This window comes from Capricornis sumatraensis, chromosome 11, assembly GCF_032405125.1.
Source record: "Capricornis sumatraensis isolate serow.1 chromosome 11, serow.2, whole genome shotgun sequence".
Taxonomy (NCBI): Eukaryota; Metazoa; Chordata; class Mammalia; order Artiodactyla; family Bovidae; genus Capricornis; species Capricornis sumatraensis.
In genome coordinates, this window is record NC_091079.1 from 34,102,926 (window position 1) to 34,663,026 (window position 560,101).

The 560,101-nt window shown below is 42.5% G+C and overlaps 4 protein-coding genes and 1 pseudogene across 4 annotated transcripts; 1 reads left to right on the top strand and 4 right to left on the bottom strand.

Moving 5' to 3' along the window:
* Window positions 1–23,989: 23,989 nt before the first annotated feature.
* NSMCE2 (NSE2 (MMS21) homolog, SMC5-SMC6 complex SUMO ligase) lies at window positions 23,990–254,983 on the bottom strand. The gene is made up of 7 exons (XM_068983939.1): window positions 254,901–254,983; window positions 247,838–248,014; window positions 208,065–208,171; window positions 177,445–177,598; window positions 32,452–32,552; window positions 31,943–32,049; window positions 23,990–24,263 (listed from the first exon to the last, which is right to left on the bottom strand). The coding sequence occupies exons 2-7, from the start codon at window positions 247,998–248,000 to the stop codon at window positions 24,146–24,148; spliced, it is 750 nt and encodes a 249-aa protein (XP_068840040.1). The 5' UTR covers window positions 248,001–248,014; window positions 254,901–254,983; the 3' UTR covers window positions 23,990–24,145.
* A 145-nt stretch (window positions 254,984–255,128) lies between these two features.
* WASHC5 (WASH complex subunit 5) lies at window positions 255,129–311,025 on the top strand. The gene is made up of 29 exons (XM_068983546.1): window positions 255,129–255,255; window positions 259,506–259,815; window positions 260,291–260,436; window positions 261,121–261,205; window positions 261,811–261,911; window positions 263,857–264,049; window positions 266,508–266,660; window positions 268,145–268,258; window positions 270,375–270,546; window positions 273,759–273,886; window positions 275,222–275,351; window positions 279,116–279,228; window positions 280,548–280,714; window positions 280,791–280,866; window positions 282,118–282,228; window positions 287,281–287,421; window positions 288,413–288,493; window positions 292,644–292,745; window positions 293,626–293,805; window positions 294,930–295,054; window positions 297,681–297,843; window positions 298,238–298,340; window positions 298,429–298,508; window positions 300,681–300,784; window positions 301,977–302,106; window positions 303,547–303,643; window positions 307,697–307,850; window positions 308,684–308,771; window positions 310,632–311,025. Exons 2-29 carry the CDS (start codon window positions 259,630–259,632, stop codon window positions 310,686–310,688), a joined length of 3,480 nt encoding a protein of 1,159 aa, XP_068839647.1. The 5' UTR covers window positions 255,129–255,255; window positions 259,506–259,629; the 3' UTR covers window positions 310,689–311,025.
* Window positions 311,026–315,284: 4,259 nt separating this feature from the next.
* Window positions 315,285–337,769, bottom strand: SQLE (squalene epoxidase). The gene is made up of 11 exons (XM_068983718.1): window positions 336,635–337,769; window positions 332,998–333,250; window positions 326,909–327,089; window positions 325,108–325,204; window positions 324,099–324,212; window positions 323,842–324,013; window positions 321,882–321,977; window positions 319,078–319,220; window positions 318,594–318,690; window positions 316,798–316,885; window positions 315,285–315,780 (listed from the first exon to the last, which is right to left on the bottom strand). Exons 1-11 carry the CDS (start codon window positions 336,917–336,919, stop codon window positions 315,588–315,590), a joined length of 1,719 nt encoding a protein of 572 aa, XP_068839819.1. The 5' UTR covers window positions 336,920–337,769; the 3' UTR covers window positions 315,285–315,587.
* Window positions 337,770–354,217: 16,448 nt separating this feature from the next.
* ZNF572 (zinc finger protein 572) lies at window positions 354,218–358,510 on the bottom strand. The gene is made up of 3 exons (XM_068984109.1): window positions 358,432–358,510; window positions 356,405–356,513; window positions 354,218–355,728 (listed from the first exon to the last, which is right to left on the bottom strand). Exons 2-3 carry the CDS (start codon window positions 356,478–356,480, stop codon window positions 354,218–354,220), a joined length of 1,587 nt encoding a protein of 528 aa, XP_068840210.1. The 5' UTR covers window positions 356,481–356,513; window positions 358,432–358,510.
* Window positions 358,511–397,067: 38,557 nt separating this feature from the next.
* On the bottom strand, window positions 397,068–398,503 carry LOC138088292 (liprin-alpha-1 pseudogene; annotated as a pseudogene).
* Window positions 398,504–560,101: the final 161,598 nt, after the last annotated feature.

Below are 560,101 nucleotides of genomic sequence, written 5' to 3' on the forward strand. Positions count from 1 at the left end.
AGCCTCCACCAGCTGCCACCTCTCTTCTAGGGCCTGGCAGTCCCTGAGGTCCAGGTGTGTAAGATTGGACCAACTCAGCGTCAGAGAGTCAACCTGCCTGGAACATCACTGGCCAGAGGCCCTGAGGCCTCCACCATGAGCATTGGGCCTCTGACCCACTGCCCAGGGGGATGTGGATGAATAATTGGGTTGTTTCCGTTTTGTGGTGATTACTAGTATATTTTCGATGAGTGTGTGTGGACAGGTCTTTGTGTGGGCACCTATTTTTACTTCTCCTGGGCAAGTTCCTGGAGAGAATGGCTGGATTGTGATGGGTACGACTGAGCTTTGCAGAGAGAGACAGAGAGAGCACCTCAGTCACTTTCCTCTATAAGGGCACCAACCCCATTGTGGGGGCTCCACCCTCAAGACTTTAATTACCTCCCAAAAGGCCCCACCTCCGAATAGCTTCACTTTGGGAGTTAGGTCTTCAATATATGAATTTGCAGGGGACTTAAACAAATATTCAGTCCATGACAGCCATTCTAATATATGAGTCATGGTATCTTACTGTGGTTTTAACTTGCATTTCTCTGATGATTAATGACATTGTGCATCTTTCAACGTGCTCATTTGGCACCTGTTTATCTTCCTTGGTGATAAAAGATCTGTTCAAGTCTGCCCTTTTTTTTTCTCTAATTACTGAGTTTGAGAGTTCTTTATGTATTCTGGATACAAGTCCTTTATCAGATCCATAATTTGCAAATATTTTCTCCTGGTCTGTGGTTTAGCTTACCACCATTTTCTTAATAGTGTCTTGAACTTAATGAAGTTCAATTTATCCATTTATCATGGGTTACACCTTTTCTTTCTTTCTTTTTTTTTTGGCCAAGTAGCATATGGGATCTTAGTTCCCCAACCAGGGATCAAAACCCCCGCCCCCTGCACTGGAAAAGCAGAGTCTTAACCACTGGACCACCAGGGAAATTCCTGATGGATTATACTTTTGAAATACCAACTAAGAAATCTTTGTCATACACAAGGACACAAAGGTTTTCTCCCACGTATTTTACTCTAAAAATTTTATCATTTAGGTTTCACATTGAGACCTATGATACATTCTGAGTTAACTCTTCTATATGGCACAGGTATGGTTAAGTTCGTTTTCCAGCATATGGATACCCGATTGTCCCCCAAAGACTATCCATTCTCCACAGAATTGCCTTTGCACCCTTATTTCTTAAAATCATTTATTCATTTATGTGTAGGTATGTTTCTCTTTCAGTTCCATTGAACTATTTGTCTATTGTTAGGCCAATCCTACTCTGCCCTGACTATTGTAGCTTTTTAAAAAATTTATTTTATTGAAGGATAATTGCTTTACAGAATTTTGTTGCTTTCTGTCAAGCCTCAACATGAATCAGCCATAGATATACATATATCCCCTCCCTTTTGAACCCCCCTCCCAGCTCCCACCGTATCCCACCCCTCTAGGTTGATACAGAGCTCTTGTTTGAGTTTCCTGAGCCATAGAACAAATTCCCGTTGGCTATCTATTTTACATGTGGTAATGTAAGCTTCCATGTTCCTCTTTCCATACATCTCACCCTCTCCAGTATTTATTGCTTGTAGACTTTGTGATGATGGCCATTCTGACCGGTGTGAGGTGACCTCACTGTAGTTTCGTTTTGCATTTCTTTAATAATGAGCGATGTTGTGCATCCTTTCATGTGTTTGTTAGCCATCTGTATGTCTTCTTTGGAGAAATGTCTGTTTAGGTCTTTATCCCACTTTTTGATTGGTTTGTTTGGTTTTCTGGCATTGAGTTGCACGAGCTGCTTGTATAGTTTGGAAATTAATCCTTTGTCAGTTTTTTCATTTGCTATTATTTTCTCCCATTCTGAGGGTTGTCTTTTCACCTTGCTTATGGTTTCCTTTGCTGTGCAAAAGCCTTTAAGTTTAATCAGGTCCCACTTGTTTACTTTTGTTTTTATTCCTGTTACTCTAGAAGGTGGGTCATAGAGGATCTTGTTTTAATTCATGTCATCGAGTATTCTGCCTATGTTTTCCTCTAAGAGTTTTATAGTTTCTGGTCATTTAGGTCCCTAATCCACTTTGAGTTTATCTTTGTGTATGGTGTTAGGAAGTGTTCTACTTTCATTCCTTTACATGTAGCTCTCCAGTTTTCCCAGCACCATTTATTGAAGAGGCTGTCTTTGCCCCATTGTATATCTTGCCTCCTTTTCAAAAATAAGACACCCGTAGGTGCGTGAGTTTATTTCTGGGCTACCTTGTTCCATTGGTCTACATTTCTGTTTTTGTGCTAGTACCATACTGCCTTGATGAATGTAGCTTTGTAGTATAATCTGAAGTCAGGAAGGTTGATTCCTCCATCTCCATCCTTCTTTCTCAAGACTGACTTTGGCTAGTCAGGGTCTTTTGTGTTTCCATATGAACTGTGAAATTTTTTGTTCTAGTTCTGTAAAATATGCCATTGGTAATTTTATAGGGGTTGCATTGAATCTGTAGATTGCATTTGGAAGTATAGCCATTTTCACAATAATGAGTCTTCCTACCCAGGAACATGGAATATCTCTCCATCTGTTTATGTCATCTTTGATTTCTTTCATTAGTGCCTTATAATTTTCTGTGTACAGACCTTTTGTCTCCTTAGATAAGTTTATTTCTAGATATTTAATTATTTTTGTTGCAATGGTGAATGGGATTGAATCCTTAATTTCTCTTTCTTATTTTTCATTGTTAGTATATAGAAATGCAAGTGATTTCTGTGTATTGATTTTGTATCCTGCAACTTTGCTAAATTCACTCATTACTTCTAGTAATTTTCTGATACTACATTTAGGGTTTTCTATGTACAGTGTTGTGTCATCTGCAAACAGTGAGTGCTTTGCTTCTTCTTTTCTGATATTGATTCCTTTTATTTCTTTTTCTTCTCTGATTGCTATAGCTAAGACTTCCAAAACTATCTTGAGTAATAGTGGTGAAAGTGATCACCCTTGTCTTGTTCCTGATCTTTGGGGGAATGCTTTCAATTTTTCACCATTGAGAATAATGTTTGCTGTAGGCTTATCACATATGGCCTTTACATGTCGAGGTAAGTTCCTTCTATGCCTATTTTTTGAAGAGTTTTAATCATAAATGGGTGCTGAACTTTGTCAATGGCTTTTTCTGCATCTATTGAGATTATCATATGATTTTTATCTTTCAATTTGTTAATATGGTGTATCACATTGATTGATTTGCATATATTAAAGAATCGCATTCCTGGAATAAACCCAACTTGATCATGGTGTATGAGATTTTTAATGTGTTGCTGAATTCTGTTTGCTAAAATTTTGTTGAGGATTTTTGCTTCTTCTCAAGTGCACATGGAACATTCTCCAGGATAGACCGCATCTTGGGTCACAAATCAAACCTCAGTAAATTTAGAAAACTGAAATCGTATCAAGCATCTTCTCCAACCACAACACTATGAGACTAGATATCAATTACAAGAAAAAAAAAACTGTAAGAAACACAAACACATGGAGATAAACAACATGCTTCTAAATAACAAACAGGTTATTGAAGAAATCAAAAGAGAAATTAAAAAAATTTCTAGAAACAAATGACAGTGAAACAACTCAAAACCTGTGGAATGCAGCAAAAGCAGTTCTAAGAGGAAAGTTTATAGCAACACAATCCTACCTCGAGAAACAAGAAAACATCGAATAGACAACCTAACATTACACCTAAAACAGCTGCAAAAAGAAGAACCAAAGACTCCCCAAAATTAGTAGTAGGAAAGAAGTCATAAAGACTATTGTAGCTTTATAATAGGACTTGAAATCAGAACGTCTTAGTCCAACTTCGCTCTTTTTCAAAGTTGTTTGACTGTTCTAGGTCCTTTGCATTTCCGCATGAATTTTAGAATCAGTTTGTCAGTTTCTCAAAAAGAAAACAAGATGTGGACAGACTTTGTATCAAGTTGTTGCTCTAGAAATTGTTCTAGATTTCAGTCTTTGACTCTTCACACTATGATAGTGCTTCTTGGTTTACTGGGCTCTTTCACGCCTTCAGCTGAACTCTCTCAGCAAGCCTGTTACCCAGGTGTAACTGGTGTACAGTAAGGAAAACTGAGCCTCGAAGGCAAAGAACCTTTCCCACGGTCACACTGCTATCAGGTGGCAAATAGGCAAATATGGCAAATAGGTTTTCAATGCATGATATCATGATATCTGAGTCCAAACCCACAACTCTCTGTACCACACCACCACTGAGTAAGGTCTCAGTAAGGATTCTTAATATTGTGTTGTTAGTGGCTCAGTCCAGCTCTTTGCGACCCCATGGACTGTAGCCCCCCAGGCTCCATTGTCCATGCAATTGTCTAGACTAGAATACTGGAGTGGGTAGCCATTCCCTTCTCTAGGGGATCTTCTCAACCGAGGGATGGAACCCTGGTCTCCTGCACTGCAACCAGATTCTTCACAGTCTGAGTCACCAGGGAGGTATTCTCAATACTCCAGAATTTAACAAACCGGACAAAAAGGGGCATTCACTGTTTTGATACCTTTAAAAAAAAAAGTCAGTTTCAGATGCTGGTGCCATCCATGCAAATGCATTTCCGTTGCCCTATGCTGAACTCTTTTCTCTGACTCTCTAAACCGTGGGTGTCAGTCTTAATAGGAAAACCATATGTCTCTGTTCCCTTTAAAGTTTCTTTCTTGGCAAGAACACAGCTCCGTGGAGGAAAAGGGAGAGGAAATGGGGATACATCACAGAACGAGGGATTCCGGTTTAAACGAAGGAAGAACTTCCAGATGGTGAAGGCTGTCGATCGCTGCATAGAAATACCAGAAAGAAAAAAAGAAAAGAAAAAGAGAGGAAGAGAGAACTTTTCCAGCTTGGAAATTCTGGGTCCACATGTCCCCAGGGAATAGTGACGATCTGGACCCTCTCTGTCCTTAAAGGCCATTAGAGGTCAGTTGTGTGGCCCTTCTCCAAGGTATACAAAGACATTCCCATGGTTTCTCAGGCCAACCCATCGTGCCCATGGGACCCCCCTCAGGGAACTGACAGTCAGTGTACCCGACGGTTCTGAGACGCACATTTCGCTTTGTGTCAGGTTCCCTGCAAACAGTTTCTGAGATGGAGATTTGCATGTGGGCAGGTTGTGGGGAGCGCTCTTGGGAACCACATCTGTTGGCAGTGGGTTGGGGCTGGGGGAACAAAGGGAGCAGATTGGGCTGAGGGAGATGAGCAAGCCCCTGGAGCAGAGGCCCTGGAGGTGGGGTGGCCCTGCAGAGTTGGTCCCTTTGTGATCCCCTGTCAACCAGGCCTTAGATGACAGCTGCCTGGGGAAGACTCAGCTCTGTGGCTCCAGCTCCTGGCAGCTGGGGAAATGACTGCTTTGGTCCTGGAGGGGCCTGTGGTTGGCGCCCCACCCAGTCACCAAGGTCTAAGATGGTTCTGAACATTCCTTGGTTCCTCGGCATTTCCTGGAGTAAGACCTCTGAGGTTCGAACTTAGAACCCCAGCAACACCCTCTCAGAAGTCATTTCTGAAGCCACAAGTCCATCACCGGTTCCTCCTCCTGCCAGGAAGGATGGAGTATATTATGACCCTTTGCACTGTAGCCCGCCAGGCTCCTCTGTCCAGGGAATTTTCCAGGCAGGGATACTGGAGTGGGTTGCCATTCCCTTCTCCAGGGGATCTTCCCAACCCAGGGATTGAACCTGGGTTTCCTGCAGATTCTTTACCATTTGAGCCACCAGGGAAACCCCATAAAAATCACATCAATGCCTAAGTATCACCACCTAGAAGCACTCCTTCGGGCCCTTCACAGGACTCATTTGCACCCACTTGGATCCCTGCCTCACCCTCCTGCTCGGGTAGGGTCCTCTCAAGCCCTCCCTGTTCAGGACCTCACAGCAGCTGGCCCGAGGCAGGTCCCCAGCCTGTGTCTGAAGGTGAAGTAAACCTCAGCTCTCTGCTCACAGAGCTGTGTCCCATGGCTTCATTTCTTTTCCTTTCTCACCGTCTCTCAATAGATTTTTTCCATTTTCACTCACCTCAGGGCTCCTCTTGATATTAATGAAAGACAAGATAATTCTAAAACTCTGCAATTTCCTTCATGTCACTCGTGGTGATTAAAGAAAATCCCTTGACTCTTTCATGGACCAGATAACAGTACTCATGGTTTCTGCAGTAGTGGACTCAACCAACCAAGGATTGAAAATGTTTTGGGAAAAAAATCATTCCAGAAAGTTATAAAAAGCAAAACTTGAATTTGCCACTGCTGCCAAATATTTATATGGGATTTACATTGTATTCACAACTACTTACATAGTATTACATTGTATTAGGTATTATAAGCAATCTAGAGTTGATTTAAAGTGTATGGGAGGATATGCGTAGGTTATATGCAAATTCTACCCCATGTGTGTATATATATATACATACATACATATGCATATATATAGGATTCCCTGGGGGTCCTGGAACCAGTTCCCCTGATACTGCTGCTGCTGCTAAGTCACTTCAGTCGTGTCTGACTCTGTGCAACCCCATAGACTGCAGCCCACCAGGCTCCCCCGTCCCTGGGATTCTCCAGGCAAGAACACTGAAGTGGGTTGCCATTCCCTTCTCCAACGCATGAAAGTGAAAAGTGAAAGTGAAGTCGCTCAGTCGTGTCTGACCCTCAGCGACCCCATGGACTGCAGCCTTCCAGGCTTCTCCATCCATGGGATTTTCCAGGCAAGAGTACTGGAGTGGGGTGCCATTGCCTTCTCCGTCCCCTGATACTGATGGAATGTAATTGATTAACCACCCCAGGAATGTCCCTCTCCATACCCTCAGTGGGGAAGGTGGCACTTCTACCCCAACCCACACTATCAGGAAGCTCCTGGAGGAAAAAGGAAACACTCCCTACAGAATGCTACCCAAAAGGGAGAAGTTTTACCTAAGTCCTAGAGGGGGTTGGTCCTGATAGTGCGCCCAAGAGAGGCTGGAGGGGACATTGCCCCGGGGGGAGGACATACTTTTCTGCGCTCCTTTCACAAACACCCTTCCATGTGGCAGCGCCAGACCCTGCTCAGAAGGAACCCGCCTTCTAGCGCATCCTTGCGTCTGCTCTGGGGTGGAGAAACAGCCCAGGGTGCAGTGGAACCTGAAGGCAAAATACACCACGCAGACTGAGGGTGGGGCTTGCAGGGCCCGAGAGGGTCCATAGAAGACAGGACAGCCAGGCCGAGACCTGGAGGAGGAGGAGGAGCTAGCAGGTGAGAAGGAGAGGAGGTGAGGGTGTGAGGGAGGGTCCAGGCTGATGGCGGCACCTGCACAGGTCACAGACAGGCGAGGGCTGCGGAGCTTTGGGGAAGGAGGAACATTCTGTCCGGCAGAGTGATGGGGAAAGTCAGAGCCAGGTGCTACAGAACAGATGGGCTGGGCAGGGCCTGAGAGGAACAGCTGGTGCTGAGACAGAGCCCTTTGGGAAGCATCCCGGGCAGCACCCAGTCTCCCTGCCCCCGCCCCCAGTGGGAATGGAGGCTACAGCATCACCATTGATGCGGCGCATGGGGGTCTCCCTCCCTGGACCACGCTTCCCCCACATCCGCATCCTTAAGGTTAGGGCTTCCTCACATTTTCCCAGTCTTTGTCAAAACATCACATTCTCCCATGGCCTGTCCTAATTAGTCTATTTGCAACATCTACACTTTCCCCAGCCCTGCTCTGTTTTCCTCCGCCCTTGCCATCACTCACACACTATACATTTTGCTCCTCTACCTGCTTACTGTCCAGCTCCCTCATTTCTTGTCTGTTTTGTTCACAGCCTAGATGCTAGGCACGTAGAAGGCACTCAGGAAACATCTGTGGGATGAAAACTGCTCATGACAGCTCCTATACACTGAGGATTTACCAGGTGCCAGACTTTGCCTTCACACTTTACATCAGTTCAGTTCAGTTCAGTCGCTCAGTCGTGTCCGACTCTTTGCGACCCCATGAATCGCAGCACGCCAGGCCTCCCTGTCCATCACCAGCTCCCGGAGTTCACTCAGACTCACGTCCATTGAGTCAGTGATGCCATCCAGCCATCTCATCCTCTGTCGTCCCCTTCTCCTCCTGCCCCCAATCCCTCCCAGCATCAGAGTCTTTTCCAATGAGTCAACTCTTCACATGAGATGGCCAAAGTACTGGAGTTTCAGCTTTAGCATCATTCCTTCCAAAGAAATCCCAGGGCTGATCTCCTTTAAGATGGACTGGTTGGATCTCCTTGCAGTCCAAGGGACTCTCAAGAGTCTTCTCCAACACCACAGTTCAAAAGCATCAATTCTTCGGCGCTCAGCCTTCTTCACAGTCCAACTCTCACATCCATACATGACCACTGGAATAACCATAGCCTTGACTAGATGGACCTTAGTCGGCAAAGTAATGTTTCTGCTTTTGAATATACTATCTAGGTAGGTCATAACTTTTCTTCCAAGGAGTAAGTGTCTTTTAATTTCATGGCTGCAATCACCACCTGCAGTGATTTTGGAGCCCAAAAAAATAAAGTCTGACACTGTTTCCCCATCTATTTCCCATGAAGTGATGGGACCGGATGCCATGATCTTTGTTTTCTGAATGTTGAGCTTTAAGCCAACTTTTTCACTCTCCTCTTTCACTTTCATCAAGAGGGTATTTAGTTCCTCTTCACTTTCTGCCATAAGGGTGGTGTCATCTGCATATCTGAGGTTATTGATATTTCTCCCAGCAATCTTGATTCCAGCTTGTGCTTCTTCCAGCCCAGCATTTCTCATGATGTACTCTGCAGAGAAGTTAAATAAGCAGGGTGACAATATACAGCCTTGACATACTCCTTTTCCTATTTGGAAACAGTCTGTTGTTCCGTGTCCAGTTCTAACTGTTGCTTCCTGACCTGCATACAGATTTCTCAAGAGGCAGGTCAGGTGGTCTGGTATTCCCATCTCTTTCAGAATTTTCCACAGTTTATTGTGATCCACACAGTCAAAGGCTTTTCCCTTATTTATCCTCACAACCAACCTACCTCCATTTTACAGATGTGCAAACTGAGGCCGAGGGACGGAAAGTAACTTGCTCCAAGTACACATCTAGTCAATGGTGGAGCTGGGATTCAGATTGTTAGATCTGGGATCTGCAATTTCTACTGTTGGGTTCCCTCAGGAGACAGCTTTAGCGTTTCCAAGAATAGACGATATCCAAGAAGTGTGTGTGCTTTCACATCCCTCCTCATCGTGAGCACACGCACATAGCTCAGTAAACAAATTCCGACGACTGCATGTTCAAATTCAGAGGGCCGATTAGCAAACCCAAAGCGGTGGTGTTGGCTACGTCGTTGGCATGAAGCTTTAACTCGCGGATGTGTGTCAAGAGTTTTGCAGTAAATCTCTAGGGTGGAACTCCTGGAAATGGGGATGCGCTTTCCCGTAGCCTGTGGTTCCCAGGCTACCCTGGGAGTCTGCTAACTCTTGTATCCTTCCCAGGGCTTCATACTTTGCCTTGGCACCTGGAGTCCAGACAGGAGGCTGCCTGCGGGCGATCTTATAGAAAAAGCATTCTTTTTCCCTATGAAACACAGCATAGCCATGCCCAAGTGTCTTATCTGAACCGTGAATAAACAACAAGGACAGAGAGCAGTACCCTGACTCATTTCACCCTTTCAACCTCTGCTCGAGGGTGTGAGGGGCTCTTGTCCTTTTATCTCAGAGATGGAGGCTGAGAGATCAGGGATTCACGTCAAATTGCAAAAGCCAGGGTTGGGGCCCTGAAGGAGGACTCCAGCCCAGGACGCTAGCCCTCAGTCCCCTGCATGTCCCTTGGAAGGTGCTGGTCAACTTGGTTTCCACTGTGAGGCCTAGGTGCATCTGCTGCACAGCCCCTGGGTCTGAGAGGGCAGTTGTCAGGTTTTATCTCTGCTCCCCCGCGGCTGCCTCCCTCAGCCAAAGCCCACATTTTGAGTAGTTCTAGGTTGGTTTCCTTGGGGGAGAAAAGGATGACACAAATGACTCTGTCTTTCACTTCCCGGACCCCACCCAGTGAACTTTTAAGTTGTGGAAATTTTATTAAATTCCTCAGCATAGCTTCTTTTTACATGTTCTGTGGTTTAACTCTCCCTGGGTCTTTTTGCTTATGATTTTAGCTTTTTCCTCACCCTCTTTAAACCTGAGCTGCCTCTCAACTGCACCCAAGTGCTAACACTTCTAGTCTTTGTATTCATATTGATAGTATTTGCTAATGGCCTTGCACAGAGTCAATAGGTATGGACCTACATCCAGTGAGTGGCTCACTTTGTGGGCTCGAGTCCTCTCGGGATGAACCTGAACTCTCCTCTGTCCAAACTCCCCTCCCTGGAACCAGTCACAGGGCATTTTCTCCTGCTGGTGCCCATGACCTTTGCTCCCTCCCGTCCATCCAGATTGGTCCCTTCCTCATTGGAGACAGCCCTAGGAGAGTCTCCTTGGCCCACAAAGTCTTTTCTGACCACTGTGATGCCCACAAGGTTTCCCCAGTCCTCTTATATCCTGAAGGATTATGTTGGCCTCACTGAGCTGGTGGCACATTCGATTCTAGAATTATCCTTAGAAAAGACAAAATGAATTATAAAGACACAAATCTGTATTTTATTATTATTTTTTACATTTAATTTTTATTTATTTTTGTATTTTTGGCTGTGCTGGGTCTTTGTGGCTGTGCTCAAGCTTTCTGTAGCTGCAGATGGCAGGGCTACTCTCTAGTTGAGGTGTGTGGGTTTCTCATTGTTGTGGAGCATGGGCTCTAGGAAAGGCGGGCTCCAGTAGTTTCAGCACATGGGTTGTATAGTTGTGGCTCACAGGCTTAATTTCTCCAAGGCAGATGGGATCCTGCCAGACCAGGGATCGAACCGGTGTCCTCTGCATGGCAAGATGGATTCTTAACCACTGGACTGCCAGGGAAGCCCAGGAAAGTGTATTTTAGAAAAATGAACTACCCCACCCTCAAACAGTCCAAGCCCCCAGACAACCCACTATAAATTTGGTTGGTATTTTGCATTATTTAATTTTCATACATTCACATGCATTCAAACTATCTTGAAAGCAGGAACAGGGGTTGAGGCAGGCATCCAGGCTCCCCAAGCAGCATCTAGCCAGGCTTTTGCCATTATCGTTTAATTGGTCCTACATGGGCTGTGCCAGCCCCAAGAGCAGGGGGTAAAAACCTCCTCCTCACAGCTGAAGCCACCAGGACGCAGTGGACTTCACAGAGTCACCTGAGGTCACACAGCTAGTGAGAAAGAGAGTGAAATTGGAACTGGCGTCTTCTGACAAGCCCAGTTGTTCTGGGAAAAACACTGAAGGACGCTTGACTTCCCTAAACCTCACTCCCCGAGTGCCTGGCCCTGCAGAGCTGAGGTTAGCGAAAAAACGTGTCGCAATCCTTCATTGCTCTGGGGGCAGCCAGACGGGGCTTCTCATCTGTGACTCGATACGGGCCCTGGGTGTTAGTTCCTTTCAGGCCACTGGTTCAGCGTCCACCTGGGTGAATCATCAACCATCAGCCAGCTGTCGCCTCACCTTTAGCTCCATGCGGCGTGAAGCTTGTTTTCTTTTGCTGGCATCAAACGGTCACCTCTGACACGTGGTGAGATGCAGGACATTGCCTTCAAGTCAAACACAGACCTGCAGGAAAAACAGATTTGTGGAATACAAGTGCTCTAGGGTACCAGGAGCTGGCTTCTCCCTACCAAGCTCCCACGGCTGGTGGGAATGTCACCTGCCTCCAGGAAACAGATGGAACAAGCGGGTTAGCTGGGAGCATGAACCAGGCCAGGCAGCCCTGGGGGCCCTGAAATCCCTGTTCCCTGGGCTCACATTTCTCATGTGAAACTCGGGGGTCAGCGTGGCCTTGTCCCTGCCCTCCATTCTGCAGTCCCTGCTGAAATCCCAACCGCGGTGGGTGGGCAGGCGGGTTCGGTTCCATGATTAATTGCCAGAGCTTCATGCTGGTGTCAATGTCCTGTCAAGGGATTTGATTTCAGCACTGGCAGCCAGTAAAAGAAGGTTCTTAGGAGGTCTTTGGTGACTGTGGGAAGGCTCTGGGCCCTGGCATGGACCTCTTGCCCTGCTCTGTGCAAGAATTTCCCAGGGAGCCCCTCAGGATAATTATAGATGCTTCAAGACACCTATTTCTTTTACTTCAAGAATTACATATTTATTTTAATACATTTTAAAATATACTCAGCATATCAAACTGCAATTTCATATATTGCTTAATATTTTTTTAAAGTGACTTGGTTAAAACAAGCAAATGATAATCCAGGTTATGAGGATATAGCAAAACTCTAACGGAGGAGCTAGAACAACCAGAGTTTGGAAAACACCACTACTTTCCTGGAGAATCCACTATTCATGCCAAAAATATGGACCAAGCTGAGATCCAACTGAGGATGGTTGGAGATTTCTTTCTCTGGAACTACCTTAGTCCATTTCCAAGCTTTCAGTTTGTATGAAACTTAGACTGGTAACAAAGAGTGAGTAGGAGGATTTTTTTGTTTGTTTTGATTTGTTTTAATTGAGACTTTACCATATATGGGGCCCTAGGGGATAGAGATGAACAGATGCCACCAAGTAGCGCAATTAAAAATAGTCTGTGCAGGGCTTCCCTGGTGTCTCAGTGGTAAGGAATCCGCCTGCAAGCGCAGGAGACACTGGTTAAATGCCTGATCTGGGAAGATCCCACCTGCCACGGAGCAACTAAGCCCCCGCACCGAAACTATCGAGCCCATGCTCGAGAGCCCGGGAGCTACAGCTACCGAGCCCAAGTGCCACAACTGCGGAAGCCCATGCACCCGAAAGCCTGTGCTCCCCAATAAGAGAAGCCACTGCAATGAAAAGCCCAAGCACAGCAGCTAGAGAGCAGCCCCACTCGCTGTAACTAGAGAAAAGCCCCGTGCAGCAACGAAGACCCAGCACAGCCTCCCCCACCCCCCCAAAAAAAGGAGTCTTCGCAGTGAAATCTGAAGTGGCTGGGAGGGTGTGACACATGGAATCGGGATGAAGCAGGTCACCAGGCCTTCACCTCAGCAGATGATATTTTAAAAAAAAAGAGAGAAAAATATGTACAATTCTTTGTATTTACCTATGACCTTCTTCTGCCCACATGGCTCAGAGGGTGAAGAATCTGCCTGCAGTGCAGGAGATCCAGGTTCTATCCCGGGATTGGGAAGATCCTCTGGAGGAGGCATAGCAACCCACTCCAGTATTCTTGCCTGGAGAGTCTCATGGACAGAGGAGCTTGGGGGCTACAGTCCATGGGGTTGCAAAGAGTCGGACATGACTGAGCTACTAACCCTCTCTCTCTTTTGAGCATTTGACATAAAAATGTGATGTTTAGATAGCTATAACTCCAACGTATATATACACGTCGCTCTGTCTGGCTTTACGAATCCAACATGGTTTCATTTGGGTCTTTCCTTGTATGTCAGGTGCCTCTTGTCCTCACAAGGAGTGTGAATCACAATCTGCTGGAGAACTTGTAAAAACGAAGATTCCTGGACCTGCCTCCCAGGATTCTGACTCAGTCGCCATCTGCATTCTTAACAAGCTCTTCAGATCCTCGGATAAAGATGTTCCTGGACCTCACTTGGAGAAAACTTGAAGCTTGGGGACCCCACATGGTTCAGATGTGGAGTCCACCCTCAGAACCCAATCAAGAGAGAAAGATAAGACACTACAATAAGTCACAAGGTAGAAGGTGGCCAGTGCGGCAGGACAGCATGAACCAGAGTGCCAGGGAACTCTCACCACCATCCCCGACACCCAGGGGTGCCGAATCTTGACCCTCTGTTCCAAGAAGTCTCCACACTTTCGCTGTATTGCATTCCAAGTCCAAGTGAAGCCACTCAGTCGTGTCTGACTCTTTGCGACCCCATGGACCGTAGCCTACCACGCTCCTCCATCCATGGGATTTTCCAGGCAAGAGTACTGGAGTGGGGTGCCATTTCCTTCTCCAGAGGATCTTCCCGACCCAGGGATCGAACCTGGGTCTCCCGCACTGTAGGCAGACGCTTTACCATCTGAGCCACAAGGGAAGTCCAGCTGTATTGTATTCCAGCCAACCTTGAATTACATATTCATAGTATTACTTCTACATCTGGTGGAAGACTCATTTCACTGATGTAGGAACGTATTTTTCATATTGGATGAAGGATAGCAGATAGGAAAACCCTTACCTGTCTTAGACAGAAGTAGTTTTTGGGTGGTAAGAACTGGGTGCTCTTCTGAAGCTGTGTGGTAGTGAGGTGTTGCCTAAAATACAGCTTCCCAAGACCCCATCCTCTACTGCTCACCAACAGAATCAAGAAAGAGGCCCCGAGGGATCCTTGGAAGGAAGCTGAAGATCTTGTGAGAAGCTGAGGCAGGCCCAAGAGCTGGGACCTCCTCTCACGGTATCTGATTCCTTACCACCCACCATCCCTCCTGGAGGGCTCACAGTGGCTTCACCTTAACGAAAAGGCGTTAGACCCATGTGTTAGAAGAATGTGGGGACTCCACCTGAGAGGATGTGGTTTTCTCAGGGACTTCACACACAGGCTTCCTGGTTTGTCCCAGGATTGGGTCTTCCTTCACCCACAGCCACGATACAGGAGAATGTGCTTTGGAGGCTCTGGTTCCAACACTGGCCCCATCACTCACAAACTCAGAGACCTGGGAAACGATTTTATCTTTGGTCATCAGTCTGCTTATCTGAATCCAGGGCAGTTGGGAGGATTAACGGGGATTATGTAGGTGAAATGTGTCAGATGAACTCTGACAGATGCTAACTCTCATGAGTCTGGGAGAAACTTTTATCTGCATTAACTTATGCATATTTCTTACTTAAATCTTCCAAGGACATAGAGAGCATTCATTTTTTCCCCCATGCCCTCTTTACTAATCAGTGAGCATCTGTGAGGTGACAAGGCTCTGTGTTAGGGGCTGGGGATGTGGAATACAGCAGACCCGGCCAGAGGATGCCCCAGAACCACGGGAGGGGCCCACAACAGAGGTGAGAACAATTGCCCACAGGGCTGCACACCTTCACTGGGCCCTGGGCTCCTGGGTGGTTGAGTGAAATATTCCACCCCTGTTCAGAACAATGCTATTAAAAGCATAAGATTACAAAGGAAACCGGTTGTATTGAAATAAAGTGTTACTCAGTCGTGTCTGACTCTTTGTGATCCCATGAACTACAGCCCGCCAGGCTCCTCTGTCCATGGGATTCTCCAGGCAAGAATACTGGAGTGGGTTGTCATTTCCTTCTCCAGGAAATATAGTTATGGAGCCATTTAAAAACTGAATTTGTGGACTTTTCTGACGGTACTGAGGATGGGAATTCACCTGTCAATGCAGGGGACAGGGTTTGATCCCTGGCCCAGGAGGATTCCACATGTCGTGAAGCAACTGAGTCTGTGCGCTGTAACTCCTGAAGCTTGTGCACGCAGAGCCTGTGCTCCACAGCAAGGAAAGCCACTGCAAAGAGATGCCTGTGCACCGCAGCTGGAGAGCAGCCCCTGCTCGCCACAAACAGAGAAAGCCCATGCAAAGCAATGAAGACCCAGTGCAACCAAAGAGAAAACAAAATGTGTGATCTAGTCGATACGGTTTTCTTTTATCACAGAAAATGAGATCTAACAGCAGATTTAGTAGATACTGTATTTTTTTTTTTCAGAGACTTTTCATTTCCTTCTTATCCGCTCTCCTTCCTTTAGGGCTCCAAATACATGCGTGTTAGGCTGCTTGATACTGCCCCTCAGCTCACTGATGCCTTGTTTTTTTCTGTTTTCTCCCTGTGTTTCCACTGAATTGCTGTGGAATTGTCTGTATTGCTGTATCTTCAGCCCCACTAGTCTTTTCTACTACAGTATCTAATCTGCTATTAATGCCACCCAGTGTGATTTTCATTGCAGATACATTCTTTACTTCTAGGAATTTGATTTAGTACTTTTTCTAACTCCCATGTCTCCCCACAACATTCTGTCCTTTCCTTTACCTTTTTAAACACAGGGAATACATTTTCAACTGCTGTTTTAATGTCCTTGTCTACTAATTCTACCATCTGTATCATTTCTGGGTCTCTTTCAATTAAATAATTTCTCTCCTTGTTATTGATCGTATTTTTCTGCCTCCTTGTATGCCTGGAACTTTTTCACTGGATAACAGACATTGTGAATTTGACATTGCTGGGTGCTGCTTCTTAATTTCTTTCGTATTCTTTTAAATATCTTTGAGCCTTGTTCTGGGACACAGTTAACCAGAGACAGTTCAATCTTTTCGATCAGACATCAGCAAACTACAGCCGAGAGACTAAATCTGGTCTCTTGTCTGCTGTTGTACGGCTCATGAGCTAAGAATGGTTTTTCCATTTTGAAATGGTTGAAAAAAATCAAAAGAATATCTTGTGGCCTGTGAAAATTGTATTAAATTTTCAGTATTTGTAAATAAAGTTTTATTGTCACTCAGCTACTAGCATTCATGTCCACACTGAACGCGGATATAAAGTTTTATTGGCACACAGCTACTAGCACTCATTTCCATACCAAACGTGGCTGCTTTCATGTTACCATGGTAGAGTTGAGTGATCGTAACAGAAACCAAGTGATCCGCAAAGCTGAGACTATTTACTGTCTGGCCCTTCACACAAAAAGTTGCCTACCCTTGCTTTTGAGGCATGCTTATAAACACTAAGCAGGATGAAGGCATCCTTTGGTCCAGGGCCAACTTTGCCCTACTCTGGCTGGTGGGAGAAGGAACATTCTGGGGCCTATGTGAGCTCTGGTTTTCATCCCCGCTGATCCTCTGGGAGGTTCTTTCCCAGCCTCAGGTAGTTTCCTCACAGGCCCGAGCTGATGATGACTCAGCTGGAGGCTCCAGGGGGACCCTCTAGGTCTCCAGAGCTCAACCTCTGAGCAGCTCTCCGCTCTGCAGACTCTAGCTGCTCCACCCCCCTGATTTTCAGCTTTGTCTCCTCAACCCAGACCGACTGCCAGGCTCCAGCTGGATCCCTCTCCCCTGACAGTGGCCTGGGAACTCTTCAGGCAGGAAGCAAGAGCAGCATCCACTGTCTGAAAACCACGATTTTGTCCATATATCGTCTAGATTTTTAACTGTTAAAGTGAAAAGTGAAAGTGTTAGTCACCCAGTCGTGTCCGACTCTTTGTGACCCCATGGACTGTAACCTGCCAGGCTCCTCTGTCCATGGGATTCTCCAGGCAATAGTACTAGGGTGGGTTGTCATTTCCTCCTCCAGGGGATCTTTCCGACTCAGGGACCGATCCCAGGTCTCCTGCATTGCAAGTGGATTATTTACCACTGAGCCACCTGAAAAGCCTTAATTGTTAAAAGTCAAGTTGGTTAGTCATGTCCACCTCTTTGTGACCCCATGGACTGTAGCCTACCAGGTTCCACCATCCATGGGATTTTCCAGGCAAGAATAGTGGAGTGGGTTGCTATTTCTTTCTCCAGGAGATCTTCCTGACCCAGGGACTGAACCCAGGTCTCCCACATTGTAGGCAGACTCTTTTATGGTAAAAGTGGGAGTTAAATCCAATTTCTGTTATCCATTATTGATAGAAGCAAATTAATTACTGTATTTTAAGAGAAGAGATAAATGTAAATTCATCTTGATGGCAACAGGAACGCTGTGTGAAAACGTTATTTTTATTGGTGATGAAGTCACAGATACCGGTAATTCTACTGGAGTTCATTGCCTACATTAAGATTGTAGAAACCCTTAAATTCGTAGTAGAAGTCAGTAAAAGTAAAGATGCCATTTTTCTTCCCATACTAATTCATATACCTTCTGAATTTTATTCAGTCTTCTGGGGCATCCATGGTTTCCTGGATAAGAGCTCTTTTGCTGGTATGCTAACAGTTAAGTTTTTCTTCTGAGTACCAAAGAACTTTTAATAGGCCCTCTTATGGAGTTTATTGTCGATTGCCTTGCAATTCTTTTAAAAAAAACCCATGTTTTGTATAAAACAGAGGCCTCAGTTTTGTTTTTTTTTCCTCTCTGTGGGCAAAAACATCCCAACACCTTCCAGCACAGCATCTATGTTTCGTCATCCTGGGCCTTGTTTTTGCTGTTCTGTGAATTCACCAGGGACTCCGAATTCCTTGTGAACTGTGGTGACTGTAACCAGCTCAGGCCCCATGCAAAACCTGATGGCCAGTCTTCCCTGAAACTCTGAATGACAGACAGCTTTTCCTGTGCATCCCAGCGGCCTTCTGACTTCTTTTTAACAGCACTGCACTTCTGGTTTGTATTCTGGTTTTGACGGAGGATGGTCCTTGGGCTTCTTCCTTTCATAAGTATGTCTTGCTTTCCCTTTTTGTTTTAAAATAAATTTTGTATTTCTTCATGGAAAAAAAAAAAAAAACCCATCCACGAAATGTTCCTTTTTGTGGTCATAAATTTTTATCTTGTTATACATTTGGATCATTCTGTCACCCCCTGAATGCATAGGGAGTCATCTTTACAGACTGAATTTCATCCTCCCCAATGGCAGGATGAACAGAGGAAAGAACTAGCCTGGGTTTTCACTCCATTATACTTAAAAAATATTTAAAAAGTAGCTCATTAGAACTATTGATTACTACTAGTGATCACTGCGGATAAAATGAATCTACAATTGGGAGATTCAGGCATAGAGACAGATAAAATCAAGTTCCTTTTTGTTATCAATCATTGTTTAATCTTATCTTCTCATTAACCCTTAACAGATTTTTTTTTTAAGCACTGCTTCTTTTAATCTTGGGTTCCATGAGGCTTTGAATAGAACACTTTTTATTTCACTCTAACTTTTGAGATTCAAAAATGTTTCCTAGAATATTGATAGACATGTGGTTTCGAGCTGAACTGGGGTTCCCAGTAGCTGTTCTAGCTGTCCAGTCATTTCAAATAACCGGAAAGAAAGCCCTCCTCTCCCTCTCCTGTAAAGCAATCCCCTCTTTGTTTATTTAATCATTTATACATCATAAAATATACCATTTTAAGTGCTGGATTCAGTGACTTAGTAAGCCTAGAGCTGTGCAACACTCATCCCATGACAGTTTTTTAAAAATTTACTTATTGATTTATTTGACCTTGCTGGGTCTTGGTTGGGGCTTTCCAGGTGGCGCTGGTGGTAAAGAACCTGCCTGCCAATGCAGAAGACCTAAGAGACGCGGGTTTGATTCCTGGGTCGGGAAGATCCCCTGGAAGAGGGCATAGGGGCATGCGGAATCTAGTTCCCCGGCCAGAGATGGAACCCAGGCCCCCTGTATCGGAAGCTCGAGTCTCAGCCACTGGACCACCCGGGAAGTCCCCACAACCCAATTTCAGAACTTTTACTCCAAAGCAATTCCATTCTCACCTCTAGCCTCAGGCTACCAATAATCTCCTTTCTGTCCTTACAGAGCTGTCTTTTCTGGACATTTCATGTAAGTGGATTCACACACTATTCGATCTTTGTGACTGGCTCCTGTTCAACTATGTTCCAAGCGTTGATACTTTATTCCCTTTTATCACAAGCAGTATTTCCTTGTATGGCTCCATGGCTTCTGTTTAGCCATTCACCAGCTGGACATACAGATCTCTCCCAGTTTTTTGCTATTATAAAGCATGTTGCTTGTGAATATTCATACACAAGGCTTTGTGTGAACATAGTTTTGACTTCTTTTGTGTGGATCCCTAGGACTGGAGTTAATGTGTTGTGTGGTAAATTCATGTGCAACCTTTTTTTTTTTTTTAAAAAAACAAACTTTTCAGTGCCTGCACCAATTTGCATTTCCACAAGCAATGTATGAGAATTCCTGCCCCCAGTCAGATTTAACTGCCTTCTTTTCAGAACAGCTAACCCCCTTCATGAAGTTTCACAGGAGCTTGAAGGCAGATTTCCACAACATAGCAGACTTCCCGGACTGCTGGGTAATCCACACTCAGGATTTACCCTGACCCCATCTCCCAGCCGAAAGTTTTCACAGGCTTTTGATAAACTTGTTTTGAATTTTGTTACCTGATTTACTAAAACTCAATTTTTACTTAATAATTTTCCTGTAGTTCCTCTCTTTGTCCTGCTGTCTCCTAGACATGGCATTTATATAACCTTTTATGGAGTTTATTTTTGTGCATATCTGTCTAGTCCAACTGAACAAGAAACCCTCTCAGAAGGACTTTTTATATCCAAAGAGACTAACACAAAACACGTCACAAAGTGCCTTAAAAAGCGTTTCTTGAATAAATACTTAAAGATGCAATATACACATTGGGTTCAAATATATTCGAATTTCAAAGTCAGCTTGTTTTCCTTCTAAAGGGCCATAGTCTTTGCATAGGACCAATTCATCAAATAGGAATCTTAGGAATCTTAAAGAAACCCTGGGGAGAAGTCCAAATCTTTTAGTTTATGTGACATATCTCAGGCCTGGAGCAGTAAAGCGACTTGCCCAAGGTCAACTGTATGTGCTGGTCAGGAATATGCCATTACTTCTGGAAGAAACCCTGCCATAAAGAGAGCAGGTGAACTGAAGCTGGGGAGATGAGAGTGGGGCTGCACTATGGTAGAATCCTGAATGCCAGGCCTAAAGTTCACTTGGTAGGAAAGGATGCAGGATTATCCAATCAGATTCTTGTAGATCAACATGGGAGGTGGCAGATGCGAGGTGGGAGACCAATCTAAGTGGAAGGCAGGAGGGAGGGCCTGGACTTGGTGGGGTGTGTTTGCAGAGGGAAGGAAGGGACAAGCACTGGGCTATGCAAAATGCACCAATGCCTGGAAAATGGGACTCACCTGGGATGCAGTGGTCTCAGGAGCAGATCTAAATTAGGTGGGATAGAAATGCAGGTCCGCTGACCATTCGGACATCCTCCACGGCCCCAGGGCAGGGAGCTTAGTGGGTCGGAGTGCTCCCTCTGCACTCTTGGTTATGTCCCAGTATAAGCTTTACCAGCACCACTCAGAAGCCAGTGACCTCAGGCTAATGACTTACTGACTCCGAGCCTTAGTTTCCTCATCTGTAAAATGGGGTGATAACACTTCCCTCCAGGGTTACAGGGAGGATTCGGTTAGGTGATATGTTTAAGGCACTTAGCCCTGAGCCTGGTGTGTGGCCAGCCATCAGTTCCCGGAGGCCTCAGTTCCCCTGAGCCCTGCAATTTCTCCCTCCTCACAGAAAATTTCAGCTGGGAGCAGTGCAGGAGTTGCTTCGGGCTGGACACTCCATGTTTGAAGTTCTATATATGGTGAGTGAGAAATCATCTTATTGTTTGGACTTGTGGTCATGTTTTAAACTTACTCAATTGGAAATTTCTTAAAGGAACTAGCACTTTTTTTTTAAATGCCATGTTCACACTATTGTCCAAGTCCTAAACCAGTCATATATGAAATGATTTCGCTACAATGTCTGATGCAGTTTTCAAATGCTTCTTATGGGCTCTTGGGTGATCTCAGATTAGGCTGGGGCTCCTGGGACTTCCCTAAGACTCCGCACTTCCAATACAGGGGGCACCGGTTCAATCCATGGTCTGGAAACTCAGATCCCATTTGCTTGGCAGTGTGGCCAAAAGATACAAAAACGAAAGAAAAAAAAGGCAGCTACAAAGACTCAGAGCAGCCAAAAATAAAATAAATACAGCAGTGGAAAAAAAAAAAGACTGGGGTCCTCTAGGAAAAAGGGATGGAACCCCCACCATCTGTTTGCTCCCCTTTCATTTTTTGCATATTATTGGGTTTCTCAATAAGACAAATAAAATTTCATTTGAAGAAAAGGCTTCACTTTTTGGGAAAATTCTTATAAAGGAAATTTAACAAATATACGAGACTGATCATGACAACCAAGTGGTGAAAGATAAAAATAAGTTTTATATACAAAACTTCAAATTCGCTAATTGGTTGGACAAGTATATATATTTCTGAAGAATAAAGAAGGAAAAAATGTTACAGGCTACAAATACTTTTCCATAGCAGAATGGCGTTTGCATTTTTCTAACTGGTATAAATGTCTACACCAATTTTCTGGAATTCTCTTTAGAAAGAGTTGGGGAAAATGCAAATTAAACCTTAGGCAAACACTTCATGCTTGTCTCTATCTGTTTAGGAAACAAATTATTTCACAAAAGAACCGCATTCCACGAGAAGTATGTTTGTTCTGGCTGAAACATCATCATTTCCTCAGGAAGTCTGATTCAGATAAAGCATCTAAGAAACTCAAAATTACTTAGTTTGTAGACAACTGAATGTCATACTCCTTTCTGAATTCCATGAGTGTTTCCAAAATTAATTCTGCCATTGTAGACTATGCTTTGAAATTCAAACATATGCTATTATTTCATGGCCATTACTGCCTATTCGATGTCAAGTCCAGTTATTACCTGCATTTTAGTGAATTTTTTTCACTAACGCATGTATCTTGTTTATTTACAAAGGTTTCATTTTTATTTTTTCTTTTTAGTTTTAAAAGGTTTTGTTTTTAAATGTGGACTTGGAGTATATTTTTAGAACCTAGATAAATCAATAGGGAGGAGGAGAGGGTGTGATTAAGAATTCTGAGCTTCTGGAAGCTCAGTGGTGAAGGATCCACCAGCCAGTGCAGGAGATGAGGGTTCGATCCCTGATCCAGGAAAATCCCACATACTGTGGAGCAACTAAGGCGATGTGCCACAGCTGCGCGCAAGCCTGCGCTCTACAAGAGAACCGGCAATGAGAGAGTAGCCCCTGCTCGCTGCAACTAGAGAGAAGCCAGCAACGAAGCAAGACCCAGCACAGCCAACAAATTAAAAGGAAACCGCCTCCCCCAAGAACCCAGACTCTGGACCCAGATGACTGAACCATCCCAGCTCAGTCACTTACTACGATTTTCCATAGGTCACTTCATTTCTGTGCCTCATTTTACTTATTTATAAAGTGGGAATAATAACTGTATCGCTCTCATCAGGCTGAGAAAATTACAAGTTAATATTTTCATATATGTGAAGTGCTTGAAATAGTACCTGGCACACAGTATATGCTCAATAAATGCTAGCCATTGTGAGCTCTTCTGGGTTTTCTAGTGTAGGCGGGGCATGCTTCGTAGGGTTTCATTGATTATTCTAGTTGATAAAAGGCTGCTGTTGTTGTTCAGCTGCCAAGTCGCGTCTGACTCTTTGGGACCCCATGGGCTGCAGCATGCCAGGTTTCCCTGTCCCGCCACTGTGAATAGATTAGTCCTTTTCATATAAATAGGATATAATCAGTGATAGTCAATTTAAAGACCCTGCTGGTCATAAGTCTACAGACTTTCAGGGCTGAAGGGATGACAGGGAACATCTTATTTAATATCTTTATTTTGTGGTTGATGACCCCCAGGCACTTATGAAAGCCAAGGCAGAGAGCAAGGCAGAGAGTAGCCAGGATGTGGTTGCTTCCGACAATGAACGCTTTAGGCTCTCAGAAGGCTGCAGCAAAGTTTCCATTATGGCATCACTTATCATCCCACTGATAAGCCAGCTACTGGAGCAGTCCGTGCTCATCAGAATGACAAACAAGAGCATTTACATATTTGGAACTGTCAATACACAAAGTAAAGACAGGTAAGGAAACTGGCTTTGCTTTATACCTTCATGCTATTCTTTACTATCCTGATAGAAAATCCTTGCAATTGGGTTGTTTATATGTGTTTCCATTTCAAACATCCCTTGCAAAAAGCATTCTTTTTTTTTTTTTGCTTGTTTGTTAAAACTATAATAAAAACTATAGCTATATACTATATATAGTATATATATAGTTATATACAGTTATATATTATATAGTTTATATATATATAAACTATAGTTATAGTTAACAAACTATAGTTTGTTAAAACTATAATAAAAAACAGTCTGAAGGATTATAGGCCACCACCCAGCCTATACCACTGGAACCATTTACACCTCAGGAGGCACACATACACAGATAATCAAAGTTTTATTTAAAATTAGAGAACACTTAAAAATAAACAATATAATAGACTTGAATGCTTATTGGAACATAGAAAAATGCTTTCAAATACACTAAAACCTTCAAATTTACCCCAAAGTATGCTATGCAGCCAGTCGAAGTGCTTTGACAAGCATCACTCTCTACGGATGGCTGGGGTAGGAGGTAGGCTGCGGAGTTCCCTGCAGGCAGGGGGGTTTCTTAGTTGGACTGGCGACGTCTCTTCTTGTTGTGGCTCTCAATCGCTCTTCTCAGCGCCTCATCCTGGATGAGGTCCGACATTCTCATGTCTGTGTGGCTACAGCCAATTTTCGGGCAACTGTGAGAGAGCAGAAAAATCAAGTCAGGCCGCTTCACCTTAATGCCTTCAGAATCAACTTCTCTCCGTGCAAAAATGTAAGTGCACACTTAACAAAAAAACTGAATGAAAAATTCTTTCAATTCTATACGGTTTTACAATTGTCAAAAGTTTCACACAGATGATTTCTCATAATCCCATAATAACCCCTCCCCGCCACCTTTTTTCCTCTAACCCCTATCATGCCAGCCCCCACAACTGGTAACCACTGGTCTGTCCTCTCTGTGAGTTTGCTTCTTTTTTGTTTTATTCACTAGTTTGTTCTATTTTTAGATTCCACAGATAATGATATCATACAGTGTTTGTCTTTCTCTGTCTGACTAATTTCACTTAGCAGAATTACCCTCCAAGTTCATCCACGTTGATGCAAATGGCAAAATTTCATTCTTTTTTTTATGGCTGAGTAGTATTTAAGTGTGGAAATTTTACCAAAAAGGGGTACATTTAAAAACTCAGGACTGATGTGCACTCATTCACTAGTTCAGAGTGCCTACCTGAGCCAGGGTCTGTCCAGCACTGGGGCTGGGGCAATGCCCACTTCACGGCACTCACTTTCCAGTGGAGGAGAGAAACCATTGCTAACCCGCTGCATAGCGTCTTTAAGTGCCACAATGGCTAAAAAAGCAGGGTCAAGGGAGAGAGTGTGAGCTGAGGGGCTTATCTAGCAGGGGTCAAGCATGGCTAGCTGGGGAGGGCTTCTCTATTAATAGAACAAAGGCTGCATGTGGCCGGGCTGGGGCAGCGGCATGTGTAGAAGTTGAGCAGGCAGCTGCTTGGTATAAGAGCAAGGTCAGTGTGGCTGGAATGCCCAGGGCAAGAGGGAGGGCATTTGGAGATTTGACTGGAAGTGTGTGGGACTTTGGATTTTATTTTAAATATGAAAATCCTGGAGAGGAGGGATGAAATTTAGCTTAGATTTAGAAAACATGACTCTGGCTGTTTAATGCGGACACAGGCGGAGAGGAAGCAGGGAAGTGAGGGGGTCATGCAGCAGCTGGGAGAGAAAGGGCAGCTTGGATGAGGGCGCAGCTTCCGGATATAGCCGGAAGTAGAACCCAGGGGGCTTGCTGACGGACCGATGTGGAGGGTAGAGCAAAGAGCTGAGCTTTGTTCAGAGTTTGGCCAGAGCTGAAGGGCCTTGGTGGTACCCTTTATCTCCATGGAAACAACTGGAAAACTAGGTTGGGATGGAATCAGGCAGGAGTCCTGGCTGCTACATATTCTCTCTGAAATGCCCACCAGTCCTCTCAGTGGAGAGGCTGCGTGGGCCGATGGAGACTCAGGGGAAGAGCTGCGGCTAAAGAAATCAGTGGGTGAGTCATGGTTCTGTTCAGATGTGGTCTCCTCTGAAGGCAGTGGGCTGGATGAAGTCACCTGATTTCTTCTCAACATGAACCAGACTTGGGTAGAGTAGAGCACCCAGTTTTGAAGTCAAAGCCGACCTAGGTCTCTACCGCCTACTTGCTTGTTATGAGACCACCGGCAGCTCACTTTGACTTTTGGAGCCTCTGCATCCTCAGATTTACAGAAGGCGCAGAATCCCAGCTTCACAGGGCTCCAGGCAACACAGTGCTCAGTAGCGGTCATTCCCTTCACTGCCTATAGCTTGCATACCTCCAACACAGACATGTGCGCATTCGTGCACTCATCTGACCCTCTTATGCAAGTGGCCCTATGAAGGGTTCGAAGCATCCAGCTGTAAAATACAAATACAGGTTCTTGCCCCACACAGAGCTCTGGCCCAGTGATCTGAGACAACCCTCCAAAAAGCACAGATCAAACATAACGAAAACAAGACAAAAGCTATAAACCAGAAGGGGAAGAAAGCTGATCATGCGAGGTCTAATCTGTCCAGTAGTAGAGGGTTCAAGTGTGTAACACAGAAGAGAAACTTTTTCTTGGTCTTGATTTCTGGACCAAGGCATCTTTCTGTGAGAAGAGCATGAATCAGTGTAATGAATAATACGCTTGCTAACAATATTTATATTTACTGAAATGGGTCCTGTATGGTCAGGTACTTGTGTTAAAATGTGAAGCTAGAAAGGTAACCATGTGAAAGAGGATGGGGGCGACTGGACCAGATATGATGACTTGGCTTTGTGTCAGGGGGAGGCTTGGAGGTGCTTGAGAAGAGCTTTACACTGGTTTAAAACACCCTGAGGTCTCAGAGTGAGTTTTTTCTTTCAGTATGAAAGTCAATAAGCTGAGATTATGAAAAGATGCTTTCCTGACTTTGGAAAAGGCGTTTCTCACCACTTGATCTTCTGAGACATGGAGATCCAGCTTGAACTCAGTGGCTGAGATGACCCTCAAGCTGATGCCTATCAACCCATCTGATCATCTGCTCTGACTGCCCTGCCTGGCTGGAGTCTCCCCCAACCCCCACCCCCGCCTCCCCTCCCCAGGACAAAGTCTTTAACACCAATGGCCAGACAGTGAATAAGCTGTTTTAGGGAAGTGGAGAGTGAGGTGGGGAGGACTTCCTGATGACATCAGTGGTTTTAGTCAGTAAATGAGAGCATTCTGAGAATGTGTGATTGGATTAACCACACCGCTCAGCTGCAGAGCTGGCTGCACATCACCCCAGGGCTACCCGTGTCAGACAAAGAGGTCTGGGCTCATTTAGGGGATTAACTCGGGGGACAGAGGCATTAACCCAAAAATCCTCTCAAGGGGAGCCAGACGGCCTAGAGACACAAATATAGGCTCAGGAGTAAATGAGAGCTGGGCTCCAGCCTCCTGGCTGTGACACTCTGGGCAAGTGACATCAGTAACAGGCCTCAGGTTCTTCCTCTAAGAAGGTAGAGCATATAGGGCTGTCATGAGAAATGAGTGGGATGCTGCATGACAAGGGTCCAGGCATCCACTCAGGTGCTAAGTAAGCTGGTTGCTGCTCTAGGACATTATTTCTGTTCTCAAGAACCTTGTGGAGCAGAGCCAGCCCCACCTACAGTGCTGGTGGGAGGCCGACATGCCACAGTGCAGAGGCGCCGTGGGAGCATGGGGAGAGGGCACTTTGTGCAGCAAGAACGAGGGTTCTGGGAAGGCTTCTTGGAGGAGACGTTGATACAGGAGAACCTTGTTTCTCACCCTGTCTCAAATAAACACACACTAGTTTCTAAACTGAAGAGGAAAAGACAAGGTTCATAATGACAAGATACTGAATCAAGGTACTCCTCCTCTGGAGAGAGAACACTCTGTAAGCATAGTGCATCCATCCCCACGACACCCTGGTGAGCTAGATAGGTGTGGCCACACCAGTCTTAAGCCCTCGCGTCATCACTGTGCAGGAGTCAAGCCTACAGGCCTGGGAGGAGACGCTGGGTCCTGAACTCAGGTCACTGACAGGGCAGAACATTCCAGCGCAGCAGCGGACAAGCGTGTGTCGACTGAACAAAGGGACCTGGGTCTCAGGGGTCCCAGAGACCGTGGGGAACCTTGGCCTCAGCATTAGCACAAACGTACAGGATTCTGGGTCTTACGAGCTCCTGGATTTGGGCCCAAGCATTCCAGGGTCCACCCAGCTCTAGAAAGCAGGTCTGGAAATCTGAGCAGGATGGATTCTCATCATACCTAAACCCAGAGGGTAACTCAAGCCTACATCCTCTGCATCTGAAATGATGTGTCACTAAGCAGTGAGGTAAGTAATACAAACATGAACAGTCTCGACCTCAGTAACCCGGCTGCTATTTGTTCAGCACTCTGCAGGCCAAAAAAGAGTGTTCTTCTAAGTGGTTTGCTTCTCCACTGCCAAGAAATATGCTGGTGCAGACCTAGACTGGAATTCCCCACTGTTCCTTTGATCCTGAAATACTGTGAAATGTTGTTCTTTTCATTTTACAGATGAAGAAACTGAGACTCTGAGAGGTCAATGGTTGGTTCATGGTTGAAATAGGGCCTCTAAGCACACTGCTGGAGTTCCGCTACTCAACAACACATTTCTGTTCAACCTAACTGTCCTCTCCACACTCTTAAATGTGACTGTTTGCTAATACAGTCTCTGTTCTTAAACCAGAAAGCAAAGAAATGACTATGGATAACTGGAAGTATCTTATACAAGTGAAAATCATAAGGCAGTTTTATTAGTAAGATAATAAACAGACTGATTATTCAGAGATCTGCTTTAGGAAATTATTTTAACTAACAGTATTTAGTTAGGGCTAAAGTCTCAGCCATTTTATTCTGACTTAAGCCCATGCAGAGAGATGTGTCAGGAGGCCTCACGGACAGGAAAAGGAGTCAGTGCTAGTAACACAGTGTGCCTGGGACTCCTGTCTAACAAATCAGAGTCAGAACCAGCAAGGAGGAAGAACGGAGAAACTGGGATTTCTCAAACCGGATGTGTCACGGACATTTTCAAACAAAGGGAACCCAGACGTGCTCATCGCCCAAACATGCGTCCTGGGAGATGACACTAATTCATACTTCATCAGGAACCTCTGGGGTAGGTTTTGAACAGGCCCTGGATTCCAGCCTGCTGCCAAATGCAGTGTAGCTCATCCTCAAGGCCCCGTCAACCCCGCCCCCCACTGGCTCCTGTGAAGCTCAACTCTAGTCTCGCTTCCCCTCTCTCCCAGCTGCGTCTCAGACTGCTTTGTTAGAATCTTCTTCCTCTGACTGCCCTTTCAGAATGGCAGAATGCTGTTTTGGCGGGCCTCCGTCAGGTGCTCTGGGGACACAGTAAGCAGAGCAGAGCTGCATCCTGGCTTCACATTGCTCAGACCCAGGCCAAGGCCCCATCCTTGGGGCTCTCGGTTGCCTGTCACATCTGGTCCAGAGCTGCACCTGGCAGATGTGTGGGTCTGACTCTTCTGTATCAATAACCTGTTAATCAACATCCCACTCAGAGCTTCTCCTGAGGTCAAACACCCACATTTTCTACATCTCCTGGATACTTCCAAACAGCTGTATTGCTAGGGACCTCAAACTTAGCATGACCCTCTGATCGTCCTTCCTAAACGCATTCCTCTTACAGCCTCTCCATTGGCTAATGACATCACCGTCCTTCTAGACACCCCGTGTAGGCAGGTCAGTGATTCTTCCACTTGCTCCCTCCAGCTTTTGTTTTCTGCCCATCGTACCTCCACAGTCATCTTCTCCTAAATGCCCTTCCACCTATGACTCTGGTCTCAATCCTGGCTCTCATGATCTATCACTTAACTACTACCACAGCATCCTAACTGACATCTTCACTGCAGGCCTTTGTTCATTCATCCCTTAAATTGCTACTGGAGTAACTTCCTAAAACCCAGGTTGACTTGCATATTCCCTCAAAACCCTACAGAACAATGATGGCAAGAAAGACAAGGAGGACGGGATAATGTTTACTTACCACGTGACAGGTGCTCTCAGTGCTTTCTGTATATCTTATCCAAATTTCAAACATACCACTGAGGCACTTTACAGCTATGACCATCAATTTACAGATGAGGAAACTAATGAAATCATAACATTTAACATCCTCTGCGATGAGTACAGAACAGACAGAATTTACATACACCACTTCCCTCTTACTAGAGCCCAGAGCATCCTTCCCATCACCCTCTAACAAACAATAATTGCACCTGTATCTACTATTCCCTAAGTGGAACAGACTCTGAATGTGGTGAGCTTCTTGGCTGGAAAGACTCTTCTTCACCCTTCTCTGAAATGCTTTTCATTTTTCAAGGCCCAGCAGAAATACTACCTTTGCTGTAAACCTTCCAGACGTCCTCCACTTGGACTTCATTGTATTACCAAGCTATGAGGATCTGCAGTGTTCACGGAATCTGCGTCCAACTTATAGAAAAGCATGGCAGGAAAATACCCACACTTTCCAAACACCGGGTGTTGCTCAAGTGCTTCCAAACGTCATTTACAATTCAGAAAAGGCAAAGGACATTAGAAAGTCAAAGTATGTAATCAAGAAGATGTGTTTCAGTGCAAGCCTATTCTGGAGTTGCTCCCATCCCTCCTGGGACTTGGGAAAAATGTGCTTTGTTATCAGTGCCTGTCCTTTCTGAATCTGACTTGAGGAGAATATCACAAACTTTAAGGAAGAAGAGCTGTGAAACAGAACTATCTGGGAATGCCTATTCTTAGCAGTTACGTTAACAAATTAAAATTTTGCTTTTCAGACAATAAACATAGGAAAAAAAAAAAGGAGACACGGAAGGCTTAGACATCCAAAAACAAAGAAAATTACACTCACAGGGAAAATAGAAGGTTCCCTAGGGAAATGGGACGTCTCAATTGTAAGGTGGAAAGTCAAAACAGACAAAAATGTACTCAGACAATCTCGATTTTGTAACTATTAGGCAGGCTTTCTAGAATAGGGCAAATAACTTGATTGAATAACCATTAAGATATCTACAGTCACAAATGCCCTATCTGTACGTCCACACCCAGATGAGGAGTGGTGGGGAATTCCAATTTAGGTCTGGAACAGCAAATTTCTGGATGATAGAGAAGCAAAGCCACACATCAAAGGGACTGTTATCAAAGGTCCATTGAGAATTGGTCACACCTGCAATTCCATTCCTTCAACAAATCTGTGATAAGAGCAGAAGAAATGCCAACCAAGTCACAGCCAGGCTAGCCAACTCAGGCTTCTGTGTCATTGCAGGAACAGAGCTGTGTGTGTGTGTGTGTGTGAAAGGGGTTAAAAAAAATACATACATACATATATATATGTAAAAGATTCTCTAAACTTTCCAATTAAAAAGAAAATTTCTCATTGAAGTCACCCATGAATTTACTTAAACTGTTCGTGACGTTATTTATGTAATTAAAGATATGAAAGCTTTTCCTGGACAGTCACATCTTGACCATCAAGACCAACAGAAGCCAAGACTTCTCTGGTGGCCCAGTGGCCAAGACATCCCACGTCCACAGCAGGTGGCATGGGGTCTGGGAACTAAGATCCCGCCTGCCACGAGGCACAGCCGAAAAAAAAAAAAGACCAGCGGGTATGAATTCTTAGAATGACAACTTAATACTTTTTTAAGCAAACTATCTGTATTGCAGAATGCAAAAAAAAATTTTTTTAAACCATTCCTTCTTATTTGAGTTTGGACATATAGAAAGGGGAAAAGAAATTTCTCAGAATCACAGTTCTCCTTTATTTCTTTCAGGCTACAGCACACACAGGGCTTTCCAAGTGGTGCTAGTGGTAAAGAACCCGCCTGCAAATGCAGGAGATATAAGAGACACGGGTTCAATCCTGGGGTTGGGAAGATCCCCTGGAGGAGGGCATGGCAACCCACTCCAGTATTCTTGCCTGGAGAACCCCAAGGACAGAGGAGCCTGGCACATTGAGGCCCATAGGGTCACAGAGAGTCGGACATGACTGAAGCGACTTAGCATGCATAGCACACACAAATTTATAAAAATTCCTGTTATCTAATGATGAGAATTACATCCAACTCCCTTTTCTTGTATTTTGAAGGTATGTTTGAAGCTCCTTCAGCTTCTTCCCGAACAGATTACTAATTTTTCCCCTCACGTGTTGTGTTTCCTGAAAACCGGCTTTCACGTTTATACTATCCCTCTGGGTGAATGGACTTCAGGGGAGGTTTAAGCAGCTTTCCCTCCAGCATGAATGCACTGCCTGGGACTGACCACCCCTGGGAAGGGCCACTTCCCTTCCTGCAGCAACTCACCAGGCCTTTTTCTTCCGCTTGTGCTTGGACTCAATCATGCGAACAATGGCTTCCTCTTCATAGGTGTGGCCACACACTTTATTTTTCACTGGTTTCTTCATTTCCAACTGTAATCAAGAAGACATTAGACTTTTAGGAATGATGATGACCAGCTTCCAGTAACTTCTTCAAGTCACCAATTATTTGGCACTGCTTTCACCTAGACCTGGGGCTTCTGAGGTTTAACCTCCCCATCTCGTGGCTCTACGTAACTCAGGGCAGAGGGCCATAAATGCAAGGAGAAAATGCAGAGAAAATGCAGGGAGACCAGAGGCCTCAATGGCACCTCGCCAGTGGGGCAGGAATATACTTGTAGATCCCTAAGGACATCATGGACTGCAAACTCTTTCCCAGGTCTCCTCCTGGACCCTCATCACTTTCCTTTCCTCCCTCGTCAACTCCAGACAGGAAATAAAGTCAGAAAGCAAATGGGAACTTTTTGCCTCCATGAAGCAAAGTGCTTACAGTACCTGTGTAATGGGGCAGATGAAGTTGGTCTGACTTTGAGTCACAATCATATCTTCATCAACTCCTTCTGTGCTGTCAGCCTCTCTGTCTGATTGAAGACCATCTAGAGGGGAAAAGGGAAGCTGGTGAGTCTTGTTGCTCTAACGTGCCAAGGACAGGAAGGGATGGGAGGAAGGAGGCTGACAGATTTTCAGGGTCTCTTTGGTGTGCACCCCTGTGCTAGGCGCTGGGATGCGTATTAACTCTTTTGCAGGGGGAGGTGGGGCTCTGCCCATGTTTGGTAAGGAAATAAACCTGGAGCAGTGAAGTAACTTTTTCAGAGTCACCGAGAGTGATTCTGTGGGGGAGGACTGTTCAGTCATCAGGAATATGGCTTTGGAGTCAGAAGGACTTGATTATCTTTGTCACTTCCAGCTGTGAGACCTCGGGCTAGCCAGGTCTTTGTTTTTTAATTTCTCTACTTTATAACTATATTGCAAAGATTAAGAGGTGAAGAAGTCCGTGTGCTCTGCACAGCTCCTGGCACAAAGACACATTCAATAAATGGTAATTACTGTTGGATAGTACAAGGATTCTCAAATTTTGAGCTTAGAACCCTTCTGTACTTTTAGAAATTATTGAGGATGCCAATACACTTTAGGTTATGTTTATCAAGATTTGCCACGTTAGACATTATTAAGACTGAGGAATTTTAAAATACATATTTATTAATTCATTTAAAAATAATAACCACATGACAAGCTAACATAAATGATATCTAAAAAAATTAAAAATAATTATATTTCCCAGGGCAACAAAAAAGTTAGAGATAACATATTTTTGAACATATCTTTAATATGTGACTTAATAGAAGACAGTTGGGCTTTGATATCTGTGTATGCATCTAGTCTGTTGTGATATTGCATCACGTAGCCTTGGGAAAAATCCACTTATGAAAAGAAAGAGGGTGAAAAGGGCACATGACATCTTAGTATTATTATGAAGATAGTGTTGACCTCATGGGTACCCTGAAAGGCTCCCCGAGTACCCAGCGGGCTCCTGGTCCACACTTTGGGAACTGCTGAGCAAATGCGTGGTAGGGTTGGCTCTGAATGTAACGTATTTGATTCTGAAATGTATGTACTTTTCATGGTCCTTGCCCTTCAGCAAGGGAAACTAGGTAATACGTGACATTTGAATGGGGGTACTGACAGAATCTCACATGAAAGCCTTTCTTTTTGGAGAAGGGAACTTGTCATTTTGCACAGAAATCAAAGATCAGTAGTGTTTTAAACACAAGTGTGACACTGTAGTCCTTCTTCCTCCTTTTCTCCTTTTTCCCTTCCTTTCCTCCTTTCATTCTGGGAAAATAACCGACGTTAAAAAATGCCTTGCTTTTAATGTTTGAGGGAAATCCTTTTCTTAAGCTGAGATGGTTCTGCACAACTTTTAGTTCCTAGAACTGCGGGCCCTGGCCTTCCCCTTCTGCCAGATAAAGTGTCTGCTGGAAAAGCACCCCTGGGGACAGGAGAGGGCTGCAGAGCACCTGCTTGAAGTCACCCAGTGAACCCATGGCTGAAACCCAGGCATTCTGCCCTCAATTACTCTGGTTTTTCTGGTGGGGGGGTTCTCTTTGCTTTAGTGACTAGTGCTATTTATATGCCAGCTTATTTTATCTTCTTAGAGAGATGTCCCCCAAACAGCTCTTACTCCTTGAAGAAGGCAAGAGGGACGCTCTCGAAGCTTAGGACTTCCTGGATGGAACATTTTCTTTTAACCACTGGTGGTTAAGGTACAGTGCCTGGCGCCTCTCAGCTTTTCAAGAGGCTATAAAAATGTCTGAGACCTTGAAAACCACATATTGCATTCAAAACAGGATTACTACAAAAAACTGAAATTAATCAGTTTTAAACGTCTACAAAATGTAATGTTGGGTTAACTTCATTAACAGTTGATTTGGTCATCAAAAATATTTCATTTGAGAGCAATATGTAGGCTGGATTTCAGTATTAATTTAATAACTCCCAAGTATGCAGAGATAATTGCTGAGAAATTAATAGCCAATTATAGGCTAAATCACTTATTTGGAGCCAAACTTTTTCCAAACCAAAGCTGTATGGATAAAAATATGTTCAAAAATGTTGCCAGCAATAAAATTATATTGAATGTGAGGTTGCCAAAGTTTAGTATGCTTGCTGTGATATGAACTGGGGCTTCTGAAATAATTTTCCTTAGATCTATGAAGGGTTTCTGTGCTTACCAGGACCTGTCATTAGTATTAAGAGTACAAGAGTCAGACTTTTAAAAGAGGCCTATTATAGACCCAGCGATTCTTCAGGTTGTCTCAAGAAAGCTGGGCAGGTAAGGAGAAAAGTCAAGGGGCAGGATTGGGAGCTGTTCTGATTCCTTGATTTACTTTCCAAAGCCTCCTCTGGGGGCTGCTGGAGTCCCTTTCGGATTATGCATTTGACAGTCAAAATAAAAGCACCGCTTTGTCCATTTCTTACAGGGCTTACTCTGAACAGATAGCACATTTCTGACTAATAGATGTTATACTGTGGAACTCACCAGAAAATCTGTTGGGTGAATCACAGAGTTCACACAATGTGAAAGACTGCAGGTTCTCTTTTTCTTTCTATTTTTAAATTTCAAAAGGTAGAGGAAGCAAGAAAGCACAACTCAGATGCAATAGCAACCACCAGGGAAGGCTGAGCAGGGAACTCAGAAGCTGTAGGTGGCTATCAACAGCACTGATCATGAAAGAAGAAGGTGCGGAAGAATGCCAACAGTGAGTAATAGCCCATGGACTGAGAGTCTAAAAAGAGAAAGAGCCTCAAGAGCTAAACTTCTCTTGAGCTAGAACATTTCCTCACCCGAAATCTGTATTTATAGAAAGTGATATCAACGTTGGGATTCTACAATGTGCTGAACAAAAGGTCACATCTGGCAATAAATATCATTTACACTAATCTCAGATGGTAAAGAATCTGCTGGCAATGTAGGAGACCTGGGTTCGATCCCTGGGTCGGGAAGATGTCCTGGAGAAGGGAATGGCAACCCACTCCAGTATTCTTGCCTGGAGAATTCCATGGACAGAGGAGCCTGGCAGGCTACAGTCCATGGGGTCACAAAGAGTTGGACGTGACTGAGCAACTAACACACATACACACACACTGATCTACACAAAAAGACACAACTTTTGATAAGCCCACTGATCTACACAAAAAGACACAACTTTTGATAAGCCCACTGAAAGGAAGATTGGAGAGAAAAAATAGAGATTGTCTACTAGAGTCACAAAAGTTTTTAAATTGGTTTAATTTTGAACCTCAAATAAGGTTTCTAAATGAGAGAATAAGGATTCCCTCATTTACTTGAGAAAACGGAGATCCAAAGACATTACAGGTTTTGTCCAAAGTCATGCAGGGAGTTAGTAAATCAACACATGGCTCTATTTTCTTGGTGTGGCTAATTGGAATACTAAAACCAGTGGGTAGGTTCTGGAAGCCACCCTTCCCTCCCCCAGATAATTATTTTATTAATAATAATACCTCGTTTGACTGTTACATACAGCTACTGTGCTCAGCACTTTATATATATTATTTCACTTAATCCTCACCAAACACCCATGAACAACAACTCTACTGCTATTCCTACTGTAGAGACAAGAAAACTGAAGCCCCACAATATTTTTAAGACAAAAGTAGAAAATGTCAGCATTATAATAAAGAAATAAGTGGATTAAATCAGTCTGTTACCCAAGAGAGCTCAAAAAAATTTTCAGATTAAAACGAGAAAGACAAGATGATGAGTCACAGTCCATGTACATAAACAAGGCATGTTGTCAGAAGCATATGTGCCAGCTGTTAGCTTCCGATCAGATGGGCAGATCTCAGACCCACACCCAACATCCATGCCCAGGCCCAGGGCACCCAAATGAAGTGCTGAGGAGGGAAACCTGGGTATGAACTAACATTTATAGAGTACCCATGAGGGATGCATCAGGGTTGATTTAGTAACTTGAATGGGTTTTTTTTTATGTCATAAAATAAAAACCAAAAGGAGAAGACACAAAAAATGCTGTAGTAGTAATGAAGTAAACAAGCAAGGGTTTCCAAAGGTCTGCGAATATTCCCCAGTGACGCAAGGTGAGGGGCTTGGTGAGGGCGCTGATTGGGTCCCCAAGATGGGGGTTCACGGTTGGCCAGCTGTGACCGTCAGTGAACAGCTGGATTGTCCTGTCGTCCCCCGTGGTGGTTCCCCAAGCCCAGACCTTTGGAATCATTCTTGATAACTGTATTCCTCTCCCTTCATTCCTGACATCCAAACCACAGGCAAGTTCTGGTGACTGGTTCTAAAATATATTCCCTAAATCAAAGCCGAGCCTTTTCTTGTGATTTCTACTACATCTTAGTCCAAACCACTATGGCTTCCTGCCCAGACCTCTTCAGAAGCCTCCTAACTAGAAGCCCTCCTTCAACAAGGACCACCATCTACACGCGCACACCACCCCCTGCCCCACCACTCCGACCTGCTTCTCACAGGGGCCGGCATGGCCAGCTCCTCGGACCAGTCCCCTTCTCGCCCACCGTGCTCAGGTCACACTGGTCTTTTTTCTGGAACATGCTAGGCTCCTTCCCATCTTTGACTTCTATACCAACCTGCCTGGAATGTTCTTCCTCTTGATCTTTGTTTGTCCTACTTCTTCCTGTCATTTTAAAATGTCAGCTTAAATACTGTCCCTTTGGAGAGGCCGTCTCTGACGTCGTGAGCTAATAAAGAAGACACCCAGGCCTTCTCTACCCCGTGACACTGTTGTGACTGCTCAGCACGTCTCTGTAAGTGCTTCTTTCTTCTCTGTCTCCCTCTGTTCTTCTTCCCCCCTCCCCTGTTCTCTTCCAGGAAAGCAGGGACTTGACTGACTTATTCACTGACCTGCTTTCTGGGAAGAGAACAGGGGAGGGGAAAAGAGAAGAGAGGGAGACAGACAAGAAAGAAGCACTTACAGAGATGTGCTGTGCAGTCACAACAGAGAGATGGGGTAGAGTAGGCCTGGGTGTCTTCTTTAGCTTACGATGTCAGAGGAGGCCTTCCCAGATTCTAAAATGTCCCTGGGCTTCCCAGGTGACTCAGTGGTAAAGAATCCACCAGCCAGTGCAGGAGACTCAGGAGACACGGGTTTGATCCCTGGGTTGGGGAGACCTCCCGGAGAAGGAAATGGCAACCCACTCCAGTACTCCTGCCTGGGGAATCCCATGGACAGAGGAGCCTGGTGGGCTGCAGTCTATGGGTCACAAAGAGCTTGACACGACTGGGAGACTGAGCATGCAGACACAAAATGTCCTTGGTATACAGTGGTAGGTGTTCAATAAACATCTCATTAGTGAAGTGCTTCATCCAACAAGGCAGGAGTGGGAGTATTTTTCACAAGGATATACTTTACATATTTAACAGATGTGGCCACACACACACACACACGTTTCACACGATGATTTCATAGGTTTTAGGCAAATAACAGAGGACCTCACTCTAGCTCAGGGTACAGCCTTGGACCCTGAATTCCATGTCAAAGGCAGGAAGTATATGTAAGTGTTACAATTATAGTAGGCTGTGTGGTAATTACAAAGGAGAATCCAGACATGGTTTTGTGGTCAGAAAATACACTTGGGCCTGGCCACACACAGCCCTAGTATTAGTCACTTGTCTGTCTTCAGGCAACCCAAATTTGGCTGACAGTTAGACAGTTTTATGCCAGCTGGGAATAAAAGTTGATTGCTATGTGCTTTTTCAATTAAGTCTGAACATTTTTCTAAAAGCACTTTTCTCCTGAAAGTTAGTAGCAAATATTCTACAAACATTTGCTGCCCGCTTGAAATGCTTATTGGACTGCCCGGATTATTTTACTTGCACTATTCTGGGACGGCATATTTAGAGAGGTTGAGCTGGTACACGGAAGATCCCCTCCCTACCCTGCAAAAGAAGACTGAGTCCAGGTTGGAAACTCTATAGTTACAGTGTCTGCATATGTGTCTGCGCCAACTCCTGACTTGTTTCTCCCACCCAGCAGCCCACAGCTTGGGCTACGAGTGGCTGCCTCTGTGAACTTGGACATACCTTAGACTCTGAATGGAAAGGAGTATGTCAGCAGGCTCAGTCCCTCTGGCTTGGAATTGAGGAGTGTGTGTGTGTGTGTGTGTGTGTGTGTGTGTGTGTGTTGGACACTCTATACTAATGGGTGTCTAGTTTTGTTCTTGTGGCTTCCCTGGTGGCTCAGGTGCTGAAGAACCTGCCCGCAATGTAAGAGACCGGAGTTCAATCACTTGGTTCGGAAGATCCTCCAGAGAAGGAAATGGCTACCCACTCCAGTATTCTTGACTTGAGAATTCCATGGACGGAGGAGCCTGGTGGGCTACAGTGCATTGGGTCTCAAAGAGTCAGACACGACTGAGCAACTGATACTTTCACTTTTCATCTCTGTTCTTAGTTTCTTCCTGGGACAAATGGACTGTCCTGAATGCTAGCGCTTCGGCTGGGCCAAGCTGCCATTGAGGGAATCCTAGCTTTGGTAACTCTGACACAGGTTAAGAGCTAAGACTCTTCTGTCTGTGAACAGCTTTTGCAGAATTAAAATGCAGATGATGTCCAGATAGGGCCTACATAATTAAAAATTTCCTAGGAGTTATAACCTTCATAGGATAGCAAAATACAACAGACAGAATTTCAACAGAAAAATATTCAACAAAGGTAGATTGAGTTAATAATCAAAACAATGAATAGAACATAATAAGGATCCAATAAATGTTACTTATCATATATGTGTGTATATATATATACATACTTATATTTTATTATAAACCAATGTTATATGATTGTAAATTGTTGTTGCTATTGTTATTTTTTGTCTTCTCTGGTGGCTCAGATGATAAAAGATCCATCTGCAATGCAGGAGACCCGGGCTCGATCCCTGGGTTGGGAAGATCCCCTGGAGAAGGGAAAGGCTACCCACTCCAGTATTCTGGACTGGAGAATCCTCATGGACAGAGGAGCCTGGTGGGCTACAGTCCATGGGGTCACAAACAGCTGGACACAACTGAGTAACTAAGCACACATGTGGTGTAATTTTTATCATTACTTTGTGCCAGGCACTATGCTTGATATTGGCAAAAAATAATCCTTGCCCTCAGGGAGCTCAGTCACACAGGACAAATGTAAACAGTGCAAAGCAGTCTTGTGTGGGCTACGCACATACGAGATACTGTGGAAAGAAGCTCCCAGGAGGGAACAGGGTCAGCCCCTCTGAGGAGGTCATAGTTGATCTGTGTCAAAGAGGAGGCTCTTTCAGTCACATTGTCTGATACAACTTTGCTGCCCCCTTAAATGTGAGCATTTCACTCACACCTGCCGCAGGTCAGGATTCTGATCAATATTCTTCCTTCTTTGGCTACCTATACAGATTCTACATATTTTGAAGAAGCTATATATATCCAATGCTACTCAATCCAATCCAATCCAGTCCAACCAAACCCAATACAACCCAACCAAATTCAACCCAACCCAATCCCTACAATCAATCTCTTTTCTTTGAAATCTGTTAACACTTACTGTATATACCATACTCTTTTAGCTTAAACTTCCTCATTATTCAGTTGTTTTATGTGGATGAAACTTCTTTTTTGGGTAGACTGAAAGCTCCTCCGAAGATAAGCTGTGTGTGTTCAAGTCAAGCCAGCTCAAGTCAAGATGCATGAATTCAAACACCTGCTCTGTGCCAAACACTACACAAATGCTAGTGGAAACAAAGGTTAAAATCAGGTGTGGTGAGAGAGCCAAGTACTAACATTTTGTGCAATGAGTCAAATAACAAATCTGTTTTGTACAAAGTACAAAAGTAACCGAGAGGCTCTTGCAAGGTGGGGTGAGGAATCGAGGTGAACCTCCCTGAGAGAGTGATGAAGCCAGGCTCTCCAGGGAGGTGTGATAAGAAGAGGTTAAGGACACTCAGGCAGTGAGGATTAGTGTTTAGGAATGTGGGCTTGGGGACAGCCCGCCTGGGTTTGAAATCTGGTCCTATTACTTTATTAGCTGGGTGCTCTTGGGCGAGTGACTTTACCTGTTTGTATCTTCTCAGCTGTGAGATGGAGCTTATAACCATACCTACTTCATAGAGCTGTATGAGGATTAAATGAATTAATGTGTGAAAAGTTCTTAGAAGAGTGTCAGGCAAAGAGCAGGTGATCAATAAATGTTATGATGATTAATATTATCACTCAGAATTCACATGGAGCTAGCATAGAGTGGGTACCAGTAACATATATGCTCTGTTCATTAAAAATGATATGCTGAGGAATCACCCGAAGAGAAACCACAACATTGTTCAAACCAGAGTTCTGAATGGGACGAGCCTGCATGCCCAGGGCAGAGGGAGACCTAAATTAGCCCTGTTGTATTAGCTGACCCAGCACTAGCAACATCTTAGGTTTCCCAGCTGTGTTCACTTCCACGGCTCTTTCAACAACCCACTCTGAAGATCTTGAAAGTACACTGATGAAGAGTTTCAGCTTACATCCTCCAAAAGAGCTGACACTTTCATTAGATGTACCCTTTCATGTTATCATGTACTTGTTAAGTTATCTACTTTTGTTTTAGACACATTCTTTGTCCTCAGCTGATGTACTAATTTGCTCCCATTTCTTTATTATTTTTTGTCATGCTGTACAGCATGTGAGACCTTAGTTCCCCAGCTAGGGACTGAACCTGTGCCCCTTACCGTGGAAGTGCCAAGTCCTAACCACTGGACAGCCAGGGAATTCCCACCTCCATTTCTTTAAATACTGTCAAAATACATCATATGTCAAAACATGAGGGTTTTAAGGTAATCAGAACCCAATGCATTTTACTGGTGGGACAAAAAAACCAATCCTTTGAGATGTGGTCATACAATATCCATGTTAAGTCAATAAATACTGAAAATATCCTCAAATTCAGTACATGCATTCAGTACATCTTATGCAAGTACAGAGAAGGTTTGATGCTCATCTCTAAGTTTCTAACCAAAAGCAGACAGTCAAATGCACACATTCTATTTCTTTGCTTTGGGTAAGTAACTAGAAAATCACATGATAGGCAAACTGATTAGCTAGCATGGAGATGGTCTACAACTCCCAACTGTTTAGATCCATAGAAGAGTATGAAGCAAGTAAACATCAGAAGATGAGAAATCCCATTCAGGTTCATCTTATGTTTTCTTATTTCTGAGGGTTGTAAATACCACCCATCCAGGGACCCAACACAGTACACGGGAATTAATCCTATATGCTTTCCAACCTCTATCTATAAACTATCTTGACTCTGTCTCCTTTTCATGCTCACTGGTGCTGTCCTAATTCAAGTCCCCAGCACTTCCTATTTAGAACTTTGCAAAAGTTCTTTGTCTCTCTGCCTCAGTCTCTCCCCGATCTTTATCAGCACTCTAGCTAGTCATCTTTTTAAAACCATGGCCTCCCATGTGGGTTTGATCCCTGGTCAGGGAACTAAGATGGCACACACCATGGGACAGCTAAGCTTGTGTGCTGCAACTGGAGAGCCCCTGCACTGCAATGAAGACACAGGACAGCCAAACAAGCAAACAAAAATCCCAACAACAACAACAACAACAAAAACCAACCACGGCCTCCTCAGCAAGACAGCAAGACTGTTCACTACTTGGCCCAGAGGATACTCACCTCCCTCCTCAATCCCTTCCCCCATATTCATTTCAGACTAATTATAGTTAGCTCACAGTTGCCAGGCTGCTCTGCACCTCTGCCAGCCCTTCACCCAGCAGTCTGTGACCACCCTTCAAGATTCAGTTAATTTCAGTATTTCCTGTGTGAAGCCCCAGAGCAGAGGTGATTCTTCCTTTAGCCTCCAGGGCACCTCTGTAGATGCTGAAATCGTTTGTTTACTTCTCCATCTTCCCTACTAGACTGTGAATTCCACGAGGGGAGGAACTCTGCCTTATTTATCTTCACATCCTCAGGGTGCCAGGCAAGGTGCAAGAACTTAATAAATGTCCATTAAATGACTGGTTGCCAAAACAAGAGAATGTTTTGAACACTGTTATATATATAAACTGACTGTGAAAGTAAGATGAAAACAGTGAAGAAGACTGTTTTGAAGGCAAATAGTTTAGATCTTTAGAGCTGGTCTTTGATCTAATCACCTTTTTTTCCCCCTGAAAGGGAGCCATTTTACATTGTCTGGGTCATTCCACTCTCCATTCTCTGTTCCACGTCTGTGCAGAAGCAAACTACCAAAAAGCAAGATAACAGGGGTTGCATTCTAAGAAGCAAACTCTTCTACATTATGTCTTTATGTCATCTCTATTATTCCCTTGCCCCAAATCCTCTATGTCCAGAGGAGAGTACAGTAATCATCAGTTGTGAAAAATGTGTAAATCGTCTTAAGTTTGCTGAGGTATATAGAGAGTGTACACATAGTGACATTCAAGTACAACAGTTTTTATAACAGAGAAACACTGGGGAAATCTAGATATTTGAGAGACTGAGAATTTACATGAACTGTGACATCACCACTCAAAATCTGACAGAAATTAAAAATAATCTTTGTCATCAGAAAATGAGGTTGGAAAAAAATGAAATGAAAACTATATAGGTTGTATGGTTAATTTATCTTAAAAAATGGTATCTAGAAAAAAGACTGAAAGGAAATAGGACAAAATACTGCAGTCCGCTGTGTCCTGGTGACATCACTGTGTATGTGAACTGGTAGTAAACGAGGAGTCAAGGACATTGTTTAACTTTTGAAGAATAATTACTTTGCTTGCACTTCTTATATCTAGTACTCTTTATGAGACCAAGTAACATTTAAGAAGTAAGTAGGGCTCATGGCAATGCAGATGGATGGGTTTGTTTATTCAATTTGTCAAACTGAAACACATTATGAAACCAAGTCTACAGATCATAATATTTCAAAAGGGAACTTTAAAATTTATAATTGCTCAACTTGAAAACTATAACACTTCAGGTTTGGGTAAGACAGGGGCTATGACACCATTTTCATCCCTGATACATTTGAGATTTATTATCCTAATGGCAGTTACAATATTTCAAACTTATCTGTTCCATCACAGATAATCCATCACAATGTAATTCAAATAACATCATGTCTTCCATCTCTAACTTTAAAACTCTAGAGAAAACAAGAATGAAATTCTTCTAGTCAATGCAAGACTTTAACAGAGTAAAGCCAGCACCAATATCATACTTTGTTTTGTAAAGCTTCTCAAAATAAATGATATATTTAAGCCTCAGAGGATAAAAGGTAAGAGGTACAGAAGACATCCGCTGTGGGATAAAGCACAGAGAAGGGGAAGTATTTGTCTTACTAACCGAGAGCAGGCCTCGAGTCTAATCAGATACGTTCCTCCATACAATTTATCCAGCACAGTAGTTACAAAATGCCCCGGATCTGGCGTTAATTAAATATGCTTATTTTTCCTTTTCCCATGTATCTGATGAAGCATATCAAGGTTTATTTTTGATCGATTTAAAAATTCTCCTTTATGGTGGCACAATGTAGTCATGTTTATAAAAGAAAAAAAAAAAAAACAGAAAAAAGAAAGGGGAATAATCCCCAAAGTATATTACCATATGGAAGAAATTAAAAGAGGTCAGAGCCTGAGGGACCAATCGAGCAAGGCTTAACAAGCCTGTCAGCAGCAAAGTCAGCGAAGCCACCCAAAACGCAGACCAGCTCCCCAGCCTGCAGCGCGCACGGAGCCAATCAGAGCTTCCGAGAGCCATGGACCCGCAGACAGACGCTCTGGGCCACCTCGACATCTGTTTTCAGTTTGCAGGGTCTTGTCTGAAGTTAGCCTAACAGAAAACATACCAGAGTTGGGGGAGAAAATCCCTGCCAACTGGAAGGAAGAAGAGAAATGAGAGAGAGAGTGAGAGGCAATGGGAGAGAGAGATGGAGAAAGAGAAGGGGGAGGATGGGGAGGAGGAAGCAGGGAGGAAGAGGGGGAGGATGGGAGCAAGCGCTGAGGGCCCCAGACCATCGTCCACACTGGGGCTCACACACAGGGAACCAAGTCCCCGTCGCCAAGCCTGCTTTCCGCGCCCCCATCCCCTCCCTCCTCCTCCACTTTCCACCTTCTAGAAAACCCTCCCGACATGCAAAGGAAGACACATGACTTCAAAATTGGGATCAGCTTAGGACACAGCTCTTGTGAATGTGTACAATAGATCTGAGTCACTGGTTCATTTTGTAAACATGAAGAAATCACACTTTTAAAACTTCCTCCTCCATGACACTCACAGCGCTTGACAATACACTTAGCATGGAACATTGACTCTTCCTTATTCACACCCAGGGATGTCAGGAGGGACGGATTTTCTTTCCCACTGAAAGCTCACAGATTACAGGGCAGGTGGTAAATTCAGAGGGAGCTCGCGAGAGAGGCAGAAGTGGGGCTGAGGTGGCTGTGAACCTGGGCTGGGCCATGTAGAAACATACAGAACTCAGCAGCAGCCTTTCACCAGCAGCATTGCCTTCCATGGGGAAACCTTCCCACTCAGGGGCTCCCCATCCACACTGCCCCCTCCCCATTTAAATCACTGGTATCTGTTTCTGTCTTCCTGGTTCATCCGTAAGCAACTCATGGACAGGGACCACCTTTGCTCATCATCTCTGTAACACAGTGCGTGACCCACGCTAGGGGTTTAGTGTTGATACCTGGGATCCAATCTTAAGGGGGGCTTACAAGTCACTCTGTTCACTTCTGAGTTCTTCTGCAGAAAAGTGGTTCAGCTTGGGACCCAGAGAAGAGCTCTGTAAGGTGGAGTATGTTAAGTCTAGGTCGAGGTACCACATAGTTCCACCATAAATTGGGGAAAGAGGTGTTAAATTTCCTGTAGATGATCACTCTCTCTTCTCAGCTGTTTCATTAGGATACAGTGAAGATGAGATAAAATATTTTGCCCTCATTAGAGAAAAGGACCTGATAAACATCCAGGCAGGAAGAGAAACATCATGAAGGGGAACCCTGGAGACAGTTTCGGAAAGGGCAGAGCAGAATGCCTGGCTGATCATGTTCATTTTCAAAGCGTTTGGGGGTCCAAGTTCTAGTGCTGCCGTTTAGAGTCTGTGAACATTCTCATGCTTCAGAAGGAAGCACTAATGGGGTGAAAGAGCAGATGGGAAGAAGGGACAAAACCAAGGAAGAAAGGAAGGAGAAAAAGGATCTCAGAACTTGCTTTATAAACTCGATAGGAAAAGGAAATGATGGTCTCAAATAACTACCTTCCTGAGCTTCTAATGACGATGATGAGGTCTGTTGGAGGCACCATCTCCAGTCTACAGTGTGGCCCTCATCTGGGTGGCAGGGAGTGGTGAGAGGTACCAAACCACTAGCACACACACCCCAACACTGCAGGTGGACAAGGCTATACCGTAGCTCTCTGATTTCTCTGAGGACAATTCTCTCTGTTAGCGAAGAATTCTCTTGAGACAAAAGCCAAACCTGGGGTGGGATGAACTGGGAGATTAGGATTGACATATATACACTATCAATATTATGTATAATGACAAACCTAGACAGGGTGTTAAAAAGTAGAGACAGTTTACCGACAAAGTTTCGTGTAGTCAAAGCTATGGCTTTTCCAGTAGTCATGCACAGATGTGAGAGTTGGACCATAAAGAAGGCTCAGCACCAAAGAATTGATGGTTTTGAACTGTGATGTTGGAGAAGACTCTTGAGAGTCCCCTGGACTGCATGGAGATCAAACCAGTCAATCCTAAAGGAAATCAATCCTGAATATTCATTGGAAGCACTGATGCTGAAGCTGAAACTCTAATACTTCGACCACCTGATGTGAAGGGCTGACTCATTGGAAAAGACCCCAATGCTGGGAAAGATTGAAGGCGGGAGGAGAAGGGGAAGACAGAGGATGAAATTGTTGGATGGAATCACCAACTCGATGGATACGAGTTTGATCAAGCTCTGGGAGACGGTGAAGGACAGGGGCGTGTCCATGCGCTCAGAAAGTCGGACACAACTGAGTGAGTGACTGAACAACAACAACTATTATAAAATAGATAACTAATGGGGACCCACTGTGTAGCTACGTCACTTCAGTCATGACTGGCTCTTTGTGAGCCTACAGACCCATAGCCAGCCAGGCTCCTCTGTCCATGGGGATTCTCCAGGCAAGAATACTGGAGTGGGTTGCCATGCCCTCCTTCAGGGGGTCTTCCTGACCCAGGGATGGAACCTGCATCTCTTATGTCTCTGGCACTGGCAGGCAGGTTCTTTACCACTAGCACTACCTGGGAAGCCATATCTCAAGGAACTCCCACTCAATTCCCTGTGATGACCTAAATGGGACGGAGGGGGCTATATATATGTGTATATGTGTGTGTATATATATATATATGTGCACATATAGTTGAATCACTTTGCTTTACAGCAGAAACTAGCACAACATTGTAAAATAATTTTTTAAAAAGTCAAACATGGTGCGGCAGCTGGCTAAGACTCGCTTTGAGGCCCTCCACCAGCAGTCCCGGGAGGGAAAAGGCAGCAGGGTGTTCAGGACCTGGCAGAGGAGGCAGGCTAAAAATACACAAAGGGTGAACACCAAGGAGGAAGGGAATTGTGCAGGGGAGGCAACCAGCACACTAATTATAGGGCCATAATGAGGAGCAATGGAGTGAAATGAAGAAAAGGGAAATGTTAATTGTCAGGAAAAACTTGGTTGGGCCCTCAGTGAGGGAGAGATGGGTTTCTCATAGTCTTCACAGAGTCTGAAGGCCATTCATCTCTCCAGAGCTGGTTCAAAATGAGCTAGAAATTATTTAAAGGCAATTTTATTTTTGTTACCAAAAGTAGATGAGGTTACTTGATGACACACACAAGGCCTCTCATATTTAATTTTATCATTCTGTTCTCTCTTCTAAATTAAACTGTAAAATAGTTAATGATGAAAAAAGTCTATGACTATTTCATTCCAAAAATATGATTCAACATCTAAGGAGATTGAAACCGGCAAAGTGAGAACAAGTGAAGAGAATGGAAAACAGTCAAACAGGCTTAAATTGACAACAGATTTACAGATGACAGCAAAACTAGAAAAAGAAAAGTACTAAACTATAAAAAAAAAAAAAGAAAAGAAAAGAAAAAGAAAAGTACTGAAAATACGACGGGTTTCTCTTATTTTTCAGAAAGAGTTCAGTTACTTTATTTTTCAGAATTAATACAGAGATGGCAATTAAACTTAACTGATCATTGTCAAGACACCGTAAAGAGCCTTAGCTTTCAAATTTTAACCCAGTTTCAGTCTGGTAGCAGTCTCACAGCTGTTAGATCACTGAAACTTGCAGCCCTAAAGAGGTTAAACTTTAGGTCATAAGAAGAGACTACAGTATTGAAAGCTCATAGATTGGGAGCAAGAAAATCTATTTTCTCTTCCTCATTTAGAAGCCCAAGGAATGATTCATGTAACTTTCATTGAGTAAACGTATGCTGACAAAGCCTGTTTCTTAGGGGCGGAGGATGCAAAGGCCAGGGGTTGAAACGAACTAGAAAACATAAAACTTTATGCTGGGGGGCTGAGTACCAGGATGGACATGAGTTTAGTGGGGTGGGGGAGCTTACAGAGAGGCTTCTAAACATGACTACAGCAGGGACAGTGGCACTGGAAAGAACCCTGAAGGAAGAGGAGGTGAGATGAGCAAAGGCAAAAAGGCGAGAGAAAGCAGTGTTGGCTGTTCCCCCATCCTCGGCGGATGAGTTTAAGAGCAGCAACTCTAGTGATGGGCACAGGTTCCCTATTATGTACATTACAATAAAGGAAGCAGTACAAGCATCTTAAAGTCAGGCTTTCTGATATTACTGATACTTCTCCAGTACTATTACTCTGGAAAAAGGAGTAAGTCCTGAAAACATGATGGGTTTCTCTTATTTTTCAGAACAAATTCAGTTACTTTATTTTTCAGAATTAATACACAGACGGCAATTAATTTAATTGAGCACTGTCAGGACACCATAAAGAGAAGTATAAGAATATAAATATTCTTATATTTGGCTGCACCAGGTTTCAAGTCTTAGTTGCGGCATGTGGGATCTATTTCCCTGACCAGGGATTGAACCTTGGCCCCCTGTACTGGGAGCCTAGAGTCTTAACCACTGGACTGCCAGGAAAGTCCCCCCAGTATTATTATTATTACTTTAAAATATCCTAATATGTAAGCTGGGGCTTCCCTGGTGGCTCAGTGTAAAACCGTCTGCCAATACAGGAGACACAGGAGTGGCGGGTTTGATCCCTGGGTCAGGAAGATCTCCTGCAGAAGGAAACGGTAACCCACTGCAGTATTCTTGCCTGGGAAATCCCATGGACAGAGAAGCCTGGTGAGCTACAGTCCATAGGGTCTCAGAGTTGGACATGACTTGGTGACTAAACAACAACAACAGCAAAATGTAAGCTACCCAGCAGGCTGTCTGCTTGCTTCTTCCCCTTCCACCGGCCCACCCACCCACCACCATGGACTGAGGGCCTGCCATCTTGGTAGGTCCTCCATGCACCAAGATCAGCCGGGCTGCGCAGACCTCTTGACCTAAATGACTCACTGTCTGGCATCAGGGGAGAGAGTGCCTTTAAAACACAGTGGGGTAAGTTCTATGAGCTTCAGCAATGGTTTCCAGAGAAGAAAGGGGATTCCAAGCAGGGTGGGGAGTTCCTGCTCCCCCCAGAGGCAAGAGAGATTTAGATGCATTTTGGGAGAGGAAGCTGGGAGTAGATGGGACGTAAGGAGACATGATGACACCAGATACTGCCAAGCAGTGACCCTTGCAGAGCAGCAAGGCGTCAGGGAGCTTGTTAAAAATTTTTCTCTCCCTATGTGAATTATCTAGATGTTACATTTTGGACAAGATTTCAGGATAAGTTATATCTGATGAGGTACTCTGTGTTCTCCCCAGTGTGCCTACTCATTCTTGCCCTTCAGGTCAATTGCAAATTCAGGGCTAAAGCTATAAATAAGTTTTCAGAGATTCTCTTAAAAAACTTTGGTCTGATTTCAGATCCAAAGATGTCTTAAGCATTGCGATGGCCTGATTCTGTCCTTATCAAAAAATCTGTTCCATACACATTCAATTTCACCATCCATACTATATTTATGACTCCTGTAACAAATTTTATTTCAAATCCTACTTCTGACAAGAGGCACTGAATTTTGAAAGGACAGACAGCCTGCAGGCAGATTCAAAAGTTGAGTTTACAACACTCAGAATTTTCTAATTCAGGCTTTCATCTTGTATAATGTTAACTACGTAATTGCTAACTTGATTTTTCTTTTCTTCTCTGTATTGCTTCTGAGGTTCTGATGAAATGTTGGCAGCCATTGCTAATGAAATTCAGAAAAGGAGTATTCATTTTTCCCTCTGTTTGGGAACTTTGATGCAATAGATGTTTGCACACTGCTGTCAGAACAAATAAGATTCGCTATTCCTAAGCGCAAAGGGAACATGGCTTTTCAAAAGAAAAGTGAGAAGAAAATTCAAGCAGAGGGGACTTGGGGAAATTTGGCAGGCAGAAACTTTTGTGCTCTGCTGATTTGATTGTTTGAGAAACATTTTGAAGAGCTTTAATGTAAAAGGGAGTTGTTTCTTTTTTTCTTCCAACCAACATCTAGGGTAGAAAAACAGTGTCTTCAAAAGAACTATTTGCCAATTAGAAGAAAGCAGTACTTTGGCAGATAGTGAAAGGGAAGTGACTGAAAGTTCTGGGTTCTGCCACTGGGAGGTCATGCCACTTAAACGAATGTTCTTAACCTTGTTCTTTTTCCAATCTGAAAAATAAAGGACTGAGACTAGGTAGGAAGGTAGATTCTACAGTTTCTAAAATCCATTCTAGTTTAAAATTCCTCATCCTTATAACCATTATCAAACCTTAACAGTATCTGAAAACCAAAAAAACAAAAGATTTGCATGAATATTTAGGTAGTCAACTCAAAGGATTCCTTGCACTAATTTTAAGGCAAACGTTGCCTTCAAGAGTCAATCTACTTGTAAACCAAACTTGCACAACATCCTAATTTATGTTACAGAAATAAGTGGCCATTAGTAACCTAGCAAATAGAATTTGGATTTCAAGTGATGAAAACATGTTTCACTATGACCAATGTTAAGTATAAATTGAGCAACAGAGATGGTTACCCAAGTACAGCAGGTAGGTGCAATGTGGTTATTACTAACATTTTGAAAACTGTGTTCAGGAAGCCTTATAATCACAGCATTATTTTACAAGAGTCAGTGGACTACAAAGAAGAATTATGTTCAGACCTGACACATACTAAGAGGGGGAGTAGGGCTATAAGTTAGCAACAGTAACAGAAATTAAATCAGGGGCTGAAATATATTTTCCCAGACTCTTACCATGCCATGGACACTTAGATCTTTTTATTTTTTAATATTTAAAAAAATTTTTATTGAAGTATAGTTGCTTTACAGTATTGTGTTAGTTTCTGCTGTACAGCAAAGTGAATCAGCCCTACATAGAATATATTGGGCTTCCCTGATAGCTCAGTTGGTAAAGAATCTGCCTGCAAGGAGGGTGACCTGGGTTCAATCCCTGCGTTAGGAAGAGCCCCTGAAGAAGGGAAAGACTACCCACTCCAGTATTCTGGCCTGGAGAATTCCATGGTGGACTGTATAGTCTATGGGGTTGCAAACAGCTGGACATGACTGAACAACTCTGAATCATACATATATGCCCTCTTTTTTGGACTTCCTCCTCCTTTAAGTCACCACAGAGCACTGAGTAGTTTCCTATGCTCTACAGCAGGTTCTTGATAGTCATCTATTTTATACATAGTGGTGTAAATATGTCAATCCCAATCTCTCAATTCATCCCACCACCACCCTTTTCTCTCCTTGGTGTCTATGTTTTTTCCTCTATGTCTGAGTCTCTATTTCTGCTTTGCAACCTAAAAAATTAGGTACTTTTAAAATAAGACATTTGCCCAGTCTTTTTTTTCATACTTTAAGATTACAAAATCCGCCTACAGATTAACCCCATTTCCCCAAATTATAATCATTTTTTCACCAATCATTTGCAATTCACATAAACCTGTAATCTCACAAACATGAAGTGGCCCTTCAGTCACTGAAAAGGGTAAGGAGGTCAGACTTGGGGATATTATTGAACACATATGGCCAAATCTCTGGATGAGCTGGGGGAGAGGATTCCCATAACTTCCAGATGTCCTGCTTGTGTGAATGTATAGGTAGCCAACAGGACTATTAGTTTAAAAACATGAAAACCACACACTGCAGCCAGTATTTTTCTTGGAAGTATTATTTGAAGAGGCATTGATCTGGAAGCCCAACCTTATTCCCATGTAGACTAAAATGTGGCTTGCAAAGAATTTGCACACAAGCAACTCACATTCACTCTTCCACGTTTCAGACAGTAAAATGCCACACATGGCAAATGAATCATGAACTCGATCATGTGAATTTCCTTGTGGTCAATGTCTCCCATTTCTGCTCCTCGGCAGTCTCACTCAGTGAGACCCCCAGCATCCTTGTCACTTCTCTGAACCCATTCTGATCCTTGTCATCCTTTCACAGCTTATGACTCTGCACATAACCAGTTCCCCCCTCCTCACCCGACAAGCGCTATCTCCCACCCAACCTGTGACTGGGGCAGTAGGGAGGAGCAGGGTCTTCAGAGTCAGATCTAGGTGGAACTTGCCTCCAACAGCTCTCTGATTGCAGGAGAGGCACCACCTGGCAGAGCCTTGCCTGTAAAATGGAACAACACTCAATTGGTGGGACAGTTGTGTGGACCAAGAATTTAACTGAAGGCCCGATTTAATTTGAGCAGATGGATTATCAAGCATACATCAGCTCTTCTCTCCCTCTCTCCCCTTGGATTCCAGGGGACTGGATGTGTTTGCTTTGGTTTCCGCCTCAACTCTTCCATGTATTCTTCAATGGTCCCTTCTTCCTGGGACTGGGATCCTGTCAGGGCTTAGCATGCCCTACTCTTCTGCCTCTATTACAGGGTGCCATGTGACGATACATGGCCTCTCCTAGTCTGTTATTTTCCTAGTCCTGACTATTCACTTCCTTGTTATAATGTCTTAACAGTGCCGTATGCACACAGGGCCATAGATAGTGTTTTCTGAGGACCTAGCTCACTCAGTGCCACTACCTTATGTGTTTAGATGATACATCAACCAGTATCCACTCTGAACTTTTCCCTTCAGTTGAGCAATGCCTAGGCCTCAGTCTTAAACACCCCAAGTCATTAGTAACTCTGTTTTATATGACATACGCTTATCTTTTTTCTGACTCTTCCTCCGCTTTGTCTCAGTTGATCAGGCCCCGGGTCAGTGATCTGTTAAATCTGTAACCTCTAGCTCCACGGGTCCTCTCCAGGGCATGCTTCAGGCTACTGCGAGGGCCTGTGTCAGCCTCCCACCTCGCAGTCTGTGCAATATCCCCTCTATTGGTCCTGTCTTTGTTCACAGGCAAAAGGGGATAATTTTAGTTACTTTCTGGCTGGATATCCATAACTTTCCTCCCAATATTCTCAGACAGACTTCACAGAAGGAGACAACATGAGCTTAACTTCTGCCTCCCTCAGTACCTCTGTGTTTTTGAGCTGGTTATCCAATCTTTTCTGAGTGTTTTTCCCCATCTATAGATGGGAAAACCTCACCTGTGTGGTATGGCTGCTCTGAGGATAAAAACATTTGGGGTAAAATGTTAAATATGGGCCTTGGCATGTGACAGCTGTCAAAAAAAGAGGGAAAAGATTCTTCTTAAACATCCAGAGCTGCTTCCTACCACCCAACCGCTCCATTGCGCTCCATCCCTGTCCTTTCATTGGCAGTGATTTTGAGTGTCTGGCTTCCCCTTCAGGGTCCCACTGTGACTTTCCTCTGAGGTACAAATCACACCCAAGAATGTCATCCACTGCTTCAAGGCTTCTTTCTAGATTGTTTTAAGATATTCCATGATCCTTTTTGGCTCCAAATCCTCTCACACACTCTGCCTACCATCCCCTAAGCTACATCCTGAGCTCTCTCATCTCAAGATGTCCTTCAGATGCCAACCCCAAGTTGGTGGTCCAGTGGTTAAGACTTCACCTTCCAGTGCAGGGGGTCAAGGAGTTGAGCTCCCACATGCCTCATGGTCAAAAACCCAAAACATAAAACAGAAGAAGTGATATTGTAACAAACTCAATTTAAAAGTGGTCCACAGCCAAAAAAAAAAAAAAAAGAGAGAGAGAGAGAAATGCCAACTCCCAACCTTCCTGATTAAAATATAATGGACATTGCTACCTTCCAACCCTTGAGAAAAACAACTCTGCTCCAGCAGGGGGAGGTGGGAAGAAGGCTGATCAGATCAGGCAGTCTGCTCCCAACTTGCTATATGACCTGGGCTAAGGCACTTTGCTTCCCTAAGCCAGGGAGGAAGACTGGAATGTCTCCCAGCTTCTTCCATGCCAGAAGATTAGACTCTCTGAATTTGGTATACTTGGATGCCCAGTCTCGTCCTCTTGTCTGTGTTGTTCCGCTGCTGTGTGAATAACCTTTAGGCCCCTCAGCCTCAGCGTTGTTCTCAAGGGCAGAGACTATTATCTGGGTAACTCACTTAGCACAGCCTGGAGGGCGGTGCCACAGATAGTGTAATACTTAATGCACGCATTTAGATGACAATGATCAAAGCAACTCCAGTGAGGCACAGACAGCTGCCACGAGATGACTCAGACCTCTCTGCAAAATGGCTTAATTTAGCACCCTTTCACTCATCTGCAGAACAGACTCTGAGTGAAGAACGAAGTGAACTGAATACCCTTTAACTAATATAACTTTGCAATGGCCCTGTAAGGTCAGGAGTTTCTATCTCTAGAACACAGATGAGAATGCACAGACACAGACAGCTCTGTCTGTGTCTCGTGAGTCAACGGTGCACCCAGGGGCCTGAGGGAGTCGTGGAAAAACCCTGGACTGAGGGGGAGGTAGACCTGAGCTCCAGGCAGGCTTCTGCCATTAGCCATGTGTGTGACCTGGGAGGTGGTACTCTGGGGGTCTGACTTTCTTCATCTTGAGCAGTGGTTCTCAAGCCTGGCAGGGGATTGGGACCACAAAGGAGATGATATTAGAAACAAATCTAGACTCTCAGGCCCACCCCATGGGTCTGGAGGAGGCCCAGTCCACTTTACCTTCTGTATGTGCTTCCGTATGTGAACAGAAGTCATAGGCAGCGAGAAATGACACTGGAGTTTCAGCTTAGTGTTCCGTTCAGACAGCTTGGAAACCAAGTTCCCAAACCCATTAGATCATCTATTCCTTCTTTCTTTCTTAAGAACCCAAACTGGACCACTTCCAGGCATATTGCATGGGAGCTTACCACATGCATGAGAACCCAAAGAATTTTGAAATCAAATGTTCGTTCATGGGACTCACGGGGTCAAGTCAAGAAGTAATCTTGTTTTGACAGAAATCCAAGCTAAAGTGCAGTAACTCCTCTCTGAGCAAGTTTCTTGTAATCAGTGTGGAAGGCTGGAGCAGAAAGGGAAAAGGCAGCAGGCTTGTGGGAGCAGCCTAAGAAGCTTCTTTTCAAAACAAACACCTGTAATACATCTGGATTTGCTTGACTAAATCTTAAAGATTCAGTGAAAGTCTGATTAACAAGGGAAGAAGGAACCTAAGTATTGGTTTGCTTCAGAGTCTGAGCACTCTTATCTATTGAAGGCTTACTGTGTGTGTCAGGCCCCATGCTAAACATTTTACACACATTATTGCATTTCACTGGACCAACTCTGATTCAAGTAACTTGCTAGGTGCTCAGGTGTGTCTGACTCTTTGTGACCCCATGGACTGTAGCCCATCAGGCTCCTCTTGTCCAGGGAATTCTCAAGGCCAAGAGTATTGGCCATACTGGAGTGGGTTGCCATTCCCTTCTTCAGGGGAAACTTCCTAAGCCAGGGATAGAACCTGGGTCTCCTGCATTGCAGGCAGATTCTTTACCATCGGAGCAACAGGGAAGTCCTCAAATACCTTATTCACATTTTACTGAAAACTGAAGTTCACAGAGCTAGCCAAACCCAGGAATAATTTGACTCCATAAACCATGCAATACTTCAATAGGTCAAAATTTCTTGAATATCTAACACTGAATAGCAAAGCTCGACAAACTGGTCAGGTTTCTAGGAATCTATGAATTGGAGACAAAAGTATATCTTTTCTGGAATTCACAAATGTGCTTCACTTAGAGGAAGCTGGACAAACAGAAAGAAAATAATAAAACATAATTTACAAAATTTGAATCCAACTCCCATTCTTGATGTTGGTTTGATTGTGAATGTACCCTTGAAAAGACAGTTTTCTTATCTTGCTGTGGGTTCCATATCAGCAGAGTGAGGGTGATAGGAGCTACTTACATGGTGGGGATGTTGTGAGAATTAAATAAATTAAGTCCACAAAGCAGCTTTGATCTCTTTAGAGAAAGGTGCCAAATAAACAAAATATGGAATTATTATTTGTCCTTCTAAATGCTGTAGCTGATTGACGCTTATAAGAAGCACCCCAGAGACCAGACTCCTGAGAGTCCCTTGGACTGCAAGGTCAAACCAGTTAATCCTAAAGGAAATCAGTCCTGATTATTCATTGGAAGGACTGAAGCTGAAGCTGAAGCTCCAATACTTTGGCCACCTGATATGAAGAACTGACTTATTGGAAAAGACCCTGATGCTGGGAAAGATTGAAGGCGGGAGGAGGGGACGACTGAGGATGAGATGGTTAGATGGTATCACTGACTTGATGGACATGAGTTTGAGCAAGCTCAGGGAGTTGGTGATGGACAGGGAAGCCAAGCCTGGCATGCTGTAGTCCATGGGGTCGCAAAGAGCTGGACATGACTGTGAGACTGAACTGAACTGAGAGACCAGACTTCCTCCATCATTTTCTAAACTTTCGAAATCTTACCCCACAAATAAATCTGTGACAGCAAGAGGTGGAGCAAGCTATATAGGCTGCCAGTTCACTGTTGATTGGAATTTGAAATACAGTAACAAACCAGAGGTTACCAGTGGGGAGAGGGAGGGAGGAGAGGCAGGGAGGGACAGGGGATAAAGAGGGACAAACTATTATGTATAAAATAAGCTATGAGGATATATTGCTCAACACGAAGAATATAGTCAATATGTTTTAATAACTGTAAGTGGAGTGTAACCTTTAAAAACTGAATCACTACACTGTACACCTATATATAATATTGTACATCACCTATACTTCAATTTTAAAAAGCACAATAAGCCTGTCTTAAAATTCTTTCCAAATTCTTTTCCCTTTCCAAGGGGATTTGAGTTCTGAAACTCCATTTGGGTTCTGCTGAAGTAATCTCTTACAACAGGTCTGATTTTGAAGGCAGTCCCTCAAACTGTGCTATTAAAAAGTATTAGTAGAAAAGTATACAAAAAGCATTCAGTTGTTTTCTGTTAAAAAGCAAAGAGGAAAGCATGTATTTTTTTAAACCTCAGGAAGAAGAAAAGTTACGGTGTTCATCTTTCGCATACTGTTTTCCTACCCTGTTTGAGGTTACTCTTTCCCATGACACAGTTCCTGACATTTACACAGTGTTTTACAATCTTTTTATTATCTCATGTTCACAGGCACCCTATGAGGGAGGGCCTGGGGACTGATAACCCTTTCACAGGTGAGGAAACAGTCATAGAACCTTCATAACGTGTTCAAAACTGGGAGGAAACCTTTCTTCCTTAATATATGGCATTGTACCACCTGTTTGAGAGGGTCTGCGCGAAGTCAAAAACTGAATACAATGAAATTCCAAAGTCAGATATATTCCTATTACATGAAGGCATCATGAAAGCGTGGAGCTTACCCTCTTCCTTTGCTTGAGGATTCAATTAAATTAATGTCATCAACTACTCACTGGACATTATGAAAGACTTTTCATAAAACTGATCACAACAATATTTTCCATTCCTCATGCTCTTCTGTAAGGTAAACTTGAGATTTCCCCACAAAGGGACGAGTCTAATTTCCTCCTCTTTGAGTGGTTTTTAGTGATTCAGCTGTAACCCAGAGAATCCAGGGGCAGTGACAGTGCATGCTTTCTGAAGGCAAGTCAGACAAATGACCAAGCTTCTACCTTGGTCATTTCAACAGTCACCCTCGGGACTCTTCCTCTCACAGGGGCCATGCTTTGAAAGCCAAAGACATAAGGAGGAGTCAGGTAGGATCTCAGGTATGGAGTCAGAGCTAAGCCCATACTTTCAGTCATCCCATCTCAGCTGCGAGAGACATGAGTGCAGTAGCCTCTGATGATTTCAGCCTCCAGCCACTTCAGTCGGCCACTGGTATGTGTGTTACCAGTCAAGGCCCTGGACAACATGCAGGAAGGAGAAGCCATCCCCCACTGTGATCTACCCAAATTCTTAGCCACAGTACATGTGAGCATAATAAAATGTTTGAAGCTTTTTGCTACTGAAAAAAATAATACCTAAACACATAAAGGGAACAAGGTTTGGGTTTCTCTTTTAGTGGAATCAGTATTACATTAAAACTGAAAGAAGCCTGTGGTCATCTAGGTCAAACCTCGAATTTTACAGATGGGACCAGGAGAGGCGAGTGCTCAGGCCTCATACTCTTTAGGACCTGTGTCAGGACGCCCACTGCTCCTCAAACCTGAGACTTGCAGGCTTCCCACGTGGACCATCCTTCCTTGTTGGGATGTGAAATTCTAAAAGGTTAGATCTAAATTGTTTTATTTAGCACCTAGTATACATTCAAGGCTGAAGAAATGAATGTCATTAGGCGTGGAATTTAAATCTAGAGTCCTCCAGGTGTCAGTTTACCACTTGTCCATGAATTCCTCAAACATGTGGAATAGATCTGTGTTCCTCTGAGACTAGCCTCCTCCTTGAGGTTGGATATTATCAAAAGGGCAGTGGAGTTGACTGCCATGCTTCTCATGGTGGGTCATGGAGTGAGTTCTGTTTTCCCCAAGCAAGTGAAGTGAAAGTTTCTCAATCATGTCCAACTCTTTTTGACCTGATGGACTATAGAGTCCATGGAATTCTCTAGGTCAGAATACTGGAGTGGGTAGCCTTTCCCTTCTCCAGGGGATCTTCCCAACCCAGGGATTGAACCCAGATCTCCCACAATGCAGGCGGATTCTTTACCAGCTGAGCCACAAGGGAAGACCAAGAATACTGGAGTGGGTAGCCTATCCCTTCTCCAGCAGATATTCCCGACCCAGGAATTGAACTGGGGTCTCCTTCATTGCAGGCGGATTCTTTACGAACTGAAGAAAGCTGCTTTATTTCCATCCCTCTGAAAGCTACATGCTCTTAAAGCTACCCCTTCCCTCCTGTTTCCACATCATCATCCCTCCCCCTTTAGCTAACCTACGTTTGACTCTAACTCCCAACCTCACTGGCCCCAAAGTCAACAGTTTAGGCAACTGTGGTTCTTTTGGAGGGGTCTGGAGAGTAGTAGCAATAATGACCATTCTTACTACTAATATTACCACTATCACTACCTCTGCCACCCATTACTTTTGGAAGGCTCACCATGTTCCAGGCCCTGTGCTAAGACAACACTGTGTATTAACCTAATTCTTTATGTGTTTCACTACAACATTCTGATGCAGGTTACAGATAAGGAAACTGAGGCACAGAGAGGTAAAGTGGCTCAATGCCCCACTGTTAAGTCTGGCCTCAGAGGCTATACTCACTACCACTCTCCATACTGCAGTGGGGTCACAAGATAAAGAAAGACCTCCAGACTGCATTTATCCAGGGATACTGGAACAAGCTGGACAGGTGTGCTGCTGGTGAATAAGATAATCTAGAAATGAAACTGTCTATAATCGAATGCTGATGTGGATTCCAAGCGGAAATCCACATAAATCCCTAACGCTGAATATAAACAAAGCACAGTATTTGTTCCAAAGGAAATGTTTTTGTTAACTAAAAAGAAAGGAAACAGGATATCAAAAAACAATGGCAATTCAAAGGTTCTGAGGCAGCTTTGAAGGAAGAGCCAAGCTGAGCGGCCCTGCTCATAGCTGAGGGCTCGTGCAACGCTGAGCTGCTGCTGGTTCCTGGGCTGAACGAACCCAAGCTGCAACAGCAAGGCTGTCCTGGGCTGTCAAACATTTCGAGGGAGAGAACCTATTAAGAAAGGATGTCCTGCTGTGGACTGAGGTCAGCCTGATCTCGCTACACTTGAGACTTGGTTTCCTAGGTAGGGATGTCACTGGGAATATCCTTGATGCTGCAACGTGATTCAAGAGTAAAGTTTTCTCTGCATCTAAACTCACAGTTTAATCTTGGATGAGTGTGAACAATGCTCCTCACTTTTCTTTAGTCTTCAGTCTGTTGGAGGTGCGACGTAAAAGGTACTGAGATGGGGTCAGGAGATCCGACTTCGGGTCCCACTTGATGTACTAGACAAGACATTTCCTCATCTATGAGAGGATTAGAACTAGATGACCTGGGATATTATTGCTGTTGTTAACTATAACATTTGAAGACTCTAACTCCCTGGCCACTAAAAAGGAAAATCACCAGAAAATGGAAACCCAGCTGACCAGAATTAATGGAAAGGTTGATGCTGCATCTGATGAAACAGTGATGATGGATAGCCTATCACTGATTCACACCAGAAAACAAATAAGGTTGCAACTGTGTGCACCAAGCTCTGAATCATATGGAGGATCCTCAAGACCACATTTTGAAAATCCCTGAGCTGGGCTTTCACGAGAGAACTACTCATCCACTTCTGGCTTGGCAGCTAATCAAGTTTCCAAACCAACAGGGCTCAGCATCTCGATTTTCTCCGATGAAAATGTGTATCAAGATACCACTTTGCCCGGCACAGACCAGTCCTGGCTCTTAATATGCTCAGTCAACCACAGGTTCATAGCTCTCCATGTGCTTTTTTAAAAAAATATTATTTATTTTTATTGGAGGGTAATTGCTTTACCATGTTGTGCTGGTTTCCTGCACACATTAACATGACTCAGCCACAGGTGTAAACTCTATGTGCTTTTATACACATGTATGTTACTCTCTTTTCACTAGACGCTGATATGACAGGCATGGAAACTGATCTTTAAATGGAGAATATCATTATTACACTTGGCTCCACTTTACCTTGTGTTAATGCATGATCTGATGCATTATGAACACTTGTAAAGAGAGATACATCATGAAGGTCTCTAACATCAGGTTTAGAACCTGCTACTTGCAGACAGGATTCTCATAGTCAATTTCAATGTATTTTTTTAAAAGATCAAAGAATCTGTAAAAAGAGCCAGTGAAGGGTCTTTGGGGGATGTCTGCCTCTTAGAAGTGATTAACAAACTTGAAAAAAACGTCCACTGCTGTTTCCTTAAAAGTCAGTTTTACTAAAGCAAACAGCTAACAAGTGCTTTTCCTTGTGCTGGAAAACCTCACCCATAATTATGACAGTTCTCAAATATGGCAATCTTTCACTGAGGAGGAACTCTTTAATTTATACTAATCTCAAAAGATTCAAAGGGAGTTCCCAGATTACCTATTTATAATCCATTTGGACCCGTTTAGAGATGTTAAGAAACTTTGTTAACCCTATTCATGATAATCTCCATGATAATTAATTACCTAATACAATTTTGCCTTTAAATCCTTCAACAATTATATACATGAATTTTGTGGTTACTTACCCATATTGGAGAAATGACTCCTTCAGGTCAAACATTCAAATCTATACTCCTAAAGAAAGGTTACTTTCAACAGCTTTTATTTCTGGACACTCTGTGCCCAACACCTGTATTAAAAGTACTTGTTGTTGTTTAGTTGCTAAATTGTGTCCGCCTCTTTTGCAATTCCATGGACTATAGCCTGCCAGGCTCCTCTGTCTATGGGATTCTCCAGGCCAGAATACTGGAGTGGGTTGCCATTTCCTTTCCAGGGGATCTTTCCAACCCAAGGCATCTCCTACTTGGAGGGTGGATTCTTGACTGCTGAGCCACCTGAGAATTCCAATCTCCTTAATTCTGCATCTGATTTCTTATAATATAGCTGTCCCTTGCACACAACACCAAGAAGTTTATTTTTTAGTTCAATATAAAGGGCCTTTTGAAATATAATATTCGCTTGCTTCAACTTGACCAGGAAATAAGGCAAAAAACTTAAGCTATTTTGGACAAACCTATAAAATCAGTTTCTTAACTCAGAATAATCTTTAAAAATCTCCTTTAAAGAAAACATCCTATAATGATTCAAAAAATCAAAAACAAGCATTTTTCAATTGGTAACTATATTCATTTGATGATTATATTTCAATCAGTAATTCTCATTTTTTTGTTTTTCTCTTTCCTTCCCTTTTTTAAAACCACAGTTTTCTTTTTAAACTTATTTTAAAAAAATTATGCACACATATGGTTAAAAACTCAACACAAGTGAACAAAATGAGAAGTAAAAGCCTCCCTCACTGTCCACAACCCACAATCCCAATCCTCAGAAATAACTATGTTAGGTTTTTGTGTATGCTTCAAGAAATGCCTTACACACACACACACACACACACACACACACACACACACAATGTCTATTTTTCATTCAAAAGAGATCCTATGTTAATATATATTGTTTTGTATCTTGCTTTTTATATCTAATAGTATATTTGGGTGATCATTTCCTCCAGAATACTGGAGTGGGTTGCCATGCCCTTCTCCAGGGGATCTTCCTGACCCAGGAACCAAACCCAGATCTCCCGCATTGCAGGTGGATTCTTTACTGTCTGAGCCACCAGGGAAGCCAAGAATTCACTTAATGAGTCTCCTAATAAATAACATTTAAGTAGTTTCCTTTCCCCTCTTTAACTGAGGTATAAATTGACATACAATGAATTAGTATATAATTTGATATACTTGACATAGGTATGTATCCATGAAACCAACACCACAATCTACATAGGGCACCCCCAATTTCCTTGTGCCCTGGGTGATCCCTCCCTTCCACTCCTTCCCATCCCTACTTCCAAGGAAGAGCTGATCCATTTTCTTCCATTTTAGGTCAATTTGTAAAGAATTTCATATAAAGAATCACATAGCATGTGTGGTCTTTTTTTTTCTGGTTCCTCGCTGCATGTATCAAAAGTTTGTTCCTGTTTTTTTTTCCTTGCTGAGCAGTCAGTCCATGGCTATATCATAGAATGTTTATTCATTCATCAGTTGATGGACATTTGTTTCATTTTGAATGACTATAAATAAAGCTGTTGTGAACATCTGTATAGAAGTCTTTGCATGGACGTATGTTTCCAATGCTTCTCTATATACCTAAAAATGGGATGGCTGAATCATATGGCTGCTGTGTCATGTCTGACTCTTTTGCAACCCCATGAACTGTAGTCTGCCAGGCTCCTCTGTCCATGGGATTTCCCAGGCAAGAATACTGGAGTGGGTTGCCATTTCCTTTTCCAGGGGATCTTCTGGACCCAGGGATCGAACCCGAGTCTCTTGTGTTTGTTACATGGGAAGGTGGATTCTGTACCACCGAGCCACCAGGAAAGCCACCATATTACACCTGATCTTAGCCAAAAGGCTGAGAAGTGATTCACAGGTTTTTCACAAACACCCTTTTTAGGTATGAGTAGGTTCCTTCTATTCTTGGGGCTTCCCAGGTAGCCTGACAATGCAGGAGAACTAAGAGACGTGGGTTAGATTCCTCAGTTGGGAAGATCCCCTGGAGGAGGGCATGGCAACCCACTCCAGTATTCTTGCCTGGAAAATCCCATGGACACCCAGGGAGGGCTCCCACACTCCCAGGGCACGTCAAGGCAACCTCCACACGTTTGCTCCGTCACATTTGCTCTGCAGGAGAGAGCTCCTGAGCCTAGGAGGGCTACAGTCCATGGGGTCGCAATGAGTCAGATAAGACAAAAGTGACTTAGCATAGCACTTCTATTCTTAGTTTACTGAGAGCTTTAATCAAGAATCAATACCGGATTTTGTCAAATGCTTTTTCTGCATCTACTGAGATGATCATATGATCTTCTTTGAGCCACTAATATGGTGAATTACACTGATCAATTTTCAAACGTTAAATTTACTTTGCATTTGTGAAATAAATCCTACTTGGTCATGATGTATATCTTATATATATATATATATATTCTATTTGCTAAAAATCTGCTTAGAATTTTTACATATATATATGTTTATGAGGGATATTGGATTAGTACCTTTCCTATAATAATTGGTTTTGGTATCAGAGTAATGCTGACCTCAAGGAATATGTTGGCTAGTAGTTTCTCTTTTTGATTTTCTATAAAAGTTTGTGTAAAATTGGTATTATCTCTTCCTTAAATATTTGGTGGAATTCATCATAAAGCCACCTTGGACTGGAGTTTTCTTTGTGGAAACCATGTTTTTCTTTTTAAGTACAATTATATTTCATTAATAGATACAGCACTATTTTTTATAGCACTATTTATCTATTTCTTCATAAGGGAGCTTTGGTAGTCTGAGGCATTAAAGGCATTTGTTCATTTTATCTATGGTATTAGATTAATTTGCATGAAGTTGTTCACAATATTAACTTATCCTCTGTTATGTGTAGAACCTATGTTGATGTAACATCTCTCATTCCAGATGCTGGTAATTAATATAATCTTTTTGTTTTGCTTTGTTTTTTTCCCCCTTGGTCTGGCTGGAGGTTTATCCATCTTCTCAAACAAGCTACTTTTAGTTTCACTGAGTTTTTCTGCTGATTATCTAATTTCTATCTAGCTCTGCTCTAATAATTTCCACTCTGCTCTTTTTCTTTCATCTGCTTACTTTGATTTCACCTATTCTTCTTTTCCAGTTTTTAACATGGAAATTGAGGTGACTCATTTGAGAACTTCCTTCTTTTCTAATACGGGCAGGTGTTTAAAGCTACACATTTCTATTGCTTTAGCTGTACTCAATTAATTTTGATATGTCAGATTTTCATTTTATTTAGCTCAAAATACTTTTTAAATTCCCTTTGATATCTTTTTTGACTACAGGTTATTTAGAAGTATTTAGTTTCCAAATATTTAGAAATACTCCAGATATCTTTCTGTTATTGATTTCTAACTTAATTCCACTGTGGTCAGAGAACATTAGATAACTTGAATCCTTCAAATTCACTGAGACATGGTCTATTTTAGTAAATATTGCATATGCACTTGAAAAGAATGTGTTTTCTGCTCTTGTTAGGTGAAGTTTGGAGATATTTTCCTATATCCTCACTGATTTTTGGAGCACTTGGCCATCAATTGTTGAAATCTCTAACTATAATTGCAAATTTGTCTATTCTCCCTGGCAGTTCTATCAATCTTTTGTTTCAGTAATTTTGAAGCTTTGTTATTAGAAGCATTAATGTATTTTATGTTCTCTTGATTAAGTGACTTCACATTATAAAATGACTCTCTGTATTCCTGGTAACAGTCTCTGCTGTGAAATCTACTTTCTCTAATATGGTCATATCAGCTTTCTCTTGTTTAGTATCAGCATGTGCTTCCGTTCTTTTAGTCTGTCTGTGCCTTTATATTTAATGTGGCTTTCTCATAGGTCCATATAGTTGGAGTTTGCTTCTATATAAAGTCTGATAATCCCTGTCTATTAACCGTGATGCTTAGACCACTTACATTTAATGAGTACTGACATGGTTGAGTTCAAACTTACCATCTTACTATTTGTTTTTTATTTGTCCCATCCACTGTTTATTCCTTTTTTCCTCTTTTTTCTTTTTTTTTAGGGGAGGAGAGGTGGTGCTAGTAACTTTTAGATTAATTGAGTATTCCTTATGATTCCACTTTATCTTCTTTGTTGGCTTATTAGCTATAATCCTTTGTTGTGGCATTTTAGTGACTACTTTAGATTATAGTACGTATCTTTAACTTATCACAGTCCACCTTCAAGTGATATTATTATACTATTATATTATCCTGTGTATATTGTAAGAGAATTAGAACAATATACTTCCATTTTCCCCTGCCTGGACTTTGTGCTATTATCATATATTTTACTTCTACAGCTGCTATAAACATTGCTAGTATTTCCGCTTTTAAAAGTTAACAATTAAAGAGGCCAAAATAATATGGAAAAATATTGACATATACCTATATAGTTATCATTTATGGTGTTCTTCATTTTTTTGTGTAGAACCAGTTTTATATCTGGTATCATTTACTTTTCTCTTGAAGGACTTCCTTTAATATTTCTTGTAATGCAGGTTTGCTGATGAATTCTTTCACATTTTAAGTATCTGAAAAAGTCTTCATCTCATCACTTTCTAAAGATATTTTAAGAATTTTTGATTGATAGTTTTGTTCCTTGCAGTACTTTAAATATTTTGCTCTACTGTTTTCTAGCCTGTATTTTTCTTTTCTAAAATGAGAAATGTGCTGTTATCTTCTTATTTGTCATTTTGTATGCAATGCATCTTTTCCCCCTCTGGTTGCTTTTAAGATTTTTCTCTTTATTACTTGTTTTAAGCAATTTGATTATAGTATGCTTTGGTGTAGTTTCTTTCATGTGTTCTTGTGCTTGGGGTTTGCTGAATTTGGATCTATAAGTTTAAAGTTTTTGACAAATTTGGAAAATTTCAGCTATTATCTCTTGAAATATTTTTTTCAGTCTTCCTCTCTCTCTCTTCTCCTTTGGGAACCTCAATGATACATATATATGACTCCTTGAAGTTCCATAGTTCATTGGTGCCCTTTTCATTTTTTTAAAGTCCTTTATTTTGTGTGTGCATGTTTGATTTTGAATAGTTTTTATGGCTATGTCATCCGGTTCAGTAGTCTTTTTTCCTGCAATGTCTGTGTTGTTGTTAATCCTATGCAGTGATTTTTTTTTCTTTCTTTTTTAAAAGTTCAGCCATTGTAGGTTTCATCTCTAGAAGTTTAACCTGTGTCTTTAAAAAGATATGAAAAGATCTATCTCCTTACTTAATACGGGCAATCTTTCCACTAGCTCTCTGAACGTAAGAAATGCAGTCATAACAAGTATAACATCCTTGCCTACCTATTTTTATATCCATGTCACTTCTGAGTCAGTTTCAATGAGTTTTCTTCCCCTCATTATGGGTTGTATTGTTTTGCTTCTATGCTAAACCTCGTAATTTCTGACTGGATGCCAGGCATGGTGGAGTGGTGTTTATTTCTGTCTTCTCATAAACATTCTTGAGTTTTGTTCTGGGATGCAGTTAAATTAATTGGAAATAGTTTGGTCCTTTTTGGCCTTGTTTTTAAGATTTGTTCACGGTCAGAGCTGTGTATAATCTATGGTTAATTTTACTCTATTACTGAGGCAAGACTTTAACTAATATTCCTGAATTATGAAATTTTGTTGTTTTTGCTGTTGAGAACAGACATTACCCCCTTCCTTCCACAGAGTTCCAGGCACTGTTCTCTCTAGTCCTTTAGATAGTTCTTTCTCTGACCTTGGGTCATTCAGCCATATGCATGCACTCCTCTGTACTCAAGTCAACACACAAGGGAGAGAGCTGTTCAGTGCTCCAGATTTCTGTCTTTATGCAGCTTTCTACTCTAGACTAACTTTCTTGGCTTCCCTGGACTTTTAGTTACACCTCCTTCAACTAGGGAGACAACAGAAATCTGCCTGTGTTCTGTTCCCTGTATTCTGGCCTAGAGACTCTCTCCAAGCAGTAAACTGGAGCAATTGGGGCCTCTTTTTCTTGTCTTCAAAGATCACTGCTTTCTGATGCATGATGTTCAACATCCTAGGAAATATTGTTTCACATAATTTTTTTTTTTCTTTTTTAAAGTTTCAGGTGGAGGTAAATGTGGTCTGTGTTACCTAATCTTAATCAGAAGCTAAAGTCTCCTACTTTTTGACTGATATAATAAATGTGGCAATATACCTCAATGCATACACACCTTTGATTTTGTGTATGGATCTATCTGTCAAATAAATTATCTAAGGTGTCTTTGTCAGATTAAACAGTAAGTGCATTTTAAGTGCAAATGATTTTGCCAACTGCCCTCCAAAAAGTTTTCGCAACCAATCTCCTACTAACAGTTTTTGAGTATGCCTACTTTCCCATACACTCTGAACACTGAGTATTATCAAATGTGCTCATCTTTACAACTTTGATAGGTAAAAAAGTTATTTTATTTCATTTCTTTTGTAAGGTTAAACATCTTCTTACATGCTTACTGATGACCAGTACTGCTTTCTTTCTGGAACTATTTATGTCCTTTGAATTTTTAGAAAATTGATTTTTCATTTTCCTATCGATTTGTAAGAAACTGTGTAGGAAATTAACCCTCTATCATATGAATTACAATTTTCCCCTTTGGTCAGTTGATGGTTTCTCATTGATTTTCCTCAGGTCTTTTTTTTTTTTTTGCCATGAGTAATTTTTAATTAAAAAAAAATGTAGTCCAAGTTATCAATTTTTTCTGTATGTATCAATCTTTTTCTAGAGTTCTCATAGCTCCTGGATATATACATGTACACAACAGTAACAGGAGTTTATATCTTAAACTCATAATTAAGTGAGACAGTTTACTTGTTCCCCCCCTCCCCGCCCCGATAAACTGAAATTAGGTAACAGGCTGCTATACTGAATTCATGTTTTTTATGCTGATCAAGATCTCTGTTGGGCAACTGTCATTGATTAATAAAACACAGAAGATACAGATTATTACTTGTAAATACAGTTTGGCAGACAAAAATGTCAAAGCAGAGAGGAGAGCAGTGGTATAATAAAGGGATCTTTTGGGGAATCACTGACTTTAAATCACAGTCTTATTTTCCCCAAGATGGACTCATCTTTAGAGTTTTCTGGGAAGATCGAGCAATGATATGAAACCAAAAGTGATGATTATTTCAAGACATGTTGGTTGGTTATAAGACAGTTCCTAAATTTTGGAGCCTCCCCTAAAAACTCCAGGAACGTCTCCCCTGCTCCCTCTGCCACTGACCAATATAATTACTGCTGGTGTCATAAACATACTGAGAAAAGAGTTTATATCTTGTCACACTTTCTTCACAAAATTGCCTAACTGTAAGTTTTCTGTAAGTTCTATTTTCCCAACCAGGCAGTCAGCCACTTGAAAGCAGGGCCTTGGCAATACACTTCCCCAATACTGAGCTTAGACATCTATAGTTGAGTTGTACTGAGCTTAAAGCATGTGCTGTTGAAGGTAGTAAAACTGTAGAGAAACTATCAAACTAGGAGGACAGAATCCGAGAAGAAAGTATGCTATTATTTGCCTGGGGATGACACTTGGCATCATCAGGCATTTGACAGAAACGACACTACTGTCCAACAAAGGAAAGTAAATGCGTAAGGCCTGAAAGAAGACCCCTCTGAGGAGAGAATACAGTTGCTAGAAAGGTCAAGTTCTCTCTTAGCATAGTTGGAGTGAATAAAGTACCAAGGAACTGAAAAACTGCATACCATCATATTTTCTTAGGGGAAAGGAACTAACTTTTGGTGAGGGTCTATGCTATGATGGAGAAGGAAGAGGACAGCTAACATTTAATGCTTATCATGTACCCAGCACTGTCCTAATAAACACTTTTCATGAATTAGCTAATTGAATCCTCTTAAGTCCATGAAGAGGATACTTCTATTCCCATTGCACAGGTGAGAAAACCAAGGTTCAAGGACATGCACAATTACTTGGGTAATATAAGAAAGCAGGGCTATCTGACTTCAAGTCCAGCCCTTGACTATGCTATAGACTATCCACCTCATGTCATCCTCAAGAGCAACCTCAGTCGAAGCTTTCCCACACTGCTGATGTGGAAACTGGAGTGCTGAGGCAACCACCAACTGGCCCTCTGGGTCTTTCTGACTCTAAAGCTTAAATATTCCTTGCTTGCTATGTGGAGTCTTCTGATCCCCGCTTCTCCACCTGATTGTCCCAGTTCCTCTATCCCTGTAACTCTCCTTCCATCTGCTCCCAACACACACACCAAAAGGAAAAAGCAAAAAGGTTTTAGTCACACTAGAATAGTCAATGATGAAGGAACGTGCTCTCCATGGTCATTTGTCTGTGTCTGCCTTGGCTCATGTTATTTTCTGTGCCTACCTATATTCCTTCCTTTAAACCCATCCATGTGAGTTATTTACGCCTTGGAGGCCCTCCTTGATTTTCACCTCCCTTCCTAAATCAGTTGTTCTGACTCTGCCCTTACATAATACTTTCCTTACAACTCTGCCCCTACAGTCCTTCTCACGCTCTGACCATTTCCCCATCTAGACCTCACTAGCATCTTATTTAACTGTGGTATCATCAATGGCTGGCACAGTGCTCAGGCATGGTGCACAATGAAGGAACCCAATAGCTTGAAAGAGAGCCTGCAGGTCCCTACAGAGCACTTGCTATGGAAAAGAAAGCAACCGCCAGGTTTATAACCCCACTTCCAAAGTTGGACAATCACCACCTGGACAGACAACCCACCTAGGCTTGGTTACTTTCAGGGAGGATTGAGTAAGGCTACTTGAAAGGAAACTGCAAGCCTAGAAAAGCACGTTACTGACGTATGGGATCTGTATGAGCTTTTAATGGCACAGAAGAGTTGGCCTGCTGCTCTGACATCCACTCAGGCATTAAGCTTTGCTCCTAGTTGCGAAGTTATTTTGAACAAATCATCTTCTACATCCATCCAACTCAAATCTCTGTATGTTTGCTACCCTATTCAACTGCCAGTCTTTGAAGACCTCATGCCTTTGAATACCACAAGGCAATCTTAGTCACTTTCCACTATACTAAATAACTGGAAATGCTCTATAGTAAATGAACCTTAGGAAACATCACTATGAACAAAGCTAGTGGAGGTGATGGAATTCCAGTTGAGCTATTTCAAATCCTGAAAGATGATGCTGTGAAACTGCTGCACTCAATATGCCAGCAAATTTGGAAAACTCAGCGGTGGCCACAGGACTGGAAAAGGTCAATTTTCCTTCCAATCCCAAAGAAAGGCAATGCCAAAGAATGCTCAGACTATGAACCATTGCACTCATCTCACATGCTAGTGCGAGATGCTCAAAATTCTCCAAGCCAGGCTTCAGCAGTACCTGAACTGTGAACTTCCAGATGTTCAAGCTGGATTTAGAAAAGGCAGAGGAACCAGAGATCAAATTGCCAAATCTGCTGGATCATCGGAAAAGCAAGAGAGTTCCAGAAAAACATCAACTTCTGTTTATTGACTATGCCAAAGCCTTTGACTGTGTGAATCACAACAAACTGGAAAATTCTTAAAGAGATGGAAATACCAGACCACCTGACCTGCCTCCTGAGAAACCTGTATTCAGGTCAAGAAGCAACAGTTAGAACTGGACATGGAACAACAGACTGGTTCCAAATCAGAAAAGGAGTACATCAAGGCTGTTTATTGTCACCCTGCTTAACTTATATGCAGAGTACATCATGAGAAATGCTGGACTGGATGAAGCACAAGCTGGAATCAAGATTGCTGAGAGAAATATCAACAACCTCAGACATGCAGATGACACTACCTTTATGGCAAAAATTGAAGAACTAATGAGCCTCTTGATGAAAGTAAAAGAGGGGAATAGAAAAAGTTGGCTTAAAACTCAACATTCAGAAACCTAAGATCATGGCATCTGGTCCCATCACTTCATGGTAAATAGATGAGGTAATAGTGAAAACAGTGACAGACTTTATTGTGGGGGGCTCCAAAATCACTGCAGATGGTGACTGCAGCCATGAAATTAAAAGACACTTGCTCCTTGGAAGAAAAGTTATGACCAACCTAGACAGCTTACTAAAAACCAGAGATATTACTTTGCCAACAAACGTCTGTCTAACCAAAGCGATGGTTTCTCCAGTACTCATATATGGATGTGAGAGTTGGACTATAAAGAAAGCTGAGGGCTGAAGAATTGATGCTTTTGAACTGTGGTGTTGGAGAAGACTCTTGAGAGTCCCTTGGACAGCAAGGAGATCCAACCAGTCCATCCTAAAGGAAATCAGTCCTGAATATTCACTGGAAGGACTGATGCTGAAACTGAAACTCCAATAAATTTGGCCACCTGATATGAAGAACTGACTCATTTGAAAAGACCCTGACGCTGGGAAAGATTGAAGGTGGGAGGAGAAGGGAACGACCGACGATGAGATGGTTGGATGGCATTACTGACTCAATGGACATGAGTTTGAGTAGAGAGTTGGTGATGGACAGGGAGGCCTGGCGTGCTTCAGTCCATGGGGTCGCAAAGAGTTGGACATGACTGAGCAACTGAACTGAACTGAAGTTGCTCACACAGGGCTACATGGGAGATTTCAGTGAGAAGATAAGAGTAAGAAAGCATCAGTCACTTTCTGCCACTATTTGGTTGTGCTAATTGCTGGTAAACTGTTGTTCCATCATTTTGGGTCCCTTGGATTTTGCATTTTGTCCTGCAAAACTGGTATCTCTTACCTGTTGAGGGAAGGAGAGTTAAGTTGTGGGGGTTTTCCCTTTCTTTGTCATCAGACTTAGCTGTGTCATCACTTAGCTCTGTCCATGAAGGAATGGGGGGCACTAGGAAACTTATCAGAACACGCGTAGCATGAATGCTGGGGTTAAGGGCCAATGCAGAAGGGCGGTCAAAAGGCAAAACTGATTCTGAAGATTTGTTTCAGTGTCCTTAGTTTATGTGAAAGTTGACAGAAAGAGAGGTGTAGCTGGCAAGTCATGAGGTCCTGCACTTTACAGCTAAGAGTACAGCCTATCTGTTATCAAATACAAATTAGGAAGTTGTAGTTGGTTCAGTCTTGGCATACAGGCCCTTACTATTTCTTCAAAGTGTTTTCCACATGCCATATTTAGACTTGGAATAATTCTGAAACACACGAGTGAGAAGCTTTCATAAAATGAACCCAACTGCTGATTCTTTTCACCGAGTAATGGACTGTTGTTGTTTTTTTTTAATCAGGGCCGCCCCTTCCTACCTTTCAGGTCTTACTCCACCCTTCCTGCCTTATGTTCCAACTCCATCTGCCTCCTCATTGTTTCTGGAAGAAGTCATCCCAGCCCCAGGGCCCTTGAATATGCTTTTCCTTTCCTATGTACCTGCTGAGTTCTTCCCTGTGCTCTATCCCTGATGATTCCTTCTGCTTCAGCTCGAGTCACTTCCTCTGAGAGGCTGTTTCAAACCGCTCTTCTCAAAGAGGCCCCCAACTCTTTATCACATCCACCAGCTGTCTCCTACTTACTCCACCCCATCCTGTCACTGGGCAGAAAGCTCATTACATAATCCCTGCACCTGAAATAGATCTCTTTCCTTTCATCCTGTCTAGTATACTTAAAGCTACCCCAGTCACCATCTTTGTTCTGATGGCACTATGGATGCAACATGGATCATCAGAAGGTTTTCTAACAGTGCCTTAAAAAAGGTTTCTGTTAACTCTATCAAGAAATTAAATTTAAAAATCACTTTCCAAGCATCTGAGATGTTATTTTAATGTTTCTCTTTCAGTTGAGCTCCTAAAGTGTACTACGTGCATCGTCTGAAAGGCACAGAACAGAGACACTGAGGTTTATTAAACGTTTGAAAGACTTTATTATCGCTGAGGTTTCTCTAATTCCGTCTGCAACTCTATAATGCTCTCATTTTCAAGAAAAACAGTCATCTTGATTCTATTTCACCACTGAGATTCACACAAACTATTTCACATTTCTTAATTTCCAAGCAACACTTAAATTCTTCAGACTTCTTTCAAAATAGCTACAGGGAAATCCCTGATGATTTCAGCTGACAATTCCTTGATCAGGAAAAGACTTTAAATGCCAATCACCAGAAAAGTTACAATTTACAGGAAAGAAAGGGGAAATGCTGACATATTGCGCAACACAGCACGGATAAAGCATGGTTTATGAATTGCATGGCATACTCATGCTGACCGTTTTATAAGGAATTTCTGGTGACATCATAAACTATGTTAGAGCAAATGAACTGTTTCTATTGTCCATGCTTCTGAGAGTCTAAGGTGAAAATAGGATTCCCTTCTTTGGAGATTTTATGGGTAAAATGAGGTAACAATTTGTGTACTTTTTCCCTGCCCCTAGACTTCTACAAAGGTTCTGGGTTTTCAATGAAGCAAAGGACTGAGCTAAAGGGAATTTCTATCAAATGTCTAGTTTCATCCAGAATGATGAGAGTGCTTTTCTTCTACATTTCCATTACTTGGTAGAGGAAAGGCATGATCTGCTTCTGCCTCTAGCTCTGGGTATTCAGATCCAAGTTCTCTGCAAGGGCAAATGCTACAGTAGGGTCCCCAGGACAAAATCCTCCCCAAGTTACAAAAAGAAGATAGTCTGAAGGTAGTAACTACCAGGATGTAACTGTGACCCCTGATTAATCTGGTAATAAAATCAATTAGGTTTCAGTTGCAGTGATTATGTAACATCTTAGAGATGAGATCATCATGAGCAGTGGGTTTTCCCCCTTGGAGTCTATATAAATTCATCAATAAACTATACTCTTTATTAACACTTTATTTTAAGTGATTACAAACACAAGGCATTTCATAAACATATTTTGTCATTTGTTACATTGTAATTTAGCAGTATGATGCAAAATTTATAATCTTCAGTAAATGAACAGGAAGTAAACAAACATAAAAAAAGAAAACCTCCAGAAGGTTAAAATAATAGATCAGTGACTCAGTCCCAGACTCAGCCTAAACCTCCATTCAGATTGGGTCTTAAGCGTTTACTCATCAGAATGGTGTCGGCAGGGAGTGAGAAACGACAGGAGAATGAGCAAGACACTGGTAAGTATACGTAAGACTAAGAAAAGGGGCAGAGAGCAACTGAGGATTTAAACGTAACCATGGAAATCTTAGAGGGAAACTCTGACATCGGCCTTTATTTCGAAAACCATTACCGAATATCCAAAATAACAAGTGATTACAAATTTCTGTTTAACCGAATAGCAATGACCATCACTTATTGGCCACTCATAGGCTAGGTACTGCTCCAAGAATTCTCCACACATTATCTCTTTTTAATCCCCATGATATTTCCATAATGTTCCAATTCCCATTTTAGGGATAAAAAAATTGAGGAGCAAAAAGGTTAAATAACTTGCTTCAAATCTCACAGTGGAAGCCTGGGAATGGAACTCACTTCTGACTCCAATCTGAGTTATTAACCAATGATGTATCTTCTCTATTTGGGCGTTTTGGAGCTAGTCTCTCTGAGTACCCTTTGGGGCTAGAAGCATTCAAGTATTTTCAGATGCTTCATCTTACCGATTACACAAGCAATTAGAGTTTCCCAATAGAAAGATACTATCCATTGTTTCTGTGGACTCACACTTCATTCCACTGCAGTTTTGCTGCTTAAATAGGCGGATGTCCCACCTATCAGAATAGACATGGAAAAGAAACTGGCTTCCAACCTGTTTTATTATCTTTCTGAGGTTCTCACTGCAGAGTTTTAACATTTTCTTCCTAAAAATCTGGTAATCACAGACTAGTGCTTCTTGTTTTGACAGTCCAATCTTATTAGATCATGTTCTAGCTCAGGCCTTGCTCAATATTCTGAAATTTCAGACCTACCAAAGCTACTAAAAAGCTTTTCAATTGAGGACTCTACGACCTCATGTGAAACTGGAGTCATGGGAACTTGAACGAACTAATAAAACATCTCTATGGAAGACCGAAACAGTGATGACAATGGAATGGATGACTAATACGCACATATGACTTTTTTATCCAAAGCCCCCAGTGTTCAATGCGTTTTTGTAAACTGATTGAACTTCTGCACAGTAATAACCACGCTTTGTACTTTCATGACACGATTCTTTCATGAACTGCTGTGTGCTGGCCTCATGTTAGCACACTCCAATTGCCCTCAGGTGGCTGGCAGGTGGTATGAGAAATGTACTCTTCCATCTTCAGAATAAAGAAATGGTACAAAGGAAGAAGAATTTGAACTGGGCAGATTTCAGGAACTGAGGTATGCCTGCCTGAGTCGGGGGCCTGTAGAACCTTGTGGGCGAGGGTTGGCCACGCAGCTCAGCAAGAAAGGCAGATGAAATTCCCAATGAAAGCAATTAACAAATACTTGGGCACACATTACTTTTGTGTCCTGTGGCCCCATGACTCAGTGGAAGTGAAACATGTATCTTATTTCCCTTCTAGACCTCCACCCTCCCTTCCCCAGAGCCAGCCCATAACCTCAAATCTCTCAGCAGCCAAAAGCAGATGACTAAAGACAAGGCCAGAGGGTTCACCTCTGAGCAGTCGTTTAGCCTGTATTACTGGTACTAACCAGAGCAGCATAAAATTCTACCATGAAAAAGGTTAAAGGACAAAAACTGCTCTCTGACTCAGGGAAAACATCAGGCAAGGATAATGTTCAAATGTGTGATTTTAAAATAAATGACACAAAGAACGTTTTACTTGAGATTCTGTCTTAAATCAGAGAGCAAAGGCCTGAGACTCAGTATTTAGCATCTTGTTAAATCTGGGTCACCAAGTGTAATGAGGATTTTCACTTTTCATTTGGGGTTATATTGTAAAGAGAATGGCATCAGGCTCTAAAAGATTTATATATTTCAGCTCCTCTGGGGTTAGGCAATGAGCTGGTGTAAAGGATGTGGGCCAGGTGGGGACTATGCAAAGTGGAGGGGGTGCTCCCCGACTAAGGCAGACTGTTTCCCATGGGAGGGAAGGGAGACCCAGTGTTGTCAGATCTGGCATATTTAAAATAACAAGTTGGAAATGTGCATCGTTATGTGAAATCTCCCAACTGTTGTATATTTCAACTAACTGATATATGTATACACAACCCCATGGGCCAAAACAAACACATATGTGGGCCGGATCCAGTGCACAGACTCTGGGGTCTGACCTCTGTGACCACAGTCATGGTTTTCAACCTGTAAGCAGTTAAAAGGAAACAAGATCTGACATATCCTCCAGGGAATAAATTACACCATTGCTTAGTCAAATGGCCCTTTATAACTTTACCGTTTGGGGTTTAGAAGTTAAGTCCAGAAGTTGATGATGTACTAACTATATTAAAGTCTCCAACTTTGCCAGTTCTTGTAAGGAGGGAGGTATCAGAGGATTTTAGGGCAAGTGAGGGAAGAAGTTTAGAAGGGAGATATTTGGTGGCATCACAATGAGGTCTGACCAGCTGACTCCAGGCTGGAGCTCATTCCACCTGTTTAAACATCTAGAATTTATTCTCTGCTGCTCCTAGAGGCAAATGAGCCCAAGAAACGTGCTAACCGGGGGCTTGCAGTTGGCAGCTGAATAGGACTGACAGAAAGGTTTGGCTACAGAGAAAAGAGTCACATTCCCCTTCTGATCTGAGAACACGCTACAGAACAGACAAGGCACGATGGCGAGCTGGCGGGCTGCCCATCTTCCTTATCATCCGTGAGGCATCACGTCATACACCGTGCTTTCAGCTATCTTCCCATACTGCTCCTGGAGGATTTCTAAACATAACCGTTGCACATGTGTTTGGAAGGAAGGAGGTTTCTATTTTAAAGAAGACAAAGTTCCTTGTCTCTGGCTATGGTGCTTGAAATCGACTACCCACTGCGTTCTGCCATGGCCCAACGGTCCTCAGTGTTAAAAGTGAAGAGGGAAATAAATGCTGGACTCTTTCCTCCACGCTAAGTGACAGGGGAGCTGACCTGTGACTGATTTGCAGTGGGTTGGGGAGACTGATCCTCACTGGCCTGGCTACCATCTTCATATGCTGTTTCATCCACTAGCATAATACAGCAGTAACACTCACACCTAACCTTTACGGTTTGTTCACTATGTACGCCAGGTACACATGCTTAATACGTACATGCCAGGTACAGTTCTAAGTGCTTTAGGTAGATTAACATATTCCTCACATAACCCTAAGGATGGAGGTACTATTATTACACTCATTTTACACACGTGGAAACTGAAGCACAGAGAGGTTAAGTATTTTGCCCAGGGTCACACAGTCAGTGACTGGTGGACTAGGAATTCAAACCCAGACAGTCTGGCTCCAGGGCTGGGCTAGATAACCTCTCAAAAGGAGGAACGGATCTCAAGGTAAAAGCTTTGAGACTGAGCTACTTACAGTACAATATGAAAGTTTGGCAATTTTCTGTTCTGATGGCAAAGAAATTTTCTGTTTCCTCATTTTATGCAGGTATCAGAGCAATTCAGGAAAAGAAATCTAAGAAATTTCAGGGTGCACATTTGACTCTTCATATTTGCTACAGTGGAGTGCATCATATCATTTTATATGCAGAGATTCAAGCATGGTGGGGGGAGAAGGAGACACAGACAGGATTCAGACAGAGCACTGGGGTCCCAGAAGGGGCATGGGGTGGGACACCACAGCCAGCTCTCTCTTGGTGGTCCTAGTTCCCTGTGCAGCTCTGGTTGTGCAGAGTGCAAGGCTGCGATGAAAAGGTAAGTGTTTTGTTTTGTTTTGTTTTTAGTATAACGTGGCTCCTCACACAAGCCAACTACTTCATCTGGTACGCAACTGAAAAAATTGCAACACTTGAGAAAAAACTGTCTGTGGGAGACTGACTTAGGAGACCATGCCTCTGCCTGCCTCAAGGACTTGCAGAATCATCTTCCGTAGATTTAATTTTCGCCTTACACACCTAAAAAACCCAGCTTCCTGCATAACCTGTAGGTAAATTAATTTCAGAATTAATTTAAAAATTAAATTTTCTTGTAATCATTCTCAAGCATTTCTTCAGAAACAATCTATAGTTATTTTTAGGTTCAGCAATTGTTTTCCAAGTCTAGCTTCAGAGTCAACCTTTTAAAGGACCCTCAGAGAACATCCTATGATAACCCAGAAGCCTATACTGTAATTGAGACAATGACTCGCTACTGTTTAATTGCTTTCTTATTTATGGCTCTCTACTAGACTACAAGCTCTATGAAGGCAGGGGTCAACTTTTCATGATGACTGGCATGCAAGAACACTCAATATCTAACTATTGAAAAATAAAAGCATTCAAATTTATATACCAAAGCACAGGGCTACACTTTGCTCAGAAAAAAATTCCACTGCATATAGGTATATGAGTGTTTCTAAATTCCTAAACTAGGTGGGCATTCATCTTCTAACCTTCATTTTCTTAGGATCTGTTTCTCTTTAACGAATACACCCCTTGCTGGGTGATCTCATTCATTCCTCCATGCCAACCATATGCCAACAATGCCCACATTTTTATATCTCCCCCAACCCCTCCCCAGAGCTACAGGCCTGGTTTTCCAACTGCCCTCAAGATATCTCCGCCTGACATAAGTGACTCAAGGTTAACGTTTCCAGAACTACATTTTATCTGCACCCTCCCAACCCTACTCCATTTCCCCTTCTCTGGAGTAAAGGCTTGTTTCTTGCTGCAGTTTCAAGTGAGGCTTTGGCGTCAGAAAAATCTACATTCATATCCTTGCGAGACACTGACTGGCTGCACGGCATCAGACTTCTCTGAGTTAAAATTTTTACAAGAGTAAAATGGCCCAACATAACTGACTCCATAGAGTTGGCATGATGACTAAATCAAATGATCCATTAATGCCTTAGCTCAGTGCCAAGTATAAAGCTTCAGCCTGCAATAAAATAGTTCCTTCTATTACTCTCTGTTCCGGTTAATTCAGTATCTCCATAAGCTGGAAACCTTAACAGTCATCCTTTACTTCTGATAATCCTTTTACTCTCTCTTAATTCAACTAGACCTCAAATTCTCTCAATTCTACTTGTAAAGCCTCCCAAACCTGGATTCGTCCTGCATCTCCACTGTTACAGCCTTCACTCGGGCCCTTGTCTTTGTCACCATTTATTTAATTATTCTTTCCTTGTTTCAGGTCTCTCTACATTTAGCCCACACATTACAGTGACCCCAAAATCATTGTTCTTCAAACCTATATGAATCATGTCATTCCCCTGCCTAAAAACCTTCACTGGCTCCCAGAGGTGCAGTCCACATCCACAATTCTTAGGAATGGGGTGGAAGTACCACTTACATAAAATGACTTGAAAGGATCTTTATATACACATTTTCACTTACTCATCACAACAAAGCCAATGAAAAAAATAAATGTGTAAAATGAGGCTGTTCACCGACTACTAATGGAAGTCCAAAAATTTGCCAATGTCTAAATCAGTCAGAGAAACTGAAATTTACAATCAGGCTTGATGCTAGCTTGTACATCTATCAGTACAATGAATCTACATCTTATCTCAAGAATGAACTCTAAAGTCAAATATAAAATAAAAATTTCATATGACTCGAAGCCAACTTGACCATTTCTTAGAAAAGTTGAGCAATATCTCTTTCCACGTTAGAAAGAATGCTGTTTCTTTGGCTGACACAAAATGAAGCAGTTGACAGGCATCACCTGTACTATTTCACTGTAGTCATTGTCTCTCTCCATTTTTGCTGAGTACTAACAGCTGGATTTATCTACAGCAACTGGAATACACAGCTAACAGAGCACCTAGAGTGTACCACGAGTGAATATTACCTATCCCTCACAAACAGCTAGAGGAGGCAGAGACCACATAATCTGCACTATTAGGCAGCTAATTTACATACTTGTTGGAAAATTAGTCCCCTCTATTCTTTATCATGGGGCATCCCTGGTGGCTCAGACGGTAGAAAATCTGCCTGCGATGCAGGAGATCTGGGTTCGATTCCTAGGTTGGGAAGATACCCCAGAGAAGGGAATGGCAACCCACTCCAGTATTCTTGCCTGGAGATTTCCATGGACCTGAGGAGCCTGGCAGGCTACAGTCCATGCGGTCACAAAGAGTCGGACATGATTGAGTGATTGATGCTTGTCTGCTTCTTAATCTTACAGTTCAGCTCCTTCAACAATCATCACAGATTTCAAAATAGCTGAGTATGGATTAAGAGGCTTCTGGGTAGGTCCTTACTTAGTCCCACAATTTGCAAAACAAATGATCTTATTCCCAGCCAAACTTCTGTCTGTCCTTCACGTTCTTCACTGCAGTTTGGTCTGGAACACAACCTGACTTTGGGGTGTCCATTCAGTTGAGAACAACTTTTTTCAGGGTAAGGAGCCTGAGTTCCCATGGGTTCCTATGAGTCAAAGCTGAACTGCAGGTTCATGGGTGGGGACAGCTGCTCTGAAAACGACCTCATTTTCTGGTCTAGTGTGGTCAGGAACAGGAAGCTGAACCTTTGGTATTTTGGGCTTTGATTCTACCCTGCCCTGAGAAAGCATTCACCCCTACTGGGGTCTTTACATAGAGAGTGAGCACATTTACAGTGTCTGTTGGAAAAACAGAAGATGCTCAGAGGTGTGAGGCTAAAGTTTCAAGCCTGTGTCCTACTGCTTGGTGTCCCTGGAAATCACGACTGTGTGGTGAGTGCTGTGCACTCTGAGTCTGTCTCTGATGTTCAGAGTCCTTTGGAAGCAAGGGCACCCAGTTTCTAACCAGTTCCTGGGCAGTGGTCAAGGAGATTCTGAAGTCAGTTCTGCTGCAATCAGTGTGGTGGCAAACAAGTCCGTCTGTGTGTGCATATGTGCTCACTAGTGTCCCATTCTGCAGCCCCATGGACTGTGGAGCCCGCCAGGCTCCTCTGGCCATGGGATTTTCCAGGTAGGAATACTGGAGTGGGTTGCTATTTCCTCCTCCAAGGGATCTTCCCGACCCAGGGATCAAACTCATGTCTCTTGGGTCGCCTGCATTGGCAGGCAGAGTCTTTACCGCTGTGCAATCTGGGAAGCCCCAAACATGTCTGTATGCTCATTCAATTACAGTCCACAGATCTGGGTTCGAACACTGCCCCAGGCAGCCTCCCTAACCCCTCTTATCTCAGCTTCCTCCCTGGGGACAGTGTCATTTGCCTTACATCATCATTCTCATCTGTTCTCTCTCTCTGATCCGAACCAGATAACTCAGGTGAAGCAATTCTGCAAGCTCCATAATCAGCAGTAGTTGCTAGAATTCCTCGTAGTTCTCACTCCATACTGACCTCAAAGTCAAAGTCTTTATAAAGGTCTATGAGGCCCTGTGAGATCAGCCTCTTGTTGCCATTCTGATCTCATTTCCTGTATTTCCTCCCCCTGCTCACTCTACACAGACCTCTTGGTCATTCCTGGAACATTGTAGGGCTCTTCCTCTCCATGCACTGATTTCTCTCATTTTTTTCCAGGTGCTCAGAACGGTGCCCAACACCTAGGAAACACCCAACAGACATGCACTGAATAAGTAAGGAATGAATAAATTGCCTTGTGTGGTCAACTAACAGCTCACAGAGCATTCCAAAGTGTGAAAATTGAAAGTTGCTCAGTCTTGTCCGACTCTTTGCTATCCCTTGTTCTATACAGTCCATGGAATTCTCCAGGGCAGAATACTGGAGTGGGTAGCCGTTCCCTTCTCCAGGAGATCTTCCCAACCCAGGGATAGAGCCCATCTCCCGCACTGCAGGCAGATTCTTTACCAGCTGAGCTACCAGGGAAGCCCCCAGAGCATTCAAGCTTGGTACTAAACACCTCACTCAACTGCCCAGGTCTTGGTATGTTTAGATCCCTTTCTGAGAGAACTGGACTCTGTCCACTAACACTTAACAAGAAACTCTTCCAAGTGCTTTCTATGAATTAGTTCATTGAATCCCCACCTTCATTTCTAGATCTTACTTTAGAGAAAACAAAGCACTGAAAAGCGAAGCAATTTGCTGAAGGTCACCAAGCTAATAAATGATGTAAGCTGGCCGGTGGGAGCCATTGGCTATTCTTACTTTTGGCCAAGGGACCAACCTTTTGGGCTGACGACTGCTTTGAATGATGCTTACTGTCCGGCTCTCACTGATTTTATAATCCCCTTTGGCTGCCAGCCAAGCAGGCAGGTGATCTTTCTCAGGGCCCCCTCTCTCCCTGGCCCACGCACACTCCCTAGCCAATTCTGCTCAGGTTACAATGGAGAAGGTCAGGCCAGATGGGTAAAGCAGACAGCTTGTTTCAGGGACACAAAGGCCCACAGGGTTTTGTTGTTTTTTTTCTTATAGCTTCTACTTCACAAAATCAGCTAATCAAGGAGACCCAGAAATGAACTTTAACAGTCAAATAAGGATGGGGTTTGAAGTCAGCAAGTCAGGACATTATTTGCAGCTGATGATGCTGGTTAGGTAAGAAAGAACTGCTCAAGGGGCTACAGAGGCCAGTGGGAAGGTCCCATTTCCCTTCACCTCACTGGTGTCGATCCATCCTTCAGACTCATCTCAGCACTCCAGGCCTCAAGAAGCCTTCTCGGATAAGCCCCATGCTCATCCCATGCCCGCTTTCCCAGGTGAGCCTCTTCTCTACTCTCTAAGCTCCAGTATCTCCCTCCACCGTAACGCTTGCTGAACTGTACTGAAACCACCTGCCTCCCCACAGGCTGGACACATGAGTGTGGGGACAGCGTCCACTGCATGTCTGTCTCCTCTGTGCCTTGTGAAAAATGTTCCACAGATGGCAGCTGAACCGAATGGCATCACTCTGCTGAGGTAAACTTCTGACATCTTCCGAATCATCCCAGTTATCTTTGATCTGGCTCAGACCTGAATGACAAAGCCCTTGAAGTGACCCAGTTACGGCCCATGAGGGGCAAAACTATGGGGTCAAAGGAACAATCCTCAAACTCCATGGCACTGTCCTGCCATGCACTCAAAAGTCCTCCCCTCTGTTCTCATGGGTCTCCTTAAAATAATGTGTGAAAGGAGTTGTGACACTTTCTCTAGGGGTCCTCCTTTCTCTTTCAAAAGGCAGCACAAGGATAAAAGATCTCTGGATTTTGCACTTTTGATGAGAAGCCACATCAATCAAAATACCTATAACCTCTTGAGTCTCACCGTATATAGATTAAAAAGTGCAAAATGTTTGCAGGTGATGCTATTCGTATTTTTAAGGGTTTACTTTTAGAATAGTTCATTGGGTCAGAGTAAAGAAGCCATCAAAAAGAGGGAAGAAATAATGTCACACTCCTTGTGACTAGCACCAGCTATTCATGAAATATACTGCCTTGAATATCCATGCAGATAAATATTTCAGCAATAAATGGAGAAAGGAAGTGAATTTTAAAGTATCTGAGGAACAACCCCCTTGGGATTATTAAGTCAGACTCTTTAATATCATCCCAAACTGAATCCTACAGCTGACTAATGCTGTAATGAATTTTGCAGTTATCAAGAAGATTAATTAAGAAAAAACCCACCCTGCTTATTCCTAAGCAATGTTGACATGAATCTCAAATCGGTGACAGCAAACCACATACCACAAAGTATTTAAATGAATCAGAAGTTTCGGGTGGGGCCTAAGCTTAAAAAAAAAAAGCAAAACGAAACCCTCAGATGTTAAGAGCCACTGGTCATGTTCAATGGCATTCCCTTTAATTCTTACAATAAACTGGCCCATTTTTACAGGTGAGGAAACTAAAGTGAAGGCAGTTTAAGGAAACTCTCTACACCAGCTGGCTTAGAAGGTGCAGCGGCAGGACTGGATGCTCTAAGTCAACAGAGCATAGGGGTGGGAGTGGGGTCTCTGCAGCCAGAACGTGTGATCTCAAATGCCGGCTCCGACACCTACTAGCCTGGTGACTTTGAGCAAGTTTCTTAACTTTGTGTCTCAATCTTCTCATCTGTAGAAACGGAGATATCAGTAGTACGTATTTCAGAGGGCTGTGGTCAGGATTAATGAGCTAACTTATAGAAAGTGCTTACAACAGTGCCTGGCATACAGTCAGCATTATTTTTGCTCTTATCTGACTTCAAAGCCCATGCCTCTTCTCCCTCATCAACGGTTAAGCACACATACTACTGTTTTGAAACATTTCGCAACTGCCCACCCTAAGTAACAAATAAATGTTTGTTAATTAAAATATTCCACCGTGTTTCATTCCAGAAAGGGTTAGTGTTGAGAAAAGCAGGCATCAGAGAACACAACATATGGCTCAACAAAGGAAATCCATTTTCACTGTTGAGAACTTCCTGAAAATGGAAGGAGCTGCCTGTCCCAGGAAGTGCCTCAATCAAAGATGACCACTTAGTGAAGATTTTATACAGCAGATTAAAAAAGGGCTACCTTGATAGCACAGGGGAAGGACTGAGGGAGATAAACTCCAGGGAGTCTGTTTTACACTGGAGAAGATTAGTGGCTTAAAGAGCTGCTTTTTGGCAAGGCTCTTTTACAGGAATGTTACTTCAGCTATGGTATACTCAGACACTTACCTTGACTAAAAAGCATGAATGGTATGAAATTGAGGCTGTTAAAAATGGGTGTGTGGGAAGCATGTGTGTGTGTGTGTGTGTGTGTGTGTGTGTGAGAGAGAGAGAGAGAGAGAATGTACGACTTAAATTAATTCATTGATTTTAGTATATCTCACAGTAAAATGGCCCAGTGAAGTGATCACAGTAATTCAACTGAATAAGTAACTATAAAAACTTTATGCTTACAATCAGAAAGAAAACACTTCCCGAGTTTCTACATCTGCTCTATATTTCTATGCAAAATAGGTAATCAGAGGTGCTTGGCTTTCTGAAGGAAAACCAGTATAATATTCTTTTTTTATTCTGATTTCTTAACAGAAAAGAACAAGAAAAAATCTTTGATCTATTTTTGTTTCATGAAACATACACCTTGGGCTTTTCCTATAGGAATAGCCAGCCTTGAGTGTGCCTCTCCTAAGCAGTTATTGCTTTATGTTTATATGCAAGAATATAAGAGGGAAAAGAAGTCATAAGAGCTTTGGTAAAAACTACCATGACAAAAACAAAAAACCAAACTCTACTACAGCAAAACTCATCAATTTGCTTCCCTATTTGAGGTCTGTTATCTCGTTCATTCATTTATATTCTCTCTCACATTTCCCCACTGTCCATCCCTCCACTCCCTCCACTATTTCTAAAGGGGAGGCCATAGTACTCAATATGACATGTACAGAAGGGAAGTTGTTGGAGAGCTCAGGACACACAAGCTCTGGATAAGGCAAGTACTACATTTCATTAAACTTTGGTTTGTAAAATGGGGATATGATAACAGTACCTATTTCAGTGAACTATGGAAGGAATTAAATGAGATGATCTAGGTAAAGTTATTAGTATAACCCCTAGCACACAGTCAATGCTCAATACGTGCTAGGCAGTGTTATTTTTTATACTCAACAGCTAATCATTACAAAAATAAGAACCTGAACTATAATTCCTACTTCTTTAAACACACTTCAGGTCTTCTTTGATAGTTCTAAAGGCACATGGGCAGGGTTATGGGGTAGTTGGAGATCTTCATTAGAGGCAACAATTATCATTGTGTCATGACATGCTTGAGTTTTAGCCAAAATAATAGTTTAGGTAACAGAATGCTCAAAACAGAATTTACTAAAGTGTCAAAAAACAAACCCAGCTCTATAAATGTATGAAGTTATTGCTTCCCTTTCCCTTGTGGGAGACAAAAGTCAAGCTCTGCCCATAAGCCTGACTCATATACTTCCAATCTCCCAGGCCTCCCTCAACCTTATCCCAAACCAAACTACAAAAAATGCATATTAAAAGTTGAGGAACAAAGAAGGCAGAACATATGATGATACATTATGAAAGGATTAATTATCCACTCTGAGTTATTTTTCCTTCCCTCTTTGATTCCTTCCTGACCTACTCTGAACCGTGCTAACTGGACACAGACATGCAGAGACTGGGGGAGAATCTGAATCTCTGCGGTCATCCCCTCTATGGTCAGGAAACACGATCAGGCTACCATCAGGATCTCTTTTAGGGGGGTTCTTTCTGAGAAATCTCAGGACCTTCTCTGAAGAAAGCATCCTTTCAATTTTGACCAATTTTTAATTTTTTTCTTCTCTCATCAAATGGCCTTTGTGGACACTCTTTCTACATATCTGCCAACTGGCGAAATCAAGATGGTGAAACTCTGATACCTTCTAAGCTCCGCAATTTTTTCCTTCCTTTGACAGAGATACAAAGATAACCACAGTAGAAGCTCAGTCTGTAAAGAGATGAAAGGTACAACAGGTACAGAATAAAGTCTAGGCATATAAGCAAAGGCTAAAAAATCATAGCGCTTTTACTGGAAACGAGGGATATGGAGGCAACCACACGTTATAAAACAGTGCTTTCCCTTCGTGTGCAGCCAAACCCCCATGTCATCACAGTAACACGATATTCAAGAAAGTCCAACCTACTTTAAGTAGTTTCAGGTGACAGATTATTGGCCCACAATGAGACACAGACTGATGGATCACAGAGGAGAAAAGTTCACTGTGCTGTGAAGTACTGCTAATCTAGACTGATAAAACCAGAAGAGACAGGCATCTCTCCTTTCCAGTGTTTACTGGATGACATCACACTGTGGATTTAACCAAAGTGCTGTCTAGATTATCCAGCAAATGTCACATAAGAGTATTGAGTAGCTTAGATAAAGGTCTCAGAACACTGTGAATGAATTCATCCTGCAAAACAAATTTCCCAGATGAGCTCATAATCTTAACTCCATGCCATTTCACTTTGTATTCTTTCAGGCATAACTCTAACCCCATAAATGACATTCATCTTGGATAGAACAACTGTGTTGTTTGAGAACGTCAACCTGGTAATGTAAGGCAGTTTCCATTACGTGCATAAGAAAGCATAAAGGTTAAAGCTCTTGCCTTAGGTTGGTAAAATAAATATTACAATATTAATTCATCAGGGAAACACACATCAAAACAATGAGATACCAATTCACAACAACTAGGATGGCTACAATCAAAGAGACAGATAGTAACAAGTGTCGGCGAGGACGTGGAGCAATTGGAACCCTCACACACTGCTGGTGGGAATGTAAAATGGTGCAGTCGCTTTGGAAAACAGTCTGGAAGTTCCTAAAAAGGATAAACATAGAGTTACCATATGACCCAGCAATTACACTCCCAAATACCACAAGAAATGAAAATGAAAACATAAGTCCACTTGTACATGAATGTTCATAGCAGGATTATTCAAAACAGTCAAAAAATAGATACAACTCAAATGACCATCAGTTGATGAAAGGATAAATAAAATGTGGTCTACCCATACAATGAAATGTTATTCAGCACTGAAAAGAATGGAGGTCTGATTCATGCTACAGCATGGATGAAACTTGAAAACATTATGTTAAGTAAAAGAAGCCAGTCGCAAAAGACCACATATGCATATTTATATGAAATGTCCAGAAGAAGTAAATCTTTTAAAGACAGAATGTAGATCAGTGGTTGCCTAGAGCTGGGGGGATGGAGGGCAGGGGTTTGGGGGTGGGTTGGAGGAAAATGGGAAGTGAATGCTAATGGATACAGGGTTTCTTTCTGAAAATGTTCTAAAATTGATTGTGGTGCTTGGTTTCACAACTCTGTGAATATACTAAAAGCCACTGCATGTGTACTTTAAATGGCTGAACTGATATGTGAATTATGTCCAATAAAGCTGTTATAAAAAGTAATATTAACATATCAGATAGAAGGAGATATGGTCATCTAACTACAGCAAGGATCACTTCTGTCACAACATTAAGTATGAAACCTATCGGCTAAAGGCTCAAGACCTAAATAATGGCTTTCAAATGTTCGTGACCTCACTAATGTTTAAAGTAATCCTGCCATGTCTACTAATCAGTATCCTTGGTAATTAAGCATTCCTCCTGTTTGGATTCCCTGCAATAATTAGTTAATTCCCTGCATAAAGCTTTCCACATAAGAGACGCTCAATGTTTTATTGATTTCAAGTACATTTAAAAAATAATCAACTGAAATCAGTAAATACAAATCAAACCAAATCTGGGGAAAGCTGACTGGCACTACTATAGCTACTTGCCAAATTAAACCTGGGGCATCTAAAATGCAGTCTCCTCTCCCAAATTTTAGTAAGTCGTTACTGGCTACAAAAAGATTGATGCCCTTCATTTGCCTGGGTTGCATCTCCCTGGATAAAATCTGGAACTTTCTAGGCAGGGGTTACTTCTGATGTATATTAATACACAAGATCCCTTAAGAGAACAGACTCGATGATTTCAATACCTTTAGACCGTGAAATTTTTGCACCTTATTTTATGTCCCTGGATATGCTCCAGTGTCTCCTAACAGAAGAATAGAATCTGTATCCTACTGCTGTATGAGAACTGGATAAATCTTAATTATGCTGAATTGATTCACAGTGCTTTTTAAGTCTACTTTATCCTTCTACTTCTCTGTATATTCATTCTATTAACTTTTGAGATTTTGATATTGAAACTCCAACTAAAAATCTTAATTTATCTATTTAAATAAAATAGTGGAATTATATGTAACCTTATTCTGTATTTTCTAAGTCTCTTATAAATGTGTTATTATACTTTCATAATTAAAAAAATAAATATTAAAAAAAAATATACAAGATCCCTGAGCACACAAGGTGAGATAGTACTCTTATTTCCTACTTATGGTCAGGAAATCCCCAGGTAGTCATTTGTGGTTGTTGTTATTTTGTGCTTTGTTTTTTTCTTCTAATCTAACCTGATGTTTAAAAGGATGATCTCTGGAGCTAGTCTGCCTGGGTTTAAATTTGAGCTCTGGTCCTTATCAAAATCTCTGGACCTCGGTTTACAGGGCACAGGGCTTTCTGTGAAGATGTAAAGTACTTTGAAGGATGCCTAGAATATAGTAAATCTCAACAGTGTAAAGCTATTATTATATTTAGATTTGCAGAATCCCTGAAACAGAATTTGGGGATAGCTATTGTTATCACAGAGAGGAGCATATTGTATCAGATATAAACCAGCCCCTCCCTGAGTCAAAGGTAAAACTATATAATCTCATTCTTTCCCAAATTTCTGGTTGGGAAATGCCACTCCAAACCAAAGGAGGTTTTCAGCAAGTATGACCTGCCAACAATTAAATTTTGTTTTTCATGATGGAGAACCCTCCTGGAGGCGGAGATGATATTCTTGGTTAGGTATGTCATTACAGTTGTGTGCTGGACAGGAAGATGAGAACTACTGCCATTGTGATTAGACATGGTGCTTTTCAGAATCTGTCTGCATTTAATTTTCTTTTGGATTTTCATCACTGAGAGGGAAGCACACAAATGGCCTATAGAAGCCAATGACAATACCAGTGGTAAAAGCCTTCTGATAGTTCCTAAATCCCTAATTTTTTAAAAGACAATTTGTTTGAAAAATTTTTTAAGCTTTTCAACAAAATTCTTTTGGAGATACAAAGGGCTTTTTCATGATATTTTCGTTTGCCCATGTTTTCCATAGCTTCTTGAATCTTCACATTGTTAGTGTGGTAGACACTGGGAATATTCACCTATATCCATTTTCCTCTTCCTCCTGGGTTCCTAACTACATGTTTTTCCAGCCTTCCCATAAGTAGGTGCGGTACATGTGACTCAGTCCTAGCCAATGAAGTGTGAGTGTTATGAGATGTGCACTTCATTGTCGAGACCTGGCCCAATCTCACACTTTCTCCACGGACTAGCTTGAATAGAGGGGACTCAGGAGGAGGGAGCCACAAGATGGAAAGAGCCTGGGTCCTTGAAGAACTTTATGGACCAGACCTGCTCCACCCCGACCCAATGTGCAATGAACTTTACATAGAGAAAATACACAATAACAAGCCACTGGGGATCTATAGCTGTTTATACAGAAGCACCTGTAGGTTATTCCTAATTAATACAGGCAGGTAAAGGCTTTATTGACTATTGTTCAGGGGAGTTGGTTTTCTTCAGAATAGTTCTTTCTCTGTTAGATATTGGCAACAAGTATACTAATAAAACACATTTATTTGATCCCTTCTCCTTTAGTCTCTCTTACTAAGATCACCAGATACAATCTTTCAATCATGTCCATAAAACACATCTAGGTGTATCATCTGATCTCGCCAGGTTCTTCTTTAGAGAACCTGTCTCTTTCATTGGATTATTTGTAATCTTAATCTAGTTCTCTTTGTAGAGCTTGCCAAAGTATATCTCTAATTGTGCACTTGATTAATTGTGTACCATTCCAGAGAATCAATTTAAAATTATATCAAGCTCTGAGTTAGGAGCTGAACAATTACAAATTGTCAGATAAAAATTAAAAGCTATCAATGAACACTAATCACATTTATTTATAATTCTTCATATAGCAATCTATTTATTTATAATTTTTTATAGCAACCTTTTTGTAGACCATGTGATTTAATGTAAATCACATTTTCCTTTTGGTATTAAAGTTATAAATGGAGTGAAATGTAAATGGCATCTTTTATGATTATTGTCTCTGGCCTCTTTGGATGAATAAAAAAAGACAGTATAGCTACCTTGGGTTTAAGGTAGCTTAAACCTGGTAACGACCTTCTGGAAGTTTCTATTCTTGCTCACTAACTCCTCCTCTCTCTTCCCTTTAAAAAATGTTTTTAATACTTACTACTATATAGCTTTTTATTTTCTTGTTTACTGCCTGCTTTCATTACCAGACTGTAATTCCCATAGAAGGCAGAACTTATATTTGTTTCCAATACCAATTATCAGGCATTGCTCCAAGTATTAGGATTAAACATAATTGAAGATTAAGATTAAGCAAAATTAAGATATGGTGCCTGGCCTTGAGGCACATATACTTAGGTGGAGGAAGTATATGCTTATTGCCTGTAAGCTCTGAAATGTTATATACTGAGATAAGAGCTACTAGGTTGTACTTTTCACTTCAAGCTTTCTTGATGTTGGGTGGTAGTCAGGGTTGTCTGTCTAGCCCATCCCATCTGTCCCCTTGACCACAATGGACTTCTGGCCTATACTATTAATATATAGAATGACTTCTCTCTTCGGAGAGGTTGGAATTGGAAGTGAGAGACTCTAATTCAATCCGAGTTCTTCAGCTGAAAGGAAAGAGGATATACAGCTTAGAGGGATATGCCATGGGCATCTTCCACTAGATGGAAAGGGAAATAAGAAAGCTAGTCCAGAGACAGAAAAGAAAGAAGCACAAGGCATGGGAAGAAACAGAGATGGAAGATTCATGGTCTAAGAAAGACCTAAAACTCCACTTCATATTTTGTTTCTAGTCCCTTTTCCCATAAGAACCCTTACTTCCTTATAGCTTTTTTTTTTTTTGCTAAGGTTATCTCATGTTATATTCCTTTGCTTTCAATCATATTGAGACATTTCTATTTAATATGAAATATTAAGAGAGCCTACTGAATCTCATTCATTTTCATAGCATCAAGTATAGGTGCTATTCTCCAGAAAAGTAGCTTTCCCCTCTGTGTTATAAACAGTGCATCTGTTGGATTTTAATACTTAGGAATGCTAACAATGCTTCTAAGGTGCTTGCCTCGAAGTTTGCCATTTTTCTCACCAGTGATTTTAAAAAGCAGGCTCATTTCCATTCAAGGGCAGAACATCAAAGGCCAACATCCTTTAAACCCTGTGAAAAACACTATCACATGTGTCCACCAGCTTTTGTGGCTAGTTAACATGCAAGGAAAAAATAATTCTTCTTATAAACATCAATGGTATACTTGTACTCATAAACAAAAAGGCTTTGATAATGAATGCTTTGATTACAGCTCAGTAGTTGATCAGCTAGTCTGATTAACAACTTCTAACTGGAGACACCAGAATCTGAACACACCTAAAATGCATGGCTTTATAAGGTCCTACTCAGGAAAAAGAAACTTAAGCTTTTTGTTTGTCGGGGGGGAGGGGGGGGAGGTGGGGGCAGGGAGGGGGGTGGACATACTTGAGAGATTTCAACAGCAGCACACCCACAAACATCTGCTACTTTTAAAGTGTCTTCTCTCATTATTCCTCAAGATCTGTCAGGCACTATGAACGTAAGAGGAGTAAGACTTGGTCTCTATCCTAAAACGAGCTCACCGTTTATGGGCAAAGACAGACAAGGAGACAGGAAACCATGATACTCTCTGCTAAGTGCCACTGCTAGACACACCAGCATGGAGGAGACACATCTCATCCAATCCTGGGCTCTATGAGCTCAGTCTGAGAGAATAAGCAGGAGTCAGGCAGATTGTGAGCAGAGGTAGGGCTGTGCTAAGAGAAAGGAGTGTGGAAAGAGTATGTTCAAGGCAAAGATGTGAGGAAGAGGGTCGAGGTGTTAATAGCCAGTTGTCCTATACGAGGGGCCTTCCAGATGGCTCAGTGGGTTAAGAATCTGCCTGGAATGCAGGATCCAGGGTTTGATTCCTGGATCGAGAAGATTCCCTGGAAGAGGGAGGGCATGGCAACCCACTCTAGTATTCTTGCCTGGAGAATCCCATGGACCCAGGAGCCTGTTGGGCTACAGTCCAGAGGGTCGCAAAGAGTCGGACATGACTGAAGCAACTGACAACGCATGCATGTACACACAGTCCTATGCGTGAACAAGGTGCTTGAACAAGGTGCTTAGGATAATTGCCTATATTGTCCTCCAAAGCTCCTGTTCCCAATGTTTTTCATGCGCTCCGACTACTTTATTGATTTAGTTCCACAAATATTTACTGAAGTCTTAGTAAGTTTTAGTTTGTAGGCTCTGGGAGCACAAAGATGAGTAAGACCAGGGAACAGTAGGGAATAGTTTTGTACTGAAGAAGCTCAGCCTGGTGGGGAAGAGAGATCCGGGGTATCTGGAGAGCATTAAGAAAGACATGTGCATAAAGTAAAGGGGCAATAAAGCTTATGATGAGTCTTTAAAAACGAATAAGAAACTGGCCGTGTCAGAAACAACAACGTCAAAAGTGAGGGAAGCACTTCAGACAAGGAAGAGTGTAAGACAAATGCCGTGATAAAGGAAGGGCCAGGGCATAGGGGGAGGGCAGATCTGAGAAATTATCTAGGAGGCAAAAGAGCAGATGTGATTACCGGGAGTGAAGGGGGCAAGTCAGTCTATTAAGACTACAGGTTTTTTGTTTTACTTGAGTGGTGCTCAGTCACGTCCAACTCTTTGCGGCCCCACGGACTGTAGCCTGCCAGGCTTCTCTGCCCATGGAATTCTCCAGGCAGGAATATTGGACCGGGGTGCCATTCCCTTCTCCAGGGGATCTTTCCAACCCAGGGATTGAACCTGTGTCTCTTATGTCTCCTGCACTGGCATGCGGGTTCTTTACCACTAGCGTCACCTGGATTAAACTACCCAATAACTGAGATTGCCGGAGGAAAAGCTGATTTTCTAAGAAAAAAGGGCACGTGGAAGCTGCAGTGCTCCACACCCAATGGGTAAGAAGGATAACAGGGCAGGACTTTGGCTGGAGATGTCACCCAGCAGCAAAAAGGTGGGGCTGGGACAATAATTGACACGACACAAGGAAAGTCAGTACAGTAGAAAAGACGGCAAGCAACCAGATGCACAATCCTACAAAGCATCATTTAGGTGCAGGCAGAGGAGTCGGGAAACTCAACAAAGGAGATGGAATAGAAAGCAGTGATTTTCTAGCAACATCAAGTCATCAAAGATTTGAAATGAAGCAAAGAAACTCAATAAGATACAGACTAAAAATCTGTGCCACCTGCAGGTAGCTGGAGATTTATCCCAGGGAGGTTTTCTCTGGTGCAAGGGAAGAGACCAGGCTGCCGTGATGGAGGAGTGAATGGGAGAGAGGAAGTGCTCCCTGGGTATTCAGACCACTCTTTGAAGCAGCCCGCTGGAAAAGGGGAAGCGAGCGAAGAGGCATCAGCAAATGTGGGATGATCTCAACCTCTCTCTCTTTATGATCCATCAATCATTCTAAAAGGAAAGATGGAAAGACCTGAGTGGGCCTCCAGGCTGAGAGGAAAGCCGCAGAGATGGAGAGACTGAGGATACTGGCAAAGAGACATAACGGAAGGAAAGGGTCCCAGAGGAGAAAGCTGTTCTAATTATGTAATCAATGTGAACAAATTTTAGCTTCTAATTGCCTTCAGCCAGGAGAGCTGTCAAGCAACACATGTCACAGGATCAGGCGTCTGTGGGAAGCAGTAGCGGCGTGAAATGGTGACACTGGGCTTGAAGCAACATCAGAGCACAGGGGACAAACTCCAAATCTTATCAATCTGAAGATTCCTTACATGCTCAATAAAGCCCTACAGAGAACACTGCTAGTGGGATTAGAAAAAGTTTATCATCTCATCGGTGTCTCCTAAAGTTCTGGAATAAACAATGAAAACCATTCTTCAATTCAGGGGATTACAATCTCTACACAAATGTGATTTGGGGGGGCAGCAAAGGAGTCAGACTGAGCTGGAGTCTTGGCTTTGCTAGAAACTACTGACTTTAGGACAATTTCTGTGCTCTAGGCCTGGGTGATGCTATAGCCCAGAATGTGAGGTTTAGGCAAGTTCTTAGACATGAAAGTGTTTAGTAAAATATAATGCTCCCTGCAAATATATGGTGCAATATGGTGCATGATGCACTTTTAATCATGTTATTTGGAATCTCTGAAAATTGGGCAAATCTGAAAGAGATGGCTGATTGAATAGGTTTTGTCATTACCACTGCCAAGTCACATCAATACAAAGGAAAGAAATTGTTAAAGCAAAGACCTTCAACTTTTGGTGATGATTAATTCCTTTTGATTTTCAGGTAGCTTTGTGATTCTGAGAAGAAACCAGGAGGTTAGATATTGATAAGGAAGTACACATTAGTTACTCCAGGCACTGGGAGGTGAGGAACTAGTGTTGCCAGTGGCAGAGTGGAGACTGGACAAGTAAGACTTCAAAGTCTATCCTAAAGGTTAAGAGCTTACGTTTTAGTCAAGACAGACCTGGGTTTGAATCCTGGCTCAGTTGCATATTAACCATATATAATCTTGGACAATCCAATCTCATTCACTGAGCTTCAGTTTTCTCATCTGTAAATTGGGATAATAACATCCACCTTCAGAATGTTAAGGCTTCCAGGTGGCACTAGTGGCAAAGAACTCACCTGCCAATGCAGGAGACTAAGAGACACGGGTTCAATTCCTGGGTTGGAAAGATCCCCTGGAGAAGGGCAAGGCCACCCCCTCCAGTATTCTTGCCTGGAGAATCCCATGGACAGAGGAGCCTAGTGGACTACAGTTCATGGGGTTGCAAAGAGTCAGGCACAACTGAAGCAACTTAGCATGTACAACACTGGGTAATTATGTAAGTGTGTGCATGTGTGGCTGTGTGTATGGAATTCCTGTTATAAGTGCTCAATAAATGGTACCTATTATATTGGACCTGTGGTTACAGACTTCCCAGAATCTTGTATTCTTTTCATGTATAGGTGTTATTTACTGCTATTTATTAAGAGCTTTGTTACAGTGTTATCTAAGTCTCCATGTTTAAAGCATAAAATCTACTATGTCACTTAAATACTCTGTTGTTGAGAGTAAAAAAACTGTATCTACTTCTTCTCTGGATCCCCAGGGTGTAATAAAGTACTAAGCACAGAGTGTGTATTTAAGAAATATCTGTTGGAGGAAGGAAGGAAAGAAAGGAAGAAGAAAGGAAGGGAGGGGAAAAGAGAGGGAAGGAATTTGGGATGTCAAGAGCTGCTAACTCAGGTGCTATGAAATTCAAGGGCTGAGAAAAATAGGAAAAGGCCTTCCTGAGGTATCAAATGTGACGAAGACTTCTTATAAAAAGCTATTTTCTTGGACCTGTGTGATTATTTTTGGTTCTCTGAGCTCTGGTATTTCTCTCCATCTGCCAAGTGGGAATGGACCAATTACAGTTCAAGTTTGCTAACAGAGATTACTTAAGGTAAATATTTGGTGCTTTCCAGAGCAAATCACACCATTTATTTTAATGATAAGCTCTTTCAGATTTAGCTCCATTGATACCCTGTAGCACAAATTGGACTCCAATTCCAACTATATTTAGAATCCTTTTCACATGGCATCATTCAAGCACATGTGGGGCCAGCTGTTGCTATTCTTTCCTAGAATCTTACCGAGATAGAGATTTCAGTAAGATTTTTAAAAATAAATCACACAGGTGTTATCTCTGGGCCAATTAGCACATTAGCTATAAAAAGAGTACGCACAAATGAGCTCTCTCTCCACAAGCTCAAGAGGGGAACAGGGTTTTCACTGTTTGGATCAACCTATTTTCATCTGGTTGTATTAAGCTATTTTTTTTTTTTTTCCCCACCAAACAAAAAGAAAGTGCTTCCTGGACTGTGGTACTACACCTTTTGCTGCTCTTGTTGTTAGTAGTTATGCGACTATTACCACAGAATGAAGTGATGCAGTAAAGTTCTTCAGATTCAGATTCAAGTAACATTCATTGAGCACGGCCCAGAAGCTCTGTAGATGCTCCTATACCCATGACATCATTTTCCTCCTCAAGACATTTAAAGATACCAAAACTCACTGGAACACTGTCTTCAAAAACATGGGAAGTCAGAGAGGCAGCTGAAATCCTAACAATGACAGAATCTAAGTATCTCGAGGTGGTGCAAAGATCACTGGTTCAACAGTGCTGGATCTGGGTGGAATCTCTCTCATCCTGTTTGCTCATTTCTAACTAATGGATTGGTTGGTGTCAAGATCCTGGGCTGCTCTGCTGGGTGTCTCACACTCTGAAGTAGATTACAGCCTTAGCTCTGCACCTGTGTGTCATCTTGAGTCTTAGCCACAGCTTGGAACTCTTCTAAAGCAAGCTGAATAAAGGAGTTGTGAGAGTTGAGGAAATACTCTTTCCTTAAGGGAGTTTTTTTTTTTTTTTTTAACAAAGTGGAAGTACCCCAAAATAAAAATTTTTTTTCGGAAATAGGCAAAAATCGGCCTTGGGTTTCCCCTGTGATCTACATATTGATCATGTGATGTCATTAGGGCCCTGTCCCCTCCCCATGCTGTTATGCTGACAGCCCTTTCCTATTATTAAATAATACTTTTCATCTATGTCTCCCTTTATGTTATATTACATAATCACATTTAATCTTCACATTATCCTAATCTTAGTGATATTCACTTAGAGGCTAAGTGATTTCTAGTTGGTCATAGCTACTGAAAGAGGCAGAATGGGTGCCCAAAATCAGTTCTCTTGATTCTGAGAATAATAGGAGCAGTAGTTAATAACTGACCATGTGCTAGGCATTGTGCTCAGAGCTTCAAATATAACATTACCTTATTTCATCACCACCGTAATTCTACAACTAGATAGTATTACTGTCCTCACTTACAGAACATGTACCATGGGACCACAGAGAGATTACATAGTATGCCCACTAGGGAAGCCCACAGTATGCCCAGTGAACCAGTGAAGTTTCTCAGTCATGTCCAACTCTGCAATCCCATGGAGTGTAGCCTACCAGGCTCCTCCATCCATGCAATTTTCCAGGCAAGAGTACTAGAGTGGGTTGCCATTTCCTTCTCCAGGGGATCTTCCTGACCTAGGGATCAAACCCAGGTCTCCTGCGTTGCAGGCAGTCACTTTAACGTCTGAGCTACTAGGGAAGCCCTGGTATAGTATGCCCAAGGTCCCACGATTATCAAGACGTACAATTCAGATTCTAATTCAGGCAGTTTGCTTTATGACATGCTCTTTCAACATCTATGCTAAACAGCCTTCTTCCTAAGATAGTATAGCTGCTTCCACCAAGAGTTTTCATAATTCCCATCTATAATGTAGGCAAAATTTGTGCAAGAAGGAGAGTCCAAGGTTGCCTAATACAGCTCTGCACTGGAGCTCCAAGTCCTGTGTAACATAGGGCATCCTGCTCTGGGACAGCAGACTGATACTTTGAAGGCATGGCCTGTAGGGAATCACTGTCATCACTGTGCCCAAGCTCAGCGTATGATCCACAGATGATGCATAGTAACCGTGTGCTGAGCAGAACTCAACAGAAACTACCAAGTCTTCAGAGACAAACTGAAAGGCTGACTTAGGGTTACAGTTGCTTAAATTTTTGGCTGTACTCGCTCTTTGCTGTTGTGTGGGCTTTTCTCTAGTTCCAGCGAGCAGGGGCTACTCTCCATTGCAGTGCATGGGCTTCTCACTGTGGTGGTCTCTGCTGCAGAGCGTGGGCTCTAGACAACAGGCACAACAGCCGTGGTACACAGGCTTAATTGCTTCATGGTGTGTGGGATCTTCCCAAACCAGGGGTCGAAGCATGTTTCCTGCATTGGCAGGCAGATTCTTTACCACTGAGACACCAGGGAAGCCCCTATAGCTGTGCTTTAAAATTAACAGACAAAAGCCAGAAATCAAAAGGATAAATTCTGACTCTCAAATATCAGTGAAGCAGGTATAATATGCACCAATCACATGCAGCCTGCAGACAAATTTTGTTTGGCTACTTATTGCTTTTAAATTTCCACCCAACAGCTAGTATTTGAAAACTAAGAGATTTCATTCAAAAGTCCCAATTTTCAAATTCTCTAGAAAAACTACAAGATATGTCACTAGACAGGGCATCTGCTCTCTAGTTCACCAATTTCCATGGGACCAGATTTATCCATTTATTTTCTTCCGTGGCCCCTACCCGATTCTGAGTCTGTAAACTATGAGCTAGATAAGAGTGTAAAGAAGATTTGGAAGCACATTAGAGCCTTCTAAGATTCTTAAATCACCATTTCGATATACCAAATAGACTACTCAGCCAGCCTTTCTGTAAAGTACATTAACATTTTTAGTCATTTAGTGACTGAGATTTCCTCTTTACTGCAGATAAACCAACAGCTTGCTCTCAACACGGCTTAGTTGTCTCCAAACTTAGAATGTCTCCAGCATTACAGCACTATCATAAAAATTACAAACTGGGCCAGCGTCCTTTCTTTGGCTCCAGGTCAAATGGCCTGTGCTGTTGTTGTGGAGTCCTCTGCACAGTTTGGGCAAAGAGTGAACTATATCTCACCCACGTGTTTTAAGGAAGAAAGGCTGTTTCTGGCGGAAACTGAATCTCTTTTAATGCCATCCTAACCTACTTATAGGGCTTCCCTGGTGGCTCAGAGGGTAAAGCATCTGCCTGCAATGTAGGAGACCCGGTTTCGATCCCTGGGTCGGGAAGGTCCCCTGGAGAAGGAAATGGCAACCCACTCCTGTATTCTTGCCTGGAGAATCCCATGGACAGAGGAGCCTGGCGAGCTACAGTCCACGGGGTAGCAAAGAGTTGGACACGACTGAGCGACTTCACTTTTTTTCAGTCTGCTTATAATTGTCACATGTGTCGTAGGCAAAATGTTGACACTGGCATTCATTGACCCCTTTTGGGTGGGTAGGATTTTCTTTCCCCCCAATTCTGTGGTCTCTGCAGTTGTGCTACTATTTAGGTAGCCTGGAGCCCAGGAGAGCAGCAGCTAGGGAGGCAACTATGCTTTTGAGAAAGTCTTAAACATGTCTATTTGATCCAAATATAGTTACAGACAAACTACACCAGTATGAAAAGAGATTTCCCTTACCGAGTTTTGAATTTTATAATAAGAATATTTCCTCAATTAGTCAGTGAACTGCTACTGAATTCTGTGCCTTAAATAAAGAATCTATAGACACTGAAGGACTTTCTTATGTTTAGGGCCCAAACAAAAACCCAAAAAACATTTAAGGAGCAAAAATGATAGCTAAAATTACACATTCAGTATCATTTTATATTAAAATCCACAGGACTTCAAATAGTGACTTTCTTCTTCTTAAGGTTAACAGAATCCTTTCTGAATTTTTTTGTTTTACTATTATATATAATGATAGGAAATATGCAGTTTCTTTCACTATTAAAAAAAAATCCTGCTTGTTAGAAAGTCTGCAGTCAACTCAGCTTTATTGCTTTGAATAGGCAGTTTGCACACAGAACAGTAAAACTGTTTAATTAGAGAACATAATAGGCTTAGTAGATGTTGCAATCAGAACACTTTAGGTAAATGGTTTTAAAAGGACATTTTGTCAATTTAGAAATACTCTTTGGAAAATCAAATTCAGTTACTGAATTTATGCAGGCTCTCACTGTGGGAATGCTTGGACCTATTTTTCTCTGGCAGAAACACAAGACTAAGTTTAGAATAAACCAACTTCTATTCAGTCCCCTCTGGATGAGGACATAAAGATGCTTCCTGCATCAAGGAATTTATACTCCAGCAGGAAAACAAAAAGTGACAAATGAAATACATGCTCAGTGGTATAGAGTTCAAGGAACTGCTTGCTAATTCACGAAGCGTGTAGGAGACTGTGCTCGGTGTCCTATGTCATTTCTCTGCAAATAAACAATGCCACCTTCACAAGGGCAAATGTTTTTTAAGGCTGATGAAAGATAAGACTGTAGCTCGAAGGAAAAAAAAGTGTTACAATTTAAAAATGTTCTTTAATGCAACCGATCTGCCAGAAGACAGGCAAACAGTCACTGTTTTAAATGTGCATGTTTATTTGCTAACAACTAAGTTGGATGATGCACTTGATTATTTTAATACATTATAAGTTATGATTTAACTCTGCTTAGTGTTCCAACTCTAAGCTTCAAAAAAGAAAAAAAAAACGAGAGAGAAAAATCAAAGTAGGAATCTACCCCTTAATGCATCTTTCTGGCCATATGGCTGGTAAATGTTCCAGCCCTAAACACTTAGGTTTATCTGGTCTAAATTTAGCAGTCCTTATTCATTCCAGTCCAGCACCTTGATTCTAATGATTGTAGGTCTCTTACCTAAAATGTTTGTATTTGTCATCTACGCTGTTGTAAATTTATTTGAGACAAGTCTTAGTGTGGTCATTATCATTCTTAAATAACAAGACCATTTTCCATAAGGAAGCTACTTTGCTGACAGTGGCAAAGAAAATGTTAACAGTCATGCCACCACAATCCACCATTTGCAATATACATGGGCAGAAAAAAACAACCCTTGGTCTGTCTCAGCGCGGCATCTGCGTGAACTGCCTCGGCTCGCCCATGGCTCTCTCAGCCCCCAGGTGCACTGAGCCACATCTATCAAAATATTTACCCCCAAATTAGCTTTGTAATAAGAGTGGAATGTCCTTTTTGATGATTTCCTTTGAAAAAAACATGTGTATCTAACTGGCAACTATAAACTTTTGGAAACTGTAGATCACAGGAATCCACTTACTTAAAACCGAAAACAACTCCATGGTGGTTACAGTTGATGCATTCGACTTAGCGACTGAACAATACCGAATAACTATATAAATGCATAATGCAAGCAACAGACTTTACACTTACACCCTGGACTATGGCTCTGACCTCCAGCTGACTGTTCCTCAACTCCAACCCCAGCCTGCTTCTCTCGGGGAGCTGAATACTTGTGGACAGTTAGTAAGGAGGTAGCATCAGGTATGAACCTCCAGCATCAATAACATACGAACATTAGGCTGGTGAAATCTATAGCAGTTTTCGAACAGGTTAAAACAAACATCAGCTTCTGGGATGGCAATTTATATTTTGAAATGAAAAAAGTACATTCACAAGAAGGGGGGGGGGACCCTCCTGACTGAAGCAAAAGTGTGCCAAAATCCATGTTCCTTTTAAATATTCAACACTCATTGCTGAGGAAATATACTACCATATACTACCATACTGTCCACAGGGTCGCTGAATAATCAGCAACCAAAACAACGGTTCAGGAACTTTGCTGGTGGTCCAGTAGTTAAGATTCCACTTCCCAATACAGAGGACCTGGGGTTGATCCCTGGTAGGGGAAGATTCCACATGCCTGGGAGCAACTCAGTCTGTGTGCCACAACTACTGAGCCCACATGCTGCAATTACTGAAGCTCATGTGGCTAGAGCCTGAGCTCTGCAAAGGAGAAGCCACCGCACTTTGAGTCCCCCCTACAGTGAAGGGCGAGGGAAGAGGTCAGTTCCCACATTCATGAGCGCATGAGCCTTCGCTCTCACGCTGCTCCCCGGTCCTGGCCTCAGCATCCCTTGCCTGCACTGGCTCCAGCCTTCTGCCCTCAAGTCCTGTGTGCCTCCCTCAGTGTCCTATACTCACAGAAGGAACTAGAAGGATGGCAAGTAAACTTGAGACCAGGACTACGACACAACATTCATGAAGTCTCAAGGGCCCCAAAGATTGCTCAGTATGCATGTAGGAATGTGGCACTCATTCCTCACAAGAGGGGAGAATTCCCTTCGTTCTTTTTTTTTTTTTATCACTAAGATAAAGTAAAACACAACAGAATAAAAGATAAAATATTCATGCTTCCTTCCTTCCGTAACAAAAAAATCACCATCATTTAATGGCAACCAATTAAAATCCAGCAAATACTTCCAGGTCTATGTGCACAGCATTGCAAACCTAGACAATTTATTTTTAAAATCTTAAGTATGTTAGTTTTTTGGAACCCCCTCCCACCAAAACATCATATCAAACACACTTAAGAGCTGTATTCAGAACCCAAATTGAAAATGATTTTACGGCCAAAACAGTTATGCAAGAAGTTTTGTAGTTTTGTTTTTTAAGTTATTTGGCCATCAGCTACTCAATTAATTTACAGTTTGCTGACTTCTCAGTAAATCACCACTAAATTTAACATTTTATGAACACGATAAAATATTTGGTTTTGTTTGCTTATTTTTGACACTGTACTTTTTTGTGTTTTGGAGCTAATAGTTTTTCTTTTGAGATTGCTAACATTTTTGAGGTTCTTGAAAAATACAATAGCATTTAGTCATTGTGCCTCTCTTAGCTAATGAATAGAGTGACGGCCTTGACCGGAACAGCTAGGGAGAGGCCATCTGAGGAGCAGATGCCTTCTTCTGGAACTGGCAGAAAAGATACAGGCTGGGCGTAGAGGAGGGGGCCCAGAGGGAGGAAGAGTGGCTAAGATAGCTCATGTCACAAAGGTGCAAACTCAGCAAACAGGAGACAGGATGGCTGACACTCAGTGTCATTCAACAGTCACTCAGTGTACTTCCCACAGGAGACACAGACGCAGGGCTTCCCTGGTGGCTCAGCGGTAAGGAATTCGCCTGCAATGCAGGACACAAGGGTTCAAACCCTGGTTCAGGAAGATCCCATGTGCCACGGAACAGCTAAGACTGTGCGCCACGACTACTGAGCTTGCACCCTACAGCCTGGGAGCCACAAATGCTGAAGCCTGCGCTGCCCTAGAGGCCGAGCTCTGCAACAGGGGAAGCCACCACAGTGGGAAGCCTGCACACTGCAAACCAGAGAAAAGCCTGCTCAGCAGCGAAGACCTGCACAGAGGAAAAAAATCAAAAATAAATAGTTATTAAAAGACAGAGAGAGACATGGATGCAGAAAGCACTTTCCTGTCCCTCAAGATCTTTATAACCTTGAGGTTAGGGGATATAGGTAGGGGATACAGCACTTTAATACAGGATGTAAGGCAAAGCATGAAAACTGCTGTAAGCAAGACCTCAAGTACCGTATACTTTTTTCCCAGTAGTCATGTAACGGCGGATGTGAGAGTTGGACCATAAAGAAGGCTGAGCGCCGAAGAATTGATGCTTTTGAACTATGGTGCTGGAGAAGAATCTTGAGAGTCCCTGGGACAGCAAGGAGATCAAACCAGTCAATCCTAATGGAAATCAATCCTCAACATTCATTGGAAGGACTGATGCTGAAGCTGAAGTTCCAATACTTTGGCCACTTGATGTGAACAGCTGACTTACTGGAAAACACCCTGAAGCTGGGAAAGATTGAAGGCAGGAGGAGAAGAGGACGACAGAGGATGAGATGGCTGGATGGCATCATCAACTCAATGGACATGAGTATGAACAAACTCTGGGAGATAATGAAGGACAGGGAGCCTGGTGTATTGCAGTCCATGGGGTCGTGAAGAGTTGGACGTGACAGCAACCAAATAACAACAAGTGCCGTGAAACCACAGAGGAGGGGGCTATCACGAGAGCCACCAAATGGCATGACTCCAGGGGGTGCCATTTACAGTGCCATCTATGTGAATGGGGCCCCCACAGGTGTGTGGTGCTGCAGTCCTGGCTGCGGGAATAACAAAAGGCTTTCCAGAAGAGATGACATTTGGGCAGGTCTGTGAGAGATGTTTCACAGGCTCTTCCATTTACTGGCAGAGTCACTTCTATGGGCTTCCATTTGCTCATCTGGAATAGAGATAATAACACTGACTTTTTGGGGTCATTCGGAGGAAATGAAAAGATATATGTGCAGTATACATGTGCCAAATACATCCTTCCTTCCATTTTTCTTTCCTTCTTTCTTTATTCAGATGCTTGCTGAGTTTCTACCATGTGTCAGATACTCTATCAGGCGCTGTATATACAGTGAGGAACAATACATGCATGTTTGCCTTCAATGAAACTTACAATAAAATGGGACTACAATTACGAATTAGTTTACAGATAGGAAGACATGAGGAAGGTAGGCCACATGGTGGGCCATGTAGAAGAATCAGTGAAAGCAAAAGCAAAGCAAGTTGTGTCCAGAAAACAATCAGGCACCCAGTTTTTCAGGAGTAAGGAAGAGGGTTCTAGGGTGTTAAGTTCCTTTGTTAGTGGTTAAGACTAACAGAGCTGGAAAATGACTCAGCAGCAGCAAGTCAGGGAGTAGACCAAAGTGGCAAATAGGTTTTATTTCCTACCTTAGTTCTCACTGGTTAGTAATGGCTTCCTGGAAGGCTGTGCTGAGAAGGTACTCATGACTGTTGGTTGAGGTCCACCATGGGCACTGCAGGGGCTGGGGATGGGTTAGGCGTTCTTGCCTAAATGAAACTGCGCAGCCTGTCTCTGTAAAAAGTCATGTCTGGAAGAATCTGTGTGACTTCTTTAGCAAAGATCTAGAGCATTAAAGCAGGACAGGAGACCCAAAGCGGGTGGAGACCTCTGGCTGGCTGATAGCACAGCAGAAGGCGAAGAGATCAAAGGAATACAGGGTGGCGAAGACTACTTTAATGAACTGGCTTAGTGCGGAATTCACGTTGGGATGAGTCATCAAAATGGAGCCAATGGATTAGAAAAAGTGAAAGAGGCTGGGTTTTGGAGACAGTGAGTCCTCTGGTTAAATACTAGGTCTTCCAATAAAATTAGCTTCTTATGCCACTTAATCTTTCTGAACCTTAGTTTCTCATTAAAAAAATGTAGATATTAAAACTTACCTCACATGGTTGTGGGAATGACTAAAACACATTGTATAGGACCTAGAACACACGGGACGCTCTATAAATTGTACGTCCTTTCCTCTTTTCCTGAAGTGACTGGAGATTGATACATAGAAAATTTTGTAGGTCTAGAGAAGAAGGCAGTGGCACCCCACTCCAGTACTCTTGCCTGGAAAATCCCACAGACGGAGGAGCCTGGTGGACTGCAGTCCAGGGGGTCGCGAAGAGTCAGACACGACTGAGCGACTTCATTTTCACTTTTCACTTTAATGCATTGGAGGAGATGGCAACCCACTCCCGTGTTCTTGCCTGGGGAATCCCAGGGACGGGGGAGCCTGGTGGGCTGCTGTCTACGGGGTCGCACAGAGTCGGACATGACTGAAGCAACTTAGCAGCAGCAGCAACAGAGAAAAAAAGTTAAAGATTAGAGAATTTGGAGGGTAAATATCCAGGGTGGTGTGAGTGTATGTGTGTGTGCTCAGTCGTGTCTGACTCTCTGCGACCCCATGGACTGCAACCCGCCAGGCTCCTCTGTCCATGGGATTTTCCAGGCAAGAATACTGGAGTGGGTTGTCATTTTCTCCTCCAGGGAATCTTCCTGACCCAGGGATCAAACATGAGTCCTTTGTCTCATGCATTGAAAGGTGGGTTCTTCACCACTAGTACCACGTGGAAAGTGAAAGTGAAAGTCACTCAGCTGAGTCTGACTTTTTGTGACCCCATGGGCAATACATGGAATTCTCTAGGCCAGAATACTGGAATGGGTAGCCTTTCCCTTCTCCAGGAGATCTTCCCAACCCAGGGATCAAACCAGAGTCTCCTGCACTGCAGATAGACTATTTACCAACTGAGCTATCAGGAATACCACCTGGGTCTGGCAACAAAAGAAAAGAGACCAGGGTTTAGGAAGTCAGGGAGTGGTGAGACGGAGCTAATACACTGGCTGGCTGGTCATGGGCATGGTCTTACATGCTAGATCCCATGGGAAGATATGGGGAGGAATACAGAGTGGTTTATCTCTGGGGGAGTCCACTGTTAACACAAAGGATGATTGTTTTCACCCAAAGTTATAATGTACAATGTTAAGTATGCCCAAGAATTTGGGTACCAATGACATGAGAGTCAGGGAACAGGGAGCAGGGTGGGAGAGAAATTGGGGACAGTTTCACAGAAGCTTCAATGAGAGCTGCATCAAAGGACATCACATTTTTTCTAAATGGGGTGAGAGATATTATTATTTGAAGAAGGAAGCATATGTAAAAGGGAACAGAGGTGTGACAAGTCCTATCCAGCTTAGATGCTCAAATCATATAGGATAAAGAAATGGGGAAGAAGGGGAAAAAATAAATGAGTTAGGTGCTCAAGCCACCAGGGATAACTTATCATTCTATTATTATTTTAACTAATTAATAAATTTATTTTGCCTGCCCCAGGTCTTAGCAGCAGCCCTCCAACTCTCTGTTGCCCGAGGATGCAGTAGTTGCAGCGAGTGGGCTTCGTTGCTGGGAGGCAGATGAGATCTTGGTTCTTTGACCAAGGATTGAACCTGAGTCCCCTACATTGCAGGGCAGATTCTTAATCACTGGACCACCAGGGAAGTCCCTTATTTGTACTGTCTTCAGATTGGCCAAAGAAATTTCAAGAGCAACCAAGCACAAGCAGATTTTTATCATTAGAATTCTAACCTTAGTTGGCAAAACTAAAGCTGCATTTATCCTACCTAGAAATCAATCTAATGAGGCAAATAAATACGCATAGAACTGGAAAAGTCATGGCCCCTGAAACATGTGCCCAGTGGAAACGTGGTAGGTGACATCCAGTTAACTGAGAGAAGAAGAGCTTGCCTCACAACTCAGAAAGCACTGATTTTTAAAAGCTAGTCTTGTCTTTAAAACAAAGTGAAGTGAACTAAAAAATAAAATCACTAAGTTGACAGGAACTAAAATGAAATTAATACAAATTTACTTTGGAACTCTCTCAGTTTTAGTAAGTTATAACATTTTTTTTGGTTTCATTTTCATTATATTTGTTTTGAAATCTCGAGCGCTCAAAGCTTTCCTTTGTACTGAGGGTCTCTCACCTGCCAAACGGTTTGGGTTATGTCCTGCCTGGAGACCAGGGGTGAGCAGGGAGGAACGTAGAGTAGATACGCCTTTTTGGAACACAGTTTGAGAGGGCCTGGTCTTACGAGCCCAGGAAGTCCTCTGAGAATGACATCATCATTTCGGTGACTCATCTGTGGTACAATCTATCTCGCAAAAGGAGAGGAACCTGAACGCAGCACGAGTTATGCTGAACAGGGCACAAGAGGCCGTGGGGAGGGCTTGCCTGAGAAAACCTGGGCATCTGCCCTCTCCAGGTCCCACTGGAGGACCCGCAGGCCATCAAGAAATGACCACCTTCATGAGATCTCAGGTTCTAACACTTGAAACACAGCACTTCAATTTCACAGGTACAGAAACTCAGTCATACGGGCACCAGCTGACCCCAAACCACAGTCTGAGTCAGAAACAGGGCCAGAATTCAGAAGCTGGTCTCCAACATCACACCATGTCCTAGCCCACTCTACTAAACTGAAAGACACACTTGAGAGGATAAACTGATGAATCACAATCACACTGTGGATTAAATAAAGAATTAAATAAAAACCAGTTGCAACCTCAAATATGTCCATAAACTCTAAGTTGGAAAGGTAGTTTTAAAATACATTTTCCAACTCTTTTGAACTAAAATCAAATTTAGGACGCTGTAGCAAGGCAGTTCAAACAAAAGCTAATTTTGTTTAATGAACTAACCAGGAAGGCATTGTGAAAGTATTGTGCAACTAAATGCTTAGCTAATTACTGTGAGATCAAATAACTGTTACCATAGTTACTGCACACTGTTTTCCATAATAACTTTTATCACTTCAATAAATCTTTGTGACGCAACAAATATAAAAAGTTTACTGTAACATGACTATAATGTTTTGGAAGGCACCACTGATGACTGACCTACCAAAATTACCTTCCCATATTTGTCAGTGAACAAGGGCTGATACTGTGTCTAGTTGACTCAAGATCAAAATGTTTCACTGGCTTCTTTAACAGGCTGTCATTCCTCAAAAGCTGACTTTACCTGGTCCAGTCATTCAACAGAAGGAAAAAAAAAAAAAAATCAAAGGGCCCTTAGAGCATTACCTCTTGTTTCTGAATGAGGATAAAAATAACAGCAAGCATTAATGAAGCCCTAATTGTCAGGTTCCATGCCAGGCAGTTGACATACATCATCATCCAATTCTTCCTACCTGCTGTGGGACAAGGATCTGGCCCAGAGTCATTCAGCTCCGCCTTGGGAGAGGTTTCAACCCAGGTCTCTCTTGCTCTAGGTGAAAAGTCTGTTTTCTTTTGGCCATACCATACAGTTCTATATTTATATTAAAAAGGTGATTTCCGTAACTGTTTTCTTGCTGTGTGTATTGCTAAAGTTACACCGAAAGTGCCACAGGAGACTCCCTGACACAGCGCCTGGCTGGTCTGTTTGCTGAAAATGTCACTTCGTTGGATGTCACTGGAAAATGTAAATTCTTTCCCTGGCTATACCAGAGTTGAGACTTGGTTATAATTACTATTCCCAGCAAACCCTCCACCCCCGCCTGCTCCCCACATGCAGGGCTTAGTCATTTTGTCACTTTCACTCTTTCCTGTATCCTACCCTTTTCGAGAGCTAAATGCTGAGATTCTTGAATAAGTGAAGCAACAAACATGATCTAATAAGTTAAGACTGACAGTAAATTTATTAGTACAATGAGTACGATAAGATAAAGGCAGCTACAGGCTCAAAGTTCAGTCCTGTCCCTGTGAGCCTGCGTTGCCTTGGGCAAGTCCCTGAGTAACTCTCGGGTTTTCCCATCTGGAAAATGGGGTAGTAATCCCCACTGAGTAACTCATAGGGATATCATACAGATCATTTAATGTGCTTGAATTCCCTGAAGATGCAAAATGCTAAGTACCATAATCATTATCAAAGTGAAATGTAAAACATAGGATTACAGAGTATTAAAAAGCAGGACTGAACTGATGAACCTATTTTAGGGCACCAATGGAGACGCAGAAGGAGAGAACAGACTTGTGGACAGTGTGGAAGGGAGAGGGTGGGACGAATCAAGAGTGGAAACATACATACTACCTTATGTCAAACAGCCAGCGTGAACTTGCCATGTGACATAGGGAGCTCAAGCCAGCGCCCTGTGACAACCTACACAGGTGGGAGATGGGAGGGAGGCTCCATAGGGAGGGGACATTTGTATACCTGTGGCTGATTCATGTTGGTGTATGGCAGAAACCCGCACAATATTGTAAAGCAAATATCTTGCAATTAAAAAAAAAAAAAAAAAAAGCAGGACCAAAAGCCACAATCAGAAGGGTATCCTACTGCAATAAAATAAAGCATTTTTATATGTTCTGCAGAACCCCGATGCAGGAACTCCAGGGTTCCCACCTATGAAACCTGATTCATACCTATTCAGCACTATTCCAAAGGTCTCAGTGTTAAGAGGCCAAAGCCATTTCATCGTTGGTTTCAAAGATGAACAGGTAGGATTCATGTCATGGGCTGAATCAGCCTAGCCTGACTCAGCGGCTGTAATCTCCCTCCTATTAGAGATAGCCAAAGGCTGACACCTCTGTCTTTTGCCCACCCTCTCCCCCTACCATCCCAGGGAATTTAAGTTGGAAACTTGTCCTTGACTTTACGCTCTCTATCTCCTCCATCCAGCCGGTTACTGCTACCTCCAAATCTTTCCCAGATTCTTTCTCTTTGCCCATCCTGATAGAGCCTTAGATGAGACCCTTCTCACTTACCCCAATGACTGCAACAGTCTTAGATCAGCTTCCTGCTTCAGTTCCCGTCCTCCCCCTTAAATAGACTGGTCATCATTCGACCCCTGCACATAACATAATGCTGGCCAGGACTTGCTTTTGTTTAAAACAGTTCAGTGCAGGCCATTGCTTTCAGGATAAAATTCAGATTCTTTTGCAAGTGATAAAGGAATTTTTCTACACTGTCTCCAACTTCATTTTTTTTTTTAAACCTCTCTCCTTATCATCCTCCAGTCTCTCTCTCGTCTCTCTCTCTCTCTTTGCTCACCACTACTATAATATCTACTACACTATATTGATATTCTTGTTACTTGTAAAGATGCCAGTCGTGAAGAACCCCAAGGGCAGTGACTGGCCTTTATTTCAACCTGCCATAAACCACATACGTACCCAATAAATGTTAAGTGAATGAATGAATGAATGAATGAATACATGCACAGAGGCTTCCAGAAGACACGGTAACCAGTTATGTCTTTTTTTTGTTGTTACACTCTCAGCTTGGTAAAGGGCTCTTGAGCAATTAATTTGATGGATGTTTTTAAATACAGTTGATGATAATGATAACTGGTGCAGAGTGTCTTGTTATTAAGACTCAAGTGAACCAAGTCATACTTTGTAATGCAGACCTCAACCATGCAAGTTTGCCCTTTAAGCGTTTAAATTTGGTCAGATTCCATGAACTACTGCCAAGAAACAAACACTTGAAACCTAATACAAGAGCCTTAATGATTCTGTAGAAAGCTGTGATCACAGAATGTTCACACCTATCAGAACCCCTGCTGTAAAGAAAAATTCTGCATCAAAGTTATGACAGGGACAGGAAATAAATCAAACAGTGAGTGGCATACAGAGGAGTGCCATTTTAAAGGGGTATGGTTTTGTCTGCTCCCCAGATACAGGAAAAAAGGTGAAGGAAAAACAGTATTTTACTTCCCTGCTCGGGCATGCTTTGGGACACAGAAAACCCAAATCAGTCCTATAGAAACCAGCTTCTTTTACTCAAAGTAGGAGCACCAAATCTGCCGTAAATCATCTTGGAGAATGAGCAAAGACAACTGTGCACAAGAAGCTTGTATTTTGTGGAAATAAAAAACAGAATTATGAAGCTTAAAAATACATAAAAATAAGACATGATCTCTACCCCGATATCTGCCAATTTTAAAAAAGTCTTTGAAACTGGTAAAATGTGAGCAATTTAAATGTCCACCAGTCATCCAGGAATAACATCATCTATTGAGTTAACTTCAGTTATAGTTCACGCAGTGGTCATCCAAGAGAACCATCTCTTATTTTAGCTTCCTACTTTTCGACACTCTTCCTCCTCCTGGATCTCAATTTTCATCTTCTAAGCTTAAGACAACTCCTGTGATTACTCATTAGTTTTGATCTGCAGGCTCTGGCACTGCTGGCCACATCATTCTTCCTGAAACTACTTCCTCCCTTGGCTCCTGCGCTGCTATGGAACCCTGCATCTCCTCCATCTCAGACCATTCCTCCTGATGACCTTTCTTCCTCTTTTTAGCCAATGGATGTGTGTCCATCTCAGTCCTCAGTGTTGTTCCTGCTAAAACACCAACATTATATCTGGATATGCAACTTCCAAATAATTCACTTTTAGCCTTAATCTGTTTTCCCAGTTCCAGGTCTGTACCCTCAACAACCTAAGGGATATTTCAATTGCTCATCTCACCACTACATCAAAGAAAACATGTTTGAAACTGTTCCTTCGTAGCCCAAACAGTTCTTTTTGCATTTTTTGGAAATGGACTGACATTCTCTATTGTACTCATGCTAAAGCCTTGAGGTGATTTTTTTAACCTCATACTCCTTCTAACAACCAGTGCAAGCTGCAGTGCCTAATTTCCAGTGTCCTCTGCCATGTCTTCTAGCAACCCTTAACTTACATTTCTAATCTTACCAACCAAAATATACTATTCAAAGATATTTAACTGTTTTAACACAAAACTGTCTCCAGTTTCTTTTCTCCAAAATGCCACCAGGTTGAACATTTAAAAATATTAATTCAATTAGGCCCTCCTCCACTCAAAAGTTCTTCTGTAGTTCAATATCACCTTTGTAACATGAAAGTATTGATTTCTTAGCCTAGCTTTCACCTACCCTGGGAGTTTGGTCCTGAACTTCTGGTCTAATTTCTCATAATCTTCCATTATAAAACCATAAGGATGAAAGCCTCTACATAGATCTATTCTCATTAAAGAAAAGCAATGAAAAGAACATATGCTTAGGAAAGGAACCTTGTCCTGCTTCTATGTCTGTTCTTCAAAGAAAATATTCAGTGTCTTTTATTTATGAATCTGAGTTTTTAATCTTATGATATCCCCAGAGACATTTCTCCTCATCCTTCTGAATAAATATCAGAATATAATTCCAAGGTCTGTTTCCTTGCCCTCAACTCCCTTTACCCCTGCTAAGACTCAGTAGGAAAGAAAAAAAAAAAAAACTACTTTAGTTCTTTTTCTTTTTTCTCCTTCTAATTTTAAACTTCTAGCACTTTCTTTTTGTGTGTATCCCCAACTATGGACCTGAAATTCTCAAGGATGCCCATAAATTGTTCAGAAACCAAGTGTAAGGAAAATGATCAGTTAGAGAGAGTTTTCTTTTTATGTTCTTCCCAACTATATAAAAAGACCCAGCGATATATCAGAAAAACAAAATCTTAATAAAGGGATCATTTGTATCTCCATATAGTTCTATTAAGTATATATCAATACTTTGGCCACCTGATGCGAAGAACTGACTCACTGGAAAAGACCTTGATGCTGGGAAAGATTGAAGGCAGGAGGAGAAGGGGATGACAGAGGATGAGATGGTTGTATGGCATCACCAACTCGATGGACATTAAGTCTGAGCAAGCTCCAGGAGTTGGTGATGGACAGGGAAGCCTGGCGTGCTACAGTCCATGGGGTTGCAAAGAGTTGGACACGACTGAGCGACTGAACTGAACTGATAGTTCTATGAACTCTCTTCCCATGGATAACAAACACAGATGATACTGTTTGTCCTTATCATCATGTATTGCTTTCATTATTTAAGACACTTCACTGAAGAGCAAAGACTGTACAGAAGATAGATGGATAAAATTCTACAATGAACAGAAAAATGAAGAGAAACTTCAATGACAACAATTGCAGCAGGCCACTGGGCTCTGACTCAGACTTTCTGGGACTAAGTTCCATTCTTCCTTTCAGGGCAAACTCAAGGGAGAAACTGGAAGTCCTGATTTTGCGGCAGCCATCATGGTCCTTGTCCAGGACTGTGAACCTGTTCTTTGACCAGCATCCAGGATACCAATTATGGGCCAGATACTTCAAAACCAGAGATAAAGTATAGCTCCTGTCTTCAAAAAGCCATCTAACTGGGGGTATCAGACTATCAGAATGCTACATGGTAGGCAGATGGAGGCTGTCATGTATCAAGGATATCTTTAGTGAATAGGCCACCCTGGTGGTAAAGAATCTGCCTGCAATGAGACAGCCAGGTTCAATCCCTGGGTTGGGAAGATCCCCTGGAGAAGGAAATGGCAACCCACTCCAGGATTCATGCCTAGAGAATTCCATGGGCAGAGGAGCTTGGCCAGCTATAGTCCATGGGGTTGCAAAGAGTCAAACATGACTGAGCGACTAACACTCCAGTGAGTAAAAGTTGTTAAGCACTGGTTTAGGCACTGAACCAGGGGACACAGCAATGAGTAAAGCATTATACTCTAGAGCCAATATCTGAGAGGGATCCTTGAGTGAATCTAGGATTGGGTTTGGTCTAGGAAAGATGAGACCTCTTACAGCATTCTAGAACATAAACATGGTAGACCTAAAACCTAACAGTAAATCAAACAAGAAGCTAAGAAGTAATTTTTTAGTTTCCTTATATGATCATCTATTCCATGATCCAACAGGGATTACTGGGCACTCCAATGTCTAAGAGAAAAGACCCCCCAAAACATTATAGGACCAAGTGGACATTCCTGTACAGACCCTTTTTGCAACCCAATGGACTGTAGCCTACCAGGCTCCTCTGTACATGGGGGTTCTCCAGGCAAGAATACTGGAGTGGGTTGCCATGCCCTCCTCCAGGGGATCTTCCCAACCCAGGGATCAAACCCAGGTCTTTCACATTGCTGGTAGATTCTCTACCATCTGAGCCACCTGGGAAGCTTGGCAAACTGCAACTAAGGTAATTTATATTTGGCCATGTTGAATTTTGAAACCCAAGTCTAGACTTTTTGAAAATGGATGCCACTTCATAGCTTATTGCCCTTTCTCTGCTCACTTAGTCTTAACACTTGCTGATTTAATATAGTACGATGGACTGAATAATATTTTCAAATAAGCTTTACTAGCTGTAGATATCATTCCTCCAGTTACCTCATTATAAAGTCTCCACCCCATGGAGAGAAAGGAGGTTGGTTGTGTGTGTAAAGGAAATTGCTAAGGCTGACTATCATAAACATACAGCTCTAGTTCCAGAGAATAACAAACATGTACTCATCCTCAGCCCTTTTCGGAGAGGCAAGGAAATGACCATAACCACTACCGTGGTCTCAAAATTACTACTTGTCTTTATATAATGCCTGAAACTTTTCAAAGTTCTTTCAAAATCACTATTTTATTTGACTTTTACATCAAAGCTACAAAGTAAATAGGGTGTGCGCTATCATTTCAGAGATGAAGAAATGGACACAGAACGGGTCCCACCTAAAGTTAGACAGCTTACCAGAGAGTTTAGGAAAACAACCGATCCTCGGTCTAAGACTCATCTCATTACACCAGACTGTGGAGCTATGAGCATGGAGTCCTCAAGTTTCTAAGTGCCTGGCACAGACTGGCACTTGGTAAGCCCTGGCTGTCTTATTTATCTCTGTTATCATTATCCCTGGGTCTAAAGCTGCATTTGGTGAAGGAAGGAATAAACAATGGATGGATGGGAACTTTCCTGACAGTCCAGTGGTTAAGACTCCACACTTCCACTGTAGGGGACATGAATCCAACCCCTGGTCAGGGAACTAAAATTCTGTATGCTATGTTGCACGGCCAAAAATTCAAACAAACAAAACATGGATGGATAAATAATAATAAATAGATGGAGGAGGAGTGGCCAAACTAAATGAAGGTTTAACTTATACTCAGCTACATAGGCAGCAGCTTTCATAAAGTTACATAAAATTGATTTCACAAATGCTTTTCCAAAGCTTCTAAATTGCTTTTTTAAAACTTCCTGACCTGATTAGCTTTAAACCAAAGTAGACAGTTTTCTCTGACCTATTTCAAAGCTAATCTTTAAATCCCTTGGTTACAAAATTGTAAGGATTAAATAAATATTTGCTCTGTGAAAACGCATAATGGGTAAGGCAAGAAAAAATCCACAAGTCAGAGTAAACTGACTAAATTTCCAGAATTCAAGATAAAAACAAAGGAGTTCAGTGTAATGAATCTTCAACAAGAGTTTAGGTGCCATTATTTCAAAAGTTACTAAAGTCATAAACCCAATTGCGTGAAGAGTTCAGCAGCCAAACTGAAAAAGTGAAAAGTAGATGCTTTCAGAAACAAAGAAGGCTTTATGATGTTGGATATAGACTACACTTGAGCACCTAATGCCATTTTCAGATAGATACCCGGAAGAGAAGCATTTCCAATCTTATGAACTGGGTCACCCTTGCACGCCCTCCCCAGATAACAAAGCAGAGCCTACACTTGCTCCACACAGTATCCAGTGCAATGATGACTGTCAATAAATGTCAAACAAATTGGGATAGCTACACAAAAAATCACAGGTAAGAACCTAATTCTGCGATGACCATGGAGTGCTTGTTGTTGTTTAGTTGCTAAGTTGTGTCCGACTCTTTTGCAACCCCGTGGACCTACAGCCTGCCAGGCCCCTCTGTCCATGGGATTTCCCAGGCAAGAATACTCGAGTGGTTGCCATTTCCTTCTTCAGGGATATTCCCAACCCAGGGATCAAACCCAGGTTTCTTTATGTCTCCTGCATTGGCAGGCTGGTTCTTTACCACTAGCACCACCTGGGGAGCCCTAGCATGTAACATATTTTATATACATTTATACATATTATGTGGGCTTCCCTAGTGGCTCAGATGGTAAAGAACCTGCTTGCAATGTGGGAAGACCCAGGTTCAATCCCTGGATCGGGAAGATCTCCTGGAGAAGGGAATAGCAACCCACTACAGTAAACTTGCCTGGAGAATTCCACGGACAGAGGAGCCTGGCGAGCAGCAATCCATGTGGTTGCAAATAGTCAGATATGACTGAGCGACTAACGTAACAACATAGCACACATGTTATATACAACTGCACTTACCCCAGTGAATCAAAGTAAACTATAATCTTTTTGCCAGTGCTATTTCAGGGCAGCACTGCTAAGCAGTTGACTCCATCTTCCACCTTACCTTCCTGGTTCCATTCTGAAGCACACATTTGCACACTGGGCTCCCACCAGTGACTAGCCTAAGGAATGACTCTCCCAGGTGAAGTCACATTCAAGGGCCCACTCCCTTACACTGCACTCCGACTCACCACACAGAGACCTCCTCCTGCTTCTGGACTTGAAGCCTGAACTCGAGAGTATGATGCATTCCATCTCTGGCTCTGGTACAGACTTTGGCCTCTAGGAAGTCACTGTGTCTTTCTGGAACATTTTTAAATAAAATATTTATGGAGTAACTTTCATGGCAAGTATTATGTATCTGCCACCCAACTACGGTGTGATAATAACAACCAATTTTCTGAAAATGACTGGTACTCTGGTAACTTTATGACCTCGCTGGATCCTCTTAACAAGCTCCCCTCAAAGGATGGTCCAATTATTCTTCCTGTTTCACAAACAAGGAAATCAAGGCTTGGTGAGTTCTCACATTATTTTTTCTATTTTCCAGGAGAGGATCCAGAGGCTTAAAGATACTACCCAGAATCCACCTCACAGTAACTAGCTAACTGAGCAGCTCAGAAGCAGCAGAGACAGGATTCAAAGCCTTGTGGGGCTGATTTCAAAGACACTCCTTAGGAATGAGGCAGCTGAGAGCACCGCTGACAGACCAGCCCTCTGCTCTCAGCCTCCTTTGGGGACCACTTTAGCAGAAGAGAGTCGCCTTGCCCAAGCTCATGCCCTCGTCCTGGGGTGACTGGCACCCAATGGGTGGTCCACAAGATATAAACGCCTGGCCCCACGTCCCCAACTCAGGACAGCTCTGAAGGGTCCTCCATCTTCAGAGCTCCCTGCAGCTTCTGCTGAGGCCATGTCCTCCCAGCCTGACTTTTTCCTCTGCCCAGTCCTGCTTCCTTCCTCTCCCTTCCAGGGGTGCCGGCCCCCAGAGCACTCCCTGACAGACTTCTTCATCCTCATCTCCACCTCAGAGCTGGCCTCCCAGAAAACCTGACTGCAATATCCACATTCTCTTTACTGTGTTGCCTCAATTGCTTCATCTCTAAAAGGGGAGGTTGGGTTCAGTGAACCCAACCTAGGTTTAGTTTTAAGATTGCAGTTGGCACAGGTGAAAAAGGTTAGGAGTCAGAAGAATCTGATTTCTATGACCATCTCAGCCACTCACTAGCTGCATGAGCTTGGCCCCTGAGATCCCCACTTTCTAGACTATTAACTATAGACTATGATCTACCTATCCTTCTATCAGAGTTGTTGAGAGCACCAGATTAAAACTACAAAGCCCATAATAACATAAGTTACTATTTTCATGATGCGGCTTCTCAGGTGGTGTGGTGGTAAGGAATCTGCTGGCCGATACATGAGATGCTAGAGAAAAGGGTTCGGCCCCAGGGTTGGGAAGATCCCTGGAGTAGGAGATGGCAACCCACTCTAGGATTCTTGCTTGAAAAATTCCATGGACAGAGGAGCCTGGCGTTCTACAGTCCATGGGGTCACAAAGAGTCAGACAATGACTGCATTTTTAAAATAGCTATTACTGTTACATTTGTGGAAGCTGCCATAACAGGAGCAGACCAGCAAGGAATAAAATGCTGCTGTCCTACAATTCTCTGGGGAGACCCAGCCAAGGTTCTCAGCACTCCAACCGCAAAGCCTGTGGCAACCCTGTCCAATTTGTATATCACGACGTACATCTCCGTTTATGGTATTCCTCCAGTCTCAACGGACTGTCCTTGACCCTCTGGCCCTTTATCTCTAACTGGAGATTACCGCATGGATCACAAATTCTTCTTTTTAATTTTTATTGGAGTATAGTTGATTTACAATGTTGTGTTAGTTTCAGGTGTATGGGAAAGTGAATCAGTTATACATACATCCACTTTTTTTTAGATTCTTTTCCCATATAGGCCATTACAGAGTATTGAGTTTCCTGGGCTATACAGTAGGGCCTTATTATTTATTTTATATACAGTAGTATGAATATGTTAGTCCCAAACTCCCAATCTTCTCCGAAGAAGGCCTCATGCCTTCTTCTTCATCACTCTTCTATTTTTTCCCCTTTACTGGCATGAGTTCCTTGGGAATTTATCTATTTTCTGTCCCCCTAAAACAGAGAATGAGACGGCTGGATGGCATCACCAACTCAATGGACGTGAGTCTGAGTAAACTCCGGGAGCTGGTGATGGACAGGGAGGCCTGGCGTGCTGCAGTCCATGGGGCTGCAAAGAGCTGGACACGACCGAGCTACTGAACTGAACTGAACTGAAAACCACCACAAGCACCAGTACCAAATCTTCTCATGCCCCTGTGTTCTTCTCCAGTTACTTCTCATCCCTTCCCTGTACCATCTGTGTCTATCTTCTTATTTCCCATTCCTCTATCCACTGATAACTGGCTTTGCCTCGGCTGGTTAAACTCATCACGGACTTCTCATTTATGCTCATCTTACTGGACTGGTTGATTACATTTGACACATAAGATCACCTTATTCTTGAAGCTCTACTCATTTGGTTTCTGAGTCAACTCTTTCTTCAGTTCAGTTCAGTTCAGTTGCTCAGTTGTGTCCGACACTTTGCGACCCCATGAATCACAGCACACCAGGCCTCCCTGTCCATCACCAACTCCTGGAGTTCACTCAGACTCACATCCATCGAGCCCGTGATGCCATCCAGCCATCTCATCCTCGGTTGTCCCCTTCTCCTCCTGCCCCCAATCCCTCCCAGCATCAGAGTCTTTTCCAATGAGTCAACCTTTCGCATGAGGTGGTCAAAGTTAAAATCTGTTGTGAGCGCCTTTTCCTTTCATCATCTTTTTTTTTCCTTCTGGCTATGGCTATGCCATGTGGCATGTGGCATCTTGGTTCCCTGACCAGGGATTGAAATCATGCCTCCTGCAATGAAAGCATGGAGTCTTAACCACTGAACCATCAGGGAAGTCCCTGACCATCTTTTAAACCTCAAGGTACTCCTAGGGCTTTACTCCTGGAGCTCATCAGTTAATAATTTCTAGTACCACCTTTGTGACAGTGACTGCCAAATCTTTATAGCTTGAATCTCCTTTAATTTTTGACTTGTATACTCTCCCTTACACTCTCCTTCCCTCTCTGCTGTTGGCACTGGCATCTAGCCAGTCACCTTAGCATTCTAAGTCTTCCTCTGCTCTTTTTCTCCATAGTTACTAAGTATTATCCTTTCTGCCTCCTAAATACGCCCTTATCTTTTAACCCCCTAAATATTTCTTGAATCCATTTTTCCTTTCCCACTCTAACCACTGTAGTATCAATTCAGGCTCTCATTGTCCTTTCTATACTTCTTCCATGACCATCTAGCTGGTCTTCCTGCTCCCAGTTTTAAAACCCTTAAATTTACTTTCTTCACAGTGGTAGAAGGATCTGTCTAAAACACAAATCTGATTAGACTGCTCCACTAGTACTTAGGACAATAACAGAAACACCAAATTGTCTAGTCACAGTATGCCTTCCCTGTTGGCCCGCCACGTTCCAATCCTGGCCCAGCTCTCTGGCTACATCATCAGTAACCTCCTATCCCCAGCTTCATGCTGCAGTAACTACTGCATGCTCATAACCCGCAGTACTCACCACGCTGCTCCGTGCCTCCACCCTTGGCCACACTGCTGTCCCTTCCATCCAGAACACCACTCTTTCCCCCCGACCTGGCTAACCCTTCCTCACTCAGGACTCAGCTGACGTGTCATCTCCCTGAGGAAGTCTTCCTTGATGGTGCAGGAAGGATTAGGTGTCTCTCCTCAGGATGCCTGTGACAGTGCACGTTGCCATCACTGCAAATCTAAATTGCTTCAAAATCACTAACCTTGTTCTGACAAAAAAATCTTGGTGGCTTCACACATTAGTCACATATTTTGCTCACACATCTTCAACCTGGGCAGAGCTTGGTGAGAAGGGCTTGTCTCTGCTCCACGCAGTGTCAGCCAGGGCAGCTCTCCTGACGCCGGGGAAGCTACTCCCTCGATGGTTCATTCACAGAGCTGACAAGCGGGTGTTGGCTGTTAGTTCCTCTCCACCTGGGTGTTTGACTGGGGCCATTCAGACTTCTTCATGACATGGTAGCTGGGTTCCAGGAGTAAGTGTCCTAAGAGACAGGAAGTGGGAGCTGCTAGGTTCTTAAGGCCTGAGTCCAGAAACTGATACAGTTTCTGAGTAGAAATGGAATGTATGCATGCATGTAGGCTAAGTCTCTTCAGTCGTGTCTGACTCTTTGTGACCCCATAAACTGAAGCCTGCTAGGCTCTTCTGTCCATGGGATTTCCCAGGCCAGGATACTGGAATGGGTTGCTATGTATCCAGGGGATCCTCCTGACCCAGGGATGGAACCCATGTCTTCTGTGGCTCCTCCACTGCACTGGGAAAGCCCAGAAATGGAACAAACTTCTGCTATAATGTATGGTCACCCAGGCACAGGGCCCAGATTCAAGGGGAGGAGGGTTAGAGTCCTACCTTCTGACGAGAGGCGTGTCAGAGACTTTGGGGGGCCATGTTTTAAAACCACCGTACTCTTCTATTGGACCATGAGCTCCTTGAGGAACTCATGGTCAGGCTATGTGTTTGCTGAACAAATTTATTCATTCCTGGACCAAACTACCATCATAGAACTTCACATTAACTTGCACCAAGGAGGCTGATTCCAGACAACCCATTTATCAATTACCAAGAGGATTAAGGCTCAAAGGAAATTAGGCTGAAAGTCTTATAGCATTTTAGAAGTTGGAGGGATTTATTATAAGCTAATCAAATTATAGTCTTTCATTTTACCAAATCAAACCAAACAAAAAACCTGAGGTGCACAGATAAAAGAATACAGCAAAGACTCTATGTGGGTCAGTTACATAAGAAAGCGATTCATAGTTTACTATATATAGGAAGTACATGCTACTTATTTGCTCACTTTCTTCCTTTAGCAAGTCAGTTAATTAAACCTCAGAGTCTGAATGATGAGCACTGTTCATTTTCTTTCTTTTAAAGGGGAACACTATTTACTCTTGTGAGCTGGGTCCCACTTACAACTATCATTGTAATTCAGTCATCTGATGATGCACTGTGTGTCTGAGAAAAATGTTCTGTGGCACATCAGTGACTCAAATACTATGCACTGACATGCATCCAGCCATTAACTAGAGCACAGGAGGGTGCATAAGATCTCAGTTATGAGGCATCTTTAGACACGACTGACTCAAACACAAGTGTTAACAACAGAGGAATTTGAGTTTGAATCATTAAATTAACAAAGTCAAAGGAAATGAAATAATCTGACATTATAAGGTTCAAATTACAAACCTAATTCTAAAAGTTGAATTCTGAACAAATTGTTAAAAAATCACCTTACTGAATATAGAGAGAAAACTAATTATAGCTTTAGAAACACACATTTAGACGAAAATATTTCATTTATTCTAAGCTTTCTGAGGAGTTTTCAAAACATTAGATAATCTTATAGAAGTTATAATGACTTTAAATACCCCCACCCTCCCATATTGGTGGGGACTATCAATTCACTGAACACACAGAAGCATTTTACAAGAAAGTAAAATCAGTTTTTCCCTAGGGAATAACCCCCGACCACACCCCAGAATTCTTTCCTGTGTGGCAGAACGCTGAGGAAAGGTAACTTCCTAAATAGTTACTTTGTAGATCAGACTGCCTATACAACTTCATTTTAAGCTATCAGAAGGAAGGGCACAACACTAATTTAGCAACTCTCTAGGAAAGGTAAGTCACATGGGATGCTGGTTTCACTAGACAAACTAAGAGGTATATTTATAACATTATCTGCATTCCCTACCCAATGTTTATGCAGTGACTACGTCTTGCCCAATATAACAACTGAGAAAAAACAAGATCCTTAGTAACAGATCAGAGATAAACTGGAAAGAAAAAGAAAAAATCCAAAACTCTTGCAATCCATCTGAAACATACTGTAGGAATTTCCAAACCCCCATCCACAAAGCCTGCATCTTTATTGTTTACAACACAAAGAAAGATTGTCCCGAGGGGTTAATCATTATCACAATACTTTATGTACCAACTAGAAGCAAGACATTGGGCACAAAACAGTTTAGAATGTGTGTGAGCTCATGTGTGTATGCTCAGTTGCGTCTGACTCTTTGTGACCCGATGGACCGTAGCCCACAAGGCTCCTCCGTCCATGGGATTTTCCCAGCAAGAATACTGGAGTGGGCTGCCGTGCCCTCCTCCAGGGGATCTTTCTGACCCAGGGATCGAAACTCCGCCTCCTGCGCTTCCTGCATTGCAGGTGGATTCTTTACACCTGAACCACTGGAGAAGACCATTCAGAATCTGTGTACACCTGCTAATTCAGATTCTCTAATAGATAAGCTCAAAATCCTTCAAGACAAGGCAACATGGAGTTCACATAAGCTTAAATAATGTTCCAACATACTTGCCTCTTTCAGATGGAACCTAGCTTAAAGAGACGTGGCAGTACCCTGGGGTGGAAAGGGAAGGACAGTTATCTCTTTACCATCAGAAACAGCAATACAAAAAACCCCAGTAATAACAGCTACAGCTGATGGACAGTCTACCATTTGCCAGGCACAATATTAGGTGCTATATGTGTACTTTTATTCCCCACCACAGTCTTTAGATATAAGTTCCACTTGTGAATCCTTGGACTCCCCTGGTGGCTCAGACGGTAAAGCGTCTGTCTACAACGCGGGAGACCTAGGTTCAATCCCTGGGTCGGAAGATCCGCTGGAGAAGGAAATGGCAATCTACTCCAGTGCTATTGCCTGGAAAATCCCATGGACAGAGGAGCCTGATAGGCTATAGTCCATGGGGTCGCAAAGAGTCAGACACGACTGAGAGACTTCACTGTGAATCCTTGTATTACAGTAAAGAAAAGCAAGGCTCAAGGCAGTAAAGAGATCTGCTCAAGGGACAGGTGAGGGTGATCTGAACAGCCCAGCTCTGCTCCAGAGCTTGAGTCCTGAATTTATGAACTGCTCACTCCATACGTAATTGTTCATTTACTTTAATTTAGGTACTGCTTACATAAACCATACAGATGAAACATGTGCTCTTATTATAAAATAATTTAGAAACAGATTCATACAATTGATTTTCAAACCATTAACGACATTAAAATACAGCTGACCCTTGAATGACACGGGGGTTAGGGGCACTGACACCTCTACCCAGGTGAAAATCTGAGTATAGGTGAATCCATGTAGTTAAAAAATGTGTTGTTTGAGAGTCAACTGTGTTTCTTCAGTTATAAAATGCACCATTATTTTCCACACTAAGCAGAAAAAAAAAAAAGTGCTGCCAGTTACAAGATGATAGTAAGATATGTACCAATTTTAGAGATATTAAAACATGAAGATACTTGTCTTAAACACTGATGAGGGACTTCCCTGATGGTCCAGGGGTTAAGTATCCACCTTCCAATGAAGGGGACGCAGGTTCAGTTTCTTGTTGGGGACCTAATATCCCGCATGCCATGGGGCAACTAAGCCTGAGCACATCAACTAAAGAGAAGCCCAGACACAGCAACTAAAGGTCCCACGTGGACAACTAAAGACCCAACACAGCCAAATCAATGGATATATATATACTGATGAAATACAGTTTGTTTATTTTGCCCACTTGTTCCTATTTATCGTCCCTTTCCAGTTTCATACTTTAGCTTCTCTTTACTTACTTAATTGCTGGTGTTCCCAGAATTAGTTCCGGCCTCTTTTTTTTTTTTTTTGCTGATTACTCTCTCCCCCTGGGCAATCTCATCTATTTGCAAGGTTTCAACCACCACCTGGTAAGGATATTGTAGCTGTCTTTCCCCAGACCATATATGCAATGGTTTACTTCCAAACTGATATTGTGTTAATCTTTCAAACTCAATATGTTAAAAAGTCAAACTCACTGTCCTTATCCAAAGCCTGCTTCTCCTTCCAGGGTCTATCTGGTGGTGATGGCATACTGGAGTATATACTGAAGAAAAGACTTTAGACTACACATCCAAGTTCAAATCTCAAGCTTTGACACAGCCCCCTGTCAGACTTTAGTCAAATGATCTACTGTTATTCAAAAAGTCTGCTTCCTTATCTAAAAAGTGGGGCTAATAACTTTCAGATGGCAGTAAAGATTAATTCAGCTAATTTACGGAAATAACTATCACATGGTCTAATACATAAGACAGAGGATGAGATGGTTGGAGGGCATCACCGACTCAATGGACATGGGTTTGGGTAGACTCCAGCAGTTGGTGATGGACAGGGAGGCCTGGCATGCTGCAGTTCATGGGGTCGCAAAAAGTCGGACACGACTGAGTGACTGAACTGAACTGAATACATAATAGGCCCTCAATAAATAGTTGCTATTCAGCTATTATTAGTTAATGAGGCCCTCTTCTGCCTAGGAACCTAAGTTGAGAAAGATCCCAGGGAGAAGGGAAAGGCTACCCACTTCAATATTCTGGCCTGGAGAATTTCATTGACTGTATAGTCCCTGGGATCTTTCTAACCCAGGTCTCCTGCACTGCAGGAGGATTCTTTACCAGCTGAGCTACAAGAGAAGCCCAAGAATACTGGAATGGGTATCCTATCCCTTCTTCAGTGGATCTTCCCAACCCAGGAATCAAACAGCTATGAGGGAAGCCCATTCATAAACATTTATAAACGACATTATTATCAACAGAAGCCTCACTATTTAAACATCAAGATTCAGATTGATTTAAAATATAAAAACTAATAAATGTTTGGAAGTAACATGACAAATAAGTGATAATCAGAAGAAATTATAGCTATAATAATTTCAGGTAAACCTGAATTCTTGAGAATAAAAATGAAACAAGTGGGTTATTTTAAATTAATGACTTCACCTATAAGGAAATAACAGACTCATGCTATAAACATTTCAACAGCTATCAACTGAGATATACCACGTTTACTTTCAAAAAGAGAAGGATAAAAAGAAATTCGAGAGTACTGTAAGATTTCAGCATCTCAGTTTTCTGATTAGTTAGAGGGATACAAAAACCTGAGAGGATATAGAAGGCATGCTGTTTTGGGAAAATCCATTGTGAGCATCTTTACATTTCCATACCAACAGGCATACAAAGAAAGTAGTTTTCCTCAGTGTTTTTAGAAGTCCATGCCACCTTTAAAGAAACTTAAAAAAACAAAAAACAAAAAACAACGCTCAATCCTGCCTTTAATGCTTAAAGTATTTTTTTTATCCCAAACTTAAAATATTAAAACAATGGCAGATTTTGGAGGAGAAAAATTTTTAATTGAAGTAGAACTGACCTACAACACTGTTAGTCCCAGGTGTACAATGTAGTGATTCACTACTTCTATACATTACAAAAGCACCACCGCAGTTTAAGTCAAGTTACCATCTGTCACCACACAAAGTTATTACAGTAATATTGACTGTATTCCTTATGCTGTACATTTCATTCCCATGACTCATTTATTTTGTAACTGGAAGTTTCTACCTCTTAATCTCCCTTACCTATTTCACTCATCCCCTCACACCCCAACCCTCTAGCAACCACCTGTTTGTTCTCTGTATCTATGAGTCTGTTTAGTTCTGTTTGTTCATTTGCTTTCTTTTTTAGATTCTACATATAAGTGAAATCACATGGTATTTACCTTTTTCAGTCTGACTTATTTCACTTGGTTCATCTATGCTGTTGCAAATGGCAAGATTTCATTCTTTGTATGGCTAATAGTTCATTATACGTGTGTTTATATACATACATACATATATATATAATTTCTTTATTATTCATTCATTTACCAACGGACATTTCGTTTGCTTCCATATCTTGGCTATTGTAAAAAATGCTGCAATAAACATACGGGTTTATATATCTTTTCAAACTAGTGTTTTTATTTTCTTCAGAAAAATACCCTGAAGTGGAATTGCCAGATTGTATGGTAGTTTTATTTTCAACTTTATTAAAAGCTTCCATACTGTTTTCCATAGTAGTTGCACCAATTTACTTTCCCATCAACAGTGCACAGGCTTCCCTTTTCTCCACATCCTCGCCAACACTTATTATTTGTTGTCTTTTTGATATCAGTCATTCTGGCAGGTGTGAGGTGTTGTCTTGCTGTGATTTGACTTGCATTTCTCTGATGATTAGTGATGATCATCTTTTCATGTGCCTCTTGGCCATCTGTATGCCTTTGGAAAAATGTATCCTCAGTCTCTGCCCATTTTATAATTGGTTTGGGTGTTTTTGATGTTGAGGGAAACAATTTTTTTGCTTAAAAGCTTTGATCAACATAAGCACTGAGTATTCTTGCTTGATGAAAACGTTTGCCTTCCAGCCTAAGTGGTGTACAAAACAAGAATTCAACGTGGGCCACGCTGATCAAACTGCTTTGCTTTTTTAGTCACAGATGGAGAAAAACCAGCCTTGTGGATGAAATGAGGGACATTCAAAGTCCACTAATTTGTTTTGGAGTAAACAGGGAAACATTTTATTTAAAATTCTTCAAAGTGATTTTTCTAGAAGTTATTTTGGCAACAGAATAAAACTTCAGCTATAAACACTTGCCACAGGACCTTCCAGCAAAGACTGAATGCAGGTGAGAAAAGTATTACTCACAAACTCTCAATGGATTTTCAGCTGTGAGTTGAAAAGCTATCATCCAAATTTGTTCTTCACACAGATTAAGCTAAATTTTCCCCCTCCCTGAGCCTTTTTTGCTTTCTTTCTTTCTTTTTTTTTTTTTGAGAAATTCAGTAAGTCAGAAAATTAAGAGGCTTGGTACAACTTAATGCTTTGCAAAGTGGACTCTGGCACTAGACTGAGTTGCAAAGCTGGTTCTGCCAATTATTAGCTGGGAGCCCTGGGGCAACCTACTAAGACTTCCTGTACCTCGGTAGCCATATCTGTAAAATATGTAAAATACTATCTGTACCTATTTCAGATGACTGTTTTGGGCAGTATAGGAGATAGTACACGTAAGGCATCAGAAAAACATCTAGCTTGCAAGAAGCACTTGAAAAATGTTTGTGAGCCTTATTAGTACAGCTAAATTTTGGCTGTAAACACTTAACGTAAGAAGCACTGTAATGAAGTTGGGTTTCACCCCTTGAAGTTTCAGTTCTTTGTATATAAAACTTTGAAAAACATCTTCCAAATGTTATGCTTTGCTGAATGCTTGCAAGTTTGAAGCAGTTGCTTTTGTCTTTATTGTTTCAGAAACAGAGTAATATTATCCTTCAGTTCATAAATCTTTCCAAGCACTTTTCCTTTAGACACGACTGAACAGGTCTAACAGAATATGTTGTTGTTGTTTAGTTGCTAAGTCGTGTCCAACTCTTTTTTGAGTCCATGGACTGTAGCCCGCCAGGCTCCTCTGTCTATGGGATTTCCCAGGAAAGAATACGGGACTGGGTTGCCATTTCCTTCTTCAAGGGATCTTCCCAACCCAGAGATCAAACCTGCATCTCCTGCATTGGCAAGCGGACTCTTTACCACTCAGCCACCAGGGAAACAGAATATGAGGCAATATAAATATTCACTGATTATTTCTTCTCATAGTTTGATTTCAATTTTTAACATTAAAACCTTCAATTCATTTGGAATGTATTTTAATGTGGAATATAAGGGCTTCCCTGGTGGCTCAGATGATAAAGAATCAGCCTGCAATGTGGGAGACCTGGGTTTGATCCCTGGGTTGGGAAGATCCCCTGGAGAAACTTCAGATTTAAGTCATGTCATTAAAGCATTAGCCAATGGTTCCAATTTTTTTTTTTTCTTGAATAAACCAACTTTCCCCCATGATCTGAAAATCTACCACACACCAAATTTCACATTTTCACGATTTTTCTGTTTATTTCTTATTGTTTTCTCAGTAGAAAAAGGGGCTTGATTACATTGGTTAGTCACTGAATCACCAGAGTAATGCCTTGGTGATAGAAATAAATGGCTGAAAGAGGTTTCCTCTCCAGACTTCAACAGGTTTAACGGATTTTCTAATGATGCAAGGTACATTATTGAAACAAACCCAAATTTATCATATGTACAATTCTTTCAATATGCTGGCAGATTTTATTCTAATATTTCACTTAAGATTTCATAAGTGTAGATTTATGTGAAAGTGTTCTTAACTTTTAAGAAAAAGACAAAACATGGAATTTGGTCATAAGTCACCCAAGTTTCATAAACTAGGAAATGGTCCCTATTTTCACAAGGTGTAAAACAGATTATCTAACACAGAAAATATCCATTCCTTTAAGATCTGACAAAATTTAACAATTAATATGTCTAGGGTTTTTATGTTTGGGAAGGAAAGGACCTTTCTTTTAATCTTATTTTTGTAAATGTCATTCACAGTTTTGACCATTCTGAGTCCATTTTGGTTATTTTTGCTTTAAATCTACTTTTGGCCATTCATTTTGCAGATTTAATTCATTGTTGTAATGTTAAACATATTACTCTTTACAAATCCATTTAAAAAATTCCCTTTGCATCTATGGTTACAAACTTCTCTTTTTTTTTCTTTTAAAGGTGTGCCTCAGGATAATATTATGGTTAGATTGAAAAAAAAAATCATATCCTTGCCTTTTAACAGAACAGTGTAGTCACTGTGTGGAAAGTTCAGGTTTAATTTTAAACTGTATCCTGTTTTTTAATGCTTCCAAAACTTCTGCTTTCCCCTCATTCTTAGCCAATTGATTAGGAAGTTATTCATTCTAATTCTACTTAAGCACTGCTTGACTTTACTTTCTTGATCCTGTTATTTCTTAATTAATGTCAATAAGAAAATGACATTTTAAAAAAAATTTCCTTGCATTCTTCCATCTTCCCTCTGCCTACCAAACTACTGAAACATTTTGTAATCACAGATCCCCATTACTATAAGTCTGTTTCAGTATTCTTTTTTGAGAACTCTATCATTAGTCTTGTGAGTGAGTGAAGTTGCTCAGTGGTGTCCGACTCTTTGCGACCCCGTGTACTGTAGCCCGCGAGGCTCTTCTGTCCATGGAATTTTCCAGGCAAGAATACTGGAGTGGGTTGCCATTTCCTTCTGGTGGATCAAACCCAGGTCTCCCGCATTGCGGGCAGACTCCTTATTGTCTGAGCACCAGGGAAGTGCTATGACTTATGACTTAGTACTATATTAACAATTCTTATTCACAATTAATTGCATACCACTTAAAAAAAAAATCACCCTATCATTTCTTCCCCTTATCGGGTTCTTTACTCTTACTACTTATTTGGCTCTTGCAAGTCTTCGCGTAATTTCCCCCCTCCAGGGCAAGCACATGACTGGGATATTTTGCAAGTCATTCACTGTCAATGATGATCTCTGTGCTGCCCTTTCAAGATGGCTCAGCTGGCTGTAAAATTTGAGTAACAACCTTTTCCTGTTGATATCTAAAGTGATGCTCTGTTGCTTTTAGAATATAGTGCTACCACTTAACTGGATACAAATTTATTCTCCTTCTTTCATATGGATAACAACTTTTCCCTCACTCCACTCTATGCCACCCCCACATGATGTTTAGAGTTTATTCATTGTTAAAATACAACAATTTTGTTAGAATACATTTAAAGAGTGAATTCTTTCATCATTATTATTCTCTTAGTCACAGCTTTCTTGAGATATAATTGACATAGCATAGAATTTCCTCATTATTTACTGCTGGCCACCTTTGATGTCAAGATTCACGATTCCCTTCAGCTAAAGTGGTGGTGAACCTGTGACATTTAATATGTAAGCTCGGGTTATCAGAGGCCTATCTGATAGGCCCTGAAGCTGACTGTTGCTGCCACACTGCACCTCCTCCCTTCTGTTCCACTGGCTCCATCTTGGAACACACTTTACATTCTTCACATACTCCTGGCTTTCTCACCAGGTTCCTCTTCTTTCTCCACTGTTTTGCCAGGTCCAATCCTCACCCTTCCTCTCTCATTCTATACACTCTTCCTGGGTAATCTCATCCACTTTGGGGCTCCACCTGTCATCTCTATCAGTGGTTCTCAAGCCCCTCCCTGAATACTGTTTCTGCAGAAGCATTCTTCCATCAGTAGCATCTCTCATCAGACACAGCAATTCACAACTGCAGGGATATTCTGAAATCTCAGGAGGTACATTTATAGCTTCAAGAAGCACTTGTCTGGGAACCTTTAGCTGGAGACACATGTTTGCTCCATCTGTGGAGGACAGCACCCACCATCCACTGAGCTGTCCAGTGCACGGGCCTGGGGGGTCATGACCACTAGACCTGAAGATACAGATGGTACAGTTCACCACCACATCTCACAGAGTGTCTAACTCAAAGCAGCACAATGAGTATCTGCTGAAGGAATGAATTCAATCACTAATCACTGTGGTTTCTAATTCATACCCTTTCAACTCATCCTCTTCTTTTCATTCGCACTGTCAGAATTTTAGTTAATGTCACGATTATTGTCTACTGGCTACTAGTGAAGTCTCCCAGCCTCGAGTCCTGCTTCTCCCAACCCATTCTTCACGCTAGAGTCAGTTATCTTTTTCAGTTATAGATCAGTTCTTACCATCCCTCAACTTAAGGTCCTTTAAAATCAAACCTAAATTTCTCAACAGATACATAAGTCTCTAATTCTCTTGACTTTGTACACAGCATTTCTTCTACTTAGAAAAACTCAGGTATCAATGTAAAGAGAATTTCTTGATGCCCCAAAGCTGAATTAAACACTCATCTTTTGTGCTCTCTGAAGTGCCCTGTTCTTTTCCTACTACTGTACATATACTGTATTACAACTGTGTGTTTACTTGTCTGTCTCAACTACACTATACATTTTGATAGGTGAGCCAATGTCCTTTTCACTGTATCTCAATGCCCTGCACAGTGCCTGGAACAGAGAAGGCTTTCGATGAGTGTCTGGTGAATGAATATCACTAGTGACCATGGAAGTAGGTAACTCTGGAATTTTATCACAGGGACTCTGAACCCAGTGGGATCCATAAATAAAAACGAAGAGGTCATAAACACCATGAAATTGTACCCAACATTTTTTGAGAGTAGTTTTCAGACTGCGAAGAGTCAATAATCCTAAAAACTTTAAAAACATCCCTGTTGGAGTTTATTTGGTTAGAAAGAAACTTGCTAAAGTATATTACAAATGAACAAAAACAAAATGTAAATACATAAACACAACACACAGATACACTAATATACATACACAGAGACTGACTGAATTATATCAAGCCTTATGGTAAATCTTTTATTGGAAAGGGACAAGAATCAGAAAGTTAAGAGGGCAGTAGCAGGACTGAAGAAAACCAGACGATGCCAGAAAAAGAATTTAGAAAGACAGAATAGAGAATGAAAAGGAAATTAGGTCTACTCTGTCATTTCATATAGGCTCCTTATGTAGCCAGCCTGTGAAAGGTTAGGGCTTTACAAAGGATGTCCCAAGTCTGAAGATATCTGTATAGTTTTGAAAACTGCATCTTCAGCTTGCCGTAATGCTGCCCAACTTCAGCATAATTCTGTCTCACCAGTCTAGTTGTCTTTTCAGTTCTGTCCAGTGAATCTCTGTCTTGACACTGACCTTCGACAGAAGGAAAGAAAGAAAAAAGGCAGGCAGTCGCCTGGGCTCATGAGAAAAGAGACACAGGGAGAAGAGTAAAAGTCAAATGCTCATTACTTTTCAGGTAACCATCTTCCTCCAGCTCACTCTATTCCTTTGTCTTTACTTAGGGTAAACTTTATATACTTCTTTACTTGCAAGAATCTTGACAAGATATCATGTACTTTGGTAAAGTAAGGAAATATACTTAAGTTCTGAAAAACTACAGGCAGTTTTGAGAGTTGTGTGTGGTTTTTTTTTTAAATAAATGTCGACGATGGTTACGTTAGCCTCTACTCACTAATTAAACATTTAATGAAACTAGAAATACGATTTTTCTTTCTTTTTTGGCAGAGGGGAGGTTATTTCCATATAGCATGTAATATACTATACAGCCTGGTTTGCTTTAGAAGATGCCAACTTTTGTATCATAAGATTCTGTTACTGATTCACTAAAGTAGGACAAGTACTTCAGAGGTGGTGACAGGCCTGGTTTTGAGTGTTTTGATGCTACCCAGGCTAACTTCCACTATGGACCTCCTGTCGGGTCCTCAGTATAGCTACTGGTCTTACTTACATTCAGGCTGTCTCTGGCTGTGAAACACATCTTGTTCACATGGGAATGAAAAATGGACTCTTTCCTCATTATTATCATCTTTCATCCAAAGGAAATAAAAGCCAGAGGATGGTAAATCTGGTCAAAAAGCCCGAAAAATTTACTGACTGGTTAAACAGCATCTTAATAATCAGGAATGGCCCACAAACCTATAAAGCAATTCATCCCCATAGTATTCATTTAACATCAGTCTACAAGAATAACCGATATACAGAGATAGCAGTCTCATGAATTTTACATGTGCCTCATTTTGCAGCAGAACTCCACTGTATAAAATAGACAAAATTGTGATTGTCAAAACAATAGTTTTAAAGAACCAAGAAAGTCTTAAAGATTCTGTATTTTTCTGTCCTATTTGAGATCTTTCTGTCTTAATCTACCAATAAAATATAGATTACTTTAAATCAAATTGATAACTGAGGATTGCTCTAGGTACCTTCTTGCTAAATTTATAGTGAAATGTAGTGATCAATTATTCTGGCTGGAAGTTGGGGTGACAGGGGAGGAACAGGAGAGAAAGAGGAAAAATTTCCATTTACCAAAGTCCCACCTGATAGTGTACTTATGTAATACAAGAATCAATTTTTTTAAAATTCCAGGATACACTTGAGAGTTATAATGAGTTTTGCCCTGTATCTACTCTGATATTCTTTTTGACAAGGTATTGCTGTTAATGATTTACTGAAATCTGGTTTACATTCCGTTAGGTAAGCAGAACATGGCGTTGAGAACTTGCGCTTTATTTTTTCGATAGCAGTGTGTGGAATTTTGAAACCCTTTCAAATGCTACTGGGACTGTTTGGAGGAAAGAGAAAGATGAGAATGGAAGAAAAAAAAATTCTATAACCTCGTTCATTGCCTGCTCTACTTGCATCCTTATCCTTAATCTTGTCGAACTCATTCTGTCCTCCATCTTCTTTGGGTTTCACTGCTGCAAGAGAGACCCAGGTTAGGAAGTGACTTGAGTATGATGCCAGGATCGACGTTGACAATGAGATGAGAGCCAGAAGTGAAGCCGCAAGGGGCTGTGAAGCCAGAACTGGAAATGAGTTGTTGGGGGTTCTGAACATGTGGCATCTATATAACATCATATATTCCATTTACCCAAATGGGTATGAAATTCACCAAACCAATAATACTCACCCAGAGGATAAGGGTCTACTATCATTGACACAGTATTATTTGGTACTCTTCAGCTGAAATGCACACATTATTAAGATGTTCTAACATACTACTTCTGGGAAGACCTTTTCTGGTGAAGTGTGGAATGGAAAGGGAACATGGAGCAAGATGACAGGGATGGCATCACCTGGGAAATCCAGCAGTCCGCTCCAACAGATGGCCACAAGGTAGTATTTACCTTGATGAGCCTTGCAGACTCTGATACCCGATCTCACTGACTGGACACAGGAATGCAGACTCATGCTAACAAAACTCACAAGACACTGATGTATACAAAAAAAAAAAGAAGGCGACTTTATTATTTACAGTGAACAACAGAAGACTCAGGCATACTGACGCTGCATCAGTCTGACAGTGATGACTCTGCATCAGCCCGATAGTGCATTATCTCCTTGGGAAGGCAAATCACCAGAGGGAAGCTTGGTGCACACGGAAGCAGAGCAAGTGGAGTTAATTACGCAGGATTCCAGTGCAGAATGGCATGAGGCTCTGCAGCTCTGTACCACAGGGCTATCCACCTGCACACAGGCTGGATGCTTGCCTCCACCTGGCAGGTGCTATTGGTCAGACAGTGCTTTGTTAGGTATAGTGACAATTTCATTAAGAGTTTTTCTTTTCTTCTGTTTTGGAGAGAGAGAAAATGCTCTCCTGAGCATTTTTGTATGTTTGTGTGTTTTAAAGATGTCAGTACCATCAATCAGGTTAGTCAAATCTCTGCGCCCAGAGTCCTTATGTCTCGTAAGATCACGTTGCCTTTCTTGACTTTAATCAGTTAGACGTTCATTTCTTAGTTTAATTTTCAGAGAGTATTTGCATTTTTCTGCTTTCTGGGATCAAGAGGGGCACCACATGGTGAACTCCACATTTGCCTACAGGTTCCACAAAGTGTCAGTTAAATTTAAATCAACCTGTATTCACTGTGCCAACTTTACACCCACTGCTGTGCCAGACACAAAATAATATTTAAAAGCATAAAGAGAGACTCTAAGGAGACACTGTATCTACTGGATACCTACAGTCCTAAATTCTTTTAAGGTATATTTATTCATTTTTTACTAGCATTTATAGATCCTATCCTATATATGAGGATTAATGACATACAAGAAATATAATGATAAAAATTATCTTGTTCCCTTTAAGAGCTTACAGTCTAGCAAAGGAACAAGACATTTTAACAAACAAAAAAAGAAAAACAGGTATTGTGCCAAATGGTATGGAACCTGGTGGAAGGAACACTTTTTTTAAATCTAAGGGCAGAAACAGAAGCCATCCTTCTTAATCTGTTTTTTAAAGTACTAAATAATAATGAATATTAAAAAAAATTAACAGTGGTGTGAAGCACAAAGTATAATAAATTTCTTTCTCGCTTCTTCCCCACCCCTATTCTATCTCTCAAGGTTGTCCTCAAAAGTTGGAGAATACTTTCACATCTTTTTTGTGTATATGAAACACACACATAAACTTCTGTATTCCCAAACACATATATTTTAAAATTTCTGTATTTTATCAATGTGTGGAATTTATATATTACACATTCTATTCATAGAACATAGACACACATGCACATATACATGTATATAATGCACACATGTGTGAGATCATATTATTATCTCTCACATCTAACTTTTTGTTTTAAATTATAACACATACACAGAAAAGTACACAAAACAAAAATGCCTAGTTTAGAAAATAAATTACCCTACTGAGCTTCCACCAGGTCCATAAACAGAGGATTCTGAGTACCCCAGAAACTCTGCACCACCCCCAAATCATTATGCTAATCTTAATATTAATCATTTACTAGCTTTCTATGTAGCGTTACTACCCAATGCAGGCAAAGTCCAAATTTGCCTGCAGTAGCAAATGCCCTCAAGGAAAAAGCAGTGTTAGTTCTGAATTTTCATTCTTTTTGATGCAACGGTAAATGGAACTGCTTCTTGAATTTTTCTTTTTGATCTTTTGTTGTTAATGTATAGAAATGCAACAGATTGCTGTGTATTAATTTTGGAACCTGCAAGTATACCAAGTTCACTGATGAGTACTAGCAGTTTCCTGGTAGCAACTTTAGGATCTTCTATGTATAGTCATGTCATCTGCAAACAGTGACAACCTAACTTCTTCTTTTCCAATTTGGATTCCCTTTACTTCTTTTTCTTCTCTGACTGCTGTAGCTAGGACTTCCAAAACTATGTTGAACAAAAGTGGTGAGAGTGGACATCCTTGTCTTGTTCCTGATCTTAGAGGGAATGCTTTCAGCTTTTCACCATGGAGTATGATGCTAGCTGTAGGTTTGTCATATATGGCCTTTATTATATTGGAAATATGCACCTCTATGGCCACTTTCTGGAGGGTTTTTATCATAAATAGGTGCTGGATTTTGTCAAAAGCTTTTTCTGTCTAAGCTTCTTTGAACTCTTGTTTTTCCTTACAGTTCCTTAGAGTTTCAGGACTTTGCTCCTCTGAGGATGTTTTCTTGTACATATTCAACAACTTCAATAATTTTCAGCAAGAAAATTGTTCAGATAACTTAATCAGCCATATTTCCAGTAACAAAAATTGGTGACACGTCTCAATTTCTTCCTGTGTTACAGTTCTAAGAATAAATGTAGATTCTTATCTACTAGATTCTGACCCCATAGGGATTATGAGAAGTAAACATCTTCGATTTTCCACAGCATGAATAGTGAAACATGCAATAAATGCACAAAGACTAAAGAATAAGCAAATGGAAAAAGAGAAGGAATATGTAATTATCCTGCCCTTGAAGAGTTTCCATTTTCCTTCTGTGAAGGAAGATGAGATATATATGTATAAAACAATTTGACACAATAAAGAGGCATGTTTAAATGAAATCACTTATATTCACTGACATGGACAGATTTCCAAGATACATCATCAGATGGAAAAAGAAAGTTATAAGATGGTGTATGTGTGTAAAATATACCTAAATCTATAGCTATCTCCATGTGTATAAACATGTATGTGTGTAATATGTGCCATGTATATTCTTGCTTATATGAAGAAATATGACAGTAAAGACACATAATGGTGGTTATCTCTGCAGATTGGAATTGGGAAGCCAGGAGCAATCTTTTCACTTTCAAATATCCTATGTAATAATTTTACATGAAGCATATATTACTTTTATAGTTAGGGGGAAATTTTCAAATTATATTCAAGGGCAAACATACCTGACACAGGAAATCAAGAACTAAAAACATCCAGAAATCAGACCCCAATAAATGGTTATTTTGAGACATTGGTCTGCCATCTTCTCAGTCGGTCAGCTTTCCAAATAAAGTCATACTTCTTCCCTCAAAATATAAAAATAGCCTGGAAGACAGCTATTACTGGGGAAGGCTTATTTGAAAAGGTAGGACTTGAAATGGGTCCTGCAGGACTGGCAGAACATAAGTTAGAGAAGAGGAATGGGGGGGAAGCAGCCTTGATGAACAAGAGTTGTGCTGTGATCAGACAGCAGGGAAAGAGTTAGAATGGCACCCAGAGAGGCCATGAGGAAGTGCATTCACCTGGCTAAAACTAACTCCAGTTTACACTGAGAGGCAGGATTAAACGGACATAGAGTCAGGGTCTAAAATGGTGAAATCTCATCAATATTAAGTTTATAATTGGGTTGATGGGAAATAGAAGTCAATACGAGACAATACTCATCAAATGGAGTAGTTTTTGCAGAATGAGATCAAAGGAGAAAGACCCCTGGTAATTTGCAGTGTTAGACTAATAACAATTGGTTTTTACTAAGTTGAGAAATGCAGTTTTGGACTATTCAATTGTTGCAGTGGGTAAAACTTAGCAATACTTTGTTCAAAATCAAAAAAGTCTCTACAGTTGACTTTAAGGAAGAAAAATTCTAAATAAGTAAAATTTGACAGAATTAAGTATCTTTAGGGGTTCAAATTATTTGGATCTATATATTTATCACATGAAGGCCCAAATCACAAAATTATGAAAACCAAAAAAAGATCACTATGAATTCATAATACAAGTGATGATTAAAAATTTTTTCTTCCAAGTAGATTTTAACTTCTGAGTGACATATTACAGCCCGGGGCTATAGTCTTAAAGTGGAGTTTATTACAGTTTTACAGTATTTCAAAAGTTTCAGTCAGATACTTTTTCTTGCCTAGCTAGAGGTCAAAAGCTTGAGGATTCTTACATGATAGAAAACAAACTTCAAAAAGCTTAAAAAGTGACCTGTCATGCTTCAGACTCTTTACTTTTCTGTAAGGTCACATTTCTGAGGAAGATGACAGAGTTGGTGATTGTGTAACTAAGCCTCCAGAACTACTTACGACTCTGGAATGTGATCATTGTTTTGCAATGGAGTTGGTCACCATCATATGAAAATCTTGGGAAATAAAATATCTTGTTTACCTGCTAGTTCCTGTCATAGAATAGCTCATTCACACACAGCACTGCACTACTTTAGTCTAAATTCCCAAGCTACATTGCTTGGCACTAATGATTCTATCTTAAAAGAATGTTAAGACTATTTCTACATACTTGAAGAGGTAAGCAAAAGAGGGAAGAGGGTCAGGGGAGAAAGAAGAGTGGGAAAGAAGAAAAGAAATGCTTCACAGTAACGCAGGAAGTGGGAGATAGGAGAGGACACAGATGAAACAAAATTGGCTCTGAGTTGCTACCTGTTGGTAGAAGGTGGAGCTGAGTACACAGCAGTCCATCTTATAGTGTGTCTTTGTATCTTATATAATTAACTGTTCCATAATTTAAAATGTAAAAATGAAAAAGAGCACATACTTAATTTTTCAAGACTGTCTCCTAACTTGCAACCTAAAAAGGGATAATACAGCACTGTTAATAGTACTGCAGTAAACAAGTCATCTTTAGAACACTGATTTAAGAGTTTAAGAGTTTCTGAAGCTTATCTGTCCAGCAACAATGACAAAATTTATGCTGGATGATAATCCTTATTCTGCACATCATTCTTACAATAAAGCACTTTCACATCCATATCTCAACCACTCTACACATGAACACTGTGAGATCTGGTGGGTGACATTCTAATTTAGGAAAAATATGAGGTTCAGAGAAGTTAAGTAGATTTCAGTTCTTTCACCCATTCCACAAACACTAAACACCTGTGTTAGGCAAATCTATTCTAGCTATTAGAAATTAAGAGACAAATAAAATGTGATTCCTTTTTTTAAGAGGTGCATAGTCTAGCAGAGGGGAGGGATTTATAAAACAATTACATGATGATATGGTTTATACTACAACAGTATTTTTCAAGAAACATTTTTTTAACTATGACTTAAAGTAAGAAATACATTTTATATTGCAACCCAGGATAAACAAACAAGTTTAAGTGAAACAGAAGTTTTTTGAAACATGACTCTTTCTATACACGATTCACTCTGTGGTATTTTCTAATCTACCCTATTCTGTATCTTTTCTTTTTTTAATAAAATGCTGGTCACAACCTTTTACAATTGGGTTGCTGCTTACAACATCTCATTATTCACTAGTGGGTGTGACCTACAGTGTACAGAAGTGTGAGGATGAGTATGATTGGAGTTCTGTGGCAACACAAAAAGAAACAGACTGTTTCAGGGAATGAGAAAGGTCTGAAAGAGGTCAGTCCCTGAGTACTTACAATACTAAAATGGCAGAACCAGAACAAAGGTCTTAGACTTTTTGCTCTTGGAATTATTGTACTGTTGCACGCCGGCCAAAGACACGGCAGTGACAGACTGTGGACTCACTGCAAAGCTACCAAAGCAAGTTGTTTTCCTGAAGGGATGTCGGCAATCATTCATTCATATTTACTAACTCTTTACTATGTGGCACAGTACTTCCTGTCTACTGGCTCATCCTGCTACTACCTGTGAGACAACTATAAACATCCTAGACTATGAGGTTTACTCTATGACTAACAGTCCCAAATATTTGTTTCCTCAAAATTTCTCTGGAAGACCTAAAAACAAGAGATCAGGCTAATACGTGTTAGATGTAAAATCAGATACTGTAATTTTTATCAACTACTGATCTAATCTGGGATTTTGTCAAGGCCTTAATCTTCTATTTCAGCCTCAAAAGCCTGCTGTCCATGCAGCCAGTTGTGGCTGCTGTGTACAGGGCGCAGGGAACAGAAGGGGTAGCAACCATTCTTATCTTATGCCGCTGCCCCCTGCCGTCGAAGAGAGAGAGGGGCAGGATTACAGAGACCTGTAGATTTGATTTTGCTTTGTCATTCTGTCCAATAGGAACGTTTCCATTTTCAGGTACTTGTTCTGAGAATCTATTTTGCATGAAAGACTCATTTTGTGAACCTGACATAGTCCTTTGGGCCTTTTATCCAGTAAGCAATAAAAGAGAAAAGGTGCTTTTCCACATCAACATGTGCTCAGCTTACAATAGTGCTACTATTCCTTGGGCATTCAATAAATATTCATCAAGGATATGGATACAGACACCGAACAGAAAATAGACAAAAGGAAAAAAGTTAATTGAACTTCATGAAAGATAGAGGAGCTACAGCTGTTTCTCATCCCTACTTCCCCAAAGGGAAACATGGTTTGAATATCAAGATAAAAGATTTTGTGGGCTGAAGTACCCTTAATTAAAATAAAATCAAACCGAACTGAACCAAACCAAAAACATCAACCAGCATTTGTGCCTTTAATCATATAATTGTAGGGTCTTAGTAAACTGAAAGTATTCTGGGTTAGGCTTTATAGGTATTAACTCAGTAATGGAGGGTTGGCCAGAAGGAAATGAAAATTATACTTTTGAGAAAGTCACTGAAAAACATAAGCCATTTGTAAGACACTCTGAGCTTTGGAGAATCTCTTGCTTTGGAAGACCTGTTTAGGGCTGATACCTCTGAATATTCTAAGAAGTCTAAACAGGTGAATGAACTACAATCTAAGACCTTCATGTTTTAGGCTATACAAAAGATTTATTTTAAGAATACTCAGTCTTTAATTTAAACCGCCAAGTATCATTTTCAAAATGCTGTAAATATTTAGTTGAGAATCAAATGATAAAACATTAAAACAACCAACATAAGCTTGGTATCATTTTCCTTATACAGTCTTTAGGATTCACTTCCAACTCTGAAGCATCTTCAAATGACTGCACTGCTTCAGGTATCTTGGACCCATCATGTCCAAAACCAACTCTAATTCAATTCTACTCTTTTTTCCTGCCCACCTCCCAGAACACCCATTCTTCTTCATTAATTCCAGTAATCCCTAAAATGAGTATTCACAGGAAAAATCCACAGGAGAAAGGATTAAATATGAAAAGCTTCATACTGGATTCATGCTCAAAAGTATTTATTAAAGGTATGTGATTTTTACTTTTTCTATTTCATATTCAGTGCTCCCATTTCATTTAGTTTATGTTTTCCAATTTCTCTGTCTCTTTTTGTTATTGTTGCTCTTTCTCAAGCCTTTACCAAGCCAAGTTAAAAAGCTTTTCTATACATATATGTATATAGTACGGAGAAGGCAATGGCAACCCACTCCAGTACTCTTGCCTGGAAAATCCCATGGGTGGAGGAGCCTGGTAGGCTGCAGTCCATTGGGTCGCTAAGAGTCAGACACGACCGAGTGACTTCACTTTCACTTTTCACTTTCATGCACTGGAGAAGGAAATGGCAACCCACTCCAGCGTTCTTGCCTGGAGAATCCCAGGGATGGGGGAGCCTGGTGGGCTGCCGTCTACGGGGTTGCACAGAGTAGGACATGACTGAAGCGCCTTAGCAGCAGCAGCAGCAGCAGCATGTATATAGTATGTATAATATGCATATTTTAGAAAATGTATGAATTTTTGCCTAGCTAAAAAAATTATGACATTTTCAGTCCACTTGTTTGACTTATCATGAACAGAATGCTAGACTTCTTTCTAATTTATATTCACTCAAAACTTTTATATAGCTTCATGTATTTCGGCATCTAGCATTACTGCTAAATGTCTAGAAAATTTATAATCTTAGTGATTATAAAGTTCTTTCTGAATGAGGAGTGAAACTAATTCTGAAAATATAAATACTATGTTGTAAAAAAGGCAGGAAATTAACAAGTCATAAGTATCATTAACTAAAGTACAGATTTTGCTCAAATTTCACAAAATTTTATGCATCTATTATTAGTTTTCAAACTATATTCAAGACTCTACATTGTATTTAATTGTATTAAGCAGCTTCAGCTGTATGCAACAAATTCTGATAAATTTTCTTTTCATTTTTATTCTATTACAAATACTTTCTAAGTTTCCTTGTTATGGCTTCTTAGACACAACCATAAAACCATCATTTAAAAGTGGACATTTAATTTCCAAATACATGGGATTTTGTTTAAAGTAAAAAAAAAAAAAAAAGAGTACATGACTTTTAAAAAATCGAGATGACTAATCTAGACCTCCTCACTGCCTTCAGATCGTCAGTCTACTAAGGGCTTCCATTCTACGCCTCTTCCACCTTTTTCTCTTCCATTCCTACCACTTCTGCAGTAGCTCAGTTTCTCCATGTCCTGCTTGGATTTCTGCAAGTCTTCCATCTTGTCTCATTTCTTGCAATATCCTTTTTCAATTCTTTGCTCTGCCACTAGAAGTACCTTCATTAGTCAGATAATATCACTCATACAAAAAAAAAGGATATCAAAGGGGCAAGGGGGGGTGGTGGTGGGATGAACTGGAAGACTGGGACTGACACATACACACTACTGACACTACGTATAAAACAGATAACCAGTGAGAACCTACTGAATAGCACAGGGAACTCTACCTGGTGCTCTGTGGTGACTTGAATGGGAAGGAAATCCAAAAAAGATGGGATACATGTACATGTATGGCTGAGTCACTTTGCTGTGCAGTAGAAACTAACACAACATTGTAAAGCAACAGTACTCCATTTAAAGAAAAAAAACACAAAGGCACTACCTACACAATAATCCAAACACTGGAGTGTGGTTTTTACGACTCCACACTTGTAGAGGGGAAAAAAGCATGACCTTCAGGCCTACATTTGAGTTTTGGTCCTGCCTCTGATAAAGCTTTGTGATTTGGGGGGAAATCACTTAGGCTTCTTGAGCTTTTTATTTCCATCTTCCAAAGTGGTGATATTAATAGCTCACAAAATTGTTACATAAGTCAAATGAGATCATATATGAATGAGAAGGAACATAGCACAGAGTCAGACACACACTACCAGTGAAGTTGCTCGGTCGTGTCCGACTCTTTGTGATCCCATGGACTCTAGCCTACCAGGCTCCTCCATCCATGGAATTTTCCAGGCAAGAGTACTGAAGTGGGTTGCCATTTCCTTCTCCAGGGGATCTTCCTGACCCAGGGATTGAACCCAGGTCTCCTGCACTGCAAGCAGATGCGTTACCATCTGAGCCCCCAGACACACTAATCGATCATGAATTGTTTGATCCCTACTTGCTGTAGGTTTGATGCTACTATTGCCCTCTGTCTCACTCCCATTACACCTGATCCCACGACCCTGGCACATAAAACACCAGCCCACCTGGGAGACATGACTTCCTCAAATGTGACACGTGCTCTCAGGCCTCTGTGGTTCTATGTTTTATGCCCTTGCTTCACAGGTCCTTCAACTGCCATCTCAAGTGAAATTCTACCCATGCCTCAAGGCCCAGCTCAAATGTCAACTCTTCCAGGAAGTCTTCTACCAACCAGAATTAACCACTTTTCCTTCGTGTTCTCCATGCACACTGCTTACAGCTTTATTTTTGTATTTATTTCTGTTATAATATTACTATTATATTTGTATTAAATATAAAATTATGCTTATATATGTTACCTGTGTGAATTACAAGCTTCTTGAAGGCAGAAAGCATGCTTCTTCTCAGCAACTAGCACCCTGTACTGGGAGGGATTTAATAAAAGTCTGCCGGTTGAATAAATGTATCAAAACATTTTCAAAATGAGTAAATTTTTACCAAAACAAAACACCAATCACTTGTTTCAACTTCTGAAATAATTTTTAGAAAACAACTTCTACTTGAAAAATATACTATTAATCTAATATGTAAATTAAAAACAACAAAGAAATGACCTGAAAATGGTAAATTTTTGATTTTTCAGACTCAGTGCAAAGAAAAAGATATTATTTTTAAACTATTAAACTAATATCAATTATCATTCACTGACAGACCACTCGTGAGTGAATATTAATAGAGAGTAATGAGTCAAAGAGGAAAATCATGCTATTTAAATGGAATATTAGATATCAATTTAAAATCATATTTTCAGATACTTTATGAACTTGCACTATAGTGAGGGAAATAATCAGAACACAACACTGATCCCAATCTTGCAAGGATATGTTTTATAAGAAAAAGGACTATGGAAATATAGAAGCCATTACTATGTGGTGGGACTAGAGGTGATTTTTATCTTTTGTCTTTTGTATTATTTCAATTTTCTATGACATAAACATTTGCATAGTTAGAAAAGTAATTTTAAAAAGGATTGAATATCAAGAAATTCTAATTAAAGCTTAACCTGATTTGTAAATACTAAAGAAGTTTTATGAGCCCAGTAAAAGACTTTCTGATTCTTAATATTAATTGCAATCTATTTGCATAGACATCGTTCAACACCAAAAGTTAATGCTACAGTTTAGAAGATGTTAATAAAAACTTTCCTGAATTCTAAATAGAGTAAGTAAACCTTTGACCAGTTATTCAGCAGGCAGCAAAGCACCAGTTCTGGAGGGGCAGAGACTGAATTGGCATCCAGGTCAGCTGCTTGTCAGCTGTGTGACTTGCTCTGTCTGAGCAGCACAGATGCGGGAAAACCCCCAAGCTCCCTCACTGTTCTCCGCAGGACCAATGAGGATGCCGTTAACGAGAACCCCACACTAATGTCTAGGACATGGCAGGTCCTCTCCTATCTTGTGTCTCAGATCTGGAGACTGTCCAAGCTTATTGGAAGATAGACAAAGATGAGCACAGGGTTTCATTCTGACTTGAAGCGAAGCTGAAAGGCTGGTTATGCTTGCTGGGTTGTCAAGGCTGATTCTAAGAAAACAGATCCTAAGTGATGCCAGCTGCACCAGCCTGGCTGTGACCATGGCAATCCCAGGTGGACTCCTCTGCAAAGTGGGGCAGGGCTGATAACAGGAGGCTGATGGAGGTGGATGAGCGGGTTGGAGACAGGGGATTGAGAGGACACAAACACATGAGGGAGAAGGAGGAGAGAACAAGTCTTGGAGGGCAGTGCCATCGAAGGGGCAGGGAAAAGAGGAAGCAAAGGGAGAAAGTGGAAATAACCAGATTGTCAAACAGGGAGGAGCAAGTAGGGAGAAAGTTGTCTCTTCCTCTCCACTGTCTTCCTCCCCAAGGTTTCTCCCCCATTTGTGTCTATTCCTCTGCTTCTCCCTCTTTTCTACGTACCCACCTCAACTCCACTTCCAAAACCATATTCTTATTCTCAAGATTCATTCCTCCTCCCTCTCTGACAAGTGGCATTCCTTTCTCCAGAAGTTAGAAAGTGAAAACCTAGAAAAACGCGAGAATTGCCTGCAATCCCTAAGCTGGCTTCCCCAACCCTCAAGGTCCCCCAAGCATCGAGGGTAAGATCTAGAACTGATTCCAGCTGCAGGCATTGGTCGGGGTCGAGGGGACACAGCACAGAGCAGCTGCTCACCTCTCTACCCTCTGTTTCCGGCCACCCCATGTCCTCATTTGCACTATCTTCAATTACAATGGATGCACTGTCTTCAATTACAAAAGACCCATGCAAATGTCCCATGATTAGAATTTACCATCTGATAATTGTATGGTCACCTTCCCTTCCTGGCAAATTTACAAAATGTTATTTTAAAATGTCAGGATTGGACATGTTTAAAAGAAAGAGCACACAGAAACTGGGCCACAAGAATATTTACTCAAAAATTATAATGTGCCTGGGGTAGGACTGCCTTTATTTCCCAAGTACAGGATCTTGACTCTCAATATATCAGTTTAATGTGCCAAGGAAAAGTTCAGGCAGAAATGCTTGAGTCTGGCTGTCTTGAAGGAAGTTTATGTATTCTTTTTTACAAATAAATATAAAGGTTGCATTGAATCAAAGTGCCAATAATGTGCTACACAGGTGGGTGCTGAGTGGGGGCAACTTGGACAGAAGGATATATTTGGATTAAAAACTAACAACTCTATTAAAAAATCATCTTTTGGAAATCATCACCTGAAGAATAAGAAAACGCTAATACTGTACTGGGAAATGCATTCAACCTCGAGTTAAAGTGTGTTACTTTGTATCTTACCAAAAAATATGATAATTTGTTTACAACTGCCAAAAGCAGTGCTGCCTGAAGTGAAAACGCGAGCATCTGTGCAAACAACTCTGTTCAGCAAATAAGTGTAATCTGCTCCCAATGTTAAGAGAATACTTTCCTGTAAAAATGAACCAAGAAATAAAAAAGGGAGCATCTTATTAAATAAAAACAAATGTACCCAAATGCACAATACAATCAAATAAACTATCGGGACCTCCCTAGAGAGGCTTCTTCACTCACTGTACCTTTAGACCCTGCACTGCAGGGAGACGCTGGCGGAAGACTGGATGCGGGAACAGGGTGAACTCTTCCTCCCCTTCTGAAGCTCTCAGGAACTTGGACAAAGCCAAGAAAGAAGCAAGAGCTGTGGGGCTCTGAATAACTGTTTAATAGTGTTGACTATAAAAAAAACAATCGGAGGGTTTGAAATGAATGGAGTTGAAAGGGCAAGAAAGAGGATGTCAGAGAGCTTAAAAGAGCCACAAGATGAGAAGCGGCTCTGCCTGCCGTTGACGGAAGAGGCTTCACTGTTAGTCAAGTTGTTTCCAGAACCCAGCACTGGTTTAAGAGCTGGTTTTTGTCTCTGAGGCAATGTAAAGAACATGAAGTTTTCACACTCTGCTCCTTTTAGGGATCGGCACACATGGCCTAAGATATGCTGGATATGTGATCAGTCTCTCTCAAAGATGTAGTCCACTTAAGAGGCTACTTCATTTCAGCAATAGAACTCCAAAATTATCATTAATTAAAAAAAAAAAACAACTCACATCTCACAAAAGAGGTCATATTATCACTGGTGTGTTGACTTCCCCCTCTTCTCCTACTTTTAAAGAGTTCTTTCTTTTTCCTCAACAAAGGCAGTCACCAAGGGGCAGTTTACGTAATGGCTAAGGGCATGGACTCTGCAGCCAGATTTCCTGGGTTTGAATCATGAATATGAAGTTGAACGAGTTGCTCAACTTCTGTGAGGCTCCATATCCCCTTCTGTAAAATGGAGATGATACCACTACCCAGCTCACAGTACCTTAAACAGAGCTGGCTACACAGGAAGTGCTTAAAGAAGGGCAATGACTGTCACTGTGTTTGTTTGGTTTTTTTAAAGTTAACTGCAAGGTAGCAAAATCCTTGTAACCAAAAAAAAAGAAAGCAAGCATATGACTAATGTACTTAATAACTTCCCTTTCCAAGTTAAGAATATACTTCTTGAAGACTTACTAATTTTTTGTCTCAAATATCTCATAGTTTCTGGCATATAATAAGAGTTCATAAACGTTTTAAGAACAGGAATGAATGAAAGGAAAAGAACAAAGCTTTGTGGATCAAATAAGGCTGTAATATTTGCTGCATAAATAAATTCAGATTTAATGAGCTTTTATTAAGCGCCTACTTTGTGCCAGACCCTGTGTGAAGTCTTTATGTTGTTTTAATTAATACATTTCTACGGACAAAGCACATCTACATAACTGTGTAACAGAGTGGCTACTAGGCTATGCTGAGACCCATTTAGAATAGGCCTTCTCAGTTTGCAACCCAGAAAAGGCTGGTTAACTAAAACTTGTTAATTTTCAAGCCATACAAATTACTAACTCATTTACATGCTGCCAAAATGTAGCAGCAGAGAGACCACATGACTGAGACACAAGCGAAGGCTATGCCTGGACTGGCATCTGCTCTTCTAGATCTACAGCAGGGTGGTGGTCCCCCATTGGGGGTACAGAAAGCACCTTGGGATATTTTTAACGCCCAGCAAGCCCAAATCAGAAAGCCCAGCTTTACAGGATCTCTTTAACCACAGAATAAGGAACCACATATTACATTCAAGATTTGGCAGCAACTCAATTTCCAAATGTTAGTTCTTCATGAAACCATCCTATATCTCAGGGAAACTTCACATCGAGCTCAGCTCTTCTACTTTTTATTTTACTGGGAAGAAAATTCTAAGCCAGCATAAATGAATAAGTGGATTTCAGTCTTATGAAAGGGCTTTTTGGGTGTGGTCAAGATAGCTAACTTTGAAAACTTAGCAACACAGGATACATTATGAGTAAGTCCTTTCCTTTTTTTTTTTTAAATAATGATGCTAACTCACCAGATCCTTCTGAAAGAGTCCTTTTATTAATTTCAATGAAGTCAAGCAGAGAACAAGTTGTAATATGAAACACCATTTATGCAACTATGTTGAAATTCTCTGCTAGAGTTATCTTCATGTAAGAATTTTATGGTAAAACAATTTCAAAATAATATCAAGCATTAGCTTAGGCTCATCTTGGTTTAGGCTGGCTTTCTATACAAATCACTGAATTCTACTGCAAAATGACAGTGCCCTTAAATAGAAAAAAAAAAGAAATCCTCTTCCTCCACAGTTCATATTTTAATAACAGAGCTGAAACTAAGCTTCAACTGAAATTATATTGTTGGGCAACTCCAGAAACTAAACACAAAAACATGTTAAAGATTGCAACATCAAGGGAAAACCATCCTCATATATGTACTTTTAGATTCTTAGCTGTTTTTGTCCCCAGCCCAGATGAGATCAGCTGGAACCTTCAGAGGCTTTCCTGCAGTCAGCCAACAAGCCACTCACTCCTTCCTCAACCACAGGGGTTACCCAGGGAAGGACACGCAATGCATTTAAAGGGCCAATAGAAATCCTGTGGGTGGGTTTGGTCTGCCTTTCAAAACCAATGAGCGTCCCATTATATAACCTTTAATAATAAGAGAGAAGTTTACAGTCATATACCCAACTAAACCCAAGGCAAGCTATGCTGCATGCCTCATTGTACCATTTTTTTTTTTCTTAAAGAAGTGGTAAGAAATAGTAAAAGAAAAAGCTGTCTGAATGGCACAATCCATCTTGTCAGGTAATGCTGGAAAATTGATGAATTGAACTTGGTAGTAAAGCTTAGGCTTGTTTTTTGCAGTGGGTTTCATGGCAGTCTGATGTTTTTGATCAGAAAAGCCCAAGCATCTAAAACAAAATCTCCATGACAGCTGATTAATTCTTTATAAAATAAAGTAAGTCCTTAACCACAAGAGAATTCTGAGAATCTGGCTTTTCCAGAAAGCCCAAGAAAAATACTTCAGTTTCACCATTCTCAAATTCATTTGACTTTGAAACAAAATAAACATATTACTCTATTTAATATCTTGCACAAGCGAATTCACAAGAATGAAATGTGTTCAGAGTTCCTAGAAAAAATGTAGCAATACAGGCTGCCAACTCGTTCAATGTCAAGCTCTAGGCAGTATAGCCACACTAGCAGTAAATGACTCAGAGTGAGTCACGCTTAAGCTATTTTTGCTTTTAAAGTACTGCCAGGCACTGTGCTAATATTCAACCCAGAGTAAATTTAGCCCAACAAGAAAACAAGTGTTTCCATGGTTGCTTCTTCACAGTGTTTATGGTATATATGCAGCCATTAGGCACAGGAATCTAGCCAGATAAATTAAATGATCATCTTTCATTTATATCCAAGCTTTGGAACACTGGAAACACTAAATGCAACTTATTCTTTCATCTCCTGACTGTCCACCCCTCCAGACCCCAAATAGCAACTACATAGAGAGGATCCTGTTAATGATTCATATAAAAGTTTGTTACCATTAAAGTACCTTTAGTGGATTGTTGTTCATGGATTTTATTTGGCTTTGTATTAAGAGTCACAACCTGCTGATGGTGCAGCCACAGGGAACTAAACTGCTTAAAAAGTATCCAGCAAAACCAGCAGGAAATGTGGACTACAGATACTAAGTGAATCATTAGGCAGTATCTTACCCAGCGAATGGTCAGAGTCTGGGAATACAAACGCTCACAGGGTGTCTAAAGAACGTTAGTTGTTCTAATTCAAAAAGATATATACATGCCAATATTCATAGCAGCACTATTAACAGTCAAGATATGGAAGCAACCTAAATGTCCATCAACAGATGAATGGATGAAGAAGATACAGTATATACACACAATGGACTATTACTCAGCCATAAAAAAAAGAATGATACAAAGTCATCTGAAGCAACATGAATGGATCTGGAGATTATCATATTAAGTAAATAAGTCAGACAGAGAAAGACACACATCATATATCACTTATATGTGGAATCTAAAAAAATGATACAAATGAACTTAATTTACAAAACAGACTCCCAGATATAGAAAACAAACCCATGGTTAGCAAAGGGAAAAGTGCAACAGCCACTCACTTGAGTAACACACTGACTACGGAACAGATGCTAGGACTTTCCTCTAATTAAAGCTACCTGTCTATTTAAAGCTGTTAGAAATCTAAGTCTAGATAAAGCTGTTAGAATCCTTAGCTTTATCTACAGAATCAATGCTACAGTTGTATACAGTGGTTAGCTGTTATGCTCAGCAAAGAAATATTACAGCTAACTGTCCCAGTCCAGGTTTTCAGAGTAAGAAGCATGCGCTCCAGGATGCAAACTCTTGTAATTTTTATTTAAAATGAACTTTTGTCTAAACAATGAGGGGGAGTAAGACTAGGTTTCACTAGTAATGTACATATGGACATTATGCAGACCATGTATAAAAATGAATAAATAAAATATCACAAGGGTGTGCTCCTCCCCATAGGAGAAAACAAAAAAAACGTGGAGACCACTGCTATCACAAGCACAGCCACCTGAAGCACGGAACCCTCTCCTCTTCAACCTGTATCTCAGTAAATGCTTGCTCTTTTTTCCCACCTACATTTTAATGGGGCACCAGCACAAAGGAAGTATAGTGGAAAAGCCTAGGTCAGCAAGCAACTGGAGAAGACAGAGAAATGGTAATCTGAGCAAGGCAAGTCTGGAAAACAGCCACATGGAGCACCTCAGCACAGCTGTAATGACAGCACTGGGCCAAGGACAGTCACTCTGAGTCAGAAAGCTGACCAGTTAGTTCTCCTATCAAGATGCCAGGAACACGCGGACTCCCTGAAAATTATAATGGGGGCTCAAAAGCTATTGAGAGTGAATTGAAAAAAGCCTAGTGCAAGTGTAGCTACATAACAGACATCTTTCGCAACACAGTTCTTGGGGAACAACTGTGAAGGGGTTGCTCAGTCAATGCTAAAGGTAGAAATTCCTAACATCGCCTCTGACTTGCATGAATGGCATCTTAACTTCCACAGAAAGCATCTAGCTCAAGGCTTGACATATAGCAGATGATTATAGCTCTCTGAAATAAACAGGTAAATTATAAAACTATCTCCCCATAAAACATCTTATTTGAAACCCATGCATTCTAAAGCTCTGTATCTGTTACCCCTGTGTTTATTGTATACGTAAGTTTCATAAGCAAAAGCCTAAGGGATGAAAAATAATCTATCAGAATTTCTTGCTTTCTGACTCCCTTGCTCCCCGATTTCACTAATTCTATTAATCCCAGGGATTCTACTCATCTTTACCTGAAAGTTCCATATTGAGAAGTATAAATAGTAATTAAATCTTCACAGAAGGAACATTTTAAAATTTAAGCAGAGACAAAGATGGGGTGGACAAAGAGCTGAAGTAAATTTTCAGGTCAATGAAACTATTCTTTATATTACACTGGTGGATACATGACATTATGCATCAAACACCCACAGACCATTTGATTCAGCAGTCCCACTTCTAGTTGTGAATTGAAAGCAGGAGTTGAAAACATATTTGTACACCAAAGTCCGTTAGCAGCATTAGTGTTCTTAGGTGGTATTTGTTGATGGCTGAATGGATAAACAAAATGTGGTATATACAGGCAATGGAATATTATTCAGCCTTCAAAAGGACTGAAATTCGGATACATGCTACAGCATGGGCCTTGAAGACACTGTGCTAAATGAAATAAGGCACACACAAAATGACAAGTGCTGTATAATTCTACTTATATGAGGTATCTAACCAAGTGAACAGTGGTTACCAGGAGTTAGGAGTGGGAAGGGGCACATTTGATGGGTATAGTTTCAGAGGTGTGAGAGAGGGATAGTCATGATGGCTGTACAACAAGATGAATGAACTCGATGCCACTGAACTGTAGGCTGAAAAAAGGCTGGAATGATAGGTTTCATGTTACACATATTTTACCACCAAAACGCCCCATAGAACAGTATAATACACAGACTGAGTTCTAATGGAAATGATGGACTTTAAGACCCTGATGCTGGGAAAGACTGAGGGCAGTAGAAGGGGACGACAGAGGATAAGATGGTTGGATGGCATCACCGACTCAATGGACATGAGTTTGGGTGGACTCTGGGAGTTGGTGATGGACAGGGAGGCCAGCGTGCTGCGGTTCATGGGGTCGCAAAGAGTCGGACACGACTGAGCGACTGAACTGAACTGAATGTGTTAACATTGGTTCATCAGCTGTAACTGATATAACACACAAATATGCAATATGTTAAAAATGGCAGCTTCAGGGGTGCGGCATATCAAAAAATCTCTGCACTATAGGCTCAAGTTTTCTGTAAACCTAAATCTGGTCTTTTAAAAAATGTCTATTAATTAAAAAGAAAAATTTAAACAAACGAGGCTGCTCTGTGGCAGACTCCTTTCTTTGATACCATGCCCTGTACTGACACCCCCAGTGATCTGTTTCCTTACCAAGGACCCTTAGTCCCTTTGTCTGGACCGCAGGCCCCCAACACTTAGCTGCCTTGGTCAGTTCCAGCCTCCTTTTCTGCCAACTCTGATATCATCCCTTTCATGTTTGTGTATTTCCTGGTGTCCTTAGAGGCCCAGAATCTGGGTTCTCCTTTTCCCATGAGCCCTGGAGGCTATTACAATTTTCTAGTCTGTCTACCTTGCTCTGACCTATGACTTGTCTTGACCTCACTGTTTGTGTATATTCTGGCTGGAAGTGACTGGGCTACTACTGACCCTTGGTACTCTAAACCTTGATACAGTATTCTAATTCTGTCTACCAACCTGATGTTTATCTTGCTATAAGGTCCAATCCAGGTTAATGGTAATTCAATATGAGGAATGCTTGGGGTATGATATGTGTGAAATGATAATATTCAAAAACATTTCAAAACTAGAAGTAAAAATATTTATTCAATGTAAAATGCTTCTCTAAATAACTCTCAGGGGCAGAATTTTATTAATATCTTCTGGTTTCCTGCTTTAACTCTATGTATCAAGCTTTAATTCTATGATCACAGGGAATCCTAAATGTAAAGCAAGGATGGAAGACTTACATCCTACTAAGGATTTTAAATTGCATACTTAAAAACCTACCAAGGTAACACAGTTAAAGTATACCAGATCAAGACAAAAGGGAATGGTCAGAATAGTGACTAAGAAGCACAACTCTTATCTAAATGCATTTAAAAACAACACTGTGTGTCAAATCACAACAGTGAGTGAGCCAAACCAAACTCACATTTCAGGCTAATGTGGCCTACAGACCTCCAGAACTATGTGATTTGGAACACTTTATACAGAGAGAGACAGAGAGAGTGAAAGAGAGAAAGGGAAAAGAAAGGGAGAGTATGAAGGCCTTATGTAGACTCTCTTGTTTATGCCACTAAATGTAAGACAAATCAGTCCATAAAAATGTTTATTTATCAAAATACCAGAGAGATGCTTAGGCCTGGGAAGGATATGGACATTCAAATCACTTTTCAGAATGGCTAACCCTTTGGCTAAATGAGAGTGCAATTAATAACAGGAAGAGTTTCGTCACACTGTTGGGATGGAGATAATTCAATAAAGGCTGAAAAGACATTCTTCTAAGGCCCAATGCACTCTGCTGTCACTGTTCTCAAAACAGAAAACAATATGGATGAGAACAGAGGCTTAAAAAGAAAAAAGAGCACAAATGTCCAAGACTTGTTTTTCATAAAGGAGTCTACTCTTTCAAAGCCAAATACTTATGTTCTCCTTTCCTATCCTCATTTCATAAAAGTGAACTGAACTAAGACCAGTTGTTATCATTCCCTGCTGAATGCAATTTTTGGACCAGAAAATATTATTACATTTTAATCCCAGGATTTTAAAAACAGATCAGAGAATGTTCTTCACATTAAGTCCATGACATGAGATAAATGGAACAAAGCCTCTGCTTGCCTACCCTGAGCATCTGAATGAGCAGGTGAATTACCAAAAGGCACCCTTTCCTCCAGGCACTCTGGGTGCATGCCTTGGAGATTAGAACACAGGCTGCTATTTAGTCACCCCTTGCCACCTCAGCCAGGTGCTTTTGTATAGTGTATAATAAACTGTACAACTGTATACAGCAGACCTCTCCTATCGCATGGTTAGAAATGCTATTTTAATAAAGGAATTATTTTGATTCTGAGTCAGTACTTTCTAACTCACTATGTCTCTTACCTGATTAACCATCCCAAATTTCCAAACTATCTAAAGTGTCAAAATAATTCATACCCTGGCAATGACTTTCAGTGATTTGATTCTAAGCCACTTACCTGAATCCCCCCACACCTGCCCCCCTCAATCTTCAGCCTGGCTAACAATGTCACCGCCCACTCTACTTTTCTCATCCTGTTCCCTGGAGGAGTGCACATGACCGTCTGGTTAAGAACTAGGCCTCCCTGCACAGCTGTCTGGATCTCATGGCCTCGGCTCTGCAGGGGACTCCATTGGCTCAGTTAAGTCCCTGAGCTTCTTCATTACCCGAGACAGCCATCTTTTAAGAGATTCTTCCCACTTAACTCATGTAGCTCTGCAGAGCAGACCCAGAAAGGCTCTCTCTGGGGTTACTAGGAAATAAGTCATAACATCTTATTGATATCTTTAAGTGGATTTGTGTTAGCATCTCCAACAAGGTAAAAGCCAGAACGAGTAAACAGGCTGGGTTGGAGTACTCAGAATGAGTCATATATATACAGTAACAGACACTGGCCATACTCATTAAAATATTTAACACAAAGGCAGGAACCAGTATAAGTGAAAGTCACTCAGTCGTGTCTGACTCTTTGTGACCCCCAGGGACTATACAGTCCATGAAATTCTCCAGGCCAGAATATTGGAGTGAGTACCCTTTTCCCTTCCCCAGGGGATCTTCCCGACTCAGGGATCGAACCTAAGTCTCCCGCATTGCAAGCGGATTCTTTACCAGCTGAGCTACCAGGGAATCCCAACTAGTATAAAATAAATTACAAAAACAGATTCTGCCCACTGAGGACAACAATGACAGAGCACTACGACATGGAAGTAACTGAGAGGGAAAACACACAGCGATGCACAAAAGGGCGCGTGTACTTTCCATGTCAGAACTTGGGCTGTATGGTCGTCAAGCAAATGTCAATGGAAAAGAACATCAGAAAATAGAACGCTCCTAAAAGTTAAGGAACATAGTCAATGAAAATATGAGATTATTCAAGATGGCAAAGAGCTGATAACGTATGTAAGATAGAAATATTCTAAGGATAACAATAAGAAGTGGAATAAAATCAGTTTCCCTGGGTTATGCACATGGCAAAGACCAAAAAGGTTTAGTAACACCTGAGTTGCCCAGTATGTAGGAACTGGGCTCTCCCATATATTTTTGATGGGAATCAAAATTAATATATCTTTATGAAGGACAATTTGTCCTCCAAACTAAAACATTTTTAATTCACATATCCTTTAACTCAGCAACTTCCCAGGATTTATCTCACAGATATAGGCCTACTGGTGTGGAGTTTTACATACATTAAGAATATTTGTTGCAGTAATGTTGGTGACAAAAAAGTCATTCCCACCATCAGGAAACTGGTTAACAGGATGAGCTGCTATGTAGCCATTAACACAAATGAGAACACCCTAACGTACTGATGTGGAAGAAGACCAAAATCTATTAAGTGAATTAAAAATAAAAAAGTCAAGTAAAACAGTGAGTCTAACATGCTACCATCAGCGTGCACACACACACACTTCAAAAAAGGACACATGAGAAAGCAGCAACAGTAACTGCCTCTTAGGGAGGCAAAGACCCTTCTTTTTACCACATAGTCTTTTGTACTTTGTGAATTTTACACTATGTGCATATATCCCCTAATCAAAAGATAAAAACATTAAAGAGGGTCGGGGGAGAGGGAGAGAGAGAGAGAGAGAGAGAGAGAGAGAGAGAGAGTGTGTATTTGTACAGCGCACAGAAAAAGAGAGTTGATCTTAGGTGGCAGTGGTCAACAAAGCTTTCCTACAGAAGGCACCAGAGTAGTTACTTAGAGGCTGGGGAGGTTTCCAAGAGGACAGGTTGGATAGGCAGAAAGGAACAAGAGGAAACCATTTTTTTCTCTGCAAAGGAAAGGTAGATCAGAAAGAGACACTCACAGTGTGCAGATACTGAATGCTACCAACTTTCTCACGCTTCTCCTGGAGTAACTCTCTCTGAAAAAGTCATGTGTGTGATTATATAATATAATCCATTCAGTTCCTGAATGTCTGTTATAAGCCAGGAACTATGCTCAATGCTGAGGACATGAAAATGGATGAAATTTAGTCCTTGACCTCAATAAACTTTCTGATGAAAATGCAACTCACAGAGCAGAAGGAAAACTCCACAGAGAAAACCCTGATTAGCCTGTATCTAAGAGCAGTTACTAATATCTACCCATTCTACATGATGGGGTGATAATGATGTTGGTGATGAAAATAAGAGCTAACATGTAACATTTACTATGTGCAAGATACTCTTCTAAGGGACTTTCATATATTAATTCATTTAATCTTAACAACAACCCTATGAAGTGGGTATACTCTTTTTATACCACTTTTAATAGAGAAACTGAGGCACAGAGTTTTTTTGTTTGTTTTTAACTTACCTATAGTTACACAGTGAGGGGTTAGACTTGAACTCAAAAAAGTGTGACTGTAGAACTCAGCTATGAACTACTAGTGTGACCCTGAAAGAATTAGTGCTGATCTCAAAATAATAATACCATCTCACATTTATCTGCATAGGACTTTGCAGCTTACAAAATACTTTCATGTGTTATCTCATTTTCAATATAGAATAGCCCTCTGATACATTCTCTTTGAAATGAACACACATTTCAATTATTAAAATAAATGAAATAATAAAAGCTATTATAAATTCTCAAAATTCTCATCACTGAAAAATAACTGAAGAGGTAGAAAAGTTTTAAAGACATCTATTTGAATTCATCACATGGTAATGTTAATGTTAGACAGTATTAGTCAAACATCACTGGTCTCAGAGGACAAGGCAATGACAGAATAAACAATGGGATTTATATATTTTAAGTACCATTTAAACAGTGAAACACTGGCTCTAATTTACTAAAATAAAAATTATGATTTTTAAATTATATTATTAATTATACAAATTATGTTGACCACTTTGGTGACTGGTTTAGATATGATACTATTCAATTAGCATTGAATAAAAGGCATTTTTTAAACATGGTAGGATTCTGACTTAGAGGCATTCAGTCATAATTCCAATAAAATGCATTTTAATCTATCCTCCTCTAAATAGTTTAGAACAAACTAGAACAGAAAGTTTGTCAAATTTAGGAAAGGAAATTCCCCAATTAATTTCTACCAACGTAGATCTTAAATAGATCCAGGCATGCTTGTAGAAAGTACCAGTCTGACATCAGTCAATGGGGGTTTCCTTACTTTTGTTAATTTTGGATTTCCTTGTCAGTGGGGACACACGATATTTCTTTCTATCTTTCAAATCAATATATAAGTAAAGTGTGCATTACTAAGTGAAAATGAAGTGCACACAGCACTTATAAAGTAAGACAAATATTCGTTACTCAGTTTTCCAACCAAAGTACACAAAATCTGATGAAAGAAAACTGAACCTAGGCACAACTGGAGGGAAAAAAAAATTGCCGGCCATCTTCCCAGTACAATGTTTTCTACAGAGTCTTTCTACAGTATTATCTCATGCTCTTTAATATTTGCCACTTTGAAAGGCTCTCTTTAATTAAATACTTTCTTGAGAAAACACAACTCAATCCTAAACTGAAAATAGAATTCTCACCTCTCCACTTAATTCAAATTCTACCTCTTCTTCAAAGTCTTATTCAAAACTCATTTTCTCCATGAAGCCATCACCCTCTGATTTCAAAGATCTCTCCCTTCTCAGGTGTTAATTATATGAATCACATATCCTGGCAGCGGATCATCTGCCTCCTCTTATTCTTTTTCTAATTCAGCAGCACTCAGTTTATATCTCTCTCCTGGCACTTATTATTTTGTTTTGAGTGACAGGGATTTTAAATACCTAGTTCTCTGTTCCACCAAAAGAACTAAGTCATAGTCGTCTGTGCACAGTCTCTGATGAAAGCCCAGTCCCCGACACATCAGCAACAAATGCTTGCGGGTTTGAATGCATATAAATTTTGCCTGTTCTGTAAGAATACAAACTTCTTGAAAGAAAAGGATATGTCACATTTCTTCCTTCTCTATTCCCAGATACTAAGCCTCATGTGAAAGTATGTGTTACTTGCTGCGTCATGTCCGACTCTGCGACCCCGTGGACTATAGCCACCAAGCTCCTCTGTCCATGGGATTCCCAGATAAGAATACTGGAGTGGGTAGCCATTCCCTTCTCCAGGGGATCTTTGAGACCCAGGTTTCGAACCCAGGTCTCCTGCACTGCAGGCAGATTCTTTACCCAGGCACTAAACAGCCATTTTCTAACACACATTTGTTGAATGTATATTCAACATGCTATTGTTGTTTAGTTGCTAAGTTGTGTCCAACTCTTTTGCAACCCCCAAGGACTGTAGCCTGCCAGGCTTCTCAGTCCATGAGATTTCTTAGGTAAGAACACTGGAGCAGACCATTTCCTCCATCAAGGAGTCCTCCTGAACCAGGGATTGAACCTGCACCTCCCACACTGGCAGGCAGATTATTCACCAGAGCCACCTGGGAAGCCCATATTCAACCAGCTGTAGTTTAATGTTACTTATGCTAAATTATCTCTTCAGTTGCTTTGATATTCAAATAAACATGTCCTTGATCAAAGGGATGACTCAAAAAGATGAGCCTACTTCAATTACCCCTTATTTTGAGGGTGGCATATTGAGGAGAGGTTAGTAACACACACACACACACACACATACAAGGAGAGGTTAGTAATACACACACACACTCTGTTGTTTCAGTAGTTAAAAACTGTTATTTCATTGAAAATATGGCCATAGTATCAATACTTTCTATCTCCTCCCACCAAAAAAGCAGGGTCCACTCTACCATCCCTTGAGTCTGGGCTACTTGGCAACCGCTTTGACCAACAGCCCAGCAAAAGTTACACAGTGTGATTTCCAAGCAGAAACCTCAAGAGCTCTTCTGTTTCTGTGCTTTCTCCCTTTTGCCACCACGTGGAAAACCCTAAACTAGTCTGCTGGAGGCTCAGACCACATGGAGTAGGGACAAGCTGTCCTAACTCAGGGCGCCCTAGATCAAGAAGCTCCAAGTCAGCCAGGCAGCTGGCTGCGACTGTGTGAGCAAGCCCAGCCACACCAGCAGCAGTATCACCAAGCTAAGGGATCCAGCCCATGTCTCCCACATTGCAGGCAGATACTTTACCGTCTAAGCCACCAGGGAAGTCCCCAGTCCAGAGAAGCACAAGCCAAATTTATGGCTAGTTAAGTCACTAAGTTCTGGGGTGGCTCATTCCACAAGGTGACTGAGTTGGAAACCCAATACTAATTTAAAACTGAACACCTGGATGATGTCACAACACCAGCTGCTATCCCACAGCAGTTCTCAACTTCAGAACCAACACAAATAATTTCTGTATATCTAATTATAACTGAATAAAGTATTCCAATTATCAATAAAGCACAATTTCTAAATAAAAAGTAACTGCTGGCTTTTTCATGAGAAATAGAATCAGACTTTATTTTTGGGGGCTCCAAAATCACTGCAGATGGTGATTGCAGCCATGAAATTAATTCCACGCTTGCTCCTTGGAAGGAAAGTTATGACCAACCCAGATAGCATATTGAAAAGCAGAGACATTACTTTGCTGACAAAGGTCCGTCTAGCCAAGGCTATGGTTTTTCCAGTGGTCACGTATGGATGTGAGAGTTGGACTGTGAAGAAAGCTGAGCACCGAAGAATTGATCCTTTTGAACTGTGGTGTTGGAGAAGACTCTTGAGAGTCCCTTGGACTGCAAGGAGATCCAACCAGTCCATTCTAAAGGAGATCATTCCTGGGTGTTCTTTGGAAGTAATGAGGCTAAAGGTGAAACTCCAGTACTTTGGCCACCTCATGTGAAGAGTTGACTCATTGGAAAAGACTCTGATGCTGGGAGGGATTGGGGGCCGGAGGAAAAGGGGACGACAGAGGATGAGATGGTTGGATGGCATCACTGACTCGATGGACGTGAGTCTGAGTGAACTCCAGGAGTTGGTGATGGACAGGGAGGCCTGGTGTGCTGCGATTCATGGGGTCGCAAAGAGTCGGACACGACTGAGCAACTGAAATGAACTGAACTGACTTAAAAAATCTATTCTCTACCAAACGAGTACCTGTCATCTCTATTCCCTTATGCACCATGAGAACTTTTTTTAAATCTACACAATGGATTTCTTGCCTCAAAATTGGATAGGGGAAATCTGGTGTGACTTCTGCACTATATTGCAAAAGAAGTGAAGCAAACTCACAATCAATACTACCAACAAGGAGAAACACAGAAAATCAAAAGTTATAGCTAACTCCATACCCCTATCTTATTATTTTATGGAATTTAGTTTATGAATTTTGAAATATGGCTAATTTTTGGATTAAGACTGAGAAGTTTGTGCATACGTGAAAAAAGAAAGTGGAAGTTGCTCAGTCATGTTCGACTCTTTGCAACCCCATGGACTTAACAGTCCATGGGATTCTCCAGCCCAGAATACTGGAGTGGGTAGCCTTTCCCTTCTCCAGGGGATCTTCCTAACCCAGGGATCGAACCCAGGTCTCCTGCATGTAATAGGAAATTCAACTAAAATAAGCAAACAACTCTTTCGCCCTTTAATATTTTGACCTATATGTCTCTTGGACATTTTTCTACTTCTATTCATGGCTTCTTACCCACTAATGGTGATCAGAATCCATATTTAATACTTATACTGCTTTAAAATTCAATATTATATGATAAAACATTTTCTAAATATCTGTCTCCAAATTTTCCTACTAAATATCACTGAGAAATATCTTTGTTACAGTAGCTTCCCCCAAAGCACAATTACCAGGAAAACATTTTAAAGAATCTCATTATATACTTTGTACCTTTAATACTCAGTTATTATAATTATCTTAAATTATCATTGTATTATCAAAGCTGAAGCTTGAGCCTCACATACAGTTTGCATATTTTATTAACAACAACGTTGGTATTTATAACCTGTAATTTTAACATGCTTCTCCCAAACTTCTGCCCCTCTGGGGCCTCCACCTCTCTTCCAACTTCAAACTCCAGTCTCTAGGTCATGTGACTATCAGAATTCAGCTGTAGGTCAATGGCTATCAGAACAAAACAGTAGCTTACTGCTTCTCAAAGCCTGGAATTCTGAAAACATAATAATATACTTTCTATTTTTAGAGGTGGGGTCATAGGGGAACTTGCTATTCGAGTCAAATGAGTCATTCAAGATGAGAAAGTTAATATATTTCAGTCAGTATGTCTGTGCTGGCATGTGCCATCGCCTAAAGCAGTGGACAGAGAACATTTTATTTTAAAGGATGGTATGCATAGATGCTGAAATATCAGATTATAAATAAGGTATCTCAGTATTGGTTTCCACTGTGCACACTATTTAAACAAAAGAGCCTATTTCAAAGCCACTATAAACTTTACTTCAAATTCCTCTTCTTGTCAAATAATCTCACATGCTAACTTTTGCCATTAGATATTCCTCACCAGATTAAAGCTTCTTTAAAGGTCCCAATACTTTGGCCACCTGATACAAAGAACGGACTCACTGGAAAAGACCCCCATGCTGGGAAAGATTGAAGGTGGGAGGGGAAGGGGACAACAGAGGATGAGATGGGTGGATGGCATCACCAACTTGATGGACACGAGTTTGAGTAGTCTCTGGGAGTTGGTGATGGACAGGGAAGCCTGGCATGCTGCAGTCCATGGAGTTGCAAAGAATCAGACATGATTGAGCGACTGAACTGAACAGACTGAAAGGTCCCACGTAATAGCTGTGCACTTATTCTACCTTGGGGAGGACTCCATGAAGTCCATGATATCTGTATCAAGGCAGATGGGTAAACTTTTTCATAACCAAGTGAAGAGAGGGGTGGGTACAAAGAATATTTCATGAAGAGATTACTAAGTGTGAAAGCCTACAGGTGAAGGAGAACACAATACTTTCTGGGAACTCCAAGTGTCTGGATTAAAGGGCTAGAGAGAAAAGTGGTGAGAAAGTGAAAAAAGAAAAGGAAAAAAAAAGTCTGGTTGCCAGAACAATCTTTATGCCATGAGGGTTGGGAGGGCCTTTGAAAGATACACAGTGGACAACCATGACCATACCTACACTTTTAGAACCATCACTCACTCTAGCAAAAACTGACAAGAGGCAATTCCTGGGACAGGGAACACATAAGAGACAGAGTAGTGGAGCAGCAGGAGCAGAAAGAAATGGAGAGAGGCTTGGCGGGGGGTTTTAGGAATGGGACTAGACAGTGCGTCTTGGTAACTGGCTGAACAGTTCTACACATCTCTTGGTAGGAATAATTTTTTTGCTTTTGGTAAATGTAAAAATAAAATTGTTATGCTCTGAAGCAGAAGGAAAATATATCTACATAAGCAACTACTATATTTTCTTAACTCTGTAATACTCTCAAATGGAAGATGCATAGTCAACTTAACGCCTTGTGTGTGGGTGGAAAAATCAGTGCTACTGTGTAACAGGAGAGATGGAGGTTACTTAAGCCTGATGGCTGGGGAAGGAATTAAAAACTCTTAAGGGTAACTTGTAAGTTTCCTGCTAAAGCAGTTGAAGTGAAGTCACAGAACAGTGTCCCCCTAGGGAAAGAGGAAGGAAGTACTTTCCACCAGTAAGCAGCCAATGGTCAAACGGGGCAAGGAAGGTTGCCAGAAAGTCTGGGAACACCTCCAGCCAATTGGCAGCCACACTTTGTACTTAGTGCACGGTTCTGCCTGAGTCTGCCAAAGGGACTTGGATGAAAAGGGACATGACGCCTGACCCTATGCTCTCATTCCAAGGACGAGTGTGCGTCAAAGGATCTGGCATGGAATATTTGTCCTGTGGGAGAAAAAAAGGCGCCCTCCCCTTAACCCTTTCCCTTATAGGTCTTCACTTACTTCCCAAATATACAGGAAGCACTGGTGCCATGCCAAGGTGTTGTCCTAGGTGCCACAGACAATGTGCGGTGCCTGCCCTCGCTCAGTAGGTGCTCCAACCAAGCACCCCACAACTAAAGCAAACTGATTCTTCTGCCCGGGAAAACTTCAGTATTTTATTTAAAAAAATTAGCTACATTTATCCTGGAAAGTTCTACTCAACATCTTTCATCAACGTCCCCACCCCACTCTCGTCTCTCCAAGTTTTCTGAGTCAAGTTCTAGGGCCCCGTCATCTCGAGTGGCCAGTTTGCTTTTCTGCCTCACCCTCCAAAACATGAATTACTTGTCTGCGGTCCTGGTGTCTAGCCTTGTGTTCTGCATTATTAGAGGTGCTAATTCACTAAAAAATGTAATTTGAAATAAGTCACTGGGGGATTTAAAAAAAAGAAAGAAAAGCTTAATAGCCAGATTCAGACACAAAGGGGGTCCTCTGCAGTTAAATGCTGATCTGTAACAGAATCCCTAACACAGTGAAGGCCCATGCACAGCAGTGATGAACAGCGGCAGCTCCAATGCATCTGCTCATAATGAACACGCGTCATCAGGGGCAGCACGGCTCGCTATGTGTCTAGGGCTGTTCCCGACACTTCACTCTCTGCCTCCTATCAAGAAAAGGTTGCCAAAACCAATATTGTACTGAAAAATGATCTGTCACCTTACCAACATTTTTTGTTCACACCCTTGTCAATGACAGAACATTCCTTAACTACTTGACAGTCTATTTTATCCTTCTTTACAATCTCTTAACACTTTTACAAAAGAACTAAACATTCTGTCTCCTTGTACTTAAGGACGTGTGCCAACTGCTAATCAAGTATAAAATATTTAACTTTTGAAATAAAAATTATTAAAGTTAATGCCTTTAAGCAAGTTAAAAAAAGATTAGGAAACTAATATTTGCGGGAGTATATTACAGTTTATAAAAGCACTTTCACTTTTCATTTTAAAATATCTGGTTTAATCCCTATAAAACTCTGGGGACTAAGAAGCATTATTATTTTATTACCTATAATTTACAGAAATGTAAAATTCTATTTACTGGATCAAAAACACAAACTATTATTCAGAATCTCAATTCATATTTTCTGATCCCAAATTCTAGGCTCTTTCCATGGGTTGGACAGTCTCTGCTCTTAACAGTGTTATTAATGGAGATGATTAAATACATGACTTAAAAAAGTTATCAAGAAAATAGATTTCATGACTAAAATATTAACAAATACAAGGCAAATAATTCTGCAGGACAATACTTGAATATAACAAAAATATGATTATTAAAGCTATCAATTTTGCATATGAACAGACTACTTTGTTTTAGAGCTAATAAGATGTGTACTATATTCCACTTAAAGACTGTAAAGTGAGTAGAGGCCACCTAGGTGGCAAAGACCAGAATGTAAGCTTGAATGTAAACTAGGGATTTGTCTAGTTTATTCATGACCACATTCTCAGCATACTCAATAAACACTGCTTGAATGAATGAATGTGAACTACAACATGGAATACAAAAATGAGGCTTTCAGATATAGAATTACATATAAAGGTAGTTTACAATCAAACCCAGGACACCAAGTACAATTTAACTTATTAGGTAATTGCTGAGGGATTTATATATGCCCATACCTATGCTGCGTATTTTTGGACCTTCCCTTTTAGATAATAAGCTACATGAGACTTGGAATTAGAAGTCAGATTCGTGTCCTCTACAATGCCTAGCTAAACAACCTTGGGGAGATAAGCTACTTTCAACCTTGACTGTACATTAGTACCACCCAGAGAACTTAAAAAAATGCCTAGAGCCCCATATGACACCAACTAATTAATTCTGAATTTCTGGGGGTTGGAACTGGACTCTAATTTTACTTTTAAGGTTCACAGCTGATACTGATATCCAGTGATAGGTAAGCGCCACTACTGCAAACCAATGGTCCTCAAACTCTGGCTTAGAGGAGATCACCTGGAGGGCTTGTTAAAATTCAGTCCCATCCCCAGAGTTTCCGATTCAGTTGCTCTTGAGCGCATCTGAAAAATCTGTATTTTCAGTAAGTTTCCCGGTGATGCTGATGGCTGCTGGTGTGGGAACAGACTGAGTGAGAACCACTGCCCCAAACTGTCTAAAATGACTCTTGGATAAACTAAATAATAAATGTAGGAGATACATGAATACCAAAACATGAACATTATATGAAAAATTTAAGTACAAAAAAGGAACTTCATGTTCAGCATCACTGTCATTAGAAAAACACAAACTAAGTCTACAATGAGCTAACCTTACAGACTTACTAGAATGGCTAAAATTAAAAACAAAACCAAAATAACCCAAGGGCTGGTGAGGGTACACAGCAACTATTAATACAATACTCACAGGCATGTAAGATGGGACCATGCTGGGAAATAGTCTATCAGCGTCTTGTAAGTTAAACGCGTACTCACCATATAAGCCAGCAGTTGCACACCTAGACATTTATCCTAGAGAAATTAAAACTCACATTCACATAAAAGACTACACATGACACTTGGAACAGCTTTAAACATAATGGCTCCAAGCTGGAAGCCACTGAAACGACCTTGAATTGGTGACTGAACAGAAGAGCATATAACTATGGTACATCTATATGACGGACTATTATAGCAACACGACGCAACAAACTGCGGATGAAACTCACATGCGTTCTTGCTTTAGTGGAAAAAAGCCACTTACAAGGCTACACCCTGGATGACTCCATGTATGCAGCAAGCTGGAAAAGCCAAAACTATATGGAGAAAAAACAAACAGTGGTTCCCCAGGGGCTGGTAGGAGCCAGATGTCAACTACAAATGGATACTCATTATATTCATCTAATAATTACAAACTAGCTCCTTCCAATCTCAGGAACTAATACCTCAACAAGACAATTCTTAAGCGTGATGTGCATCTCTCCAGGACACTTACTCCTATTCTGGGGTCAGGCTGCTTTCTGGGCACGGATGACATCACACTCTCTCAAAATAAGCCACCAGGAGAGAAACACCCGCAGTCCACAGTTTGTTTAAACTTGCTGCTGACTCATTCCTCCCTTGATACCTGAACCTTTCTTTCCTAATAACTTTAATTATAGTCATCTCTCATTCTAAAGCTTCCCCTCTCCTCAGAGATGTATTTGTTATCCTTCTGACCTCCTGATAGTGAGACACTGGGTAAATATGTCACCTCCAGGAACCAGTCTGCTAAAAACAGAACCTGCATTTTCCACGCATTCCTCTCCGGCACGTGGATGCTGCAAAGATTAAAAGGGATGATGGATGTGCATGGGATTACTGCTGCTATGCTTGAAGTATATTTCATGGAATTTGTTCTAAACTTGTGGTGTAATAAACATCCTATTCCTTTCTCCCTAGCACGGCAACTATTCACACCGGAAAAGGCATTCTCCTGCACTATTTACTGAATGTATTGCCAAAACCATGGGATCTGCAAAAGGAGGACTCAGTTTCACTCTGTAACTTACTCTGTGACCTTGACCAAACTACTCCCCTTTTGAATCTCACTTCTTTATAAAATGGGCTCAGCTACAACGTGATTCTCTAGGGGCTGCTTTGAAAGCAATATCAGCACACATAAAATACTATATAAGGCCTGATATGAACCCTACTCCCTGATCTCTAAACACAAGTGACTAAGCATGAAGTTCTCAGCCAGATGGAGCAGATTCCATCAGTGTCACCAGAGGGCATCAACAGAGATTCATAATCTGGGTTCACTGTTCACTACTCAAGAGACCCAGAACACATCAATTTTTAAAGAGATGCACGAAATGCTTTAATTGAGAGAAGGAAAAAAAAAAAAGTGGAAAGGTTTTCAAGAGTTGATGTGGTATACAAGGGAAAGAACGTGAACTCTGGTGTCACCTAAACCTGGGTTTGAATTTAAGCACTTATGACCTGGGGGAAGCCATCTCACCTCTCTGCATATTTCCTAATCTATAATACGGGTATAGTTGCTGTAGAACTGTGAGAAATACACAATAATGTATATAAAGTATACAAATACCTTTTATAGGCAAGCCCTCAAACAATGCCTGTGCATTAATACTCCAACTAGCACGGATTAAGCACCACCTGTAGTAGGCATCGTACAAAGCCTGGTCACCACTTCTATCAGTACAGTGACGCTCAACATGCTCCAAGCCAGGCTGCAGCAATACGTGAACTGTGAACTTCCAGATGTTCAAGCTGGTTTTAGAAAAGGCAGAGGAACCAGAGATCAAATTGCCAGCATCCTCTGGATCATCAAAAAAGCAAGAGAGTTCCAGAAAAACATGTATTTCCGCTTTATTGACTATGCCAAAGCCTTTGCCTGTGTGGATCACAATAAACTGTGGACAATTCTGAAAGAGATGGGAATGACAGACCACCTGACCTGCCTCTTGAGAAACGTATATGCAGGTCAGAAAGCAACAGTTAGAACTGGACATGGAACAACAGACTGGTTCCAAATAGGAAAAAGAGTACATCAAGGCTGTATACTGTCACCCTGCTTATTTAACTTCTATGCAGAGTACATCATGAGAATGCTGGGCTGGAAGAAGCACAAGCTGGAATCAAGATTGCCAGGAGAAATATCAATCACCTCAGATATGCAGATGATACCACCCTTATGGCAGAAAGTGAAGAGGAACTAAAAAGCCTCTTGATGAAAGTGAAAGAGGAGAAAGAGGAGAGTGAAAAAGTTGGCTTCAAGCTCAACATTCAGAAAACGAAGATCATGGCATCTGGTCCCATCACTTCATGGGAACTAGATGAGGAAATAGTGGGAACAGTGTCAGACTTCATTTTTTGGGGCTCCAAAATCACTGCAGATGGTGATTGCAGCCATGAAATTAAAAGACACTTACTCTTGGGAAGGAAAGTTATGACCAACTTAGATAGCATATTTAAAAGCAGAGACATTACTTTGCCAACAAAGGTCTGTCTAGTCAAGGCTATGGTTTTTCCAGTAGTCGTGTATGGATGTGAGAGTTGGACTGTGAAGAAAGCTGAGTGCTGAAGAATTGATGCTTTTGAACTGTGGTGTTGGAGAAGACTCTTGAGAGTCCCTTGGACTGCAAGGAGATCCAACCAGTCCATTCTAAAGGAGATCAGCCCTGGGTGTTCATTGGAAGGACCGATGTTGAAGTGGAGACTCCAATATTTTGGCTTCCTCATGCGAAGAGTTAACTCACTGGAAAAGACCCTGATGCTGGGAGGGATTGGGGGCAGGAGGAGAAGGGGACGACCAAGGATGAGATGGCTGGATGGCATCACCGACTTGATGGACATGAGTTTGGGTGAACTTTAGGAGTTGGTGATGGACGGGGAGGCCTGGTGTGCTGCAACTCATGGGGTCGCAAAGAGTTGGACACGACTGAGCGACTGAACTGAACTGAACTGAATACTATTTTCCTAAAAGACTAGGGGAAACTCTAGAGTGAAGGTGGAGTATACGGGCATCTTTTATTGCTTATTACAACATGCATGTAGAAAAGCCAATTTTTCACTCCCAAAGAGCTCCCTGATAGATTAATGCCCTGATTAAAACTCCACCACAACAGAATCAATCTAATCTGAATTAGTTTCACTAGCTCTTGAGAGTCCCCTGGACTGCAAGGAGATCAACTCTAAAGGAAATCAGTCCTGAACATTCATTGGAAGGACTGATGCTGAAGCTGAAGCTCCAATAGTTTGGCCACCTGATGTGAAGAACTGACTCCTTAGAAGAGATCCTGATGCTGGGAAAGATTGAAAGCAGGAAGAGAAGGGGACGAGGATGAGATGGTTGGATGGTTTCACCGACTCGATGGACATGAATCTGAGCAAGCTCCGGGAGCTGGTGATGGACAGGGAAGCCTGGTGTCCTGCAGTCCATGAGGTTGCAAAGAGTCGGACACAACTGAGCAATGAACTGAACCCCAAATCTGCTTTAAAGTGTAAAACTTCCTAGGAAATAACTTTATGAAACAGAAGAGAGAGGATAGCTACATCTCTTTCTAATTCTCTCTCCTTGGCATCTCGTGTCATCTGGTTCTACTGTTTATGAGCTTTGTAACCCTGGGCATATCACTTAATCTCTTGGAAGCTGCTTCATCATTAAGACGGGAATGGTAGCACTTAGCTACCCCTGATGTAAATAAAGACCTACGGGAAAGAGAAACCATCTGGGTAGGAAACACAAAGAAAGCAGAAGGGAGGAAAGAGCCACAAAAGAATCAGACAGAATGACTCAAAGAGGAAGAAGGAGAGAGGCAAATACACAAAGAATAAAACATTTGCACAGGGCGTAAATTTCACTCAATAAGCATGAGTCCTCAGGCCAGGGATATAATCCACTGTGGAAAAGTCAATCTCTTGTGAAACTTATGACTTTTAGCATTTCCCAACAATTAGTGGTCATCCAGCAAATGAATAGTGATGTCATCAATATTAAAGAAAAAATGAAGATCAACTAAGGGCAACAGAGATGATAAAATTGTCTATAGAAGAGCCAGCAAGCTTAAACTTTTATAAGTTTGCTTAAATGTTCTAAGCAAGTGAGCATCAATTCCTGAGTATGATACTGCTGTGGTGTTAAAAACTATGTGTTGCTACATATACATTTACACTAACATATCATATAACAGGTTATAACACAGAATCATGTATGTTGTCTTTTCTGAGTAATTAAAAAAATAAAGGACTGTCAAAGGTAATATAGTTGTTAACCCTCTGCTGCTGATTTTAGGTCCCAAAGCCATGCATGCCAATTTTCTTCCTCTTCTTCTCTTCTCTACTGATGGCACAATATTGAAGGGAAAAGACGTTTTACCATGAGACTACCTTAACTAGATTCTGACCCTCTTTTTCTAGTTGAATAATTCTGTTCTATAAATATTACCTGAGCTCCAACTAGATAAGGAACAAAAGGAACACAGAGATGAGTGAGAAACTATTCCTACTTTAAAGGGGCTTGGGCTATGGTTAACTGCAGGCCAGCAATATATGTTGTCTGGATAGACAGTTATATTGCACGACAAAGAGATTTAAAGGTTGAAGGGGATCAGCATTAAGTCAGGTTGGTCAACACCTGGTGTAGTTTAAACACATGGAACATATTTCTAAGCACCTCCTTTTCTTCTTCCTCACCTCTCTCCTTCCAGTAGGCTTCAAAACTCACATACACCTTTCCAATCCTCAAAACAGCTAATCTTCCCTAAAACTCCCCTGTTCATCTGCAACTGGTGTAGGGATTCCCCTACTTGGCCCCTCAACATAAAATCTCCACCTGCTTTTCAACAGAATCCACTGGGTTTCTACTCCACATTCCCAAACGGCAGGAAATGCACACTCTGGCCTTATTTTGAAGTATCTTTAAACAAAAGCATCCCTTTTGCTGAAGAAATCATAATCTACTGTTAACTGACCAAATTAATACAGATGTCCCCTGTTAAGTGCTTAACAAGGCACTGAAAAATGGTATTATGAGAAGGCAAAATCAAAGCTCACAAACTGACAGTTCTGTTTGCACAGTGGTTCAAAAAATTTAGTAACTAAAAAATAATCAGCTAAACTTCTGGGTTTTCCCAAAACCTGAAGATCGGGTAACACTGTGTCCACCCTCCCTCATAGCAGCAGGGATTGGCCAGGTTACAGGCATCTCCTTTAGGTAGGGCATAAGCTGTTGGGTGGGCTTCCCAGAATCTGCTTGCCAATGCAGGAGACACCGGTTCAATCCCTGGGTCTGGAAGACTCCTTGGAGTAGGCAACGGCAACCTGCTCCAGCATCCTTGTCTGAGAAATTCCGTGGACAGAGGAGCCTGGTGGGCTACAGTCCATGGGGTTGCAAAGAGACATGACTGAGCAACTAAACACAAGCTCTCAGGTATATGGCAGTTCTCCTGAAGACTCTTGTGACCATCAAGGATCTGTGCCATACATACCAGGTACCTAGACCTCAAGGAATACAGAGGTAGGCAAAATACAGAAGCCCTGCTCACGCGGAATGACACTGTGGCTTTGAACAGATGATGAAGGATGGGCTAAGCAACCCACAAGGAACAGTAAAGGTATTCTAGTATTCTTAAGGAACTCCCTATCTAACAGAATCTGTGAGCAAATCTTTTTGTGAAGTGAATGGCCACTCCCTATTTTATCAGTTTTGAGCCCTACAATGAAAATGTTTCAAGTGACGGCACATAGTTATTTTCTAAACCCATATAATTTACAAGATTATAGTGTGAATTCCTATACACACACTGAAAAATTATTATGAGAAGTGATAATGATTTTTTTGTCCAGATTTATGTATCACTTAAATTGACTTCTGAGTTTCACACATGGATTCAATTATCTCTGTATCTCGTATTCTGTATATCTCATATATGATCTAAGTATACTGTTAAATTTGTGGTGAACATCTTCAGATTAGCAAATCTGCATTAAAAAAGACACACCCTTTTAACATTTAAAGGTACCATCAAAATTACATTTCCTATTATTTAATACTAAAGCTCTCAGATTCACAGTAAATTCTATTTTGACAACAAAGTGAAGCCCTTAAATTGTAAAGGTTTCTAAGTATGAACTATTTGTAAATGCCCTCAATTTCTGCCTTGCTGACCTATACTAAAACTTTTGATGCCTACTAATTATATAATTGGTAAGTGAATAAGGGACACCAGAAAGATTACTTGATAACTTGAGAAAGTGTTTATACAGAAAGTGAAAGTTGTGTCCGACTCTTTGCGACCCCATGGAATTCTCCAGGGCAGAATACTGGAGGGGGTTGGCATTCCCTTCTCCAGGGGAACTTTCCAACCCAGGGATCAAACTCAGGTCTCCCTCATTACAGGCGGATTCTTTACCATCTGAGCACCAGGGAAACCCAAGAATACTGAAGTGGGTAGCTGATCCCTTCTCTAGTGACCTTCCCAACCCAGGAGTTGAACCAGGGTCTCTGGCTTTGCAGGCAGATTCTTTACCAGATGAGCTACCAGGGAAGCCGTCTGCATACTCTAATTAAGTTTTCCTGGCATTAAAATCACAGGAAACCATGAGTTGCAATACTGTAAACTGTTTAAGTAAAAGAGACAAGGAAGAGAGAATATTACAATATGAATATACTGTTCAGGTAAATTAAAATAATTTTATCCAACTAGGTCTGGTTCTGTCTGCCCTAAACCAAGTCATATTGTTTACTTTACAACTTGGGTTAGTAAGACCATGATTACCATTTAGGGGAACAGAATTCTCTTCTGTGAAAATTGTTTCCTGGCTCATTTATCATCACTGCCACCAAATATAAAAATTTTCTTCAATCACAATCTTGATTTGTATGACTCTAAGAATTAGCCCTAAGAAAAACAGGTGGTACTGGTACGGAGATCAGGCTACTTATTTATTGACTCAAACTCAGGTCTTCTGGCTACTAAAGTCACATTCTTTCCACTATGCTTTCCTGGCTCTTTCTCAATAATAACTTAAATGTAAAGTAAACTTTCAGAGTTTGCAAAGATCTACTATCTCATTTAACCTTGGTAATAATCCTAGGAAGTTGAGGCAGACATAATATCTCTAACACTCAGGACACTGGGTACCCACACATAAAACGATTTGCCCAAAGAAGATGGACTGAATGCCTGGCAATATCTGCAAGACACAAATAACTACTAAAAAACCTTACTGTGTGACCTTCAGAGTAAGCATGTCCTCAAATGAGTATAATTCATCTGCTGCTGTTATATTCTAGAGATGGTAAATACCAGATATCTGCACTGCTTCTCTTCTTTTCCCACAATCCTTCAGCACACTCTTTCTTGCAAGGCCTGAACCTAGCCTCCGAAGCATTTTGAACACATAGTTCCAGGCAACCCCTATCAACCAACACAGATAAAATCTGCATTCCTGTTCTTCCTCCATTAAGGCCCACTTGTATAATATTTGTTTTTGACATTTTGTCTTTGCTTTTGCTTGGATATTTGCTTTCATGGCTCTACCAGAATTGTATATATTATCTTCTCCAGGTCCTGGAACTCTGCCTTGTTTTGATCTCAGAGCACCAGCTGCAAAGATTCATATATAGCAGGCACATAAGGTGTTCTGAGTATACCAGAGAAAAATGCATGGTATTTAGGAAAACATCTTGGAGAAGGAAATGGCAACCCACTCCAGTACTCTTGCCCAGAGAATCCCGTGGACAGAGGAGCCTGGTGGGCTGCTGTCCATGGGGTCGCACAGAGTCGGACACGACTGAAGCGACTTAGCATGCATGCATGCGTTGGAGAAGGAAATAGCAACTCCCTCCAGTATTCTTGCCTGGAGAATTCCAGGGACAGAGGAGCTGGTGGGTTGCCATTGATGGGGTCGCACAAAGTCGGACATGACTGAAGTGACTTAGCAGCAGCAGCAGGAAAAAATCTAAAGTTAACAACGACAAAAATACCTTCCCTTATTTCTAACCACTCAGGAAAGAGTCAGATAGTAAAAACAAGTTTTGTGGGTCAGATGGTTTCTGATGCAACCACTCAACTCTGCCATTATGATGTAAAGCACCTATAAACAACATGTAAATAAATGAATGTGTCTAGATTCTAATAAAAATTTACTTATGAACACTAAAATCTAAATTATTTAATTTTCACATCACATTCTCTTGACTTTTTCCCCCTAACAATTGAAAAATATTAAAATAAAAGCAAAAACAAAAAAATCTTAGCTTGTAAGTCATAGAGAAAAAGGGTGTAGGCTGGATTTGGCCAATGGGGCCAAATGTACTCACCCTTGGCCTAAATCTGTGGTTTTCAAAATGAGAATTTCAGGGGGTCTGCAAGATCCTTTCAGCAAGTCCAACTACCTATGTGTGAAGCTGGACTTTCTTTGGTTCAACCAAAACACTTAAAAAAAAGTCAATCGTCAATCAAAACAATGCACAACAGATTAAATGCATAAGCAAATATGAAGACCCAGCTGCATTCTATTAAGCCAGAAATTGAAAGATTTGCAAAAATGTAAAATAATGCCACTCTTCCCACTAATTTTTCTTTGTTTAGAAAATACCTAGTTATATGTCATAACGTTCTTTATATTAACATGTAATAGACTTATGATTGATTTTTTAAGTGCATTAATATTTTTTAAGTTCCTCAGTTTTGATTTCTATTTAGATGCCAACAGCTACAACCCATGAAAAGTTGGCCCTAAATAAAAAATAATTTAAAAAAATATGCTGTTTGTTGTACACACACACACACACACACGTAAACTGGCCACACACCATAGCACGTGGGATCTTAGTTCCCTAATCAACCAGGGATCAAACCTGCATCCTCAGCAATGGAAGCACAAAGTCTTAACCACTGGACCACCAAGAAAGTCCCTGGCCCTCAGTAAATTTAAGAATGTAAGGGATCCTTGAGACCGGTCACTTTGAGAAGCAGCCGCTGAGCTGCAGCAGGATTAACTGCTGTCGGCTGAGCTGCCTTGAGAAATGAGGGCACCTCCTCAGGTCAGGGCACCAGACAGACCTGATTTCGATCTCCTTGATTTCCCCCCACCTAAGAGCTTCCTGGTATTTCTTTCATTAAATCCTTATTTGGTAAAATGTAATCCCATGCAATTTATTTTCTTAAATAATAAAGTTGGTGAAAATGTTGGGTGATTTTCATTGGAAGAACTCTTCTACTATGTGCAGACCATAAAAATGCTTTAGCCTTTGTCAAAATAGGCAACTAGATTCAAGTATCTCTCCCTGGCTTGTCTTTTCCAACCTTAAAAAAAAAAAATCCACAAAATTACTATTGTAACTCCTTGCCTTCAGAACATCTCTCAAAATAAACAGATTCACCAGCTTCTTTATAAATTATAATCTCTTTGATTTGGCTCCACAAAACTGTACAAGCCTGGTGCTAACCAGCATCCTCACTAGCATACATCTAAAGAAATGAAATCCAGGAGGCATGGCACCAGTTTAACTGATAGCACTAACAATGATGCACTAAAAATCACATTTTTGCAAGTAAAGTATATACATCTTACAGAGTATCTTAAAAGAATATTAATTAATATTTTGCTTGTTTTACCATTTGATATTTTAAAATTTTTTAAAAGATTACTTTAGGAGACATAAAAGGAAAGTTCTCTTAATTCTAGTGTTACCATATGTAAGGAAACTGTATATAAGGAAGTTTTCTTAAATATAAATTTACTCTGTAGTAAGGTTTAACTATCCAGACAAACGATGTATACTGCTGGCCTGGGGAAACCTCTTCCTCATTCCTCATTTTAGAGAGAATTAAAGAAATGATACTATAATTCCAATAATTATAATTCTGTTGAATATACACTGTTAATTAGAAGGCACTTCCACCTGAGTATATGATTCTAAAGATCTTTATAGTTTTCTCTTATGGAATAATAACTTTGTAAACAATAACAAAGTGGGAAGAAATTTCTGTTTTTTGAATATTTGTCCTTTAATCTGCATTATAAAATATCTAAAAAAAAAAATCAAGAATTATGATCAGATGCTAAATCTGCCATAATTTGTGATTATTGTCTCCAAGAAGAAAAATAAAATAATTTGGTTATTTTGACCAAAGCAAGAACTTCAATTTAATAGCTAGCATCTAGAGCAGAAAGGCACTAGCAAATTATTACCTATTTGGAGAATTGTTATCCATCTGGGGAAACAGTACAGATTAATTTAGAGAGATTTGGTAGCTATGCTGTTCAATGAAGAACAACAACAACCAAAAAAACACACAGATTTGAAATGTGGGGAAAAATGCTTACTATTTAAATTTACAGTAAAAGCAAAAGTCTCATCATGATTGCAAAACATTCCAAATTGTGAAACTTAAGTTATTTGTAAAACAGACAAAAGTAAATCTGCTTCCTCAGTTATTTTTTGAGATCTCATCATCAATTTAAAGAAAATGCTTATATTTAAAAGAAGGCCTATTTAAAAATAGGAATCCTGCTAAATACAAATATGAACATGAAGTAAATTTATCTTATATCATGTATTCCTGTCCCATGTATATGCAAATGAAGGTGATATGAAACCAAAGTTAAAAAAAAAATTACTTGCTTCAATTCTCTAAGGAATAAAAGAGCCTCAAACCTAAAGAACAGCAACTGATGCTAGTGTAAAAACAATAAAATTACGTAAAATTGGTATGTGGATTATATGGGGAAAAAGGGAGGAAAAAAAAAAAGGACATGTACTTCACTGTATAAAAAACATATTTCTGCCAACACTGTCTTCAAGATTTTGGGGGTACAATTAATAATTTTTCTACTCTCATTTTTAAATTAAAATTATGTGCATTAAAAACCTGAGTATAATAAAGTTTCCTAGGAAGGCAAAAAAAAAAAAAAAAATCACGTGGAATTTATACTACCACCAAGACAGAAGAGATCAAGAGGATTTTGGTCTCATATTTGAGAAAACATTGCTCCTACTACTGTAAAACAGCAAAACTAGAATCAAGATACAGTTATTTTAAAGCTTGGCACAGCAGTTTAAAATTTGAAAACTACCTTTGCTATTTAGTTTTATTTTTCCAATTTCTTTCCCAGCAGTGGGACAATAACAGTGTAACTTTCTCTACCTGCTGAGGAATTTTCTTAGCACTTTGTGGAAACCGTTGGCTTTCAGAAATGGATAGGCTGATTTGAACCAAAAGTTAGACAAAATACAGATTTGCAACAACAATAAAAAAGCGATTTAGAAAGAAGATCAAGCCAAGCAGATAAGCAAACTCTATAAAAATCAGTTTTCTGGGACTGTTCATCCAGTCACTTCCGTAATTTAAAAAAGCCAAACCAAAGCAAAGCATGCTGACTTACATTGCTTCTTTAGTTCTTTCAGCTGTTGTTTAAATTGGACAAATTTTTCATTATTTTGAAAGTCTGCATCGGAATTCTTATTCTGTAAAGCCAAAAACTTCTTCTCCACTAATAATTTTAGATCAGGTATTTTCTCTGAACGTTCTTCTTTTACCTGAGGAGGACAATAAAATTACTGTAGTTAAATGTTAACAATGACACAGTCTTGTAACAGTATTTTTCTTGCATTTTATTCAAATATAAATATAGAGGTAGAAAACAGAATTTCCTTCAACAGAGAACCAGGGAGGCAGGGCCCTGTTTCAGAAACAGACTGCTAGTGGACAGCAGAGAAACTCATTTACCCCATCTACCCTTTGGTTTCTTACACTATCCCTTCGTTGCCCTGCTAACTTGCCGTGTCCAGACAACTACCACGCAACTGTGTCCCCCACCTTCACCCGAAACTGAGCATGACGACGCTTCTTCTCATTTAGGTCTATGCGGTCCCCCCCTCCTTCCTCTCAAGTCTGTCCTGCATTCTCTCCAGCACTCCTCTTCTCTGGTCCTAGGCCCCAGCAGGTGAGGCTGGCTCCTCCTTCACAAAATGAGTGGAGACTTTAGCCCCGAACTTCCACCATCTGCGGTCACCAGGAGTAAGTGCCCCTAGTCTGTTCAAAGCTAACCTCTCAATCTTTATTCTCCCCTCCCCCAATATTTTATTATAAAATTTTCAAACATGCAAAAATGTTGAAAGCATCATATTTTACCATTCAAAGTCAAAAGATTATCTGTAAGTCCTCTGCTTTGATTATCTTCTGTCATGGAGGAAAGAATTAGATAATCTTCTTTTGTTTAATTGCTACGCATGCTATGCATTAGCCAAATCAAAAAAGAAAATTAAGCATGAAATCAAAATACCTAAATCTATATGTAAAGTACAGAGTATAGGAACTGACTGTCTTCTCATTGCACTGATGAAGCTCAACCAGTGCTGGATCCATCATCAGAGAGGTGTGAAAAACATGGCGAGGCTTTAGTGACAAGTCATATGTAATTGAAAATTTAAAATAAGTCCTATCAGGCTAAAGAAACAATAAAGCCCAGTTTGGAAACAAGAAGGTACAAAGACAATCAATCGAATAATGCCTAATATCACAAAAATAACAGTACTTCTATCCAGTGCATGGTTATTCTCTATCTCTACACTGGAGAGAACAAGATGAGACAAGTTCAAGGCTGTAGCAAGAAGAGGGCACAGAGCAGACACAGAAAATAAATGATGAGTTCTCAAAAAGGAATAAGGGGCTCCCTTTCTGGATTTGTAAAATAAAAGCACACATGTGAAGCTTCTCAAGGTCTTTGATTAGTAAGAAATTATTAATCTTCCATGATCAGAAAAGAGCTAATCTGAGCAGATATCAGTAAATGCAGATGTCCGTTTCCAACAAAGTCTCTAACCCACTCAACACGCTTAATCTCCCCAGACCCAATACAACCACTGCTGAGGAGCTGGGCAGAAAAGTGCGGGGCAGGGGATGGAGGCATTTTGGAGTTGACAATGCAGCAATTTGAAGTATGACTAGGAAAACCTGAATACATCAAACTTAGTGATTCAGAGTACTTTCTTCCCCCACAGCTAGAACCTCCAGAGAACTGCTGTAAAGCACAAAATTTCACTGCAGCAAATACCTTCTCTGGAAACTTGATGCTGCACTTGGCATAGCTATCCACTGCAAAGAGAACTTACTGTACTCCAGCTCTCAAAATGAGAGCCTGGAAAATATTAAACTCATTATCTGTTAAATCAATGCAATAAATAGGAATTAATTCTATTTTTTAATGGTTTCTTGCATTGTTTGTATTCTCAAGATAAAGAGATACAGAATCTCAAATGAGGAAAGAAAAAAGCCATTCTTTGAGTTGTAAGTTGACCATAAGTGTTACCTGGTCTGAAATAAGTAAGGATGGCCCTCTTTTCCTAAGACAAACATAAAAATACCTCCAAGAAGTCTGAGGGGGAGGGAGGAGAGGATCTATTAGAGCCTTAGTCCATCCTTTTCCTAAGGATAAACTGCCTGGGTACAAGACGTAAAACCTGAGTTTTAAGTCACTGGGTGTACTAGTCTGGTAAGACTGTCATAGCAAAGTAACACAAACTAGATGGCTTAAACCACAGAAATGTATTTTCTCATAGCTCTGGAGTCTAGGAATCTGAGACCAAGGTGACAGCAGGGTTGGTTTGTAGAAGGCCATCTTCTCCCTATGACACAGTCTTCTCTCTGTACGTGTCTGTGTCCAAATATTCTTCTCTTGAAAGGACACCAGTCACCACATTAAAAGGAAGCACCCTAATGACCTCATTTTACCTTTGATTATCTCTTTAAAGACTCTATGTCCAAACACATTCTGAGATACTAGAGGTTAGGCCTTCAACATATGAATGTTGGGAGAATACAATTCAGTTCATACACGGGGTTAAAGGAATTTTAAGAGAGAAACTAACTGAGAAGTAAACTGAGCAGACACTGTAGTTAACAGAATGGGAATTTAATATTGTCCTGGAAAGAAAAGGTCATGTTTTTAAGTAGCATCCACTTATCAAGTGAGTGGCTTCTCTGTGTAGCTAAACAGGAGAGAAGACCAGAAAAGCTGATCAGGAGTACACGGTAAACAGCTTTGGGAGCCAGGCTATGAAAGTGAGGCTTGATTTGATAGGCAGCAGTGAAAGACATTAAAATACTCTAATGAATAAAGTGATAATACCATGAAAATTTTCTTTCTTTAAAAAAAAAAAAGATTGCTGTAGTTAAAGCATCGAGGATGCACTAAGACAGGAAACGAAAAGGAAGTTACTGAACTATGCTAACTAATGGCAAGAGGGGCTGGCAACTTGATCAAATTCTATTGCTATTTTTGAAGCAGAATTACTGAGTCATTTTGTGAGAGGAAGACATGAAACTGATGATGTCTTCAAGATTTTTAATATGAGCAACTAATTAAATAAAATTTTCTTGAGGAAAGAGAGGGCAATCCTGAATGTCTGGACAACATCTAAGTGGAAAGATCTAGTGAGCAGCTGGAGAGACATTTAAAATGAGAGCATGTGAAGGAAAAGAAGAGAAATGCAAAAAGGAATTCTTTAAAAAAAAAAAAAAGTGAAGAAGAGAACCAGGAGTTAAGGCAAGTCCAAGAAGAAAAGAAAAGAAGAGAATTTCCTTAAGAGATGCTTGTCCTTTGGAAAAAATGATGCAGGAGAGCTTGAGTAAGATAAGGGCTAAAAAGAAGCCACTGGATTTAATTACCAGGCACTGGTACACTGCACTGGGACTACTTATCTGTTTCAACCTACTAGTCTGCAAAGCTTCTCTCAGACAAGGATCATTTCATGGTGCCCAATATACCATCTATGTTATAGCAGCTGCTCAAGTGACGCTGATGAACTAGTGAATTCCAGAGACGGCAAATTCTACTCTAGTGATGTAAGAAGAGGGACTAAGGGGGTACTGTATGAGCAAGTGAATCAAGTTTGGCAGCAAGGGAAGGAGAAAGAGATGGGAAGCAGATCATGGGAAAGAGAGAGCAAAGGACACTTGTTTATTCGTAGAGTGGTCAACAGTAGCTTGAAGTGAAGTTGACATGATGGCTGAGAAAGAACATGGACCCCAAGATTAGACAGGTCTGGGTCCCTAAGTTGTGGATTTGCAGACAATCCTTCTAGGCCTTGGGTCTATCTCACTTCTTAATTGGAAATCAGGAACGCCGTCAATGCCATGAAGACTTAAATATGCCACGTTTGTGTTTAACTTTGGAGCACAGAACATATTAATTTTTTTTTATTCTTTCCTTCCAACTTTAGCATAGAGTCTTCAACATGTTTGAGGACTGAGAAGGAACCAGCGAGGGAACATAAATCAGAAACACTGAGAGAAAGCAAGTAACGGATTTCATTTGAGGAAATCCTTCAAGTACTAGGGGCTTCCCTGGTGACTCAACTGGTAAAGAACCCACCCACTATGCAGAAGACCTCGGTTCAACCCCTGGATTGGGGAAATCCCCTAGAGAAGGGGACCGCTACCTACTCCAGTATTCTGGCCTGGAGAATTCCATGGACTGTATTCCATGGGGTCACAGAGAGTAGGACACGACTGAGCAACTTTCACTTCACTTCAAGTACTAGGGCAAAAACTAGAGAGAGAAGAAGACCATCTGCAGAAGCACAGGAGTCTTTACCAGGGGTCCTAACTGCCCACAGGGCTGTACACGCACGGACCTGAGGAAACCCCCAAGAAGCTCAGGACAACATGGAGTGGTGAGCACCGTGCAGAAGCAGCCAGCAGCAGCCCCAGGGGAGACGAAGCCGCCCCACAGCTCTGGGGGACCACTGCCAAGTGACAGCAAGTACAGGTTTCTAAGGAAAAGGTACAAATCTAGACTTCTGTGAGATCTTTTTTTCTTCTGGTCTTTAAAACAACATATAGACCAAACAATACATTATCAGCCTGAAGCCAGGAATTTGAAACCTAACCTAACCTTATTAACGCAAACAAGATGTCAATATTTTGGACACAAAAAAGCAAAGTACTACTGTGATCCACCATCTTTGGGGGTCAAGTGCAATCCCCAGACATCTACTTTAGGGATGAAATATGGTCCTTTCAAACAGGACAGAGAATAACAGGGAAAGGAGAGTGTGGGGAAGAGAGGGGAAAGTAAAGGATTCCATTCTGACATGCTAATCCCAAGTATTAATGAAAACCTTGGGCTCTAGACTGGAGATTAAAAATGAGGCTCTTCTGCTAACTGAATGACATTAGAAAAGTTACTAAATGCATCTAACCTTTAGTTTCCTCACTTGTAGACAGAAAATAATAACAGGATTTCCCTCCTGATGTTGAGGACAGGAATAGCTGAGATGAAGCAACACAGCTCTGGTGAGCTATTTGTCATAGAGAACAGTCAGTGAGGAGGAGGTGTTATTGTTGTGATTATCATTATATGTATCTCCAGGGTAGCTGGATACCCAGGCCTGCAACTCCACAGACTGACATGAACACCCACATAGAGAAATCGGGGCATGGATTTTAATGGAAACCTGGAAATGAATGGGATTACCAAGAAGAGGAAATAAACAGAAACCAAAAAAAAAAAAAAAAGAGTAAGGCAAGAACTCTGAAGAATACTGAATTTATGGGGAAGTTTGAAGGATCAAGAAATAAAAAGTGCAAGAATTAACAGGACAACCAAAAGACAATGTCCCAAAAGTCTAGGATGTTTCAAGATCTGTCAAATGCTACACAGAAGTCAAGTTAAAGAAGGACTGAGAAGTGTCCACTGGATTCAGTGACTGGGTCACTGGGGACTTTAGCAAGAGCCAGATATGCACAAAGTGCTGACTTCAAAATACACAGATTTTTGTTGAATGAATTGTTTCAAAATGATGGAGCAGTGAAGACAATGAAGACAAAACACATGTTGCCAAATCTTCCAGAGACTCTCCAACTAACTGCTCAGTTTGAGATCAAAAGCACTTGAGAACGTCTAGCTACATTTAATTGGAACTCAACAATCCTGTGACTTTAGTATTTGTCTTATGTCAGCCAGGGAAGGCAATTAAGGAGCTGACTGTAACAATGAAGTCAGATCTCTGGTGGCTTGTCCCTATGAACAGAGGCTCGTTGTTTCAGAAAAAGAAATAAAAGTAGGAACAAAAGGAAAGCTCGTGGTCTTTACCCATACTGAAACTACATGTTATTTTCAGCATGCTTTAAACTAAAATTTATAATATTTATATGATGATCACACACTTCATTTCTTTCAAACAATATTGTACACATATGCAATTACTCAGTGTGTCACTTTATTGCCACAGGACAAAGTCAAGGTCTCCTCCTCCAATCATTATTGCCTTATAGCTATTACTTCATTGGGAGAGAAGATCACAGGAGTGAAGGATATTAATGGGCTGAGTCATTCACACACTTTTGAATCATGGGAGAATCTAGTATAAAATTAGTCATTCTTGTAACTGAACCAAGACTCAAGATGGATTTACTCTCTCCAAAACAGCCACTGTTAGATGTTTGGCTCCCAAAAGAACATATACCTAATGATTTATATTTTGGATATCACACAGCCTTGAGAAGTTTATTATGGGTACACAGTGGTGATAAGCAATATGCTTTGTGTTCTGCTCAGTATGCTAAGTATCCCAAGTTCCAATCCATGATCTAAGGCTGTGGGACCTACTTTCATGCTGGGAATCCAGGGAGAACTGTCTCAACTGGTCCTAGAACATTCATTCAACAATATTTACAGAGTCCCAACTGGATCCCAAGCAGCATAATGCACTTAGCATAATTGCTGAGACATTTATGGAGGCTGGCCCAAACTTACGACACACCACCAACCCAACTGGTCATGCACTGGGTAAATTTATATAGGCCAACACTGTCTCCACCTATATATAGCAAAAAAGCTTGCAGAAGTTTTCACTGAAAGGCATGTCCAGGCTACAAATCACTATGCTTTCACTGACTACAACCTAATTGCAAAGGAGACACATTATATTTTCTAGAGACTTTACTATACTGTCCATGACCTTTAAAAAAAAAAAGGACAAAAACACATATGTCACACACACTAATGATGACCAGCATGGATTATACCCTTCATCTCAGGCCAGTTTCTGTTGTCAATTGCACAATCTGCACTGAACTCTGTTGGACTCAATTTGCAGTTGAGTGAGTTTCCTAGTGCCATTATTTAGTTTGACTCTTGACAGAAACACTTAAGAGGGAAGGAACACTTCCTTGTTGAACATTATGACACACTGAATGGACGTCTCAGTTTGCCCAGGTGTTGTAATACACCATCATTGGACATGGAAACATCTTTCCCTCTTCAAGCCTTTCAGAAAAATTTTGAAAACAAATAAATTCAAACCTGTGGGAAAGTGCCATTGGTCTGGTTCTAATGGACACGTCCTATTGGAATAGACAGTTGTCCCACAGATGGCAGCTGAATGAGGCAACCTCATCTATGTACATCTGTTACTAAACATTTCTGCTGTTGAAAATTACTCTGATCATTCCTCATGGCACCAATCCCACTATAAGACTATGACCAACAGGAATGACATATTTGTTACAGGACTCCAATATGGTTGGGGGGTGGGGGGAGACGGGTAAAGGAACCAAACTGCTGATTTGCCTTCTGGGCTTTGTTGTTGTTTGCTTTGTTTTCTTCTCTATTTTCCTTTTCTTTGTTTCTTCAGCAGAACTTATAGAAATAACCATTATTTACCTATTCTATTTATTCACCCATTCAATAAATACTTACCAAATGCCTACTGCATGCAGGCACTGTGCTAGGCACTGAAGATTCCTTAGTAAATAGACTAACCTGGTCTCTGTTGGTCTCTTGGGATTTGGAGTATAGTGGAGGAAAACAGTACTATTCAAAGAGTCAAATATACTATCATCAGCTGTGAGAAGTGTTGTGAAGGAAATGTATTAGATGCTAGGAGAGCATGCAACAACATAAATACCGAGAACATCGTTTCACAGGCAATCTTTTTATGTACTGCTCAATTTAAACACAGGTCAGGCTGAGGGGAGAGTGAGATGAGGATTTTTACTGTTGTTATTAACAAACACATTGCAACTGCACAAAACCTTTCATCTGAGTGGTTCAAAGCCTTCTATGCACAAGTATCATTATCCCAATTTGACAGATGTGAGAAATGGGCAGTTTACAGTGATTAAGCGTCTTGCCCAAGGTCATACTGAGTCAGTGACAAATGACTGCAACTCATTCAAACCTCCTTTCAACTTAATTTTGCTTTGCATGTGCCTCCAAGTGCCAACTCAAAATGAACTTTCATAACTCATCCGAACTTTATGAAAACATACTTGATTTCAGGCAGATATCCTTTACCTTCAGTGGCCATTTGTTAGTTCTCATATGAAGACATTTATTCTGAATTTAATAAAATTGCATTCCTATCCACTAAGCCTCTGTCAAAATCTACAGAATTATTCAATGCCTTATTTATCGCTACCGTATCTCACTCAAGATTTTAGAATAAAAAAAGGACAGCAATGGGTTGACGCTAATGGGATATACTGGGTTTCCCAAGTACCCCATTATCCAGAAAGATGAGATGATCTCCTAAAAATGCTAGATCGTCTGCTGAAGATCCAGTGCCAGTGCTGCTGGGGAAGCAACACCACAAGAGGCTGATGTCCCCCAGCAAGCGGGTAGCCAGTGAATAATATATGAGAGGATTTCTCCAATAGCCAGAACACCAACCAAGGGACAAAAGTTGAATTAGCTGTGAATCTTCCCCTCCCTCACTTACACCTAACAACCAACTTGCATTTTTTTTTCTGCCATGATTGCAACTCAAGTTCTGCAGGTCTAACAGTCTTAGTATCCAAGAGAAGACTGATTTTACCCAGGGACTCAACAATGCCTTCAGTGATTTTGGGAGCTTAAACAGCAACCTAGCAATTTTGAGCTTCTCATGACACTGACCAGACAGACAAAAATTGAGGTTACAGAATTGGTTGGGGCAATGAACCTTAACTACCAAGGGTAAACAGGATGACTGCTACCAAGTGAGGAAAAGGAGGTGTGTGTCTGGAACCTGGACTACCTCCTAGGTTTACCACATCATTATCTAAAGATAATGAGAGTCAAAAGCAACTCCATACAGACAGGATCACCAAGAACACATATACCCCAGTAACTGCTGTTGTAGTCAGGTAAAAACCTACATCATTTGAGAGTCTATTGAGGGCAAAGAGAATATACAACAGGTACTAGAGAAGGGAGTTAAAATACCAACTATGGGTTCAGGATCAATAGCAAAAGCTAAGTATCCATATTTCTTCCTTGGTCTGACATGTACAAATTTATGTTTCTAACTAATTTCTTCCTTTCTTTTCCTGCTCCTATTTTACAAAAAGTAAGCTGGTGGCTCCAGAGAAAGCGATGGCACCCCACTCCAGTACTCTTGCCTGGAAAATCCCATGGACAGAGGAGCCTGATAGGCTGCAGTCTATGGGGTCGCGAAGAGTCGGACACGACTGAAGCGACTTAGTAGTTTATCCAGCTCGTGGCTCACTAGTTACAAAGGACCATAATGGAACAGAAGGCACGTAAAGTGTGTCCCAAATATCCTAGATTTGGAAACAGACACTTAAGATGTTGTATGGAGGAAAGACAGAGCATATTTTTCACTTTTATCAGAGAGCTGCAACATGTTAGAACGGAGCAATTTCCTATTGTTGCACTGTTAGCAAGTTTAAGTCTGGAAGGGAAGTGGATACAGAGGCTGAGTGGTCAAGCTCACTGGTTGAGAATATAGGAACCTTTCCTTTGTTTGGGGAATTTTCCACGTTATGAGTGATACCTCACTAGGGCAGGAAACAGAAATTCACTTTCTCAGCTTCCATGCAAGAAGAACACAGACATGTCAGCTTGACCCCTGGCCTGCGGGACTTCTGTTATTGACACTGACACAAAGGAGGTACCAGCAGAGCCCCTGCAACCAGATTACCCAAGGATTTAACATTTAAATCCCAGCTCTGCTTCAGACAAGCTGTGAAGTCTTAGGCAACCTCTGAGAAACCTGATCTCCTCATCTCTAACTCTACAAAAGTCTCTGCATTGTCATGAATACTAAATGAATTAATGCATTTAAAGACTGTAGGGCTTTGGAATTCAAATACAGTAGCTACTAGCTACATGTGGTTATTAAAATCTAAATTATTTAAAATTAAATACAATTAAAAATTAATGAGGTTGATGCAAAAGTAATTACAGTTTTGGACTGTGAATTTTAAATCATGTAACTAGGCTCAAATACATCTTTATTAATCAAAATAGGAACCATTATAGTCAACACACTTTTGCCAATAAGAAATAAGTTAGTCTATTCCTGTAGCATAAAAATCTCTGCTTCGGGATTTGACAAACTCTTCGAAAGCATTTTCTGCATCCTGCTGGTTGCAGAAGTGTTTGCCCTGCAAAAAGTTGTTGAGATGCTTGAAGTAGTAGCCAGTTGGTAAGAGGTCAGTGAATATGGCGGATGAGGCAAAACTTCATAGCATGATTCATTCAATTTTTGAAGAACTGGTTGTGTGACATGCAGTTGGGCATTGTTGTGGAGAACAGGGCTCTTTCTGTTGACCAATGCCAGCTGCAGGCATTGCAGTTTTCAGTACATGTCATCGATTTGCTAAGCATACTTCTCAGATGTACTGGTTTCACTAGGGTTCAGACCAGCCACATACCACCAAACAGTGACCATGATCTTTTTTGGTGCAAGTTTAGCTTTGGGAAGTGCTTTGGAGCTCCTTGTTGGTTCAACCACTGAGCTGGTCATCACTGGCCCACTTTCATCACACATCACAATCTGATCGAGAAATGGTTCACTGTTGTTGCATAGAATAAAAGAAGACACTACCAAACGAGACTTTTAAAAAAAATTTCCAGTCAGTTCATGAGGTACCACTTATTGAGCTTTTTCACCTTTCCAATTTGCTTCAAAGGCCAAAAGACTGTAGAATGGTCAACACTGAGTTCTTCGGCAAATTCCACGTAGTTGTAAGAGGATCAGCTTCGATGACAGCTCACAATAGTTGTTTTTACCTTCTGATGGCTGGCCACTATGTTCCTCATCTTCAAGGCTCCATCTCCTTTGCCAAACTTCTTGAACCACCACTGCACTGTATGTTCGTTAGCTATTTCTGGGCCAAACGTGTTGTTGATGTTGCGAGTTGTCTCTGCTGCTTTCCCACCCATTTTGAACTAAATAGAAAACTGTTCCAATATGCTTTTTGTCTAACATCATTTCGTAGTCCAAAATAAATATAAAATAAGCAGCAAGTAATAAGTCATTTGCAAAAAAAAACCAAAACATAAAAATGAGAAATGCATGTTAAAATGATATATAACATAACTACATTTATTCAGAATATATTCCAACATCAAATGGCAAATTTCAACAGTGCAAAAACTGCAATTACTTCTATACCAACCTAATAGTTCTTCAGTCACGCTGTCATATTTCAAGAGCTCAAAAGCCACAGGTAGCGGCTACCTTTCTACAGTGCTTATAGAGAACATTTTCTTTACTGCAGAAAGTTCTACTGAAAAGCGCTGACTCACAGAATTATTCCTGGCACTCAGTAAGCACTATTATTATTAACTAGTATTGTCACCTTTGTTATTATTTTACATTACATCCCCAGAACTTCTTCGTCTCACATCTAGAAGTTTGTACTTTTTGAGTACTTTCACCTGATCCCCCTCCTTCATCCCTTCCCCTCAAGTCTGGCAACCACATTATCATTACTGTCACAACAGCAAGTTTAAGATACAGTTGAATTTAAAACCTGGTGGACATGCAATTAAATGAGGTCTTCTGACAAGAATCAGCAGAGTATCAGTTGCAACAATTTCTCTCAATTTATAGCTTATTATGGGCAAGGTATTGAGCTAAGCACTTCACAGAGCTATTTTATTTAATCTTCCTAAACAAATAAACAACCTGAGAAGTAAGAACATCCATATATTACAGATTGGGAAGTTGAGGCCAAGGAGTGGTATAACTACGAGCACTCAAAATGCTCATCAGTATGGGATGTGTGATTGCCAGGTCTGCAAAACTCCTAAATCCATGACAGCTTCAGTTTCATTTCCCTACAGATTTACTGAGTATCCACTAGGGGCCAAGCACTACATAAATGCTGGGAATACAGTGGAAACAAAAGAGACCAAGACTCTCCCCTCATGGACTCCGAGTTCTAATTAAGAAGAACAGTCAGAAAAGATATAATTAGCCGGATGGTAATAAGTGCTATGGAGAACAGTTAAACAGGGTGGGTGAGCTCCTCTATGATGGATGGTTACGGAAGGCCTCACTGACAAGATGACCTCTGAGCAGAGACCTGATAAAAATTTAAAAGGGCAGGGGGGAGTAGAAGGAGATAGAATCAGAAGTGAAGATGGAGTTGTGGGGTGGGGGCAGACCAGGGAGGCCAATGCATGGCCTTTAGCCCCTGCTTGGAGAGAGATGGGAAGGACTGAGCAGAGGACTGAGAAGATCCGGTTTCCCTTTTTAAAGGATCACTCTGGGGCTTTCTTGGTGGCTGAGACAGTAAAGCGTCTGCCTGCAATGAGGGAGACCAGGGTTCAATCCCTGTGTTGGGAAGATCCTCTGGAGAAGGAAATGGCAACCCACTCCAGTATTCTTGCCTGGAAAATCTCATGGATGGAGCCTGGTAGGCTACAGTCCATGGGGTCGCACAGAGTCGGACACGACTGAGCGACTTCACTGTACTTCACTTCCAGCTACTGTGATGAGATCAGGTTTGAGGGGAGGAATGGCTGCAGCAGGAAACCACTTAGAAGCAGACCAGTCAGTAGGCGTCCGCTGGCCCAGGAGACAGTGGCCCAGACCAGGGTGGCAGCAGAAGCAGCAACAGGCGGTCAGATTCTAACCGCATTCTGAAGGCAGAGAAACAGGGTTTATTGATGAAGCCTGCGGATGCGGGCTGTGAAACATTAACGAACTGAGGACAACTCTGGGTTTGGCCTGACTAGATGAAATGGTACAGATGCCATTTCCTGAGAAGGGGAAGTTGGGAAGAACAGCTGGTTTTGGAGAAAAAAACAACCAACCAACCAAGAGTTTAGTTTTAGAAAGTTAAATGTGAAATGCCTATGGGAATGAAATGAAGTGGGGATGAAAAGGAGACAGTTGTGCGTCTGAGACATGGTTTTGGAGAAAAGATAGGGTTATAGCTATAAACACTATGAAAGATGACTAAGTGTGTGGTGTTATGAGAACACAAGATACATCTGGCGGACAGAGGCTGGGTGATGTCAGGGAGGGCCATGAAGAAGGAGCCAGACCAAGTTTATGAAGGGCAGGAAGGCGACAGTGATCTGAAAGGGAGAGAGCACCTCTACCAGAAAGAATAATGTGTACTCAGCCCAGAAGCAAGAGAACATTCCTAGAACTAGCATAAAAGAATGGTAAAAAATTGAGCCTACCAAGTTAAGCAGGGGTATACGAATTTAATCCTGAGGGTAATCAGGAATAACTGAAAAAGGCAGATAAAATAATCAAATCTGCAATTTAGACAGAGTTCTTGAGCTACTAGATAGGAAGCAATATCTGTTGTGCTGTTCAGTCGCCAAGCTGCATCTGCCTCTTTGTGACCCCATGGACTGTAGCCTGCCAGGCCCCTCTATTCGTGGGATTTCCCAGGCAAGAATACTGGAGTGGGTTGCCATTTTCTTCTCCAGGGGATCTTCCAAACAAAGGGACCAAACCCGTGTCTCCTTCACTGGCAGGTGGTTCTTTACCACTGAGCCACCTGGCAAGCCCAGAAAGCACGTTAGAAGAGAACAAAACTCTCTGCAGAAAACTCTCCATGGGAGACTAGAGATTATGAAAACGGCAATGAAAATCATTTGCGAGTCAGTAAATGCTGGTGATGGAATGAGCGCTATGAGGAAGTAGGAGTGAGGATGATAATCAGGTTTCTGATGTGAGCCACTGGGGTAGACTGAAAGCAGAAAGACCAAACAGACGTGTGTGATTCTCAGCCATGTGATCTGGAATGGAAACAAGGATTTGGGACTCGGCAGCACAAAGATGGGCTTCCCAGGTGGCGCAGTGGTAGAGGACCTGCTTGCCAAAGCAGGAGACCAGAGAGCCATGGGTTTCATCCCCAGGTTGGGAAGATCCCCTGGAGGAGGAAATGCCAACCCACTCCAGTATTCTTGCCTGGAAAAAACCAGGAACAGAGGAGTTTGATGGGCTGCAGTCCATGGGGTCATGAAGAATCGGACCCAAATGAATGCATACACACAGCACAAAGACAGTAATTCAAGTTGAAAGCTCAGGAAGACAGTGCAAAGGAGAGAGTCTAAGAACAGGTAGGAACACCAAGATTTCATGGCTGGAGAGGTAAAGCTGAGTCTACCAGGAGACTATGGAGGCGTGGCTGAAAGCAAGAAGAAACGTCAGACGTGTTGTCATGAAATTTAAGGGGACGTAACAATTCAGGGAGGAGGGAGTCCTCCACAGTAGCAAAGTCAAAGTCAAAGAAGAGAACGACTGAACAATGTCCTCTGAATTTTTCACCAGGTGTGGAATCTTGGGCCATTTCTGCAATTCTTTTGGCCTCAGCATCCTCCTCTATGCAAGAATGTTAAAGTTCCCACTGTACCCAGTTTTTTTGAGGATACACGGTGATGCAGCCCAAGTACTTAGTACACTGTCAGACATACGAGGCACTTAAAAAGATGCTCTATTCTCAGTGCCCCACATCTCATGGGATGTCAGACAGGTCAAGGTAACAAGGAGAAAAGGGGCTGAAAGCACGAAACCACTCGGAACCAACGGCCTGGGAGCACACTATGCATTTTGAAAATTAGCAATGGAGAGGTGAAACAAACTACAGACTTTGTCCTTTTCTTCCTCCCCTCTCCCAAGGTTCCCTCTCTCCCCACTTAAATGCAGTTTATAATGCAGAAATTCCCCAGGGCCTGTCTAAGGAACCTTCTAAGCATATATTGGGCTTCCCAGATGGCTCAGTGGGTAAAGAACCTGTCTGCAGTGCAGGAGATGCAGGAGTCACAAGTTTGAGTCCCAGGTCAGGAGATCCCCTGGAGGAGGGCATGGCAACCCACTCCAATCTTCTTGCCTGGAGAATCCCATGGACAAAGGAGCCTGGTGGGCTACAGTCCACAGGGTCAGAGGGAGTCAGATACGAATGAAATGACTGAGTATGCACAAACAAGCATATCTTAGTAATTACACAAAAAACTGTGTCAGTAAGATATTTACCACAGTCGTCATAAGTTGGTGATACAGATGTTACGTTAAGAAGGGCAGCTTAAACTCAGGAGCAGTCCCCAAATAAATAAATATTCTGTAGAAACCAAATCTATCGACCAGTTACTTCAAAATTTTTTCCAACAGTTTTTAACACGATAACCCAGGTAATGTTTATCAAATGAAACATTCTAACTACATGATTAAGGAGACCTTTGGACAACCAAACTTACTTTCAGGTTAGTTTCGACACTGACGAAATGATAGCCATCAAGAAGTTTCCCAGATGGCATAGACTTTCCTGTCAAGGATTAATGCCCTCACCTCCTCAAGGACAAGGGGGCAGGTGAACTGGGAAAACTACATACAACTAGCTTGCTTTTCTAATGGAAAAAATACAGTGCTTTACAAAAACAAATACCACTGATTTTTTTTTTCATATCTAAACCATTTCCATCCTTCTAGCATAATTTCTTTCAAAGCCTCTTTGCTTTAGGAATTTTCTCAATGAAGTTCTCAATGCACAAAACCTATATTATAGTCCCTTCCCTATCTGCTTATTTTTGTGTTGTTGTTGTTAAGTCTTAGATTTATCTCAGATTTTTTGCAACTCCATAAACTGTAACCTGCTAGGCTCCTCTGTCCATGGGATTTCCCAAGCAAGGATACTGGAGCAGGTTGCCATTTCCTCCTCCAGGGGATCTACCCAACCCAAGGATCAAACCTTTGTCTTCTGCATTGGCAGGTGAATTCTTTACTGCTGAGCCACCTGGGAAGCCTCATTATTTGGTGTTATATCCAACAAAATCAAGGCTCCAAAGAAAGTTCTAACGGGGAACCTGATTTTTTTACACTCACTTAGATAAACTTTTCCATTCAACTCAGCAGTGGTTGGTGATACAGAAGCTTATCCTGCTTTAGAACCTGAACAATGAAAGAAGTCATTTCTTGCTCCAGTCTGTATGTGTGAGTGCATGTGAAGGGGAGATGCTAGGGGGAGGGACATACACATGTGGTGCTCTCTCTCCTGATGAAAGGAAAAGATCCGGGAGGACACAGGAACAATGCTCAGTATCATGGAACATTCGAGACCAGAAAGACCAGCCTTCACCACCGAGGCCATTGGAGAGTGCCCCCAGCCACTACATGGCTGCTGATCTAAGGATGGTGAGGACTTCCTGCTCATGTTCCATGTCTTTCCTGGGTCCTCCAGTCACCCTCCATGAACTAGAAGATCTGAATAACCAAAGGAACAAATTCACCATTTCTGTTTTAACCATACAGAAAGAGACACACTCATTATTCTTTCCTCTGTTCTTGCCGAGCATCCATCAGAAAGAAAACCTAGTTTATGTAACTATAGGGTCTGAAAAAGCAGCAAAACATCTATTTTGTGAACACTACTTAAAAAGAAATCCATAAGTTATCTCCTAACATTCTGATAGACAGTAAGTCTGATTTCAGGTCCCTTGTCTTTATATCATACCATGTGTCTATAGCACAGAATAAGGGTAATTCAAGGATATCCGGCTGGCTGTTTCTCTCATTTATAGCTTATCCAACACAACAAAGACTGTGAAATTATGAATAATCCAGTGGTTCATTAAGTGCCTTCTCCTTAGGTTGGTCCATTCAATCTCGTCTAGAAGCCTATCAAATTCTCTGTTCTTGCTTTCTCTATAATTCATACAGCTTCCTGTTATTTGAAATGACTTCCTGTCACTAAAGCTATCAAACTGAATTTCACCTTACATTTTGTCACTTATGAGAAAAATTTTCTGAGCACATGACAATGACTTCTAATTTAATCTAATGGAAAGCCACTGTACCACAAGCAAAATAATAAACAAAACAAAAATCAGTTAGGTGATTCATAGCATACAGAGCACTTTTTAGAATAATTTATATAATTTGATTCTCACTGCCCAGAGAGATTAAATAACTTCCTTGAACCAAACACCGAACAGGGGATAAAGCTAAAACTACTAGGTGGCTACCAAGTCTGAAAGCATACAATTTCATACAACTTACAATCTCATACTGTAAAGCATACAATACAATTTCATAACAGAGGATACCATTAAGCCATTTATTGTGTATTCACCTATTCACCATGGCCACCCTGTAAAATCCAGATTCTCCAGCCATAGTCTGTTTTCCTTGACTCCTTGCACGTTTACTCTGAAGCACCCAAGAAGGCAGAAGTCAATGGAAAATACCATGTTTAAATTGTATGATATTTTAAACAAAATTATAAACTAGGTTTCATAGTCCATTCTCCAATTTAATTTCTCAACCACCTTGTGCATGGAGATTAAAAGAAGCAATTGGGACTTCCTTGGCGTGCCAGCGGTTGAGACTCTACGCTTCCACTTCGGGGACAGAGGTTCTTATTTCCCCAAATCAGAGGCGGGGAGGTGGGGGAAGAACTAAGATACTGGATGCTGTGTGATGTGGCCAAATTTTTTTTTTTTTTAAAGCAGCAATTAACATTCTCTCATGAAGTCTCACTTCCTGTGAGGGCATGAAATTAAGTGCTTTATTGCATTTAATCTGTGCAAAAGCCCCATGAAGTATCATTATCCTCTTTCTTACAAATAAGAAAACTGAAGATTTTAGAGGATAAGTCACAGGACCAATGTCACAGTTAGGTAGTGGAAGAGCAAGGATGAACCTGTATCTCCTGATTCCAACTGTGGTATTCTTTGCACTACCCCAGAGAGATATCCTTTACATGTTCCCTGAAATGCCACCTACTGACCATTTCTCTACCTTCTCCCATGCAGAGACTTCCCCCTCACTGCTTCTAAATACTGATCATGAGTAAATCTGCAGTCTAAGCTGGCAAGAAGGAAAATGTTTCTCAACCTGAATTAACCAATACCACTTAAGAGTACTGCCTGGCACATAGCAAGCACTACAGAAATGTTAACTAGGCTTACTGTTACTATGGAAAGACTGAGTATCCCATCTTTTTAGTGTAACAGTTCCATATAACAATATTCCTCAAGCAGTTCTTGAATACTAACAGAATTCTTCCCTGTGCATGTCAAGGCAGTGTGAAGAGTCACTACTCATTTAGACTAAAATTTTACGTTTGGGAAATTTACAATAAGATGTGTGTAAGATCATAAACATATTTTATAACCAAGACTAGATAAAAACACTCCTACTCCCAAATGAAACTGAACTCAATGAAATACATCTGTCCTGAGGCACGGAGACGTCATGAAAAGAGCCCTGAATGACACATCAAAACACCAAGGTTCAAGTCTCAACTCTTGAGACTGAGCATGCAACCTGAGCATGTCCCTTAACCCTGCGGAGGCTCAGAGTCCATCACATCCACCTTACCTAGCTTGGAAGGTTTCTGTGGTCATTAAAGAGGGCAGGGATTCCAGAGGGCTCCTCACCCATTACCTGGGGCAAAATAAGTTGGCTTCAGACTCTTTTAGTCAAAGTGCCAGGGGACTGAAGAAAAGAAACTGATTATTTCTAAACCTGGTGTAAGTAAACCATCAACAGCCTGTAGACAAATATCAAATAACTGGGGAAGTCAGAAGAGAAGTTAATTTGCTTTCATCAACTAGGCTAAGTCCTCTAGAACATCTGAAACACCAAACTGACACCAAGAGCACAAATGGGTTTTGTTACAGTTTTACGGAAATTGGATTACAAAGAACTGTTTATGATTAAATCATTTAAAAAAAAATTGGCTAGCCTGGAAACCTAGCCACTGAATGTTCTATGGGAAAGAACTCTTAAACACTGGGAATGTGTCTTATCTCTTTCAAGCTCCAACAGCTAACAGAGACTCCCTTCTGATCCTCTGAGGCAGATTCAGGAAGTCTCTTTCACTCTTAGGGCCTGTGGCCATTCAGATATGAGATGTCAGATGGGGACAGTCAGGATATAATAACTATATACCACCTTTCACTTTTTTGGGGGAGGGAGGGCCAAAACACATACCTATTTATAATAACATATCCCTATTTATAATCTCATTTTATCCACAATTGCCCAGTGAAGTATGTAGGGCAAATACTGTGATAACTCCCATTTTAGAAGCGAGGAAGCTGAAGCACAGAAGTTTCCGTGACTTGTCCAAGGTCACAGCCTGGCAGAACAAGGATGAGAAGTCAGATCTTTACTTCCCAGCCCAACACTCTTATCAACGAAATGCCAACTGCTGAGAAAGTAGTAAAGGTGACTGTGATTTACTGAGACTTGACTTTTAGACTAATTTCATCTGGCTTTGTGAATTTTCATTAATTTCCTTCTTTTATGTTGCCTGATGAGTTAGTCACTAAAACCATCAGATCAGAAAGTATAAATTGTCTCATATTATTTCCTCATTGTTACCAATCGATGTTCAACTTTAAGTGTTTCATAATAAAGTGACTCAGAGACTAAGCAAGCCCAATCTGCATTAGTCACTTGTTGAACTGTTACAAGAGATTTCTGCAGAAATAAGCATTTACCAAAAAGATGACTAAATTAAGGACAAAAAGTGAATGTAAAACTTACGTATTTTTTCCTTCTAGTTTAAGCTGTGGCATGAGAAAATAAACGTGAGGAAACAAAGCACAAGCCACTTATAAATGGCAACACGTTTATTCTGAGTTTAGGGGGTTTAGAAGAGTGAACCAATTTAAACAGCATGTGGCAGACATTTTCATGATGAGAAAAGAAGTTAAAAGTTAACAGGCCAGAGCGCTGACCCTCGCCTTTATACAGCACTTTTACCTCTCAAGCGCTTTCACACAGGTTATCTCATTTCTTAATCAAGAAATCGCTCTGTGAGAGGTAGCGGCAGATACTACTGAGTTCATTTTGCAAACCTGCTTAAGGTCAACACAACTTTCCAGTAGATAGGTATAGACAAAAACACAATAATTAACCTGAACAGTAACATCAAATAATTTACTACTGTAATGGGGATGCATTTCACAAAAGTAAAACATGTTACTCCATATTTTGGCTGAGCAATACCATTTCTATTATAGACAATATCACATGACATTCTAACTTCACCTATATTATTTATAGGTGCTTTAAGTAATATGGTAAGAATTTATTCCAAGAAAAAAATTGAGGCTTTTTCTGTGTTTGCTGAGGCTTTTTAAGACACAGTGTAACCACACCTCATGAGCCATATTTATTTTCTGATTTTGTAAGAGGGATGCTCTGAATACACCCAGGATTTAGTTCATTTAGGGCTTCGATTTAGTACTTCATGTGGCTTTACTGGCTTCTGTGTCATGGTGGAGGCTAAAATAATCCTCAGAGTGACAGAGAGTAACCTGATGGGTGGAGTGGGTTTGCTCCTTGGTACCAATGACATGCCAAGAATCACAAATAGATGAGGCAACTGAAAAGCACTTGAAGCATGTGGGACCCCTGGGTGTCGGTCAAGGGGAAAGTTAAAAGCAAGCAAGTCAGGACGTCTGGAAATCAATTGTGTGATGCAATCATATTAAATTTATTCCTGGTCTTGCTTCCAATTTTAAGTAACAATGACTTGGTCTTTTTGGGGGGTCAGGGGAGGTGGTGGAGCTGCTTTGCACAGCATGAGGGATCCTAGTTCCCGGACAAGGGATAGAATCCTCACCCCCTGCAGTGGATCTGCAGTGGGAATGCGGTGACAACAACTGGACCAACAGGAAAGTCTTTTTTTTTTCCCCCAATTTATTTTGGCACCTGGACAGGGACTTGAACTCTGGGCCTTCATATTAAAAGTCTGATGCTCTGCCAGTTGAGCTATCTGGACATGGTCTTTATAAAGACTGTTTTCAATTAGAAGATAATTAAATGATTTTTTTAAGATCACATAAAGAAAAGAAGAAATAATTAAACTGGTGTATTACTCTAGCCTATGAGAAATGTGCATAAGGATTTTCACTATTTTAAAAGAATCTTATAATATGAGACATTAATTTTCCTTTAAAAAAAAGCCTCAAAAGAAATAAAAATCAAAAAGCTCAAGTGATTAAAATATCAGGCTGGTCATGATACAAAAGAATGAAAGTCACTATTGCTAGAACCTTGATGCTTTAAGAGAGAAATAGTAAAAAGAAATTCTCGCCATTTTCTCAATGACAATTCACCGGGCACTGGCTTGCTGCAGTATCAAAGAGCTCTCCTTACCAGCACAACTGCTAACTCACATGCATTTACTTTCTCTCCACTTATGTACTTTCTTTCTTTCTTTCACCTGTCAACAATTTATATAGATTGCACATTTGAAATAGTGCTGATAACCCATACATAATGATACTTTGGAGGAATAAATCCAACACATTTTTCTCTCCCAATTATTTGTTCAAAGGGCGCTAATTAACAAACACTACTTAACGGTGAAATGTAACTGAAGAAATATTTCTCTCTGTGCACATGGGTATATAATTATGCTGTTTATTGAATTATCTCGCTTACATTGTTAAGTAATTTTTGTTTACTTTAGGAAACATCAAACGTTAATCCTGAATTACCAAAGTTTTTACTTAGCTGTCTATTCCTTGCTATAGCTCTTCATACTATGTTACATAGGGCTTCCCAGTGGGGCACAGTGGTAAAGAATCCGCCTGCCAAGCAGGAGACACAGGTTTGATCTCTGGGTTGGGAAGATCCCCTGGAGAAAGAAATGGCAACCCACTCCGGTATTCTTGTTTGGGAATTCCATGGACAGAGGAGTCTGGCAGCCTGTAGTTCATGGGGTCACAAATAGGCACGACTGAGCACAGAACACAGAGCTGGTCCTTATATCTAGTAGGCCCCCTCTGCCATTAACTAGCATGTTAAGGGACACAATCTCTTCTTCATTGCTGCAGACAAAAGTAGACTTACTGACCAAGGGACTTTGTATCCAACTGGCCAAACGTCATGCTTCTCACTGGCTTGGTCCCCCAGATTCCACCCCATCCTTTCCGCTTACAACACTATGAGCACCAAGTTCCCCCCAACATTCTCGCCACCCCCGTTACCAGAAGACTCCTCCTAAGGAAAGAGGGCCTTCCTTCAACGCCTCAAGGATATAATCAACTCTGGCCTTTCCCAATGGCTTCCTGCTGCCTACTCTGCTCTCTAAATGTTAACTCAAATTTCCTCTTCAGATACTGTTTAAACTTGATAAAAAGAAATGACTTCTCCTTTACAGAACTCTCTGAGAAACTTTATAAATGAGCCTTGACATAACTGTTCTCGCTGCTTTCACGCTATCACTTTTCATTGTTTCCAGAACTCTCTGACCTGCATTTGATCACCCTCACTTAAAAGGAGATTGAGGCTTAAACGGTAGAAAAGCCAGAATTTAAGCAAAGGCTCTTTTCCCTTACTCTGAATTTCTTAAGCATGTTTGTTTTATCTGTGTCAAACTATTTCAGTTAATATTATTTTGTAGCCTACTTTATATACACATGTCAAGAGGCTTTTATATCTTCATTAAACTAAGCATACTATTGGCACTAACTGAACAACTTAATTATGAGATTAATAAACAAGCAGCTGTTTCAACTCCACACTTGGCAAACGCATTCATTTTATAGTGAGTCTTAGCACTTGGTGATCAATTCTGTGGCTCAGTCTATTCTCCCATCTCTCTTCTGCAGTGAGCCCATGCTCATGAGCACCAAATAGTGGGGAAAGGCCAGCATCTCAAGATCTGTAATACTTACCAAGTATGGTGAAAAGTCTGGTGTGGAAGAAGGCTCAAGTGATTATCTAAAATAAGAGTTTGATGCTAAATGTGGACTATGCGCAATGTCATAAATGAGCAAGAGCTTGCTGTATTAAAGAATATTCACATCATTTAAAGAATTCAAGTGATTAGCTGTCAGCATTGCCTAGTTCCAAGACCAAGGTGTTCAATAAGCACTGAGAGTTGTGCTGAACCAGGTTTTCAGAGTCTATGTGCTTTTCCTGTCCACACCAATGCTGTGTCCTTTCTGCCTATATTATCCCTTCCTCTCTTCCTTTCCTTCCCCCCACTTTTCTGAAGCAATACCCCACACATGGAGTCTTGTTTGCTTCAGAGAGGCTCTGATGGCCAAGCAACTACTGCATGTTTTTAAAAAAAGCTGTTTCTTCCTCCTTCCACTGCCAGAATAATGCAGTCTTTTCAGAGGTCTGGCCCGTTCCTGGTTTTCTGCCCAGAAACATCCTGTAGGTCCACTTCAGGTAGGGAATTTGAGGGACTTCCTAGATCCCTGGATGCCATGAAATCTGGACCACACACTGCTGGATCCATCATCTCTCAGCCTCCTCCATAAGGAACGGGGATTGAGACAACAGAAGCATTTTCCAAAGTGGGTTCTCTAAAGTATCAGTTCTTTCCCAAAGAGATTTTCAAACAAGTTTAGGAAATAACTAAATACCCTCCTTTGGAGAATCACAATGCACAAAAGCATCTTAAAGGCTTTGGAGTCTTGAAGGAAATTCTTTTAATCAAGCATTCCCCAAACTTATTTGACCACAAAATCCTTTTTTTCCTATTATACTTATTCACATCCTGATTAATTAGCATTATGGAACGAACTTGAAAATGTCCACGAGAGGCACGTTAAGGCCCAGTAGAGTGTAAATGTTTTAGAACTCTGAATAAAATCCAACACTTGATACCTACAAAACACAAAGATTTCTATAAACCACCCATGATAATCAGTCTTAATACAACACAGACCAGAAATTTCACCAATTAGCAGCTATATTACTTGGGAATCTAAGAGTTTTATATCTCAATTCCTTTCTATAGAGGCAACTCAATTAGTGAAATACTATACCCAGATCTACTCTTTTTGTGTATTAGACACAATGCTACCAAAGACAACCTTAATTTAGGAAGAACTGCAGAGGGAGTTCTAGAGCAATGGAATAGAAATTAATTACCAGTAATCACAGAAAGAGACACATTCTGGCGCCAAAAGGCTGAACAGAGAATATCTACATTAACTTTTTTTTTTTGGTGGCTGTGCTGGGTCTTCGTTGTTGCACAGGGGCTTTCTCTAGTTGCAGTGAGCAGGGACAACTCTCTAGTTGCGGTGTGCAGTGAGTGACCTCTCTTGTTGCAGAGTATGGGCTCTACAGCACATGGTTATCAGTAGCTGAGGCTCCCAGGCTCTACAGCAGAGGCTCAACAGTTGTGGTGCTTGGGCGTAGCTGCTCTGTGGCACGTGGGATCTTCCCAGACAAGGGATTGAACCCGTGTCTCCTGCTTTGGCAGGCGGATTCTTCAACACTGAGCCAAGAGGGAAGCCCTCTACATCAACTTTTCTCCCCTGGTTAATTACCACATCTGGGCAATATCCCTAGAGATGAAAGGAGCATTTGTTAACGTGGACGGAAAGGCACCACACGCTGTTCTGGAGAGCTAGTGGAGGGTTTCACAGTACTTTCCCACCTGGTTCTAGGAGCTCTTCACTAATTCCATTGTTAGCCCTTACCTGACAAGAGTCATTTCTCCCATGCTCAGGAATCTTCTGCCCCAGTGTTACAATCCCTCCTTCTACCTTGGTCAATGAGTCACAGTGTGAGGTGCATTCTTACATCCAGTCACCAAGTGGTCACAGCCAATAAATCACATCCTCTGCCCTGGAAGTTTCTTCAGAGACTATAAATCATTAGCTTTCTCTATGAGAAAGGCTCCCCAAATCTGGTATAACCAAAAAAGTAACTTCCAGCTTACAAGATACCCCATAAGATTTCATGTCAAAGGAGAAGATTTTAAAGGAACTTTAAAATGAGACCTATAAAAGGCAAAGTTTACCAGGTGATGAAGGGTGAAGGGTGGAGAGGCAGTGGGAAGTGCTATGTCAAGAACATTCTAAACGAGTTGCACAATGTCAAGGCTGAGGCAAGCTACACCTTTGACCCATCTTGCTCTTTTATTATATCTAAGATTGTGTTGGTTTCAACAACTTGCACGAGGTATATTTCCACTCTTCTAACTCTCAACATACTAGCTTTCAAAGGCAGATAAAACGTTCGTGTTAGCTTATCAAGTAAAAAAGCCACAGTGCACAGGGCATATATCCATGAACAGATTTATAAGGAACAACCCAAGTAAGCTGATCCAGCAACTAATTGCCCCTCTTGTTAGAAGAAAAATAGCCTCCTCCTCTATACTTGGTAGGAACTGTTATAAAAAACTGATTTTAAAAACTGCAAGAAATACGTGGTAGCAATCTGACATAAATGCTTTCAAATCTTAGATAATCTTTAAGATGTATGTAGTACAAAAGACAGCAGCTGAGGAAGGTAAAGAAAATACAAATGCTCTGAGTTTTCCATAAGGTAAGATATTCAAGCAGCACATACTGAAAGAACCATACACGGGTAAAATCTGACATTTCCTTTAAGATTTGAAGTTTGTTACAGTAAAACCACACAATTAAGTATCATGACAAAAAAAAAGTATAATGTGAATCTTAAGCTTTAGTTATTTTTACTAAACTCTAGGGTTAGACTGCTCATCAAAAAAGCACAGAAAATGAATATTTCACCACTGACTGTTAATTATATCAGTAAATAATAGGAACCTCTTAGGCCATTTGTTATTTAGTTTGGCAGGGGTGGGGGGGGGCATCTTTTTTCACTATGAGAATTAAGGTTATACAAAAGTTACAAAGGCCACCCCCACGACAGCAGTTGGACTCTTCATCAACTCTTATTTGAAAAGAACTTATCTGAGAATCAATTTGAGGACTCTTTGGATCAAGCTGTTACCCACCTTCTGGACTGTGAAGCCCACAGGATGGACTCCACGTTTAGTTTAAAACCATGACACAAATCCAGAACCAGAAGTACACAGTATACAGTATTATCACTGCTTATTTGACAGATGGAATAAGGCCTCCTGATCATGGAATCAGCTTCCCTGATAGCTCAGTTGGTAAAGAAACCACCTGCAATGCAGGCGACCCTGGTTCGATTCCTGGGTCAGGAAGATTCCCCTGGAGAAGGGATAGGCTACGCACTCCAGTACTTTTGGGCTTCCCTTGTCGCTCAGCTGGTAAAATATCCGCCTACAATGCGGGAGACCTGGGATCCATTCCTGGATTGGGAAGAGCCTCTGGAGAAGGAAAAGGCTACACACTCCAGTATTCTGGCCTGAAGAATTCCATGGACTGTATAGTCCGTGAGATTGCAAAGAGTCAGACATGGCTGAGCGACTTTCACTTTCACTTTTCAATACATAAGAGAGTCTCACTTCAAGAGGGATAATCCATGTGACCAGTAAAATGGCTTCAGATGCAGAGTATCAGTAATGAAATTATTCTTATTAATAAATCAACTACTGTCATAACTTGCTTTACTAATAAGCACAGTTCCTGGCTCATGGCAGGCACTCACATCTGCAGATGAATGAACCCTTGACCAACCTTAGGTAGGTTACTTGGCTACTGTACAGACTTTAACCTTTCTATGTATAAAAGCAGGCTTTCTCTGACAATTTTCTCAAATTAAAGTCTTCAGATTGATCAAGGCACTTTGAAACTCTGACATCAAGGAGAAGGAAAAAAAAAAAGATGCCTCCATTTCATGTAAAAAGTCACACAGACAAGGGAAAGTTATATGCTGTGATCCCCATGTTGAAGCTCATCAGACTTTCCTCTTAGATTAAATATCACTTTATCAGGAAGGAGTCCCCTAACCACCAACTACTGCCCAGAGGATATTATGCCCCCTGAGTTAATAACTCTCCTTAAAAACTGTATTTTCCCTTTGCAGTACATAGCACAACAATCATTAAATAATGACTGTACTGCTCTTTGTTAAATGTCTGTCTCCCTCTCTAGACTTCAGATATTCTGAAGGTGAGGTTGTGTGGGCTTTGCTGATTGACCTCCAGATTCTAGCACTGAGAAGTACCTGGCATATAAGTATTTAGAAAATATGTGTTCAGTGAATGTTTGAGAACAAAAAGCCAGCCAATGGTGCCCTTCAAGATACTCAAATAATAAAAGCTTAGAAATCAAGAAAGGGAACATTAGGTCATCAAAAGCTAATGTTCAGAATATCACTCTGTTCTCAATATGAAACTGAGAAAAGTTTTTCCTTAGCAGTCACAGCGATAAAAGAAGTAAATGGATCATAGCATATCTATGTGCCATTTTATAGCTTTCAAAACACTTTCATCACATGTGTGGTCTCATGACTGAAAATCTCCATAGAGTTCCTACTGAATTGTTTGTGGTTTAACATGTTTTAAAGAGTCGTGACAGGTATATAACCCATTTACCCTGAAGGCTTTTATAAATGACTTACAGACTGTCTGGGAATTTTGGTTTTTTTTTAGTGTTCACTGCATAATATTCCCTTTACAAAACAGCTGGGACGAAGTCTTTACTTCTTTTCTTTTTTTAAGTTTCGGAGCACTGAAATAAATACTGATTCCAAATAAAAACTTCAAGCATTGTAGAAAATAGCAGCTCTATTTTCTCAAAGGACAAAGAAAGGCGATCTGAGTGCTTTGTTAAAAGCCAAAGGGACTTCCCAGCGATGGCTGGTAAATTGAGCCACACCTTTAAGGTTCCAAAGTAAACTTCGAAAACATTTGCAGAGGTTTATAACCTTCAGAATTCTGTGAAGGTGAGACAGATGAGAGATCTTCTTTCAAGTAAGAAACTCCAATGCTCTTTGATGATTAAAACTTTTTAAGCAGAAAAGACCAGAGAGTAGACCAGAACCTTGGCAAAGGATATAGGAACGGCAGTACTGCAGCTCCTAACAGTCTATGGCAGCGCAGAAGTGGAACAGGACTCACACGGGTTCCTACTGCCCGTATTCTTTCTTAACTGTTGCTGCTGCTTAGTCGCTAAGCTGTATCCAACTCTTTTGTGACCCCGTATTCCACCAGGCTTCTCTGTCCATGGGATTCTCCAGACAAGAATACTGCAGTGGGTTGCCATTTCCTTCTCCAGGGGATCTTTCCAACCCAGGGATCAAACTTGTATCTCCTAAATTGGCAGGTGGATTCTTTACCACTGAGCTACCAGGGAAGTCCATTCTTTCTTAATAATTTGATTTAAAACAATTTCCTTGTTTTAGAGATCATAAACACCTCATATTGTAACTCATTCAAGCCAAAATCTAATCCCACATGATTCTTGGATTCCAAAGGAGGACAGGTTAAAGCCAATAAAAGTTTTAATTCAAAGCTCTGAAATAAAGTGAGCAAAGGACTTGTTTTTAAGAAAGATCCTGTTTCACCTTTCTCAGGAGTGTGTTTGGAAATCCAAGTTTGTAATAACACAGTATCTTTACCTCTATCAAATTTTATGAATGTCAAAGTGTTTGATACACAGTATCTAATCTGATTAACACATTAATCTTATGAAACAGGCAGGCTAAGACTTTTATAGATGAAGACCATGAGGTTCCAAGAGGTGAAGTTTTTTGACCCATGATCATAACTTGGAAAATGGGAGCCCCGGAGTTGTAACAGTTTCTGATCCCTATACCCTTTCTATTCCTAAAGAACTATACCATTTTGGCCCCTTTCAAGCTGCTGTTCATTCTTTATCCCTCATCAAAACAAGAAATAAAATGGCAGGAAGACAGTACTTCCTACTGTGTGAAGAGTGAATAGTATATAAAGAGGGTAAAATATTTTCCTCAAAATAATGGTCATATCTCCACTATGTCTCTATATGGTTTTAGGTCTTAGAAATCGTACAAAACTATGATTTGCTATTCTTGGGCTCATATCAAGCTTATATCGAGAGCACAACTTTGCATAAGAAAAAACTGCAACTAAACATGCTTTCTCCTCTTACAAAAGATCAGCGACCCTCCTGACAAGCATTAGAATCACTGAATCCAAGTTGCTCCACAGTGCAGGGTGAGGTTAGGGCTGAAAAGCTGGATAAAACTCCAAGCACCATCTTTCCTGTTTAGTAGCGTGGGGGTAATGGAATGAAGCCTCAAGATGAAAGAAATGCTGTTAACTACTGAATATGTGTGAGAGGAGGGTTGCTTTTCCTTTTTTTCCTTTTATGAGTGACTCAGTTTTTTGAAAGTAGGAAAGTCCAGTTTTTTCTATAAAAATATCACGTGTATCTGTGAATCCTAAGGTTTAACAGGAAAAAAAATCCACATTAAGTTCTTCAACTCTCAAAACCTGTTTTCTTCTCTATAATGTACACTGTGCTGTTTCCTCTGCAAAACATCAAGGTTAAAGCAGAAAAGCCTATCAAATAACCTCCACAGAATGGAAGGGTCAGTGCTGGACCAGCCCATGTCACAGGTCTAACTCCGATCTTTGGCAGCAAATATGCTGTATTCATGGGCTTCCCTGGTGACTCAGTCGGTAAAGAATCTGCCTGCCATGCGGGAGACCTAGGTTCGATCCCTGGGTTGGGAAGTTCCCCTGGAGAAGGGAACAGCTGCCCACTCAAGTATTCTGGCCTGGAGAATTCCATGGACAGAGGAGCCTCCAGGCTACAGTCCTTGGGGTCACAAACAGTCAGACATGACTGAGCGACTTTCACTTCACTTCACACTTTATTCTATAAAAACAGCCTTGTTCTTTTAAGGCAGTGATTGTCAACCTGGGATACATAATAGAATGGGTTTTAAAAAACACAGGTGTCCCAATCCTGCTCCAGACAGACTGGTGAAATCAGGATCTCTTTAGTGCAGGGTAGGGACTGGCTGGTTCTAGGGGTCAGCTGGAGTTGAAAATCATTGCTATCAGTTTCAAAGACCATACATGATACCATTTTCATATCTTCCTATGGAAGAAATATTCACAGGCCAAAGACAGTCATGATGGTTAGAAACACCAGAACTGAATGAGTATATTACTTGGATATAAGCAGACATTCTTAAGATAGTCATAAATGCTACACTTAGTAAATATTAACCATCGAAAGAGAAAAAGGAGAAAACAAAATTTTAAAGACAAAAAAACTCAGAAAACGGCATACAATCAGAAACATAACTATGTAATACTCACTTAAATATGGCTTAAGCATTAAATCATATTCAAAAATTTCTCTTCCACTGAACAGCAGCTAATCTTGTAAAATATTTGAGTTTTAGAATTTTCCCATAGATATAAGTAAGAAAAAGCAAATAAAGAAACCAGAAGTACAAGACATCCTATTACACAGGTATATGAAATCAGTTCAAAGGGGAGTTTCCACTGCTCAGAGGACAAAGCACTTCTCAGAAACATTACTGCAATCATATTGCTCATTTCTTACTCAACACAGTACTGCTGAAAAGGATGTTGCTATGTTCCCACCTTAACTGCTTTATGTGTTGTTCCTGTGATAGCCGGAGCCAACAAAGTTAAGTTTGGCTTCTGGAAAAGACAAAATGCCAAGCTGCTTTATTTTTAAACTTGCTCTAAAACGCTTCCCTATTATCTGATTCTATGAATTTTGCAATAGCTACATATTAGTTACAGCTGGAGAATGAGTAACCAAACCTGGTCTAAATTGTATGCTTAAACAAATGTAACAATAAAAACAAGTTCTATGCAGTTTTTAGTTTTTTATAAAAAACTACTCACATTCAAAGGGGGCTTAGACTAATAAAATCTGAGACCAAAGAATGCAAGGAAATCTAAACTGTAATATCCTAATTAAATCTAGGTGACCTATTTAGGAAAATAGTTAAGATTCCTATTCTATGAACTTCCTGATTAAGAAGAGATTAATAGCTACCACAGAAAGGATAAGAAAATATTAAAGGTTAGAGAAGATTTTTGATTTTGTGTTTCTATTTCTAAGTCAGTCACTTGTAACCAAATATAACCAGGTGAGTGGTGTAAACTTACATGGTTTACTGTAGATTGCACAGCCTTTAAATAATGGTTTAGTTCCCGATCCATTATTGCAAATTCAACCATTGCCTTATCCATACTGTATTCACTACTCACTTCAGCTGAAAAATAAAAGGGAAATAAATTATTGTTTTTCACTTAAAATGCCATATCTGGGAAAAGCTGTACCAACATAATTATTAGTCAATGGTCTATGTAAATGATTTTGCAAAAGTATTACATCTTTTAAAATGTCTTCAATATACACCTGGTTCATTCACAATTTGAAGAAGATGGCCAACAGAAAAAGGCTTGAAGGTGGAAATGTAGACTCAGACACACTAGTCTCAGGCTATGCCACCTACCTGGACGGTCTGAAATCAACCACTACACTTTTCTCAGCCTCAGTTCCATCATCCATTAAAGCAGTCCAGTTATATATCTGCACATGGACGCCACAATATCATTAAAGATCAAATAAGGAAGATTTTTAACTTCTAGTAATGGTAGGCTGGGTTATGCGGACCAATCCTCCTACTGAAGACAACTAAGATCATAGGGTAAAACAGGAAAAAAAGAGATCTCCTTAAAAACAAAAGTCACAAAACAGTAAGAAAAAGCCAGGGCCAAATCAGAAGCAGAACGCAGGATCCAAAGTTGCATACATTCCCCTAGTAACTTGAGAGTCCCCACTCCTCAGAATAAAGATGAACTGGAGTAATAAGCCCACCCTGCTCCTCCAGGCTGTAGGGAAGTTGCCCTTGGCCACTGAGCAGAACAGAGGGCAGAGAGAGAGAAAGAACAAACGTGTTTCTGAAAAACTGTAACAACAAGCCACAGCAGAAATAGATCCCCAAATGTTTCGGGTATCGGTCAGAGCATGAAACAACTGTCCTTACTGTATTTAAAAATTAAAAAACCCTCAGGGAACAAGAAGGTTACAAAAAGTGACTAGTAGACTAGGAAAGTGAGATAATATTAAAAGTGCTTAAAAGAAACATTTTCCCCAAGCTCTAGACACACAATTTAACAGATCAGGAAAAGACAGAGAACACAGGATAATAAAAAAGTTAGCATTTAAAAACCTGAAAGAAATGCAAATAAAACTGGTGTTCTTAAATTACATTTGGGGATGCACACACTCAAAGACTCTTCATTCAAATACCCTAACTCAGACCAATGTCAGTATTCCTTGTCTCCCCTGAAGAACAATACAACTGTCTAGCACAAAGTTATAAAATAATGTAAAACCCACTTACATTTGGCTTTTAAGAAATTATTTCCTAGACTTCTAAATTATGCTTTAGTTTTACAATAATCAATAATAAACACATTCCTTAAAGTATCTCCTGGGTTAACATGCTTTTAGCAGAGTATCTCTTGGCTTGTAACACCCAGACTTCACAGAATATATGTATACCTCTACATAAGTTTTTTCTTTTTGAGGAGTGGGAAAGGAGCAGGGTTTATGTAAGAAAAAAATTGTATTTACATCCACAAAATTAACTACAAATTTTAAACAAAATGGTTTAAGAGAAAGGTCTCAAGTCATATACCAAATAAAATAGTAAGACTATTTAAAAATGTCCAAACATCAATGAAAGACATGTTGCTTAGTTGTTGCTGGTACCAAATGTGTCTCTATTGCCATAATATACCAACTGTTTGTTAAAAATCATATTAATTGCTTGGTGATCAGAAAGAGAATTTTAAACAATCTATATTCTAATGATGATCGGTTGTGACTTCTAAGTATTTTACTGTATATATTTACATTTCAGCAAATTGGTTAGGAGTTTGAAATTGACCTATAATTTAGGTTTTTTTGTTTTAAAATTTTTTTTTAGTTTTTTCTCATTTAAAATAATGAAAAATATAAAAAAAGAAAATCTTTTTAAAAAGAGAGAAGTAGGCCCCTGGTTTCACACAAGCTTTATCTAATTAAAGGAAATAACGGTGCAAGTTTTTTGGTTTGTTTTCTTAAAGAAATCTGTGTATTTTATGTGTAATGGATTCTTATTTTGGGACCACTGAAAAAAGTGGGTAAAGCTGGTAACCTGAGCAAAGACTAACAGCATAAGCTGCTTTCTAAAAAAATTCAATAATTAATGGAAACTTCAACCTAAATAGAAACTTTCTAAAGGATGTATCAGGGGCAAATATAAGAAATAAAAATCTGTCAGGGGCTTAAAGCACCAGGAATTGACATCACGTTGGCAACCTTCCTCTGGAATTGAGTTAATTTTTGAAAGCACTTAGAAATGTGCTTTTGACATTCAAGTTTGCAAAGTAAGCAGGATGGTGCTCTTTATTATCAAGGGCCCATGGATAATAGTAAGACTTGAATTAGATAACAATTTAAAATATAAGGCAAAGGAGACCTTCCCTGCAAAGGAGAACCTAAGCAGTGATGGCTAGGCCAGGATTTGATGGCATGAAGCCTAGGGGAAGCATCTAAGGAGGCCACCTGGGCACACACAGCTTCCACTAAGGCGCAAGAATGTTGGGACAAGCTAAAGAACCTAAGTGATGAATAGTGCACCCCAAGGCAACAAAGAGAAAACACAGGAAGACAGCAGGAAGCTACTCCTGAAAAGAACTGAGAGCCACGCCACAGCTGGAAGTGATGATGCTCAGTCAGATAACCTCAGCCCCAAGTCAATGTTTTGACCTGCTGGAGAAAAGGGCTTGGAGAGACAGGAGACAGTAGATAAGAACTAGAAGAGACTCCCACAACAGCATCTGGAAGGGAGGCCATGAGAAACATCCATATCAGGCAGCTGTTAACCCCCGTTTCCCTTATTATACAATAATCACTTCTTTTTTATTTGTGTTCATGCTTCAGAAATACCAGGCAAAAAAAGCTATACGGAATGTGTCTTGTTCTACTAAGGAACTGGGGTGGGGAAAGAGCATAGTGTTGTATGCTGCTGCTGCTGCTAAGTTGCTTCAGTCGTGTCCGACTCTGTGCGACCCCATAGATGGCAGCCCACCAGGCTCCCCCCATCCCTGGGATTCTCCAGGCAAGAACACTGGAGTAGCTTGCCATTTCCTTCTCCAACGCATGAAAGTGAAAATAAAAGTGAAGTCGCTCAGTCGTGTCCAACTCTTAGCGACCCCATGGACTGCAGCCCACCAGGCTCCTCCATCCGTGGGATTTTCCAGGCGAGAGTACTGGAGTGGGGTGCCATTGCCTTCTCCAGTGTTGTATGAAAAAGGCTAAATAAAGCCCCGAAGAACTCAGGAGGAAAAGAGGGATAAACACATGACAGGGAGTGGGCTGTTGACCAAAAAGTGGTTGGGGAATGGAGAAGGGCAGAGGGACTGAGTAGCTAGAGGTCCCTTGATCCTTTATTCCACGGTATATAATAAAACCCACACCAACCAAATCCAACCCACCCTTCAAGGGCTGAGCTCAAGCCCTGCCTACTTTTAAACTCTATCAGCCTAGAAGGATCTCGTTTACTTGGATCTCTGTACTTGATACTTGGCACTTTGAACCATAAGCAATCTTGTTTTCCTATATATGTTTTCCTATATGTCTCATTTTTCCAAACAGATTTTAATCCATTTGAGGGTATGAACAATGCCTTAGTGTTATTGGGATCCAAAAAAGAAACAATATTCTCACACAACCATCATATAATAAATTTGAAAATTAAACTTTCACCAAACTAAAAATTGTCCTGCCCTGATATTCAATTGAATTCAAATGTAAAATAAATGTATTTGTCTATTTTATTTTCATTGTGATTTTTCCATAGGAAAAAGGCTGGCCCCAAAGCAGGGTGGGGAGCAGGGGCATTACAAAAATGATGTTAAAATTCACTGAATGACATAGCTTGGAGAGGAAAATATTACTGTACCACACCTCTGCAAGCCTGGAAAGTAACTGCAATGATAAAAATATATGTAATAATAATAGCTGTAGCTAATAATTAGTAAGCACGTATTATGAGCCAAGATGCACTCAGCACACTGTGTTTATATTAAACCTCACAGCAACATTAACAGAAAGGTAGTTTTATCTCCACTTCATATGAGAAAACTGAAGCACCATGCAGTTGAAGTAATAACTCACTCAAGGACACATGGTAGTGAGTGGCAGTCAGGCCTTGGCACGCAGACCTTCCTGCTGCAAAATATGTACACTTGCCTCCCTGTGCTAAAAGATGCTTCAGCATGAGAAGGACAAAGCACCTCTAACCTCTCCATAAATATCTAGGGAACAAATCCTGGGGGTGGGGGCACTGGGGAGAAAGTCATGGCCTCCAGCTAGCTTCATCTCAGCTCCAGGTGGCCTGTTCCAGGTAGGACACTGGCCAAGGTCATTCAAATGTGATTGGGCCTAGTCAGGGAAAAGCTTTCCCAAATTCCTTGGAAGAGGAAATCAGTAACAAAGAGAAAAAGATCTTGCCCTTACGAAGTTTTAACACTGGTGAAGAGAGTGATCTTTCCCATCACCAAGGCTAATTGGAGAGGCTTTATAAAAGCAACCAAGTCACCCACTGAATGCTCAGAGAGTAACTAAGTCAGCTCTTCTAGCAACTGCTAAGTCCACCAGAACCAGGCCAAGAGCACCAGCAACAACAGAGCAGGAAGCGGCAGCCATGCCAGGGCAGCAGCAGAGAACTGTTTCAGGGGAGGGAAGAGCCTGGGAAGGCTTCACATGCAGACATACTTCTGAGTGGAGCCCAGGGTCAAAACTATTTCTACTCCAAGCCTTTGACGGGGATTCCCTGGTGGCTCAGACAGTAAAGGGTCTGACTGCAATGCGGGAGACCTGGGTTGGATCCCTGGGTTGGGAAGATCCCCTGGAGGAGGAAATCACAACCTGTTCCAGTACTCTTGCCTCCACCCTCCCTAGCCAAGCAGGGGTCTGGGAGTCTAGGATTTCTTAGATGTGCCACTGAAAGAGCATTAATGTATTAAAATAAATTCTCACTTGTGTTAATCAAGTGAGCCTAAGCAATACACTTGAACATTCATTTACAAGCCAATAAATAGGTGGGGAGGTCTCCTGGAGACTTGGTGAGTCCCGTGTAACACATCTGGCACACCAATTAAGAAACTGCTCCAAGAAATTACTTCAAGAACTAGCTGAAATATGTCCCCCTAACCCTGCCCCTGCAAATTAAGTCCAGAGGGCACAGATAATTATAACTGTTCCTGTAAGTATGCCAGTACAGTGGCTGGCCTCCTGCAAATCCGTCTTGTTCATACCCAGTGATCCAGCTTAGCATCCCAAACACTAGGGACTGCTAATAAGTACTATGGACTGCTAATAAAACTCGGAGAACTGACCAAGTGTTATGTAGACCAGGAAGGACCACAGAATGAAGGCCATTCTTTAAAAACAGCTTCTGTTTCATTTTCCTGTTCACTGGCAAACCGTAGAAAAATAGTGACAATTGCTGAAGGAGGGCTTCTTTTTAGGGTGAAGTGCTCTGGTATTTATCTAATGTTTATCTGAATGGAAGCAGCTGCCCTGTATATGATTCCCCTAAAGTCACACAAACCTGTAATTATGCAATCTCGGCAGCCGCGCTAATCATTAGACACGTCACCTGTTACCCAATGTCAGAATGCACTAACAGCAATGTTATACCATACTGTTCTCTCTTGAAGTGTTGGATAAGGCACTGAAGTTACGTTACATAAAGTACTTTAAGCAGAAATCGGTGATGTAGTATTGCAATCAAATTCAACTTAAAATTCATGAAATTTCAATGAGAAGAAGATGATGGCCGAGACAGGAACCAAGTATGAAAGCAAAATAATTGTATGAAAACTAGCAATCAATGAGGGTTGTCTCAAAGTGAAAGACTGGGGCACAATGAGGGAGAAGAGAGAGGTCTCAGGGAGGACAGGAAGGAGGAGACTGGCTGGCTATTTTTACAGATGTCAGCAGACTCCAGTGAGACAAATTCCAGGTCTTCTGTGGCTAAACAATGTAGGTTGCAAGCCTCTAACAATATGGTAATTCTTGATGCAGCACAATACGGACTCATAAGTTTACCCAGGGTGAGTTCCAAGATTGTCTGGTGTCTATTCCCACCTTATTCTTCCATATAATACCACTTTCTTGGATACTGGTGACTAGGGATAGAGAAGATTCTCTGTCTTGGCTTCCCCAAGTCCAGATGGGCATGGTCAACAGACCGGTCAAGCTTTCCTTCCACACCAGCGACCAGTTCAGCAAGAACGGAAGGTGAAGTGATGCCACTAAGAGATGCAGCTTCGTGATCAAGTACTCTAAACAAGGCCCCTCCCAAGCCACAGCTGTCCTCAGCAGCAGCCTAAGCAACACACTGGCGAGAAGTAACTTCTCTTCCCAGAGGCCTAGCCCCAAGGTTTGGGAAGCACAGCTGGAAAAAGTCTGACAGCACACAGCACCCAGAGTCAAATGAGTTCCCTCACTGTCCTTCAAGTCTTCAGTAGAACTGCCTTCAGTGAAACAGACACGAAAAAGTGACACCTGCTGTCCTCCCTCCCCTAGCACATCCATCCCAGCTCATCTCTAGGCCACCTCCCCACACCACCAGATATCTCTTCTATGATTCCAGCCCCAGGATCCTCCCTAGTCTCCAGAACAGGACCAAATGCTTCACGCCTTCTTGGTCCATAAGACCCCTTTACCTTTACAACAAGGACACATGTGTGTGTGGGGGGGGGGCAGGTGTGTTTGGGAGGCACACCCTCAAGACAAATTTCACCTACTTATCCCTTCCAATGTTCTGCCCATGATTCAACAGCACTTTTGCCCATGCTCAAGTTGTTTCCTGAAATTTTGTCCTAAACAAACAAATACTGCAGAATCAGGTGGTTTTTTATTCTACCAAGTCATGTATAGGCATGTCTGAACAGGAATAAGACCAATTATACAGAGTTGAATAAAATTCAACACCATGCATTTTATTAGTAAAATACCAAGATAAAGCAGCCATTCAGTGTTTTACGGCGGTTGCTGACTCCAGTTCAACATGAAGCACACACTCAGAAGGATGTGATCAACATTCGGTGCCACAAAGTACATGTGTCCACTTGGCGAGGAGGAAGGAAGGAAGGGAGGCAGAGAATGGTTTCTGTTTTAAATTTCCTAGAACAGGTGGCACATACAGAAGGGAGATTTTATTTTCTGAAATAGGAAATAGGGAATAAATATTTCCTAATCTCTTCAAATTAAAATTGATTCTTCCATTATTTTGTAATCAAGAAATATCTTCTTTTTGGATAAACTCAAATAAATGACAGTATAAACCAGACTGCCTCTTCCTCCCTCTGTGGGAAAAAAAAGCGCCCCTTCCTCTTTTAAAATACAGCTCCAACTATCTCCAGCAACATATTAATATATGACACACACACCTATCTCTATGAGTGGGTGTGTGTGTGTGTTTTTCCTGGCAGCCTAGTATTAAGCAATCATTATATATTCATCAAAAGTCGAATTTAATGACTTACTCACTGCTTGAGCAATATTTAATAGAAACTTGGTTACTTCTCACTGCACTGTACTTTAGTCACTATTATTCCTCCTCACAGATATTCCCGTGGTAAAATTAAAACGGAATCCACATTACATAACTGCTTCCCACCAGAAATTATAGTGAAGAGTGTAACAGTTTATGGCACCAACTGGTAAGCAACAGCTTCTTTCACAAGCTTAGGGAAAACTGGGGAAATCTTTGTGAAATATTGACCTCTACAATCATCTATACCCATCTATACAATTTTCTTATCATAGTAATACAGAAGAGGGAAGTTGTATAATAGAGTAACTTAAAGAGACAGTTCTGGAGTCACTTTGCATTCAAATCCAGGTTATGTTGCTTGCTAGCTGTGTAGTCTTTGGCACGCAACTCTGAGTCTCAGTTTCCTCTTCTGTCTAGTGGGTACAATAACAGTACCTAACTCATAAAGCTAATGTGAGGACTACATGGGAAAATGTAGCTAAACTGATTAGCACAGGGCCTGGCCCACAGTATGCACTCACAAAATATTATCTATCATTATAATAATTACAGAATGGGTAACTACACTACAAATGCAGTTAGTCTAAATGCTGAAAGCACTTTGCCTTTAGAACTAAAAAGTATCCAGTGAAGATCATCGCTTCAACTCTCTCAGCTGTTTTGGATAAGGTGAGACCAAAGCACTAACATAAACCCACAAGACTACAATGTGCTATGAGAAGCTTTATCAGCAATCCCCCATCCCCACACACCCACTCACTCACCCACCCACTCACTACTGTCCAGAAAACTCACTCACCTAGCAAATGCTTATTAAGCACTTACTACAGGCCAGGCAGAGTGGATACCTTCTGAAGCAAGAAGGAATGGCTAACACTGCCCACGTGAGGGAGGAAAGGCTTAACAGGTAAGGGGGTAAATGTGACTTGTGTCTGGAAGTGTTAGTGTGCATCAGGTGTTCACCGGTTTGTACAGAAGCTAAACAAATGTCCTCGGTCCTCTCTACTGCTGTAGCATTTAAATGGTCACACAAAAACCCTAAGAACAAACAGAGAAGACAGATTAACTCTTCACTAACCACTGACCACGTGCCAGGCACTTTGAACACACTCCTCATCCTCTGCCACAACAGCATAAATGAGGTCTTGGTAAATACCATTTCAAGACAAGGAAACTGATGCTCACTCAGGCTAAGTCATTTGTCCCAAGTCACACAGTTAATAAATGGTAGAGTTAGGATCTGACCTCAGGTCTGACTAAGAGCAGACCGTATGTGCAATAGTGTCTGAACTACTACACACAAATAAGTAAAACAAACTTCATGCAAAAGTCAGGGAATAATGAAAAATCGGTTCTCTGGTCTAAGAAATTCTCCTAAACATTACCTTCTTCTAAGAGTGAGACAAAGTAAAAGACAAACTGACTTAAATAATTCTACCCCAAAGCAATGGCAACCACCTTTCATTATATAGATAAATATTCCTTAGGATGTGTAGTTAGTATCTATAAACCACCATGATAAAGGTGTAACTCAAAATATTGCTTGAAGTAAATTCTACGTAGAATAAAATTTAGAACTCAATCTCTGGATACAATCTTAGTCTTTACCAGTCAACAAAAGCCCTATGAATCCCAGGCTACGGGCATCTATCATTTTAAAACATATCCATAGACCTCTTTTGGAGAAGGCAATGGCAACCCACTCCAGGACTCCTGCCTGGAGAATCCCATGGACGAGGAGCCTGGTAGGCTACAGTCCATGGGGCCGCTAAGAGTCAGACACGACTGAGCGACTTCACTTTCACTTTTCACTTTCATGCATTGGAGAAGGAAATGGCAACCCACTCCAGTGTTCTTACCTGGAGAATCCCATGGACGGGGGAGCCTGGTGGGCTGCCATCTATGGGGTCGCGTAGAGTCGGACACAACCGAAGGGACTTAGCAGCAGTAGCAGCAGCAGCATAGACCTCTTTTGGCTAGCTATTATAAGGTCCTTGAATCGTTAAGGTCAAGTCTGTCTTTTACATGATTGAGATCCTTTTCCTATACCCTTCCTGTCCATTTGTTCCTATCTAATCCCCAGCAGACTGGAAAGAAACAGTGAACTCAAGGCAGTATGTAATATTTACAGCAGCATCCCAGCCAACATAGTTTCAGTGACTGCCATTTCTCACTGGTTTTCAAGTCTTTGGCTGTGCCCAAGTTTTAGATAATAGTGTGGGGGCTGAAGAAGGCTCAGGAAGCTTAAAGAACAAAGCCCTGGCTTTGACTTCTGGTTCAACATCAAAGCTCTCGCATGAATTTATGGCAGCAAAGACAAAAAAGGGAGCAGGGCTTAAACCTCGTGTGAACACTGAAAAAATGTAAGTAAAGCACCCACAGGATGTCTTAAACATAGTCAACTCTAAATAAACGAAGGTTACTTTACAGTTAACTTTTGTGTACTTTACAATATTCCCCAAGTGAAATCTTCTATTTCACTTAAAGCAGTATCTATTTGAAAAAAAATTGTTTTTAAATACAATGTGGCAAGAAAAAGACAAACTGTCCCATGAAAAACTCAGCAAACAGATACAAGCAGAAATTTTCTGAAAATGGCCTAGTATCTACTGAATTATGGATCACTGGGTTATCTCCTGGCTTCCCTGGTGGCTCAGACAGTAAAGTGTCTGCCTGCAAGGAGGGAGATCTGAGTTTGATCCCTGGGTCAGGAAGATCCCCTGGAAAGGAAATGGCAACCTACTCCAGTACTCTTGCCTGAAAGACCCCATGGAAGGAGGAGTCTGGTAGGCTACAGTCCATGGGGTTGCAAAGAGTCAGACATGATGGAGCGACTCTCTCTCTCTGGGTCATCTCACTTTTTCAAAGTAATAAGGTATATAGTTAAGAAATTAACTAAACATATGGTTGAAAAATTCAACCAGTACAGTAACGTGGTGTCTCCAAATCTCCAAATTCACTCCTCGGAGGCAACCATTGTTATGAGGCTCTTGGGATTTTAATCCCATGGAAATATTTTATGTATAAGGTTGTAGATTCTTAAGAGGATGTATAAGGCGTCCTCTCTTAAAAGTGTCTATATATACTTAAAGAAGCAGATACTTATGGAAAACACTTACAGAAGTAGAGAAACAAGAAATTTTATTAAATGGCCAAACTTGTAGAAAAACAGCTCTCACAATGCCTCACACTGACAATTACACCAATATTTTCTCTCTGCCCCAGTCTTCAGTAAATGTGCCTGAACAGAGAGAACTATGAGTGGCTGCTTCAGTTTACTGTCAAAATATCCATTTGTAAAGGTAAACAAGGACATCTGGGAGAAGAACATGAACATTAAATACAAGGAAAGAGTGATGCTAAACAAAGAACACAATGTGAGTGTCAGGGGGAAATTTCCACTCACTCAGTGAACAAACACCTACCAAATACAGACCATGTGCCTGGCGCGGTGCTGGGTGCCCTGGAGAGAGCAATAAACAAGGCAAACACCCTATATCCGCTCAAAGGATTCTTACAAATTTCCATTCTACACAGAAGTTTCTCAAAAACCCTCATATGACGATGTGGCCTTGGCATTAGGTGAAAGCTCGTTTCTCCATCGAATGGCTCTAATTATTAGAACCATTGCAAAGAGAGAGCTGATTCAGCGCCTTCTAGAACAATCCGAGGCAATGACAACCATAAATCTGAATTGCTCTTTCACACACATTAACTCATTGACACCTCATAAGCTCCTTATGGAGTGATTTTACTCTGTTTTATATGGTTGAGGAAATTGAGGTTCAGAGAGGTTAGGTGATGCCACTGAAGTCATGCCTCAGTGTCAGATGTAGAACCTGAACCCTGGTCCTCAACTCCACAGCTGCAGAAGAGCCACCTGCTGGGGCCACACAGAGTCAACTCTCCCAGATTACAGTCCTTCAAAGACAGGAAGGACTACTGAAGGTGGCTGCTCAGTATCTCCCACTCTGCAAGTCTTTGCTTCATCAGAATAAGTAATTGAGCCTCAAGTTCCTGCCTTCATGTACCCATGTTCCTTTTTAAAGGAACATGTATACCTGTGGCAGATTCATGTTGATGTATGGCAAAACCAATACAATATTGTAAAGTAATTAACCTCCAATTAAAATAAATAAATTTATATTTTTTAAAAAAAGAAAAAGATGGACTTCAGAATTTAAAAAAAAAAACAGTAATTACAATGACACATTAACCAATTAATACCATAATACTATCATTCCATGTGTACCACTGTGATCCTAGGTTGACTTTGTCAAAAAAAAAACAAAACCTCAACAGGAACTGATATTAAAGTAGACCTCTCCCTTCCTACATTAGTACCACTGAATTTTTCAATCTAATATTCAAAATTTAAGATTGTCAGATTTCATGTTTCTGAAATCTGGCATTCTATTTCATTCAGGAGGTGGAGGTCTCTGAATTTTAAAATGTCATCTAAGTAACAGGTAGCCTCCCCTATCTTCTATGATCCATAAACCCAACCCCTCTTTCTTTCTTAGTATTTTTTCAAGAAGTTAAATGAAATGATAGCTAACATTTACTGAGCATTGTCTATGTCAGACATTATGCTAAGCAATTTACATGCATCATTTCATTCAACCCTTGCAATAACTGTGTAGAAGACACTGTCATTCCTCTTTTGATGGAAGGAAAAAACTTAAAAAAAAAAAAAGAGAGCTCAAGAGAAGTGAAGAACCTTGAGCCAACATCATACAAATAACAAACAACAAAGAGAAGACTCAGATCAGGGTTAAGTAACAGAGTCCATTTTCCTAACTACCTCAATAATCATCAACCTTTGGGCATAACCTATTTCCATGTCATAAGACTTTGTCTAATGTCTTCCTAAGATCTAGGCACATTAGATTAGAAACCATCTCTACCATACCAGGGCAGTCACTCCAGTCCAAAAAAAACCACACACAAAAAAACCCACAGAGGAGGGAGGAATGGAGAAAAACTAGAATGATCAAGATCAAAAACATCTAGTAAGTTCATAAAATGAGATGGCTACTAAAAATAAGGTTAATGAACAGCAACTACCTTAGACCAGCCTATCACCATACTCACTTCAAATAAGTTTAAACCAAGAAAAAAAAAAGCAAATGGGGTCAGCCTACTTTAAAATAGAAAGTTAATTAAGGAACACTTTAATTAAACAAAAATTAAGTCCACTAAAACTATAAATGTAAGTTTGAGGAGATAGGAAGTTATTAGATCAAAAGACCTATGGAGACAGGGACTATATTCACTCTCATTTACCTATCAAGTGTTGGTCTAAATGAGAAGTATTTTCTTCTGAGAAACATTTCTTTAAGAGTAGAAGGGCCACCATTACAGAAGGAGGGAACAACTATATTCCATAATCCTATCTGTTGGAGGATAAATTCTATGCTAATTACCTTCAGGAAATAAAATAGATTTGATTTCATAAAAACAATGGCAAATCAATCTGTTAAACTTCAATCACTGACAGCTCCAAAAAATAAGTCTATCATAACTTACCATACACATTTTAATAACTGTACCAGCTAATGAGCATTTTTCCTTATGTCTGTAACTCCGAATAGTGCAAGATCCTGAAAAGATGTCTCTGAGATTTCATACCATGATTCCTATTTTTCTCACTACTTATCTCATCATTTCTAAGATTTCTTTTATTTCACTTCACTTTACCTGACTTAAATCAGTAGTGACTCCGAATACTGTCTCTGTCTTGCCTTCTTTAAAGGCCTCTTTATCAAAAAAAGAATCATCTATAAACACTTAAACTGATTAGAAGTGTCTTAGAGAACTCTTTGCTGGATGAAATAGACTACTTCTGTAATAGGAATTATCACCCACTAATGTATCAGCTTCTGGATGACAACAACAGTGAACTGCAAAGTAAGAAATAAAGAACTATTAACATGAGTAACTAACTGGTTCTAGAACACTGCAGTAGTATTTATAAAATAGGAGGGCCCAATCAATCACATCCCACACACAGGCACCCAGTCTCTGCACCGCAACAGAAACAAACGTTATAGGAGACCTAACCCCTGAAGTCATCTTGACTTCTCCCTTTAGCATCCTCCACACTGAACTTCCATACTGGGCTTCCCTGGTGGCTCAGCTGGTAGAGAGTCTGCCTGCAATGTGAGAGACCCCAGATTGATTCCTGGGTCAGGATCCCCTGGAGAACGGAATGGCAACCCACTCCTGTAGTCTTGCCTGGAGAATCCCACGGACAGAGGAGCCTGGTGGGCTCCAGTCTGTGGGGTCACAAGGAGTTGCACACAATTGAGCGACTAACACACACACACACAGAACTAGTTACCGAGTTCTATCAGCTCTGCCTGCTTAACTCAACTATTATCTCCTTCCCAATTACAGCTGCCTTAATTTCAATCTTTCCTGCTTCTTTCTCATATTAGCAGTTTGCTTCCTTCCCTTTCCAATATCTTTTCTGCTCTAATCCTCCTTCTATGCTGTTATCAATTCTCCTTCTCAAGAGATGCTACTCTTATTTTCCAAAAGCCTACCATAGTACTTGCACTTCTGGCCAAGACAGAATCGTGAGAACCACATTCATTATTTTGCCTAAGACACCCCAAAAATTCAAAGTGAAAATAAATGAAAAGCTATTTGCAAGACAACAGACATATGCAAGAAAGAAGGCAGGACAGTGACTGAAAGCACATAAGGTCCGATAATGGCCCATCTTACTATCATGAGGGAGTTTCCAGGCTGCAGGGCACACAATACCAATCAAAACAAACAAACAAAAATTTCAGCAGACTTTTTATAGATGTTCTATAGTTCTGTGTCTTCTTGCCACCTTTTCTTAATATCTTCTGATTCTGTTAGGTTCATATCATTTCTGTCCTTTATTGCACCCATCTTTGCATGAAATGTTCCCTTGGTATCTCTATTTTCGTGAAGAGATATCTGTCTTTCCCATTCTATTGTTTTTGTCTATTTCTTTGCACTGATCACGGAGGAAGGCTTTCTTATGTCTCCTTGGTATTCTTTGGAACTCTGCATTCAGATGAGTATATCTTTCTTTTTCTCTTTCGTCTTCTTTTCTCAGCTATTTGTAAGGCCTCCTCAGACAACCATTTTGCTTTTTTTGCATTTCTTTTTCTTGGGGATGGTCTCCTAAACAATGTCACAAACCTCCGTCCACAGCTCTTCAGGTACTCTGTCTATCAGATCTAACCCTTGAATCTATTTGTCACTTCCACTGTATAATCATAATGGATTTAAGTCATACCTGAATAGTCTAGTGGTTTTCCCTACTTTCTTCAATTCAGGTCTGAATTTGGCAATAAGGAGGTTCATGAGCTGAGCCACAGTCAGCTCCCAGTCTTGTTTTTCCTGACTGTATAGAGCTTCTCCATCTTCGGCTGCAAAGAATACAATCAATCTGATTTCAGAGTTGACCACCTGGTGATGTCCATGTGCAGAGTCTTCTCTTATGTCATTGGAAGAGGGTGTTTGCTATGACCAGTGCAATCACTTGGCAAAACTCTGTTAGCCTTTGCCTTGCTCATTTTGTATATAAAACTATACAACTATACAAAAAAGAGCTTAATGAACCAGATAACCACGATGGTGTGATCACTCACCTAGAGCCAGACATCCTGGAGTCCAAAGTCAAAGGGGCCTTAGGAAACATCATTATGAACAAAGCTACTGGAGGTGACGGAATTCCAGTTGAGCTATTTCAAGTCCTAAAAGATGATGCTGTCAAAGTGCTGCACTCAGTATGCCAGCAAATTTGGAAAACTCAGCAGTGGCCAAGGACTGGAAAAGGTCAGTTTTCATTCCAATCCCAAAGAAAGGCAGTGCCAAAGAATGTTCAAACTACCTCATGATTGCACTCATCTCACACACTAGCAAAGTAATGCTCAAAATTCTCCAAGCAAGGCTTCAACAGTATGTGAAGTGAGAATTTCCAGATGTTCAAATTGGATTTAGAAAAGGCAGAGGAACCAGAGATCAAATGGCCAACATCCGTTGATCATAGAAATAGCAAGAGAGTCCCCAGAAAACACCTATTTCTGCTTTACTGACTATACCAAAGCCTTTGACTGTGTGGATCACGACAAACTGTGGAAAATTCTGAAAGAGATGGGAATACCAGACCACCTGACCTGCCTCCTAAGAAATCTGTATGCAGGTCAAGAAGCAACATTTAGAACCGAACATGGAACAATAGACTGTTTCCAAATTGGGAAAGGAGTACTTCAAGGCTATATATATTGTCACCCTGCTTATTTAACTTATATGCAGAGTACATCATATGAAATGCTGGGCCAGATGAAGCACAAGCTGGAATCAAGATTGCTGGGAGAAATATCAATAACCTCAGATATGCAGATTATACCACCCTTATGGCAGAAAGCAAAGAGGAACTGAAGAGCCTCTTGATTAAAGTTAAAGAAGAGAGTGAAAAAGCTGGTTTAAAACTCAACATTCAAAAAACTAAGATCCTGGCATCCGGTCCCATCACTTCATGGCAAATAGATGGGGAAACAATGGAAACAGTGACAGACTTTATTTTCTTGGGCTCCAAAATCACTGCAGATGGTGACTGCAGCCATGAAATTAAAAGATGCTTGCTCATTGGAAGAAAAGCTATGACCAACCTAGATAGCATATTAAATGGCAGAGATATTACTTTCTCGACAAATGTCCACCTAGTCAAAGTTATGGTTTTTCAAGTAGCCAGGTATAGAGGTGAGAGTTGGACTGTAAAGAAAGCTGAGTGCCAAAGAATTGATGCTTTGAACTGTGGTGTTGGAAAAGACTCTTGAGAGTCCCTTGGACTGCAAGGAGATCCAACCAGTTCATCCTAAAGGAGATCAGTCCTGAATATTCATTGGAAGGACTGATGATGAAGCTGAAACTCCGATCATTTCACTACCTGATGCGAAGAACTGACTCACTGGAAAAGACCCTGATGCTGGGAAAGACTGAAGGCAGGAGGAGAAGGGGACAACAGGGGATGAGATGGTTGGATGATATCACCGACTTGATGGACATGAGTTAGAGCATGCTCTGGGAGTTGGTGACGGACAGGGAGGCCTGGCATGCTGCAGTCCATGGGGTCACACGACACGAGTCGGACACGACTGAGTGACTGCACTGACCTTTTGTAGAAATTGACAAACTGATTCTAAAATTCATGTGGAAATACAAAGGACCTAGAACAGCTGAAAGAACTGTGAAAATGACAAAGACGGAGGACTGACACTAGCCAATTTCAAGATTGTGATAAAGACTTAGTAATCTGGGTAGCATGGTATTGGGATAAAGACAGGCCAAAAGAATAAAATAGAGTCAAGAAGTAACAACACACAACATATACGTACAATTCATCTGACAAAGAAGAAAAGAGAAATGGAGAAAGGATAGTCATTTCAACAAGGAGTGCTGGGACAACTGTCTTATCATATGCAAAAAGAAAAAAACAATAATCTTTGTTTTTGATCTATACCTCCTACCTTGCACCATACACAAAAATTTAATCAGAATGGACTGCAGACTTAAATGTAAAACATAAAACCATAAACCTTCTAGAAAAAATTGGAAAATTTTTGCAAGCTTGGGTTAGACAAAGATTTCTTGGATACAAAACCAAAAGCACAATCCATAAAGGAGCAAATGGATAAGATGGAGTCATCAAAATGTACAACTTCCACCCTTGAAATACTGTAGGAGTGAGATGGGGAGAAGATATTCACAAATCATATATCTGATAAAGAACCGTACTCAGAATATAAAAAGAACTCTCAAAACAAACAAACAAAAAGAGCCCCAAACAACTGGAAACAATATTTGAATAGACACTTCAGGAGAGGTAGGACTTCCCGAATAGCTTAGTTAGTAAAGAATCTGCCTGCAATGCAGGAGACCCCGGTTCGGTTCCTGGGTCGGGAAGATCCACTGGCAAAGCGATAGGCTACCCACTCCAGTATTCTTGGGCTTCCCTTGTGGCTCAGCTGGTCAAGAACCCACGTGCAATGCAGAAGACCTAGGTGCGATCCCTGGGTTAAGATCCCCTGGAGAAGGGAAAGGCTACCCACTCCAGTATTGTGGTCGGGAGAATTCCATGGACTGTATAGTCCAGGGGGTTGCAAAGAGTTGGACATGACTAAGCAACTTTCACTTTCATGAGAGATGCATGCCAAAAAAACATGAAAAGGTACTTGACAGTATTGGTCATCCAGGAAATGCAAATTAAAACACTGTTGATGGCACAGTGGATAAGAATACACCTGCCAGTGCAGAGGACATGGGTTCAATCTCTGGTCCAGGAAGATCCCACATGGCTCAGAGCAACTAAGCCCATGCACCACAACTGTTGAGTCCTCTTGCTGAAAGGGCCTGAGAGTAACAACTGCTGAGAGCCCATGTGCCTAGAGCCCGTGCTCCACAAGAGAAGCCACCACAGTGAGAAGGCCTCACTCTCTGCAACTAGAGAAAGCCCGAGCAAAGCAAAGACTCAGTGTACCCCAAAATAAATACATGTAAACGTTCCCTTAATGTACTCTACACACGAATTCCTAATGTTCAGACAACTACATTACCAAAAAAGTACATTTAACCATATAATTTAAACCACATTGAATATAATTTAATTTTACCATAGTGACTCAGATGGGACTTCACAACATTTTAATGTCTCTCACTGCCATCATTACGGTTTTACCAGTAAAGTATGGAAACATGAATCAACAGAAATCTTTTATGTAACAGATACCAAAGAAACCAGCTTTTAGTCTATAATTACCTCACCAGAGTATGATTGCTTTTCATTATAAATCGTTTTCTCAAATTCAGTGTTCTCAGTGTGGTTGTCTGACAAGCAGCATCAGCAATTCCTCAGAAAACTTGCTAGAAACACAAACTCTCAGGTCTGACACCAGATAACTAGCTGAATTGGAAATGCTGAGGTGGGGACCAACAATCTGTATTTTAACAAGTCCTCAGGCTTCCCTGGTGGCTCAGCGGTGAAGGAGGCTTCAATGGGTCATGAAGATCCCCTGGAGAAGGGCACGGCAACCCACTCCAGTATTCTTGCATGCAGAATTCCATGGACAGAACAGCCTGGCAGGTTACAGTCCATGGGGTCGCAAAGTGTCGGACACAACTGAGTGATTAACACTATACACAAAGGGGATTCTGAAGTCCGGTAAACTTTGAGGGGCATTGTTCTTAGAAATCTTTTTTTGGCTGCACAGAGCAGCATGTAGGATCTTAGGTCCCTGACCAGGGATTGAACCCACACCTCTGGCAGTGGAAGTGCAGAGTCTTAACCACTGGACCACCCGGGAAGTCCCAGAGGTGCACTGTTCTAATATATGTTTTACAGTTAAAATGGTAAGTTGCTTTTCTCTGAGATACTTTCTGAATTCAAAGAATTTTAAGACAAAAAAGGAACTGTTACTTCAAATCCATGTTTTCAACAAATCTAGAACTCAGCCAGCTGTTTTCCTATTTTTATACTCCTGAATTATTTTAGGCCTCTTTATTAGGCTGGAAAACCAGAACTGAATATAAGATCGCATAAATAATACCTTCCACAAAAGCCTTTGTTTTAAAACAAACTTTCCGGCTTAAGTATCCTAGTCATTTACTCAAACATCTATTTTTGCAAATGTATCCAACATTCCTTCCAAATTTACTAGATTTGCTTCTAATTCAGCCATAAATTGTCATCCCCCAGTGGACATCTATGTAACTTTTAATCAGGTTCAACTAAATGGAATGGATTTTAAAAACAATTCCAGTTACAATTTTTTTTAATTGTTTCATAAAGATACTTAGGAAACAGAACGAAAGTAGAAATGGTCTTGAACTCAATCAGGACAACTGGGGCTCTTGGTAACTCGCTCAGAGACTTGGAGTTAATAACTTAATCTTCTGGGTCTCAGTTCCCTTGCTGTAAGAGGGAACTGATGACCTTAAACTTCATTTCAGGCCTAAAAGTCTATACATCTGTGATCTTACTCTTATGCTCCATGTTCTGCACTTTTACATTAATGGGACACTGTCATATTATTTTAAGTATCAGTTAACAGTTTTAAAATTGTTTTAGGATACATGCCTCTTCTTAGGGTTCATGAATATCACTATAACACCGCTTCCCTGAGAGCTGAATATGAACAATAAGATGTAAACTTTTAGTTGTTGAAGCACCAAAACAGCAGCGTGACTTTAACAGTCTCTTCTTTCTTAGATGGGCTAATTTATCTCCGAAACTATAAAGATGCATGGCATGAACCCCCAAAAGCAAAGATTTCAAACATAATTAACATGGGCTCTGTGGGTAGAATGCCTGGGTTTGAACTGGACCTACCAGTAGAGAATTATTTGTCAAAGTTATTCAAACTTTCTAAACCTTAATTTTATTAATCTTCTGTTAAGAGGACAATAATAGTATCTTCTCCACAGAAACTAAACGAGCTACTCCACTAAAAGCACTCAGCATGGAATGGACACTCAATAAGCATTAGGTATTTATCTAATATTATTTGCAAAATCAGCTTTCTGATCAGAAGGCATATGTAGAATTCATTTAGTAAACACAAGTGTACAGCTACTTCCTTCAAGGCATCCCACTCTCACTACAAGGGGCAGAGGTTTTCAAACTTCAGGAGGAATCAGAACTACTTGGGCTGCTTTTTTTAAAACACAGATTCCTGGGCTTGGCTTCTAGAACTCCAATTCTGCAATTTTAAATAAGCATTCCAGTTGTTTCTCTGATTGGCTGTTGAGGACGGCAGTTTGAGAAACATCTCTGTAGGGGTTTCAAAGAGACAGAACCTTTCCCTTCAAGTACTTACAATCCCCAAGCATTTTTTCCATTTCAGAACTTACTGCAGCTACTGCCACGCTGCTCCTGTTGGCATGTGTACCGCATACACCTATGTCCTTTTATGTAGATTTCATTTGCCGTCACTTTTAAGTTCCAATATCTATGTCCTGATTGAGTGATATAACATAACTCTTTACCTTGTATTTGAGATATGCCTAATCCTCTAAACCCCAACACCTCCAAACATGTGATGACTGAAGGCTCCTGATACATGGACTATTTCCTGACCTCTGAATACAGAAGATTCATTAACCGTGACTGCCGACCTACAAAACTGACCATGGTCTCATTCACAGTCTTGCTCTCAGAATAACACTTTCAACACTGCTGCTAGTAAACATGTCTTCAGTATAGTATACATTTTCAGACAGAGATTGGAATGTCAAAACCCATGCAAATCTAACTCACAAAACCTTCCTGTATACAAAACAATATGGACCACAACACAGCAACAATCAGGGACCTGATGGATCCTGGGATGGAATGTAGATTGTGACAGAGGAATTTACCTGCATTGCAGGTATCTGACATAAGCTCACTGAAGGAAGCTGGAGGGTAAAGGAGCTGACTTAAGCAACCCTGAATGGTGTTTTGACTGAAAACTGTTAATACTAAAGACAAAAAGAACTGTACATAAACACTGTATGCTAGCTTATAATGTTGTCCATCATGGAGGTATGGGCTAACAATTCTGAAACTGCTTTACAAAATAAAGTATCTGGATGGTGGACAGTGGGAACCAAGTCTCTTAATGTTGAAGAGGGAAGTTACAGATAAGCAAAGGAAGAAGACTACAATTTTAGCATGTGATACTAGATAAGAGTTCAAGACATCAGCATGAACACATGGATACCTTAATGCAGATACAGATGGACAGATACAGAAACAATGACAGCTATGTGTTCATATCTGTTAGTATACATGCATACACTTCCCATTTCTGACTGCTGAAAGGGCCTACAAGCAGTGACATTCTGGTGCATGCTAAGTCGCTTCAGTTGTGTCCAACTCTTTTGAGACCCCAGGGACTGTAGCCTACCAGGACCCTCTGTCCACCGGATTCTCCAGGCAAGGACACTGGAGTGGGTTGCCATGCCTCATCCAGGGGATCTTCCCAACCTAGGGATCAAACCCGAGTCTCCTGCACTGGCAGGAAGATTCTTTACCACTAGTGCCATCAACAAGCATACCTAGAGCCCAGATCTTAGTTTCTAAATATCAGTTTCGGACAAATGGAACCATAACGCTTTGGAGAAACAGATGAATTAGGAATTGGGACAGGGGAAATACAATTCTTTACAAAAGAATTCCCAATAGTGTATGTTGATATTTGTCCCTCTAAGAGGCGGAGCTTAACTCTCCTCACTTGTATGGGTAGATTTAATGACTTGTTTCCAAAGAACAGTACGTAGAGGGAGAAAAAAGTAACTTCACAGTATATAAACCTGGTAAACACTCCTGGGCCCAGGTGCCAAAAATCTGTATCACAGCAAATCATGTTGATGGCGTGTACCCCCTAGTTTCATGTGATGAGAAGGGCTCTTGACTTTCATGGTCTTCTTGTCAAAACCACATCATCTCACTCTAACTGTGACAAACCCAAATTCAGGGATATTCTACAAAATATCTAACCAGGATTCCTCAAAGTGGTCAAGGTTATAAAAACCAAGAAAAAAAAATGGGGAAAAAAAGAAACATACTAAGATGTGACAAGAGATGGTGACTCCATGCAATATGACGGCCAGGACTGGGTCTTGGACAATGTCTTGAAAAAAGACATTAGTGAAATCTGAGAAGTCTGGAGTGTACCATTTGGTTTAGTCAATAGTAAAGTACCAATGTTGTTTTTTAGTTCTGATAAACACACCATGGGAATGCAAGACCTCAACAAGTAGGGGATGTGTGTGAGCATATATGGAAACTCTTCTGAGTTTTCTACAACTTTCTGTAAAACTAATATTATTCCAAAATAAAAAGTTTATTTAAAAGAGAGAGACAGAGAGCACAGAACAACCAAATGAGGAGAAAAAGAGACTGCAAAAAGAGATGAAGCTGTATTTAGAAAAGTCTACATGATTAAAAAAAAATAATTCTTAACTGCTATTTTACTTGCAAGGCTCGATGGACATGAGTTTGAGAGAACTCCAGGAGATGGTGATGGACAGGGAGGCCTGGAGTGCTGATTCATGGGGTCGCAAAGAGTCGGACACAACTGAGCGACTGAACTGAACTGAAATGAAGTAAGGCACTAGCCAGATAACATTATTACTACAACTTACTTTCTTGGTATTCAGAACACCTACAAAACACACACAAGCACATGAACTCTTTTCTCAACACCATCTTCAAATTGAAAAGATTCTTGGATGCAGTGTGGCAGACAAACTGAAGCAGGAAATCAAGAATTACATCTGTTAACTAGTTCAACTATCTTAGACAAGTTATTTTGTCTTTCTGGGCCTCAATTTCCTGATTTGTAATAGAAGGAGGTTTAAAAAGATGCTTTAGGATCCTTTCTGGGTGAAGACAGAACCACCTCCCTGAAACCAAATCCTGCTAGATGTGCTCCTATCCCCCGGCAGCCCCTCCTCTATCTCATCTGTCTGTAGCTTCACGCAGAACCCAGGATGCTGGCCCAGACCCTCTGCTCCTTTTACATATTCTAAGTAACAAATACACATTGCATGGCTTCAATTCCCTTGGGTAGGCTATTCCCAAATACTTACCTTTTTGACCCCGAACTCAAAGACCAACTGCTTAGTGGTCATCTCCACTTGGAGACATGTCTAAGCTGAATTCATTTCCCCCAAAACACTAGTCCTTGAGTTCCCATTTGTGGTAGGCAGAATAAAGGCCCCCCAAAGGTTCCATTTCCTAATCCACAGAACCTGGGAGTATGTACATTACATGGAGAGAGAGAATTAAGGTTGCTAATCAACTGACCTTGAGAAGGGGAGATAAATTATCCTGGGTTACTCTGGGTATACCTATTAACAATATAATCATGAGGGCCTCTACTGATGAAGGAGGGCACGAGGGTCAATGTCACAGTGATGCAGGATGAGAAAGACGGGACTGGCCACTGCTACGCTGGAAGATGGAAGGAATGTGAGCAGCCTCCAGAAGCTGAGAAAGGCAAGAGAACAACTCTCCCCCGGAGCCTCCACCAAGGAACCCAGCCCTTCTGACACGGAGATTTTAGCCCAGGGAGACCCACTTCAGACCTCTGACCTCCAGCTCTGTCAGAGAAGACGACTGTTGTTTTAAGCCGCTAAGTCTCTGGTAAGCTGTTCCACAGAAATAGCAAAATAATACACTGGGCTCTTAACAGGAACTGCTTCAGTCAGCAGCGAGTATCAGCACTGACTTCTTCCTTTTCCCTCAATTTCCATATTCAGTAGATCATTGAGTGTCATCAATTATCCCCTCTTTGTCTCTTATGAATCTGTCTACTTCTCACCAACCTCACACCATCTTTCTAGTCTAAGTCACTACTACCTAATGCCCGGGCCCGAACAGCCTCCTGACTGGTTGGTCTACCTTCAGCTCATTCCTAGGAAACCACTTCCCACATTATAGCCAGAGAATTAAAGCAAATACCAATTATAATACTCAACACCTCTAATAAACATATGAGTACCTATCCTAGCTCTTAAAATTTCACTTCTTTTCCAGATCCAGATTTAAAATGCAGTCTTAATGAAAAAGAGAAGTTAAATCAGTCACCTCTTAAACACTGACAGGAAATTCAAATTTTGGCAAGTATACTATCTAAAGGTTCTTGAGAAATCCATTCCCATGGTGTTTATTGGTTGGGACCAATGAAATCCATTAAATAAACACAGAACAAAAGTTTATTAAAATCCCTGTTCATAAGGCAGTCATCTGCTTCACTTGTGCTCTAACTGTATAAAAATGTGAAGGATTTTGCTTATGTTTTGCAAAGTTCCCCTACTGGTGAGAACAGTAAGGATGACAAGCAAAAACAAGATCACTGGAGTGAAAATGCAAATGTTAATATCTTTAAATAACTGGATGAATGGGAAATTATGGTAACATGCCATCAGTTAATCAAAAGGGAAAAGAATAAAGAGAAACTGTTTCACAGTCAATCATATGAAACAATCTCTGAGTTCATCTGGATCTATAAGAAGGCTTCTGGGTATTATTAGGGATTTGATATATGAATTTAGTAGGGTTGATTACTAACTATTATTGGTATTCTCCTTCCCAATTATTAAGTATCTAAACACAGGTGCATAGTGCACCTTGGAAAAATAAGGCAGATACAGGGAAATTCTTTGAAATTCAACAAACTCCAAAATAACCCAAGGACTCCGGAAGGCTCCATTCTAAGAGAGTAGAGAGCACTAACAAAAAGTGCATCTTCTGTGTAACAGACCACATAATCTCTTTTTGCAACCAGTTTAAATATCTATTTCAGTCTGTCCCAAAGGTGCTCTGATCCTCTGTGCTTGAAATTAAATCCCATACTAATTTTTCTGAAACTAGAACACACTTCTGCTTCAGAAACCATCATACACGTCATTTTGTTCCTACTGAGAAGATAATGCCCACCCCCAATCCCTTTCCCCCACACAAACTTGGCCATCACAACACATTTTCTCAGAGTCATTCTCCATTCCAATGGGAAAGTATATATTTTACAATTATTTATCCACCAATTCTCTTTATTATCAAGGTAAGCGTTTACAGGCTGACAAGCCAAGGTAAAAAGTACATCCGGCATGACAAAGTGCATAAACTGTCTCAAACTAGGAACAACTGTGAAAAGGAGATATTGGCCATATTTTACCCACAAAGAAAAAGCAGCTCAAAGAACTGAAAAAACTGGTTTAAAGTTACACAGATAGTAGATAACAGAACTTGCATTTTAACTCAGGGAATTTGTATAATATTAAATTTGTACAATATTTACTTTATACAATACTAATTCTCAACCAAGAGCTCCAAAGGAACATTCCCCTCTGCAAAGGGCCCAAATAACTATTAACATTTTTTTTTTTTTTTTTACCTGCAGTGGTCAAAAAGTAATTGACCTGAAACTAACAACGATTTTTCAATTAAAAAAAAAAAATCTAATGAAAACAGCTCTGTGGACTCTTCAGAGATTGAATAAAAACGATTAACTGACAGTAAAACAAGCAAACAAATAAATGAGAGGATGTGTTCAAAAATTTGGAAAAAAAGGTAACTGACCAATAAAATGTGAGTGCTTTGTGCCAAGTATTATGGAGGGCATTTTATACATGTTATTCAATTCTCACATCAACCCTAAATAAGGTGGGAATAAAGGAGCTGTTTGTGGGCCCACAATCAAATACTCATTAGATATTAGGACAATATTATCCCCCAATATTTTACAGATGAAGAAGCCAAAACCTCAAGTCTCCATGCTATTAACTTTCAGACCTGGTTCTTAAAAGTTCTAAATTATTCTACCTAGCCAACCAAAGTATTTTGCTGCCCTATCGGGCAAAAAGGAAAAGAAGGAAGGAAAGTGGCAGTAACCGAGGCCTTCCTACTGCAGGATGAAATATACTACGTCATCTTGATGTAATGGTACTAAAGCTCTAACACATGGTGCTAAAAATCTGAGAAGGGCCAAACTGCAGCTAGTCTTCAAGGTGAACTACTTGCACCTCCCTGGATCTGTCAGGTATTGGGAAGCAATTCTTCATGTGCCTCACACATCTCTGCACAATGTGCGGAAGCATGACCTGCCCTTTTGTCCCAGACTATCTTTCAAGGATGTTTGTATAATGAACAAAGCTTGGGAAGACTAAGACAGAGCAAGAGTCTCACTCCAGAGCAAAAGTCAGGCAGGCTTACTGCCTATTAAAAACATTTGAGTTCCCCAAGCTTAAGGTTCCTCAACTCCAACACAAGCCCACTGCAGTATCGCTCTTGAGCTCTGGAGCTGTTCCCTGTCAACCCTGAAAGGACTCAGATTGGGAGTGAACCTACAGGAGATAGGTAGAATCACAAGGCTTGATGTACCACAGAAAAGGCCTTTGTCTCAGTCTCAGGAGTCTCCTGCCCTCTGCCAGCATCCATCCAACCGTGGCAGGCTAACTTGATGGCATCCACTTAGGGTAAAACCCCAGACCCTCCACAGACCTTGACACCAAACTCTTTGGACCACCTCTCACCTTTGCTTTCCTCGGAGTTACCCTCTCCCACTCTACAGAAACCACTATTCATCTTCTGGTCATCATCTTCTACATGAAACTCCTCCTGAAGGTCCTCAGCTAGGATTTACTAACCCCACAGTGCCCCCATTGTTTACTATACATACTGTACTCTCACAGCGCTTTTAAAGTTTTATTCTACTTACTCATTTGTGTGCTGTACCAGTTAATCAATTTATTGCCTCTCCCAGCTCAAAGCTTATCTTTTTATACATGCTCTGTGGTAATGAATGAAATTGCTTTAAGCATTTCTTCCTACAGTGAGCAGAATGTTAAACTTTCTCAAAGGGGGTAGCGCTGGAGGACACGGCAGGAGGAAGGGAGCTCTGCAGAGAACATCACACTTAATGATGAAAGACTGAATGTTTCTGTCCTAAGATAAGGAACACAATAAGATGCCTGTTGCGCTTCCCAAATGGCTCAGTCGTAAAGCATACACATGCCAGTGCTGGAGATGCGGGTTCAAGCCCTGGGTCAGGAAGATCCCCTGGAGAAGGAAACGGCAACCCACTCCAGTATTCTTGCCTGGAAAATTCCAGGGACAGAGGAGCCTGACGAGCTAGAGTCCATGGGGTTGCCTAAACAACAAGGATGCCTGTTCCTGCCACTTCTATTAAACACTGAATTTACCGCAGGTTCCAGCATCAGGCAAGAAAAAGAAATAAAAAGACTGGAAAGGAAGACATAAAACTATCTCTATTCACAGATGACATGATCTTGCATAAAGAAAATCCTACCACATCCATTAAAAATACACATATGTATATACAATATACATATATATATATAAACCAATAAGTGAGTTCAGCAAGATTGCGGGATACAAGATCAAATAAAAATCAACTGTATTTTCAAAATTTGCAATGAACAATTTGAAAACGAAATTAAGAAAATAATTCCATTTACAATAGCACCAAAAAGAATAAGATGCTTTAGAATAAATAAACAAAAGAAATGTAAAACTAATGCTCTGAGAACACTGTTGACAGAAATTAAATAAGATCTAAATAAATGCAATCCCATCAGAAACCCAGCTGTCTTCTTTGTAGAAACGGATAGGCTGATCCTTAAATTCATATAGAATTACAAGAGACCCCGAAGACCCAAAACAATTTTGTAAAAGAAGAGCAAAGTTGGAGGACTATACTTCCCAACTTCAACTCTTACTACAGACCTACAAGACGCTGCGGTACAGGCATAAGGACAGGACTGCAGAATTCTATCAATGGAACAGAATTAACTGAGAGACCAAAAATTATCATGTATGCCAATGGTCAACTGAATTTCAACAAAGAGGAAGGAAGACTATTGGAGAAGTCTTATTCCTTCTCATTGGAGAAGGAATGGTAAGGAATGGTGCTGGGACAACTGGGCAGTTACATGCTAAAGAATGAAACTGGACCACTAACTCAAACCATGTACAAAATTCATTCAAAATTTAATATAATAGCTAAAGCTATACAACTCCTGGGGGGAAAAACTAGGTATAAATTTGCAAGACCTTCGATTTGGCAATGAATTCTTAGGTATGACATCAAAACCACAGGCAACAAAAGAAAAAACAGATAATTACACTTCATCAAATAAGCTTCTATGCTTCAAAGACTACTATAAAGAAAGTAAAAAGACAACGTGCATAATGAGAAAAAAATTACAGATCATTTATTTGATAATGTACTGATACCTAGAAAACAAAGAATTCTATAACTCAGAAACAAGTAACTCAATACAAAAATGGGCAATGGATGTGAGTAGACATTTCTCCAAAGATGATGCACAAATGTCCAGAAAGAACATGAAAAGAAGTTTCATATCACTGCTCATCAGGGAAATGCAAATCAAACGTATAGAACAGCATTTCTTAATAACATACAAATAACAATTTATTAATAACCACAATGTGATGTCTATCAGTGCACATAGAAAATGTATACCCAAAGACTGGGAATACTATTTAGCCATAAAAATAGGGCAATTAACTGGGAGGGGGTTAAAAGAAAGCTAGGTTAGTTATCCTAAGTAAAATCCCATCAAGAGCAATAATGAAACAGCAGTGAGATCATTTTTAATCAACCTCATTATGGCCCAGATGCTGCTAGAATCAGAGGAAGAGCAGATCCAAATGGTAATGAAGCCTCCTCTCAACTTCAGTCTAGGCTTAAGTGCCAACTCAAAAATGCCTTTAAAGAAATTCATGCAAGGAATGCCTCTTGCGAGCTGGTCACATGCAAAAGTGAAGCAAGACGCACATCTGTTTGGAACTTGCCCCAAGGGCCTCTACTTCTTCTCCAAATTGGGTTCATAACTCCCACCCACAGAGAGAAAGCCAGTGCCTGGAGCAGCACTCAGGGAGAAGCAAATTAGCATTTCCAAGGTCAACTGCTGACAGGCCTAATGGTTTACAGCAACCAAAATATTCTGGCTGCTGAAGTTAAGAGGCTTCGCTTGCTCAACACCAGCAAGAAACTAATTTAGCACAACTACAAAATATGAAAATATTGTAGGTGTGGAGTCAAATCAGCATGTGACAGTTCAAACAGAAACAAATATTAATAGGATCTGCAGAAATAAGTAATCTTAAGCTAGTTAAACAATTTTGGGAAAAACCTAAAATACCAATCTCACCAGTGGTAGAGGACTGATAAGAATTAAAAAAAAAAAAAAAAGAGAGAGAGAGAGAGAAATCAACAGATAATATATTATCCTATTTTACCAACTGGTTTAACGTGAATACTCACCAAAACCAGTTTAAAAAATCTGCAAAACTAACTGATTTAACTACCATTAAAATTTTCTGCCCTCCTCAGAGACTCAACGGAAACTAAAATGCCCTCTGTACTTGCTGCTATCACAACTGCCACTTCTAACATGGAACTATTAAGCATCTGAAACATTGCTAGTCCAGACTAAGAAAAGAATGTGGGTACAAAAATAACTCAACTGTCATATTGATTATATGTTGAGATAATATTTTAGACAACATTAGATTAAATAAAATATTACTAAATTATTGTCTCCTCTTTTTTCTTACTTTTTGTAATGAGGATACTAGAAAAATTTTAATTAAACATGTGGCTCACATATTTTTACTGGACAGTGCTGCTACATATAAATAATACTTTACATTTATGAGGCACACACATACGTAATTTCAGGTATAAAGTAGAGAAACAGGGAGAAATGGATCTGGATAATAAATATCTTCTGTACAATAATCAAATTGGTTTCATCTTTTAATCACCAATCTAATAAAACCTCCTTTCTGCTTACTGAAAGACAAACTTTTATGTCTTTTAAAAAGGACCTGATATTTCAAAAATGATTCTAAAGTATGTTCTACTTCTGCTATGAACTGTCTCCTTTTCCTAAAATTAAAAGTCTTAATTCTTTTCAGTGATCAAAGATATATGATAAAGTGCCAATCTAACTTTAAAATCTGATCAAGTGACTCCATTTCGGTTTTTTCTGTGGTAGTCATTTTCATACCTGTTAGGTCTTTGAAACCAAACCCCTGCTTTTGCTTCAAAGATTTTTTAAAAAGTAGAATCAACACAAAGATTGTTCTCCAGCATCTAGAAAAACGCAGGCAGTACTGAGGTACTACACAAACTCTGTTTTAAAAACTAAAATAGGACTCATTGACTATTTCAAAAAGTAACATCCCAATGTGAAGGGGAGAGCTTAGCAAACAGAAGAGCACAGCAAGCAATTACTTCCACACATTCCATCACGTGTAGAAACCATGCCAACTCTCAGGTTGTTCGAGTCAGGGGAAGAAAGAGAATCTGGAGGTGTTGGAATGGCTGGAAATTTATGGAGTGAGAGTGCAGAGTAACACAAGGTGAGGTGAGGCCAGCGACAGCCCAGACTTTCCTCTCTGTGGGTCTTAAAAAGGAAACAGCCCGGCTTTCTGACTAAGGAAGGCAACAGGAAAGGAAAACACACTTCACGCTTTCTAACGTCCCCAAACTGTCCCCACTACAGCTGGCCCACCGATAGAGTTATACCTACTGTTCATATTTGTGTGAACAGCTGGTTTTTAAATGTTATCGACAACAACAAGATTCACTAAGGTAGAATGGTAAGTAATAAATATGAGATGTACTTTTCTATTTTGTGACAGGGCCAGCCTCTATCTCTGGTAAATGAACTGAGTAACCTGGATAAATAGAAATAAAGCCAGTGGAAAGGAGAGGTATAGTCCTCGTTCCTTCCTGGAAGAGGTTACCTTAACCTTAATAGCCCTACCTTTCTGTTGTTCTGATAGAATCAACACATTTTTTATATCCTTAGATATACAGAATAACTCAGGTTCCAAGTTATGAAATTTCAGTAACTTAGTGATTATACCTTTTAAACAATCTTGAACCTGCAATTAGCAAACCCAGTACGGGCCCAACGGCACCTGATTAACAAGTGTTCTGGTGCCACCTAGTGGTGTATGCTTCCCCTCAAAGGGGAAATAATGATTAGACCAGGGTTCCTGACCCATGGAGAAGCAACATCAGCTTGTCCTAGACCTATTGAAACTTTATTACTGGGTCCCAGGAATCTGTTTCAACAAGCCCTCTAAGTTAATTCCTCCCATGTTTGAGCACTACTGGATTAATCAGTACCAACACAAAAATTAAGTGCAAAGTCTTAAAAAATTAGGTTCAACAATGAACAAAAGTGCTCAATTTCTAATTTTGGAAAGCAGTTTAGTTTTCTGCATTTTGAATCCAAATTACCTGTATTTAAGGAACTGCGTTAAAAGCCATTTACTAACACATTAATATACATCCAACATTTGAGAGTCCCAGTCTCTGAACGTGTCCTAAGTGCACCCTGAGGTCTATGCCGAGGAAAGCCACTTCAAAGGAAAGGCCAAACACAAAACAAAACAAAAATACAATGAAAGTGAAAGTTGCTCAGTCGTGTCCGACTCTTTGCGACCCTATGGACTATACAGTACATGGAATTCTCCAGGCCAGAATACTGGAGTGGAGAGATGAAAGTCAAACGACCCCTTTTCAAGGGGATCTTCCCAACCCAGAGATTGAACCAATATCTCCCGCCATGGGGGTAGATTCTTTACCGGCTAAGCCACCAGGGAAGCCCAAGAGCACTGGAGACGGTAACCTATTCCTTCTCCGTCATATCTTCCCGAGCCGTGAATCAAATCGGGGTGGTGGATTCGTTACCAGATGAGCTACCAAGTAAGCCAAGCCCAAGAAAGTGAAAGTGTTAGTCGCTCAGGCTCTTTGCAATCTCATGGACTGTAGCCCACCAGGCTCCTCAGTCCATGGAATTCTCCAGGCAAGAACACTGGAGTCAGTTGTAATTCCCTCCTCCAGGGGATCTTCCCAACCCAGGGATCAAACCCAGATCTCCTATATTGCAGGCAGATTCTTCACCGCATGAGCCACCTTAAGAAAAAGCATCAACTGTTATCAGAATATCAGGTTATGGCCTCTTAAGGGGGCCCACCTGAAAAAGGGGAACACATGAAAAGCCAAGGTGGTAGAACACTGGCGGGTTTTAAATAGAATCACCAAAGAGCTTCCCAAGGGGCACAGTGGTGGAGAACCCAGCTGCCAGCGCAGGAGATGCAAGAGACACGGATTCCATCCCCAGGCTGGGCAGATCCCTTGGAGAAGGGAACGGCAACCTGCTCCAGTTACTGCCCGGAAAATTCCATGAACAGAGGAACCTGGCGTGCTACAGTCTATGGGGTCACAAAGAGTCGGACATGGCTGAGTGACGGAGAGCACACTGATGATAACACCCCCTAATAATACCAGACATTGCAAAGGTCCACTGTTTGTATCTGCTCCTATGCAACTATGTGGAGAAGGCAATGGCAGCCCACTCCAGTACTCTTGCCTGGAGAATCCCATGGATGGAGGAGCCAGGTGGGCTGCAGTCCATGGGGTCGCTAAGAGTCGGACACGACTGAGCGACTTCACTTTGACTTTTCACTCTCATGCATTGGAGAAGGAAATGGCAACCCATTCCAGTATTCTTGCCTGGAGAAGCCCAGGGACGGGGGAGCCTGGTGGGCTGCCGTCTCTGGGGTCGCACAGAGTCGGACACGACTAAAGTGACTTAGCAGTAGCAGTATGCAACTATGTTATAAAGTAATCAAGAGAAAAGCAGATCTGATGAAGGCTTGCTGAAGTGTTTATTTTCTATGTAGGTCTTAGAGGAGAACTCGGTTACTTTAAATAACTTAAAGCAACTGGGATTCATTAAGAGAAGTCCCACAATGCATCTAGTTGTTTGCATTCCCTTAAATTCAGCTTGATATTATGCTCTTCTGGGAGGGGGGAACTAATTTTTAATAAGTATCTGTTTATTTATAATTTAATAGCTATATGCTTGAAGTAAAAAAAACTGGATCAAGAGATATATGCCCAATATGACTACTGGTTGACAGAGTCACAATTAAGTATATATGCCATCCTTTACTCCATGGCTTAAATGACAAACCTATCACTTAAAAGAAAAAAATCAACTCTTTAAAGGCTAACCATACAAAACCAAGCCTCAAATATGACAGGTAACATCAGAGACATTAATATGGATTGCATAAAATATAAAGGAACTGCAATAAGAGATAGAGAAAATATACCCCCAAAATGCCTCTGACATCACTAACAGCTGGTAAGAATTACTGCCATCCACTGAGGGTCATCAGAAAGAGAGGGGCTGAAATCAGGCCAAACTGGTTTTAAATTCAAATCCCCTGTCACTAAGGTGTGTGCCTGTGGTAAGTTATTTCAACTCAGTGAGCCTCATTTCCCCATGTATAGAGTGAGGATAAGACTACCCCGTTCAGTGATTTTCACCACCTTGCCTGTCTGCCTGCCTTCTCAGTCGTGTCCAACTCTTTACAACCCTATGGACTGTAGCCCGCCAGACTCCTCTGTCTATGGGATTTCCCAGGCAAGAATACTACAGAGAGTTGTTATTTCCTTCTTCAGGAGATCTTCCGGACCCAGGGATCAAACCAGCGTCTCCTGCATTGGCAGGCCAGGTCCTTTAGCACTGCACCATGTGGGATTTTCACTGCATGCACCTTTATTCAATAGTATCGGCCCCTAGTCAGCTCTCCTAGCTCACTTTTCTTCACCCACTTCAACTCTTACATTAGGAGGTGAGGCATGTTCCCAGATCAAGACTAAACAATACAATAATGGTGGTGATACATTTAATAGTATCTCATATCTCCAGGACACAAGTCAACAGTACATGGAATTTTATCAGCTGAGGAAAAGGCTTCCATACAGGACAGAGAGAGAACAAATAAAGTGACTACACCAGTGATAAAAGTATGCTTCCCCCAGAGTTTGCTCAGATAAATGTCCACTGAGTCAGTGATACTATCTACCATCTCATTCTCTGCTGCACTCTTTTTCTTTTGCCTTCAATCTTTCCCAGCATCAGGATCTTTTTCAATGAGTTGGTTCTTTGCATCTGGTGACCAAAGTATTGGTGCTTCAGCTTCACCATCAGTCCTTCCAATGAATATTCAGAGTTGATTTCCTTTAGGATTGGCTGGTTTGATCTCCTTGCAGTCCAAGGGACTCTCAGTCTTCTCCAAAAAAAAAAAAAAAAGAAGAGTCTTCTCCAGGACCACAGTTCAAAAGCAGCAGTTCTTCAGCGCTCAGCCTTCTTTATGGTCTAACTCTCACATCTGTACATGAAAAATGCTACTGGAAAAACCATAGCATTTGACTCTACAGGCCTTTGTTGGGTATGTAATGAAGCCTCCATAAAAACCCAAAAGGGTGGGGTTCGGGGAGCTTCTGGGTTGGTAAACACACAGAGGTGCTGGGAGGGTGGCAGGCTTGGGGAGGGCACAGGAGGTCTGTGCCCTTTCCCACTCACCTTGCTCTAGGCATCTCTTCCACCTGGCTGTTCCTGAGATGGACCCTTTTATAATAAATCAGCAATTGAGGACGTAAACTGCTTTCCTGAGTTCTGTGAGCTGCTCCAGCTAATTCTATCAATAGAACCCAAAGGGCAGACTTACAGGACTGAGTCCATAGCTTGTGAGATCTGACACTAACTCCAGGTATAGTGTCAGAACCAAACTGAACTGTAGGACACCCAGCTGGTGGCTGCAGAGATATGAAGAACTGCTTAGAGTGGGGAAAACACCTAGACATTTGATAGATGGAAGTGTCAGAAGCATTGTGAGTAGCAGAGTAGAAACAGTGCAGTTTTCCCTACCCCTGGGAACTATGAAGACACAGGCAAAATGACTGAGCTCTTCTAGAGACCTGGGTTTTTAACATTCTGTAGGCCACACCTTCATACTTTTAACACTACAGACACCGTAATTTTCAATAGTCTTCATATATTTAAGTTATAATAATCTCTTGCTTTTATAATTAGCTCCAGTTACAAAGTGATATAAGACATACAAACATTGGCTTCTTATGGTTACTGTTATTTTTATTGTCTTTTGGCCACCACCCCACTATCATTACTTTCTTCTAATTACTGCTTCTACTCAATAACATTATTACGGAAGGAAGTATAACAGTGAGGCCCAAAAGAAACCTTTCCCGTAACTAGACTCCTGGCTGTAAGAAGCAGTTCTTTAGACAAAGAAATTTATTACAATATAATGAAAATCCAGATCTTCCTAAGAAAATAAGTCTTGAGAATGTGACGTCAGTATGTGCTGGCTTCTCAAACCAGTAAGTAATTCTGAAAATAAATTTAACATAAAGGATTTAAGTAAAATAATTATTCCTTTTTCACAAAATTAGATGATGAGTGAGAGGGTTATGGGTGGTCATAATTTTCTTTTTCTATTCATCAAATTTTTAGATTTAGAAATGTCTTATTTCAGGAGGAAAACTAGAATACTACCCACAAAAGCATTCAAATTGAGAAGTATGCACTCAACTAAATGCTTAATGTTTGCAAAACTTCCGTTATTCATGAAGAGGACAAATTTCCAAGACCACACAATTTTTTAACTCTGACCACTGCTCTTTATGGAGAAGGCAATGGCAACCCACTCCAGTACTCTTGCCTGGAGAATCCCATGGACAGAGGAGCCTGGTGGGCTGCAGTCCGTGGGGTCGCTAGGAGTTGGACACAACTGAGCAGCTTCACTTTCACTTTTCACTTTCATGCACTGGAGAAGGAAATGGCAACCCACTCCAGTGATCTTGCTTGGAGAATCCCAGGGACAGTGGGGCCTGGTGGGCTGCTGTCTATGCGGTCACACAGAGTCAGACACGACTAAAGCGACTTAGCAGCAGCAGCAGCAGCTGTTCTTTATTCATCATTAACTCTCAAGTAACTGTCACAAAGTGAAAACTCTGTTTCTTGCCTGGATGGTGTAAGGTGTGAAAAAGAAAAGGAATCAGGTTTAAAAAGGTGATGATTCTTAGCTGGAATACGAATTCCGGATACAAGAAAGAAAACTGATTATCATTCAGTCAATTCACCATATCACTTCTATCAGTCAAGATGCACTGGCTGCAAGGGGAGGAAACCTGTCCACCTTCGTTTAACCAAAAAGGAACTGATTTTCCTGCCATTATGAGTCTAGAAATAGTACAGGGTCAGCAGAATGACCCCAAAAGATCCCAGCTTCTTCCGTCCACAACCAGACTCAACTCTGCCTTTGTAAACAGAAGACACTAAAGCCCAGGAAATGCACAAATGTCCAAGGAAAGTTGTTGAAAACTCCACTTGCAGAAAAGGACAAAAGCTGATGGGCTGTTTCAGAAAAAGCCTTGCAACCTCACTTTGGAATTTCAAAGGGAGAAGGAAAAGAAGAGGAAACGGGAGAGGGAAAAGAAAGGAAAATCAGATACTGTCAACCTCAACAAAATAACCAAAACTTTCTGAGCTAAATATCACTAAATGTTACTTCAATATTATCCAACTGCTGCAAATGCCACTTGAAGGACAAAATCAATTTTCAATAAAGTGTAATGGTTAAGGGCAGAAACCCTGCAGTCAAATCCCTTATGCTCAAATCTCAACTCCCACTGCTGAGCAACTGTGTGACCTTAGGAAGGTACTCAGCTTCACTAAGCCTCAGTGGCTCACGGCGGGGATAACAATAGCCCTTACTTTGCAGGATCACAGGTCGGACCAAGTGAGACAGCACCAGTAGAAACAGCACAGTGCCTGCACACGTCTGACGCATGTACCAAACCCAGCTCTGGCCTTTGGAGCAGGATGGCCATCACCATCACCGCTGTACCCTGGCATAGTTCAACAGACATCCAGTCCCCGCCTGACCTCAATAACGGAAGTCTTTCTGCTCTGCTTCTTTCAGCAAGCCACAGAAACAAAGCAGTATAGAGCAGTGAAATCTGAAAGCTCTCCATCAGAATTTTCTCATCTGCTGAATCCTTGGGCAATTTAAATATGCATCTTTTTATTCTTTAATTCCAAATGTTCCTCACATATTCAGCAAGAATCAGATATTTCGCAGATAAAAAATTATAAGTACAAAATTCAAAGAAAATTACCTATCTTTGAGCAAGTTACAGAACTAAGGCTGTAACTGGGACTAAAGCCCATATGAGGATAATTTTAAGTCCTTCATTTAAGTGGCAATTTTGGTTCTGTCTCTTAAAAGTCTTTCATCTACTGTTGGAGACTGAGTTAGCATCAAATTTACTTAAATGCTGAGTGTTTTTCTACTCTCTGGATCCTTGGACAGCACCTCAGTCTGGTGCCAAGCGAAGACTGCTCTCCTAACAAGCGTCTGCTCAATTACTCCAGTGGGGGTCATTCTAGGCCTCCTCTCTGTATGCAGTTTCTCCTGTCACCTAAATCCTGCTCATAGGCACTCCAGTTCAGGTTCATAACCAGCTGTTCTCAGGGTGTGGTTCCCAAGACCCTTCCACAAGGTCCACAGGATCAGAACTCTTTTCATAGTAACTGTCAGACCTGTAATCGAGTAGCTGCAGCAGAGACCACATGGCCCACAGAGTTCAAGATATTTGTCATCTGACCCCTGATGGGAAAACTCTGCCAATCTCTGCTTTAGAGCACGAATCTTTCAAAAAGTGATGCTTATGTTTCCTCTTAAATGACACAGAAGATGTTGCATTTTGCATCAAAATATACATCTTATTAAATAAAATGAAATTGAAGTTTATATTAAAAACACTCAGAAATCTTCAAACCAAATCCTGAAAAAAAACTGATACAACCCTCCAGGAGGTTATGTAACAGCTCTTCTCTCATGGTTTAAGATTTTATTATGAGTTTCCCCAGGACTACCTACCAAAGCCAAATCTCCATCAGCATCAAAAAGAGACTACAAATCAGGCTGGACAGGGGTAAGACCTTTAGAGAATACCCACTGAAGATGGGTGACTTCTGCTGCCTTCTGTGAATGAATATCTAGTATCTTCCTACCATGAGTGACTGTAAGGCTGGGCAAAACATAGGAAACAACTGCTTTCAGGCATTGAGACACCAGGCAGAGCAGAATTGGGATTCCTGAGAAATCAAGTGAGGTAAGTCCTCTAATTGCTCTCCTCCCTGCAGAAAGGAGGAAGAATCTAAGTGGAGCACAGCAGTCTGGAAGGACCAAAGAGACAGGGACTGGAGTTCAAGTTGCTGAGCATTAGGGGTTTTGCAAGACAGGGCACAGTGAGGGAGGTATGCAGAGAAAGCCCTTCAGGAATCTATACAAAGATTCCTCCTAAAAGCTAAATCGACCCTAAGTGAAGCTACACTGTGTGCGTGCTCAGTCGGTAAGTCATGTCCAACTCTTTGAGAATCCATGAACTCTAGCCTGCCAGGCTCCTCTGTCCATGGGATTTCTCTGGCAAGAATACAGGAGCAGTTTGCCATTTCCTTCTCCAGAGGATCTTCCCCACCTAAGGACTGAACCTGTGTCTCCTGCATTGTAGGCAGAGTCTTTACCACTGAGCCACCCAAGAAGAGAAAACTACACTAGACCTGTCCTAATGAAGTTTAACAACAAGTCTGGAATGGATCAACCTAATCCACAAATTACTTAGCTGCCAACCAAAACAAAGGTCAATACTCTTCAAAGGAAGATGACAAAATTCGGAAACTCCACAACATAATGTACTCAAGCAGCAATGGACAGGGCTGACAGAATCAGCAGACAAGGATATTAAAACAGACAAAGATATTATAAATACACTTCATGTGCTCAAGAATACAAAAGAAAACTTGAGCATAATGAAGAGAAAAATAAGATTCCATGTAATTCTTTTTTATGTCTTCTAAAGCTCAAAAAAGTCTCTGAAATTAAAAGTCCCCTGGATAGACTTAGCATATTAGACCCTTGAAAAGACAGGACTAATGAACTTGAAGACACAGCAAAAGACACTATTCATACTGAAGCCAAGGAGAAAAAAAAAGACTTGAAAAAAATCACCCAGGCCTTGGTGACTTATGGGAGAGTACCAAGCAGTCTAACAATACATGCAATTGGAGCCCCAGAAGGAGAAGGGAGAGAAATAGTAGCAGAAATTTTTTTCCAAATTTGATCAAAACCATAAGTCTACAAATCCATAAAGCTCAAAGAACATCAGAGAGAATAAACAGAGTAAATCACATCAAGGCATATCACAACCAAATTGCTGAAAACCAGTGACAGTAAAACGAAAGAAGAAACATTATGTTGCGCCCCTGCTTCTATATGTGATAGATGCAAAATAAAAATAAATCTAAACCAAACAAAGCAAATACTATCTTCCTAGATCTTCTCATCAAAAAATTGTGGTCAAGTTCAGGAAAACTGAACATTTCTCATTTTATTGTAGAGGCCTTCCTTTACTAGCACCCCTAGCATCAGCTTAGGCTGTCTACTGAGTAATTAAGCATGAACAAAATATAGTTAAATTACTGAAAAATAACTATCACAATGCTATATACCATACAGTTCACAAATATCACATACTTTTGATTGCATGTTCCTTGAGATCAGAAACTTTCATGTTTCAGCACATAAATTTCTAGTGCAGTTTCTAGTAGTTTGAACATAAGGGTTTGAACACATACAAATGAGTCAATCTCATCTCATCCTCAGTACATTACTATGCGGTGTACATACAAGATGAGAAAACAAGATGCCCAGAGGGTTAAATGAGTGTCCCAAGCTCACCCAAAAGGTGAGTGGTATCTCACATCCCTAGAGCAATGCCACTGCACAGGGTTACCTCAAAATAGACACAAAAGAAAGAAGTTTTAATTATTACTTACTCTGAGTTTCCACGAGATCCAAAGCCACACTAGAAGCTGTGTCCATCCCGGAGTTGATACAGGATTGGAAGTTTTTCAAGGAGGAGAGTGCAGATTCTACACCACTGAAGGATATAAAACCAGTTGAACCTGAACCTGAACTTGAAGTGGAACGCCCCGGCATCTTGAAATTATTACCTAGGTTTTCAAACACAGTGAAATGAGATTTATGAATAAGAATAATAACTGCATAGAAAAACAGAACCACTAGAAATATCCATATGACTGTATCTAGTATCTCAACAAATGCTATACTATTCTATATCCCTTGAAAGGATATCAAAGCATTGTGCCATTATCTGGGCCACCAAACACAATATCTGCCCTTTAATATACAGGGAAGGTAGGTGTTCTCATTTTTTAAAGGAAGGATAATACCCTCTTCCAAAAGATTCCCTGAAGAATTCAACAAGAGCTCAGTTCCCAAAAACCTAAAACAAAAATGGGTCAGAAAGAGTAGACTGCTCATATGATGCATTTTTCCAAAAAAAGAAAATAGTAGCAATAAAATAGTTTAGTAAGGGAGAATTTTCAAAACCTGCAATTTTTAACTTATGTATAAGTACTGACTTTAAGGCAGTGAATTAGAAGCCACCTCCAGGCCCTGGCATAAAAACCAAACTCTCTCTCTACACCATCAAATTTTACAGCTTGAAACAGACAAGCAATGACCTTAGAAGTCACATACTGAAGATGGAGAATCACCAAAAGGAAGGAGCCTAGGTTCCCACATCACTGCTTGGAGGAAAACTGCCCACCAGTCAGGTTCCATGCATGAAAGAAATCGAAAAGAACTTCAGTTTTCCAGAGCCATTTAGATTTGGGGGTACATCTATTATTATAACACCAATTGTTGTTCAAAAAACACAACCCTGCAAGGATCAAATGATATGGTTCAAGTATTCAGTTATCTGGGGGGTCAATCTAGATTCTAGTGTAAGTCTAAATTGTCCAGAACAGCACTATCTAAAAACACTTCTTTCCTCCATGACAAACATGTTCTTCCTAGAGTCTGCATTGTCCAGTATGGAAGCCACCATGGTATTATTATTTAGCAGTGATTACTGATGGTCACAATAGCATCAGTAGCCTGACAGAAGAACTGAATTTTAAACTTTATTTCATTATAACCAACTTAAATTTAAATAGCCATACTGTAAGTCAACTACACTTTCAAAAAAATAGTAACATATCCACATTGAAACAGATTTCAGTTCAGTTCAGTTACTCAGTTCTGTCTGACTCTTTGCGAACCCATGAATTGCAGCACTCCAGGCCTCCCTGTCCATCACCAACTCCTGGAGTTCACTCAAACTCATATCCATCAAGTCGGTGATGCCATCCAGCCATCTCATCCTGTCATCCCCTTCTCCTCCTGCCCCCAATCCCTCCCAGCATCAGAGTCTTTTCCAATGAGTCAACTCTTCACATGAGGTGGTCAAAGTATTAGCGTTTCAGCTTCAGCATCAGTCCTTCCTATGAACACCTAGGACTGATCTCTTTTAGAATGGACTGGTTGGATCTCTTTGCAGTCCAAGGGACTTTCAAGAGTCTTCTCCAACACCACAGTTCAAAAGCATCAATTCTTCAGCACTCAGCTTTCTTCACAGTCCAACTCTCACATTCATACATGACTACTGGAAAAACCATGTCCTTGAGTAGACAGACCTTTGTTGGCAAAGTAATGTCTCTGCTTTTTAATATGCTATCTAGGTTGATCATACGGAGAAGGCGATGGCACCTCACTCCAGTACTCTTGCCTGGAAAATTCCATGGACGGAGGAGCCTGGTAGGCTGCAGTCCATAGGGTCGATAAGAGTCGGACACAACTGAGCAACTTCCCTTTCACTTTTCACTTTCATGCATTGGAGATATAAATGGCAACCTACTACAGTGTTCTTGCCTGGAGAATCCCAGGGACGGGGGAGCCTGGTGGGCTGCCGTCTATGGGGTCACAGAGTCGGACACGACTGAAGTGACTTAGCAGGCAGGCAGGTTGGTCATAACTTTCCTTCCAAGGAGTAAGCATCTTTTAATTTCATGGCTGTAATCACCATCTGCAGTGATTTTGGAGCCCAAAAAAATAGAGTCTGACACTGTTTCCACTATTTCCCCACCTATTTCCCAAGAAGTGATGGGACCAGATGCCATGATCTTCGTTTTCTGAATGTTGAGTTTTAAGCCAACTTTTTCACTCCCCTCTTTCACTTTCATCAAGGGGCTTTTTAGTTCCTCTTCACTTTCTGCCATAAGGGTGGTGTCATCTGCATATCTGAGGTTATTGATATTTCTCCTGGCAATCTTGATTCCAGCTTGTGCTTCTTCCAGCCCAGTGTTTCTCATGATGTACTCTGCATAGAAGTTAAATAAGCAGGGTGACAGTATACAGCCTTGACATATTCCTTTTCATATTTGGAACCAGTCTGTTCCATGTCCAGTTCTAACTGTTGCTTCCTGACCTGCATTTAGGTTTCTCAAGAGGCAGGTCATGTGGTCTGGTATTCCCATCTCTCTCAGAATTTTCCACAGTTTATTGTGATGCACACAGTCAAAGCCTTTGGCATAGTCAATAAAGCAGAAATAGATGTTTTTCTGGAACTCTCTTGCTTTTTCCATGATCCAGCGGATGTTGGCAATTTGATCTCTGGTTCCTCTGCCTTTTCTAAAACCAGCTTGAACATCTGGAAGTTCACGGTTCACCTATTGCTGAAGCCTGGCTTGGAGAATTTTGAGCATTACTTTACTAGCATGTGAGATGAGTGCAATTGTGTGGTAGTTTGAGCATTCTTTGGCATTGCCTTTCTTCTAAACAGATTTAGATGTCTTTTTATATCAATATCAAAACTTAAAAAAAAATCATTATTCTTGGTACATAGTCACATTCTTTAATCAGTTTATTAGCCATATCTGTCTTTAATACTATGACATGGGTGTTTTTGAAGATGTATTATCTCAGTGTGCTATTATTTTCATTTTTCTTCCTGAAATTCTGTTCAAAACTGCATGTCATGCTTATGAATGTGAAGCTGTTGACACCTTCAAATGAGTCTTTTCTGAAGACTATTTTTTAAAAAAAAACTGTAAAATACTACAAGTAACCTACTGTGAAGCTCAGAAGTAATACTTCTAAATGGAAAATGTTTTCTATTCTAATCTCATTTTTCCAATAGATATATGTAAATATTTCATCACTAATATTTTTACCTATTTCTGCCTCTATTCAGAGGATCTCTGTTCAACAGATATCTTTTATAAAACCAAACTTATCAAGTAAGTTACCTATTATTATTTTTGTCAATACTCTGCTATGTAGAAACAATGCAAAAAAATATATATTAAATAACCACATGTGTCTAGTGGCTACTGCACTGGACAGCACTGTTCTAGAAATACAATTATCAAAGTATTTTATATATATATATATATATATATATACTATCACACACATACATACACACTAGGGGTTAGCCTAGTCACAGTATGAACAGGACATATCTTCCTAGAATATTAATTTTACTGAAAGAAAACATGAAACACATTTATATTAAAACAAACATTAGTTAACGTTATAGAGCAAAACGTGGGGGCAATACTAGTAGGCGTTAACTACTAAAAAATCCAGTAGGGGTTCAACATGTAGCCTCTGGAGCTGGACTATGTGAGTTCAAAGCCTGATTTTGCCTTTAAAGTAGCTGAATAACTTGCAACAAATTATTTAACCTGTCAATGCCTGCCTTTCCCTTTCTGCAACGTGAGGATGATCCAGTGCCAGTATCAAGGGTTACTGGGAGGACTAAATGAGTTCGCTTGTTTAACAAAACACTCAGAATAATGCCTGGCAAATCATCTTTTAAAATGAGAACAAATATCACCACTGACTTAATCATCACTGTGAGCAGCAATACACAATACTGCATAAGTGAAATGGACCCTGGACACCAATGCCTGGAAATTCCACCTGTCCACACCACTCAAAACTGCATCACTCTGAACAGCTTAACTTCTCTATCTTCGGTTCCCACCCTACCCCCTACCCCATGTAAAAAGGAGATAAGCCATTATTGTAAGGATAAATTAAATTTTACAGTTTTCTCAAACTTGTCTGATCTTAAGAATCAGTTGAAATACTTTCTAAAAATACAGATTAATGGATACTATCTCAGACCTACTGAATCAGTCTCTAGTGGACATTCTGAGGAAATGATATTTTTATGAAGCACCCCAAATAATTCAGGTATGGTGAACACTGAGATAATTGTGCCCTCCAAAATTCATGTTTACCATAACTTCCAAAGTGATGACATATGGAGATGGAACCTTTGGGAGATGATTAGGTTTAAGTGAGGGGGGAGCTCTCATGATGGGATTGGCATCATTAGAAGAAGAAGAGACACAGGGCTCACTCTCTCTGTACTTCATGTAAAGATACAGGAAGGTGGCCATCTGCAAATAAGGAGGACAGCCCTCACCAGTACTCAACTACACCAGCAACTTTTAGTCTTCAAAACTGTGAGAAATAAATTTCTGTTGCTTAAATCACCAGTCTATGATAATTTTTAACAGGAGCCTGAAGTAAGACACAATGTATATAAGGATTAAGGGCTTTCCTGATAGCTCAGTTGGTGAAGAATCTGCAATGCAGGGTTCGATTCCTGGGCCTGGAAGATCTGTTGGAGAAGGGATAGGCTACCCATTTCAGTATTCTTGGGCTTCCCTTGTGGTTCTGCTGGTAAAGAATCCGGCTGCAATGCAGGAGCCCCAGGTTCGATTGCTGGGTTGGGAAGATCCCTTGAAGAAGGGAAAAGCTACCCACTCCAATATTCTGGCCTGGAGAATTCCATGGGCTGTATAGTCCATGGGGTCGCAAAGAGTTGAACACGACTAAGCGACTTTCACTTCTTCATCTCCATATAAGGATTAATATAATCCAGGACAAATGGAAAGCCATCCTTTTTATATGAATGCAGAATTCACATTACTCCAATGAAACTTTACACTGGCAGACAGGTGAGGAAAACATCTTTCTGTAATTCTGAACTACCGAGAGGAACGATTCAGATCCAAAAGCAAAGAGAAATGGCTTTTCCCTACCTCTGACAGAGGAGCCTGGCGGGCAATAGTTCATAGGGTCACAGAGTTGGACACAACTGAAGTGACTTAGCATGCAACTACAGCTAAGTACATAAGTCACAGGGCAGCCTGCCACAACAAAGAATTATTTGGTCCCAAATGTCAGTGCAGTAGTTGAGAAACCTTGGTTCAAACTAACCACTTCATGAAGCCTTCCTCGGGGAACAGTGATTATTTTGTTCTCTATACCTATGGTCTCAAACAAAGACTTAAAACAGGGTTACCCACTTCCTGAGTTTTTCCCCTAGCATATTATGTTGCCTTCCCTAACAGGCCTTGTCTTCATCAGTTGGTGCTGCTGTAACAAAATACCACAGACACAGTAACATATAAACAACAGAAACATTTCTACAGTTCTGGAGGTTATGAAGTCCAAGGTCAAGGCACCAGCACAGTCACATTCTGCTGAGGCCCTCTTCCTGTGGTTCATGGCCAAGGCCTTCTAATTCTGTGTCTTTACATGGTAGAAGGGGTAAGGGACCTCTCCAGAGCCTCTTTTATAAAGGTATCAAGCCTACTTGGAGGGCTCCATCCTCACGATCTAAGCACTTCCCAAAGGCTCTAGCGCCTAATTACCATCATCTTGGCTTTGGGAATTCAACATATGAACTGGGGGTGGGATGGGAGAGAATATAAACATTCAGACCACAACGGGTCTTTAAGATTCTCTGTAGATGGGGTGGCCAATAATTAGCTAATGTAAAAATAAAAATATTCCTCTCATCTTTGGGTACAGCAAGTGGTAAACACACAAATAACCTAGATACTGTGCTGACCACCTTTAAATCCATAGGGCCCTATACAAGTTCAGCCACCAGAGCTGTAACTTCTTTTTCAATATGCAAGGTTACATCTTGCATATTGTTGAAGCCTTCTCTTATCCATACAAGCAATTGCTTGTTTTCTTCTTCATGCTACTACTATCCCCCTCCCCCAACCACACACACATATTCTACTTTAAAGTGAAAGTAAAGTCTCTCAGTCGTGTCTTGACTCTTTGAGACCCCATGGACTATAGCCTACCAGGCTCCTCTGTCCATGGGATTTTCCAGACAATAGTACTGGAGTGGGTTGCCATTTCCTTCTCCAAGGGATCTTCCCAACCCAGGGATCGAACCCAGGTCTACTTGCTCCCATGTCTGCCACTCTTTCACCTTGCCAGCAACTTAAACTAGAATTCTGACATATTCCACACTACATAAATAGTTACATAAATTCCCCTCACACAAAATAGGCAACCAGTAACAATTTGGAAGAGTTACATCAATAACAGAAACCATTTCTATGTCCCCTATAGCATGCCATGAACTGGTATCCCTAAGCTTTGCTCTCATTATAGTTAATCCTCACAACCATTTACAAGCGAGAAGAGAAAAGGAAACTGACGCGGGAAGAGTTTATTTCAACTATGTGCCCAAGGCCCTGCTTTGAAAGCCAGCTCAAACCAGATTTATTTACATCAAGAATATGGGACGTCACACTATCATATATAAACAGATAGACAATAGAGTCCTACCCTAGAGTCCCTAAGGCACAGGGAACTATATTCAATATCTTAATAATCTATAATGGAAAAGAACCTGAAATATATATATATATATATACACATATATATCTGAATCACCTTGCTGTACACCTGAAACTAACACACTGTAAGTGAACAATATTTCAATAAAAAAATAATTCATGATCCACACATTTAGAGCCAAAGGATGGAGAGATGGCGTCTTGGAGAGTGAGGTCAACGGCCCCAGCCTCCCTGCTGTGACCGTGAAAAGAACCACGACCATAACCTAGGTCCACAGCTCGCAGCTCCGGGCACCAGCGGAGCGCCCGAGAAGGAGGCGACACCCCCCGTCACCCTCCCCATCGCTATCCCTCGCTCCTGCCTTACCTTGCTGCCGGATGTAGCTCTTGTCCGGCTGCGCCCGGATTCCCCGCGCCCGGACCCCAACTCCTTCCTTCACTCTCTTCCCCTGTCGCAAAAACGGCGAGCGCGGGCTCGGACGTCATCAGTAGTCGCCGGCGAGCGGTCACATGATGCCCCGCCGCCGCTCCCCGCCCCTCTGTCATGTGACAGCCGAGGGACTAGGGGCGGAAGCCGGGGTCTGGCCGGCTCAGGATAAGGGAAGGGCTGGGGGTAAAAGAGGAAGGACCCTTACGGAGACAGAGGGGTGGGGGCCCGGCGTGCAGACTCCGCGCACGACCGCGGGCCCTGCGCGTGCGCCCTGGCGCGGCCCAGGTGACAGGTGAGTCGGGGCAGTGTGCGCGCGCCGCCTCCTTCACGTCCCCCGTCCCCTCCCCCGCCCCGGGGCTGGGCCGCGCTGGCCCAGGCGCGGGGCTGGGGGGATTTTGCGGCGTGGGGTGGGGTCTGGATGGGGGAGCCTGGCGTAAGAGGACTGGGGGTTTTCCTGCAACCGCGGCTGCAGTTCAGACTCCGCATCTCCACTCAGGTGGAAACAGTTTTCCACGCTGCTTTGGCGCTTTGGGAAGTGATGATGTTCAGCTGCTTGGTCCGCATCTGATCCTTCGGGTTTCCGGGAGTAAAGCTTTGTGGACGTCGTGATTCCTCCATTTACTCTCGAGAAACCTGAGTGGTTGGTGGAAGCTTTTACAGTCTGACGGACCTCGGTTTGAATTCTAGTTTTGCCATGGGCTGAGTTTGGGCAAGTCATTGTCGCTCTCTGCACCTTAATTGCCTCACCTGTGACACGCCAAAGTCTTTGCGTTAAAAACAAAAAAATTCTGAGTGTCCTGATTTGTCTGTGGTAGTAAAGTAGTGAAGTGAAAGTCGCTCACTCGTGTCCGACTCTTTGCGACCCCATGGACTATACAGCCCATGGAATTCTCCAGGCCAGAATACTGGAGTGGGTAGCCTTTCGGTTCTCCAGGGGGTCTTCTCAACCCAGGGATCGAACCCAGGTCTCCCGCATTGCAGGCGGATTCTTTACCATCTGACCCACAAAGGAAGCCCAAGAATGCCGGAGTGGGTACAGTTAGAAAAACAGAAAACACAGATCCGGTAAGGGAACTGGGTCTCCGAATAGATTCCAAGTGCATGGAACTTCCTCCAACCTAGATGGTTGCCGGGAGGAGGGAGATTCTTCCCTGCCTTTGTCCGCTACAAGGAACACTTTCCGGTTTTTTTTTTTTTTTTAACTGTGTTTCAGGATCCATGAGTCAAACTAAAGTGATTAGGCTCATTTTAGAACTTTCCTGTAAGAGATGCGCCGGTGGCTTTTATCTTAATCAACAACCGCTACAGTTTATTCCTGATAATGGATGGGTGGGGACTAGTGCTCCATTCTTTCTGTAACTGAGGTTTTTATAAAAGGATTAAACTAGATCAATCCTTTGTTCTCTGTGTAGGATAAAGAATGATTCTTCCCAGGGCACTTTAATTTTCATAATTCAGTTCTGTACTCCTTGGGCAGTTGGTATAATGCTGCCATGCTTCATTCTTGAAAGCATGTTGTCTTTTGTCTAGAATTACTTTGCAAACTAAAAATCACAGTTCCATACCAGTTCTTTAAAATGAGGTTACAGCCACTTTTCTGAGTGCCTTGTAAAAAGAAACTTAGGAAATTGAGTGGAATTTCTGGTTTCATTTCATGGCAAATAATAAGACAACCTACATTGAGATAAGTGGTCATTATGAATTGTCTTCATTCCTAGCACCAGGAGAATCTCTAAAAGGAAGATTTAATATATTATAGTTTCTTCTACCATGCTTATTCACACCTCATTCTAGAGTGATTTTTTTTTTAAGTCTCAACTAAATCTTAACATCTGTAAAGCCACCTACCTCTGATATCACTGCAACATGATTAGGCGTATTTAATGATGCTTCTTAAATTCTGTTCTTTAGGACCAGTTTTTCAGCCAACAATGGGGCTATTTACCAAAGATTGTTGTCGTTTAGTCGCGAAGTCAAATCTGACTCTTTGAGGCCCCATGGTGTAGCCTGCCGGGCTCCTGGTTGCCATTTCCTTCTCCAGGGGATCTTTCCAGCTCAGGGATTGAATCCACGTCTCCTATCTTGGCAGATGGGTTCTTTACCACTGAAGTTGTCTACAGTGTAACTCATTGGGTAAAAAGGATTTAAATAAGACACAGGCACACCAAAGTTTTGACTTATGTCATTATCCCAGACCTAAGCCTCCTTGTCCACATGCATGCATGTGCCCAGTGTGTCTGTTTGTTGGGAGAGAAGGCAGGTCATGTTGCTTTGCTTTAAGCTGTTTTGGCCACACTGTCCTGTCTTGGTATTCAAATGGTAGCAGTTAGACCTGTTCATCATAGGATTCCCCACTTCTGAATTGAGTCTAGAATTTCTTCCTGCTGAAACCTGGGTTAGTTTGGTGTTCTTCAGAGGACTTCAAGTGACTTTTGTTCCCATTTTCCTTTATTTTCTCCTTCTCTCATTTTCCAAGCCAGACCATTTCAGTAGGAGAAGTGGAATGAAATTATCTGAGATTCAGCCTACTAGGGATCAGTGTGACTCAACAAGCAAGCTTCACAGAGAAAACTGAAAGGACTTGTTAATAATTTATGTCTTAATGTATATTGTAGACAACCCTTGCGCAAGAGAGTTCTGGATAACTGTAGTGGTTCCTCGGTAATCCCTGCTATAGGCCCCAGCTCCACCTATCTCTGCTTCTGTCCCCAGCTCACTCCCCACCAGCCACTTCAACTACTTGTTCTTTCTTGCACATTCCTACCCCGAGGCCTTACTTGTACTTCCTTGTAACTCCTTCCTGGAATGCCCTTCTCATAGATCATCATCTAAAATTACCTTCAAACCTAGTGGCTTTAAAACAGTATAAACATTCTTTTTCTTTTCTTTTTTTTAATTTGTATTGGTGTATAATTGATTTACAATGTTGTATTAGTTTCAGGTGTACAGCAAAGTGAATCTGTTATACAAATACATATATCCACTTTTTTCTATTCTTTTCCCATATAAGCCATTACAGAGTTCAAAAAAAAAAAGTAAGCATTTATTGTCTAATTAATGTTTGTGGTCAGGAGTCAGCTGTGTGACTTGCTTTTGGCTCAGGGGCTCTTGGGAGGTTGCAGTCAAGCTGTGAACACAAACTGAGATGGGGGCAGAGGGTGAGGGAGCGGGGGGATCCATTTCCAAGCTTACTCAAGTGGTGAGTGGCAGACTTCTCCATCATCCTATGGGCTGTCTCCACAGGGCTCTCTTACACCCTGACAACTTGCTTCTCCCAGGACACATGAGCTGGAAAGGGTTCTTAAGCCAGAAGTCACAGTCTTTTTTGCAGTCGGATCTCAGAAATGTCATCTTTCACATCCTCCATATTCTCTTCTTTAGAAAGGAATCAGTAAAATCACGCTCAGGGAAAAGAGGCCTACACAGGGCATGAACAGGGAGGACCATCTTAGAGACCTCAGATACCCTTACAGCTTGCTCCCTCACTTGCTTCTGATCTCTGCTCAAATATCATCTTATCAAAGACACTTTTACAAACTGTGTAACATCACACACACTCCATCCCTTTACCATGCTTTTCTTTACCTGTTGTCACAGCCTGATACATAATTTACTTACTTATCTCTTTCCCACTCCAGTAGTATGTAGGCTTCACGAGAGCAGGAACTTAGTTATGTTCACTACAATAGCCGCAGGTCCTAAAACAGTGTTTCGCACATAGAAGGCACTGGATAAATATTTGTTGAACAAGTGAATCTATATTATTAAGAATGCTTTCATCTACAAATAATACAGAACCCAGTTAACAGTAGGTAAACCATAAAAGCGGTCCATTTAACAAGGATTACAAGGTGAGGTCATGCCACAGTGGAATCAAGGAATCAATAACATCAGTAAGAATTTAGATTCTTTCCTTCCACAGCACTTGGTCTACTTTGCACTCATTCTTGGTTTGTCCATTGAGTACAGAGTTACTGCAGTTTCACTCTCAATTTTGTTGGGCATAAAACTTAACTTTCATAAGTTTTGATGATATCATTTCAAGATACATTGCTAATCAGAACCTCTCCACTGCTTAATGTGAAATATTTGTCCTTCCCTTAGAATCACCCTGTCACAATTCTCAGGCATGTATTAGTCTCAGTAGTGGGACCTCCCAAACTTGACATATGAAAAAAGCATTTTTAAAGATTGTCCCCTCACCTAATTCTAGTAAATTTTAGGACATGGTTAACGTTTCCCTTGGACCCACACGTGCCCTATGACACCTTCTCCTAAGCTCTGGGATCAGCCACATCACATCTTTTCTCATGGAGAGAAGTGAATAAAGTGTTGAGAAAGAGACCAAGAGTAATAATTTAGCAAAGTCCCTCCACAAGAAAAACATGCAGAATGGAAATAAATGCTCTCCCTCCATATCAGAAGTCATTATGTATTATAGTTTTTTTTTTCAGTGAATTTGGAAGAAAAATATTGTGTATGTGTTTCACCTCCTTCCTTCAAAGGACTGGAGATTTTTCTTCTTTTTTTTTTTGGTTGCAGATCCTTTAATGGAGTGGCCAGTGTATCAACAGACCTGGTTTCATCTGATGACTTAAAGACCCCAGCTCTGAAGCCAGTCACACATTCCCTGTGGCCAGGCCCAGAGTAGCTGATTTTCCTCAAGATGGTAGACTTTTTGGCTGAGAATAACCTGTGTGGCCAAGCAATCCTAAGGATTGTTTCCTGTGGCAATGCCATCATTGCTGAACTTTTGAGGCTCTCTGAGTTTATTCCTGCTGTATTCAGGTTAAAAGATCGAGCTGATCAACAGAAATATGGAGATATCATATTTGATTTCAGCTATTTTAAGGTAATCTTCCTTGAAGTTTTTCTTACCAATCTTTTCTACAAAAGCGTGCTTTCTCTGGAAACAAGGAGACTCTGAGATGTTAAGTAATTATGGAGAAAGAGTTAAAAAGAAAAGCTTTTCAACAAAATTTAACATCAGCTAATTTGAAAAGTAATATAAATGTACTGTGCAGAAGCCCTAATATAACACAATATAATCAAATTTTTAAAAGATAACTTTGGTATGATGTATTTCACATTGAAGTCTGCCACACTTAAAAGCATGCAAACTGTGGGTTCAGTTCAAGACCATCTCCTTCAAGGGGATTTTATATCTAGGCTTCTGTTATCTTATTTACTTTCTATTCCTCTGCTTTCAATTTTTGATATCCCATTAGAGGCATAAATAAGAACACATTTTTCAAAGATACTTTAGAAATTGTTACCCGCAATTGTATTGTTTTTTGACTCTTTCTTTGATGTGTTTTTCTTCTTAGGGTCCAGAATTATGTGAAAGCAAACTGGAATCTAAGCCAGAGCTACAGGATTTAGATGAAGAATTTCGGGAAAACAACATAGAAATTGTGACCAGATTTTATTTAGCATTTCAAAGTGTGCATAAATATATTGTAGACTTAAACAGGTATTGACTAATTTAGTAATAGCTAATTTTGATAGTAAATAGTGGAGAGGGAGAAGGGACATACTGGAACATGTATCTCTTTCTGAGTTACTAAGAAATTTACTAACTTATACCCTAGGTAATTTCCTTTTCCTTCCTGTGGCACTAGTCATCTTAAGTATGGTAGAGTTTCCTTATCATTTCCTGCTCTTGTGTAGCATTATAATCATCTTGCTTTATACCAAGTCTTTGGCTTTCAGTCTTGATCCTAATTTAGTTTATTGAATATGAGAAGTGGGGAAGAAAAAAAATAACTTAATTTTTGTAGCATTGGTAGCCATAACCTTCCTTCGTATCTGTGACCATACAGTATTGTCTTCCTTCTGGCCCTTCAGTGTTCATTACTCATTAGCTTTTAAACTAACTACTCCATGTTCTTATGCCATTATTTCCAAGATTTCTATAATTCATAAATCAGGACTAAGGAGTGTTCCTTTTACTTGGAGTGGCCATAAATAACCTGTGGCCCTAATCATGAGTCCCTACTCACAAACCTATTCTTAAAGCACATGAATGGAAACAAATGATTTGAAGGCCAGAATACCTGGTATATTGCCTAATCTTTTAAACATCTTTACTGTCCTTCTTCAATGATATTAACCTTTCATTTTCAATGGATAACTTGCTCTGGGGTTTCTTTTCTAGGTATCTAGATGATCTCAATGAAGGTGTTTATATTCAGCAAACCTTAGAAACAGTGCTTCTCAATGAAGATGGCAAACAACTTCTAGTAAGTAGTAGTGACCATTTAAAATAAAAAATTCAGGAAGGTCAAATTTACTTTTTTCCCTGTAAGTCACAAATACATGCAGTGTATCCTTCTTTAAAAAGAAGCTAAGTAAACTGATAACTGTCATCTAACTGGTAGGTCTTTGTCTGAACTTAGAACATAGTAGACTTTGAACAGAATTACGAGTAAATGAAGGTATGTGGACGATGTATACTTTCTTAGTGTAACAGTCCTATCTTCTTTATCTTTTGCATCCTAGACATCTAGCCTGGTACCTAGTACATGGTGATCACTTAGGAAATGTTTGTAAAATAAATGAATGATCTAGAGGTACTCATAATCTTGGGATTCTATTTTGGTATCCCAAGCAAAATATGAAAAATAGACCAGCTGAAAGATAGTCATTGTAAATTACTTGGCTTAAATATTTTAAAGCCCATTCTGTACAGAAGATGAGACCGTTTGTGGGGAGGATCCTGCATTCTCCTTGCAATATAAAGCTTTTAGGAGAAATGAGAGCAAAGGGCTCCTTTTACCCATCATCAGCTGTACTGCATAAGCTTGTATACTCCTGTGAACATGGCTCCTCTCTTTTTCTTTTATAGTGTGAAGCGCTGTACTTATACGGAGTTATGCTTCTGGTCATCGACCAAAAGATTGAAGGAGAAACTAGAGAGAGAATGCTGGTCTCTTACTATCGATACAGGTATCCCTGAGCTAAGACCATGCCCTCCAAAAGCACTGCTCTTGGTAAAGTGCGGTGTAGATTTCCTATCCTCCTTTTATTATGAACAACAGCAATATCATCTAGAATGTAGAAGATAAGATTTTTATCACTGCTGAACACAATACATAATGTGGAAATATAACAATCTGTTTTATATCATCATAATAGATTATACATCATATAATCTGTGTATTATGTGTGGAATAATTTATCTATTATAGATTTTTAGAGATACATGGATTATCATGTCTGTGATGGTACCTCAGTTTTTTAAAAGAGGAATCTGAATTTCTATTACCTTAAAATTTGGGAAGTCTAATGAATTTTTTTAAGTTTTCAAACATTAGTCTTTGGCAGATGTAAGGATACAAATGAGCCTTCTGTTGTCATTTTCAGATTGATACATTTTGAAAAGTTATCATTCAGGGCCAGGTTGAAAGTCAGTTCTCACTCATAAATACTGTATTGGGTTGGCCAAAAAGTTCATTTGGGTTTTTCAGTGAGATGTGACTTCAAGAAGTAAGGGCTTAAAAACGGGACCTACCTTAACTAATTGTGATTTCAGTCCCTAACACACGTTTTTCAGTTTGTTGAAATAATGAGTCAAAATCTGGACACCAGGTCAGTGTCAGAAATAGTTAAGATTAAGGAAAGAAATAGCCAAGAAGCAGGAATCATTTAGGAACTTGGGCTACAGAAGTGTGGGCTAGAATAAACATTTTCAAACTTACAAATTAGGACAGAATAAACAGGGCAAAGAGTCAGATCCTCCACAGAGAGGAATTGTCTGGTGGTGTTGTATTTGTAGCCACACTTGGTACTCTGCCTACTCAGCTCGCCTGTTCCCTTTCAGCTCTATCAGGGCGTGAGGCTGCGTAATTCATTCACATCAGTTTGACCATGAGCTCCTTTACTATCCATATTTTTTTAAATGAGCTTCAAATGGTCTTGCCTCTGTTTCTGAAAGTACCTGAAAAAACAAAAACAGTAACATGAGGAAGAAGAAAGAGGTCTGATCATCAAGCCCAGCTTTGACAATCCAGCTTTGTCCCTTTGGGCAAAACAGCTAATTGATTAGAATGTGAGGATCCATTGTTGAAAAGACACCGACAATTTCAAGTCAGAGCTGCAGTAAAGGAGATTCTCACATCAGATAGGAGGTCATCTTCAAATCTAAGATTGAGTCTCTTTGGAGATTAACTACTTCAAACCACCAGAAAAATCACAGATGTTTTGATTAAATCTCTGTAGAAGGTACACCTTGCCAAGAAAAACCAGTTGGTATATCCCACTTGAAATTGACTTTATTATTTTAAATTATTTTTAAATATATGAAATGTTGGTGTAGGGTCACATTCTTTATCCACAATTCTGAAATGCTAAGAGCTCCAACAGAAATATATGCATATATGCACATGCACACAGAGTAACTACTTTGGCAGCAAGAACTAAACCTAATCCGAAATTTGGAGTCAGAACCTGATGGGCACATATATGAGGCTGTGGACTGCCTTTATTTCATTTGTGTGAATGTTCATAGATTTTACTGTAGAAACATTAATGTGTCTTGATCATGGAATGCCATCTGCCACCCTGCTGAAGTATTATATATGATGTATGTATCATGTTATTCCTTATATTTGAGAAATGCTGTCTTCCAAAACAAATCCTGCCCTAAGGATTTTGGGAAAGGGGTCGTGGACCTTTACATAAAACTGTACATACGTACAAGAACCCATCTTAAAAGTTTGCTATCTTATAGGCTTTTTGAAAATATAGTTTTGAATCTTAAGGATATAAATTGATCCACTCATATCTAAAACTATATAATCAATTTATACTGAAATTCTGCTTTGCTGGACTTCTTATTTGTAACATATGCAATTTGTTTGGCCCTTTATTTCCCATTGTGAACATGGCTCAGTGCTGCCCGATCTTCTGCTGATTCGAATATGGATGATATTTGTAAGCTTCTTCGAAGTACAGGTTATTCCAGCCAACCAGGGGCTAAAAGACCACCCAACTATCCTGAGAGTTACTTCCAGAGGGTGCCTATCAACGAGACCTTCATCAGCATGGTCATTGGTCGGCTGAGATCTGATGATATTTACAACCAGGTGGGGATCTATTATTAAACCTATCTTTATAGTTTAAAAGTGTAGTTTAAAAATCTTTATAGATTTTACCTTCCTCCTCCATTATTTCTTTCCTTCTTGCTCAGAAGAGTAAAAACAGCAAGAAACCTTTTAAAACCTCTGGGCTGTGCTTTGGAATTGTACAGAAAAGAGGGATATTAATTTGGGATTAAGAGATTAATATCTCCTGAAATAGAGATTTCAAGAAGGAAATGAGATCTGAACTGAATTTGGAGAGAAGATGCATTGTTTTAGGCGTCAGTTCAGAAATGATTGCTGAGTGTGCACTTTATGGCTGTCATGCGCTCAGTAATGGGACCCACTGCTGATGAAGGCAGGCCCTGGTCCCTACTCATAATGAGCTTGTTGCTGAGGAAAGAAGGCAGACCAAGGAATTAGAATAAAGCAAGATGGGTATTAGGGGAAGCACAGAGTGCCACGAAGCATGTTAACAGGCAGCAAGATTGCAGTGATGACTGAGGGGTGTTTGGGCCACCCAGGTAAAGGAAGGGGCATGAGCAGGGTTGAGCAGGTCTCACTTGCCTCTCCAGTGTGTGTGTTATTCATGGACCTAAAAGGATACCACAGAAAGTTACCATTTGACTTCTTTTTCCTGAAGAAAACACAATTTTCTATATTATCTGTTTCTTTTTTCACTAGAGAGAGTGAAGAGTTGGACCTGTAATGATTGGATATCATCTGTTACAGAGCATACCTGTTCTATACAGTTCTTAGGTAGACTGCTAGTTTTTTGTATGAATATGTTAAATGTACATAAAGTTTTTTGTTTGGTTTTTTTAAGACAGCTCAAATCAGGAGCTACCTGCAGATGCCAGGTCTCCATAATATTTGATGCCATCTATTGAGAATTCAATATGAGCCAGAATCCTAGGAGGTTTTTTCCATATACGATTTTCTCTGTTTTTCATAATAATCTTGCAAAAGAGCATTATCCTTATGTTGCTGTGGAGAAAAATAAGGCTTAGAGAGCTTAAATAATTTTCACAAGGTCACATAAGTAGGTAGCAGAACCATAATTTGAATTCAAGCCTGTATGACTTCAAAGCCCATGCTGTTTTTTCAACTGTCTCTCATTAACCCTTCTGTTAACCCTTCTGCCTCCTGGGTGGTCCATTTTGTCGATGTCTCAAGGCAGTGTATTTCGATTTTCTCCCTGCCCTGTGACCTTTATTAACACAGGGATTGAGCTGTGGTTGTGCTGTGAATCCACCCCTCTCCCTGCCCTGCGCCTCCCCTGTGCCCAGCTGATTGGACTAGGGCAGGTCACTTGACCCAAGATAGATCAGATTCTCTGTCTCCAGGTAATATGGAATTGGGCCTGAAAAACGATTTGGGGCTGTGGATTTACCCACAGCATGCAAAACTTGGCATTTAGGGCCACCTCAGTCTGCCATCTCATGGACCACATTCTGAAGAAACAGTTGAGCATCACATTCCAGGGAAAAACAATGACGGCTTTCTGGTTCACAGCTCCAGGCCCTTCTTGGAACCTGACCATATTCCTGCTTCCGGATTCCATGCGACATTGCTGTATCTATCCTTAATAACTGCCTCCCTTTCTGCTCCTGGTCCTCAAGGTGATGTGTGCTATGTGCAGCCAAAGATTCCTAATGCTTGAGGCAGTGGAGCTCTGGGACTCAGCAGCATTTCAAAGGCAGGGAGGAGAACACCCAGCAAAGCAGTCTGAGAGATTGGTGTCTGGGAAACCAGAGGAGGAGAGAATTTCAGTCCTCAGGAAATTTAAGTGAGAGTGCTAAAAAGAGGTCATTGAAATGGATGACTGTGAGGTTATGTGTGACCTGAGGAAATTCCACTGAGGAGATAGGTGGTGTTGTTGTTCAGTCACTAAGTCATGTCCGACTGTTTGTGACCCCATGGACTAGCTCACCAGGTTCCTCTGTCCTCTGCTGTCTCCCACATTCGCTCACATTCATGTCCATTGAGTCAGTGATGGCATCTAACCATCTCATCCTCTGCCGCCCCCTTCTCCTTTGTCTTCAGTCTTTCCCAGCATCAGGGTCTTTAACCCCATTGAAGTGATGGTGGAGGTCAAATGCCAATGAGCTGAAGAATAAACAGGAAGTAAAAGATAGCACCAGTGAGTGTGGAATCGGTCAGTTCTATAAGGGCTTCTCTGTGATGGAAGAGACACAAAATTGGACAGTAAGAGATATAGGATTTTTTTTTTTAAGGGAAAAGAGAATTGCAGCAAAGTCAAGAGACCTTCGTGTGGCTAGAGATGGGAAGAAGGTCCTGGTGACTGGCGCCACAATCTGAGAATTGCTTCCAGTGCCCAGGATCCTCAAGGAGATGGACTTTTGAGAGGTTCATGTGTCTTAGAACTGGTCATTTACTTGGCACGTGTAAATTCAGTTGTCACTAACATCTACCTCCCCTGGGTCTGGTCTCTGCCTTGCAGGTCTCAGCGTACCCGTTGCCAGAACATCGCAGCACAGCTCTGGCGAATCAGGCTGCCATGCTGTATGTGATTCTCTACTTTGAACCTTCCATTCTTCATACCCATCAAGCAAAAATGAGAGAGATAGTGGACAAATACTTTCCAGATAATTGGGCAAGTATTGCTGTTAGTCTTTTATTCTCTATAATAAACTTGTTGGAGAACTGATTTTCTTCCATCCTTTTGCCTGTAAACCTAATGTTAAAATAATGAGACATAAACTCCCTTAAGTAAAATTACTTTAAGTATGCTGAGAATATTACAAATCATAGCATGAAGGAATGAATCAGTAAAATTTCCTGAAGCACCTATTTGTGTTTGTTTTCTTAAGTGAATACTCTCAAAGTAGAATAACCATGTGTTAAAATGGATCTTGCTTTAGCTACTGAGAGTGCAACTAAGTTATGTAAGTGTTTGTCTTACAAATCTAAACCAGCAGAGTGTATCTAATATCATTTTGTGAATAGGAATTGCGCTTTTATAAATTTTATCTGTAAGCTAATGTGGGCCCTTAAGGTTTACGTTACTGTAGGGATGAACTTATAACTTTTTAAACATATTTTGCTTAAAAATATTAATTCTTAAAAGTTTAAAACTGACAGTGTACTTAATATGCATGAAGCATTTTTTTTGCACATAGAGGTTTGAACAAAGCATAGTGAGTTGGATCACATTTTCAGGGACCAGATTTTCTTTCACTCCTTACAAACTGTTGAGCCACAGACTGTCTGTAATGAGGGACCTGATTGAGGAGCTTTACTGTCGAGAAGAACAGCCTACAATTAGAAGATGATGCTTCCTGTCCACAAATGAATCATACCCATGACCTGGGAGATGAGTAGCCATGAGGAAAACTTTTGAGAGAGTCTGGCTTCATTTACCTAAGTTTTTTGTTGTTGTTGTTGTTGTTTTTTGTTTTTTTTTTCATTTGCCTAAGTTTTAACAAGGAAGTTCTGACTGTAATACCATACTGAGAAACACTTTTACCATTAAAGAAGGTCAAAGTCCAATTACATGATATTTACAAGATACATTCCTGATTAGACACCCTGGCACACTGAAAATAAAGCAGTTTTTAAAAATATGCCCATAAAAAGCCAAAAAGATTAATACTATACTGCAAAGAATTTTAAAGAAAAATATTAATATGGATAAAGAGGGGTTGTATATAATTTTTAAAAGAAATGTGAAACATAATGCCACTCTTCTCACAAAAATTTTTGAGACAAGTTTAGTTTGATTTGTAAGAGCTTAAAGTGAAGTGAAAATAGTTGGGAAAACCACTCTGGTCAGAGTCTCTGCTTTTCTCTCCCCTTTCATTTTTCTTCATCTAGGAGTCTTACAAATAGCAGTTTGAAAAGAAAACCTTGTTTTTGTTATTTTCTCATTAATAGCGGCATGTAATAGTCATTCTTGTTTCCAAGCACTCATAAGTAAAATCACTTCCCTGTATATTTGAAAAGTCTTGGTTTTTCACTGGAATGGCATTTAAACTTGAAGGAGTGGGTGATGTCTCCTATAACTTTGTATTTTCTCAGCCCCTTGCCTTGGAGTGAGTAGGTGTTTAACAAATACTGAATAAAGGTCTCCTCTTTCAGGTAATTAGTATTTACATGGGGATCACGGTTAATCTAGCAGATGCTTGGGAACCTTATAAAGCTGCAAAAACTGCTTTAAACAACACCCTGGACCTTTCAAATGTCAGAGAACAGGTAGGTTCTGATTAATCAGGAGGGTTCTCAGCAACATGCTTGATGTAATGGGGTGGGAAATCAGCTAAGTAGATTTCCCAAGTGGTTTGGAAGATGCCTGCATAGACATTTTAGTGCAGTGGTTAATGAAAGGGGAATTTTGAACATTGAAGTAACAGACAATTATAGATTTTTAACTTTATAAATGGGAGATTTGGGTCCTGAGGAAGATTCAACACCCTGAGGGGAGCTAATGTGACATTTGGCCCCGGGTGACTTCATGTACTCTTCTTAAAGACTGTCATCATGGACAGAGCTCCCTTCCCGAGAAGCTAGAATTTTAATGTTTTCATTGGTAGGACTGAGTGTTGAAGATGGTAACTGGATGTAGACAGTCAACCCTTTCACTGTAATTTACACTCATCATTTCTGGTGTGTAAAGTAAGCACCAAGACCAAAATAAAGACAGTTATCTCCTTAAATTTGAAATGGCTACATTCTGTGTCTCTGATGGGAACCAAGGCAGAAGGAAATACCTAAGTAAACAGAAGAATCAAAATATTTTTCTTGGGGCACATACTTGATACTTCTCAACAGTGATGGTCTTCCTCAACCTGGCTGTCTGAGTTTTTGAGTTTCCAAGTATGGATAGAATGACACTGACTCAAGGAACTTCAGCATGTTTTATTCAAACAAATCGAATTCCATAAATAATGCACAGAATAATTTCAATTGAGGCATATTTCCCAGAAATATATTAGAGAAAGTGGCACTTCCATGCTTTCTGGCCTCAGAGCATTAATTTTTCATGACTAAAAATCCTTTCCAAAATCGCATCTTCTCACCCGTGACATTGCAAGTTCTAAAGAGGCTTCTAATGACACATCTTGTGCTTATTTTAAACTAACCTGACTAGGTTGATGGTGTTTGCCATTCAACTCTTGCTTTAGGAAAGCAGAGTGACCAGATTTCCACACAAGGCTGGTCAATTTTGATGCTCTGAGGTGTATTTTATTAAGCTCTTGTGTGTACAGACTCATCTTTTGAGTGTTTCAATAATAATAGGTAGAACAGCAATTTAGCTTCTGCCTTTGTGTCTCTTTACATCCAAGTTAAGAGAAGCAACGGCAGGAAAAAAATGTTCCAGTTTTCCAATTTACATTTGAAGAACCCAATATTCAGAGGTTAAATCCAAAGTCACACCAGTATTTCTGGATGTTTGCCTCTCAATTCTAAGTCCAGGGCTTTTTCCAAAAATGGCCAAAAGGGACTTTCCTGGTGGTCCTGGTGACTCCCAATATCGGAGGCCTGGTCTCGGAACTAGATCCCGCTTGCCCCACACTGGAGCGTGCCATAAATAAGACCCAGTGCAGCCAAATAAAAACAAGTTTAAAAAAAATAAAGAAACCCCAGATGTTCAATAAACCACTTGCCTTTGTTGTTGTTCAGTCGCTCAGTCATGTCCTACTCTTTGCAACCCCATGGACTACAGCACACCAGGCTTCCCTGTCCTTCACTATTACCAGAGCTTGCTCAGACTCATGTCCATTGAGTCCGTGATGCCATCCAATCACCTCGTCCTCTGTCATCCCCTTCTGCCTTCAATCTTTCCCAGCATCAAGGTCTTTTCTAATGAGTCAGCTCTTCACATCAGGTGGCCAAAAGTATTAGAGCTTCATTTTCAGCATCAGTCCTTCCAATGAATATTCAGGATTGATTTCCTGTAGGATTGATTAGCTTGATCTCCTTGCTGTCCACGGGACTCTCAAGCATCTTCTCCAATACCACAGTTCAGAAGTATCAATTCTTTGGCGCTCAGCCTTCTTTATGGTCCAGCTCTCACATCCATACATGACTACTGGAAAAACCATAACTTTAACTAGATGGACCTTTGTTGGGAAAGTGGTGTCTCTGCTTTTTAATACACTGTCTAGGTTGGTCATAGCTTTTCTTCCAAGGAGCAAGTGCCTTTTAATTTCATGGCTGCAGTTACCATCTGCAGTGATTTTGGAGCCTGTATGTTATTTATCTCATATAGGAATGTTATTATTTATCCAGGGATTCATTTGAATATGAGTCACTTTCAAGGTGATTCTTTCTTTGAAATGTTATTCAAGTTTTCTTTTCCTTTTCACAGGCAAGCAGATACGGTACTGTCAGAGAAAGGGTGCACGCACAAGTGCAGCAGTTCCTGAAAGAAGGTTACTTGAGGGAGGAGCTGGTTCTGGACAACATCCCAAGGCTTCTGAACTGCCTGAGAGATGGGAACGTCGCCATCCGCTGGCTGATGCTTCATACGGCGGACTCTGGTAACACACAAAGGGCGTGACCATGTGTGTCACTCTGTATATAGGCGTACCAAACCCTGATCTGCCGTGTGATGCCAAATGGTTTAGCCCTTGAATGAGAATCAAGTTGCTTTTGTAAAATGGTCATTTTTGCTTGGTCAAAGCAGTGGCCCACCTGAACAGCCCCTGTGCCAGATCCTGTTAGGTGCTTAGGAGTATGAGGACACCTACTTCCCGGGCTTGAGGAGCTCGTCACTGGTCAGACTGGGAAGATCAGATGTCTACCCGTGAAAAAGTTTAGCTGTGGATACAGGTAGAATAAAGCCTTCCCACCTATCTATCTTAATTAAGCACCCTGATCTAGCCAGTTCCTCAGCAAAGCGGGCCCACATTTTTCTGTCCTTCCCTCTGTCCTTTCTTTGGTCACTTCTCCAGTCTAGAATTTTTTCTGCTTTTTACTGTGAAATCATACCAAGGGCTGGTCAGCTCCTGCCTTCCGTGAAGAGCCTTCCTCCACCCCAAGCAATGTTTCTCTCTTGTTCTGGACTCTGGACTCAGATCCCACCAACTGTCTGGTTTACACATTTGGCTCTTAGGTGCTGGCCTGGCCCTTGTCTGTGCTTCTTATTGCTGCTGTAACAAATTTAGTGGCTTAACATGCTTTCCAGTTTTATTTTTGTTTTTCATCATTTTGCTTCTTGGCCTAGACCTCTCTCGATTTACCGTTTAATCACAGCATGAATATCAGGGCTAAAGTTTTGAATCATCTCATGGACTAATCTTTAACTAGTCAAGTTTATGTTTTACTTAAAATCCCATCCTAATTTGAGAATTTTACTACATTGACTCAGCTTATAATCTTCTTTACCATAAGTCTTACATTCAGAAGCATGTAAACAACTCAAGCCCTCACTTTATCCCATCATAAAGCCAGCTGTGGGTTTCTAGTGAGTGACTCAGCCTCCTCTTTGTCTTCCGGATGACTGTGCCTAATAGCCGTGCCTGTGTTCTTGAAGCCAGTGGTCTCCTGGATTTGTGCCCTTGCCAGGTACCGGCTCAGCTTGCCAGAGTTCTATGCTTTTATCTTCAGCCACATCTGTTTTCCATTTCTGAGCTGGCAATTATCTGATCTGATTGCACAAGCTCAGAATTTACCAGAAACAAATGATTTGCCTATCTGGTTGTGAGTCATATATGGGAAAAGTAACTGCTTATTTAGCTTTTATGCTGTTTTGGTCATGGTATGCAGAAAGGAAGGCGTGTTTCTCATCTTCCCTCCTGTTAACCTGCTGGAGCTAATTGTTAATGCGCAGTGATGTTCCCTTCCAAAAATGAAAGGAAATTAATATCAGATTTCGTGTTGAATTAGAATTTATATAAAAACAAATGGAACTCATTACAGGTTGGGTTGTTGTGGGTTTTTTTTTTCTGTTTCATTTTTGTTTTTTAAGTTAGGCAAACCTGAAGCTGAAAAATGGTCTCTGTGTGATCAATGTCATCAGTTCCAATATATTTCTTCCTAAGGGCTTCTGGAGAATGCTTGGTAAATCAGAACTCTTCAGTTTCCCATGAAAACTGAGCCCTTCTCCAGGTTGTCATGAGTCTCTTCCTGATGGAGTAACTTGGAAATCAATATATAAAATAACCTTGCTCAAGCTTCACCATAACTGAAGCACTAAAAACACCCGTGATATGTGCTTGTAAAGTGTGGTCATTCTGTACATGCCGGACATCCTAAGATGCCGGCAGGAGGGCTCGGAAAGCCTGAACAAGCATGGTGATACTAGAGCAGCTGTGAGGGACCTGGTACCTTAATGGCTATGAACTTTATTTTGACTTTATTTGCAGTCTGAGTAGCTTTTACGTGTAAATATTTTGCCTTATCCTATTTTTTCTTTTCCTTTCTTGCATAAATAATTGACCCCATAAATAAGTTTCAGCAAATAGCATAATTTTTTATTCTATGTATTTTTAAACATGTTTATTTTATTTGAAATGATTTATCTTGGCAACTGATACACTGACCAGAAAATCAAAACATCTGGTGACTTATGCCTCGGTCAATCACCGCCTAATTTTGTGACCTTAGCCTAGTAACCATACACTCTCCACGTCTAGGTGGTGGATAATCCAGAAAGCTCTGAGTATCAGTCATGCCTTTACAAAGAGCATGAGAATGGTGTCAGGCCTGGTTCTTCTGGTTTGAAAGCGCCACATCTCGTGTGTGGTGACCCTACTCCTCTTGTGTCACTGGTCCCCAAGGACGTCCCAAGTTCCATGCTTTACTAGGCTCAGCATATGTACTTATGGCTATGATTTGCAACAGCAGAAAGATAGCACAATCGGCACAGGGCAGAGGTGCCTGGGGTGAAGTATAGAGGAAACGAGGCACAAGCTCTTAAGAGTTCTCTCCAAGTGGAGTCACACAGGGTCCATTTGGTTCCCCTCGCAATGAGTTGTGACAGCATGAGTAAATGTCAACCAGGGAAGCCCATTAGAAACTGTGTCCATGGTTTTTGTTGGGGGCAGGGGGTGCTCCTTAAGATAGCCTCTACGTGGCAGGTACCAACATTCCAGACTCCCAGAAGGAAAGCAGGTGCACATCATGAAACACATGTTTGTACAAAGAGTTAAAGCATTGTGGGCCATTCTTATCAGTTCTCAGAATGGTGGGAACCCTTCCAAAATCCAAATTCCCAAATGCCAGCCAAGAGCCAACCTTGCAAACAGGCCTTTTTGAAGATGGCAGTCTCAGGCCTGCTGTGTTAAATCTTTTCTGCACACCTGTCCATAGCTGAATGGCAGAGATCAGTGCCCAACACAAGCAACTTCAAACAGACAGGACACAAGGAGGCCACTTACTTAGGAAATAATGCCAAAAGGCTCGACCCATCATTAGTGCCAAAAGCACTGACCCACAGACAGTCGATAATCAACCAACCACAGGATACTTACAAACTTTGGAAACACTGTTCTCACTTTGCTCTTTTTCATTCAACAGTATATCATGATGACATTCTATGTCAGATTCAACGTTATATTTAGCAGTTCAATTGTACTTCCTCTAGCATAGATACAATTTATTTTATCATCCATCATTGATATGCATTTTTCTTATTACTTTTTAAATGCTTAAAAGAAGAGAAATGAAAGTATTTCAGAATCCATCTTACTTATTATAGGTATTTTCTACACATTTAGTAAATTGGAAACTCTTTTCTCCACATGTCTAGCCTGTGACCCAAACAACAAACGCCTTCGTCAAATCAAGGACCAGATTCTAACAGACTCGAGGTACAATCCCAAGATCCTCTTTCAATTGCTGTTGGATACTGCACAATTTGAGTTTATACTCAAAGAGGTAAAAATACTGAATAAGTAACCACCAAAATCTTTTCTTAATGCTTAATTTTTTTTTTTTAGCAATTAGGATTTTTGTACCTGTGTCTTTGATTCAAGCTAAAGATTCTAGCTGTCTGAGATAATTCTTATATTCAAAGGATGAGATTAAACATTTAACAGGCATTTAGTCTCTACTGTTATTTAGGGATACAGTGATGGGGAAAAAATGCCCCAGATTATGGAGGTTATGGTCTAATGAGGAATGTGGATAGTAAACAGAGAATTACACAAATGAAAATGTAAAGAAAAGCTGAGGTGTATGCTCTAAAGGAGAGGAGCATAGTTCTCCACCTAAAAGAAAGGATCCTGTCCTAGCTTTCATGACTTCCCTGAGAAGGGCAGCAGGAGCTTTTGAAGGACGTTGAGAAAGGGACCTGCCAGAGTTAGCTAAGACAGAGATGGGGAGCATGATGGAGACCATTGCACAGGGAAGACAGACTCTGTCTCAGTCCCCTCAAGGAAGGGAGACCTGGCCAGTTCAGGCCTGAAAGATCAGCTGGCTGGAGGGGGAGAACACAACAGAAAGGTGTTAGGAAGTGAGGTTGACAGGTGGGCAGGAGCCAGCCGGTGCTGGGCCTTGCAGGATAGTTGTCTTCATCTTAAAAGCCATGAAAACCTATTGGAAAGGCCTAAATAAGGTGGTAGTTTGCATTTAAACAAACTTGACCTAAGGACTTCAGGGATTTGAGTTCACAAAAGGAAATTCTGTGCTGGTTTTACTCCTTAAAAAGCCTCCATGGGCATAATTGGGCTTCCCTGGTGGCTCAGATGGTAAAGAATCTGCCTGCAATACAGGAGACCTGGGTTTGATCCCTGGGTTATGAAGATCCCCTGGAGGAGGGCACGGCAATCCACTCAAGTATTCTTACCTGGAGAATCAGAGGGGCCTGATGGGCTACAGTTCATGGGGTTGCAAACAGTTAGACACGACTGAGCGACTAAGCACAGCACATGGGCATGATAAGAATGGCAGACACCTGGGGGTGTCCAGGTTCTACAGAAACTTTGGGAGTTTGGATCAGGTGGCCTCTGGAACTAGCTGCAGACCTTGAAGCTCATTCAGAACCAACACTCACTTTGCCTTAATTAGTCTGAGAGCCACCATCTGAGAGATGGTCTAGCCTTTTTACCCCACAATTTGTAAGTATTGATGCTTAAGAGATGGCATCAGAATGATGTTGATTTTAGGTACCTATTTTTATAATAAACTGGGTTTGACTCAGGCTTTCTTAGTAAACTGCCTAAGCTGGATTTTTCTCTTAAAATCAGTAAATCTCATCTGTCTCTTCAATAGATGTTCAAGCAAATGCTTTCAGAAAAGCAGGCCAAATGGGAGCATTACAAGAAGGAGGGCTCAGAGCGGATGATGGAGCTTGCTGATGTCTTTTCAGGAGTCAAACCTCTAACCAGAGTGGAGAAAAATGGTAATTGCTGGAGAGGAAACATCAGTGTATTTGAAATGTGTACACAGTTTATTAGAAACCAGCAGAGTAAAAAGTTATTATTGTGATGTTACTGTGTGCTGGGGGGGTGTTGATGAAGATCGGAAGTTTAGTTTTGGCTGCTCTAGCCTGGTGCTCCCTTGGGAAATCTCATATATTCTCTCTCAACTTCAGGTTTTTTACATATGATATAAGAAATTGGGGGCTAAACTGGGACTTAGAGTCATAATCCTCCACCTACCACCACAGTATACAAAGCTAGTGCCTTTAGTGTGTCATTTTATTTGCATTGGGGGAGGTAATAACTTTCATCATCCTCTCAGAAGGATACTTCTCCCAAGAATATTAATAACCACTAAATAGATGATACCTAGGAGTCTTGTGTGCCAATCCTGTTTGCTGCTTCTTATCTGACACACTTGCCATATAGTGGCACAATAGGGGACCTGCACACTGTTTTGAAACAACGTGTGTGTCTATGTGTGTCTGTGTGTGTGTGTCTGTCTCAATCCCTCAGTCTTTGCAGCCCCATGGACTGTAGCCTGCCAGGCTCCTTGGTCCATGGGATTTTACAGGAAAGAATACTGGAATGGGCTGCCATTTCCTACTCCAGGGGATCTTCCTGACTCAGGGATTGAACCTGTCTCCTGCATTGGCAGGTGGGTTCTTTACCATTGCGCCACCTGAGAAGCCCAACATAGCCACAGCTTAGGTTTAACTTTGACAATTTTGATCTTGCTTTTTTAGGAAATTATACCTATAGGAAAATTGTGCTACCACTTCAAACTTTTGTATAGATAGGATCCTTTCAAATTGCCCCTGAAAGACCATTCTGAGTTTTAAGGTGACAAACTATTTTTTCTTAGCCTTGTTTTAACTGTCAAGTTTATTTCTGATAAAGTTAATTATACAGTAGAATTGGTTAATAGTATAGGTTTTTATTTAAAAATGTAACTCTGCTATTCATAGTCAGTATAAACTTATGATTACCGTATTTGGCTCTTGTTGATTTATTTGATGCTGAATGGTCAATCCAAAATATATTTCCAAATTATGTTATTATTCCTACTGAAGCTTCCCTGGTGACTCAGATGGTAAAGAATCTGCCTGCAGTGCAGGAGATCTGGCTTCGATCCCTTGGTCAGGAAGATCCCAAGAAGCAGGAAATGGCAACTGACTCCAGTATTCTTCTCTGAAAAACTTTATGGACAGAGGAGCCTAGCAGGCTACAGTCCATGGGGTCATGAAGATTAAGCAACTGAATTCACACACGCAGAGTTGTTTCAAAGCAGTCTGCAGGTCCCCTCTTGTGCCACTAGATGGCAGGTGTGTCAGTGAAGAAGACCCAATCATCAGGATTGGAACACAAGACTCTTAGATATCATCTGTGTTAGTGGTTATTAATTTTCTTGGGAGAAGTAGCCTTCTGAGAAGATCATGAAAGTTATTCCCTCCTATTGAAAAAAGTTGACCAGTTTTTGATTAAATGATATAAATTGGCAACAGGTTTCACAGATCACCATATTGTATCTTAAAAAAACAAAGAACCTCCAGTACCAGTCTAACCAGATAAGTTGTCTAAAATCAGGCACATTTATCTCTATTCTAGTCTCTTTTCAGTTCAGTCACTCAATTGTGTCAGATTGTGTCCGACTCTCTGTGACCCCATGAATTGCAGCACGCCAGGCCTCCCTGTCCATCACCAACTCCTGGAGTTCACTCAAACTTATGTCCATTGAGTTGGTGATGCCATCCAGCCATCTCATCCTCTGTCGTCCTCTTCTCCTCCTGCCCCCAATCCCTCCCAGCATCAGACTCTTTTCCAGTGAGTCAGCTCCTCGCATGAGGTGGCCAAAGTATTGGAGTTTCAGCTTTAGTGTCAGTCCTTCCAAAGAACACCCAGGACTGATCTCCTTTAGAATGGACTGGTTGGATCTCCTTGCAGTCCAAGGGACTCTCAAGAGTCTTCTCCAACACCACTGTTCAAAAGCATCAATTCTTCGGCACTCAGCTTTCTTCACAGTCCAACTCTCACATCCATACGTAACCACTGGAAAGACCGTAGCCTTGACTAGACGGACCTTTGTTGGCAAAGTAATGTCTTTGCTTTTCAATATGCTATCTAGGTTCGTCATAACTTTCCTTCCAAGGAGTAAGCATCTTTTAATGTCATGGCTGCAGGTTCTTATAAATACAAGCATTGTTTCAAAGATCGTTCAAAACAATATACTCTACTTTTTCTGGCTATATAGCATATTTCAGTTTAGGAAGTACTTTGACAAATACTTCTTGTTTGATCCTTACAACCCTGTGAGATAAACATCTTTATCCTTATTTTATGTATACAGAGACCAAAGCTTTAAAAGGTAATCACTAGCCAAAAGTAACAAAGGTACAAAGCCTGGATCTCAGCCATCACCTCAGACTCCAAATTCTTTGTACTTTCTTCTATAGCATAGCTGTCCTTTGGTCCTACCAAAAAAAAAAGTTTAAAATTGCAACTAGTTTTCATCATGTCAGTTTTTTTATTAGAGTGTAATTTCTTTACAGTGTTGTGTTCGTTTATGCTATACAACAAAGTGAATCAGCTATGTGTGTCCCTATATCCCCTCCCTCTGTGACCTCCCTCCCACTCTATGTCAAATCTTTTTTTTTTTTTAATACTTTTATGTACTTATTTTTGACTATGCTGGGTCTTCGTTGCTGCTCATGCTTTTCTCTAGTTTGGCAAGTGGAGGCTACGCTCTAGTATTTGTGGCACATGGGCTTAGTTGCTCAGTATGTGGGATCCTCGCGGATCAAGGGTCAAACCCACATCTCCAGCATTGGCAGGTGGATCCTTAACCACTGAGCAACCAGGGAACCCAGATGTCAATTCTTAAAATAACTTAGATTATAAGCTTTTAAGTGCTTTTATTGAAGTGAAATTATCCCATTGATGACACACAAAAAACCTTCAGCTTTTTTAACTTGGTGAGGTGAGAAGAGCAAAGGCTTTGACTCTGAACAGTTTGCATACCTGGGCTATTTCATTAAGTGACTCTAAGCCACAGAGACTCTTAATATCTCCAGGTATCGGCATTTTTATCTGAGAAACGGCTTTTAATTCCACTCGATAGATTTTTGTGAAGGTAAGATGAAACGAAGCTTAAACCCTTGCCTGATACACTGAGGGTCGCAGAGCATGTTAACAGTACTCACCATCTCTGCCTTAAGAAATGCCAACTGGTTTGTGAGTGCAAATGGCACCCCCTAATCCATTCAGACTCCCCACAGCTCACCACTCACACGTCACTCTCCTACACGTTGGTCCCACTTTGCCCTCCAAAATGTGCCATTGGCCCTTTTGCCCCAAAGTTTCTGCTGTATCTGTCTCTTTATCTAGGGACAGAATCCCTCTCCCCGCTCTGCCCCTGCAGACCTTCACGCATCCTCCCAGCTCTGTGAAAATCCTGCAGTTCCTCCCCAACTTCTCCCCTCCCCCACTGCCATCTTTGCACACATCAGTTTACATGTACCCTTTCTGCCAGGTGTTATAAACTCTGTGTAGAAAGTTTCATTGCTTTTACTAGGTCACATGCCTCAGGCATTTTTGTTGTTAGAATTTGGAGAATTCCTGAGAACAGTTGATAGATACATAGTGAAAGCTTTGTAAGAACTGGACTTGGGAAAGATGATTAAAGCCATAGCCACTGCTACAGTTGTTCTGGGATTTCAGTAGTCTTTTCTTGTTTCTATATTAATAGAAAATCTTCAAGCTTGGTTCAGAGAGATTTCGAAACAAATATTATCACTAAATTATGATGATTCTACCGCCGCGGGCAGAAAAACTGTGCAGCTAATACAGGCTTTGGAAGAGGTAAGGAAGGTTCTTTAAATGACAGTTCTTGGATCATGAACTATATGTTTGACCTACACAGCAGTCCTGGAAACATATTTAAGAGAGTGTTTCATCAGAAGTAAAAGCAGTGTAAGTGAATATGTTCACTGTTGCATACAGTGCCCTAAAATTGGGAAAATAACTAAATGATAATAATAAAGAGAATGGTAGTGAAATTTATGATATTTCAACTTGCAGAAACATGTATGTAGTCTTGAAAAACTAATCATGAAGACAATATAGAGACATTGGGAAAACTATGATAAGGAGGTAAAAGCAGAAGCAAATTTCCATTATATGCACCATTTTTAGGTTTGTAAAAAATGTGTGCCTTGGGGGAAAAGCTAGAAGAAGATACAGAAAAATAAAAATAGTTGTATAATGATCATATGCTTAAAAATAATGTGTTTTCTTTTCTGGAAAGGAAAAGTTTGTTTTTTATCTACTGAAAAATGATTGTCAAAGAGGATCTTACTTCCACACTCTTAAAACTTGTATGTTTAACCAGGAAAATAAACAAAAGCATCAGAACAATAAGCATATACTCTATTATCTAAAAACAAAAATCATCCATCCTCACCTGGAACCCTGTCCAAGTGATATGTATGCATTCATCCTTTTCTTATAAGCTCTTTCTTATTTTTGCAAGGGTTTTAGGCCGGCCACTATTACGGCAGCACAGTATAATGCTCCACTGTTAGCATGCCAGTTTCCATAACCATTCCGGAACAATTGCTCACTTGTGCTGTTTCTATTTTGGTTGTTTTTGGATTTTCTAGTCGAGAGTACAACTGTAAACAATGTTATAAATCTGGGTGCTTTTTCTCTTTTGCATTATTTCTTTTGGCATGTAGCCCATGCCCACTGAATTATACACTTTAAAATGTCAGAACACTGTGGAATCATTATTTATTAAAGTTCATCAAAAGAACTTAAAAATGTACAAGTGCCCATTCCTTGGTTGTGGCATGACTTATTTTGTTTTTTAGCAAGCCAGCAAATCTGCAGAATTAGAATTTTCCAATATATGTTTATTGATACAGAAGTGGAAACTGGGAGTATTTGCTTATTATGTTATATATGTACAGAATAAGAAATAATGGAACATTTTTTATTTCTAGAAATACATGTATTGTTTTCTGACTTGGCTTGTACATTTCTGAAATTATATTTTGGAATTAAAATTTTGCCAAGAATGTTAGTTAAGTAGTGTGCTTTATTTGAAGTGTTTTCAAAGAACAATGAGCACCATGCAGGCCGTTCAGAAGTTTAAAATCCAGTGTATTTATGCACCTCAGGTTCAAGAATTTCACCAGCTCGAATCAAATCTGCAAGTGTGTCAGTTTCTTGCTGATACGCGCAAGTTTCTCCACCAAATGATCCGAACCATTAACATCAAAGAGGAGGTCCTGATCACAATGCAGATCATCGGGGACCTTTCTTTTGCTTGGCAGTTGATTGACAGGTAATGTGGGCAGCCTGACGCCGGTCCCTGGTGGAAGCCACTGTGAGCACCATCTTACACTGGTGTCTTTTTGCAGTTTCACAGCTATCATGCAGGAGAGCATAAGGGTGAGCCCATCCATGGTCACTAAGCTCAGAGCCACGTTCCTCAAGGTAAGCAAGGAGCAGGAAGATCACATGGGCAGGTTCTGAGCAAGCGTTGACCTTCATTTTTACCTCATTCATTAATTCAGTCCAAGATCTCATCCTCTTAGAAAGTTGGACAATTTTAAGTATTTTTATAGACTGAAAGCTTTCAGCAAATTTTTCATGAGAGTGTAGTTGGCAAAAGATGTGAGAAATAAAGTTTAAATGCAAAATAGATGTTGGGATGTCTTACAAAAATTTTTAATGAAGAAATTGATTTTTTATTAGTTTTAGCAAGATACTAAAAAATGTACATCCTTTATTTCCTAGACATGAATAAAATCCTTTTACTTACTCACTTAAAAAAATTCTTGTTGAGCTTCTGCTATATTCTAAGATCTCCTCTAAAGATTAGGAAAGGGGACTTCCTTGGTGATTCAGTGGTTAAGACTCCAAGCTTCCAATGCAGGGGACATGGGTTCAATCCCTGGTCAGGGAACTAAGATCTCACATGCTACATGGTTCAGCCAAGAAATAAAATTAAAAAATAAAAAGATTAGGTAATAATGGTGAACAAAACAGGCATGGATTAACCCTTCTCTCAAGGTAATTTCATTTAGTGATAAATGAACAAATAATTTACACAAAGTTTTCTGATGAAATTACCATACATATCAAGTCTGAGAGGCACTTTCATATTTTAACATTTCTGTGACTGAGATGGGTTGTAGATGATGGCATATCATAATTAAGTTGTCAGCATGTGGTGTTTTTTTGTTGTTGTTTTTTTGAGCAGTGCATCAAATAATGGCACTTCTTACAAGCCATGTCATCTTAGATTAGACTCAATGTGTAGTCCATCAGTCAGAATGTCCGGTCTCCATAGAGAAGTAGCTGCCTTCTGTAGTTCAGTGGCTCAAACTTGAGCATGCAGGATAATCACCTGGAAGACGTGTCACAGCCCAGATTGCTGGGCCCCACCCCCGGAGCTTCTGGTGAAGTATACCTATGTCAGGCTTGAGAATCAGCATCTCTAACAAAATCTCAGGTGATGCTGATGCTGCTGGTCCAGCGACCACAACTTGAGAGCCACTGCCGTAGCAGATACCTGTCATTTTACATTATATCCTTGTCAGAAACTGTGAACTGATGAAGTTTAGTCATTGTTGCTGTCTTTTGAGCAAAGCCTAGGAGCTTCGTTGTATGTTACTGCTTCGAGAAAGAGATTTCTAGGACATTTTGAAACAGAGAAACAGTGGTGTCTTATTTTCCTTCCAGCTTGCCTCTGCCCTTGACCTGCCCCTTCTCCGTATTAATCAAGCAAATAGCCCTGACCTTCTCAGCGTGTCTCAATATTATTCTGGTGAATTGGTGTCCTATGTGAGAAAGGTAAGAAATGCATCAAGGTGATACTTATTTTAATGGCAAACTAACTGCTGTTTTAAATACAGGCAATGGCACCCCGCTCCAGTACTCTTGCCTGGAAAATCCCATGGACGGAGGAGCTGCTAGGCTGCAGTCCATGGGGTCGCTAAGAGTCGGACACGACTGAGCGACTTCACCTTCACTTTTTACTTTCATGCATTGGAGAAGGAAATGGCAACCCACTCCAGTGTTCTTGCCTGGAGAATCTCAGGGACAGGGGAGCCTGGTGGGCTGCCATCTGTGGGGTTGCACAGAGTCAGACATGACTGAAGCAACTTATCAGTAGCAGTAGCAACTGCTATTTTAAATACAAATGATGTGCTTGGGGCCCTGAAAAAAAGTACACCTGTTATTCCTTTCCCTTACGCCATTTTTTTTTTTTGAAGTGTACTTAATTTATGATGTATTAGCTTCAAGTATGCAGCAAAGTGATTTGGTTGTACATATATGCATAGATTATTACAAGACCATGCTCTGTAGTAGGTCCTTGTTGTTTACCTGTTGTATACATAGTAGTTATATATACTTTTCCTTAATTCTTAATTTGATTCCTGAAATTTTCCATACCTGAAAATAAATTTATTCTTACTGGTACTGTGGGTGTGCAGATACGTTTTTACTTTCAAAGAACTTTTATACTCAGTTTTTAAATGCTGATGGTATTAACCCCCATTTTATAGGTGTAGAGATTGAGAAACATAGATCTTGGTAGCTTCTTCAAAGTCATAGTTGGTAACTGTGACTAATTGGAACTTAAAGTTTTCAGGAGAATTTTGGTCCTTATTTCAGTAGCTTATGGTGTAACTTAAAGCCACAAAATGGCACCCCACTCCAGTACTCTTGCCTGGAAAATCCCATGGACGGAGGAGCCTGCTAGGCTGCAGTCCTTGGGGTCGCTAAGAGTCAGACATGACTGAGTGACTTCACTTTCACTTTTCACTTTCATGCATTGGAGAAGGAAATGGCAACCCACTCCAGTGTTCTTGCCTGGAGAATCCCAGGACGGGGGACCTTACGGGCTGCCATCTCTGGGGTCGCACAGAGTTGGACACGACTGAAGCCATTTAGCAGCAGCAGTAGCAGAGCCACACAGGCCTGGATTCAAAATTGTCCTGTGTCATGTACTAGCTGAGGGCTCTACAGCCATGTTACTTAACATCTCTGAATCTCAGCTTTTGAAAAATTTATAATGTGGGAGTGATACATCTTTTACAGCATTTCTAGGAGACTTAGCTTTATCTTGCCGGGGTCCAGCCCTGGTGGATCCAGGGTGATTCGAAGGTGGGGACAGAGTCGGTGTCCTTGGAAAAATACATATTTAATTACAGAGATATAGAGAGATTAGAAACGGATAGTGTAGTAGGAAAATTAGTGGAGAAAAAGAGGCTGAATAACTTGGTTTACATGGAATAGCATCCATGCTCCAGATGGGAATTCAGCCAGAAAAACGGGGAGCAAGAAAGAAACAACATGGGGGAATCAGTCTTTCTAAAAACTGATCCCATTTCTTTATTTTTGGGTTTGCTTATATACCTTTTGTTACACATAGGGATGAATACAGAGTCACGCGGGGGTCAGCAGTCCTGACCTTATCAAAATCAGGTGCTTCACATAAAAAGATCTTAGGGATTTTACATCATCTTCTGGCCATGAGACCTGCTGACATTTTATGATCCTTTCTTTCTGATAACCAAAAAACTTTTGTCTTCCAAGGGTTTTTTTTCTTAAACCAGGCACCACCCTCCAAATAAAGTTGCATTCCTATAGGATGAGGGTGTAGTAAGTTACAATCAAGAGAGGAATTTATTTAACCCAAGGTTAACATGATTAATCTTAAAGGTTAATACTTATTTCTTCTATATGCTTAAAGGTTAATACTTATTTCTCCTATATGCTAGTTATATCCATTATAAGGGCAGGGAACATGGAGATTTAGCAGCAAACATCAACCTAACAAGTGAAAATCCTTTCACCAATGTTCCCCTTAAGATCTATTTAGTCTTAAGATAGTGATAAATTTACATTTTTACATAGCAAGGACACAGTGATTTATAGCAAAGTACAGTGATCTATTACAAAAGAGAAAATTCATTAACTCAAAAAGTCTAGTATTGCTAACCTTAAAAACTACTATATTTCCTTTTCTATATTCCAAATACATTGATTAATATATTCCCAGGTGCCTAAGGATATGGAGGCCTGGCGGCAATCATTGACTCAACAATGAGAAAAGCCCTATGCTAATTAAGACTCTCAAAATACTCCAAAACTCTCTGTGCTATTTATGGTTGAGAGGTGGTAAACAATCATGTGCATAGTGGCAGGAGTATGGATAATCTTGTCACACAAGCTAGTCTGTCAGCAGAGAGGTTTGACCTGAGAAATCCCTTGTCACACCCAGGGCAGGGAATTAGCAGCAACTATTGCCACAACAAATGAAAAAACCCTTCACCAATATAATTCCTAACCAACGCACTATACTAATAATTTCCAACTCCCCAAAAGAATTTGCCCGAAGAGGTGGCAAGAATACACGGAAGAACAGTACAAAAAAGATCTTCATGACCCAGATAATCATGATGGTGTGATCACTAATCTATAGAGCCAGACATCTTGAAAAGTGAAGTCAGGTGGGCCTTGGAAAGCATCACAAAGCCAGTGGAGGTGATGGAATTCCAGTTGAGCTGTTTGAAATCCTGAAAGATGATGCTGTGAAAGTGTTGCATTCAATATGCCAGCAAATTTGGAAAACTCAGCAGTGGCCACAGGACTGGAAAAGGTCAGTTTTCATTCCAATCCCAAAGGGGAATTCCAAAGAATGCTCAAACTACCTCACAATTGCACTCATCTCACATGCTAGTAAAGTAATGCTCAAAATTCTCCAAGCCAGGCTTCCGCAATACGTGAACCGTGAACTCCCTGATGTTCAAGCTGGTTTTAGAAAAGGCAGAGGAACCAGAGATCAAATTGCCAACATCCGCTGGATCATGGAAAAGGCAAGAGAGTTCCAGAAAAACATCTATTTCTGCTTGATTGACTATGCCAAAGGCTTTGACTGTGTAGATCACAATAAACTGTGGAAAATTCTGAGAGAGATGAGAATACCAGACCACCTAACCTGCCTCTTGAGAAATCTGTATGCAGGTCGGGAAGCAACAGTTAGAACTGGACATGGAACAGACTGGTTCCAAATAGGAAAAGGAGTACGTCAGGGCTGTATATTGTCACCCTGCTTATTTAACTTCTATGCAGAATACATCATGAGAAATGCTGGACTGGAAGAAACACAAGCTGGAATCAAGATTGCCGGGAGAAATATCAATAACCTCAGATATGCAGATGACACCACCCTTATGGCAGAAAGTGAAGAGGAACTAAAAAACCTCTTGATGAAAGTGAAAGAGGAGACTGAAAAAGTTGGCTTAAAGCTCAACATTCAGAAAACGAAGATCATGGCATCCGGTCCCATCACTTCATGGGAAATAGATGGGGAAACAGTGGAAACAGTGTCAGACTTCATTTTTTTGGGCTCCAAAATCACTGCAGATGGTGACTGCAGCCATGAAATTAAAAGACATTTACTCCTTGGAAGAAAAGTTATGACCAACCTAGATAGCATATTCAAAAGCAGAGACATTACTTTACCGACTAAGGTCTGTCTAGTCAAGGCTATGGTTTTTCCTGTGATCATGTATGGATGTGAGAGTTGGACTATGAAGAAGGCTGAGCGCCGAAGAATTGATGCTTTTGAACTGTGGTGTTGGAGAAGACTCTTGAGAGTCCCTTGGACTGCAAGGAGATCCAACCAGTCCATTCTGAAGGAGATCAACCCTGGGATTTCTTTGGAAGGAATGATGCTGGGCTGAAACTCCAGTACTTTGGCCACCTCATGAGAAGAGTTGATTCATTGGAAAAGACTCTGATGCTGGAAGGGATTGGGGGCAGGATGAGAAGGGGATGACCGAGGATGAGATGGCTGGATGGCATCACTGACTCGATGGATGTGAATGTGAGTGAACTCCGGGAGTTGGTGATGGACAGGGAGGCCTGGCGTGCTGCGATTCATGGGGTCGCAAAGAGTCAGACATGACTGAGCGACTGAACTGAACTGAAGTCTAAAACATCTCGTGCCTCTCAGGTTGGGAGGCTGTAAACAATCACATGTGGCCGGACGAACCTATACAGGCGGGCTAGATAACCTTCAGAGGAGTCCGTAAGCTGAAACACCCTTGTCATGCCCAGGAATTTTTATTGCCTTGGAGCTGCACGCTTACTCCTTCTCCGAGAGAAATGGTTATGGGGGAGAGCCCCCTGTAAAGTCAGAGGTGTAGGTGAGAGCATAAAACAGACTCTGGTTTGGGGGTAGATACTCAGGAACAGGGGGTTTCCTGAGGCTTGATCACGCCTTTGCGTATGCCAAGCCTCCTTCCTCATGACCTTTGCCATGGGCAGAGTTCCTCACGCTGGCTTCCGGCATTTCCCCCTTTTTTGTTTTTTTAAAATAATCAGGTGCAACTCAGTCGAGAGCTTCTGAATGCTCTGCCGAAGAATCCTGACAATACAAGGAAGAATGATTAAAAGAAGTAAGATTAGAGCACCAACAGCACCATAACTGAAGACATTAGACAGATTGTTTTTTCCAGAAATAAAGTTAGAGAAGGTGTGGAAAAAGTCATTAGCGGCTGCAGCAGCAGTAAAATCCAAACGAGAGTGTTCCAAGGTCTGTATCTGATTATGAAGTTTTCCTACGTGCAGGCCAATATCAGAGCTGTTCCAAACACCTGAAGTGTGATTTTTAACTTTTTCCCACTCATAATCTGTGAGCAATTTGTTTTTGAAGGAACGTAGCCCTGTGCCTGGGAGCAGTTACTAAAAGAATGCTTGTGAAAGCCCCCAGCACCCTTTGCTGCAGATTAATAAATGGACACCCTTTTTACTGTTGTCCTACCATCTGTCAAACTAAGGAAGAGAAAATAGGAGGTTCACTTATTTTTCCTTTTTTCCCTTTCACTAAAGGTATTGCAGATTATTCCAGAAAGCATGTTTACTTCCCTTCTAAAGATCATAAAGCTTCAGACTCATGATATCATTGAAGTGCCCACCCGGCTGGACAAAGACAAGCTGAGGGACTACGCTCAGCTCGGCCCGCGATATGAGGTGGTGTGTCCCTTTAACATCTGCCTTTTGATGTTTAACCCCCCAAACCATGAAATAGCACAACTCTGTGTATCCCCAAGGCCCCCGGATCAGTTCTGATTTATTTTTCTACTCACTCAGTGGTAACCAGGTTTTGTTATTTTAGTGCAAGCTCACCTTCATTCTTTACAGTGTCCTGGTATCATTCAGGGCCCCACCTGCCTGAATGTTCTCAGAGGGAGTGGAACTCAGTTGGTCACTTTTCTTTTGAACGGTCTTGGTTCATGACTCAGTGGTTCAAAATAATCCATATTCCATGAACAAAGTAATCCATATTCCATAAACCACTTCAAACAGGCAGATATTTAAGGCCATTCCACAATTAAGCAGTCTCAGAAGTAGTTCTTCCCAAATGCCTCTGCTTTTCTTTCTCCCTAAACTTAGAGACCTGAAAAATAAAATCAAGTAAAATTTGAAAATGTGATAACCAGCATCAATTTCACATCCTTTGACACAACTCCAGAAGTTTCATTAGGCATTGAGATCATCAAGCTCAGAATTTGCACATTGATTCTAACTCAAGAATATAGCCTCAGTCAATCTTTTCAGTGCCTCCCAGCATTGTTTGAAAAGAATGTGGACTGCAGGAAAAGGGAGATTACCTTTTCAGTGTCTCCATGAGCCCTTTGATTTTGGAAGGTATCATCTATATCACTGAGTACTGCTTTCATCTCATGTGTGGAATACTGAGGCCCAAAGAAGGGGAAGTGATTGATCAAAGGGTAAAGAATGATTGAACATCTTCTGACTCAGTCACCCGGTAGGTCTGACAGTGGTCAACACCACAGAGCATTATTTCTGACCAGGACATGTACACGCAGGTGCCTTCAAGCTACATGCTTGTTCTCTTGGCTTTGCCCTTTCAGAACTATTACCAGTTATTTTAGGTTCCCATAGAAGTGATGGGTCTTTTATGAGAAGTGCTTCATTAACCTCTTTTTCTTTGTTGAAGGTTGCCAAGCTTACTCATGCTATTTCCATTTTTACTGAAGGCATCTTAATGATGAAGACAACTTTAGTCGGCATCATCAAGGTAATGGTCTTAATGCTGGTCTCTGTGGCCTCATAATAAGCCTCTCTGTCATTTGGATTTTGGCGGAGTTTATCCTGTGGGGGTACTGTCATCATCTTATGCCCCTCACTATCTCACATACAGTGTTTGATTTTCATTTTAGTCACTTATGAACAGAGAAGGAGAAAGCATTATTATCCTCATTTTTCATAACACCCAGGAATTCCTAAACACTAAGAAAAAAAATTTTATTGAATTTTTGTAATAACAAAAGAATAATTCAGTTCCCTTAAGCAAAGAAGCTTGCTTACTTGATCACTTACTGTCTCTTTCCTCCTTGCCTGCAACTTTTCTTTCTCTTTAATATTTTTATGCTGCACCCCAGGTGCAGAGAGCTGAGATCATGGTACACCTCTGACCACAGGCCATTGCCACCACCAGTATATGCAAGCTCCTCTCTTTTTCTTTCTCTTCTCCTGATACCCACCCCCAGACCCCACAGCACCCACTCTGTTTGATTTCTGTCCATAAATATGCAAGTCTCCTTATTTTTAGCAAGTAGTAGTATTTTATGTTTGCACATTTTTGATTTCTCTAAATCATATTCTGCTACAAAGCCTCATTCTTTTTCTAACATTTCTCACTAGTTATTGCTTTCAGGATTTATTTATGTTGTAGTGAGATGGTTGGTTACTTCTTCCTGCTGCAGAGAATTTCACGTTTTATTTAGTTGTTCCCCAGGGCACAGATGCTGCTCATTTTCATACCTGTGCTTCCTGTTAGCATCAGCAGTGTCTAGATGAGCATCTCTGAACGTGTCCCCACATAGGCCTGTGCAAGAATTGTGCTGAAATCCAGGAGTGGGTGGAGTCTTAGGGCACATTTGTACTTAATTTGTCTCAGTACAGCCAGATTGCCTCCTCACGTGACTTGTTTCCTGTGTATCTATCCCCATTTTGGCCAACACTAGCCATGATCCGCTTCCTAATTTTTGTTCTCCAGACGGGTCTAAAGTGGTATATCATTGCTGTTTTATTATAATTTGTAATCCTAAGATGACTAGTGATGCACCCACTCAGTTCGTGGTGCTCTTATTTATTTTTCCATTTATCTGACATCAATAGAATCTTAACATTTCCAATTTTCTAAAGAATCTTCGTTGAGTTGCTGGATATAACATTTGTGTTAATGAAATCCAAGAAAATATAGGAAATGAACCTAAATAGAAACAGAACTTTACTATGTTGTTTCTAGAAATATAGTAAAGAAATACCATTCTAGCCCTGTAGTATTATTAGACTCTATTAAACTTGATTTAGGCCTGATGCCAGTTTAAGTCAGTTGATATTCAGAGAGTACACAGACAGGTTATCACTTCTTACTCATCTTTATGTGATGATACATCCTAGGACCAGGTTAGTCTTAAATACAGAGTGACTAGTTGGATGTAATAAAACCTAGTAATTAGCAATAATTATCAAGGGAAGGACTGCTTAAGAAAAATGTAAATCTCTTACCAGAATCTTTCACTTAATAAGCGCAAGTATGTTAGTGTTAGTTGCTCAGTCATGTCAGACTCTTTGCAGCCGTATGGACTGTAGTCCACCAGGTTCCTCTGTCCATGGGATTTCCCAAGTAAGAATACTGGACTGGGTTGCGTTCCTCAAGGGTTGAACCCAGGTCTCCCGCATTACAGGCAGATTCTTTATCATCTGAGTCACCAGGGAAGTACCAATAAGTTCAAAGGGAATGTCATCTTGACATCCTTTAAGCTTACATTGTCTCTGACAGTTTAACAACTCAGGGCTTTATGTGGGATCCCATGGCCTTCAGTAATCTGTAATCTTTGAATGCTATGGATCTATTTCAAACCCTTTCAAAGAGTTTTAATTCATTTCAGTAAATATGAGTTAAAACAAGTGAGATATATACAGATACACATATAATGTCCATTGTTAGATGTAGCCAAAGTAATAGAAATAGCCTAAGCATTTTATGAGGGAAAGAATGGCTGAATATATCATGGTGCAGTCACACTGTGGATTACTTTCCTGCCATTCAAAAATAACTTACCACCAAGAAATTTCCAAAATGTAGAGTGGAAACGCAATGGTAGAACAACATGTATATATATGTTCATATTGGATTGACCAAAAATTTCATTTTCATAACCTCTTACAGATAAATCCTAGGACTAGATTGGTCCAGATGAACTTTTTGGCCAACCCAATATTTTTATCCCATTTAGACATTTTTTTTCTTGGAGGATAATTGCTTTACAATATTGTATTGGTTTCTGCCATACATCAACACAAATCGGTCACAGGTATACATCTGTCCCCTCCCTTCTGACCCCCTTCCCATCTCCCACCCCCTTAGGTTGTCACAGAGCCATGGGTTGACCTCCTGGTGTCACACAGCTAATTCCCTCTTGCTGTTTTACGTATGGTAAGGTGTATGTTTCCAGAATGTTCTCTCCATTCATCCCACCCCTCCTTCCTGCACTGTCCCCAGGTCTGCCCTCCACGTCTGCCTCTCCATTGCTCCCCTGCAGATGCGTAGACCGCACAGCCACCATGGAGAACATGGTGGAGATTCCGTAGAACGCTAGACATAGAACCACCACGTGACCATTTAGATTTTTTAATGAATGTATTTAAGAACAAATACATATCTAAATTAATAGAGGAGGGCCTGGGGGACCCATGTGAAAACTGTTAACTGCTGTTAACCACAGAAGGTAGACAGAATGCAAGGAAGGAGCTGTGTGACAGGGTCTTTCCCCATGAGCACTCCGCAGGTTGGTTGGTGGAAGTCTGGGGAGAATGGGAAGGGCCCTTTAAGACCATGAGATTCATGAAAACATTGAACTCTTTTTCATGAAATCTGTTTTTATAAGGGCTGTTCTCATTGGAAATTTCATTGTACCTGCTTGAATTTGTTTTCATTGACTGTATTTGTTTATAATTTACCCGTTTCTCATGAAATACAGCATAGATGCCAAACGCTTTAGAAACAGTTGTGTAGCTTGATAGGTTAGTATGAGATAAAGACCACTCACTCTCACCACCTCTCAAGCCCAGAGATACAGTTGAGCCAGCTCCTACCCCAGGATGCTCCTTGTGGGCCCTGACCTAATCCCAGTCTCTCTGTTTGTAGTTTTATTACCCAGAAGTAAATCTCTAGACACTTTAGTACAGATTTGCCCATTTAAAAAAAAATGTATGTCTTTTAAGACTGATTTACTCCTCAGATTCCTCCTTCATTCTTTTCTTTCCTTACAGTTTGCCTGTTGAAGAATTCTAGGTCTTGACCTATTGTTTCTCCTCGGTCTGGCTTTCAGTGACTGCCTGATCACAGTGTAGTTCAACAAGTTCCTCTGGCTTCTGTATTTTCAGGAACTTTTTCATTCCAGTTATCCTCCTTAAAGTTTAAATATCATCAAATCCAGATGGAACCCATCAATTTTCTTTATGACTTTTTAAAATAATAAGTCTTGACAAATTAAAAGAAACATGTCTTAGAGAATTCAAAGGACTGTATTAAAACTATTTCATGTTTTATAGATTTGACAGACTTTTAGGGAATAACAAAAGCTTTCTCATTATAGAAAAAAAGAATCAGCAAAATAAGCTACAGAGTTAAGTAGCAGATTTCTTTCCTATTTTATCTCTCTAATTACAAACAGCATCCTGAGAATGCTGAAAGAAAAAAGAATTGTTGAATCTGCAGAGGTCCAGCCCCAAGTGACTTTGCTCGTATGATTATAGATGCCCTTAGATAACTTCCAGATGAGAGATGGGCACTAAATTCCAGTGCAAGCCATACAGTCCACTGTCTCCTCCTGGTGATAAGAAAAGGCACTTTTAAGGAAATGATCAAAATGTGAGGCGATTTAAAACTTTCCATACCCACCATCTTTGAAATGACATGTAAAATTATCATGAATGTTGCTGAGATAAACTAAGTCCTACCAAGGTAACAGGTTTCAATAATTCTATCCGAGCCGCACAAGATCAAAGGGGCAGGAAAGGGGGGAAAAAACCCTAATCATTTAGGATTGAGGTAGGGAAGTGCTCCCCTACAGATTCTGGAGACTGTCTTTCCTCTGTGTTTCTCCTAGACTGAGGTTTTCCTCACTGACATTTAATGCTTTTCAATTTGCATTTAGGTGGATCCAAAACAACTGCTGGAGGATGGAATCAGGAAGGAACTGGTTAAGCGTGTTGCTTTTGCCCTTCATAGGGGTTTGATCTTCAACCCCCGAGCCAAGGTACCCGATCAGCAGAATGAGTCTGTCCTTGCTCTTGACTCAGCTTGCAGAATGTTCTAGAATGTCATTTTGAACAGGAACAAGACCTTTCTTCCTATCTAACATATATCTACTGTATCATGTTCAGTACAATCACCTGATGTGCTTTTTGATCCTATCTTTCTTTTTTATTTTGGTGGGGTTTTTTATTAATTTATTTAATTGAAGGATAATTGCTTTACAGAATTGTGTTGGTTTCTAAACATCAACTTAAATCAGCCATAGACAGACATATGTCCCCTCCCTGTTGAACCTCCCTCCTACCTCCCACCTCATCCCACCCTTGATCCTATCTTATAAGCATTCATATTATAAGAAAACCCTTTTTAAAATCAGCCCTTTCCTTCACTTCAAGTTTAAGAATTAAACTGATGTTTATGATTCCAGGTTCCTTCTCGTAGTGAAAAGAATTTGTTAAGCCTAAAGCAGACTGAAACTACAAAGGCTGTAATTTTTTTCTTTTGCTTGATCATATTCTAGAGAATATAATCATTTTTCTCAAGAGAGAAAGAGCAGGCCTGAAATTTACATCTGAAATCACATCAGTAAATTCAATTTAAAATTAAGATTAGAGTTATCAAGTGATGAGAGAAATCACTGATACTCATTTTTTATATTCTTTTATATGAGGCTTTCTTCCCAAATGAATGAAATAAATTCTTTATTAGACGCCTGGCATAAATCACCACCCACTCTCAATGAGGCAGGAATAAGTATTTCCAGAGCTGTCTTCAGCTGTCACAGTGGCCTCTCACTGGGATTTCCTTGACAGTCTCATGTCGGCGTTGGCGGTTGACAGACTGTGCCAGTCTAACAGCTTTCTGCTTCTTTTTTCACACAGCCGAGTGAACTGATGCCCAAGCTGAAAGAGCTGGGAGCTACCATGGATGGATTCCATCGTTCTTTTGAATATATTCAGGACTATGTCAACATTTATGGTCTGAAGATCTGGCAGGAAGAAGTATCTCGTATCATAAATTACAATGTGGAACAAGAGTGTAATAACTTCTTAAGAACAAAGGTATCTAAACAGATTTTAATATTCTTGACTATATAGCACTTCTGACATGCCCCAAACCTCAGAAATGCCAACAACAAAGTTTGTTTAAATAATTACTAAAATTCTGTAACCACTGCAGAGTCACAAATGCCTTCAGAGTAACTTCAGGAGCTGTGAGGGTTGCAGAAAGGTTTCTGTGACCCCTGACCCCTCCAAGTTTACTGTCCTTAGGAGAAAGCAGACTTAATTACGTGGCTACAGAATGAAACCATCTGGTATAGTCATTGTAAACCAGGTACTCAGGAGTTCCAAAGACTTAGGAGCTCATCTAGGTTGGGTCAGAGTATATACCCAAGAGTGTATACCTAAATGCTGGCTCATTTAGTAGTTCTGCATTTAACTTGCAAACCACCAAGCTGTTTCCCACAGTGCCTGCACCATTTGTTCGTTCCCACCAGCAGTGTCTGAGGGTTCTAGGTTTCCACATCCTCGCCAACACTTGCTAATTTTCTCTTTTTTTCTTTTTGATTACAACCATCCTAGTGAGTCTGAGTGGTACTTCATTGTGGTTTTGATTTGCATTTCCATCATGACCAATGATGTTGAGCATCTTTTCATGCGCTTATCGACCAGGTTATATCTTCTTTGGAGAAATGTCGAGTCCTTTGCCTATTTTCTGTTGGATTATTTGAGCACCACATTCTTAAGTGTCACAGCTGAGAAGACCGATCTTAGTAATTAACAAGGAGTCACTCACAGGTTTTTAATTAGGGAACTGACATGATTCGGGTGACATTTTCAAAAGATTATGTTTCTTCCAGCCCTATATTTTGGATGTTTATTATTACATTGTCAACTTGTAAGACAGAAAGTAAGAAATTCCTGTGTCTTTTTCCACTTCTCCTCAATCACTTCACTTTTTCACAGTTATTTCTTTTTTTAATAAATATTATATGTGTTATTTCTGGGAGGCTGTTACTACAGTTTTTAAAATTTCTTCTTCAAAATCAAGGAGCCATTTATATTCACTATTCATGCAACATTATCTTTGTAAAACTATATAAGAAAAGGATAACTAGGTTAACTTATCAAAGATGGACTAAATATTTATGTCTTTGGGGTTCTTTTTTTTGTTTTTTTCCTAGATTCAAGATTGGCAAAGTATGTACCAGTCCACTCATATTCCAATACCAAAGTTTACCCCTGTGGACGAGTCTGTAACATTTATTGGTCGACTCTGCAGAGAAATCTTGCGAATCACAGACCCAAAGTAGGTGTACCTCAATTCCACTGGACAGCAAGTCTCTAAACATAGCGATCATATCCTTGACTTCTACTCAGATCATATCCTTGTTCCTGCCATCGCTGGAGCCTTTCTCGTGGGTTGATTAAGTTTACTTTTTCTGGGACTGCATGTTTTCCTCAGTGTGACTGAGGTCACCCCAGTCCAAAGACACATAAATGAAAACAATTAGAAGGTCTGTTCAGCCACCTCTTATTTTAGTCTATGCCTCTGTTTCTTTCCAGCTAACATTACTTGGGTCTGTGGACTACCTGGTTTATTAAAACTTTAAATTTCAAATTTTTCCTGTTACTCATGACCTACTCCCCCATTGCAGTCACTGGCCTTGCACGTGCCAGCTCACACCTTGCACTTCTAAGATGACCTTCTTGTTTCTCAGCCCTACCCTTAGGCACTTTTTGCGGAAGACCCAGCATTTCTTGAGCACTCAGCTTGTGTGCTCCTCCTGGGCCCTGACACACATCCCTTTGCTTGCCCATCACAACAGTCTAAAGGGGTAGGCACCATTATTCATCCCCTGTGCTTCTCGAAGTAACCAAGGCACAAAAAAGCTCAGTCACTTGCCCAGAAGTTAATAAATGGTGGCCCCAGAGTACATACCAGGCCCTCTGACTCTGGAGCCCAACTCTTAAAGCCTGTGTCGTTCAAGGGCAACAGTGACTTACAGATTAAATATACAGTCACATGGGTGAGAACCTCATAGAGTCAAAATGGCTACTGAGAATACTACAGGTGGGCACCACAGTGGGGACTTGCACGCTGTCCGTCTCAGTAAGTCCAGCGGAGTCGTCATTTTTCTTCAGTTGAGGCTCTGATGAAACAGCTGGTACTAAGCCCTACTAAGGGGAAAGCAGGCTCCTGTCTGCTCTTGTGTTCACCCCTGGGCCTGTGCCTGCTCAGTGGAATGACCCATGTGGTTTCCCAGGGAAAGGTGGTATCTCTTCTTTCTCAGTCCAGCGATGCAGGAGAAGTTGACTTTGTGCAAGTTAAATGTCCTCATGACATGTCTTCTCTATACTGCCTTCACATTCAGGCTGATTTTCTGTCAGAACTTAAGAAACTCGACAAACCGTATGTCACCTTCGGCAGAAATGGGTTTGGTCTGTGACTTTCGGGCCAAAAAAAGTGATCCAAAATGTTTTGGGACTTCTCCTTTCTCAGTCCCCGTGGGTTGATCTTGGAAGCCCTCCTAGAAACCTGTCTGCCTCACGCACCTAGTGCCAGCTTAATACTGGCAGACAGGATTAAGCATGACTGGGATTTCCATGTCATGTATGGCATCAAAATTGGGAGCCTCTCAGGTGACACAAAGTGCCCACACTGAGTGGTGGAAGCAAGACGCTTTGCAGCCTGAAAGTACACTGCCGCTCTGGAAGCCATCTTGCTCTTGCATCTAGTCCCAAATTTAAAATTCCCTCGCTCCTGAGCCTCTTAATTCCCTCCCAAGCCTCATTTCAGTAAAGATATGTATTGGCTCTGAGGACTGGAGCCGTATAATTTTGTGGGGGCTGTTGAAAGTAGAGGCTAGGATTCTACCCCACACATACCCAATCCAACCCTCCAGAAATGGGAGCTTGAGATCTGTTTTTTTAAACATGTTCTACCATTGACTTAGGACTTGCCAGGTGGCTCAGTGGGTAAAGAATCCTCCTGCAATGCAAGAGGCACAGAAGGTGGGGGTTCGATCCCTGGGTTGGAAGAACCCGTGGAGGAGGACATGGCAACCACTCCGGTATTCTTGCCTGGGAATCTTATGGACAGAGGACCCTGGCGGACTGCAGTCCATAGGGTCTCAAAGAGCCATGCACAACTGAAGCAACTGAAAATACACACTGGCACCATTGATTTAAGGTCCCCATGCGAACATTTGAGAATCTTGGTGGTTGTGGGTGTGGTGTTAGAATCAGGCCTGTCCAAGACTCAGTTATTTCATGTATAAAGTGAAAGTCAAACAGCTTGTACATCACAGCACTATTCTGAGGATAAAGAGAGAGCATTCGAAAGGGTCTGGCCCAGGGCCTGACACATAGGCAGTCCTCAGTAAATGTCAGTTTTTATCATCACCATCGTCACACTCCTGAGTCTCAAAGGGAATTGTTGGTCAATGACCAGGACGAGAAGGAAAGAGGAAATGGCTCTGTCATCATAGCCTCAGATGTGAGGGCATGAGGATTCAAAGTTCCTTTCTTACCCAACTGGAAGTGGCACAAGACACTGTTTCATCCATAGTCTCTGGATATTTACAGGAAGACCCTCCAGAGAGGCAATGGGGCTCTGAAGTCTTCCAGCCTGGTGACTGAATCTAGCCTTGTCCTTGAGACATGACTCAACTACCCAACCCAGTGGAAACACATCATTCAAACTGGTGACGTAGCAAGGGCAGGAAGAGGTGACTTAACTGAATTTCACCTTCCTGGCTCATCAGACATTCACCATGAGATGTCTTGGCTGCCCAGATGCAGGGGTTATTAAAACAGATCATGAAACCATTGTTCTTCCTATCCGATGCCCCTAATCCTATTGCATCCCTCATCCATTCAGGGTGAATTCTGAGCTGCTTTTGGGTTTTGAGTTTGTTTTGTTTATGTTTTAGAATGACGTGTCACATTGACCAGCTGAACACTTGGTATGACATGAAAACCCATCAAGAAGTGACCAGCAGCCGCCTTTTCTCAGAAATCCAAAACACCTTGGGGACTTTCGGTCTGAACGGGTTAGACAGGCTTCTGTGCTTTATGATTGTCAAAGAGTTACAGGTGAGCCTTCAGGTGTCCATGTGTGTTCCGCTATCCTGGGGAAGAAGGGAGTAGATGGTTTAGCTTTTCTTTTGTGCTTTCCTATCCTGACATCAGGCATATTTATATAATTCCTGTTAAATAGAGAAGAACTGAGAATAAACTAGAATCTCTTTGGCCAGCATAGTATTTTTACTGCTGGACGGTTTTTGTGAATTTCATCTTGGAAACCAGCAACTCCTCCCAGCAGGGGATGTTTCTGATGGGAACCGGAAGTTGTGTCTTCCCCATCGTCTTATTTGTAGCTTTGTGTGAATGAGGCTTGTCTGTGTTCTGTGTAGCCTTTGAGTTAACTGGAGCGTTTCTTCATTTTATTCATTATATTTGGTTATTTGATCATGCCTTCTCGTTTTAGAATTTCCTCAGCATGTTTCAGAAAATTATCTTGCGAGACAGAACTGTGCAGGAGACTTTGAAAACCCTCATGAATGCCGTCAGCCCCCTAAAAAGCATTGTAGGTAAGTGTTCTAAAATGGGCCTGAGGTCGAGAGAACACTGTAGCCTTTCCAAATTTACTAAATAGAAACTCATATTTTAACCTTTCAGCAAACTCGAATAAAATTTACTTTTCCGCCATTGCTAAAACCCAGAAGATTTGGACCGCTTATCTCGAGGCTATCATGAAGGTACGTTGTGAGAGAAGAATGCTATGGGTTTTTTTTATTATTTCTGGTAACTTGGTTGCCCCAAGAAAGCCACTCTTCTTTCTTTGTCCATCAAACCAAAAATACATCATTTCGGGTTTATCATTATTTCTAAATGGGTCTGTTCTTTGGCTCTTCTGGACAGTGCTTTTCATTAGCCCATTTATCATGCTTCTTTCACTGAAGAAAACTTTCATTCTGAAATGCCTTTTAGCAAGAGGTGCTTTCACTCAAGGAAACAGGAGTTTTCCTCCCTCAGTCATCCTCCGTCCTTATGTGACAGGTTCATTAATGAACTGCTGTCAGTTTGCCGCCCTAATCTCAGCCGTTAGAGTAGTTAAGTAGCTGCACAAAAGCTAGAAAGCCAGGTTCCTCTGGACATGTTATCCTTACACTGACTAGAACATGTCTTTGGAAATGAGTGAGGAAGTGAGATGCGGAGATTGTAGGTGCGCACCATCTTACTGTACTTCACTTTACTGCACTTTGCAGGTATTGCATTTTGCACAGATTGAAAACTTGTGACAACCCTGTGTCGAGCAAGACTGTCACCACCATTTCTCCAACAACTTTTGCTCACTTTGTGTCACATTTCAGGAATTCTCGCAATACTGCAAGTTTTTTTTCATTATTGTTATATTTGTGACAGTGATCTGGGATCAGTGACCTTTGTTACCACTCTGAAGGATGGCTAGCTTTTCTGGCAATAAAGTATTTTAAAATTATTTTTTAGACATAATGCTTTTATACACTTAATAGACTCCAATATAATGTGAACATAACTTTTATATGCACTGGAAAACCAGAAAATTCATGTGGCTCACTTTATTGCAATATTTGCTTTATTTATGGTGGTCTGGAGCCAAACTCAGTATTTCGAAGGTGTGCCTGTGATTTGCCGGATGGAAATCCAGGTTGCTTTAGAATCCATGCATCTGCCTTTACACTGTGGCGTTGACTTCCAGAGACACCTTGTGTCTTCTGCATATCCTCCTCTCTTCACTTGATGACCTGAGGCATTCAGTAACCCTTTGTTGAACACCCTTATGTGGGTGCAGAACATTGTCAGTTGCTGTAAGACAGAGTTCAAGGAAGCTGGCTGTCTCCCTGGAAAGCCTACCCACAGTACAACAGGAAAGAGTAGATTTCCTGATGGAAAACTGACTGATGGTAAAAAGTGTCAGATACCAAAGGAGAAGTCTAGATTCCTGACAGAATTTGGAGCAGTCCTGTTCTCTTGTTCCCAATTATGTAAGTTGCTCATTGAAACAGGAATTGTTGGTGTCTCAGCCCAATTCACAGTATATTTCTCATCATTTCATTGAGTTTTTGTTCTAATTTGGAAACTTAAAATTGAATAGAAGCCTTTGGCTCTGCTAGATGGCCTCTTGTTATATAGGTCTGACTTGCCCTAAGCCAGGATAACAAGGGAAGGAAGTTATAATAAATCTGTTCTTTTAATTGCTTGAGAATTACATTTTGTTACAATTGGCTTCCATTGTTATCCTGTATGTTTTATTTCATACATTCAGAAGAACTATTCTGAGACAACATCCATATACTTTTCCAACTTTCTAAAGATGTCCAAAGTGCCAACAAAACATGAAGAACCCCTGGTTTCAGGGTTATCCTTGTTAGAAGGGCCTTCTTGGAAGATTGTATGTAGGTTATTTTATCACCTTGATTATTTCATGATCTATGATCCTGAGGGATATAGACAGAATGATACTGACCAAATGTTAGAGTGAAATGGCACCCCAGGGCTTGAGAAAGTTCAATTTATGACAGGTAAAGAAAGTAGGGCTTCTTATTAGTGGTTACTGAACATGAGAACTCATTCTAAAAGATAATAAATAGAGCTTCAGAACACATACCTTTAATCCACAGACAACAAGAACATTAATGGTTCACTTTTATTAGACTATTAGGTTCAGTATTAGACTTCAGGGTTCAGTTGAGGTTGGCATACAGGATCTCTGCAGGCATTTCTTGAAGGGTCCCTTGTGCTCCATTAGCAGTGATGCTGGTCTTAGGCATGAAACCAGTCCAGGAAATCCTTGAAGTTTTCTGTAGAATGTTGCGAACCTTTCAATGAAAACTTGTCATCTTTTTGTTCATCAGCTTTTCCCTGTTCTTTCTCTTGCTTGTTCACAGGTTGGACAGATGCAGATCCTGAGACAACAGATCGCCAATGAATTAAATTATTCTTGTCGGTTTGACTCCAAACACCTGGCAGCTGCTCTGGAGAACCTCAATAAGTAAGTGCTGGCATTTGAAACAGCCACCTCTGGGCCTAGACTGTTAACCATCAGTCAGCACCCCAGTCTTCGGTGCCTGCTCTTTCTGTATTGGAGGATAGTTGCTTTATAGTGTTGCGTTAGTTTCTCCTGTGCAGCACAGCGAATCAGCTGCACATCATACCTGAATCCCCTCTTTTTTTTGATTTCTTTCCCATTTAGGTCGCCACAGAACATTGAGTAGAGTTCCCTGTGCTCTATAGTAGGTTTTCATTAGTTATCTGTTTTATACATTCAGTATCTGGGTGGCTGAGTGGTAAAGAATCCACCTGCAAGGCAGGAGACATGGGCCCAATTCCTGGGTCAGGAAGATCCTCTGGAAGAGGGCATGGCAACCTACTCCAGTATTCCTACCTGGAGAATCCCATGCACAGAGAAGCCTGGTGGGCTACAGTCCCTGGGATTGCAAAGAGTCAGACAGTTGCATGAAGCAACTGAGCATGCATGCAGGCACCTACTCTTTTAAGTTCTTTTTGAGTGAGAACGCTCTCTGAATTTATAGGCTTCCCTATAAATTCCCATAGGTAATCAAATCTACCTTCAGAAGCCTCTCGCTTCAGTATTGTCTCTTTTTTTTGATGGAGTCATTTCAGCCAACATGTATTGATCACTTAATACACATCAGACAGTTTGCTAGATTCTTGCTAGACTGAGAAAGCAATTGTCACCAAAATCCGCACTTGACTTTCCACAGAACTGAATCACTGATTCTCCTGAGGGGAATTAGAAGCACCTTGATGACCGGCGTGGCTGTGGACACATATCCTAGCATCCAGTCACACTCTCCACCTGACCAGCAGCTTGCTCTCATTTTGAGCCTCCTGCTTAACGATAAATAATCCACGCTTCTTGGTCACAAAGTCAGTGTGCTTTTGACAAAGTAGGTATTGAAACTAGTTCAGTCAACTCCTAAAAATTTAAGTGGTGAAAGCATTTGATTTGGGTGAACTTTAAAAGAAAACATAATTCAAGTTCAGATTTCCCACTTATCACCAGTCACAGGTATGGAAATTGAGGATTTGAAGGGAGCAAGCCCTTGTTACAAGAGGACACTGAATCCCTGGAAGATTACAGCGTAGCTTGTGTTAACTATTGTCTGTATTCAGTTTATCTCTAACATTCATTACTATTGTTGTTGTTTTTCTTCATTCAGGGCACTCCTAGCAGATATCGAAGCCCACTATCAGGACCCTTCACTTCCTTACCCCAAAGAAGATAACACACTCTTATATGAAATCACTGCCTACCTGGAGGCAGCTGGCATCCACAACCCACTGAACAAGGTTCATGATTACTAACATGTAATATAATGCTGTGGTGGGAGACAGGGTGGGACCAAAGGCCATCTGGCCCAGGTAGCAGATCCCCGTGCTCCATCTGACATTGGAAGACCCTGGTTCCAATCCCAGAACCTCTGCTCTCGTGATCCTCCGCCCTTACTGGGTTCCCATTCTCTGCGTGTAATATGAAGATGATCACGCCCCCGCTGCCTGACTCAGGGCTGTGGGAGTCAACAGTGATAACAGTGTTTGTCAGAACTGAGTGGCAAGTGCTGTATCAGTAAGAGATGAGTTTTAGGTTTCTCTGGGGTTTGGTATTTGAACTGCTCCTAAATGGTGGCATCGATCCTTCTTGCCCAAAGACCCTTCCCTCCTTGGCTGACAGTAATCACGGTCAGAATCTGGGGAGACAGGCTCTCTTCTGCTGTTCTGATCTCCGTAAACTTCTGAGAACTGGAAGCGTTTTTCACAAGTTAGTGCCAGATCGCATGTAGTGCCAGAACCTGTCCCAGACTGACTTGAAGCTGTTTATACTCCTGTGAATTGTCATGTTTTTGCAGAAATACAGATAACTTTGCTTATAGTCTGCACTGTATTGCCTACCTAAAATCTTTATTGTAATATGAAATTCTGAAATCTGTATGATCCCCTGGGTTTGAAGTAAGATTATGAACATAAATAGCACCTAACATTTTACTAAGAATTATGTGCCAAGCACTGTGTTAACCCTGACTAGGTGCTCTCACTTAATCTCACAGCAGCCTCATGAAATGTGCCTTGTCGGGGGAGGAACCTGAGGCTCAGAGGTTGATAACTTCCCAGGGCCCCACAGTAGCCAGCGATGGAACCAGGCTGTCTGACCAGAGTTGGTGCTGTTGGCCAGGATGCCACCTGCCTCCCAGGGAATCAGAATGACTAGGAGAGGGGAGATGGCTGGGTGTGGCCTGACTGTGCTTTCTGCCTCATGAACTGGGCAGGAGACTGCTCTATGGCATTGCCCAGAGAAAAGGAAATGGCAATGGGACCCGCGCTTGCTTTCTACTTATGCACTGCTATGCAGTGCTATGGGGGTCTTCCTTCTTTCTTTCTGCCTCTTTTCTCTTTCCCTCTCTTTGCCCTCCTTCCGGCTTGGCCTTGACTTTCTTGCTTATCTTCCTCCCCCACCCCAGCCCCCTTGTTTTGTTACTGACATTAAGAGGATTGGAGGGAGAAAAAGAGGATTGGGGGTGGGGGGAGTAGCTGCTAATCTCTAAGCAAAATCGTTCCTTTCCCAAGAGGGCTAATTGTAAGTAGGTGTCTGTGTTTGGAGGGAGAGAGGGTCGGTGGTATTAAATAAAACTCTGAAGGCAGCGAATTAATGGAACTGCCCTAGTTTTCAGTAGTCAGAAGAGCAAACTGAAATTAAACGGCAGCTTTCCTTTTGAAACTGTTTTCTCTTTCCAGATATACATCACGACAAAGCGCTTACCCTACTTCCCGGTGGTCAACTTTCTGTTTTTGATCGCCCAGCTGCCAAAGCTTCAGTACAACAAAAATCTAGGTGCCGTATGACATTTATTCTTTACAGTAAGGAACAATGGTGGTAGATTAACATCTAACTGAACATCCCTTGGTAGAGAATGCTATGTCACATATGAGGTGTTTCTTACTAATTGCATGTTTATAAAAATCCAAGTCCTTGGGCCTCTGAAATATCATGAAGACAGTGGATTTAATATCAACCAAGTGTAATTTACAGTGGTTGATTATCCAACTTGTAAAATGTGTGGGACCTTTGCTTCTCTCTTTTCTTTAAAGGAGCTGATTTTGGTGGGCAAGAAACTTCTTTTGGTTAATGTCCTGTTCTTTCAGTAGCTGTCATGTGCTTACTGTGGAGCTTTGGTATGAAGAGTAACAATATAGTTACAGAGAGGAGACTAATCCTCTGGTACTTTACCCTGGGATATCTGTTACTTTAGTTTTGAGAATATGTGATACAAACAATAGTTACCAAAGGCTATCAGTATATTTGTCCTATCAAGCATTATAACCCAATGTTTTTTGTGTCATTGACTTTATCTTAAACATTTTTATAAGATTCCCAGGTATTTCCTCTGTCTCCAAACTAAGTCTGCTATAGAGTTTAATTTACTTTACAAGTATTTTCTATAAATGTAACCATATACTCTTTCTAACCAGCCATTCCAAAATGTATTTCTTCTTTGAAGTATTTCCCTTCCTATTTCAAAAGTTTTTTTAGGGTAAAGATGTGGATTTTCTTTAAGGTTTTTAATTTCCTCATTCAAAAAAATTCCTTTATTCCAGACACAGCCCCGATAACAATATTTGTCACAGCCGCAGAATGCAGGGCATGGTTCTCAGTCACTTAGTGTTAGTCACTCAGTCGTGTCCGAGTGTTTGCAACCCCGTGGACAATAGTCTCTGTCTATGGATTTCCAAAGAAGAATACTGGAGGGCGTTGCCATTCCCTTCTCCAGGGGATCTTCCCAACCCAGGGATCGAACCCAGGTCTCCTGCATTGCAGGCGGATTCTTACCAGCTGAGCCACCAGGGAAGCTCAGTCCCTTAGTCGTGTGTAACTCTTTGTGGCCCCATGGACGGTGACCCACCAGTCTCCTCTGTCCATGAGATCCTGCCAGCAAGAATGCTAGAATGGGGTGCCATTTCCTTCTCCAGTGCAGGGCATGGCGGCACCCAGTAAGCCTTGGCTGTAGGGTGGAGGGAACAAAGGTGTGTCTGGATTCTGACTTCACAACTTACCATCTATGTGACGTTGGCCAAGATACTTAAACGTGTAGGCCAGTTAGAACTTAAAAATACCTGTGACGGTACCTCTCACAGAGCAAGTGCTTACCTGATGCTAAATCCCTTTCTGGATGTTGGTCAGAATCAGTGTAAAGAACTATCCCAAGATGGACTTAAAAGTTCATCTCAAGATTGAGATCCATGACCTCTCTCTCTTATGACTAAATAAGAAGGTATACTTCTTTATAATAAGGCGTTCTCAGCACATGAAGATACCTTGTTTTCATTAAGACTGTTTGCTCACTGGTCTCATCCTTTGTTACCATTTCATTGCATGTGATTAAGGTCATGCTCCTTGATTGTACAGCTGCTTATGAGAAGCATGTCACTATGCCACAGACTTCCCAGATCTTGAAATAAAACTGTGAAGTGTCTTAGAAAGTTCCTGTACCTGACTACAGTCCTTTTCATAAATCAGATCAGTGTGTTAAGTTGGGGATTAAATTAAAGAAAAAGCAGACTGAGGAAGGAGCATCAGCATGTAGTGTACCCTGAAAGCTTTTATATAAACCCTGTGAGCATTGTTCTCAAGACTGATCTAAGAAGCGTACAGCTGCTTTGGTCAGTCTCTTAAAAAGGAATCTCTGTGGTGCTCCATGCAGAGACGTCTTTGTTGTAAACATCCCCTTTGCTATCTACCTGGGAAGGATTCTCTCTCCATGTTCTGAGTACAGCTAGTGTCTTACAGTGGGCACTGAGTAATTTGGAATTGCCAAGGCCTAGATTGTGTAACGGAGAAGGCAATGGCACCCCACTCCAGTACTCTTGCCTGGAAAATCCCATGGGCGGAGGAGCCTGGTAGGCTGCAATCCATGGTGTCGCTGAGGCTCGGACACGACTGAGCGACTTCATTTTCACTTTTCACTTTCATGCATTGGAGAAGGAAATGGCAACCCACTCCAGTGTTCTTGCCTGGAGAATCCCAGGGACAGGGGAGCCTAGTAGGCTGCCGTCTCTGGGGTCACACAGAGTCGGACACAACTTAAGTGACTTAGCAGCAGCAGCAACAGGTTATGTAAATCAAGATAGCTTGTTTTGGCATCTTAAATAAGTTTTCTCAGTCTTCACAAGAACCCAAATATGGGGATTGATTAACTTTCTAATCAACTGCCAATCATTTTCCCAAAGTGGTTGTACCATTTTTACAACTTACCATCATTTGGCCATCTCAGTCTTTTAAACATTTGAATAGGTATGTAGAGTCTCTCATTTGGAGAAGGAAATGGCATCCCACTCCAGTATTCTTGCCTGGAGAAGCCCAGGGACGGGGGAGCCTGGTGGGCTGCTGTCTATGGGGTTGCACAGAGTCAGACACAACTGAAGCGACTTAGCAGCATATAGTTTTAACTTGCCTTTCCCTGATGGGTTATGATGTTGAGCACTTTTTCAAATGCTTTTTGGCTCTTTATATTTTTTGTTTGTTTGTTTATCTTTCTTTGCTAAGTGTCTGTTCAAGTCTTTTGCCTGTTTTTAAATTGAGTTGATAGCTTTTTTATCACTGAGTTGTAGGAGTTATTTATTTTATGGATACAAGTCCTTTTTTTGATATACATGCTATAAATTTTTTTTTCTAGCAAAATGGTTTACCTATTCATTTTCCTTACTTGTGACCATAATGAGCAGAAGTTTATTGCTGATGATATCCAATTTATCCGTTTTTTCCCTTTATCATTAGTCCTTCTATCCTCTAATAAACCTTTGCCTATCCCAAGGGCACAGACTGTCCTTTTTTTTTTCCCTAGAAACTTTGTACTTGTAGCTTTTACATTGAGGTCTGTGGCCTATTTCAAATTACTTTTTATGTGAAATAGGGCTCAAGGTTCATTTTTTTCCCCCATAAAGATATCTATTTTTAGCATCAGTTATTGAGACGGTTTCTCTTTCTCCATTAAATAGTGTGAATATCCATGGAAATCCAATTGCTCCTTTAAGGGTATGACTATTTCTGTATTTTCTTGTCTGTTCCATTGATCTGTTTACCTATCCTTATGCCAGTACTGTCTTGATTACTGTAACTTTATAGTAAGTCTTGAAATCTGGCAATAAAAGTTTCCAACTCTGTGCGGTTTTTTTTTTCCAACACTGCTCTGTCTCCTGTTCCCCAAGCAGCCATTCAGGCAGGTCAAGGTCTCCATATTTGGGCAGAAATCCTTAGTGACAAGGCCAGCTTTGGCACTCACTCACTCACTTGACATAGTTCCTTCTTCTTCTGTCCTGACTTCGGCACATTCTTTTCTTGTGTAACACTTTATCCATCTCTTTTTTTTTTTTCTTTTTAATTGGAGGATAATTGCTTTACAATATTGTGTTGACTTCCGCCATACAACAACATGAATCAGCCCTAAGTATACATTTGACCCTCCCTCTTGATTGGACCTCCTCCCCACCCCACTAGGTTATCACAAAGGACCATGTTGAGCTCCCTGTGTTATACAGCAGCTTCCCATTAGCTATCTGTTTCACATATGGTAATGTATATGTTTAAACGTTATAATACTTTCTACCATTGCATCCATTAATTACAAAATCCTAAAGAAACAATGTTGGTGATTATAAAAACCAGCACCCGTTTTAGGGAGTTGGATCCTTCAGCCCACTAGAAGCCTCCATCAGTCCTGGATCCAGTTCGAAATGTAGTCCTGGATTGTCATTCCCTCCAGATAATCATCTGCCAGAGATCACGTGGGCCCCAGCACCTTGACATTCATGAACATTCATCCTGAATGAATGCTGCGAAAGGCCAGCACGTCCCTCGGTGGTGTAATCTGTGGTCTATCGGTCCTCGCAGGAATGGTCTGCCGAAAGCCCGCCGACCCCGTGGACTGGCCGCCGCTGGTGCTGGGGCTCCTCACCCTGCTGAAGCAGTTTCATTCCCGGTACACGGAACAGTTCCTGGCGCTGATCGGCCAGTTTATCCGCTCCACAGTGGAGCAGTGCGTAAGGTACAGAAGGCCAACCAGGAAAAAGTGGAATCAGTGTTCCAGAATGGGCTGGAAACCGCACGCGCCAGACCCCTCTTAGTATCCCTCTAGTACAGTCAGGAATTGGCCACTCACCCTGCTCTGTACAGCAGGCTCGGGCACGTCTCCTGTTGGGGCAATTAAAGGCGTGCCCACCCTCCGTCACACCGCTGAGGAGTCGCTGGGAGTCCCCTGGGAGCACCCACTGTAAATGAGTCATGAGCACCGTGAGCGAGCCCCACGGGGGAGAAAGTAGAGGCCTGCCCCTCTGCCATCGTGGGTGCTGTGCCCAGACCTCAGTGAGCCTGTGTCCTCCCCCTGGGCCGCTTACCCAGGGATGGCTCCACCCTTCAGCGGGAGTCAGGGAGCCACCCCACTGTCAGCACAGCCCGAGGTCCTGGTGTGAAATCAAACACATGAAACGCGGAAGCTCCTACTCGATACAAAGCTTGTAAACCTTTAGTTTTTCCTCTCCTCCACCCCAAATGCGGCTTTTCTGGGACAGAACCAGTTACGTATTTGCATGGGATGCTGGGTCCTGAGTCTCCTTCTCTGTTACCCTAAAGGGTCAGCAGGGGCATGTCATAAAGACCCATGTAGACCATTCAGAGAAGTTTGGATTCCCTCCTCCAGGCTGTGTGCTGAAGATGGGCCAGCAAGATATGGCTCAGTGTAATAATCAAGAGGAGATTCTGTAGACGTGGCTCTTCTTTGGCTTCATAGAGTCATCTGTCGTCTTTTTCAGTCTTTCACTATTTTGACTAAGGGTCTACGTATGAAAGCAGTTCATTGATCCAGACTGTTCTGTGTTGCAGCCAGAAGATACCAGAAATGCCTGCCGATGTTGTGGGTGCCCTTCTGTTTCTGGAGGATTATGTTCGATACACAAAGCTACCCCGGAGGGTAAGCAATAGATAAAGAACACTATTGATGCCCCTTTGGCACCTCCCTGGAGAACCAGTGGTTAAGACTCCACACTTCTATCACAGGAGGAGCCATGGGTTCCATCCTTGGTTGGGAGACTAAGATTCCACATGCCACGCAGTGCAGCCAAAAAAAAATTAATGCCCTTTTTGTAGGAAGATGGTTTGAAGAAAGGCCCTGGACTCATGAGGAATGAAGTCCAAAAGCTCATTCCCTGTGAACACCTCTGAGCCCCTCGCCCTGCTATGCCCCAGGGCTCGGCTCGAATGTTCAGTGCTTTGCGAGAAGCCATGATTGAACGCAACTTCCCTCCTCATCTTCTCACCCTCTGCCATGCCCTCCTCCTGTCTGCAGGTCACCCTGTTCAGGAGTTAAGATGGGCACTCGAGGAGAGAATTCTTTAAGAGGCCAGGGTAGCGAATGATTGTGTGGTTTGTTTCTTCATCTCCACAGTAACCCAGTTCCTGCAGCCCATTTGGTTAAGTTCCCTCCATGGTTGAAGTCTTGTACAACCATGGTTTCCAAAAATGACAAAAGTTCACCAAGATACCTGTGTAAGGATGTTCAGAACATAAAATTTAGCACAGCAAAGGACACAAGATTATGTGATCCTAGCTTTAAGTGTAGGTGTTTTAAGTGTAAGTTTTAAGTGTAAGTGTATGTGTGTGTATAAATTGTAAGAATTTGATACAAAATAATCACTTTTAGTTTTCTTGAGGGAATTAAGAGCAGATATTATTCCTTTTTATACTCCTCTCCATTTTCTAATTTTCCTCAAATTAGCAAGTGATACAAAGGTCTGTCTAGTCAAAGCTATGGGTTTTCCAGTGGTCATGTATGGATGTGAGAGTTGGGCTATAAAGAAAGCTCAGCACTGAAGAATTGATGCTTTTGAACTGTGGTATTAGAGGAGACTCTTGAGAGTCCTTGGACTGCAAGGAGATCCAACCGGTCCATCCTAAAGGAAATACTCCTGAATATTTATTGGAAGGACTGATGCTGAAGCTGAAACTCTAATACTTTGGCCACATGATGCAAAGAACTGACTTGTTTGAAAAGACCCTGATGCTGGGAAAGATTGAAGACGGGAAGAGAAGGAGATGACAGAGGATGAGATGGTTGGATGGCATCACCGACTCAATGGACATGAGTTTGAGCAAACTCCCAGAGTTGGTGATAGACAGGGAGGCCTGGCATGCTGCAGTCCATGGGGTCACAAAGAATCAGACAGGACTGAGCGACTGAACTGAACTGAACTTTATAGTCAGAAAAAAACATTTCTTTTAAAGACTACCGATTTCTAGCACTAGATGTCCTATTCTTCCGAGTTGGTCATTAGTTGATTATGAGATGACCTGAGACCAGTCTTAGTACTTCCGAGAGGCATGTGCATTTTTGCAGATCCAAGTGCCTTTAAGAGCCAGGGGGTCTTCTCGTCTAGGGATAGGGCAGTGGAGGGCTGGGGAAGGGACTATACTGCACCCCTTCAGATGTCAACAGTGCCAAGAAATTAAACATCAGTGGTAGAAATGCCAGAAAAAGAAGGTGGTGGTTTCAGTTAGTGGTTCATTATTTCCCAGTGATTCACCTTGCTCCAAAGGATGTCTTCCTCTCTTTAATTTTCATATGGAAAATTTTGAAATTTTTTATACGATATCAATATAATAGCATATAATAGGTATCATATGTTAATACATTCATGTTACTCTGCATTTCATTTTCATTTTAAAACTATGCCACTCCATGTTATTTTTGTCTAGGACAGATTACCAGTTGACTACTGCTGAATTTGATCTTCGTACACTATGACACCGTTAACTCTTGTTTTCATTTCTTTAGGTTGCTGAAGCACATGTGCCTAATTTCATTTTTGATGAGTTCAGAACAGTCCTGTAACTTTTTTTGACTTCTGCTTCTTCAATGAAAGGATTATCCTTAAATCTTCCCACCATTACTAAAATGAACTTGGAAATGAAAAGAAACCCACCTGCTCGGAGAACTGCATTTTTTCCCTTTCTTATGGGAAACATCAGACATTCTGAGTAAGATGTATCCACTGAACAAGTTAATATAATTACTATTGTCTAAATCATGGTATTATGTACAATTTATATCATGTAGTAGCAGAACACATTTTTGTACTGCCTCTTATAAATGCTGACTATAATGGTTATGGATAAATCCACTTAGTTTTATGTTCTAAAGAACTATTTGTGCAACTCCAGATTTTCAGTAAAATAGTATTGCCAGTACCCGAAGTCATTTTTCTGCCTGTTATTTAAACACAACATATTCACCCAGCAAAATACCTTGCCTGGAAGGTAAGAAAGGAGCCTGGTAGGTCCGCTGTTGTGCCCATGGTCACATCTGGGTCAGGCTGGCAGGCACATGGTGAGCGCAAGACTGGAACCAGGGGTAGAGACCACACCATCCATGGGCCACAGACCACGGAAGTTTACTCAGGTCTGAGGCTCAGTGTCCTCTTCCAACCCCAGATACCTCAGGGGTCCCTGCTTCCCTTCTGTAGGACTCCCCAACTTCAGCTGCTCCTTCCTCAACAACCCCTGAGGAACCCCACCCCAAGTCCCCACAACGCCCCCCCCCCCACCCTTATTTTCATAACAGCCATTATTACCTTTTTACTCCTCCAAAATCCTAAATGACTTCTGCATGAAAATTATCCTGAGAGGAGCGGCCGCCCTCTTGTGGCAGTTTGGCTAAGAGTAAGGAAGGCGTTTTAACTCTGACCATATAGTTAGCTGTGTCCTCTGGAGTGAAACCAAAAAAATCTGAAATGTGGAGCTTATCAGTCATTTAGCAAGTGCAGAAAAAGCAGCATTAACTTGCAGTCAGGAGGCAGAGTTTGAGTCGCAAGGCAGCCTACTGGCATCATCTGTAAAATCAGGGCTAATGATTTCCTCTGGTTCCCTTCAGTTTTTTGAATTTACGGTAAGTTATTTCTTCAGTCAGAAAATCTCAAATCCTAAGATACTGAAGAGAAAAAAATGACATACTAGAAAGGATTTTAAAAAGCATCTAGTCAGCTGAGGCAGAGAAGGCAATGGCAACCCATGGCAGTACTCTTGCCTGGAGAATCCCATGGACAGAGGAGCCTGGTAGGCTGCAGTCCATGGGGTCGCACAGAGTCGGACACGACTGAAGCGACTTAGCAGCAGCAGCAGTCGGCCGAGGGAAGTAGGAGCTTCATCAACCCAACCTGGTGAGAACCCAGGGAGGAATCTTGAAGGTGAACTGTTGCCCGGCATGTAAGGAGTCTAGGCGTCTCACCCACGAGGCTGGCACACGGGAACTCAGCAAGCCCATGGCCATCCTGTGTCCCCTTCTCAAAACTACCTTGTGTGTGTTCTCAGTCGTGTCCAACTCCGCAACCCCATGGACTGTATAGCCCACCAGGCTCCTCTGTCCGTGAAATTTTCTGAGCCAAAGTACTGAGGTGTGGGTTGCCACTTCCTACTCGGGATCTTCCCGACCCAGGGCTTGAACCACATCGCTTGTGTCTCCAGCACTGGAGGAGTGTTCTTTACCCCTGAGCCACCTGGGAAGCCCCTTGCTGTTTTTCGTTTGTAATCACAGTAACTACATGAAGTGAGATTTTTAGTTCTTCATGAAAAACTACCCCCCAAAGAAAGACAGCTGATAATAAAAAGGCCAGTTCTAAGAAAGTGTGTTTTTAACCAGAAAATAGAAGTATAGGATTAGTTAGAGGGAAATTTCACAAAACCAAGCAATGAGCCCACATACACTGTGCTAAAACAAGGCAAAGTGAAAAATTTCCTCAACTGAGAAAATTGCAACTTTTAAAAGGTGAAAAAGAAATGTTAATTATAAAAGCTTTAAAAGTCATTTTAGCCCTCATGATTAGAATCTGCTGTAGTCAATACTTCCAGTTATCTTTTACTGCTCTTTTAAGGGAAACAATTTACCTTAATGGTATTTGGGGGTTTACCTAAGTCTCATGATACTGTTCTGAATGTCCACAACCTCTTCAAACATAGTGTAAACTCAGTAAAGCAAACTCTGGGAGATAGTGAAGGACAGAGAAGCCTGGAGTGCAGCTGTCTATGGGGTCACAAAGAGTCTGACACAACTGAGTCGCTGAACAACAGCAACAGTGAAGTCAAACCGATTTTAAGGCATTATGCCAGATATTGCAAGTGCTTATTTGTTCATTCACTGTTTCTTTTTTTTAGATGAACAGAAAGTATCTCTTCATTGTTAACTAGTTTTGACATCATCTGTTTCCCAAAGGCTTTAGTTTGGGGCCATGTATTGGAAAATTGATAGAAACACAAGGGATTCAAAAGTATTACTTGTATGAGAACTTCTTTACAACTGTTTAAACTCTCTCCTTGAAAAATATAAGTTATGCGTAGAAAACATACATCTATACCAAGTTCAGTTTGGGTTTTGAACCATACATTATATAATTTAGAATTAGTTATCTTTGATTGTAATAAAATGAAAGCATGTTAACCTTTGAATTTTTTTGGCATCTTGAAATTGAAAACAGACTGATGTTGTCTACCTGGACCTCAAGGAAAAGTCAGAAGGCAGATTCATGTTGATGTATGGCAAAACCAATACAATATTGTAAAGTAATTAGCCTCCAATTAAAATAAATAAATTTATATTAAAAAAACTAAATCCCCAAATCATTAGAGCTTGGCATTTTGCATATGTATGTTTAAAGGATGTGTGCCCATGATGTACCGGAAAACATCATGCTGTACTTTAGTTTCTTTACAATCCAGTTTACAGTCCAGTGTACATCCAGTATGTAGTCTAATATACACCAGTCTGTGTCCAGTGTACAGTATAGTCTACAGTCCGGTACACATCTGGAACACAGCTGGACACATCTGGTGTATAGTCCACATGCACAGCTGAAGCACATCTAGAAACTTCTGGGACACAGTGGGACACACTGGACATACCTCGTGTACCGTCCAAGGGTACCTCCCAGTATTCAGTGCAGTACCATCCGGGGCACAACCTGTGTGCCACCCATCGTGTGCACAGTTGAGGGTACTCTCGGGTGTACATCCCATGTACAATCCATGTACAGTTCAGTGAACTCTTGTACATCATGTACAACCCAGTCAGTATACACTCATGTATGTCCTGCATACAGTCCAATATATACTTGTGTATGTCCAGTGTATAGGCCAATGTACAGTCCAGTGTATGGTCTAGCATACACTTGTGTATGTTCAGTGTAGTCTAGTATACACTCCAGTGTACAGTCCAATAGTCATATACATCCAGTGTACAACCCAGTGTAGTATATACTCCAGGGTACAGTCCAGTATACACTCGTGTACATCCAGTGTTCAGGCCGATGTACAACCCAGCATACGTCCAGTGTACACTCATGTATGTCCAGTGTACCATCCAGTGTACAGTCTAGTATACACTCCAGTATACAGTCCAATAGTCATATACATCCAGCGTACAGCCCAGTGTAGTATATACTCCAGGGTACAGTCCAATATACACTCGTGTACATCCAGTGTTCAGGCCGATGTACAACCCAGCGTACGTCCAGTGTACACTCATGTATGTCCAGTGTACCATCCAGTGTACAGTCTGGTATACACTCCAGTGTACAGTCCAATAGTCATATACATCCAGTGTACAACCCAGTGTAGTATATACTCCAGGGTACAGTCCAGTATACACTCGTGTACATCGTGTTCAGGCCGATGTACAACCCAGCGTACGTCCAGTGTACACTCATGTATGTCCAGTGTACCATCCAGTGTACAGTCTGGTATACACTCCAGTATACAGTCCAATAGTCATATACATCCAGTGTGCAGCCCAGTGTAGTATATACTCCAGGGTACAGTCCAATATACACTCGTGTACATCCAGTGTTCAGGCTAATGTACAACCCAGTGTATGTCCAGTGTACAGCCCAGTGTTGAGTCCAGTATACATTCATGTATGTCCAGTGTACCATCCAATGTACAGTCTGGTATACATTCCAGTGTACTGCCCTATTCACTGTTCCTTGAAATAAGCCTAGCCTGGCTTATTAATGTTACACAGTGGAATTTATATAAAGCCCTTAATTCCTTATTTATATGAATGTGACATTTTCCAGGAACTCAGAACCTTATCCAATTGGATAAGTGAGGGGAAATAGAGGGATACATGAGGAAAATAAGGTCCAGATATATTACGGCAACTTCCCCAACGTCAAGAGCTATTTAACAGAAAAGGCTTCCCTCTGCATTTTTCCATCCCACTTTGGTTTTCTTTTCCATGAAGTTATATAAAGAAGCCCACAGCAACAGACAAAAAGAGGACTTCCCTGGTGGTTCAGTGGTTAAGACTCTGTGTTTCCAATGGAGGGGACTCAGGTTGGATCCCTGGTCAGGGAATTAAGATACCATATGACTCAGGGTGTGGCCAAAAAAAAAAAGACATGAGAGTTCATTCTTCATTTTATTTGCACGTCCCACAGTGACTCATCCCAAATACTGAATTCAAAAGACAAACTGCAGCTCCTCAATGTTAGCACTAATTTATGGTAACAATCATTTCTTTTAAATATCTTATTTTACCCTTCATTTGAAATTGCAAACTAAAGTATATATTTACATGTATGTTTATATACAAAATAACTTCAAAAACAAATTAATCCCAATCTTGGTCCAAGAATTCCCACTTTAGAAGCAGGAGGAGTACTGTGCTATATACACTCTCTTCCAAGTCACTGCAGACTTGGCGAGTTGCCAGTATTCATTCACAGATGGTTCCCCTTTAAGCTTAATGAACCAAGTACTTCATTTCTGAGTAAATCAGAGGAAATATTACAGAACACGCTCTGTACAATACAGCACCGCTACTGAAAATGGCTCGGGGTTTTGTAATCCAAGGTTCCGATTTAAAGCAAAAATAGGTAGCATAGACTGCGACGCCAAAGAAGTGTCCAATTAAAACCAGAGGATTGGGAGATAATCTGTAATGGGAAAAAACACATATACATATAATTAAGACCCCAAAATTAAAACTGACTCATAGAGATTCCAACTGTGTATCATCTATAAAGGTAAATATACACTCAACATTTTAGGGGACTTTACAAGCTTGTATCTGCTGGTCAAGGGACAAATTAAAAACTTTTTCTTACAAGAAACTACTTTGACTTGACTCCCTCCTGTCAGAGAAGCCAGTCACTTATCTTAGTTTATAAGAATTGTATGTCCTGAGCTGCTTGCTTTCATTAATCTTGAGATCTCGGCCTGAAATAGCCTGGCCTATGGAGTCTAGATCTTTCAAAAGGTAACAGTGTTGACACTCAGAACGTGGACAAAGGAGAAAAGCCTTAAGGAATTTCACTTCGCAGACTTTCTAAGAATAATTCTACATATGTCTGCACCGTCAGAACTGAGTTCCATGAGTTCCACACATCAATAGAATTCAATGTTAAATATAAACCTCTATTATTCATGGTTCCCATGTATCAGGTCAGAGCCACAAACCCACAGGCAAAAAAGCAAGCTGCTCGTTTAATCAAGGGTTTTAGCCTCATCTACTCACCAACTCAGGATCAACACTGTTGCCCAGAACTAAAACGCAGGATTGAATACTGCCTTTTTCATTTCCCTGGGAACATTTTGATTGGGATACTAATCAGTAATAAAATGATGACATGCAGCAGGTAGAGCAATTAGCAGTGATTCATAAGTCAAACTTCCCAGGTGGCACTAGTGGTAAAGAACCTGCCTGCCAATGCAGGAGGCATAAGATATGCAGGTTCAATCCCTGGGTCGGGAAGATCCCCTGGAGAAGGAAATGGCAACCCACTCCAGTATGCTTGCCTGGAGAATCCCCATGGACAGAGGAGCCTGGTGGGCTACAGTCCACGGGGTTGCAAAGAGTCGGACACGACTGAGCGACTGAGCAGCACAGCATAAGCCAAACAGTCCTAAGAAAATCTGGAGTATCTGTTTCCTGTGTCATCAGAGCAACTTACACGGAAAGCAGCCCAACCGGACCTGCAACACATTTTCCACCAAGTTTGAAATAAAAAAAACAGGCTTTTCTCAGTTGATGTAGGGAATCTAAAATAAAAGTTTAAAATTACTCTCAATCAAAATACTCATACATTTACATGGGGTACTAATGATATGTCAGGAAAAAAATGAATATGTAACATTTATTACATCTTATACATTTCTTAAAAACCTAGTGTTAGCATTTTAGCCACCTAAGATTTCTTTTAAATTTCATAATGAAGACTACATAGTAATTCACAAATGAATAAATTTTTTCTGCTAGTAAATAATTACCAAACATGTAGGCCTTGGAAGTTACGAGTTATTTAAAAAGCTATCTCCTTGATTGTGCTGTAAATTCATTTAAGTGATGCCAAATATTTTGTACATTCTTTTCTTACAAAAACACAATTCTAGAAACCAGAATAAAGGTCTCTATGATGCCCGGGGCATATCTCTGAGCAGTAAATTATCAAGTGAATAGTAATGCCTTATATCTAAAATTTTATTACACTTTTCAAAATAATTCATTAAACCCTCACAACATAGTATAGTCAATAACCTTTTTTTAATAGTACAGAATGAATGTTCTTCAAGTATACCTCGATTATTCTTTACAACAGATAAAAAAGATTACAACAGGTAAACTTTTACTCCAATAAAGCCCATTCCTCCTTCAGTATCTCACAGCTCTGTTGTTTTCTGGGTAGATTCAAACTCTTAAGAAACAGAGCTGAGAAAAGCTTAGAAAGAAGAGCTTAGAAAAACTCCAAATTTAGTTCTCTTCTTGCCCAATCAGCCACCGTAACTTTCATGCTCAATTAGCAAGAGAGATTTGCTTGGCAAATCACAACACGTTGACTTTTGTTTTAGCAAGAATGATGGTTAGCCGGGCTGCACGAAGTATTTGTACTGTGTCATCCTTGGTAATCAGATCACCAAAGCAAGGAGCACTAGCACCCCAGCCAGGTCACAGAAATAGCTTTCTTGTATTACAAATACCCAAGGTAATGGGATTAGAGTTATGTTCTTTAAAAAAAAAAAAAAACTTTCTATTTTGTATTGGGACTTACATTTATTCTTGAAAACCTAAAGGTCTCGTTTCACTAGCACCACTCACTAATGTGTACATGGCCACAGCTGGGAAGTGGCACGGGTGACTCTTCCTCCATCTCTAGCCCTGTTTCTAAGTCATGTTTTCCTTCATGTTAGACTGACCATCACCCTCTACCATACGGAAACAGAAACAAAAGCCTTTTAGAAGTAAAGTGGGAATATCTCACATGAGTAAAAGGTGGATACCTTCTGCTTGTGCATTTTAATAGACAAAAATCTAGGTTTGACACGAAGCTCATTTTAATTTTACAAAATACTGTTTCGAAAAGAAATTGCAACTACTGTCTGGGAACAAAAAGGATTAACACTACCTTGCCCTTTAATTCATGGTCAGAAAGATCTTCCATCACAATCTTCTGCATTTGGGGAACGCGTGATGTGACGTGGACCGGAGGAATGAATAATGCCACATGACTGAGGCACTGTTACTAAGGTTGTCTAAAGAGGGCACGGTTTCCCACACACAGTGGTGGAGACATGATGATTAGCCAAAATTGTGCTCAAAGATGGGGTCAAAAAGGACTTATCGACTTGGAAGCTGGCAAACTCAGGAAACATTTCTATTTCTGGCCTAATTACTAACTTTTTGTAATTCAGTTCCCTTCCTGTGCTAAAAATCTATAATTTAGTAACAGTCATTCAAAATAGCTGCACTTACCATCTGTGGCAGAAAACAATTCATAAAGAGCCTGAGCAAGGACATTCACAACAAAGGAATGAGACTTTTTTCTTGTCCAATAAAATGATTTTTTGGCCTAAAAAAGAGAAAGATCACCTACTATATGATAAGGGTTTTAAAAAAAAGAAGCACAAACTAATGTTTATAATCCCCTAAACTGATACCCTGAGGACCATCTACTAGAAATTATGTCTTGTTCAACATTTACACTCCCATCAAAAAAATAAAAATCTCCAGAGGAACAAGTTACATCTCTGAGGCTAAGTGGCCCATGTAATCTCCAAACCAGAAATTCTAGAAGATTCAGAGGTTGCAAGTCACATTCTTAATCCTGAACAAGACTGTTTAAGAATCACTACTAAGGACCATACTCCCAAGTACAGATCTCCTCTGCAAAGCCCCATTCATCTTAGGTCCCAGAAAAAAGTCTATTTTGAGATATTTTTGTCAAAGACTATCTCACCTGGAAAACAGCTGCATCATCATAAAGGTCAGGGATACCCTTCAGCAATTTTCTCCACAGTTTTATATCATTAAAAACAACAGTCATTCCTCCACCAGTAAGAGGATGCCTCATATTATATGCATCTCCCAAAAGAAGAACACCTGTAAAAAGAGAACTTAGATCATGACGTCATCCTGGAGCATCCTTTACGATCCAAAGAAAGCAAAAAACAACCCCCCCCCAAAAAAAACCTACTCTATTAATAACTTATAAACATCATGAATATCAGCTAGTAAAATAGAATACTAAAATACTAAATACTAAACCTATTAAAATACTAATACTAAACCCTGACTAAAATTTACCCAGGCAAAAAATTCAAGAGTTGATTCAATTACTATTCATTAGGTAACTAATATGTGCCAGATGCTAGGGATACAGTGAGGACAGGAACGTGATCCCTGCCCTCAAAAAACTCACATGTGAATCTAAGGTTCAGTAAGACAATGTCAAAACATGTGTAAGGCCTCTTTCATGAAAAAAAACCAACATACAGGCATCCATGCATAAAAAGCAAGTCTTTTACAAGGGAAAAAATCAAGAATTTGTTGGCATTTCACAGTTAATACTTGCTGCCTGCATATTATAGAGATCTATATGGTTCTAAGGGAATATGCAGATTTTCCAAACACATCAGAAGTTAGTTTAGAAGAATAAACCTTGATTGAACCAGCCCCTTGCATCAAAACCACAGAAGCAGAAAGCTCTGCAATCTGACTCGAGGTACAGCACCTCTTGACTCCAGTCCTGACTAAGATTCCCGCCCTTTGTCAGCCTGGCTCATGACCCATGACTTAGAGGGACAGTTAAACCAAGCACGTATTAAATTTTCTGTCTTAGTGAAATAAAACAATCATAATAAAAGTGGCATGGTGGCAGAATTATGGATCATTTTCTGTAATGTCACAATATACTATATAATTATAGAATGCACATATATTATGAAAAAGTAGCTTGTAAATTTTAATCTAAGTTTTTTTGTGTATTAGTGTAATACCTTCACTAGAAACCACTAGCTATACCCAGCTTTTATTCCTCCTCCTCAACTGGGATATGTTCCCAAAGTGTGCTCTTTGCATCAGTTTGGCACTGGCTTTCATTCTGCTTGGTATTATAGTTTATTTCTATGACTGGCACATTATGACGCATGTCTCTCCACAGCAAACAACAGCTGTTTGTGTTCGGGAACCACAGTATATCAATAGCTCTCGTTCACACCTCTCCTCCAGGCTCCACACTCCTGTTTCCAACGGGCCTCCACTCGGCCACTCCAATGACCTCCCAGCCGTCACATCGCTGTGTCCAAAAATGAACTCATTATCTCCCCACACTTCCCTAAGTCCAATGTCAGCAAATACGTGGCAAAATACCTAAGCCTGAAACCTGGAATCCATCAAGAGACCTCGCGCTCTCTTATTACCATTAATCACTGAGTTTCATGTATTCCAAACCCTAGATGTTACCAAAATCCTTACTCTACCTTCTGCTTTTATTGTTACTTTACACCTTCTAGGATGGCTACGGCAAAAGGACAGATACTAATAAACGTTGTCGAGGATGTGGAGAAATTGGAACCCTCATATATTGTTAATGGAAATGGAAGATGGATCAGCCACTTTGGAAAATAGTTTGTCAGTTGCTCAAAGCATTAGAGAGAGTTAGGACCCAGCAATTCTATTCCTAGGAATATAACCAAGAAAAATGAAAATAAATGTCCACACAATAACTCATATACAGGTATGAACTAAAAGTGGAAATAATCCAAATGTCTATCACTTGATGAATAGTCAAGATGTAATATATCCACACATGGGGTAGTAGTTGGCTGTAAAACTAAATGAAAGACTGATACATGTTACAACATGGATGAACCTCAAAGAAGCCAGGTACAAAGGATCACATTGTATGACGACATTTATAGGAAATGTCCAGAACAGGCACATCTAGAGAGACAGAAAGTAAGTTAATGGTGGTCTGGGGTTTGGGAGGAAATGAGCAGTGACTACTAATGGTTACATGCTTTCATTCCAGCATGATAAAAACGTTCTGAAATTGACTGTGGTGATGTTTCCACCGACCTATGAATATACTAAAAACCAATGAACTGTACACTTTAAATGGGTGAACTATGTGATCTGTGAATTATCTCTCGATAAAGATATTATAAACAAAAAAGAACTTTTCAGTGACTTTGCGCTGTCTATAGGATTAAAGCTAAATATCTTGCCTCTCTACCACTCTGCCACCTCTCCTACGCTCCAGGGGTCTAGGAAGCTACTTAAGTGCTTTTCTCAGCCATGCTGGCTTTTGCAGATATTGTTCTGCCTACTCAGAAGTCCCTCATCTCACTGTCCAGCTTTGTCTCCAGAGCAACGTCTTCCCTAATTACCCTTCCTGCTTCACAGGCTTGCTCCCTGCCATGTACACCCCACTCCTTCACAGTGAATCTGGGGTACCAAGAGTGGGCTTTCATTACAGCATTTATCAGCAGTGTTCTGAAATTATTTACATCTCTCCCTGGAAAACTGCCTTCTCTAGATTAAGGACTGTACTTAATTAAGTTTTATTTTCAATAACTCGAACAGTGACCTATGTATACTCAATACTAAATAATAAATATCATAAAACTAATTTTGGTATGCACTAATTACAATAATCTATTTTCTGTACCACATTATAAACTGTACCACATATACGTCATTTGGAATACGGAATTAGAATATTTGGAATATCTTTATAAAATTGGTCCAGTAAGATAATACCTCGTTTGTTTACTGGTGAAGAAGGGAGGAAGCTTGCTGGCATCGATCTCAAACGTGAATTCTGAGAGGCTTCTAGGAATGGTCCTTTCAGGTGATCTGCAATAAAGCCCACCCCACCAAATAAATGGTGTATAACATTCCAATTTCAAATTATCACATTTTCTTATCAAGTATATACAAATACATACTACATATCTGTGATTGTTGTTACAAATATCCCTTGTGAAAAATCGAGAACTAATTATTAACGAACTGTTCATTAAGCAGATAGTTGTTCCTGCTAAGGGATGGCTAATTAATTAATGTAAATAGATACAGAGCTGTATGAACAAAAACCTAGAGGAAGAAATCCAGATGAGATGATAAGACAAGGAGGAAAACCACCCACCTTTCTTCCAAATGATTACCAACAGGTATATATTTAACATCTATTTTATTGTCACCACCATATTCTATAAGAACAGATGAAATATACCACCAATTCACAAACAGGAGGGTATGTGTACAGTTAAAAAAAAAAAAAAAAGGGTTAGATGTAGACAGTACTATCTCTTGAGGAGCTCTAGTTTCTTCATCTAGAATGAAACAGATTAATTCATCTCTGTGATATTTCCCAGTTTCAAAGTTTCATGCTTCCACTTTATAGAAAATGAATTTGCTTTTCATACAATTCCGATTGTAATCTGGGAAAACAAGAGCAGAATGACTGTGTTGAAACTATTCCCTTCCTCCAATGAACAGAATTTCCATAACGTAACTAATATGAACATAAACCTACAAACGTTTCTCTCCCTGATCACAGGGCAGTCTTCTCCAGCTACGCTTTGGACTGGGGGAAAAAAACAATCTACAGTAAAAGAAAAAAAATGCTAAATATACCACATTATTAATTATCCTCTTCCTAAATACACATAACTCATTCTTTCCATCTGAAAGCTTCAAAATGGCTTAACTGAATGAAAATGTATTGAAGTACTGAAAATGTCATTATTAAAAATCTAACTTGGTCCATGTGTACCTTAATTTCTACTGATATTCTGTTAGTAAACGGTGCTTTTGCTTAGTTTAAAAAATAATGTTCCTTAGTTTAAAAACTAACTTGAAAACCCAGAATATTTAAACAAATGTATTTACATCCAGGATAATCTGCTATTACTATAATCATAATTTGCGAGCAGAGTTTTCCTTTCAATTTTATCAATATTCTTAATAATTTTTGTTACATGTCTTTCTTACACCTTCCCATTCTCAAAAAATAATTTTAGTGAGGGTTTAACAAAGACATTAAATCTCATGAAGCCTTTCTGTACTCAACTCAAACTAAGAGATCTTTAAGACCCCTGATAGCTCTTGTGTTCCCAGGGCAGGGACATATGAGCACACAGACCTGCTCTCAACCTTGGCTCTGTCCCTTACTAAAGGTTTATGTTTGGAGAAGCTAATTAACTTCTCTGAGTCTTAGTCTCCTCATCTGCTAAATGGAGATCATGATAATGCCTGCCTCAAGGTGGTTGTGTAGATTAAATTATGTTTGTAAAACACCTCTTACATAGTAGACAATCAATAGTGGCAGCTATCATTTCTACAAAAACCAAGCACAAAAAGTAATTATGTATAAGAGATATTTCAAGAATTCAGATATCTAGACTGCTATCCAGACTACCTTAAAAATACCATATGTGCCACTATTAATGATTACTCACAAAACTACACTTTTATTATTACTGTGAAAAAATACAATGAAACTATTTTCTTTATTTTCTGTGCAGATTTTTTTATGTGCTAGTTTAAATAGTTTATTCAGCTCCACTGTACCTGACTGATTAGATGAAATTTTTCAGCTGCCATTCTCATCTTTCAGCCTAATTTAGACAAAGCTTTAGTGAGAACTGGAGATGGAGAGTCTTTGGTGAGACTGACTTACAGACTAGATTACAATGCAGTGAAAGGCTATTCTTACCAGGTAACTGTGGGTAGATATTTTCAGTCATGTATTCTCTCAAATTCCTTGGCATGTCTCCTCGGACGTCCACAAGTACTCGAGTTTCGTTAGGTGAAATTTGGTAGATGAGAACTGGACTTGGGTTAGCTAAAATAAGTTCGGCATGATTTGCTTTAAACTGCGGTGCATTCTAGGAAAATGAATAAATAAAATATTTTTAATAACTTGCAAATTTCAAGTTGCTTTTATCTTCTACAATTGCATTTCTACAATACCTCCATAAGGAAGCCAACAAAATGTGAAGAAATGGAAACTTTATTGGAGATCAGGTTTTTCCTGAACTTGGAGAAAAGACCATCTGCAACAACAGTCAATGGAGCATGGAGTTCCTACAACAAAAACAAAGAACACTCAGCTAAATGGTGAGAAATACACAGTGAAAAGATTGTTCTTTTAAAGTATACATAAACAAATTTAAACACATTATGGGACATTACAGAGTACCTGGAGACAATGCTCTCATGAAGGAACTCTCAAGTGGGCTGAGGTTAATGAATGACCCATCTTTAGAGATACTTTCACCTTCCACCAAAGTCCTACCATTCCAAACCACCTGGGATTAAGTCACTTCAATGGACACTGGGGGAAACTGCGACAAGCAAGCACAGCCCAAAGAAAACTGAATCACACTACAAATCCCAAGGACTAGTCACATTCTAGAATTTTTTAACCCCACATAGTGCTTTCAATCAACGGCTATGGCTCAGAAGAATTTTTGTACACTTATATTACCTTGCAATCGCCCCCATTAGAGTAATTCCTAGGAGGGAGCTACCCTATGTAAGAACCAACAGATAGACTTTTGACTTTCTCCTCTGTTCTAAACCAACATGAATACTAGAAACTATTTTATTCAGCTATTTCCCCAGAGAGTCTCTTAGTTTTTACCTTTCTTATTTCAACAATAGTTTATATTATAATTATTTCTTTCATGCTTGAATCCTTCCTTTTCGCATCTTCCAGTTCCCCTCTACCTCTCCGCTAGGGTACATTTCTCATTTCCATTTTTAACACAGTTAACATCATGGAGTTTGTTTCCAAAGTTATTTGAACAGCATTCTGCAGTGCTCTAAAGAACAATGTGTTGCAATCTAGCTCAGAGAGTTTGGAGACATTTCAGTCCATTTGATGAATAATAAATTTGTGGGCCTACTTTTCTTAAAGGAGTAGGAGAAAAAGAAAATAAAAATCTCTCAGGAAAAGCTAATATCTGCTACATCTCACCTTGATGTCTCCAGTCTCTTTATCCTTGTACTGAACTCCCAACACAGCATCATCTTCTTCTAGTAACTGCAGCACAGTGCCCTCAATAAACTTTGCACTAAAAGATAAATAAACAAATTCTCTGGTAGCACAACTGAAAAATTTAAATAAGGAATGAAAAATCCCTTTTTCCTATCTCCAGTTTACCCTAAACTGGACACACATGTACATAGAAAAAGGGATGGAATGACAAAAAGCAAAAACATCAATGGGTTTTAAAATTAGCTGGGGTTATAATTTTCTAATTTTTTAAGACGGAATATATGTAACTAATGTAATGACTTTTCAGAAAAGCATTTTAAAAAGTAACATGAGGTTTTATCTCAATTCATTAAAAAATAAAATACATGGAGAAAAATTTTACATACCCACTACAGTTTTGTTGTGTTGATGAATAAACACAAGAAATATATCATGGATAATTTTTACAATCTCCTCTATATTTTTAAGTATTTTTCTATTTTTCTAAAATGAATATATTCTACTTTCATAGATATCAAATTCTTCAAGTTCTAAGAATAATCAATTCATTTCTCCTTTTGCTTCGTCAACATTTAAGCCAACATTAAGCCTTTATCAGGGCTTCCCCAAGAGCTCAATTGGTAAAGAATCTGCCTACAATGCAGGAGACCCCAGTTCAATTCCTGCATCAGGAAGATCTGCTGGAGAAGGGATAGGCTACCCACTCCAGTATTCTTGGGCTTCCCTTGTGGCTCAGCTGGTAAAGAATCTGCCTGCAATACAGGAGACCTGGGTTCGATCCCTGGGTTGGGAAGATCCCCTGAAGAAGGGAAAGGCTACCCACTCCAGTATTCTAGCCTGGAGAATTCCATGGACTGTACAGTCCATGGGGTCGCAAAACGTTGGACACGATTGAGGGACTTGCACTTTCACTTTCAAGCCTTTGTCGATGACATGAGGATTCTCATGTTTAAAACTTAAACCGCAATTATAGTGTACAGGGCTAGAAGTAAATATAAGCTAATAATTAAAAGAAGAAGCCCTTTAAAACTGTCAATCAAAAAAATAAAAATAAAACTGTCAATCACTATACTGTACATCTGTAATTTACCTACTGCTGCTGCTAAGTCATGTCAGTCGTGTCCTACTCTGTGCGACCCCATAGACTGCAGCCCACCAGGCTCCCCCGTCCCTGAGATTCTCCAGGCAAGAACACTGGAGTGGGTTGCCATTTCCGTTTCCAATCATGAAAGTGAAAAGTGAAGGGAAGCTGCTCAGTCGTGTCCGACTCTTAGCGACCCCATGGACTACAGCCTACTAGGCTCCTCCGCCCATGGGATTTTCCAGGCAAGAGCACTGGAGTACATCAATTATAATTCAAAGAGAGAGAGAGAGGGACACCTAGCCCGTCCCGTCAGTCCAAGTCCTAAGTATGAATGCGACAGGGATTTTCTCTTTAAACTCTTCTGTCCTGACTTTTAATAAAAAGCACCATAACCACAAATTCCAACTCCCAAATGAGCACATATGAACTTAATTACAATGACTACATCACAGAGAACCACATAAAAATCACACATTGAATCATAGGAAAATTCTCAATAGTTCTAATCATTCAAACAATCTATATGATATTCTTAACAAAGGCTGAAGAATTAACATTCTTCTAACTTATGGTTTATTCTAGTACAACAGCTATGCTCTAACCTATACCCAAACACTTATGAAAATGTATAAAACAGTGTTTGTACAAAGGCCAAGTTAAACATGTTTAACAGCAAAATCGGAAGCTGACCCTTACTTGGGCTCTGCCATGGCTGCTTTCCGGAGACGCATGATGAATCTTCCATGATGGAAAGCTCTTCCACTCTGCACATGATTGTTCTCTGACAGAGGGAAAGGAATCTGAACCTCTGTTTTGCTTTCCTGATCATGAATTATGTAGCCATTTACAACCTGGGCATCAATACCTTCCACTGTATCTGCAAAACAATAGTTTTTTTAAGTCAGTTTTTTGTAATATGCCCAGAGTTACAATAACCACCAAGAGGACACAGACATGGAAAATGAGTTTCTGTGTTCATAAAGCTATGACGCCATTTGGAAGACTGGACGGTAACAGAACTATTTCAGAACCTTAATGCTTCTGGAAGACAACAGTCTTAGCAAATTTGTAATATCATAAAAGGTAAATATATACATATAAAATTTATTCATTAAAATTCATAGGAAAAATATTCAGACCCTAATAATAACAGGGAAAATGTACAGATGATTCATACTACAAAGAAACACTGAACATGTCAGGAAAACAATGTTCAAAACTTGATTTTAAAAAAAAAATCAATGAAATAAAACTGAAACAAGAAGACACCAAATCTATCAAAGTTGCTGGTGAAATAATGATAAAATGGATAAATTGTATATATTACTGGTCATATCATAAACTAGTAACATTTTAGAAAATAAGTACAGCAATAACTATCAAGAACCAAGAAGAAGTTAGCACCCTTTAATGTAATAATATTAGTCTTGTAATCCATCTAAGATATTCATCCTAAAGATACAATTCATATTTTTAGTAATTATTGAAACTATATATAAAAACAGATTCATGTTACCTCTAATAAAGAATAAATGTAAAAAAAGAATAACTGTAAATAACCTAAATATGAATATAAATTAGGTAAAGTACATTATAAAGTATTAACTGAGAAAATACTATGAACGGGCTTAAAATTATGATAAAGAATGGATAACAGTATTAGAAATGTTTGTGAGCATGTATTTAACATGTATTTTAAAAGTCACATACTACAAATATATTTAAATACATTAAAATACAATATTGAGGATTAAGTCTATTAAAATAATTTCATTTCTGATGAAAGGAAAACTTTATAATAAACAATTTTACCACATATCTATGCCAAGATCAAAATAAATCAGCTTTTTTCTGATACGCTTTTTAGTTACACTTAAAGTCCAGTCAGGGACAAGCTGGATGAATACTTGTCAAACATCCCACCTAGGAGCCAAGTTAGTTAGTTTTTTGGTTTGGCTTTCTAAATTATTCCAGCTAAAATTCAGTCAGAGAAAAGTACACAGGTATCATAGAAGCTGCCAATTAGCAGTGTATTCAATCTGGATCTCGGCAAACTGCCAATCTTTACCAGCTTACATGTTTGAAACCCATCTAGTATTTCCACTTTTGTTTTGTCCAGCTACTGAAATAAACTTATTTTTCTTTGCTCATATTATGCAAGAACTTCTAAGTGCTGAAACCAGAACATGTAAAAAGTACACAGTAGCGGCACAGTAACATTTTCCCTTGGGTTAGCTCTCTTAAGACAAAGTCTATAAATAAGGTCTACTTTAAGATTTGAAACATCTGCCTCCCACAACTTGATTGGTGAAATCGAATATGATGGACTTTGGCACTTTCCCTTTCTTAACCAGGCAGTCAGGAGGATGGCATCCTAAACCTCAATCAAATTCACGCCTGATGTTCAATGATAAAGGTGACGCAATCCTGCCTCAGGGTGCTGTCCCACCTGTCTCTGGTGACCCTAGCATAGAGGGTGGTGGTCAGGGAAGGGGCAGAGGCCGGGGGCCTGCCTTCTCCACAGTCCGCCCTCTCCGCTGGGGCCGGGGCCCTGCTGCCTCCTGCTTCTCCTCTCTGTCTGCTCCTGCCCAGTCGCAGCCCTCTTACTCGGCACCTGCTCTCACTGACCTGCTCTCTACCTTAGAGTACCCCAGGAGTCGTCCTAGGCCTCTTCTTGGCAACACCATGCAGCCTTCTTTAAATACCACGACTCCTCTTTCTCATACCCTTCACCATCTCATCCATCAGCAGCAGGTCCTACTGACTCTTTCTTCCAAATATATTCCCAGAATGTCACCAAGTCCCCCACCACTACGGCCATGCCCCGATCCAAGCCATCAACTTACAGTTTCTGCAACAACTTCCTAACAGGTCTCCCTGCTTCTGACTTGCCACTTCATGATCTAGTCTTCTTCTTCTACACATTAACAAGAATACTTTAAATTGATACTTCAAATCATACTTCAAAGAGGTGAAATCTAGGAACTTCCTCTTCTTGAAATTCTCCAATGGCTTCCCTTTGGAATAAAAATCTAATCCACATAGTGGGCCACCAGGGAATCCAGTCTCCATTCTCCATCTGACCTTTCCTCTAATTTAAACCACTCAATTCAACACAATTCTCCTTTCCTGCTCTTCAAAGAGGCCACAGGCTCACTCCTCCCCATCAGGCTTCACCCCATGATGCTCTCTCTGCCTGGAAAGAGCTTCTCTTCCTCCAGACAGCCCTAGGGCTCTCCTTCCCCTTCCCTTCAGTCCTTCCCTCAAACATCACCTTCTCAGTAAGGTTTTCCCTTCCCCCGCCCGCTCCATCATTTAGAAGTGCACTCCCTGTCTCTCTTTTCTGAGTCTTCTCCGAGGCGCTTATAACCATGATATATCCTCTAAATTTTATTGATTCATCTTTTATCACCATCTTCTACACGAGCACCTAGAATGTATGCTCCGTGAGGGCTGGAACCTGTTTTGTTCACTACTGTAGCCTCAGCACCTAGAACAGTACTTACAATATAGCCAATGCTTAATAAATATGTTAAATGAAAGAGTGAATGTCGCCCCTTAGTCACCTCCCCGCCAGCCTGATCTTCTCCATTACCCCACAGACAACGCTCCATCTGGTGTCGAAACACCCCTCCTGTATCCTCACATCTACACGCCACCTCTGCCCTGCTTCTGTTTTCTGTTAGAGAAAAACTCGAGAGTAGTTTGCTAGCCTCAAATTTTTTCATCTCCCTTTCACTTCAGTCCAGGTTTCGTCTACACAGCTCCACCGAAACACCTTGTCAGTCTCACAGCCACTTCCAAATGGCCGAATCCCATGGCACTTCCTATGCACCGTTCTGACCTGACCCTTCATTAGCAAACCATGATATGGCTGCTTTCCTTTCTTGATATGTACCCATCCCCTCCTGCGAGAAACACTTTCCTCTGTTGGATTAAGGACACCAAACGCTCCTGGCTCTTTCCTGTCCTTCTACAGGCTCCTTCTCAGTCCTCCAGCAAGCTTCTCTTCTTCCACCCAAATTCTAAATGTCAGTTTCCCAGGACTTGGTTTATTCTGTCTTCTCTTTTTTCTCTGCACACTCTTAGCTGGTCTCCATCACTGCTGTGGCTTTTAAGTACTACAAACATGCTAACATCTCTGAAATACCTACCCCAGCCAGCTTAAAGTACTCATTCCTCTACACTTGAGATTCATATTCTCAACTAAACAGTCCACTTGTCTATCTCCATGGGTCCCCCGATTTCCTCTCAGAGCTGGTCCTCTCTAGGTTTTCTTATCAGCAAATGGCATTGCATCCACCAGCTGTTCAAATCAAAACGTTAAGAATCATTTTTTAATACCCTGTCTTCTCATACCTCACACCAATCCTTTGCTAAGTCAAGCCATTCCTGTCTCTTAATTTGGTCACAAACCTGTCCACTTCTCTTTACGTGCTCTGCTAATGTGTTAGTCCAAACCACCATCATATGCCATTTGGACTTGGCAATAAGCTCCCACAAGACTCCTTACACTGACTCTTGCTATCCCACCACCACAGTCTTGTAGTTCTATTCACCACACAATATCCACATATTCTTTCAAAATAGCATCCTAGAAAAGTGCACACACTCCTTAGCTGGTCTCCATCACTGCTTAGGCTTTTAAGTACTTTTAAGTGCAGGATGGTGATTACAGCCATGAAATTAAAAGACGCTTGCTCCTTGGAAGGAAAGTTATGACCAACCTAGACAGCATATTAAAAAGCAGAGACATTACTTTCCCAACAAAGGTCCATCTTGTCAAGGCTATGGTTTTTCCAGTAGTCATGTATGGATGTGAGAGTTAGACTGTAAAGAAAGCTGAGGGCCAAAGAACTGACGCTTTTGAACTGTGATGTCGGAGAAGACTCTTGAGAGTCTGTTGGACAGCAAGGAGATCCAACCAGTCCATCCTAAAGGAGATCAGTCCTGGGTGTACATTGGAGGGACTGATGTTGAAGCTGGAACTCCAATACTTTGGCCACCTGATGCGGAGAGCTGACTCATTTGAAAAGACCCTGATGCTGGGAAGGGTTGAGGGCAGGAGGAGAAGGGGATGACAGAGGATGAGATGGCTGGATGGCATCACCGACTCAATGGACATGGGTTTGAGTGGACTCCTGGAGTTGGTGATGGACAGGGAGGCCTGATGTACTGCATTCATGGGGTTGTAAAGAGTCAGACGCGACTGAATGACTGAACTAAAGTGCAGGATGTGATTCAATGGTAAACTGTGAAATGAAATTTCAAGCTGTGAATTGTAGACTTGGGTAAAATCATGCAAGTATTTAAAAAGTAAAATAAATCTCAGATTTAGGAATACATGTAGGTCCTGAGCCGCTTCTCGGGTGGCTCAGTGGGTAAAGAATCCTCCTGCAATGCAGGAGACGTGGGTTCAATCCCTGGGTCAGGAAGATCCCTTGGAACAGGAAATGGCAACCCTCTCTAGTATTTTTGCCTGGAGAATCCCATAGACAGAGGAGCCTGGCGGGCTACAGTCCACAGTGTCGCAAAGAGTTGAACATGTCTGAGCATGCACACACGTAGGTACTGAGTCAGGATATAAGAAGTGTTCGTCATTGTGAAGAGCTCTCAAGTTCTGAAGCCTTTAGAGGCATAAACAGGATCCTGTCATACTCCTGTTCCACTGCCTTCAAAGTCCTGCAGGACTAGCAGCTGCCTAACTCTCCAATCTCAATCCCAAGTCCCAATCCTTTCCCCATTACCCAATACTTTCTGACTACACTGGTCGCCTCTTCAGTACACTGAATAAAATAGCAAACACTTACATAGTGCTTACTACAGACCAGGAATTGTTCTGATTGCTTTATCTTTATGCTTGAATTCAATTAATCCTCTTAATAACCTATGAGTCAAGGACTCTAAATGTGCCTCTTTTACAGATGAGTAAACTAGAGAGAGATTTCCCTGGTGGCTCAGAGGTAAAGAATCTACCTGCCAAAGAAGGAGACTCATGTTCAGTCCTGGGTCAGGAAGATCCCCTAGAGGAGGAAATGGCATCTCACTCTAGTACTCTCGCCTGGGAAATCCCATGGACAGAGGAGCCTGGGGGGCTACAGTCCATGCACGAACAGTCAGATTTAAAGACTAAACAACAGCGACAAACTTAACACACGAGTGGTTAAGTAACTTTTCCAAGATCACACAGCTTTTTAAGTGCCTAAGCTGTATTCAAACCCAGGCAATCTAGTGCCAGAATCAATGCTGGTAATTACTACAACATCATGCCCACCCTAAATGCCAAGCAAGCTCTCTCTCAATTCCCAGACCTATTTTGCACTCTGAACCCCAAGACAGGATCACTGATCTTATTCGCCAGTTTATCCTTGGCACCCAGTATAGCACCTCATACAAAGCAAACAGCAAAAATACTTCCTAAATGAAGAGCATTCAAAAAGCACTGGATTAATGGATGAATGATCCTTAAATAACAGGTTCTAAAACAGATACATCACATGTACTCTACAAATGATAGTTCACTTCATCTTTCACTAAATTTCACTCATTCCAAGTTGAAGTTTTCCAGTCTTCAACTTTGACCATTACAATTTTTTAGCCACTTTTATCTCACAAAGGCTACTTCATGTTTCCTCATGCTTATCTTCTTTGCTTTCATTTTCATGCAAGTTTGTTGATAAATGTATAACCTTTATACATGAAGATAAAATGGAATACCCTTTTCCCAGTCATAGCAGAGTGCTTGCTTATGTCACAATAACTCCTAAAAATCACTATGAACCTACCTTCAAGACCAAGGTCTTTCAGGACAGAATAACCACCTGGCTGCAGAAATTCTCCAAGGATCCGGTCAGGCTCTTTTAAATCTCTCTCAATTACCGTCACCTTTCTTCCATCTCTGGAAAGCACTGCAGCCAAAGCAGAGCCAAGGACACCAGATCCCACAATGATAACTTCTGGATCATTTTGAGAAGAGGTCAGTGTAGAGGCAGCTGTTCCTATTAAGGTTGTTTCTGAAATACTGGTCCCTTTTTTACACTGTTGAAAAAAAAAAAGAATTATGTAGCCACATTTGTTGTCTTTAAATCATACTACTACTATACAGGCACAGTGAACGCTTGCAGCTTAGGTAAAAATGGATAACAATACTCCAGCAAAATTAAACTTATGTTCCATCTTCTAAATATATTTAGAAAATGCTGTCACATATTTAGAAATACACAATAGGCCAATGATAACACATGTTTACAAGGGACTTCTAAGTCTCACAGGGAAAATTCTATCCTATTTACTCAATTCTTCATATACATACTGAGCATCCACCAGATACAAATCATGTACAGCTTCTGATATGATTTCATGCACCCTTTAGATATTTCCACTATTTGTCTTCATTTTCTCCCTCTCAATTTTCATCTGAAAAATCTATCTTAATCTAAAATCACTTTTTATACAACAAAAAAACTGTCAAATTCTGGCCAGGGATCTATTAATTGAGAATACATACCTTACATTTCCAAGAGAATAACTCATTCTGTCCCTTGGAATTCAACCTGTTCGCAGTTTTAGTCCTTGACATATAAGAACATATTTACCTTCCTTTTCCCCCATCCTGATACTCTTAAGGGAACTCGGTCAAACAAGTGACCCTCCAGTTTAAGAATAAGAACAAACATTAAAACTATCACCGGTTGGGCTGACAGTAAAAACCATACCTTTGATTATAAGATGAAAAAGGGCTGTTTTGAGAGATTTATGCCCATTGAGCATAACAGTACCTATTACAGTTGTTTTTTTTAATGAATAATTCAGTATTATAGTAAGCATTTTTTGTTGGTATGTGGAGTCACAAATATGAATACATTCAGACACAGAGTTGCAAGGAACCATCTTCCTGGGGTTCTCTGACCTTAACAATTAAGATAAGGTTAAATGTCATTTTGAAAGGGTTTTAATAAAAGACCTCAAGCAAAAAAGGGAAAGTTACTCAGTCATGTCCAACTGAGCTATCAGGGAAGCCCTCAAGCAAAAAGTTCTGTTCAGTTTAGTTGCTCAGTCATGTCCAACTCTTTGTGACCCCATGGACTGCAGCACACCAGGCTTCCCTGTCCATTACCAACTCTCCGAGCTTACTCAAACTCATGTCCATAGAGTCAGTGATGTCATCTAACCATCTCATCCTCTGTCGTCCAAAAGGAAGAACACATTTACCCTCCTTTTCCCACATTCTGATACTGTTAAGGGAACTTGGTCAAACAAGTGGCCCTCCAGTTTAGGAATAAGAACAAACATTTTTGTCAGGCAAAAAGGAAGGAGAGAAAACCTAAAATCCTTTAGAATTTTAAATCTCTGTGATCTAATATTCATCTGGCCTCTATAATGACCTGGGACCTATCCACTATTTTTTTTTAATCATTTCTCTTAGAAAAATTACATTTTCACAACAGAACCTACTATTTCTCTCAGTATTAACAGCCAGAACAACTGACTATATTTAAAACCCCTTCTGTCATTTTGGTGGCTCAGATGGTAAAGAATCTACTTGCAATGCAGAAGACCCAGGTTTGATCCCTGGGTCAGGAAGACCCCCTGGAGAAGGAAATATCAACTCACTCCAGTATTCTTACCTGGAATACTGGACAGGAATTCCCTGGACAGAAGAGCCTGGAGGGCTACAGTCCATGGAGTCACAAAGAGTCAGAAACACCTGAGCCACTTTCACTTGTCATTTTAGCCATTGTTTATTAGCCCTTCCAAACACACATACACAATCCTGGAAGTAGAACTCTGGAGAAAGTTGCCTTTCAGAGCCTGGTCAATAGATGAAGCACTAATGGGAACTTAATATAGTCTAGACTCCCAGGTATTAAGGAAACAAGCAGAGAGCCTGGGGTATTTGCAAAATGGAACCAATACTGACTGCTGTAATTCAACTTCCAACCACCAAATTTCTCTTCAGTATGATGGCATTCCAGTGGCCCTAAGGGACATCATTTCAGGTAACAGTAGCGAAGACTTCAAATTGAAGATTAAAGATTCCCATTCCTCCAACCCACACCCACCCCATCACTGAATTCAGCACCATTCCAAAGGTTCCTAACAGATGGAGACTAATACGAATAACTACTATTCACCAGACAGTTATGTACCAGGCATTTTGCAAACATTAAATCAATCAATTCGCTAACTACTGGCAAGGTTAGTGCCATTTCCACCTAACAGAAGAGGTAACTGACTCTTCCAGAAAGTAAGTAACTTGCCCAAAGTCTCACAGTCAGCAGTGGGGGAGCAAAACTTCTAAACCAAACCCCCTCTCTTCTTAAACTGTGTTGATCTATATGGCTCCGGAACCCCGAAGGAGTGAATGCCTGTGTAGGCCACACTCACTTACACCAAGTCGCCGTCATCCCTTACTTGGCCTACTGCAAGAGTGTCTCAGCACACATCCCTGCTTCCATTCTTGGCCTCCTACAATCCATTCTCCACACAGAAACTAGAAAGTTCTTTTTAAAAAGTGAAAGTCAGGGACTTTCCTGGCAGTCCAGCGGTTAAGACTTCGCCTTCCGATGCAGGGGATGTGGGTTTGATCCCTGGTCAGGGAGCTAAATTCCACACGCCTCGTGGCCAAAACCAGAACAAAATATGGAAGCAATATTGTAACAAATTCAATAAAGACTTAAACAAATAATAAATAAAAAGTAAAAATCAAGTATCATTATTCACATACTTTAATCCTCCAGTGCTCTTGGGGAAAAGTATAAACACCCAAGGCCAACAGGCCCTAAATATTCTGGCCTCAACGATCTTTTCCCCCTGTCTTATCTCTCACCATTGTCCTCCTCTACTGTCTCTGCAGGGACCAAACATTAATTATTCACCTAACCTAGGACACTGATTTGCTCAAGGCTCCACTGGTAAGGGGAGAAGACAGTGTTTTGCCTAAGACTTTAAAACACTGAGCATTTTTACTCTGCCAGCTGTTCTGTGACTTTCCCCAGGCAGCTGTCCCTTCTTAGCAACGGGCTTACCTGCAGCAGCTTTCTTCTTCCTTCCCAGGTTCAAACACAATCCTTACCAAAGGATTTAAATAAAACTATTTTTCCATCACAGACAGTGATTCAGTCCTACTGACTTGAACATTTCACCTTTCCTTAATCAAACCCAGTTCGTTTAGCTCCGCACCACCAACACTAAATGAAACAAAGGTTTTCCATCATTTCTAAGAGAGCCAAGGATGTAGTCAAGAACAGTCAAGAGCTTAAACAAAACAAAAATACCAAAACCATCTATGTCAGAATTCGTACCAGAATATCTAACTTGCAGCCTTTCACCCTTTAAATTACCGTATTTACATCTTGGTGATCGCAGTCCTAATTTTAATACAAGACACTCATACATGTGCCCACTTCGAATTCAACCTACCCTCCTAGACCCCAGCTGCTCTTTATTTTCTGATCCAGCGGGGGATTTGGCCCAGAAGAAGCCAATGAAAGGCAAGGCTGACAGAATATAGGAGAAGCCCGCCAACTGGGAGCCGCTCTGCCGGCGCCCGAGGAGGGCCCCGCTCCGGTATCGATAAGACAGCACAAGCCCCAGCGACAGGAACACCAGCACGCACAGCAACAGCTCCTTGTTGGCCAGAGAGACGAAGTCTCCGCATTTCTTATAAAAATAGGTGAAAGTGGCGATGCCGAGAAAAGTCCACATGGTTTAAAGGCTTCTTCGGTGACTCCGGATCAATGTCAGGAGATCCTTTTTTTTCCCCCGGTAGGGTTTTGGTGTTTAGAGCTCTCCCCAAAATGTGTTGCCAAAAAGGAGCGTGGGGGACCGGCTAAAGTCCAGGAAACACCGTCACGGGATTACAATTCAAATCAGAGGAATCTACAAAATTGTATAAAGTTGGTATAAAAGTACGTGAAGACGGGAACGTTCTCCAGGATTTAAAGAAGAGTATTTAAAAATCTCCAACAGCTCCCGATCAGACTCTCCCCTTTCAGGCAACCCATCTATGGGGGGTGGGAGGTGCTGGGAGAGCTGGGGATCCTGGGGGGTTAATTCCGGATAATGTATTAAATTTTGTTGTTGGTTTGTCGTGCAGTGAAATTGCTCTTCGCTCTCACTAGCAGCAGGTGTCCTTTTGGGAGAGCAACAGGGAGACAAACATCAAAGAAATATCTTGCGCTGGGGAACTGCGGCTTCACCGGGTCGGAACGCTCGAGGGCTGAGACAGCGCGGAGAGAGCTCCTTCTCTTGCCCGGGACCTCCACGCTCAGAGGGAAACGTCGGACGGGGCAGCCTTCTCCCACCAAAGATGGCCTCGGACTCGAGACTGCGGCTCCAGAACTGGGAAGCGTAGCCCCTACCTCCAGACTTCCTCCTCCCCGGGGCTCCCGAGGCACCGGTCCCCGAACCTTCACCCAGCTGAACGGCACTTTCCAGGGCGCTCCCCCCTCAGAGAGAAGCTGCAGCGGCGGCTCCCGACCGACTTATCATCAGCATCCCTCGCGGGCGGCGGCAGCCCTCCCAGCGCAGCGCTTCCGCAGTAACCAGAGTAACCGCCTGGCGCCCTGTTAGTCGCCCGGCCGCGTGAGCCTCGCCGGCGTTTGGGCTCGACCCAGGCGAGGGACCAGTGGGCGGGGCTCCGCCCACAGTCACCGCCCCCTGACGCCGCCAGCCAATGAGAGCGAGCGCCGCGCTGTAGGCCGAGATGGCGCTATGCAGTGTTTGGCCAATCGCAGGCGGCGCGGCTCGCGCGGTGACGCCCAGAGAGGCGCTAGGACGAGGTTGCGTGGTGTCGGGTGGGGGCGTGGGGATGGGGGCTGGCTGCCGTATGGGCGGATGGGAAGGCACTGGCTGGCTCTGGAGGGAGTGGAGCTGGTGGGCGTCATGCCCTGAGTGTCACGGGCCCAGCCGCTGGGATCCTACCCAGAAAGAGGTGGAGCTGGTTCCGAGGAAACCCCGCGGTGCTTTCGCCGCCTAGGCAAGTCTCCATTCATCTGGCCGCTCTGTGGACGGGTCGCTACGTGCCGGGCCCAGGTGTCAGAGGAATCAGACACAGCCTTTCTGGCCTGTGCCTACCGTGTGGTAGGCGGCGGTAAAAAAGCTACAGGTGCGTGGAGAACGTGACATTCACGGCTGAATCTGCAAGAAGGTGTGGGTAGGCGTCTGGCAGAGGAAGAAAGAAGGGGATATGCCCGATGTTCCCTTCCTTTACCCCAAATTGTCAGGCAACTGTGCACTTTGTCACTGTACCCAGGCTGAAGATACATGTATACGCGCTGCCATTTTTTTTTCTTCTCAAAATCAGAAACGGTGAAGGGTGCGTGGCAAAGCAAAATAAACAGAGATGTGTTATAAGTGCCCTGAAAAAGTGGGTGGTGGGGGGAACCATGGAAACGGGAGGCAGTCCTTCACTGCCTGGAGTGAATCAAGCAAGGCCTTCCGGCGAGTTACATGAATTTTGTCCAGAACAGGCATTCTAGAGGGAACAGTAGAAGTCGGCAAGATTCACAGGTGAGAGATGGACGTTGTTACGGAAAAAAAAAAAAAAAAAGCCCTGAAACTTCCTAGAATTTATTGAGAGCTAAGACCAGTGCCTTTGTTCACCTTACTGTAACCCTGTACTGCCTATTTTAAACTCTAAGTGAAGTGAAGTGAAGTGAAGTGGCTCAGTCGTGTCTGACTCTCTGCGACCCCATGGACTGTAGCCTACCAGGCTCCTCCGTCCCTGGGATTCTCCAGACAGGAATACTGGAGTGGGTTGCTATTTCATTCTCCAGGAGATCTTTCCAACCCAGGGATCGAACCTGGGTCTCCTGTATTGCAAGCAGACACTTTACCATCTGAGCCACCAGGGAACCCTAAGAAATGTACAAATCCATTTATCGTCCATAAAGCTGTCATTCATGAATGATGAATGACAGTGGTGTAGTAGGAAAGACTAGGTGATTAGAAGACCCAGACTCTGGCTGCCACTAACCAGGCTCGGGACCCTGAACAAGTCAAAAGTCAGTCAAATCTCTGAAGGGATAGGGCAATGTCTTCATGAAATGTAAAGTTCTCGGCAGTTTGCTGAGTTTATACAAGTACAGTATTTGTCCCCATTTTTCAACCCAAATATGTTTTATCTGTTAATGAAATAATTATGTGTCAAAACACTTTCACAGGCATCATTTGACACTCAAAAGTACCTGGATTGTAAAAATAACAATATGAAACTTAAAGAGGTTAGGTGGCTTGGCCAAATCACAGTTCATAAGTGATGAAACGAAAAGCTAAACTCCCGGTCTCCAAATCTTGTTTCCCCAATACTCTGAATGATCAGAGTAAATATATAAGGTAAATATACTTTACCTTTCTTCCACTATAAAACCAAGACTTTCCTTGACATTCCTCCCTGCTATCAACAAATTCAACTGTTTGAAAGACACATCGAATTAGAAAGAACTCAAGAAAATCAGTTTAATATGTGGGAAGCTGCTTTCCTGAAGATAATTCTTCACTTAACTGCTTATTGGTAACTATGAGTTCCTATATTGCTAAAATGACAGAAGGCTTGGTCAGCTGACTCTTGTAGAAGCAAATAGTTATCATCAGAATGATAGGAAATTATCATGAGGATTTTCTTTCCTTATTAAGTAGGTAAAATTTTTTTAAGTAGGTAATTTTTTATGAATCTTTTGAAAGTCACCTTATCCATGTGTACAGTCCAAAATCCACTTCCAACCTGAAGGCTAAAAGAGCATTTGTGATCCTTGCATGAGGTACATTCTGAATACCCGTGCTTTCCAAACTTAAATGTTACATAACCATCACTTAGGTATGTTTGAATCTTGGCCTGACTGCTGCTGCTTGTTTAGTCGCCAAGTCGTGTCCAACTCTTTTGCAACCCCATGCACTGCAGCCCGCCAGGCTCTTCTGTCCTTGGGATTTCCCAGGCAAGATACTGGAGCGGGTTGCCATTTCCTTCTCTTTTCCTTCTCCTCCTTTGACCCAGGGATCAAAGCCACATCTCCTACATTCACCCACAGGTTCTGAGCTGCCAGGGAAGTCCTTGGCCTGGCTGCACTTATTCAGAAACAAAAATTTGTCACTCAAGCGTGAGGCGAAGGCAATGAAATATGACAAAATCACCCCCTGACTGGCAGAAAGTAATACTACTTCCGTAATCACAAGAGACACTTTTAGTCTGGGCAGCATTCTACAATTTTTTTCATATAGTACCTAATTTTGTCCTCACAACCACACTATCAGGCAGGTGCTATTTTTAACCTTATTTTACAAACAAGCAAACTGAGGTACAAAGAAGTGTCACACAGCTAATAGGAAGCAGAGCCTGAAACCAAGTCCAGGAAGTCTGGCTCAAGAACCTAGGGATGTTTGGCCAGAATGCATTTTTTTCTCCTTTATCTTAAGGTAAAGACCTAGTTAACCTTTAAAACAAACAAAAAGCACACTTGGCCTTTTCATTTCTTTGCTTAATCACCTCTGGAATCTCCGTTTGCACCATCTGGCCTGACAGGCTTATTACACTTTTGCCTTTTCAAATGCTATTCTTATTGCAGGAAAAAGCCTTTTCCTCCTCTCTTCAATTATCCATTGTTTAATACCCAAATTAATTAATATCTCTTTCTCATCAAGTTTTCATAATTACCTCTTTGTCACAACAGTCACTAATTTGTATTGCAATTATTGATTTACACTTTTTCAAGAGATTTAGCTCTTAAGGAAAGGACCATGTCTTATTCAGTTGTATTCTCTGCACATGATATATAATACATTCAATAATTCAATGTATTGAGTACAACCTTTCCTTTCCTTACTTCATCTTTTTTTTTTTTTTGTACCAAACTGAACAAATCCCTTTTCACTAATGTTTGGGTTTGTAACACGTAAGATCAAAACTTTCTTGCTCACCATGCATCTTGTCCAAAAAGACTTCAGCCACTCATTTAACTGTTCTACATTCCCTCAGCACTTAGGTAATCTTTTGCAAATTCTAGTTGCAAATGATGGAGCCAATTATATTAACTTGGAATTTTGTCTTCATCTTCTTTCTCTCCTTGAATACAGCTCATACAGCCATAATTAGAGTACAGGTCAAGCCAATTCAATGTAGTAAATATGTATCAAGTAGCTAACTCGTGTCAGGCACTATGCTTGGTGTGAGTAAAGTGGTGAGCACGGCATAGGATTTAATGGCGATGACAGCAGCAAACGTAATAAAAGTGTCAGGCGTGTGTGCATGCTCAGTCACGTCTGACTCTTTTGCAACCCCATGGACCGTAGCCCACCAGGCTCCTCTATCCATGGGATTATTGCGGCAGGAATATTGGAATGGATTGCCATTTCCTCCTCCAGGGGATCTTCCTGACTCAGGGACTGAACTTGCCTCTTTGGCATCTCGCCTTAAAGATGTCGTATGTATCCCAAAAAAAGGGAAGTACATGTTGCTCTGGAGGGTAAGATATAAACTAACCTAGGGGTCAAGGAAGGTTTGACAGAAGTTACTTTTAAGCTGAAGTTTGAAAGTTAGTAAGAATGGGATTTCCCTGTTGATCCAGTAGTTAAGAATCCACCATGCAGTGCAAGGGACATGGGTTTGATTTCCGGTCCAGAGACTAAGATCCCACATGCTGTGAAGCAACTAAGCCCAGGAGACACAAGGAAAGATCGCCCATGATGCTATGAAGATCCCTCATGCCACAACTTATACTTGACACAGCCAAATAAACATAAGAAAGAAACAATGATTGACCTCTAACTGTAAGTGGCAATAACCACACCTTACATTTCTTTTCTCCTTTTCTCACTCTTTTTTTTTCCTTGTCTTAGTAAAATACTAATGCATGCAGCAGACAATACAAGTGTTTCACTGATTGGTTGACGGCAGTAGGATGGTAGAATGAGGAGTCTGTTCTTCTGAACAGTCTGACTGGATATCTTCATAAGCCTCCATTCTTCTTTTTCCTCAATATCAATTTTAGAAACAAAGGGATCCTCATCAATGTGCCGAAACTGAATTGACCTTAGCCTACTGGATCTGGAATGCACTTCATTTTCTGAATCAGGGGAAAATAGGGAACTAACTGAGCTAGCCCTTTCCTCAACCATTCTTCCTCTTAGGACTTCCAGGCTTTGGGCCCTTCCTTATGGATGGAGAAGCCTGTAGGCTAGAGTCTATGGTAGGCTATAGTCTATGGGGTTGCAAAGAGTCAGACAGGATGGAGCGACTTCACTTTCACTTTCACTTTATTAGAACAGCTTCTAGTAACAAGTACTGGAATTGTGCCTAGGGGTGCACAAGGGAAAATTCAGATAGTTCTTTTTTATTATTGAATTATAATTCACATATAATATTAGCTTCAGCTGTACAACCTACATGGAGAAGGCAATGGCACCCCACTCCAGTACTCTTGCCTGGAAAATCCCATAGACGGAGGAGCCTGGTAGGCTGCAGTCCATGGGGTCACTAAGAGACAGACACAACTGAGTGACTTCATTTTCACTTTTCACTTTCATGCATTGGAGAAGGAAATGGCAAGCCACTGCAGTGTTCTTGCCTGGAGAATCCCAGGGACGGGGGAGCCTGGTGGGCTGCCATCTATGGGGTCCCACAGAGTCGAACACAACTGAAGTGACTTAGCAGCAGTAGTACAACCTACAACGGAACAATCACCATAAGTCTAGTTACCATCAGTCACCATACAAAGTTACTACAATGCTATTGACTATATTCCCTACACTGCACATTCCTACTTCATAGAAGTGGTTTAGTCACTAAGTCATGTCCAACTCTTGTGGCTTCATGGACTGTATAGCCTGCCAGGCTCCTCTGTCCATGGAATTCTCCAGGCAAGAATACTGGAGTGGGTTGCCATTTCCTTCTCCAGGGAATCTTCCAAACCCAGGAGATGAACCCCAGTCTCCTGCATTGCAGGCAGATTCTTTACTGACTGAGCTACAAGGGAAGCCCATAGCTCTTTGTATATTTTACAATTAGCAAGTATTAATGTAATGATCAGAAGGTAAGCTATTTTTTAACAGGAAATTTTTTATCAGTGTTTGCCAGTCTCATCAGCTAATATTTTCTTTAACCATATATTTGTATGACTTAGCATAGGTCAAAATTAATCATGATCACTTTGCACCCAAGGCTTCCACTTAATCCTTCACTGTGTCAAATCCTAGAATATTTACTGATTTTACCGCAACCCCGTGGACTGTAACCCACTAGGCTCCTCTGTCCATGGGATTCTCCAGGCAAGAATACTGGAGTGGGTTGCATTTCCTTCTCCAGGGGAATCTTCCCGACCCAGGGGACGAACCCAGGTCTCCCACATTGCAGGCAGACGCTTTAACCTCTGAGCCACCAGGGAAGCCCCCTGATTTTACCAGTCAAGCAATATTAGATCAGCAACTTAGCTGTCTCGGAAGCCATAAGCTACCTCTGTTTGTAAGTGAGTACATGTCCACAATGTCATGATTACCAAGATTCTGTTTCCATCTGTTATCTTTATAACCAAATATTTCAACCACCTTTAGCCTTGACTGATTTCTACTTCACTAGGAAGGGAAGGAGGAAAAAAGGAAGGGGAATAAAATAAAGGGCAGGAAAAAGCCTAAGTTTGAGCTAGAATATGGACGGACAAGGCAGGAGAGATTAGGGATAGAGAGAGGTAAAAGGGAACAAAGGTGAAGTGAAAGAGATAGAAGAGTGAAAGGAAGGATAATTTTTAAACAGAAAAGGCAGCAGTAGTTGCCCAAGTATCTGCCGAACTATAAGAATGATGGAGAAGGATAAGAGGCTTATGTAAAGTGAAAGTCACTCAGTCGTGTCAAACTCTTTGAGACCCAATGGACTGTATAGTCCATGGAATTCGCCAGGCCAGAACACTGGAGTGGGTAGCCCTTCCCTTCTCCAGGGAATATTCCCAACCCAGGGATCGAACCCAGGTCTCCCGCATTGCAGACAGATTCTTTACCAGCTGAGCCACAACGGAAGCCCAAGAATACTGGAGTGGGTAGCCTATCCCTTTTCCAGGGGATCTTCTCAACCTAGGAATCGAACTGGGGTCTCCTGCATTGCAGGTGGATTCTTTACCAACTGAACTATCAGGGAAGAAGCTTATGGAAGCTTCCTGATGGGAGAGACTGACTGAGGGGGAAACTGGGTCTTGTTCTGATAGGCGGGGACATGCTCAGTTCAGTTCAGTTCAGTCACTCAGTCGTGTCCGACTCTTTGCGACCCCATGAATCGCAGCACGCCAGGCCTCCCTGTCCATCACCAACTCCCGGAGTTCACTCAGACTCATGTCCATCGAGTCAGTGATGCCATCCAGCCATCTCATCCTCTGTCATCCCCTTCTCCTCCTGCCCCCAATCCCTCCTAGCATCAGAGTCTTTTCTAATGAGTCAACTCTTCACATGAGATGGCCAAAGTACTGGAGCTTCAGCTTTAGCATCATTCCTTCCAAAGAAATCCCAGGGCTGATCTCCTTCAGAGTGGACTGGTTGGATCTCCTTGCAGTCCAAGGGACTCTCAAGAGTCTTCTCCAACACCACAGTTCAAAAGCATCAATTCTTCAGCATTCAGCCTTCTTCACAGTCCAACTCTCACATCCATACATGACCACAGGAAAAACCATAGCCTTGACTAGACGGATCTTAGTCGGCAAAGTAATGTCTCGGCTCTTCAGTATACATTCTAGGTTGGTCATAACTCTTCTTCCAAGGAGTAAGCGTCTTTTAATTTCATGGCTGCAGTCACCATCTGCAGTGATTTTGGAGCCCAAAAAAATAAAGTCTGACACTGTTTCCACTGTTTCCCCATCTATTTCCCATGAAGTGATGGGACCAGATGCCATGATCTTTGTTTTCTGAATGTTGAGCTTTAAGCCAACTTTTTCACTCTCCCCTTTCACTTTCATCAAGAGTCTTTTTAGTTCCTCTTCACTTTCGGCCATAAGGGTGGTGTTATCTGCATATCTGTCATCTGCATAGAAGTTAAATAAGCAGGGTGACAATATACAGCCTTGATGTACTCCTTTTCCTATTTGGAACCAGTCTGTTGTTCCATGTCCAGTTCTAACTGTTGCTTCCTGACCTGCATACAGATTTCTCAAGAGGCAGGTCAGGTGGTCTGGTATTCTCATCCCTTTCAGAATTTTCCACAGTTTATTGTGATCCACACAGTCAAAGGCTTTGGCATAGTCAATCAAGCAGAAGTAGATGTTTTTCTGGAACTCTCTTGCTTTTTCCATGATCCAGCAGATGTTGGCAATTTGATCTCTGGTTCCTCTGCCTTTTCTAAAACCAGCTTGAACATCTGGAAGTTCACGGTTCACGTATTGCTGAAGCCTGGCTTGGAGAATTTTGAGCATTACTTTACTAGCATGTGAGATGAGTGCAATTGTGAGGTAGCTTGAGCATTCTTTGGCATTGCCTTTCTTTGGGATTGGAATGAAAACTGACCATTTCCAGTCCTGTGGCCACTGCTGAGTTTTCCAAATTTGCTGGCATATGGAGTGCAGCACTTTCACAGCATCATCTTTCAGGATTTGAAACAGCTCCACTGGAATTCCATCACCTCCACTAGCTTTGTTCGTAGTGATGCTTTCTAAGGCCCACTTGACTTCACATTCCAGGATGTCTGGATCTAGATTAGTGATCACACCATCATGATTATCTGGGTCATGAAGATCTTTTTTGTACAGTTCTTTTGTGTATTCTTGCCACCTCTTCTTAATATCTTCTGCTTCTGTTAGGTCCGTACCATTTCTGTCCTTTATCGTGCCCATCTTTACATGACAGAATGTGGTCCACTGGAGAAGGGAATGGCAAACCACTTCAGTGTTCTTGCCTTGAGAACCCCATGAACAGTATGAAAAGGCAAAATGATAAGATACTGAAAGAGGAACTCCCCAGGTCAGTAGGTGCCCAACATGCTACTGGAGATCAGTGGAGAAGTAACTCCAGAAAGAATGAAGGGATGGAGCCAAAGCAAAAACAATACCCAGCTGTGGATGTGACTGGTGACAAAAGCAAGGTCTGATGCTGTAAAGAGCAGTATTGCATAGGAACCTGGAATGTCAGGTCCATGAATCAAGGCAAAGTGGAGTGGTCAAACAAGAGATGGCAAGGGTGAACGTTGACATTCTAGGAATCAGCGAACTAAAATGGACTGGAATGGGTGAATTTAGCTCAGATGACCATTATATCTACTACTGCGGGCAGGAATCCCTTAGAAGAAATGGAGTAGCCATCATGGTCAACAAAAGAGTTCAAAATGCAATACTTGGATGCAATCTCAAAAATGACAGAATGATCTCTGTTCATCTCCAAGGCAAACCATTCAATATCACAGTTATCCAAGTCTATGCCCCAACCAGTAACGCTGAAGAAGCTGAAGTTGAACAGTTTTATGAAGACCTACAAGACCTTTTAGAACTAACACCAAAAAAAAGATGTCCTTTTCATTATAGGGGACTGGAATGCAAAAGTAGGAAGTCAAGAAACACCTGGAGTAACAGGCAAATTTGGCCTTTGAATATGGAATGAAGCAGGCAAAGACTAATAGAGTTTTGCCAAGAAAATGTACTGGTCATAGCAAACACCCTCTTCCAACAACACAAGAGAAGACTCTATACATGGACATCACCAGATAGTCAACACTGAAATCAGACTGATTATATTCTTTGCAGCCAAAGATGGAGAACCTCTATACAGTCAACAAAAACAAGACCAGGAGCTGACTGTGGCTCAGATCATGAACTCCTTATTACCAAATTCAGACTCAAATTGAAGAAAGTAGGGAAAACCGCTAGACCATTCAGGTATGACCTCAATCAAATCCCTTATGATTATACAGTGGAAGTGAGAAATAGATTTAAGGGCCTAGGTCTGATAGATACAGTGCCTGATGAACTATGGAATGAGGTTCGTGATACTGTACAGGAGACAGGGATCAAGACCATCCCCATGGAAAAGAAATGCAAAAAAGCAAAATGGCTGTCTGGGCAGGCGTTACAAATAGCTATGAAAAGAAGAGAGGTGAAAAACAAAGGAGAAAAGGAAAGATATAAGCATCTGAATGCAGAGTTCCAGAGAATAGCAAGAAGAGATAAGAAAGCCTTCTTCAGTGATCAATGCAAAGAAATAGAGGAAAAGAACAGAATGGGAAAGACTAGAGATCTCTTCAACAAAATTAGAGATACCAAGGGAACATTTCATGCAAAGATGGGGCCACGCTCAGTAAATCTTTAATCCAACTTTCTGTGGATGGGGGGGGATGTGTTCCCTCCCTGTTTTTTGACCTGAAGCCAAACTATGGTGGAGGTAATGAAGATAACGGTGACCTCCTTCAAAAGGTCCCATGCACTCACTGCTGCACTCAGTGCCCCCATCTGATCACAAGGACCACAGCCATGTCTAACTCAGTGAAACTATGAGCCATGCCATGTAGGGCCACCTAAGACAGATGGGTCATGATGGAGATGTCAATTACAAATTGGCACTTACTAAGAGCATTGCCCCTTTGAACTATGGACAGAGGTTCGTGACATTGTACAGGAGACAGGGATCAAGACCATCCCCATGGAAAAGAAATGCAAAAAAGCAAAATGGCTGTCTGAGGAGGCTGTCTTACAAATAGCTGTGAAAAGAAGAGAAGTGAAAAGCCAAGTAGAAAAAAGATATAAGCATCTGAATGCAGAGTTCCAAGGAATAGCAAGAAGAGATAAGAAAGCCTTCCTCAGTGATCAATGCAAAGAAATAGAGGAAAACAACAGAATGGGAAAGACTAGAGAACTCTTCAAGAAAATTAGAGATACCAAGGGAACATTTCATGCAAAGATGGGCTCAATAAAGGACAGAAATGGTACGGACCTAACAGAAGCAGAAGATATTAAGAAGAGGTGGCAAGAATACACAGGAGAACTGTACAAAAAAAGATATTCACGACCCAGATAATCACGATGGTGTGATCACTCACCTAGAGCCAGACATCCTGGAATGTGAAGTCAAGTGGGCCTTAGAAAGCATCACTACGAACAAAGCTAGTGGAGGTGATGGAATTCCAGTGGAGCTGTTTCAAATCCTGAAAGATAATGCTGTGAAAGTGCTGCACTCCATATGCCAGCAAATTTGGAAAACTCAGCAGTGGCCACAGGACTGGAAATGGTCAGTTTTCATTCCAATCCCAAAGAAAGGCAATGCCAAAGAATGCTCAAGCTACCTCACAATTGCACTCATCTCACATGCTAGTAAAGTAATGCTCAAAATTCTCCAAGCAAGGCTTCACCAATACATGAACCATGAACTTCCAGATGTTCAAGCTGGTTTTAGAAAAGGCAGAGGAACCAGAGATCAAATTGCCAACATCTGCTGGATCATGGAAAAAGCAAGAGAGTTCCAGAAAAACATCTATTTCTGCTTGATTGACTATGCCAAAGCCTTTGACTGTGTGGATCACAATAAACTGTGGAAAATTCTGAAAGAGATGAGAATACCAGACTACCTGACCTGCCTCTTGAGAAACCTATATGCAGGTCAGGAACTGGACATGGAACAACAGACTGGTTCCAAATAGGAAAAGGAGTACGTCAAGGCTGTATATTGTCACCCTGCTTATTTAACTTCTATGCAGAGTACATCATGAGAAACGCTGGTCTGGATGAAGCACAAGCTGGAATCAAGATTGCCTGGAGAAATATCAATAACTTCAGATATGCAGATGACACCACCCTTATGGCAGAAAGCAAAGAAGAACTGAAGAGCCTCTTTATGAAAGTGAAAGAGGAGAGTGGAAAGTTGGCTTAAAACTCAACATTCAGAAAACTAAGATCACGGCATCTGGTCCCATCACTTCATGGCAAATAAATGGGGAAACAGTAGAAACAGTAACATACTTTATTTTCTTGGGCTCTGAAATCACTGCAGATGGTGACTGCAGCCATAAAATTAAAAGACACTTGCTCCTCGGAAGAAAAGGTATAACCAACCTAGACAGCATATTCAAAAGCAGAGACATTACTTTGCCGACAAAGGTCCATCTAGTCAAAGCTATAGTTCTTCCAATAGTCATGTATGGATGTGAGTTGGACTATAAAGAAAGCTGAGCACCAAAGAATTGATGCTTTTGAACTATGGTGTTGGAAAAGGCCTTGGACTGCAAGGAGATCCAACAAGTCCATCCTAAAGGAAATCAGTCCTGAATATTCACTGGAAGGACTGATGCTGAAGCTCAAACTCCAATCCTTTGGCCACCTGGTGCGAAGAACTGACTCATTTGAAAAGACCCCAATGCTGGAAAGACTGAAGGAAAGAGAAGGAGACAACAGAGGATAAAATAGTTGGATGGCATCACCAGCTTGATGGACATGAGTTTGAATAGGCTTTGGGAGTTGGTGATGGACAGGGAAGCCTGGTGTGCTACAGTCCATGGGGTCACAAAGAGTTAAGACATGATGAGCAACTGAACTGAACAAACTGATAATAATGATGTGCTACTTTATTAGCCTACTCAGCTTACTATATACACTCTCCGTTTTGCCCTTTCATGTTCATGGTGTAAACAAAACCAAAATGACTGCACCATTTTACTGGCTTGAGGGGACACCCATGTCTCTGAGATAATACTTCAAAGATAATCCAAAGACCCCATGGTGGTCTCGAGCCACTTTATCAAGGTAACAACAGCTAACACTGAGTGATTACTAGGTATCAGCAATGCTAAGAAGGAAATGGCAACCCACTCCAGTATTCTTGGCTGGGAAATCTCATGGACAGAGCCTGGCTGGCTACAGTCCAGGGGGTCACAAGAGTTGGACATGACTTAGCAACTAAACCACCACCAAGCGTATTACATCCATTATCTCAGATCCTCATAACAAACCCATGAACTAAATGTTCTCAATATCTTTATTTTAGAAATCAAGAAACAGTCAATCCAAGAAATGATTAAACATTTCCATGATCAGAGCCTATACCTGGCAGAATTATGAGGAAATAAGGGTGATCAGGGGAGGAAAACATCATGTCCTTAACATTTATGATATGCCAGGTACCTCACCTCATTCACTGCTTACCGTATCTTACAAGGTAAAGATAGTACAAAGATAGTAAATAACTGAAACATGAAGTTGAAACAAGCTTTAAACCTCTCCTAGACAGTCTGAATCAGAAGCCCAAGGTCTTATAGGATTCTGAATGATTGGGACATTTTAGGGTTCTTAGGGTTAGCGTGATGACAGACCCAGCCTCCCAAGGCAGTCTTTTTCATTTCCAAGCCGGCCCAGCTTCTGTGGACTGGATAAGCAATGGTGTTAAAGGGACCTGGGGGCATGCTGAGCGCATACAGCCTAACTCAGTAGACTTTGTCCATTGGTAAAGGTTTGGTTGAGGTTTACCCCTCAACCAAAACCAATCAATAAACACTTCACATGCCAGGTTTTGTGTCAGGCTTTAGGATTACAAAAATGAAATCCATTCTCTGATTCAAGGAATTCAGTCTAGTAGAAACACGTATCCTGGAAGGACATACTCTAGGACATAAGCATAAAACATAAAAGCACATGACAACTACTCAGTAATAAGCACTACTACATGCAAAACAAGTATTGTGTCAAACTTCACCAAGCTTGTATTTTCAGAGCAAATCTAACCCACTTTGATCTATAGTTATCTCAAGGTCATCAGACTATCCAGTTATTAAATCTGATGATGAAGGGGTCAACATAATAAGCATAAAGAACTGCCAAGGAGAAAGGAGTTATCCGAAAGGCTGTACATTTTCCTAATATTAGTCTATCGTTATCTATACTTCCCACTGCTATATGACCTCTGATAAACACATATTAGGTATCTGGTAAATTTTTGTCGAACAAATGATTATGCTGCTTGAAAGGAATTACGCAAACTCAAATACAGAATAAAAAGCAATGAGTTTGTCATTACAGTGGTTACTGGCAAAGGTGGGGACTAATGTATAGGAGCAATTGTCACATAGACTATAATCCTCCCTTTCTCATCATCAGTAAGGAAACTTCTATAGCACCAAGGAGACCATCTGGTAGATTAAACTTGACTGGCTTAGAACAATGAAAGCAAACTTTTATCTCAGGTACTATAACAGAGATTTACACTTGCATACTTCTGGTAGGCTATAAAGCAACTGGGGAGTGAGTTCCTTGCTACATCTGTGAATATAAGCATTAACATGAACTTCCCCATTCCACTGTAGGGCTAAAATATCTAAGCCCCTACTTTGAGTAGGAAAAAATGAATACAGGAAGGAGTCTTCACTTTAATTAAAAAGAAACTATGAAACACATCACTTGTTAATAAGAATGCTTTATTTATTCAGGTGCTGAATCCTTTGTGCCGGCAAGAAAAACAGAGAATACAGAGAATATTTACTTTGGGGGGAGCTAAACAAAGAACCTATTTGCTGACTCATTAAAGTGAGGCAAAGGCATCAAATAGGATTACATCTGACTACAGTAAATTCGCCTTTTTTAAGTGACATATATCTCTTCGGTTTTCTGAATTTTCAACTCAAAGAGAGTCTTGCCAAATTACTTTACTAATGAAGCCCATCCAAATCCATCTGTAATGTGAACATATACGCTTCTACGGGTATCAGGGTTTGTGAACCAGGTTTTGTATAATTGTGGGCAGTCGTAAAACACAGTGTGGGACAGTAATAGGACATAGGTCACACAGTTGTTAATCTTCAGATGCAAATTAACTAAAACTGAGCTTGCTCTTTTGTTCTTTCTTGACTTAAACTGAGTCCTTTGTTTCATGAACAACAACAAAATTCAATAAGCCAAATCAAATCAAAGTGCTTTTGACAGTCTGCAGACTTAAAACACATTAGTCTTGTGCTTTTATAATACTTTATTCCTTGGGGTTCCTGAGGTTGATCATAAAGAATCCACAAGTAGGAAAGTCTGGGACTGTACTGTTGCTTCTGAATATCTATGGAGGATATTTTTCAATTTGTTTCAATTAATAATAACTACCTACCATTTATTTAGACCCATATTTTAAGCACTGTGCTAGCTGCTTTGCAAACATTCATTTAACCCTTACCAAAACCGTGCAATGTAGACATTCTCTCTATTTTACAGATGAGGAACCAAGTTCAGAGTGGTTACTTGCCACACATAATGGGCTCCATGATTGTGAACCACCCCAAGAGCTACTTCTTTGCAACTGATCATTAATCAGACTCTCATCAAACATCAAACTCTCAGTTGTCTGCGATAAAGAATACTGTATGTATACCTATGGCTGATTCATGTTGAGGTTTGACAGAAAATAACAAAATTCTGTAAAGCAATTATCCTTCAATTAAAAAATAAATTAAAAAAGAAAAAGAATGCTGTAAACACTTATCCTCAGATACCACAGTTTAAGACAATTGGGGTAACACTGCCTAACATATAAAGGTAACAGGATGCTTGAGTAAGAGTCACACTAAAGCCAAAGATGCCCAGAAGGTTTTCCCCCTTTCTGAAAGCAGAAAATCACCCCCAAAGACTTCTTGAATACCATTAACTATCAGCTTTGATTCATTTTTAAATCCCCAAACAATATAAACAGACACAAGTGCCTTGCCAGTACCAGGTGCATCACAGTCACCAAAGAAAATCCCCATGGGCTTCAGCTACCCACCAGCCACAGAGAGCCCTCTGCCCCCACTGTGATTGGCCCCTTCTGGCTCCACATTCCTAATATACCTCTCTACTTATTCTTCAAAAAATATATTTTTGACTCACACACACAAAAAAAGATGAAATCCTGGGCAAGTTCTGACCTTCCTACACATCTACCTTTTTACAATAGCAGGAAAAAATGGAAGTGGGGACAGAGGAAATATCTTAATCCTTTACAACACACCATTCCCACTGGACAAATGAACAGGGAGAATAGTGTCTTGGTTACCAGATCCACATACCATGTATGTCAAGAGGCAAAAGCAAACTGCCGAGACTGGAACTTAGGAATCTTGGGCTCCAGTGAAAAACTGTCCCTGGACACTGGCTCAGACTCAGTGAGTTAATTAATAGAAAAAGAACCCAGTGTCTTTGATCTGATGAAGAATTATATAATAGGAAAACTGAGGTAAAAGGACCACTTGACAGAAAAATTCAAAACATAATTATGAATCCTACCTCTTAATCTGACTTTGGCCAAGACAATGGGATCATATCTCTAGATAACTGAGATGGTTGAATCTAAAACATACAATCATCAAAACAGTGAACCTTTAGACCTAGTGCCTTCCAAACTCTATCTACTCCTAGACTATATTGGAATTCCTCTTGGAGAACAGAATCTCCAGAGCACATTTCCTACAGTCTTATAAGAACTGTCAAGAATGATGATCTCGAAAGGATTTTTTGTGATATTTAAAACAGCAGCCCCCAGTGGCTACTGAGCATTCAGCAAGGGGTTTACGTGACTAAAGAACTCAATTTTAAATTTCATCTTACTCAATTTAAACTTAATTATCCACGTGTGGCTACTGGCTGTTGAACCAAACAAAGCAGTTCTAAAAGTTAATTTTCAGCAAATAATATAGTCTTAAGACTCAACAAAACAGCCAGGAAATCACATTATCTGTTCAAAAAAAATCTCTCTCTGGGCAAACCCATAGGACAGCAATGATCTGTCACCACCCAGTCAGGCAACAGGAAATAAGATTCAATGACAATCTCATCTTTAGTCTCCCAGGATTTCTCTCCATGTTTTCCTTTGAAACTATTACTGTCTTACCTTAAATAAAAAATATTCTTATTTCTCTCCATCACTGGCAGTATCTCTCTCTGGGCAAATCTGGTGACCTGATAATCTGGGTCTTCCCAAACTTTAAGCTGGGAAGTTGACTTTTCCCACATGTTTTGGCAAACAAACCAAATAAATTTTGCAACAGTGTGATCTGAGAACATCTTAATTGTAATTTTTGATAAGAAAAGAAAAAGAAACAGACTTTAGGACTCAGGAGGGAGATGAACTTGGGATTGTAAATGAAGGGATGAGTGCTATTTCCCCAGAATAGTTTTTCCAAGTCCATTCATGAGGAAAATCTTCCATTTCAGGAGACTCAAAAGATTTTCCCACATGAATTTTCCGATGCTGACTGAGGTAGGCACTTCGGCTGAAGCATTTCTCACAGTCAGTACATTTGTAAGGTTTTTCTCCCATGTGGGTCCTCCGGTGCCTGATAAGGTTAAAGCTCTGACTGAAGCACTCACCACAGTCAGGACATTTATAAGGTTTCTCTCCCGTGTGTGTCCTTTGGTGAATCACCAGGGTGGAACTCTGACTAAAAGTTTTCCAACACTCAGAACATCTGTAAGGTTTTTCTCCTGTATGTGTTCTCTGATGTCTTATGAGATGAGAGCTGAGGCCAAAACTCTTTCCACATTCACAACATTTATATGGCTTCTCTCCTGGCTGGATTCTGCATTCTTCTATTAGGCTATAGTTCTGACTCAAACTTTCTTCATATTCAGAACTTTGATAGGTTTTGTCATCTGTGTGCATTTTCTGATGTGTAACCAGGTTTGAACTTCGACTGAAATTCTTCCCACATTCTATACACTGATAGGGTTTTTCTCCTGTATGTATTCTCTGATGCTTGATTAGAGTAGAATTACAACCAAAGCTTTTTCCACATTCAGGACATTTATAGGGCTTCTCACCAGTGTGTGTCCGCTGGTGACGAATCAGACTAGAGCTCTGACTAAAACTCTTCCCACAGTCGGGGCACTTATAAGGTTTTTCTCCAGTGTGGGTCCTCTGATGTTCTACAAGCACATAACTATGGCTGAAGCATTTCCCACAAACCGGACATTCATATGGTTTTTCACCTGTATGTGATCGGTGATGCTGAATAAGGTGAGAGCTGCTGCTGAAACTCTTCACACACTCAGGACATTTATAGGGTTTCTCTCCCGTGTGAGTTCTTTCATGGATAATAAGATGGGAAGTGTTGCTGAAGCTTTTCCCACAGTCACCACATTGGTAGGGCTTCTCGCCTGTGTGTATTCTCAGGTGCTGAATCAAGTGAGAGCTGTTACTGAAGCACTTCTCACACTCAGAACATCTGTAAGGTTTTTCTCCTGAGTGGGTCCTCTGGTGAGTTCGAAGGTGAGAACTATTACTGAAGCTTTTCCAACATTCAGAACATTTGTAGGGTTTGTCCCCAAAGGATGGGTTCTGTTGGCCAGCAGGCCCAGTATGTTCTCCTGGACTCCATCCCCAGTGACTGGGTTGTTCCTCTTCTTTTTCTGTACAATTTCCCTGATTCTCCAAGTTGCTATCATTCTCAGAGGAATCATCACATTCAGTTTTACCTCCTTGGGACCCTGTCAACAGTATTTCTTTTGTGTCTTCATCCTTACAGTTTTCTGGGCCATCACTTCTAGACCATTCTGAGGCTCTCTCTTTATCTGCCTTGGAGTTACTGCACTGAACAGTTTTCAAATTATTCTTACTTTCATCTCCTGCAGGAATAAACAAATACTCTAAACATTCCCTAGTCTCTGCCAGGGGCAAGAAATTCTGAATTACAGTGGAAGAGAGGGAATAACAAACTCAAACCTAGTAAAATGTTTTAGATTTTAAAAGTATTTCCAGAAGAATATTAAACAATTATTAGTTGGGGGGAAAAAAAGTATTTACAGCTAGTTTTACTTCTTTTACTCAACGTGTTCATCAGAAGCAGGTGAATTTTTTGTATTTATAACAACAGTAATGAAGTGTCTGGTCAGTTCTCATCAATTGCCATGGTAGATATCAAATTATTAATAAAAATAAGTTCACTGAATTTTATTCTAGAAGACTTTAAAGGTAAGAGAGAAAGAACACTATCTGAGGTAAAAGCTGGACAAAAATATTAGTTAAAATCTGAGCAAACAAAGAAATAGCAACGATACCCACTACTTATTAAGAATGGTAGTTTTGCATATAGTGTATCAGTATCTTAAAAAATATGTGAGACAGATATTATCATTCACTTTTCTTAAAGATGAGAAAACTGAAGCTAAAAGAGTTCTAATAGCTTGTGACAGACCAGGGAAATCAAATTAAAGTCTGTCTCATTCTAATGCCCTAATTTTTCTATACATTCTACAGCATGTCTTAAATTCCTAAAGGATTCAGATCTTCTTGATCTCTCACCTGTAATAGTGCTTTTCAAACTCTCCTTTGTGAAGCCATGAGAATCTGAGACCAATAGTTTATGCTCTTGTTCCATCACGATGATCAGTCAGATTAGGGATCAGAAATCCTGTAGAAGGAAGCAAGTTGTTTAAAGGCATTTGTTAACATTTCTCCTTTCTTCCTTCCAACCACTGCAACACAACAACTGTTAAGTACCTAATGTTCTGCGGACCATACTGAAATCCTTTCAGAAAACCTACCCTCAGATTCAAGTTATTTAGGATTAAGCATTAACTCAATTTACCTTTCCCAGGGAAATAATTTAAAAATTAAACCTTTGCAATAGTCAGAGGATCAAGGTTTAAAAATAGAATAAATATTAATACTGTCCACTTGGAACTCAGAAACACTTTAGGTTGAAAAACTGAAGTAGTTTTTTGGAAAAGGCATCAATAGTAAGACTTTAGGAATCGATATGCAGGTATAAGAAGCAGCTTAAGAGAAACTGTTTAGTTTACAAAGAATAAGTGGGTCCTTGACAGAAGGATGAAACCTTTGAAGTTAATTTAAAACAAAAGTTAGGATTTACTTGACTAGTAACAATAAATTCAAAGTAGAGCTAAAATAATTACAGCCAATAATCTCTAAATATAAAAGGGAGGCTAACAAGGGACCTCTTCCTTGTCTCTTACTCTCTATCATAATCACAATATCCCTTTCAGCCTAAGCTTTCTCTTCTGGACCCAATTACAACCCCTGACCTGCTTGAGGGACTGGACGGCAATTATATATGGACTTGGCATCCACTTCAGGATATAAAAAAATAGCACAATTCAAGAAAAATGGGAGCTTAAAAGAAGGCACACACATAGAAAATAAAAGACATACTTTTCAATCGATTACTGCCTATTATGTGTCATGCAGTGAACCAGATACCTTACACATAACATTTCTCATGTAATTCTTACAAGAGCTCCCTGAGGTGTATAAAAATATTGCTGTTGTTATTTAGCTCCTAAGTCATGTCCAACTCTTTTGTAACCCCAGGGACTGTAGCCCACCAGGCTCCTCTGCCCATGGGATTTCCCAATCAAGAATACTGGAGTGGGTTGCCATTTCCTTCTATAGGAGATCTTTCCCAACCCAGGGATAGAACCTGCATCTCCTCCATTAGCAAGTGGATTCTTTACCACTGAGCCCTCAGGAAAGCCTTGTATAAACAGGTACCAGCATGTCATAGGTGAACGAAACAGACATTAAGAAACTTTCCCAAGGTCACACAACCAGAACTTGGTAGAGCAGGATTCAGTCCCAAATTTGTTGGACAGTGAATTTAATACTCTTGTCTATTATAGTAAACAAGCAGAGAAGAAAGCAGAAACTGGGCATAATTCCAACCAGCAAATGATCAGGACTTTTATTTTGTAATATATTGACTTCCATCAACAGCACCTCCCCTACTGCCTGCACCACAAGCCTTTGTGGGATCTTAGTTCTCCAAATAGGGATTGAACCCCAGGCCCTGCAATGAGAGTCCCAAGTCTTAATCACTGGTCTGCCAGGGAATTTCTATATTGACTGCATTTTTAGAAAACCAATTTATATCCCTAGACCTTATATCAAAAGAAACTGACATTCTCTAAAGCACCTTCAATATACATGAAACTTGTATAAATTACAAGTATGCCCAATGTTTGTGCAGGGAAAAAAACATACACCTGAACGAAAAAAAAAAATTGTTCAAATGGAATATGTTTTACCATCTGAGTTACCTACTTCTGTCACAGTCTTTACAAAAGAAGCATTAGTCTACGTAAGATACCCGTGCTACCATTTTCCCTGCTAAGAAACTTATTAATTTTGGTAACAGAGGAGCCCTCAGGAACACTGGCTCAGCAAAACAGTAGCAAACTTAAGGCCACAGTTGGTATTAAAAGGCTGTCCCTAAGATGTCACGCCACAAAGGCTGTTTTTACTGCCTAGAGCAAAAAGGTAATTAGGAACGGGGCAGTGCTTCGGCTTAAAGACTCCCAAAGAAAACGCACTGCCTGAAGCTTAGCTTTAAAAAGCGCCGGCTGGGAGCACAAGTCGGGTACACTGCGGTGAGTTCCAGGGGAACGGATCGTCTGCAGTCGACACGGTCCTTCCAGGGACGTCGCGGGGGAGGGAGGCGCGGTGGCCCGAGCTGCTGGAGATGCTGGGCCTTCGCCCTTCACAGCAGCGGCAGTCCTTTGCAGGATGAACATTGCAGCCTGGGCGACGCAGCTTCCGCTCCTCCTACCCGAAACCCTCGGCTCCGTCCCCCTCCCCGAGAAGGAACTCACTGTTCTGGGGGCTACATTCAACGCGCCCCGCATCCCCAGCAGGAGTCCATTCTACTTCTGACCCCACCAACCTAGGGCCCTAACCTCTCAAACCCGGAAGTCAGAAACAGGAAGTTCCCCCTTCTCCCACAGTGAGCTTGATGGAGCCTCTCTAGAAAACAGTGATGGCTGGCTCTCGTTGATCTTAACCCTCAGGGTCCCGGACAAGAAGGAGTGTGCCGGTGGTATTCCTCTTCCTTGTGGACACGTTTGCCGACTTTGATTCTCATCCCTCACATTTATCAGGTACCTTATAATAGGGGACCGGCTGGAGCTGATACTTCTCCTTGCCATCGGGGCGTCATCAGACTTCTCATCATCACTGGAATTAAAATAAAGCGAGTATTTGTTAAGCGCCGACTCTGTTCCCACCGCTGTGCACTGGGAGGTATATTTAGCCATCTGTGAAACAGGGAGCGAAGGCATCCATCCACATATAAAGCAAATAGTTTACGTTGTTGTTTTATGTTTTATATGTTTTATAGAGGCAACGTTATGAATAATATTTGGTGAAACAAACTCTCCTCTTTGATTACAGAGAAACTAGAAATAAATCCCTTCATTTCCCCCACATCAATCTAAGCCTTCACTGAAACCATCTCTTCCTTCCCTCCAATTACAACAGCGGATTGGTCCTTCGCATTTTAAAGGAGCCCTCCACTGCCGGTCACTTTCCTTCCTACCTTCATGGGATCCGTACCCTATCAACTAAACTCCTGACTCTCCCAACCACCATCCCCAAGTAGTCCTTCAGTTTCTTTCTTATTTTTTAACGCCTGACGTTTCCATTTTATCATTTCCCACTCATGTTTTAACTCATTTCTCCTGTAGTAAAGAAAACAATAAATCTCTAAGATCATCAATGACCTCTGCGTTCTTAGCACATTAGTATTTTTTGGTTCCCAAGTCCTCTTTCAGGAGTTTTGACACTGCTTTCTTCTAGAAACACTCTTTTGAGGGGACACTGCACTCTCCTCACTGTCCTCCAACAGCTCCAGTCAATCCTGTCTTTTACAAGCCTGTGTGTGCGCATGTGCTCAGTCATGTCTGACTGCAACCCCATGGATGGTAGCCCACCAGGCTCCTCTCTCCATGGGACTTCCCAGGCAAGGATACTGAAGTGGGTTGCCATTTCCTTCTCCAGGGTACCTTCCCAACCCAGGAACTGAGCCCATGTCTCCTGAGTCTCTTTCATTGGTAGGTGGATTCTTCACCACTGAGCCACCTGGGAAGCCCCTCACTTCCAGGACCCAGGGACAAAGACCAGCCAAATTCTTGTTATACAACAGGAACCAATCCAGTCCTTCTTCCCTGCATCCTTCCAATCGCCTCAGATGGTGAAAAGTGCCCCACCACTGCTGATTCTCTGCCACTATCAACCCCACCACCACCACCACCACAACCACCAGAGGAAGAAACTCCTCTCTGCTCTTTTGCACAGCCCAGGAATACTCATGTGTCTGAGAGATAAACTTGGTACTTGCTATGGCGCGAATTGTGCCCCTCATCCCAATTCATATGCTGAAACACTTAAACACCCAATGTGATGGTATTAGGAGGTGGGGCCTTTGGGAAGTAATTGGGTCTAGACGAGGTCATGAGAATGGGACCCTCATGATGGGATTAATGCCTTTACAAGAAAAGGCACCAAAGATTGATATTCCCCTCTCCCCTCATCACACATCCTCTCTCCCCATACCATGTGGGGGCACATATTGGCACCCTGATCTCAGACTTTCGACTTTCAGAACCATAAAGAAGTAAATTTCTGTTGTTTAAGCCACCCAGGATATATGGTATTTTGTTGATCTGATTACATGAGCAGAGCAGCTCATACTAAATTGTCCATTGTCAGGTTTTATCCTTTGCAGGGATATTTAAACCAGAAGGTGGTTTAAAAGATGGAATCTCTGATTTGCAAATGGGGCAAGGCCATGTCATGAAAAGCAGCATGATGTCCTAATCAGCAAGTTCTTTGCCTCACATACAAGATTTGTGACTCTTAAGTAAGAGATCAAACCTTAGCCACAGTGACTTGGGTGTGATGATATGCGTCTTCCCAGGTCAGAGGATTACTTATTTTTAGTGGTGGGCTTTCCGGTGCTTTCAGCAGATCTTTGGCTCCTTTTTTTTTTTTTTTTCCATCATCTCTCCTCCCACTTCTCCCTGCATTATTTGGCCTGAGAATATGTGCCAAGAATTTTACTGAAATAATCCCTGCTCCAAGTGCCCATGACTCAGCACCTCCAGGGTGGGTTCTAATGGAATACAGACTCAGTTTAAGGAATATGTAGGAGCTGGCACAGAGCACCAAAGATATCGGAAACCAAAAGCCATAAATTTCCAAGGCAGAGGACCATTTTATTGAAACAGATGCCGAAGAAACTGCAACATCTTTTTTTCAAAATGGGTGGGAGGGATGGGTGTTTGGGTTGGGAAGGAAAAGAAATGTCTGTATGGATTTTATTCTGGTACAGAGAGTAAAGGGGATCAACAGCTCAGAGTCTAGATTGTCCCTTTCTCATACTAGCCTGGAATGCTCTCTGCTTGGTCACATTAAATGCTCAGAATTCTAAACTGTCAGCAGGTGGCTCCAGAGGCAGTTGTTTGGTGAAACTGCCACAGTTGAGTTCAGTTCAGTTCAGTCGCTCGGTCGTGTCCGACTCTTTGCAACCCCATGAATCGCAGCACGCCAGGCCTCCCTGTCCATCACCAACCCCCAGAGTTCACTCAGACTCACGTCCATCGAGTCAGTGATGCCATCCAGCCATCTCATCCTCTGTCGTGCCTTTCTCCTCCTGCCCCCAATCCCTTCCAGCATCAGAGTGTTTTCCAATGAGTCAACTCTTTGCATGAGGTGGCCAAAGTACTGGAGTTTCAGCTTTAGCATCATTCCTTCCAAAGAAATCCCAGGGCTGATCTCCTTCAGAATGGACTGGTTGGGTCTCCTTGCAGTCCAAGGGACTCTCAGGAGTCTTCTCCAACACCACAGTTCAAAAGCATCAATTCTTCGGCACTCAGCCTTCTTCACAGTCCAACTCTCACATCCATACATGACCACTGGAAAAACCATAGCCTTGACTAGACGGATCTTAGTCGGCAAAGTAATGTCTCTGCTACATTCCTCATTAAATCCTATTCATTTTAGATCTTAGAACAGATACTAGTGACTTTTATGATATTCATTTGTCAAAAAAATCTATTCAATCTAGGGAGGACTATATAGATAACTCTTTAAGTCTCTCTGCCTGTGCTTCACAGTGTATTAATTTAGGATAAGCAAACTCTGAAAGAGAGGTGATATTATCGGCTTTACCTCATGAAAGAACTACCGCACTGGATTTCTCTTGGAGTTGGTTCAGAAAGTACTTTTTGGGATTTCCCTGGTGGTCCAGTGGTTAGGACTCAGTGTTTTCATCGTCAAGGGCCTGGGTTCAATCCCTGCTTGGGGAACTAAGATCCCAGAAGCCATGCAGCATGGCCAAAAAATAAAAAGTACTTTTTGCAAAGAATCATCTCGCCTGACATCAGATGATCACTTAAACTGGTAGGTAAACAGGCATTTACAATCAAGTAAAGTAGTTAGGAAAATACTCAATATTGTAGACCATCCTCTTAGGATCCATTGTGAATAGATCGGACTATCTTTGGTTATCTTTGATTGGCGCTACCGGTAGTTAGTTTGGCAAGGGCTATGAACTGAATTGTCTTCCCTTGAAGTTTGTATGTTGAAATCTTAACCCCCCAGTGTGACTATATTTGAATACAGAGCTTTTAAGTAGGTAATTTGGGTTAAATGAGCTCATAAAGGTGGGATCCTGATTCAATAGGACTGATGTCCTTACAAGAAGGGACAAACACCAGGGTCCTTACAAGAAGGGACAAACACCAGGGGTGTGAGCATACAAAGAAAAGGCCATGGGAGGACCCAGCAGGAAGACAACCATCTGTAAGCTAAGAAGGGCCTCAGGATAAATCAAACCGTCGACACCTTGGTGTTGGACTTCTAGACTCTAGAACGCTGAGAATTACATTTCTGATGTTTAAGCCATCCAGCCTGAGAGATTTTGTTATGGAGGCCCTGGCAAGGAAGACAGCAAGGAACAGGAATGCTAAATTCCCTACCAAGTGCAGGATGGCTTGGTATTACCTAGACAGCATATTAAAAAGCAGAGACATTACTTTGCCAACAAAGGTCCATCTAGTCAAAGCTATGTTTTTTCCAGCAGTCATGTATGGATGTGAGAGTTGGACTATAAAGAAAGCTGAGCACCAAAGAATTGATGCTTTTGAACTGTGGTGTTGGAGAAGACTCTTGAGAGTCCCTTGGACTTCAAGGAGATCCAACTAGTCCATCCTAAAGGAAATCAGTCCTGAATACTCATTGGAAAGATGGATGCTGAAGCTGAAACTCCAACACTTTGGTCACCTGATGTGAAGAACTGACTCATTGGAAAAGACCCTGATGCTGGGAAAGATTGAAGGCGGGAGGAGAAGGGGATGATAGAGGATGAGATGGTTGGATGGCATCACCGACTTGATGGGCATGAATTTTAGTAAGCTCTGGAAGCTGGTGGTGGACAGAGAAGCCTGGCATGCTGCAGCCCATGGGGTCACAAAGAGTCGGACACGACTGAGCGACTGAACTGACATACTAAAATACTGTCCTGTCTCAAATGCAAATAACACTGAGAAACACCAATGTGGCCCCAGCTGTTCATCTTACAGATGACTCTATTAGACTTATCTTTGAGGCAAAGCACCTTGTTTTATTTACATTGTTCCATCAGGTGTTGACACAGTGTCTGGCACTCAGTATGAGCTTAGTAATCATGAGGGTGTGGGATCTAATTATTCGTGTGCTTATTGCGTTTTACCTTTCTTTATTCCAGTTCACCTGAGCCATTCTTCTGCTTGAGGGTGATATACAACTTATTATTGAGAGACTAAAAAGATAGACTGGGATAATATTTAGCTTTTGACATTCAAAAATAAGATTTTGCTACAAGACAACAATTGTGTTCCTTGCTAAGCACCTGTCTTGAGAGAGGATTTTTAAAAGTCCTTTAGTGTATCAAGGGCCTGGTCTGGGACTCAGGCAAAGGAGTTCTTCCTCAGAAGTTCCAGAAAGAATGTGAAGCCCTTTGGCTGAAGGCCAAGAACTTCAGTTTGGAAAGAGTCACACTAGAAGCAGGGAGCTATTGCCCACTCTGTCCTTTCCTGGCCAACCTCCCATCTAAAAATTGCATCCCAGTCACTTATGATCATTCTTTTCTGTACTTGTTTCTTTGCTTATCATTTTTCTCTATGATTAGAATGTCAACTGCAAGAGGCAGTTCTTTGTCTATTTAACTACTGCTGTATTCCCAGCATCAGAAACATACCTGGCAGCTCAATAAATATTTACTGAACGGAATGAATGTGTTTTCTTTTCTCTTCATTTCCCTTTCACATCCAAAGAAAGAGAAGAAGAAATAATTTGAGAGGATATTTGTTAAAGCTTTTGAATTCATTCACTGAATTGCTCTACTTGCTGAGGAAATCCTAAGAACTTCATAAAACTGCATACTGAAAGATTTAAAGAAGAACCATCTCTTAACAGCTCTTTGTTCTTCTCTTCATTCTGCTTCCCTGTGTTCCTTTGCAGTTTATACTGTGAAAAATGACATCTCTATTGGCATTGGGCCACTAATTGTTCAGAAAGTACAGATTTTTTTTTTTTTTAAAGCTGATGTTCTGGGTGCCTGCCTGTTTCTGGCAAGCAAACCTGGGGATATTTTCCATGAATGGTGAAAGGTTTCCTTTCTCAGTAGGGGCACCTCATGGGTCCTAAATCCTAGTGGAGCTGCCCAGAGAAGCATGTCATGTCCCTGAAGGACATCACACCTCCTTGTTCATCATCTCTGTGGGGAGCATGTATGGGTAAAAAGATGAAGATATGATTCTGAACTATAAAGCAATTTTATCAGGAAATCCTGTGTTCAAATCACCAACTTTGGGCAATGAGTGTTGGGACTTTTCTTTGCCACAAAAGAATAAATGTTTTAGGAAATATCAGGCCAAATGGTCAAGAATGTGGATTCAGACCAAGGATGTGGACCATCAGATTCTTTGTTTATTAGTAGCCAGAAAAATCAATCATGTTCCTTTGGGATGAATTCAATGGAGATTATTTATCAGGGTTGGGGAGGGAAGGAAGGGAGATCCACAAAGGGTGTGGCCCCTTACCATATGACATCTGCATAATATTAAGTGCGTGTGCAGAGCAAGTCCTTTGTTACCTAAGACAGCCCTTGTTCTAAAATGGATTCTCTTCACCTGCATAAAGGAGAGACTTCCTAGTGAGGTACTGGAAAATAGAATGAAATAATTGCTCCTGATCGATACTGGCTCTGCAGTGGCCACAGGATTGGAAAAGGTCAGTTTTCATTCCAATCCCAAAGAAAGGCAATGCCAAATAATGCTCAAACTACTGCACAATTGCACTCATCTCACACGCTAGCAAAGTAGCGCTCAAAATTCTCCAAGCCAGGCTTCAACAGTACGTGAACCATGAACTTCCAAATGTTCAAGCTGGATTGAGAAAAGTCAGAGGAACCAGAGATCAAATTGCCAACATCCGCTGGATCATCAAAAAAGCAAGAGAGTTCCAGAAAAACATGTATTTCTGCTTTATTGACAATGCCAAAGCCTTTGTGTGGATCACAACAAACTGTGGAAAATTTTGAAAGAGATGGGAATACCAGACTACCTGACCTGCCTCTTGAGGAATCTGTATGCAGATCAGGAAGCAACAGTTAGAACTGGACATGGAACAACTGACTGGTTTCAAATAGGAAAAGGAGTACGTCAAGGCTGTATATTGTCACCCTGCTTATTTAACTTATATGCAGAATACATCATGAGAAATCCTGGGCTGGATGAAGCACAATCTGGAATCAAGATTGGCAGGAAAAATATCAATAACCTCACATAGGTAGATGATACCACCCTTATGGCTGAAAGCAAAGAACTAAAGAGCCTCTTGATGAAAGTGAAAGAGGAGAGTGAAAAACTCTACATTCAGAAAACTAAGATCATGGCATCTGGTCCCATCACTTCATGGCAAATAGATGGGGAAACAGTGGCTGACTTTATTTTGGGGGGCTCCAAAATCACTGCAGATGGTGACTGCCGCCATGAAATTAAGACACTTGCTCCTTGGAAAAAAAGTTATGACCAACCTAGACAGCTTATTAAAAAGCAGAGACTTTGCTTTACCAACAAAAAGGAGAAACATTACTTTTTCCGTCTAGTCAAAGCTATGGTTTTTCCAGCAGTCATGTATGGATGTGAGAGTTGGACCATAAAGAAAGCTGAGTGCCGAAGAAGTGATGCTTTTGAACTGTGGTGTTGGAGAAGACTCTTGAGAGTCCCTTGGACAGCAAGGAGATCCAACCAGTCCATCCTAAAGGAAATCAGTCCTGAATATTCATTGGAAGGACTGATGCTAAAGCTGAAACTCCAATACCTTGGCCACCTGATGCGAAGAACTGTCTCACTGGAAAAGATCCTGATGGTGGGAAAGACTGAAGGCGGGAGGAGAAGGGAATAAAAGAGGATGAGATGGTTGGATGGCATCAGTGCCTCAATGGACATGAGTTTGAGTAAACTCTGGGAATTGGTGATGGACAGGGAGGCCTGGCATGCTGCACTCCATGGGGTCTCAAAAGATTCGGACACAACTGAGCAACTGAACTGATCTATACTGTCATCATAAAAAGAACTTTCAGCTGTGTGCTAGTGCAAAGCTAATCAAGTACTTTTAAACCAGTATGTCATTTATTCCTCATTACAAATTTACGAAGAGAACAGAGCAGGAACCATGTCTATTTTGCAGACAGGAAAACTGAGGTTCTGAGAGGGTAAGGGAAGTTGCCTGGGCCCATGGCCCAGGGGTGTAGGTGGGTCTAGAGCCCTGGTCTTCCAGTCTCCACTCTTCGTGTGTCTTGCACTGCTTCAGGAAGCAGTATAAATAAAGTAACCATATGATTTATCATCCAAAACTGCATGCTTCAGAAAGTGAAAGCAGCTCTATGAAGGATTATTCTGAGACAATAACTGCAAACCTGGACTGTCTTGGGAATACTTGGGTGAATGGTGGCCTTAATCATAGGGAGAGGCAGACCCCTCTTCCTGAGCAGAGTACCCTGGACATTGCCCTGCTCATCTGTTTTCTTTGGCAGGAGACATAAATCTTCATCTCTTTTTTTGAACGCAAGTGCCTTTTCAGTTCTGAACAACACAGTTCAAAAAAAAAGAAAAAAACCAGACCTAGTTGGGTCAAGTAATGAAGAACCAGTTCTCTCTTGTTTTGTGCCACTGTGTCTAATCAGTTTGGACCCCAAAGCTTGAGAAAGGTAATCAGCACTTGGAAGATGCAATGGAAAAGGAAGAAAAAAACAGATAACATGGCTTCTGTAGGACAAAGAGTAAGAGGCTGATGAAAAGGAGAGGACAACATGGACAATGTACAGTCTGAGAGCTGGGCAGCAAGCAGCTTGGGTATTATCAGTGTCCGTGTCCTTCGACTGGGAAAGGAGGTTCTATCATGTGGATAAGACCATGGGGCTTCCTAGAGTGAGCACAGATTGCCCCATCTGGCTGGCTAGATCATTTGTTTCCTGGTCACCATCAATTTCTCAGTGGTCACTGCAATATCTGTTATGGCAAGAACTTGCTTCCAGATATAGTTACTTATACAAAAGTGTATGGCAAGGACTTCGCTGGTGGTCCAGTGGCTAAGACTCTGCACTCCCAGTGCAAGGGGCCTGAATGTGATCCCTGGTCAGGGAACTAGATCCCACATGCCACAACTAAGAGCTTATGTGCTGCAACTAAAGACTCTGCCTGTTAAAACTAAGACCCAGTGCAGCCACATAAAGACTTTTTAAAGTACATGCTAACCGTGATTAGTAATTACATTTCTAATACCAACATATAATGCTTTGCTGAATGCTTTTATAATTTTTAAACATATTTATTACTATTTTAAGTTCATACATGTAAAAGTGCTTAAAACAATGTCTAGTACATAATAAATACTATGTAAGTATTTTCTTTTATCACTGTCATTACTATTTCATTTGATTCTCACAAACACCCTACAAAATAGGTTGGCCAGATATGACAGAGAAGAAAATTAAGCACAGCTTGGTTAAGTTTATTTTCCACTGTTACCCAGCCTATCAGTTTCAACAGCATGACCCTGGTCAGAATTCTCTGGGTTCAGCTAAGAACAGTATCTTCTGTCCTCTGAGCCCATAATTTTAGCATACGAGTCCAGACTCTGAAATCATACCCCATAGGGTTAACAGAAGCTGGTGCCTTAATAGAAGTCCTTGCATGTGCCTGACAGAATAGCAGATAATGGAACAGCATGTTAAAACCCCTCTGCTTGTAACCTGTCTTTACGTAATTAAGCCTGCTTTAGTTGTTTTTCCTTTCTTAAACTGCACACCCTCCAAGCTTCATGTAGCCCAGGTAGTGTACCATCAGACTTCTTAACCACCCTTATAGACAATGCTTATTGACAAATGGTTCACTATAATAACGGGCAGGAGAAGGCTTAAGTTGTTTTCCAGGAAACTGGAGTCACCTTCTGCCCCAGCTCAAGCCAGCTAAGATTCGTTGGGACCACCAGCCCCACAACTGGGCCTGTGTAGTCATCCAGTGAGTGAACTTTTGACATCAAAGGGCTTAAAACTCCACCCTCAGATCGTGCTAAGTGTCTCTATTTTTGAACATGCATCCCAGAAAGAAAGCTGTAACCAGGTATGTCTACACAGAACACCAATCATCTCCCCTTTCCCTTCCTCCAACCCACTCGCCCTATGTCACAGACCAGCCGGCTTCTTTAGCCCACAAAACTCTCAAGCTCCTCACCTTTCAAGAGGTGGATCTGTGACTTGTTCTCCTGTCTCCTTGCTTGGCTGCCTTGTGAATAAACTCTTTTTCAGCTAGAAACCTCAGGGTTTGGCTTGCTGTGAGATGGGCAAAGGAGCCTGGTTCGGTAACAACTCCCTCCTGTTTCCCGAAGTAACATACTCTGGGGACGCTTAGCTATTTGGAACCTTGAAGCAAGCTTGCCTGCCCTCAAAAGCTCAGGGCATCCTAAGGCCACAGTGTGACTGGGTGACTGGCCGTGTCAGTGAGCGGTGCACCCTAACTCACTCTCCATCACCAGTGCAGCGAAAGCAACAACCTCTTCACCGTTTTGGGCCCACCCTCTGTAGCTGTGTTTGCAAAGGGAACCAAAGGCATCTGTCAGAACACATTCCTGCTGCATTTCTTCAAAAATAAAAATAAAAAAAACACTCCATGGGCTAGGAAAGGTTTGTCCTCTCTCAGTCACATAGGAGTGCACTGCTGTCTCTTGCTGAGTCCTGACGTCTATCATTTTCCAACACTGAAAGTGGAGATGAAGTGAAATCAAAACAAAAGCAAGCTGAAGTTGTTTCTAGAGTATATGAAGACAGTTTACCAAAAGCCTGTCTTTAGAGTAAACAGAATCTTTCACTGAGCACAAAGGCTCAGTGTGGGTGCACCCCTTGAGAGAGTTCACATCTGAGTACGGAGCCAGCCCAAGATCAAAGCCTTTGAGAATTAGACGTGGAAAGCAGACTAGTGGGGGCCCGTGTTTGATTCTGATGAATTTACAAGGCTGTGAGATCTTGTTGTGGGCTTCTCTGGAAAGGTCCAGTTTGGACCTGGAGGTGAAACTTTGCCAGTGTCTTAGGGTTTTCCAGAGGAACAAAACCAACAATGTGTGTGTGTGTGTGTGTGTGTGTGTGTGCGCACGCATAGGCATGTTGTTGTTGTTTAGTCGCTAAGTCGTGTCTGACTCTTTGTGACCCCATGGACTGCAGCCCATCAGCTCCTCTGTCCATGGAATTTCCCAAGCAACAATACTGGAGTGGGTTGCCATTTCCTTCTCCAGGGGATCTTCCCAACCTAGGAATCAAACCTGCATCTCCTGCATTGGCAGGTGGATTCTTTACCACTGAGACACCAGGGAAGACCATATATATATACATACATATATATATGTACACACACACACACACATTCCTTTTATTATAATAGCTATATATGCATGTATGTATCTACCTATCTGTCTCCTGTTGGTCCTGAAGGCTGACAAGTCCCAAGATCTGCACACAGATTCAGCAAGCTGGAGACCCCGTAAAGCCAATGGTTTAGTTTCAGTCTCAGTCTAAAGTCCTGGAATGCAGGAACAGCAAAGTTTGGGTCCAAGTTTCAGTTTGGGTCCAAGATCGGAAAAAGCACCACTGTCCTAGGGCAAGGCTGTCAGGTAGAAGAATTCTTTCTTGTGTGTGTGTTCTGTGTCTTCATTGTGATGTGTGAGATTCTCTTGTTGTGCAGCACAGGCTCTAGAGCGCACGGGCTTCAGGAGTTGTGACACACGGGCTCTCTAGTTGTGGCGAGTGGGCTTAGCTGTCCAGCGGCATGTGGGATCTTAGTTCCCCGATCAGGGACTGAAACCACGGTTCCCTGCATTGGGAGCTGGCTTCTAAACCACTGGACCACCAAGCAAGTCCCAGAAGAGAGAACTCCTACTTAGGTGAGGAGTTCTCTTCCGGCCTTCAACTGATTGGATGAGGCCCACACATATTACAGAGAAAAATCTGCTTCACACAGTCTATTGATTTAAATGTTAAACTTATCCAAAGCACCCTAACAGAAACACCCAGAATAAAGTTTGGCTAAATATCTAGGCACCCGGTAGTGCAATCAAGTTACACGTAAAACTAACCATCACAGCTGGTATCATAGACAAAGGGAGTCATTTGGGAACTGCTCTAAGCAGAAATCAGCGCTCCTGAAACACACATGCAGGGAGACCTATAGCTAGCCAAGGCCTTTTTGTGGAAGGCTAGAACTCAGGGGACATGTAAGGGAAATGAGGACCACACATCAGCCCACCGAGGGGAACTAGCCCTGCCACAGAGTACTGCTGATGCTCCTGAGCTGAAAGTTCTTAAATCTGTTTAAAAGTCTTGTCTTAAAAATGGGCTATATTTACTGCTAAAATAATTAGAAAATCTGAGAAAAGAAATTGCAATCAGAATTCTATCAATGATCATAGCAAATATTAAACCTTCAGGGTTTCTTCCATTTTTTATTTGCTTATTTATAGGGTTTTTTTTTAACATATAGGTTTTTATATATTGTTGTTGTTGAGTCACTAAGTTGTGTCTCTTTTGTGACCCCATGGACTGTGTTGTCTGCCATGCTCCTCTGTCCATGGGATTTCCCAGGCAAGAATACTGGAGCAGGTTGCCATTTTCTTCACCAGGAGATCTTCCCAACCCAGGGATTGAACCCATGTCTCCTGCACTGGCAGGTGGATTCTTCACCACTGAGCCACAAGGGAGGCCCAGGGTTTTATATAGTTGTAGACAAAACTGTATAGGGGAAATTGTGTTCTGTGTTGAGAATGTGTTATACTTGACCACAGGCAGATTTGTTCCTTGGGAGACATGCGGCACTGTGTGTCTCTGTTGGTTTTCACAACAAGGCAGGAGGGTGTGCTTCAGGCCCACTGGTACAGGCCAGGGATGCTGCTAAACACGCTGCAATGCACAGGACAAAACCACACCCCCCCAACAAAGAACTCTCCCATACAAATGTTGAGAAACTCTCTTATACTTTATAAAGCTACTATATATACAGTGTTCAATATTACTACATTGTCTCTGAACTAAATTAGTCTATGTGTTAGGTTTTTGGCACATTGTGGGTACTGAATGAAACATTAATGAATGAGTAATATTCCGTTGAGTTAATATGAAGAAATTTCCATAACTATCCCCCAATTATTGGACATTCAGTTCAGTTTAGTCTCTCAGTCGTGTCCAACTCTTTGTGACCCCATAAATCGCAGCACGCCAGGCCTCCCTGTCCATCACCAACTCCCGGAGTTCACTCACATTCACATCCATCGAGTCGGTGATACCATCCAGCCATCTCATCCTCGGTCATCCCCTTCTCCTCCTGCCCCCAATCCCTCCCAGCATCAGAGTCTTTTCCGATGAGTCAACTCTTCGCATGAGGTGGCCAAAGTACTGGAGTTTCAGCTTTAGCAACATTCCTTCCAAAGAAATCCCAGGGCTGATCTCCTTTAGAATGGACTGGTTGGATCTCCTTGCAGTCCAAGGGACTCTCAAGAGTCTTCTCCAACACCACTGTTCAAAAGCATCAATTCTTCGGCGCTCAGCCTTCTTCACAGTCCAACTCTCACATCCATACATGACCACAGGAAAAACCATAGCCTTGACTAGATGGACCTTTGTTGGCAAAGTAATGTCTCTGCTTTTCAATATGCTGTCTAGGTTGGTCATAACTTTCCTTCCAAGGAGTAAGCGTCTTTTAATTTCATGGCTGCAATCACCATCTGCAGTGATTTTGGAACCCCAAAATATAAAAGTTTGACACTGTTTCCACTGTTTCCCCATCTATTTCCCACGAAGTGATGGGACCAGATGCCATTCAGATCTTCGTTTTCTGAATGTTGAGCTTTAAGCCAATCTTTTCACTCTCCTCTTTCACTTTCATCAAGAGGCTCTTTAGTTCCTCTTCACTTTCTGCCATCAGGGTGGTGTCATCTGCATATCTAAGGTTATTGATATTTCTCCCGGCAATCTTGATTCCAGCTTGTACTTCTTCCAGCCCAGCATTTCTCATGATGTACTCTGCATATAAGTTAAATAAGCAGGGTAACAGTATACAGCCTTGACGTATTCCTTTTCCTATTTGGAACCAGTCTGTTGTTCCATTAAGGCTAAGAAATTTTGCTACTAAAAAGTTATAATGCAATTAATATTATGCAAATATCTGAAGTTGAAATACATTTTTTAGATTAATTCTCAGTTGTGAAATCAAAGGTTCACTTGCAGAAGAGGAAACTGGTAATATTTTGTGATCAATAGTGCATGCTTTAGATTCCTGAAAGCGGAAACTTGCCTTATTTAATGTTTTATGGCCCATAAAACTTAATGCAGTGCCTTGCATACACAATATCTCAGTAAGTGTTCATTTAATATTAATTTTTATCATGTTAAGGAAGCACTCCTCAAGATACAGTTTACTAAGAAATTTTTTTAAAATTAGGAGATCATATTTTCTTCTTTGATCTATAAAACATTCACATTAACCAATTTCCTTGTATTCTTGAAATTAATTCCACTGGATCATAAGTATTAGTCTGTTTATATACTGATTGAGTGGAGCTGTTGGTATTTCATCTCAGTTTTATTCCAGGAGAGATTGGTTTACACTTTTATTTTCGCGCTATCTTTTCTTAGACAGGTACAAAGAGAGAGGTATGGTGGCAAAATGTCCGCACAGAATGGAGAAGCCACAGAAGGAAGCAGATGAGAAAGTCACATGGAGAGAAAAATGTACCGTGGAGAAAAGAATCAATCATATCTTAAACGCATGCCTCACTTTTTGGTGTCTTTAAGCTCCTTTAAAAGGGTCTTTTAAAGAGAGCATACAGCTAGTTATAAAAAAGAAAAAAAGCATGATGCCAAACTAACATAAATCTCTCTAAGTAAATAAATGGATGAATAAACAAGTCTTTCATCCTGGAGGAATTTATTCAGTGTACTCCCATACATCAATTATTCAATAAATGTGAAGCACTTAATGTATCCAGCCATTGTGTTAGATGCTATGGCTATCACGGGGAGTAGTCATTTTGTCTAGCGGATGCTGCCACATCTTGGGACGTTCACTAGGTAACGCTACTCTTAACCTAAAGTGCTAGGGGGAAGTAAGTGGCTTCTTAAATTACAAAATTAACATATGCTTAATGCAAAAAGAAACATCAAGAAACTTACATACATCATGGTTCCATTACCATTCAAAAGTAACTACTGTTCTTGTTATATAAAAATGTGTAACAGGCTTCCCTGGTGGCTCAGTGGTGAAGAATCTCCCTGACAATGCACTGGATGGGGGTTCAGCTCCTGGTCTGGGAAGATCCCACATGCCACAGGACAACTAAGCCTAAGCGCCACAACTACTGAGACCCACGAGCCTAGAGCCTGTGCTGTGCAAGAGAAACACTACAACGAGAAGGCCGTGCAAGCAACGGGGAATAGCCCCTCCTCGTCACAACCAGAGAAGGCCTGCAACAGCAACAAAAGCCCAGCACAGCCAAAAATAAATAAACCTTTAAAAAATGTATAACAAATCTACAATACAGTGGCTAACACAACTTATCATTCTTTTTCAGAGTACTGGGCCTGCAGGGCTCAGTGTGGCAGCTCTCGGTGTGCCTCAGATACTGGTGGTCAGAGGACGTCTTGTCCCTCCTGATCCTTCCACATGACTAGCTTGGGTTTCCTCACAGCATGGTGGCTTCCGCGTACTCGCACTTCTTACATAGCAGTTGGCTTCTCTATGAGCAAGCACTCTGAGAGACACAAGCAGAGGGGGCAAGGCTCCTTGGGACCTAGCCCCAGACACAGCCTGACTTCAGTAGTATTCTGTTAATCAGTGCAGTCAAGAGTCAGGCCACATGTGAGGGGGCAGTGGAACAGGCGGCAACTCTGGCTCGTGTGTAGAGGGGAGAAGGAAACCATGGTGCTCAGCCGTGTTGGAGACAAGCCACCATAATCACCTCTCCTTGTCAGGATGACTCTAGTAATTTTCTACATAACCAAAATATAGGTGTTTAAATCAGGACATTAACATTTGATGATGGAAACTATCTAATTCTCAGAACTCTACTCAAGTCGTGTCAGTGATGCCAACAAAAGAACCCAGTTCAGAATCACATGCTGCATTTAGCTGAGACCCATAGATGAGGAGGGGTTCCAAGGACAAGCACTGGCCAGTGCAAAGCTCCTGCCATGGACAGACTTGGAGGTGTTCAAAGCACAGCTAGAGGTCCAGACTGGGCTGGAGCATAGGATGAAGAGGAGAGTAGTAGAGATGAGGGTGGAGAAATGGAGCCCAAATCGTGAAGGGCCAGGAGGCACAGGAAAAGGAGCACAGAGCTTGCTCTAAGCACAGAGAATCCAGGGGAGAGTTTCCAGCAGGAGGAGTAAGACATTCTGATATGAATGTTAAAATCCCAGGGTGGGAGTCAGGCCAGGAGAGACTACAGGTGAGCCCCAGCTTCAGAGCTGAGTCCTATTCCAGTGGGGCTTCCAGTCCATATTTGCGAGGGAGCCAGGAGCTAATGACAAGGGGTCACGTCCACAAGGAATCTGTGGGATTTTTAACATCCCTGTGCTTGCTGGTTTTCTTCTTGGAGAATGAGGCAATAAGGTGGAGCTGGAGATAAGATGTCTTGAGGAATGGAGTAGCAGGCAGCTAGCCAAGGGGAGGAAAAGCAGCTAAGGCTACAGAGTCTGCAGTCAAAAAAAAAAGGAAACACCAGAACCAGCAGGTTTGGGCTTGAGAAACATAAAGGCAAGGAGACAAAGAGGGAACTTTTATATCTAATTACACCCACTTAGTTGTATAGGAAGCCCTTTTGTCAGAGCACCTTAGCCAGGCTCTTCCAATAGTATCTGATCACACTGTCAAATTAACACCTCTGCATCACTTACTCACATCTGACTCACTCTGCTTGATTTTGGCAGCAGGATCTGACAGGGACAGTGAGTTTTATTGGTGACAGGGAACCAACTTGAGGTACTTAAAATGCAGTGCTGAAAGCCAGAGTGGAGAATGATTTTATCCTAATAGGTTGTGGAGATTTCTGAATGCAGAGGGACCAGCTGAAAAGTGGGTCGAGCAAGCCAGGCCCCCAGTCACTGATGACTTGGGTCAGTCGGTGTAAAAAGGAAACCAACCTGAATGCAAGGGAAAGAGCAAGGTTCGAGTCTTCTTAATTTTCCTACTGGTTTTTCTGCCTGGATTGTGAATATTACTCCATGCCCTCTGAAGGCACATTTTGTTTTCATCTCCAAGTTCATGAATGCTATGCTCAGCATGTGACACTTACTCACCAGAGGTTATGAAATAATTCTTCAGGAAAGAAATAGGCCAGAGAATTAAATGGGTGAAAAAAAATAGGTCATGGCATGAAGATGGACGGGCTGCTGGCCAAAGCTCTGCAGTCCGAGGGCAGCCATCCGCTGGGGCACCAGGCAGTGCCCACCTCCACTGTCCAGGCTCATTCCCACTTCTGGCCAAAAGCCTGTCCTAGAATGATGGTGCAGAAAACAGCCACTGCCTCTCATCGCCTTGGGAAAGCAGGATCTTTCTGTTGTTTAGCCACCTTAAAGGGTAGAATTCCACCTCAGCATTCAAATCTTGGCTTGCTAGTTCTGTGACATTGTGACACTGAATTTTTTTGTGTTTTTTGTTTGTTTGTTTGTTTGTTTTTTTGAGTCTCAGCTTTTTTCTCTGTAAAACAGAAGGTGATAATTCTTACCTAGGATTTTGAGAGTAGGTACTCAATTGACAATGTATTTTGCATACAGAAAAATAGTGATAGCATGTGACACCCAGCTTTGCCACTCTGCAACCACCTGGGCAAGCTATTTAAAACACCATGTGCCTCCGTTTCCCCACTAGCCATGTGGGGGAATGATCAAATAAAAGCTATCTCATACAGTGTTAGGAGATTTAAAGGAATTAATATGGGGAAAGTGCTGGGAATAGTCTGGCACATATGTATCAGGTTTCTTCCTCCTGCACCCACTTTAGCATCCATGTTGCGACTTCCCCATGTTTCTAAGAATGAAACCATCTGAAAATGTTCAGGTAGAAACAACTCATGGAATTCCCATCCTGACAATTGCCTCTTGGATTTGTGTTTCTCTTTCTTAGAAAAACATTGTTGTCATCAGAATTTCCAGTGAAGTTCCTGAACATTTAAGTTGAATAAGAGTCTTGTGGGGATTTCCCTGGTGGTCCAGTGGTTAAGACTTCATCTTTCAACGCAAGGGATGCAGGTTCGATCCCTAGTCAGGAAACTGAGATCTCACAGGTCACAGGGCAACTAAGCCCACATACCTCAACTAAAGAGAGAAGCCTGTGCACCGCAGTGAAAGATCCCATGTGCTGCAGCTAAGACTCAACGCTGTGTGCACTGTGCTCAGTCACTCAGTCGTGTCTGACTCTTTGTGACCCCATGGACTGTAGCCCGCCAGGCTCCTCTGCCCGTACGATTCTCCAGGCAAGAATATTTGAGTGGGTTGCCATTTTCTCCACCAGGGAGTCTTTCCAGGGATCAAACCTGCATCTCTTACATCTCCTGCATTGGCAGGCAGGTTCTTTACCACTAGAGCCACCTGGGAAGCCCAAGAGCCAATGAAGTTAAAAATAAATATGAATATATAGATATTTTTAAAAAGGCTTGTTTCAGGCCAGTGCTCATTGCCTTCTATGCTTTCCTACTTTTCATCAGCCCATCCCCCCTGCCACTTGCTAACATGTGGCATGATTCCTTGTGGCTTCCAGGGAGGGTGGTGGTCACCGGTGAGGCTTGAGCCTCTGCCTCATCCAGCTGCTAGAATGTCCGCCTGCAGTAGATGTAGAGGTGAGAAGGGTCCAGAGAGGCACCAGCTCCAGTAGGAGGCAACCTCTGAGGGGCTCTGCATGAACAGCTTCCTCATACAACTTTGTGGAACCATCAAAGAAAAAAGGCAAAGTCTGAGGAACTTCACGCCAACTTTAGGTCAAGGTGTCAACCACGAGGAACACCTACTTACTGTGCGTTAGGGTGCATTGTCTTGTACACATTCTGTCAACAAGATTCCTCAGAGCAAACGAGTGGTTGAACGCACAGGTGTTGGCCGTGACCTGGAACAACGCTCCAGAGGAGAAAAACATGCTGGAAATTGATCTTTTGGGGGTGGGAAGGAAAAGAACTGGATGAATAGTTGCTTCTCCTTCCCCTGGGAACGGCAGAGTTGTCTGGGTTGTAATTTAGGAGGCAGGTGTCAGGAAAGAAAAGTTCATTATGACTCTAAAGGACTTTGACAGGACTCTAAAGAACTGTAAGACAACAGTGGCAGCTGACATATCCTGACAGCTTCAGGTCAGGTTTTTCACAGCAGGTTCTGGAGAAATGCATTGGTCTACTGTTCGAACTAGAGGAAGAGCAAGAAGAGACGTCTCCTAAACAAATCTTTCAGCTTGCATATTTAGGCTCCCAGACTATGGCGCAGCCACATTTCTGAGCTCAGAGTCATGGCAAAGAGGCTGAATAGCTGTAAATGTGACAATGGGTTTGGAGGAAAAAGAAAGGGTTCAAGAAATGGATCTCTCTACACTAGCCTGTGTGGATCACAATAAACTGTGGAAAATTCTGAGAGAGATAGGAATACCAGACCACCCGACCTGCCTCTTGAGAAATCTGTATGCAGGTCAGGAAGCAACAGTTAGAACTGGACATGGAACAACAGACTGGTTCCAAATAGGAAAAGGAGTGCGTCAAGGCTGTATATTGTCACCCTGCTTATTAACTTCTACGCAGAGTACATCATGAGAAACCCTGGACTGGAAGAAACACAAGCTGGAATCAAGATTGCCGGGAGAAATACCAATAACCCCAGATATGCAGATGATACCACCCTTATGGCAGAAAGTGAAGAGGAACTAAAATGCCTCTTGATGAAAGTGAAAGCGGAAAGTGAAAAAGTTGGCTTAAAGCTCAACATTCAGAAAACGAAGATCATGGCATCCGGTCCCATCACTTCATGGGAAATAGATGGGGAAACAGTGGAAACAGTGTTAGACTTTATTTTGGGGGGCTCCAAAATCACTGCAGATGGTGATTGCAGCCATGAAATTAAAAGATGCTTACTCCTTGGAAGAAAAGTTATGACCAACCTAGATAGTATATTCAAAAACAGAGACATTACTTTGCCGACTAAAGTCCGTCTAGTCAAGGCTATGGTTTTTCCAGTAGTCATGTACGGATGTGAGAGTTGGACTGTGAAGAAGGCTGAGTGCCAAAGAATTGATGCTTTTGAACTGTGGTGTTGGAGAAGACTCTTGAGAGTCCCTTGGACTGCAAGGAGACCCAACCAGTCCATTCTGAAGGAGATCAGCCCTGGGATTTCTTTGGAAGGAATGATGCTAAAGCTGAAACTCCAGTACTTTGGCCACCTCATGCAAAGAGTTGATTCATTGGAAAAGACTCTGATGCTGGGAGGGATTGGGAGCAGGAGGAAAAAGGGATGACAGAGCAGGAGATGGCTGGATGGCATCACTGACTCGATGGATGTGAGTGTGAGTGAACTCCGGGAGTTGGTGATGGACAGGGAGGCCTGGCGTGCTGCGGTTCATGGGGTCGCAAAGAGTCAGACACGACTGAGTGACTGAACTGAACTGACACTAGCCTGCTCATCTTGGTTGAACTCAGGACGACCCTGAAGGGTCATTCTAGTTCCAGATTTCCGAATGGCATCAATGCCATGTGAATAGTGTAATTAAGGTTTCATCAAGGCCTTTCTGATTCTGTCAAGACTATTCTCTGAACTACCGTGCTTTACTGTTAGCATGGAGTCATGCAGAAAACAGCAGGGAGTGAAGGAAACAGGAACCAGCACTGTCTACCTGGCGACCACCTGGGCCAAGAGCTGCTGCCTGAACCTGCCTGTCTCCCACTCACAGTGACATGGTGGGTGGGAGGTCACGGCAGATAGCTTCTTTGTCATGTTTCCTATTGAGTTTCACTGCTTCGTCAACAGAAGTTGCTAACTCATTGAGTCACAGACACCACCATCTAGACATGAAGTTTTAGGAAATGCAGATTTGGATGATAAGAGCTAGAATATTACGATTCAAGGTAATCATCTATGTCCTACATGATTATTTTGCATAGTAGAGGAATTGATGAAATCAGAGTTCACATCAGTATCCATGTGAGTTTTATTAGTGTGTGGTTCTGGCCTGAGGAACCTGTGCTCCATTTTGAACTCTTAGGATCATACTAAGATCCTACTTGTCATCCATCCCTCCTTCCACCCATTCATCTGTCATCAAAGATTCATTTATCACCTATCACACATCAGGCACTCTGCTGGGCCCTGAGACTGAAAGACGGTTAACGAATAGCATCTGCTGGAGGAGCCTAGTGTCCCTTGGAGGTGACAATTATTTGCAATACAATGGCATATATGCTTGAACCTGTTGGCTTAGTGTAAATTATGCTGCAATAACAAATGGTGCCCCAAATCCCAGTAGTTGACAACAATGAAGGTTTATCACATTACTTGATCTCTACAGGTTCCCCGAAACTCTGCTCCACATCTTCATTAGGGAACCAAGTTAGTAGGACTAGCCTGTATCTAGAAGATGCTGATCTCATGACACGGGGGAAGAAAGAGACAGTGGAAATAAGAGAGTAGCTAGCTCTTTGGAGCTTCTGCTGGTCCCAGGTACATGTCATTTCTGCTCACATTTCATTGGCCAAAGCAAGTCACATGACCAGGCGTGACATCAGCAAGGCCACCTTGGTCAGTTATCAGTTAACAGCTGGCAGTTAACAGTTGGGAGGGAAAAACACATTCCTCCGTGGTGTGATCCCAGAGTTAAGCGCCAGGCACAGAGAGAAGGAAGGAAGGCATCAGCAGTTTTTGGAGCTCCTCTTAGTTCTCTTTATTGATTGATATATTTTAAGGGAAACCATGGGCGTTTTTCTCCTTCTATCCAGCCTTTAAAGTCAACCTTGGCTAAGAACGAACACAGTGGAGAGGTGCTGGAATCAGTGTCACTCAGTGTTTCTGTTTTCCCAAGTGGGGAAACACCTTTCATGACCACCCTGTATGGTACACAGATGTTGCTCTCACTTGGGGCTACTTTTATGGAAAAGCCATTGTGCTTAAAATCAGACATACCTGGGTGTGAGCCCTTCCCTGCTGCTTACTAGCCATGTGATTTTGAGGAGTCATTTGGCCTTCTCCAAGTTTTAGTTCTAAATCTATACAAACGAGGCTAATTGTAAGAAACGGAAGTTGCTCTGTAAACAGCCAAGCACTATTCAAATATTTGACCTTTGCAAAAATGTGATGGAGAATGTCATAAGAAGTGGGCAGTGCAGTCTGTTCTCTTCCATTGCTGTGGGGAGCTGGTGCACAGCACAAGAAAACTGACTGAAAGCAGCCAGGATGTGCTGAAGCTGGTGATTATCTGTGAGACAGGCTGGGTCTTGAGTGTAAGTGTGCCTGGCAAACCTATCAATGAGACATGTGCCTCGATGAAATGCTGACAGTCTATTTACCCAGAGGCAGCTGTGATCTAAAAGAATGAAAAGCATGCTGGCATTATAAGCTGTTATGGAGGATCTGACTTCCATTTACCTGTGTTGTTGATTGTTCTGAAATGGCAAAAAAAAAAAAAAATCTGGTATAAACATGAGCAAAAGTTTCTGAATTTTAATAACCCAGTATCTTAGAGATGGATAAAACCTTAGCAATGATGGGAAGCCCAACCCCTTGTCTGTATAGATAAGGAAACTGAAACTCATAAAAGTTAACAAACTAGCTTTTATATCCCTTGTTCTTGACTAGGCATAGCATTAATGTCTTGAGTGACTATTAACAGAAAATTTCACCTGTCTTTTATTTAGTGCATGTACTAACTCATAAACCTCTAAAACGACATTTCTTTTAATATTCAGCATTCACATTTCTAAATATTTATTCACTATTTACACGTAATCAACCAAAACCTCAAAACTTAACATTACACTTCCCCGGAATTTTAAACACTGACTACAAATTTGTAATCAAGCTGTTATATAAACAGATGATTAAGACTGCAAATCTTAAATGAAATTCTTTCACATGCTGTAAACACCTTACATAGGAGACAACACATGCACAGCAGGTCGCTTTGAGTACAGAAACGATTATACTCCAGGGAAATGTTTCCTGCGATACTGGGAAGCCAAGGGGCAGATACTGGTCATAGATGTGAGGGGAACTACTCTGCTTTCTCCTCCTCTGTGTGAGGAGAGGATGTGCTGGTGATGTACAGCTCAAAAACTTAGGAGGTCTATGAATGTACCTGTGACTTCCCAGGTGGCACTAATGGTAAAGCATCTACCTGCCACGCAGGAGACTCGGGTTCCATCCCCTGGGTCGGGAATATCCCCTGGAGAAGGAGATGGCAACCCACTCTAGTCTGGACAGTCCCACGGACAGAGGGGTCTGGTAGGCCACAGTCCATGGAGTTGCAAAGTGTTGAACAAGACTTAGCACGCATGTACTAACTAGTATAGCTGGCACCAGTGGTAAAGAACCTGCCTGCCAATTCAGGAGGGCTTAAGAGACCCGGGTTCGATTCCTGGGTTGGGAAGATCCCCTGGAGGAGGGCCTGGCAACCCACTCCAGTGTTCTTGCCTGGAGAATCCCATGGACAGAGGAGCCTGGTGGGCCACAGTTCACAGGGTCGTAAAGAGTCGGCCAAGGCTGAGGCGACTTAGCACGTATGCATGCAGGAGCATATTTTCAGCTGAGTGCATAGATGGCTGGCATAGATTCCTCCTGAAATAATGATGTGACCCCAGAGCAAAGTGTTCCCACAGCAGAGACTACAGAAATGACCTCCTCAACTCCATTAGTCTCCCACCCTGAACACAGTATTTGCAGAGGGACACACGTTTTTTGGGGGGTGGGGGTCGTGGGGGGTAAGAGCTGCATTACAGATGTGTTTAGATACGTATCCAAATGCTACCTCTTTGGCTAACTCTATGAGGAACTTCAGAGATGGGCAGCAAGAGTGAGAACAAGAAAGGTCTCCTAAGCCGCCTTGGTGGCTCAGCTGGTAAAGAATCTGCCTGCAATGTGGTAGACCTGGGTTTGATCCCTGGGTTGGAAAGATCCCCTGAAGAAGGGAAAGGCTACCCACTCCAGTATTCTGGCCTGGAGAATTCCATGGTCTGTATAGTCCATGGGGTCGCAAAGAGTCGGACACAATGACTGAGCAACTTTCACTTTCACTGGTCGCCCATCAGTGTAGCCCACCTGAAAAGCTAATACGCTTGCATTGTTAAAATCAGCAGTAAAAGAGCTAATACCAGGAATTTAAGTTTGTTTCTTTACTTTCTTCATTCTCATCTTTTAATTTTATAACTTCCTAAGGTTAACACTTTTATACCTTTCCAGTATTATAGTAATTTTTTAAAAACTTAATTTCTTTTAACACCGAAAAAGTTTTGTATTAGGATACAGCCAATTAACAATGCTGTGATAGTTTCAGGTGAACAGAGAAGGGACTCACCCATACATATACATGTATCCATTCTCCCCCACATGTATCCATTACCCCCACAGTAATTTTTATAGGATACAATTTCTGTACTTTACCAGAGTTACTGCATTTATAAAAGCCTCAAAAATGAAAAGATGACTTCTGGTCACCTGAGTTTTGATAGGTTCTGAAGTTTTGACACAGATTGGCCACTCCTAGGATCACCCTTAGATTGCATGGTCCAAAATGGTTCCCAGACACTTCTGAATGCCAGTAGCAGGGTGGGGGGAGAGAAGGGGAGGGGAGATAAGCCCCTTCCTTTTAAGGGCATGACCTCGAGGTTGCTCTGCTCATTTTCATTCGGGAACTTGCCTGTATCTAGCAGCAAGAGAGGCTGGAAACATGCTGGCCAGGCGCCCAGACAAGAATCAAGTGCCTTCTAAAAGAAGGGGAGACCTAGCCCTGGTCTAGGTCTTAGCCTAAGATCTAGGCCTAGTCCAAGGATGTCTGCCACCATCCAAGCTTTCGGTCACCAAGTGTTTGAAGGCACTCCTCACAATCTCCCCCGTGATCCAAGAAAGACAAGCCCCGAATCACAAGTGCTTTGATTCAGCTCAAAGACCAGGAGCTTCTGATCCAACAAACAGTGAGAGCCAGGTGTAGCTCATGGTGGTACTACCACTTAGACAAGTGGTCCCCACCCCCCAGCTCTTCCACACCCAATACACAATGGCTGCATAGGAACAGGAAAATTGCAGTAATAAGTCCCATTCAGAAGGCGGGTGAAAAGGAAACACTCAAGTCGCTGGGCTGCTGCTGCTGCTACGTCGCTTCAGTCGTGTCCGACTCTGTGCGACCCCATAGACAGCAGCCCACCAGGCTCCCCCGTCCCTGGCCTTCTCCAGGCAAGAACACTGGAGTGGGTTGCCATTTCCTTCTCCAATGCATGAAAGTGAAAAGTGAAAGTGAAGTGGCTCAGTCGTGTCCAACTCATAGCAACCCCATAGACTGCAGCCTACCAGGCTCCTCCGTCCATGGAATTTTCCAGACAAGAGTACTGGAGTGGGGTGCCATTGTCTTCTCCGTGCTGGGCTGCAGCAAAGATCAAATCGTACCAGGCAAGGACTGGAAAGACTTTTCGTCTTTGTCAGTAAACTGCTTGGTGAGTCCATCTGGCCACCCCGGCTCTGCCCTCCAGGGGAACCACCCTTGGCTGACACACTCTGTGACTTCTGACTTTTCCCTTTGAAGGGTTCTGCCTGGTTCATCTCAAATAGCTTTCAAGGTCATATCCCTCTGGAGACACAGTTCCCTCCTGCAGGTCTAGGCTCAAGGACCCCTTCTGGGTCATGGGCTTTAAAAGGGCAGAATGGTAGTTCCTCTAGGCAATAAAATTCTCCAGGAAACCACAAGTAGGCTTTTGTCTATTTCCTTCCAATTCATTTCATGTGCAAAGAACTACAGCCACAATCTGGTCTGGCATAGGTTTAGCCTACAAACTTTACTTACTGACGGCACCCCCACCCCGGCCCCACCCTCAACGCTCAGCTCTGCCTAGCCCTTGTGTCTCAAACCTCAGTGCGGCTGTCTGCAGCCCAGCCAGATAAATAGGCTAAGTTGAAAGGCAACATCCTTAGTTCTGGCAGAGAACTCTAAACAGTGGTGCCTGAGACAGGCTTGGGACAAAGTCTGAGTTTTTTGCTAAAGCTCCTTAGGGTCCCCAATAGGGACTCATACATGTTGTCAAATCCTTCTCCCCCAGTCTCTCTCCATCAGTTGGCTCTGCAGTCCTCTGGGTTTATTCTAACCCAGGCAAGTTTCACCAGCATTCCTACTATCACAGAGTCCTGGCAGCTTTTGGAGGTGAGGGAACTGGTCAAGCAGGTTGGGAACCTGCTGTTCCTTGAGGTGCCTGGACCTGGAAGCCCTGTTTGTAGCCACCAGTGGGGGGAGTCTGAGCCCTGCAGGTCATCATCTACCAACTTACTGTGACTGATCGTGGTTTTCAAAGTTGGCCACACGGCATCTCTCATTCTGCACACTCTTCTGTGCCACCATCATGCCACCCACCCCCAATCAAGAGCTGGGGCATGTTTCACCACCCATCCCTTTGAACCCAGGAGGCCTGGGGACTGCTTTGACTACTAGAACACAGCGGAAGCAATGTTGTGCCATGCTCAGACACAGTCCTTAACTGGCCTGGGGGCCTTGCTTTCTGCCTCTTGGATGCCAGCCACTTTGTAAGAAGGTCATCTACACCCTGAGACCACTCTGCTGTGAGCAGCCCAAAACCCACTTTGGAGGATGAACTACCCAGTGGAGAGAGAGAGGGCAAGGACCACTGAGCCACCAGACATAGCAACATGGAAGATTATAGAATTTGGGGCTCCCCTGGTAGTCCAGTGGATAAGGTTGCCTGCTCCCGGTACAGGAAGTCTGGGATCCTTCCCTGGTCAGAGAACTAGATCCCACATGCCGTATTCCACTTGCCACAAGTAACACGCAAAATTAAATATATATTTTTTAAGACTACAGGGTTTTAACTTAATATCTTTGATTTTGTACTTGTATCTCTTTTATGCTCAAAATCTTGAATCCTAATGACAAATGACATAATCAGTTACGTGCTTTATAGGTGCTGGAGTGGATTGCCATTTCCTTCTCCAGGGGATCTTCCTGATCCAGGAATCAAACCCGGGTCTCCCGCATTGCGGGCAGACGCTTTACCATCTGAGCCACCAGGGAAGCCCCTATAGGTACCTTTAGAAGGTACCTATAAATCATTTCAATGCCTATATTGATCTTTTCAAGATCACACTATCAATGTTCTACTGACAATATAGGCATTGAAATGATATATTCTTTATTTAGGAATATCCCTGTGCATTGTAGCTTCTACCTTCTAACCCCCTCAAGAGGCCAGTAGCAATCTTCCAGTTCTGACAACGAATGCCCCCAGATGTAGCCAAATATCCACTGGGGAAGGGGGGAATTACCCCAGGCTAAAGACTGCTGTTCATGGGACATTCAGTCAAAGCACATCTTTCCAAGTCAGGTTCTTTTCTCTGCGTGACTACGTCACCAACTTGGTATATAGTTAGGACTGTTTATTTCAGTGGTTTTCAGGTTTCAGAGCCTGCTTTTCACTTGTTTAATAGTTTAGACTTGTGTCAATTGGAAAAGACCCTGATGCTGGGAAAGACGGAAGGTAAAAGGAGAAGAGGGTAGGAGAGGATGAGGTGGTTAGATAGCATCACCGACTCAAAGGACATGAGTTTGAGCAAACTCCGAAGTTTAATTTCGTTTCTTAATCATGTAATAAAACATAATACTGAATAGCTGGTACTGCCAAAGAAGTTTCAATTTCATCCCTCCATCCTGTTTCCTCCCTCTGCGATAACCATTTTCATTAGTTTGGGGGTTATCCTTTCATTCTTTTTGAAAATATATTTGTGTTTATACATATATATATATTTACTAATATTTATTACCCTGTTTATTATACAAAAGTTGCCATACTATAAACACTGTAGTGTATATTTAAAATCAAGGACTTCATCTGTAGTAACTGGAGCGTCTGAGTGACTACTGCATGCTTCGAAAGCACTAAGAATGTCTGCCCTCAAGGAAGAAGGAAGGCCACTGCAAGACATGGCTCAGTGCTAAGTTTTCAAGGTCTCCAGTCCTATGGCTGACTCCTCTCATGTGACTGAGGGCCATCCTAGATTTGATTTCTGATGAAGGCGTTATCTCAGGGGATAATGTATCGCCAAGAAGCCTTCATGTCACCGTGAATGAGGATGTACTTGATAAGGAAATAATGGGTGGGGCAGTTTGCTTAAGACAAACTTCCTTTAGAGAATGCTCCCTGACCTGCCTGGGATGTGTTCATAAAATGACTCAAGTGAGATTCAAGCAATTGTAGACACCATTCCAGTACCCTTGCCTGGAAAATCCCATGGACGGAGGAGCCTGGTAGGCTGCAGTCCATGAGGTCGCTAAGAGTCGGGCATGACTGAGCGACTTCACTTTCGCTTTTCACTTTCATGCATTAGAGAAGGAAATGGCAACCCACTCCAGTATTCTTGCCTGGAGAATCCCAGAGACAGAGGAGCTTAGTGGGCTGCTGTCTATGGGGTCACACAGAGTCGGACACGACTGAAGCGACTCAGCAGAAATGAGTGTAGGAGTGACCTGGACCCAAACCTCTGCCTTTTACCTTTGTTGGTAACTGCAGTCTATTAAATGAAGCATTAAGAAATCTCAGCATCAAATTTAGCCACTTGACCCATCTTCCTTAACTGTCAGAATATCTACGGGTAAAAGTTACACATGAATACAGTTGTTCCTTTTTATTATGAAAAGCTTCCAAATGAAGATATATAGACTACAGGACACTATGAGTCATCACCCAGTTTCAACCGTCAACCCTTTGCCACACTTGTCTCATCCAGCCAACCTAATTTTTCAGAAGTATTTTAAAGCAAACTCGACGTAGTAAGTTATCTTAATTTTTTTTTTAAGTACACCTTTTTTTTCTTAAAAAAAAAGTAGGTGGGGTTGGACAGAGCATTTTCTCATATAACTGCTTATTATCACACCTATTAAACAATAAGATGAATTTGTTATTACTTAATATCATTCCTAAGTTTATATTTTTCTGGTTATCTAAAACAAAAACAGAAAAAAAAATTCCAATGACTATGTTTACTGTTAGTTCAAAATCAGGGACTAAACAAAGTCTTCCCATTGTATCTGGGGAGCCTGCTATGGGACATGAACTGTTCAAGCATGACCCAAAGCACCCTGGGTGGCTGAGAACAAACTGGCAAGTATCAGGAGAGCCTGACGCCTGGTTGGTTTGACCCCAGGTCCTCAGGGTTGTTGAAAACATCTGTGTTCCCTTCAGATTTCTCCAAGGTGACCATTCTCAATTCCTTCCATTATTCCTCTGTGACTTGGATTCTCCCCTTAATATGGCTAATGTCTCTGGTAGACATATTACAAGGAGTTGCTAAGCTCAATTACTAAGCCTCAGATCAGCACTGATATCCCTATTTTGTGTCAAATAGCTTTGTCTCCGACTCTGTGACCCAATGGACTGTATCCTGCCAGGCTCCTCTGTCCATAGAATCTTTCAGAGGATCTTTCCAACCAACCCAGGGATCGAACCAGGTCTCCCACATTGCAGGCAGATTCTTTACCATCTGAGCCACCAGAGAAGCCCTCGCAAAGGTTAACTTTGAGTTTTTTCCTAGGCAGGCATTTTTAACAGGCTCTTCTGTCCATGGGATTCTCCAGGCAAGAATACTGGAGTGGGTTGCCATTTCTTTCTCCAGGTGATCTTCCCGACCCAGGGATCGAACCCAAATCTCCCGCATTACAGGCAGATTCTTTACCATCTGGGCTACCAGGAAACCCCATTTTAACAAGCTAGCTGTTTTTAATTGCATATGTAAAAAGAACCGGTTTTGCAGTTTCAAAGGAAAACAAAATAAATTTCATTTTAACTAATTTTCTCCAGAGTCTAAAGAATATCATGGCCATTCTGTATAAAGACAGCTAATGACTTGATGATTGGGAGCCATGATCTCCAGTTCAGTATTATTTGAAAATTCCAGAGCTCAGCCAATAACTCCAAGCTTTGCTTGATTCTTCTCTTTGGAACATAAGACAAATTGGTTCTAACCACCCTCTGGTTCCTCCCAAAAAGCCTGTTTAAACACTTGATCATTTGTGAATATCCAGGTGCCCATCCAGCAGAGTACAGTTAAGAGTTAAGGGCTTGCATTCTTCCGGGAGTTTCAGAAGCACTACCTTAGGATTGGACACACAACTTTGCGGCCAGACTTTCCAAGTTCAGATTCAAAGTCTGCCAAATATGAGCTGGGAGACGTGGGCAAGTTAATCTCTTATTTCTCCATTTGTTTCTCTATAAAATGGGAGTGGTGGTAATACCTACCTCACTAGGTTGTTGTAAAGATTAAGTAAATCATCTCATGTAAAGCTCATGATATGGTGCCTGACACAGTAAGCGTTACATGTGTTTGCTATTGTTACTACGTATTCTGCCTCCACCAAGTAGAGCTAAACCTTGGAGCAAGTTGTCCAGCTAGACTGTATCACCAATGCCTCATCCCTCAGTTGGTGATTACAGTGGAACCTACTGATAGGAATACTATGAAAATTAAAAGAGGACGCATGCATGCATGCTAGGTCGCTTCAGTCGTGTCCGACTCTTTGGGACCCTATGCACTGTAGCCTGCCAGGCTCCTCTGTCCATGGAATTCTCCAGGCAAGAATACTGGAATGGGTTGCCATGCCTTCCTCCAGGGGATCCTCCAGATGCAGGGATCGAACCCACGTCTCTGTCTTCTGCATTGGCAGGCAGGTTCTTCACTCCTAGAACCATCTGGAATGCCCGGAAAATTAAAAAGAGACAATTCACCAAAACCTGAAAGAACCGTGTCTGGTACATATTAAGCACTCAATCAATATTAGCTATTATTATTTTGTCCCTTCACACTTAGTACAAAAACCAAGCCAGAAGGTCCGGCGTGTCAGAAATAGTGGCATCTTTTTGTTTTCAATAAATCAACTTAATTTCATCTCCAGTTTCACACTGCCTCAGTCATTCTCAGAGTTTCTGTTCCCTGAGTCCTCCAGAGTTCATGGCAGGGATCTGAGATCTTACACAATGCTCAGGTTTCCAGAGGGTCCCACCGGTCACCAGGACCCCCAGCTTCCCCTCAGATGTCCATTATCTCAGGCCAGATGGGCTCTGCCACTTCAGTGCCTACACCTGGAACCCAAAGTCATGGCCGAGCCCATGGGTCCCTGCCTAGGATCACATCTCTTGGTTCACGATTTCCAGCCACAGCCTTGGGACTCAGACTTTTCTCTTACTTCCTGTCCAAGCCTCTGGAAATCTCTTCTAAATCCAGAGGAAAGGGACCTCCCCGGTGGTCCAGTGCATAAGGATCTGCCTTGCCATGCCAGGGATGTGGGTTCTGCCTCTGATGGGGGAACTAACAGGCCAAGGAACAACTAAGCCCACAGGCTGCAACTACCTCAGTCCCACAACTAGGAAGTCCATGAAAAGCCCAATGAAAAGAGCCCACAGGAGGCACCAAAGATCCCACCTGCCACAACTAAGACCCACTGCAGCCAAATAATTTAAAAAAAGGAAATCCAGGGGAAAATCATTTTATTCTCAAACCCTGTTCACCTTCACGGACTTTTGGAAACAAGAGTTTGGGCACAAGTCTTTGCAGCGACAGAGAAGCCCGGGGCCTGCTACACACGTGGGTGGGAGGAAGAAAGACAAGTAGAGGGAGACATTGTACATCCCCATCTCTCGAAGCTCTCCATCCCCTGAATCTACAAACATGAATCATCACACAGTAAGTTCATCTCACAGTCACCGAGTAGACACTGATCAGGTGCCAGGCACTGCACAAGGCACTGGAAGAGATAAGAAGCCAAACTAGACATGAACCCCGCCCTCAAAGACTCACAAGCAGTGGAGACTGCCCAGGGGACATTAGGCAATGGCAGGAGCTATGTTTGGTTGTCACAACTGGAGGGGGCAGTACCCCTGCCATCTACTGGGTAGAGGCAGAAATGCTGCTAAATAGCCTACAATGCACAGGTCAGTCCCAACAGCAAAGAAAGACCTGACCCAAAATGTCCATAGAGACAAGGGGAGAGCAGGAAAACTACCAGCAAGGTAGAAGGAAGTGCTAGAGGCTCATTCGACAAGGTCCACCAGAGGAAAACTATAGTCAGAAGGAATATTGCTGAGAGGTTTCCATCATAGCAGGATATGATCTGGGATAAGGAGGAGCTGAGACTTGAGCTCATAGCTCTTTTCCACGCAATTTCAGACAGCAGTAGCCTAGAAAACACGCAGAAACCTAACAAGAGCCAGCTCCATCCAGCCTGGCAAATGGAGCTACAGCCAGCCACTGAGGGCCCACCCTGGGGCCGGAGACGGAGTTGCCCTTCACCACCAGGCTCTGTGGTGCTGTTACCGCCCCAGGGATCAGTGACCAGGACAGTTAGGTGAGGTCCCTGGTGACTCTCCACCCTGGCCTCACAGCATGTCTCCCCAGGAATGCTGACAGCTCCAGGGAAGGGCCCAGACAGGGGTTTTGTTTTTTAACTCCAAAAGTTAAAAAATAACAACAAAAAGATACTCACATTATCCCCATTTCACAGATGTGGAAACTGAGGCGTGAAGAGGTTAAATATCTTATCTGGAGTCACATGTCATTGAAAGGGAAAGCCTGCTCCAATGTTACTCTCTGGTTCAGAACCCTAAAATAACTCCCTGAATCTTGACCTTTCGGGCAGAATGCACACTTTCATACCAGCCAGGGGGTCCTCTGTGACTCAGGCTCTGCCTCCCTCTGCATTTACCACTACCTGTGCTCTACTCTGACCCACTCCAGAGGCTCCCATAGCTACTCAAAGGTGCCGGTGGGTCTTGCTGCTCTTTGTTCAAGCTTTCTTCCTTCCCCAAGACCCTTCCCCATCCGGTCTGTCTGGCAGACACATCTCCCAAGGTTCAACTTAAAGGACACCTCTGCCATGAAGCCTTTCCAGAGTGATCTCACCCCCAACCCTAGTAGAACTGACTTCCTTTTCATGGTTTGCTGACACCAGGTCCTGTTTGTCACCAGGGGTGAGGGCAGGGACAGAATGTGCTCTATGGAGATCATCACTATGGGGGCTGTGGCTTGACCGATTCATGCGGCCTGGAAAGGAGGTTTCTCAGTGTCTTGGAGGTGTGGGCCATCATGGTTAGGGTGAAGTTAATGTCCCTTAGTGTAAAGAAGAGTTCATGGATGGTCAGCTGATATCCTTGGGCTGTTCAAGGTCGGGGGTGGGGATGGGAGGGGAGCCTCAGAGCCTGGGGAGTGGCTGCCCTGAGGCCATGGGGAGCTCAGGGGAGGTGGGAAGAACTAGCTGCAGTCCTCTGGGTTCTAAATTCCTTGTGGGGACTTCCCTCATGGTCCAGTGGCTAAGACTGAACTTCCAATGCAAAGGGACTGGGTTCGATGCCTGGTCAGGGAACTAAGATTCCACATGCTACAAGTAAAGACTAAAGGTCCCATGTGCCACAACTAAGACTGGAGAAGCTAAATGAAGAAATATCCAAAATAACTAAGTAGATAGACTTCTCGAATCCTCAGGAGTCTGTGGGACTAGAATCTGTCCATGATGCAGTGGGCCGTGCCATATGGGACACCCGTGCTAAGTCCCTTCAGTCAAGTCTGACTCTTTCCAATCCTACAGTCTTTTCAGCCCAGGACTGTAGCCTGCCAGGCTTCTCTGTGGAATTCTCCAGGCAAGAATACTGGAGTGGGCTGCCATGCCCTACTCCAGGGAATCTTCCCGACCTAAGGGTCGAACCCAGGTCTCTTAAGTCTCCTGCATTAGCAGGAGTGTTCTATACCACTACTGCCACCTGGGAAATACAATGGGATGTCCAGACCCCCACACAACTCCCCTGCCACACACCACCGCTCCAGCCCATCTTTCCCCTGAACCCCTCGGGTGTGGGGGGTGATGAAGGCATGCAGGAAAGCTATTGCAAGAGACTGAATCAGTCTGGGAAAAAAAAGGTATCTTTCTTGACCATGGGATCAGGTTGGTCTCAGATTTTCTCAGCAGGTTCTTCCTCCAAATGTCTATAATATCAACCCCTTTGAGCCCTCCAAGTCCTTGCCACATGCCTCTAGGAATTTATACTACTCTGAAACAATCATAATACAAACTATTGTACTTTCAAAGGCACATGCCTTTGCCCTGCCCTATCCTTTCACGTTCTTAGTTGCTCATGAACCAGAGCCATCCACACTATTAGTCTTTGCTTAGCACAGAGCCTGCTCCCTGGGTGGCGCTTCACACGTGTTGACTAGAAGCACACACACAATGCTGTGTATTATTACTATAGGCAAGGGCACTAAATGAAGGTCTGATGGATATAAAAGGGGAATAAGCATGCCTCTCTGCTGATGTATGTTTTCACCCTCCTCCTGCCTCCCTTTCTTTCTTTGGCCTTTCCTTTCATTTCTCCCCTGCATACTTCAATTCATGCTTCAGAACTCTGCCCACACCACCCACTCCAGGAACTCTTCCTCATCTCAGCCTGCAGCAGACTAAGACACCTTCCTGGAATTTTTAGACCATCTCCCTCTGTGGAACACAGAGTCATACAGGTCTCTTTATGTATCTTATCTCCTCCACTAGGAGGCCAGCTCCTTGAAGGCAGGGTCTGAGTTCCTTGTGATGCTTAGCACTGCAACACACATGGCCCTTTAGACTCAACTCATGCTTTGTGAACGCCGACCAGGTATCCAGGCACGGGTGTAACACTGACAGACTATCCCTGTGGTAGCCAGCCTCCAGATGGCTCCAATGGCCCTTCCTTCCTGGTATTCACACCTGCATATGGATTCCTCCCAAGTGAATTAATTGAGACTGGACTGTGTGACCAACAGAGCATGGCGAGATGACGTGGGACTCTAATGCCCTGGAGTATAGATTTGATTACAGAGGCATTTTCAGCTTCCTTCATGGTCTCTTGGATTGCATGGGAAGCCAGCTGCCATGTCAAGAAGGCAGTCAACGCCGGCCTGACAAATGTTCACGGGGAGAGGAAACAGCAGCAGCCACCGTCAGCCACGTGAACGGGCCACCTTGGAGATGGGTCCTCCAGGCTCTGTTAGGCCCTCAGATGACCATAACCCCGCTGGCATCTGAGGTTCAACCTTATGAGAGACCCTGAGTTGACCTGCCCTCCCATACTGAGCTTAGTTGCTCAGTCATATCCAACTCTTTGTGAGCCCGTCTCAAATTCCCAATCCACAGATACCATGATTCTTGTTGTTTTAAGCCGCTAAGTCTTGGGGCAATTTATTTTAACACAATAAATAACTGATAGAATCCTACTGTCATGAAGTTTACATTCTATTTGTTGTTTAGCCGCTGAGTCGTGTCCGACACTTTTTGTGACCCCATGGACTGTAGCCCACCAGGCTCCTCTGCCCATGGGATTTCCCAGACAAGAATACTAGAGTGGGCTGCCATTTCCTTCACCAGGGAATCTTCCCGACCCAGGGATCGAAGCTGTGTCTCCTGCGTTGGCAGGTGGGATCTTCACCACTGAGTCACCTGGGAAGCCCCCTTACATTCTAGTGTAAGAGATTAAATGAATAGAATTCATTCGTTCATTTATTCAATCCATACATTGCTGGGTGCTGGGATTACAGTGGCAAAAAAGACGCTGAACAAAGTCCTTGCTTTCCTGAAGTTCATATTCTCTTGTAGACAGAAATGAGAATAAACAAGTAAATTCTACAAAATGCTAGGTCAGGGTGCTAAGACTAAACGAAAACTGAACAAGCTGGTTGAGAGGAGGGAGGGAATTACGACTTGGACTATTTTGCACTAAACATTTTTCCATCTTTATCTCAACCCTTAAATCTTTCAAAGTAGGTAGTTTATCCCCATTTTACAGATGAGCAAACTGAAGATCAGGAAAGTTGAATGAGGAGGCTAATGTTACACAGCTGATAATGGGTTCACTCAGAGTGTAACCCAGGCTGAATCCAGGGCTCTTTACAGGCCCCAGACTCACCTCTGTGGACTTCCTTTTCAGTGCTCACCCTTCAGCACAGCAGGGCTGAGCATCGCTCAGGTGCTTGTAACGCCGTGGTGGAAGGAGGGCAGGGAAACGGCCTTCAGATAGGATGGCCCCAAGCTGGAAATGGGCCTAACTCTCCCTCTGCCTTTTCCAACTCTGGAAAATAGTGCAGTGCTCTCAGCTTCACTGGCAGGCTAGGAACATCCATCCAGTCCCCTCAATCTCAGCTGCTCTAGTTGTTCCCAAAAGGTGGCATCCACCCCCTCAGGCTGCTTCCTGCCCACTTCCCTTTCTGCTCTTCAGACCAAGACCTCACTGTGTCCACTCTCTCATTCATCCTTCTCCCCTGGTGCCTCTTGAGTCTCTTTTTTTTCCCTCCTTTTCTTGTGCCAAGACCACTAGAGGGAGCTATACTAATATACTATACCGGCAGCTTACTGTGTGCCAAGCTTCGTATTCTCTGTGCTTCTCACGCTTGATTTCACTGAATGCTCGTGACAACGCTTTGTAGAAGTCCCATTATTTTCCTCGTTGAGGTTAAGGCTTAAAGTCATTCGGCTAGTAGGTGGCAGGGTTGGGATTCGATCCCACGACTCTTTGAATCCAGACTTCATTCTTTGGCCAAGAACACCCACTGGTTGGAAGAGCTCTGAAAATGGGTGATTTTTTGCATTTAATATTAATTGCATGTAATATTCTTTATAATTCTTATTAACTAATGATTCATTTGAAAAACATTTATTAAGGGCCCGCTGTGTGTTAAGCCCTGTGCTGTGATCGAGTCAGGTGTGGGTTATCATGGAAGTGGAGAGGGATGCTGAGCAGACTGGCAAGTCAGGGCTGCCACTAGGTGATGCTAAGCGGAGGCTCTGACAGTCTTGGAAGTGCCAGGCAGCAGAGTGAAGGAATAACATTGGCAAAGTCAGGGAGAGGGGACTGAGAAGGGCTTGTTTCAGCATGTGATTGGAGCTTACAGGGAAGGGCAACGAGATTAAGAGATAAGCAGTGCTAGATCCGTGCTAAGGTAAAGGATCTGCTGTCTATCAGAAAGTGACGGAGCATGATTTAAGGGTTTTAGATAAGGAACTGATATAATCGGATTTGCAAAACAGATTTGCTATTTCATCAGTGGTATGGATGATAAGGGGAAGACCAATTAGGGAGGATACTGCAATGGTTTGGGCAAGAGATGATGACTAGAGAAAAGACAGCAGTGGAAGAATAGTGGGAGAGGTTTACGAGAAGACTAGTTAAGACCTGGCAACTGCTTGGGTGTGGGGGCAGTGAAAAAGGCAGGCACGGAGACTGAGTCATCCAGGTTCCTGGCTTGGGCAAGTGGGTGGACGGTGGTATCGTGTGCTGAGAAGGGAACCAGGAGGAGGTGCGGGTTTAGGAGAGAGATACTGCCATCTTATTATCCCCAGGCTCCTTAGGGCCATCCTCATTTCAGATGCAGTAAGGAGACACAAAAGGCTGATGTGATTTGCTCAGATCCACATGGCCACCCTCATGGCAGAGTGAGACTCAAACCTAGCTCTATTTATGGAAAAATTAGTCCCCCACGCCTCAGCAGATTTGCTTTGCAAGGAATGTAAGGAGAGCTCAGTACAGAGTAATGTGTGGCAAAGCAAACATTTACCTACATCAATTCTCCATTTTATATTCATTCATTCACTTGACGGATTTACTGAGCAGCTCCCATGTGCCATGCCTGTAGGGTTGCAGTGGGAAATAGAATAGGCAAGAACCCTACCCTAACCTACCACATTGAGCCTGAAGTCTAGTGGGGGAGACAGGAAACATGCAAATAAGTAAATCCATACATAATAAACTGTCAAGGGAAAAATGAGAAAGAGACTATGGGTGCTATTTTGGGCAGAGCAGTTGATATAGGATTTTCTAAGGCATGGTATTTGATCAGATTTGATCAAGATTTGAGTGATGATGGGAAATCATGCAAATATGGGGAAAGTGGGCTCCCAGCAGAGGAAATGTCAAGTGCAAAGGCCCTGAGGCAGGAACAAGCTTGGACACTCAAAGGATCATATGCCTGTGTTCCAAGAAAAGAGTAAGGAAGAGAGTAAGGTGGAAGTAAAATTGGAGGCAGGGGGCCAAACCCTGTAGGGCTTGTTAGACATGATCAGTAGTCTGGATTTATTCTAGGTATGACAGGAAACTCTTTGAGGTCTGGAGCTGGGCTGTGACATCATCTATCCTTTTTTTTTTTTAAGTAAACAATTTACTTTTTCCATTCCTGGGTCACATTATTCTTTTTTTTAATTTTTTAATTGAAGGATAATTTCTTTTGCTGACTTTTGCTGTTTTCTGTTAAACCTCAACATGAGTCAGCCATAGGTATACATATATCCCCTCCCTCTTGAACCTCCCTCTCATCTTCCTCCCCATCCCACCCCTATATTTCAAGATACTTGTGGATTTACATGCAGCTGCAAGAAAATAGCAGAGGCGTGATGCCCAGCCGGTCTCCCTCCCACGCCGGGCTGTGCTGCCTCCTTCGGGGCTTGGAGCGCCCACTGCTGGACGGGCAGAAGCCGGCATGCGAGGAGGCGGGATGCAGGTTGAGGGAGCCCACTGATTTAAAACGACCAAGGTTGCCTAAGCTCCCCCTGCCCTCCCTGCTCTCAGTCCCCTTAGCCTGCGGCTCCGTGTTCTCCTTCTCTTCTTCGATCAACCGGATCTCTCTGTTGACGGCCTCCAGCTGCTCCTGCAGCATCACACTCAGAGTCTCGGCATCGCCTTGCCTGCTGGGCGACAGCTGAGTGGCCGAGCTGAAGAGGGTGACCCTGTCGCCCTCGCCGTCAGGCACGCCCTCGTCACTCTTGAACGCCTGGGCCACGCTGGCCAGCACGCTGGCTTGCTGTGCGCGCTCCCAGTCCTGCTCCTTCAGGGTCTGCAGCTTGGAAGCTCGTCGCGCAGCGCGGCCAACCGGCCTTTCTGAGGGCGCCGCAGCACCACCCCATTGCCGGGGAGTCTGCCGGCCGGTCCGCCACAGGGAACCTGAGGTCCAGGGCGCCGCCCGTGGGGTCGGCCGTGGTGGAAGGGAGCCCCTCGCAGTCTCGTCTGGTCCAGTTCGGCTCTCAGGGTTTCCAGGTTTAGAATCAGCTGGTCCTGCTGCAGCTCCTTGTTCTCCTCCTCCAGTTGGGCCTCCATCTGGCGCAGCCTCTCCTCGATGCTGCCGTGTCTCTCCCGCGTCACAGACGTCCCGCTACAGTTTTGTGTTCACGTCCTTGGACTTGCAGGAGGTCCTTCCTGGCCATGTCCAGGTCCGCCTCCAGCTCTGTCACGTGGGCAGAGAGGGATGCCAGGTGCTCCTTCATCTCGCTCTGCTCCCACGACTGCCTGTCTGTGACTTCCTGGAGCATGATCACCTTAGCCACGTCTTCCTCGTGGCTTAGAGTGCTGTAGGAGGGTCTCTTTCCATTGGCGCTTGGCATGTTTTCTGGCTCGTGATTTACATCAAGCACCCCGTCCCTTCGTATTTTTTCCTGGTTATTCTCCTCTTTAAGAATCGTCTTCTCGTCCACGGCCTGTGGTGCTCAAACAAATTTCAGTGCCCTAAGCACCTCCATCTTGCTGGTCATGCTGGCTGGGGACTGCGCCTACTGCCTGCCTGCTGTCATCCGGAGGGACTGCACGTACCTGGAAACCAGGTTCTCCAGCAGCAGCCTGGTGTTGTTTCTTTCTGCTTTCAGCTCAGCAATTTCTTCTTCTAAGAAGCTGCTCCCTGCATATTTTTAGTTCTTCAGTAGGAGTTGGAAACTCGGGCAGACGGCTTCCGTGTGGAAGGGAGACCGGCTGGGCATCATGACTGTGGTATGTGTCTGCCTCCTCCCTGCCGCATCCCTCCTCCATCACACTGGTTTTCTTTTTTTGTTTTTTCTCTTTTTACCCAGAAGAATATCAGGTACATTTGCTACGCTCAGAGGTCTAAAATTTTTAAAACTGCCTCGTCTTTAATCATTCCATAATGGCACAGGGACAAATTAGTCTTGATATTTGGACCACCGGCTTAGCTCGTCATCATGAACTCAGCCAGAGCCTGCCTCTGTAACGTTGGGCCTGGCCTGTGCTGGGCACAGCAGCTGCAGGGAAGTTTCTGTTCTCAGGGAGCAGACAGCTTCGTGAAAATAACCATGGGCAGCTCTCATGGCGTGTGAAAGCCGTGCAGCACATTTTCCATTGGGGATGCCTGGCTGCAGGGTGCAGGGCACACGGTGGGAACAAAATCAAGAATCTAAACTGGTCTGCTTGCTGATGGACCTGGCTGCACGCTCAGGCCAGCTCTGCGTGTGAAACCAGGTTAAAAGCCCGGTGCCCCAGGGCCCCAGGGAAGACGTCCGGCTGCCTCACTTTTCCGAGTCTAAAAACAGGATGACGACCTAGGGCTTTTGGTGACAGAGTGTGCGGCTCTAAAGCACATGTTCCAGCTTTCTTGCGTATTTAGCTTAAGTTTTGTGAGTGCATTGCTATTTACCCCATGAAATCACGTGTACAACACTCTGCTTTGTAACTGCACTTGTATTATCACTTTTTTCTGTTACCACCCATTTCATGTTAGCTGCATTGTTAGTCAGCGTATGATTAAATTAACCGTGAATCATTTTAGCGGCCTGTGAAGTGGTAACTAGTCCATTTTGTAGTCTTTTGACACACTGTTTTTATAATTTGCATCATTGGCTAATTAGTTGATATTTTAAATTCTTTGACGATTTCTCTGTGGTTTCCTGCTTGATTTTGTTCCGAGTATGTGTAAAAGAACAGTTCTGTATATGTTTTCCTTGCTGTTGGAGTTCTCTGACGGTGTGTCTGCTTTCATCATTGGTTTTGATTTCCTGTCTCATCCTGTTGTCTGCTTAGTCATCGTCAGTCCAGACCCCAGCCTCCCACCCTGTCCCCTCCCCCAAGGCTGTAGTTTGCCCATCCATCTCCCCTCCCCCATCCCTCCACTTGCTCTGGTCATAGCCGTGCTGTGGTCCACAGTGTGTGTCCCCTTCGTTGGGTTTGTGCTTTGTCTTCATGTCTCATTAAATGGTGATTTTCCCCCATAGCAGTAAGTTTGAATTAGTGTATCACTATGCAGTTACAGGAGAAGGCAATGGCAACCCACTCCAGTACTCTTGCCTGGAAAATCCCATGGACAGAGGAGCCTGGTAGGCCTAGTCCATGGGGTCACACAGAGTTGGACACGACTGAAGCGACTTAGCAGCAAGAAAATAATACAGAGAGATCCTGTTTACCCATTTCCCCTCAGTTGTAACATCTTGCCAAACTATAAAATGTCACGACCAAGATATCTCATCATGGTCTTAATTTGTGTTTTCCTACTGATAATGATGTGTACTAAGTCGCTTCAGTCATGTCCGACTCTGAAAAGCTATGGACTGTAGCCCACCAGCAGTCTACCAGGCTCCTCTGTCTATGGGATTCTCCAGGCAAGAATACTGGAGTGGGTTGCTATTTCCTCCTCCAGGGGATCTTCCCGACCCAGGGATGGAACCCTCATCTCTTACATCTCCTGCACTGGCAGGAGGGTTCTTTACCACTAGCCCCACCTGGGAGTGATGATGAACATCTTTTCATATTCCTGCTTGTCATCTATATACCCTCTTCCGTGAAATGTTTAGTGATTTTTGCTCATTTTCTGTTCTATTTTCTAACTATTTTTACTGTTCAATTATTTATATATTTTCTCCCATGGTGCAGCTTGTCTTTTCATCCAAATAGGGACTTTCACAGAGCAAACTCTTTTAACTTTGATGAGGTCCGATTGATCAGTTTTTTTCCTCTTAAGGATTGTGCTTTTTAGTGTCAAGTCCAAGAATTCTTTGCTTAGCTCTGGAGCCCGTAATGTTTCTCCTGTAGTTGTCTTGGACTGTGGAAGAGCAAACCGATGAAATAAATGTAGGGTTGTTGGGTAGACCTGAGGGCCCACTTGAGATTCGAGGGTTGGGGAGGGCGGGGGGGGGGGGTGGCGGGCAAAGGAGTAGGAAAGGGGAGAGGCTTCAAGGTCCTTTCCACTCCCTGGAGGGTGCACTATGGGGAGAAGTTCCTTACCCTTCTAGCTTGACTGACGTGAGCAGAGTAGAGTCGTCTTGGCAACAGGACTCAAGGCCTGGCTTCTCCCTTCCCTAAGGATGCTCAGAGACTCCGAAAGAACCTAGTTCTTTTTCTTTCCCAGAACTTTATCCACAAAAAATGCACTTTCATTGCATCACCCTGATTGACTTCTCACAACAACTCTGTAGGGAAGACATTATTATCCCCTTTTATGAAGATACAACTGAGACCCAGAGAAGGGCTGGGACTAGACACAAATCACCTGGGATCAAGAGGAATGATTATTTTTCTCTACCAGCTGACTCTGGATTTCTACTGCTAATTTTGTTGCTTGAGGGCAGTGGTTCTCAACCATCAAAGCATGTTTCATGGGCTCCCAGGACCCCCAAGACATTTTTCAGAGGTTCTTCAAGGTCAAAGCTATTTCCTTAAGAAAAGTACAATGTTAATTGCCTTTTTGCTGTGTTGACATTTGAGCTAATGGTACAAAAGCAAAGGGGGGCAAAACTGCTGGTACCTTAGCACGAATCAAAGCGGTGGCACCCACTATACTGGCCGTCATTGTTTCCTTCATCCCCATGCACTCACAGAGGAAAAAATAGCCAGTTTCACACTAATGTGTGATTGAATGGGAACTACACACAAAGCATTTCTGCTGTGTCCCAAAGTGAGATGGTCATCTTATGCAAAAGACAATCCTCCACAAATATTTGAGTTGCAAGATAAACTGCTCTCTCTTTTTCTCCTTCCATGGAATGCAATTTTGTACTTGAGAGGATGCCTAACAAGGTATAGTTAGGCAATTCAGATGTAGGTATCTGGCAGACAATTTCTTAACAAAGAAACAAAACTAACCCTGTCACACAAAAGAAAGCAACTGACTATTTTTGTTGCTGATAAAACTTGAGCTTTTGAGTGAAAATTAGAATTGGGAGTGAAAATTAGAGGGTGGGGGGGGGGATTCACTTGCCACTATGAGCAGCATGACAGCTTTCCAATACTTAAAGACTTTACTGATGATATCAGCAGTGACCCCATGAACTGTGGCCTGCCAAGCTCCCCTGTCCATGGGATTTTGCAGGCAGAAGTACTGGAGTGGGTTGCCATTTTCTTTCTCCAGGTAATATTAACAGATGTGATTTTTCAATATTTTACAAAGAAATGTGTTTCATGTAGAGGAGCAGTATAAATCAATACACTAATAGTTTCCCAGAGACCAGTGCACAATGGTACATATCAGCACCGGTCAAAGATCAATGAGTTTTAACACAACAGAGTATGAACATTTCATTGATACAACTTCAGATTCCACATTGCAACTAATCTTTAGGAAGCTTCCTCTTGTCAAGTTTTGTGGGTATCAAAGAAGAACAGCCACAGTTATCTGAAGAGGCTGTTAAAACGCTCCTCCCTTTCCCTACTACCTAGCTGTGAGAGGTTGCACATCCCCATGTACTGCAGCTAAAAAAAAAAAAAAAATTGGAAGAGACTAAATGCTGAGGTTGTCCAGCAGTCCCATTAAGCCAGAGAGTGTAATGGACAGTTGAATCCCAATCGGCCCTGGGCCCTCACCTGCAGCTCTTGTCTGGGGGTCTCAGACAGTCTCTTCAATCTCTTAACCACTCCCTCCCCAGGCTGGGGGTCCCACCCTGGTGACCTCAGCAAACCTCTAACATTTCCCAGGGATGAGGATCAGCCTTCTTTAATCTCTACCGGCTCCCAGAGGACGTCTCCAAACTTCTGTCTCGGGAGAGGGGTCCCAGGGCCCCCATGCTCCCTCCTGCTGCCATGCTCCTGTGGCCAAGGCAGACCTACCTACCCTCCAATATATCTCACACCCAGTGGGGAAGTCTGAGCTTGAGGACTTCCCAAATCTCTACCTAAAACTCCCAAAGTGGGTTCTGAGCCCTGTTTCACCTGGGACTCACCTCCCATCAGGGATGAGAAGATGAAGTTTGTTGGAGACAATTTAAAAAACAAACAACAACAACCTCTTTTACATTAAAGATGTAAAAGTGTAAAATGAACTTTATGCTAAATTTTAATCATCAACAAATATTTTTAAAATTACTGAGCTTCAATTCTTCAATTGCTGAAAATATCGATAGGTACAACCCATATGAGCAAAAGCTCTTTTAGGTATTCAACAATTTTAAAGACTGTTGAATAAGGGGAGCAAAGAGAAGGAGAACTGCTTTAGGCCAAAGTGGCAAAGGCACCTACTAGCCGCTCTGACCAACGGGCGTGTTACTCAGCCTGAGCATCCTTTTCTAGATTATTCTCTGACCCCAGGCTTCAACCTGACCCTGAGGGTAAGGGACTTTATTTCACAGGACAGCTGAGCAGGCTACCAGGGGTCCCAGGGTTCCAATAACGGCCCACACCCTTTCTGTCTCCCTTTTCCTGTTTTTATCCTACGGAGAGAGAAAATGGGCCTTGAAGCAAGCAGAACTTGGTCTCAGTCTCAGCCCTGCTTTTAGCCAACAAGGGGACCCTAGGCCAAGTCTCTTAATTCTCTGGTCTCCATAAGGTAAGGAATAATAGTGTCTACTTTTCCTTACTAAGATTGTCTTGAGGATAAGACAAAGTAATGAAGACATCTGCAAAGTGTTTACAAATATAAGTGATGACCACTTTCCAACAAAGAACTGTCATATAGATTTAAGACTATTCGCTGAATATTTACCAAAAAAGCGCCCTAACACAGGCCTCGAATGTGCGAACAATAATGCCTGGCTCCGGCCTGCATCCTGCGTCTTTCACTCTAGCGAGGAAGATGAGCACAAACAATAGCGAGACAGCTGGAGCAGGCAGACGGCCTCTGACACCTTGACCTCTATTTGCCCCCAAGCACCCACTCCTGCTTCTTGCTGCCTTGTGACCCCTTTTCCTTCAGACAAATGAACAGGGCTTCATCTCTGCCTCAACACAGGGATGACACAGACCAAGAGAGAAAGGTTTTGAGTGTTTGGTCAAAAGCCTGTGCTTGTGGAGACTGGAGGCTTAGAAATCCAGAGTGAGGCAGGGTAAGGCTTCTTCCTCCTCCTCAGAGCCTGGAAGTGAGTCTGTGGGGTACACTGAGGGGGGACATCAGTGGAGCCTATGGAGCCCATGGAGCCCCAAGCGAAAGCTCTCAACCTAGAGGAACCACGTAGAAGAGCCAGGGTTCTAGAATCAGCTGTCTTATCCCAGCACACAGTATCCAGCATCAGAACCAGGGGCTTCCTAGAAACCGGAGCAGTCTCTTCAGCCTGTTCCCCCTCTGTTCCTCTGATCATCGTGGACGGCCAGTGCTGGGGACCAATACTCTTTGTCCTTCTCCTTGGCCTCTGAACTTACTAGCAACCAGCATATTCTGTTAATCAGCAAAAAATGTGCCCTCAAGACTTTACTCAACTGCAATCTGACTAATCATGAAGACAACTCTTTAAAATGTATTTTTGGCTGCGCTGGGTCTTCATTACTGCACGTGTGAGCAGGGGCTACTCTCTAGTTGTGGTGGCTTCTTGTGCTGAGGAGTATGAAGTCTAGGGCACGCAGGCTCAGTTGTTGCAGCTCACAGGCTTAGCTGCCCTGCGGCACGTGGGATCCTCCCAGCCCAGGGATCGAACCCATGCCCCCTGCACTGGCAGGTGGATTCTCAACCACTGGATTGCCAGGGAAGTCCAAGAGATGACCCTCCTCTGATGGTGGAGGGCTCCCAGGAGTTGACGGAACAAGGACAAGCCTCATAGGCTAATGCCTGGGGGACACCAAATGGAACCAGCCCAAGCTCTCCCTGTTTCCAGTGGGATAAAAGCTCAAACAGAAATGGGCAGGGAGCAGCGAGAGTACAGAGGAAGTGATTCATTCTTCCAGGCCTTCCTGGGCAGGAAGCAAGTGGGAGGAAGAGGGTCAGGGAGGCTTCACAGAAGAGGTGACATTTGAACTGGGTGTGGGTGCTGGACTTTTGAAAATCAGCCGCCAGTAGCCTCACAGGCCTCAGCCTGTCCACTCCAGGAAGATGAGACCGTTTTCTGGGAAAGAGGAGCCTGCAGAGTGGGAACCAGAAGTCGGAAGGAGAACTAGCAGACACCAGTTCTTTGGAAAATGCTCTGCGACTTTTTTGGAGCATACGTGTTGCCCTATTTCCGTAGGTATTCACTAACATATGCGATGGGTTCTAGGACGGCGAAGGCATGACAGGGTCACATATGGTGACTGACACTCCCTGTGATGGCTTCTAAGATGGGGAAGGCATGACAGGGCCATATCAGGACCACGGGTGATGTATTGGACGCTCAATATACATCGGGCACTGTGCTCCAGCCCTTAAAGGGAAAGGGCCCCTTCCCCTTCCATCCCCCCCCCCCCCACTGGCAGGAATGAGGATACTACTATGCGCTATTTGGGGCCACATAAATGAGGGGATGGACACCCTAGGGATTGCAAAACAGGTGACTCTGTGGAGCAGAGCCACTATACCAACTGCAGGTTTTACCTGAGAGAAAAATAAACTTGTGTTATGTCATGCAGAGTCTCTTACCTATAACATATCTCTATATCTTAATGTATATAGGGGAAGAAAACCTTGACCAAATACATAATAAACATGTATAAACACATATTATAATAAGTGCAGTGAAAAAAGCACATATAGAATATTTCCTGAGGGAATATAATTGAGGGGGAGGCTCCTAATTGTGACTCAAGGAAAGCTTTTGTCTTTGTTCAGGCTACTGTAACAAAACATCAAGAGATGGGATGGCTTAACCAACCAGCATTGCTTTCTCACAGTTTCAGAGTCTGGGAAGTTCACAATCAAAATGCCTGCAGATTCGTTGTCTGATGAGGCCCCTCGTGACCTCATGGGTGCGTGCTAAGTCGCTTCAGTTGTGTCCGACTCTTTGTGACCCTGTGGACTGCAGCCCGCCTGGCTCCTCCGTCCATGGGATTCTCCAGGCAAGAATACTGGAGTGGGCTGCCTTGCCCTCCTCCAGGGGATCTTCCCGACCCACAGATCAAACCTGTGTCTCTTGTCTCCTGCATTGCCAGGCAGGCTCTTCACCACTAGTACCACCTGGGAAGATGCCCTCATGATGTCGTCTAAACCTAATTACATCCCAAAGGCTCCACCCCCAAATAGCACTACCTTGTGGGTTAGGGCTTCAAGATATGAATTTGGGGAGTGGGGGACACAAATATCATTCATAGCAGCTGCTCTGGGAAATGGATTTTGCTGAGACCAGGGGCATGGTTAGGGTGTGGTCAGGGAAGAAGAGCAAGGAGAGGGCATCTGTGAAGATTGTAAGCCACAGAGAACTGGCCACGTGGGCAGAGGCCCTCGGTGCCGACCCTTCAGTCCTCTCCCCCATCTCACAGTCCTGTCTCCACCCGTGGGTGGGTGTGCCTGGGCACCTCAGAACTCAGGAGGTAGCACAGCTGATTCTGGCCCAGATACCTCTTGAAAGAATGGCTGAGGTGCCTCTAGGGAGATCTGAAGGGCAAATACAAACCTTCTTCCAGGAGGGAGCCCCAAGTCCAGCCAAGAAGCTGAACCTGCAGCTGGGGCCCAGGAGCAAGCATGAGCCCGGGAGGAAAAGGAAGCTGGGGGGCTCGCAGTGGGAGAGACCCAAGAATGGGTCAGGAGGTGAGGAGACAGACAGGTGTGCAAACTGAGGCTCTGAGGCTGACCTCAGACGTGACCTGGCTAGACGTGATGCTGGTTTGTACCAGACTGGTTTGTATCGATGTGTGGATGTAGCTCGTGGGCTCACTGCCCCTTCTAAGTGTGTGCCAGACACAAAGGCAAATACTCTTAGTACAGAGTCTCACCTCATCCTCACACACTGAACTCATAAGGTGGGCCTTGCCTTCATTTTACAAATGAAGGGACTGAGGTTCAGAGACAAGGGAATTGTCCAAAGTCACTGACTGGGTTGTGGGCCCTGTCTGACCTCTCTCCCCAGCCCCACCCCAACCCAAGGCCATGCAGGGGAACCAACCTGGCTAGGAGAGGACCTGGGCGAAGTGTGGCAAACTCTTGGCCTGGTAACCAAAGATGGGCTGCAGCTGTGTTGGATTTCTCTGGGCAATGATTTAAGCAAACAACTCAGGGAGTTGCCTGGTGGTCGAGTGGTTAAGAATCTGCCTTGCAATACAAGGGACACGGGTTCGACCCCTGATCAGGGAACTAAGAATCCACGTGCAACTAAACCTGCGTACAATGAAAGATCCCATGTGCCACAACTAAGAACCGACACAGTCAAATAAATCTTAAAAAATAAGCAAATACTGAAAGCGAAGTCTGTGGACGACAAACGGACTGCATCTATCATCGTCTTCCTCACTTATCCTCTCGTGCATTGGCTGCTGGTCCCAAAGTCGGTGGAGTGTTACTGTGGCTTCCCTTCTAGGAAAACCTTTGCTTAGCACCAGAAGCCAGTGGAGCAAGCTTTCCTGAGCCCTTCTCCAGTCACTCTGGGATGCATCAGAGACTGGGAGCCTGAGTACTGATTGAAACTACTAGGTTAGTAATTGAGTGCCACCTAAAATGCACAGACCTTCCTCCTCTCCAAGACGGTAACACGTGTAGGCAAGGACCCTGTTTGTAAACTAGCCACGACGTGCACCCTGCAAACAAGAATGACCGAAAGGGCTGAGTTTTTCCTGGCGTTCTTCAGGAAGAGGAGGCGATTACATTTTCTAGAGCTAGAACGCAGAAGGTGGGCAACCGGGATGTGTTGAGATAGAAGGTTCAAGAAAGTGGGTGGAGAATTCCTCTCTGTGTCTTCTTGTCCTTTGCCAAGCTTGCTAGCTCCCTGGTGGCCAGGCACTTGGGTTTTCCACTGTAGACCCAATCTGTTTGTACTGAAGTTCAGCCAGATACCACCAGCAGGTCCACAGTTTCCTTTGCAAAGCTTTGCCCTCTGAACCCCTGGGGTGTTTGGAGGCACAATCTGCAGACCCCATCTTGTGATTCAGGGGTAGCAACCACCTAGCTCACACGACAGCTGAAGAACTCTTGAGTTCTTCTGGTTGCAAGAGTCCATGGGCAAGGGGAGTAATTTTCCTGAACTCAAAATAGCTGTGTGTTAACTAGATGAACACAATTACTAGATGAAAGCAATTACTTTAAAAATAAATATAAGCAAATAAATTTTAAGTTGTCCACGGTATGCCTACTGAAAAGCTATAATTGAAGGTTTTATGTACCATAAATGCCTTTAAAATTAAAGTTTAGCCAAAAAAAAAAAAGATGGGATGGGGGACTGGGGTCACTGAGAAGAAAGAACTCGCCTCTGTTAATTTCGGCTTATGATGAAGGAGCATTTACCCTTAACCCAAGACTCACCCCTTGAAAACTACTAGTTCATGCTCCAACGAAATAGGCAGGAAGGGCTGGGGCTTCTGGGCTTACGAAATTTCATCTCACTTGAACAATAACAGTAAAGTGAAGCATGATTTGCCCTGGGTCATAGTCTAATTGCCTCTGAGTAAGCAGGTCCTGACCGTGCTATTTTTCAAAATCTCGAACCTGTTTCCCTGTGTCTCTCTTGAATTTCCTCTTCTATAACATGTATTTATATCCTGCCTGTTCTAAGCTGACAAGAACAATCACTAGCATTATCTGCTTCCTCTCATATCCTGGTGTAACTCACTTACCTTCTTCCCACGTTTTTTTTTTCTCTCTCTCCTTGCCATCAAACTATCTTATGATGATGAAGGGAGGACAGGGATCACACCTTTGGACTCTATTAAACAAACAAAAACAAAACTATTCGGTCCTGAGTACCTGGAAGGACGTTAGTGAATTAATTCATTCATATGTTCATCCCATTAAGAACGCACTCAGAGGTGACTATTTATGCCAGGTAATAGGAACGAAATGGAAAACAATCTATAGTCACTTTCCCTGAAGTAACTCACACACTAGTGGAACATAAAAAAACAAATACTCCAGGTATTTATGAAAGAGGGTGGTGTGAGTACATTTGACTGTTAGTGCTGGTTTTAGTCAAAGAAGAGGGCTGATTTATGTTGATCTGATTGAAGCTGTCAAGACATTCTCACTACTAACAGTAACATATTAAGGACCCCCTAAAGGCAAAGCAACACTTTGATATACAGTCATGATTTGCCCAAAGATCACCAGAGCCTTCAGTTTTACCTCTAGGGATATGATCTTTGTTTGATTCTCTCTACTAACACTAGAACTAACACCCCCAAAAGATGTTCTCTTCTTTATAGGGGACTGGAATGCAAAATTAGGAAGTCAAGAGCTGCCTGGAGTAACAGGCAAATTTGGCCTTGGAGTACAAAATGAAGCAGGTCAAAGGCTAACAGAGTTTTGCCAAGAGAATGCATTGGTCATAGCAAACATTCTCTTCCAACAACACAAGAGAAGACTCTACATATGGACATCACCAGATGGTCAATACCAAAATCAGACTGATTATATTCTTTGCAGCCAAAGATGGAGAAGCTCTATACAGTCAGCAAAAACAAGACCCTTACAATTATACAGTGTAAGTAACAAACAGATTCAAGGGATTAGATCTGATAGAGTGCCTGAAGAACTATGGACGGAGGTTCATGACATTGTACAGGAAGCAGTGATCAAGACCATCACCACCAACCCCCCTAAATGCAAAAAAACAAAATGGTTGTCTGACAAGGCCTTACAAATAGCTGAGAAAAGAGAAGCTAGAGGCAAAGGAGAAAAGGAAAGATATAGCTACTTGAATGCGGAGTTCTAAAGAACAGCAAGGAGAGATAAGAAAGCCTTCCTCAGTGATCAATGCAAAGAAACAGAGGAAATAATAGAATGGGAAAGACTAGAGATCTCTTCAAGAAAATTAGAGATACCAAGGGAATATTTCATGCAAAGATGAGCATAATAAAGGACAGAAATGGTATGTACCTAACAGAAGCAGAAGACATTAAGAAGAGGTGGCAAGATTACACAGAAGTGATGTCACTCAGTTGTGTCTGACTCTTTGTGACCCCTTGGACTGTAGCCTACCACACTCCTCCATCCATGGGATTTTCCAGGCAAGAGTACTGGAGTGGGTTGCCATTTCCTTCGCCAGAGGATCTTCCTGATCCAGGGATTGAACGCGGGTCCTCCACATTGTAGACAGACACTTTACTGTCTGAGCTACCAGGGAAATCCAAAAAAGATCTTCATGACCCAGATAACCACAATGGTGTGATCACTCACCTAGTAGCAGACATCCTGGAATGTGAAGTCAAGTGGGCCTTAGGAAGCATCACTATGAACAAAGCTAGTGGAGGTGATGGAATTCCAGTTGATCTATTTCAAATCCTAAAAGATGATGCTGTGAAAGTGCTGCACTCAATATGCCAGCAAACTTGGAAAACTCAGCAGTGGCCACAGGACTGGAAAAGGTCAGTGTTCATTCCAATCCCTAAGAAAGGCAATGCCAAAGAATGCTCAAGTTCAGTTCAGTCACTCAGTCGTGTCTGACTCTGCAACCCCATGAATCGCAGCATGCCAGGCCTCCCTGTCCATCACCAACTCCCGGAGTTCACTCAAACTCATGTCCATCAAGTTGGTGATGCCATCCAGCCATCTCATCCTCTGTCATCCCCTTCTCCTCCTGTCCCCAATCCCTCCCAGCATCAGGATCTTTTCCAATGAGTCAACTCTTCGCACGAAGTGGCCAAAGCACTGGAGTTTTAGCTTTAGCATCAATCCTTCCAATGAACACCCAGGACTGATCTCCTTTAGGATAGACTGGTTGGACCTCCTTGCAGTCCAAGGGACTCTCAAGAGTCTTCTCCAATACCACGGTTCAAAAGCATCAATTCTTCAGCGCTCAGCTTTCTTTACAGTTCAACTCTTACACCCATACATGACCACTGGAGAAACCATAGCCTTGACTAGACAACCTTTGTTGGCAAAGTAATGTCTCTGCTTTTTAATATGCTATCTAGGTACCACACAACTGCACTCATCTCACACCCTAGTAAAGTAATGCTCAAAATTCTCCAAGCCAGGCTTCAACAGTACATGAACCGTGAACTTCAAGATGTTCAAGCTGGATTTAGAAAAGGCAGAGGAACCAGAGATCAAATGGCCAACATCCTCTGGATCATCAAAAAAGCAAGAGAGTTCCAGGAAAAACCCATCTAGTTTTGCTTTATTAACTATGCCAAAGCCTTTGATTGTGTGGATCACAACAAACTGTGGAAAATTCAAGAGATGGGAATACCAGACCACCTGACCTGCCTCCTGAGAAATCTGTATGCAGGTCAAGAAGCAACAGTTAGAACCAGACATGGGGCAACAGACTGGTTCCAAATTGGGAAAGGAGGATGTCAAGGCTGTATATTATCATCCTGCTGATTTAACTTATATGCCGAGTACATCATGAGAATGCCAGTCTGGGTGAAGCACAAGCTGGAATCAAGATTGCCAGGAGAAATATCAATAACGTCAGATACGCAGATGACACCACACTTATGGAAGAAAGTGAAGAAGAACTAAAGAGCCTCTTGATGAAAATGAAAGGAGAGTAAAAGCTGGCTTAAAGCTCAACATTCAGAAAACAAAGATTATGGCATCTGGTCCCATCACTTCATGGCAAATAGATGGGGAAACAATGGAAACAGTGACAGACTTTATTTTCTTGGGCTCCAAAATCACTGCAGATGGTGACTGCAGCCGTGAAATTAAAAGATGCTTGCTCCTTGGAAGTAAAGCTATGGCCAACCTAGACAGAATATTAAAAAGCAGAGACATTACTTTACCAACAAAGGCCCATCTAGTCATCTATGGTTTATCCAGTAGTCATGTATAGATGTGAGTTGGACTTTAAAGAAAGTTGAGCACTGAAGAATTGATGCTTTTGAACTGGGGTGTTGGAGAAGACTCTTGAGAGTCTCTTGGACTGCAAGGAGATCCAACCAGTTAATCCTAAAGGAAATCAGTCCTGAATATTAATTGGAAGGACTGATGCTGAAGCTGAAACTCTTTCTTTGGTCACTGAAGTACTGAGTCATTGGAAAAGATCCTGATGCTGGGAAAGATTGAAGGAGGGAGGAGAAGGGGACAACAGAGGATGAGATAGTTGGATGGCATCACTGACACGATGAACATGAGTTTGAATAGGCTCTGGGAGTTGGTGACGGACAGGGAAGCCTGGCGTGCTGCAGTCCATGGGGTCTCAAAGAGTCAGACACAACTGAATTAACACTAGGAGGAAGAGTTTGTTGTTGTTTAGTCACTAAGTTGTGTCTGACTCTTTTGTGACCCCCGTGGACTGTAGCCCACCAGCCTCCTCTCTCCATGGGATTTCCCAAAGAAGAATTACTGGAGTGGGTCACCATTTCTTCCTCCAGGGGATCTTTCCAACCCAGTGATCAAACTCAAGTCTCCTGCAATGGCAGGCTGATTCCTTACCACTGAGACACCAGGGAAGCCCTAGAAGGAAACGAGAGGAATAAAACCATTGTAAAGTTAGAAACAGGAAATAGGAAAAGGAGTACGTCAAGGCTGTATAGTGTCATCCTGCTTATTTAACTTATATGCAGAGTACATCATGAGAAACGCTGGGCTGGAGGAAACACAAGCTGGAATCAAGATTGCTGGGAGAAATATCAATAACCTCAGATATGCAGTGACACCACCCTTATGGCAGAAAGTGAAGAAGAACTAAAGAGCCTCTTGACGAAAGTGAAAGAGGAGAGTGAAAAAGTTGGATTAAAGCTCAGCATTCAGAAAACTAAAATCATGGCATCTGGTCCCATCACTTCATGGCAAACAGATGGGGAAACAGTGGAAACAGTGGCTGACTTTATTTTTGGGGGGGCTCCAAAATCACTGCAGATGGTGACTGCAGCCATGAAATTAAAAGATGCTTACTCCTTGGAAGGAAAGTTATGACCAACCTAGATAGCATATTAAAAAGCAGAGACATTACTTTGCCAATAAAGGTCCGTCTAGTCAAGGCTATGGTTTTTCCAGTGGTCATGTATGGATGTGAGAGTTGGACTATAAAGAAAGCTGAGTGCCAAAGAATTGATGCTTTTGAACTGTGGTGTTGGAGAAGACTCTTGAGAGTCCCTTGGACTGCAAGGAGATCCAACCAGTCCATCCTAAAGGAGATCAGTCCTCAATACTCATTGGAAGGACTGATGTTGAAGCTGAAACTCCAATACTTTGGCCACCTGATGCAAACAGCTGACTCATTTGAAAAGACCCTGATGCTGGGAAACACTGAAGGCAGAAGGAGAAGGGGACGACAGAAGATGAGATGGTTGGATGGCATCACTGACTCAATGGACCTAAGTTTGCGTAAACTGCAGGAGTTGGTGATGGACAGGGAGGCCTGGCATGGGGTCGCAAAGAGTCAGACACGACTGAGCAACTGAACTGAACTGAAAGTTAGAAAGTGAGTGCAAGGTGTGTGTGTGAGGTGGGGGCAGGGGGGAGGAGATGCTTCTTAGGTCATCAGTTATTAGAAGACCCTCTCTCTAATGCACGGCATTGAAGGTCTCAGAATCAACCACCTGGGAGATATTGAAGGAGATGGCTGACCTGCAACGGTGATGCACCAAATCTTGCAGGCAGGAAAGCAGTGATGGCAAATTCAGGGCACCCACGCTATTACTCCCCTCACCAGCACCCATGGCAGCCACCAGCAACTGATCAGGCCACCTGATCTCAACCACAGCTGCCCATCAGAACCAACTTTTCTCTGATTCTGATGAGGATTCTCATTATTCTAGTAAGCATGGTTCATAACTGGTCCCAGCCTAGATGCACAAGAGAAAAGTGAATCTGTTCCAACCAGTGCGTCGGGGCATTTGGGCTTAATTCTCTGAGGAACCCCTGGCTGCCAACACTTGGATTTGTTTTGTGAGATTTTGAGTTGAGAGACCAGGTGAGTCGACAGGAACTGTGAGGGGATAAATGGGCATTGTTTTAAACTGCTATATTGTCGTCCACGGTGATAGAAAACTAACAGATTGTATCTACTGTAAAACACGCTATTGATTCTAAGACATGCCAATGGCTTCATAACATCTGCCGTAACAACAAAAACTACAGCATTAAATGTTGGCATCAATTCTGAGAAGTAAATGGAAAGATATTCTGATTCGAAAGTAGTAAAATGGCAGAAGCCACTACAATATTGTAATTAACCTCCAATGAAAATAAACAATTAAAATAAAAATCAGAAAAAAGTAGTAAAATTTTTAAAAGTGTATCTTGTAATGTATTAAAGAAACATATCAGTATTATTATATTTGTGAGGCACCAAAAAATTTTCCAATCCTTATCACATATGATTTGACTTAGTTCTCCTAAAAGCTCTGTGATTGTTGAGAGGGGAGGTATCATGATAAGAAAACTGAGGTACAAAGAAGTTAACGAAATTCAAAGTGATAACACTAGACAGAGCCTGGACCAGAATCAGACTTGCACTTTCCATTATACCAGGACCAGACCATCACTTCTCATTTTGCCAACATAATATCCCTTCAAGGAGAAACTGTGCCACCAACAGCCTTGCTCAGGGGAGAGCCACAGAGACTGTATTTTCTTCTAAGTGAGGCTGTCACTTCTTTTTTTTTTTTTTTAATTTATTTTTTACAATTTATTTTTGGCTGTTCTGGGTCTTTGTCGCTATGCACAGGCTTTCTCGAATTGCAGTGAGCGGGGGCTCCTCTGTAGTTGCGGTGTCCATCTGGGCTTCTCATTGTGGTGGTTTCTCTTGTTGCAGAGCATGGGCTTTAGGGTGCACGGGCTTCAGCAGTTATGGCTCCCAGGCTCTAAGCCACAAACTTAATAGTTGTGGCACATGGGCTTAGTCGCACCACGGCATGCGGGATCTTCCCAGACCAGGGAGGGGTCAAACCTGTGTCTCCCGCACTGGCAGGCAGATTCTTTACCACTGAACCACCAGGGAAGCCCGAGGCTGTCACTTCTGAAAGAGCCTGATTAGCAGTATATACCCAAGGCCGCCAATCCATAGACTACTCAGTTATCACATATGGAATGGGCCAACTCACAAAGATGAGCTGGGGCTCATCAGATTCCCCCGTGTAAGGCATTAATTCAGTATTAGAACAGGACTATCACATGAGCCGTGGACAAACAGAGGCTATGTGGGAGCACACGCCAGGTGCAATGCGAGGAGGCCATCCAATCAATGGCGTGAGGAGAATGGAACAACGGAGGAAGCAGAGGAGCCCTGTGAACGAGACCGTGGAGCCCATCAGACGATTGTCCCTGGAGCTGTTCTGTTGCAGACATGCCCCATTCCAATTACAGCCCTTCGGTGTCCTTAAAATCCTCTCCCAGCTTTACTGAGAAACTGGCATAAATCTCTGTTCATTGCAACTGTATCATTTATAGAGTCATGATCCATGTTGTCCAGTTTAGAAGTCCAGTTAAAGAAACACTGTTCAAAAAGTGAATGTCACAATAACCTGTATTTATCAGACACAGCTACCTTTTCTCCCCTAAAGCCCACTGTCTTCACACACCACAGTTACACATGTTCTCAACAATCCCCCATGAATGACTCCTAGCTTTCTCCCATGTGCATCTTACTATCTTCCTGTCTTTTCCATCTTAAAATTACCCATCACAAAAGCCCAAGAACTGGTCTAGCAAGACAAGGTCCATCCTTGAAGGATGGAGGAGGATAAGGGCCTAGGTACTCCAAGTTAGAAGAATTCTCTTTAATGAGCAGAGAGTGGGAAAACAAATGAGAACACTCATCATATTTCAATCATTATTTACCCTGTCATCACACAGTCAAGGAAAAAAGCCATAACTAAAATAGCCTAATTTTGAAATTATGGTCACTGTAAGCTAATGCCGTGAATATCTAGGGACTGTGTTTATGAGTTGCACACAGACTTATTCTGAATTTTCTAGGGGTAACACTTGTCAAATGATCTCGTGAAAAGAAGTAGATGGACTAAACGACCATGTTATCCACCTCACACAGCTAGTGAATATGCAGCAAGATTGGGGTGGGTGGGAGAAGGTGTGTCTGAGTGTGAGTTCCTGTTTACCTTAGGAGGCTCAGAATATCAATTCAAATGCTACTACCAAAAATATGGTCACTAGAAGCAGCTAAAGCAGTTTTTGTAGTTATTTTTGCCCTTCGAGTATATCTCACACATGATGTATAGTCAAATCAGTGAGTTTTAAAGAACTAGTTCCTGTCTGATTACACCACCACTCGACGCACACTTAGGTTCACCTATTTCACTGCACTTTTGACACTTATGAATTGCTTTTTAAATTTAGTTTTATATCAAATATCAAAATTTAATTTCCTAATAACAAAATGTTTACAAGGTCCCAAAGTCAAATGTGCAAAACTTATTTTTCATTTATTTTATACTTGGTTTCATGTGACCCCACATTGGTGCTTTTAACAACTTCCTTCCACCCAGCAGTGTGGTTACTGATGGCTTATAAAAAGCCTCTTTAGCAACTCACACATCAGTGCTTCTGTTATGTTCTCCAGCTGCCAGCCCCCTACATCTGGTTCAAACACTCTTCTCGTAGGAGGGAGAAGGGGAGGAGTGATGATGAGAGTAATGGTAATAATAAGAATAATAGCAAAACCTTAAGGAAGTGCTTCCTGTTTGCTAGCTGCTGTGCTAAGCTTTTCCTTGGAATAATCTATTTTATCTCCCTATTTATTTGCTGGATAGTGTTACTGTCCCTATTTTACAGAGAACAACACTGAGGAATTGGAGATAGTGAGTGGCTGTGTCAGGATGAAGCCCAGGTCACCAAGGACTTCCATATTTCTTAGAAAAGATCTGATGTGTTATTTCTCAAATTATAAAAGCAATATATTAAAGCTTGCATACTTCTTGTAACCAGTAAAACAAAACAGATGTTGGCATTCTGACAGGTGTGAGGTGACATCTCATTGTGGTTTTGCTTTGCATTTCCCTGACAATTCGCAACGTTGAACACCTTTTCATGTGCTTGTTGGCCATCTGCATTCACTCTTTGGAAAAATGTCTTCTCAGGTCTTCTGTCCATTTTTTAATCATTTTCTCTTTTTTTAGTTATATGAGCTATTTATATATGTTGGTATTAATTCCTTCTGTGTCGTATCATTTGCAAATTTTTTTTCCATTCAGTAGGTTGTCTTTTCATTTTATGGATGGCTTCCTTGGCTATGCAAAAGCTTTTAAGTTTAACTGGGTCCCAAGTGTTTATTTTTGCTTTTATTTCCTTTGCTTTGAGACAGATCCCCCAAAATACTACTGCTATTTATATCAAAGAGTGTTCTGCCTATGTTTTCCTCTAAGAGTTTTGGAGTATCTGGTCTTACATTTAGATCTATAATCCATTTTGAGGTGTTTTTTTTTTTTGTTTGTTTTGTTTTTTAGTTTTGTTTTGGCCATACCCTGTGGCATGTGGGATCTTAGTTCCCCAGCCAGGGATCTAACCTGTGTCCCACCTCAATGAAAGCACAGAGTCTTAACCAGTGGACCACCAGAGAAGTCCCATTTTGAGTTTATTTTTGTATATGGTGTTAGAGAATGCTCTAATTTTATTCTTTTACATGTTGCTGTCCAGTTTTCCCAGCACCATTTATTGAAGAGACTGTATTTTCTCTACTGTGTGTTCTTGCCTCCTTTGTCATAGATTAATTGGCCATAAGTGGGTGGGTTTATTTCTGGGCGCTTTATCCTCTTCCACTGATGAAATAACAAATGTTGGCAATGTTGGCAAGAATACAGAGAAAAGGGAACCCGTGTACACCGTCAGTGGGAATGTATTAATAAATTGGTTCTGTCACTGTAGAAAACATTATGGCGTTGTCACAAAAAACTAAAAATAGAACTACCATATGACTCAGAAATTCCACTCTGGGGTATATATTTGAAAAAAAAACAAAAACACTAATTCAAAAAGACACATGTACCCTAATTTTCATAGCACCATTATTTATAATTTACAAGATATGGAAGCAACGTAGGTGTCCATCAAAAGATGAATGGATCAAGTAGCTGTTTCATATATATATACATATATATATGATAGAATACTACTCAGTAATAAAAAAGAATGAAACTTTGCCATTTGCAGCAACATGGATGGACTTGGAGGGCATTATGCTAAATTAAATAAGAGAAAAACAAATACTCTATCATATCATTTATCTATGGAATCTGAAAAAATACAACAAACCAGTGAATATTTTTAAAAAAAGCAGACTTTAAGATATAGAGAACAAACTAGTGGTTACCAGTGGGAAGAGGGAAGGGACAAGATAAAGGATTAAGAGGTTCAAAGTATTAGGTATAATATGAGCTATACTGTAAAGGTGAGGGATATAACCAATATTTTATAATCACTATAAGTGGAGTATAACCTTTAAAAATTGTGAGTCACTATATTTTACATCTGTAACATTATACAGCAACTAAAACAAACAAACAAAAAGTGAAGTGAAAGTCGCTCAGTCATGTCCGACTCTTTGCAACCCCATGGACTATACAGTCCAGGGAATTCTTTAGGCCAGGATACTGGAGTGGGTAGCCTTTCCCCTCTCCAGGGGATCTTCAAAACCCAGGGATCAAACTCAGGTCTCCCACATTGCAGGTGGATTCTTTACAAGCTGAGACACAAGGGAAGCCCAAGAATACTGGAGTGGGTAGCCTATCCCTTCTCCAGTGGATCTTCCAAACCCAGGAATCGAACCAGGGTCTCCTGCATTGCAGGTGGATTCTTTATCAGCTGAGCCACCAGGGAAGCCCAAGTTGCTCAGTTGTGTCCGACTCTTTGTTACCCCATGGACTGTATAGTCTGGCCTGAATTTGCCAGGCCAGAATACTGGAGTGGGTAGTCTTATCCCTTCTCCAGGGGATCTTCCTAACCCAGGGATCGAACTGGGGTCTCCTGCACTGCAGGTGGATTCTTAAAGAAAAAACTCCCTTTTTCCTGCTCGGTCCTTTAGTCTAATCCCTGGTACAAGTACCACGGCCTGGCATATGTCTTTCCACATCTCTCTCCTTGTTCATCCATCTAAAAGCATAGACACATGTAGACAGGGTTTTTACTTTATTTGCTGTGAATGAAATAGAAGGATACCACAGAATTTTCTGGACAATCACATATCTATTATATCTACATATCAGTAAATATAGACGTAAAATTTCCCCTGATGTCCTGTCTTCCATACAAACACATACAGAAAATTGAAAAATGGAGATCAAATCAAGCATGGAGCATTTTCTCAGCTAGATTTTACTTTTTCTTTTCATGAAAGTGAAAGTGAAGCTGAAAGCCTCTCAGTCATGTCCGACTCTTTGTGACTGTATAGTCCATGGGAATCCTCCAGATACTGGAGTGGGCAGCCTTTCCCTTCTCCAGAGGATCTTCTCAATCCAGGAATCAAACCCAGGTCTCCCATATCTCAGCCATATTCTTTACCAGCTGAGCTATCAAGGAAGCCCATATCTGCATCCATTTCACACCTGCATCGCCACCCCCTCCCACACACGTATAAGAAATCCAGATTAACTATTAATGTGATTCCTTCTTTACTGTTCTCAATTTCAACTAAACCATATATAAATATGTAAAAATACACATACATGCATAGCTTTTTGTCATTGTCTATTTTATAGATATACGATGAATTATACACATTTCTTTACATATGGCTTTCCCTGGGAATATCTCACGGAAATCCCTCCAAGTCAACTAGTATGACTCATGTATTTCTTTAAGTGGCTATATTACGTGTTTAGCTATGCCAAAATCTATTCAACCATTCCCATAGTGATGGGCCCATTTGTTTCTATTTTTGTCACTGTAAACCGCTAACTGTAATATACTATTGCTGGACAGAATATTCTTGTACATAAAACTTTGTGCTTCTCTAAGGTGAAATTAATTTTTGTATAAAAATTAACTTTATATAAGGAAGATTTTTTAAAATGCAATCTGCCCTTATTGTCAACAGAACATACATTATGTGAGACTTAATTATAACAGATAAAAAACCCCAGTGCTTTTATTTTTTAACCCCAGTGCTTTTGCAGAAATGAAGGCAAGAGAAATAAATGGTATAGACCAGCTGTATAAGAATTTATGAATTATCTATATGCCTTTTATTTTATTATCTCAACACATCAGCCCCTCAACATAATACCTGAACATTTGCAATAGTAATTATAGTTAGACATCTTTGATATTTTGCCTTCTTTTAGTCACACAAAATGCACAACTTTTCATGTATATTTTGACTTTTCATTGTAAAGATGTATTTGCCAATGGAAGAAGAGACAGCATTTTATTTAACAGTTTGTTAGCTAGCTTGTTTTGTGACTTGAATTATTTAGACATATGGTAAGTGGGCCTCAACTTGTCCTCCTGCCCAGGCCCTGCAAATGTTCCTGAGGGGTGGATCTGCTTTCAGCCCAGACTATGTTCATTTATTAATTTGTTCCTTCTTTATTCATTCAACATGTGTTTGCTTAACCTTTTTAATGAGCCAAGCAGTGTACTAACTTCATATATTCCACAAAACTCTACTGAGTGTCATTAGAGTTCTGAGGACTTAGGACTCAGCTGGTACTAAGGGTAATCTGATTGAAATGATACAATTGTAACTGGAAAGAGTTTGGTCCAGTGATAAAAAGATGGAAAAATAAGGAAATGATTCAAAGACTGTGATAAGTGTTCAGGAAGGTGCATATATAGTGCACTGAGCACAGAGAGGAGAGGATACCTCAACCTGGGGACCTTGGGGACAACTTCATGGAGGAGGAAGTGACATTTTGGGTGGGACTTAATGCATGAGTTCAGCTGCACGCAGTCACTGGGTCAAAAATAAATATGATATAGGATATACAGATATTTATAACATGTTCTTTATAATAATAACATCATTTATTTATAACAATGTATATCTGTTGTTTGGAGAAGGCACTGGCAACCCACTCCAGTACACTGGCCTGGAGAATCCCATGGCTGGAGGAGCCTGGTGCGCTGCAGTCCATGGAGTCGCTAAGAGTCGGACATGACTGAGCAACTTCACTTTCACTTTTCACTTTCATGCATTGGAGAAGGAAATGGCAAGCCACTCCAGTGTTCTTGCCTGGAGAATCCCAGGGACAGGGGAGCCTGGTGGCTGCCATCTATGGGGTCGCACAGAGTTGGATATGACTGAAGTGATTTGGAAGCAGCAGCAGCATATCTGTTGTTTAGTTGCTAAGCTGTGTCTGATTCTTTTGAGACCCCATGGACTGTGTAGCTTGCCAGGCTTCTCTGTCCACGGGATTTTCCAGACAAGAATACTAGAGTGGGCTGCCATTTTCTACTCCAAGGGATCTTCCCCACCCAAGAATCCAACCTGCATCTCCTACACTGACAGGTGGTTTCTTTACTACTGAGCCACAACTTATGTATATTTAAAACTATGACCTGCTGCTGCTGCTGCTGCTAAGTCGCTTTAGTCGTGTCCAACTCTGTGCGACCCCAGAGATGGCAGCCCACCAGGCTCCCCCGTCCCTGGGATTCTCCAGGCAAGAACACTGGAGTGGGTTGCCATTTCCTTCTCCAATGCATGAAAGTGAAAAGTGAAAGTGAAGTCGTTCAGTCATGTCTGACTCTTAGCGACCCCATGGACTTCAGCCTTCCAGGCTCCTCCATCCATGGGATTTTCCAGGCAAGAGTACTGGAGTGGGGTGCCATTGCCTTCTACAAAACTATGACCTAATACTATATAAATATGTTTACTATAAGACAGTATACAAATACATAGCAAATGTGTGTAACATATATTCTATATAAATGTGGGGCCATAGGAAAAATATCAGCAGAAAATTAAGCCTAACATGGGGAAGCATTTCCTCTTTAGAGTCTTGTCACTCTATATCGCTGAGACCTGTGGAGAAGGGCAGGGATCCGTGAGGATGAAGGAAGGACACAGATGAAGAAATCAACAGCTTGAAGAAAGGGACAGTAGCTGGTGGGATTGACTGATTGCGGTAGGGGCTGAATCTCTTGGGTGTGAAGCAAAGTTCTGTCCACATCGGCAAAATGATAAAGATGGAGCAACTGGCGGGTGAACGAGGCTCTTACTTGTTTGTTTCAGCCACTGAGATGATTCACCCCAAAGCCCACATCAAGAGCAGGCTGATGGGACCCACATGTCACATACTAGCACTGGCCTGCTGCGCTAGCTAAGGCTCTCTAAGCTCCACCCTACCCCCTGGATGATTCCAGATGCTGCAGCACACGCACAACAGGGCGTTTGCCTGTGGGTGTTTTTCTGACCCCATTACCTCAATCCAGGATATTCTCCAAAGTTATTATTGCCCAGAGCACCTATGTCTCACGCCCCCATTGTTCAGTGATCTCACCTTTCCAAGATGGCCACCAAGGTGGACGAGGGAAACCCCTGCCCTGGGAAATCCAAATGGAGTCAATGCTGAGAACCCATGGAATCCTCCCCATTCTGGCTTTATTTTCCACATCTACGTTTGCAAATGAGACTGACCTTAAACAATTTCCAAGCAAATTAACAGGGACAATGTTGGGCAGGGGCGATGAGGATGTAGTTTTTTCACTTTTACATCCACGGTGACCAAATAAACGTTAGTGCAAGTAGATGAACCTGGAAGCCCCATTCAGTTGAGAACCCATCCACTTCTACATTTCACAGATTTCCTCAACATGCCACCCAGTCCTCAGCACATCTGGTAAATGGGAGGCCACGATGCTCCATCCCGATCTCCCTTATGGACAGAGACCCTCACTCCCAGAGATGTGGCGAGTGCTCAGAGCCCCTCCTGCATAAAAAGGGTCACCATTCTGGTGGCAGCTTGCATCCTGTGACTGGTCAATTCACGGAGATGAATCATGCCTGTTGCTCTTGTCCCAGTGCCGAGATCCTTTGGTCCTGAGAGCCCCATGGGATTCACTGAGGCTTATATGGTGACTGCATGTACACAGACCAGCAATGCCCTTTGCCTGATGCCACTTTTTTCTCTTCCTTTTGGAAGCCTTTGACTCCCAGGGCTCTCTTCAATTTGTTTCCATTTTAGAGTCTGCTTCCCAAGGAACCCAACCTGGGACAACCTGTGCCAGGACAGTCTGAGGAATGGTCTTAGGAAACAGCCTCTGAGAGCCCCATCCTGGGAAAAGGTGGAGCATGACCCCCTGGCGCATGTGCACCAATGCAATCGTTAACACAGTCCCAGCTGCGAACTGGGATGGTTCACCACATGGGGACAACATATCAGGCTGAGAAATATGTGGAAATAGTAATATAAACACAGTAAGGTAGAACTATATGGCTGTTGATAGAGAAAATGAATGCTTTAGAAAAAAAAAGAAAAAATACGAAAGGTCGTTTATTATCAGTTAAAGGCTAAGTATGGAAGCCAGAGGGCCTCTTGCCAGCAAATAAGAAACTCTCATCTCTTGCAGCCAAGAGGAAGATGGAGATGAGGATAAGGACCAGGGCTGAATCATAAGAGAAGTCAAGCTCCCAACAAGGTTAAACTCCCCAATAAGGTAGGTCTACTATGGCAAAATCAGGCTCTGATATGAAAGAATGGGAACCAGAAATGGGAACATTGACGTTGATGGATTTGAAAACATGGAATCCTCAGATACCCCGGAACTCTCTGGCCTGCTCAGAAGTTACCCACTCCTCCCTATTCAAGACAATGCCCTCAATCCAGGACATGACTCAGAGGCCTCCCCGTTGTGTAACCTTCCCTCCTCTGGGTCTACCTCCACCTCCCTCCTGGCACGAGACCAGCAGCTGTTAGGGTAAGGTCACAATATAAACCAGACAGGGGCGTCCTGCATCAACTAAGGGAGAAATGGAATTATCCACTCAATGAACTGGCTGCATGATGCAAGACAGTGGGGACTGGATTCTGATGCTGCTGGATACAGGGGGTCAGAATATCAAGTTGGGTAAGGTGGAGTTTATCAATGTGAACACATCCTATCATGATATATGATTTAACAGTCCATCAAGGACTACAAAAGATGGTACTAGCATACCACTAGAATGGCCCAGCCAACACAAGTCACACAGAAATGCCAGATTTCCATGGCAGATATGAAAGAATCAAAATCTCACAGAAGTGATCGTGCTAGAAGGGATCCACTTTTAGGGTCTGAAGACTTGCTGCATATAGGAAGCTCCAGCCAAGTGATAGGAAATGCTCTGGTGTAAGGATCACTGGCATTTCTGAGAAGCTCAGTGGTGACCCTCATCTGAAGACCCAACCTTACCACAGGAGATGCTGTAACAGAACCAGGCTCCTGGGGGATGAGAGATCCTAAAATAATAAAGGTCAGGCAATGCTTAGCCAACAAAAATGGATGCAATTATTATAATTAGTGGTAAAGTGGCAGTGCCTCTAGGGAGTTGGGGGAGTCTAGGGTGACTTACTCAGGGACTAAGGGATGTCCAGGAATGCAGGGTGCTCGGTGTTTAACCAGAGACAGCCCTGGAAAACCAGGATGGTTGACCACACTAAGGGTGACCATACAGAGCTACGGACACCTATGGGCATTTACTCAAGTAATCCTACCTGAAGAAAGGCAAACATCCAAATACTTCAACGACTGTTGGACACAGGGTCTAAGTTACTGGTATCTGAGACCTGAACTATCAGCTGATCCCTCATGAGATTCTCATGAGATCCCTCATGAGGGCTTATGGGGACCAGGTAATAAATAGAGTCCAGCTCATTATGCGTCCAACAGATTCATAGACAAACCTAGTGGTCAGCTCCCAGATATGTAATTTTAATAGCTACACTTGGGAACCTCATTGTTAAGAATCTGCCTGCCGACGCAGGGGATACCGGTTTGATTCCTGTTCTGAGAACACTCCGCATGCTGTGGGGCAACTAAACCTATGAATCACATTTACTGAGCCTGAGTGCCCTAGGGCCCGTGCTCAGCAACAAGACGAGCCACTGCAACGAGAAGCCAGAAACTAGAAACTAGAAACACTGCAACTAGAGAGTAGCCCCCGCTCCCCAAAACCAGAGAAACCCCACACGCAGCAACGAAGACCCAGAGCAGCCAACAATAAACATAAATCTTAAAAATAAGGAATGAAAGAAATCGCTGTATTTGGCAGTTCACTGAGCATCCACAGTGATTCCTTGGTTTGTGGAGTGAGAGCTATTATAGTGGGAAAGATCCAGTGGAAGCTTTTGAAATTAACCCTCCCCCACAGCCAACATGGTTAAATCCAAAATAACATTGTGTCCTTGGGAGAAGAGCAGAGATTACTGCCTGCTTAAAGACAGTAGGCTGAGAGGCAGTGACCCTCACCATGACACCTCCAAAGCCAGATATGTCCCAGAGGACATCAGTGGCCTCCTGCAAAATAGTAACCTCAACTGCAACCGCCACATCAGAAGCAGGAGCTTAATTAGATTAGACTACATGCTCTCAGGCGCACAGTATGTTGCCACTGATCTAGCGAACGAGTTCTTTTTGATCCTTACTAGAAAGGAGAATGAAAAGTAGTTTGTATTCACTTGAAATGGACATCAGTCTCCATTTACAATCTGGTCTCACAGGAAGGAATGAAACTCCACGCCAAACAAGCATGAGGACAGAGCTAATATATGCCAAAGTGACCTGGGCTGTCCAGATGTTTCGGCATGTCACCCTGGTTCACGGTATTGACGACATCATGTAAATCAAACCAGATGAGGAAGAAGTGGCAGAAAATGTGGGAGATGCTGGTAAGTCACAGGTGCTCAAAAAGGCAGGAAGTAAGTTCTGTCATGATGAAGGGGCCTATCGCATCAGTGAAGGCTTCCCAGTTTGGAAGGCATGTGGACAGATACAACTGTCACAGCCTGAGAAGGTCAGGGTGTCCAGGGGCTCAGGCCATTTGCATGAGGGTCTGCCTCTCTGCCAGGTAAGCCAATCAGATCAGCAGAGCTGTTAGTGAAGGGCGAGGGTGGTCTGGGATGGAGGAAGAGGACTAGTGGAGGACTGGCTAGGGGTGTGAGGATTAGGTGCTGTCTTGGGACAGGCGACAGTGGCAGGGGCTGCAATTCACCCCTGTCATTATTCCTTTATATTAAATAGACTCTAGGTGGCACAGGGTGGACTGTGGAGCCCTCTGCGGTGTACCAGTTGATAAGAGCTCAGCTGGGCTCCCCACTCCCCACCCCTACCGCCACAATGGTCCTTAGGTGGGGAGGGTTCCTCACCTGTGGACACAGCTCCTTCCCCGAGCAGCCTGCACACCACGACTGCTTAACACAGGGCTATCACTGTCCGGCCGCTCTGGCTGGGCTGAGGTCATGCCATGGACCACAGCCCCACTTCTCCCTTCACCCAGTTCTGCTCCTTTCACTCCCCTACAGGCACTGATCCCCAAACACCCCACATGCAAATGTCCATCTCAGACTCTGCTTCCCATGGAACATAACCTCCAACACAGCCTCGCTCCATCTCAGACTCTGCTTCCCATGGAACATAACCTCCAACACAGCCTCGCTCATCTAATTTTTTGTAAGAAAAGATACATTTAAAAAATATCTGAAACTTCAGCTTTTTCAATCCCCAAACATCACATATGAAAGAGAAGACTCTAATGCCATCACGCAGTAATACAGCACACCGTTACTGGCACTTAAAGAACAAAGAAAAACTAGGGGTGGGGTGAGTGCTTCGAGTTATGTCATTGCCAGTCTGTTACCAGGCAAGGGAAACCTTCCTGTTACCCATGACATAAGGGAAAGGAATGCATGATTGATAGGATCCTGAAATCATAAACATGCTTCAAAGGAAAATTACAGCAACACAGGCCTCATATGGAAAACAACCAATTTCTCTTTTCCAAATCATCTCACTTAGTCTGAAATTACCCTTGGAAGTGGGTAAGACAATCACTGTCACTTTGCAGATGAGAAAACTGAGCCTTAGCCATTTGTCCAAGATTACACAATCAATCAATCAATGGTGGAGCCGGTGAGCCCAAGACATCGATTTCTGATCCTGAGGGCTCCAAGAGTCTCTCCTGTCTCCACACAGGTAAACGCCAGGACACCTGGATGCTAAGCAGTGCACTAATTCCGAGCAAAACTCTATTGAATTATTTATACCCTAGGAACACATACCTTATTTTTATTAGATGCTACTAATGGGAAAATAAAAGGAATTCATTACAGAAATTACTATGCGTTCTTGTTTACTGGAACACATCAATTCTGTTAAAAAAAAAAAAAAAAAGCTATTTCTATGAGTCTGGCTCAACTACTCAGACTCTGCCTTGACAGAGACATGACAACCATGATGGGCTTTTATATTATCACACTCAGTAATCTCCATATGGTGAAGATCTGCTGTTCAGGAGCTACTGGCTTACAGTGTTTTATTACGCTTAAAGAAGATGTTTTATTGCATTAAAAAAAATAGCTTGTAGTGATTTACACTCTTAGAAGTATGTGTTTATAGGGACTGTAATTAGTGAAGGTCAAAAAGTTGATGCAGATAATAGCAATACCCAGGGACTCATGAGATTTGTCATTGTCTTATTGCTTTCTAAGCAAAAGTTTTCTACCAAATTATTTTCCCCTTAAAACATATACTTCATTTTTTTGTAATGGAAGCTGATCTTAAAAAAAAGATTTACTTAGCAGAAATATACTTTGTACAAATATATGTAGAACATAAATTTTCATGATAAATGATATTTCTATAAATATAAAAGTAAGTAAGTAAAAGTAAGTGTTAGTCACTCAGTCCTGTCCAACTCTTTGTGACCCCATGGATTGTAGCCCACCAGGCTCCTCTGTCCATGGAACTCTCCAGGCCAGAATACTGTAACGGGTAGCCATTCTCTTCTCCAGGGGATCTTCCTGACCCAGGGATTGAACCCAAGTCTCCTGCATTGCAGGAAGATTCTTTACCATCTGAGCCAACAGGGAAACCTTAAAATTAATATGTAACTTACATATAAACATATAAATACTATATAATACATATATATACTTTAACATTTATAAAGTGTTTACTATGTGCGAGGCACTGTTCTAAAGTGTTAATTCATTTAATCTTCATTCATGAATAACTCATAAATAAATAAAACCCATGAATAACTCAACAGACAGTAACTCATTAATTCTGAAATGAGAATGTATTACATTTCATAGACAAAGAGAATATAGTGCTTTGTACAACAAGGAAACTGAGGCACAGCCAACTTAATGAATTTGACCAAGAGCAAACAATGACTGGTAAAGCTGGGCTTCAAGGTCAGACGCTGTGACTCCATTCTGTTCTTTGGGTGTAGAGTTAGAATTAAACGACTGAAGGAAAACAGGGCACCATTTCCCTAGTTCTTCTCAAGTCCTTCACTTTTGCTTCCAACTCAAAGATGTTTATTAGTGTGTGTGTTACAGGATGAACCCTCCAGGATTTTGAACTTGTCTCTTCATAGCCCCAGTGAATTGTTTTATCAACAATAGTGAAATTAATCCAAAAGCAAGTGTTCAGCCAAATCTAAGGCTCAGGGAGAATTTGAGATATTGCCAATGAATCAATATGCTTACAGGTGTCAGGCAGGTGACCTAAGTGAACACAGCAGCTGGGTGGAGCCTGTGGCAAACAGGGGCCCTCCCAGTGACTGAATGGGGCAATTGCTCCCCCAGCCAGCCTAGAGCTGCCAGAGGCAAAATGGGTCCGGTGTGGAGAGCCTTTCCCACTTTTTTCGAGAGAATCAAGAAATGTAAAGTCTCTTGACTTTTAAACACTAGTGAATTTTTCTTTTTTCTTTTTTGCAGTATTTTGTAAGCCAAACAATGCATCTGTATGCCAGCTATGGATCACGGGCCACTATTTCGTAACTTCTGACCTGAATGAAAATTGAGAGGGAGGGTCTCCCAAGTGCTTTGAATTGAGAAGCACTGGGAGAGAGACCTCATTCTCTAACTATCTCCCCCTAGTGGCTTGAATTTCCAGTCATTAATTTATTCCCATGTTAACACTGAGTTTTCCATGTTCATTAAAAGAATATGGCAGCGAAAGATAACCTACTAAAGTCCATCACAATACTATGAAAAAAGCAACTAGATACTTCAAGCACTCCTTTTAGAAGGTGACATAAACTGTTTTCTAAACTATCTAGGGACTTCCTTGGCAGTTCCGTGGTTATGACCCCACCCTTTCAGTGAAGGTAGTGTGGGTTGATCCTTGGTTCCCTAGTTAGGGAACTAAGATCCCACAAACTCTGCGGCCAAAAGGAGCTATCTAGATACCCAAGACTGAGGGGCCGAATGAAGCAGATTCTGCATTTGGCTATGGTGCCTCAGACATCTGTCTCCTGGGCTCAGCCAGTCTTTAGGATTCCCTCCTTCACTCACCTGACTCCATCCCTTCTTTGTGTTAGAGATAATTCTATGAATTCAGATTTTTTTAGTTGCAAGTAACAACAACAACAACAACAACAAACTCCAAGTGGCCTCATTGAGAGAGAAATGAGAGAAAGTTAGAAAGAGAAGGAGCTAGAAAGAATGTGTTGGTTCCAGAAACTGGAAACTGATCTGTGGGGACTCTAGGTCAGATATGTCTGGATCCAGAATTCTAGCAATCTCTCTCTCCATCCCAGCCCCATGTCCTCTGTATTGGCCTCAATATTTGGCAGAGTCTCCCAGTGAGGTGGGCCTGGCGGCCAGCTGCAGCTCCACTGTAACTTATACCCACTTAGCAACTCTACAGAAAGAGGTCCTCTTTTCCAACACATGCCAAGTGACTGCAGCTGACACTGCGGACTTGGGCCACGTGTCTGCGTCTAAGCCAATCACACGGTGGGACGGGAGTAGGATACCCTGACTGGCTAAACCTGGGTTTCATGCCCCTCCACCCCATCCCCAGAGGCCGGAATGCAGGGCCAACTACTACAAATTCATGAATTTGGAGTCTGATGGGTGGGGGATTCCACTGGCTGCGATGCTTCATTTTCTTCCCTCAAAGTTCTCCTGCAGTTTTTGCTGCTACTGTTACAGTGCAGTCAGCACAATGCAAGCGGGTAGAGAACGCAGATTAGAAAAGCAGCCTCAATCTAATCTTCTCTTCCAGGCATGTTTGCCTATTTTCTCAAAAGACGTCTGCCCCGAGCCTGGCCTTAGCATAAGGGTCAACTTTTTATTGTGGCTTTATGAGACTTTCTGTGATTTGAGCTCAAGCTACCTACCTCTGTTGTCAATTGAACTCTTAACAGCATGGCACCCCATGCAGCCTGATGGCCCTGAAGCACCTCCCAGTCCCTCCAGAGCCCTGAACTTTTCTCCTGCCTTCCCTCTTCAGACTCTGTTCTGTTCCTGGCCTGGCTCTCCTTCCCTGCCGCTTCCTGTTGCAATCCGACCTCCCATAAAGGACCTTTGTCTTTGTCTGCTATCTGGTTCCCAGCTTCACTTACTGTCATAATGCTGATCTCCCCAGGGGAATTCTCCACGTGGATGGCTTGATGGAAAGGAATGACCAACTCCGGCTTCAGTCAAAGGTGCTAGAACCTTCTCTACCGCCATCTCGGCTTGGCCAGCAGCTGACCGTGTGACTCTGCTGGCCTGTCATACATGCTGTCCTGGGCCTTTGATCTTGAAAGAGTGACCAAAGGATCTTCTCTGCAGCATCAAAGCCAGAGGAGCCCATTCCTTCTGAGTGATCTCTGCTGGCAGTCATATTCTTCATCTCCACAGCTCCTTTGATTCTATTTTCCAAATCTGGTCATGTCAGCCTCCTGACATTTCTGGGAGTCCCTGATCTCCTTCCCACACTTTCCTCTTTTTTGTTTGAGATAGCTAAAGAAACTTTCTGTTGCTTGCAACCAAGAACTCTGACATACTCCCCATAAGGCTCAATTTAAACCTGAATTTCCCACATAAAGCTTTTCTTCAAGATAGCCCTTCTTCTACATTCCCATAAATCCTCTAAACATTTTCTAAAAGAAATTTTATAAAAGAAAATCCTTGGAATTGGCTCTGATTTTGAGCTATTCACTTACATGTCAGACCCCACACCAGACCGGGAAGGAGTTCCTTGGGGACAGGGTCTATACCTCAGGTGGCTCTGTAACTTCAAACCTAGCTCAGTACCTTGCACATAGTGGATACTTTGTGCATTAAATGGGTAAATACGGTCTTAACTGAATTTATGCAACTGTTTCTTTCAGGAACACTGCACTGCTGCAGATATTTATCTCCCATTTCTATTTATTTAAGAAGGAACTGAAGACGGCAAGGGGAAAGAAATCTTTATTATGGCCGCTCTCAGTTTGACCAACCATCTTCACTTTATACTCCTTCACCCTTTTTCCCGAGCGTTAAGAACCATATCAGAGACTTCGGCTTCTTTTCCTTTCTCCTGGTGCTGCTAGCCAAGCCATGGAGTTAACGATGACAACAGTCAACATTTATGCAGTTTTTACTCTCAACCAAGCGCTGGGCCAGCTGCTTTACATGCAGTGTCAGGCCACTAGGTATGATTATGACCTAAATAAGATTCAGGAAGCTCAAGTGATGTCTATGGCCATACCACCCTGAAGGTGCCCGATCTCATCTGATCTCAGAAGCTAAGTAGGGTCAGGCCTGGTTAGTACTTGGATGGGAGGAACCTCAAGTGACTTTTTCAAAGTCACAGAACTGGCAAGAATGGAGCTGCTATGACTTGAAGTGTTTTCATCTCTCTCTGTCTCCTTATGGGTGATTCTCTCATAGCATGACATGTCTACAAGACTGGAAGAAATGGAAGGAAAAGCAAGATGATGAATAATCCTTAAAAGAAAATGATCAGCTCTTGAATGGATGACAATTATGCAATTTTTTTGTGCTTAAGTTAAACTTTTTATGGACACATCTTACCAAGACTTTTCTTCAAGGATTTAGTCCTTATGGGACCTTCCAATTCACTAAATTTCATTTCATTTTAGCTCACATGAACAGCACATCTCTGATGTTTAAAAGACACTTAGAAAGGATCTTGAAGTAAGAATGTCATAGATACCAAGACTGACACACCAAATTCCAGTCTTTACAAAGCTCTCTGCTGGTAGGGGACCAAGGCTACTAAAAACCCTGTCCAAAGACCAAGGAATCCTTGAGGGACCAGCAAAGTGCTCTGGAAGCACTGAGCAGGATGAGGGCAATTCCCAAAATATGCATCAGGGCAACTTCACAGGGCAGGAGGCTGAGAGCATCTGTAGGAGAGGAGCAAAGCAGGGTAGTTAAGAGAGTGGCCTCTGGAGCCAGCTGCCTGGATTCAGATTCTGTCTCCAGCACTTGCTGGCTCTGGATCGTGAGCAAGTTTCTGGGCCTCTGTTTCTTCACCTGTAAAATGGGATAATAATAATGGTACCAGCATCATTAAGTTTCTGTGAGGAGTCAGCATTTGTCAAGCCTTAGAACAGCAACGTGACACCGAGTGAACACTCTGTAACTGAGAAGCTAAAGTGTAGGATGACCAGGTAGAGAAGAGCCCAGGACAGTGTCCCAGGCATGGAATCACCACTTGGCATTAGGAAGTGTGCCTGGCAAGGGGCTAGAGCATCGTGCACAGAGAGGAGGGGATGAGTGACGACAGTGGGTTGAGATGGGGATGGGGGAGATGTCTAGGATGGAGATGAGCTAAACCATCAGGGAAAGGCTTGCCACACCCCCAAAATGTGAACCCTCCTCCATGTGTGCAATGTAGCAACTTTTCCAGGCAGTAATCCCAATTTGGAGCCAGAGACATTTGCAGGCACTTGAGAATCTAGCTTTCTTAGTTAGGGCATAGACAGGAATAGACTCTAAGAGAGAACGTGAGTGCTCCTAAAAGGAAAACCCAGAGAAAACTATTTTGACATGATTTTTTAAAATATGCTCACAGGAGGCGAGGGAGGGAGATCTGTCCTGTCTGAGGCAGCCTGCACACGTCTGAAGCATCCCATAAAGAAAAAGATTGGCACGCAGACAGGGCACGGAATCAAGAACACTAAATCACAATTCAGTTCTTGCTGTGCACCCCTCAATGAGTCACTTGAGATTTCTGGATCCTGAGCATTTCCACCCTCAAAGTGTGAGCAAAACCATCTTTCCCTGCTAGGAAATTGATGACATACAAGATTCAGCAGTGAAGAGGCCACAGAGCACCTGAGGATAATAATGGCACATGTAAATATCCCCAAAGCCCCTCCCACCACTACACTCAACTCGCAAAGCACGATTAATTCCTTTTGAAAGCTCTGTACCTATATCCCTCTGTTCGCCCCTTTCCCGAGAGGACACAGTTGATTAATTAGGAATCTCTCAACTTCCCTGAGACCATTTAAACTTGTAAATGGTGTTTCTGTGACTCTAATCGGTTCAAGGTTATAAGGCCTGGCACACCCAGGAGCAACAAACCCACAGAACAGGTTTACCTAGTCCCAGACACCCTGAAGGATCCTGAGAGAGGCCCCTAGGACAGGCAGAATTTAATGCTCTGATTACAGGTGTGGCAAGAAAGGGCTGTTTTTTTTCCCTCCTTTGGGAAACTTCCTTCTAACAAATTGACAAATAATCTATGTACACTGTTAAAACATTATATAATATAGGGGAAAAAAAAGAAGAGAAAATAAAAATTACCTACAGCCCCACCATCCATAGTTAAGCTACACAGCATATGTAACTGTTAACACAAATCTTTTGCTAACCTATTGTCACAGAGCCTCCAGACTTCTATATAGTTATGTAAACATTTACAAGATGGAATCTAATTGACTCTCATTGATATCTTATTATTCTCTAAGTTGGCTTTTTTCAATTTAAAGTATTTAATAAGCATCTCTCTGTGTCCCAGTGTGGCTTAATGTCATCATTTTTGATGGAGACTATAGCAATGTTCACTATAAAATCTAATAGTCAGAACTCAGGGAGACAGAAGCCCAGTTCACATTGGCTTAGGCACCATCAAGGGAATTTATTGCTCCATGTAACAAAGTCCAGAGGCAGATTCTAAACATGGCTGGACTAAGATCTCAGCTTCCCTCAGTCCCTCTCTTCCATGTGTCTCTATTAATAGGCCGCTCTTAGGTGGGCTTTGCATAGGTCTTCCCAGCCCCATGTCCAGTGGAGAGCCTCTCTGTCCCAACTGTTCTAACAAAAGGTCTCTGAAGATTCTCTAACTGTCCAAGCTTAGTCATGTGGCCATCCCTGAATTCATCACTATGCACTATGGTCAGGGGCCGGAAGGCTCCCACTGGCCAGGACTGTGTTCACATGGCTTCCTGTGGAGCTGGGTTAGGGATTAGCCCCTTCCAGTGCCAAGAAAACAGCTGATTCTCAAGTTAAGTTGGGTTGTTATTCCTGTAGGGAAAAGAACAATTGCGAGACTGACCAAAACAGGTAATGTTTACTATAAAATCACTCGTTTATTGGGAATTTCATATAGGTCTAGCACTATGCTAGACTGCTGCTGCTGCTGCTAGGTCACCTCAGTCGTGTCCGACTCTGTGTGACCCCAGAGATGGCAGCCCACCAGGCTCCCCCATCCCTGGGATTCTCCAGGCAAGAACACTGGAGTGGGTTGCCATTTCCCTCTCCAATGCATGAAAGTGAAAAGTGAAAGTGAAGTCACTCAGTGGTATCCGACTCGTAGAGACCCCATGAACTGTAGCCTGCCAGGCTCCTCCATCCATGGGATTTTCCAGGCAAGAGTACTGGAGTGGGATGCCATTGCTTTCTCCACTATGCTAGACACTTTACAGTATTTAATATAATCTTCAAAAAATCTTATGAGTCTGGGGTCATTGTTGTCATCACTGTTTTATAGGAATCAGATGCTCAGCAAGGTTAAATAGTTATCCCAAGGTCACAGAGTGAGCAGGAATAGGGTAAGGTCCTAGGCTGTCTGACCTTGGAGTCAGTCTTTGCACATGCTCTCTTTTCAGCAGACTATGGTTTATTTGACCAGTCCCTATCTGAACAGGGCTTCCCTGGTAGCTCAGATGGTAAAGTATCTGCCTGCAATGCAGGAGACCCAGGTTCAATCTCTGGGTCAGGAAGATCCTCTGGAGAAGGGAATGGCTACTCACTCCAGTATTCTGGTCTGGAGAATTCCATGGACAGAGGAGCCTGGCAGGCTACAGTCCATGGGGTTGCAAAAAGTCAGACATGACTGAGTGACTAACGGTACCCTGACAATGCTGAAAAGCTGTTGACATTGAATACCAGAGTGTGCTGGAAAGATCAGAGAGATGATCAGGGAGAGGGATGGATAAAATTAGGATTGTAGTTGAGCTGCAAATACTGACAGCTAAGTTCTAGGGTATGACTACGGCAGTGGATAACTGAGATATAAGGTCCTTGGAGGAGAGGTGATCAAGACACTGAGAGGCTAGGGCACTGAAAGCATTATTTATCAACCGGGACACTGAGCTCACCACAAGTTAGGCTAGGAGCAGTGACGGAGGGAATGACAGTGGGCTAAGAATTAGAATCCTCAGGAAATTATGGGCAGTCACTCGGGTCTGGTGAAGACTACAATCAGGATGGTGGTAAATGATATTATCTCTTCACATGACCTTCAGATGGTTGGTCCCCAGGGAATCACCAGGTCATGGTTAGAGTAAGAAGATAAGAAAAAGAAAAGGTTTGATGATACAAAAGATTTTGCTGATTATGATTCTGCTGTATTTCAGAAGATGCACTGAGAAGTAGGAAAATTGGAGATGGGGCAAAATCAAGGGCTATACCAAGTGTGGGTGATACCTGGGAATTTGGATCTTTGTGGAGGGCATCTTATAAGTAGGGCTAAGAACAAGATACATGATGGTTGAGTCCTAATGATCTTCAGGTCATGGGCCTGAGGCTGAAAGTGCTGCTGAGGAGGAGATGGTGAGAGCTCTGAATCTCTCTTTGACTCCTTCCAACAGAGGTGCCTTAGTTTTCTTACTTATGGACTACTAAACAGCCCTTCATTACAGCTGTCTCCCCACATTTCTCTAGACCTAACACATCCTCAGTGCAGCAAGATTGCATTAGAAAGCCTTGACCAAAAGTCAAAATCCTAGCATCAAGCTTTGGTCAAAATAGGTAATGATATGAGAGTCTATATAGGATATAAAAATATAAAGTATAAGGCTTTTTGCACTTAACTTTTAATTCACATATAATAAAATTCAGCCTTTAAAGCATGTGATTAAGTGGGTTTTAGTATACTTGTCAGAGAAGGCAATGGCATCCCCCTCCAGTACTCTTGCCTGGAGAATCCCATGATGGAGGAGCCTGGTAGGCTGCAGTCCATGGGGTTGCTAAGAGTCAGACACGACTAAGCAACTTCACTTTCATGCATTGGAGAAGGAAATGGCGTGATGGCAACCCACTCCAGTGTTCTTGCCTGGAGAATCTGAGGGACGGGGGAGCCTACTGGGCTGCCATCTATGGGGTCGCACAGAGTCGGACACGACTGAAGCGACTTAGCAGCAGCAGCACAGCAATATACTTATAAGGTTGTGCAAGCATCACCACTATCTAATTCCAGAACCTTTTCATCATGCCAAAGAGAAACCCCATACTCACGGTCACTCCTCATCTCTGCTCCTCTTAGCCCCTGGCAACCGCTAATCTACTTTCTGTCTCTATGGATTTGTCTATTCTGGACAGTTTCTAAAAATAGGATCACGTAACTCATGCGACTGGCTTCTCTGACCTACCATCGTGTTTTCAAGGTTCATCCGCGTTGTGGCGGGTGTCAGTACTTCATTCCCCTCGTGGCTGAATAATATTACATGGTACAGGTATACCACACTCTGCTTACCCACTCATCAGCTTGTGGCCATTGGGCTGTTTCCACTTTAGGGCTGATGGGCATAACGGTGCTTAAACATTCACGTGCAGCTTTTCACGTGGACATGTGTTTCCGGTTCACTTGGGCATATACCTACCCTGAGAACTTGGTGCCTAGCTGGAGAAGGATTCTAAGGAACTAAACTCAAGTCTCACAAATAACATGAGATTCCCTTCCCTCAAGAATTATATTTTCGGGAGAATGACTGACCATTATGGAGGGAAGTGCAAGGTTCAAGTCCACTACCAGAAAGTCTTACCTTGAGCTGATCACTTGATTACACAGAGCACAGAAGAGGATGAGGCACATCCTTCTTTTATTACTAAATCACACACCTGCCAATGCAAAGTCCAGCTTGGATGCACCTCTTGGAGCCCACCTGGTAGGCTGTAATACCCCTCTACCCTTCCTCCACAGGCCTCCCCTTCAATTAATAAATACTAATTTAGGTGCTGGAGAGACAGTGAAGAACACAATAAATATAGTTCTGCACTCATGGAGCCTACAGTCTAGTGGAGAAGAGAAAAGATTAACCACATGCTTACATTTGATGAAGGCTCATGGACTAGAAAGGAGAATTAAGCAAGGAAGCCTGGCATCAGCTGGAAACCTGAGCCAAGAGAGTCTAGGGCTGTGTGAAGGACTTGCTCCCAGTATCTTGTTTCTACTTGTCTCTCTTGAGTTGTTATCTTTACTTTCACAGGGTGTAACATGGGCAGCTCTGAGCTCTAAACCTTGCATTCAACTCCACTTTGAAAATCTCAAGAAAGGCTCTCACTGGACTGTGTCCTAGGGAAGACAGTAAAGTCCTCTAACTGTCTGTAGCTCACATGCCACCTATATTCTTAGAAGGGTAGGAAATGTTACCCAAAGAAGGAAAGGAGGAATGAGCAGACAAAACAATAAATGCCCACCACATGGCTGGTCCTATTTTTCTAAGTAGGGTTGGGAAGGAAGCATGACCAGAAAAAGTATAGATCCTGAAAGGCATCAAAACCAGAGAAATGGGTGAAGCTAGATTATGTGGAACTCTTTTTGCCATGAACTTTATCTCATTGACCTTGGGAAGTTACTGAAAAGTTTTAAGTTTTAGGGAGGGATATGTATTTCAGAATTACCAGCATTGAAGACAGGAAGAAGCAAGTGTTTAGGGGGCTTTTGTAACTGCCCATGTGAGAGATGATAGGGCTGGAGCCAAGGGAAAAGAAATTATGAAGAGAGAACAAATGCGGAATATGTTGGGGGAGGTGCTTAAAGAGCCCCTAGACCTGAGGGATGAAGGGGAGGGAGGAGCCAGGCAAACACCTGCTCCCGTTTAATAGGTAGTCAAGTCCACCTGTGATGAACTTCCATCTCAAGACAATTCAAACCTGTGCCAGAACGAGTTGGGGCTGCAAATAAAAACACAAAGACATGCTCTCTGTCCCCCAAGGAGCTCCCTAACTATTAGGAAGCTAAAGTAAGTTATGAGAAATGCACAATGTAAGGCTGATGAAGTCAAATGTAGTCAGTGAGACTGGGAAGAAAGGATTCTCTCATTTTGTTGGCTGATGGGATCAGACATAAAAGAAAGACAGCTGAGATGAGTTTTAAAGCATGGAAGCATTCCTACAGGTGGGGAGTTGGTGGAGGGCCTTTCTAACAGGAAATAGCATGAACAAAGACATGGTGATGGAAAAACACATGGCGTATTTGGAGAGCATGCAATGACTCATTTGACTGGATGTCAAGAAATTGTGAAACAGAAACCAATAGGATGAGGATACAGGGTGGGGTGATTATTAGGTTTTTTTTCAATCATCCACACGTGGTTAGGCTATTAATGGAAAGAGGAATTTAAGTACTGTAAAGGAGACCATACAGGGGAGAGATAAATTTTGTTTGGAACATATTGCATTTGAGGTACCTGTAGGACATCCAGTGGAGATACCCAGTGACCAATTACTATGGTCTCTTCTGAGGGATGAAGGCTGAACTACTGGATCTGTGGGATGTGTGGTATGGGGCATGTGTGGTATGCTGTATGCATATGTAGGAGGCGTGTGCATTCATCTATTTTTACCCTGATTCATTCAAATAATGATTTGAGTGGCATATGCACATTTGCACAACAAAATTGTTAGAAATTCTATAGGAGACCAAGGAAAAAAAGAACACAAATTAAAATTAAAGCCACAAGGTTAACATATAACTTTGTCACAGTTCCTGTAAAATTACTAGAGGGAAAGAGCAAATTCGGCTTTGAACTTCCTAGCAGCCAAAGCAAAGCAGGAAGCATAATTAGTTGTAAGATTTCTAATGGACAAGAAATACATATTTGTAAATCTTCTAGGCAGAAGCAGAGTGGAGGACTCTGATGCATTTATAACACAACTCCAAAAGAGATACCCGATGCTCTCTTCTCCTGGGGCTCCTCTCATTTTGGGCACATCTATCTTGAAGTTATATGTGGACCAGTGCTTTGCTCTGTCCAGTGAAAAATGAGCACAGGCAGCGTGTCATTTAAATGGAAAATTAAAGGGCCAGTGTGCAAGTCTCTCTTTGCTCTTTCCCATACCACAGTGACTGAGACTGTGAAAGAGGAGGGAATATAGACAAAAAGGGAAGAAAAGAGGAAGGAAAATGGACCGACAACATCCAGTGTATGAGAGGAGAAGCCAACAAAAAAGAATGGAAAGAAGGAAGACCACAAGAATCACAGTATCCAAGGAACTAAGATGAAGACTTTTTCCAAAGGGAAAGCCACAGAGAGATTAAAAGCTTGCTGACAGCCACACAATCCAAAAGTGGTGGAACTAGAATTTGATTCCCGTTCTTAACAGCATGAAGGTCCTGCTTGCTATGTCTGGTTTCCTTCTGAGGAGACGGGAACTACAGGCTCTACCATGTCCCAGCTGTACCACCTCAGGCACAGCGAACCCCCAGCTGAGTCACCTGTAGGTACCCCTCATGCAATATTCTGAGGACAAGATCAGATGATGCCCACAATGTACAGAGTTTCTGTTTCTGTGCTTTGAAGATCTGGGATTTGCAAATGTGATTTGAATATTTTTTTTTTAACCTTCTGAGCCCTAGGAAAGGGAAAGTGAGGTTCAGATGCCCCTTCCCAGAAACCACATCGCCAGACTCTGCAATCCACAGAAGGCCTGGGACTGTGGCCTCTGGCAATGCTCACTTAACCTACATGAGGAAGATGGAATGAAATCACAGCATTTGCCAAGATCCACCCCTGCAAGAGCCAAAGGACAATCTCCTGGCAGGAGAGGAAAATAATCTTTAATTCCTCAACCCCTTAGATACCAGTTTGACCAAATGCCCTGCTTTATGAAATAAAAGCAATGATCTGGCAAAAAGTAATTTTAAAAGACTGAGTGCCAAATATGAAAAAAAGATCACCTACTGAATGCCCTATCCCAGGAACTCCCAGGCACCTCTTCTGTCTAGGGCTGTGATTTGAAAGGCACCTGATATTCAGGTGAGAGCTGTCTTTCCTCATGTCTGTCACACTGTCTGATTTCCTTCAGTGGCTGCAAAACTCACCCTCCTACCCGTGTTCAATTTAGGTTTCCACTTAGGCAAGAGGCTTTGGGAACTGGAGCATTTGAGGTGCAGAATACTACTTACGTTAGATCAGCCTGAGAATGGAAATATGTATGAAAGATAATCTAGATCTACTATATTTTCCGAGGTAGTCAAAGTGCTCATCCAGTCTGTACTTGAATACTTCTAATGACCAAAGAGCTCACTACCTCTCAAAGAAGAGAAGTCCTTCAGGCGGCGTCCCTACTCAAGCCGTATTGCCACCTGCAGGCTCTGCCATTGAAATTCCTTCCTCCTGAAACCTCAGCCCTCGGCCAGCATACTGTCCAGTCACGCTTCTCCCCTATGTGGGAGCCCTTCTTTCCCTCAATATAATGCTGCTCAGTTTAGCATTTATATGACAGCATTTGTTGACATCTACTACATGCCAGGCAAAGTTCTAGGCTTTAGATACAAAGACAATTCTGCCCTCAAAGTTAAAAGCCCAAGCACTGCAGTTAAACTTGAATTTAAATCCTGCTTGTAAGATGTGTGACTTTGCCATCGGTTACTGGAACCCTCTGAGTCCTACTTCCCACTTCAGTAAGATGGGTGGGACAACGGTTTCTATTTCAAAGGGCTGATGCAACGTCTAGATGAAATAACAACATAAAGCTCCTATCAGAGCACCCGATCCAAGGTCAGTGTTTCGTCTGCTCAGTCACTCAGTCATAGCATTTTGTTAGTGAAGGTTAATGGATGCTAGGACACTACTTGGAACCTTCCTAACTTTCCAGCTAACACGCATGTGTTTGAGACTTGGCTCAGGCATCACCTGCTCAGGGAAGCTCTGCCCCAAGTCAGGGTGTTGCCTGATTTCACAGGTTTACAGTGCTGTCTGCTTTTCCTAAAGCATCTGCAAGTGTGGGTTCACCTGCATCCATCTGACTATTATAACTTATGTCTGTCCCACACCTGTTCCCACCACCCCCATCACAATCAGACTGTCAACTCTGTGAGGACAAGGATCTAGCCTGTTTTTACTGACAATTCTATCCCTCAGACATTGATTTCTAACCGCTAAATAGGTGCCCAGTAAGTATTTAAAGAATGAAAAATAAATGAACAAATAATCTGTAATATTAAACACATTCTAATGACACTGAAGTATTATACTGAGGAAAAAAAAACTTTCAGCCTCCAAGAAAGACATTAACAGCTATTAAGGAGATGGAATAGATGGGATGGGATCAGTAACTTCATCCTGACCTCCTGGAAGAGACAGTTCACAGCAACACATAGAGCAGAAAGAAGCTTATAGCTCATTAGAGTAGGCCTTTTAAGAGAAGGTAATAATGGCTTGTATCTATGTAGCACTGTACTAAAGACTTTATAGATATTAATTTGTTTAATACTTACAATTCAATAAGATGGTAACTATGCAGAGGGGTTAAGTAATCTGTCCAAGGTTAGCGTGACATGATTATGCTCCCTCCAGGGTCTCTCCATATACTTGGGTCTTCTCCATGACCTTCCAAATTCTGACCATTAATAACCAGAGACTCAGCCACTTCGGTAAAAAGTGGTTTCATTTCCTATGCTCATGAGGGCATCAGTGCTCAGATGGCCCTGGAATATTTCTATCTCATTGCTTCTCACATCCTAGTAGGGAAGACCTCAAATATCCTCTTTTCACTCAAAGACCCTTTTCTAACTTCAACAGAGTTGCTTCCATCACTCGATTGTCATTCTTTACAGATACTCATGGAATTAGATGATGTCTTCAAGATCATTTAAGGTTACCGCCCCCCACCCCCCATTGAATTCAGTGGTCTACTGAATGGTAAGAGTGGTTATCAACCTCTATTTGTATACTGCCAGTGATGGATAATTCATCAAACCCAAGATAATATATTCCGTTACTGCCTGCTGGAAAGATCTTTCTTTACCAGAGTTGAAACTTGACTCTCTATAATTTCTCCTGATTGGCAGTCATGAATCAAGCAGTAGAGAATATTTTATCACTAAAATTGCTTAGAATTTCTCTTGTGCAATGCTAATAAAAACATATCAACTTTTCATGAGTTTTTATTAAGTTCTCTGCAGACAACCCCCCACCTAGTTGCCTGTACTTAGAGGCCCTATCCCACCAGGGCTCACCAGTCCTAGTCCCACCTCCAGGGGCCACACCGTTAAGTCTCTCTACCTTCCTCATGACAGTTCTTTACATGTTGAAGGTAGCTGTGTGGCCCCCTAATCTTTCTTTTACTTGGTTCTTCCTGATAAGTGGTGGTCTGGGCTCCACTGCTTATGAGCTGGGCAAACTCAGCAAGTTGCTTAATCTTTCTGGGCCTCGGTTTCCTCATTTAAAAAGGAGGCACAGGTCAAATCAGCCACACGCTGCTTGGAAAACGGGAAAGTGCTATGTGCACGCTTGTGACTGTTCTCGTGCTGACCATCTGGGGCTCCAAAAGGAAGTGGCATTGGGAGTGCCAGCAATGAGGGTGGATGCCCAACACAGAAGGCGACATAGCAGGGGCTGATCAGGAAATTATGAACCCAAGATCATCAGGGCAATAAACAAAGGCAGGATCTGACCCACGGGGACTTTCTCGCGCCCACAGTCACACAAGCCAACAGGCGTTCGGCACTGTGCTGTGTGCACTTCACGTGCATTAGTTCACCAACGCCTCGCAACAGCTAAGAGGGAGGGTGACTGTTACCCCATGAGGGAAACGGAGGTGCAGACAGGCTAAGTGCTTTGCCAAGGCTGCACACTCTGTATTAGACTAAGGATTGGAGCCCAGGCTGTCTTGCTCCAGAACTTGGGCTCTTTAAGTACTCTCCTCTGATGCTTCAGGGGAGCAGAGACAAGGTGAGGCAGCAACTAGGCGGTGGGTGGGATCAGGTCCTGAGACTTCACCTGACCAGGGTTTGGAGAGGCTGTGAAACTGGTGGGTTTCCTAGAAGGGAAAGGAGGACGTTCCCAGAGAGGGAGGAAAAAGGTCAAAAGAAGCACAGGCACTGGAGCTCAGGTTGACTGGTGGCAGAATTTCCAAGGTCAAACCCTCCCAGAAGGGTGCCTGCTGCATTTAGACATTGTAATTCTGAACACGTGCCAGGCCTTGTGCTAAGCACAGTGTTCCCATGGTCTTGTACACCCTGCACAACATTCCAGTGAAAGACGTATGAGTGGCCCCACATTACAGTTGAGAAAACTGTCAAATAATCTGCCCTTGGTCACAAAGGTAGAAACAGGGCTGGGGCAGGAATATAATTTAGCCCGATGCCCTGTCCCAGATCCTTCTGACTCTGTGTTACAGCCTCTGGAAGTCTTCCAGCTTCCATCCCCTTTTTCTGTTGATTGTCTGGACCAAGGCTCTTGTCCAGGCCTACCCTTGGGCTACTGGGGCTACTCTGCCCACAGGAAGTGCTTGCTCATTCATATCCCGAGGCAGCCTTTAGCCAAGGCCTAAGTGTGGGTGTGTGAGGGCCCTGCTCTCCTGTGGCACAGACGCTGGAGACATAACTTATACTCCAGAGCTCCCTTTCTGGGAGCAAGAGGAGCCTGGGACTTCACGGGAAATCACTCCACCCTTCCAAAAGATACAGGTCCTTTGGGTTCAAGGTCAGCCTCTCCTTGTTTAGCTTCTTCCTCTTCCCTGTCCCACATCTTCCATTTTCATTGTGGTTTTTCCTGGGAGCACTTTCTTAATGAGTCTCCTGCACTTGAACCCTCTTCTCAAGATTTGCTTCAGAGACCCTCGCACAGGATACCTCTTAACCACCAGCGGGCCATGTATTTGCTCAGCACTCTCACTTTCTAAGAGCTGCTCACACTCCCTCAAGGAGCGAAGACAAACTTTCTTTTCTCACCTCTCTCCCGCTGCCTGTACGCACCACGCACCACGGGCTGAGGCTCGTGCCCAATTTCTGAGGGTTTGAGCTGAGCAGGCTCTGTCCGCCCAGATTCTGCAGTTTCCAGACTCAAGCGAGCCCAGACGCGGCCCACCTCCCAGGGCATGGGACACCGGGCTGTGAGGTCAGAGGCGGTTTGCAGGGCCCTGTTGAGACTTGTGGGTGGTGCTGAGCCAGATGATGTGTGAGGGATCAGCCCTGGTTCGTCTGGAGTGAAAGGACCAGACAGACCACTCCCCGGGGAAGGAAGCCAAACCAGTAAATAAAGGCCCTGCATGAAAGAATAGGTCTTGGATTGACGATTTCCTGAGGAATGTATAACATGAAATTAGGCATGGCCACCTAAGACTGAGTCGAATTTCTCCCATCATCTGGCGGCAGTTCATGGGAGAAAAATGCTAGGATCCTAGTGGTCCCTTTAAGACAGCTGACTCAGTGGTTCCTGTATCTTGGTCCAAATGGAATCAGGATTCAAGACTTTTAAATTACCAGACATTCTTTGCAACCACCATGTTTGACTTCCCAACTAGTCTACTTTCTTTCTTTCCTTTTGTCAAAAAATATTTTTAAAAATTTTATTTATTTTTAACTTGTCCTTCCAGTTTTTATTGAGAATATAAGGTGGGCTTCCCTGGTGATTCAGTAGTAAAGAATGTGCCTGCCAATGCAGGACATGTGGTTTAGATCCCTGGGTTGGGAAGATCCCCTGAAAAAGGAAATGGTAACCCACTCCAGTATTCTCACCTGGGAAATCTCATGGACCGAGGAGCCTGGCAGGCTACAGTCCACGGACTCACAAACGAGTCAGACATGATTTAGCGACTAAACATCAACAACAATGTATGTTAGTTCCTGTTACACAGCTCAATGATTTGATGTTTCTTTTTTTCTAATCCATTTTTTCTCCTCTGCTCCCTTTCTCCCTATGTCTTCCTCCAAGAGCATGAAGATTTATTTTCACTGTCCAAGGTGAACTAGCTCCCCGATTTTGCCTGATTATGTCCTATGCACCTTTTTAGTCTCAATTCAGACCACATTTTGCCTGGAAATCTCTTCTGATCTTTTCCCACCATTTGGTTTGGTTGGGTGTCCATTCTCAGGGCTCCCGCATCATCTCGTATATTTCATTAATTGCACACCTGCTTGTGTGTTGCTCTCTGTGATTAGAGGAGACCTTTTGACATGACCATGGCCATGTCATTTCATCTCTGAAATATCAGGACTTAGCACACCACCTTGGACAAGATGGGTGCTCAGTGAGTGATGAATAAATACCTACCTTATGAGGTGCCTGAAGATCAAATGAGATAAAGGATGTGAAAACAAACAAAATTACTACTACTACATCTGTTATTACTTTCTACAGATATACAGTATCCATGAATTTTTTGCTAACTCATATCCTATGTATTAATGATATTATTACAATAGTAATACGTGCCCAAGCCTGGGCATAAAGATGTGTACAAGGTCCAACGCTGAAAGAACGATCAAAAATATACATCCATACATACAACTTTGTATTCAGGACCAAATCCATACCATCAATGACAAGAAATTATTATAATGCCTAGACAACAGTCAAATCTCTATTCATCCAAGAGAGCAGAGGGGTGCTGACTTGGGGAATGGATATTACCATCTCTGCCTTTCCCGCGTTTAAGACTTTCTGATTTCTGGAAAATGCTGTACATGAGCTCTTACATTTGCCACGTTAATTAATTTAAGAAATCAGACAATGAGAGGGAACACGTGGCAGCAGGTTCCTCCCTTCCTGCCTGCGCTCTTTTCTCAGGAGGGAGTGCCAACAGGCTAGGCCTGTGTTTTCTTCTCCAGGAGCGGGTCGGGACCGCGGGAGGGGGCCGTGAGAGTGTAGACGGCTGCGGAAAACAAGGGTGAGCCACAGCACTGCTGTCGAGAGACAGCCTGCCTGTAGGGCCACGGGACTTCTCCCAGCACCAGGTTCTACCTGGTAAGTCAATGTCCCCTTCTTATCATAATCGTCACTCAAGCTCAGCCAGCCCCAGGGAGCCGTGATCTGCAGCACGTCGGGCCTGTCCTCGGCTGGGCCGGGTCTGCTCTTCCCCAGTCCTACCTGATGACTCTACTCTGCCCAGGATCCGGGCAACAGCTTCCTCTCTCTCCTTCCCTCTCCCTCATCCCCTCCTTCCCTCCCTCCCTCCCTATCTTCTTTCCTTAATAAAATTTCACTATGCTTAATTTTTTGAATAGTTAACACATTCTCAAGGTTACAAAAATCATTATAAAAAGACATGGTGAAAATTCACCCTCTTCTTATCTCTCTGGAATTCAGTGCCTACTGTGTAGCTTTCCACAGATTTTTTTTTTTTTTTTTAACATTCATTCAAGCATTTGCTCATTGGAAGGACTTATGCTGAAGCTGAAGCTCCAATACTTTGACCACCTGATGTGAAGAGCCAACTCACTGGAAAAGACCCTGATGCTGGGAAAGATTGAAGGCAAAAGGAGAAGAGGGCAGCAGAGGATGAGATGGCTGGGTGGCATCACCATTTCAATGGACATGAACTTGAGCAAACTCAGGGAGATGGTGAGGGACAGGGAGGCCTGACGTGCTGAAGTTCATGGGGTCACAGAGTCAGGCACGACTTAGCAACTGAACAACAACAACAGCATAAGCATTTGTGGGCTTGTACGATTACATACCTCCCCTCACTCCTTTCCATACAAGAGGTAAGCCTTGCATGGGGATGCATAGTGTTCTGTTCCTTAAGTTTCTCAACTAACAACCTCAGAGATTTTTTCATATTCAAACAAGAAGAACTGCGTCTATCATTTTCATGATTGTATATAATTTTCCAACCCATAACATTTTAACTTAATTTCCAGCCCTAAACTGATGGACATTTATAGCCAGTGCTGCAATGGATAACCTTGGACATATATAATTTCCTGACTATTTTATGCAATTAGAAGTGGTGTTGCTGGGTCAAGAGGGAGACAGACTTGTAGTTTTGAAAGCTGCTGCTCAACTGTCCTTCATAGGTGTCCCATCTATTTACATACCTCCCAACAATCTATGAGAGGAAACAGGTTTCTAAACCTTTAAAATAGGAATAATTCTACCACCAATATCCATTGATCAATCCCTCACTATGCACATGGACAGAGAAGCCTGGTGGGCTACAGTCCATAGAAGAAACTAACAGCCAGCATTTCATGAGCATTTAATTATGCCAGGTACACGATCTCACCTAATCCTCACTGCAGCCGATGATGCAAGCTCTGTTAGTATACTCCATTCTCAGCAGTGAGAAAGCCAGAGTCTGGAGAGGTAACAAGCCCCAGGTTCAAGGTCATGCAGCCAGCAGGCAGCAGTCTCAGGGTTTGAGCCCAGACATTCTGACCGCTCAACCCAAAGCCTTCACAACATCACACTGAGGTCACAGCTTAGATGTTTCCAAGACCTGCTGACCACGTAGATCAAAGTAAAACCCTTGATCTACAGGTGAGGAAACAAAGGCCCAGAGGAGAGGGGAAGAGGTCTGTTTAGTGGTTGCACTAGGTTAGGAATCCCTTCTCCTGACTCCCGGACTTCCCTGGTGGTTCATCAGGTAAAGAATTCGCCTGCAATGCAGGAGGTGCAGGAGACGTGGGTTCGGTCCCTGGATCGGGAAGATCCCCTGGCGGAGGGCATGGCAACCCACTTCAGGATTCTTGCCTGGAGAAGCCCATGGACAGAGGAGCCTGGCAGGTTTACAGTCCATAGCATTGAACAGAGTGCGACTGAGCGTGCACACACTCTTGACTCCCAGACACTTCTCTTTTTGCACCTTGCTGTTAGACAAATGCCATGACATCCTCAGCCCTGGGCTGGTACAGCGTGCGGGTGGCAGGTCCAGGATGCAGCCCTGGCTTGTCCCAGGTGGGAGGTAACAAAAGTGGCCGAGGCACGACACACAACTAGGCTGGCAAGAGCCAGCACCTGGCCAGGAGACCCACAGCCCTCTTGGCAGGTTCCAGCCAAGGGATCCAAGGGCGTGGGTTTGCATTGGCTCTTCTGCATACTTGCTACATGTTGTAACAACAAAACACAATATTTATTCAGTGCCTACTATGTGACAAGCGCTGTAACTAGAAAATCATTTCTTGTCATCCTTACAACAACATCCTTACAACTGATCTCAGAGAGGCTAAGTGACTTGCTCAATGTCATATCAGTCAATGTCAAATCATGGAATTTGAACTCAGATTTTTTTTTTTTTTAGTAATTTTATTTACTTATTTGGCTGCACTGGGTCTTAGGATTAGGGTTAGGACTTCCCAGGTGGCATTAGTGATAACAAACCCCCCTGCCAATGTGCAGACTTAAGAGACTCAGGTTTACTCTCTGAATCAGGAAGATCCCCTGGACAAGGGCATGACAACCCACTCTAGTATTCTTGCCTGGAGAATCCCATGGACAGAGGAGCCTGGCGGGCTACAGTCCATGTGGTCGCAAACAATTGGACACAACTAAGCGACTTTCACTTTCACTTAAAAAGGAAAGTAATTCAGACTCATGCTACAACATAAGTGGACCTTCAGGATATTATGCTAAATGAAATAAGCTGGTCACAAAAAGATAAAAACTGGGAGGTGAGAGGGATGAGAGCTGTTGAATGGACACAGAAGTTCAGTTTTGCAAAATAAAGAGTGCTGTGGACAGATGTGGTAATGGTAGCACAACAATGTGGATGTTCTTAATGCCACTTATAAAACGGTTAAAATGGTGAATTTTACCATAGGAGTATTTTATTGCAATTAAAAAAAAAGAAAAGAAAGAAACAAGACTTGTTTTACACAATTGTGAGAATTAAGAAAGATCAGATTTTTCAAGGGCTCAGCACAGACCTGGCACCAGGGGTACGGAGTGGGGGGTGGGAGGGGGTACTTAATCGATGGAAGGGATGCTTATCATGTGACTATTAGTAACCCTGTGCATCTTCTGTAGGAACACACCTGGTGAGAATTTAGCCTCCCCCTGTAACAGGAGGAGAAAGCAATTGCTGTCTGTTTGCTTCCCTGAAGGCTTGTGAGGAACAAATGAGCTCTTACCTGTGGGGAAAAACTTCATAAACTGCCAAAAAAGAAAAAAGAGTTGAGAAATGATTGATAAAGGCATTATGGGCACACTTTTTAGCTGAGCCTCTTGCATGCCTTCTCTTAGCACTTTGTCTTTATCCGATTGTGTCCTGTCGCCTTCTGTGGGGTGGATTCTTCTGCCTCCCCCAATGCGAACTCTCAGGCAGGAACTCTGTCTTCCTTTTGCCACGACCCAGCACCTGCACGTAGAAGTAACTTTTCATTTTCTCCGACCTCAATTGAGTTTGGGAGGCTTGCAACAGCCCTTTGGAGAGTTCCAGCCAGGAGACCTGCTCCTGATGTCCAAGGCCAGAGGTTCTGTCCTGCTTTATGAGCAGGGTCCTCTCCCCAGTGCAGTTTCACACAAAGGTCTGACCTCAATCCCCATGCCAACGCGGGCTCTGCAGAGCAGGGGGTGTGGCCCTGTGGGCAAGGCAGGAGGCAGAGTTCAGGGAAAGTAGAAGGGATGCTCCTGGACCTCCCAGGAAGGGGTGACTTCAGGACACAGGCTGCCTGGTTGTTTTTGATGGTTTTCATTACTTGGTGTGAGCTCCTGTGGAGTAAATGTTTCTCAGGCGTATTTGGGGATCTAATTCTAGAGTCCTTAAGCACAAAAGAATGCAATAAAATACCTGCTCTGAGAAGCGGAGACAGCTGCCCAGCAGGCTGCCTGAGCTGTCTGTCCTCAGCCTTCGCAGACAGGGAGGCCCCCAAGTGGGTAAGTGACTGGCCCAGGGTCTCACAGGAAGATGTCAGGACAGGGACCATAGTTCAGTTCCTGGCCAGGATGGGTCCTATAACCGCCTTGCAGACTGAAGAGGCTGAGGGTTGAGGGAAATTGAGGAACAGAGGCAGTTTCTCCTCAGCAGGCAGACAATTTTCATACTGAAAGACTAAGTGTTTCCAGCTAAGAGCCTCTTCACCTTTCTTTTCATTTTAAAGTTTACCTACTTTCTCCTCATCTTTCAAGGGGTGGATTAGCTCACTTTGGGGTTGAATTTTCTCTCTAAATACCAGACCAGAAAAATCACTGATTTGTCATTCTTCCTTTTGACTCATAATCATTTCTCAGCACGTCCAACAGAAGGGAGTGTTGGTAAGCCACAGAGAAGAGGAAGAAAATGTGATGAGAGAGCACGAGGGACTTTCTCAGTCATCAGATGCCAAGGCACATGCTTGCTCAAGACTGTCTCCATGACTAACAGGGGATTGTCTCCTCAAGGAAGGAGAGAAAATGGCGGCCATGAGGCTTCCCACCCACATAGCCAGTTCCAGGTGTCTCCACAGAAACGTCATCCTCTTTCTTCTGGTAGGGTTTGCTGGGGGTCAAGGGGGATGGTAACTTCTGTTAGGTGGACACACTGAAGTGAGGCCTGGAGAGGTTACCCAGGTTGTTCAAGAGCATGTGGCAAACCCGTGAAGTCAAACTCAAGCAGCCTCACACTGAGCTCAGGCTCCTTCCTGCTTCTAGAAGATTTCACAAGGCCAGGAAGCCAGCAGTCCTGGGGTCAAGGGAAGGGGAGGGAGCTCAAGGACACACCCGAGAGCAGCTTCTGGTCAGGCATTCCTGGCAGAATGGGTGACCGTGGCCTGCCTGCGCCCTGCCTGGGGTGAAAGCTGATAGGCCAGGCCTGCCGAACGCTGGGGTAGGGCAGTGCCTCCCACGTGTTTTAGGGGCACTGAGAGGTCTCCTTGCTAAAAATACCTCCCTCCCCTTTCCTGTGGTGCAAGCTGAAATGGTCACATAAAGTCTTACTCCCTTGGTTTGAGGCACCACAAAATTCCTGGTAGATCTGATGTTAAAATTAAATACCATTATGTGTAGAACAAACTGAGGTCTGACCAAACTGTGACACTCTGCTTGGCATTTATATATCCCTGCATAAATCCAGAGAAGGATTTGAGAGCATCACAAATTTACTTCTCAGATTAGCCAGTGGAGGGAATCACATTTTGTTCCAGTGAATCCGTGGAGCAGCTGGAGAGAACTTTAGCTCTGCCTTGGACATTTTGTTTTTTGGTTCAAAACACTTCCAAGAGCAGCCCATTGCACTTTAAGAACCACCCTCGGCCCATAACATTCATGCATCCACCTCACTAAATTGCACTGAGCTTTTTCATGCCCAAGACTTCCTACCAGCAGCCCCTTCTGCTGGTCCATCTTTCCCTCCTCTCTTGGCTCCCCTTGACCTTCAGGCCTCAGCTTAAAAAGTCATCACTTATCTGACTATGCCAGCTAAGCACAACCACTCAAACACTCTCTTCCTTTCCAGGAGCAGCAGGAGACTTGGGTTTGATCCTGGGTCAGGAAGATCCCCTGGAGGAGGAAACGGTACCTCACTCCAATATTCTTGCCTGGGAAATCCCATGGACAGAGGAGCCTAGAAGGCTACAGTCCAGGGCTTGCAAAGAGTCAGACACAACTGAGCACACACACAGATGAGTGCCTGTGTGTGTTCACAGTCCATCCTCACTACTTGCAGAGTCTGTATTTGTAAATTTGCCTTCTTCCTAAAATATATTTGCAACCCTCAGCTCAATAATCCCAGTGCTTTTGATATCATTTGTAGGCATGTGCAGAGCAGCAAAAAATTTGAGTCCCCCAATGCATATCTTCCCAGCTGAAGTCCAACCAGGTGGCACTCTGCTTCTTGTTTCAGACTCTAAACACGGGTCCTTTCTGAAGTCAGTTTTGTGCCATGTTTTTGGCATTTGAGGGCTTTCAGCTGGTGGTTTCCCTGTTGAAAATGGCCCCCAAGCACAATACTAAAGTGCTGTCTAGTGTCCCAAGCACAGAAGGCCATGAAGTGCCTTATAAAAAAAGATGCCTGTTAGATAAGATTCATTCAGTTAAGAGTTGTATTGCTATTGGTGTGAGTTCAATGTCAATGACTCAGTGTGTGTGAATGAGAGCTAAGTCGCTTCAGTAGTGTCTGACTCTTTGTGACCCCAGGGATGGTAGCCCACCAGGCTCCTCTGTCCACGGAATTCTCCAGGCACGAATACTGGAGTGGGTTGCCATTTCCTCCTCCAGAGTATATTCCAGACCCAGGGACTGAACCCACGTTTCTTATGTCTCCTGAACTGGAAGGCAAGTTCTCTAGCGCTAGCACCTCCTGGGAAGCCCAAATGACTCAACAGTACTTATTAAATAAGATGTCTTTGAACGGAAGCACACACAAAAACAAGGTTATGTATTGATTGGCTAAGAAAATGTTGTGACCCAGAGAATCACAGGAGCCTACCCCTACAACACCTGCAAGAGCAGTGGTTCAGGATTAACCAATTTGGCGCTTATGGTGACTTTATAAAACATAGCTACCTCACAGAATACGAATCAACTGTATTTGTATTAGTTTCTTTAGGGCTGTTATAACAAATTCCACAAACTAGGTGGCTTAAAACAACAGAATTTTATTCTCTTACAGTTCTGGAAGCCAGAGGTCCAAAATCAAGGAGTCAGCAGCTCCTCCAAGGCTCTAGGGAAGAGTCCTTCTTGCCTCTTCAGAGTTCCCTGATTGCCAACAATCCTTGGCTTGCAGCTACATCTCTGCTTCGGTCATCACAGGTCATTATCCTGTGTGTCCTCCTCTCTTATTGTAAGGAGGACACTGATCATATTGGATTCAGGGCTTAAACTACTTCAGTACAATCTCCTCTTAACCAATTCTATCTGCGAAGAGTCTATTTCCAAATGATATCACATTCAGAGGTTCTGGGAATAACAACAGTTTTGAGAAGAGGACACCACTAAACCTGAATATATATCTATTTTGTATATTACATGTACATGTATATACATATAACTTAGACATATATATTTAATCAATATCAATATTGACTGAATTATTTTATTAACCAATATCTAAACTCCCTGACTAGATTGCAAGCTTCATGAGGAAGAACATGGCTTTCTTTTTTTTCAATTTTTTAAAACATACTTATTTACTTGGCTGTGCTGGGTCTTAAGGAGAAGGCAATGGCACCCCACTCCAGTACTCCTGCCTGGAAAATCCCATGGATGGAGGAGCCTGGTAGGCTGTAGTCCATGGGGTCGCTGAGGGTTGGACATGACTGAACGACTTCACTTTGGCTTTTCATTTTCATGCATTGGAGAAGGAAATGGCAACCCACTCAAGGGTTCTTGCTTGGAGAATCCCAGGGACAGGGGAGCCTGGTGGGCTGCCATCTATGGGGTCACACAGAGTTGGACACAACTGAAGTGACTTAGCGGTAGCTTAGTGGTAGCTGGGTCTTAGCTACGGCAGGCAGCATCTCTTAGTTGCAGCATGCAAGTTCTGAGTTGTGGCATATGTGATCTAGTTGCCTGACCAGTGATGGAACCCAGCCCACCTGCATCAGGAGTGTAAAGTCTTAGCCACTGGACCACCAGGGAAGTCCCATAGCTTTCTTATTCATCTTTTTATCCCCAACACCAAGTCCAGCCTGATATGTTGTAGGAGCTCAGGAAGTATTTGTGCAGAATGAATGAATGAGTGAGTTTCAAAGCTTACAATGTAAGAGACCACCAAGCGAGCAACGGTCACACTCATTTGGAACCCTAAGCTCCTGACATTCTTCATCCATCACGTCAGACTGAGAAGGAGGCTAAGTGAGTGGGCTTCCAGTCTCAACCTCCCCTCCTCCGTCCACTTCAACCAGTTACCCTACTTGTATCTGTCTTATATATTCCACTTCTACACAATACTGCTTTATAAATGAGCTTTCTTTAAAAGTGTGAAAAACATGGAGCCTAGCCCCCTATTTTATAGATGAGGTAACCAGGGTTCAGAGACACAAAGCACTTTGCCTCAGGTCACCAGGCAGTCACTCGGAGGTAGGACTAGGACCAGGTCTTTTGAGACCCATTCCCGAACTTTTGCCTCTACACTCACTCTCCTGCCAAGACATACAATGGGAGTGCTTTGGAATTTGCTTTCCCTGGAGAAACCTGTTTTTCTTTCTGGAGCCAATTCTGGGAGAAGGAAGCAGAGTCCGGGGCATGTACCCCTTCCCCAAAGCTTTGAAAGGCCCTTTGTGCCAAGTTCCATGGACATTCCGCAGGCTTGTTCTAGGCAAATCCATCTGCCAGCGGGTCACAATTCTTGCCTTCATCTCTGAGCCAAGGTATTCTGGCCTTTTTGCTTTTAAATGCACTCCTTTGCTTTCTTGGAAACTGAAGCCGAGAAAGGGAGGCCGGGCTGGGGAGGCCCAGGGCAGATGGGGTGGGTGGGCTACTGGAGGAGAAACGGGTCTGTTTTGCAGACCTGGCTTGAGAAGAAAACTGTGCTGATTATCTCCCGGGCCCAGCTGCAAAAATGCCTTAGCTCGGCAGCAGATTATAAATAGCCCAAAATGCCCTCCCAGCCGCTTGAAAACAAGGATTTTTTTTTCCCCCTGAGCTGGAAGAACAGCTCTTCACAGCTATCCTGGGCCCCCTCTTCAACCCCATCCGCAAAGAGTTATGATTTATGTCTTAGCACCATTACTGGGACCAAAGCTCACACAGCCCAGATGAACAATGACTAATTCATTGCCAAGTTCTATGAAAAAAGGAGGCATTCCTTTGGAAGCTCTCTCGTTCATTTAGGAAGAGACACACCAATCCAGGAGACCAAAGGGCCAGTTCTGCTGGGATTTCGTTGCCCTGGGCTTCATCTGGCTCCTTCTGCCTTTGCATGCAGTGGGAGCCAGGGAAAGGCTGGTGGGTCGCTGACCTGAGGGCAGGAAGAGGCAGAGAAAAGCTGCTCTAAAACTGTTTGCTGAGCTGCTCCAAAATTAAAGATCCAGGGATGTTGGCACGATCCATCCATATTCTAGTACTTGTCTCTAGAGGGAAATCTGTCTCTCTCTGGAGGAAACTGAGTCTCAACACAAATCTCCTGGATATCTTTGCACCCATGGTCACACTCATGGGACTTGAAGACTGAGCAGCCGCTCCCATCGTACAAAGAATTTTTCAGGTTCTGCTCTTACTTGACCTTTAGGACAACTGTTTCATTTGCTCATTTGTTTCTCTGGAGTCAAAGATAATGCCTGCCTATTCTAGAAAAGCTTAAAATTTTCTGAAAAGTATAAAGAAGAAAAAAATCCCACCACACGGAGATGACAGTGTTTTTATGGATCTCCTTCCAGACTTCCTTTATTGGAGTATGAAAGTGAAAGCATTAGTTGCTCAATCATGTCTGACTCTTTGCAACTCCATGGACTATAGCCCGCCAGGCTCCTCTGTCCATGGAAGTCCAGGCAAGAATACTAGAGTGGGTAGCCATTGCCTTTACCAAGGCATCTTCCCGACCCAGAGATTGAACCTGGGTGTCCTGCATTGCAAGCAGATTCTTTACCCTCTGAGCCACCAGGGATGTTGGAGTATAAATGGCTACAATTTTATTTACATGGGATTATATTACTGTGTTAGGCTCTTGGTAGAAATAGATGAAGCATCCACATGAGTAGTTGAAGAGAGTTTTTTAATAAAAGGACAGAGGTTAAGAACACTAGCAAGGAACAGTGTAGTATATCAGGGCCAGCAACAAGAGAGACCTATTATCACCATTAGGTCTGAAGGCCAAGGGAAGGACTAGTTATTGCAAACCAAAGCTGTATGGAGAGGGTTGCCTGTTAGGAAATGTACCCGTCAGTAGTGAAAAAGCTTGCTTAAATCTCAACATTAAAAAACCTAAGATCATTGCATCCAGTCCCATCACTTCATTGAAAATAGATGGGGGAAAAGTGGAAACAGGCGCAGATCTCATTTTCTTGGGCTCCAAAATCACTGCAGAAGGTGACTGCAGCCACAAAATTAAAAGATGCTTGCTCCTTGGAAGAAAAGCTATGACAAATATAGACAGCATATTAAAAAGCAGAGACATTACTTTGCCAGCAAAGGTCTGTATAGTCAAAGCTATGATTTTTCCAGTAGACATGTACAGACTTGAGAACTGGACCATAAAGAAGGCTGAACACCAAAGAATTGATGTTTTCAAACTGTTGTGCTGGCAAAGACTCTTGAGAGTGTCTTGGACAGCAAGGATCAAACCAGTCAATCCTAAAAAAAATCAACCTTGAATATTCATTGGAAGGAATGATGCTGAAGCTAAAACTCCAATACATTGGCCACCTTATGCAAAGAGTCAACTCATTGGAAAAGACCCAGATGCTGGGAAAGACTGAGAGCAGGAGAAGGGAGCGACAGAGGATGAGATGGCTGGATGGCATTGCCAACTCAACGGACATGAGTTTAAGCAAACTCCAGAAGATAGTGAAGGACAGGGAAGCCTGGTGTGCTGCAGTCCATGGGTCTTTGTTGTGTCCGACAAAGTGTCAGACACAACTTATGGACTGAACAACAACAACCTGCCAGTATAGACATGTCAGCCCTGGAAAACCAACAGAGATGGAGCAAGAAGAATAAATACCCTGATCTCTTGCCCCACCCCACCTCCACCCAAGCTGTCAGTGCCTCCCAATGGCCCACCAAGCCAGAGCTAGAAGGCATGGAAGCACACTGACAGCAGCACAAAGAGGCCAATAGTCCAGGGCACAGAATGGGGTGGAGACAGGCAGAGAGTAGATGGAAGAAGCAAGCGGAAAATATCCGTTACATCTACTATAATGCTGCTTTTATTCACTCCATGGTAAGCCAAGAATTTTCTAAATCAACAAATATAGACTGACATCATACTTTTTCATGGACCTTGTATGAGTATACCACATTTAACTGATCCCCTATCAACAGACATGCAATTAGTTTCTGATTTCTCAAGAACATAGACAATGCTGCAGTAAGATGTATGTATATGAACTCTGCACTCCAGATACGTATTTTTTATTCCCCTTTGACACTTTCTAGAAACTGAGGCTCACTACCAATGTGGCTTACCCCCAGTCACATAATGGCAAGGGGACTTTTCTGAATCTTCTAATTTTTTCAACAATGAAACAGAGCACTTTGAAATAGAAAAAGAAAAAATAAACTTTTTTGGGAAAAAAAGGCTTATTCCCTTGAAAGTCCTATCACCCACATGGCTCTGAAAGGAAGAGGGCTATTAGGTTCCAGTGACGCAGGAAGGAATGGGGCAGGCACAATCCTAAACGAATGTCATAGCTGTTGAGGAAAACTGGATATGACAAAAACTGGTTAGAACCAATCAGGCCCAAGATGGTAGGAGATTCAATTTCCAATAGCTCTTGAACCTCATTATATGCTCATTATGATACATTAGTGTATGTTAAATAACACATCCTCAGATGCCATGACAGTTCCAAGGTTGACCATAAAAGGCCAAAAAGTAGGCAGTGTCCCAGTTCTTGGAAATCTCTCTCCTTCCCCAACATAGTTGGAATAATCTTCCCACTCCGTAGCTTATGAAATCACCCAGCCCATAAAAACTAACCCCAAGTCATATCTGGGGGCTTTCTGCCTTCCGAAACGCACTGCACTCTGCTTATGGAATGTGGATCTCTCTCAATCAACCTGCTTTCACTTTACTATGGCTTGCTCTTATATTCTTTCCTCACTTGGTGGCCCTATCCAGGAACCTGTCTGAGACCTGAGACATGACCACCTTCTGGTGTCCCATTTTCCCGCAACATCTTTACTCAGGAAGAGGAAGAGGTGGTCTTCTCCGCCTCCCCACTTTTCATTATAAAAGTATAGCCCACTCAGTTCTCAGGGCAGAGCACTCTGCCTGTCCACTTTTTTCCTTCACAAGTGTCCTAATTATATAAATAAATCAATTACTTCTTACCTATCACTTTGACTCCGGCTAAATTCCTTCTGCTCGGAGCATCACTGAGTCCTGTGAGGAACCGTGTGGCTTTACCAAGAGATCAGGGTCTTGGTGGGTCAAGCGGAAGGAGGGGAGGGGACGCAACTGCTCTGGAGGAAAAAGCAATGATGTCACAGGATACCTCTGTGCTGGCTTCACAGTTGCCACCTCAAAAGTAAAAGCGGCTCCAAAGGCCTTCCTACCATAAACACGCCATAAACTGGGTCCGGAAGCTGGACGGAAGTGAGTGGGAGGCACATCACTGTACTTCCTGTTTGTGCCTCAGTTTCCTGCTCACCACGTAGGCGTGTCCTGAGGCTTGAGTGACGTGCACTCGTGGAAAGGCGCGGCCTGAGGAAGTGCTCAACAAACGTACGGTTCTTTTTTCTTCTCTTTGGTTTCTCTCACAAAAGTTAGGAGCCAAGCCGGAGGGAAACCTTAATTTTAAAAAATTCAACAGATATTTTTTGCCAAGTGGATAAGCACGAAAGTAACCAAGACCCTCATCTTACCTCCAAGGAGCTTACAAGCGATCGTGTGTATGAAGGTACTTTAGACCTGTGTGCGTTTGTCTGGACGTTTGTGTTTCTCTCGAATGTCCTTGTCTCTCTAGTGAAGTCCCTCACATCCTTCGTCGTCCCCTCATGTGAAAGTCGCTCAGTCATGTCCGACTCTTTGCGACCCCATGGACTCTTTGAGACCCCATGGTCCCCATGTACAGTCCATGTAATTCTCCAGGCCAGAATACTGGAATGGGTAGCGTATCCCTTCTCCGGCGGATCTTCCCGACCCAGGAATCTAAGAACTGGGGTCTCCTGCATCGCAGGCGGATTCTTTACCAACTGAGCTATCAGGGAAGCCCCATCATGGGGACTTCGCTAAACGTATTACTCCCTTCTCTGTTATCCCCACAGCCCTGTGTTCATGCCTCTCTTTCTCAGGCCTTATCACTTGGTACAGACCAATGATGAAGAATTTAGGATGGGTTTGGTTTGTGTCCCAGCTCTGCCACTTGCTAACCTGGTGCATCCCAGTTCCCCTCATCCGAAAAACGGGGACAAGGACGTTTCCTACCCCAGAGGGTCATCGTGAGAACTGAAAGGGTCTGTACATGCAGAGCACATAGAACAGAGCCTGGCATGGAGAAAACGCTTCTCAGTAAGCAGTGGATTTGTTATTATTCATCACTGCCCACCTGGCACAGAGTGGGGGCTCCAGGGATGTGCTTCAAAAGAATTAATGATGTGTATTCATTACCAAAATAACAACCAAAATATAATTACAAAATGGCCTGGAATCAACAGCACACAAAGGACAAGGTGTGAAGTGGAACACGCTGCTTGGGAAAAAATGGTTTCTAAGTACCCCGAGGAGAGGGTGCAGGTGGGGTCCCCTACCTGATCACCCCATAGGGATCTGTGTGCTGGGAACAAAAGAGGAACAGGAGGAGACGGGACACTGAGCCCCAGTTCCAGCACTTCTGGCCTGGGTGACTCTGGAGAAGTGCCTTCACCTCTCTGGCCTTCAGGTCCCAGTTTTAAAATGAGGATAAGTAGTCTCTTCCTCCCTGGGTTGTTGTGAGGCTGAGGTGGGGTAAGCTAAGTAATGCTCCTGGCAGACAGTGAGGGGCCAGCTGGGGGCTGTGATTTGACTGTTCTTGTTTCTACTTCCGGCTACATGGTTATTGTACCCTCAACTACAGCCTGATGGCTGGGAACCCATGGTGGGGTTCCTTTGAACTTCCCCAGACAGGATTCCATGGTTCTGTGCGCCTCCGTTACAGGAGAGCAGAAGCCAGGGCAGTTGTCCTACACCGGCAGAGCCTGTGCCATGCTGAGATGCAGGCCCCTGCTGGGAGCCCATCTGCTGGGTCTGCCGAGGCCAGAGCAATGAGGCAGAAGGGGAAGGAGTCTCGCTGTCTGAGCTGGATGCCAGCCTGGGCAGCGACTTTCTGCTTCTTCTGGGGTCCCCCAGACCATCAGCTCGCCAGCCTCCTCTGGCCTTTCCCCAGGAGCAGCCACTGGCCTGCTTCTGTTGCCATGGAGACAGCCTCCCTCAGAGCCCTTGCCTCCATCTCTGACTCATGCATGCTGACAGGGAGCCTTCCCCATGCAAGTGCTTTGTTCCTCCCCAAGGGAAGTCTCTCTTTTCATTCATTCACTCACTCAGGTAACAAACATATTGGGCACCTGATATATGCTGGGTTCTGTTTTAGGTGCTGCAAGTACAGAACTGAGAGAGATTGAAGCACCTGCCTTCATGGAGATCATATTCTAGTGAGGAAGAGAGATAGTGGACATATGATACAAAGAAAGTAATGCAAGAAAAGCCTCTCTTCGGAGATGATGTTTGAGCAGAGACCTGAATGCAATGAGATAACAACCACATGGAAATCTGAGAAAAGAGCCTTCCAAGTAAAGGAAGAGCCATGTAAAGGCTCTACATCAGCAACACACAAGATGATGTGTGATGAGTTTGAGATGCAGAAAATGAGAGGATCATGGATGTGAGAAGAGATTAGACTGATGTAGGGGTCACATGTCACACAAACTATGAGAAGATACCAAAGATATTGCATTTTATTTGAAGGGATGGGAAGCTGTTGCCACCAGAGGATTTGAGTAAAGGAAAGGGATGCTTTTATTCCATTTTTAAAGTTTCACTCTGGATGCTATGTGGAGAATCAGTGATGGGGATGGCAGGAAATGGGTGTCATGGGTGGAAGCAGGGCTCTTAGTTAGAGGCTTGTTGCAGTAATGCAGATGAGAAGAGGTGGCTTAGACTAGCAAGCTGATGGTGACAGTGATGACAGATGGGTGGACTCCAGCCTTGTATTAAAGGAATAGTCAATAGGACTTGCTGTTAACCTAGAAAGAGTGCGAGAAAGTATACTTTCTCAAGAATGGCTCCTGACTTTTGGCCTGAGCTAAATAGTGGTGTCTTTTCATAAGATGAGGAAGCTAAGAAGGGAGAGGATATTTGGAAAAAATTTAGGGTCGAACTTGGGATATGTTAAGTTTGAGGCACCTCTGAGCCAGGAAAGGAGATGTCAAGCACATATCTTAATGGTCTCCAAATCTGGAGCTCAGGAGAGAAAACAGAATTGGATGTAAGAGGCTGAGGACATGGGGAAAGCAAGTAGCCTGAGTGAGATCCCTGGAAAGTGAATCTGACAGAGGTCTGAGGACTGAGCCCTGGGCTCCTCAGGCACTGAAGAGTTGAGATGAGAAGGAAGATCCAAAAGATGGCTGAAACCACTTCAACATGGGGAGAAACAAGGAAAGAGTGAAGTTCTAGAAGTTAAATGAAGATAATGTTTAAGAATCAGGAATTCCCTGGTGGTCCAGTGATTAAGACTCTGCACTTCCACTGCAGGGGGAGTGGGTTTGATCCCTGGTTGGGGACCTGAGATCCCACGAGCTGTGTGGTATGGCCAAAAGAAGGAGGAGGAGAAGGACCAGTGTGGTAGGTAGAATAATGGCTCCAGACAGACATCCATATCCTAATCTCTGGATTCTGTGAGTATAATTCCTAATCTGGCAGAGAGACATCACAGATGTGATCCAGGTTTGGCCCTTGAGATGGGGAGATAATTCTCTACTGTACAAGTGGGCATTTAAAAGCAGAGAACCCTTCCTGGCTGAGGTCAGAGGGAGATACAGCTTCAGAAGAATGGTCAATGAAATTTAGTGGTGCTGGTTTCAGAGATGGAGGAAGGGGGCCACAAATCAAGGAATATGAGAGCCTAGAGAAGCTTCTAGAATCTGAAAAAGTTAAGGAAGTAGATTCTGCATTAAAGCTTCCAGACAGGTGCGCAGCCCTGACTATATTTTAGCATAATGAGACACCCCCCCACCCCCAGACGGTGAAGAATCTGCCTGCAATGCAGGAGACCCAGGTTCAATCCCTGGGTAGGGAAGATGCCCTGAGAAGGGAATGTCTACTCAGTGCAGTATTCTTGCCTGGAGAATTCCATGAACAGAGGAGCCTGGCGGGCTATAGTCCATAGGGTGACAAAGAGTTGGACGTGATTGAGCAACTAACACACTTCCAACCTCTAACCTACAGAGCTATCAAATAATACATCGGTATTGTTCTCAGCCACTAAGTCTGTGGTGATTTGCTATGGTAGTCATAGAAAACCAGTACAATAAGGATGTGATCAGCTGGTCAAATCACAATTCAAGCTTCAGTGGAATGAGAATGCAAATTTTCCAGTGATTTGAGCAAAGTGGAGATCATGGGGAACTTGATTATGTTAGTTTAGTGGGGATGAAAGGAGTCTGGAGAGGGTTGAAGGGAACGTGGGAGGAGAAGAGGCAGGGTCTGGGGATAGGCCAGTCTTTGGAGGAAACTTTCTAGAAAAGGAAGAGGAAACCATGGGGTACAGATGGGTGTGGCCTCAAGAGAAAGTTTCTGTTCTTGGTTTGTCTATTCTCAGTCTGCGAATTATACCATTGAAGTATAGTTGATTTACAATGTGTCAGGTATACAGCAGAGTGATTCAGTTTTATATATATATATATATATATTTTTTTTTTTAGATTCTTTTCCATTATAGGTTATTATAAGATATTGAACATAGTTCCTTGTGCTATGCAAAAAGGACTTTGTTGTTTATCTAGTTTATATATAGTAGTATATATCTGTTAATCCTAAATCCCTAATGTATCCCTCCCTCCTGCTTTCCCATTTGGCAACCATAAGTTTGTTAACTATGTCTGTGAGTCTATCTCTGCTTTATTGTTTCATGCTTTTAGATTTCACATTTAAGTGGTATCATATGGTGTTTGTCTTTCTCGGTCTGACTTAACTTGCTCAGTATGACACTCTAGGTCAATCCATGCTGCTACAAACTGCAACACGGGTTCGTTCATTTATTCATGGTATTTCATTCTCCAAGGCCCGTGTTCCAGGGGCTGAGGTCTCCCAGGTTCCCGTTTTGCATGTTTCCCTGAGCAGCACAACTGCATCTCTCTTGTTCTCCTTTGTGTCTCCAGCAGCCAAGAGTAAATACCAGTACACAGAGAGCATGGAATCCATGCTTTGTTGCATGATGGTAATAGCCATGTCTACTCAGTGCTCATCAGTGCCACGGGCTTTACTGACCACAGGTGTGATCTCACACCATCCTGACAGCAGCCTGATCATCCCCATTTCATAGGCAAGTAAGCTGAGGCCCAGGGAGGGTCAATGACTTGCCCAAGGCCACACCGCTGGTAAGTGGCAAGGTTGGGAGCTGACCCAAGAGGCCTCTCTTGCAACCAGCACACCACATCACCCGTGGTATGCAACAGTGGAAGTGAGTCAACTGCAGGTACGATAGAAGTGCAGACGCAGGAGCCTGGTGAAAACTGTGCAGAGTGCCAGACCCCCCACAAGGCCTGGGGTCCAGATTTGGGCATGTGCTAGAGTGGGGCACCAGAGGCAGCAGCATCCCAAGACTGAATCCAGTTCATCACCTGCACAGATGACTGTGGTCTCTCCAAGTCTCCTGAGGATTCAAGTTCACTGCAGAAAAGCTGTGGCCAGAGTTCAAAGCCTGAAGAGAGCTGGGGCAGTGTCAGAGAAGGGAGCAGAGGCCAAGCCTCTGTGTCCCCACAGACAAAGGGAGAAAGCAGACTGAGAGATGGGGACAGCATGTGACACCTGGGCTGCAGGCCTGGGCAGCCGCTGCGGCAGCCCTGGGGATAATGGCTTCTTTTGTCCTGCATATAAATTCTCCGGAAAAGAAAGGATTCCAGGGCCCGCTTCTCCTGCTTGCACAATGCTGGCCACTGGGGCCCCACTGTGAAGGCCTGCCATGGCATTCAGCGAGCATTCGGCCCTGGCGCTGCCTCTCTCCTCCCAGACGTGCAGAAGTGAGAAGTCGAAGCTGTGTGCCAGACGTTCTGCAGGGGGTTGGGAGTCTGGCCTGAGCCACGAACTTTATTTCACAGCCTGGAGGAAACCAAAGCGTCTGCAAGCTGAATTAAAGACTTAGAGGGCATCTGCGCCAATACCTCCTGTTTGCCCTCCCCAATTCTTACACCCCTCTCCCTTCCCTCCTCCACCTTCAGCAGACTTAGAATAGTACCACAAACTGAGGAGTCAGAGGAAGCTGGGCACAAATTCTGACACTGCCTCTTGGCAAGCTATTTAACCTCAATGAGCCTCAGTTTCCCCATCAGTAAAATGGATGTAATGATGCCTAATTCATAAGACTGCGAATGGGAATAGGTGAGAAAATGTATATAACACACTTAGCTTGGAACATAGCCTTCCAGAAGGCCTTGGTGAGGGTAAACAGTCCAGAGGGCGTCTAGCCTGTGCTTGAATTCCTCCAAGAACAGGGTGCTCACTGCCTGTGTTCCATATTCAGACCTAATGCAAATCTGCTTCTTACACCTTCATTGGTGCCAAGGCAGTGGGCCTGTGCTTATTAAGCTCTTGCTGTGTGCCGGGTATTATCATAAGTAACTCAGGGAAATTAGGGCCCTTGTCCAGGGTCTCATAGAGGACGTGACCAGGGTTTGAACCTAAGTCCATCCAACCCTCTGTACTATGACACCACAAGGGAACTCTTCTCATATATGGAAACAGCTTCCGTGACCCCTCAGTGTCTTCTCCTCTCCAGGAAAAACATCTCCCCTACCTCAGGGAATATGCTTTATGTTCCCCCACCATCTTGGCGTCTCTCCTTTGGGCATGTTTAATTTTGTCACTTGCCCCTCTTTTAAAAAAATAGCCTCTAGACATAATATTCCTACTGTCTTCTAATCAGTACAAAATAGAAATAGACACTTATTTCCTTTATTCTGGGTGCTGTGTTTATGCTAATAAAGCCTAAGGCTATGTGGTACTGGGGTCATCACCTTTCACTGATGTCCCCTCATACTCCCTATAATCAGCCTACAAGAATGATATGCCCCCTGAGCTCAGAACTGTTTATAACGGTCAGTGCAAGTCCTAGAACCCTCTCCCTAGTTTAGCAATCGAGTGTATCATATTTAGTAGCTCACAGAATCTCCAGTAGGGCCAGAAAGACTGGCTTGGAAGTGACAGAGCCAGGAACAATTCACGCACCATCCCTGACCGGGCCTCTTCACTGGAGACCTTGCTACTATTGGACAAAGGGTCACCACACTCACCTGCTGATGCTGGCATGGAGCGCTGCCTCTAGAACCTCTGAAAGTGGGGTCTCCTCCCCGCAGCGCCTCCTTCTTCACCTGTCTCTCCTAACTAACGAAGCCTTCCTGAACCCATCTCCGGGGTTAAATGAATTAATAGATGCACGGCAGGTTTCCAAGATGGTCCCAGGGATCCTTGCTTCCTGGTATTCACATCCTTATTCTCCTCCCACGCTGGATGAGCTGACTGCATAACCAGTAGGATCCTGCAGAAATGAGAGCATGATATCCAACACTAGGTCATCAAAGACATGGCATCTTCCAGCTCTCTCGGGGCTCTTGCTCCAGGAAAACGAGCTGTCACATGGTAAAGACACTTGAGCAGAACTCTGGAGATGTCTGCAGGGCAAGGAAGAGGCTTCAGCAACCAGCACCAACTCAGAGGTGGGAGGGAGCTGTCTTAGAAACAGACCCTCCAGACCCAGTCAAGCCTTCAGATGACACAGCCCCAGCCTTCATCCCAGCTGCAACATCACGAGAGACCCTGAGCCAGAGCCACCCAGCTAAGCTGCTCCCAGATACCTAATCCACAAAAACTGCGTGAGTGAAATACAATAAAATAATGTCTAATATCTATTGCTGCATTTGGGGGGAATTTGTTACAGAGCACTAGATAGCTAATACAAGCCATGTGAGGCTTAGAACTCTGCCTAGCATGTGGTCCACCTCCCTCCAGTGCTGTCATTATTTTTACCCCTGTGCCCAGTGTCAGCAGCTGTCACCTCAGCAACCTGGGAAGTCTGGAATATGAAAAACAGTGACAATTTCACTTAACCCAAACAGCAGTCCTGTGACCGGGTTTATTGTCGTCCCCGTTTTGTGGATGATGAGAGGCTGAGTCTCTCACCTTAGATTCCAGAGACAAAGATGCAGGATTTGAGCCCTGGCTGTCTGACTTCAGCCCCTCATCCCAAACTACACAGCGTACAGAGATTCAGCTTCACTGTGGGAAGCCCCCAGCATCGTGCACTGTCAGTGCACGTCTCCATGAGGATGGCATGTGGAAGGCTGGGTGGCGGTAGGGGGCTTGGTTAACGAGCAGAAGGGGAGAGAAGCCAGCCAGGGTAACTGAACCCACAGGACTCAGGACACATGCTTTTGACACCAGCACTCAGGTTCCTCATCACCACCGCTCTGGGCAGAGATGTCGGAAGGACCCCAGGTAAGCCAGCTGATAGGAAGGAGATGGAGCTGACTGCCCCTTTCCTGGATGAAGGTGCCAGATGTCTGGGACCTTCCAGTTCTCCCATTAAGCCTCCAGGGTGCTCTCTCTCTTTTTTAACTTTTTATTTTATATTGATTACAATGTTATGTTACTTTTAGGTGTACTGCAAAGTGATTCAGTTATATTAATACACATATTACTGATGTTGAAGCTGAAACTCCAATACTTTGGCCACCTCATGCAACACTGGGAAAGATTGAGGGCAGAAGGAGAAAGGGACAACAGAGGATGAGATGGTTGGATGGCATCAGCGACTCGATGGACATGGGTTTGGATGGACTCCGGGAGTTGGTGATGGACAGGGAGGCCTGGCGTGCTGCGGTTCATGGGGTCACAAAGAGTCGGACATGACTGAGCGACTGCACTGAATACACATATATGTCCCTATTCCTTTTCAAATTCTTCTCCCATTTAGGTTGTTACATAACATTGAGCAGAGTTCCCTGTGCTATACAGTAGATCCTTGTTGGTTATCCATTTTAAATACAGCAGTGTGGACATGTCCAGGGCCTCCTCTTAGGCTGGGCTGCCTTCCTCACATCTCAGAGACTCAGGTTTCTTCGTTGTATTTACGCTACCACTCTGGCTTTTGTCTTGGGAGGTGCCTTGTCCCCCTCCCCATGCCATCCCTAGAGAGGAACTCCAGCCCTCCCACCTCCACCCCCAACCCATTTCTTTTCTGTCTCCCAGACAGGTGTCTTTCATTGTAAGATTTTATTTTCTTGCTGGTTGCTCTGGGGTGAGGGAGTAAAAAATAAATTTGGTGAGTCATAGTGGAAAGCGCTTTAGGCATTGATGGCATAGACTAATGGAGAGAACAGAGGTTGGAGGACTGACCCACCTAGACTCAAATTCTGACAAAATCTTGTCATTGATATAGCCCAGGAACAAGTGACATAACTTCCCTGCAGCTCACTTTATTTTTCTTATTTTTAAAAAATATTTATTTATTTATTCACCGGCACCAGGCCTTAGTTGTGGTATAAGGGATCTGCAACTCACTTTAGTCCTTGGAATAATAAAGAGAACCCCATGAGGAGGACAGTTGAACAAAAGCCATCACAGTCTGAAGCAGAAGTGTGCTCACCGGCACTCCAGATCCAATGCACAGGGTTCCATGGCAACGGTGTTTATAACAAAACTTTGCACATGTTCATTCATCAGGAAATAAGCAAACAAATTATGGAGGCCTCCTAAGATGGAATTGCTTGACAGCTGTCAAAAAGAATGAAGGCAAAAAAGAAGAGAATATTTCAACAGCTCATTTCTTCTCCAACAATACTTCATGGGCCGTCTTGCCATTACCCCTGCTGCCTTCCTCACTATTTGTTCCCACACCTAGAGGAAGTGTGGCTCAATGGGTAAAGAAGCTGCCTGCAATGCAAGAGACACAGGTTCGACCCCTGGGTTGGGAAGCTTTCCTGGAGAAAGAAATGACAAACCACTCGAGGATTCCTGCTGGAGAATTCCATGGGCTGCATGGTGGGCTACAGTCCATGGGGTCATAAAGAGTTGGACGCGCCTGAGCACGAATGAACTGCGGAGGACCTTGAGACCAACGGATGTTCCACAGAACTCTGGGAATTGGTGGTATGATGCAGAGCGGGGCTGACTGCTGCTGAGAAATGGTCTTCTGGCCCTTCTGAAAGCCCCTCCCTTTATATTAATAGACAAGCTGGAGGTGGAGTGAGAGGTGGAGACCACTTCTTCTGACCCCCAGGCCAGTGCTATCCAGGAGAGCAGGATAATTCGGCTCTCCTCATCTCTCACCTTTGATATCGCAGCAGCCTTCTGCTCCTGTCTCTTTCCCCACAATATGTCATCCATACTGCTGCCAGAATCCTCTTCCTAAGGACAGCTCTGCCCTAGCCCAGCTCCCAAGTGGTGGTTACATGACAAAATCCACATGCAATAGCACAGCAGACACACCGCTGTCCCAATCCCTTATTACTCCCTCTCATTGCCTTTAAGAAGCACCCATGCTCCAGCCACCTTCTTGCCAGTCTTAAGTTCCTGCCTTTGTCTTTGTCTCGTTTTCTCTTCCTGTGAAGTTCTCCCTTCCCTCATTCTGCTTCCCTGCTGGGATCCTTTCTCCATCTTCCCACATCCAATGTTCTAATCCTCTAATGCCACCTCTGGGAGGACCGCCCAGATTACAGCCTCTCCCACCGTTCTTTCCACTCTGCTGGTGTGGAATTCCTAAGGCACCATTTACAGGACTGATGTCCCCATTAGGCAGGAAGAATTGTCACCACAGCAGATTTCCCTGGGTTCCCCCAGGGGGCCTAGCATTTCAAGGGCAGCAGATGCTCAATATCTACTCGAAAAAATGATTAATGAGTAAACCAGAGCAATGGATGACTACAGAAATAATTTCCAAGTGAATGAAAGAGTAAATAAATGAATTGCCCTGAATTAATAAAGGAATGATTACAACTGACCTCTGAATCTTATGGTCGCTGTTCCCTTTTCCCCAGATAGTCAAAAGCCTACAATACAAAGATCTCCATCTTAATAATACAAGCTAAGATTATAATTTCCTCAAGGTCCCATGAGTATACCGCAGTAGAAAAACAGTATCACCAGCAACTACAGGAAAATACAGATGGCCAAAATTTTAAGAATAAAAAATAAAAAAGGAAGGAAGAAAATATGGTCAACCTCATTCATGATTTTTTAAAATGCCACACAGATGTACAATGTACAATGCTTAGTGGGCAGAGGAGAAGAAGCAGGTTGTCTCAAATCAGGTTGGTGGGTATATTACCATATCTAAAACTTACAGAGGTCTATCTGGAAATAGATATTTATCCATTGATATTTTGTTTAAAATATGTTTATCCTTTGACCCAGCAACTCCACTTTTTTTTAAAAATTGAAGTATAGTTGATTTATAATATTGTGTTAGTTTCAGGGGTACAGCAAAATGACTGAGATATGTATGTATATATATATGTATTCTTTATCAGATTCTTTTGCATTATTGGTTATTACAAGATATTGAATGTAGTTTCCTGTGCTATACAGTAGGTAGGTCTTTATTGTTTATCTATTTTATATACAGTGGTATGTATCTGTTTATCCCAAACTCCTAAGTTATCCCTTCCTCCCTCCTTTTCCTTTTGGTGACTATAACTTGTTTTCTACAAATAAATTTGCATCATTTGTAAATAAATTCATTTGTATCATTCTTTTAGATTCCACATGTAAGTGATACCATGTGATACTTGTCTTTCTCTTTCTGACTTACTTCACTTAATATCATCTCTGCTGCTGCTGCTAAGTCGCTTCAGTCGTGTCCAACTCTGTGCGACCCCATAGACGGCAGCCCACCAGGCTCCCTCATCCCTGGGATTCTCCAGGCAAGAACACTGGAGTGGGTTGCCATTTCCTTCTCCAATGCACTCTAGGTTCATGCATATTGCTGAAAATAAAATTATTTTATTCTTTGTATGGTTGAGTAGTATTCCATTGTGTATCACACACATATATACCACAGCTGCTTTATCCACTCATCTGTCAATGGACATTTATGTTCCTTCCATGTCTTGGCTGTTGTGAACAGTGCTTTTATGATCATTTGGGGTGTGTGTATCTTTTAAATTAGAGTTTTTGTCTTTTCTGGATACATAGCAACTCCACTTTTAAGACTTAATCCCAATGGAATAATTGAGCAAGAAGACAAAGACAGTGTACAAGAATTTTTATTTCAATATTATTAGTAAGAATCACAAATAGGTAACAATATAAAAGTCTATAAATTCCAGTTCAATAAACTATGCTTTTCTACACAACGAAACAACACTATACAGCCATTAAACCAAATTGCATTCTATATAGACAAAGCATAATATACCCATACCATTAAATGGCAAAGTAGGTGAAGAATGATATGATCCTTTTTATTGGACTATGTGCTGTACTGTACTTAGTTGCTCAGTCGTGTCCAACTCTTTGCGACCCCAGGGACTGTAGCCTGCCAGGCTCCTCTGTCCATGGGGATTCTGCAGGCAAGAATACTGGAGTAGGTTGCCATGCCCTTCTCCAGGGGATATTCCTGACCCAGGGATCAAACCCAGGGCTCCCACATTGCAGGTGGATTCCTTACCATCTGAGCCACCAGGGAAGCCCTTTATTGACTATCAGTTCAATTCAGTTGCTCAGTTGTGTATGACTCTTTGTACCCCACGGACTGCAGCACACCAGGCTTCCGTCCATCACCAACTCCCAGAGCTTGCTCAAACTCATGTCCATCAAGTCAGTGATGCCATCCAACCATCTCATCCTCTGTCATCCCCTTCTCCTCCTGCCCTCCATCTTTGCCAGCATCAGGGTCTTTTCCAATGAGTCAGTTCTTTGCATCAGGTGGCCAAGGTGTATATAATTTTTATTTGTGAACAGAATTGTGGAAACTTATACCACAAGGACTAGGATTGTGAGAACTGTTGTTTTTTCTTTTATACACTTGTATGTGTGTTAGTTGCTCAGTCGTGTCCAACTCTCTGCGACCCCACGGACTGGGGCTCGCCAGGCTCTTCTGTCCATGGGATTCTCCAGGCAAGAATACTGGAGTGGGTTGCCATTTCCTTTTCCAATACACTTGTATAGGTTTTAAAAATTAGTAATTGATGAAAGTACTTTTCTAATCAGAAGAACGTTTGGAGAGCCCCAGAGGCAGCCCGAGGCCTCTGGCTTGGGTCCCTCCAGCCCTGGCCCTTCTCCTGCTGCCCTCTGGCCTCTGTTCCGTCCCTGCCCAAGGACTCAGTCCCTGGGAAAGGTTGTCCCAGCCCACTTTCTGGAACAATTAAAACAATGGTGTTTTCTTCAGCAACATCAGAAGCAACCCCCAGAATAAAACCTTGGCCTCACTGCAGACCTGCCCAGGGAGCGGAGTGTGTGAAGGTCCCACAGCTTCAGGGAAAACTGCACAGGGCCAGCCCTCATGTGCAGGCTTCCTCTTCCGTGGCCCTGCCTAGCTTTGTTCCAAAGGCACATAGCCTATGGCTACTGTCCTTGTAATTCATCCTCCGCCCCAGGGTATGAACTAATCAGGCCCAGGCAGGGTTCCAAATCAACCAGAATAGAGGGAAGAGGAAAATGGTATTATTCGAATCCAAAAAGCTCCATGGGAAAGGAGGCCATGTAGTAAAATAATATTTACTAATGTTTCATAATTGTTAAATACCAGACACTGTGTTGATTAAGTGTTGGGGCCAGTGGCTTTGAACAAGAACCTAATCTCTATGCATCTAGGTTTCTTCATCTAAGAAACAATAAGCTAATGCCTGTCTCCTAAGGTTGCTATGCAGAATAAATAGATTATGTGTGCAAAATACTTAGTGCCTAGAGTATAATAATTGATCAATCAGTAACCACAGTTTTATTGTTCTTGTTGCAGTCACACTTTGATACGCTGTCTCCATACCTGCTGTCTCCATACAGCTCATGCATCCCAATGGGGAGAGTGGCTGGCACCCCTAGGACTTTCCTCTGCAGCACGGAGCAGATTTTTACAGCCCACCTGAGAAACCAGCCCCACTGACACTTTGATCATGGGCTTCCAGCCTCCAGAACTGTGAGACCTCACATTTCTGTTGTTTAAGTGACCCATCTGTGGTACTTTATAAAGGTGAAAGTGAAGTCTCTCAGTCGTGTCCGACTCTTTGCCACCCCATAGACTATAACCTGCCAGGCTCCTCCGTCCATGGGATTCACAGGCAAGAATACTGGAGTAGGTTTCCGTTTCCTTCTCCAGGGCATCTTCCCAACCCAGGGATCGAACCCAGGTCTACTGCATTGCAGGCAGACTTTTTACAGGCTGAGCCACCAGGGAAGTCTTTATAAAGACAGCCCCAGCAAATGGACACAAATGGATGCCAATGGATAAGATGAGAAAAGACAGACCTCTGCCTCTTGCCAGCTGTGTGATCCTTGAGAAACCTCTTAGTCTCTCTCTCTTCCTTTCCCTATGAAATGAGCTAGTCCTAATGACTGCCTCACGAGGCTGAATGAGGTCCTGCATGGAAAGCTTTAGATCCCAACCCTTGCACACACAGGCTTAGCACTTACCACAAATGTACAAACTGGTCACCACTGGGGATCATAGGAGGAGGCCCTGAAATTCACTTTAGGTTGCTTCACAAGTATGTGTTTTTCCTTCCCTTCAAAATTCTAAACTGTGGGTGGGAGATGACTCACCGTATTGAATCCCCAGTGACACCAGGACAGTTCTCTGAATTCCATAAATGCTCTACAGATATTTCTTACTCAGTAAGGTGTGTTCTGCATTAGGATTGTATCAGACTGAACTCTAGAGTAAGATCTTGATGTCTTTGCATCCTCAGGCCAGGATGCCATACTTAAGACATTCAATGACTATTGATCAATTGGTATTGAAAGAATGAATGAACTTTACAGGGTACATGATTTGTCCTGTAGTATAACTGAATCTTGGGACTTCCCAGGTAAAGAACTGGGACTTCCCAGGCTCAGCGGTAAAGAATCCACCTGTAATGCAGGAAACGAGGGTTGATCCCTGGGTCAAGAAGATCCCCCAGAGAAGGAAACAGCAACCTGCTCCAGTATTCTTGCCTGGGAAATCACATGGACAGAGGAGCCTGGTGGGCTTCAGTCCATGGGGTTGCAATGAGAGGGGCATGACTTAGCACTTGAACACACACACACACACACACACACGCACTTGAATCTCTGGTAGGTAAGATGTGATGTTTTTATCTAGAAATAATTTTAGCCAATACCTGCTATGATCTTGGTACCATAATAGACCAGAAAAATACAAAATAATAAGCTAAGGATTGTTGAGTATTTACAGTGTCTAGCTCTAAGCTTCATGGGGATTCTCTTTTGCATTCCTTATGATAACATTATAATTACAATTCGTACCTTCATTTTGCCAATGTGGAAACTGAAGCTCAGAGAGATTGAAAACCTCATCTCCAAAGTCACACTGTGGAAAGGAGTGACAGGATTTAAACTCAGGGAGTTTGATCCCAGGGGCCACACACTTCAGCATTATAGCTCACTCCCTTTTTCTTACTAAGTAAGCAGAACTCTGTCGAGGTTCTTACAGTCTAGAGCTAGAGTCACTGATAGGCCTGGCAGAGACCTTAAAAAGTAGCTAATCCAATACGCTGTTAAAAAAAAAAAAAGAAAGAAAGAAAGAAAAAGAAACCGAGAACCAGGGAAAAATATGGGACTAGCCTCACAATGAGAAAGTGATCCACCTGGGACATGAACCCAGGTCTCCTGACCCCCAGACTGGTGTGCCCTGGTGAGAGTGGGGACTTGGGCTCTAACTGGTCATTCCCCTAGGTGCCTAGCTCTCCATCCCACAAATGGGCAGGTATGAAATGCTGGCTTCTGTCCACGGAGAAGACTTGGGCCAGGAAGGAATTCTACTGAATGAATGGCCTTGCACATCTGTCTTTCCTTCCTCCAGGACACCAGTCCCTCTGTTCCCACCTTTTCTGATTTGGAGGTCAATCTAGGCCAGATGTGAATAGAATCCCATGAGCACAAGGCCCAGGCTTTATTCTGAGTGATGAGCCAGTCATGATAACTCAGGACATGAACGGGACCGTCTCTGGGCTCTAATGATGCATAGAACTGCAGGGCTCCAGCCCTGTTTCCAAAGGAGACAAAACGATCCTTATCATACCAGTTCCAGCCAGAGGAGGCTGGAGTCAAGTCCACAGAGTCGAGATGGCGCCTTTCAGACCTGGGGAAGGACACTGAGGAGCCTTCCTCATATTTCACAGCATGGTGTGTATTGCACTTGACCCCTCCTCTCGCCCCTTCCCTTTCCTCTGCGGCCTCGTCTTCCTGCTGCCATCTCAAAGCCATAGCTCTGGGTCAGGGGCTGGGGCTGGAGGGGTCTGGGCACCAAAACCTAGGATTTGAGTCCCCTGAAAAACAACCATGGATGGTTCTTGCAAAGACCCAGGGGTCCTTACAGAACTGTCTAGAAACAGTAATGGTTTCCTTGGAGCCTGAACAGTTCCTGAGCTATCATACAGCTGCCAGAGTGTGGGCTTAAGGCTCAGGGAAATATTTTGCTAGAGTTACACATGTGCTTTCGTGGGTCACTTCAAATCACCCAGTTATTTTCCACTCACTTGAGAGATAGCACAGGTGTGGCAGGTGGATTTGGCTCCCTGCATTCAACCAGAGTTAGAGAACGTCAGCCCTGAAAGGACTCCGGGGCACAAATGGTTGGGTTAATTCATATTTGGGGCTTCTACACAAAGAATGCATTTGCAAAAAGATTGATGCTTGGAAGTTAGTAATAAAAATGTTTAACAATTGGTATTCTAGCTCACCCTCATCATTACAAAAGGAGATTAAGGCCCAGGAACCAAAGCAGTTTGTCCAAAGTCACACAGCTAGTGGCCGAGGCAGCAGTAGAACCAACAGAACCCAGAGAGCTGTGGTCCCAGTGGCGATGGACCAGCTTATTTATTTTTGCCTGAAATTTCACATTTAGGTGATTTTTTTTTTGGTACTATTTGATAGCTTTATTTGGGTGTACAAGTAGTAAAAAATAGATTATCACTGTAAAAGTTTTTAAAGACTGATGTATTTACAAAGTCTATAAGAGTTCTCTTTTGCCCCTCCTTGTCCTTCCCCCAATCCCATTCCCTGCCCCAGGGACACCCAATGTTAGCAAATGGATGTCAAGTCCTTATATATCACTCTATTCATAAACATAAGACAAATCATACTGTTTTGAGACCTCCTATTCCAACCAGTCCATTCTGAAGGAGATCAGCCCTGGGATTTCTTTGGAAGGAATGATGCTAAAGCTGAAGCTCCAGTACTTTGGCCACCTCATGCAAAGAGTTGACTCATTGGAAAAGACTCTGATGCTGGGAGGGATTGGGGGCAGGAGGAGAAGCGGACGACCGAGGATAAGATGGCTGGATGGCATCACGGACTCGATGGACGTGAGTCTGAGTGAACTCCGGGAGATGGTGATGGGCAGGGAGGCCTGGCATGCTGTGATTCATGGGGTCGCAAAGAATCGGACACGACTGAGCAACTGAACTGAACTGAACTGAACTGTTCATTTAACCCTGTATCTTGGAGCTCTTTTCTTATTGGCCCTTCTAGAACCTTGGCATTTTGTCACTGGCTCCACAGTATTCCACTGTATGGCGGTACCATGACATGTGTTAATATTTAGTCATTCGTCTGTCTTGGGACATTCAGGTTGTTTCCCATCTTTTTCTATCACAGTCACAACTGCAATGAACTTCCTTGTGTATAAAACCTCTGGGCCATGAGCCAGTGTTTCTGCAGAAGACATATCTAGAAGTGAAAGGTATGAGATCATTTGTCTAGAGAAGATCTCACTTTGAGTTGTAATGAGTCACCTTAAGGTTGTCTGAAGCTTTCCTTTCTGAACCTTCTTTGTGGAACTTCAATGGCTGTAAGTTTTCATCTAGAATCATCACAGCAGCCCTGTGAAAACAAAGTATGGTCCTTGTTTTACAACTTGACATTTCAGCTGGGATTTAACTAAATCCAGAGCACAGCTCTTAGCATCGTGCCAGACTGGCCATGCTGGGGGATGTCCCCTCAGCCTGGGTCAGTCCTCTTATGGCAGGCCCTTGCCCAAGAGAAGGCCCTTGCCTGGCTGAATCACCAAAATAGTGAGACTTGAAGGAGTGAAGGGGCCACAACCCACTGTCTGAAACGTGGGCCAAGAGGAAGCGGCTAGCCCAGGAGCCCTGGGGGGAGAGTCCCACCACCAGAAAAATGGAGAGGTTAAGGGCACAAAGTCTGAAACTGGGGACTTGGATTCAAATTACAGCTCTGTGATTTTCCAAAGGTGTTTTCTTGGAAATCCATGTTTCAGGTTTCTTGTCTGTATGATGGAAATAATACTAGAATTTACCTCCCAGTGCATGTAACAAGGATAAGTTGATTCAAAGTATCATTATAAGAGAGCAGTTTGTCACTGAGGCTTAGCAACCTGGTGTTTCCAAACCAGTTCTAAAGAGCAAGATCGGGAATGAAAAGAGAGGCCTTAAAATTACTTCATTCTAAGAGAACAGAATTGCTAAATTCAGACTTAAATTGAAGAAAGTGGGGAAAACCACTAGACCATTCAGGTATGACTTAAATCAAATCCCTTATGATTATACAGTGGAAGTGAGAAATAGATTCAAGGGACTAGATCTGATAGACAGAGTGCCTGATGAACTATGGACGGAGGTTCGTGACACTGTAGAGAAGACAGGGATCAAGACCACCCTCATGGAAAAGAAATGCAAAAAAGCAAAATGGCTGTCTGAGGAGGCCTTGCAAATATCTGAGAAAAGAAGAGAAACAAAAAGTAAAGGAGAAAAGGAAAGATATACCCGTTTGAATGCAGAGTTCCAAGGAACAGCGAGGAGAGATAAGAAAGCCTTCCTCAGCGATCAATGCAAAGAAATAGAGGAAAAGAACAGAATGGGAAAGACTAGAGATCTCTTCAAAGAAAATTAGAGATACCAAGGGAATATTTCCTGCAAAGATGGGCTCAATAAAGGACAGAAATGGTATGGACCTAACAGAAGAAGAAGATATTAAGAAGAGGTGGCAAGAATATATAGAAGAACTATACAAAAAAGATCTTCATGACCCAAATAATCACGATGGTATGATCACTCACCTAGAGCCAGACATCCTGGAATGTGAAGTCGTGTGCCCTAGGAAGCATCACTACGAACAAAGCTAGTGGAGGTGATGGAATTCCAGTTGAGCTATTTCAAATCCTAAAAGATGATGCTGTGAAAGTGCTGCACTCAATATGCCAGCAAATTTGGAAAATTCAGGAGTGGCCACAGGACTGGAAAAGTTCAGTGTTCATTCCAATCCCAAAGAAAGGCAATGCCAAAGAAGGCTCAAACTACCACACAATTGCATCCATCTCACACCCTAGTAAAGTAATGATCAAAATTCTCTAAGCCAGGCTTCAGCAATACATGAACGATTGAAATCCCTGATGTTCAACCTGGTTTTAGAAAAGGCAGGGGAACCAGAGATCAAATTGCCAACATCCGCTGGATCATCGAAAAAGCAAGAGAGTTCCAGAAAAACATCTATTTCTGCATTGTTGACTATGCCAAAGCCTTTGTCTGTAGGGATCACAATAAACTGTGGAAAATTCTGAAAGAGATGGGAATACCAGACCATCTGACCTGCCTCTTGAGAAATCTGTATGCAGGTCAGAAAGCAACAGTTAGAACTGGACATGGAACAACAGACTGGTTCCAAATAGGGAAAGGAGTACGTCAAGGCTGTATATTGTCACCCTGCTTATTTAACTTCTCTGCAGAGTACATCATGAGAAACGCTGGGTTGGATGAAGCACAAGCTGGAATCAAGACTACCAGGAGAAATATCAATAACCTCAGATATGCAGATGACACCACCTTGATGGCAGAAAGTGAAGAAGAACTAAGCCTCTTGATGAAAGTGAAAGAGGAGGGTGAAAAAATTGGCTTAAAGCTCAACATTCAGAACACTAAGATCATGGCATCTGGTCCCATCACTTCATGGCAGATAGATGGGGAAACAATGGAAACAGTGATAGACTTTGTTTCCTTGGACTCCAAAATCACTGCAGATGGTGACTGCAGCCATGAAATTAAAAGACGCTTACTCCTTGAAAAGAAAGTTATGATCAACTTAGACAGCATATTAAAAAGCAGAGACATTAATTGCCAACAAAGGTCCGTCTAGTCAAGGCCATGAGTTTTTCCTGTAGTCATGTATGGATGTGAGAGTTGGACTATAAAGAAAGCTGAGCACTGAAAAATTGATGCTTTTGAACTGTGGTGTTGGAAAAGACTCTTGAGAGTCCCTTGGACTGCAAGGAGTTCCAACCAGTCCATCCTGAAGAAGATCAGTCCTGAGTGTTCATTGGAAGGACTGATGTTGAAGCTGAAACTCCAGTACTTTGGCCACCTGGTGCAAAGAGCTGACTCATTTGAAAAGACCCTGATGCTGGGAAAGATTGAGGGCAGGAGGAGAGGGGGACGACAGAGGATGAAATGGTTGGATGGCATTACCAACTCAATGGACATGGGTTTGGGTAAACTTCAGGAGTTGGTGATGGACAGGGAGGCCTGTCGTGCAGCCATGGGGTTGCAGAGTCAGACATGACTGAGCGACTGAACTGAACTGAACTGAAGAGAATAGAATTGCTCCCTTTTCTTTTGCTTCTTTTTCATTACCTTCCCACCTCCAGCAAATCAATCTCACATGGATATTTAGCTGAAATTTCATGTCAAGAAACTTCGCTTATGGTCCAGTGGTTAAGAATCTGCCTGCCAGTGCAGGGGACATGGGTTCAGTCCCTGGTACGGAAAGATCTCACATGCCACCGGACAACTCAGCCTGTGCACCACAACTGCTGAGCCTCCTGCGCTCTGGAGCCCGTGCTCTGCAACAAGAGAAGCCACCACAATGAGAAAGCCCCGCACCATGACTAGAGGGTGGCCCCCACTCTCCGCAACCAAAGAAAGCCCATGCGCAACAAAGAAGACCCAGCACAGCCAAAAATAAGTAAATAAAAAGTTTAAAAATATGTCACTGCTTTGAGGAGGGAACCTGGAGTCTTGGGTCTCTGAAGATCAGTATTGTAGTTTCATGACAGGACAGGTGTTAGAGAATGAGAACATCTTAGATTGTGTAGCAGAACAAGTATGAACCTCAGAGTCAAGCACACCTGGAGAGAAGACAGGTGCCTCTCTGATTCGCTGTGTAACTTTGGCAAGTTTCTTAACTTCTCCGAATCTCCATTCTCTCCATCTGTGAATTGAGAGTTGTTTTCTTTTAAAAAAAAAAAAAAAAGTTTGCTAGCTAGCTGTGACATTTACAGATATTGAAGTAATGCTCCTAGCATGGTGTTCCACTCTCAAAGTTGGTGAAAGAAAGTGAAAGTGAAAGTCACCCGCTCATTCGTGTCCAACTCTTTGCGACCCCATGGACTGTAGTCCATGGAATTCTCTAGGCCAGAATACTGAAGTGGGTAGCCTTTCCCTTCTCCAGGGGATCTTCCTAACCTAGGGATCAAACCCAGGTCTCCCACATTGCAGGTGGATTCTTTTACCAGCTGAGCCACAAGGGAAGCCCAACTCAGAGTTGGTAGCTATTATTATATATTGCTTTCAGTTGGCAGTCTTGTTTCTAATCTACTGAGAACATTGAAGCAACCAGAGCATGGCCACAAATTCCAGCTACCAATCTGTTACCCTTTCTGCATCTGTTTCCACAGACTCTGCCTTCCCACCTGTAGCCCCAAGCCTTTCTGTTTTACGTGAAATCCAGTCCCCTTCCCTGCCCCTAGAACACTGCTCCAGCAGTTCTCCATTTCAGTTTTTCTCTCTCGACTGCATCGTCCCATCAACTGAAAACATGCTGCTATTTCTCCTGTATTAAACCAAAAACAAAAACAAACCTCTTCTTGTGACCCTACTTCTGCTGCCAGCTACACACCCCCACTTCTTTTTTTATGCTTCCCTTTGCAACAAAACTTTTCTCTGCCTCATTCAGCATTTCCACTTCTGGGTATACACCCAAAAGAATTGAAAGCAAGGTCTCGAAGAGATATTTGCACACTCATGTTCATAGCAGCATTATTCACAGTAGCCAAAAAGTGGCAGCAACCTAGATGGCCACTGATGAATGCAAGGATAAACAAAACGTGGTATATACATCTGATGGAATATTATTCAGCCCTAAAAGGAAAGAATTTGATTCATACTACAACATGGCTGAACACTGAGGACATTATGCTAAGTGAAAGAAGCCAGTATTGTATGATTCCAAAGACAAATACTGTATGATTATGTACAGTGGTCAAATTCATAGAGAAAGTAGAATGGTAGTTGCCAGGAGCTGGGGGACTGGGGGAATGGGAAGTTGCTGTTCAATGTATGCAGATGAAAAGAGTTTAGAGATCAGCTGCACAGCAATGTGAATGTACTTAACACTCCTGAATTGTACACTCAAGCATGGTTAAAATGGTCAGTTTTAGGGCAGCTCCCCAGTGGTCCAGTGGTTAGGACACCATGCTTTCACTGCTGAGAGTGCAGGTTGGATCCTTGGCTGGGAAACTAAAAAAATGAAAAGATGGTAAGTTTTATGTTTTGTGTATTTTGCCACAGTTAAAAAAGTTTTTTTTAATTGTTTAAACATTTCTCTTCTCCCATTCTTCCTTCAAGCCACTCCAGTCAACTTTCAGGACCATCACTCTGCTAAGACAGCCCTTGTCAAGGTCCCCGGCCACCTCCACACTGCCAGGTCTCACGGGTGGTCACGGTGCTGGACCAACAGACCTGTCTGTAGTATTTGCTGTGCGTGGTCTCCATCTCATCTCTGATCCCCTTTCTCCACCTGGCTTCTGTGACATACTCATTCCATTTCTTCGAAGAGTATCCACTTCTGGCCTCACTTCTGGATTACTGGAATATCCCGCTAACTAGTCTCACATTCCCACTTCTGCCATTACCACCTACATCCCTTCTCAACCCAGCAGCCGGCGTTATCCCTCTAAACCACGCCAGGCTGTGTCACTCCTCCGAGTCAATCCCTCCAGGCGTGTCCACTTCTTTCACAGTGAAAATCCACATGCAGACAAGACCCTGAGACATCCCCCGCCCTGCCCACATCAAGTCCCTAATCGCCTCTCCCACCACTTTCCCCTGGTTCCCCCGGGACACAGTGGGCACAACTCCACCTTACCACCCATCACACGCGTCATCCAGGAGCCTGCAGAGCCAACGCCTTCGCCTCAAAATGTCAACACGGTGTCGCCTTTCAGCGAGGTCCACTCTGAACACCTGATTTTAAATTGCAACTTGTCCTCACCCCAATCACCTGCACCCCCTCTACTCTTAGTTTTTTCATAGCTCTTATCGCCTACATGTATATACCGTGATGGCCTACTTTAGAATTTGTTTTTTCAGTTTTCTGGCTGTGCCTTAGTCTGTGGGATCTTAGTTTTCCAACCAGGGATCATCGAACCTAATAGGGTCCACATGGGGTCTCTTTGATAAGATGGCTCGTTATGTCGACTTTCCAGTGTCCCTTTATGCTACAGCTGGGATATGGACCTGGAGGGGGCCTTGGCTTAAGGCATGAGCTGGCCCAGTGGCCTTGTGTGCCGTATTTGAAGCAGGGCCTAGGTGGCTTCCTGTCTTTGGAGACCCCACTTCAGCAGAGGGCACAATTGTCCTTAACACCCATTTTATCTCCCAGTCATCCCCAGATATCCGAAAGAAACTAAAAAAGGCAGAAGAAGGCCCTCAAACCCCTCAAAGAGACCTTTTAAATTTAGCCTTTCAGATTTTCAATAACCGGGAAGAACAGGCAAAGCTAGAGAAGGCCCAACGAGATCAGGCCAAATACCACCTTCTAGCCACCGCCCTACATGGCTCCAAACCTCCATCAACCAACAAAGACAGGAAGCCACCTGGACCCTGTTTCAAATGTGGCAAAGAAGGCCACTGGACCCGCTCATGCACAAAGCCAAGACCCCCTCCAGGTCCACGTCCCAGCTGTAGCATAAAGGGACACTGGAAGGTCGACAATGAGCCATCTTATCAGTGAGACCCCATGTGGACCCTTATCAGAACCCATGCATCCTGTATTGGAAGCTCAGAGTCTTAACCACTGAGCCACAGGGAAGTCCCTAGAATTTTTACCTACTTACTAGTTTTCCTGTTTATTTCCCATCTCTCCCTGATAGAAAATAAGCAGGGACTTTACTTTCTTCACGCACGGACGCACTTACTTCAGCACCTACAGTAGTGCCTGCTCAACGGTAAGTGCTCAGCAACCATTGGTTGAATTAACTGCTGAACAATTTTCCAGGGTATTAAACTACTTTCAGTAGTCCGTTATCTCATTTGATCTTTTCACAGCAATTTTGTGAAGGCAGCCAAATGATATTAATATATCCATTTTACAGGCGAAGAATTGGAGTCTCAAACAGGCTAAGGGTCTTCGATCATTTATTTAAAGTGCATTCATTCGTTTACCGAGCAAACACTTATTGAGTGGCATCATGGGAGAGCTGATGCTTAGAATGGAGATTTGTTCATGTTAATTTTTGGCTTGTTCTTCTTTTAAACATGCATGCTCCCTGTGGAGAAATGTTAAAATCTCATGCATCCCCAGTGAAAGGCAGTCTAGAGCAATGACTATGAGTGGGGGCTCTGGAGTCTGTGCTGCAACCCTGCCTCCCTCACTCCTTGCTCTGTGACCAGGAACTGGTTCCCCAACAATTCCTTTCCTCAGTTTTCACACCTGTAAGATGGGAATGGTGACAACATCTGTCCAGAGAGAACTGTCCATAAAGCATTATTTGCCAACGCCTTTTCTGCCTATCCCTATTGGCCAAGAGGATTTTATCCCATCTGCTTCCTGTCATTTACATGATAAAACCAATAGGCTTATTTTTTTTTCATTTCCAAATATAAAGATGTATCATAAGATTGAACAGGCTTTTTCAGACCCAAGAGTTTATTTAGTTCACCCACGCTCCACTACCCTAGCGCCTCTCAGCATTCACAGAGCCCAAGTGTGACCTCGAGTCAAGAGGGTCCTGGACCATTCCTTCCTCCTTTTCCATCTGTTCCCAGCAGAGGAAGAGCTCGCGGTTTCCAGCTGCAAGGCTGAAATGGAAACCGGCAAAAGTGCAAGCAAAGGGCTCCGTTTCCCAATAGCTGCAGCTGTCTGGTGCCCTGAGCTATTTTTAAACCCCTTTTCAGAAACCCCAGGGCTTGCAATGGATCTATTTTCTTAACTGCCAAGAGATAATGCTTAAAAGGGATAGCTTGAAAATATTCCACGGCACTCATAAAAATGACTGAAATAGATGGTGCATAAGACGGCCTTTGTCTGGGGCGGCGGAGGAAAGCGAGATGAAGTCTTTCAGACCCCAGGGCGGCCGTGCCACTGGACTGGCTGCTGACAACTACGGCTTTGTGTCTTGAATGTGTACCACGACTGTGGCAAGAAAACCAAACAGTAATTGTAGGGGACATCAGAGACCTGGCATTTAAATGGGTCATCAATTCCAGGAAACAGAAGACCTCAAAATAACTCCCCAAGAATCCCCTTCAATGTGAGTGCCGCCTTATCTGGTCAACCTGTCCACACTGTCTAAACTAGTCTTCTGCCCTTGCCCTGAACTCCTGAATGTCCCCTGCCTCACTGGGTGGAGCCACCAGCCAGGCAGTCATGTGTGTTGCAAATTTAGGAATCATCCTCAAGTCTACTTCTCTTCAACCCCTACATCCAGTGAAGGCTTATTAGTATCATCTCTTAAATAGTTCTGAAGTCGTATTCTCTTTATATCCCCACCACCATGCCCTGATTCAGTCCTTCATCATCTCTCATCTGGATTTTTGCAAGAGCATCTTACCTATTTTTGTCCCTCTTTGCCAATTCACATTAGGATTCTTTTAAAATTCCAAATCTTATATGTCACTTCTTGCTTAGACTCTTCCCGCCTTTAATTGACCTTGGAAGACAGTCCACACTCTTGCAGGGCATTAAACTGCCATGGTAACATCTTCCCCAAACCCACTATAACCTACCCCACATTTTATGCTCCAACAGCATCCGGCCACCTGTAATTTTCCGCACACCACGTGGTTGATTCCTCTACACCTTTGCCTACACTCTCTCCCCTGCCTGGAATGTCATTCATCCCATTTGTTTTTTTAAACAGGTAACATTTTATTGACATATGCTATGAATACAACAAAGCGGACAAGTTCTAAATTTACAGCTTGATGCGTTTTTACAGAATTGACATACTCAAGAAATGACTGTCCATAAAAAGTGTTAGAATATCATCAGCAGTCCCAGAAGCCTCCCTCCTGCCTTCTCCCAGGTCCCAGCCCCTAAAAGGCAGTCAATATTCTGACTTCATTCCAGATGGATTCGTTTTGCCCAGTTTCGAACTTGTTTATTCAGAATCATACAGTATATGCTTCTTTATCTGGGCTGCTGCTTCTTTTATATACGTATATATAATTTCATTTATTTACTTTTGGCTGTGCTGGATCTTTGCTGCTGCGTGGGCTTTTCTCTAATTGCAGCAAGGACGGGCTACTCCGCTCTAGGGGCTACTCTCTAGTTGTGGTGAGGACTTCCTTGCAGTGGCTTCTCTTGCTGCAGAGCACAAGCTCTAGAGCACATGGGCTCAGCAGTTGCGGCTCCCGAGCTCTAGAGCACAAGCTCGATAGTTGTGGCTCATGGGCTTTGTTGCTGCACAGCTTGTGGGATCTTCCCGGATCAGGGATGAAACTGCGTCTCCTGCATTGGCAGGCAGATTCTTTATCAGTAAGCCACCAGGAAAGCCCTGTCTGGGCTTCTTTCACTTAACATTATTTTGTGAGATTTACCCATGTTGTTGCATATGGCAGCTGTTTGGGTTTTTTTTGTTGTTGTCGTATAATATTCCATTGTGTAAACGTTCCACAGTTTATTCAGTCTAATGTTGATGAAGATATGAATACTCTCCAGGTTTTAGCTATTACACAAGTGCTGTTATAAGCTTTTTTTTTTTTTTTTAACATTTTTTGGTGAACATATGTATGCATTTCTGCTGAGTAGAACTGCTGGATTCCGTGGCATACATATATTTAACTTTAATCGGTATTGCCAAGCAGTTTTCCAAAGTGGTGCCTCTTCCCACTGACAATAGATGAGAATTATAGCTGCTCCATATTTTTGCCTATACTTGGAATTATCAGGTTTTTTTTTTCTTAAATTTATCCCATTTTGCTGAATTTTTAAAACTATGTCTAACAATGTCTGCCTTTGAATTAGAGTGTTTGGATCATTTACACTTAATGTAAGCATTGATACAGTTGGGTTTAAGTCAACCACTTATTCATATTCCATTTGTTCCATCTGTTCTTTGTTTCTTTCTTCCTCCCTTCTTGCTTTTTTTTTTTTTTGATTATTCAATAGATTTTGTGTGGTTGGTCTAGATTTTGTGTTATGTATCTTTGGCTTACGTTCTGTCTTTAAATAGTGTTATAAAACTTCACGGGTAATGTAAGGATCTGATAGAGTATGCTTTCATTTCTCTCCCTTCTGTCTTCTGTGCTTTTATTGTTGTCACACTAAAGCTTCCACATGTATTTTAGAAATCTACATTTTCGGTTTTAAATGGTTTATTCTTTTTTAATTAAAAATAAGAAAAATTCATTTACATTTACTCACACATTATTATTTCTAAAGCTGTTTGTTGCTTTGTATAACAAGCTTTCAAATTATACCAGTTAATAAATGTTTGCTGAATAAATGAAAGACTTCATTTTAAATAAATGAGTGAAGAACCTTAGCCTCTCTGCGATATAATAATAAATGTAAAATGAGCAAATAATATCCTTTGGCAAGCTTCACAAAATTGCCATGAAGATCAAATGAGATAATGGACTTAAAGTAATTAATATCCCATAAAATCATTCAGCCTGTATATCTTCAAATATTTCTTTCCCTTTTCTCTCCCTTCTTCTTATGGCACTTCAGCAGCTTACATTTTAGGTATTTTTACCACATCTTATATGTTTCTTTCTTTCTTTTCTGTAGTTTACATCGTTTTCCTTTGTGCTTAAGGCTGATACTTCCTACTAGTATCTCTGCAGGTTCTCTTCTGTGATATCAAATCTGCTATTAAATCCATCTATTAAGCTCTTGATTTCATTTATTGGACTTTTCCGTTCTAGATTTTCTATTTCCCTGTTCTTATAGATCTAATTCTTCACCTTGTCATCATTCTCTTGAAATAATTTCAGTTATTTTAAAGACTGTGCTTGTTAATATCTGGATCATCTTTGGGTCCATTTTATTGTCTTATTTTTTTCCTCTAGGCTTTGACCTTTTGATTCACTTTATTGGAATATCTGGTAACTTTTTAATTAAAAGTTGGGCATTCTCTTGAAAACTTGTAGAGAATCTGGATGTTATATTTCTCCAGAGAGGCTTTATTGCCCTTCTTGGATGCAGTAAGAATAGAACAAGCACCTTAATCCAATAAGAAATTGAGTTAGTTTGAGTGTGAGTTTGTTTTTGTAAGGCTTGATCTATTTCCAATTGCCCTTACTCTTCGGACATGGACCTTCAGTGGTCTCATTAAAAATCGGCACCTTTCCTTTTTGGCAGAACTCAAATTTCCTTAGTATTAAGATGGACAGAAATTTTGCTTAGATTTTTAGATCTCTAGCTCTCATCTGCTAATTGACTTTCCTGATGAACTACAAATGCCTTAAGGGTAAAAGTGGTATAGAATGTCAATCATTTCTCTACAGTTCCCTTCTGTCTATAATCTCATTCTCTTGAGTTCTGGTTATCTTGGTTGCTCTCTGGTCCTTTTGAATAGCTATTTTTGCTTGATTGTTTGATTTGTAATCTAGCATTTCCAGTTATTCTTGGAAGAAGAATTGATACATTATAAAAAAAAAAAGTGCATGGAAACAGATGTACTTCCACCTTATTTTCAACTGGCAAACTCACCCTTTAAGCCTTAGTGCCACTTTGCTAGAAAATCTCCCCCTAGTGTGTTCCCCCAGCTGCACCATTCTCTCTTGATTCTTCACACCTCCTCATCTATTATCTTACAGCGTCTTCTTATAATTTCCACTCAACACATTAAACCATCATTAATAATGACCTGATTTTCTCTATCTTGCTTTTCCCCACTAAACCATGAGCATCTTGAAGGCAGGGCCCAGGATTTGTTCATTTCAGTATCCTCCATGCCTAGTTCAATATCTGGCTTTCAAAAGTATCAGTTAGTATAAACTTAACTGCTTCTCAGTAGATGCTCAGAAAAGCATCAGGATGCCAGCCAAATGAACAAGAAATGGGATTTCCTTGACTCAGGAAATTACCACCAGGATTTCCAGACCCACTCTCATGATGCTTTTCAACCTTTCAGGCATTTCCCCATTGGCCTTAAGAACATGACCACTAAAACTCAGAGGATGTGCCCTATACATCCCAAGCCACCACCTTAAAAAAGAGCAGCAATGATTCTCCCAGACAAGTCACTTCACCTCTTTCATCTTCAGATCCCTCATATAAAATAATTAAAATGTACCTTCCGGGGTTGATATGAGTCAGTTATAGCTTTGTCATTAAGCACGGAGTTTGAAGCAATCCTAGCTAAGCCACTCACAAGCTGTCTGACTGTGGGCAAGTTTATTAACCTCCCTGTGAGAGGAGGGATGACCCACAGAGATGTTATGGGAAGGGAGGTGGGAGGGGGGTTCATGTTTGGGAACACATGTAAGAATTAAAGATTTTAAAATAAATAAATAAATAAATAAATATATTAACCTCCCTGTGTTAGTATGGAATTAACATACATAAAATCATAGAATAGTACCTGGCACAAAGTAACTATTAGCCAATAGTATTCTATGAGACTCAAATGAAATACAATATAGGTAACCTGTAAAATACCATGTTGATTATTACTGTGATAACTTAGGATCATTATAGTTATAACACCCTGAGGCATTGGTGGGTACCACCAGATGACATATTTAAAAGACTAACATTTAAAAAAAAAAAAAAAAGCTTTTTCAGCCTTAACATTTACTCTGAGTGATTCACATATGAGAATTGAGGTTTTCCCACTAGTTCCTAAAATCTGTAAACCAGAAACCCAAAGCATTACATATTTTCCCAACCACAGGCTGCGGGCAGCAGGCCTGGGTCGGAGACAGCAAGGAAAATGTACCAGGTCAGTGGGGTGTCAGGGGGTAGGGAGATGCGAGAGACCTCCCCAGACAGAGTGGCATTCTCTGCCACAGTTCTTGTGCCCTGGGCATCCACACTCGGGGCCATGGTGCACTCTGAGGGTGAGTCACAGAGACTGGGACCATGAGATGGAGTGTGTGGTCAGGAGGTTGACCAGGCCAGAGGGGACTTGGATATGAAATTCTAGAAGAGTTAGCAGGATCCAAGGGCTTAGACAGGCAAGAGCCAAGGCCTGTGGTGGGCCAGCGCCTGCATCACCCCAGAGCCAGGTGCCACCTGAAGCAGCAAGTTGCAAAGGTGCCCGCTGCATGGAGAGTCCCAGAGCTAAAACCAGGCTTCCGACACAGGCCAGACTGAACATCCACCAAGCATGGAGGACAGGAGAGGCCACAGAAAGGTCAGGACAGAAGAGCCCAGGGTTAGTTTAGAATTAGGCAGCCATGGCCTCGGAGCTAGAGCAGTTAGCAGGAAGCATGGAAGAAATCTGCTAGGGTAGGGAGGGTAGGTACTCTACACGGTTGCAACACAAACTCACCATGAGGAGGCATGTTACAACGAGAGCCAATAAGAGATGACATTCTGCCATAAATAAACTTAATTAGCAGACAGGCACAAAATACAGCTGTTTCTGAAAGTGTGGTGAAGATCAAGCTGTCTATCCTTAGACATTCTACCAAGCCTAGGCAAGAAAGTTCTCTTCAAGGCACACAAGGCCTGCAGCAAAGATGCCACAGGCAAAATAAAAGTAGAGAAGCCAGAAGTCAAGTAGATTTAAAATGAGTTGCCTAAGAAAACTCAAACTATTGCTAATGCTAAAACTTTTCCATTTGTCTTTGATAACTATCGTATTAAGAAATTCAGTGATATGTTAGGTGTATCAGTGATCTGGTATGAAGCTTCCTCCAAAAACAGGTTTGGTTGCACTCGGAAGACTGCCGGTCTCTCAGATTCACTAGGAAGGTTTTGCTTAGAAAGAAAGCAATGAGCAGTGACTACCCATCCTAGACAGGGCCAGCTACATAATTCATGGAACCCCATGCAAAATGAAAACACTAGGCCATCTTGTTCAAAAAGCAAGAGACAAAACTTTTAGCTTTCTCCCACCGTCTCTTTCTTGCTCAGCCTGTCATGGTGTCTTAGTCTGCTCAGGCCCATTACAAGAAAATATCATAGACTGGGTGCCTTCAATAAGAGAAATGTATTTTATCCCAAATTTGGAAACAGGGAAATCCAAGATCAAGGTGCCAGCAGATCTGGTTCCTGGTGAGAACCCCCTCCCTGGTTCTCACACGTTCTTGCTCTTTCCTGACATGGCAGCAAAAGTGAGTTCTGGTCCCCCTTCCTCTTCTTATAAGGACACTAATCCTGTCCTGGGGACCCCACCCTCATGCCCTCATCGAAACTTCATTACCTCCCAAAGGCCCCACCTTGGGGAATTAGGGCTTCACCTTGCAAATTTTGGGGAGACACAATATTCAGTCCATAACACATGGGTGGCTCTTGTTTGCTATTTAATATCACATTCTCTTGGGCATGTCACCTTCTGGCACATTGTAGATCCTCACAGGCCCCCAGGGTCCTGACCCTGACTTGGAGCGTGGAGTGCACACACCCCACCCAACTCCATTTGCTCTCATCCCCTACCAGGGGCGAAGGGCAGCAGTGGTCACTAGGTGGAGTCAGAAGATCTGGCATCCAGGAAGGTGCGAAGTACCAGGACCTGGTGTAGGCTGAGTCTCCACCCTGGGGCACATATCATTGTCCCATCAGACTTCACCACCAAAATACAATCCCAAAATGGAAGTCTTAAGAATTTCAAGACAACCACTGCGGAGTGTTAAGCCCCAAGCATAGGATGGCTTACTGGGTGCAGGGCCCTGTGTGAGATTGCACTGGTCACTTGCCCCAGTGATGGGGTTCAGAAAACTCAGATGCAGAGAATTCAACACCCCTAAGTGAATCACAGTTTTACTAATTCGGTCATACAAAACATGTCAATACGAGAGCACCTGAAATAGTATTTCACTTGTAATTGATGCTCAAAAATATTCAAACACTGGGATTTGAAAAGCTCAAAATGACTGAAAATAGGCCTGCTGTGCTGTGCTTAGTCGCTCAGTCATGTCTGACTCTTTGCAACTCTCTAAACTGTAGCCCGCCAGGCTCCTCTGTCCATGGGGATTTTCCAGGTAAGAATACTGGAGTGGGTTGCCATGTCCTCCTCCAGGGGGTCTTCCCAAACCAAGGCTCAAACCCAAGTCTCCTGCATTGCAGGCAGATTCTTTACTGTCTGAACCACCAGGCCTAGATGGAGGGAATCAGTGTAAAATTCACATGAAATGAAACAGTCCAGGACTTCCCTGGCAGTCCATTGGATAAGAATCCACCTGCCAATGCAGGGGACACTTATTTGATCTCTGGTGCGGGAAGATTCCACATGCCTCAGGGCAGCTAACCATATGCGCCTCAACTCTTGAAGCCCGCTCACCGGGCCCATGCTTCTCAACAAGTAAAAGCCACCGCAATGAGAAGACCTCGAACCATAACTAGAGAAAGCCCAGGCAACAACAAAAACCCAGAGCAGCCAAAAACAAACAAATAAATGAAACGGGACATTCAGTCTCTTTAAAAATAAAGTAAAGAACACAGTCCAAATCAGGGTTTCTCGGCCTCAGCACTGGTGACATTTGGGACTGGGTTCTCTGTCGCGGGGGCTCTTCTGTGTGTTGTTCCGCAGCAAGACTGGTCTCTGCCCATTCATGCCTGCGGCACACCCCTCCCCCACCTTTATGACAAGCACAGCTGTCTCCAGGTGTCGCCATGTGTCCCCTGGGGGGCAAAACTGCCCCAAGTGGAAAACCACTGGTCTAAAAATTTGGCCCTTTTGGGGTTAATCTGTGTTTGACGGGTAAATTGTAAATTGCACTCCCACACTGAAAAGTATAATTCTGATGGGCTTTTTACATAGCATTTAAAAAATTTTAACCTAATAGTTGTCCATGCCTGAACCGTGCCTTTTTTTAGAATCCTGCATCAGCTATTGACAGTAAGAAGAAAGAGGCTGTCTTTTTGAGGAGGAAGTGAGGAGTACCTTTCAAAATATTCAACAAAGACCCACTGATGGGACTGCTGTATAATCAGCACTTGATTACCAAGGTTTGGAGGGAAGCAGATGTGGCAATATCCAGAAAAAAAAAAAAAAAACAGATTATGCAAAAATCATTTCTATTTGGCTTAGGGAAGCATGCTGTGCTTTTGTGTTAGTTTGTTTTTGCTGTAGATCAATCTAGCTGGGTTTTGTTCAGTCCGACACTGAAATGAAAGAGGAAACCATCTGGGCTGGTCAGAATCTGGAATTCAGAAGCAAGACAGAAGGTCAGCAATTTGGATTTTACCAAAGAAACATTGGTCAAACTTTGGCCTCCTGATGTGAAGAGCTGACTCATTAGAAAAGACCCTGATGCTGGGGAAAGATTGGAGGCAGGAGGACAAGGGGATGACAGAGATTGAGAGGGTTGGATGGCATCACCGACTCAATGAACATGAGTTTGAGCAAGCTCCAGGAGATGGTGAAGGACAGGGAAGCCTGGTGTGCTGCAGTCCACAGGGTCTCAAATAGTCAGACACGACTGAGCAGCTGAACAACAACAGCAAAATAAACATTCAGTTCAGTTCAGTCACTCAGTCGTGTCCTTTTCCTCAACTCTTCGCATGAGGTGGCCAAAGTATTGGAGTTTCAGCCTCATCATTAGTCCTTCCAATGAACACCCAGAACTAGTCTCCTTTAGGATGGACTGGTTGGATCTCCTTGCAGTCCAGGGGACTCTCAAGAGTCTTTTCCAACACCACAGTTCAAAAGCATCAGTTCTTGGGCACTCAGCTTTCTTCACAGTCCAACTCTCACATCCATACATGACCACTGGAAAAATCATAGCCTTGACTAGACGGATCTTTGTTGGCAAAGTAATGTCTCTGCATTTCAATATGCTATCTAGGTTGGTCATAACTTTCCTTCCAAGGAGTAAGCGTCTTTTAATTTCATGGCTGCAATCACCATCTGCAGTGATTTTGGAGCCCCAAAAAATAAAGTCTGACAGTTTCCACTGTTTCCCCCTCTATTTCCCTTGAAGTGATGGGCCCAGATGCCATGATCTTCGTTTTCTGAATGTTGAGCTTTAAGCCAACTTTTTCACTCTCCTCTTTCACTTTCATTAAGAGGCTTTTTAGTTCCTCTTCACTTTCTGCCATCAGGGTGGTATCATCTGCATATCTGAGATTATGGATATTTCTCCCGGCAATCTTGATTCCAGCTTGTGCTTCTTCCAGCCCAGCGTTTCTCATGATGTACTCTGCATAGAAGTTAAAGAAGCAGGGTGACAATATACAGCCTTGACGTACTCCTTTTCCTATTTGGAACCAGTCTGTTGTTCCATGTCCAGTTTCAACTGTTGCTTCCTGACCTGCATATACATTTCTCAAGAGGCAGGTCAGGTGGTCTGGTATTCCCATCTCTCTCAGAATTTTCCACAGTTTATTGTGACCCACACAGTCAAAGGCTTTGGCATAGTCAATCAAGCAGAAATAGATGTTTTTTTGGAACTCTCTTGCTTTTTCGATGATCCAGCGGATGTTGGCAATTTGACCTCTGGTTCCTCTGCCTTTTCTAAAACCAGCTTGAACATCTGGAAGTTCAGTGGTTCATGTATTGCTGAAGCCTGGCTTAGAGAATTTTGATCATTACTTTACCAGCGTGTGAGATGAATGCAATTGTGTGGTAGTTTGAACATTCTTTAGCATTGCCTTTCTTTGGGATTGGAATGAAAACTGACCTTTTCCAATCCTGTGGCCACTGCTGTTTTCCAAGTTTGCTGGCATATTGAGTGCAGCACTTTCACAGCATCATCTTTCAGGATTTGAAATAGCACAGCTGGAATTCCATCACCTCCTCTAGCTTTGTTCGTAGTGATGCTTTCTAAGGCCCACTTCACTTCACGTTCCAGGATGTCTGGCTCTAGGTGAGTGATCACACCATTGTGATTATCTGGGTCATGAAGATCTTTTTTGTACAGTTCTTCTGTGTATTCTTGCCACCTCTTCTTAAAATCTTTTGCTTCTATTAGGTCCATACCGTTTCTGTCCTTTATCAAGCCCATCTTTGCATGAAATGTTCACTTGATATCTCTAATTTTCTTGAAGAGATCTCTAGTCTTTCCCATTCTGTTGTTTTCCTCTATTTCTTTGCACTGATCGCTGAGGAAGGCTTTCTTATCTCTTCTTGCTATTCTTTGGAACTCTGCATTCAAATGGGAATATCTTTCCTTTTCTTCTTTGCTTTTCACTTCTCTTCTTTTCACAGCTATTTGTAAGGCCTCCTCAGACAGCCATTTTGTTTTTTTGCATTTCTTTTCCATGGGGATGGTCTTGATCCCTGTTGTACAATGTCACAAACCTCCGTCCATCGTTCATCAGGCACTCTGTCTATCAGATCTAGTCCCTTGAATCTATTTCTCACTTCCACTGTATAATCATAAGGGATTTGATTTAGGTCATACCTGAATGGTCTAGTGGTTTTCCCTACTTTCTGCAATTTCAGTCTGAATTTGGCAATAAGGAGTTCATGATCTGAGTCACAGTCAGCTCCTGGTCTTGTTTTTGCTGACTGTATAGAGCTTCTCCATCTTTGGCTGCAAAGAATATAATCAATCTGATTTTGGTGCTGACCACCTGGTGATGTCCATATGTAGAGTCTTCTTTTGTGTTGTTGGAAGAAGGTGTTTGCCATGACCAGTGCGGACCACAGCTTAGTGAACTAAATTCTCTACTCTCCTACTTTTTGAAACCTCTTGGTGATCACTTTTTGGAATGAGAGATTGTTGTTGTTTTGTTTCTAAATTGCATCTGACTCTTTTTGTGACCCCATCAACTCTAGCTTGCCAGCCTCCTCTGTCAATGGAATTTCCCTGGCAAGAATACTGGAGTGGGTTGCCATTTTCTTCTTCTCCAGTGGGATCTTCCAGACCCAGGGATCAATCTCCTGCATTAATAGGTGGATTCTTTACTGCTGAGCCACCAGGAACGCCCTTTCAAGAGAAGGTTAACAGATGGAAACCCTGATGGACACTGTCGGTGCCCCACCCAGCAGCCCCAGGTCCCTAGACAAGCAGATTCTTGTGCCCATCCCCCCACCAGGCAAACTGATCACACCTGTGACATTGTTCACAGAAGTGCGCTCGGGTAATGGGTGGCATCATCAGGGCACAAGGGCATGGGTCCTTTTTCTGTAGCTGGAACAAATTCTGAGGTGTAATTTATGCTCAAGTCCCCCCCAGGGGATGTGGGTGAGGCTGGGACTTCAGCTGAAATCACACCCTTTCCTACCTTCTTCCTCTTTCCTGTCCCGTTTCCACCACTCCCTTTCTGGTTTCTCCGGGGAGCTCCTCCCTGATGAACCAGTTACACTCGAGTCCTTGGCTCAGGGTCTGCTTCTGGAAAAAACTGACCTAAAGATATTTTCCTTTCCCCACAAGATCGTGAAGGAACGGTGACCTGTGTGGGCCCACCCAGTTGGATCTGAGCCATACAACCAAACCCGGAAAATGTACTTTGATTGCAGGGCACCAATAAGACCTTAGGGTTTCAAAATATCTCTCCATTTCTCAGGTGCTCACGGTACAAAGCCAGAGTCAGAGAAGGGGCTTGAAACAGACCCAAAAGGGCTACCCAGAGAAGGATGCTGGGGTCAGACTGAAAAACCAGATTACGTGGAATTCAGGCTGAAGCTCATGCTGAGGGCAGAAGACAAGCTTGACCAGGCAGCCAAGGAACCCATCAAACTTGAACCCAAACTGAGGAGGCTGGCTGGGGTCAGAGCCAGCCTGTAAGACCAGCATTCTAACCTCAAGCTCAGTGCTCTTTCTCTCATGCCCCCTCCAGCCTGTTCTGGACTGTTACCTTTCCTTCTCTTGGTTTCCCCAGTAAATGAACTCAAGCTTCTTTGAGAGCAGAGACGAGGCACCCACAGGGCTTAGGGCAACCTCCCAGGACATCCATTTTGGTGGATGGATAGCTAACTTGCTTTGCTCTTCCGGCCTCTGCGATTCTGTGAGGCGGATATCGGGCTGCCATTCACAGTCACACGAGTGCTGTTCACACATCCTACAAACTGGATGGTCTACACCGGAGCCTGCAGTGGATGACACGCTCAGCTCTGCATGGAGCCCTGGGCAGGGGTTCTATCTCCTCAAGAACCCAGAACTTCCTTTCTCTCTCAACAGCCCCACCCCATCCTCCAGGGAATTCTGACCCATAAAATTTCACTTTGGCATCTATCCTGCCTTCAGGCAAAGGAGATGGACTTGTTGAAAGCTCTGCTGATTGAATGAGTATACAGGCAGCACAGCACAGCGTGGTACAGTGAAGAAAAAGGACAGGCTTCAGGTTTTTGCTATCAGCTAGAGCTTGCGTTGAGACCTGACTCTTCTACCTGTATGACCGTGAGTGAGTTATTTACCACATACCTGCCTCCACCTCACTTTTAATCTTCACCACCCTCAAACGCACCAAAAATTGTTGGTGGGAAAGAAGATACAAACAGTTGAGAACCACTATCCAATAGACAATCTTGGTAACAAGAGCATCACAGCATCACAGTGAAAAACACCAGCTTTGGGGCCAGACGTGTGGTTTTGAATCCAGCCTCTGCTTGGGCAGCAACAGACAAGGTACTTGTGTGATCGATACCCCTGATCAGAGTTGTAACCATGGAGATCATAACAGCACCTACCATGGTGTGTGGTGTTGGGAGAGCTGAGGTCACACATGTATTGTGCTTAGCACTAGATTGGCACAAGATAAGTGCTGAATGAAGCAACGTATGAACAAACAGAAAGCTGCAGGATAATTGGCTATATGGCACAGAATATCCAGGTTCAAAGACGGTGGACGGCTAGCTCCCATTCCCCAGCCCAGGTGGTGGTGAGTGAATGCTGTTTACTATCCAAGTCACCATCCGTTTTTCTCCTCATGTGTCGTGTGGATCCAGAGGAGGTGGAGAAGGGAAGCAGCCCTAGTGAGTAATCACAGGATGACAGATAATGAATGACACAACATGGGAATTTGCTTCTTGTGTCCCTGTTCAAGCCAGCTCTTGGAAATATTTGCTCTTCCCATCCCGACAACCATATTGAACTTTCTTCTGAGTACTCCATACATAGGTCAGACTCTGGGTAGGAAGATGGAAACCATCCCAGTATTTCAACCAGAAGGAATTTAATACAGGGGGTATGGTTATACAGATGTTATAGGACTGAAGGAGCAAAAAGAGATACTGAGGCAGCCCAGGGATAAAAATATCAGGATGCAATTGCCAACCCTAGAACCAGGGATCACAGGAAAGAGATGAATTTCCCAGAATCTAGATGCATGGAACTACTGCTAGCATATCTGAACAGACACCGCAGGCTGGCCCCGCGGAGAGTCTACTGCTACTGGAGAGCGGGCTCTGCAGAACTCGGTCCTCTGAAAGGGGGACTACCCCCAGATGCAAAGATTGGCAAGAACAAGAGCACTCAGGAAGTGAATTCCTTCTCCATTCCTTCTGCCTTCTAGTTTCCTTCTGGTGCCTTTTATTTGCTGCTGCTGCTGCTGAGTCACGTCAGTCGCGTCCGACTCTGTGCAACCCCACAGACGGCAGGCCACCAGGCTCCTCTGTCCCTGGGACTCTGCAGGCAAGAATACTGGAGTGGGTTGCCATTTCCTTCTCCTCTTTTATTAGCTGAACCTAGCAAAAAGAAAGCGAGCAAAGCACATAGGAAATGTATCAGTATTTCTCAGAGTCCCAGGCCCAGCATCGTAGAGCAAAGCATAGGAGCTGAGAGACAGTAGGTAAACTACTAGAACTTTCCAATCATATTTACTCATAACTGTATACTTTTGTTGTTGTTGTACAGCTGCTAAGTTGTGTCCAACTCTTTGCGATCCCATGGACTTCAGTATGCTAGTTTCCTCTGTCCTCCACCATCTCCCTGAATTTGTTCAAATTCATGTCCGCTGAGTCGGTGATGCTATCTAACTATCTCATCCTCTGCTGTCCTCTTCTCCTTTTGCCTTCAATCTTTCCCAGCATCAGGGTCCTTTCCAAGAAGTCATCTGTTCTCATCAGGTGACCATAGTATTGGAGGTTCAGCTTCAGCATCAGTCCTTTCATTGAATATTCAGGGTTGATTTCCTTTAGGATTGACTTGTTTGATCTCCTTGCTGCCCAAGGGACTCTCAAGAGTCTTCTCCAGGACCACAATTCAAAAGCATCAATTCTTCAGTGCTCAGCATTCTTTATGGTCCAACTCTCACATCAGTACACGACTATTGGAAAAACCATAGCTTTGACTATACAGACCTTTGTCAGCAAAGTGATGTCTCTGCTTTTTAATACACTGTCTAGATCTTTCACAACTCCCAAAGAACAAGCATCTTTTAATTTCATGGCTATAGTCACCATCTGCAGGGATTTTGGAGTCCAAGAAAATAAAACTCTTCCACATTTTTTTCCCATCGATTTGCCATGAAGTGATGGGACTGGATGTCATAATCTTAGTCTTTTTAATTTTGAGTTTCAAGCCAGATTTTTCACTCTCCTCTTTCACCTTCATACTTTTGATACATAATACTAATTACAGTCGTAATTGTGCTTATTTGTATGTGTGATTGTTTAGTATGTGTCTCGTATCACTAGACCATATAAGCCCATCGAAGGCAAAGCCACATTTCTTTGGTTCACACCTGTATTCCCTGCACCTACAAACATACCTATAACACGGTAGCTCTTCAGTACCTTGTTTACAGAAATAAACTAATGAAAGAAGGGTGTCTGAGCTCAGGTATTCTAGAATTAGAGTTTAATACGGGGATTCTTGTACATGAGATTTGTAAAGGAAGGACCCTCAGAAGAATGGTGGTGAAAGAAGCAAGAGAGGCTAGAGAAAGAGCTGGGTAAGGATGTGGTCTCAGCCCAGCCTCGGCCTGATCCCACGGTGGGCTTGGGAGCATGAACTGATCCATAGCCTGGGGCCCTTGAGACCCTGTGTCAGTCACTGACTACAAGTGGCTGCGAGGGCGGAGGGCTGGGGGAGGGTAACCTCCAGGGAAAGACGGTCCCTGACGGCTGAGGGTAATTCTGCAGAGAAGGGGGCAGGTGTGAGCATGAGCAACCAACACTCATAGCAACAGGGAGGGACTGCACCCACCTGAGAAGGCGATCAGGGACGGCATCCACCACAAACAGTGACTGTGAGTGGAAACGCAGAAGAGGAGGCTTCTCAAACAGGACCTCTCTCCCTGCTAGAGAGCTTGGTGAGCTCAACTCACTGGTGGTTTTTTGTTTTTGTTTTTTTTTTCTAATGAAACCTGTTAAGGAAGGAATGGATTTCTTTCCTCTTGTTGGGGCTTTAATCAGCCATCACAAAGACTGAAACATGGATCGTCCACGTCTCTGGGCACTGGGAATCCAGGTCTTGGCTTCCCTTTTCAAGCCTGAATCACCTGCTGGCACTACCTCAGAACCCCAGGAACCCTCAAGCAGCAGATTCTGCCCTCTGATCCTCATCCCAAGCTCTCCTCTCTCTGGAAGAAAGATGGGCCTCTCGCTCCTTCCCTCCCTGGCCTGCAGGTGCCCCTCTCAGCAGTGGCCTGGCAGCCTCCACCGAAGAATGTCACTCTGGCCTGGGGCCCAGCCTCAGACAAAAGCCCTATGGAGCTGGGCCTGCCTCCTCTGGCTGACAGGACCCTGCCCGCCTCCCCGCTGCCAACTAGGGAGGGCAGCTAAATTCATCCCCCTTGAACTGATGGTTTCCACAGAGCTGGGCCACTTCCCTGCTCAGGAAGTAAAACGGGTCTGAGCCCTTGATAGGCTGTCCTAGGCTCCAGGACAAATAGCTGACTGTCCTCACACCGAGGAGGGAAGGAAGATGAGACAACCCTTCTGTCCGAGACCAGAGGTGGGGAGGCCTGCAGACACGTGTGCGTGGGGGGCGAGAAGAAAGGAGTCCAGTACCCAAAACAGACAAAGCCCTGAGCCCCAACCAAAGCTTCACACCCAGCCCTGACTCTGCCTGGGGCTGCGAATTGACCCGACCTGAGTCTGAATTCCTAGCTCTGACATTTACTAATAGTGCAACCCCAGCAAGTCATGCTCTGAACCTCAGTTTTCACAACCTCTAAATGGGTTGTGAAATGGGTTCTAAATGACCAGATAAATAAAAGTCATATCAGTTTTCTGATCATAAAAAGAAATAAATGGAGAGAATTTAGAAAATAAAAAGATGGAAGGAAAAAGTTAAATGGTTAAAATTTGGTATACTCCTTTCCAGTCTTTTTTGCATTTGTGCATATAAGTGTGAATGTTGGAAGTCACAAACCTGAAGCCCCTCAGACTATTTTGTTTGGTCCTCACACAATTCATGTTCAATATGTACATACATACATACATACATATATACATAAGGAGAATATGACTTAGCTTTTAATATCTTGTTTTAAGATAATATAAGATCCTGGTATATTACCTACCATTTTCTTGGCAAGCCCCCTTCTAATGCCATGCTATCACACTGCATGTCTAAAGCCTTTTGTTGGGGGTCCAGGATTTAACCTATTTGGAATCTTCCAGACATACCCCGTACCTTCCTTAAGCAAGACCACACTTATCCTTCTACCTCAAGCCAAGCCTCAATCTTTTTGTGATTCTAACTATTCCTTTTGAAAAATTTCCTGGTTTTTCCTGGGAGGCCATCAGCTATGGTCTCATCTGGACCAAAAACAATGGGTCCCACCCACTGGCCTTCTGATGCAGCCACTAAAAGTACGAGCATAGTGTTGGAGGAGCTTTTTGTTGATTGTAGATTCATACAGTCAACAAAGTTGATAAACCTTTAGCCAGGTTTACCAAGAAGAAAAGAGAGAGGACCGAAATAAACAAAATAAGAAATGAAAAAGTAGATAAGACAACCATACTACAGGGATACAAAAACCATGAGCAAATACTACCAACGTTTATATGTCAACAAATTGGATAACCTAGAAGAAATGGACAAATTTCTAGAAACATATAACCTGCCAAGTGTGAGTCAAGAAGAAACAGACAATTTGAAAAGACTGATCACTAGCAGTGAAATTGAATTTTAAGGAAGAATTGAATTTAACTCCCTTCTCTGCCACTTCTTGGCTGTGAAACATGAGCAAGACAACTTTTCTGAGCCTCTCCTTATAAAGTGGGAATCATCACTGACCCTCTGTCAATGTGAAGTGGTAAAGAGCAAACAAGATTATGTCTTCAAAGCGTCAAGCCCAGAGGAAACACCTGGATTCAATAAATTAATGCTGCTCTGATAATGGCAATGGTGAGCATGAGGCTAAAGCCCACACAGAGGGTAAATGTAGGAGACAGCAGCCTTCCTCACAATGCCTGGGAAGCTCCCCAGAGCTGGGCCTGGGAGGGGAAATTCGATGAACAAACGTCCAGCCCTTCAAATCCATTTGTAAAGTCCTGGTTCTAATAGATGTTGGCAAATCCCTTCAATTTTGTTTCCCAGGGAAATGCTATATAAGTTCTGCGGGGTGAAACTCCCTAATCGATGCATGAAAGACCTCCTCCGAGAAGGTTGATCCTAAAACCAGCATCTCCGGTAAACACAGCCCTGTTGTGTGAGATGCTAACAATTACTGCAGCTCTTTGTTCTGTGTCTTTTGGCTGACTTTCAGTTCATGAGAAAGTGTCTGTATTGAAGCCAATTTGAATTGATTTTGCAAGTAAAATTTCAGGCGACAATGTGCCAGGTGCCTCGGAGAGCTGGAGTCTGGTGGATTCTCTGTCATCTGCTCATAATAACCCTAACTCACGTTTGTTAGATGAGCCACAGCTTCCAAAGCTCTAAATTTTCACATGTGGCAATTTTATTCCATCTTCACAATAACCCTGTGGGACTAATATTGTTTTCTCAGTTTTCCCATTTAGTAGATGAAACGGTAAGAGCTCAGATGACGTGCCCAGGCTATATACGCAGTACCTGGCTGGTCTGGGAGTTGGACTCAGGATCTTATTTTACAACACTATTTCAGCAAGTCAGTGAGCATATACAATGTCTCAAGGCTTCCCCAAGGGCTCAGTGGTAAGGAATCTGCCTGCAGTGCAGGAGCCACAGGAGACGCGGGTTTGATCCTTGGGTCGGTGAGTTCTCCCAGAGGACAGAATGGCGACTCACTCCAGTATTCTTGCCTGAACAATCCCATGGACAGAGGAGCCTGGTGAACTACAGTCCATAGTGTCGCAAAGAGTCAGACACAACTGAAGGGATGTGGCATGCGTGCAGGCTATTACTATTTGTCAGGTGTGTTGCATGAAGCACTGTAAATGCAGAGATGAATAAGGCATAGTGAGCTGCCTGGTTGGAAGGTTAGTTGCTATGATAGGTGCGGTCAGTAGGATTAAGGTTATTAATGTGAAGGAAGAGAATAGGTTAATTACTTTTATTTGGAGTTGCACCAATTTTTTGGTTCCTAAGACCAATGGATAACTACTATCCTTTAAAAGTTTGAAAAAGCCATGTTGTTAGACATGGGGGCATAGAATTAGCAGTTCTTGCATACTTTTTCGGTAAATAAGAAGGTGGTAGACTTCTATTATTAGATTCACAGTCTAATGTTTTTTTAAACTATATTTACAGTATAGGGGGCCTAGGATGACTTTTGGGTTTAGGGATAGAAGTAGTAGTGGTAGTATGTGCCACCACAAGGTGATTTACATTATAATATACACACAGGTATTCCCCTCATAGCTCAGTCAGTAAAGAATCTGCCTGCAATGCAGGAGACCCGGGTTCGATTCCTGGGTTGGGAAGATCCCCTGGAGAAGGAAATGGCAACCCACTCCAGTATTCTTGCCTGGAGAATCCCATGGGCAGAGGAGCCTGGTGGGCTACAGTCCATAGGGTCACAAGAGTTAGACATGACTCAGTGACTCAGCCACCACGAAGAGGTAAGCCACTTGCTCCTTACTCCAAGTCTCTCTTCAACATGTCTCAACAGGCCTTCATCCCCTTGAGACATCATTCCCACTCCCACCCCAACCAAAATAAATAAATAAATAAATAACCCTGCTCTTATCAAAGTACCAACAACCTAAGGTTGCCAAATTCAAGGATCAGTTCTTCATTCTTACTGAAAATTCGAGTTCTCAAAAACAAAATTGACAGAGTTGGCTATTCTCTTCCCCCTAACACTTTCTTCTTGGGCTTTCATAGAACCAAACACTCTTAAGTTTTTCCTTTACAGAGAGCCAAATTTCTCAGTCTCCTTTGCTGAGATTTTGCTTTTCTTCTGATCAGTTCATAAATGTTGAGGAACCTGGGGCTCAGGCTGGGGCTCCCTTCTGTCCAGCCACATTCTCCCGTAGTTTTCTTCTGGTCCCGTAGCTACAAACACTATCCATAGGCTGAAAGCTCGCAAGTCCTCTCCAGCCCCAATCCCTTCCCAAGTTCAGGCTCATGTATCCATTTAGCCTATTGATATCCCCACTTGGATAAGTAATAGTCACCTGAAAGTTCATCATAAAGTTCAGTTCAGTCACTCGGTCGTGTCCGACTCTTTGCGACCCCATGGACTGCAGCATGCCAGGCTTCCCTATCCATCACTAACTCCTGGAGCCTACTCAAACTCAGGTCCATTGAATAAGGTGATGCCATCCAACCATCTCATTTCTCAGTAATCCCCTTCTCCTCCTGCCTTCAGTCTTTCCCAGCATCAGAATTTTTTCCAATGAGTTAGTTCTTCACAACAGGTGGCCAAAATTACCAGGCTTACAACTCCTGATTTTCTCCCCTAAACCTGTTCCTCCGCCAGTTAGTGGCACCATCATTCACCCAGTAATTCAAATCATAAATAATCATGCTTGATCCCTCTGTTTCCTCATAAACCACACCCAATCTGTCAATAAGTCCTGGTGGTACAGACCCCAAATTATGTCTTGAATCCAAGACAGTGTAAGTATTGAATGAAGTGTCAGAAGTGCTACCCTGAGTTGGTTCCAGATTTTACTGATTGGTGGGGTCTAGAGGGCTGAGGGTCTTCTCTCATGGCTCAGTGGTAAATCCATCTGCAGTGCAGGTGATGTGGGTTCAATCCCTGAATCAGAAAGATCCCTGGAGAAGGAAATAGCAACCTACTCCAGTATTCTTGCCTGAGAAATCCCAAGAACAGAGGAACCTGGCAGGCTATAGTCTACAGGGTTGCAAGAGTCTGGCACGACTCAGCAACTAAACCACCGCCAGAGGGCTGGGGCCATACCCTGAGCTACATCAAACCAACCACCCACCGCACCCCCTGGCTCAGAGAGGTCAAGTAACTGTCTCAGGATCACAAGCCAAGAACTGCTAGAGTCCCACTATCCTTGTTTTGCTTACAGTAATTGAGACTGAGCAGGAAGATCATTACCCTTGGTATGAATGTGTGTCTTCTCCTACTCCATCCTGAGCCAGGATGACCTGCTCAGGGGTCTGTTTTTCCCGCTGGTAAGTGGGCTTTCCCTCTCAAAAGGAGCCATGTTTTATTCATGTTACACCTCCTTCCTGGGTACCCAGCACAGCCTGGCATGGGCCTGGCATGTTGCATTAAATATTTTATTTTAAAAGATACCAACATCCACTAGAATGGTTAAAAGAGAAAATACCACATGTTGGTGATCAGAGAGAACAAAGCAGAACACCCAAACACTGCTGATGAAAGTGTAAATTGATACAACTACTTTGAAAATTTGGGGCAGAACCTACAACAGCTGAGTATACACTTCCCCTGTAATTCAGTACTTCCACTCCTGGGTGGACAGTCAGCAGAGGCAAGGACATAGATTACAGAAAGACATGTACAAGAGTATTAACAGCAGTACCATTTACAGTAGCCAAAAACAAAACAGAAATAGTCCAAATATCCATCAACAGTAAACTATGGAACAGTCACACAATGGCATCTTCAGAGCCATTAGAACTGAACAAACTATTACTACACACGACATGGATGAATCTCACAAATACGAGGTAGAGTGAAAGAAACCAGACAGAAAACAGAAGACTCCACATTATTTCACACGTATTAAGTTCGGAAATAGGCACACTGCCTCTGTGGTGTTGGGGACAAAGGAGGGGACGAGAGGGAGATTTCTGCAGAGGGTCACGTGCTGCTTCCTGGTCTAGGAGCTGATTAGATGGGTGGGTTGCTTTGTGACAATTCATGGAGCTGAACACATGATTTCTGCACTTCCCTGTATTATACTATACTTCAATGAGGAGCTTTAAAATATTCCTGATTATTTCATCAGGAAAGTTCCCAAGAATGAATTTTCTCTGTTAAGGCAATTTACAAATTTTTGGCAAGTCACACTATTGAGGGTTGGATTGAATTGGGTCCCACTAAAATGTGACATCTTAACTCTGGCTACCTGTAATATGCTCTTTATTTGGAAATGGCATCTTTATAGGTGTAACCAAGCTAAATGATGTCATATTGGATAAGGATGGGCCCTAAAATGCAATGACTGGTGAAGAAGAGGGGAGGGACTTCCCTGGTGGCCCAGTGGTTAAGAAACTGCCCTCCAATGCAGGGGACACAGGTTTGATCCCCGGTCAGGGAACTAAGATCCCACATGCCACAGGGCAACTAAGCCTGCGAGTTGCAACTACTGAACCTGAGGGCTCTGGAGCCCACACACCACAACTCGAGAGAGGTCTGCACGCCACAACTGAGATCTGATGCAATCAAATGAATAAAGGTTAAAAAAGAAAAAAGAGGAGGGGAGCTTGGAGACACATAGACACACAGGGAAGAAAGCCATGTCATGCGGGGCAGAGAGATCAAAGTTTCGCAGCTGTACACAAGGAAGGCCCAGAGCTGCTGCCAGCGAGAAGCTGCAAGAAAAGCGTGAAGCAGATTCTCCTTCGGAGCCCCCAGGAGGAACCCACCCAGCCAGCACCTTCCCTCCTGAACTATGAGACGTTTTTGTTGTCTTAAGTCTCTAAGCTTGTGGTAACGTGTTAGGGCATCCCCAGGAATCGAATATAAGGACCAGATTCTAAGCGGGATTACCTTTTGTCCCTACTCAGCGTCTTGGTAGAAGGCAGGAAATGTTCCCAAGTGGCAGTTATTATTTAATCGTTTTGGTAACTCTCCTGTCGACCGAGTCACCTCCCTGACCTTGCCCTGCAAACGGCTGAATAGGTCCATTTCCCCGAGCAGAAAAGATGCGTACTGAACCTGGAGGCTCAGGAAGGAGGAGAGAGAGAGAGCAGAGGAAAGAAATGTGGCACAATTTTCAAATGTCATCAATCCCAATCCTCAACTATCAAGTTTATAAAGAGATATTATTACCCTTTCTACTTCTCTCCTTTCTCATTACACAATAATTCAGGTTTGCTTTACAAAAACCAGGAAATAGAGGAAAGAAATAAGTGATTCATAATCCACACCCCAAACCATCCACTGCTTACATTTGAATGTATTGCCTGCAAGATATTTTCCTTTTGCACGTATTTATATTTTCTTTTTATTTTTACAAGAGAAATACCATGCCTTCCTAATTGCCTTCATGTCTTCTCTCCATTTTTCTTGATAAACACGGGTTTTAAAAAATACCCCTGAGACCCATTCTACTGCCCACACACACATTTCTGCTTTTGTTTTCCATCACACAGTCCTCGCCCTGGGCCCCTTCCTGGACCAACCCATTCTTTCACACAAGGAGTCAATTCTTTCTCCAGCCCTGAGTTCACACGGGGAGGCCTGGATTACAATGCAAATGGCACCAGGGAAAAGGGTGTTTTCCAGAGGCTTCCTTATTATTGGTTGTTACCTTTCCCCAAATACCAGATTTGCTTTTGCTTTGAGACCTCAGGTGCGAAGTGAAGTGAAGTCGCTCAGTCATGTCTGACTCTTTGCGACCCCATGGACTGTAGCCTACTAGGGTCCTCCGTCCATGGGATTCTCCAGGCAAGAGTACTGGAGTGAGTTGCCATTTCCTTCTCCAGGAGATCTTCCCATCCCAGGGATCAAACCTGGGTCTCCTGCATTGCGGGCAGATGCTTTACCATCAGGTGCGAAGAGTTGAGTTAATTACGCTCCTCCATGCAAACATGATTATCCTCAACACCAGGACGGAGAAGTCCTATGTTCCTTTACACGCCAAGTCCCCACTCCCCGGCCCCTTCCCCCATTCACATCCATCCTGGAAGATGGTGCAGGGCGGCTTCCATTTCTACCACCAGACTCACTCCACATTTCTTTCCATCTGCTCCAGGCCCCTTGAGGCTCATCTGTAGGGTGAACATTAACATCTTGCTTGCCCCCTGGCTTCTCTTTTGGGTTTGGCCAGTGAACAGCACCATCAGGAGAGTCAGAAGGTGTCAGGAAAGAGAAGCTGGAGTATTTGTCCCCTTAAACTACCAGGGAGTAAGATCCTCTGTTGGGAGCAGGTGTTGACTGCATCCCACAGCTTCTGCGGAGTGCTCCTCTCCAGGGAGCTCTCTCAATTCATTTGGCCCCTCAAATCTAGGGCACAGAGAGATCCCAGGGCTCTTCATAGCTCCTGGACACTTTACCCTTGAGGATTGCTTTTCCAAACACTGCTCCCACCTCTGTAAATAGTTCTTGTCTTAACTCCCCTATTATATAATATGCGTATGCCCATCTATTTCTTGCCTGGATCTTGGCAGATACACATATGTAGGCATCATCGTAAATTATGGAATGTTCCTTTGTGTGTACATGTGTGTGTTTCTATGCATTTAATGTGTAGAATATTACCATCTTCCAGATCTCACCCTATTTCTTATTCCTTTAGCAGAACGCTGTTTCTATGGCCTGCATTCCCGTAACACTCCAGATTATTACTTCTAACTGCACGCGGCATTGCTCCAGGCATCTCTCCTCTTACTTCTCCAGCCTCTATTGAGGAACTGCCTCCAACTTCCGGTGGTCACATACAATGTCACGATAAATCCGAATTTTCATCAACTTTTTAACCCAGTATTTTTCAGTTCTTTTCTTGGTCTCAGTTCTGTATTTATGCCAAGCACAGCCATTTCATGAGTAAATCACAGTGCACAAACCTCAAGTCTCTGTTGCTTCATTAAACAAAGTGAACTTCAGTTCACAAAAGGTGCTTTTGAAATGTGTTTTCCCTGATTTTTCCAGAGAAAAAAAATTTTCCAATCTTAGGTTATGTAATAAAAGAACTGAGAAGAATCACATAGGCTATCATTTATTGAGCACTTCCTATATGCTGGGTTCTCTTTTAAGCCCATTCTGTGCTGTAGCTTGTTAAAAGCCTAGGAGAGAAGGCAGCTTGGATTCATTCCAAGGGCTGATTGTTAAATTTTCAAGACTTTTGCAATCCAGCTACTAAACACAACAATTTTTAAAAATTAAATTATGTTAACCCATAATTATTAAATAAGTTTACATTAATGACAAACGAACTAAAAATCGAAGACTCATTGGTTCCTACTTATTTTACTACCTTAACTATTCTCCAGGCTCAAATTATATCTATTGTATCTGGACAGTGGAAATATCATATAACAAAGCACACCTCTTTCCAACTCCCCATTCAGACATGTTACACTGGTATCTTAAAATCGGCCGTGGTGGGAATATTTGTGGAAATCAGCAAATGCTACAAATCAGGAGCTCCCCATCCCCACAGCTGGTGAAGCGCTTATCAGCAATGTGACAGCCTTATGAGAATGGTACATTTTCATTTACAGATGAAAAAGTGGGGTTTAAAGGGGTTAAAGAGATATCTCGAATCCTAAAGCTACTGAAAGGTAGACTTGGGATTCCAATGAGAACTCATATAACTCCAGGCCACACCCACCCAAGGGACTCATGGGCCAGTGGGGGCAGACATGGTGACTAAAAGGTAGGGTTTTGTTCTATGGCACCTGCAGACAGACCAGGAAGCTAGGCACAGGGAGGTTAAGCTACTTGTCCAAGATTATATTCTTAACAAAAAGAAAGAGAAGGGGAATTTCAAATCAAAGACTCCTGGCCCCAGAGCCGTCCCCTTACCCACCAGCCGCAGATCCTCTAAGGCACCAGGAAGGGCAGGGCCAAAGTACCATTTTCTCTGTCCCTGCGCATCCCTCCTGCCTTTCCCTCTCTCTTGCCACGTGGTATCCTCTTTATGTTTCTCCATGCTCTAGCTTTATTTCCCTCTCTCTGCTTTTGTGCATCCGTTTCTGCCCTCAGTTTGCAAGTCCTGGATTCAAGAACCTGCCCAGGCTGATGACTGTTCTGGAAAATACCGAGTTCCCAAGACAAGGTCTTACTGGCCCTGCCTGGGTCACGTAGCTGTCCCTGGTTTAATCTGTGAGTGCAGCAGGGCTGCTGGTGTGCACCCCACCCCCACAGGGAAGGAAAGCAATGCTCGGGGTTGGGGGTGGGCTGAGCAGACACCCAGGTTGTGGGTACAGTCTTCTTCCAGGGTATCCAGTCAGTAGGACCACCGGGATGCTCACTTGGGCAAGAAGAAGGATAGTGATGATATTAATCACGCTTCTAGTTCTTAGAATGCACTTTCCATGCCCTGACTCAGCTAATACAACAACCCCGTGAAATGCATCTTATTATCATCATTGTCAACCTCATTTTACAGAGGAGTTAACTGAGGCACAGAGAGAGTCACAGTGAGGGGCGAGGCCAGGATTCCTGTCCAGCTGCGTGTCCTTAAGACCTGCTTATCTGCCACACCTATAATCACTGCTTGCATCTGCCAGACCTACCTTTCGGGGCTGTCGGGAGGACTGAATTAGATAACAGTGCCTTGGGGAGCCTCCTAAGCTCTCTAAAAGTGAGAGTCCCTCCTCGGTTTCTGTGTCGTCCTTCATGCTGGAATCAAGGCAGAGATACAGAAGCAGATGTGGGGCACATTTTAGGTCAGCCTGCCCTAGCTCTCCTTCCACGTTCCCACCAGGAGACTCACCTGCAGGCCTTAAACCATGTCTGCCAAAGGACTCCAGTAAACCCTAAACATATAACTCAGAAGAGGCAATCAGACCACTAGTCATGGTTAAGATTTCTCCAGTGGGGGCTTCAGGGGAGTAGGAGGGAAGGTGAGTGGAGCATGCGTATTTAATTCAAGATAGCTGGGGGAAGCAGGATTCAGGAGGAGAGCAGCAGGGCCCAGAGAGGAGCCTGGTGGAAGGCAGGGGGCTGCAGAATGGATGCTGGACTCAAGCGGGGTGAGGGCGCTCTGCAAGCCATGGCATCCAGCCCCAGCCATGTCTTTTTGGGGTCTTAGCCATCAGCATCACCATGAGCTGGGTGAGGCCCAGCATTGTACAGGTGGGGAAACCAAGGCCCAGACCTACTGAGGACCAGGCCATCATGGTCTCTTTTCTGGTTCACCATGTGACCTCTGTCAGCCCTTGAACAAAGCCCTGGATATGTTCTTCCAGGAAGGCTCTCCCTGCCTGGGGCAGACCCCAGAGTGTCACCCCCAGAGATACACAGACAGAGACACAAGGGGCCCCCAACCTGAGCTTCCTCAAGCCCCTCCACTTCCATTGTTCTTGTTTGATCAGAAGTTGTGCCTGTGGGGCAAGAACCTTCCTTCTCCCCATCACTTTATAAGAGAACTCCCATCCTTTCTGCCCAGCAGTCAAGGTCTCCCCCGCCCCTGTTTGTCAGCCTTCCTGTCCTTTCCTTGCCAATAATGGGCAACACCTCCCACCACCCTGGCACCCAGAGCTGCATTCACTGTGGCTGAAGTTCCATGTTTTATATCCTGTCTCACAATGAGTTTGTCAGCCTGAGGATGGCTCCCAGGTAAGTCTTTTCTGTGCCAGTCAATGAGGCTTTTATTTATCCACAGTCACGTCATCTTCTCTCCTCCTCCATGTCTGTTCCAAACCTCTATTCTTTTCACCCCTGCAATAACAATGGGGAGAGCTGCCCAGCATGGAGCCTCCCGCCTGTTAGGTACTTTTATCCACAGTTTCTTAAGGAATCCCCAGCAGAGAGGAGCATGGTCTCTTGTTCTGCAGAAGAGAAACCTGAGGCTCAGGGCTCCTAACTGGCAGCTGGCAGGGGGTGAGCAGCAGATAGACGCTCCGGTCCTTGTCTGCCTGCCTCTGAAGCCCCTGCTGTTACAACCCCCACCCACTCACTTTGGTGAAGAACATTGAGACCACCAGGCGTCTACCATCTTCACTTCCTGCCTCGAAAGGCATCTATGTCCACATTCATGGTCCCCTCCCTTCCTGTCTCAGGGGATGACTATCCCAGCTCCCCAGTGAGTCCAGTCTCTCCACCTGCACTCTTATCCCACTTAGAGTTTAATTTCATCCCAGTTGCTCCAAATTTAAGTTTAAGTGAAGTCGCTCAGTTGTGTCCGACTCTTTGCAACCCCATGGACTGAAGCCTACCAGGCTCCTCCGTCCATGGAATTTCCCAGGCAAGAGTACTGGAATGGGTTGCCATTTCCTTCTCCAGAGGATCTTCCCAACCAGGGAACTTGCTCCATCTTGCTCTAAGGTCCTCCCCTTTCTTCATTCTCCTCTTCTGGGCGCCCCATCCCCCAGCCCCTTAACATGCTCAAGTCTCTTCCATTATTCTTCAAAACGAACAGAGGAAAAAAACTTGATCTGATTCCTCAAAAAGTTAACAATAGAATCACCGTATGACCCAGTGATTCCACTTCTAGGTGTATACCAGAAAGAATTGAAAACAGTTTAACACTTGTACACAAATGTTCATAGCAGTTCTACTCACAATTCCCAAAAGGCAGGGGGGAAAAAAATCCAGATGTTTTGAAACTAGAAAGAGGTGATGGTTGCACAACATTGTGAAAGAACTAAATACCACTGAACTGTCCACTCTAAAATTGTTAATATTTTTTTATGTCCTGTGAATTTCATCTAGATAGAGAGGGAAAAAATCTTGAGCCTGTGTGAACCCTTCTAGCTATCACCCATCTTCCTCCTCCTGAGTCACCAACTGTCTTGAACATTAGTCCCTATCCACCATCTGTGCTTTCTTGTTCCTGATTCACTCCTGAACCCACTTCAATCTGGCTTCTCTGCCTCTGTTGCCTCCCTGAGGCTGTCCTGTCAAAAGCTACTAATAACTTTGTAATCGTCAGCTTCAATGACTGCTTTTCAGCTCTTACCATAATAGTCCCTGACTGTCAGACTAATACACCCTACTGCACTATGGGTGTCTGGTGGGTAACTCACACTTAATATGTCTACACCTAAACCCCACCACCCACTTAGTCAAACAACCTGCTTGTGCAGCCACTGCATCTTTTGGCATCAGGAAAAGAGCACCAAACTGAAAGGGATTTAACCAGAGGACTGCATTATTGCATGCATCTAGAAATTCAGAGGAAAGCATTTAGAATTAGTTAATTCAGTGTCCAGTGGACCCAGGCATGTAATGTCCATCTTTTGATTCAGCCATCTGCAGAACAGGGACTTCTTTAAGTCTCCCTACCACCTCTACCTCATGTTTGCAAGACGGCTGCACGGTTCCAGACATCACATTGTAGACATTTTAATGGTCACAAACAGCAGAAGGGGAGGTAATTTTCCTAGCAGTTTTCTTACTCCGCTGGTCAGGATCACCGATTTAGGACCTAGCTTCAAAAGAGACTGACCAAGCACATATTTAACTTTCTTTTAAACCTTTGCTATGGGAAAGAAGGCTTTCCTGGTGGCTCAGTGGTAAAGAATCTGCCTGCTAAAGCAGGAGACTTGGGTTCAATGCCTGGTTCAGGAAGATCCCCTATAAAAGGAAGTGGCAACCCGCTCTAATATTCTTGCCTGGGAAATCCCATAGACATGGACAGAGTTGCCTGGGGGCTGGAGTCCATGGGGTGGTAGAAGAGTCGGACATAACTTATCGACTAAACAACAACAATAACAACAACATGGGGAAGAAGTCTGTGCCATTTACAACAAATTTTGGAGACTACTGCCCCAGCCCACCTCTAAATCCTGAATATTTTATCTTCTAAGTAATTCTCCAATCTGCTTCTTTCTCTCCATACTTTCATTGCTCTGTTGAGGCCTTCTCTATCATCTCTAACTTGGCTGATGAGATAGACCATTCTTAATGGGCCTCCCTGCCTCCAATCTTGTTGCCTGAGCACCCCACCCCATCCCCAGCAATTCCTTCCCCAACAAAGCTACTGAAATGCAAATGTGATCATGTCACACTTCTTAAAGTCTCCTTTGCCATCAAAACCAAGTCCAAGCACTTGGCAGTCCACGCTAAGTCCTTCATGGCTTGGTGCCTGCCGCCCTGTTGATGCCGCAGCATTCATAAGGCTTTGGAATATCAAATATAGTTCATTCTCTGCTCACCCCATCGCCTTCACACCTCCTGGCCTTTGCCTGAAACACCTTCCTCCATCCCTCCCTACTCCTGTCATCTGGCAAATATACTCTTTTTGTTGAATTCTGTTCAACCGTCACCTCCTCCAGGAAGCCTTCTCAGAACTCACCACCTTCTGTGGACCCAGATTTTCCCCTGCCTGCCTTTATCTCTGTACTTTGTGCATCACATATAAATTACCACTCCACCCCCTTAGATTGGGTGACAGGAGGGTGAAAATAGTTTCTTATTTGACTTGATATTGCTAGCCTCTAGGAGAGGGTCTGGCACCCAGCTCCTCAGTAGAGGTTCACTGACCTGAATAGAGACTGTCAGTCACCTCTAGCTTATGGATCTCTCTAGCTCAACCTCCACAACTTATAAGTGCAGCAGGTTGTTGCTAATGTTGCCTTATCTCCTTTGGGATGAGGACCGTGTTTCAGACAGTAGGCGCCTTGTACATGGTAGGGACCCAGTAGGTATTATTAAAGGCTATAGGAATGATTCTGTAAAATTATTTATAGTTGACCCTTAAACAGTACAGGAGTTAGGGGCATCCACCCTCCACACAGCCAAACATTCAAGAATTTACATATACACGTGGTTCTTCCACACCTACAATTCCTCATCCCTGGATTCAACTAAGCTTGGATTGTGTGGTGGAGGTGGTGGTTTAGTCACTAAGTCATGTCTGACTCTTGCGACCCCATGGACTACAGCCCACCAGGCTCTTCTGTCCATGGAAGTTTCCAGCCAAGAATAGCTGGAGTGGGTTGCCATTTCCTTCTCCAGGGGATCTTCCTGACCCAGAGATCGAACTCACGCCTCCTGCATTGCAGGCAGTCTCTTGTATCACAAGCAGATTCTTTACCACTGAGCCACCAGGGAAGTCCTTGCATTGTGTGGTACTGTAGTATTTACTACTGGAAAAAAATTCACAAGGAGATAGACCCATGCAGTTCAAACCCCTGCTGTGTAAGGGTCAACTGTATATATTTTTAAGTTGTTTTATTTTTACTTTTCCTTTTAATTTTAAAATTAGAAATTATGACATTGTAGAAAATGTATAAAAGATTTAAAAAAAAGCCTGAAGGAAAAGGTAGAATTCACTCATGACCTTTCAACTTACATTAATGCTGGAATGAATGTCCTTTCTGTCTGTTTTATGTGTAAGATCTTAGGGAGCGGGGAGAGCAGCTGTACACCGTGTGTGTTTAAAGCCCGCTGCTCTCTGGGTCTCCTGTGGGCTAATTGACTATTAGGATGGCCACTTTAGCTGGGTCTCACTTTTTCACGCTGTGGGCAAACACTGGAGATCAGCAGTGAAGGCCCCTTGATTTCTGAAAATCGACCCTTCTGTCCCTCCAGGTTCTTCTGTTAGTGGGAAAGCAGATGGAATGCCTCATGTATGCATCAAAGATCCTACATTTAAGAACGATTTGCTGAGAATCAGCCGTAAGAAGCCTCCAGCAAAGGAGACATGCATCTTGCCTCTTGGGAAAGGAAGTTTGCTCCTCTGCGGCAGGGCTTAAGGAGGTCCCCCAACAAGGAGGGATCTCCAAGTGACCACCTGGGCTCAGGCAATTTCGCTAGGAAAAGCCTGGAGTGAGTGGGAAGGAGCGTGAGCTGAGGGGTGAGGAGGATGCCTAAGAACACAGACGAGGCAGAGTCAGCTCTGCAAGTGGGAGGAGAGGGTTCTTGTAAATCAGCTCCCATTTATTGATCACTGGATGCAGAAGGTGTTGAGAGTAGAGCAGGCTTCTGAGTGACACCCACTGGAGTTTGATTTGTCGACAGCTTGTTTTTTGCCTCTCATGATTCTTTGGATCATCAGCTCAGAACCCCTTGGTTTTTAAAAAACAAACAATTTGTATTTATCTGGCTGTGCCAGGGCTTAGCTGCAGCATCTGCACTCTTCGTTTTGGCCAGTGAGATCTAGTTCCCTGACCAGGGATGGAACCCAGGCCCCCTGCATCGGGAGCACAGAGTCTTAGCCTCCGGCCCACCAGGGAAGTCCCCCTCCTTGCTCTCATGTGTGTTAACTTCTGGGTATCGGTTTAAGTTTTGGTTCCATCCTCAATTATCTGGGGCAGGTTTCTTACTCTTTCTGAGTTTGAGTGTTTTCATCTGTAAAATGTGATTGTGGTAGACTAAATTAGATGAGTCCATGAAAGTTCTTGGGTCTCAGCCCCATTAAACTATTTCCACTCCATCTCTCTTGATTTTGAGTCATTTTTCATTGCCGCTTTTAGCAAACCCTGCTGCATGTTCATTTTCGGAGGCTTCCCTGACTTGGATGCTAACTGATTTTGACCTGGAATTCCTAGATACCTGCCCCAGGGCCCTCACTTAAAACCTTGTTTCCAGCCCTTGCACAGATGTTATCTCCCTTCTTACAAGGGCAGAGGTGAGTTGTCTTGATCTGATTCTTCCTTGGACACCCGCTGTTCTGTACAATGAAGCAGAGTTGGTGACACTGAAGAGCTGAAGCCAGCAATGGGATGGCCCTGGGTTCCCTGAGTTCCCCACGCATGACCATTTGGGTCTGCCAATCCCCGGTTTAGAGGATGAAACAGGCTGACCAAGGCTTCCTACCATCAGAGCTGGGTGCACATGTGTGCATGCATGTGTATAGATGTGTGTGTGTGAGTGAAGGTTTTGTCCTTATTTAGGGGTTTTGAAGTGATCCCAGGAGATCCTGGACCATCTTAGATCCACCCGGATTTCCAAATGGTTCCTCAGTTTCCAAAAGTGGCTTCCAGAATTGATTCCATCTTCTAAGATTGTTCGCCTCTTACGCATAACACATAGCTGCTCTTCCTTCTTTCCCTCCCACCGCTGAACCTCCCTCCCTCCCTCCAAATGAGGCCACACTCATTTTGACAGTAGAGACTATGTTTGTTTCATTTTCATACCTCCTGCCTATTGTTGGCCCATCCTCTCCACACACAGGTATACTCCACAAGTAGCATTTTGACCGACGCATAAGAGGTGCCCATTCAACACGCGATAAAGGAATAAAACCAGGGTAAGCTTTAGGGGGTAGGGTCCTGATATCTTGCTGAACTCAAGGAGTCCAGGTAGAAGTTGGAAGGTCTTGTATGCTAGCCCAGTTCTGCCAGTATGTAATAATGATGATGATACAAATAATAAAATCAGAGCTAACATGTATTCACCAAATTCTACATTGCTGTACGTGCAAGCTCTTTCCAGCCATTTGTTACCTAACTCAGTCCTTCCTACAACCCTTAAAATAATAACCCTTACCTCCAGGTTGGGTTCATCTGGTGGCTCAGATGGTAAAGAATCTGCCTGCAGTGCAGGAGACCTGAGTTTGATCCCTGGGACAGAAGATCCCCTGGAGACAGGAATGGCTACCTATTCCAATATTCTTGAGTGGATAATTCCATGGACAGAGGAGCCTGGCAGTCTACAGTCCATGACTGAGCAACTAACACACACCCCTCCATTTTACAGAGGAAGAATCTGCTGCTTAGAGGACTCAGTTCACTTGCCCAAGCCACCACTCCACTACCCTAGCTAATAACTGGCAATTTGACCCATCTGGGCTAGCCTGGCATCTGAGCTTTTTTGCCCATGTGCCGCCTCTCCTGCACCTCCTTGCTCCTGGGTGACTTTGGCCAAATCACTTCTCTCTGGGCTGTGCTGGCCTCATCTGTGAATGGAAGGTCAGGGGACAGATGACACGATGACTAAGGTACCTATTAAAACTCTCCTTCCACGAGATCAGTAGTAAAGCCAACTGGTAATCCCTCCTGTTTGCACAGGTTTCTACAGTTCATAAAGCTCTTACTCATCCTTCTCATTAAGCAGATTGCCTTGGAAACAAGATTTGCCTACAGTGGTTGGACCAGCTCCCCAGAGTCATTGCTCGAGAAGTCTTGGCAGGAGGGGGCACTTCCAGGACCATGGCTGCCTGTGCTTACCCTGAGATCCGAGGAGCCACTGGCTGTCCTTCCCACTCAGGTTGTCTTCCCAGAGGCAGGGGTTCTTATCAAGAGCGAGAGTGGTTAGACCAGCAAAGCTATCTCCTTATACAACCTGGGCAAGGAAGGATGGGCAACTGGACAGTGAGGTTTTTAGAAAACACCTCATTCTGGACAGAAATGTTGTAAACAGTTCCAGGAGGCTAGACTCACCCATCCCCGAGGGCTGTGGGAAGGGGTTTGTTATCCATTCTGTGTAGTTCACACATTCATTCACTCATTAATTCATTCAACAAACAGGTACTGAACATCCATGATGGGACTTCATTGTGCTAGGAACTTGGAATAAACAATGATGCCTCCTTCTCTTCAGGAGCCCATCGCTGGGGAAAGATGATTTATCCAGACAAACAGACAAATTCAACACAAGGCAGCATTCTGGCTGAGTGATTCTAGAACATTGCACGCCTTCTCTGAAACTGTTTCCTCACCAACCAAATAGGGAAAATAATATCCTATCTCCTGCTTCATGTCCTGCACCAGCATTCCACATCCTATGGGGCCTTCCTAGGTGGTTCAGTGGTAGAGAATCCCCTTGCCAATGCAGGAGACGCAAGCTCGATCCCTGGGTTGGGAAGATCCCCTGGAAGAGGAAACAGCAACCCACTCCAGTGTTCCTGCCAGGACAATCCCATGGCCAGAGGAGCCTGGCAGGCTACAGTCCATGGGGTCGCAGGGAGTCAGACACGACTGAGCAACTGAGCAGGCACGCACATCCTATGGATCACTTCTTGTTTCTGAAACACACCAGACACTTCTGTTCCCATCCCTTTGCCTCACCATTCCTGCTGCTCTCTCTGCTGCTCATCTCTGCCTGGGATGCCCCTTTCCCATACCTGTCTTATAAATTCCTATTCTACCCCAGCGTCTAGCAGAGTTAGAAGGTGAATAAATACTTGCTCAACGAATAAATCCCTCAAAATCAAGTTTCTCTTTCCCCAACCCTCACCCCATCCCTTTTCTCCCTCCCACCACCTTCCTTCCTCTCCCTCACTCAGACCTGATTTCCCCAGGCAGAACAATTATTTGCTTGTCTCCCCATTAAAATGCAAGCTTCTCCTGTGCAGACACCGTGAATGACACAGAACCTTAGTGGTTAGTAAACATTAGTAAAAGTGAAAAACAAGTTGGTTGGGAAAGGTATTATTATCTTCATTTAATAATGACTCTTAGGTTTTGAAAAGTCCCAAAGAACTTGCGAATCATCCTGGAAGGTTAAGTAACTCGCCCATCACCCAGGGCCCCAGGCAGCCTCATTTTCTGACCTGAATCTGAGCCATCAGATGACAGTTCTCCTTGGCATTTAAGAAAAAGGACTTATTTCACAAATCCTAAAGCACGTTTTCCAACATCTCAGAAACTGGGATGTGGTTTTCTTTCTTAAATGATCCCTAAAATAACGGTGATATATTTTATAAGCAATGTGTCCTTAGATGTGATGAGATCTGTTCATATAACTCAATAACAGGGAAAGCTGGAAGCAACCTGCACTTGGCAGCCATTGATTAAAGAAATGAGGCACTTTTATGTAATTGAGTAATACAAAATAATGATAAATATGTTCATAATTATGATTAATTATAAATTGTGTGTGTGTCAAGGAAAATCACTGTGATACTTTGCTTTACTAACAAATCTTTGCTTAAATCTGATTTTTTCTTTGTTTTTGATGGCTTAGGTGCATTTTGGAAACCAATTCTGTATTGATAGCCACCATGGTGTAAGCAAGAATCACCTGAGGTTAATAAAGTTGCAGGTGTCCTTTCTGTGCAGCTGAGCTTTAATTACTTCAAAATAGATAATTCTAATGTTATTTACTTTTGGTCATAAAATTTAAAAAATATACTATATTGAAATAGTTTCTAACTTAAGGAAAGTTGCAAGAATAGTACAAAGAACTCGTGCATGTGGGGAGCAGCCTGCATTCTCAGCCTGGGGAGTCATAGAGGGGACTGTGCTCTCTGGGTCACTGCTCCTCTTTCTAGATCCTTTGAGAAGAAAGGCAATTCCTAGACACTTTCTCTCTCTCTCTCTCTTTTTTTTTTTTTCTTTTTTCATTATATCATGAACTCAGCCTCAGGCCCACATTTCCTCCATGAAAACCTTCACTGCAGGCTTCCTCCCACCCCAAACCCTCCACCTTCGTCACACTGCCTGGGCTCCTTATAGCTCAGGTCACATGACTTTGCCATTGGGTGTCACCTTGCCCCTCCATTCAGAGACCAGAATGAATGCTGTTTCATTCTTGTAGCCTCAGCGCCAAGCATGGTCTCTGACAACAGAGTTCGAAGCCTAGAATGAAGGAATTAATGAGAGAAGTCAAGACGGTACAGTTGAGGCTGACCCAGACAGACAGAGGCAGAATAGGGTATCAGGATCCAGGGACTTGCTCTGAGGCAGAGGAGCGGCTGACCACCTGGTCCAGACCACCCCTGGCTCCTGCCCCCTGCTCACTGGCACATCACCCTGCCTGGTTTTCTCCACGGCATTTCTCACTGTCTGCTCTGTTATCTGTTGACTTGCTTGTCCTCTGCCGCCCCCACCCTGGCCCCCTCCCTCAGCTGCTCCATGACAGCACCCATGCTCCATGACCTGCCCCCTTGCTCACCACTCTACCCCAGCCCTGGCACAGCCAGAGGCACACGGTGGGCACTCTGTAGCTCCTCACTGCGTGACGAATGGATGAATCCCTGATCCTTTTGAAGGCCTAGGTTCTGCTCTCAAGGCCTGGTTTTTTGCCTGTCTTACAAATGCCCTTTAAATTTCAGATGCCCCTTTTCCTAAAGACCTCCTGGGGATAGTAATAACTTCAAGGTCTTTCTTCTTTTTCTCTCAGTTTTCCTTATTGTCTTCCTGTTTCCATCCCTCAGTACCTGCCGTGAGCTGCACGCTGTTCCTGACACTAGGAATACAGACATGACTCCGGGACACGGTCCCGATGAGATCTCTGATGGAGGGTGTCAGAAGAGACCTGGAGGCCCGTGGGCACGTGAGGATGTGCTTCCTCATGCTCTGAGCCCTATCTGCCTTGACTTGGGACCAGCCAACTACATCTTTTAAAACTACTTGGGAGGTTGGTTAAATGTAAGCACTGTTTACACAGAGGCATCCAGCGTGGTGAAATCTAGTTCAGGATGTTCTATTCAAACATGGTTAGTTGAAATTGTCACAGCAAAAATGCGAAAGGCCTTCTCGGTAAAAGGCTTATAAATCTGTGCCACCATCTATGAGACACATGGAGGGAAATGGGGGAAGAGAGGGTCCCTCCTTTAAATATTTTTAAAAATATTTTTACTGAAGTATAGTCAATTTACTATGTTGTATTAATTTCTTTTATACAATGAAGTGATTCAGTTATATATATACAGATATACACATACACACTTTTTAATTTCCATTATGGCTTATCGTAGGATATTGAATATAGCTTCCTGTGCTATACAATAGGACCTTGTTGTTTATCCATTCTGTATCTAAAAGCTTACATCTGCTAACCCCCACCTCCAACTCCATCTCTCCCCCAACCCCCTCGTCCTTGGCAACAAGTCTGTTCTCTACATGTGTGATTCTGTTTCTATTCCATAGACAGATTCATCTGTGGCATGCTTTAGATTCCGCATATAAGTGATATTGTATGGTATTTGTCTTTCTGTTTGTAACTTATACTTTGCTTAGTATGATGATCTCTTTGCATCCATGTTGCTGCAAGTGGCTTTATTTCATTCCTTTCTCTGAGTAGTTCAGTTCAGTTGCTCAGTCTTGGCCGACTCTTTGCGACCCAATGGACTGTAGCATGCCAGGCTCCCTGTCTATCACCAGCTCCCAGAGCTTGCTCAAACTCATGTCCATTGAGTCAGTGATGCTATCCAACCATCTCATCCTCTGTCATCCCCTTCTCCTCCTGCCTTCAATCTTTCCCAGCATCAGGGTCTTCTCCAGTGAGTCAGTTATTCACATCAGGTGGCCAAAGTACTGGAGTTTCAGCTTCAGCATCAGTCCTTCCAATGAATATTCAGGGCTGGTCTCCTTCAGAATGGACTGGTTGGATCTCCTGGCAGTCCAAGAGACTCTCAAGAGTCTTCTCCAACATCACAGTTCAAAAGCGTTCATTCTTCAGCTCTCAGCTTTCTTTGTGGTCCAAGTCTCACATCCATACGTGGCTACTGGAAAAACCATAGCTTTGACTAGGCAGACCTTTGTTGGCAAAGTAATGTCTCTGCTGGGTGAGTAATAGTCCATTGTATGTATGTACCACATCCTTATCCATTCATTTGTTGATAACATTTAGGTTGTTTCCATGTCTTGGCCATTTTAAATAGTGCTGCAATGAACATAAGAGGGCATGTATCTTTTTTAATTATAGTTTTGTCTGGAAATCTTCCCAGAAGTGGGATTGCTGATCATGGTAATACTATTTTTAGTTTCTGAGGAACGTCCATATTGTTTTCCAAAATGGCTGCACCGACTTATGTCCCCACCAATAGTGTAGGAGGGTTCATTTTCTCCACACCCTCTCCAGCATTCATTATCTGTAAACTTTTTAATGATGGCATTCTGACAGGTGTGAAGTGGTACGTCACTGTAGTTTTGATTTGCATTTTTCTAATAATTGGCAATGCTGAGTATCTTTTCATGTGCCTATTGGCCATCTGTATTTCACCTTTGGAGAAATGTCTATTTAGGTCTTCTGCTCATTTTTCAATTGGGTTGTTTGGTTTTTTTGTTGTTGAGTTTTAGACTTGTTTGTAAATGTTGGAAATTAAACCCTTGTCATTTATATCCTTTGCAAATATTTTCTCCCATTCTGTAGGTCATCTTTTTGTTTTATTTATAGTTTCCTTTGCTGTGCAAGAGCTTGTAGGTTTCATTAGATCCTATTTGCTCATTTTGGTTTTTATTTCTATTACCTTGGGAGACTGACCTAAAAAAACAGTGCTATATGTCAGAGAATGTTTTGCCTATAATATCTTCTAGGAGTTTTATGGCATCATTTTTCATATTTCCTCCTCTTCTTGAAAATAAAGTAGAAAAATTCTTCCATGGATGTGGGGGAGATGGGTAAAGGAACATTTCTGATCCATTATATATTTTTTTCATGGGATTTCCCTGGTGCCTCAGTGGTAAAGAATCCACCTACCAATGCAGGAGACATGAGTTCTATCCCAGGTCTGAGAAGATCTCTTGGAGAAGGAAATGCAACCCACTGCAGTAATCTTCCTAGGAAATCACGTGGACAGAGGAGCCTGGTGGGCTGTAGCCCACGGGCTCTCCAAAGAGTCTGAAGTTAATTAGTGGCTAAAAAACAACAACATGTTTTTCATAACTTTATTCTGATTATAAAATTAATCCATGCTAAATTTGAGGGAAGAAAACAGACCAATATAAAGAAAAAGACAATTTCTCTAAATCCCAACCCCCTGCTAGATAATAAACTACCAATATTGTTGGCACATTCTCTTTAGTCTCTTCTTTAAGCATGAGGTCAGGTGTAGATCCTTGAGATTGCGCTGCTTGTTTAATACTATCCTTTGTTTTTCCACTTGGTAAGCCACAAGTATTTTCCCACATAATTAAAAACACATTATCAGGAAGGGAAGCAAGTTGCAGCGTTACACATTTAGCCTAGTACCAGGAAAATCAGTACCCAAAATAATGATGTGTATTTTCTATGCACACATGGAAAGTGTTTTTGTAAAGCTGTAATGGACACACTTCAAACTCAAAGTAGCGGTTACTCTGGAGTGGAGGAAGAAAGAGACAGATGTAGGAAAACAGGGGACGTTAGCTATACCAGCCAAGCTCAAGTTGAAAGGAGAGAGAAATTTAAGTTTTGAAGTATAACATATATAACTGAAATTATTTTTCAGTTAAACTTTATTTTGTGCTCAGCTGCTCAATTATGTCCAACTCTTTGCGACCTCATGGACTGTAGCTCACCAGGCTCCTCTATCGATGGGATTTTCCAGGCAAGAATACTGGAGTGGGTTGCCGTTTCCTTTTCCAAATTCTACGGTTCAGTTCAGTTCAGCCGCTCAGTCATTTCCAAATCTTTGTGACCCCATGAACCACAGCACGCCAGGCCTCCCTGTCCATCACTAACTCCTAGAGTCCACCCAAACCCATCTCCATCGAGTTGGTGATGCCATCCAACCATCTCATCCTCTGTCGTCTCCCTCTCCTCCTGCCCTCAATCTTTCCCAGCAGCAGGGTCTTTCCAAATGAGTCAGCTCTTTGCATCAGGTGGCCAAAGTATTGGAGTTTCAGCTTCAGCATCAGTCCTTCCAATGAACACCCAGGACTGATCTCCTTTAGGATGGACTGGTTGGATTTCCTTGCAGTCCAAGGGACTCTTAAGAGTCTTCTCCAACACCATAGTTCAAAAGCATCGATTCTTCAGCACTCAGCTTTCTTTATAGTCCAACTCTCACATCCATACATGATCACTGGAAAAACCATAGCCTTGACTGTATGGACCTTTGTTGACAAAGTAACGTCTCTGCTTTTCAATATGCTATCTAGGTTGGTCATAACTTTCCTTCCAAGGAGTAAGCACCTTTTAATTTCATGTATCTGCAGTGATTTTGGAGCCCAGAAAAATAAAGTCAGCCACTGTTTCCCCATCTATTTGCCATGAAGTGATGGGACCGGATGATAGCCATCATTATATTGTTTAATTTTATGTGGTGGCACCTTGTTTTACTGAAACTTTCTTCTCAGATCAGACAACAGAATTGTGTCAAATTCTAGGGACTCCCCTAGTGATTCAATGATTAAGACTCCATGCTCTCCATGCAGGGGGCCCAAGTTTGATCCCTGGTCAGGGAACCAAGATCCTGCGTGCTGTGTGGGACAGCCAAAAAAAAATGTATTGTGTCAAATTCTTAACTATTTTCAATAATTTTGTGATGAACCTCTCTGGGTACAAATCTATGTCTCAATGTTTGGTGATTTCCTTTGCATGAATTCCTACATGTGGAATTCTCAATGTCCATCAATTTACACCCTGCCAAGCATGGCATGCTAGCATCCACCTCACATCTTCACAAAACAGTATTATCAGCTGTAAAAGTCATTAGTAATTTGGTGCTAACTTGCTTGATTTTAATTAGCATTTCTCTATTAATAGTGGGTCTAAACATTTTTTGGTACACTCATTAGCCATTTTCCCTAAGGAAGGATGTTCCTTCCTCAACTTAAAGGGGAGAATGAGAGACAGACACTGTTCAAGGAGGGAGCAGTGTGGATCCATGCTGAACAGCATTTGTTTTCATCCTTGGAGGTTTCTTCCTTTCTCTGCCTGGGAGAAAGAGAAGCTGAGAAAAAGCAGCTTGGGGGCGAGAACAACAGAAGTAACATCAGCTATGAGTCAGCCTGAAGCTCATAAAGGTAATGTTCTGAAAACTCAGCTCTAACATCACTAACCTGCCCACACTTTCATCTCCACAACACTTGTCAAGAAAAAGTCCTCCTAATAGAACCCAATCCACCTTCTTGAGCATTTTCCTTCATCTGCACGTCACATCTTCCCTTCAATGGACCACGTGCCACCCTTCAAATGCACAGCCCGAGTCCTGCTCTTTCCTTTGCTCACATCATTATTCCCTCCACTGCCGTGCCTTCTCTCATTGATCCCCTCGTCAGTCTTCCCTTCTCTTAAGAACGATTCCAAAAGTCATTTCTCCTTAAATTGTGATTTTGCTCATCCCCTAAAATTCAAGGGCCTTTTCATTTCTTGCAGCTTCCATTTTTTCTTGAGGCAGGAGTTAGAGACAAAGATTTTTTTCAAACCCTGGTTTGTTGGTGTCTCCCACTTTCTACATATGTTCCTTGGGTAAGTTATCAAGGAGTCTGAGTCTTTAATCAGGAAATTAAATGAGATGATGCAAATAAAGTATCCACAGCTCCTGGCACATAGCAGAATGTTCACCTGCTGTTAATTTCTACCTTGGATCATTTTGTCTTGCATTAGAGTGATATAGACCATTTTCATACCATCCTCAGCTTCTTTCTAGAGACAGTGCAGGAAGGAGCCCAGTTCTTGCATTTTACATGCCCTCTGCACCATAATATCTGACACAATGCTTTGTACTCAGTAGCTTTTCAATGCATAGTTGTTGAATTTGGATGAGATTAAAGGCAAATCATTGAAAATTTACTTTTGACCAAAATTTAATTGGTAAGTGAGTGGTCTGTACACAGTTTCTATGATAAACAAACCAAGGACGTAAACAGAAATGATTGTGACCTAGGGTTCCAAGGCTGGATCTTCCACTCTTTAGCTGTAAGATGCTGGGAAAGCCATTTATTTCATGTAGAAGTCCTAGTTCCTGTGTCTGTGAAGGGAGATCTTATCAGAACTTACTTCATGGGAGATCTCTTAGGGGAAAGATCATATATAGACAGTACAGGGCACATAGCAAAGCTGTCATTTTATGGGTATAAAAGAAGGCAAAGGCAAAGAATTATGAGAACTAGAGTTACTGATAACAGATTGAAATATGTGTCTCACTAGTCATATTTTCAAGTCCCTAACAATGTTAGAGAGAGCACCCCACTCCAGTACTCTTGGCTGGAAAATCCCATGGAGGGAGGAGCCTGGTAGGCCGCAGTCCTCGGGATCACGAAGAGTCGGACACGACTGAGCGACTTTACTCTCACTTTTCACTTTCATGCATTGGAAAAGGAACTGGCAACCCACTCCAGTGTTCTTGCCTGGAGAATCCCAGGGACGGTGGAGCCTGGTGGGCTGCTGTCTATGGGGTCGCACAGAGTCGGACACGACTGAAGTGACTTAGCAGCAGCAGCAGCAAGAATGTTATAGTGTTTGTTTAAACTTTGCCTGTCTAGTGTTTTTTGAGAGAGAAATATTTTATTAAGGAATGAAATGTTTTAAATAATATGCATTTTCTGGACTTTTCTGAACCTTAATGCCACCATCTTAAGTCTTACAGAAAGCTTATATCCTGCAGCTAGGATGACAAGACCATAGCACAATTTCATTGTCTTCATTCATCATTGAGTGTATACCATGTGTCAGGCATTTAACAAAGCATTTAACAAAGTGCAAGGGCAACACATTTTTAAAAGTTTAAAATTAATCTTTTTTGGTATTAAAGCTGTAAAATAAGAGTCATGAGATTTTCAGAGTTATAGCGCTTCTCAGTTTGAAGGAAATGGAATATTTCTCAACTGAGTAAAAAGCCAATAGGAAATCTGGCTCTGAATCTTTAAGGAAAAAGGAGAGTTCACACAACTTAACCATCCATTTGGTCTTCCCCGGTGGCTCAGTATTAAAGAATTTACTTGCCTGGGTTCGATCCCTGGTTGGGGAAAATCCCCTGGAGAAGGAAATGGCAACACACTTCAGTATTCTTGTCTGGGAAATCCCATGCATAGAGAATCCTGGTGGGGTCCATGGGGTCACATAAGAGTCAGATGTGACTTACTGACTACATGACAACAACCATCCATGTAGAGAAAGGCAAGAAGGAAGGGGAGGGGGAGGGTGGGAAGGGAGAAAGAGAGAAACAGTAGGTTTGTCCCTACAAGTGAGAAAATCAGGAAACTATCTTTTCTTCCACCACCCTATTATTGAGCAAACATTTGCTCAAAATCCTCCAGTAGCTTTCCACTGAGTGTAGGAAAAAATCAAAACTCTAATATCATGTAGTGGATAGTATTTGTTGCTCACATATTAAATAATATTCATTCTCCCCTCCCCAACAACACCTCTACTTGTTCGTGTAAACACTTAACTCCTAATTTCAGAGGAGATTTGAACTGTCTAATCCTCCAGTGCATGGCAATCTCTGGTAATTATCAGTGGTCCTTAATCAGTAAGGGAGTCTGTTGCTCCAGTTACTGCTGGCAGCCACTTTGTGACCATGAGGAGAAACAAGCTGAGAATGACAGAGCAATGAGCTAAAGATTCTGGCTCCACTGAATTAGCCAACTCTGAAGTCACCCAGCTTTGAAGGTCTCATAATGTTAGATCAGAAACTTTATTATATAAGTCATTTTGGGCTTAGCTTTTGTAACCTGCAGCAGCAAAATCATTATTACACACTCCGAGGCCTTCATACACGGTGCCTCCTTGTCCTATCATGTGGTGTCTTACCACTTGATCTCGATGCTTTCATGCCCCATTCTCCTTTTGGTTCCTCAAATATATCCTGCTGTGTCTTTTGTCCAAGCCTTTACACATACAATTCTCTTTGGCTGGCTAATTCCAACCAATCTTCAGGACTTTGCCTAAATGTTACCGTCTCTGGAATCCCCTGGAGAAGGAAATGGCAACCCACTCCAGTATTCTTGCCTGGGAAATCCCAAGGATAGAGGAGCCTGGTGGGCTACAGACCATGGGGTCACAAAGAGTCGGACTGGATATAGTGACTAAATAACAACAACTGACTCATAATCTTGAGCTAAACTGGATGTCATTCTGAGAGGTAATTACACATTATTGAGCTAACCTATTAACAGGATTAATTTATTGACACAGTATTGCATGGTAGGTTAATCAACAGATTCTAGAATCAGATTGCTTGGGTTCAAATCTAGGTTCTGCCTCTTATTAGCTGGGTGATATTGAGCAAATTACTCAACCCCCTTTGGTTTTATTTCTTCATATAGCAAATGGAGATAACAGTACCCTCCCCATATATTTTTGTGGACTAATTCTGAGGATTAAATGCATTAATACATTAAAAGCACATAATGCCAGTACAGAGTTATTTTTGTCATCATCACTGTTGCTAGAGAGGTAGCCTAGTAGAAAGGAAAAGGATCCAAGTCCAAGACCTGGATTTGGATCACCAAATAATTATCTATTGGCACCTCAACATCTGCCAGGCTTCTCTGGGCCTCTGTTTTTCTCACCTCTGAAAGGAGATTCCATTCTGTCATGTATATTCATTTATTCAACAAGTGTTTATTGAGTACCATCCCTTTTATCATTATGAAAGTTCCCTCTTCCAGTGACATTTTTTTAAAGTCTATTTTGTCTGATATCAGTATAGCCACTCCAGTTCTTTTATGATTATTGTTGGCATAATATATCTTTTTCCATCCTTTTCTTTCAGCATTTATGTTGTGCTAATGCTTGTCTCCTATACACAGCATATCATTGAATATTCTTTTTCTTAAAGTCCTATCTGACAATTTCTGCCTTTTGATTAGATTGATGGGGCTTGCTTTTAAACATTGGAGATACTGTAATATAACTGAATGCTGGGAAAAGGGATCCAGCCAAAGGAGGGGTGGGAAATGTAGGCGAACAGTGAAGGTGAAGGTAAATGTAGTAGGTTCTTGAGATCAGCAAGGAGAGGATCCAAAGCTCATATGAAGGAAGTTCTTACAGAAGAGATCCTTCCTCTATGTTGCCAGGAAGAAATAGAGGAGGGCTACAGATGCAGATGCCTTTACAAGTGTGATGGTGCAGAGCTCAAAGCATTCACATATGGTGTTTTCTATATTCTCTGGTGGTGCAACTCAGGAAATATAATTAGGATGGAAGTACTTCAAAAGCACTCGAGATACACAAAGCAGTGTTCTCACCTCTTCAACCCCTTGTCGGCTAGCACAGAGTGGAGCTCTGCCTAACTAACTGAGACCTGAAGACAGCTGGGTTTTGAGAAGATGGACGCAGGAAATCAGAGGCAGGCAGGGGAGGTCTGGAGCCCTGGGCTTGACCTGCTTGTGACTTGGACCAAAGCCAGGGCCGAGAAGGCAGCATGAAGAAAAAGAGGCTCCTGTGGATTTGTGCCTGATTCCCTCTTCCATATGGGCCCAGCCCTGCTGGCAGCGTTCACTGGCTCTGAGAAAAGAGGGCTCTGGGTTTGCCCAATCATTGCGCAACGTCCTGTCACGTCCCCAGTCAGAGGCTGCTCATCACCCTGGGTCTAGTGACCCGTGCTGATAAGCTCTGGTGAGCAAGCCTCGACTGGACCACGCCGACTCCTCATCCTGACTGAACCGCACAACCTCACAGGCCCGAAGGCTTTCCCCTCACTCACAGCCCAACCCGCTTCTGATTCACCCTGCTGTTCAGTGGAGACGCGGGAGTCTGCTGAGCAGCTGAGGAAGCACTCCGGCTTAATGCGATTGCATGACATTCTTCTTAAAATTTTTTTGACAGAAATACAGGTTTATTGTTGAAAAAGCAAAATATACGTTAAAAAAAATCTATCACCCCCAATCCCCACCCAGAGGTAATAATGTTAACTTTTTGGTATATGCCCTCTCTCCGTTATGGGCTTCCCAGGTGGCTCAGTGGTAAAGGGTGTGCCTGCCAATGCAGGAGACCTGGGCTCAATCCCTGGGTCGGGAAGATCCCCTGCAGAAGGAAATGGCAACCCACTCCAGTATTCTTGTCTGGAGAACCCCATGGACAGAGGAGCCTGGCGGGCTACAGTCCATAGGGTCTGAGTGACTAAGCACACTTGCATATGCTCTGGGTCATATCCATATATTTTTATGGAATAATATGAACACAAAGGCGGGGTGGGGTGGGAAATGGAAATCAAGTGCTTTAAGGTCTTTGTGTTTTCTGGGAAGTGGTAAAAAGTGCATTATGTGAAAGTGTCCTTTATATTAACAGTAATAAGTCAAAGATGCTCATTGAAATATCTAAGTAACTGAAAAGAATGGTAAAAAGATATATAACTGAACAAGCTGACATAGAGGGAAAATGAAGTAATAAGGAAGAAGAAAGGAGAGGAAAAAACTAAAATCATGACACAGAAAACAAATAATAGCATAATAGATTTAAAGCTGAACACATCAGAAACCATACTAAAGGAAATGGGTTAAATATATCAATTAAAATGCAAAGACTTTCAGGCTGGATAAAAAGAAAGCAAAATTCAACTTTATGCTACTACGAGGGCTTCCCAGGTGGCTCAGATAATAAAGAATCTGTCTGCAATGCTGGAGACCTAGGTTCGATCCCTGGGTCAGGAAGATCTCCTGGAGAAGGGAATGGCCACCCACTCCGGTATTCTTGCCTGGGAAATCCCGTGGATGGAGGAACCCGGCAGGCTACAGTCCACGGGGTCACAAAGGGGTGGACATGACTGAACAACTGAGCACAAGGTATGTAAGGACTCTGAAAAGTTGGAAGAAAATGGATTGGAGAAGATATAACTAAGGAAATCTGGAGCAATGCAAAGGAGGCTTCAGATCCAAATGTGTTATTAAAGATAAAGAGGGAAAGGACTTCTAATAACAGTAGAGTAAGGAAGCAATCCCCTCTACACAAAGAAGCAATAATAAATTGGGCAAAATTATGGGGGGAAACCAACCATTTTGGGGCACTGGAAGGTGACTAACGGCAAAAAAATAATGTTGAGAAGTATTTATTCTTGAAAAGCTACTAGCACTACAGAAGAAAATGGTAAAAGTCTCTGGCCTTCTTACCCTTGCTACTCCTATTCAAGACACTTTCAGCTCCATAGCGGGGGAATATAGCTTTATCAGGCCTGCCTTGATAGCTCAGTTGGTAAAGAATCCGCCTGCAATGCAAGAGAGCCCTGTTCGATTCCTGGGTCAGGAAGATCTGCTGGAGAAATGATAGGCTCAGTTCAGTTCAGTTCAGTTCAGTCGCTCAGTTGTGTCCGACTCTTTGTGACCCCATGAATCGCAGCACGCCAGGCCCCCCTGTCCATCACCAACTCCTGGAGTTCACTCAGACTCATGTCCATCGAGTCAGTGATGCCATCCAGCCATCTCATCCTCTGTCATCCCCTTCTTCTCCTGCCCCCAATCCCTCCCATCATCAGACTCTTTTCCAATGAGTCAACTCTTTGCATGAAGTGGCCAATGTACTGGAGTTTCAGCTTCAGCATCATTCCCTCTAAAGAAATCCCACGGCTGATCTTCAGAATGGACTGGTTGGATCTCCTTGCAGTCAGTCCAAGGGACTCTCAAGAATCTTCTCCAACACCACAGTTCAAAAGCATAAATTCTTCAGCACTCAGCTTTCTTCACGGTCCAACTCTCACATCCATACATGACCACGGGAAAACCCATAGCCTTGACTAGACGGACCTTTGTTGGCAAAGTAATGTCTGCTTTTCAATATGCTATCTAGGTTGGTCATAACTTACCTACTCCAGTATTCTTGGGCTTCCCTTGTGGTTCAGCTGGTAAAGAATCTGCCTCTAATGCGGGAGACCTGGGTTTGATCCCTGGGTTGGGAAGATTCCCTGGAGAAGGGAAAGGCTACCCACTCCAGTATTATGGCCTAGAGAATTCCATGGACTCTATAGTCCAGGGGGTTGCAAAGAATTGGACATGACAGAGCAACTTTCACTTTCACAGCTTTATCAACCCATAACTGACCATGGAAATCAGCAGTTTTGATGCCAGCAGAGGATGGATTTGAATGAGGAGGCGATGCTCTCCCAACTGAAAGTGGTGGGATTGCGTGGGAGTGGGCCAGGAAAACCCACAGCTTTGTTGTCCTGGCTCAAGGCAAGCAATGGAGCAGCTAGAGGTTTAGTAGGGGAGAGCCTGGAAACAAAAGGGTTATAGAAGAGCTGAGATAAGGTCTCCAGACATCCCTGACTGAATGAGGAGCTACTTCTTCCTGAAGGAGACAAGAGCCAACCTGGCAGAAAAGAAAAGCATGGTAGATTTAAGCCTGAATGTCTCTGTAACCATATTAAAAGAAAATAGGTTAAATATTCCAATTAAAATGCAAGGATTTTCATATTTTGATAAAAAGAAAAACAAAATTCAACTTTATGCTCCCACAAGAGGTATGTAATAACTCTGAAAGGTTGAAATAAAAGCCAGGGAACCTTGAGAATTGACTTTGACCCAGTAAATACAGGGAGTAACAGGGTGGAAGGCTCATAGGCTTCAGGTATCTGAGCATAACCTCTGCCCAGATTATTGATGGTAACTAAATTATGCAGACACAAGGGTGACTTCTCAACAGCCAGGCTAAAAAGAAACCACAGTGAAGTCCAGAGTTTCTAAAACATATCAGTCACAATGTCAAGGATACTATCCAAAATTATTGGTTATAAAGAAGAAAGTGTGACCCTGTCTAAAGATTGTTTAAAGAGAAAAGACAATACATACAAACAGTCCTGTAACTCCTTTAGAGCATGCATCTGTTTCGTGCTGGGATCCTCAGATACACCCTTGAAGAAATCTTAATAGCTGTACAATATACCACTTAACAATATGGACTTTGGAGTCAAACAAAACTGTATTTGCATCTAAGCTTCAATACATACAGGTCACTGATCTCAGGCTCCTTCTTTAACTCTTTGAACTACAATTTCTGCACCTGTATGATGAAAATGAGAGTCCCTACTGCATAGGTGGTTGTAAAGACTAAATGAAATGATAAACAGGAAATGCTCAGCACTCAATAAATGGCGGTGATTAGTGTCATGATAGGGAATGGGGTCAAATTTAAGCTGCAAATGGAGGCAAGTGTGAAAATGCACACAGGCTTGGAGCCTCCTGTAGTCAGAACAGGCTATCAGTGAAGAAACCCTTCCAGGGACCAGCAGGACGACATCCCAAGCTTCCTTGGCTCCCTTGGAGTGGTTGCAAGACTTTCACAATATTAATAGGAAAAAAAACCAGTTGCCTTTCTTCTGTTTGTTAGTGTGAGACCCCTGAACTCAGCTGCCCAGCCTCTTCCTCCTTGCTCCCTCCTGCAAGAGTCACAGCAGGCAAGTGCTCTCATGCCTGTGCTGAGAACATCGTGGAGGGGACATGTCCAGGAAAAGGGCTGCTTCCTCTCAGACTGCCAAGAGCAAGGGCACCTAGGATAGAAGGAGAGTTGAGCTTGAGGCCAGAGAGAAGCGAAGGCAACATCAGCCCTCTTTCAGTAGCTGCAGAGAGAGAAGAGAGCGGCAGTTACCAGCCCCTGGCTTTAACTCGTCTTTCATCTTCCACTTCTGTTTTCTTTTCTGACCTCTGAGCCTGACTTTGTTATAACTCTATGAATTAATTATTACATTTGCATATTTGTTCACTCACTCTTTCATTCGTCCTTCGAACCATCTACTTATTGATTCATTCACTCGTTGGTCGATGCATTTATTCAAAGACTCATCCATTTGCTCATCCATCCTTCCATTAAAACAGCATTCACTGAGAACCTTCTTGCGGCCATTTGTCAGGCACAGTGCAGATAGTGTGCAGACAGGAACAACTTCTCTCTTAAATATACCATCGAGTCCCCAGGACTTAGAAAGATGATTGTGGGTTGCCAAGATGAGAATGAACAAGCCGTGCAGAGGGAGCGACATTTGGAAATGCACAGTGATGAGAGGGGATGGCTTCCTTGCACAGCGTTAAGAAGTTCTCTTTGGCTGAGCACAGGGTCTGTGGTGGAAGAAGACAGAAAACGGGGCCACCTTGTGTGAATGACGGGCCAAGGTGTCTGCCTTGATCCTGCAGGCACCAGGCAGCTCACTGGTTTCCCGTCAAGAGAATGAGATGCCCGTGTATTTGGGGAGGACACCTCAGAGAGAGGAGAAACTAAAGGATGGATAATCGGCAAGAAGGTTTAGATTGAGGTCATATTGATGGAGATGAAGATGCAGTATTGGTGGGATATTTCTCAGAAAGGTTTGACAGGTCATGTCTCCAAATTTCATCTAAAGAAACAGGATTTTTTAGGGGGTGCAGGTAAAGCACTTTTACCTTGTATTTGCCATTCTCATAACATATTAAAGCCATTAGCCTATCCAGAACATTGACTATTGCATGGACCCTTAGATGATAGTGACCAGAATGACTTCCTTGAGGACAGCACAGACTTACCTGCAGTCCTGAGAATAATGAAGGCTTGGATTTAAAGAGCTCTTTTTCTGCTCTTTCTTGAAGAATCTTCAAGATGCTCTCATTTTACAAATAAGAAAGTGAAAGTGTTAGTACTTCAGTCGTGTCCAGCTCTTTTGACCCCATGGACTGTAGTCCATCAATCTCCTCTGTCCATGGAATTCTCCAGGCAAGAATACTGAAGTGGGTTGCCATTCCCTTCTCTATGGGATCTTCCCAACCCAGGTATTGAACCCAGGTCTCCCGCATTGCAGGCAGATTCTTTAGTGTCTGAGCCATCAGGGAGATATATACTAAGAGAGGTCCACGAAGATTAACTACTTTCTCAAGATCACACAGCTTCAAAGAGTTGAGTATAGAACCTGTACCTACCGATGACTCCAACCTTTCTACAACATTGTCAACTGTATATTAATGGGCCAACAAAGGTCCGTTTAGTCAAGACTATGGTTTTTCCAGTGGTCATGTATGGATGTGAGAGTTGGACTATGAAAAATGCTGAGTGCCAAAGAATTGATGCTTTTGAACTCTGGTGTTGGAGAAGACTCTTGAGAGTCCCTTGGAATGCAGGGAGATCCAACCAGTCCATTCTGAAGGAGATCAGCCCTGGGATTTCTTTGGAAGGAATGATGCTAAAGCTGAAACTCCAGTACTTTGGCCACCTCATGTGAAGAGTTGACTCATTGGAAAAGACTCTGATGCTGGGAGGGATTAGGGGCAGGAGGAGAAGGGAACGACAGAGGATGAGATGGCTGGATGGCATCACCAACTTGATGGATGTGAGTCTGAGTGAACTCTGGGAGTTAGTGATGGACAGGGAGGCCTGGCGTGCTGCAATTCATGGGGTCGCAAAGAGTCTGACACGACTGAGCGACTGAACTGAATTGAATCAGTGAGATTACTTAGGTAAAAATTATAGACACAGTATACAAAGAAAATAATTGCTGTTATAAGAATCAATTTTCCAAACAGACATTTCTCCAAAGAATACATACAGATGGCTAAAAAACACATGAAAAGATGCTCAACATTGCTCCTTATTAGGGAAATGCAAATCAAAACCACAATGAGATATCACCTCACACCAGTCAGAATGGCCATCATCAAAATGTCTACAAACAGTAAATGCTAGAGAGGGGTGTGGAGAAAAGGAAATGCTCTTGCACTGTTGGTGGGAATGTAAATTGTTATAGTCACTATGGAAGATGGTATGGAGATGCCTTAAAAACTAGGAATAAAACCACCATATGACCCAGCAATCCCACTCCTAGGCATGTGCCCTCAGCAAATCAAAACTGAAAAAGACACATGTGTCCCATTGTTAACTGTAGCACTACTTTCAAAAGCTAGAATATGGACGCCACCTAGATGTCCATCAACAGATGAATGGATAAAGAAGCTATGGTACATATACACGGTGGAATATTACTCAGCCATTAAAAGGAACACATTTGAGTCAGTTATAATGAAGTGGTTGAACCTAGAACCTATTATACAGAGTGAAGTAAGTCAGAAAGAGAAAGATAAATATCCTATTCTAATGCATATATATGGTATCTAGAAAAATGGTTCTGAAGAATTTATTTGCAGGGCAGCAATGGAGAAACAGAAATAGAGAATAAACTTAGGGACATGAGGATAGGGGAGGAGAGGGTGAGATGTATGGAAAGAGTAACATGGAAACTTACATTACCACATGTAAAATAGATAGCCAATGTGAATTTGCTATATGGCTCAGGAAACTCAAACAGGGGCTCTGTATCAGTCTAGAGGGGTGGGATGGGGAGGGAGGTTCAAAAGGGGGAGAGGTATATGTATCAGTTCAGTTCAGTCACTCAGTCATGTCAGACTCTGCGACCCCATGAATTGCAGCACGCCAAGCCTCGCTGTCCATCACCAACGCCCGGAGTTCACTCAGACTCACATCCATCAAGTTGGTGATGCCATCCAGCCATCTCATCCTCTGTCGTCCCCTTCTCCTGCCCCCAATCCCTCCCAGCATCAGAGTCTTTTCCAATGAGTCAACTCTTCGCATGAGGTGGCCAAAGTACTGGAGTTTCAGCTTTAGCATCATTCCTTCCAAAGAACACCCAGGGGTGATCTCCTTCAGAATGGACTGGTTGGATCTCCTTGCAGTCCAAGGGACTCTCAAGAGTCTTCTCCAACACCACAGTTCAAAAGCCTCAATTCTTCGGCACTCAGCCTTCTTCACAGTCCAACTCTCACATCCATACATGACCACTGGAAAAACCATAGCCTTGACTAGATGCACCTTAGTCGGCAAAGTAATGTCTCTGCTTTTCAATATGCTATCTAGGTTGGTCATAACTTTTCTTCCAAGGAGTAAGCGTCTTTTAATTTCATGGCTGCAGTCACCATCTGCAGTGATTTTGGAGCCCCAAAAATAAAGTCTGACACTGTTTCCACTGTTTCCCCATCTATTTCCCATGAAGTGATGGGACCGGATGCCATGATCTTCGTTTTCTGAATGTTGAGCTTTAAGCCAACTTTTTCACTCTCCTCTTTCACTTTCATTGAGCTTTGACAGAAAACAGCAAAATTCTGTGAAGCAATTATCCTTCAATAAAAAATAAATTAATTTTAAAAAAAAATCAATTTTCCATAAACTTTCTCTTTTACTGCTTTAAAATGTATTTAAGGATTACACACTTGAGCGTATACCTTCAACAAATAAGCTTTGTTGTCAGAGGCATCAAAAGGGGGAAATCTAGGGACTTCCCTGGAGTACCTGGATCATTCTATACAGTGTCAATGCCATGCTTCTCCTTATAAAACAATTTTTTAATAAAAGTAGTATTCATAATAGTAAAATACCTGAAACTGCTGATAAGACAAAAAGAAAACAGAAACCAATCAGAATCTTTACCCACAGGTAACCTCTGTTAACACTTTTGTGTCTATCCTTCTAGTTTTTGTTCTATGTATTTAAATAACTAGGAAAATGGGACTGTATTACCCCAAGAGATTTATAATCTTTTTAAAAACTTAACAATACAGCATCAATGACTTCTGACATTATCATCGACCTGATCTTTAACAACCACATGATATTTCATCATTTGATCATCTTTCAGTTTATTTAATGAAGTCCCTATTTGTGGGTTTGCAGCTTAGGGTTACTTTTTGAACAATGTTTCAAAGAACCTCCCAGTAGACTTGGTGAGCCACAAGGTATGCCAAAACCTAAGGCTTTTGTTTCCCACATTGATGTTGGTGCTGTATCTCATTGCGCAGAGGTTCAGCTTATGCAGAGTGAGACTGTGCCTTCAGGGTAGACTCTCTCGGGGACGGGGACCTTATCAGGAATACATCACAGACTGAGGACCTGGGACTTCCCTGGTGGTCCAGTGATTAAGACGTTGCCTTCAAGTGCAGGGGGTACCGGTTCAATCCCTAGTCAGGGAGCTAAGACTCCAATTCCTCCTGGCCAAAAAGAACAAAATATAAAACAGAAACAATATTGGAACAAATTCAATAAAGACTTTAAAAATGATCTGCATCAAAAAAATCTTAATAAAAGTAGGGCAAGTAACTACAATTTTAATGTGCATCTAAACACTAGAGAGAATTGAATGTGGTATGTATTGCTTTCAGTACTTGGGTTCAAAAAACAAATAGGAGAAATTCACAATCAAGGAGATGTGATTTAGCTAGTGTGTGTGTGTGTCAGGGGACAGTAAGGTCGATGGGGTAGCGAGGCTGAGGCAGAAGTAACTTGGGGCATGTCAGGCTGCCTCGAACAGGAGAACGAACACGGCTCGGGCAGCGTCGGGAGTTCGGCTCCCTGGGTCAGAACACTGCGGAGTAGCACAGGCAGTTCCGGGTGCCCTGGTTCTGGAAAGATCCAGCAAGGTAGTGTGAACAGAGGGCCAAGGACGGTAAGGGTCCTCTTGATGGTGCTCCATGGCTGATGGCTAAAGGCACTGAGAGTACCTGGGGGAGACTTGGGGCCTGTGGTCTGAGAATCACCAACCACCCAAAAGGTTGTCGGTGAAACCTGTTCTGTGGTTCCCCAAACCCAGGACGTGTGCAAATGAATGGGAGCCTCAGGCTGACAGATTTCAAGTCAGTCCAAGGACGAACTGTCTAACAGTCAGACCTGCTAATAAATCAAACAGAAATTTGGAGGGAGTACAAGAAACTGTGGGCAGTGGTTACCTTCAGGGTATGGATGCCATCATCAACTCAATGGACATGAGTTTGAGCAAGCTCTGGGAGTTGGTGATGGACAGGGAAGCCTGGCGTGCTTCAGTCCTTCTGGTCACAGAGTTAGACACAACTGAGCAACTGAACTGAACTGAACTGAACTACCTCCAGGGAGGAGGGACCAGTAGGATGCACCAGTAAATGACCCTTGTTTGCATTTGAAAATGCTTTTAAACCAAGGGCATGGATTACATTTATGATGAAGAAACTAATTTAATACTGTGACATAACAGAAAGGAAAATCAAACAGATTTGCCAGCTAAGGCATTTTGGGGCAAGCATCAAAATCCAACTCTGGCTTCTAAGCGGAACAAGGGAAAAAGGGATTTAACGGAAGGATGCAGTTGCTCACAGAAATGAAGGGAAGGCTGAAGAAGGTCAGGAGCCCTAGGGCTGCCTGGAGCCCTCACAGATGGCTTCTCTTTGCTGTGACTCGGCTTCGTCAGCTTTCTAGCCCTATGTCTCTTGGTACCAGACACAGATTCCAACGAGAAGCAGTCAGACTGGCCTAGCTGGGGATCATATACCCATCCTCTTGCTGACTGACAGCCTCTAATAAAATCACTTGAAATGGTGTTGGGCAGATACCCAAAGGAAACTTGGGATGCTGTTACCAAAGGAGGAAGGGATGTTGAGCAGGCAAAACCAAGCCATTCATTACACGTGTTTATAATGAATGGAGGGCTTCCCTGGTGGCTGAGTGGTCAAGAATCTGCCTACCAATCCAGGAGACACGGATTCGATCTCTGGCCTGGAAAGATCCCACATGCTGTGGGACAACTAAGTCCATGAGCTGCAATTACTGAGCCTCTGCTCTAGAGGCCGGGAGCTGCAATTACTGAAGCCTGAACACACCGAAGCCTGCGCTCTGAAACAAGAGAAGCTGCTGCAGCGAGAAGCCCTCACACCACAACTAGAGAGTAGCCCCTGCTTGCTGCAACTAGAGAAAGCCCGAGCAGCAACAAAGACCCAGCACAGCCAAATAAATAAAGTTATTTTTAAAAAACGTATAATGAATGGAAGGGCTTCCCAGATGGCACTAGTGGTAAAGAACCCGTCTGCCAATGCAGAAGACATAGGAGATGTGGGTTCGATCCCCGAGTCAGGAAGATCCCCTGGAGGAGGGCATGGCAACCCCCTCCAGTATTCTTGCCCGGAGAATCCCATGGACAGAGGAGCCTGTGGGCTACAGTCCATAGCGTTGCACAGAGTTGGACATGACTGAAGCGACTTAGAATGCACAATGAATGGACGAAGCTATCTCAGGAAGCGGTGATGTCTTCATCCCTGGAGGTATTCTGGACAGAGAGGATGAGCACCTGCGAGCAAAACTGTAAAAGGATTCAGCCTCTGGTGGGGTTTGATGATCCCACATCAACATCCCTCCCAGCCCTGAAGATTTTTATTTATTTCTTATGATTTTTGGCGGCACCACATGGCATATGGGATCATAGTTCCCCAACAAGGGATCAAGCCCGTGCCGCCTGCTGTGGAAGCACGGAGTCTTAACCACTGGCCCACCAGGGAAGTCCCCCAGCCCTGAGATTTTACAGCTCTGTGATTTGGGGAAAATTATATATTTTGGACAGGACAGATCCAGGACCACTGGGCCCACGCTTCTACAGCCAACGTACATTTCAGAATCCCACAGTCCCAAGCCAACCAGAGTGAAACAATGTTCCCACTGGGTTCTGGTTTCTCATCTCTCCTTCGTCTTCTTGCTTTCAGTCCATTTTCCTTGCCCTTCTGTTGCTTCTCATTTCATGGCTTTGAGGTTTCAAAGAGGTTTTCAGAGAGGCCTGTCAGAATAGCTCTGATTTAGCCTTTGCAAACTGTGTGACCTTGAGAAAATTACTCAGCTTCTCTGGCCTTACATATGATCATCTGTGAAATGAAAGTAAGAATAGTACCAACCTCATGGGGGTGTGGAAGGAATTAAGCAGTACATCCAAAATGATTGTCAGAGGGTCTGCCATGGAGAAAACTTTCCAAAACCACCATCCCCTCCCCCTCTCCTCCTCTTAGCATCAATGTCCTCATCAACAAATATTATTATTATTAAAGGAAGAAGCTCCAGGAGAATCTGCCAGAAGTGATTTGGCATCTCTTTATACTCCGTGAGGAAAGAGGCCCTGTCCTGTTGATTTTCTAAATTCTTGTCCCTAGCAGATTTCCTGGTATATATGGGTGCTTGAAAGTGAAAATGTTAGTTGCACAGTAGAGTCCAGCTCTTTGTGGCCCCATGGACTGTAGCCCACCACGCTCCTCTGTTCATGGGATTCTCCAGGGAAGAATACTGGATTGGGTTGCCATTCCCTCCTCCAGGGGATCTTTCCAACCCAGGGATCAAACCTGGGTCCTCCTACACTGTGGGCTGATTCTTTTCTGTCTGAGACACCAGGGAAGCCCATGGATGCTTGATAAAGGTCTGGAAATAAGCTAGTACATGCAAGAATAAATGAATCAATGAATAGAGGCTGAAGAGTAAGAGAATTTCAGATGAGGGGGGCAGAGGGGGAGGGGGTTCTGTCAAGGTACCAGAAGACAGCGGAGGCCAGGAGAAGAGAAAACCCTCACCCAGGCTTAAGGGAGAAAGAATAGAGGAGCATGGTAGTCTCAGAGCGACTCACACAGAATAAGCCCCCAAAGAGGTGTCTCAGGACCCCCTCCCACCACGAGCTGGTGGTGGAAACGTGATTAGGCAGCAGGAAGCCCCAGGGGACCAGATTGTACTGATTTGGGTTTCGGGGTTGAAGGAATGTGATGGAAGTTTTCAGAGTGAGGCACTTGGGTGATCTATTTTGGAGAAATTATCTGGAGAGAAGAAAATGAGAACTGCCTGGTAACCTTTGTGTGACGGCCTTAGGCAGAAGGGGTGATTCCAGGACACTCATAGCCTGATTTCTCTGGCCCGGTGCACTGAGGGGCCCCATCGGAATCAATGTTGGAAATATGACAACGTGACAATGTGTGAGATGGACAAGTAGAGGCCACAAAGTGCTCGTAGAAAAGAGATGAGATCTTAGATGGGAGGGGATATTTTTAAGTAAATTTTTTGTTAAGAGATAACAGACATAGAGAAAAGTGATTCATCAGAAATACAACTCCATGCATTTTCTATTTAAAGGGTGAGTTTGTTTCTTTATGTATTTATTGGTTGCGCTATGTCTTCATTGTGTTGCAGGCCTTCTCTAGTTGTGGTCCATGGGCTCCAGAGTGTGCGGGCTCAGTAGTTGTGGGCTTGGCTACCCCAAGGCGCGTGGGATCTTAATTTCTCAACAGGGGGTAGAACCCGAATCCCCTGCATTGAAAGGAGAATACTTAACCACTGGACCACCAGGGCAGTCTCTCCATGAATTTTCAAAAGTGAACATGTTAACAGCACCGAGCTAGGGAAATGAGTTTTGAACGTAGATGTCCATAAGAAACCCCTGTGACGGGGAATTCCCTGGTGGTCTAGAGGTTAGGACTCTGTACTTTCATAGCTGAGGGCCTGGGTGGGGAACTGAGATTCCACAAGCCAAGTGCCACAGACAAAAAATTAAAAAATAAAAATTAAGGGGAAAAAACCCAACCCTGGTGTACTTTGTGGGAATGCAGATTTCTGGGCCCCACTGTCAGGGATCCTGGTTCTGTAGGCCTAGTGTGTGGCCTAGGAATTTGCATTTCTGCAAATTGCCCACCCCCCAGATTTAGATGATGGTGGCCCATCGACCGCACTACGAGATCCATTAGCCTTTTGAGTGAGAACGTGCTTTCAAGTTAAGCAGACCTAGAATTCCACCTTTTCTTTGACTGAATAACTTGGCCTCACAAGGAAAGTGGGGACAATGGTACTTACTCATAGGTTTGCTTTGAGGATTTAAAGGAAAAGTATGTATGTCCACAAGAGCTATTTAGCATGGTGTTGGGCATACAAAAAGCACCAATAAATGTAGCCAAGCAAACACACACCTAGAAGGGACAGGGTCTTCCCAGCACCCTAGGATGGTGCACAATCAAACAAGACGGAGGGCAGTGTCACACGAGGGTCAGCAACACAGGCTTGGTGTCAGACACCCTGGGGTGTGAGTTCGAGTCCTGGCTTCACCACTTCCTAGCTGTGTGACCTTGGGCAGGTTACTTAATTCCTCTGACTCTCTGTTTCCTCATCTGTAAAATGGGCATCATAATGCCTACTTCACAGGGCAATGGTGGGCATGAGATAAGATGACCCACTAAAGCCTTGAACCCATGGCCTGGCCCCTGAGAAGAGTTTGATAAAAGTTGGCGACCGCTGCTATGTATAGCTGAAGCAGAGAAGGTTCCATTCCTGGGCCATGGAAAGGTTCTCTCCAGGGACAGCCTGGAGAGGACACTGGTCACTCCTCTGCAATAGCATGGAGCAGTGTAATGTAAAGGCCAGGGAGGGTATGCTTATTACTACCATGATTATGGGCCAGGTGGGGCTGTCCAGGAATCTTCCTCGGGTGTTTATACATTTCAAGGGGGTGGAGACAGGAATGGAGGGCCGGGGAAGGCTTTGCTCCTGATATGGACATTTTTCTTAGCTTCTGGCAAACACGGAGGATGGAATTTGAATACTTGAAGGGCTGAGGGCATGAGTCGCTTTCTGGGTACACTTCCCATTACTCACATCTGGGGTGGGGCACTATAAATCCAGCCTTTGCAGTGGTTTTCAGAGGTCACCCCAAGGTGCTGTATTTCTGGTGAACTGAATTATACTGGCCAATTCCCTAAGAGATGGAATATGGGCAGCACACCAGCTAACTGTTTACTCTCTCCCGCATGACACCGCCTGAGGCCATGCTTAGAATCAGAGGTTCCAGTCCTACTACTGATCAAGTAGGTAGCCTTGAGCAAATCAGTCACCTTTCTTCAATGTGTATAAGTCCAGCTCCGTACTGGATGCTGTGGAGTTCAAAGCAAAATATAAGACAAGTTCCTCTTCTGGAGAGCAGTTGTGCAGGTTGGAAACTGCCCAAACCATTTAACCAAGACAGAGTAGGGGCTCAAGTCCAGCCTGCACTCTGTCACATGGGTCAGACCCGTGCCATTGCAAAAAGGTGCTATACAGGCTAGTGGCACCTTCCTTGAGAAGGTCTTGTCTGGCTACTGACACAGAAATATAAATAAAAACTGCATTTCCTTCTAACATGAAAGCAAATCATTCCATTTTCTCATAAGAAGGGTAGGTGAGAAAACCAAATAGGAGAATAGAGACGAAAACACTTTGTGATGACATATAAAACAGAATACAGCTCTAATGATACCACAGTATAATCATCTTTTACAAACTAGCTGTGTGACCTTGGGGAAATCACTCACCCTCTCTGGGCTTCATTTTTCTCATGTAAAATGAATCAGTATCCCGGGTAATTCTGATGCTTGTAATCAGCAGCCCGGTTGATAAAACACTGGTCCCTTCCAGGTGCAAACTCCTCTGAACCTATACCCTAGCAAGCTGTAGCAGACAGAGGTTCTGCTGAGCGGGGGGGATGATTAGAAGGCCAGGAAATAATGTCATGATCCCAAACCTGAATGCAGTGACCTTACGGGCACTTGGCAGCAGTGGTTTTATGGTTCTGTCCCTGAGCTGAACCGGCTGGCTCTGGACACTCACCAATTACACCCAAAGCTCATAGGTCATTCTGCCTGGACTGACACCGCCCCTTATCCTAACTGAAAGCTAGGACCAACAGGCCCTAACAGGTTCCCCCTTGATCTTCTTGTAAACACAAGTCAATAAATGTCAAAACAAGCCTCTGGCCAACCTAGAAAGTCTTAGTCATCAATAGGCTATAAACATCCTTGGTCAGAATTCACTGTTTGTACATTGACCTATTTAGTCCCTGACTTCCTCCTCTGACTCACTCGTCAAACATCTACTAAGCTCGGCCTCTGTGTCAGGTACTGCGCTGGGGCCTGGAATATGGAAAAGAATAACGGGAGAGAATAGAACCACCCCCCCCCCCGCCCCATCCCCAAACACGCCCACTAGTGCATAAACCACTGTCTGGAAATCAAGCAGTATTTCAGGCTGGGAATCTTTTTTTGGGCTAGCAGGTTCCAAATGTGCCAACTGCCATCTTCAACTGTGGTCTGCATCCTAGGAAAAAGAAGCCCACTTAGGTAATGAGAAGCATCCAAAAGAGAGAAGAAACTCATTAACTTAGAAAAAAATGCAGCGGGGTTTCCCTGCAGGGACTAGCATAGCGTTTCACGGACATACGTCAGAACATTCTGCAGCTACCCATATACATTTCCCTCTCTTGTTCCAGTTGAAATTTCGGTCTTACTGTCTGCAGGTTTGTCTGAAAGCCCAGCGGGGTTGACAGCGGTTGAAACAGGAACCACAGAGTCTGGATTGCTCACTCCGTGACGATCAGATCTCAACCATAATGTCGCTCTAGGCCAGGCAGGGTTTCTTTGCCCTGGATTCCTAATTATTTGTAAAACAAACCTTTAGCTTCTCAAATGCCTCTTCCACTGATGGGAGGGTTGGGAGGAAGGCAGGACATGCTCTTTCCTTTTCGGTGATGGAATGGGCATGGCTAGGAGAAGGCAGTGGCACCCCACTCCAGTGCTCTTGCCTGGAAAATCCCAGGGGCGGAGGAGCCTGGTAGGCTGCAGTCCATGGGGTCGCTAAGAGTCTGACACGACTGAGTGACTTCACTTTTTCACTTTCATGCATTGGAGAAGGAAATGGCAACCCACTCCAGTGTTCTTGCATGGAGAATCCCAGGGACAGGGGAGCCTGGTAGGTTACCGTCTATGGGGTCGCACAGAGTTGGACACGACTGAAGCGACTTAGCAGCAGCAGCAGTAGCAGCAGAAGTGAATTGGGGAGAACGGTTAGTTAACACCTACTGTATGCTCTTTACAATAGCCTTGTAACTAGGGATGCTTGTGCTAGTTTCCCAAATGAAGAAACTGCTGCCATGTTAGATTTGTCTGATTTGCCCGAATTCACACACCCAGTTATTTAAAAAAAGAAAAAGCCATCAGATACTGGTAAATTAACAGCTACCAGTATTGAGCTCTTCTCATGAGTTAGGCCTGCATTAAGCACTTTTACAGATATTATTTTATTTATGTTTCCAAATAACTCTATAAGGTGGCAATACTATTATCCCCATTTTACAGATGAGAAAACTGGGGTTTAGTCAGGTTGAAAACTTGTCCAAGGTCATACAACTAGAAGTGTGGAAGGGAGATTCAAACTTGAGTCACTGAACTGCAATTCAGAGATCCTAGACTCTTGGCAAGCTGAGCTTGAAACTCTTTGTCCTTGCTGTGTGGAGGAGCAAATTTAATCGGATTGAGGAAAATAGAAACAACAAAACATAACACCTGTTAAATGAAAGCAATTAGTGGACTAGCTTGGAGAAGGCAATGGCACCCCACTCCAGTACTCTTGCCTGGAAAATCCCATGGACAGAGGAACCTGGTAGCCTGCAGTCCATGGGGTGGCTGAGGATTGGACACGACTGAGCGACTTCACTTTCACTTTTCACTTTCATGCATTGGAGAAGGAAATGGCAACCTACTCCAGCGTTCTTGCCTGGAGAATCCCAGGGACAGGGGAGCCTGGTGGGCTGCCGTCTATGGGGTCGCACAGAGTTGGACACGACTGAAGCGACTTAGCAGCAGCAGCAGCAGTGGACTAGCTTAACATACTTCTCCCTTATTTCAGGTCTAGACTTTCAATACTGGACTGAAGTTCATGGACAGAGGATTGAAGATAGGTTAGTTGTATTGCTAATCAAAGAGCTCTTTCAACAACAGCTAAACAACAGCTTCCATTACTGGGTCAACTATTAGCTGGGGGTCTGATTCAGAAGAGAGACCCTTGGTGCCATGAAGATCACTACTGACATATTCTTCCTAGAACTGGCAAATAAAATAAAGCCGAAGCTTATGAGAGGGAGAGAAAAAAACAAAAACAAAAACAAAAAACACCTCCACTGAGTACAGGGTTGTACTGAAGAAACGATGTTGGATTTGGTCTCTGCCCAAATTGTCTGGGGGGACAATAGATAAGCAGCTCTAACAGGAGTGATATAAGTGCTAATATATCAACATGCAAATCTTTAAAGAGCCCAAAAGAAGGAATGCTAATATTCAAGGGTAAAACTGAAAGGTGTCACTAAAAGATGATGTTAGTTAACATGTAATATTATTTTCTTGTTTTAAATCGAGCAGAGGGCGTGCCTCTCAGCACCCATGACCCTTCCCCATTGGGTAGCAGCTCTGAGTTCTGGTTGGTGCCGATCCAATCCCCAGGTCTAGCTTCAGGTCCTGGCCACAGACCCGGGAGATCCCCTGCCCATCACCCCAGTTTAAAGCTGAGTACACAATCTGTGCTGATCTAACCACAGTAAAGCCAGGACTTCTGTTTGCTGGTTTCGAGCTGAGAAGACTCTTCCTCTGCCTTTTTCTGGTGACACTTATTCACAAGGCGGGGAAACTCTGCCATATTTTGCTCCTGGGGAAGCTAGCCTAAAGCAAGAGAGCACAAGGAGGACCGCTAAACCAAGAGAGCTACGGAGACGTGGAGCTGGAGCCCAGGTCTGCAGCTTATACACTTCTGGGCATCTTTAAGGCCAAACCAATGAATTGCCTTGATTGCTTTAGCCATTTAGAGTTGGGTTTTCTTTTGTCACCCAAAGCATTCCAGCTGATTCGAAGTTTGTTTTTCAAAATGTACAGATATACTCACAGTGTTTTCAGTTCAGTTCAGTCGCTCAGTCGTGTCCGACTCTTTGCGACCCCATGAATCACAGCACGCCAGGCCTCCCTGTCCATCACCATCTCCCGGAGTTCACTCAGACTCACGTCCATCGAGTCCGTGATGCCATCCAGCCATCTCATCCTCTGTCGTCCCCTTCTCCTCCTGCCCCCAATCCCTCCCAGCATCAGAGTCTTTTCCAATGAGTCAACTCTTCGCATGAGGTGGCCAAAGTACTGGAGTTTCAGCTTTAGCATCATTCCTTCCAAAGGAATCCCAGGGCTGAGCTCCTTCAGAATGGACTGGTTGGATCTCCTTGCAGTCCAAGGGACTCTCAAGAGTCTTCTCCAACACCACAGTTCAAAAGCATCAATTCTTCGGCACTCAGCCTTCTTCACAGTCCAACTCTCACATCCGTACATGACCACAGGAAAAACCATAGCCTTGACTAGACGGACCTTAGTTGGCAAAGAAATGTCTCTGCTTTTGAATATACTATCTAGGTTGGTCATAACTTTTCCTCCAAGGAGTAAGCGTCTTTTAATTCCATGGCTACAATCAGTGATTTTGGAGCCCCCCAAAATAAAGTCTGACACTGTTTCCACTGTTTCCCCATCTATTTCCCATGAGGTGATGGGACCGGATGCCATGATCTTCATTTTCTGAATGTTGAGCTTTAAGCCAACTTTTTCGCTCTCCTCTTTCACTTACAAAGTGTTTTTTTTTTACTCCTAATATAATCAAGTATCCGTTGGGAAGGGAGGGGTCCTCTGGTTTTACAACAGAAAAACTAGCCCAAACTAACAAGCAGAGATAGAGTTTATTAGCTCAAGAACACAGTCAGTGAAGAAAGTGGGCTTCAGGCAAAGCTGAATACAGGAGTTCAGCCAAAATAAGGGAGCTCAGTTTCTCCGCATTTCTCTGCTCAGCTCTGCCCTCCTCCACATGACAGCCTTGTCCTCAGACACCAGCTTCTTTCCCAGTTGCAATCTAGCTCTTAGGACCTCTCATGGTCAAGTCCAGTGGGAACTGGAGACCACATCATTGCAGCTGTCCAAGCAAACTCCTGGTGGGGCGGGGGTGGGGGGTGGGGGTGGTGTCTCTGATTGGGCCTTGGCTTGAGCCCTGTTCCCACTTGTGGGCCAAACCCTGTGGCCAGGAGAGTGATCTTCCCCGTGATTCATGGCTGGAGGGTCAACTCCACGCAAAGCCTGTGGCCGACAGTGGGAGTGGGTATTTCCCCCGAAACTAAATCAAGCAACTGGGGAAAGAGGCAACAAAACAACAGATGTCCCTGACAGCTCACTTGAAAATGCCTCTCAGCCAACATTCCTAAAATAACGTGGATTCACAACAGGTGGGTTTCACAGAAAAGCTTGTTAGTCATGGCTCAGAAGTCCTCTCCTGCATTTGCTAACCTAAAACCAGACACAGTTTCTGTGAGATTTTTGTTCTTCTTCCACGACGTGCATTCGTTCTTTCAACTAATGTTTTCTTTTCTTTCTTTTTTTAACCTGAGACAAATCTTTTCTTCAATGTTTTCTGAGCACTGATGACAATAATGGTAATAGTGATCATGCTTCCTAACTATTTACTCATATTATACACATTATCTCATTTAGTCATTATGTTAGCTCATCAGGTCTTAAGCAGAGACAGTTTTGCCTCCCTGGGGAACATTGGGCAATGTCTGGAGACAGTTTTGGTTGTCACAACTCTAGGATTGCTACTGGCACCCAGTGTGGGGGGTGGGGTCATGGATACTACCAGACACCTTCTGATGCACAAGACAGTCCCTCACAGGAAACAGTGATCCTGCTCAGAATGTCCACAGAACCAAGGACGAAAACAAACTCACGATGTTGTCCCTGCTTTATGAATGAAGAAGGAAGCTCTGAAAAGCTCAACAAGTTGTCCAGGCTCAAGCAAGTTCAGGAGGGGTGGAGCTGGGATTTTAATCCAAAGAACTTGCTTTTATCTAGTGATTGCCACTCTTGGAAATGGAACGCAGTGTCTCACCCACGGTAAATTCTGGTTCAGTGGGCCAGGGCCCCCAGGAATTAGTTTAACAGGATCACAGGTGATGCAAATTTAAGCAGCTAACTGAAGAGCATTTTGGAGGCCCCTGCAAGGCACTACTGGAGAAGGCAATGGCAACCCACTCCAGTACTCTTGCCTGGAAAATCCCATGGATGGAGGAGCCTGGTGGGTTGTAGTCCATGGGGTCATGAAGAGTCAGACATGACTGAGCTACTTCACTTTTCACTTTCATGCACTGGAGAAGGAAATGGCAACCCACTCCAGTGTTCTTGCCTGGAGAATCCCAGGGACAGGGGAACCTGGTGGGCTGCCCTCTCTGGGGTTGCACAGAGCCGGACACGACTGAAGTGACTTAGCAGCAGCAGCAGCAGCAAGGCACTATACACACATATGCAACACGCAGCAAAGATGTAGCACACAGCTAAGTCAGCAGACTCATGGCAACTTTGACTTGCAGTGTGATGAATGCCTAATGATGGGGGTTTCATTCCTCCAGTCTTTGCTCCTGCATCCCCTCTGCTCAGAAGTCCTTTCTCTCTCTCTTTGCAAGCTGTTCATCCTCTGGCACATCTAGAATGCTTGCCTGACCTCAATCTCCATGGTCCATTTTAGATGCTCTTTCTCTGTGGTCCCATAGCATCCTGAAGAGAATTCTATTATTCCACTCACCACATTGTACCATAATTAGGGATTTACCTGGCTTTTGAATTCCGTAGACTGTAAGCTGCTTGAGAACAGAACCCACATCTATGTGCAGAGCCCAGTGCCTGGCTGTAGGCTATTTGTCCACTATTCCTCTTTGCTATTTGTCTATTCCAGGAGTCAGCAAACTTCTGTCAAGTGTTAGATAGTAAATATTTTAGGCTTTGCAGGTCATGTCTTATCATAAACTCTGTTGTTGTAGCACAAAACCAGCCATAGACAATATGTAAAAGATCAAACCTGTGTTCCAAGAAAACTTTATTTTCAAAACAAGGCAGTAGGCCAGATTCAGCTGCGGGCCGAAGTTTGATGTTGTAGTTTAGTCGCTAAGTCATGTTTGACTCTTTTTGACCCCATGGACTGTAGCCCACCAGGTTCCTCTGTCCACAGGATTTCCCACACAAGAATACTGGAGTGGTTTGCCATTTCCTTCTCCAGGGAATCTTCCTGACCTGAAGATCAAACCCATGTTTCCTGCATTGGCAGGCAGATTCTTTACTGCTGAGCCACCAGCAAAGCCCCGTCGTTTGCTGATTCCTGGTCTATTATAATAGCCTTTCTTCCATTGGTAAGTCCTCACTTTTAGCCATGCACCTTTCTGTTTAACCATCTCCAAAACACAGCGATGCCTCCCAGCCTCCCCTACAGCTACATGTGGCCATGTGAATAGGTTCTAGCAAATGAGATGCAGGTGGAAGCATTATTTGGGATTTCTTGGAAGGCTGTTTCAAAGGACTGATTCATCTGGGAAGGGGCTCTTTCTGTCCCCCCTGCTCTTCCTCCTTCTTGCATCCTATGAAGGGCTCCAGCAGCTGTCCTGGACCACGAGGTGGCCTTGAGGAAGAAGGCACAAGCTAGGAGGGAGGAGCAGAAAGATAGGGACCTGAGCCCCTGATGACACCACAGAGCCGCCATACTCATCCTGCATGGCCAACATGTAGTTCTGGACACAAGAGAGATAAACTTCTGTCTTGTGCAAGCGACCACGTATGTTTCTATTACTATATGCAGTAGAACGTAATCTTATCTGCGTGCTAACCCGTGGAAACACTCAACAAATATTTGACGAGTGAAAGGAATGCCCAAAGCATTAAGGAGCACCCCGGAGGAAATCAATTCCGCCGGGGGTGGGTGGGGAGTCATGGAAACAAACAAACACCAGGGCCCCCTCAGGCTTTTCTGAGGTTAAGCACCCAGATGACTCAAGTGTCTGGCCAGTTCCTCCTGCTGCCACTCTTCCTCCCCACAAGGGACTTTCCTTTTATAGTACCTTCCATCAACTACTTTATCTTCTGGGGCATCCTTCCGCACCAAGATTATCTGTTATGGAGAATTCAGTTTCCCACAAGAGAAAGCACAATTCATTGTTGTTGGAGAGGGGTTTTTGCTACTAGACACCAAGGGGACGCAGCCTGGAGAACCCCCAAAACAACAAGAAGAGGGATACCTAATAGACAGAGGAAATGTAACAGGCCCTTATGTCATGATTTGTTTGCCTTACAAGTCAGTACTTGGGTGGCGCAGAGGGAAAAGCCTGGCTTTGGCATCAGGCAACCTTGAACTTGAGCAGTGATTCAGTCACTTAGCAGTATGGCATTGGCCAAGTCATGTCCTTGAGTTTCCCCAACTACAAAGTGAATGAATAACAATGTTCTCATAGCAATCTTCTGAAAATTAAATAATGAAAGAGTGCCTAGCTTAAAGAAGGTGCCCAAATGATAGCTCAGAGACATCTCTGCCTGTCATCCTGGCCATCCAGACAGAGGCGCCAGAATGGCGATTGGGATTTGGGTGGATCCCCGGCTTTGGAAGTGCAAAATCTTCCAGCCTTCAAACCTCACACTTCCTTCCTTTCCACTATTCTGAACTGGCCCTCAAACAACTGTACTTCCCTTTAACCCCCTTCCCTGCTTTAAAGCGATAGCAGGGGAACTTTTTTTTTTAATCCATTTTTTTCCCCAACATTATTTCAGCCCCACCAAAGTCCCATGTGAATATCCAGTACCCCAAGGACACTTGCAATGTCACACTGGCCTCACACTTTCACTTTCTGATGAACGTGGCCTTGACACATCTCCAACTGAGTAAGTGGTCACAGGACACTTCAAACCTGGAGGCCCTCACCATAAAGATGGCTTACAAATGCAAAATAGTCCACATCCCCGGAGATGCCTGTAAAAGCTATTATAGCCATGCCGGAGAAATGAGCAATCCAAAAAAAGCTGCCAGCGATGAACAGGATCCCGCTGCATTCACTGTGTGCGAACTGGGTTCCTAGAGCAGCTTGTTCACAAGCCTGTAAACTTAGCACCGCTGCCTGTAAACGGTGTCAAGGAGAAGTGGGTGATCTTCAGAGAGAGGGTAGCGAAGGGGACCCTCAGGCGATGGCTGGAAGCATTCTCGACAGAGTCACTTACAAGGGGAAATAGAAACAACACACCCAAAGGGAAAGAGGAGTGAATAATGGATATAGGTCTGAGTGGGAAGTAAGCAAATGATCTTTCTTTGCTTTTTTTTTCTAGCACTCATTGAAACAAATGTACCTTTCCATCCTACAGGACGTCCAGATATAACAAAAGACATGATTATACATGTCTACTATACCTGTATAGTAGGTAAATACAAGCATAAGTCTGGTCGGGGCAGGGTGAACAAACAACTGTTTGTGTGTAGTAGAGTCTTTCTCAGATTGTTAATGATAACTTGGAATAAACTCAATCAGGGACACTGAATAGTATTAACTCCCAGTGTATATGGGGTGTTGTGTTAGGCCCTGTACAGATGAAATATTAATAGAAGCCATTCATTCAATCTTTATTCATTCCATGAAGACCAGTTTAGGCACTCAGCTTTGAAGTAGGTGCTGGGAATTCAGTGGGGCACAAATGGCTGTGGCCTTTACCCACATATGATTATCAAAATATTTACTTATTAATTTACGTATTTGGCTGCGACAGGTCTGAGTCAAGGCATGCAGGATCTTTGATCTTCCTCATGGCATGAGGACTCCCAGCTGCGGCATGTGGGATCTAGTTCCCTGACCAGGGATTGAAACCCAGGCCCTCTGCATGGAGAGCACAGAATCTTAGCCACCGGACTACCACCAGCCAAGTCCTCTCCGTATGAAACTGACGTTGCAGGGAGTAGAGTTGCAGCCGTGAGCAGTACAGGTTCATCGCCTGTGAAAAGTCCCAGTTCCACCTCACCAGCTGCACGATCTTGGACAAGGTTACCCTAACACTGCCATACCTCAGTTTCCCCATTTACAGAAAGGAGGTGCTACTGGCATCTAGCTCACGGGGTCAGGGTGAGGATCAAATGAGATAATAGCCATGATGTACTCAGAACACTGCCTGCCAGTCAGCAGGCTTTAGCTGTTTTTGTTGTTTTTATTACTGCGGGCAGAGGGGCTGAGCAGGCTAGCCTTGGGCAAGTAATGACAAATGCCTGAGAACTAGGAAGGAGAGGGGTAGGGCTGCATGTATTGGAAACACGGAGAGAAACTGATCTAGGAGGTGGATGTGCAGTTGGTGGCAGAGTCTAGACTAGGACCCAGGCTCCCAGGTTCTGATTGAGCTTCTTTCCTCCTGATGGAAACTTACTCAGAACACAACCACAGTGGGACTATGATCCTCAAACTAAAATACAAAACCCAGCGCACTACTGTAACAGACATCAGTCTCCCCTATAGCCTGGCCACCCAAACCTCAGAAATGAGTAAAAGTTTCCCAGGAGACAAGGCGATGGGCAGTAAGACATGCTGAGAAGCAGGCACAGCTCATGCAAAGGCACTGAGGCTTTCTGAGCATGGCCTTAGGACTTCCCTGACGGCTCAGAGGGTAAAGCGTCTGTCTGCAATGCAGGAGACCCGGGTTTGATCTCTGGGTTGGGAAGATCCTCTGGAGAAGGAAATGGCAACCCACTCCAGTACTATTGCCTGGAAAATCCCATGGACGGAAGAGCCTGGTAGGCTACAGTCCATGGGGTCACAAAGAGTCGGACACGACTGAGCAACTTCACTTCACTTTCACTTTATAGCATGGCCAGGCTTCTCAGGTGGTGCCAGCGATAAAGAACCGCCTGACAATGCAGGAGACATGAGACACAGGTTCGATCCCTGGGGTGGGAAGATCCCCTGAAGTAGGACATGGCATCCTACTCCAGTATCCTTTCCTGGAGAATCCCGTGGACAGAGGAGCCTGGGGTCACAAAGAGTTGGACATGACTGAGCATCTACACACATAGCATGGCCAAGCAGCACAAAAGTTTACAGGGGCAAACGGCAACCAGAATTAAAAATCAATGAGTCAGAAGGCAAACTATAGAGTCCAGTGGACCAGGACTCACTCCCTAGCTTCACCACTTGCTGGTTTCATGAACATAAGGAGACTACTTGGCTTCTCCTAAACTTTATTCCATCAAGGTTTGTGCACGGGTTGGAAAAGAATTTCCAGACATGAAGCAGAATGAGAGGAGAATAAAGTTTATTACAGTGGGAGACACTGTCTAGTAGCCAATTTTTATAGCCTAATGACAAAGAAAATTCCCATTGGAATGGTGGCATTAGGTGATTTGTTAAGATGCTATAGAGTGGGTAATTGGGTGGGTATTTTATGTAATATAAAGTACATTCTGTTGTGGCTCAGCTGGTAAAGAATCCACCTGCAATGCAGGAGACCTGGGTGTGATCCCTGGGTTGGGATGATCCCCTGGAGAAGGAAAAGGCTACCCATTCCAGTATTCTGGCCTGGAGAATTCCATGGACTGTATAGTCCGTGGGGTTGCAAAGAGTCAGACACAACAGCAAATTTCGCTTTTACTTTATGTAATATAGTCAGGGAACTGGCCAGTTTGGATCTGGAGGCTCATGGCAACAGTTGCTATGGGGCTTGGTCAGTTCCAGAGATTCTTGTCCTGTGACCTTGGTACACGGCTCCACAGGTTCTTTTCCCTGTTAAGTGAGGTTAGTGATAGAACCCACACTGTGGGGTTATTGTGAGGGCTGGATGTCCAAAAATAGCCTTTACTGTTGCTGCTGTTGTTAAATTTCACATCCAATTTACTGTGAACATTTCTTAATCATTCAGTTTTTATTATGTCTGCAAATTGGGATCATAACATACACACTGTTCTGCAACTTGCTTTTAGACTTAATATTTTTTCAAGCTAGTACTTACAGACTTCATCTTTTTAACATAACATTTCAGAGACTCCTAATAGGCATTGTGCATTCTAAATGCATTTTTGCTTTGCATGTCACAACAGCAGCTATAGCTATTCCAAGGGTATGATATGTGTACAAATGAGCCACATTGTATCTCTGGAAATTAAGGAAGACCAACCAAATGAGAAAAGCAAAGGCTGTTTACAACAAGGGAGAGACAACATAGTCACTTACGTTTTGCAGAAACTGAAAGGCAGGCAGCTGAGTGAAGAGCTTTCTGGTGGAATGAATTGGAGGGCTTCAGGTATGCCCTGATTGGACACTGTTGGCTCGTGGCAGCTCCAGGCTAACTGGAAAGCAGGCTATCCTATTTGTTAGGGGTACATATGTAGCTTTCTCTGGTTGGTCCTAAGTTGGAAGCAGGGACAAAAAATTACAGAAGCTGTCATTTATTAATCAAGTCCTGGGCATTTGGGGCTGATTTTTACAGAATTAGTGTTTAGCTTCCTGGATTGTCACTGGAAAGAGCAAACTGGCTGCCTGCAAAAGTTTGACTTATAACAGGCTGACTACCTGAGTCATTTATTGCAGATAAAGGGTTGGATTCCTGGGCAGGTTGCAGGTCAAAGTTCTATTTTTTTTTTTTTAATGTGCTCTGACCATTGTTTGTATATTCAGTCTCTCAATACATGAGGCTTGGTGATGTATGGACCCCTTGCAATAAATTCATGGGCCACAAAAGGAATCTATAGCTCTAAAATGTCAAAAAATATTTTCGGCATGTATCCTGGGACTTAGTTGCCTTTTTGTGGGTAGCAATCTTGTCTGTAAGTTTGTGCCCCAACAAAGACCAGATGTTTCCCAGGCTTGGAGCAGAGTACTCAGTCGGCATGCCCTTCTCTCCTGGGTGAGAGTTCAATGAGGTGGTTTTAGCTGTGGCGCTCCAGGGAGATGGTTTGTTGTGCCATGGAAGGAGGTTCTGAATTAGAAGCCCTGGGTTCTGGTGTCACTTCTGCCTCTTCTTAGCCCCGGGCCTTTGGGAAGTCAGCAGCTCCAAGCCTGAATCCACTTCTGGAGTCCAGCTTAGTTCTTTAACAGCCATCATCCTGGCAACACCATTTGGGAAAATGCTTTATAAACTGTGCAGAGTTATGCAAATGTAAGTGAATATTATCAAGATGATAGAAATGTTATTGCCTGAGATCATCTTTCCAACATTTTAAGGAATCCATTAATGATATTCTTTTAAGAATTTTTTTTTTTTTTCCCCTGCTGGCATTGTTCTCAGTCAGGCTACAGCGTGGAGTCTTACTTGACCAGCTGTTAGGTCTTTTAAGTGATACACAATTTTCAAGTGAGTTATTCAATTAATCATTTCTGTCATATCTACCACGTCCCATTGGATTGTCTGCTTCTGGAAAGCATAGCAACTGGAGAAGGGGGTCCTAACTCCCTGCTCATCCTCCGAACAGATCAAATGGCCTCTGGGGGAAAGCCCTATTAATGGCCATATGAATTAGTTGCAAGTTGGAAAAAAAAAGAGAGCCAAATGGTTACCTACACAATTTCGCTTCCTTTGCACAATGAGGCGGTCCAGTAATGCAGCTAGCTAAATGGGATTGCTACAGATGGAATGGAAATGCAGGGTGGGGATGGGGGGAGATTGCTATTTAAGGGCCCCTGGGGGGAATTACTTGATAAAGGATCTTTCTTTCCATTTTCATGAATGAGTCCCCTGATAGAACTGCTTTCTGTAACTTTGAATTTTTATAATCTAGCTTTCAAAGTATTATTATATATTATAATGTATATTAAAGGATAAACAGAAATTATAGTATAGAATATATAGATAGATAAATAAAAGATAGTATATTCTATGTGACATATTGAATGTAATTTTATAATAATAACATCTATTGAGACAGTGGCCAAAGAGTACATGAATTGTGTATCTATTTAAGTTTCTCCTCTGAGAGACAATGTTTAAGGAAAGGTAGTGCCTTGATTATAAGTCCCTAAGAGATTCGTTTCAATAGGGGGAAAAGATTCCAACTCAGGGTAAAGGAAATATTTTCAATAGCTATGACCAAAGAGGGAAGAGATTGCCATTTTACAGTATTAACCTCCCTATCAGGAAAAAATTAGACTATGGAGAATAACTTGGTGGAAATGTGTTTTCATTTGATGATTGGGTTGGAATTTGTTCTAGAAAACACAGATATAGGAGATGTGAGATGGGTAGGCTTCTCCTACTTCACTCTGTTTAGGTTAAAATGGCTTTAGGGTAAAATGCATCAAAGCAATGGAGGGGGGAAGTGCCCCAGTTGTAGGGAAGATGAGGTGATGGGTAGCCTTTGTCCTGCTTTGTCCAGTAATGGGTGGACTCCAGCTGTTTGCATTTATATCTTCAAGGTGGGGGGCAGGGGAAGCTTAAGACTAAGAAGTCACTTTCTTCTTTCACTGAGTCACTGCCTGGAGCAAACAGCACCCATCCTTTCCCTAATTCTTTTTCCAGCTGTTTTCCAAACAGAAAGACACACATCCACAGAGACAGACATTTATACCTATATCTAAAGCAGACACAGAATCCAGAGAGAGCCCAAGTTCAGCCTGCCATTCACATGGCAGACACCTTTAACCTCACCCAGAAGGGACCAGTAGTAGTAGTAGTTAGTCACTCAGTCACATCCGACCCTTTGTGACCCCATGGACTGTAGCTCACCAGGCTCCTCTGTCCATGGGATTCTCCAGACAAGAATACTGGAGTGGGTAGCCATTTCCTACCCCAGGGGATCTTCCCAACCCAGCAGTCAAACCTGGGTCTTCTGTGTTGCAGGCAGATTCTTTACTGTCTGAGCCACCAAGTCTCTCCTTTTCAAATGGGGACACTGAGACCCAGAGAGGATCTTTGACTCCCCTGGGATCACAAAGCCCTCTCATCTGCCTCTGTCTCCTGATGGGCATCACTGGGGAGATTACTATGGAGCATCATTCCTGCCTTGGGGACAGGGAGCCGGGGGTGTTGGGCTCCTTAGTTGGGTAATGCTTGCCACCACCTTTGAAGCTGATGGATAGGATCAGCGGTAAATATCATTACCTCTGCAAATGAAATGTTTCCCTATACACAACCTGTTTTCAACTTGTTGCCTATGGCCACTGGCCACTTGCGGCCGCAAAGATTGCTACCGAGTTCCAGCTCACAAGCATCCATTTGCTCACAAGCTTCAGAAAATAGGAGGGTTGGGTCTGGTTCTTATTATTAAAAGCAAACAAACCCATTATTAAAAGTAAACAGGCAGAACTGCTTTGCAACAATTGATTAAATGTCTCCTGGCTCAGAGGCTGAAATTCACCTCTGTTACCCCAAACAAAGCCTCCCTTATTAGACTCTGAAGGGGGGAATGCCAGCAGTGTCTTGTTAAGGAGATTGCCCCCTCTTCCAAGTGTCTGTTACAGGTTAGGCTCAAGAACCACATTATCTCCAATCTGTAAGACTTAGTAGTTGGCATTATATTTTGTGTTTTGCCAATGATGGTATGGACCAGTTAAGTAATTTGTTCATGGACACAGCTGAGATACAAAGCCATGAGGATTTGAACTTGAATCTCGATGATTCCAAAACCCATACCCATTCCATCCTAGCATGTCTGCACATTAAAGACAGGTCTTCTGTGCTCCTGTTTTGTTGTTAATTTCAAAGAAAAGCTCCAGGCATAGGAGAAGGAAACTGGCGCCTGCCCTGGCAAAACCTCCTGAAACTGCAGGTATGCTTGCGGGGTTGCCAAGAAGAGGGAGCCCTGGACCACAGATGTCACTTAAATGAGTGAAGTGGGTGGAACAGAGACTGTTGATGCTAAGCTCCTAGGGCTCAGCCTCTTACTTCCAGGCCTGTCTAATTCTTGTGCCACTTTATGTACTCTGCTGCCCAAATACATCAGAATGAGCTTTGTAGATCCAAGATCTTGGCCTTGCCAGTGAATCCAGAATTAACTGACTTAGTGATAGACTCCCACTCACCAAACTTATAAGAGACAGATGTATAGATAGAATATTAATTGGCTATAGTAGAATTCTGTTTACCTGGGACTCAGTGCTAGAAGCACTTTAGCAATGGAATTCTTCTAGAATAATTTTTTAAATCTCTAAAATTATGCTACTAGAACCCTCAGGAAACAATTTACTATGAGTGAAATGCGGGGTAATAGGTTTACCACTCCATCAGTGACTAGTTGGGGATAAGATAGCAGGAAACTATCTTGATGTGGACGGATGATGTCACCATTATAAATAGACAATGACTCCGTCAGAGCTAATTCATTTTGTGAAAAAACCTTATGAATTATATGGAGTATAAATCTACTTACTGGGAAACAGACAATTCTTCAAAAGATTACAGATAGATTTTGCATATGACTCAGCAATTCCACCATAGGGGGATGCCCAGGAGAACTGAAAATATATGTCCACAAAAAACCTGTTTACAGTTATTCACAGTATCTTTATTCATAATGGCCAATAGGTGGAAACAATTCCAATATCTATCAACTGATAAATGAATCACAAAATGTGGTATATCCACATAATGAAATATTATTCTGCCATCAAAAGGAATCTAGTACTGACATGTGCTGTGACATGGATGAAACTTGAAAACATATGCTACGTGACAGAAGCCAGACATAAAAAGCCACATATTTTATGATTCCATTTATATGAAATGTGTAGCACAGGCAAATCTATAGAGACAAAAAAGTAGATGAGTGGTCCCCTAGGCTGGGCTCGGGGAGGTTGGGGAGAAATGGGGAGTGATGCTAATGGGTAGAGAGTGACTTTGAGAAGGGATGAAAATTTCCTAAAATTGGTTGTAACGAATGTTGCCCTACTCTGTAAATATACTAAAAATCAGCAAATTTTATACTTGAAGAGGGCACATTTAATGGTATGTGAATAAGATAGCTATTTTATTTCATTTTTGGCTGCACTGGGTCTTTGTTGCTCTATGCAGGCTTTCTCTAGTTGCAGTGAGCAGGGCCTACTCTCCATTGAGATGTGCAGGCTTCTCATTGTGCTGGCTTCTCTTGTTGCAGAGCAAAAGCTCTAAACATGTGGATTTCAGAAGTGGCAGCTCACAGGCTCTGGAATGTGGACTCTGTAGTTGTGGCTTATGAGCTCAGTTGTTCTGTGGCATGTGGAATTTTCCTGGACCAGGGATTGAACCCTTACATTGTGTCCCTTACATTGGCAGGCAGACTCTTATCCAGTGTGCCACCAGGAAGTCCAATAATAAAATTGCTCTTAAAGAAATGTACAGCTAAGCAGGAGATGTTCAACCTGCATTCCTTCACTAGCTTATCCATCTTTGGCTACTCTGCCTGGTTCCCCAGGAAGCTGATGCTATGGATTGTACCAACAAGCTCCCTTGTGCAAGCCATCAAATAATTTATTGTCTAAACTGAGACACTTCTGAGAAAGAAGAATCAGTCAGTCACTTCAGTTGCTCAGTCATGTCTGACTCTTTGCGACCCTATGGACTGCAGCATGCCAGGCTCCCTGTCCATCATCAACTCCCAGAGCTTGCTCAAACTCATGTCCATCGAGTCAGAGATGCCATCCAACCATCTAAGTCTCTGTCTTCCCCTTCTCCCACCTTCAATCTTTCCCAGCATCAGGGTCTTTTCAAATGAGTCAATTCTTTGTGTCAGGTGGCCAAAGTATTGGAGTTTCAGCTTCGACATCAGTCCTTCCAATGAATATTCAGGACTGATTTCCTTTAGGATAGACTGGTTGGATCTCCTTGCAGCCCAAGGGACTCTCAGGAGTCTTCTCTAACACCACAGTTCAAAAGCATCAATTCTTCGGTGCTCAGTTTTCTTTATAGTCCAACTCTCACGTCCATATATGACTACTGGAAAAACCACAGCTTTGATTAGGGAGACCTTTGTTGGCAAAGTAATGTCTCTGCTTTTTAAGATGCTATCTAGGTTGATCAC

What these genes read in the sequence shown, in the direction of transcription:
- NSMCE2 (XM_068983939.1), bottom strand. Translation starts at nt 248,000, where the DNA reads ATGCCGGGGCGTTCCACTTCAAGTTCAGGTTCAGGTTCAACTGGTTTT. An exon ending in TGCAATCTACAGTAAACCAT is followed by an intron (nt 177,599 to 208,064) that starts GTAAGTTTACAC and finishes TGTCCTCCTCAG; the next exon opens with GTAAAAGAAGAACGTTCAGA. An exon ending in GAAAGAACTAAAGAAGCAAT is followed by an intron (nt 32,553 to 177,444) that starts GTAAGTCAGCAT and finishes TTTCCCCTCTAG; the next exon opens with ATGGTCTTCAATCAGACAGA.
- WASHC5 (XM_068983546.1), top strand. Translation starts at nt 259,630, where the DNA reads ATGGTAGACTTTTTGGCTGAGAATAACCTGTGTGGCCAAGCAATCCTA. An exon ending in TCTTCAACCCCCGAGCCAAG is followed by an intron (nt 292,746 to 293,625) that starts GTACCCGATCAG and finishes TTTTTCACACAG; the next exon opens with CCGAGTGAACTGATGCCCAA. An exon ending in GCTCTGGAGAACCTCAATAA is followed by an intron (nt 300,785 to 301,976) that starts GTAAGTGCTGGC and finishes TTCTTCATTCAG; the next exon opens with GGCACTCCTAGCAGATATCG.
- SQLE (XM_068983718.1), bottom strand. Translation starts at nt 336,919, where the DNA reads ATGTGGACTTTTCTCGGCATCGCCACTTTCACCTATTTTTATAAGAAA. An exon ending in ATGATGCAGCTGTTTTCCAG is followed by an intron (nt 318,691 to 319,077) that starts GTGAGATAGTCT and finishes TCTCTTTTTTAG; the next exon opens with GCCAAAAAATCATTTTATTG. An exon ending in CCGGTTGGGCTGCTTTCCGT is followed by an intron (nt 315,781 to 316,797) that starts GTAAGTTGCTCT and finishes TTCCCATTACAG; the next exon opens with ATTATCTCCCAATCCTCTGG.
- ZNF572 (XM_068984109.1), bottom strand. Translation starts at nt 356,480, where the DNA reads ATGGAACAAGAGCATAAACTATTGGTCTCAGATTCTCATGGCTTCACA. An exon ending in TTTGAAAAGCACTATTACAG is followed by an intron (nt 355,729 to 356,404) that starts GTGAGAGATCAA and finishes TTATTCCTGCAG; the next exon opens with GAGATGAAAGTAAGAATAAT.